The sequence below is a fragment of the Dama dama genome, chromosome 19, assembly GCF_033118175.1.
Source record: "Dama dama isolate Ldn47 chromosome 19, ASM3311817v1, whole genome shotgun sequence".
NCBI classification, from domain to species: domain Eukaryota; kingdom Metazoa; phylum Chordata; class Mammalia; order Artiodactyla; family Cervidae; genus Dama; species Dama dama.
Genome location: NC_083699.1, coordinates 46,950,201 through 47,492,285, shown reverse-complemented (window position 1 = coordinate 47,492,285; position 542,085 = coordinate 46,950,201). Strand labels below are relative to the sequence as shown.

The 542,085-nt window shown below is 39.3% G+C and overlaps 10 protein-coding genes, 4 non-coding genes and 2 pseudogenes across 32 annotated transcripts; 7 read left to right on the top strand and 9 right to left on the bottom strand.

Moving 5' to 3' along the window:
* The first annotated feature begins 4,214 nt into the window (after positions 1-4,214).
* On the top strand, positions 4,215-57,341 carry SENP5 (SUMO specific peptidase 5). Of its 5 annotated transcripts, none has more exons than XM_061166889.1 (10): positions 4,215-4,401; positions 20,672-22,212; positions 29,581-29,686; positions 29,840-29,978; positions 30,227-30,274; positions 34,380-34,457; positions 48,387-48,524; positions 51,470-51,553; positions 52,950-53,000; positions 53,896-57,341. In XM_061166889.1, the coding sequence occupies exons 2-10, from the start codon at positions 20,703-20,705 to the stop codon at positions 54,004-54,006; spliced, it is 2,265 nt and encodes a 754-aa protein (XP_061022872.1). In that variant the 5' UTR covers positions 4,215-4,401; positions 20,672-20,702; the 3' UTR covers positions 54,007-57,341. The 5 variants fall into 5 exon arrangements, with proteins under 5 accessions (XP_061022872.1, XP_061022877.1, XP_061022874.1 ...); XM_061166894.1 differs by having other exon boundaries at positions 20,672-21,234; positions 53,896-57,340; XM_061166891.1 differs by lacking the exon at positions 51,470-51,553.
* Positions 27,309-64,746, bottom strand: NCBP2 (nuclear cap binding protein subunit 2). 2 transcript variants are annotated; one of them, XM_061166895.1, is made up of 6 exons: positions 64,589-64,746; positions 62,148-62,329; positions 59,774-59,912; positions 59,148-59,215; positions 50,066-50,119; positions 27,309-27,763 (listed from the first exon to the last, which is right to left on the bottom strand). In XM_061166895.1, the coding sequence occupies exons 1-5, from the start codon at positions 64,664-64,666 to the stop codon at positions 50,113-50,115; spliced, it is 474 nt and encodes a 157-aa protein (XP_061022878.1). In that variant the 5' UTR covers positions 64,667-64,746; the 3' UTR covers positions 27,309-27,763; positions 50,066-50,112. The 2 variants fall into 2 exon arrangements, with proteins under 2 accessions (XP_061022878.1, XP_061022879.1); XM_061166896.1 differs by lacking the exons at positions 27,309-27,763; positions 50,066-50,119 and having other exon boundaries at positions 58,423-59,215.
* A 53-nt stretch (positions 64,747-64,799) lies between these two features.
* Positions 64,800-65,636, top strand: NCBP2AS2 (NCBP2 antisense 2 (head to head)). Its single transcript, XM_061166897.1, has one exon. The coding sequence runs from the start codon at positions 64,897-64,899 to the stop codon at positions 65,194-65,196; it is 300 nt and encodes a 99-aa protein (XP_061022880.1). The 5' UTR covers positions 64,800-64,896; the 3' UTR covers positions 65,197-65,636.
* Positions 65,637-69,227: 3,591 nt separating this feature from the next.
* On the bottom strand, positions 69,228-101,448 carry PIGZ (phosphatidylinositol glycan anchor biosynthesis class Z). Of its 5 annotated transcripts, XM_061166887.1 has the most exons (6): positions 100,569-101,448; positions 99,099-99,207; positions 94,670-94,775; positions 83,425-83,711; positions 73,664-73,862; positions 69,228-71,116 (listed from the first exon to the last, which is right to left on the bottom strand). In XM_061166887.1, the coding sequence occupies exons 5-6, from the start codon at positions 73,785-73,787 to the stop codon at positions 69,498-69,500; spliced, it is 1,743 nt and encodes a 580-aa protein (XP_061022870.1). In that variant the 5' UTR covers positions 73,788-73,862; positions 83,425-83,711; positions 94,670-94,775; positions 99,099-99,207; positions 100,569-101,448; the 3' UTR covers positions 69,228-69,497. The 5 variants fall into 5 exon arrangements, with proteins under 5 accessions (XP_061022870.1, XP_061022871.1, XP_061022867.1 ...); XM_061166888.1 differs by lacking the exon at positions 83,425-83,711; XM_061166884.1 differs by lacking the exon at positions 99,099-99,207.
* A 36,907-nt stretch (positions 101,449-138,355) lies between these two features.
* Positions 138,356-164,972, bottom strand: MELTF (melanotransferrin). Of its 4 annotated transcripts, none has more exons than XM_061166879.1 (16): positions 164,833-164,972; positions 162,936-163,090; positions 161,538-161,640; positions 159,177-159,359; positions 157,377-157,533; positions 156,123-156,190; positions 151,852-152,039; positions 151,133-151,313; positions 150,202-150,353; positions 147,641-147,737; positions 146,523-146,717; positions 145,442-145,598; positions 145,274-145,341; positions 143,315-143,502; positions 140,959-141,157; positions 138,356-140,506 (listed from the first exon to the last, which is right to left on the bottom strand). In XM_061166879.1, exons 1-16 carry the CDS (start codon positions 164,879-164,881, stop codon positions 140,424-140,426), a joined length of 2,223 nt encoding a protein of 740 aa, XP_061022862.1. In that variant the 5' UTR covers positions 164,882-164,972; the 3' UTR covers positions 138,356-140,423. The 4 variants fall into 4 exon arrangements, with proteins under 4 accessions (XP_061022862.1, XP_061022863.1, XP_061022864.1 ...); XM_061166880.1 differs by having other exon boundaries at positions 161,538-161,637; XM_061166881.1 differs by lacking the exon at positions 164,833-164,972 and adding an exon at positions 163,608-163,638.
* Positions 164,973-175,731: 10,759 nt separating this feature from the next.
* On the bottom strand, positions 175,732-434,392 carry DLG1 (discs large MAGUK scaffold protein 1). Of its 7 annotated transcripts, none has more exons than XM_061166872.1 (26): positions 434,302-434,392; positions 432,966-433,015; positions 432,182-432,313; positions 412,021-412,187; positions 346,307-346,471; positions 315,767-315,865; positions 298,867-298,920; positions 285,949-285,999; positions 280,635-280,759; positions 275,813-275,982; positions 274,531-274,667; positions 268,217-268,361; positions 256,299-256,419; positions 252,823-252,979; positions 237,185-237,287; positions 221,821-221,935; positions 216,846-217,022; positions 213,353-213,422; positions 209,457-209,556; positions 201,923-201,964; positions 199,698-199,748; positions 198,469-198,570; positions 193,191-193,363; positions 184,213-184,322; positions 178,495-178,586; positions 175,732-177,585 (listed from the first exon to the last, which is right to left on the bottom strand). In XM_061166872.1, the coding sequence occupies exons 2-26, from the start codon at positions 432,982-432,984 to the stop codon at positions 177,479-177,481; spliced, it is 2,784 nt and encodes a 927-aa protein (XP_061022855.1). In that variant the 5' UTR covers positions 432,985-433,015; positions 434,302-434,392; the 3' UTR covers positions 175,732-177,478. The 7 variants fall into 7 exon arrangements, with proteins under 7 accessions (XP_061022855.1, XP_061022854.1, XP_061022856.1 ...); XM_061166871.1 differs by lacking the exon at positions 434,302-434,392 and adding an exon at positions 433,481-433,627; XM_061166873.1 differs by lacking the exon at positions 434,302-434,392 and adding an exon at positions 433,481-433,627 and having other exon boundaries at positions 209,457-209,553.
* On the bottom strand, positions 188,055-188,509 carry LOC133073435 (small ribosomal subunit protein uS8-like). Its single transcript, XM_061166870.1, has one exon. The coding sequence runs from the start codon at positions 188,482-188,484 to the stop codon at positions 188,092-188,094; it is 393 nt and encodes a 130-aa protein (XP_061022853.1). The 5' UTR covers positions 188,485-188,509; the 3' UTR covers positions 188,055-188,091.
* Positions 192,832-192,956, bottom strand: LOC133074324 (small nucleolar RNA ACA64). The gene has a single exon (XR_009697168.1). It is a non-coding gene; the product is annotated as a small nucleolar RNA ACA64 (small nucleolar RNA).
* Positions 231,390-231,580, bottom strand: LOC133074333 (U2 spliceosomal RNA). Its single transcript, XR_009697173.1, has one exon. It is a non-coding gene; the product is annotated as a U2 spliceosomal RNA (small nuclear RNA).
* Positions 241,281-244,694, top strand: LOC133073818 (cytoplasmic dynein 1 intermediate chain 2-like; annotated as a pseudogene).
* LOC133073439 (high mobility group protein B2-like) lies at positions 257,197-259,886 on the top strand (annotated as a pseudogene).
* LOC133073817 (SNRPN upstream reading frame protein-like) lies at positions 261,008-261,380 on the top strand. Its single transcript, XM_061167820.1, has 2 exons — positions 261,008-261,034; positions 261,157-261,380. The coding sequence occupies exons 1-2, from the start codon at positions 261,008-261,010 to the stop codon at positions 261,361-261,363; spliced, it is 234 nt and encodes a 77-aa protein (XP_061023803.1). The 3' UTR covers positions 261,364-261,380.
* Positions 261,521-262,356, top strand: LOC133073437 (small nuclear ribonucleoprotein-associated protein N-like). Its single transcript, XM_061166878.1, has one exon. The coding sequence runs from the start codon at positions 261,527-261,529 to the stop codon at positions 262,247-262,249; it is 723 nt and encodes a 240-aa protein (XP_061022861.1). The 5' UTR covers positions 261,521-261,526; the 3' UTR covers positions 262,250-262,356.
* On the top strand, positions 393,562-393,665 carry LOC133074276 (U6 spliceosomal RNA). Its single transcript, XR_009697128.1, has one exon. It is a non-coding gene; the product is annotated as a U6 spliceosomal RNA (small nuclear RNA).
* A 47,095-nt stretch (positions 434,393-481,487) lies between the features above and the next one.
* Positions 481,488-482,004, bottom strand: LOC133073947 (large ribosomal subunit protein uL23-like). Its single transcript, XM_061167926.1, has one exon. The coding sequence runs from the start codon at positions 482,002-482,004 to the stop codon at positions 481,528-481,530; it is 477 nt and encodes a 158-aa protein (XP_061023909.1). The 3' UTR covers positions 481,488-481,527.
* A 48,636-nt stretch (positions 482,005-530,640) lies between these two features.
* LOC133074256 (U6 spliceosomal RNA) lies at positions 530,641-530,747 on the bottom strand. The gene has a single exon (XR_009697109.1). It is a non-coding gene; the product is annotated as a U6 spliceosomal RNA (small nuclear RNA).
* Between the last annotated feature and the right edge of the window lie 11,338 nt (positions 530,748-542,085).

The window sequence follows — 542,085 nt, the reverse complement described above, 5'->3', positions numbered from 1 at the left end:
AAAGAAAAAACATACTTTGGGAATTGGTTTATATAGATCTATTATAGTAAGTTTAACTATAAGTAACAGGTACCCAAGAGTGAGTGAACAAGCAGTAAGTCACACAAAAAAAGTCCACTGATGGTTTGGGTTTCATGGAGTTCAGCAATGCCACCAGGTACTTGGACTTTGTCCTTATTTTGACTCCACCATTCTTTGCATGTAGGCTTGTATCCATATGCCTGGCTGCCCAGATGCAAAATGGCTGCTCCACCTCCAGTTTCACGTCAGGCAGGAAGAAGAAACATGGGCAGAAGGCAAGGGGAAAGCAGGAAGGAGTAGTGTCTATGTCAGTAAAGTACATGTTCCCAGAAACCCTTAGCTTCTGTCTCATTGGCCATAACTCATTTGGCATCTCCTAGCTGCAAGAGATTCTGGGGAAGAGTGTTTTAAAAAGCTATTGCTTCTCCAGACAAAAGCAGACTTGTTAATAAAGGGGAGATGGGTGTACACGGCAGTAGCCACCATAGCTTGCATGTGAAAACTTAACAATTCCAGTTTTTTATAACTCTTCTTAGTCTGTTCATGCTGCTATAATGGAGTATCATACACTGAGTGGCTTATAAACAAGCTTATTTCTCACAATTCTGCAGGCTGGAAGTCCAAGATCAAGGTGCCAGAGATTTGGTATCTGGTGAGGTCCCTCTTCCTAATTTACAGCTTTGCTTCTCACTATGTCCTCATGTGGTGGAAGAGGCAAAGGTACTCCTTGGGGTCTCTTACAAGGGCACCCTCATGACCTAATCATCTCCCAAAGCCCCCACCTCTTCATACAGTCATATTGGGGGTTTTCTCAACCTATGAATTTTAGGGGAGACAAAAACATTCAGTGTATGGCATCCCCTTTCACATCTTTGTCTCTGTTGATACTATATAACTCCTTTTTAGAAGAGAGAGGGTCAGAGAGGCTATTTTGCTCAGTAATTACCCAGCTGGAATTTAAGCCTTTCCCATCCTAGCGAGTTAACTTGAAACAACTTTCAGCTCAGTAGGCCTTACTTCAGTTGTAAGGTAGCTGATTTTGTAAAAAAATTTATTTGGCTGTGTCAAGTCTTTGTTGGGTCATGTGGGATCTTTGATTGCAGTGCCCAGTTTCTCTAGTTGTGGCGCATGAGCTCAGTAGTTGTGGCATGAGGGATCTTAGTTCCCCAACCAGGGGTGTCCCCTGCATTGCAAGGCAGATTCTTAATCACTGAACCACTGGAGAAGTCCTTACATACATGCTAAGTTGCTTTAGCTGTGTTCAACTCTTTGTTACCCCATGGACTATAGCCCACGAGGCTCCTCCATCCATGGGATTCTCCATGCAAGAATGCTGGAGTGGGTTATCAGGCCCTCCTCCAGGAGATCAGTCTTCCAGACCCAGGGATCAAACCTGAATCTCATTATGTTTCCTGCATTGGAAGGCTGGTTCTTTATCAATAGCGCCACCGGGAAGCCCCTGGATAGCTGATTTTGAAGGGATGTAATTGTTTACATTGTTGGTGGATTCTTTACCTGTGTGTCATTGCCTACTCTAGGGGATTTTCCCAACCCAGGGATTGAACCAGTGTCTCTTGCATTGGCAGACAAATTCTTGTATCACTGCACCTTCTAAGCCCATTGTTTACATAGCTTATGAAAACTTAAATGCAATTTAAATATAGATGCATTGTTACATATTTAGTTATACATCAGTCAGAAAAGACCACAAGTAGCTGCTATGAATTCTTCATGGAGTGACTGGTTTAGCTTAGCTGAGGCAAGGCAGCCATCCAGAGCAGGAGCAGAAATGCCCCACTTACCCAAAGGTAAATGGCCTTCCATGGTTTTGCCTTACCCTTGAGTTCCCTCTAAAAGGCATTGCTGCCACTGTTGGTCTCAAAGATAGAGGATTCTGAGCATAAAAAACTGATTCTTGCCACTGCCGTGTGATACTCAGGATTTGGAAGGGCTGCTGGAGGAGGAAATGGCAACCCATTCTAGTATCCTTGCCTGGAGAATCCCATAGACAGAAGAGCCTGGTGGGCTATAGTCCACCAAGGGTCAGAAAGAGTCAGACACGATGGAGTGACTGAGCACTCAGGTTTACACTATTCTGTAAGAAGTATATATAACAATCTGACTGTTCAGAAGCAGCTTTCTTGGTTCTTGAGTCAAACTCAGTATCTGCAAAGTCACATTCTCGTGGGAAGAGAATGCCATGGCATCACTTCACATTTTTTAATGTTTTAAGCCAGCTTTTCCACTCTCCTCCTTCACCCTCATCAAGAGGCTCTTAGTTCCTCTTCACTTTCTGCCATTAGAGGTGTCATCAGCATATCTGAAGTTGTTGATATTTCTCCCTGCAATCTTGATTCCAGCTTGTAGCTCATCCAGCCCAGCATTTTGCATGATGTACTCTGCACATAAGTTAAACAAACAGGGTGAGAGATACACAGCCTTGTATTCCTTTCCCAATTTTGAACCATTTGTTCCATGTAAGGTTCTAATTGATGCTTCTTGACACGCATACAGGTTTCTCAGGAGACAGGTAAGATGGTCTGGTATGCCCATTTCTAAGAATTTTCCAGTTTGTTGTGAACCACACAGTTGAAGACTTTTGCATAATCAACGAAACATGTTTTTCTGGAATTCCTTTGCGTTCTCTGTGATCCAATGAATGTTGGCAATTTGATCTCTGGTTCCTCTGTCTTTTTTAAATCCAGCTCATATATCTGGAAATTCTCGATTCAAGTACTGCTGAAGTGTAGCTTGAAGGATTTTGAGCATAACCTTACTAGCATGGGAAGTGAGCACAACTCTGTGGTAGTTTGAACTTCTTTGGCACTGCCCTTCTGTGGAGTTGGGGAGTCCTGTGGCCACTGCTGGGTTTTCCAAATTTGCTGACATAGCTAATGCAGCACTTTAACAAATTCCATCACCTCCACTAGTTTTATTGGTGGTAATGCTTCCTAAGCCACTTGACTTCACACTGCAGGATGTCTGGCTCTAGTGAGTGCCTACACCATCGTGGTTATCTGGGTCATCAGGACTTCATACAATTCTGTGTATTCTTGCCACCTCTCTATGCAGTACATCTAGATACAGTTATGTAGACCATACAGTTATGTAGTTACGTAGTACATCTAGATACAGTTATGTAGCAGTTCTTGAAGGGTGCAAAGAACATTTATTTTTGTTCCTTCTCCTCCAATCCATTTCATGGGACTTTTAGAAGAAAGACTCAGGCAGTTTTACCAGCAAGTTCTTAGAATATTCAAGGAAAAATAATTCCAGTCCTGCACAAACTATTTCAGGATGTAGAAAACACCCCTCAAATTCTGTTTCGAGGATAGCATAAAACGTGATACGAAAACAATATGTGAAAGTTACAAGGCAGTCTCATTCATGAAAAACCAAATCGAGCAATGTATGAAAAAGGGAGTGCGTCCCGATCGAGTTATGTACGGTTAGGTTTATTGCTGCTGCTGCTGCTGCTGCTAAGTCACTTCAGTCGTGTCCAACTCTGTGCGACCCCATAGACGGCAGCCCACCAGACTCTTCCGTCCCTGGGATTCTCCAGGCAAGAACACTGGAGTGGGCTGCCATCTGCTTCTCCGTAAGTTTATTGCACACACTTGCTAAACACCTGTAAGTCAGTCACTGTTTGGTGCTGGTTGGGGCTATAGTGGTGAATAAGCCCAGGCTTTCCCTCCTGGGGGAGTGTTCTCAGCCGAAGAGAGGCAAAGCAGGGATTACAGAGGCCCATAGCGATGCCAAGCCGAAAGATCACCATCGGAAAACCAGGGAAGAAAAACCTAGGCCAGGCTTCAGAGTGCATCCAGAGCAGCAACGTGTCTTTCTCTTCGGGCCAAAGAGAGACTAGTGAAGAGAGAGGTCGTACAGTAGCTGTGGTCTGCCTTAGCCCATTGGAACTTGGTCTGCCAAGCCCTTACAGACTTGAGAGCAGTATGTAAAGAAGCCTCACACCCGGTTTGACGTTCAGATCCCAGTTTCTACAACCCTCACGCGCTAGAAAGGAGGCGCCGGGGCGGGACCAAATGCAGATGTCCCAGGAGGGCGGGGGAGCGTGCGCTGCCGGAAGCGGAGGCAAGCTGGGCCACGCCCCCAGCGCCGAGCCCTCCCTCGCTCCCCCGCCCTCTACACACGGCGCGGGCGGGGCCGAGGCGGAAGAGCACTGAAGGAGGTGACGGTGTAAGTGAGCGCCGGCGTCGCGGCAGCGGATCCAGAGGAAGCTCGGCGGCGGTGGCTGCTGTAAGCAGGCCGGACGCCTGCTGGCTGACGAGGCTTCCTCTAAAGCTGGCGAAGGCGGGGCCGCAGTCCGAGCTGCCGCAGTATCTGGACCCACGACGGGGCAGGTGCCGGCAGCGAGAGACGTAGGTAAGCGGGAACCTGGGTGTCAAATCCGGCGAATGACTGGCGGACGGAGCTGGCTGGCTGGCCATTCTCGCGTCAGTGCGCGCCAGCTCAGCACCCCGGCCTGGAGGCCTGGTGCGCTGCTCTTCCCCTACCACCGAACCATAGGCAGTGGATTTCTCCCCCGCGTTTCTGTGCCTTTCTGGGGGCGGGGAAGGAGCTCGTCCCGAGGGACCAATGTCCTCCTCTCCTTCTCACCAGTTCGAGCTGTACGGGGCAGAAGCGGAGAGGGCTAGCGCCTCCGGCCACTCCTCCTGAAGCCGGGGGAGGCTTTGAGAGGAATTGCTGCTGGTAGAGATCCTCCAGCTCCTGCCGTCTTGGGTTTTGTTCGGACAACTCTGCTTCCGTCATGCCTTTGGTTCCATCCTTCACACTCCTGGGACCCAGTTCTAGTGAACGGGTATGGCACAACTGAGTATTTGGATGGTCGGAAGCCTGTTTTCCCATTCTGTTTATGCTATGTAATATCAACCTCTGTTCCACTGTATAACGACTCTTGGTCATACAAGAGTGACCACTCTTGCGGAGGAGGGATGCAGCGAGGGTGTCAGAGGTATGGGATTTGGACTTGGTGTCAGGAGAACTGAGTTGAAATGCTCGCCTGCCATTTGGTAGTGGCGTCAATCTGGTGTAGACATTTTTAACCCATGTAAAATGGAACTTTCTTTTATTTATATAAGTTTGGAGAATTAAATGAAGAAAGCAGAATGTTAATCATAAAATACTTGGGGAATCAGGTTAAACTTGGCTTAAGAATACCCAGGACACTTAATGGTAGGTTCTTAGTTATGTCTTTAACCCAGAATAACTATGCTTGGTGTAGGGAAGGGTGCCAGAGGAGATACTAGGATCTTGTGTGTTAAAACCTGACTGTAGTCTCTGCTTTGGGTTGGGCAGCATTAGAAAGAAATCAATTTCTCCTTGTCACCCAGACTTCTCATGCTTATTGATTACACATTATTAGTATATGAGGGATGACCTGAATCAGTTTTGCTCCTTTCTCAGTATAGTTAGTGGGTCCTTTCTAGGAAAAAAGCTGGGAAGGGCTTTATTCACACCTTGGCCCACTCTAGAAGGAATTCTTTGCACGTTTCCGAGGACTTCTTCCTCTGCCTCTGAAACATTTCATGTTAATTAAAAATGTTCAGAGAATAAATACAGGAACTTGAATCCTCTGAGTGGCCGGACATTACAGTTCCAAGTTAACATGAGGAGAGACCTTTCTCTATATTGGTGAGAGAAGTTTCCCCGCTCTGAAGTTTAGTAGTGCCTATGTTAGAGAAGTGTTTGGGGTGGAGAGAAGGGAGATGCAGTTACTGACTTGAATGAGTAGCACCTGTTCTTACAATTGCTTGGTCTCACAAGTTATGTATACTTGCCTTTCCTCATTGGAGCACGATACTCAGTGGAGCATGATGAAGTGTAGTCTTCCCTTCCTTTGAACACAGGATTGTCAGTTTGGGACTTTTAAGTCATGGATACAGAAGGAACCTTGAGGGTCATCAAATCCAGTGGTCCAAAATCTGCAGGACATCAGAATCAGTTGGGGAATTAAAACCCCTGATGCTCAGTCACTACCTTAATAGATCTGAAATGGGACCCCGGTATTTGTGATTTTTCAAAAGCCTTTCAGGTGATATTCATAGTTTGAAAATACAGATGTAGATCGTATTTTAGTTTATAAACAGGCTCAGAGAGGTGAAGTGCCATGCTCAATTAGTTTGTTGCCTATGCCTCTTTAATTTTTTTATGTTTCTCTTCCATTCTTTAACAGGTAACCTTACTTGAATCAATAGTACTGTTTCAGGTTTTCTAGTGCTGAGAGCATAGAAGTGGAAAAAAATGTCATTTGTCAGTAGTTCTGTGTAGTCCTGTTTTCATAGTTCCCTGTGCAGTTAGACTCCTTAATGCTCTTTAATGAAAATAATAGATTTTACACTAAAATTTTTTTACTAAGTATTGCTTAGGGTTTTTGTTGTTGGTAGAATTATATAAAGGTCATGTCACTTTATAAATCAGTTTTTTAGACTTTTATGCCAGGCCTTCATAAACTGCGGGAAAATTCCAATTTAGAAAAATTTTGCTTTTGTTCTGGCTTGTCATGAACCATCCACAGGTGTCTTCCCACCCTCTCCTTCATCCTGGTATGCATGACCTCTTTGTATCACTAGCCAACTTCCTATGGAATTCAATTTGAGAACTGTTAGAGAAGCCCTATAATGTCTCTAATTGCCTTATAAGCACCTGATTTAACTAGAGGTTTTCAGGATTGCCTTAAGCTGGTCCTTGAATTTTAGTTCCTTTTTCTTTTTTGATTAATTGTACTGTACCACTGATTCAAAGAATTTGATAAATGTCTAGAAAGGATCAACTGATGGGGAAGTAACAGTGTCTTATATGTATTTTTCTTACTCATTATAGTGAAAATGTGACTTTTGCTGGCGGAGGGGGAGTGATATTTTCAGGATTCTTAAGATAATAGATTATTAGGCATAATTATTATTATTAGATTTGAACATTCTATTTTGGGGAGATATATTCATTATCAAATTATTCTTTGATAAAATAAGAATCACTGAAGCAATGAAAAGGCTATGTTAATAGTAGATTCAGAAATGGATTTTATGTCACAAATATAAAGGAAGATGCCGAATTATTTTCTTTCTAAAAATGACCCTATTTATAGCATGTTAACTTCCTACAACCAGATGACACAGGGCATTCTGAATTCACTGATTTAAAAAGTCATGTTAACAGATAATTTATACATTCAGAATTTAGAGAGACGTATGGTATGTGTCTAAGATGAAAAACTGAGTCGGTAAGTCTTTAAATTTTAAAATTTTGTGTCTGAAATTCCTTAATTCTGAAGCCTAAAAATTGTTGAATTTCAGACTCTGATGGAGTACACTTTACAAGTAGAGGTATTTAGAAAGGATAAATGTGAACCCAGGGTTCACAGTTTTAATATAAACTGGTGTTACAGATTTAACATAGAAGCAAAGGCAGGGATGGGATAGTGACAACTTGAAGACCCTCTGAGAAGTGGAGTTTGGAAGTCATTTGTTGGTCCTTGAGGCAGTCTTCTCTGTCTGTAAGGACCTGAGACCAAAATTGGATATTTGACTTAATCCACTTTATACCTGGTGGCTGAATTGCCTATCACCAGGAGATGCCATAAATGTATAATTTTCAGTCTTGATGTTTTTATGATTCATTTATGTCCTATGATGCCAGTGGGCAGTATTTTTTATTTTTGTTTTGTTTTTAATCTTATTTCCTACTATAAGCCGTTCATTCTGGGACTTCCCTGGCAGTCCAGTGGATAATACTCCACCTTTCAATACAGGGAACACGATCCCCGGTTGAGGAGCTAAGATCCCACCTGTCTCTTGGCCAAAAAACCAAAGCATAATACAGAAGCAATATTGTAACAAATTCAAGAAACACTTTTAAAAAAAGTGGTCCACGTTAAAAAATCTTAAGAAAAAAAAAACAAAACCACAACACCATTCATTCTCATTTTTGAAGAGTAGGTAACCTCCCCCCTGTTCATTTACTACACAACTATTCTCATTACTGTCTTGTTGTTTAGTTGCTCAGTCATGTCCAACTCTTTGTGACCCCGTGGACTGTGGCCAGGAGCCAGCCACCAGGCTTCTCTGTCCATGGGATTTCCCAGGCAAGAATGCTGGAGTGGGTTGCCATTTCCTTCTCCAGGACATCTTCCCAATCCAGGGATCAAACCCATGCCTCCTGCATTGGCAGGTGGACTCTTTACCGCTGAGCCACTTGGAAAGCACCTAACTACAGGAGAAAGAACTTTTTCATAGTGATGGTTGAGTTAACCTATACAGTGGTTCCACTGCAAACAGAAATATATATTGGGCCTCTTAAGGATTGTTCAGAGTTTAGACTGTCCTAGGGTCAGTGAGTATCTAATAAGAGTTAAAAGCTCACTTCTGTTTCCCTTGTGTGTTTGTGTTTTATCTCTTTTTAATATATACTATCCATATTTGCTGTGCTGTTTATTATTTTTTTGGCCTTGCCTTATGGCTTGTAGGATCTTAGTTCCCCTGACCAGGGATTAAACCCTAGCCATCACCAATGAAAACTCAGAGTACTAACTACTTGATCATCAGGGAATTCTCCTAGTTTTTCTTAGAAGGAATGTTGGTATTTGGTGAACACATAATAGCATGGCCGATAATATAGGAGCAAAAATGTTAAGGGACCCTATGTGGAGGTTGCTTTTAATTTTAATTACATGTACTCTGAGTTCATGCTTGGGATTTATTGATTTTAGGGTACACTGGTTGGACTCTTACTGGATCGCCTTCAACAGTGTTATCCTTGTCTTTTTTCCCGTAGGCTCCTTAGATTTCCCAAAGAAGAATCTTCAAATCTCTGGCTTGGAGATTATAAACTGGGCTGTCAGCAGTCTTGTAGCTAACCTGGGGAAAATCATAGAGGTTTTAGCATTCAGTGTGTAAACATTCACTTATGCTCATTGAACTCAACTATTTTCAGTATGATACCCTCATTCTCAACTGGACCAGATGCTGTCCAATCCAGGAATCCTTTGTTTTCCCTTCAGAGCTGCCTTATCCAGTGTGGTAGCCGCTAGCCACATGTAGCAACTAAAATTTAAATAATGAAAATTAAGTAACATTAAATATTTAGTTCCTCAGTTACAGTAGACACGTTTCAGGTGGTAAATAACCACATGTTTCCAGAGACTTCCATATGGGACAGGGCCAATGTAGCACATTTCTGTCATTGCAGAACTTCTGTTGGTCAGCGCTGTTATAGTCTAGAAGGCAAGGTTGCGGGGAGGGGCAGTTGGCTGGTTTTTGTGGAGGGTAGAAGGGTATCTAAACAATTGATCCATTCCCTTGTTTTTAGCATGGTGTTCACAGCCTTTTTTTTTTTATAGAACCTGCTGCTGCTGATTCCTGACCTGTTTTGAGGCACTCTTATGTAAATTGAACTGCTTTTTTCATTGTAAGCTTGACATTTAACTTTCTTAGGTCTTTAAGTCAATCTGCATTCCAACTTCCTCTCTAGTCTGCCATCTGTATCCGTAAGTAAAGTACTCCATCATTATTTAAACACATACAGCTGTCTCCATTTTTTAAAAATCTGCCCTCATATTTACTCATGATTCTTGAGTAGTTTTATGTATTGTTTTCTTTACTCCATCTTGACTTTTGTCCTCGCCTTTCTACTAAAATTCCTCTTGTGAAAGTCTTGAGAATCAGGTGGACACTTCTTAATCCTTATCTTGCTTGACCTCTCAATAGCCTTTGACTGACCATTTCCCTCTTTCTAGAAACTTTCCTTAGCTTTCTGGGCACCATCCTTACCTGATTTTCCACTTTATTTCCCTAATCATTCCTTCTTACTTTCCTTTGCAAAGCAGTCTTCTTCCTTTTCCTCAACTCTTACATCCTACAGTTCCTGAGGACACTACCCTACTGTGCATTCTCTTCTGTGTTTTACAAATTTTCCTGGGTGAGTTTAGCATTTTCTGTAGCTTTGGTTACTATCAGTTGATGACTTAAAGTGGAATTTCTGTGTTGTTCTCTTTTTAGAGTTCCTGACTTGTGTATCCACCATTATGCGTCCAGTTAGATTTCTTACATTCACCTCAGATCTAACATGTCTAAAACTGAAGAGATGGCCAGTATAATCTTCCTCCAGTCTTTATTTGTTCCATATAAATTATACCACAATCTCCCCAGTAACTCATACCGAAGTTCTTACCCCTGCATACTGGCTTTCCCACAGTCTTGATATTTCTGACCTAAAAAATTTCAAGATCAATTCACTTTGCTACTTCTCCCAGTTTTCCTTTCATCCATTCACCGTGCCTACATTTACCTATAACAGGCTCCTAACAGGTTTCCTTTCCTGTGGTCTTCTCCCAGGCATTCTGCACACTGCAGATAGAATGATCTTTTTAAGCATATAAATTGGGTCTTAGGCCTGTCTTTGTCTTTCAGTGGCTTCACACTACCTTTATGTTAAATAGCAGCATCATTAATTTAGTTTTTCTATTTCTTGCCTACCTCTCCAGCCCCTTTGAAGTGCTACATGCCCTCTCCTGGACTTCTTTTTATCTGTTCACTTTAACTAGTAACTCTTTATCATCCTTTGAGCTTAAAAATAATTCTTTCAGAGTGGTCTTCCTTGACCCTCTTGCCAGATATTCCCATGGCTCTGAATTTTACCTTTCTTATATGCATCACATTTGTTTATACTTGTTCAGATGACTCTCCCACTAGACTCTATATTTTTTGAAAGCACAGTGCTGTTCTATTTGCAGAATCTCAAATATTTATTGAATTGAAATTTAATAGTTGTATATTTTTATAATTTCAGCCATTATAATCAGCCATTATGATGGTGATTGTTAAAATCACCATCAGAAGTGTTAGATTAATTTACCTTTTTTTCTTTTCTTTTTGGCCACACTGCGTGGCTTGTGGGATTTTAGTTCCCCAACCAGGGCATGAACCCAGGCCCTCAGCAGTGAGAGAATGGAGTCCTAACCACTGGACCGCCCAGGAATTGTTTAGTTTAAAGGCACAGTCCAGGTAGCTTTCTCTAATTGAGGGAAGATTTTTTAAGAACTTAATTATATGCTTTTTCCCACTTCAATTGAAATTTCTTATGGACTTAGGGAGCTTTGTGTGTACTCTTATGTGATGTTCTTAATAGAATAAATATCGGGCTTTCCTGGTGGCTTGTGGTAAAGAATTTGCCTGCCATTGCAGGAGACACAGGTTTGATCCCTGATTCAGGAAGATCCCACGTGCCCCGGAGCAGCTAAGCCCTTGGGACACAACTGTTGAACCTGTGAACTAGAGCCCGGGAGCCACAATACTGAAGCCCATGAGCTAGTGCTCTGCAACAAGAGAAGCCACTTCAATGAGAAGCTCTCGTAGCACAGCCAAAATAGATAGATAAAATTCAAAAAAAATTTTTTTTTAATATCTTATTGATGACTACTCAACAAGTATATTACTTTTAAGTATTATGAAGAATAAATCCCAAATCTCCTTTTATATTGGCAGTACACAGTGAAAGCATATTTGAATTTCATATTAAGAAGCTTATTTAAAAGTGATTTTTACATTGGTAAGAAATAAAGTAAAATACAGTACTCTAAAACAGAGGTTCCCAAATTTTCTCTGTTCATACCCCCTTAATGTCTTTTTCATAATGCCTTTAGGTCTAGTAGTTTAATTTATTAAGTGATTAAGTCTAAATAGCTTATTAAAGTGTTTATTTTCTAGCAAGCTAATAATAGAAAGACAAAATAGTATTTTTATTTCATTCTTAAATATCCACAGTTACTTACTGGGCACTATGAACTTCTCAAATCTTGAAGTCATTAGATATTGCCACCCATATTTCCTGTTCTAAATTGATTTTTGAAAGATCAATTAGAAAGATCAGTGTTTACCTAACTACAGTTATGTAAGTGGCAGTCACAACTAAAAGCATGTGGTGTGCTATGATTTGCAGCACTATGCTATGATTTCTTGTACAAGAAAGGAAAGACTCTTCCTTTTGTTTGTCTCTGAAATTAATAGTCTCTTCTGTTTAGTGTTCTGTGTGAAAGTAAAAGTGTTAGTCGCTCAGTTGTGTCCAGCTCATTGTGAGACCCCATAGACTGTAGCCGGCCAGGAAGAATTCCTCTGTCCATGGAATTCTCCAGGTAAGAATACTGGAGTGGGTAGCCATCTGTGTAATTATTAGTAATTTATCTTCAGACTCTTTTCCAATTGTCTATATCTCCTGTCTTTGCATTCAGATAGTTTAGAAATTCTGTCAGTTTCACATTCTGTCAGTTTCAGGAGATATGCTTCCTGCTATCCTCAATTTTGATTGATAATTTGGCTGGTGAAATTCTACTTTGAAAATAATTTTCCTTTGGACTTTGAAAGCATTAGTATATTTTCTTCTAGTTCTCAGTCTTACTGTTAAAGAAATCCATTGCCATTCTTATTTCTGATTTTACTTGTGTATATGTATATAATGTAAATATTATATATTAATCATATAAATATATTTCTGTAATCTATATATTTTACATTTAATGTTTTATATATTTTCTGTATGGATCCTTTTTTGTCATTACCGACTCACCAAAGCTCGTAGAAGGTTATTTTGTCTCCAGTATTCCGAAATTTGATAATTGATACGTCTTGTTGATTGTCAGATTGATGAACCTGTTTTCATTCATTAATATGTTCTTTCCATGTACAAAATCATGTTCTTTAATTCTGAGAATTTTTTGAATCATGTATTTGACATATTTGAATATTTGATCTCCTGGCTTGATCGTTTCATTTTTTTTATCTTCATGATTTTCAGCCTCTCTCATCTTGTGCTACTTTCTGGGTACTGCTGCTGCTGTGCTGAGCTTAGTCATGTCCGACTCTTTGCTACCCCCATGGACTGTAGCCCGCCAGGCTTCTCTGTCCATGGGATTTCCCAGGCAAGAATACTAGAGTGGGTTGCCATTTCCTCCTCCTGGGGATCTTCCCCACCAGGGATTGAACGTCTCCTGCATTGGCAAGCGGGTTTTTTTTACCACTGAGCCACCTAGGAATGTCCTCAAATTTTTAAATGTTTAAGAAAAATTTAAACTTTTCACACTTTTAAGTAACTTCAGATTTCCAAAAATATTTACACTCCACCCAGCTTTCCCTCAGTTTATATTATGTTGTCAAAACCAGGAATTAACTGACCTATATATCTTATTTTGGTTTTCCCACCAATTCCCTTTTTCTAGACTAGGACCCAATCTAGGATTACACATTACATTAGTTGTTTTGTCTCCTTAGTCTTAGCTTTTTAATCTGGGACAGTTGCTCACTCCGTTTTTTTCTTTCTTGATGGATACTTTTGAAGAATATTGGCCAGTTTTTTGTTTGTTTGTTTGTTTGTTTACTTTTTGGCTGCATCACAGGACATGTGGGATCTTAGTTTCCTGACCAGGGGTAGAACCCACACCCCATACAGTGGAAGCAGTCTTAACTGTTAGACTGCCGAGGAAGTCCATGGCCAGTTTTCTTATAGAGTGTTCCTCAATGTATATTTGTCTGTTATTTCCTTATGATTAAATTCAGGTGGTTTTTTTGACAAGAATACCACACATATGATCTTGTGCCACATCAGGAGGCGTATGCTGTCCATATGTCTCTTTACTGGGGATTAAGGAGATGTTTGCTGAATTTTTCTATTGAAAAGCACAATTTTACCTTTTGTAATTTGAAGTATCTTGTAGAAGCTACTTTGAGATTATTAAATAGCTTATATCTCATTGTATTTTCACCCTCTAGCTTTATATTCTTGCCTGAGTCAGTTATTTCTGAAAGGAGTTGCAAATTGTAACTTTTCTGTTCCGTTATTTCTTCTATATTTATTAATTTGAAAAATCTCTGTAAGGATTGTCTCTTATCCTTGTTTATAGACTCAGGATATTTGTTTATTCTTGAGTTATCAGCCATTACTATTATTACATACACAGTTGCTCAGGTGTTTTGGCCTTTATGGGTTCCTTCAAATTGACTCCTGTGTTCTTTTGACATGTCATTATTTTTTTGAGCACTTGTTTACTTTCTGGCACTACAGTGATATTCCAGGTTCATCTTTTACTTCTGCCCGAGCTCTGGAATCAACCATTTCTTTTGTTACTAGGATATAATTGCTTCTAGTCTCTTTAAGCAGATACAGCTAGGAAATAAATAGGAGTATGTGCATCTCTTCACTTTTTTCATGTGTATCTCTAGATCTGTACCTGTGTGTAAGTGTGTATAAAACACCATGAGTTCATGTGGATACCACAAAATGTAGCTTCTTTCACCAACATTCTGAAACCTAGCTCTGATTATCTACAACATATTTACTTATTTGCTCAATTTTTGAATACTGAGAATGTAAGTTAAGAATTATCTCATTCCTCTGTGAAAAGCAAATTTGTTAATTAAAGAACAGTATTTGTATACAATCCTTTTGTTTCTGGGGTGTGAAAGTGAAAAAGTGAAAGTCACTCAGTCGTGTCCGACTCTCTGTGGCCCCATGGACTGTAGAATCCATGGAATTCTCCAGGCCAGAATACTGGAGTGGGTAGCCTTTCCCTTCTCCAGGTTATCTTCCCAACCCAGGGATCAAACCCAGGTCTCCCACATTGCAGGGAGAGTCTTTACCAGCCACAAGGGAAGCCCAAGAATACTGGAGTGGGTAGCCTATCCCTTCTCCAGGTTATCTTCCCAACCCAGGGATCAAACCCAGGTCTCCCACATTGCAGGGAGAGTCTTTACCAGCCACAAGGGAAGCCCAAGAATACTGGAGTGGGTAGCCTATCCCTTCTCCAGCGGATCTTCCCGACCCAGGAATTGAGCTGGGGTCTCCTGCATTGCAGGCAGATTCTTTACCAACTGAGCTATCTGGATGTATACAGTCAGACTAATGTTTTCCTAAGTTACTTTGGCTAATTCTTTTCTGCTATATTCTTTCAGTGTGGTTATTTATTTGCGATACAGTTAGGCTCATTTGTTGTTATTTCTGTTTCATTTTAATTATATGTATATTTTTAAATTACATGAAACATTAGCATAGTCCTGAAAGTCAGAACTTTACAAAAAAGGTGAATCTGAGAAGCACCACTCCCTTCTCATTCCTTCTACATTTTCCTGTTCCTCATTCTTTTCACCCTGTTCCCATCTACCATGCCCTGTAGGTAACTATTCTCATTAGTTTTTGGTTTGTCTTCCTGTTAATTGATTTGGGGGCACAAAAGGGCAGATACATGTATACTATTTTCTCTTTTATGAAAGGTGGCTGTATATAGTATAGTAAAGAATTTAAGCTTGTGCAGGATGAAAGCCTTTATCCTTGGCTTTTAAGAAGTAATCTCTAAATCCTCAGAATGCAATGTCTGATTCGCCTGGGGGCTTGTGTCACTGGTAGTCTAACAATATGATTTAGAATGGGATTGGCCCCACCAGAAAAAGCCAGCAGTGTGATTTAGTGTAATGACTTTGACATCAGTGGATCTCCGGGGGAGTTAAAGATTGAGCTCTGTCATGTGAGCAGTCGGTTATGCCTGTGAACCCCAATAAAAATTCTGGACGTCCAGACTTCGATGAGCCTCACTGGATTGCAGTTCTTGTCACACTTAGTCATACACTGATGCTGGGAGAGTAATGCTGTCTCTACTCCATGGGGAGAGGACAACTGGAAGCTACGCATTTGTTACTTCTGGACTCTTCAGTATGTACTTCTTCACTTGGGTGATTTTAATCCACATTCTTCAACTGTAATAAGCCATAGCTATTAATTTAACAGTTTTCAGTGAGTTCTGTGAGTCCTTTTGATAAATTATCAAATCTGGGGGTGGTTTTGGGAACTCCCCGAACTTTCAGCTGTTGTCAGAAGTGGAAGTGATCTTGGGTGGACTGTTTTCTCTAACTGCACTCTTGGCTAAACTATTGCAGTGGCATATCACTGACACTCATTTGAACTTTGCTTTTATCATTTAGCCTGGAGAGTACTCCGTGTTCGTAGACCTTATCCTTATCCTGTTACAGCTTCATCCATTGTGTGGATGAACCATGGTCTGTGCTCCCACTGTCCTATTCATGGGCACTGATGTTTCCAGTATTTTGCAACTACAAACATTGCGGTGAATAACCTTGTCCTGTGGGTTTTCATTATTATCTTCAAGGTAAATTCCTAAAAACAGAGTTGTTGGATTAAAAGGTAAGTATTTGTATGGTTTTGTTAGATATTACCAAGTTCCTCTCCAAAATGACTTTATCAATTTGTATTCCCACAAGGAAAGTAAAAAAAAAAAATATTTTTTCTCCCACCAATAGTATATGTTGTAATAACTTTTGCCAAAATTTTTGAAGTATGATTGACATACTAGTGTCAGATGTACAACATAATGATTTAATATTTGTATGCTTTGCAAAATGAATACAATAAATCTAGCTAAATCCATTACCATACATGGCTCCCCACCTCCCCAATTCTTTTCTTGTGATGAAGGTTAGATTTACTCTCAGCAACTTTCAAATATGCAGTACAGTATTACTAACTGTAGTCACCATGCTGTACATTACATCATCATGAATGACTTGTTTATATATTTATTTATGGAAGTTCGTACATTTAACTCCCTTTACCCATTTTGCCTATCTCCCAAGCCCCCTTGACAGTTTTTTAATGCGTGAAGTTGAACATGCTATGTTCAAAGGACATTTAAAAATCCTTATTTTTGAATTGTTTCCTTCTGTCTTTTTTCCATTTTTTCATCAGCCTTTATTGTTCAATTTTAAATATTAGTAATATTTATAATATAGGTAATATAACTTATATAAATAATGTAAGTAATATTAGCCCCATTTTAAGCTAAGCCTAAGCCTTTTGTTGTTTTTCATCCTTCCTTTTAAAAATGTAACATATTCTTTTTTCCCCAGTGGCTACAATATTTTCTTCCTTGAGGGTAGTACTGGGTTTTTTTTTTTTTTCCTTTTTTTTTTAAAAAATAATGTGGTAAAGTATACATAGCATAAAATTTACCATTTAAATCATTTTTAGATATATGGTTCAGTGACATTAAATATGCTCACATTGTTGTGCAACCATCACTGCCATCCATCCTCAGACCCATCTTCATTTTCCTAAACTGAAATTCTTTTCATTAAACAATAACTTCCCTTCTCTCCCCTCCTCATTTTTAAAAAAATAATATTTATTTACTTGGTTGCACTGGTTCTTCATTGCTGCGAGTGGGCTTTCTCTAGTTGTGGTAAGCAGGAGCTACTCTTCGTTATGGTGTGCTGGCTTCTCATTATATGGCTTCTTTTGTTGGGGAGAATGGGCTCTAGGCCCTTGGGCCTCAGTAGTTATGGCTCGTGGGCTCTAGGGCGCGGACTCAGCTGTTGTGGCACAGCTGCTTGGTTGGTCCAGGGCATAAGGAATCTTTCCGGACCAGGGATTGAACCCCTATCCGCTGCATTGGCAGGCAGATTCCTATCCACTGTACCACCAGGGAAGTAAGTCCTCCTTGGTTTTTTTAAGTTAGCTTTTCTAAATATGCTTTCAGTTTTATCTGTTTGTTTTGGTCTACTTTTTATCCCTAGAAGTCTGGTGATTCTTAGTTATGCTGTCATTGAACCACTAAGAAGTTACTTGGAAATTCTGAGCTTGTGGTGGGACTTGTCAGCAATAGGGTACACTGTGAGCCATGCTGGGCCATTTTGTGGGGGGATATTTGTATTTATGTATTCTCTTGTGTATTAATCAAATTCTCCAAAGAATAATCTTCCAATCTCTTGCTTGGATGGATAAGATAGCATGTTAGGGTTTGGGGAGATGAGTGGGAAAGTGTTGAGGGGCTTAGGATCAATATATAATTCCTATAATTCCATTTTCCTGCTGTTCCTGGGATCCCCTTGTCTGCACAACTTTCTTTCTGAAGGAGAAACTTCCAGTCTTGGGTAGGGGAAGGATTTAGGGTCTCACTGTTTCTTAAACTTGGAGGTTATTATTTGGGCCTGTGTCCTTGTGGCATCCCCTAATATCAGTATACCGTTGGTCTTTTCTCTTTGAGTGATCTGTCGCTGCCCCACCCCTCGCTCACTCCCAGAACTGATCTCCTCTTTGAGGGTACACACCTTCCTGGGAACTCAGTGGGGAAAGAGATTCAGAAGGAATTCACTATGTAAAACTATCCTCATGGATAATGAAGATGTGGTCCATATATTAAATGGAATATTACTCAGCCATTAAAAAGAATGAAATAAGGCCATTTGCAGCAACATGGATGGCCCTAGAGAGTGTCATACTGAATGAAGTAAGTCAGACAGAAAAGAAGAAATATCGTATGACATCCCTTATATGTGGAATCTAAAAAGAAGTGATACAAATGAACTCACAAAACAGAAAGCTACTCACAGACTTAGAAAAGGAACTTATGGTTGCCCGGTGGGGGTGGAGGGATAGTTAGGAACTTTGGAAAGGTCATGTACACACTTCTATATTTAAAATGGATAACCAATAAAGACCTATTGTATAGCACATGGGACTCTGCTCAATGTTATGTGCCAGCCTTGATGGGAGGGACGTTTGGGAGAGAATGGATACATGTACATGTATGGCTGAGTCCCTTAGCTATTTATCTGAAACTATCACAGCTTGTTAATTGGCTGTGTGTGTGGGCATTAGTCTCTCAGTCGTATCCCCCAGTACAAAGTGTTTTTGGTGTTAAATAAAAAGTTATGAGCAAAAAAACAAAACAAACAACCAAGTTATCCTCTTGTTTGTACCCCTGCTCTCAGTTGTATATGATGCACCTGAGTGTTCTGGTTCATTCCTCTGAGAAAGTGAAACTGATCATCTGCCATGGTAGGGGAAGGGATCTTGGAGTCTAACTGCTGCTTATTCAGACTTTCAGCCAGTCGTTCTTTTTTCTGCTCTCCTCATTCCCTGACCTTCATGGCTATTGTTGTTCTGCTTCCTGAGCCTTTCTGAGGTCCTGTAACTTGCTACTTGGCTTCCTCTACTTCTGGCTTAGATTTCAGCTCTTTTGGCCTGCTCTGTCTATTATTAGTCATTCATCTGCTTTTTTCTTTCAACAGTTTTATTGCTCTTGCCTCCTTTTTTGTTGTCATTGAGGGTTTTGGCCTTTTTTAAAACTCCATTTCTGTCATCTTAATGAGATTTGTAGAGAGAACAGAGGTAAGCATGTGTTCAGTCCTCCTTTTTTCCTTTTCCTCCAGAGAAAACTAATGCACAGAAAGGTAATACAGCTTTTCCTAGTAAGCTCCTATTAATAGTAGGTGAGATTAGGATACTGATTTTTCACTTCTTCTGTTAGACCTGCAATGGCTGGTGCCTTTCTTTCTAGGTTAAAGAACCTTCAGTAGTGTTCAGTTCAGTCCAGTCGCTCAGTCGTGTCTGACTCTTTGCGACCCCATGAATCGCAGCACGCCAGGCCTCCCTGTCCATCACCAACTCCCGGAGTTTACTCAAACTCATGTCCATCGAGTCGGTGATGCCATCCAACCATCTCATCCTCTGTTGTCCCCTTCTTCTCCCGCCCCCAATCCCTCCCAGCATCAGGGTCTTTTGGCCAAAGTATTGGAGTTTCAGCTTCAGCATCAGTCCTTCCAATGAACACCCAGGACTGATCTCCTTTAGGATGGACTGGTTGGATCTCCTTGCAGTCCAAGGGACTCTCAAGAGTCTTCTCCAGCACCACAGTTCAAAAGCATCAATTTTTTGGCACTCAGCTTTCTTCACAGTCCAACTGTGAAGTCCAGCAGTCCAACTCTCACATCCATACATGACCACAGCCTTGACCAGACGGACCTTTGTTGGCAAAGTAATGTCTCTGCTTTTTAATATGCTACCTAGTGGTGTTAGATCTTATTAAATCTGAGGGGAAATTATGTTTGATTTTGACCATCATTTTCATCTACCCTTTCTTGTAAGTGTGTTTCTAAAGTTCATACACAGATACATATACCTGTGTTGGTTCTTTTTGCTTATATTCACTTGACTGCGAGAACCATAACTGGATGAGAGCACATGATAGGGTCCTGTCTTTGCATAGTCATTCAGAAAGTCTTTGACTGACAAAGAGGAGGCTGGTCTCCCTTTTGAGGCACTGACTGCATGCATTTATTGACTATCTGCCTGTGGATGACAGTTTACAGAGTAAAAGTCCCTGCCTTGCCTTCCCTTTGTATTTCCTTCCTTACAAAATTTGTTGTATGGAACAAATTGTTTTGATAGAGACTCAGTTTTAAATGGTGTCTGGTTGCGTCTCCCTTCTCCATCCTTCATTTTACAAATGAGAACACAGAATTCAGGTGACTTGCTTAAAGTCACTTAGCTAATGAGAGACAAAGCTAAATCTTACAAATCCTCTCCTGACTCCCTGCCCTTTCTGCTTCATCTGAAACTGGCTGCATGTTGGGAAACGATTATTGAAACTTGTTTCTATCAGAGGCAGACACAGTAAATGGGGTTATGTTGGAGCAGTTAGTCATGTCATTGTGGGAAAAGCCTTGATCAGGTAGGATTTCATTATATCTTATATTGAGTGTCATATGCTTTTTTTCAATTTTCTAAAGTTTGCTGTGAATATATCATAATGACCTTATTTTTAGGGTAGAAGTAAAAATTTTCTTTCTCTTCTTTACAGCTGCATACAGATCTCATTATGCATCAGAAAAATGAAAAAACAGAGGAAAATTCTATGGAGGAAAGGAATCCACTTGGCCTTTTCTGAGAAATGGAATACTGGGTTTGGAGGCTTTAAGAAGTTCTACTTTCACCAACACTTGTGCATTCTGAAAGCCAAGCTGGGAAGGCCAGTTACTTGGAGCAGGCATTTGAGGCATTTCCAGTGCAGAAAGAAGGCCCTTCAAATCCAGAAAACGTGGATCCAAGATGAACCACTTTTTGCAAAGACAAAAGGCAATGTGGCTGTCCAGAATCTTTGTACTTTGTCCTCTAAAGTGAAAAGAAAGGACACCAAGCACTTCATTTCCTCCTCAAGGACCTTCCTGAAACTCCAGGCAGAGAAGTTGCTGTCATCAGCAAAGAACTCTGATCATGAATATTCTGGAGAGAAAAGTCTCTTGAAGGCAGCTGTTGACTTACCAGTGAATAGTGTTTTAGGTCAGGCCAATGGTCACAGACCTAGGACGGAGCCACAAGCTTCTGATTTTCCTATGAAGTTCAATGGGGAGAGCCAGAATCCAGGTGAGAGTGACAGAATTGTGGTCACCTTAAGCAACCATAAGAGAAAGCGCTTTTGTCATGGCTGCTACCCAGGGCTGGAGCACCACAGGAACGGGGGACCCTTGATTCCAAAAAAATTTCAACTTAACCAACATAGAAGAATAAAAGTATCTCCTCATATGATGTATGAGAAATTATCCATGATTAGATTTCGGTACAGGATTCTCAGATCCCAGCACTTCAGAACAAAGAGCAAAGTTTGCAAGCTAAAAAAAGCCCGGCAAAGCTGGGTGCAGGTCACTGGGGACCATCAAGAGACCCTGAGGGAGAACGGTGAGGGTGGCAGTTGCAGCCCATTCCCTTCCCCGGAGCCTAAAGACCCTTCTTGTCCACATCAACCGTACTTTCCAGATATGGACAGCGATGCTGTGGTGAAGGGAAAGAACTCTCATGTGCCTGAGGGCCACACTAAAGGAAGCCCTCTCTTGGACAAGGAGCTTAGTTTAGATGAAGCATTCCCTGACCAACAGAATGGCAGTGCTACATACACCTGGGACCAGTCACCCTGTTCCTCTCCTAAATGGGAGTATACAGAGCTGATTCATGACATCCCCTTACCAGAACATCATTCTAGTAACATGTTCATCTTGGAAACTGAGAGAGAAGTTATGGCTCTGGGTCAGGAAAATCGGACAAGTACTGTCAGTGATGACAGAGTAAAACTGTCAGTGTCCGGGGCAGATCAGTCTGTGAGGAGTGTAGATGGGCCTGTGTCCGAAGAGACTGTTCAGAATGAGAGCTCGTGCCAGATGGATGAGGATGGCTCTTTCAAACAGAATATTCTTAGTTCTAAGTTGCTGGACCACCCTTACTGTAAAAGTCCACTGGAGGCTCCTCTGACGTGCAGTGGACTCAAACTAGAAAATCAAGTGGGAGGTGGGAAGAACAGTCAAAAAACCTCTCCAGTGGATGATGAACAACTGTCAATCTGCCTTTCTGGTATGCACTCTTCCTTTATTTTCCCCCAGTCTCCAGCCCACACCTGCTATATGTTATCTTTTCTAGGAGTCCTTTCTTTTTTCCTTCCACAAGTTTCCCTTTAAGCAATTAGACATTTTTCTTTTATATTATTATATAGATGTTCCATAGTTTTGATTTGACTTTTGATCGACGACACTTATGTTGCTTCTAGTTGTTCCCTTCTATAAACAGTGGTACAATGAAATTACTTCTTTGTACTTATATGATTGTTTCTGTAAGTTAAATTCCTAGTAGTAGAAATAATGGTGAAAGAATACTTACACTTAAAACTTTAAGAGAATTGTTAAATTATCCATTCACAATTAAACCAGTTTGCACTTGTGAAATTTTGCCAGTCTCATAGATCACATGAGAAATGTTTTAATTTGCCTTTTTAAGTTTAAAATTTGAACATATTTTTCTATAGTTGCTTGCCATTTTTTGCTTGTATATAATTTTATTTTGACTATTTTCCTATTGGATTGTTTATATTTTGTTTAGTATATGACAAGCTCCTGTGTACCAGTGCTGGCTCTAAGAATGTGGAAACAAACAGGATACACTGATTCTTACCCTCATAGTCTTTAGTATCATTATAATTTTAAAGGTTTTAAATTAAATTTTTGTAAAAGCTCTCAGTAACCTGACTTTGTATATAATATTTTTGTCTAACAGAAAATTTCAACTCTTACATGGTAAAATGTGTCTGTCTTTCCTTTATGGCTCAAGTTTTTACATCATGCTCTAATGTCTTCCTGTCAAAATCTACTCCATGAAGTTGTTTGGTATAAACACTTCTGGCAGACAGCATGGCAGTATCAGTCTTTGACCCATTCTCCTTTTTGCCATTTAGCTAAGATATGGAAGAGTACAAATATATTTGTAGAGGGACATTACTTATAGTATTGTCTTAGTAGTACAACACTGGAGATAACTACAACAAATGTTGCTATGGACTTACAATTTATGGCATGTCCAGGCAGTATACCATGAAGCTGTTAAAGAATAAATTTGATCTGTATCTTGATACTGACCATTGTCTATATAAAATGAAAGAAGCAAGTAGCAGAACAGGAGGCCATTTTGTTAAAAAATACATATGCAAATATGAGTGCATGTATATATGTATGCACATGCATTTGTATAGGATGTGACTGATTGGTTGATTTAGTCGCCAAGTCATGTCTGACTCTTACACCTCCATGTATTGTAGCCCGCTAGGCTCCTCTGTCCATGGAATTCTCCAGGCAAGAATACTGGAGTGGGTTGCCTTTTCCTTCTCCAATAGGACATGACACATATATTAAATTGTTAGAAGTGGCTTTTTTGGGGAATTAGGAGAGTTACTTCTTGGTGGTTTAAACAATTCTGAACACTTTGTTTTTTCCACCAGTTATATGTGCATGCTCGCTCATGTTTGACTGTTCGCAACCCCATGGACTGTAGCCTGCCAGGCTCCTCATCCATTGAATTTTTCACTCAGGAATAATGAAGTGGGTTGCCATTTCCTCCCCCAAGGGATATTGCCAACCCAGGGATTGAACCCGCATCTCTTGCATCTCCTGAACCGCAGGCAGATTCTTTACCACTAGTGCCACCTGGGAAGTCCAGTATGTATAAAAAACGTTTTCCCACAAAAATGACAGTCCTAGAAAAATATTTAAAAATTTTTTTCCTGTTGTTTATGCTGTCCTAGAATGAAGACAAATTTTCCTGCTGTGAGGTTAGCAGAACCATGATTTCTAAACCTAAACAGGTTAGCATTTACCTACAAATACCAATTAAATACATCAAGAACTTCCAGATGTTCAAACTGGATTGAGAAAAGGCAGAGGAATCAGAGATCAAATTGCCAACATCTGCTGGATCATAGAAAAAGCAAGAGAATTCCAGAAATACATATACTTCTGCTTCATTGACTACGATAAAACACTGTGGATCACAACAAACTGTGGAAAATTCTTAAAGAGATAGGAATACCAGACCATCCTACCTGCCTCCTGAGAAACCTGTATGCAGGTCAAAAAGCAACAGTAAGAACCGGACATGGAACAATGGACTGGTTCCATATTAGGAAAGGACTGCATCAAGGCTGTACTGTCACCCTGCTTATTTAAATTAGAGAGCAGAGTACATCATGCAAAATGCTGGGCTGGATGAAGCACAAGCCCGAATCAAGATTGCTGGGAGAAATATCAATAACCTCAGATATGCAGATGACACCACCATTATGGCAGAAAACTAAGAGGAACTAAAGAGCCTCTTGATTAAGGTGAAAGAGGAGAGTGAAAAAGCTGGCTTAAAACTCAGTATTCAAAAGACAAAGACCATGGCATCTGGTCCTATCACTTCATGGCAGATAGATGGGGAAATAATGGGAACAGTGACAGACTTTAATTTTTTGGGCTCCAAAATCACTGCAGATGGTGACTGCAGCCATAAAATTAAAAGAAGCTTTATCCTTGGAAGAAAGGCTATGACAAACCTAGGTGGTGTATTAAAAAACAGAGACATTACTTTGCCAAAAATGGTCCATCTGGTCAAAGCTATGGTTTTTCCAGTAGTCATGTATGGATGTGGGAGTTGGACCATAAGGAAGGCTGAGTGCCAAAGAATTGATGCATTTGAACTGTGGTGTTAGAGAAGGCTCTTAAGACTCCCTTGGACTTCAAGGAGATCTAACTAGTCAATCCTAAAGGAAGTCAGTCCTGAATATTCATTGGAAGGACTGATGCCGAAGCTGAAACTCCAATACTTTGGCCACCTGATGCAAAGAGCCGACTCATTAGAAAAGACTTTGATGCTGGGAAGGATTGAAGGCAGGAGGAGAAGGGGATGACAGAAGATGAGATGTTTGGATGCCATCACCAACTTGATGGACATGAGTTTGAGCAAGCTTCAGGAGTTGGTGAAGGGCAGGGAAGCCTGGTGTACTGCAGTCCATGGGGTTGCAAAGAATTGGACATGACTGAGTGACTGAACAACAACCAATTAACTTACAAATATAGATGGAGCACTTCTAAAAAAAAGTTGATAAACTGAATGTATCCTAGACTTAAACTGTAGCATAACGTGAAGATATAGGAGTTTTTACAGTTTTATAGTTTTTACACATTTAGTGACCTATAATTATTTTAATGGGCTAAAGGAGAAAAATCATGGCATCTCAGCAAGTACTGAAAGCTTGTTGTTTAGTCGTTGTGTCCAACTCTTCGCAACCCCATAGACTATAGCCCATTAGGCTTCTCTGTCCATGGGATTGCCTAGGCAAGAATACCGGAGTGGGCTGTCATTTCCTTCTCCAGAGGATCTTCACAACCAGATCAAATCTGCATCTCCTGCATTGGCAGGCATATTCTTTACCATTGAGCCACAAAGGAAGCCCAATCTAACAATAATAAGACATTTTAAAGCATGATAGAAAACTCAGAAGCAGTAAAAAAAAGTATACCAGTTTGATTCCATAAACATTAAAATCTGATAAATATAGATAAGAAAATTCATAAGTGAAAATATGAAAAGTTTAGGTACACATGTCCTTTGACCCAGAAATGTGAATTTTAGCAACTGTGTTCTAAGGAAACACTAGAATGAGGATATATTGAGGGCTTTAATTGTAACATTGTTTAGACAGCTAAAAAGTAACAAATGGTTGTCAGAGAATTGGTTAAAATATGGCAAATCAATTTAATGGACTACTAGATTGTTTTGAATTGACTTAGGAAAAAAATTCATGTGTTGAATGTAAAAAAGCAGCTTCAAGAAGAATGAATATAGTTTGCTACTTATATTTTTAAGACATACATGTTCAGAAGGGCATAAAAATTCTAAAGGAATTATGAGGTGGCTGCCACATTTTAAAATGTTTACAGTCATATACTAGAAAAAATACTCAGCTTTTTCTCAAGTTTATAAAAATATTCAATTCTGTTTTCTAGACTATTGTTATTTTTACATGTAGCTGTTTAGAAAAAATGGATTCCTACTGCATTCTTTACACCAAAATGAATTTCAGCTGTGAATCAAAGATTTAGTTTGTCTTTCTAATGCTGTTTGTTCATTCATCTTTTCCGCATGATTATGGAATGCTGCTTGCCATTTGGATCCCTTTCTGGATGGTTTCTCTGTTTCTGTGATCGCGCTCTTCTGCTTCAGTCACTTGCACTTGGTTTTATAATTCAGTGGGACTAGGCCCTCCTACTGCTCTTTTCTCTTGCCCCTCTTCACTACCCCCCTTTAATCTTTCTCAGAAATTTCTAAGAATTTCTCACATGTTTGTCCCAAGATACATTTGGATTTGTTTTTTCAGTTAACCCAACAAACAGTGGCTTTTGATTGGTATTACATTAGTAGACTAATTTAGGGAAAATTGCATTCATTTTAATATGGAGCTTTCCTGTTTAAAAATCAAAGAATTACTCCATTTACTGACCTATGTCTCTTACTAGAATTTGGTAGTGTTTTTCACTTAGGTTTTGCACACTCCTTAAATTTATTCATATATAGATTGTACCTCTCTTATTTTTGTTGAGACCTTTCTGATGTGTGTATTGTATTTCGTTGGAGAACCAAGTGTTGGCATTTCTTATATACCTAACATAATGAACTCCTTTCCACTTTCAAGTGATCCAGGTGACCCATGTCAGTTATTTAAAAAAACTAACACAGTTTAACATCATCAGTAACTTAACTTCTAAAAAACAACTCCGTTTCTGGTTTTCATATAATTACCTGTTGTACTTACAAGGTGGAATGTAACTTGAACTCTGGTTTTTCATTGTTTTGTTTTTTGCGAATACTGTATTGCTTGTTTCTTGGTCATACTAAAATTTTAGTACTTTTGGAGTGAAAGAAATTGTATGTTCCAAATGCATTTTCCTTTTTTAGCTCATTGGTTAGATGAAAACAAGTGGGTAAATAATGGATGTACCTCTTGTTTTATTATTATTATTATTTTTTGGCTACACCCTGCAACATGTGAGGTTTTAGTTCCCCAACCAGAGATTGAACCCTGCCCCTTGCAGTGGAAGCTGAGTCTCCTAACTGCTGGACTGCCAGGAAATTCCCTCTCATTTTAAGAAGTCTGTTTTCTGGGTTAGTCTTGACCCATGGGTATTAAAAGGGAAAAATAAAATGAACTATCTTGTTTTTGTAGAGAACAACAGGTCGTAGATATTTCCTGCTTTGGAGGTGGCACACCATACAAGTTAAAGGCACAGTTTCTGTCATCATATAACCTACATCAGAATCTTGAGTTCTGCCATATCCTAGTTAAGGGTCTTCGGGGAAGTTATTTAACCTCCCTAAGCCTCTTGTCTCCATTTTAAAAGTAGGGATGCTATCTAATGCATAGGATAGTTATAAGGATGAAATGAGATATTCTAGTGCTTGGCTTTTAAGTGTTTTTTGACTGTTTATATTTCTCGTGCTAGTGAGATAATGGTGTGCATCAGCGAGTCATCGTTATTAGGGCTCTCCTGGAAGAACCAGTTAGGGTCTTCCTAGTGCATTACGAATCCATGTTGAGCATCTGAAAGGAAAAACAAAAAATATGGATAAAAGAAAACATAACTTAAAATCCCCTAAACACTGTCATCCAGAAATGACATTGTTAATGAGGACACCTCTTGTTACAAGTTTGGGATTGGGTCCGTACTCGTTTGGTAGAGGAGATTGCTTTCTTACTTGAAGAGTCTCAATTAAGGTTGTTGGGCCTAAAGTTTAATTTTTTGTTACTAGGGGCAATATTTTTGTATAAAATTTGTTCCTTAAATGCAGTTTCTCAAATATTGGGAATTTTTATCTTCTGTTTGTGTCCATTCTCCCATGTAGAGACAAGATTGTACTTAGACAACTATAAGATACAGTAAACACTGTAGGCAAACTTACCAGGCTTCCCTAGTAGCTCAGTTGGTAAAGAATCTGCCTGCAAAGCGGGAGACCTGGGTTTGATCCCATTTAATCCCTGGGTTGGGAAGATCCCCTGGAGGAGGGGATGGCAACCCATTCCAGTATTTTTCCTAGAGAACCCCCATGGACAGAGAAGCTGGGCAGGCTGCAGTCCATGGGGTTGCAAACAGTCGGATACGACTGAGCACGCACATAGCTTTTATGTATGGTGCCTGCTAGATCTTACTGGCAAACGTAAGGCTGAATGAATTCCTAGTTTAGAAGCCCCGAATTTTCATTTCCTCCTCTGACTAAACTGGAACACGGAACTCCCTTTCTCTTCTGTGTGGCTAAATCCTAGACCAGAACCAGACATAGGCAAGCAACTCTTCTTACTATACTCTTGTCTTAAGTCTTTCAAATTGGGAGCCTCTGATGGGAGAGTAAAAGGAGGAAAGTAAGTTTTCCACACCTTTGTCTTCTCCTCCCCCATACAAAACACTCTCTGCCTAGAACAGACTTTGTTGTGATCATTCCTGTCCATTTTATATTGATGCTTAACAGAGGCCCTTCATGAAGTCAGAAAGAGGACTGGGTAAAATAAGTGACTAACAGTCCTCATTTTTTTCTATCTAAACACAGTGGACTTAACTGTCAGATTGATGGTTAGCAGACTGTTGCTCTTCCCCACTCAGCATCAATGAATAGCCTAAGTCATATCTGCTCTTCCGTGAGCCTCTAAACCTTCCCTCAGCTTCTTTGAAGTTACTTAGAAACAATATCCTCGTTTTATTTCCTAGGATATTTTTAGGTATATTTCTTCAGTGGATCCTCTTGGAAGCAATTAAAATGCATATACATGTTACTTAAATTGATGTAAAGACTAGCCTGTATTCTGGCCAAGAAGTCATCCTTTAATTCTGTTTCCTCTTTTAAAACGTGCGTCACCAGCTATTATCCAGTAAAGCTCACCTCATAGGGTTATGCAGTATCATAAGTATAATAACTATCAAATTGTATGATATTAAAAATGCCTTAGAATTTGTCCTCTGTTGAGATGTGAAAGTTCATACCTTTATCAAATAGTAAATACAAGTGAAGGTGATCTCAACAATTCTAATTGTGATTTTTAAAAAGATAATTTCTTCAGTTACCAAATACGATAGACACATTTAACCAGGTGATTAAACCCTTTAGATTTTACCTTTAGGAGATAGGATTCTTCTCCAAGGTTAAATTACTGAAAAATGTCAATCTTTAATTTCAGCTAGCTATTCTCTTTCTAGCAATCCAGTGTGAAATGATACCTTATCTTTTAAAAGATTTCTTTTTAGCATAATACATTTAGTAATGTAATTTAAACATATGTTATATGTTGGGTATAGGTTAAGTATTGGGACAATGACTTTGCTGAAGGCGGCCTTTTCCACTTTAACTTTTCTCTCTCCTTTATTTAAGGATTCCTAGACGAGGTTATGAAGAAGTATGGCAGTTTGGTCCCACTCAGTGAAAAAGACGTCCTTGGAAGATTAAAAGATGTCTTTAATGAAGACTTTTCTAATAGGTTTGTCAATGATGCTTAAGTTAAGCCCTTGAAAAGAAAATTATTGGCTTATAGGACTTTTCTCTTGATTAAAAAAAAAAAACAAACCCTGATACTTAACAATAAACTGAGTTAAACTGTTGTTGTTTTACTTTCAAAATATTTCTGTTTCAGAAAACCGTTTATCAATAGGGAAATAACAAACTATCGGGCCAGACATCAAAAATGCAACTTCCGCATCTTCTACAATAAGCACATGCTGGATATGGATGATCTAGCAACCCTGGATGGTCAGAATTGGCTGAATGACCAGGTGAGTGTATTGTATAACCATGGAAAGTTGCAGAGGATGTTGGACAATGAAATGTAAAATGCAACCTCTGGGTTGGCCTCACAGTTATCTTTTGGAGTCAAGTATTCTTCATTCCTTACTGAAGTGACTGCTCACTCACCCAGTATTAGAAAGGTTTGATTACTATTAGCAGTAGCTATGTTGTTCTTTCTGAATGAATGTTCTGAATTGTATGTAGGGTTAATGGGTATTATATTGACTTTTTATAGGTCATAAATATGTATGGTGAGCTGATAATGGATGCAGTCCCAGACAAAGTAAGTGAAAACTTTTTCTATAGGAGAGAGGGTCCTGTGTATAAAAGAAAGCAGCTTTTTCTTTTTTAAAAATTTTTATGTAATTATTTCATATTTCTTAGATTTTTAAAAAGATATTTGTCTTGATCATGTGCTAGAATTGGCATAAGTTCTATAAAATCATGTGAACATAAAGTCATGCCAGTGTTTTCCTGCTTATTTATTTCAGAGTGGGTGTGTTTTTGATATCTTGGGGAGGCTTTTTTTTCTTTTTTACATGCGCAAAAAGGACTGTTTGCTTTAAGCTTTTAAATTTAATTTAAAGAATTTTTTTAACTTAATGTCTTACTCTCTTTAAAAATGTAGTAAAGTATATCCGTCTTCACTTTTTCTTGGATTAATCTTTGATACTCAGTTTAAATACAAACTAACCCCCATTAAACTCTAAAATTCCCTCAAGAGCTTAGTTACATATCAAAAAGCTATTTTTTTAATTTCATATATTGTTTCTGAATACTGATTGCCTGATTGGTAGCCATTAATTTCAACAAGCAAAACCTTTCCAATAAAGCAAAACCTTCTTAAGTACTTTATAAAGTACTTTCATAAGTCTAATAATTTAAACAGGTAAATATAAGGAGTCTCAGATTCCAACACTTTATTAATATAGACAAAATGTCATAACTTTCCACTTAAAATAAAAAATTGATTAAACATTCTAAATTGGAATCATGAAATTAATCTGTCAGATTCTCTATTTTGTCAAATTCTATTATTAAAGTGTAAATCTAAACATACAGATGATTTTTAACATAAAAGTATTCATTTCAAAACTATAATTTCCCTTTATTACCACTACATTTAATTCTAAACCTTCACAGTATAAAAAAGACACAACTGAAAGTGGTTCTCAAAGTATGGTCGCCAAACCAGCAGCATCAGCATCAGGTGGGAATTTACTAGAAATGCAAATTTTTTAAGAAAGTAGGGAAAACCACTAGACCATTCAGGTATGACCTAAATCAAATCCCTTAACGATTATACAGTGGAAGTAACAAAATAGATTCAAAGGATTAGATCTGATAGAGTGCCTGAAGAACTATGGAGAGAGGTTCATGACATGTACAGGAGGCAGTGATCAAGACCATCCCCAAGAAAAAGGAAAGCAAAAAGGCAAAATGGCTGTCTGAGGCGGCCTTACAAATAGCTGAAAAAAGAAGAGAAGCTAAAGGCAAAGGAGAAGAAGAAAGATATACCCATTTGAATGCAGAGTTCCAAAGAGTTGAATGCAGAGTTCCAACTCTCTCTCCGAAGAGAGTTCTTATCTCTCTTCCAAGGAGAGATAAGAAAACCTTCCTCAGAGATCAGTGCAAAGAAATAGTGGGAAAAAATAGAATGGGAAAAACTAGAGATCTCCTCAAGAAAATTAGAGATACCAAGGGAACATTTCATGCAAAGATGGGGACAATAAAGGACAAAAATGGTATGGACCTAACAGAAGCAGAAGATATTAAGAAGAGGTGGCAAGAATACACAGAAGAACTATACAAAAAAGATCTTCACGACCTAGATAACCATGATGGTGTGATCACTCACCTTGAGCCAGACATCCTGGAATGTGAAGTCAGGTGGGCCTTAGGAAGCATCACTATAACAAAGCTAGTGGAGGTGATGGAATTCCAGCTGAACTTCAATTTCAAATCCTGACAGATGATGCTGTGAAAGTGCTGCACTCAATATGTCAGCAGATTTGGAAAACTCAGCAGTGGCCACAGGACTGGAAAAGGTCAGATTTCATTCCAATCCCCAAAAAAGGCAATGCCAGAGAATGTTCAAACTACCACACAATTGCACTCATCTCACATGCTAGCAAAATAATGCCCCAAATTCTCCAAGCCAGTATTCAATAGTACGTGAACTTCCAGACATTCAAGCTGGATTTAGAAAAGGCAGAAGAACCAGAGATCAAATTGCCAACATCCTCTGGATGATCAAAAAACAAAAGAATTCTAGAAAAACATCTATTTCTGCTTTATTGACTATGCCAGCGCCTTTGACTGTGTGGATCACCACAAACTATGGAAAATTCTTAAAGGGATGGGAATACCAGACCACCTTACCTGCCTCCTGAGAAATCTATATGCAGGTCAAGAAGCATCAGTTAGAACCAGACATGGAACAACAGACTGGTTCCAAATCGGGAAAGGAGTACGTCAAGGCTGTATATTGTCACCCTGCTTATTTAAATTATAGAGCAGAGTACATAATGCAAAATGCTGGGCTGGATGAAGGACAAGCTAGAATCAAGATTGCTGGAAGAAATATCAATAACCTCAGATATGCAGATGACACCACCTTTATGGCAGAAAGTGAAGAAGAACTAAAGAGCCTCTTGATGAAAGTGAAAGAGGAGTGAAAAAGTTGACTTAAAACTCAACATTCAAAAAAGGGAGATCATGGCATCCAGTCCCATCACTTCATGGCAAATAGGTGGGGAAACAATGGAAACAGTGACAGACTTTATTTTTGGGGGGCTCCAACATCACTGCAGATGATGACTGCAGCCATAAAATTAAAAGATGCTTGCTCCTTGGAAGAAAAGCTATAACCAACCTAGATAGCATATTAAAAAGCAGAGACATTACTTTGCCAACAAAGGTCCGTCTAGTCAAGGCTGTGGTTTTTCCAGTAGTCATATATGGATGTGAGAGTTGGATTGTAAAGAAAGCTGAGTGCCGAAGAATTGATGCTTTTGAACTGTGGTGTTGGAGAAGATTCTTGAGAGTCCCTTGGACTTCAAGGAGATCAAACCAGTCCATCATAAAGGAAATGAGTTCTGAATATTCATTAGAAGGACTGATGCTGAAGCTGAAACTCCAGTACTTTGGTCACCTGATGCGAAGAACTGACTCCTTGGAAAAGACCCTGATGCTGGGAAAGATTGAAGGCAGGGGACGACAGAGGATGAGATGTTGGATGGTATCACCGACTCGATGGACATGAGTTTAAGCAAGCTCTGGGAGCTGGCGATGGACAGGGAAGCCTGGCATGCTGCAGGCCCTGGGGTCACAAAGACTTGGACACAACTGAGTGACTGAACTAACTGAAAGTGGTTCTCAAAGTATGGTCCCCAAACTAGCAGCATCAGCATCATGTGAGAATTTACTAGAAATGCAAATTTTTGGATCCATCCAAAATTTCTGGTAAGTCTGAAACTGGAGTGGGTCCTAGCAATCTGTTTTTAATAAGCACTTCAGATTCTGATGCATTCAAACGTTGGACAGTCTCTGCCTAGAGATGGCTACTATAAGCATTTTAATGGATATCTAAAGCTCCATGGTTCTCAAAACAAATGTGCATCAGAATCCTCAGATACCAGATTGCTGAGCCCACTCTCATAGTTTCTGCTTTATTAAGTCTGGAGTGTGGCCTGAGAATTTATATTTTAACACGTTCCCAGGTGATACTTACACTGCTGGTCTGATGGCCACATCCTGAGAACCTTAGCACTAAAGGGAGCAGTTTTATCATCTCAAGTGAGTCAAAGTTACTGAGTAAACACTTGAAGACCATAGTATGTTTACTCTCTCTGGTGAGCTGATACTCATTTATAAGCCAGAATTTTGAAAAGGCCAAGGATGCAGAACATGATGCGCCATATGACTAGAGTAATTTTTTTAGTGTTAACAGTGACCTTCTTATAGTTACTATGACTATAGGAGTCTCCAAATCCACATTCCTCAGATGGGATTAGTTTTGTACTTGGCCATCCCTTGAGTTCAAGCTGTTACCTTATTCTTTCATAGCCTTTTTCAACTTTATCACTGTGATTTGATGAGATTTATCAGATTGTTTCTTTACTTGATTGGATTCAGGTCATCTGTTTACTGCCCCAGTCCAGTTCTGATAATAGACCACATCTGTAAGGTCATTCTAATGAAAATTTGAAATAGTCTTCTGTGAATTGCTCTAATGTATGTTTTGGTCATTGTTTTTAAGAAAAAATTTTTCCTCACTTTTTGGTCTGTCTTACATTCAGGGATTTTTAAATTTCCCTTTTGTTGTGAATTTAAGTCCTGACACAGCCTAATATAAGCTTGAGTGCTTGTATTTGATGTCTTTCTAGGTTCACTTCTTCAACAGCTTTTTTCATAGACAGCTGGTTACCAAAGGGTATAATGGAGTAAAAAGATGGACTAAAAAGGTATTTGCTTTATTTCTTTTTTATTCTAAATTTGAAATGCAGATGAAGCTATCTTTGCTGCCAATATGATATATAGTAGAAACAGGCCCATTAACTTAAAGTTGCTTTTTGTTACTTCTTTTAAATCTTTTTGTTTGAAAGACAAGACACTAGTAAAATTTCTGAATCTATCCAGTTGATTTGAATCTGCTATAACAGAAAGCACTGGATTGGAAATTAAAGGTTCTGACACTGTTATTAGCTGGCTGTGCAACTTAGATAAGATGGTTAATTTGGGCTTCAGATTGGTTATTTATAAAAACAAAATGATAAAGCAATCCCTAAGGTTCTTTCCAACCTTAATTTCTCTGTATTCATTGACTATGTCAGAAACATTATTTTAAAAGCCTATTTATGTTCTGTTTTTGATATTAAGTCTTATGAAAGTGTGGGTGTAAATTATTTTTTGCAAAGTACAAACAGCTGCTAGGTAGGTTTTTTGTGCAAGGCATCATCAGTAGTGCCAAGATAAACTAAATTGAAGAGTGCACATCTGGGGAAATAATGAACTCAGGATTTAGACCTGGGTTCACATCCTGGTTCAGCCACTTAACTAGTTGTAAGACCTTAGGCAAATTACTTAATTCCCTTAAGCTTCAGTTTTATAATCTAAAAAATGGGAATGCCAGTTATATTTATCTTGTGAGAATTAAATGAGAATGCATGTAAATCACTAAACACATGATAAACATACATTAAGTAGTCATCATTTTTATATTATGCTGGTAGAAGCATGGGAGAAGAAAGAATAGCCGGAATGCAGAGACCAAAGAAGAGAGTGGCATGAAGAGAATTTGATTCAGAGATGCAGGGCCTTGTGGTCTACGTTTTAAATTTTATCCTGAATGTGTAAGAATCTATTGAAGGGTTTTAGGTGACAACATCCAATTTGTATTTTGCTCTAGTGGCACTGAAGATGGATGAATGTGGGAGCAAAGTTGATGTGAGTAGGAGGCCACTGCAGATTAACTGTACTTTAAATTACAATACTAGAAGAGATGGGAGTTGTACACAAATACGAGTGTGACCTAGGAAGTAAATTAACAGGACTTGGTGATGAGTAGGTTATGGGGAATGAAGAAGAAGAACTGTGAAAGATGACTTCCAAGCATGTAACTCGTGCCACTAGATGGGTTGTGGTGGTGTTTATATTAGAAAAATTGAGGACAACTAATTAGTAGGGGATTGGTCAAATGAAAAATATACATCCAAGACTTCCTTGGTGATCCAGTGGCAAAGACTCTGGGCTCCCAATGCAGGGTCCTGGGTTTGATCCTTGTCAGGGAACTAGAGCCATCCCACATGCTGCAACAGAGATTGCGAGTGCCACAGTTAAGACCTGGTGCAGCCAAATAAATAAATAAAAGTAAATATAAAATATATATAAATAAATATATGTATATACATCCATATAATAGGATGCTACTTAACCAGGAGAAGTTACATAGCTGAGGAAAGATGATCATATGTAATATGGAGTAGAGAACGGTTAGACAGGTATATCTTGAAGGTATTGTTGGTTTGGTTCTAGACCACGGCGATAAAGTAAATATTGCAAAAAAGTGAGTCACCAGATTTTTTGTTTTCCCAGGGCATATAAAAATTACATTTACACAATAGTCCCTTATGTTTGTGATAGTATTATGTAAAAAAAATTATGTACTTAATTAAAAGTACCTTTTTGTTAAAAAAAAAAAAATTCTAATCATTCCCTGAGCCTGAGTGAGAGCAATAATATCAAAGATCACTGATCATGAATAACTATAATGAATATAATAATAATGAAAAATTTGAAATACTGTGAGAATTACCAGAATGTGGCAAAGAGACATGAAGTAAACAAATGTTGGAAAAATGGTGTCAATAGGCTTTATCTATGCAGGGTTGCCATAAATCTTTAATTTACAAAATATGCAGTATCTGCACAGTACAGTAAAACAAGGTATGTCTTGTAAATAGCATGGGAAAATTTCTGAATAAAGAATAACATGAAATTGAAGGAATAAAGCCAAGTATAATTCAGTGTCATTTCATTAAATAGAATAAATTAAATTGTTCTATCCTCTGGACGCTCTCAGATTGGATTTCATCGGAAAATCCAACTATATGCGTGTATAAGAAACAAACATAAAGTAATATGAAAAAGCTTGAAAATAAAGTGACAGGTACTAGGCAAATGCAAACCAAAAGAAAGAAGTGGCAGTGGCAAGCAAAAAGGAGGAACAGTAGTATTAATAGCAAATGAGGTAGAATTTAGTGTGAAAAGTACACTGTGATAAAATTTTAGTATATAGGAGACATAACAGTGATTACAAAAGCAAGGAGACTTTGGTAAATAGTGATATTGAGAGACCTCTTTCATAGTTGGACAAATCTAGCAGATAAAAAATAAGACCATATAAAATACAACCAGTGTTTTTGGCTTAATAGATTTATACTAGATCTTTATATCCCTCAAAAAAGAGAATATACATTTATTCTTATATCCAAGAAACATTTGTAAAAATTGATCATGTACTTGGCCATAATTATTACATATACTATTCCTTAACCACAGTTCAATCAAATTAAAAATAAATAATAAAAGGTGTCTAAAAAAATCTTCAAAATTTTCACACATATAACTTGATATAAACCTTGGGTCTAAAAGAAAATAGATTATATACAAATGATCTAGTAAAGGACAGAAAAGGGAACACAATCTTAGCAGCTGCTATGGAATAAAATGAAATCTCTTTTGAGAAAAAAATAAGTCATAAATACCATTATTATTAAAGAAAAAAGGAAAAATAGAAAAATTAAGTACTTACTAAGTTTGATTACATTAAGAAAAATTATGGAACAACCAAGAATTTGAAATGCAACAAATAGTGAAACAATGAAAGTACAAAGAAAATCCACAGCAGAATTTTAAAAAATTAATCTCAAAGCAGCAGAATCCATTCTGTGTACAACTTAAAACTCTGATGATATAAAAGAAAAATGAATTAATTCAACTATATAAAAAGGTAAACAGTAAACTGGGAAAAATTTGATATTTATGTGAAATATTTGATATCAAATGTATATATCAAATATCAAAGAAATATTTTTTAAATATATAAATGCTTCTACACATCAATAAGAAAACAACCTCACCAACTCAATAGAAAAATGAGTGAATGATAAGAATAAAAAGCATTATAAAGAAGTCCTTGAGTTCTAGATATAAGTCTTATGTCAAATCTATATTTTTTATTGTTTTGTCTCAGTCAGTCTCTAACTTTTCTCCTTATTTCTTTAACATGCGTTTTGATGAATAGAGATTTTTATTTTGATGAAATCTAATTTACCATACTCTTTTCTTTTATAGTTTTGCTTTCTATATCCAGTTTAAGAAATATTTGCCTCATTATTTTCTTCTAACAGCTTTATAGTTTTAGGTTTTACATTTACATCTCTGGTGCATCTCAGTTTTTGTGTAATCATAAGGTAGGGATCAAGGTTTTTTTTTTCCCCTCCATAACATCCAGTTGTTTCAATGGCATTTCCTGAAAAGACTTCTCTTTCCCACTTTAATTGCTTTGGCATCTTTGTAGAAAGTTAACTGACCATATATGTGTGGGTCTATTTCTCGACTTAATGTTCTTTTCCACTGATCTCTTTGTTCTTAGGTAATACCACACTGTCTTGATCTCTGTCTTTATAATTTGTCTTTAATCAGTGTTAAGTGGCCAGGTTTAGCCTTCTTTTTCAGATAGCTTTGGCAATTATAGGTCCTTTTGCATTCTCATCAAAATTTCAGAATCAGTTTGTCAATCCCTACTTTTAAAAAAACTTGCTGGGTTATGATTGGGATTGTGTTTAATCTGTATGTTCATTTGGAGGGAATGGAGACCTTAACAGTATTGTCTCTCAGTCTATGAACATGGTATATTTTCCATTTATTTGGATCTTTAATTTCTTTCAGCAATATTTTTACAATCTTAGTGTACAGATCTTGCACCTAAATGTATCCATAGGTATTTCATGTTTCTGAAACTGCTATAAACAATTTTTTTAATTATTATTTTTTAAATTTTATTTATTTATTTTTTTCATTTATTTTTATTAGTTGGAGGCTAATTACTTTACAGTATTGTAGTGGTTTTTGCCATACATTGACATGAATCAGCCATGGATTTACATGTGTTCCCCATCCTGATCTTCCCTCCCACCTCCCTCCCCATCCCATCCCTCTGGGTCATCCCAGTGCACCAGCCCTGAGCACTTGTCTCATGCATCCAACCTGGACTGGCGATCTGTTTCACACTTGATAATATACATATTTCGATGCTATTCTCTCAGATCATCCCACCCTTGCCTTCTCCCATAGAGTCCAAAAGTCTGTTCTATACATCCGTGTCTCTTTTTCTGTCTTGCATATAGGGTTATTGTTACCATCTTCCTAAATTCCATATATATGCGTTAGTATACTGTGTTGGTATTTATCTTTCTGGCTTACTTCACTCTGTATAATGGGCTCCAGTTTTATCCATATCATTAGAACTGATTCAAATGTATTCTTTTTAATGGCTGAGTAATATTCCATTGTGTATATGTTCCATAGCTTCTTATCCATTCGTCTGCTGATGGGTATCTAGGTTGCTTCCATGTCCTGGCTATTATAAACAGTGCTGCGATGAACACTGGGGTACATGTGTCTCTTTCAGTTCTGGTTTCCTCGGTGTGTATGCCCAGGAGTGGGATTGCTGGGTCATGTGGCAGTTCTGTTTCCAGTTCTGTTTTAAGGAATCTCCACACTGTTCTCCATAGTGGCTGTACTAGTTTTCATTCCCACCAACAGTGTAAGAGGGTTCCCTTTTCTCCACACCCTCTCCAGCATTTATTGCTTGTAGACTTTTGGATAGCAGCCATTCTGACTGGCGTGTAATGGTACCTCATTATGGTTTTGATTTGCATTTCTCTGATAATGAGTGATGTTGAGCATCTTTTCATGTGTTTGTTAGCCACCTGTATGTTTTCTTTGGAGAAATGTCTGTTCAGTTCTTTGGGCCATTTTTTGATTGGGTCATTTATTTTTCTGGAATTGAGCTTGCAGGAGTTGCTTGTTTATTTTTGAGATTAATCCTTTGTCTGTTGCTTCATTTGCTATTATTTTCTCCCATTCTGAAGGCTGTCTTTTCACCTTGCTTATAGTTTCCTTTGTTGTGCAAAAGCTTTTAAGTTTCATTAGGTTCCATTTGTTTGTTTTTGCTTTTATTTCCAATATTCTGGGAGGTGGGTTATAGAGGATCTTGCTGTGATTTATGTCAGAGAGTGTTTTCTCTATGTTCTCCTCTAGGAGTTTTATAGTTTCTGGTCTTACATTTAGATCTTTAATCCATTTTGAGTTTATTTTTGTGTCAGAATTTTTAAAATGTTATCTTGCAATTATTTGCCGTTAGTATAGAGAAATACAGTTGATTTCTCTTTCTTTTTTTTTTTAAATGTTAAATATTATTTATTATTTTAAATTCTTCTTGATTTGTTTCATATACAAATGTTTGGTCTCCAAAGACATCTGTTAAATAATTGCCTTCATAAATAAACTCCAATACATGGAAACATAACAATGGAACCTGAGGATCTTACTTTATAAGTGGCCCCATGTCAAATTCTGAGCATTTTTCTTATATTAGGTTGGGTTAGTAAGATTAGGTATGAGGGTTAAATTGATTTTGTTTTTTTTTTAATTTTTTTTATTAGTTGGAGGCTAATTACTTCACAACATTTCAGTGGGTTTTGTCATACATTGATATGAATCAGCCATGGATTTACACGTATTCCCCATCCCTATCCCCGCTCCCACCTCCCTCTCCACCCGATTCCCCTGGGTCTTCCCAGTGCACCAGGCCGGAGCACTTGTCTCATGCATCCCACCTGGGCTGGTGATCTGTTTCACCATAGATAGTATACATGCTGTTCTTTTGAAATATCCCACCCTCACATTCTCCCACAGGGTTCAAAAGTCTGTTCTGTATTTCTGTGTCTCTTTTTCTGTTTTGCATATAGGGTTATCGTTACCATCTTTCTAAATTCCATATACGTGTGTTAGTATGCTGTAATGTTCTTTATCTTTCTGGCTTACTTCACTCTGTATAAGGGGCTCCAGCTTCATCCATCTCATTAGGACTGGTTCAAATGAATTCTTTTTAATGGCTGAGTAATATTCCATGGTGTATATGTACCACAGCTTCTTTATCCATTCATCTGCTGATGGGCATCTAGGTTGCTTCCATGACCTGGCTATTATAAACAGTGCTGCGATGAACATTGGGGTGCACGTGTCTCTTTCAGGTCTGGTTTCCTCAGTGTGTATGCCCAGAAGTGGGATTTCTGGGTCATATGGCAGTTCTATTTCCAGTTTTTTAAGAAATCTCCACACTGTTTTCCATAGCGGCTGTACTAGTTTGCATTCCCACCAACAGTGTAAGAGGGTTCCCTTTTCTCCACACCCTCTCCAGCATTTATTGCTTGTAGACTTTTGGATAGCAGCCATCCTGACTGGCGTGTAATGGTACCTCATTGTGGTTTTGATTTGCATTTCTCTAATAATGAGTGATGTTGAGCATCTTTTCATGTGTTTGTTAGCCATCTGTATGTCTTCTTTAGAGAAATGTCTGTTTAGTTCTTTGGCCCATTTTTTGATTGGGTCATTTATTTTTCTGGAATTGAGCTGCAGGAGTTGCTTGTATATTTTTGAGATTAATCCTTTGTCTGTTGCTTCATTTGCTATTATTTTCTCCCAATCTGAGGGCTGTCTTTTCACCTTACTTATAGTTTCCTTTGTAGTGCAAAAGCTTTTAAGTTTCATTAGGTCCCATTTGTTTAGTTTTGCTTTTATTTCCAATATTCTGGGAGGTGGGTCATAGAGGATCTTGCTGTGATTTATGTTGGAGAGTGTTTTGCCTATGTTCTCCTCTAGGAGTTTTATAGTTTCTGGTCTTACATTTAGATCTTTAATCCATTTTGAGTTTATTTTTGTGTATGGTGTTAGAAAGTGTTCTAGTTTCATTCTTTTACAAGTGGTTGACCAGTTTTCCCAGCACCACTTGTTAAAGAGGTTGTCTTTTTTCCATTGTATATCCTTGCCTCCTTTGTCAAAGAGAAGGTGTCCATAGGTTCGTGGATTTATCTCTGGGCTTTCTATTCTGTTCCATTGATCTATATTTCTGTCTTTGTGCCAGTACCATACTGTCTTGATGACTGTGGCTTTGTAGTAGAGTCTGAAGTCAGGCAGGTTGATTCCTCCAGTTCCATTCTTCTTTCTCAAGATTGCTTTGGCTATTCGAGGTTTTTTGTATTTCCATACAAATTGTGAAATTATTTGGTCTAGTTCTGTGAAAAATACCGTTGGTAGCTTGATAGGGATTGCATTGAATCTATAGATTGCTTTGGGTAGAATAGCCATTTTGACAACATTGATTCTTCCAATCCATGAACACGGTATGTTTCTCCATCTGTTTGTGTCCTCTTTGATTTCTTTCATCAGTGTTTTATAGTTTTCTATGTATAGGTCTTTTGTTTCTTTAGGTAGATATACTCCTATTTTATTCTTTTTGTTGCAATGGTGAATGGTATTGTTTCCTTAATTTCTCTTTCTGTTTTTTCATTGTTAGTATATAGGAATGCAAGGGATTTCTGTGTGTTAATTTTATATCCTGCAACTTTACTATATTCATTGATTAGCTCTAGTAATTTTCTGGTAGAGTCTTTAGGGTTTTCTATGTAGAGGATCATGTCATCTGCAAACAGTGAGAGTTTCACTTCTTCTTTTCCTATCTGGATTCCTTTTACTTCCTTTTCTGCTCTGATTGCTGTGGCCAGAACTTCCAACACTATGTTGAATAGTAGTGGTGAGAGTGGGCACCCTTGTCTTGTTCCTGATTTCAGGGGAAATGCTTTCAATTTTTCACCATTGAGGGTGATGCTTGCTGTGGGTTTGTCATATATAGCTTTTATTATGTTGAGGTATGTTCCTTCTATTCCTGCTTTTTGGAGAGTTTTAATCATAAATGAGTGTTGAATTTTGTCAAAGGCTTTCTCTGCATCTATTGAGATAATCATATGGTTTTTATCTTTCAATTTGGTAATGTGGTGTATTACATTGATTGATTTGCGGATATTAAAGAATCCTTGCATTCCTGGGATAAAGCCCACTTGGTCATGGTGTATGATTTTTTTAGTATGTTGTTGGATTCTGTTTGCTAGAATTTTGTTAAGGATTTTTGCATCTATGTTCATCAGGGATATTTGCCTGTAGTTTTCTTTTTTTGTGGCATCTTTGTCTGGTTTTGGAATTAGGGTGATGGTGGCCTCATAGAATGAGTTTGGAAGCTTACCTTCATCTGCAATTTTCTGGAAGAGTTTGAGTAAGATAGGTGTTAGCTCTTCTCTAAATTTTTGGTAGAATTCAGCTGTGAAGCCATCTGGTCCTGGGCTTTTGTTTGCTGGAAGATTTTTGATTACAGTTTCGATTTCCTTGCTTGTGATGGGTCTGTTAAGATCTTCTATTTCTTCCTGGTTCAGTTTTGGAAAGTTATACTTTTCTAAGAATTTGTCCATTTCATCCAAGTTGTCCATTTTATTGGCATAGAGCTGCTGGTAGTAGTCTCTTATGATCCTTTGTATTTCAGTGTTGTCTGTTGTGATCTCTCCATTTTCATTTCTAATTTTGTTAATTTGGTTCTTTTCTCTTTGTTTCTTAATGAGTCTTGCTAATGGTTTGTCAATTTTGTTTATTTTTTCAAAAAACCAGCTTTTAGCTTTGTTGATTTTTGCTATGGTCTCTTTAGTTTCTTTTGCATTTATTTCTGCCCTGATTTTTAAGATTTCTTTCCTTCTGCTAACCCTGGGGTTCTTCATTTCTTCCTTCTCTAATTGCTTTAGGTGTAGAGTTAGGTTATTTATTTGGCTTTTTTCTTGTTTCTTGATGTAAGCCTGTAATGCTATGAACCTTCCCCTTAGCACTGCTTTTACAGTGTCCCATAGTTTTTGGGTTGTTGTGTTTTCATTTTCATTCATTTCTATACATATTTTGATTTCTTTTTGATTTCTTCTATGATTTGTTGGTTATTCAGAAGCGTGTTATTTAGCCTCCATATGTTTGAAGTTTTAACAATTTTTTTCCTGTAATTGAGATCTAATCTTACTGCGCTGTGGTCAGAAAAGATGACTGGAATGATTTCAATTTTTTTGAATTTTCCAAGACCAGATTTATGGCCCAGGATGTGATCTATTCTGGAGAAGGTTCCGTGTGCACTTGAGAAAAAGGTGAAGTTGATTGTTTTGGGGTGAAATGTCCTATAGATATCAATTAGGTCTAGCTGGTCCATTGTGTCATTTAAGGTTTGTGTTTCCTTGTTAATTTTCTGTTTAGTTGATCTATCCATAGTTGTGAGTGGGGTATTAAAGTCTCCCACTATTATTGTGTTACTATTAATTTCCTCTTTCATACTCGTTAGTGTTTGCCGTACATATTACGGTGCTCCTATGTTGGGTGCATATATATTTATAATTGTTATATCTTCTTCTTCGATTGATCCTTTGATCATTATGTAGTGTCCTTCTTTGTCTCTTTTCACATCCTTTATTTGAAAGTCTATTTTATCTGATATGAGTATTGCGACTCCTGCTTTCTTTTTGGTCTCCGTTTGCATGAAATATTTTTTTCCAGCCCTTCACTTTTAGTCTGTATGTGTCTCTTGCTTTGAGGTGGGTCTCTTGTAGACAGCATATATAGGGGTCTTGTTTTTGTATCCATTCAGCCAATCTTTCTCTTTTGGTTGGGGCATTCAACCCATTTACATTTAGGGTAATTATTGATAGGTGTGGTCCCGTTGCCATTTACTTTGTTGTTTTGGGTTCACGTTTATACAGCCTTTCTGCATTTCCTGTCTAGAGAAGATCCTTTAGCATTTGTTGAAGAGCTGGTTTGGTGGTGCTGAATTCTCTCAGCTTTTGCTTATCTGTAAAGCTTTTGAATTCTCCTTCATATCTGAATGAGATCCTTGCTGGATACAGTAATCTAGGTTGTAGGTTATTCTCTTTCATTACTTTCAGTACGTCCTGCCATTCCCTTCTGGCCTGGAGGGTTTCTATTGATAGATCAGCTGTTATCCTTATGGGAATCCCTTTGTGTGTTATTTGTTGTTTTTCCCTTGCTGCTTTTAATATTTGTTCTTTGTGTTTGATCTTTGTTAATTTGATTAATATGTGTCTTGGGGTGTTTCGCCTTGGGTTTATCCTGTTTGGGACTCTCTGGGTTTCTTGGACTTGGGTGGCTATTTCCTTCCCCATTTTAGGGAAGTTTTCAGCTATTATCTCCTCGAGTATTTTCTCATGGCCTTTCTTTTTGTCGTCTTCTTCTGGAACTCCTATGATTCGAATGTTGGGGCGTTTCACAGTGTCCCAGAGGTCCCTGAGGTTGTCCTCATTTCTTTTGATCCTTTTTTCTTTTTTCCTCTCTGCTTCATTTATTTCCACCATTTTATCTTCTACCTCACTTATCCTATCTTCTGCCTCCGTTATTCTACTCTTGGTTCCCTCCAAAGTGTTTTTGATCTCATTCATTGCATTATTCATTTTTAATTGACTCTTTTTTATTTCTTCTAGGTCTTTATTAAACATTTCTTGTATCTTTTCAATCTTTGTTTCCAGGCTATTTATCTGTAACTCCATTTTGTTTTCAAGATTTTGGATCATTTTTATTATCATTATTCTAAATTCTTTTTCAGGTAGATTCCCTATCTCCTCCTCTTTTGTTTGACTTGGTGGGCATTTTTCATGTTCCTTTACCTGTTGGGTATTTCTTTGCCTTTTCATCTTGTTTAGATTGCTGTATCTGGAGTGGGCTTTCTGTATTCTGGAGGTCTGTGGTTCCTTTTTATTGTGGAGGATTAACCCAGTGGGTGGGGTTAGACGATTGGCTTGTCAAGGTTTCCTGGTTAGGGAAGCTTGCGTTAGTGTTCTGGTGCGTGGAACTTGATTTCTTCTCTTTGGAGAGCAATGGAGTGCCCAGTAATGAGTTTTGAGATGGGTCTATGTGTTAGGTGTGACCTTGGGCAGCCTGTATGTTGATGTTCAGGGCTATGTTCCTGCGTTGCTGGAGAATTTGCGTGGTATGTCTTGCTCTAAAACTTACTGGCTCTTGGGTGGTGGTTGGTTTCAGTGTAGGTATGAAGGCTTTTGGACAGTCACTTATTACTTAAAGTTCCATGTAGTCAGGAGTTTTCTGGTGTTCTCAGGTTTTGGGCTTAAGTCTCCTGCCTCTGGATTTCAGTTTTATTCTTCCTGTAGTCTCAGGACTTCTCCAACTATACAGCCCTGGTGATAACCCATCCCTGGATGCTTCTCTACCCCCAGGAAGGGATCACGAACTTGGTGAGGTGGCTTTCTTCAGCCCAGGGCTGCCAGTGGCCGAATAAGTCCCTCAGTTCTGAAGAGGGTCCTGAGCACACACCACAGCATGCAGTTTACCTGCCTCTCCTGGGGCTTCTACGTCCACCCAAAGAAGTGGGTCTGCAGGGCCTATGCTGCTGCTTCTGCGAATGGGCTGAGGAGAAGCGCCAGGGTGCCAAGCCTCTCTTGAAGATGCAAAACCAGGGTGTCAAACACACCCCTTCCAGGACAGGCAGAAACCGTCCCCCCATGAGTGGGGTGAAACCCTGGACGACATGGAAGTCACAGTGGTCTGGGAGGAGAACCTGAACTAAGCGGTTTGAGCTCTGCCGGCGCAGACTCCGGCCAACTTCCTGGAAGCCGCTTTGTTAACTCCAGTTGATTTCTCTATATAGACCTTGTATCCTGTGACTTGTCAAACTCACTGATTCTAGGAGATTTTTGTAGATTCTAGGAGATTTTCATAAACTATCATGTCGACAGGTAGTGACTGTTTTATTTCTTCCTTTCCAAACTGTATGCCATCTTTTTCTTGCTTGATTGCACTGGCTAGGACTTCTAGTGCATTGTTGAATAAAAGTAATGAGGGAAGACACCTTTGCCTTGTTCTTAATCTTAGGAGGAAAGAATTCTAGTAGGACTTCTAGTACATTGTTGAATAAAAGTAATGAGGGAAGACACCTTTGCCTTGTTCTTAATCTTAGGAGGAAAGAATTCAGTTTTTCACTGCTATTTATGATGTCATTTGTAGTTTTTTTATATATACTCTTTATCAAGTTAAGGAAGATATCTCCTATTTGTAGTTTGCTGAGAGCTTTTAATCATAGATAGATGTTAAGTTTTATCAAATGCTTTCCCTGTATCTAAGGGATGGTGCTATGTTTTTTCATCTTTATCCCATTAATGGGATTCAGACTGAAGGAGCAGCACCTAATCTTGAGACATGTCAGTCTTAGAGCCACATGATGGTTCTTGAAGCTTCAGCTTGGTCATGACATAAATTCACTTCTCTTTACCATGCATAGGTTAAAGCAAATCATGTGACCTGGCTCTCCTGCACTGTAGGCAGATTCTTTACCGTTTGAGCCTCCCTCTTATAGGGAGGACAACAAATAATTGATATCAGTAATATAACTGACCACACATATCATTCTTAATTGTATGTAATAGGTTGTGTGTGTGTGTGTGTGTGTGAAAATTAATACATTAAAGAAGAAAAAGATCTGGAAAGATATAAACAAGTGTATCTTTTTATCTGTACTTTGTACTTTTTATTTTAAAATTGCTTTATAATTAAAAAGTTTAAGAAAAATGTAAATTTGGTCTCATTTAATACTGTATTTTAAATATGATTCCTTATTTTAGATACTCAGAATTTTTGAGCCGGAAAGGACCAGTTGTCTGTCCTGTTCAGTACTTCCTGTCTACCTTACCTCCTAGGTCTATGCATACAGAAACTTTGCAGAAGTGCTTTGTTCCAAGGTTGTGTAAACTAGTGGAAGATTCCTCTAGAGCAGGACATTATCTTAATATCAGAAAGCAAAGAAGGCTTGAGAAATAGTTGCTAAGAATCTAGTTTAAAATAGTCTTGTAATTGTTTTAACTCAAGGAATCACAAAAACACAAAAATCACAAAAACACCTGAAAAAAGTCCATTCATCCTTCTGTAAAATGTCTATTGAATACCTACTTCTTTATCATCCAGTCCACAACTGGGATTTTAAATGGTATAGTGAATGCTTCTAGATTTTAAAGGACACGTATTAGGATATGAAGTGTGAGTTCATAATAAATAATTATCAAGGATATTTTTCTCAATTTCGACAACTGAGAGATCCAAGATAGTGATAATGATAACAGCTAAGATTTATTGGCTACATATAATGGTTAAGCATACTTTGTGCATTTTATATGTATTGTCACTCTCAACAGCTTCATCACGTGGGTACTACTGTTATCTGTAGATTATAATTGAAGAAATCAAGGCACAAAGAAGCTATGCAAATTGCCAAAATCTTCTGACCACAGAGCTACAATTTGAACTTGACCAGACTTACTTCAGAGCCCATGATCTTAACCACTATACTGAGTCTCTAGAAGAAGGCTAAAAGAAGGTTATGCTGTTTTCTAATATCACAATTCCTTCCTAGATAGGAATTGATTCTAGGTCAAATATGTATATAAGAAAATTATTTAAGCTTAAAAGTAAGTTAAATCATGTTAGGTAGCTAATAAGCACAGGTTTAGCAGGTGAAGTGGAAAACAGTGCTTTCTGTACCTTCAGTTTCCTTATTATTGTGTATTTTAGCTTACTAGTTATAAACATGGGCTTTAGATTAAGATCTGGCTTCACTTCCTAGATTAATGACCTTGGGCAGGTGAAAGGTTAGTAAATGGAAACTGCTGTTTCTTATTGGTTTGGAAAGCCCATGGTGATGGCTACATTTCTTTTATTTTTTTCTTGATCAGGTGGATTTATTTAAAAAGAGTCTTCTGTTGATCCCTATTCACCTGGAAGTCCACTGGTCTCTCATTACTGTGACACTCTCTAATAGAAATATTTCATTTTATGATTCGCAAGGCATTCATTTTAAATTTTGTGTAGAGGTAAGTTAATATACTCCCCCACTCCTTTTTTCCTATTCATTTTGTCATTGACCAAATGGTGTCTCAGCTCTAGGATAGAACAGCAGAAGTCAATACCACATGTGATCAGCTTCTGTCATGTCATGTCAAAATGTTGGGAGAGGAAAGGACTATAAGAGGAACCTCCAGATGGGAAGAGGTAGCAGTCCAGGATCTGGATCCCTGTCTGAGATACCTGCCCTATTTGGATTTCATCAGATCTTTTTTCAGTCATTCCCTTTAAACTACATTTTGAATATGGATAGAAATCATTTTCTGGGACTTCCCTGGTGGTCCAGCAGTTAAGACTCCATGCTTCCACTGCAAGGGGCACAGGTTTGATTCCTTAGGGAACTAAGATCCTGCATGCTGCGAGGTGCAGCCAAAAAAAACAAACAAATCATTTTTCTTGGTTTCTCCTAGAGCTAAAATTGGTTTGTATCTTCAAAATAACTTCTGTAGAATGAATCAGAGCCAAGAGAATCAGCTGGCAAAATATTAGAGTTCAACTAATAAGAGTTCAACAAGATGGCAGGATACAAAGCAAGAAAAATCAGTATGTTTCCTGATTTTCCTGCACTAGCAAGAGCTAGTTAGAAAATGTAAACAGATTTCATTTAAAAAAAAAAAAAAACAAAGAGGTGAGTTACCCAGGAATATACCCTAACAAAAAAGGGGACATTCTTTGAGATGAAAACTCTAATGTATATAAAGGAAATCTGAATAGATGGAAAGATAAGCACACTCAATATTAGGAGATTAATTCTCCCTGAACTAATATAAACCGATTTTTGTCCTAATCAGTTTCTCAGAAGGATTTTCAATGAAACCTGATAAACTCATCCTAGAATTTATATTGCAGAATTCATGTCATGAACAGCTAAAATAGTTTTGAAGTAGGAAAAAACTGAAGGAAGGAATACTTGGTCTACTAGATGTCAAACCATACCACAAAGTTTTAATAATTAAAACTTTTAATTATATTGGTTAGGAGTAGACAAGTAGATTGGTGGAACAACAGAATCTAGGAATAACTCATGTATATGTGGAAACTTAGTATATGATAAAGTTGAGGAAGGACAGGCTATTTGATGTATGCCTTGGGAAAGTTAGCTATTTGGAAAAGTAAAATACAAATTCTGTTTCATACTATTCATATATAAGAAAAACAAATTCCAGATGGAATAATGAGCTAAATATAAAACATAAAACTGAAAGTTAAAAAACAAAACAAAACTGAAAGACTAAAATATAGATGTTATGTTCTCAGAATATGAAAAGCCTTCTTATCCAGAACCAAAAAAGCAAGACTATATCATAATTTGAAACTTAAGTATGTCATAAAGTTAAAAGGGATTGACTTGGAGAAAAAGCTACTGACATATATAACAGTCACTTTCTAGAATATAAAAAGAACTACAAATGAGCAAAAAAAAGAAGGATCTAAGAAATGGACAAAGGATAAAATAAGTGATTTTTAGGAAAAATGCCAGTAGCTGTTAAACCCATGGAGAGATGCTCACCAGAAAATGGGAAATGTGCTGCAGTCAGTGGGGTTGCAAAGAATCGGTCACGACCTAGTGAATGAACAACAAGAAATTAAATTACCTCAGAGTTCCATTTTTTGCCTATTATGTTAGGAAAAGTTTGATGGTACTAAAGTGAGTGTAAGGAAATAGGCATTCTCATATTTTCTGGTGGAGTATATAAATTGATACAGCCATTTGGGGAATAACCGAAGTTCTAGTTGCTTCTAAGTGCCTTTTAAGTAAAAAAGATGCATATCCTATTACAAACTAGTTCTGTTTCTTGTTGTATACTCCATGAAAGTACTTGTGTATGCACCCAAGAATGGGGCACACACCAGGGTGCTCATTGCAGCATTATTGATAATAGTGAAAGTCAAAATGAACTAAACTTAGCTCTACCAACAGAATAGCTGAATAAATATACTGTAATGTATTCACAATATTAAACAGACCATAGCAGTTACAGAATATAGTATTGGGTTGGCCAAAAGTTCATTTGGATTTTTCCATACCATCTTACAGAAATACCTGACCAACTTTTTGGCCAACCCAATAGATCTTTGTGTCTTAACATGGAAAGATTTACAAGACCTACTGAGTTTGAAAAGGCAAGTTGCAGAATGATACAATATATGGGGGAAAAAATATGAATATACAGACGTGTATATGTATGTATATACAGACATACACTTGTGTATATATACATGTACATACACATTTCTCCTCCACGTTCAGAGGGTTAATTTAATTCATGTAACCTCTGACTTCACCCTTACAGAAAGATAGGCAGAGAAAGATATGCACAAAGAGGTGGAAGGCATAGGGGAAAAGTATAAGCTCCAATAGGCTTTATCTTGGGAGAGATTTCAGCATTGGACTTGACTGTATTAGTATCCAGAATGAATTTAAATAACATAACTTTCTAGAAACTGAGTGATACTTTTACCTGCAGCCCTCAAAAATATGGAATATATCTAAGGCTAGAATGTTTAAATTTAATTTCAGTTATTAATGATTTCTGCCATGGATTCCTTCCCTCTGTTGAGCATTGGCAGTAATTAAGACATTCTTTTTGTTTTGCCAGTATTTCATTTTAAGTTTCAAATTCACCAAGCTGACTTATTCCTGGAAAAGGCTGACCATCTTATTAAAAAGATCTAATTAAAACATATACCAGTGTCCACAGTTTTAAGTGCATACAGTATAGAAGGTCTGAGTCCTTCACTCTATAAAACGAAAAAGGTCTGAAGTCAAGTTCCAGCTCTAAACTCTTTAATGCATACTCTGCCCAGTGGTGGGGCCACAGCCTCCTCCTTTGCTTCTATCTGCTGTGGGCAGGTTCCATTTTTCACCAACTGATGGAACACAGCATCTGTGTTGTGGTTTCTTTTTAACCAGAATATAAGAAAGTATTTGCTGACTGAAGCCAGAGAAAAAAATAGACCTGAATTTCTTCAGGGTTGGCAGACTGCTGTTACAAAGGTAAGTAAGTGATAAAAATGAAAACCCAGGCATGTCAAGGGGCTGAAATTATCTAAGGGGTGGGTGTTTTTAAATGCATATGAAGACTGATCATGAAGATAACCAAAGGAGAGTCTGGAGGCTGCAGGGAGGCAGCTCAGAATAAACCTCAGCTCAGTATTCATCATTTGGCTGCCCAGTTTCCCGCTGCTTGCTGGAGCAAGTAAATTCAGTCATTTCATCCCTGGGGCAGCTTCTGATGATATAGTTGCTCTGTTAAAAAAAGACATCTGCTTCTTGCCTCATGGCTCTTATTTACAGATGATTCATATAGACCCAGAGAAATACTGACATGACTATTTTGGATTCACCAAGGAAACAAGTGCACTGGGCTGCTTTCCAGGCATTTGGGGAAGACAAGTGGCTTGAGAGCTTCAGCTCTGAACACAGTCTAGAAGCAGCACTATGTTTAGCCATAGACAGTAAAGCTGTATATGGGGCAGAGTAAGCAGGCCTACCCTTTTAACTCTATCACAGATACCAGGGTCTTGCATTTTATGGGGCACTGCTTTGTTTTCCAAGTGTTTTTATATGTATGATCTCATTTGATCCTTATAATCTGAGTTAGGCAAGTCATTTAGGAGTAAGAAGCATCTGTGACCTTCCCCAAAGTTCATCAAAACCATTGACCATCAGGTCCTTGAACTCAGGTCTATTTGGATCAATGACACAATGTTAAAGAGGCAGAGTCTTGAAATAAACCTTTAACCCAAACCCAAAGGGACAAGGTTTATTCATTTATCCTTGAACTAAATGCTAACTTTTAAACTTATATTTCGTGTTTCATAATAAACTAAGGTAGTTTATTATGTTGAAACCAGAACTGCTTTTGTGAATATTGTGAACTTACCCAACAGTATATCCAGGTATTCCCCTAAATTTAATCAGGATCTTTCATGTTTCAACACTTCAGGCAGAATATAGTAACAAGTTCTTTGGAAAACATTCTGTTTACCTTTACAGTGTCTTTAAAAGAATAGGACAGAGTTGTGAAATACGAGATGAAGAGTGAAGACTGCCAAGCAGCATTTAGTACTAAGTATTCAGAGTCCAGGTCTGCGTTCTCTGAGTCACAATTCCATTTTGATTCCATTGTCAGTGAATTGATAGCAAAACTGATTATCCATGGAAGTTTTAAAATAGGATTTTTGACTTCCCATTTCTCATGTTTAGGCAAATGTTCTATAAGTGACTGCTTGATAGCTCTTTTCATGTGGCCAGGTGCCTCATAAACTGAAAACACTTTGTAAACCAGAGGTATATAGCAGCTGTCTTGGATACAAGTTTCCTGCAGCTTTTCTTATCTGACAGGGAACACTTGATTTTATTTTAATAATTGTTTTATTTTTCCCCTTAGTGTATTCCACAACAGAAAAACGATAGTGACTGTGGAGTATTTGTGCTCCAGGTAAAGAATTTTTTTTTTGTATTTACAATTTATAAACTTGTTGGGTTTAGAGAAGGGGGATCCCTCTGATGTGTGCATGGTACTAGGTACAGGTAACAGAACATTTTTCCTCCCAAACCTTCTGTGTCATTGAAAAGCAGTAGTTCTTATGTTTTCATATATTATCATTAGGAAGAACTACCTTCTAAGGCTGAGGATAAATAATTGGTATCACCGTGTATTATCAGGTTTTTGGCAAGTCACATTGGAGACTGACCTGAATTGATCCTGTCATACACTCTTGGCATTTGTAGAATTAACTATATTTTTTTAACCACTGGCAAGTAGTCTTTTACCACAGAGTAAAAACTAACTAGATTTTAAATGAGGGCCACATTCAGACACTGTGCTTTCTCATGCTGCAGGTTCCCTTAGGCTTCAAAGAGCTATTGAAAAAGTTGTTATATTTATGAAGGAAATCATAGTTTATAATCCATGATTTACAGATTTTCAAAGATCTTGGAAGATGGGCTCACTCATATGACTTATGAATGTCTGGGGTTTGTAAACAAACTCAGGTTCTCACTTAAAGGCCATATTAGGTTTGACTGCATTCTCAGCAAGTTTCACCTTGAGAATTGGAACCTCTATGGCAGTTTTGCTTTTCACAGTATTGAGTGGGGAGGGAGGGAGTATCCCAAGCCATATACTTACCTGAAAATTTGACTGTAATTTGGAGGTAACTTTTTTTTGTTTTTTGGAGGTAAATGTTTTAAAACAGTATGTTTTACAAGTCTAAACCAACTTTTAACATTTGCCTTAGACCCTATTCTGTTAAGTCTGCATCTAATAAAATGGTGCGTTGGGCTGGTACATAACTCCACATGCCACTTAAGTGTTTCTGGGACCTTTCCAGTACTGCAAGTGCCTCGCCTTAGAGCAGCCTTTCCAGTTTTCCCAAGAAGACATGCCCCGAGTGCGAAAGAGGATTTACAAGGAGCTGTGTGAGTGCCGGCTCATGGACTGAATCAGCAGGGACTCTGGGAAGTCTGACCAGGTTGGAGCAGGTGGTTTGTTACTTGAATCTCCAAATACTTATTTGAATTTTTACAGGTATTTCAAATCAGTGGTGTTGGGCCACTATTGTTACCTCAAGTTTATTTTCTGCCCTTAACTCATTTCACTAGTGACCATGTACTATTTTTTAATGTTCAGTTTGGTTTCATCTTTAATTTTATGGATTCTGTGTCTGTCCCCCCCATATTTAATATTTATTATCCAAACGCATGCATATAGACAGAGCATGCAGTGCAGAGTATTAAAAAAAAAGCCTAGTAGATTTGGTGCAGCTTTTGAAACTTAGTTAGACGTGAACTGAATACAGGTTTAAATTTTAATTCCAGAACCTAAAAATGCAGGATGTTTTTGATACAACGTAACTCTGAGAGTAGTAGATGTTCCCTGGGGCATAAAGGGTAGCTAGGAGGGGTTTTGACAGTCAGTCCGGTTTTATTTTTACCAGCAGCACCTTTCAGTGACTTCTCTCTTCAGCGAGTCCCATTCCTTTTAGAGGATGAAAAGGAAGTGGCCGTAAACTGACTGGTATGTTGTTTATGGTGGCACACGTGTCAGCACAGTGCCTGCCCTGGGAAGAGTTAAGGTATGAGACAATGAAAGTGACCGTGAGGGTCCAGTTATCTTCACAAATGAGGTTTCAGCCTTGGCTTTAAGATTTATAATAAATGCTTTAATCTTATAAAAAGCTTTTGCTGGAACATTGAACTCCTTGGATTCTTCTGGTTTTGATCCATTAAAAAATTAGTATCTGTCAAACTAGTGGTCAAACAAATGAGGATCCAGCCTAAGAGTAATTTACAAGTTGTCACTTCCCCTGTGTTGTTTCCCACATGGAAGAAATTAAGATTTGCCAAATACCTATTTCAAGGGTATTTAAAATATAAACATTCAAAACCAAAGACTAATTTTAGGTCTTTTGGACGTGGATGGGGAAGAGAGAACGGAAAATGTAATAAGGGAGACTTGATACTGTGGGGGTTACAGCAAATGTTAGGAGTTTTTCCCCTCATTTCTCTAATGATCTCAGTAATATGCAGGGCTTATCTGTCTCTGCTTGACCACCCCTGAGACTCCAGCACAGGAGTCCTTTTTTTTTTTTTTTTTGCTTCCATGAACCTCATCTTCTGGGGGAAAGCAGAAGTGGCCTGGTCCTTACCTTTTGCTGCATTAGGATTAAAGTAATGGATCTAGCATCTTTAATAGAGTTTTGTGATAACTGGAAAGGAAAGGAGGAACAAGCAAATGGCAAAAGATACTTGGGTTAATGCCTTGCTAAGTGTGCGGTGTTGAAAATAAAAAGCTAAAACGTGCAGATTTACTTGGCCATAAGGTAGGGCTGACTGCCAGCAGTTGAGGGTGGAGTCAGGACATGTTTACGTGCAGGGTTCCCTATCCCCAGACATTCCAAGCACCAACACCAGTGTTTACATTATAAACAGGCCAGCACTTTCCTGTTCCCTCAGACTCAAAACTCCTTAGTATAAAACCAGGTCAGTATTTCTTCTTGTGCTTCATATCATTAGACTGAGATTAGAGGCACTTTGTGCTGCTACAGGTAGGGCTGCATCCACATTGGAAAGGTGACAAAATGGGTTGGGTGTTTTCCTGAGGTTTTCAGGCATAATTATGCAAACGAGATTTTTCAAATCTGTATGCCAGACGTTTGCTTACTTTTTTTTTTTTTGGTAATTAGTAAGTAGGCTGTTGAAAATGTCTTATACTTTAGAGTGCCATAGTTCATATCTCACTGACAGAACCAGGCATGCAAGAGAGTTGTGTTCTGGCAAAAAATATTAATGCCCCAAGCTTGAGCTGTCATTTCTTTCAGTCTGAGAAATAGTCATTCTCTTAGCAGTGAGGCAGAGAGAACCTACAGCGAACTGTCCCAAGTCACGGGTCTGTTTCATGTCCAGCTTAATAGGGCACCTTGAGCTACACTGTCCAGCATGCTTTAGCTTAAATGTCAAATATTTTAAGTCTGGTTAAAATGTTTCTGTTATTCATGAAGCTTGTTTCAGTACACACAGTTACTTCTCACCTGCCCTTCCTACCCCCAAGTCTTGTGATTAGGTATAAACCTCTATTTAGCCCAAGTCCTCCTTTAGGATGGCCTCTTTTCCTGATGTTTGCGATATGGTTTTTGTGCAACAGAAATTTCTGAAATATAGTCTGGGCTGTTGGTAGAAGAGACAGGCATTGTTTTGTTTTACTCTCACTAGCTTGGCACTGACTTGTCTGGGTGCCCACAAGGTGGGCAGAACTTATGCTTTGGGGGTTGAGGGCAGGCCTTACACAAACTAAAAGCTGCTTATGATGTGCCTTCAACAAGTTGCTCAGTCCTCTCCATCAGCAAACTTACCAGTCTGCAGTTTCTTTTATCCTTTTGTAAAATCTATAGCAATGAATGTAGATTTAGTTCAACTTTTAGTTCTCTCAAACTAAATGGCTCAGACGGTAAAGCGTCTGTCTGCAATGCAGGAGACCCCGGTTCGATCCCTGGGTTGGGAAGATCCCCTGGAGAAGAAAATGGCAGCCCACTCCAGTACTCTTGCCTGGAAAATCCCATGGACAGAGAAGCCTGGTTAGGCTACTGTCCATGGGGTCGCAAAGAGTCAGACATGACTGAGAGACTTCACTTTCACTTTTAGTTCTCTCAATCATAGAGAACCAGTCTTCTCTTAAGAAAGGGAGAAGCAGCAGCTGCTTGCTGCCAGCAGTCCCCAAATCTTTTTTTTGGCTTTGCTTTTTATTTTCTACGTATCACTGACTATAATTAACACTGGTCACCTTGAATTCATAGTTGTAACAAAGGAACAGACCTGAGACATCGCCAGCACTAGCCTAAGTAGAGCTGCCCCCTTTCTCTGCAGTTGTGGTTTACTACTTCCTGGGTTAGAAGGAATAACTGGGAGCTCTGCATGGATCAGACCCTTCAGGCAAGACCCAGTATGTTAGTAGTGTGAATTAGATATACTGACTACCTGCTCTGCTTAATTGCTATGAAACTGAACTAATCAGCAGTTATAAAGCACATACTTTGTTATGTGCTAGGCTCTGCCTCCTGGCCTGTAGATAATTTAAGAAGACCTAGGGAATACCATCAGACGTGCTAATTGTATTTGGGTGTTAACAAAAGCAGATCTAGACAAGCTGTCCACTTAAATGGTACCTTTTGGTCAGAAAAAATTTATTTAAAGATTGTGATCATGTAAAATTACTCAAACCTTCTAGCAAAAATATTTTTTGAAAAATAAACTAAATGCCTTTATAAATGTGTGTTCTTGTGTTGGATAACATGTACTGTTTGGTGAGTAGTACTTTTTCCCAGTGGCATTCCGGTCATGACAAGGCTTATCTGAGTAGGCTCTAAGCAGCTCACTGTCCAGTGTAGCACTTTCTACAGTAATGGAAATGTTCTGTATTTGCATCCACTACAATAACCATTACCACAGGGAGGTATCGAGCATCTAAAATGTGGCTAATGTGACTGAGGAACAGTTTTAATTAGCTGCATGTAGCAAGAGACTACCATATTAGTAACTCTCAAATCAAAATGGACATGCAAATTCTGCACACCATTCAGATTCTCTCCCAAAATATATTAATATTCCAGAGTAAGAGTGTTTCAATGTCTCTTGGTGAGGAAAAACACAGTAAGTTGGGCCAATTTTATTGAAATCTGTTACAGAAGACAATTCAAATATGAAATACTGTTTGTGGTTTTAAGGCCTATAGAAATCTGAATCACATTTTACTGCAAAATATAAAATACATTAATTCAAACTACTGTAAAAAAAAAGACTGTATGTGCTCATTAAATTACTTGCACATTTTCCTAAATACTTACAACTAATTTAGAGATATCCAAATAGCCAATTTAAATTTGAGAAAACACATGGTAACATGAAAGCTGTTCACATTGAGATACTCCAGCCCCAACTTCACAAACTCCTGGAAATTAGGAGATACTTTGTTGCTAGATGAAAAAATCTCACTTAGGTCAGGGACTAGCAGTTTAGTAAGACTAAATTTAGTAAGACTAGTCTACTAAGAGCAAGAATTCATGTAACATTAGAGAAATCATCTCTTGCCTTACAAATGCAAAATAAATCCTCTAGACTCCCTTCTGGGAGTTGTAGAGACCATCAGCTGACTGTCCAGCCTCTGAAACAGGCACAATTAGGGAAAAAACAAGACAGACTTCAGTATAAGAACTGGCCAAAACATTTCCCAAGGGAAGCATTTCTGATTTTGTTAAGCCATTCTCTCAATCTGTAAGCTCTTTAAAAAAAACACAACCACCACAAAACACTCCATTCCCAAGATCAGTCTGAAAATGAAAAAAATAGATCTGAAGGCGCTCACATATCACATATTTTGGAAAATGTGTTTAGTAAGTAAATACCCTTCAATACCTGTCCCTTATTTCCTGATATACAAAGCATGTAAAGCAGGTGGTGGTCCCTGGGGCTGTCTAAAGCTTACTTTTATACCAACTGTTTAGGAATTTCCATTAAGTTTCACCTTTACAGATTAAAAATCAACACAGAAAAATTCAGTTATCAAACATCTGTTCCCCTAATTTAGAGCAAAGCTACATTACACAGCACAAGTCCACTTATTAAATTTTATCTTACGAAAACTTAAAATTTTAAAAATAGTAATTCCAGGTCCCAAGGTAGACCATGAACCTACTTAGATGCAAACATGGTAAACACTTCAAAATTTTTTCCAGTCTTCTAAAAGAAGTATGTTTTTGGCTGACAGATCAACATTATACATCCAAGTCTGTTGCTAAGGAACACCATTTTTGACCTAGTAACAGAAATCATTTTGGTAATCTGACACAGAACCAAGATTCTAAGATTTAATTCTACAGAATTAAAGGCATTCTTTTGGATTCTGTTCTTTAATAATATTTAAGAGGAAAACCATGACAAGGCTTCCAGCTCAGTAGAGACATTGATTAAAGCTTGGTTTTTAAAAAAAAACACAAAAACAAAAGGCAGGCTTGCAGACCTTGGGTAACACCCGTCAAATTCAATAGGCCAAAGGGAATGGGCTTTCCTGATGGGGCTCTCAACCACTCACTGGTTTTGGGCCAGTTTTCCATAGCCACCTCTTCCAGCATCATAGTCCTGACGATATTCATCTCGTACCTTAATTGAAAAGAACATGTTAACAGTACAGAGAAGATTAGTTTAACAAACATGCCTTCCAAAATACGTCAGACAAATAACTAAGCCTTTTCAGATGTCATAATGTAAACATTATAAGCATAACATTGATTTTGAGCAACTGATGATAAAGTTCAACTGCCCTGCAAAATTATTTTAATACTGCTTTTTTTAAAAAAACCAAACATCAGGCTTATACTCAGCATTCAAAGATAGCACATTCCAAAGAATATTTAAACTATGTTGAAATAAAAATGGAAAAGTTGTTTTAGTGCATTCTGCTTTGCTCAACATTCCTGCAGGAGAATATTCAGCCCCTTGCAGAAGTCCAGTAATGGTTGCTTGTGAAGATGTATAAAATATACTATTGGATGGTATTTAAAAATATTAATAATTTATCACCCCAATGGGTGGATTCACTTCAAGCCAAGGTTATAGGCACAGTTATTTTGAAAAGAGCAAATACAAACTGACAAAACACTTATCGTTTAGGACTGGCGTCCTAGGCAAAGGCTGTGCACAGAAAACCTTCCTGCGTACCTGGCCCCCGGAACGCCCACGGCCATACTGCCTGCCCTCCTTAAAGCCTGCATCCCAGTCTGTACGAATGATCCGGTCATCCAGACGAGTTCCGTTTATATACCGCATGGCATTTTCTGCATCTGCTCTTGAATAGTATCTTAATTATGATTATTAAGGAATTAGCATTTCTCCAGACATATTTGTAAATAGAGGAAGAAACATCTAAATGAAGATGAGTTAAAGAGTACAAAAACTAATCCAACCAGATGGAGATCAAAGACATAATTTGGCTTGCATAGGCCTGTTGAGGTTGGTCCAGAAGCAGTCAAAAATGATATTTCATCCTCAGCTACACTGATGGTTTTTTGGATAATCCTGTTAAATACACAGTCCCACTGTTTCCATATTTTGGTTTGCAAAAATACAGATATGTTCTGTGCAGGTTTAAACCACAAACTGTTATTCAAGGAAACAACAGCATCTTTTGGTTCCCTCAATATGAAGCTGTACATTCAAGAACAATCTTAAAAAGAGGTCACTGCCTAAGACTTGCCATCGCATTTCATTAGAAGGAAACACTCAAAAAGTATCACTCAGGTCAGTGGTTCTAAACCAGATCTACTAAATCTATCTTTGGGATGTTACTAAAAAATATATGAAGTAATTATGATTATAACTGGGTCTAGGAAATACTGATCTGGACCTTTCCCCTTGTCTTTAATTACACGGGTAGGGAAACACTTGCTGAAATTCCAGTGTCTACACAATGCCTAGCACACATGGGCATTCAATAATTCTTTGTTGAATGAAATGAATGCTAAAGGGCAAATGGGGGTGAAAAAATACTGACAATGAAAGGTAGCCTTTCTTTCGGGTGTCATCTTGATTATTGGTCTTTGACCTTCAAGGCAAATGCAAAAACACTCCAATTCTTAAACACTGATTAGTGTCTAATATTTTCTTTGTCTTTTTGTCCCCTGTGAATTATTTTACACTCTTGGCACCAGAGGTGAAAGCAAAACCTGGGCACTCATCCCTTGTGTCTGAAGGAGTAAAAGAAGCTTGCAGAGCCCAGAAATCAGACACCGAAGTCAGTAGTGGGGAACAGGTTCAAAAGTGGGGTTTCTGATTCAACCTGATAGTGAGCACATTTTGTCCTCTTTCTTTCTCAGGGCCTCCATTAGACAACAGGAAAGAAACATACCCAAAGAGTAGAAGAAGCCATCAGCAGATTAGAGATGCAAAAGCTAAAGATTAATAATGGGTGAAACAAAGTCACAGTAGGAAATACTCCTGAAAGGCTTAAAGGAGACAGTAAACCCAGGAAGCTCTTAATTCCAAGTTGATTAAGTAGTAAGGCTGCAAACAGGGTTTAATTAAAGGTCTCTGTGTGGGAAGACGACCTGCTAGCAGGAACACATTTAATTCCAGGCAAATAAAAAAGACAGGGTTGTGAACTAACTAACTGAAGGAACTATGGCATTGTCTTTAACATCAGCAAGCTAAAATCTTTTTTCATTCTAGCATTTAAGAAACCCACATGTCCCAAAGGCAAGGCAGCAACTTAAGAAGCTCTGCCTAGATCCACAAAGTCAGCATTTTTCTCCAGAAACTAATGGATCACCAGAAATTTAAGGAAATTTACAGCATAAATACAACAGAAAGAAACAATTCAAGGCACAGAAAATTCAAATGACATGGTGGACTAGGTCTGGAAAATTTCTCAAGATGACCAAAAAAGAAAATAACAGTTAAAAAACAAAATATGAAAAAAAATCAAAATCAAAATCAAACAAACAAACAAAAAATATGAAAAGGTAAATCCAGAAGGTGAAATGTATGAAGAGCTTCCAGGGAGAGAATGGTCACAAGTAAATATGGTTACGACCTAAGAAAATCAAGCTTTATGCATCTACATAATACCATATAGCTGTTATAAAAAGAGGGAACCTACATGTGCTAACATGGAACAATCTAAAGTAGGTGAAAAAAAGTGCACACAATATGCTACCACACATACGTAGAGTCACTTCTGGAAAGACATCAGTGAGATTCATAACTAATGACTCTGAAATTAGAATGATAATGGGGCTTTTATTTTTTAATACACTCTTTGGACTTTCTGAAATACCATAAGCATATACATTTTCAAAGATTTACTTAACCAACTATGAAAAAAGAATGGATTTCAGAACAGAATGTATATATTACTAGCTTTCCCAGTGTAAACAGTATAGACATATCGGACAGAAGGTAGGAGTAGATGAAGGAAGAGAAGGTAGTGCAGGGATGCTAATCAACAAATGTCCTCACTCATCTTTCAAAATAGGCTATCAGCTGCTCTCGGCCCCACCTTCAGTCAACAGCTACACGAGACACACAGGAAGGATACTCCACAAAGCAGAACCCACATGCTGTCTTCTTCATTTTATCCAGGCCCATGATGATTTTCTTTATGTCACCACTTTTGCTGAAGAGCTCATAGATTTGTTCTTCCGTTGTATAAAAGGAAAGATTTCCAACATACAATGTACAGCTTTTCTTCAGTAATTTTTCCTGTTCTTCATTGTCACCCTAGAATTTCCGAGATAGGGAGCAAAGTGGGGGAAAAAAAGGCACAAAACAATATGAAGGGTATGCTCCAAGTTACATTTTTTATAAGTGTGAATTTAACATGGATACCATACAGAAGCAACAGGTAATATGTCCACCTCTAGGGAGAATCAAGGGACTGCAAGTCAGGTTTCTATGTATGGTCTCATTTAATTTATTATCATCAATCTACCTGAGGGAAGATGGTTAAGTAACTTGTCCAAGACCACATAGCTAATCAGTAGTTGCAGTTGGAACCCAAGCCCAGTCTTATCCCTAATCCCGTATTTCCTTAAAAAGTTCACAGGACAAGAGTCATTCTACAATAAAAATAGGTTTTTCAGGACTTTGGAATGAGACACTAAACAAGTTTACTACTGCAATTACTGACTTGTTAAAACTATGGTCAAGAAGCATTTTCCTCTTTTTTTCTCACATGTTTAAGTCATGTCCCAACAAACAGCTTACAGTTTAAGACAACTAGTGTTAGTACTTAAGGTATGACATAATATAGATACCATTCAGGAAATACTGTAGAAATTCTACAAGGCAGTATCTTACAGTAGTCTAAATGAAGCTATAGGCTTTAGACTGCAGATAGACAACAGTAAAAGTTGTAATCTTGCAGAATGCTTGAAATTCAACATGGCTAATGATGTGGAACTTTCTAAAGTAATGAGCGATAGACGTGTAAAATAATGTCTGTGCATGTGTTTATTCATTCAGTCATGTCCAACTCTTTTCGACCCCATGGACTGCAGCTCACCAGGCTCCTCTGTCCATGGGATTCTCCAGAGGAGAGTACTGGAGTGGGTTGCCATGCCCTCCTCCAGCATATCTTCCCAACCCAGGGATCAAACCCTGGTCACCTGTATTGCAGATGGATTCTTTACCAGTTGAGCTACCAGGGAAGCCCATAATCATGTCCGGTATATAGTAAACATTTAAAAAATTAAATGTTGAATAAATCTAAGATCTTTCTCAATTATGCCTCAAATTTGTTTTCCTACCCTACAAACACATTTTAGACTTTCTCCACATCTACCCTCTTCTATAGGTGATCCCTCCTTTCTCAATCTTCTGAATCTTCAGCAGTCTCTCCCTTTCTTGTGCTGGATTGAGATTACTTACCTCCATTGTAAATCCCTACATTTACAATCCCATAATCTCTATAGGACTTCCCTGGTGGCTCAGATGGTAAAGTGTCTGTCTACAATGCGGGAGACACGGGTTCGATCCCTGGGTCGGGAAGATCCCCTGGAGAAGGAAACGGCAACCCCCTCCAGTAGTATTGCCTGGAAAATCCCATGGAAGGAGGAGCCTGGTAGGCTACAGCCTATGGTGTCCCAGAGTCGGACACGACTGAGCGACTCCACTTCCACTTCCAATCTCTAGAGGATTATGAACTCTCAGGATGTGGAAAACTGTCTTCCCTCTCTACGGTTTAGCAGAGGCTTCCACAACAGCACTCAATACAAATTTACTAAAATAACCAATAGTTAATGGGTGTCACCTTCACTCCATCCCTGTCTTTGCTGATACTGAAGAACCCACCTTGAATATCTGCAGCCTCGCCCATTTCACAATCTGCTATGACGCCCATTTCACAATCTGCTATGACATGGGCCAAAAGAAAATTTCCCTCTTCGGAAACCCAGCAGTTTTCCGATTTTGACATCCAGACCCTTAACATGTTGGTCCCCCTCCTCACATCGAGAGCTCCCTAAAGGTGGAGGCAGGGCTCAACTTTGTCTGCCACCAGGTACATCTTTTGTAGGGCCGTTTTACTAGCCTATGGATAAGACGGGAAACGCCAAACACAGTTTGGTAGATGTAACTTAAAAACAAAAGTCCCGGTATCTGGATCAGGATGGCGCTTCCACATACTGCACGTATCAAAAAGACACCCTTTTTCGATACTTGCAGCAAAGTCACTTTCCCGCGACACCGTTAGTGAAAACGCAAGCCACCACTACTACTGCCGCCCATCTGCAAATGGCTCAGAAACAGAGAGCTGCTGCTAGGGAATGTGAAAGCCTGCCTCAAATTCCCTTCCTACGAGAGAAGGGGATTCGATGATACCCAAACGCCCTTTCAGCATCCATTCCCCAAAAGGCACCGAGGCTTCCCTTCGCATTTCGGGATGCCAGAGAATGGGAGACGACACAATGAGACAAGAGCAAACCGAGTCTCAGCGTTCTGGCCCGAGGCTCCCCCTTCTCGCGACCCGGCTTCCCTCACCCGGAAGTGCTGGTCCCGGTACTGGCTCAGCTCGACGTAGGAGTCGCTGCGCAGCGCCTTCAGGAGGCCACCCGACATAGTGCAGAGAGGTGGCAGAGGACACCGCCACTCTAGAGTATAACGAGGTAGCTCCGGCAGTAGCGGAACCGGAAACGCGCAGAGACGGCTGCGGAAAGTCGAGATCCCGTGCTCCAATCCCAGCGCGGCAGTGTCGTCACCGGGCGGCGCCAGCGCAGACGCGGCCCGTAGTCAGGTGTCGCCGATCAGAAGCGAGAGCGGCGTGCTCCAGGTTCCGGGTCGCTCCGAGGATGGTTCTGCGGCGGCTGCTGGCCGCCCTCCTGCACAGCCCGCAGCTGGTGGAGCGTCTCTCAGAGTCTCGGCCCATCAGGCGTGCAGCACAGCTCACCGCCTTTGCGCTGCTTCAGGCCCAGCTACGCGGCCAGGACGCGGCCCGGCGCCTGCGAGCCATCGCGGCTGGGCCCGCTGGTTCCCTGGGCCGCCGCGCTGCCCGTTTCAGAGACACCTTCACTCAGGAGCTACGCCGGGGCCTCCGGGAACGCCCACGGCCACCATCAGGTAGCCAGAAAGGCCCGGGAGCAAACTCCTAAACCTAGGCTGGGCCGGGTCGAGGTCGCCTGCTTTCCCTCTGGGCTGGGCACCAGCCTCGGCGCTGAGGAGTCATCGCCGACAATACGCACGGCCTGGAATCCTGACTCAAGTTGTTTGCCTACAGAGGTCCAACTCATCAGAGAGCCCGGGCCAAACTTGACACCCCCAGGGAAGCCGTGATCGGACAGGACACAGCGAAGGAAGAAACTCCCCGAAGCCTGAAAGATAGTCTCGGCCCTGATTCACCGCGGGCAGAGACCCATGGACCTAAGTACAACCGGAGAGAGGTTTAACCTCAGCATATGGGACTAAAACTAGTGATCGATGCTGCTGCCGCTGCACTAATGTAGCAGATGGCTACTTCCAGGGGAGATCCTGGATGGAAAGACAATCCTGCAACTGCCAAAAAATCCTCTGATTAAATATGTGAGCTGAGTAATGGGTATTGTTACAGGACAAGGTTCTTTTGCCCCGTGCGCAGCAAGCCAAATGCGGAGATGCAAAGGTTTCCAGCGAAGAGGAGTTACTGGCAAAGCAGCCAGGGGAGGAGAACTAGTCTCAGATCTGGTCTTCCTCAAGGGAAAGGGGTTGGGGTATTTATGGGATAAAGAAGCAGCAAGGCGGCAGGAGGTGTGGGGAAGATGATTGGAGAAAGGTGTGGTAATTGTAGTTCTGCACAGGTGTAACTATGCCACATGCATCTGCAGCTTGAAAAATGGAGGTTCTTAGCACCATCTGAGGGTGGAGTTTTCTGCTCTGTGATGTCAAAAGGTCAGGAGCATGCCCAGTTGGAGGGTTGGTGGTCCTATCCAGTCTTAACCAACTCACCTTGAACTAGACACAGCTGACCCCAAGAACCTGGAAAACAACTCACCATCAAACATAGCTAGGCTTGGTGCTGCTTCCAGGCTGTGGGAGTCATAAGATGACCTTGACTAGTGAAGGCAGATGAGATGGATCCACCCATGCCTTCAGTATGAACCTGGTGCTTATCTGGGAAGGTGGATTAGGATTCCTGGGACTGTAGGAATTATATAGTCCTACAGTATAATAATAATGTATATTATTATACATTATACATTAGAATACTAATTAACACATTTCCTCTGTTCCGGGCACTTCCTTAATGCAGTTATCTCACTCCTTACAACCACTTTCACATGAGGAAGTGTAATGCTATTTCTTAACTTTGATTTTCTGCTGCCGCCACCACCATCACCACTGGGTATCAGGACAACTGTCTACCGTGGAACAAGCCACCTGAATTTCTTGTTCGTATTTGAGAGGGTCTGGGATACACTCTTAAAGACTATGCTGCAGCTAACAGACCCACAATTAGGCAATCCATGTATGCATTGATCGTCTCTAATCAGGCTACAGAGTTAATCATGCAATCTAGAAAGCTCAAAGCAGTAGAAACAATTTATATTCTGACTTTGTGGTAGTCACAGAGGGAGCTGGATAGCATGGAGACCTACCCTGGGGGTGAGGCAGCAAGAGCAGCTTGTCCTCCACTTTCCTGGTGGTCAAAGATCTGACTTGACATTCTACCCTCCAGCCTTCCCATCAGAGGTGCTTCTAGTTAATCCTCTCTGAGGCCAGTGTCCCACTCTCCTAATGCCAAAGTTTTAGTCTGGCACCCTGCCCTCCTGTCCTCCATCTCCCAGACCAGAGGCAACTCACTGCATTCTCCTTGAGCTTGACAATAAGGAGCCCAAGGAGCTTGTTCATTCTGCTTTGATTGCCTCATTGGTTTCAGTCCCACTCGTTTGTCTCTGGATCTGGATATCAGAGCAACACAACGTTAGCAGTCCCCAACCCAACCCCTAACCTTCAACATAAGCAATCTTCAAGGACACTCACAGTTGGGTCTTTTTCTAGACTGGCAGAAACAAAAAGGGAAACTGCAGGAAGCAATGAAACTTTTAGACAAGATGGCCATTTGGTAAGGAAGGAAAGCAAAAAATGAAGGCAGATGTTTTATATTTTGTGGTAGTGTGCGGGAACTAAATTCCCTCCATTTGTAGAAGGAGTCTGAGAACAGAGCAAGAAAATGGTCTTCTTCTCCAGCTAGAGGTGACTTGGATGCCTCCCGGCTTTGGAAGCCTCCAGTGTAGTCTGGCTTGCCATCCCACCACTTACCCTACTGCTAAAGAAACAGACCAAGTTTGTCCCACCACCCCCAGGGGCAACAATCTCCCAACATGCCTTTCAAGCTCTGCTAAACTTTGTCAGAATGTGAAGCCAGGAAGCAATTCACTCCACTATCCTGCAGGGCAATTTCAAATCACCCTTTAGTGCCACACAAATCTAGATACCAGCACTTTACAAATTGTTAGCACTCAGGCCACTATGATCTACATGGACTGCTACACCAGCAGCTCCTCTAGGGAATTCTGAGGTTGTGAACCTACCTGGTGAAGGAGAGAAACAAGTCCCAAGAATCCCAGAGGAATATGGGACCTTAGAATCTGAGTTATCTCCAGGCAGCACTTGGTTTTTATCTGTTAGGCAAAAAAACCTCTCTGGCTGCAAAGTAAGTAAGTGCTTACAGGTGCCCAAGATGATGCTAAGCACTACAGGTAGGAAAAGAAACCCAAAGTTAGTAACAAACTACAAGAACATAAAACTCATGAACAGGTCCTATAATTTTAAAGAGGGAACTATTGGGTAGTGTGCTACAGTTAGCTTAGGTCAGCTCAGGAGAGGGATCCTTGGCATCTCCCAAGTTCAGTAACATCATTTTAGTAGTTTGAAATCAGCCATGGTGAGAGTATCTACAACACACAAATTGGCAAACACTAGAAATAAGAGCTATTTTGCCCCTAGAGAATGGGTTGCTAAACAGTTACCAGCATGCCACTAATTCCTGTCAGGGCTGGAGTCCTGAGGCAAATGTGGCATGGGGACCCCAGCAGCAGCCTGTGGGAAGTGGAGCTTCAAGATGACCCAGGACTCTAGCTGGCAGAAGGAGCTCCTCCAGCTCACTGCTCGCAGAGGCCTGGGTACCTCTGATTCTCCAGAGATGGCAGGGTTGTGAGGAGGGAGAATGAGGACAGGCTGAGTGCCACAACTCCTCACAATCCCAGTGGACTGGGCAGGGGTGCCCTGTGTTGCAGGGAGCAGGATGCCTGGGTGTGATGGCTTCCACCAGCACAGCAGGTATGGGTTTGGCATAGGGTTTGCTCTTGAGCCTGTGAAGGGGCTTCAGACAGAGGCTTTGAACATGGAGAGTGACCAGACCATACTTAAGGTTTTGTGCTCAAGTGCCACCAGAATCCAGCCTTGTGTCTCCATTCCCATGGGGCTGAACATCTGGGCTCTTTGACCTCTGAAGAGTGAGATGCAGGGACTTCTCTCGTGGTGCAGTGCTTAAGAATCTGCTTTGCAGTGTAGGGGACACAGGTTCAATCCTTGGTCAGGGAAGTAAGGTCCCACATACCACAACTACCAAGCCCATGCTCTGGAGCCCGTGAGCCACAACTAGAGTCCATGCGCTGCCACGAAGTTCCCACATGACGTGACAAAGATCCCACATGCCACAGCTAAGACCCAGCACAGTCAAATAAATAGTAGTGAGATGCAGAAATTTTCCACCTCCTCTCTCAGGGACAGGAGTAAGAGAGTAAGTAGGAGAAAAATTCCAGAACTACTTGTTTTCATAATAACCAAGCATTGAGACAGATACCAAAGTGCCATTAAATACACCACACCCACTTCTATGCTTACGGAGCTTTGGGAAGGAACTTGTACTGTAGTCCCAGGAACAACACAGTGTTAGCTGGCAGACACCTCAGAGACCATTGTGCAGGCTGGAAAATAGGCTGGGTGAAGGGAAGGGGCTTTCTTAAGAGCATGTAACCATTGTGTAGAAGACCAGGGACTTGAACGAGGCCTCCTGAATCTGAGCTACCTTCTTTTGAATATCACTGCACTGCCTCCTTCTAGGTATCTAGGAGGCCAAAGGGTTGTCATGACAGCAAGAGGTAAGCATCCTGGAAGCTTTAGGGGAAATCATTCAGGAATGTCATTAGGAGATTGCTGTCTTCTTTCACAATCAGGTGCAATTTATTTGTTTAAAACATTACAGTAACTGGAAGGAATAGGGCAGGAATAGACATTTGGCATCAGTGATTACATTAGGTTCTTTGGGGACCTTGGCATCAGGACCATGACTGATCAGATCTTTGGTTTTGGAGGGGAAGTGGATGTCAGTTTTACCCAGGAAGTGGAAGAGTCAAAGGCTGTCCACAGGAGAGGCAGTGGTGGGAATTTTGGAAAGGAAAGGAAAGGAAGAGAATCAGGGCTCTGTCCCAGTCCAGCCAACACTTAGAGGTGGAATGGGGCCCTCACCTGGGGCTGTCTTGGGCAGTGGCTTCTGTGTCATATTGTCAGGCTTCTCCCCCAGCTCCAGGATATGAAGGCTGAGATGGTCCCTCCAAGCACTGCTCAGCAGGGAGGACAGGGCTGGTGGGTCCTCCAGGGTCAGGTGGGGAAAGATGAGCGTCTCACTCCTGAGTGGGAAGCGGCACTTCCTCACGGCCGGCCTGCTGGTGCCAGGGGTCACCACAAACAGGCGGCAGAACCACGGCCCCCCAGCCACTTGGCAGGATGGGTGTCTGGTGAAGTTTTTCAGGGCTTGGCACAGGACCCCGTCCTCAGCCCCGCCCATGTCCACCACATCCACTGACAAGCCCAAGCCCGGGAGATGCAGGAGGTGCCGGGGGGGCATGTAGGTGTGGGTGAAGACGAGTGTGAAGTGGGTGGGTACACGCAAGGGCTCAGGGGCATGAACCACCCGCTCCAGGTGCCCCAGGCCAGGCACGAGGCCCCCCTGGTGCAGACAGCCGAAGAAGAGGGCACCCAGGATGTTGAAGAGGGCCAGGGTGCCCCTGTAGGGGGCCAGCTGGGTCTGCAGACTACAGAGCAGGACAAGGGGCACCAGGAGGGGAATCAGGAAGCGAGCCTCCTGGTGGCTAAAGGCAGACAGGAGGGCGAGGGGCATGAAGTAGAAGAGTAGGAGGAGAGACCTGGGGCTGGGCCGCGGGCTCCAGGCTCCCAGCGCCCTTGGGAAGCCCATCTGGGCGAAGGCCCGCAGGCCAGCCTGCAGCTGCTGCCACGCGGCCCGCAGGGTGTGGGCGTGCAGCGCCCCAAAGAGCAGGAAGCCGTTGACAGCCAGGTGAGTGAGCCTCACGTGTGTGCCATGCCTTGCCAGGTTCACTGGATCCAGGTTGTAGTGCAAGAAGTTGACAGGCGTAAGGACAAGGGTGCTGGGTCTAGATGGACTGGAGAAGTACCAGCTGTCCGCAGCCACAAATGCCACTGCAGTGAGGATTGCCCCCGGGAGCAGCACCAGGGCTTGCTGGGTCAACGACTTGAAGCTGGGATCTGTGGCTCCGCAAGTGCCCCAGAGGAAGAGGGGGACCAGAGCAAAGGCCAGAAAGGTGGGCCGGTTGAAGAAGCCAGCCACCACGAGGCCCCCAAGAAGCCAGCCATGCCACCGCGGGCCTGGAGCGGGCTTCCTGGGTGTGCAGCTCCTGGGCACCCCAGGGGACACCAGTACCAGCAGCCAGGCGAAGAGCAGTCCCTCAATGGCGTTGGAGAAGGTCCTTGTGTAGAAGACCAGGGTGACGTAGGAACCCGACAGCAGGAGCAGGGCGTTCCAGCGCTCCGCCCCCCAGGCTGGAGCCAGGTGGTACACGGCCAGGTCCAGGGCAAAGGAGAGGGCGGTGAGGAGGAGTCGGGGCCCCACCAGCAGCACGTAGCCACTCACCACGCCCGGCCATGGACCCCACTCTTCCCAGAGCCTGACGAGCCAGAAGGCAGAGCCAGAGGTCAGCAGTGGGAAGACCACCGTGCGGCAGGCACTGCTGGGGTGAAACTCCCAGGGCCGGGCGGCCTCGACGCCCAGGACGTCCTCTGCAGAGAGAGCAGGAGAGGTGAGCCAGATCCCAGCTCGAGAGCATGAGAGACCAAACCCCAGCCTGGCCCCCAGGACTGTCTGTGCCCTACACAACCCTAGGGCTGTGAAGCTGACAGAGCCCACTCCTGAGATTAGGTGATGTGGTGGGGGACAGCTGGCCCCAAGGCAGGGAGAGCACCCAGGTGGGTGTGACAAAATCACAGGAACCCTTCAGACCAGAGTCATCTTCAGCTGGTGCTGAAGAGGACATCAAAGAGGGGGAGGATCTGCTGGCTTAAAGGTGGAGGGGCTGTTGGCAAGGAAGGCGGGTGGCCTCTGGGAGTGGAGAGCAGCCACTGGCCCACAACAAGGCAAGGAAATGGGACTTTGGTTCATAGCCTCAACAAACTAAACCTATCCAACAGCAAGGACGAGCTTGGAAGCAAATATCTCCCCAGAACTTCCAGATAAGAACTAGCCCAGCCCACAGCTTTTGGTACCCTGAGCAGGGAGCCTTGGTGGGACTTCTGATTTACAGAACTGTGAGCTTCCAGGTCAGCAGTGGGAAGAACACAGTGCGGCAGGGGCTGCTGGGGTGAAACTCCAGGGTTAAGCTGCCAGGCCTGCAATGGTCTGCTGTGCAACCTCGCACCTGCGAAGTGAGGTAACACTACGCCCTGGACAGTGTGTGTGGGGAGGAGCAGGGGAGGCTCCATTCCGCTTCTTGGCGCTCTAAGGTCTCCAGAGTCAAAAACGCATCTTTGTGATCATGACTGTCCTCCAGGACAAGCACTGTGAGAGTGAGGAAGGGAGTGAGCAACTGTGCTTATGGTCCAAGATTACTAGTTTTATCTAGTAATCTAGTTTTAAAATGTATCTAGTTTTAAAATGAATATACCCGTGTAATTAAAATTACTTGCTGTGTGGGGCTAGTCTGTGACCCTGTACCCCACTGTCACAGAGCTTTGAGTGGGGATGAGGGAAAAAACTTAATTTCTGCATCTTAGCTCCAGGTCTCACAACATCTCCCACTTGATAACACTGTGGGTTGTTTAAGGATCTTTGCTTCTCCTATTCATCCAGCCTTTTGGCAGTTTTCTGTACGTCAGAAGGTGAAAGGGAAAAAAATGAAGTCTCGGGTCGGATCATCTGGCTGCTTTTTACTGGCTCAGGTTAAATCGGGGTGGAAAAGAAGACCAGACCTGGGCTTCCCTGGTGGCTCAGTGGTAAAGAATCTGCCTGTCAGTGCAGGAGACATGGGTTCAATCCCCAATCCAGGAAGATCCCACATGCTGCAGAGCAACTAAGCCTGTGGGCCACAACTATTGAGCCCACGTGTCACAACTACTGAAGCCCTCACACCATAGAGTCTGTGTTCTGCAACAAGAGAAGCCACCTCAATGAGAAGCCCTCGCACCATAACTAAGAATACCCCCGCTCACCACAACTAGAGAAAAATGCCCATGAAGCGGTGAAGACCCAGCAAGACAAAAATAAATGTGGTTAAAAAACGAATAATACTGGACTTTTCAACTTTAAAAGCAAATCTACCTGTTGAGGTCTATGGCAGAAAGGACTGATACCTCCTTAATATCCATTTCTTCCTTCATCCTTAGTCTCTTTAGCTGGGCATGTGGTCAGATATAAAGACTATATTTTTTAGCATCCCTTTGCAGCTAGGTGTGGTCACGTGACATATTTTGACCAATAAAATGAAAATGAGCAAAAAGTATGTGACTTTCAAAACATGCCCTTAAAGAAAGTAGGAATGCCTATCTGTTTTCTGGTGGTGGGAAAGACCTGGTGTTTAACTTGATGGCTGGAGCTCAAGCAGACATCTTGAGCCATGAGGAGGAAGGCTTGTGACCACAGCACCTGAAAAGCCTCAAGGTTTCTGGCAACTGTCTTAATGACATGTCCTATACCACCTAGAAGCAAAGTTCTAACAAGTGAGCAGTCTAGGTCTGAGTTCCCTCAGACATCACATGAACCTACAGAAGGAAAGTTTCATCATTATGTTACAGCCCTGTGTAGGCTTCCCCAACCACTGGGGAAGCCCAACTTCGAAATCTTTCCACTGAGAAGCCCCAAACAGCTTTTGTTCTGAAAACCTGTACTGTTGGTATAAGCAGGAAAACATCAAAGAGGCTGGCATTTCACTGGTAACATTTAGGTCATTGTCGCCGCTCAGGAAGGAGATGTGACGTTCCTACACTCAAATTCTTATGCCAGAGGGGCTTGTGGATTTACTGCTCATGTGCACAGACATTTTTCTCCCTCTGCACTAAATATCCAGCGGCTTCCCAGGTGGCACAGGTAGTAAAGAATCCACTTGCCATTGCAGGAGACACAGATCCGATCCCTGGGTTGGGAAGATTCCCTCAAGAAGGAAATAGCCACCCACTCCAGTATTCTTGCCTGGGAAATTCTATGGACAGAGGAGACCGGTGGGGGTTGTAAAGTCAGATACAATTGAACATTCATGCACACTCTAAATAATCAACCAGTTCCTCGACCAAACTTTGCTGCACAAACTTATCTTAACCACACATGGGGAGCTTTACCTGCCATGACCTCGGGAGACTGGAAGAACTCATCTGGGTGCACGTAGCCTGTCTGTGGAAGGAGACACCACACCAGGCGGAGCAGGCCAAGGCTGCCCCACAGCACCCTGGCTGCCGTTTCCATGTCAAATTGCTGCAGGGACACAGGGCCAGAGTCTAGAATGACTTCAGATGCTATTCTGGTTCCACAGCTCTACATCTGCCAAGGATAACATTCGTTAGTGCTGTTCAGTTTCGGTTCAGTCGCTAAAGTAAATCATATGTTCAGTTGTCTGAACAAACTCAAAATGGGTCTACAAAAAATAAAAATCTTAATAATAATACTGCTGTTCACTAGTCAGTCAGTTCAGTCGCTCAGTCGTGTCCGACTCTTTGCGACCCCATGAATCGCAGCACGCCAGGCATCCCTGTCCACCACCAACTCCCAGAGTTTACTCAAACTCATGTCCATTGAGTCGGTGATGCCATCCAGACATCTCATCCTCTGTTGTCCCCTTCTCCTCCAACCCACAATTCCTCCCAGCATCAGGGTCTTTTCCAATGAGTCAACTCTTTGCATGAGATGGCCAAAATATTAGAGTTTCAGCTTCAGCATCAGTCCTTCCATGAACACCCAGGACTGATCTCCTTTAAAATGGACTGGTTGGATCTCCTTGCAGTCCAAGGGACTCTCAAGAGTCTTCTCCAACACCACAGTTCAAAAGCATCAATTCTTTGGCGCTCAGCTTTCTTCACAGTTCAACTCTCACATCCATACATGACCACTGGAAAAACCATAGCCTTAACTAGATGGACCTTTGTTGGCAAAGTAATATCTCTGCTTTTTAATATGCTATCTAGGTTGGTCATAACTTTCCTTCCAAGGAGTAAGCGTCTTTTAATTTCATGGCAGCAATCACCATCTGCAGTGATTTTGGAGCCCAAAAAAATAAAGTCTGACACTGTTTCCACTGTTTCCCCATCTATTTGCCATGAAATGATGGGACCGGATGCAATGATCTTAGTTTTCTGAATGTTGAGCTTTAAGCCAACTTTTTCACTCTTCTTTCACTTTCATCAAGAGGTTTTTTAGTTCCTCTTCACTTTCTGCCATAAGGGTGGTGTCATCTGCATATCTGAGGTTATTGCTATTTCTCCTGGCAATCTTGATTCCAACTTGTGCTTCTTCCAGCCCAGCGTTTCTCATGATGTACCCTGCATATAAGTTAAATAAGCAGGGTGACAATATACAGCCTTGGCGTACTCCATTTCCTATTTGGAACCAGTCTGTTGTTCCATATCCAGTTCTAACTGTTGCTTCCTGACCTGCATATAGGTTTCTCAAGAGGCAGGCCAGGTGGTCTGGTATGCCCACCTCTTTCAGAATTTTCCACAGTTTATTGTGATTCAAACAGTCAAAGGCTTTGGTATACTCAATAAAGCAGAAATAGATGTTTTTCTGGAACTCTCTTGTTTTTTCAATGATCCAGTTGATGTTGGCAATTTGATCTCTGGTTCCTCTGCCTTTTCTAAAACCAGCTTGAACATCTGGAAGTTCACGGTTCACGTATTGCTGAAGCCTGGTTTGGAGAATTTTGAGCATTACTTTACTAGTGTGTGAGATGAGTGCAATTGTGCGGTAGTTTGAACATTCTTTGGCATTGCCTTTCTTTGGGATTGGAATGAAAACTGACCTTTTCCAGTCCTGTGGCCACTGGTGAGTTTTCCAAATTTGCTGTCATATTGAGTGCAGCACTTTTACAGCATCATCTGTCAGGAATTGAAATTGAAGTTCAGCTGGAATTCCATCGCCTCCACTAGCTTTGTTCATAGTGATGCTTTCTAAGGCCCACTTGACTTCACATTCCAGGATGTCTGGCTCTAGGTGAGTGATCACACCATCATGATTATCTGGTCATGAAGATCTTTTTTGTATAGTTCTTCTGTGTATTCTTGCCACCTCTTCTTTATATCTTCTGCTTCTGTTAGGTCCATACCATTTCTGCCCTTTATTGTCCCCTTCTTTGCATGAAATGTTCCCTTGGTATCTAATTTTCTTGAAGCGATCTCTAGTCTTTCCCATTCTATTGTCTTCCTCTATTTCTTTGCATTGATCGCTGAGGAAGGCTGTCTTATCTCTCCTTGCTATTCTTTGGAACTCTGCATTCAAATGGGTATATCTTTCCTTTTCTACTTTGCTTTTCGCTTCTCTTGTTTTCACAGCTATTTGTAATGCCTCCTCAGACAGTCATTTTGCTTTTTTGCATTTCTTTTCCATGGGGATGGTCTTGCTCCCTTTCTCCTGTACAATGTCATGAACCTCCGTCCATAGTTCATCAGGCTCTCTGTCTATGAGATCTAGTCCCTTAAATCTATTTCTCATTTCCACTGTATAGTCATAAGGGATTTGATTTAGTCATACCTGAATGGTCTAGTGGTTTCCCCACTTTCTTCAGTTTAAGTCTGAATTTGCCAATAAGGAGTTCATGATCTGAGTCTCAGTCAGCTCCCGGTATTGTTTTTGCTGACTGTATAGAGCTTGTCCATCTTTGGCTGCAAAGGATATAATCAGTCTGATTTCGGTGTTGACCATCTGGTGATGTCCATGTGTAGAGTCTTCTCTTGTGTTGCTGGAAGAGGGTGTTTGCTATGACCAGTGCCTTCTCTTGGCAAAACTCTTATTAGCCTTTGCCCTGCTTCATTCCATACTCCAAGGCCAAATTTGCCTGTTACTCCAGGTGTTTCTTGACTTCCTATTTTTGCATCCCAGTCCCCTATAATGAAAAGGACATCTTTTTTGGGTGTTAGTTCTAAGAGGTCTTGTAGGCCTTCATAGAACCATTCAACTTCAGCTTCTTCAGCATTACTGGTTGGGGCATAGGCTTGGATCACCGTGATATTGAATGGTTTGCCTTGGAAACGAACAGAGATCATTCTGTTGTTTTTGAGACTGCATCCAAGTACTGCATTTTGGACTCTTTTGTTGACCATGATGGCTACTCCATTTCTTCTAAGGAATTCCTGCCCACAGTAGTAGATATAATGGTCATCTGAGTTAAATTCACTCATTCCAGTCCATTTTAGTTCGCTGATTCCTAAAATGTCAATGTTCACTCTTGCCATCTCCTGTTTGACCACTTCCAATTTGCCTTGATTCATGGACCTAACATTCCAGGTTCCTATGCAATATTGCTCTTTACAGCATCAGACCTTGCTTCTATCACCAGTCACATCCACAACTGAGTATTGCTTTTGCTTTGGCTCCATCCCTTCATTCTTTTTGGAGTTATTTCTCCATTGATCTCCAGTAGCATATTGGGCACCTACTGACCTGGGGAGTTCCTCTTTCAGTATCCTATCATTTTGCCTTTTCATACTGTTCATGGAGCTGTTTACTAAGTGCCTGCTAAATCCAGGAAACTTACATGCATATCTCATTTAATCCTTTCCACAGTCTGAGATAGTGAGTCTTATAGCTCCATTTTACAGATGGGGAAACTGAGGCCTCTGTTGAGTAACCTGGTTACTTGCTAACCATATTTGTTAAGTGTCTAAATACAATATTTGCAAGTAGGATTAAAGTACCTTCCAAATCTGGGTCTCCAGCCCCATTCTACTCACCAGCTCCTATTTACAAGCAAGCATGGCAGCCTGGCTCTTACAGTTCTGAAAACTTAAGAACTTCAAAGTATTCCACCCATTTCTCTGCAAAAAATTTACTACATTTGACTTCATTGTCTCCAGTTTACTCCCTCCAAATTTCATACACCTTGGAACCTACCTTTTGGAAGGTGATGGAAACAGTGCTTCCCAAATTTATATGTTGAAATTCTAATGTGATGATGTCAGGAAGTGGAGCGTTCGGGAGCTGCTTAGGTCATGAGGGTGGATCCCTCATGAATAAGATTATGGGAGAAGGCAAGGGTGGGATGTTTCGAGAGGAATCCGGTGGAGAGGGAGGTGGGAGCGGGGATTGGGATGGGGAAGACGTGTAAATCCATGGCTGATTCATATCAATGTATGACAAAACCCACTGAAATGTTGTGAAGTAATTAGCCTCCAACTAATAAAAAAAATTAAAAAAAAAAAAAAGATTAGTGTTCTTATAAGAGACACCAGGCATTTATAAAATAGCTCTCTCACTGCTTCCACCACATAGTGAGGACATAGTGAGAAGTTGCTGATTATGAACTGGGAAGAAGGCCCTCATTATGCCAGAAACATAATCTCAGACTTTCAGCCTCCAGAACTGTGAGAAATAAGGTTATGTTGTTAATAAGGGATAAGTGTAGGTTATGTTGTTTATAAGGCTGTGGTATCTTGTTAAACCAACCCAAATGGACTCTTCCTGATGGGGATTCTCACTCTCTTGACTCAAAGATCAGTGGCAATCTGAGTTGACTGCACAATGGACCTTTTCATCAACAACAGTGTATCATCACAGGTGAACAGAAAAACAGGTCTGACAAAGTGTTCAGTCAGTTCAGTTGCTCTCTGAGACCCCCATGGAATGCAGCACGCCAGGCTTCCCTGTCCATCACCAACTCCTAGAGCTTGCTCAAACTCATGTCCAATGAGTCGGTGATGCCATCCAACCATCTCATCCTCTGTTGTCCCCTTCTTCTGCCTTCAATCTTTCCCAGCATCAGGGTTTCCAAGGAGTCAGTCCTTCAGATCAGGTGGCCAAAGTATTGGAGTTTCAGCTTCAGCATCAGTCCTTCCAATGAATATTCAGGATTGATTTCCTTTAGGATTGACTGGTTTGATCTTCTTGCAGTCCAAGGGACTCTCAAGAGTCTTCTCCAACACCACAGTTCAAAAAGCACCAATTCTTCGGCACTCGGCTTTCTCTATGGTTCAGCTCTCACATCCATACATGACTACTGGAAAAACCATAGCTTTAACTAGATGGACCTTTGTCGGCAAAGTAATGTCTCTGCTTTTTAATATGCTATCTAGGTTGGTCATAGCTTTTCTTCCAAGGAGTAAGTATCTTTTAATTTTATGGCTGCAATCACCATCTGCAGTGAGGTTGGAGCCCCCAAAAATAGTCTCTCACTGTTTCCATTGTTTTCCCATCTATTTGCCATGAAGTGATGGGACTGGATGCCATGATCTTCCTTTTTGGAATGTTGAGTTTTAAGCCAGTTTTTTCACGCTCCTCTTTCACTTTCATCAAGAGGCTCTTTAGTTGTTCTTCACTTTCTGCCATAAGGGTGGTATCATCTGCATATCTGAGGTTATTGATATTTCTCCCGGCAATCTTGATTCCAGCTGTTTCATCCAACCCAGTATTTTGCATGATGTACTCTGCATATAAGTTAAATAAGCAGGGTGACAATATACCATCTTGGCATACTCCTTTCCCAATTTGGAACCAGTCTGTTGTTCCATGTCCAGTTCTAACTGTTGCTTCTTGACCTGCATACAGATTTCTCAGGAGGCAGGTAAGGTGATCTGTTTAAGAATTTACCATCTCTTTAAGGATTTTCCAGTTTGTTGTGATCCACATAGTCAAAGGCTTTGGTGTAGTCAATAAAGCAGAAGTAGATGTTTTTCTGGAATTCTCTTGCTTTTTCAGTGATTCAGCGGACATTGGCAATTTGATCTCTGGTTCCTCTGCTTTTTCTAAATCTAGCTTGAATGTCTGGAAGTTCTTGGTTCACGTACTATTGAAGCCTGGCTTGGAGAATTTTGAGCATTACTTAGCTAGCGTGTGAGATGAGTGTAATTGTGCAGTAGTTTGAATATTCTTTGGCATTGCCTTTCTTTGGGATTGGAATGAAAACTGACCTTGTCCAGTCCTGTGGCCATGGCTGAGTTTTCAAAATTTGCTGGCATATTGAGTGCAGCACTTTCACAGCATCATCTTTTAGGATTTGAAATAGCTCAGCTGGAATTCCATCGCCTCCACTAGCTTTGTTCATAGTGATGCTTCCGAAGGCCCACTTCACTTTGCATTCCAGGATGTCTGACTCTAGTTGAGTGATCACATCATCGTGGTGGTTATCTGGGTCATGAAGATCCTTTTTGTATCATTCTTCTGTGTATTCTTGCCACCTCTTCTTAGTATCTTCTGCTCCTATTAGGTCCATACCATTTCTGTCCTTTATTGTGCCCATCTTTGCATGAAATGTTCCCTTGGTATCTCTAATTTTCTTGACGAGATCTCTAGTCTTTCCCATTCTATTGTTTTCCTCTATTTCTTTGCATTGATCGCTGAGGAAGGCTTTCTTATCTCTCCTTGCTATTCTTTGGAACTCTGCATTCAAATGGGTATATCTTTCCTTTTATCCTTTGCCTTTAGCTTCTCTTATATTCTCAGCTATCTGTAAGACCTCCTCAGACAACCATTTTGCCTTTTTGTATTTCTTTTTCTTGGGGATGGTCTTGATCACTGCCTCCTGTACAATGTCATGAACCCCTGTCCATAGTTCTTCAGGCACTCTGTCTATCAGATCTAATACTTGAATCTATTTGTTACTTCCAGTGTATAAACGTAAAGGATTTGATTTAGGTCATACCTGAATGGTCTAGTGGTTTTCCCTACTTTCTTTAAGTCTGAATTTGGCAATAAGAAGTTCATGATCTGAGCCACGGTCAGCTCCTGGTCTTATTTTTGCTGACTGTATAGAGCTTCTCCATCTTTGGATGCAAAGAATATAATCAATCTGATTTCAGTGTTGGCCACCTGGTGATGTCCATGTGTAGAGTCTTCTTTTGTGTTGTTGAGAGAGGGTGTTTGTTACGATCAGTGCATTCTCTTGGCAAAACTCTTGCCCTGCTTCATTTTGTACTCCAAGGCCAAATTTGCCTGTTACTCCAGGTATCTCTTGACTTCCTACTTTTGCATTCCAGTCCCTTTTAATGAAAAGGACATCTTTTTTGGGTGTTAGTTCCAAAAGGTCTTGTAGGTCTTCATAGAACCATTCAACTTCAGCTTCTTCAGCATTACTGGTTGGGGCATAGACTTGGATTACTGTGATATTGAATGGTTTGCCTTGGAAACAAACAGAGATCGTTCTGTCATTTTTGAGATTGCATCCAAGTACTACATTTTGGACTGTCTTGTTGACTGTAAGGGCTACTCAATTTCATCTAAGGAATTCTTGCCCACAGTAGAAGATATAATGGTCGTCTGCATTAAATTCACCTATTCTAGTCCATTTTAGTTCACTGATTCCTAGAATGTCGACGTTCACTCTTGCCATCTCCTGTTTGACCACTTCTAATCTACCTTGATTCATGGACCTTATCAGAGAAGGCAATGGCACCCCACTCCAGTACTCTTGCCTGGAAAATCCCACGGACAGAGGAGCCTGGTGGGCTGCAGTCCATGGGGTCGCGAAGAGTTGGACACGACTGAGTGACTTCACTTTCACTTTTCACTTTTATGCATTGGAGAAGGAAATGGCAACCCACTCCAGTGTTCTTGCCTGGAGAATCCCAGGGATGGGGTCGCACAGAGTCGGACACGACTGAAGTGACTTAGCAGCAACAGCAGCAGCAGCAGCATGAATCTTATATTCCAGGTTCCTATGCAATATTGTTCTTTACAGCATCGGACTTTACTTCCATCACCAGTCACATCCTTAACTGGGCATTGTTTTCTCTTTGGCTCCATCTCTTCATTCTTTCTGGAATTATGTCTCCAGTTTGGAGAAGTTGTCTTCTCCAGTACCATATTGGGCACCTACCAACCTGGGGAGTTCATCTTTCAGTGTCCTATCTTTTTGCCTTTTCATACTGTTCATGGGGTTCTCAAGGTAAGAATACTGAAGTGGGTTGCCATTCCCTTCTCCAGGGGACCACATTCTGTCAGACCTCTCCACCATGACCTGTCTTGGATGGCCCTACAGGGCATGGCTCATACTTTCATTGAGCTAGACAGGCTGTGGTCCATGTGATCAGTTTGCTTAGTTTTCTGTGTTTGTGATTTTCATTCTGTCTGCCCTCTGAAAGATAAGGATAAGAGGCTTATGGAAGCTTCCTGATGGGTGAAACTGACTGTGGGGGAAACTGGGTTTTGTTCTGATGGGTGGGGCCATGCTCAGTAAACCTTTAATCCAATTTTCTGTTGATGGGCAGGGCTCTGTTCCCTTGCTGTTGTTTGACCTGAAACCAAACATGGTGGGGGAAATGAAGATAATGGTGACCTCCTTCAAAAGGTCCCATGCATGCACTGCAGCACTGAATGCCCCAACCCTGCAGCAGGCCACTGCCCACGCCTCTGCCAGAGGTAGAGTGTATCATTGCGGGTGAATAGAAAAACAGGTCTGACAACGTGTTTGTTACTGCTCCAGAAAAACATGGTAACTGCTGCCTGGCTTTGATATTTCAAAGCTTGAACTTAAACAGCTATTGTTCACAGGTGTGATATCAAGTCACAACAGAGGAGACAAGACAAAGTGAAGCAACAGAACAGGGATCTGGCAGATGCCAACCAGGAGCCTCCTGATACTAAAACCTCACAGAACTTAAAAGATAAGTTTTGGGGCCTTGGCTTGAACTTTACAACTGAATCATACAGACTGTTTTTCCAGAGCCAGTGAATATCCTGACTTTTAGAGTTTTCAGATAGAAAAGAAAGTTTAGTCACTCAGTCGTGTCTGACTCTTTGCGACCCCATGGACTGTAGCCTACCAGGCTCCTCTGTCCATGGGATTTTCCAGGCAAGAGTACTGGAGTGGGTTGCCATTTCCTTCTCCAGAGGATCTTCCCAACCCAGGGATTGAACCCAGGTCTCCCACATCATAGGCAGATGCTTTACCGTCTGAGCCACCAGGGAAGTCAGATATCTTTTAGATAGAAGATGAAGTCAAACTTAGTACTGGGATGCAAAGGTTTAATCAGTATTTTTTTGCAATATGATACTGCAAGACAGTGCAGGGACTTGCGGTGGAGACAGGGGTGGGGAGAAGCACAATATCCATCATAGAGGACAAACTTTGCAGGCCTGCAGGCCTGGCTAAGATCCCAACTCTGCCCTTAGGTAGCTTGTTGCCTTGGACAAGTTGCCTATATCCCTAACCTCAGACTCCTCATTGAGAAAGTCAGATGATAATATTAAGCTCATAGAGTTGAGGGAGATTTGAGAGCTGATGCATGGTGGTCATTGGTCCAGAATCCACCTGCCAATGCAGGATATGCAAGAGATGACGGTTCAATCCCTAGGTTAGGAAGATTCCCTTGGAGTAGGAAATGGCAACCCACTCCAGTATTCTTGTCTGGAAAATTCTATGGACAGAGGAGCCTGGCGGGCTACAGTGCATAGGGCCACAAAGAGTCGGAAACAACTGAGCATACATGCACACACGCACATACGGTGGGCACTTAGTATACAGAGTCCACATGTGTGAGTGACCAATGGGAGACTGCTGTTGCTGTTTTCAGTTGAGGCACAAATAATAAATCCAAGCTGCTCCAGACACCTAGGTGTTAGTTCACAGTCTCCTTAGGAGCTTCTGAAATGCCCCATAGGTGAGGGGCCTGGAAAGCCTGAAGAAAGAGGTGAAGTGAAGTGAAGTGAAAGTTGCTCAGACATTTCCAGCTCTTTGCAATCCCATGGACTATACAGTCCATGGAATTCTCCAGGCCAGAATACTGGAGTGCATTGTCATTCCCTTCTCCACGGGATCCTCCCAACCCAGGAAGCGAACCCTGGTCTCTCACATTGCAGGAGGATTCTTTCCCAGCTGAGCCACCAGGGAAGACCAGAAGAAAGAGGTAGACCACTGCAGATTGGTAGGTGGCAGGTTTAAGAAGCAAGAGAACCTACTTACCAGGCTTGTCTTGGGTGGCTGCAGGATAACAGACCTCCACACACCGCCTGCCAGAATCCTAAAGTTTATACAGAGGACTAAACTGGGCTCCATTATGTACACTGTCCAGACAGTCTCAGCACCACAGGACTATTTCAGAGTTCTGTCCTTGGGCAGCTTCTGGCGTGAGGAAGGCAAGCAGAACACGCATTCCAAAGATGGGGAGGGGGTTAGGGGCCTCTGGTGGCCAGAGTCCAGCTCGTGGGTCACATGCTCTCCATGGTCTCCTCCAACACTTCTACTGACTACTAAAACAAACAGGATTTGGTTTAGTCCAATTGTCAAGATACATTTAGCATGAGTTTGAAGCTTTTCTCTAAGTAAAGAACTTTTACCGCATGATTAGATTAAAATACCAAATCCATTATGCTGACTGGGAGCACAGAAACCAGCCTGCCCTGCTCTGCTGTGAGTAGTTACAGAACAAGCCTGGGTCCTGAGTCTGTACTGTTTTCCTTCTGTAGCAACAGGAAATTCATCCTGTTTAATGCTCACCATCTATTCCCCCTTCCAGATAACAGCACTTAGACTTCACATTCAGAACTTGCACTCCTCACCCTCTATCACCTATTTTTAGCTATGTGGCTTGGGATTTAATTCCATGCCCAAAGCCAGGTATAGATCCTGAAAGGTTTAAGTCAAATAACATTTGCCATCCCCCTGGCCACAATGATTGGTTCAGGGTTGGGCACATGACACTGGTCTGATCAGAGGAACTCGGAAAAGTACTGGTAAGGGTGAGTCATGGCCCTCCTCATCTCTGCCTGGCTTGGTGGGGGGAGGCTGCAGGGGTGGGAGGGACGTCAATTCCTTTGCTGGTGAAAAGTGTGTCCTCTGCCCCTCCTGGGGCTGGGGAGCAGGTCTTGCATAGTGACTGCACTCTGACATTAAATTATATATTCCCTGGCCATCTGTCTGCTAAACTAGGAAAATCGTGCAGCCTTCGGGGTAGAGCATACCTCCCTGTGGGTTACACTTCGTACCTCACCTTTAGGGATGTGCTGGGACTTGCTCGAGTCTAATGATAGATATAGAAGCAAACGGAGTGGTGGGGGAGTGTCCTGAGGAGGAACAGCACCGTCTTGCAAAGCAGCTGCTTCAGGGAGGCCACTACAGTTTTCAATGCAGAGTTAATCCCCTCAGATGCCTTAGAAGTGAAGTGAAGTCAAGTCAAGTTGCTCAGTTGTGTGTCCGACTCTTTGCGACCCCGTGGACTGTAGCCTACCAAGCTCCTCCATCCATGGGATTCTCCAGGCAAGAATACTGGAGTGGGTTGCCATTTCCTTCTCCAGGGGATCTTCCTGACCCAGGGATTGAACCCGGGTTTCCTGCATTGGAGGCAGATCCTTTAACCTCTGAGCCACTAGGGAAGCCTGGTCAAATAGTCTCATCAGAATTCAGGGACTCAACATCCCTATCTCTGTCAGGGTCTTGCAATTTGTTCTCATCTCAACATACAGTATTCCATCTCTTCCCAGTCAATGCCCTCCTTTTAACAGTAGATACCATTGAAACTGGGAATTTAATTTGCCTTGTAACTCAGCCACTCACTGGGTGAGATACTGGGTTTGTTTTTCAGCAAGTTTTGGGGTCATTTTATGAGGATCCTGCGCTGGGAATTTGAAGTCATGAGCTCATCCTTTTCTTTTCCCACTTTGTCCAGCACAGTTAGGAACTACCAGGCACTCTCATTATACTATTCAGTTTAACTAAAAATGTTTGAACATCACTCAAAACCTTGCCTGGAGTATCCAACCCCAATATTTTTCATGTCTCTAATATCATCCCTCCATGGACTACCAGTACCCTCTTTACTATGTGAAATAGAGTCATTAGTGCCTTGAACTCTAATCAGACCACAGATGCAGTTCCAGAAAATCCAGGATGTATTCAGAGAATTCATCCTTAAGATTCTGTTCCTCTAGGGTAATTTCCTGGTGGGAACTAAATCCCACATGCTGCAACTCAAGAGTTCACATCCTGGTATCCGGTCCCATCACTTCATGGTAAATAGATGGGGAAACAATGGAAACAGTGACAGACTTTATTTTCTTGGGCCCTAACATCACTGCAGATGGTGACTACAGCCGCGAAATTAAAAGATGCTTGCTCTTTGAAAGAAAGACTATGACAAACTTAGACAGCGTATTAAAAAGCAGAGACATTACTTTACTGACAAAGCTCTAAGCTATGGTTTTTTCCAGTAGTCATGTATGGATGTGAGAGTTGGATCATAAAGAAGGCTGAGCACCAAAGAATTGATGCTTTGAACTGTGGTGTTGGAGAAGACTCTTGTGAGTCCCTTGGATTGCAAGGAGATCAAACCAGTCAATCGTAAAGGAAATCAGTCCTGAATATTCATTGGAAGGTCTGATGCTGAAGGTGAAGCTCCAATAATTTGGCAACCTGATATAAAGAACTGACTCATTTGAAAAGACCCTGATGCTGGGAAAGATTGAAGGCAGGAGGAGGAGGGGACGACAGAGGATGAGATGGTTGGATGGCATCACTGAATTGTTGGACATGAGTTTGAGCAAGCTCCGGGAGTTGGTGATGGACAAGGAAGCCTGGCATGCTGCAGTCCATGGGGTCACAAAGAGTGGGACTGAACTGAACTGAAAAGATCCCCTCTGCCACAACTAAGACCAAATGTAGCCAAATAAATTAAAAAAAAAAAAAAGTTCTGTTCCTCCAGAACCACCTCCAGTACCAAAATCCAAAAGTCAAGGGTCAACCAGAGAAAAAGAATCAGTAGGAGACCAGTCTTAAGATTTATTGCAGTGAATTGGCTTATGGATTTGTGGGGCTGGCTAGGCAAGTCTGAAATCTGTAGGGCAGGCTATTAGGAAAGGCAGGCTGCAACTTTTGGGCAGAAGTTGAAGCTGCAGTCCACTGTGGAGAGTTTCTTCTTATTTAGGAAAACCTTGGTTCTGCTCTGAAGGCCTTTCAACTGATTGCATCAGGTCTGCACAGATTATTATTGAAATAATCCCCCTTACTTAAAATCAACTGATAATGGGCTTTTATGCATCTATAAGATACCTTCACAGCAACACTTAGTGTTTGATTGAATAACTTGGAACTCTAGCCTAGCCAAGTGGACACAAAAAAACTGACTGTCACACTGTAAATAATTCAGTGTTTATAACTGTGTTTGAATTTTAGTAATTCTTCATGTAACTCATTAATGATTTGCTTTTTTTATTCAACATTTGATAATGGTATTCACCAGGTTGTTCTCTGTAGCTGCAGTTCCTATCATTGCTATATTTATTCCACTGGTGAATATACTAAAGCTTACCCTTCTACTGTTATTTACCAGCTAGGTTATTGCCAGGGGGTTACAAGCTTTTTCTTTTTTGTTCTTAATAACTGCTATAAGATTCTTATTCAAGAGTTCTCTGAAGTACATACCTAGAATTGGAATCTCTGAGTCATAAGGTATGCATACTTTATCTTAAAAAAAATTTCTCAGTTTTAATTTCTAATATGGTAAATGGCAATAGCTATACTTGACATAAATAGCTCTTTGGGGGTCCTCAGTATATTTTTAATACAATCTTGATACTAAAATGTTTAAGATCAACTAGATGAGGGACTAAATCTCCACTGAAAAAGAAAAAGTCAAACTTCATTATCATGAGAAAATAAGAAGGATAAATTTTATATTAAAGTGAAGATGTTGTAGTTAAAGGAAGAAAGAATTCAGAAAAGAAATAATATTTTCAGTAAGATTAAGAAAAAACATAAGGCAAAAGATATATATGGGTATGCACACTTTTAGCTTCATCAAACAAGGCTAACTTCCCCAAAGGTCACTACCGCTTAACAGATAGTGGAGAGCCCCTGTTTCGTAATGCTCATTTATACTTTGTATTGTCTGATGTTTCATTTTGTGAATCTTGTAGGTATTAGCATCTATTTCCCTGATTACTAACCTCTTCTCTTTTGCCGACACAGGATCTTAGTTCCCTGACCAGGGATCAAGCATGTGCCCACTGCAGTGGAAAAGCAGAGTTCTAATCACCGGACCACCAGGGAAGTCCTCAACACCTTTTCCGATGTTTGTGAAAAGGTGTTCCTTCTATGGAATTCCTTTTGAACCATTGGCTGTCTTCTTCTTACCATGTATAGGAATTCTTTATATATATACTTATATTTATTGCATGACAAATATCCTTTTCTGGTTGTGCTATTCCTAATATTGATTATCTGTGCCTTCCTTTTTTTATCTCTTAATCATTTTCACCAGAATTTTGTCAATATTATGAATATTTTTGAAAAATCAAATTCTGGCTTGTTCATCTTTTTTAAATTAATTTTTTCTTATATGTAGTTTTATCTCCCTTTTACTTTTTTGGGTATTATTTTGATATGGACACTTAGCTCATTAATTTTGAGACTTTTGAGCTCATTTGTGTTTGAGCTTATTTTCTTATGAGAAATATTTATGGTTATACATTTTCTCTAAATACTATATTAACTGCATCCCACATGTTTTGTTATATAATATTTTCATCAGCTTTTGATTCTAAATATTTTCTAATTCCATTGTAATTTCTTCTTCAACTAATGGTTTATGGTTGAAGCATTTGAGTTTTTGATTAACACTTTATTTTTATTTATTTTATAATACTTATTTATTTATTTGGCTGCACTGGGTCTTAGTTGCGGCATGTGGGATCTTTAGTTATGGTATGTGGGATCTAGTTCCATGACCAGGGGTTAAACTTGGGCCCTCTGCATTAGGAGCACAGAGTCTTAGCCACTGGATCACCAGAGAAACCCCCAGACTTTATTTAATTTTTCAACAGCAGTTTTAGATTCACTGCAAAATTGAGAAGAAGGTATTCCCATGTATACCCAACCCCTATAAATGCATAGCCTCTCCATTATCCCCCACCAGAGTAGTACATTTGTTATAACTGATGAACCTACATCCACCCATCATATCATCCAAAGTCTAAGTTTCCATTACTGTTTACTCTCTGTGTTGTACATTCTACAGGTTTGGACAAATGTTTAATGACATGTATCTACTATTATAGTATTAAATAGAGTATTTTCAGTACCCTAAAAAAACTGTGCTCTGCCTATTCATCCATGCACTCACCCCACAGCATTTAATTTTTAATGGTCCATTTTTGTAGATATTCCACAGATGCTTCAAAACACCATATATTCTGTAGTTATTTAATATAGAGTTCTACATGCTTGTTAACTGTGTTGCTCAAATCTTTTATATCCTTAATTATTTTCTACTGATTATTCTGAATATCACAGAAATGTGTATTGAAATAGCTCATGAGATGGTGATCTTGCCAAATTTTCCATGTAATTTTGTCATTTCAGCTCATTTTTCAAGCTATAGAATTAGTTTTATAGAAGCTTAAAATTGTTATTCTTATTGGAAAATTGAATATTTTATCATTATACAGTCATCTTTTTATTTCTAGTAACTTTTTCCCCTTTAGATATTTTCCTTTGGGGTTTCCTGATGGCTCAGTGCTAAAGAATCCACCTGCCAATGCAGGAGACATGGGTTCGATTCCTGATTTAGGAAGATCCCACATACCACAGAATAACTAAGCCTGTGAGCCACAACTATTGAGCCTGTGCTCTGGAGCCTGGGAGTCACAACTAGTGAGCCCACATGCTGAAAGTACTGAAGCCTGAGCACCCTCGAGCCTGTGCCCTGGAACAAGAGAAGCCACTGCAGTGAGAAGCCCTTGCACCACAGCTAGAGAGGAGCCTCCACTCACAACTGGAGAAAAGCCCATGCAGAAGTGAAGACCAAGCACAGACAAATAAATTAATTAATTAAATTATTTAAAATACATTTTCCCTTAAAAGATTTTATCTTATATAGCTATATGATCTTCCTTTTATTTAGTATTTACGTAGTACATCATTTCCCACCATTTTTACTTTCAAATTTTCTATACGTTTTAAAAATGTATGTCTGTTGTAAAGAACAAATAGCTGGATTTTGTTTACTCAGTCTGACAATGTTTGTTTTTAAAATGCAGTTTTATGTCAAAATATTTAAATTTAGTGCAATTATTGATATATTTATTTTTTCCATCTTACACTGTGTTTTCTTTTTTCATGCCTTTCTATCTTTTGTTTCTCTCTCTTTTCTTGCCTTCTTTTGGATTGGCTTTTATTTCCCTCATTCCTTTATCTCTAACACTTTGAAAGTTATATTCAACTTCCATTATGTTATAAAATGCAGTACATTATTTAATGTCTTAATATTTAATATAGTGTTCTACAATACTACTATGATGATTCTGAGTGTGCATTTTTTTAAATCATAGTTGGAATTTTTTTGGCTCCTTGACTCTGGATTAGGGTCCTTTGTCATCTATAGAAAGCAGTTCTGTATTGTATTTTCAAATATTGCCTCTTCCCTCATCTTTATTCTCTTTCTAGAATTATGATTGAATATATGATACACCTTCTTGGTCTATCTTCTGTGTCTTTTAGAGCTCTAGTTTATATTTTTCATCTCTCTGCCTCTCTGGGTTATAGTTCAGGTAAGTTCTTCTATCTTCCATATCCCTAATCATCCTGTCAGCTATATCTAATCAGCTGTTAAACCTATTGAATTTTAAATTTAAAATTTTCACTTCTAGTAGTTGTTTGATTTTATTCCACACCTGCTTGGTCTTCTGTCATATTTTCAAGGTTCTCTTTTATTTATTATATTAAGGAAACTTATTTGATATGCTAGATCTGATAACTCCAACATTTAAAGTTTTCGAGTGGGTCCAAATTCTCAGGGAAACTGCCTTTCTTGGATTCTGATGCTAATCAAATTGGGGTGGGGGATCTTCCCTGAGAATCTGCATTCCTGATCCTACCCTCATATAGGTTTTCAGCCTGAATTCACATGATTAGGCACTACCTCCACCCAAAGACAAAAAACCTGGAGCCAATAGTGTGATTAAAAATGACCCCACACTTACAATGCACATAAAATAATAATACAAGATATTAGATATATGTGGGGGCTTCCCAGGTGGTGCTAGTGGTAAAGAACCTGCCTACCAATACAGGAAATGTAAAAAACAAGGGTTTGATCCCTGGGTCAGGAAGATCCCCTAGAAGAGGGCATGGCAACCCACTCCAGTATTCTTGCCTGGAGAATCCCCATGGACAGAGGAGCCTGACAGGCTACAGTCCGTGGGGTCGCAAGAGTCAGACACGACTGAAGTGGCTTCAGTAGCACAACACAGCATATTTATGTGTGTGTATGTATGTGTGTGTGTGTGTGTATAGATATGTATCTATGTATATATATGCATGTATATATATTAGGTTAGCACAAGAAATAACCATGTTCCATACTACAGAAAACAATCCACAGATTTAAGGTGATCCCTATCACAATACCCATGACATTTTTCACAAAATCAGAACAAATAATCCTCAAATGTATATGAAACTACAGTAGACCCAGAATCGCCACAGCAATCCTGAGGAGAAAGAACAAAGCTGAAGGCATAATCCTCCAAGACTTCAGATAATGCTACAAAGCTGCATAATCAAAACAGACTGGTGTTGGCACAAAAAAAAAACAGATATATAGATCAATGGAACAGAATAGAGAGCCTAGAAATAAACCCAACACCTATGGTCAATTAATCATTGACAAAGGACGTAAGAATATACAATGGAGAAAAGATAGTCTCTTAAGCAAGTGGTGTTGGGAAAGTTGGGACAGCTTCATTCAAATCAATGAAGTTAGAACACATCCTCATACTAGACACAAAAATAAACTCAAAATGGCTTAAAGACTTAAATATGAGACATGACATCATAAACTCCTAGAAGAGAACATAGGCAAAACATTCTCTGACGTAAATTGTATCCATGTTTTCTTAACTTAGTCTCTAACCAAACTTTACAAGCTTTCCATACAGCAAAGGAAACTAGGAGAAGCCAACCTAGAGTGGGAGAAAACTTTGTAAATGATGTGACCAACAGGTGTTAGTATCCAACATATACAAACAGCTCATAAACTCAATGTCAAAAGAACAAACAACTCATCTAAAAAATGGGCAGAAGACCTAAATAGACATTTCTCCAAAGAAGACATACAGATTGCCAACAGGCATATGAGAAAACGCCCAACATTGCTAATTATTAAACCACAAAACCACAATGAAGTTCCATGTCACAGCAGTCAGAATGGCCATCACCAAAAGTCTACAAATGATAAATGATGGTGAGGATGTGGAGAAGAGGGAACCCTCTTACACTGTTTGTGGGGATGTAAATTAGTGCAGCCACTATGGAGAACAATATGGAGGTGCCTTAAAAAATGAAAAATAAAGCTACCAATGATCCAGCAATCCCATTCCAGGGCATTTATCCAGAAGAGATGAAAACTCTAACTAAAAAAAGACACATGCACTTCAATGTTTGTAGCAGTACTATTTATAATAGTCAAGACATGTAAGCAACCTAAGTGTCCATCAACAGATGAATGGATAAAGATGTGGTATAAATAAACAATGGAATATTAGCCATAAAAAATGAAATATTGCCATTTGCAGCAACATTAATGGACCTAGAGAACATCATTCTGAGCAGATTCAGATATTATATGATATCACTTATATGTGGAATCCAAAATATAATACAAATGAATCTATATACAAAACAGATTCACAGACATGGAAGACAAACTTACAATTACCAAAGGGGAAAGGGAGGGGGATAAATTAGGAATCTGGGATTAACAGATATAAACTTATAAGCATAAAATAGATGAGCAAAGAGGATTAAGTATATAACACAGGGAACTATATTCAACATCTTGTAATGACCTATAGTGGACAATAATCTGAAATAAAAAGTATATTTATGTGATGCAATTTGCTGTACCTGAAACTAACACACTATTGTATGTCAATATACTTCAATTAAAAAAAAAGAAAAGAAATAGCCATGTTGAGGGATAAGACAGGTTCGAGTAAAGCTAAGTTAAAGCCATCTCAAGTTATTTTCAAGGAAGTCATGTACTTACATGTCAGCCTTGGTCAGTGAATCTTTGTGATCATGATTTGGGGTGGGGGAACAGGAAACACGAGAGGAAAGTGAAAGTGAAGTCACTCAGTTGTGTCCAACTCTTTGCGACCCCATGGACTGTAGCCTACCAGGTTCTTCCCTCCCTGGGATTTTCTAGGCAAGAGTACTGGGGTGGGTTGCCGTTTCCTTCTCCAGGGAATCTTCCCCACCCAGGGATCAAACCTGGGTCTCCCGCATTGCAGGCAGACGCTTTACCGTCTGAGCCGCCAGGGAAGCCAACACAAGAGGACTGGACAGCAGTCACGTCAGTGCTCTTTAGGATGTGGCCCCAGATGACTATGGGGAGCCTGAATGGCTCCACAGCAGTTGAGGCTGGATGCAGTGGGGAGATGCTATGTCTAGGCCTCTGAGGCTGGTTCAAGAACAACTGCTGGCTGACTGCTTCTCAGCACGTGGGAGGGAAGGTGAGCTGGGATCACAACACGAGCATGAGGCCTACGGAGCAAGCCAGCCTGTGGCCACACGGCCTGCAGAAGTCTGCTGTCCTCCACCCCACCCTCGCCCACTCTTATTCTGCCCAAGCTGATGCCACTGGCTGGGGCTGCTCCATCTCCGTGGTTCAGCCTTGTGAAAACTGATTTTGGTCTCTATGAGGGTTATCTAACAATTAAGTGAGTGTTTTCAATGTACCTAATATACTTTTAAAACAGGAAAGAATCCTACAATGTTTGCTTTATAATACACATGCTTTTGTCCCTTAGCAAAATATCCAAGTGTCTTTCCATACAACAAGAGCATCCCCTTCCACCAGCTGCAAGCTCTCCAACCATCATGTATCTATTTGCTCCCTCTGCTCTCTTCAGCTGGCACCTTCCTTTCCATCCATAAATGTGTTTGATTCTCTACCATTCTTACAGAAACAAGCAACTAAAACTCTCCCTGAAACTGGATGTGCCCTCTATCTACTTCCTCCTTCTCCTCTTCCCTTCATAGGAAACCTCAAACCATCCACATTTGCTGAATTCAGTGCTCATGTCGTGTTAACTTTCCTTCACCATAGAGTCTGGCTTTTCTCACCACCGCTGTCCTGACACAGTCCTCTCAAGAGCCACCTGATTTTCTAATTGTCAAATCCAATTAACCCAATTAGATGGCATTGCAGGCCCCTACATCGCCTGCCATTTGACAATAGGGATTCCTATCTCCTTCTAGAGGATCCTCTGACATCGTGAAAGGCTGGGAAACCCAAAACTACATTTTGTAGATTCCCCTGAAGTTGGGTTTTGCAAGTTAGGTTTTAAGAATTTAGAAAGCAGATGTCAGACTTTCCTAGCAGTCTGATGGTTAAGACTTCGCACTTCTACTGCAAGGGGCGCAGTTTCCACCCCAGTCAGGGAAGTTCCGCAAACCACACAGTGGAGCCAAAGGAAAAAAGAGGGAGGGGATATATGTATACCTGTAGCTGATTCACTTTGTTGGACAGCAGAAACCAACACAATGTTGCAAAGCAATTATTCTCCAATTAAAAAAAAAATGAAGAAAGCAGAAGTGAAACAGGCCATGTTTCTGTAGTTTCCAGTGCTTTCTCCTGGCAAACAAGATTATGCAGACATAGGGTTTTCCTGCAGCAGCTTCAGCTCTCCAGTGTCCAGCCCAGCTTTGGGTGTAACAGCAGTTATGGCAGCATTCTAACATCGCTGTTAGTAAGTTCAACAGAGTTCTGAGGTGGCCTTTATACTTGTCTGTCACACAAATGGTGCCTCCTCCAGAGAGTTATTTCTGGGTGTTCAGAGTCTTTCCTGGCAGCCCAAACTACAGCCTATTCTTCGAGTGCACCTACGATTTTTAGTACCTAACTGCCTATTTAGATTCTCTTTCTATTGGCTTCTGTTTCCCATACTGAACTCTGGCCACTTGGTATCAGAAGTGGCTGTAGGCAGTAGGCCTTCGTGAAAGAGAATATTTATATGCTGAAAGAAAATAGCCACAGGTCGGTCAGGCAGGGGCCGTGTGGGCACTGCTTGTGCCTTCCCAGGGCCAGGTACGTATTCTCCTGGGCTGTGGCTCTGAGACGTGCATCTTCCCTTGTGCTTATCCTGAGACCACCCAGAGCTTCTTGGCCAATGACCAGCTCTGCCACACCAGTGAAACTCCATCCCACACTCACCTGCTTTTCCCCCTTGACCACATGTCCCATCATTGTGATTTCATCTGCTGTGTCTGTGTTGGAAGACCTTCTGGTCCGTAGGCTCCACCTCACAATCTGGTCCACCCTGTGGGGAAAGGGAACAGTCAAATTGTCCAGATGTATGTTGCCTTCCTTCCCCCAAGAACTAAAGCAAATAGATAAAAGAAAAAAGAGGAGAAAATAACTATCAGTCTATCTTCTTTGTCTAGGGAAAAAAATTCAAGAATGAGGACAAAACAAAGGTATTTTCAGGTAAACCAGAATTGAAAGACCTTCACAAGCAGATCCTAGAACATTTGAAAGGAGATATACATATATATATATACACATGTAGACGTATACACAAATATATATCAGGCCGAAGGAAAAATGACTTCAGAGGAGAGATCTGAGATGGAAGTAGGAGTTGGTCCTTAGATGGGAGATATCCAGAAGGTGGAAGTCAAGCGAACGCTATCCTCCTGCTGCCTTGCTTGCTTCTGGTGGTAAGATCAAGGAGGTGGGTAAGTTTTCTCAATCAGTATTCCAGTTTCATTTACCAGCTTCGTAGGTGCTGACAGGGAGCAAAGATCTTTGGGTTATGAGGTCACAACCACATTGCTGGTTCTGAGGTCACAAGCAATACATTGTGTTTCTTTAAAAAAAAATTTATTGGGGTATAGTGACTTACAATGTTGTGTTTGCACTGTGTCCTTGAACTTAATCGTTGCCGGGGTGGCTTCCTGTGTCCCACCCTCCTGACAGAGGGGGACAAAATAGTAGCTCCAACAATGGGTCAGTTTTGCAGCTTCTAGGAGACATTCCTGGAGGGTCAGCTTGAGCCTGACCATCCAGCACCTCTGAAGTTTTCATAAGCAACTGTTTTCCTATATGAAACTCCTTGGGGATTAAAGTACACGACTGCTGGAGAATATCAACAAAAACTGTGACTCAAAATGGTGTAAACAATTCATCACATCACATAACAAGATGAGCAGGGTTTGCTGCTGCCAAGGTTCCTTTGGGCTTCTTGGTGATCTTTGTGATTCTGCCTTTCTTATTGTGTAGACATCATCTTCACGCAGGCAGCAAGATGGCTGGTACCCTTCCAGCCATCCCATCTAAACAAGACATAGTGGAGAAGAGTCTGTGTTTTTTATGTATGTCTCTTTTTGTTGTTGCTTCTTTTAAAATAGTTTTATTGACATACAACTAACATGCATACAATTCATTTAATGTATACAGTTCAGTGGTTTTAGTATATTCACAGATATGTGTAATCATTATCATCTTCAGAATATTTACCTCCCAGAAGAAACCCCATCTCCCATTCCCCTGCTTACCACCCCAGCCCTAAGCAACTACTAGTCTATTTTCTGTCTCTATAGATTTCCTGTTCTGGACTTTCATATGAATGGAGTCATAGAGTATGTGGTCTTTGGTGGCTGACTTCTCTCATTTAGAATGTTTCCAAGGTTCATCCATGTTGTAGCAGATATCAGTACTGATTTCCTTTTTTATGGCTAAGTGCTATTCTATTATATGGATATACCACATTTGTGTGTCCACTCATCTGTTGATGAATATTTGAGTTGAACCTTCTAGATATCATGAATAATGCTGCTATAAGCACTTGCTTAGGAGGTTCTGAGTGGAAACACATTTTCATTTCCCTTGGCATATACCTAAGAGTGGAACTGCTGGGTCATGTGGTAATTTTGTATTTAGTCATTTGATGAACAGCCAGGTTGCTTTGCAAGTGGCTTCCCACCAGCAGTATGGACTCTAAACTTCCTATATCATGACCAACATTTGTTGCTATCTGACTTTTTAATTCTAGTCATCCTAGTGGATGTGAACTGGTATTTATTATGGTTTTGATTTGCACGTACATCTCCTTAAATCAAGGGAATCATTTCTAGATGTCCCCCACCTGACTTTTCATTAAGTCCCATTGGCCGGAAGGGTATGAGACACACCTTCCTAAACCAATCAGTGGCAAGGGAAATGGGATTTCCAGTGAGGACCCATTTCTTGGTTTGAAGTTGGGGCACTTGGCTGCCTCCTTTAAGGCACACAGACATCCAGAGAAGAGGGCTTATACCCTGACAACATCAGGTTCTGTTAGAAGGAAGTAAGTGAGACAGAGGATTGGCTGTGTAGCTACGCCATGTATGTGGCTTCTATGACACCAGGCTCTGATTGATGGCTTTCCTTCTTTTCCTCTGACCATTTCTTCTTGGGCGCCTCTTCCTCTGTCCACAACTGTCCACTCAGTACTTCCTCCTCATCATCCGCACTCTTTGGGGCATCTCATTTATTTTCATGATTTCCATTTCCTTTTGATGACTTCAGAAATTATTTTTCCTGAGCTTCAGATTTACTGATAATAATAAATAAAAATAACAATAGAATTGCCATTTTAAGATACTTATGCTCCAGACAGGGGCGTCCCTGGTAGCTCAGCTGGTAAAGAATCTGCCTGCAATGCAGGAGACCCTGGTTTGATTCCTGAGTTGGGAAGATCCACTTGGAGAAAGGATAGGCTACCCACTCCAGTATTCTTGGGCTTCCCTGGTGGTTCAGCTGGTAAAGAATCCACCTGCAATGTGGGAAACCTGGGTTTGATGTCTGAGTTGGGAAGACCCTCTGGAGAAGGGAATGGCTACCCACTCCAGTATTCTGACTTGGAGAATCCCACGGACTGTTCCATGGGGTCACAAAGAGTCAGACTGAGCGACTTTCACGCTCCAGGCACATACGTTATCTCAGTTCACTCTCATCACAACCCTAAAATTCTATTCTCATCCCTGTCTTACAGATGAAAGAATAGGTTCAGAGAGATTAAGTTATTTTACTCAAGGCAACCAATTGAGGAGGCTGATGCAAGTAGGAGTTGGACCCAGTCTGTTTGACTCCAGAAACCCAATCCACTTTCTGTTAGACTTCTGCACTTCCCTCAAACACAGGGCAGCCAAAAAGAACATATCATTTCCCCATGACTTGCCCTACCCCCCTCCACCCGTGTTCCCTGCAGCAGAGAGGGAACTAGTTTAGAGACCCAAGGGTCATCTTCCATCTTAAAAACAAATCATTTTCTATGTGTGCATAATAAAATATTGAGAAGCAAGATGGTCTAAAGTAGACCACACTCATTTCTCTGCTTTTCCTCCCCCACCTGCACCCACCCTCCTAACTGCAGCCAGAGAGCACGGTTATTCTCCTGTATAAAACCTCTGAAGGGGGGGGGTCAGCCCCTCACCACCCTCAGGACCAAGTCCACATTCTCGATTATGACTTCCAAGGCTCTCTAAGGTCCCCAGCAACCTCTCCAGCCTCCCCTCACCTCTTCGTGTACAGAGCTCAGTGCTCCAGAAACACGACGTTTTTCTGTGGTCTCCTCCTCTATTTGCTCACATTGCTTCCTTTTCAAGATTCCCTTAAAATATGGAGGTTAAGACAAGCTTTGGCATTGAGCCGACCTAGTGTCAAATTCTTGCTCTGTCATGGTGAAAGAGCACTTAATCTCTCAACTCCAATGTATTATTATTTATCTGTAAAATGAGTATAACCCTACCTCAGGGCTGTCGTGAAGATGGGTTAAACAAACTGTCTGGACCCTCGAGAAGCTCTCCCTAGCCCATTTCTGCAGCATCCTGAGCCAGGCCTTGCACTGTGCCTTCTCATCGCTCCTCTGTCCTGTCTGAGGTCCCCCAGATCTGGGATCCATTCGGATTCATCTCAGCCCCTTGAGTGCACCTGGATGGGATCACTGCGGGGCTAGGGTCAAGGACAGAGTCGGAGATCCCTGGAGCGGATGGCAACATCGCAGGGCATTGAACTTAACAAGTGTGGGAGTTCTTTAGGAGACAATCACTGCTCATCCAGCGCTGGCTCCCGGGGCTGAGGCCACAACAGGAGGGCAACAGCACCAGGGGGCGGAGCCAACAGCATGGGGCGTGGCAACTAACTACCGAAACCCAATCAGTATGCAAGCTTGTTTATTTATGCTAGTAAGCACCCTGAGCTGCCCAGCGGGGGTCCAAATCCTGCAAATCCCACAGCCCGCCCGCCCGTGTCTCTGCGAGGACAGGGAACAAGAGGCTTTGGAATAAAGGGTTAGCACCCAGGGCCGCGGAGATTCGACTGCAGAGCAGGGGAGCGGGTGCTGATATCCATGGCCAGGGGTAGCCAGCGCGCGTGTGCGCGGAGGGGACGTCCGAGTGCAGGCAGCAGGGAGAGACCATCTTAGTGGCAGGGGTACAAAGAAGCAGAAACCACTGCGCCGGTCGTGGGGTGGGTAGGGGTGAGTGGGAAGGTGGCTGGGGAAGAGAGCAACACAGGGAGGCTAGAGGATGGGACGGTTGGGCAGAAAGACTCGTCCTTCGCGCTGAGTCCAGAGACCTGGGGCTGGATCTCGGTGCCTTACCTTTCTGTATGCGCAGCCTCTTGCTCTGGGGACGCAGCTGTGGAGGAGCATGGCCCAGAATGGCAGCCATCGCATGTTATCTTCCAACTTAAACTTCTTCCTGACAAAACTGCCAGATTGTTGTTTACAGGAAAGGGCAGCAAGCTGAAGGGTCAGCCCTCTCCGGATCCGGATTCGGATCCGGTATTAGGAGCAGATTTTAAAGACTGCGTGGAAGGAAGTGTTGGAGAAGGGGGCCCCTGCTCAACAGGCAAACAATAGTCTTCTCTGGCTCGAAACTGGCCAGGACCATGTCGCTCTAGAGCAAGGCCTTGTTCCAAACTCCAGGGTCCATCCCAGGTGCAGAGAGTGAGGGTGGCTTTCCTGAGTCCATTTTCCTGTTTGGTGCTGCATTTCATCCTCACCTGGACCCAGAGGGCCCCAGTAAACCCTGCAGAGCGCTCCGTCCTGGGAGCATGCCAGTCTGACCCTGGTGCCTTCTTCTCTGGCTGCCCAGACGGCCCCACATTTATCCTTTGCTTAACAGAGAAGGTAGCACGCAGCATTAAACACACATAAGAGAGAGTAGTTCTACCACCTAAGAGGAAGGTAGTTCTACCAACTCATACATCATGTAACCATCCCTGACCTTGCAGTTCCCACCTGCAAAATGAGAACTTGGCTCTGTAGCAGGGAGTTTTCAGGTGTTCATAATTTCAACAGCGGTTCTCAGTTTTTTGAGGAGAAGGGGTCTGAGAAGAAGGCCTGGTGAGGGATGCCCTCCTTAAGGAAAACTGTCCTTGTCTATTGTGCGGCCATGCAAAGGCCTGAACAGCCAGTAACCAGAGTGCCGCAGGGTCTCCTGGAGCAGAGCTCTTGTCTGTGTTCCCATGTGATTCCTGGTCAGGGAGGCCATCCCCTCACCCTGGCCTCATTCTGGAGAGGATAGTCCTGGCCCAAAGTGCACCCCATGAGACCAAAAATAGTTAATCTTCTCTGGCAAATGCAGACCTATCTGTGCAGCGTTTTACAGCACCTTTTGATTTCATCTTCACAGGGAACCTGGGAGGTAGCATTATATTCCCATTTTATAGATGGGGAAAGTGAGGCTCAGTAAAGTTACAGAACTGCCCAGCCCAGAGTAGTAGGAAAGGATATAAGTCTAGGCCTCTACCTGGGTTCAGAGCTAGTGCTCCACAGTGGAGGATATCCCCGGCCTCCCTTCCCCTTCCTGAGAAAACCTCACCGCGAGCTTCCTGTCTATAGGCTGGGGTAGGTCAGTGCTCAGAGCCAGTGGATCCCAGTTTGGGGAAATTTGCCCCTAAAACCGTGGAGGCTGTAGCTCTCTAGCCTGCCTCCAGAGTCCTTAGCTTCTGCTGGTCTCTGGGCAGCCAGCAAAGATAGGAATGGAAAGAATCACCTTCCTCCGTGACCTTCCCTCTTTCCCCCTTGATCCCCATCAACTCTTCCAGAGCTGCTCGGGCGACTCACCGAGCGCGCGCTGCTCCCGGCTGCACCTGCCCAGCTGGCGACCTCCGGCCAGGCCCGCGAGAGCCCCACGGGTAGGGGTGGGTCGGGAGCAGCCCGGACTAATGGGCTGGAGCCGGCGGCGTGTCCTCAGCGCGGCGGCCGCTCGGTCTGGTCCGGGGAATTGGGCAAACCCGGCAGTGCGCCAGGCGGGGCGGAGGTGTGGTGGAGAGGGCTGGAGCCCCAGAGCGGGGTCGCCCCAGGGCGGGGGAGGGTCCCCGGTGGCCCTTGGGTCACAGCACGTGGGCAGTGGCTGGTCTCTCCCCTCTGCGCTTTTCAGCTCATCCCCCTAGCAGCCCCCTCCTTGGCGACGCCTGGCGATCCGCCTATTTAGCATGAGGGACAATTAAGCAGAACAGTTCTAGGCCATGCTTCTTTGTCATTCCAAAGGGCGATCTCCGAGTTCCCTGTGGGTGGGGCTTGCTACTGCTCAGACGACCTGCTCTGCTGGTGGAGCGGGTCAGGGAAGACAGGCGCGGCGGCGAGGCTGCGCCAGCCTGGTTGGGCAGCGGCTCAGGAGACGCAGGGTGGGTTTCACCCAGACGCAGCTTCTTCTCGGCAGCCACTGCCGCGGCGTCCTGCACCCTGAAAACAGGCCAGGGGCGGGTGCCGCTTCCGTCCTCTGCATTCCGCAGGTGGGGGACAGGGCTGCCCGACTGCCAGGGCCGGAGGAGGTCACTGTGTGCCCTGGAGCTCAGGCTCCCTTCCCCCAAGGTGAGACCCGCCGGGCCTGCCGCTCTCGGTCTCTCCGCGGGGTGAGCGACCCCAACTCATGGGCTCCAGGACTGAGCTCAGTGCGCCGCTGGGGACCTTGTGTCCTCCGGGGTCCCTCTGCGTCCCTGCCCGCGCCCGGGCCTGAGGAACGAACGCGGCGGCTGGTGACTACTGCCCCCTAGCGGGAGAGTGTTGCATGACGCCTCCCGAGAGGCTGTCCTGGCCTGGAGAGCCTCACACCCTCTGTACCCAGTCAAAGGTTTTTTGGAAGGTCTTGAGCAGAATCCTTTCACCTGTATTCCCTTTCAGGCTTCGCAGCAGCCGTCACATTAAAAAACAACAACAAAAAACCCTACCTACTTTATTGAGATATTATTTGCTTATAGTAAAATCCAGATTTTTAAGTACTGAATACAGTATAGACAAGGGCTCATTTTCTCCACTCTGGCCTAGATGGAAGGTGCTATTTGCCCTTCCCCTGGGCCCCCTGGCTCCCTGGGTATCTTAATCTCTCTAGTTGCCAGGGCAGTGCTCTGACACTCTTCAGTTTCCTGTCTAATGGAAGTCTTTCCTGCTTTAGTCTACATTGTTAATCAAAGTAATACATGCACACGCCTAAAAATGTTCAGGTGGATATACAATGCTTGCATGAAAAACAGCAGCCTGGTATGTAAGCCTTTTCTAAGCCTGAAGACATAGCCTAGTAATCCTGAGGCCTTCTCATCTCTGGTCAGAGTCCTCTTCTTCTTGTCCTCTAGTCCCCTTGCTCTTCCTCTGTCCCCCCTCCTCATTTTTCTTCCTCCTCCTTGTCAACATCTGAAATCAGGACTAGACTCTATAGGAAACTGGAAGACAGGGCAGAGCCTGTGCTGGAAATGACTTCAGTTCCTCCTGTCTCTGCCCTGGGCCCACTTGGAATGGGGCAAAGTTCTCAGGTGGTGCAAGCTCAGGAACAGCTGAAGTCCTGGCTCACGTCCTCTGTGGTTTTCCCAGATCACAAATCACAGGTCAGTTATGACAACAGTGCTTCCCTTCTGATCCAGGGGCTGGAAGGAGCTGGGCTGTGGAGTCAGCACCTGGGTAATGACCTGGCTCTGCCAACAACTAGATAGATGTGTGATCCTGAGCAGGCCGATTCCTCTGTGCTCCAGCTCCTCCAGCTGTAGAATGACACTGCCACCTCTAGAAAGCCACAAAGCTCTAATGTCTTGGACATAAGTCACCTGAAATAACCCTGGCCCTCTTCCGCCAGGAAGGCTCTGACCAATGTCCCCCGGCCTGGCTATCGCAGTGCCCTCCCAACTCACTAAGCTCAGCCAGCTCAGGAGCCTTGGTGATGGTGGGGTGTCCTGCCTGCTTTACCATTTCCTTGGCCGGCCTAAGAAAGCAGCTTTCCTTCTTGGCCTCCCAGGCCAAGGATGGGAGGAAGCAGCCGTGACATCATCATCATGGTATTTGGACCTTGCCATTTGATTCACAGGACACTTTTACCCCAAAGAAAGATTTGAATTAAGACACTTAATACAAGTTACACAAATCCTTAATAATTTTTGGACAGAATTTTCCAGACTGAACTTCACTAATCCAACAATTACTTGATCAATTTTTTTAAAAGTGTACAGTTTTTAAAAATAATTTTAATAAATTTTTAATATAATTTTTAAAAAACTGTTGATTTAATGGCCTACCTTAATGTTTCTACTAACATCTGCTCCTGTATGACAGCAAATGCTCAGACATCGAGTGTGTTCACCTCGTTCAGCCTCTGCTGGGACCTCCGAGAGTTCTGATCTCCAGCGTGGAAGCCTCATGTTCTCCCTAAAGCAGGAAGGGAAACCAGTGGATGTGAGGAGTATGACCTAGGTCTGCCTCCCTCAGCTGTGTGATCCTACATTACTTGCTTAAATCCCCTAAGCCTCATGTTTTTTACCTTTGGGGGTAGTAATACCTACCTGCCTACCTCAGAAGAGATGTCTGTAGTATATAAAAATCAGTAATTGTTACCATAAACCACAATAGCATTAAATAATTACCTGTTTAGAGCTCTAATCCCCAGGATATAATGAAAGCTCCAGAAATGTTATTTTGTATCACCACCCTCATGTTTAAAGAAACAAGCACCATTTTCTTGCTCTGACCACTGGGTGGCACCACAGATTTGGTTCTGGGACTATTTCGGCCATAACAGTGCTGTTTTTTGAAGGTCAAAACCAGCAGATTGTTGACAGTTTTGTATGGTTCTACCCAAATTTTGAGGTGTTGCCTGCCTTGGACTGTTTCCTTTGGCTTTGTCTCAGCAAACCCTGCCACAGTCCAGGGACTCACTAACTGAAGCCTTTATGAAGCCTGGGGTCTGCATGACCCTGACAGCCTAGGCTGCTACGGGATATCCAGTGGGCCGCCCAGAGTTGACACCAGAGACGTAGGGGGAAAGGGCCCCCCCAACCTGGGAAGGACAACATCAGAGTTAAGGACGGAGCCAGGGAAGCCATAGGCTGCTGATCACAGGAATTTGATTTGTAGAGGCAAAGGTCTCCCATTTTCCAAGAGTTCAAATTTCCTTGCTGAGCCTAGAAAGTCATTTCCTAATAAACTCAAAGGACATACCAAGCCCAGGTGGCCCTGATCTCTGTTCCCTGCCTCCCATTCCCTCAGTCCCTCATGAGGGGTGCTGGCCGTGGGCCCCCAGCATTGTGAAAGAAGTTGAGAAACAGATCTCAGATCATTAACAGAACTGACTGGTGACCCTAAGAGATGAGTGACTCACCTGAAAGTTGGATGGGGCTCCGGGCCCCAAAGCTCCCTGGGCCCAGGGATGGTCCTCAGGCAAAGACTCCCCACCCCCCCTGTCTGACCTACAGTTAAGCAAAGCTTCATATTTGTATTGGCAGGAAGGGATTTATCTGCGCCATTTCCCCTGCCTCTCCAGCCACAGGGGCCTGTTTTTTTCATACATAGATAACTTGGATCTATTAAAGGAACAGGAGCACTTGATGAGTAGCTTCTTCATATTTGCACATTTGACTTTTTTTTTTTCAGAGACAAGTGTTCAGATAATAAAGTTTTTTGGAGTGTGAAGAATTTAAATAATTTTTTTTTTTTAAAAAAGGTTATTTTGGGGACTTCCCTGGTGGTCCGGTGGTTAAGAATCTGCCTTGCAATGACAGGGATGCAGGTTCAATCCCTGATTGTGGAACTAAAATCCCACATGCAGTGGAGCAACTCCTAAGCCCAGGCACCACAACTAGAAAGTTCCTGTGCCACAACGAAATATCCCACATGATGCAGCAAAGACTGCGCATGCCTCAGCCAAGACCTGAAGCAGCCAAATAAATAAATAATTTTAAAAGGCTGCCTTCCAAAAGTAAGAGAACCATTTAACATTAGGAGATCTATCAATATAATTTACCATGTTAATAGATCAAAAGAGAATCATATGATTACCTCTCTAAAGGCTGAAAAATTCAACAAATTAATCTTGCTAAACACTCAATAAAATAGGAGTAGGTGTATTCTTCCTTAACATGATAAAATATATTTATCTCAATATCAAAGGCAACACTGAACTTAGTGGGGAGAAACTCCCCAACTCAAAGTCAGGAAGGAGAGAGATTTGTCCATTTTTATAGCTATTCTAATTGAAGAAAGTAGGAAAAACCACTAGACTATTCAAGTATAACCTATATCAAATCCCTTATGATTATACAGTGGAAGTGACAAATAGATTCAAGGAATTAGATCTGATAGATAGAGTGCCTGAAGAACTATGGATGGAGGTTCATGACACTGTATAGGCGGTGGTGATCAAAACCATCCCTAAGAAAAAGAAATGGAAAAAGACAAAATGGTTGTCTGAGGAGGCCCTTCAAATAGCAGAGAAAAGAAGAGAAGCAGAAGGGAAAGGAGAAAAGGAAAGATATATCCATTTGAATGCAGAGTTCCAAAGAATAGCAAGGAGAGATAAGAAAGCCTTCCTCAGCGATCAATGCAAAGAAATAGAGGAAAACAATAGAATGGGAAAGACTAGAGATCTCTTTAAGAAAATTAGAGCTACCAAGGGAACATTTCATGCAAAGATGGGCACAATAAAGGGCAGAAATGGTATGGACCTAACTGAAGCAGAGGATATTAAGAAGAGGTGGCAAGAATACACAGAAGAACTATACAAAAAAGATCTTCATGACCCAGATAACTATGATGGTGTGATCACTCACCTAGAGCCAGGCATCCTGGAATGCAAAGTGAGGTGGGCCTTAGGAAGTATCACTCTGAACGAAACTAATGGAAGTGATGGAATTCCAGTTGAGCCATCTCAAATCCTGAAAGATGATGCTGTGAAAGTGCTGCACTCAATATGCCAGCAAATTCGGAAAACTCAGCAGTGGCCACAGGACTGGAAAAGGTCAGTTTTCATTCCAATCCTGAAGAACGGCAATCCCAAAGAATGTTTACACATTCCTAAAGAATGTACCGCACAATTGCAGTCTCTCACACGCTAGCAAAGTAATGCTCAAAATTCTCCGAGCCAGGCTTCAGCAGGACGTGAACTGAGAGCTTCCAGATGTTCAAGCTGGATTTAGAAAAGCCAGAGGAACCAGAGATCAAATTGCCAACATCTTTGGATCATAGAAAAAGCAAGAGAATTCCTGAAGAATATCTACCTCTGCTTTATTGACTACATCAAGCCTTTGGCTCTGTGGATCACAGCAAACTGTGGAAAATTCTTAAAGAGATGGGAATACTAAGACCACCTTACCTGCCTCTTAAGAAACCTGTATGCAGGTCAAGAAATAACAGTTAGAACTGGACATGGAACAATGGACTGTTTCCAAATTGGGAAAGGAGTATGCCAAGGTGGTATATTGTCAACCTGCTTATTTAACTTATGCACAGAGTACATCATGTGAAATACTGGGCTGACTGAAGCACAAGCTGGAATCAAGACTGTCAGGAGAAAGATCAATAACCTCAGAATATGCAGATGATATGACCTTATGGCAAAAAGTGAAGAGAAACTGAAGAGCCTCTTGATGAAGGTGAAAGAGGAGAGTAAGTAAGCTGGCTTAAAACTCAACATTCAGAAAAGGAAGATCATGGCATCCAGTCCCATCACTTCATGGGAAATAGATGGGGAAACAATGGAAACAGTGACAGACTTTATTTTTGGGGGCTCCAAAATCACTGCAGATGGTGACTGCAGCCATGAAATTAAAAGACGCTTGCTCCTTGGAAGAAAAGCTATGACAAACCTATACAGCATATTAAAAAGCAGAGACACTACTTTGTTGAAAAAGGTCTATCTAGCCAAAAGTATGGTTTTTCCAGTAGTCATATATGGATGAGAGAGTTGGACCATAAAGAAGGCTGAGCACTGAAGAACTGACACTTTTGAATTGTGGTGTTGGAGAAGATTCTTGAGAGTCCCTTGGACTACAAGGAGATCAAACCAATCAATCCTAAAGGAAGTTGGTCCTGAATATTAACTGGAAGGATTGATGCTGAAGCTGGAACTCCAATACTTTGACCACCTGATGCGATGAACTGAGTCACTGGAAAAGACCCTGATGCTGGGAAAGAGTGAAGGCAAGAGGAGAAGGGGGTGACAGAGGATGAGATGGTTGGATGGCATCACTGACTCGATGGACATGTGTTTGAGCAAGCTCTAGGAGTTGATAATGGACAGGGAAGCCTGGCATTCTGCAGTCCATGAAGTCACAAAGAGTCGGACACGATTGAGTGCCTGAACTAAACTGAAAGCTATTAGAGCTATTATTTTATAGCCACCTCCATTTCTGTGTATAGTAGTCAATGTGAGTTGACAAGAGTAGAACATAGAGGTATAGAACTCAGAAAGAAGGTGAAAAAATTATTATTCCCAGATGGCATAATTTTATAACTGGAAAATCCAAAAAATTTGATGCAAAACATATTAAACACCAAACATTGGAGAGGATGTAGTGCCATAGGAACTCTCACTCATTGCTCATGGAAATGCAAAAGGGTACAGCTATTTTGGAAGACTGTTGGTTCCTTACAAAACTAAACATATTCTTATCATACAATCTAGCAGTTTACTCCTCGGTATTTACATGAATGAGCTGAAAACCTATGGCCACATGAAAAGCTGCACACAGATGTTTATAACAGTTTGATTCATGATTATGAAAAGTCAATAGCAAGCAAGATGTCCTTCAGTAGATGAATGAACAAATAAACTGTGGTACAGGCAGACAATGAACTATTATTCAGTGCTAAAATAAATGAGCCATCAAACCATGAAAAGACATGGAGGAAGCTTAAGTACATATTGCTAAGTGAAAGAAGTCAATCTAAAAAGGCTACATACTGTAGCCAACTGTATACCGATTTCAACTGTATAATATTCTAGAAAAGGCAAAACTATAGAAGTAGTAAAAAGATTAGTGTTTGGCTGGGGCCCATGGGATAGAAGGAATGAATAAATGGAGTATAGAATTTTTAGGGTAGGGAAACTCTTCTGTATGATACTATAATGATAGATACATGTCATTATGCATTTGTTAAAACCCATAGATTTTGCACATTGCATAGAATGTGCAATAGAAAGAATGAACTCTAATATAAACTATGGAGTTTGGCTGGTAATGTCAGTGTTGGTTCATCAGTTGTAATAAATGTACCACTCTGATGTAGGATATTGATGGTGAGGGAAATTGTGTATGGGTTGGGGAAGAGCATCAATTTTTTGGCGCTCAGCTTTCTTTATAGTCCAACACTCATATCCATACACGACCACTGGAAAAACCATAGCCTTGACCAGACAGACCTTTGTTGGTAAAGTAATGTCTCTGCTTTTTAATATGCTATCTAGGTTGGTCATAACTTTCCTTCCAAGGAGTAAGCGTCTTTTAATTTCATGGCTTCGATCACCATCTACAGTGATTTTGGAGCCCCCCAAAATAAAGTCTGACACTGTTTTCACTGTCTCCCCATCTATTTCCCATGAAGTGATGGGACCAGATGCCATGATCTTAGTTTTCTGAATGTTGAGCTTTAAGTCAACTTTTTTACTCTCCTCTTTCACTTTCATCAAGAGGCTTTTTAGTTCACCTTCACTTTCTACCATAAGGGTGGTGTCATCTGCATATCTGAGGTTATTGATAATTTTGAACTAAGGTGTTGGAGAAGATTCTTGAGAGTCCCTTGGACTGCAAGGAGATCCAACCTGTCCATCCTAAAGGAGATCAGTCCTGTTCACTGGAAGGACTGATGCTGAAGCTGAAACTCCATGGGTTTGAGTAAACTCTGGGAGTTGGTGATGGACAGGGAGGCTTGGTGTGCTGCGATTCATGGGGTCACAAAGAGATGGACACGACTGAGCGACTGAACTGAACTGAACTGGGGGAAAAGCAGGGGTACATGGGGACTCTCATATTTTTCCATTCAATTTTGCAGTGAACCTAAAACTGCTTTAAAAATGCTAATTAAAGAGAAAATATTATAAATAGCAAAATAGTTCAGTTAGATGTCTGGTTTAAAATTAATATTTAGAAACTAGCTTTCACATTTACAAACAACAGCTAGTTAGAAAAACTAATGGAAGTAACAGATCTATTTAAGAATCTGTAATTAAAAAGCTCCCTACAACCAAAAGTTCAAGACCAGATGGCTTCATAGGAGAGTTCCACCAAACCTACAAAGAAGAATGTATACCAATCCTTCTCGAACTCTTTCAAAAGATTGAAGAGGATGGAACACTCCCAAAGACATTCTATGAAGCCACCATCACCCTGATACCAAAACCCAACAGAGACATGGCCAAAAAAGAAAATTACAGGGCAATATCTCTGATGAATACAGATGCAGGAATTCTCAACAAAACATTAATAAACCATAAAACAATACATAAAGAAGATCACACTGTGCTGTGTTTTGTCACTTGGTTGTGTCCGAACCCATGCACTGTAGCCTGCCAGGTTCTTCTCTCCATAGGGATTCTCCAGGCAAGAATACTGGAGTGGGTTGCCATGCCCTCTTCCAGGGGACCTTCCCAACCCAGGGGTCAAACCCAGGTCTCTGCATTGCAGGCAGAATCTTTACTGTCTGAGCTACCAGGGAAGCCCAAGAATACTGGAGTGGGTAGCCTATCCCTTCTTCAGGGGATCTTCCAGACCCAGGAATCAAACTGGTGTCTCCTGCATTGCAGGTGGATTCTTTACTAGCTGAGCTAATATACCATGATGAAGTTGGATCTATTCCAGGGTCATAAAGATGGTTCAACCAATGCAAATCAGTCAATGTGATACACCAGATCAACAAAGACAAAAACCACACCAACATTTCAACAGATATGGAAAAGGCATTTGATAAAATGCAACATCCATTCATGATAAACTCTCTTACCAAAGTGGGTGTAGAAGGAACTTATCTCAACCTAATAAAAGTTATTTATTACAAACCCACAGCCCAGTATAATACTCAATGGTGAAAAACTGAAATCCTTACTGCTAAAACCAGGAAAAAAAAAAAAAAAACAAGAATGCCCACTCTTACCACTTCTATTCAACACAGTATTGGAAGTTCTAGCCACAACAATTGGACACAAAAAAGGAATAAAAGATATCCAAATTGAAAGGGAAGAGTTAAAATTGTCATTATATGCAGATGACATGATACTATATATGAAAATGTAAGCACTCCACACAAAAACTGTTAGGTTGATGTAAAAGTAATTGCAGTTTTACATTGTTGAACTCTGCCATTTGATACTGGAACACATTCTTAATAAATGTGGTTATGTTATACACCATTTTAATGCACATTTTTTGCTTTATGCTTTTTCTAAAGGCTTATTACTTGCTGTTTATTTTATATTTATTTTAGACTATAACAGCGCATGAGCCTGGCAGCCTGCAATGCACATGAGCGTGGCGGCCTGCAACAGCGCACCAGCACCGCCGAGAGGAGCTATCCCATGTCCAAGGTCAGGGCAGTGGCTGAGAGGAGTTACCCCATGGCCAAGGTAAGGAGCAGCGGCTATGCTTTGTTGGAGCACTGTGAAGAGATACCCCACGTCCAAGGTAAGAGAAACCCAAGTAAGACGGTAGGCACTGAGAGAGGGCATCAGAGGGCAGACAGACTGAAACCACAACCACAGACAACTAGCCAATCTGATCACAGGACCACAGCCTTGTCTAACTCAGTGAAATGAAGCTATGCCCTGGGGCCACCCAAGATGGACAGGTCATGGTGGAGAGGTCTGACAGAATGTGGTCCACTGGAGAAGGGAATGGCGAACCACTTCAGTATTCTTGCCTGGAGAACCCCATGAACAGTATGAAAAGGCAAAAAGATAGGACACTGAAAGATGAACTCCCCAAGTCAGTAGGTGCCCAATATGCTACTGGAGATCAGTGGAGAAATAACTCCAGAAAGAATGAAGGGATGGAGCCAAAGCAAAAACAACACCCAGTTGTGGGTGGGACTGGTGATAGAAGCAAGATTCAATGCTGTAAAGAGCAGTATTGCATAGGAACCTGGAATGTTAGGTCCATGAATCAAGGCAAATTGGAAGTGATCAAACAGGAGATGGCAAGAGTGAACATCGACGTTCTAGGAATCAGCAAACTAAGATGGACTGGAATGGGTGAATTTAACTCAGATGACCGTTATATCTACTACTGTGGGCAGGAATCCCTTAGAAGAAATGGAGTAGCCATCATAGTCAACAAAAGAGTCCAAAATGCAGTACTTGGATGCAATCTCAAAAACAACAGAATGATCTCTGTTCGTTTCCAAGGCAAACCATTCAATATCATGGTGATCCAAGCCTATGCCCTGACCAGTAATGCTGAAGAAGCCGAAGTTGAATGGTTCTATGAAGACCTACAAGATCTGCTAGAACTAACACCCAAAAAAGATGTCCTTTTCATTATAGGGGACTGGAATGCAAAAGTAGGAAGTCAATAAACACCTGGAGTAACAGGCAAATTTGGCCTTGGCAAAAGCTAATAGAGTTTTGCCAAGAGAAGGCACTGGTCATAGCAAACACCCTCTTCCAGCAACACAAAAGAAGACTCTACACATGGACATCACCAGATGGTCAACACCAAAATCAGATTGATTATATCCTTTGCAGCCAAAGATGGAGAAGCTCTATACAGTCAGCAAAAACAAGACCGGGAGCTGACTGTGGCTCAGATCATGAACTCCTTATTGCCAAATTCAGACTTAAATTGAAGAAAGTGGGGAAACCACTAGACCATTCAGGTATGACCTAAATCAAATCCCTTATGACTATAAAGTGGAAGTGAGAAATAGATTTAAGGGACTAGATCTGATAGACAGAGTGCCTGATGAACTATGGACGGAGGTTCGTAACACTGTACAGGAGACAGGGAGCAAGACCATCCCCAAGAAAAAGAAATGCAAAAAAGCAAAATGGTTGTCTGAGGAGGCCTTACACATATCTGTGAAAAGAAGAGAAGCAGAAAGCAAAGGAGAAAAGGAAAGATATACCCATTTGAATGCAGAGTTCCAAAGAATAGCAAGGAGAGATAAGAAAGCCTTCCTCAGCAATCAATGCAAAGAAATAGAGGAAAACAATAGAATGGGAAAGACTAGAGATCTCTTCAAGAAAATTAGAGATACCAAGGAAACATTTCATGCAAAGATGGGCACAATAAAGGGCAGAAATGGTATGGACCTAACTGAAGCAGAAGATATTAAGAAGAGGTGTCAAGAATACACAGAAGAACTGTACAAAAAAGATCTTCATGACCCAGATAATCATGAAGGTGTAATCACTCACACTCACCTACAGCCAGACATCCTGGAATGTGAAGTCAGGTGGGCTTTAGGAAGCATCACAATGAACAAAGCTAGTGGAGGTGACAGAATTCCAGTTGAGCTATTTCAAATTCTAAAAGATGATGCTATGAAAGTGCTGCACTTTATATGTCAGCAAATTTGGAAAACTCAGCAGTGGCCACAGGACTGGAAAAGGTCAGTTTTCACTCTAATCCCAAAGAAAGGTAATGCCAAAGAATGCTCAAACTACTGCACAATTGCACTCATCTCACATGCTAGTAAAGTAATGTTCAAAATTCTCCAAGCTGGGCTTCAGCAATATGTGAATCATGAACTTCCAGATGTTCAAGCTGGTTTTAGAAAAGGCAGAGGAACCAGAGATCAAATTGCCAACATCAACTGGATCATTGAAAAAACAAGAGAGTTCCAGAAAAACATCTATTTCTGCTTTATTAAGTATGCCAAAGCCTTTGACTGTGTGAATCACAATAAACTGTGGAAAATTCTGAAAGAGATGGGAATTTCAGACCACCTGACCTGCCTCTTGAGAAACCTGTATACAGGTCATGAAGCAACAGTTAGAACTGGACATGGAACAACAGACTGGTTCCAAATAGGAAAAGGAGTATGTCAAGGCTGTATATTGTCACCCTGCTTATTTAACTTATATGCAGAGTACATCATGAGAAACGCTGGGCTGGAAGAAGCACAAGCTGGAATCAAGATTGCCAGGAGAAATATCAATAACCTCAGATATGCAGATGACATGACCCTTATGGCAGAAAGTGAAGAAGAACTAAAGAGCCTCTTGATGAAAGTGAAAGAGGAGAGTGAAAAAGTTGGCTTAAAGCTCAACATTCAGAAAACTAAGATCATGGCATCTGGTCCCATCACTTCATGGCAAATAGATGGGGAAACAGTAGAAACAGTGGCTGACTTTATTTTTCTGGGCTCCAAAATCACTGCAGATGGTGATTGCAGCCATGAAATTAAAAGACGCTTACTCCTTGGAAGGAAAGTTATGACCAACCTAGACAGCATATTAAAAAGCAGAGACATTACTTTGCCAACAAAGGTCTGTCTAGTCAAGGCTATGGTTTTTCCAGTAGTCATGTATGGTTGTAAGAGTTGGACTGTGAAGAAAGCCGAGTGCAGAAGAATTGATGCTTTTGAACTGTGGTGTTGGAGAATACTCTTGAGAGTCTCTTGGACTGCAAGGAGATCCAACCAGTCCATCCTAAAGGAGATTAGTCCTGGGTGTTCATTGGAGGGACTGATGTTGAAGCGGAAACTCCAATACTTTGGCCACCTGATGGGGAGAGCTGACTCATTTGAAAAGACCCTGATGCTGGGAATGTTTGATGGCAGGAGGAGAAGGGGATGACAGAGGATGAGATGGTTGGATGGCATCACCAACACAATGGACATGGGTTTGGGTGGACTCTGGGAGTTGGTGATAGACAGGGAGGCCTGGTGTGCTGTGGCTCATGGGGTTGCAAAGAGTCAGACATGACTGAGCGACTGAACTGATGCTGATTAGACTATAGAAATGATGTTAGACAAAAAGCAAATTTGAGTGATTTGTTAATTCGAGTTCAAAATGAGTTGTAAAGCACTGGAGAAAACTCGCAGCATCAACAATGCATTTGGCCTGGGTACTGCTAACGAGTATACAGTGCAGTGGTGGTTCAAGAACTTTTGCAAAGGAGGGGAGAGCCTTGAAGATGAGGAGCATAGTGGCCAGCCATAGGAAGTTGACAATGACCAACTGAGAACAATCATTGAAGCGAATCCTCTTACAACTAAATGAGAAATTGCAAAGAACTGAATGTCAACCTTTCTATGATCATTCAGAATTTGAAGCAAATTGGAAAGGTCAAAAACTTGATAAGTGGGTGCCTCATGAGCTGGCCGTAAATAAAAAAAAATAGTTGCTTTGAAATGTCTTCTCTTATTCTTCACTACAACAACAAAGCATTTCTCGATTGCATTGTGATGTGTGACAAAAAGTGGATTTCATATGACAACCAGTAATGATTAGCTCAGTGGTTGGACTGAGAAGAAACTTCAAAGCACTTCCCAAAACCAAACTTGCACCAAAAAAAGGGTCATCGTCACTGGTGGTCTGCTGCTGGTCTGATCCAATACAGCTTTCTGAATCCTGGCAAAACCGTTACATCTGAGAAGAATGCTCAGCAAATCGATGAGATGCACCAAAAACTGAAACACCTGCAGCCAGCATCAAAAAGGGTCAACAAAAAGGGTCCAATTCTTCTCCACAACAATGCCAAACTGCATGTCACACAACCAACACTTCAAAAGTTGAACAAATTGGGTTATGAAGTTTTGCTTTATCTGCCATATTCTCCTGACCTCTCGCCAACTGACTACCACGTCTTCAAGCATCTTTACAACTTTTTGCAGGGAAAATGCTTCCAAAACCAACAGGAGGCAGAAAATGCTTTCCAACCGTTTGTTGAATCCTGAAGCACAGATTTTTACATTACAGAAATAAACAAACATTTCTCATTGGCGAAGGTGTGTTGATTGTAATGGTTCCTCTTTTAATTGATAAAGAGATGTTGGAACCTAGTTATAGTGATTTAAAATCTACAGTTAATTTGTACCAATCTGATAGAACTGATAAACAAATTCAACAAACTAGGGGAATTTGAGATTAACATACAGAAATTGGTTGTATTTCTTTACATTAACAATGAAATATCAGAAAGGAACTTGAAACGAACAATCTCTTTTAAAATTGCAGCAAAAACATAAAACATTTAGCAATAAACATCACCAGGAGGTGAAAGACTATTATGCTGAGAACCATAAAACATTTATAGGGGCTTCCCCAGTGGCCCCGCAGGTCAAGAATCCACCTGCAATGTAGGAGTCATAGGATATGTGGGTTTGATCCCTGGTTCAGAAGATCCCCTGGAGGAAGGCATGGCAACCCACTTTAGTATTCTTGCCTGGAGAATCCCATGTACTGAGGAACCTGGTGGGTTATAGTCCACAGGGTCATAGAGAGTCAGACATGACTGAAGTAACTGAGCACACATGCATAAAACATTAATAACGTAAACTGAAGATGATTCAAAGAAATAGAAAGATAACCCATGCTCTTGGATTGGAAGAATCAATATTGTTAAAAGGCCATGTAACCCAAAGCAAGCTACAAATCTAATGTTATCCCTATCAATTTTCCCATGACAGTTTTCATAGAACTAAAAAAATAACCCTAAAATTTATATGAAACCATAAAAGACCTATAATTGCCAAAGCAATCCATAGGAAAAAGAACAAAGCAGGAGACATAACCCTCCTAGACTTCAGACAATACTACAAAAGCAACAATAATCAAAACAGCATGGTAGTGGCACATGGATCAATGGAATCCATGGACATACAGATCAATGGAATAGAATAGAGACCCCAGAAATAACTCCAATACCCAGGGTCAACTAATCTTCAATAAAGAGGCAAGAATATACAATGGGGAAAAGACAGTTTCTTCAGCAGGTGGTGTTGGCAAAGTTGGACAGCAACATGTAAATCAATGAAGTTAGAACACACCCTCACATCGGACACAAATAAACTCAAAATAATCTAAAGACTTAAACATAAGTTTTATGACATCATAAAACTCCTAGAAGGGAACATAGGCAAAACATTCTCTGACATAATTGTACCAATGTTTTCTTAGGGCAGTCCCCTAAGGCAATAGAAATAAAAGCAAGAATAAATGGGACCCAATCAAGCTTTTTCACAACAAAGGAAACCATAAACAAAACAAAATGGGCAGTCTACAGAATGGGAAAAAATATTTGCAAATGATGTGACTGACAAGAGCTTCATTTCCAAAATACACAAACAGCTGTTTTTGATATACATACAATAAAAAACCCAAACAACCTGATTGAAACTAAACAGACATTTCTCCAAAGATGACAAACAGATGGCCTACAGGCACATGAAAAGATGTTCAACATTGCTAATTATTAGGGAAATGAAAATCAAAGCTAAAATGAAGTATCACCTCACACCAGTCAAAATGGCCATCATTAAAAAAATCTCCAAATAATATATTCTGGAGAGGGTGTGGTGAAAAGGGAACCCTCCTACCCCATTGGTGGGAATGTAAGTTGGTGCAGCAACTATGGAAATCATTATAGAGTTTCCTCAAAAAACTAAAAATAGAGTTGCTGTATGATCAAGCAATTCCACTCCTGGGCATATATTTGAACAAAGCTGTAATTCAGAAAGATACATACACCCCGATGTTCACAAAGCGAAGACATGGAGGCACTATTCACAATAGCAAAGACATGGAGGCAACCTGAATGTCCATCGGCGGATGAATGGATAAGGAAGATGTTGTACATATATACAGGAATACTGCTCAGCCATAAGAAAGAATGAAATAATGCCATTTGCGGCAACATGGATGAACCTAGAGATTATCATACTAAGTGAAGTAAATCAAAAAGAGAAAGACAATGTGCTATCACTTATAAGTCGAATCTGAATCATGACACAAATGAACCTATCTACAGAACAAATAGACTTAAGGACAAAAAGAACAGACTAGTAGTTGCCAAGTGGGGGGATGCATTGGGAGTTTGGGGTTAGCAGATGCAAATTATTATATAGAGAATGGATTAACAAAAAGGTCTTACTGTATAGCACAGGGAACTATATTCAATATCTTGTGATAAACCATAACGGAAAAAGATATAAAAAGGAATATACATATGTACAACTGAATCACTTTACTGAACAGCAGAAATTAACACAACATTGTAAATCAACTATACTTCAATAAAATTTTTAAAAAGAAAATCTATTTGTAATAGCAAAACAATGAAACAATTAAGAATAAACTTAATGAGATTTATGCAATATATTTATCAATAAAACATTACAATTCTACTAAGGGATACTAAATATTTGAACAAACAGAAAAAACTCATTTTCAGAAAGTTCATTTACTCTAGGTTTATAAATTCAATAAAACTTCAATAAAAATACCAACAGGTTAAATATTATACATCAATGCTACCTCAAAAAAAAAAAAAAAAGACTCAAGATTTTTTAAACACTAACAAGTAGGAATATCCAGGACAAATGAGAGGGAGCCAGACTTATCAGCAATTAAAGTGTCTTATCTTATCACACCTATTATAATTAAAGTAGTGTAGTGCAGGCACAGATGAGAGATAGATCAATGGAACAAATAGAAAGTAAAGGAATAGATTCAAATACAAAGGAATTTAGTATATGATAAAGTCAAAATTCCAAATCAGTGGAGGAAAACTCTTCAATATAAAACTGCTAGGCAAACAGGGTAGGTTGTCTGGGGAAAAAAAGTTTATCAATACCACATACATCAGAGTAAGATAATTCTAAGATCGACCAAATATGTAAATATTAAAAAAAAAAAAAAAAGAAACTAAATGAAGAATCCACTTTGCAATACAGAGGACATGGGTTCAATCCATGGAGAGGGAAACTAAGATCCCACACGCTGTGGGGAACTGAACCTGCACACCACAATGAAAGATCCTACATGCAATGAAAGATTCTGACTCACTAAATAAATATTAAAAAAAAACAAAGATAAATATTAAAAAAAAGAAAGCATGAATAATGAGGAAGCAATGAAAGAGTTAAATAACTCTGAAGATGAGAAAGCACTTTTAAGAATGACATAACACACAAGGAGCCTTAAAAGACAAGGAGAAAATTGTACTACATAGAATTTTAAAAGTTCTCTGTGGCAAAAGATACCGTAACCACAGACAAAGTCAAAAAATTAGGAAAGAATAACTATGCCATGTCAACAGATTCATACTAAAAGAAATGCAAATTAAAACTCACTGAGATACCATCTTTACCTATTTGTTTAGTAACAGTCATAAAGTCTGGTAATAGGTTATCAGAGAGATGCATGAATGGGTATTTTCTTATGTTGCTGATGGCTATGTAAACTGGCACAACCTCTGAGTTTGATAATATCCACAAAACTACCACTGTTATTTTAAAGACAATGGTTGTTTGGTTTAGATCATGTTATTTCCATTTACCTACTTGGCATTCCCTCTTTCATTTTAAATCTTAGACTGCTCTTGTGAGATCATTTCCCCCCCTATAGTGCAGGTTTGTTGATGGTGAAGTCTCAATTTTTATCACCCCTCAATCTCAGAAGATAGTTATATGGGTGTATAATTCTAGGTTGATAGTTATTTTCTATCAACATTGTCAAGATTGTATTCACTGTCTTCTGACTGCTATGTTGTTGTTGAGGAATCCACTGTCCTTTTAATCATGGAATCTTTGGAGTGACCTCGTCTTTCTCTCTGGCTGTCTTGAAGATCTTACATTTGTCTTTTATCTCTTCAGTTTTACTGAACTGTGTCTAGATATGGATTTATCTTTATATTCAGCTTATTCAACTAAGTACACATTTTTGTGAACTTTAATAAAAGCCATTATCTCTTTAAATACTTTCATTCTCTTTGCTCTCTATTTTTAAGGATCTAATTATATACATATGCTTATATTAGAGCTTTTTAGTCTAACCTTCATATCTCTTAATTAGTGCTTCCTTTATGTTTTCCCTCTACTTATCTCTCAGCGCTGTATTTGTAGTAGTTTATTAACTCCCAATTCTCTCTTTTATCTCTGCCTAGTTTATACTTTAAGAATTACATTTTTTTGTTTCAAAAATATTAAATCTGTTTATTCCTGGTATTCTCTGTTGCTTTATTTTCATCTCTGTGATTGCCTTATTTCTTTAAGCTTTTATATAGAACTGTATCTTTTAAACTTCAATTTAAGAATTTTAGATTGCAGAAGAATTATAAAGAGAATCCATGTAACAGCTTCCCTTCATGTTAGCATCTTGTATAACCATGACATATTTACCAAAATTAAGAAGTTAACATTCCACTAATGCCCTTTCTGTTCTAGGATCCCATCAGGATACTGTGATGCACTTAATTATCATTACTCCTTCAATTCTTACAGTCTACCATTGTATCTGTCTCTTGTTTTTCATGACCTTAACTTTTGACGAATGGTGGTCAGGAAATTTATAGAATATCTCTCAACTTGGATTTGTCTGATGTTCTCTCATGACTAGTGTGGGGTTATGGATTTGGGCGGAGAGTACTAGAGAGGTGAAGTGCTCTCCTCATAAAATCATGTGGGACTGATATCAATGTGATTTGTTACTGATCATATTAGTCTTATTCATGTGGTCAAGGTGGTGTCTGTCAGGCTTCTCCACTGTAAAGCTGCTATTTTTCCCTTTTCAGATTCTATTGGTGAGAAGCCAGTCACTCAGTCCAGCCTATCTCAAGGGAAATGGAATTAAACTCCTTTTCCCTGAGGGAAGAGTATCAAAGAAAATGGTCAAAGCTAATATAGTAATCAACAATATTTCAGAGGAAATACTTTGAGTCCATGTAAATGTGCGGCTGCTTCTTAGGGCTTTTCTCCCTGATCCTAGCATTTACTTGTAGATCCCACTTGCAGGAATCACTATGTAGTATTCTAATGGTGATTTTCTATGTCACTCATTCTTTCTGTTTATCATTTGAAATTCTTCTGTAAGGAAGATTTGTCCTTCTCCTCCCACTTATTTATTCAATAATTCACAGATGTGTATTTTATATGGTTATAAAAAATACTTTCTTTTGAAGACAGGAAAGGAAAAAGCAACAATATAGTATATAGTAAATAGAATATATAAAATAAGGTAGGAATAAGTCCTCATACAATAAATAGTATTAATAATAATTGTAAATAAACTGTCACTAATGATAATTATATAAAGGCAGTATATATCTTGACAGAAACTCCTAGTGTCAATATCTTGACTATAATCAATCAGCAGTAGTTGCTCAGTCACGTCTGACTCTTCGTGACCCCATGGACTGTAGCCCTCCAGGCTCCTCTGTCCATGAGATTTTCCAGGCAAGAGTACTGGAGTGGGTGTCATTTCCTTCTCCAGAGGACCTTCCCAACCCAGGGACTGAACTCAGGTCTCCCTCATTGCAGGCAGATTCTTTACCATCTGAGCCACTAGAGGGTTTATTAAAATGATAGAGAAAAATAAAAAAGAAACAGAAAGAGGTGTATCAGGTAAATATGAACCAAAGAATGCCAGAAGAGCAAGATTAATAACAAAATATAATTCAAGAGAAAAAGCATCATATTGTCAAAGAATGATATAACATATGGTAAAATGGCCACAAACCAATGCATCCAACAGAAGTCTTGAAATATATAAAGCAGCCACAGATAGAACCGCAGGAAAGAAACAGTTTAACAATTTCAGCTGAAGGTTTTAACTGAAATCTTTGCCTCAGAAAGAGATAACTTAGGGAAAAAAAGAAAAACAAACCAAAAAACCAAAGATACAGATGATTTGAATCACTCAGTTAAAAATCTCAAGAGTGAAGGTGTATCCAGAGATAGAGGCACCTGGCTGGCCATTTCCCAACAGTGACAGCCTCTGTGAATTAGAAATACATCATGGAATCTGGACTGGTTTGTAAAACATCGCATTAAGTGAAAGATAAGGTGAGAAGGAGATTGACATTTCTTAGCACAGGACAATGTATTCAAGACACATACCCATGAAAACACATATGTTTTACATAAATGCAAGAAGGCACATCCAAACACAGTAGAATAGATGCTCATGATCAGATCAGGGAGGAACAGGAACAGGAATTGGGTCTAAGGATAAAAGGGGGATAATAAATTAATAAAACAGGAGATGGGTCTTGTGGTTTGGTAATGATGATATTCCCTGAGCTGAAGCAGATGAGAAACTCACCCACCTTCTGGACACAAACCTGATTGCAATCTTTCCTATCGGCAGAATTATGATAGGAAATGAGGACGTGCTAAGTGACCCTAGCTGTCATGGGGCCTGTGGATAGCAAATTCTTCCCAGAAAATCTCAAGTGACCGGGAGCCCAAAGGCAGCTTTGGAGGTGGGCACTGCCCATTCCCAGCACCAGACACTAGATCAGCTGCCCTCCCAGACCAGGCAAAGCTCTCTCAAAACTGGCATTTCTGTCTTGGGGGATGCATGCATTCTGAGCTGAGCCACCCAGAAACTGGCTCTAGCTCAACCCAAGCTTCTGGATTTCTCAAGGTTTGAACTCCTGAGAGCAAAATTCTCCAGGCCAGGGTCCAAGCTGGCTGAGATTTCTCTTTGTGGCTCCCTCTCCCCCCTCACCTCCTGTTCCCACAGAAATATCTGGGTGGGGAGCAGATCTAGCCCCAGCATGGGCTGCAAGCAACCTCAGAAAAAAAATCCCAATGACCTTCAGAACATCCAGAATAGGAGTTTTGAAAAAAAAACTTAAGTTGTCTAAGGACTTGAGTGACATTTCTCCAAAGAAGATATACAATAACGTATTAGGTTGGTGCAAATGTAATTTTGATTTTGCATTGTTGAACTTTGCCATTTGGTACTGGAATATGTTCTTAAATAAATGTGGTTTATATTTCATTTTGATGAACATTTCTTAATTTGTGTGTTCTGCTAATGAATTTTTTCTGTTTATTTTATATGTATTTTAGACTATGAAAATGATATCAGACAAAAAGCAAATTTAAGCGATATTCTTATTTGAGTTCAAAATGGGTCATAAAGCAGCAGAGACAACTCACAACATCAACAATGCATTTGGCCCAGAATCTGCTAACAAGTGTACAGTGCTGTGGTGATTTAAGAAGTTTTTCAAGGGAGACTAGAGCCTCGAAGGCTGGCCATCGGAGGTTGATAATGACCAACTGAGAGGATCTGATCCTCTTACAGCTACACAAGAAGTTGCCTAAGAACTCGACGTCTACTATTCTATAGTCATTTGGCATTTGAAACAAACTGGAAAGGTGAAAAAGCTCAATAAGTGGGTGCCTCATGAACTAACTGCAAACCCCGCCCCCCCCAAAAAATCTACGTTTTAAAGTGTCATCTTCTCTTAACGTATGCAACAACAAGTAATTTCTCAATTGGATTGTGACGTTCAATGACAAGTGGATTTTATACAACAACCAGTGATGGCCAGCTCAGTGACTGGACCAAAAAGAAGTTCCAAAGCACTTCCCAAAGCCAACTTGCACCAAAAACAGGGTCATGGTCACTGTTTGGTGATCTGCTGCTGTTCTGAGCCACTATAGTTTTCTGAATCCCAATAAAACCATTCCATCTGAAGAGTATGCTCAGCAAATCAACGAGATGCACTGAAAACTTTCTGGTGTTGGTCACCAAAAAGGGCCCAATTCTTCTCCACTATAATGCCTGACTGCACATTGCACAACCAATACTTCAAAAGCTGAACTAATTGGGCTATGAAGTTTTGCTTCATCCGCCATGTTCACCTGACCTTTTGCCAACCAACTACCATTTCCTCAAGCATCTCAACAACTTCTTGCAAGGAATAATGCTTTCACAACCAGCAGGAGGCAGAAAATGCTTTCCAAGAGTTTGCCGAATCTCTATGCATGGATTTTTATGCTACAGGAATAAACAAACTTATTTCTCATTGACAAATATGCATCGATTGTAATGGTTCCTATTTTGGTTAATAAATATGTGTTTGAGTCTAGTTAAAATGATTTAAAATTCGGAGTCTAAAACCATAATTACTTTTGTACCAACCTAATATAACGGTCAATAAGCACATAAAAGATTCTCAAGATCACTAGCCATTAGGGAAATGCAAACCAAAGGCACAGTTAAATACCTCTTCACACCCATCAGGATGGCTATTACAAAAAAGAAAAATAAAGCAAGTTGCTGAAAAGGATATGGAGAAATTGGAACCTTTGTGCATTGTTAGAAAGGAATGTAAAATGGTGCCACCTCTGTTGAAAACAACATGGTAGTTCCTTAAAAAATTAAAGATGAAGTTACCATATGATCCAGCATTCCATTTCTGGGTGTATACACAAAAGAATCAAAAGCAGGCACTCAAAATGTTACTTGTACATTCATATACACAGCAGCATTAAAAAGGTGGAAGCAACCCATGCCCATAGACAGATGAATATATAAACAAAATGTGGTAGAGAGGTTAATGGAATATTTATTTAACCTTAAAAAGGAATGAAATTCTGACACACACGACGTGGATGAACCTTGAAGATATCATGCTACGTGAATTATGAAATAAGCCAAGCACAAAAGGACAGATGAGATACTCAGAGAAGTCAAACTCACAGAGACAGAAAGTAGAAGTGTTGTTGCCAGGGGCTAGGGGCAGGGGCTGTGGAGGAATGGGAGGGTAGTTAGTGTTTCACATATAGAGTTTCAGTTGGGGAAAAGAAAAAAGTTCTGGAGGTGGATGGTGGTGATGGTTGCAGAACAGCATGCAGGTACTTATTGCCACAGAACTGTACACTTAACAATGGTTAAAATGGTAAATTTTTATGTTATGTGTATTTTTTCACTCTGCAAAGCAGATGCATTTCAACTAAAGCAACCTCCACCCCACCCACAGTGGGTCCTTCTTAGGACCTGACCTTAGGTTGGGGGAGGGAGGAGGCCTAACTCTTTAAAAGTTCTTTAGCCTTTGATGGAGAAGGAAATGGGAAGAAAAGAGGAAGGGCTTCCAAAGTTAGAGTCCTGAGACACCTCTGGGTGAGGACATTTCCTGTCACCCTTTCCTGGTAGGAATCAGCACTCTGTCCTTTCACAAGAGGAAAGGTCCGGAAGTGGGTGTGCAAGCTTACACATGGATACACGCATGTATCATGTATTGGTGGGTGTGTGCACATGCACTGATGGAGGGGTGCTGTCTCTTACTGAAAGAAATACATTAATCAAACCATCCCCCAAGATTAGTAGCTGGGCCCAGTGGCCCCTGTCAGCCTGCATGTCCCTCCTTCCTAGTCACACCCACTCTCTGCTGTGGGACCAGAGACCCTTCATCCAGGAACACTGATGGCACAGATCTGCAGGCAGAAACTGCTCTCAGCCCTTGGTAGCCCTTCAAAAGGAGGGACTTCCTGCCTTGAGACTCAGATGAGTAGCCAGTGGCTGACAAGCTTTGCTGTGAAATTCTGTCCTTTCAAAGATAAGCTCACGTCTCTAACCTGGGCAGGGCCAGCACTTCTGTTATCAGTGAGGATCCCATGCACCCACAGATGCTGACCCAGGCTTCCTGCCCTGGGCCGAGGGCCCCCCTGACCGGGGCTCTGAGATGATCATGGAGATCTGAGTGCTGGAGATAAGGGCAATTGCACCTGGACTTTGGCTCGGGTGTTCTGGAGGTGTGGCAGGCACGCCAGCTCACCACCACCATGCCCTGGGGCTGGCTGTGCCTGGGTTCAAATCCAAGCGAGTTCCTCCATTCTCATGGCCTCACTTGCCTCTCCTGTAGAATGGGAGTGGTACTAATAGCTCCCCAGAAGGGATATCAGGAGGGAGAGATGAGGTAACCATGAATGTTGGGAACTGAATGAACAAAATGCAGCACCCTTGAAAGGGGCCACACTGCCATTTCTGTTGCAGTCCATGAGGAGTGAAGCCAGTCTTGGAACCCTAGGGCAGATGGAATTGAGATGGGGAAAGAAAGTGGAGAGGAGAAAGGAAGGAGGGTGGAGGAGCTGGGATGGGGTATGAGCACACTCCTGAGCAACAGGCATTGGGAAAGCCACCTTCCTCCCAGCTGTGCCCAAGCTCTGAGCCACACCCTGTCTATCTGTGCGTCACACCGTCTGGACCCGCGCTTCTGCCCCTTCATGAGGGAAGGTAAGCAGAGTCAGAGCACATTTTGGGGCTTGGGGAGTGCTGCCCAGATGGCCTGATCTGGGGGGACATCTCACCCAAACATTGTCCACCTCGATAGTTTGGCACTGGTGGGGGTGGGGCAGAGAGACCATGGGTCATTCCCTGCCCCACCCTGACCAACAAAATAAGAGCAAACTGTCATGGGTAGGATGATGTCCTCCCAAATTCACGTGCTGAAGTCCTAACCTCCAGTACCTTCAGAATGCCTCTGGATGAGGATATTTCCTGTCATCCTCTACTGAGGAAAGGCCTGGAAGTGGGTATATATGCTTACACACAGGTACACATATCCATCATGGATGTGTGGGTGCATGCACACTCACTGACAAAGAAAGGCTATCTCTTCCTGAAAGAAATAATTTATTCAAACCATCCCCCGAGCTTAGCAGCTGGGGCAGGTGGCCCCTCAGCCTGTCTGTCCCCCTGGCATGACTTTATTTGAATACAGGGTTGTTGTAGATGGAATTAGTTAAAATGAGGTCATGAAGATGGGTCTTAATCCAATATGACTGATATCCTTGTAAAAAGGGGAGATTTGGATATAGAGACACAGGCATACATGTGAAAATACAGGCCAAGATTGGGGCAATCTACAAGACAAGAAATCAATCTACTGACATCTTGACCTTTGACTTCTAGCCTCCAAAACTGAGACAATACATTTTTGTTGTTTAAGCCGCTCAGCAAACTATATACACATCCTGGGAAAGGGGCCAGCCTCATGCCTAGGAATAGACACTGGCCAACCCTGATGCCAGCAGTAATCCTTTCTTTGTTAGCTCCATAGTCTGGGACTTGCTAGAGACTCTTCTGGGAAAGGTCCCCTTCCAGAATGCAAAACTAGCATCTTATCTCTCTTGCCCATTCATTCATTCTTTTAGCTAACACCTTATTAGGCTGTAGCTATGCTCCAGATTGAGCTTGGCCCTGGGACTGCAGTGGACAGAGGGCAGGCTTGGTCTCTACCCTTGAATAACTGGGTCTGGGGATAGATCTTTCCCAGACACAAACTGCTAATTGAGGAGGGGAGAGAAGAGCCTGGGGAGAACATGGCAAGTGGACTTCTGGTCTGTTCCTCCCTGTCAGCCTTCCTGGTACAGCTGCCAGGCTTTGGGGCACATGGATCTGGGTTCCCAGGACAGCCTCTCATGGGTAGAGAGGGCCACACCCCACCCCTAAGGAGGAAACACACTATGTCCAAGGAATGTGGGGTTTCTGGCTGTCAAAGATCATCTTTTGCTGAGGCTGATGGTGCAGAACACAGCTAGCACTTGTGGTTTGCAGTATGTGTTGTGATCGTTTCTCTCCAGCAGTCCTCTCAGTACGGAGCAACGCAGGAATAGCAATGGGGACGACCTCATTTACAGACCTGTAAACATCCTCCCAGACTCCTCTGGGAAGGACTCTGGGGATCATGGAGCCAAACTCTAGGTTGCCTGTTTGGTGGCCAGCGGCCCTGCTTGAGCTTGGGCTGTGAGCAGCAGTGAGACGTGGACTCCTCCAGCCAGGCTTAGAGTAGGGAGCCTACAGAGCACTGCAGACCCCAGAGGGGCTCAGCTTCCTCAGCTGTCTGTCAGCCTGCAGCCCGGGAGGCAGCTTGCAGAGGTCAAATTCACCACGTTCTCCTCTTACTCCAGAAAACATTCAGAAGATGCATATTATCCACAAGCTACTGAACAAGGGTTCAGTTTATCAGTATGGCCTTATCATGTAGTGGCTCTGGGTCAAATCCTGACTTATTAACTGAGTGACCTTGGGCCAGTTACTTATCATCACCAAGCTTCAAGTGCTTCATCCGTAAAATGTGGCTGTAATACTATACACCTGCTTTTGAGGGTTGTTTTGAGAGGTAAGCTATATAACTTACAGAAAGTGTCTGGTACAATGCCCAGCACAGTAAGCACACTCTTTAATCATTAGACACTCACATGAGTATTGAGATTAAGATGTGGGCTTTGCGTGCTCTTGGACTGGAAGAATTAATATTGTTGAAATGGCCATACTACCCAAAGCAATCTACAGGTTTAATGTGATCCCTATCAAATTACTTATGACATTTTTCACAAAACTGGAACAAATAATCCTAAAATTTATATGGAACCATAAAAAACCCAGAATTGCCAAAGCAAAGTGGGAGAGTTACAGACTTCAGACAATACTACAAAGCTGCAGGAATTGGAACAGCTTGGTATTGGCACAAAACGAGACATATAGGTCATTGGAACACAATAGAGAGCCCAGGAATAAATCCACACACCTATGGGCAATTAATGTTCAACAAAAGAGGCAAGAATATACAATGGGGACAAGATAGTCTCTTCAGCAAGTGATGTTAGGAAAATTGGGATAGCCACATGTAAGTCAATGAAGTTTGAACACATCCTCACACCAGACACAAAAATAAACTCAAAGTGGCTTAAAGACTTAAACATAACCTGACACTATGAAACTCCTAGAAGGGAACAAAGGTAAAACATTCTCTGACATAAAAAGTACCAATGTTTTCTTAAGTCAGTCTCCCAACTCAATAGAAATAAAAAGAAACAAATGGGACCTAGTCAAACTTACTATCTTCTGTACAGCAAAGGAAGACAGAATGAAAAGACAAACTACAGACTGGGAGAAAATATTTGCAAATGATGTGACTGACAAGGGCTTAATTTCCAAAATACACAAATAGTGCATACAGCTAATTAGCAAAAAAGACAAATAACCCAATAGAAAAATGGGCAAAGGATCTAAATAGACATTTTTCCAAAGAAGAAATACAGATGACCAATTGGCACATGAAAAGATGCTCAACATTGCTTAGAGAAATGCAAATCAAAACTACGAGGTACTACCTCATACCAGTCAGAACTATTGTTGCTGTTCATTGCTAGGTTGTGTCCGACTCCTTGAGACCCCATGAACTAGAGCATGCCAAGCTTATGTGTCCAACACTATCTCCCTGAGTTTACTTAAACATTGAGTCAGTGATGCCATCCAACCATCTCATCATCTGTCACCCCCGTCTCCTTTTGCCCTCAATTTTTCCCAGCATCAGGGTCTTTTCCAATGGGTCAGTTCTTCACATCAGGTGGCCAAAGCACTGGGGATTCAGCTTTAGCATCAGTCCTTCCAATGAATATCCAGGGTTGATTTCCTTTAGGGTTGACTGGTTTGATCTCCTTGATGTCCAAGGGACTTTCAAGAGTCTTCTCCAGCACCACAGATAGAAAGCATCAATTCTTTGGCACTCAACTTTCTTTATGGTCCAACTCTCACATCCATACCTGACTACTGGAAAAACCATAGCTTTGACAGTCAGAATGGCCAACATTAAAAAGTCTACAAATAATAAATGTTGGAGAGGGTGTGGAGAAAAAGGGAACTCTCCTACACTGTTGCTGGAAATGTAAATTGGTGCAGCCATTTTGGAAAACAGTACAGAGGTTCTTTGAAGACCTAGAGTTGTGATATGATCCAGCTATCTCACTCCTGGGCATATACCCAGACAAAACTATAATTCAAAAAGATACATGCACCCTGATGTTAATAACAGCACCATTTATGATAGCCAAGACATGGAAACAACCTAAATATCCACCAACAAATGTATGGATAAAGAACATGTGGTATATAAATACAATGGAATATTACTCAGCCATCAAGAAGAATGAAATAATGCCATCTGCAGCAACATGGATAGATCTAGAGATTATCATACTAAGTGAAGTCAGTCAGAAATAGACAAATGCCATATGCTATCCCTTATATGTGGAATCTAAAATATGACACAAATCAACGTATCTATGAAACAGAAACAGACTCATAGACAGAACACAGACTTGTAGTTGCCAGAAGGGAGGTACCTGGGTTAGGGAAGAATTGGGAACTTGGGATTAGCAGATGCAAATTCTAGTATATATAGGATGGGTAAACAACTAGATCTTACTGTATAGCACAAGGAACTATATTCAATAGCCTGTGATAAAATGTAATGGAAAAGAATATATATAAAAAACTGACTCACACACAACAGAAATGAACACAACATTTAAATCAACTATACTTCAATAAAATTAAAAAAAATATATGTGGGCTTTGACCATCTGGATTTGAATTCAACTCCATCATTTACTGGCTGTGTGATCTCAGGCAAGTTTCTTCCCCTCTCTGTGGTGGAGGTTGTGGTCCGCTGCCCCAAGCCCCTTTAAGACTGAGGCTCTCAGTCCCGAGCTGCTGGCAGTGTTGGTGGTTGATGGGTCCCAGTTGCGCTTCTCTCCAGGACTTGCCCTCAGTGGAAGAAAGTCACCTTGCTCAAGGTCACATGTTCCCTCCCCCCACTTCTCAAACCTGCCTCCGCTGGAGGGTTGAGGAAGGCATATAAAGGGCTAACCCTCTTGCTGTATGGCAGGATAATCCTGAAGGGACACTGGAGCTCCTTGTGAGATCAGCTGGGGTCTCCCTTGCTACAGCATTGCATTTCAACTCCTCTCTGCCCATTTCATGAATCCTCACCCCCTTCTAGGTACTGTTCCTGAGAGCTCTCCTCAATAAATCTGCACATACACCTGTCTCAACCCAACCTGTGACAGTGAACAGTGATGCCAGGAGACAGGCTAGGAATAGACTTCAAAATGGGATTTTGGTGCTCGGTCATGGTCTAGCAGGAAATGAGGACCTCAGGCACATAGTTGTAGCATTGTTAAAACTTTACCAGGTGGTGAACTGGGTTGGGGTACTTATGGAAGGCAATGCATAGGTTTGTGCTGGTTACTCTGCACTGTGTCCTGCCACCCCAGAGCTGAGAACCAGGCTCTGAGTCTGAGCCTGGAGCTACATTCCCATCAGCAGAAAGTGCTGCCGTTGTAGGCCTTCTTTTCCTCAAAGATGAGGGCATGGGAGACACCGATCGGACAAGCTGATTTACTGATGTTTCTTCCAGCTCTTGGATTCTTCACAAGTGAACTAGTGATGGAAGCGGGTAGGGGGCTGAGAGGAGTGATGGGAGTGCCTTGGAGACAAGAGTGTGAATACGCGAGGTGCTGGTGGGTGGAGGGGTCTGGAGGGGATTTTGTATGTCTCCACCTTCCCTGAAGTGGCCGGTCTGATCTTGGGATCAGGCCCCTAGCCCTCCCCAGGCCCATGGTTTCGAATCCTGACCTCAGTGAGCTTGGATTTTTGTCCACTTCTCTCAGGAAGAGCTTGGCTTCATAGATTTCTCTTTCTTCCTCCCACATTTGCCCACAGCCTGGCAGGAAGGTGTGGGTTCAGGATCACACAGTTACAGAAGTAGGAGAGGTTAGACCCATGTCGTGGGGTCTGGTGCATGGGGCCTTGAGTTTGTGTTCCTGTTCTGGCCTGGGCAGGCGGGACCTTACTCCATTCATTCTCTCCAGAAGATACATGAGCACTTGACTCATTATTATTGCCTCCCCACCAGCCCATGAGGCAGACACTCAGGGAAGAAATGGAGGCTCTGAAGGGTTCACTGTCTTCTTGAAGGTTTCATGGCTCGTGGCAGAGCCACTTCCCTCCAGCACAGAGTAGCTCCAAGCCCAGTCCTCCTGCTGGCCTGCTCTGCTCCTCACTGGGGCCGACTCAGAATTGTTTGGCAAGAGATGAGAGGATGTGAAACATCAGGACTGTGATCAGGACAGTGGAAGGTTTTAGGTTTTGCTTGTTTATTTATTCATTCTCAAATGAAAATTAGTTATAGAGAATGCTTTAAAATTCAAAATTAAAATTTAAAGGAAAAAAAGGTAAAGTAAAAATTACCCTTAAATTCCACCAACTGGAGACAGTTACTGTTAACAGTTTGGTGAACAGATTTCCAGACAGCTCTGTGTGTGTGTGCGTGTGTGTGTGATATTTTATGATAATGGGATCATCAACTGTTTCATAACCGACTCTTTTTACTCAACAATATGTCATGGAAATCTTTCCACATGGGTAAATATAGCTCTGTCCTTCATTTGCTGGCTGCAGACCATCCATTGTATTTCACTGCAAGTGAAAATATGCATTATCTTGCATTTATCCAACCTAAAACCCTGGGCATTTAGGTTGTTTGCAAGATTTTGCTGTCACAGAGACTCTCTGATGAACATTACCACACCTCTACCTTGGCCATTTGTCCACCTGCTGTCTCTGGGCACATTCTAGCATGCTGATCTTAGAGAAAATTCCCACAGCAGTGGTGGCTACCCTGCTGCCTCATTCCAGTCACAGAGTTTTGTTTTCCAGGGGCTCCTCCACATTCTCTCATGGCGGCTCAGCAGACACATGCTCAGGGATGCAGCTTTTTTTTTCTTGTGCAGCTCTGGGTGAGAGGCAAGGTGGGTCTTGACCCCAACCTGTGAAATTTCTGAGTCCAAATCCAAAGACACAAGCAGGCCACAAGAATCAGCCCCACAGAGGTTGGTGGGGCTTGAGAGTGGCCTGCAACTCAGCCAGGGGCTTGACTTTGTGCTCTAAGACGCCAATGGGCCAGGTGGGGCCTAAAGACCTTGGGCCAAAGGCTGCCGTGGGCCATGATGGAAGCCTGGGCTTGGTACCCCATTGATTCATTTATCAACCTGTGCTTTTATCTAGTAAGGTAGGTCTGTGGTAGGGCTAGGCAAGCAGAACCAAGGAAGGGAAGATTTCACAGTTGGTAGGGGAGAGCCCACAGGCAGGAGGGGTAACTGACAAATCTCACTCACTGGAGGGGAGCAAGGTGTGGGGGTTGGAGGGTTTAGATAGCAGTTACTCCGTTAGCAGACTTTAGTCTATACTTAGCCAGGTAAGGCTTATTTTTAAAAAAACAAAGTGGCCTTCCCTGGTGGTCCAGTGGTTAAGAACCCACCTGCCAGTGCAGTGGAGATGGGTTAGATCTCTGGCCTGGGAAGATTCCACATGCTGCAGGACAACTGAGCCCTCAGGCCACAACTCCAGAAGCCCACACGCCCTAGAGCCCATGCTCCACAGCTCCACAGAGAGGAGCCCCTGCGATGAGAAGTCTGTGCGCCGCAACAGGACAGTGACCCCTGCTCACCACAACTAGAGGAAAGTCCACAGCCACGAAGACCCGGTGCAGCCAAAAGTAAATGAATGGAAACGTAAAACGAAGTGAGGGCAACTTTCACTGTTATGAATACACTCCCTCAACACTCACACAGAGCTTTTGGCCAAGGGGAGAGACACAGGTGAACCTATTTCACCATTTTCAAAGGTGAGGTTTCCTCTGTGCCCCTTCCGTGTGTCCCAAGGTCATGGGTTGGTTTGCTGGGGTACAATGACTCTATCAGGGGCTGGGTTTGAGGTCTGGAGGAGGCCTGCTAAAGAGGACGAGAAGAGAGTGGGGGCGAGGACAGCAGAGTCCCAGAGTCTTGGCGGTGAGGTCCTATCTGTGAGGCATCCAGGTTGTTTCCATGGAGATGAACATCCCTGCGCAGACACCCCCCAGACTGATCATGACCTTGACTGTCATGGTTGCAGTTAGTGCCTCCTCCCAGGAGATGGTCTTCAAAAGTGCTTTTGGGGAAAAACGTACAACCAAGAATACTCTACCCAGCAAGGCTCTTTTTCAGATACCAGGGAGAAATCAAAAGCTTTACAGACAAGCAAAAGCTAAGAGAATTTGGTACCACTAAACCAGCTTAACAACAAATGCTAAGGGAACTTCCCTAGATGGAAAAGGCAACAACTAGAAGCCAGAAAATTACAAATGGGAAAGCTCACCTGTAAAGGCAAACATAAAGGTAGGAAATCATCCACAGAAAATTATGATATCAAACCCAGCAACTGTGAGAACAGTACAGATATTGGAATATTGCAGAATATTGAAAATGCATTTGAAATGAAGAGAACAGCATCTTGAAACAATTTTGTGTATATACATAGATTGATATATCAAAACTTCATGGTTACTGCAAACTGAAACACCCTGTTACGAAAATCAAAGTTACCACAAAAAGGAAAATTATTGGCCAATATCGCTGATAAACATGGATGCAAAATTCCTCAACAAGATACTAGCAAACCAAAATCCAGCAATACATTAAAAGGATCATACACCATGATCAGATGGGAAGAAAACCATAATTTGGAAACACTGCACCCCAATGTTCTTTGCAGCACTATTTACAATAGCAAGACATGAAAGCAGTGTAAATATCCATCGACAGATGAAATGAATAAGGAAGATGTGGTACATATATATACAATGGAATATTAATCATAAAGAAATAATTGCTGCCTTTTGCAGCAATATGGATGCAACTAGAGATTATCATACTAAGTGAAATAAGTCAGAGAAAGACAAATATCATACATCACTTACGTGTGCCTTGCTTAGTCCCTCAGTCGTGTCCAACTCTTGCGACCCCATAGTCTGGAGCCCGCCAGGTTCCTCTGTCCATGGTTCTCCAGGCAAAAATATTGGAGTGGGTTGCCATTTTCTTCTCCAGGGGATCTTCCTGACCCAGGAATCAAACCTGAGTCTCCTGCATTGCAGGCAGATTCTTTACTGACTGAGCTACGAGGGAAGCCCTTGTAGCTTATATATGGAACCTAAAAACAATGATACATATGACTTATTTGTAAAACAGAATCAGACTCACAGACTTCAAAAAATGAACTCATGGTTACCAAAGGGGAAAAGTGGAGGGAGTGATAAATCAAGAGTTTGGGATTAACATATACACACTACTATACATAAAATGATCAACAAGGACCTACTGTATAGCACAAGGACTTCTACTCAATATTCTGTGATAACCTATATGAGAAAAGAATCTGGAAGAGTAGATAAACGTGTAACTGAATCACTTTGCTGTATACCTGAAACACAACATTGTATATCAATAATACTCCAGTAAAAAGTAAAAGAGCTCTTGCTGTATTCTTCCTCTTGCGAAGACAGTAGGGCCCCACCTCTGCTTACCCAGGAAGCTCACAGAGGCAGCAGGTGCTGTTAGGAATCCATTTCAGGACAGGGCTGAGGCTGGGGCAGGGTGGAAGATGATCTGGCTCCTAGCAGCATCTATTCATTTCCTGATTTTTAATCACAGTACTCTGATTTTCCCCTTCCTCCCCCAATCTTGGGCTTCCCCAGTGGTGCAGTGGTAAAGAAGTCTTCTGCCTATGCAGGAGACACAAGAGACTCGAATTCAATCACTGGGTGGGAAGATCCCCTGGAGCAGGGAATGGTAACCCATTCCAGGATTCTTGCCTGGAAAATTCCATGAACAGAAAGGCTGGCAGGCTACGGTCCATGGGGTCGCAAAGAGTCAGACATGACTGAGCACACATACCCCCTTCTTAGACCTTGTACTTTTGGGGGATGGCTCTACCAATCCATATGTCACAGAGGACAACTTATGACCTGGATGACACCAATCAGAAGGGTCTCAGGCTTCTCTCCTGCCGTGCCACCATGCCCCACCCTACTAGATGCAGCGAGAACTCCAGCTGGCCATCCACCTGATGACAGGGGCCGTGGGACAGGGCACAGGTCTGCACAGCTACTCCGGAGCTCCTTTCAGGGACAAACGTCAACCACTCTATGAGGTTACTCACAGGCTTATGACAACTGGACTGAATTATTGCTGACACCTCTAATTCTGTGCTTCAGCTAAACATTGTGTTCCTCACTGCCACCTATTCCTAAGGTCACCTCCTGCCTTATCACTGAAATCCCCCCTGAAGCCCAGCCCTGGAACTCTCAGGTGACACCAACTCTGATTCTTGATTTGAGCCACAGAAGGTCATACAGAGATCCTAGAGACCCACAGATGAAGACACAAGAACCCAGTGACTTTCCCCGAAGCACACAGCCTATTAAAAAACCAGGACAAGTCCCCAAAACCCAACTCGTGCCCTTCCCACTGTTAGCACTGTATACCTCATGCGAATGTTCAGCTCAAACAATGGATTAGAAAATCAGATTAGAACAGTCTGGCCTGGGTGCTGCTGCTCACTCGGGCCCAGCGTCTCCCTCTTTTTGCTCTGCTCACCATGCGCTCTTCCACGGCTCGGTGCCTCGCACAGCAAGACTCTTGTGTTTGCTTTCCGGCCCCAAGAAGAGAGAGAGTGCAGGGCTATGATAGCCTAAGTGGCTCCTATGAAAGAGCCTTCCTGAAATCCCTACCCTGTAACTTCTACTTGTTTCATCAGCTGGGCCTGGGTTGCCTGGCCATCCAGAGTGAAGAGTTTCAGCTGAGCTCGCTGACATTCTGCAGCAAACCAAGGTGTGCCAGGGAGGAAGAAGTGGGAGGGGGTGGTGGATGCCACAGACAGAGTCTGCCATGAATCTGCCTGGATTGGGATTTTGGCAACTAATTCTCCGCTGGCAAGTTGCCAGGCCCTTCTCTTCATCCCCCAGTGTCCCAAAGGCTGGCTGAAGCACACAGTGTAAAATGGAGGTAGGGGTTTCTGGGCACGTCAGAAACTAGAAAAGTGGAAGAGGGTTATTCTGACCACATGTGCTCCTCATGCTAGTCTTTGAGAGCTTTCCCTCTCCTGAAAGCCCTACTCAGAAATGCTCAGTGGGGAACCCGGGGGCATTGGGAGCCAAGAGCCATGTGCTGGGTGGGAGGCCAAAGTCAGGATGCTGCCCTCACCCTTGGTTACCTTGCTGGGACCCCTAGGCTGGGCACTTCAGCATCATCCTGCACCTCCCTCCCCTCTGCCGTGGAGCACGGAGCGTGGTCACAGGCCGCCCCTCCTTCCAGGCTGGTGCAGCTCCCTCCATGAGGGCCTCCTAACTATGCGCCTTTCTTACCAGGCCCCCACCCCACCGGGGCAGCACTTGTCACGCTCTCAGGGTGTGTGAACTCACCGTCTTTCACAGTCCTCTCCAAATCGAGGTGACCGGAGGAGCAGCATCAGAAATGCTCATTCTTGGGCCCCACCCCTGCCCCATGGAGTCAGAGATGCTCAGGGTGGGGCCAGCACTCTGCCTTAACCAGCGCTCCAGGTGGTTTCTGATAAACGGTCCAGTTTGAGAATCACTAACATGTAATAACTTTCAGGTTGTGAAATAGCTTCTAGGTTGTTTGTGCCAACCCTAAAGCAGCTGGGAAAGGCAGAAATAAAAAGAGCCCACCTGGCCCCTTTGTGCTCAGCACCAACCAGGCAATAATTCTGGGAAGACAGAGACTGCTGAGTCTAAGAATAATTGCTCAGGCTAGGAACTACAGAGGGACCATCCAAATCTCCATTTTGTAGAGTTGGGAACTGAGGTTGAGACAGGAGAAAGCATTTCCCTGAGGTGAATACCAAAAGTGAAACTACAATTCAAATTTCTTCAGTCCTAGGTTTATTTTCTCCCCAAATTGAAACATTTTAAAAAAAATTATAGCATGTATACCTATTGTGTGAACCTTTATAGGTCGTGGTCCTCAGGAATCCATCCTCATTGCAAACCTGTAAAGAAAGCCCTGGGGAGGAGTCTGGAGGTGGAGGTGATGTTTCCTCCTCAGTGTGCTGAGAAGCCAGGAGGACCATCTGTCCTTGTTGGGGGGTCACTCATTTTCTCACTGTCCCTTCTCCACACGCTAGCCCAGTGGCCTCACCAAATGAACCCAAGGGCAGGGGCAGTGGGCTTTAACTGAACTTCTGTCTTCCGGAGCCCTGAAAAGAGGTTGTCAGAGCTGGACCGCTGTGCACACAGCAAGCTGGTGCAACCCAACTGTCTGCAGGGCCCAGACAGTTTCTACCACACAGCTATAAATTTGAAACTTACAAATCAAGCTAACAAATTTAAATGTGTCCTGTCCTCCTACTTTGACAAATAGACTTGGTTGACTGAACTCTGAGGTTCAGAGGGAACAGGCTCCACCCCATAGCTCTTCTTACCCAGGTTCCATCCTGTTCTTTGAGGGCCTGTTCATCAAGGTCCAGCCACACCTCCCTGCAAAAAGCCATCTTTTGACCAGCCCTTGGAGGCAGGACCTGGAGAAGAGGCCGTCCAGACCCTGGAAGCTGGGATAAGAATTTCAGGAGCATGTCTAAAAAGTGGGGTGTGAGCTTCAGGTGAACATGTCCTCTTTCCCCATGACTCCTCCAGGTGTTGGGGGCAGTGGTCAGAGAAGGGCTCACTTCTCAAAATGCAGTCCCAGGACTGGCAATATGGGCACCTCTTGGGTGCTGGTTAGAGCTGCAGACTTGCTGCAGATCTACTGAGTCAGAACTGGCTGTCTAACAAGATCCCCAGGGATTCGTGTGCACATTGAGGTTTGCAGGGCACTGTTCTAAGTCATAAAGCCCAGGCCCAAGGTCCGTCTTGCCCAGGTCTAGGGGTACTAATAGTGTGTATTAATAAATATTTTCTCAACAAATGCCAAATGTCACCTAAACCAGCTAGGGTGAGTGGCTACCTGGCTCACAATTCTTTAATCTCGTCTTTCTCTGGGGCCTCTGTGGCCAGAGGTGATTGGTCCAGCAGGAGTCACCTGACCCACTTTGGGTCCAGATTTCTCCCCCAGGAATCTGAAACTTAAGCCCCCAAATCCAAATCCCAGAGTAACAGCAGTAGCAATAGTTAATGTCTCTTGCACCTGTTATGTGCCAAGCACAGTGCTGAGTGTTTTACATATAGTATAAATATCCTGCCTTCACAACAACCTCATCAGGTGGGTATTATTATTCTGTTTGTTGTTTAGATGAGGAGCTGTGGCTTGGATTTAGTTAACTCCCCCAATGGATTAGGGGAGGCAGGGACAGCATCAAGAGAGTTGATTGGCCAAACCCGACTCATGTGGTGCAGAGACAACATTATCAACTTCTGCTGGCAGGACCCCAGACTTCCTGGCTTCATGGTGATTGGGTGCCGTGGGGAGCAGGGTCCCAGCTCTGTGAGGTGGCTGTGAGGAGGGATGGAGAAAGGGAGGGAGGGAAGAAGGCAGGCTTGGGGAAGAATGAAGGGCTGGAGCCCTGGGAGAGGACAGCACCAAGAACTTCCACTTCCCAAGTGAGTGTAGGGCACCAGCCCAGACCAGCCCACCTGCCACTCTTCAGTATAGGCCAGAGAGTGCCCACTGTGAGGACTGACCCCTCCTTCCCTTCCTCCAGTGAGTTAGCAGCCAGCTTGCCAAAGGAACAGTGTCGGTGACTTATTTTGGAGACAAAGGGCAGGGGGTGGTGGAGAAGACTGCACTGCTCTGCACCTGGTCCCCAGAGGAACAGATGCCTAAGAGGCTGAGAGGACGGAGGCAGCTGGGATGTGCTGGGACGGCTGAGGCCAGAGAACCAGTCCGTACTGGAGAAGGGAGTTGTGGGCCTCGCTGGTTGGAGGCTCAGACTGGTTCCTGACTATGGTTCTGAGTGGAATCTGTCATTCTGGGAGGTAGGGGGGTGACCTGGGGCTTGCAGACCTCTGACCACCTAAGAAGAAAAAAGTGAACCATCAGCAGCAGTTTTCTATCAGAATGCAAGCCTCAGCCAGTGCAGGGTTGTTTGGCTTTATTTAAAAGAACAAACCAATGTCTTTCATGAGTGCTAACAAAGCGGTGGCTCTTGGTGTCACCTGACAGAAGTCACCCAGCACTCAGGCAGGTCATACCCTCGAAGGGCTCACGGTACAGCCTCACACCCTGGGCAGCACACTGGCCCAGGATGGCCACATGGTAGTACACTCCTCACTGCACAAATCTCCATTTGGAAAAAAAAGAAATCAAACAATCATCAAGTCAGAGAAGAATTATTTTGCTCCTTCAGAGAAGAGGGTACAATCTTGGTAGCTGAGGCCGGCTCCTTCTGGCCCCTCACAGTGGGGTGGGGGCCAGGATTCCTCAGGACGGCGTGACAGTGGTCAGGACACTGCCCGCGGCCTCCTCCTCCGCTGAGGATGGAAGGGATCCATCCCAACGCCCACAGGTGGGGGCGAAGCACTGGGCGCCCAGCCTGTCATCAGCATCCCCGAGGCCCCCGCAGACGGAGATGCAAATAGCTCCAGGCCCACGCGGCTCCCAGGCTGCTGACGAAGGTGGCTTGCTCTCGTTTCTTCTTTTCACTTTTTTTAAGGGAGCAGATTTCAGAGTAAGAGCTGGCAGTTCGGGGAACTTTTTCCTGCTCTCCAAACAACCATGACGATAATGGAGAGCCTCTCCCAGCACTTTCCACTGATTTGAAGGGGGTGGGGAGGATGGAGCCTTCCTCTGAAATGAGTGACCCTTGGGCCCAGTCAGAGGACAGCTGGGAGGAAGAGACCCTGTCTTCACACCTGAGGAGCCGGGACTCCCCTCAGCCCCTCAGTGGCCTGAGGCTCCTTTGACAAACAGAATGGCATCTCCCCATCCCCAGCTCTTCAGAGGCACACGCCCCCCACTTGAGCGCCTGGAGATCACCGGGCAGCCCCGAAGGTTGAACCCTTTAATTTGGAGGAAACCACTGTTGCCAGAGGTACAGGAGTAGCTCCAGAGTGGTGGACATCACAGCAGGGCAGGAGTGGCTAAACTGTGGGGGAGCCTAAGAGGAGGAGACTCAGGAGTAGGGATTCCTGCTGACGGGGCTGAGCCCCAGGACAGAGCCTGGTGCGGCTGAACCACCAAAGGGCAGGGCACACAGAACATGCTTTGTTCTGAGGCCTGCCCTTCTTACCACAGACAGGTATTTAGGCAAGATTTTAGACCTCCAACCCTGCATGAAGCCCCTTACCTAGTAAAAATTCTGAGAAGCATTTCTGTTGCCCCAGGACCCTTGAGGACTTCATCCCTAGGGTCCAGCCCTGGCCTCCCCAGCCCAGCACAATCAGGGGTCCGGCGGTCCTGGCCATGCCAAGCCACAGAAGGCAAGGACAAAGGGCTGTGAGTGCCCAGAAGCTTTGCCTCCTTGGAGGGCCTGGCTCCAGCCTCATCAGGTACTGCCTCAGTGGACAGACACAGCATCCTCACGAGGGAGGCTGGAACAGGGAGTCCAGAGGACAGACGGAGCGGGGGCTGACGGGAGGTGCTGGGTGCGGTGTCCACTCCCCAGAGGAGGAGGTGGGAACCGGCAGGGAGGGGCCGGCAGGCCTGTCATCTCACCAGGCCCCCCCTGGGCGGCTCAGCAGGGCGAGTTCCAGCAGAGAGGGCCATGTGGGAAGCTCAGGTTCAGCCCGTTTCCTTGGCAACCGGTCTTTTCCAAACCCGAGGATCCGTGTGGTGGGAGCCTGCAGACCTGCAGGGAAGCGGCTGTGCCAGCCTGTGGGTGGGGCGTGACTGGAGGCGGGCCAGCGCGCCACCTCAGGTAGCGGGGAACAGGTGGTGCCTGGGAGGCAGAGGCTGGGCTCCAGCAGGAGGGACCCGCTCAGCCCAGTTGGGGGCACTTTGCTCTAACATTCATCTTTATTCCACTTTGAAGCAATCACAGAAACTTCAGTGTCGGAATCGCAGCCCTGAGGAGCTCTGGTTTTTCACGCTTCCTTTCCCATCACACATTTTTTTCTCTGAGCAGTGTTAACCGGATTTACTGAGGAGAACAGCCTGATTTAGAGAGATTTCTGAATAGGCTTCCATTCCAAAGGAAGGCAAGGCTGGCCCAGAGATGCTTCAGAGGCAGGGCTGGAGGAGGCTGGCCGTGAGGGCCAGCGGGAGCAGCAGTAGGAGTAGGGAGACCCTGGAGGCTGCGGTCGCTGAGGGATTAAACACAGACAGTTAGGGCCTTGAAGGAGCTGTGTTTGTGGCCCACTGCCACTCATGTGCAGGACTAGATGGAGCGTATTTTTGTGTACTAAACTCACTCGAGGCTCCCTCTTGCTACCCTATTACAATTTTTCTTTCCCCTGGTTTCTTTACATATTCATTTCTTTCAAAATTACACAACATGTATATTTATGCAGTTGCCTGAATCCTCTTTGGATGATTATTTTTAACATTTATATTCATTATCCAGGTCTGTCTGGATTCCACAGCCAGTGTTTCTGCTATAACTGTTCAGGCCCTCTCAGGGCACTTCATCTTGATCGTTTGCAAAGACTCAGAGCACCCTTCGGTTCACTCAAGGTTTGGGGAGAAAGGCTTGGGAGGATTCCCCGGGGATTGTGCCCACTCTTCTGTGGGGTGTGACCCTGCCAGCCTGCCCTACCTGTGCCTGAGCACTGCTGAGACAGCATCCCTTCCAGAGCCACCACGTAGTCGGGGCCCAGCCAGTCACGATATGTCGTCTTCTCTCCCACAGGTACTACCTGGATGGTGGCATCCTTGAAAAGCAGATCTTGGCCATGATAGCTGGAGGAGTCGAACATTTTGAACCCATTCTTATTGTGGTCATCTCCAAAGAGGTCCTGGAAGCACACAGCAGATCTGCTTTGCATCTGGGCTCACAGATGGTCACCTGGGTATCACTTGCCACTAATCGCTTTATGTACCAAGGAGCAAGGAAAGTCAGATGCCAAGACTCTGCTTTAAAATCATCGACTCATTGACCTCTGTCACCAAAGCTGATGTGGAGTACGAGATGACCAGAGCCACCACAGTAAGACAGCCATCCAGAAACATCACACTAAACCAGCTCTTGGATATTGAAGCCTGAGCCTTCACAGGAAGAAAGACTCAGAAATGAGAGAGGATGTGGATGAGATTACTGAGGGGTCTGCTAAGTCTGCTCAGCTTTCTTCATCCTTCTCTACCAGGCTTCCTCATTCTTTTTTATGGGTATCCTTTATCCCCAACCAAAATGATTTCATAAGAGAGCCATTCATTCTGATATCAGTGCTAAGAAAGTACTAGGTAAGTTGAATATCCTTTACTAACCTACCCTCCTCACACCCAAGAAGTTCTTGAGGAGATGTTTTCTTCCCTGTTGAGGGTTCTCAGGGTGAGTGTGCTATGGCTCCTGCCCTGAGACAGTCAGTAAAAAGGCCAGAAGGGATGTGAGAAATGAGGAATACATACAGGATACCAGAAGAACATGGACAAATGCCACTTCAGCCTTCAAATACTGGTCAAGGGGGAAAGAAAGAGTAAGGTGGCTATTGATCTTTTGGGGGGACTCATGGATCCTCGTGAGGATCTGATGAAAGCTCTCAGTCTTCTCCTCAGAAAAGTGCACATCCAAACAGGGCTCTTCCCCCACATCACGAAACCCCCACAAGGGTTTCGGGACCCTTGGGGAAGCCCACAGACCCAGAGTTAAGAACCCCTGAGACAGAGGGATTCCATAGGAAAGATGAGATTAAACATCACTTCCAAGGTTAGGAACCGGCCTGGAGGGTCAGCTGGCTCTGCAAGTCTGTGGTGCTTATTGATGGAGGGAAATGAGGTCAATTTCAGTCTATATCAGGTTGGGGGTGTGTAGAGGGGAAGGTTTGGAACCTGGGGCAGTATTGTCAGATGGCCTGGGTTCAAATTTCAGATGTGTTCTGAAAGTGTGGCCAATAGGATTGATGGACTGGAAGTAGGGCATGAGAGGAAGACAGGAGTCTGACCTGACTCCTGAGGATATGGGAAGTCTGAGGCTGCTATTCACTGAAATGGGGAAGATGGAGGGAAAAAGAGGAGTCCAACTTTGACTTGTTCAAGTCAAGATGCCTGTTAGAAATGGAAGTGTCAAATAGGCAGCTGCCAAAGATGCATGTTTGAGATTAAAGGGTTAGACTGAAGCAGGGTTGAGGATGTATACTTAGCAGCCATCAGTATACGGATGGTAGTTAGTGACCTGGGGCTGGATGAGATCAATAGAGGTATAGGTGCTGACGGAGAAGAGGGCTTAGGATGAACCCTGGGGGCACACCAGTGGTTACCAGCCAGGGAAATGAGAAAGAACCAGCAAAGGAGATGGAGGAGAGGCTGGAGAGGTAGCAGGAGAGCCAGGCAGGCCTGGGGCATGGGGCCTGGGGAGCCAAGGGGGAAACTGCATTCAGGAGGGTGATGAACTTCTGGAAGAGGGAGCTGCAGCCAGTGCTGCTGAGAGGTCAGGGAGACGTGGACTGAGAAACAGCCACAGGATTTAGCAGCATGGGTCAGTGAGACCTTGACCAAGGCAGTCTCAGCACACTGGTGGGGCCTGTCTGGAGTAGTCTCCATCCTTAAGGGAGACCAGGAAAGGAGGAATTGATGACTCCAGACTAGAGATGGCTCTGTGAAAGAATTGTGCTGTAAAAGGGAGTGGGGTTATGGTTATAAGGGGATGTGAGACCAAGAGAAGGTTCACTTGTTTTTACAGGATGGTAGAAATAATAGCAGGTTTATATGTTGGTGGGAATGGTCTGGCTGAGAAGGGAAAATTAATGATGCAGGAGACAGAGGGGATAGAGGGATGGTTAGAGGGATGGCCTTGACTAAATGACATTCACAGAATTTCTGAGAAATTCCCCAGAATTTCCTCAGTTTCTCCTGCCGTCTGCTCCAGGTAGACTGAGGTGACCGAGGGGCTTGGCTCGCCCCTGTCACCATCCCCGCCCCGCAAACCGCCCAGTGGGGCAGGTCCTGCCCTCGCTCACCTGGGCCTTGTCCAGCAGGCCATACACAGCAAAGATGTTGGTGTCCGGCCGGACCATGACAGCATGGGATGGTATCTGGGCCAGGTTGCAGGCTGCAAACTGGGTCACCTCGGCCCGGGCCCCGTTGGGACACAGCAGCTCGTAGTCCTCCGACATGAGCTCAGCAGCCCAGGGCTCAGAACTGTGGCCTGAAGGGATGAAGCAGAGGGAGGCAGAGGATAGAGAGAGACCGCTCCCCTCTGGGACCCCAAGTCCTTGACTGGGGAGGGCTGGTGATATCTGGCCAGCTCCCCAACCCTCTTCGTTCCTCAACTGCTCTGCTCTATTACCTGAGTGAGAGAACCCAGCTGGGTTTATAATGTTATTTGTAGGGAATAAGAAGCATATACTATGTAGCAATGAACTATATAATCACTCCCATTTTACAGATGGAGGAACAGGCTCTTAATCACTCCCAGGCAAAGAACTCCATCTGTGTGTCATAGGTCTCAGGCCTGAGGGTATGATGGACTCTCCCCTAACAGCTGAAGTTCTCAAGCCAGACAGAGTAAAACATCATGTGTTGTTGATCTGTAAGAGGCCATTTCAAATGCCCTTTCTTGCAAAGAATCTCATCAGGTAGGCTAGAATGGGACCCAGGAATCTGCATTTTAAACCAGTAACTCAGTAATTCTGATGCAGGTGGCTAGTCCAAAGGCTTCCTGACAAACACTACTTTCAGGAATCACGTTATTTTGTGCCTTTGTTTATTCACTTAGTATATACTGCCTTTCTATCTCCAGGAGGAACTCCTGGTGGGTCCTTGAGTAGAGATAAAAAAGCTTGAGTGGATCTGGGAACTGGGTGCCTCTCCGCAGGTGAACCTCGCAAGGGCCCCATCTCCTCCGTGAACCCCCAGCCCAGGACACAGAGGGCACAGGCTGGGACCAGGCAGGGCTCACCACTCCCTCCTTCTGGGGGATGACCCCCAGAGCTGTTGGTGGGTGGATGGCAGGCGAGAGGGTTATGACAACAGGGCCTGGAACCCTTCCAGCTCTGTTGAGGCAACTGGTTTTCAGCCTTAGTGACTTTCATAGGCATAGTGGGATCTGAGTTTTGAAATACTGATTGATATTTTTTCCCTGCATGTCTTGCTTTCCCTTCACCAATCCCCACCTCCCTTCAGGCCTTCTGCCTTTCTGCTCTGAGTTCCTGGGAAGAGATGTGTTAGGAGAGAGTGGGGAAGACTTAGCTTCCAGTGTTTGGGGTTGCAAAGTCTGGGGTATAGGCAGGGTATACAGAAAACGCAAACAAAAAATGTTGAAGGGAAAGAGTTTCCAGTTTTCAAAATGCATAGATTCCCCAAGGAGGGAGAACAGAATGGGGCAGGGGAGTGATGTACAGGCCTGCAGCCCAGTAGAACTTCAGGTGGGGGCTTTGGGGTCCCGGAGCAGAGGTCCTGGCCTCTTCTCCCCAGTGGAGCGCAGGAAGGTGACTCCAGAGAAAAATACCACCTTATGATGTGAATGGGGGGCATGCCTTGCCTCACACACCTCAGGGCTGCGGAGTGACTTCCCTGCATGTGGCATTGACGTCCTCAGGAACAAACACAAGATGCTAATGTGAACTGATGACCCTTGGGCGAGCGGTCCCTGCCCCCCTATCCACACACCTTGGTGCCATGTAAACACCCTGGAAGGGGTTTCTCCAAACTGACTGAGTGTCTACCATTTTGGTAGAATGGGTATTTGGCTTCCAGAGAAATAGACTGTCAGGTGACCTGTGCACTTGGATGTGTAGCCTGAGGCCCGTTCTTACTGTTTGGCCCTTGGGCTCCCCAAGGGGCAGAGCCTTCTAGACTCAGTCTTTCCCTGCTGCCACTTGGCCTGCAATCCCAGCAACATCTAGTGCTAGATTCTGCTGGAGATGGGGAAGAGCCCTACCAGTCTGACTCTGTCATGTCCCAGGGCTGACACATACCATTTGTATTGTCAAAGACCGTCGTGTGCTTGACGAAGGCAACGTCCCCTGCATTCTCAACCAGGCACCTGCCAGACAAGAAGTCAAGACAGGTATTGGCAGGAGGTCCCATCCTGGCCCCTGGCCCCAGGACCCCCCCCCGCCACCCGGCCCCAGCCCACCAGGTACCTGAAGGCGCCACTGTAGCCGTAGTACCTCTCCTGGCTGTTGCCCACACACTTGTTGCGGCCTTGCTCATCCCCCACGCAGAGTGCACACAGTGAGGAGGGGTAGTTTTTGGGGTTGTTCACGGGCACACAGCTGGCATTGAAGAACTCACTCACCGCTGGGGCAGAGGGAGAGGGCTGTGTTGAGGGGCCACGGCAGAGAGGGTGATTGCTCCCCCACAGATCTGCCCCCCTTGCCTGGCGCTATGGCTCAAGGCCACCCATCTGCTCCCGCCCATCCAGCTCAGAGCGGCACGTCCCCTCCTGTGAAGATCACAGGGATGGGGGAATGCAGAGATTGTCTAGGTATGAGAACCCTCACTGACAACCTCTGGTAGAAGAACCCACCTTCCCTTGAACTCCCTCAGGGACAGGGATCTCACTACCTCATAAACTCTTCTGTTCCAGTCAGAGCAACTGCCCAGCTGTCTGGGAGTGGGAGCAGCCAGTCCTAACACCTTACATGTGCTTGTGTGGGTGGTTAGAAAAAAGATGTGTTATTTTCCTCCAACGTGCCAGCCGGGACAGAGGTGTGTGTGTGCAGCCAGCTTCCTCCTGCCTTCCTCGCACCATGAATGTGCATGATTTAACACCCAGGGAGGGCCCTGCCTATGGCATATGGTAGGTGCTGGGTAAACGTGTCTTCTTCAGCACTTATATAGATGGCTGGCCACTTCCCAACAAGGTCCCCCAGATGCCTGGTAACTGGACTAGACAGCGTAGGAGCCAGGACAGTGTGAACCAGGCCTAAAGCCAATGCACTTGGCCTGCCCCCCACCCCCCTAGAAATATTCCACTCTGAGTAACTAGGTAGGGGCCCTGGTACCCTCCACAGAACCAGACACCATTGTCCTGGGTGTGGCCAAGAATATTCCCCAACCTTCCCGAGAGCAAGGGGCACGTCAAGGAGGAAGAGGAAACTTCTCTGGGGCTGCCTTCTCTGGGGTCCTGCTGGGAGAGGACCTCAACCCTCAGAACTGACCCTGACCCCAGTGAACCCCCAAGAAGAGCTTGCATGTGTATGTTTCTGTGGGGGGCAGTACCTGTGAGGACGTCGCAGTCCCTGGGCCGGATGAAGCCCCTCTGCACGAGGGCGCCCACAGGGATGTCCCAGCCTGTGGGGCTGCCGAAGCCCGGGTGGCAGGAGCGCTTGCCCCGCAGCTCATCCAGGGTGAAGGCATAGGAGCTGTTCCGCTTCACCACGGCCACCACGAAGTACGAGTTACTCCTGTCCTCCGCTGGGGGAAGGGACACCAGTGAGGCCCTTCATCTGTGCTTAGTGGCCTCGGCTGAGCAAGAGCCAGGGCCAGAGCCTGCAATCTGTTCCCTCCAGTTGCTTTGACCTCAGAGCAGTGGCTCTGGCCCCACACACTGCTCCCCACTGCTGTCAGACCCTGGCTGCCCGGGCTCAAGAGCACCCAGGCCAAGAGCCAGGTGGGTGTTCAGAGAGTGTATCTGGCAGCGAGACCTCTGCGTGTCCCCTCATTGCTGAGGGGCAGCCTGTGGGGCTCCACTTTTCAGCAGCTCCAACTGCTGAAATTCCAGAAGAATTTCTTTCTTTCCTTACACTCAGGTGGTATTTTTCTCACCTCCTGGGAGAAAAGTGGAGGCATAGCTGAGGTTACAGATGCACTTTCCCTAAGATGAGAGAGTTCTTATGTCCAAGTGGAGTGGACCTGAGGCCAGTAGACCTAGGGACAGAGCACGTGGGCCCCGGCCATTGAAAAGGTACTCATGAGCTGACAGGAGTGGGTCCCGGGCCACCTGCCATTAGCCACATGGTCTGGATGGAAGAGGCCAAGGAGGCTTTCTAGTTCAGACCCTGGCAAATTACTCAGCCTGTTTTTGTACAGCCTGGGATGCAAGCTAAAAATAACTTTTATATTTTTAAAGCGTTGTTTAAAAAAAGAACATGCAGCAGAGTCTGTATGTGGCCTGCAGAGCCTGAAGTGTTTACTCTCTGACCCTTCACAGAAAGTTGGCCAAAGCCTGCCAGACTTCCAGTGACTGGGTGGGTACACTGTGCCTGGGGCCAGAGTGGTTTTCCTGTGACAGACAGCAACTGGGAGAAAGACTATTTTAGATAAGTTTTTATAAAAAAAAAAAAAAAAAAAATCAACCACCTCCCTACTGAGGCCAGTGGCTTGGCACCTGCACTCACGGGCATAGTGCTCCCCGGCTGCTGGAACCAGGCCATATGTCTTCCCTGCTGTGTAAATGTCCTCGCCCTTTAGGGTCACAGCATCAATTTGCCCAGCCTGCAGAGGGGACAGAAAGAGTGGTCAAGCTGAGGTGGGTCCCCAGACAGCTCTGGGTACTGGGATCTGACAGGTGCCAAAGCTGGGTCTCTCAGGAACTCTGGCCTCAGGCTTCCTTCCCCTGGGAACCCAATCCTGCCCCATCTGCCCCTTCCTCTCCTTGTAAGGATGCTTGGAGGACCAGAGACCTGAAACCATCCAGTATCAGCATTCCCATTCATGGGCGTCTTTCAACCTTGAAGCAAATGTTTTCTGAGGGTCTCCTGTTGCCAGACCCTGTTCTGAGCAGAACCTAGCACAGTACCTGCTCTCGTGCTCCATGTGGGTCTCCCCATGGCTTGCCAGCCTCAGAAACCTGGGCATTGCACTGCATCCCCAGAACCTGGCCAAGGACTGGCACACAGCATGAGTGCATTACACACTTCTCAAATGTGTGCGTGAATGGGTGAACGAGCCAGGTCTGAAAAGAAGACAGTCTCAGGGTCTATGGGAGGAGGCTCCAGGGTTGAGGGATAGAGCCCTGCCTCAGGAGTAGCCCAGGTCCGCCCCCCCCAGAGACCTCTAGAGCCCTCTGGTCACCTGTGCCCCATCCCCACTTGTCCATTCTGAAGCCTCTGGACAGGTGGCTCCTCAGACCCTGCAAAGAGATTAACTGATAATCAAGCCATACCCCAAGGAAGCAGGTGGGGCCCAGGGAGAGAGGGGATACTGGGACTTCAGGAAGGTGCCCCCCCATGGTCCAGGGCTGAGGCGTGAAGTTATGATGACAGAATAAAGGCAGTGATGTTGATATTCTGAGCCTAGGAGGGTCTCTCTGAGGGACCCCTTCCCTCCCATTTAGACCTTCTACCCATAATGATGCTGAGGAGGAACCCAGACCCTAAGCCACAGCCCAGGGCCCGGGCCAGCTGACCCCTGCTTGCCTAAGTCACTGTGGTCAGGCAAGAAATGGATATTAGAGCTATACTGGACATCATCTCTGACAGCCTTAGAACTGAGGATCTCTAAGCCTTTTGCTGGGGTTCTCAGGACCCCCCTAATGCCAGTCCTTTCCTCCTGTGGCCCTCTGTGAGCTCAGATGGAGAGAGGAATTGTGCCTGGTGAGAGCTGCATCTCCTTGCAGCTCTGCCTGGTCTGGGGCCCCTGGAACCAGCCACTCCTCCTCAGGACAGCCTGCCCACGACTCGGAAAAGAAGAGTCCCCACCCCTGAATCTCCCTTCCTCAATTCCAGCTGGCCTCCCCTCCCTCAGTACCATATCAGGCTCCAGGCAACCTCTGGGGAGAGAGGCTCCCCCACCCTTGACCTGGGTGTCCTGGAGCAAGTTACTTCCTCAGCCTCCCCTAGCCTCATTCTCCACCTCTGATAGTAATTATACCCACCCCACAAGTGTCGTCGTGAGGATTAACTGAGGTCACTCATGTGAAGGCTTAGCACAGTGTGGGGTACGTGGAAAGTGAGTGCTTATGAGAGTGTTAGTGTCACAATCCTGGCCCCGTGTCATTCCTGTCCGCTTGCCTCTTCTCAAGTCGATGTGCTGCCTGGCTGGGGCAGGGTGGACACCCCAGGGCATGTGACTTGGCCTGCACTCGGGGACCACCTTGAAAAGGGCTCCTCACCATCAGGCCCCACCCTAGTCGATCTTAAAAAACAGGAGGGAAGCAGTCCAGGAGCAGAGGAGACCCCTGTGACCACAGTAGGACCTCAGCTCTGACTGCAGGGCCATAGGGCTGCTTCCCACTCCTGGCCTCAGTCTCCAGTCAGAGAAGCAAAGCAGGACAGAACTGAATGGGTCTCAAGACCAGGGTCAGTGCTTTTAACTACAGGTGGCAGGCATATAAATGAAGGCTTAATCAATTTAATTGGCCATGATAAGCTCAAAAAAATAAGGCTAGGATAAAATACACAGAAACTATTAGCACACATTGTACTTAGTAAAGATAAGCACTGTTTGGTTTCATACCTCTCTATAGGGGATATATATTTTTACAGGTTTATCTCTGAAAGAAAACTTTTTTTGTGTGCTAGATTGTGATTGTAAAATGTATTTCTGAGTGCATTGCAGTTTAATAAATGATGATCCAATGCCCGCCCCCAATGTGCACAAGGGGAAACTGAGATTCAGAAAGGGAAAAGGACTTGCCCAAGGTCACAGGGTCATCAGTGCCAAGCTGGGCCAGTCTCATGGTCCTTCTGCTCCTGGCCCACCTGCTCAGCAGGGAGGAGTCCCCAAGGGAAACAGCCCCCTTCTCCCTGCCCCCCCCCACCCCCTGCCAAGGGGCAACTTCCTGTGGCAACTTCCTCCTCCTCTTTCTCTGTGGCATTGTCATAGAAGACTTTCTTCTCCTCAGGCTGCCCTGTATCCTCCAGACCAGGCAGGCAGAGGGAGGGCCAGTAAGGACCATCCCAGGCACTGCCACTGCCTGCCCACCTGGCCCGCTCTGCCCTCTGGATGCAGTTCCCACCTGGATTTGTTCCATGCACTGCTGCGGGGACTCGGCTGACACACACTGGATCTCTGGCTTGAGCCTCTGCCGGCTGAAGGCCACAGCCATGTCTCCACATTTCTGGATCTCGGGCGTGGACAGCACACACCAGCGCAGGTAGTGGGGCAGCCCTGTGTGGGTGTGAGCATGTGATCACACTGGCCTGCATCAGGGGCTGGCCCTCAGCAGGAAGAGCCTGGAATCAGACCCAAGAGAAATTCTGGCCCTTTCTTTCCATGGTTAGCTATAAGGGTAAGTTATTTCTCCATCTGATCCTGTTTCCTTACCCAGAAAGAGGAGGACGGAATCCCCTTCATGGGGCTGTGAGAAGGCTTGAGGCAGATCAGGTCTGCCATGTATCTAACACAGCATCTCTCTGGCTGTAGGTGGTAGATACATGGGGGTGGGGGCTAGAGGCATGAAGTCATTGATAGACTACTGTAAGGGCCCAGGTGAGAAACAGTGCCAGAACCAGGGCCATGGCCACGTGGTGAGGAGGAGGAGGGAGGCACTGTGGGAGGATGGGGGCATTGTGGGAGGAGTGAGGCACTATGGGAGAATGGGAAGGAGTGAGGCATTCTGGGAGAAGAAAGGCACAGTGGAGGGAGAAAGACAGGACTTGATACTGGGTGGAGAGGCAAAGAGACCCTTCCCAAGACAGACCCTGGGGTTTTGGATCCCAACCCCCAGAGCAGGTAGGGTTTCCAGGGTACAGTGCTGCCATTTGACTCCAGAGATGCTTCTGCCCCAACCATGAGAGGCAGGGAGGTGGAAGAAACAGGTTCCCATTGAGGCCAAGAAGCACACACACCTCCTGGGGTGTGTGTCCTCCTCTGGCCACCTCTCAAGCAAGCCTGACCATACCCATCATCAGGCTAGGGCCAGCGAGAGAAGAGAAAGGTAGACTTACGGTTGGGGTCACAGAGGAGACCCTTCATGGCATGCAGGTATTCACGGCCCAGCCATGCCTCATAGGTCTGCGTGGCGATGGGCACCAGCTCGGAGGTGGAGTCCTTGAAAAGTAGGTTCTTCTGGCCATAGGCCTCAGAGCTGAACATGTGGAAGCTGCTACCCTCATGGCTGAACAGACGCTGTGTGTCAAGGGGCAGGGGTGGGGGCTGATGATGTACTGCGGGGAGAATCCTTTCTTCCTAGTTCAGCTCCCGCTTCCTTCTTCCTGTGCCTGCAGGCCAGGCACCCACTCTGAGGACCACACGATCTCTCTCCTTCTCCTTCCCTTGTGCTCCCCAGCGCATTCTGCCTGTTCATACTCAGCTGACTGAACACATGGCTCAAGGCCCAGGTGTGCAGTGGTGCTGAGCACAAGCAGTGGGCCGAGCTCAGTGGCAGGGATGAACCAAACTAACTAAGCTGGTGTGGCCTGTGGGCAGAAGCTTGCTGCTCTTCTGTGCAGCGGTATCAGTAAAACACTATTCACCACATTTAATTAATGGTGTACTTTGACATTTATTGGTTTTGTCATTTTGTTTATTTGCTCACATGTTCTGCCTCTGGGTCCTGCCCCTGGTCTGGCTGGTGCAGCCCCGGGATGGCTCTGAGCCCCCACCCTGGTGAAAGACGAGAAGGTCCCGCCACCTCGAGAAGCTGTGTGGGGTGCCCTGAACTCACCTGGCCTTCGTTGAGCAGCCGGAAGATGAGGCCTCCATCTGTGTCGGCCCGGACCACCACGGCATGAGCTGGTACCCGAGCCAGGTGGCATCGCCTCCATTCGGTGACATCAGCCCGGGTGCCATCCCGGCACAGCAGCTCAAAGTCCTCTGACAGCAGTGCCTGGCCCCAGGAGGGCAGGGTTTTCCCTGGGAAGATGGGAATCCTGTCATAAGCCAACTTCTATCCTGAGTGGGGCTTGGTGAGGACCCTTGGGAGGGGGCCTGGGGAGAGCCTAGGGTGTCATGGACAACAGACACACAGTGAAAGGCAACCCTTACAAGAAGTGAGAACCAGAACCACACCAAGAAGTGAGAACCCAGAATCATACCAGGAGGTGAGAAACCAGAATTCAGAATCAAGAGGAGCTTGGTGGCTGCACTGTATAAAATCAGGTGTCTCTATAGAGGTGTCTATTTACTTACATTTTAAATTTGTCGCCAATTTCTAATAAAATGGATTTGAGATGTCTGACAATAAAATAACACATATAAACAGAACTGCTTGTTAAAGACAAAAAGAATAAGAAAGTAAGAGAAACTGAGGATGAGAGAGAAATATATCAGGAGTTCACCACTGCCATCTGGCACTAAATTTACTTCTGAGCAAAGGGCAATGGTGGAAACAAACCCTGACAGAATTTTCCAGAACTGTGGCCCAAAGAGAAGAGGGCAAATTCTTGAAGCTTCACCCACAACTCCGACTATTAATATTTTGGTATTTTTCCTCCATATTCTTTTTTCTATTCTATCCTCTAACCATTTAAAATATGGTTAAAGCCATACATGGTAGGCAATTTTACATCCTATTTTTTTTCACTTATTTAAAAATATTTTTCCACATTACTGGAAGCTTTCCATAAAACTCATTTATAAGACTGAATATCAACATCAAACAGGCATATTAATAAGACTAATTTTAAGGATTGTAACTCATGCAATAAAATATACCACAGATGGCCCTACATAACAATATTTTAATGACTTATAAATTTTAAAATGAGGAGGATAAACCGTTGCTAGATAATAGGAGGGAAAAAGATAATTTGTGTGATCATGAACACTCTATTCACTCCAAAGCTATTTAAAAACAAACCAAAAAACCAAGAAAGTAATAGTTTGGAAAACTCCATAAAGGTCATTTTTAATGACTGCATGATAATTTATAGCACTCTCAACAATTACTCAGTGTCATTCTCTCCCCATTCCTCAACTTTCCTCTATTTTTAAACTGCTGCAAAACCTTTGTAATAGAATTCTGGGGGATCACTTGGCCTTCCCCCGAGACAAATACATCATTTGGGTATTTCAATCTGCCACTCCTGTTTTCCTTCACTAGGGACAATTAAAGCCATATTACTTCACTACTTTACACATTTATATCAATACCACTCTTTTGCTCTTACCAATCTTGTTGCAATCTTTACAGACAACTCTTTAAATAATTACTTTCTTAGATTTCCTTAGATTATCATCAAAATTTTAAATAATTATAACCCAGTACATCCCTAATGCCAGGCTTCAGCAATACAGGAGCTGTGAACTTCCAGATGTTCAAGCTGGTTTTAGAAAAGGGAGAGGAACCAGAGATCAAATTGCCAACATCCGTTGGATCATCGAGAAAGCAAGAGAGTTCCAGAAAAACATCTATTTCTGCTTTATTGAGTATGCCAAAGCCTTTGACTGTGTGAATCACAATAAACTGTGGAAAATTCTGAAAGAGATAGGAATACCAGACCACATGACCTGCCTCTTGAGAAACCTGTATGCAGGTCAGGAAGGAACAGTTAGAACTGGACATGGAACAACAGACTGGTTCCAAACAGGAAAAGGAGTAGTCAAGGCTGTATATTGTCACCCTGCTTATTTAACTTATATGCAGAGTACATCATGAGAAATGCTGGGCTGGAAGAAGCACAAGCTGGAATCAAGATTGCCAGGAGAAATATCAAGAACCTCAGATATGCAGATGACACGACCCTTAAGGCAGAAAGTGAAGAACTAAAGAGCCTCTTGATGAAGGTGAAAGAGGAGAGTGAAAAAGTTGGCTTAAAGCTCAACATTCAGAAAACTAAGATCATGGCATCTGGTCCCATCACTTCATGGCAAATAGATGGGGAAACAGTGGAAACAGTGGCTGACTTTATTTTTCTGGGCTCCAAAATCACTGCAGATGGTGATTGCAGCCATGAAATTAAAAGACACTTACGCCTTGGAAGGAAAGTTATGACCAACCTAGATAGCATATTAAAAAGCAGAGACGTTACTTTGCCAACAAAGGTCCGTCTAGTCAAGGCTATGGTTTTTTCCAGTGATCATGTATGGATGTGAGAGTTGGACTATAAAGAAAGCTGAGCAGAGAAGAATTGATGCTTTTGAACTGTGGTGTTGGAGAAGACTCTTGAGAGTCCCTTGGACTGCAAGGAGATCCAACCAGTATATCCTAAGGATCAGTCCTGGGTGATCATTGGAAGGACTGATGCTGAAGCTGAAACTCCAATACTTTGGCCACCTGATGCGAAGAGCTGACTCATTTGAAAAGACCCTGATGCTGGGAAAGATTGAGGGCAGGAGGAGAAGGGGACGACAGAGGATGAGATGATTGGATGGCATCACCGACTCGATGGACATGGGTTTGGGTGGACTCTGGGAGTTGGTGATGGACAGGGAGGCCTGGCACACTGCGGTTCATGGGGTCACAAAGAGTTGGACATGACTGAGCGACTGAACTAAACATCCCTAATTCTTTCTCCACCTTCCAAATTCTTGTTTGCTTGATTCATTATAGGACTGGTGTGCTCTGGGGACAACCCTATGTCTTTTTTTCAGATCATTTTTCTCTTGAATCTGGTTCATGCTATTTGCCTCCATGAATGTCAGACTACATTATGGACCTTCTAATTTAAAGGTAAATAATAACAATAAAAAAAGAGAATGATTTTTTAAAAAGAAGACAATGATCAGACATGATGGAACATGAAAAACTGTAGAGACAAAGGTTGATTGATAGCCATCAGGGAAGGTGTTGGGAGAGACTGACCAGAAAGCGGTACGGTGGAACTTTAGGGTGAAAGATCTGCCGCAGTCACTATCTTTTTTTAACATATATTTTATTTATTTACTTATGCTATTTTACTTATTTACACTGAGCCAGCTCTCAGTTGTGGCATGTGGGATCTAGTTCCCTGACTAGGGATCGAACCTGTGCCCCCTGCAATAAGAGCGCAGTCTTAGCCACTGAGTCACCAGGGAAGTCCCCATAGTCACTATCTTGATTGTGGTGGTGGTGATTATAGAACAGTGTATTTTTAGCAAAACTCAGAACAGTACTTCAAAAAGGGTGCATTTTACTATACATAAATTATACTTCAATTAAAAAAAATAAAAGATTCTTAGGCAAATCCAAATTAGAGTACATTCTATAAAATAACTGACCTGACTCTTCAAAAATGTCCCTAAAAACAAAGAAAAATTGAGAAACTATTTGAAGTTAAGGAAAACTAAAGCAACCTAACAACTAAATACCATGCACGATCCTAGAGCAGGTCCTGGCCTGAAAAAATTGTGGCAAAGGACAGAATTGACAATTAGTGAATCTGGAATATGGATTATAACTTAGATGTTATGTCCATGCTACATTTCCTGAATTTGATAACTGCACTGTGGTGAGGTCCACAACACCTTGTTCTTAGGAGATATGTACTAAAGTATTAAAGGGTGTGATGTGAGCAAACATACTCTAAAATGGTTCAGAAACACACACACATATACACATACATGTGGCAAATGCTCAGAGCTGGAATCTGGATAAAGAATAAATGGAAGTTTTTTGAATTATTCTTGCAATTCTTCTAAAGATCAATTATTTAAAAATCTAAAAATTCTTAAATGACAGTGGTATAATGGATCAACACATAACACCAACCCATCTTTAGTAAGTCCTCATCTGAGAGGTAAAGGGATGGCTCTTCAGGAGAAGGAGCAAAGGCTGGAAGGGGTGAGTAGATGACAGCTAGTGCAGAGGTTTATAAACTTGTTTTTCAAAAGCAGAACCCAATCTTAACAAGGAAAATGAGCCCACAGCCAGATATGTATCAGAGCAGGGCAGAGCTGCTCACCAGCCCCCTTGTGCACACAGCAGTTTAAGCTCCACTGGTGAGACCCAGCTCTTTCTTTCGGTCAGGGAGCTTATGGGGCCTGAAACCCGCCGCTGGGGCCAGCCCTTCCACTCACCATCTGTGTTCTCCAGCACTGTGCTGTGCTTCACAAAGGCCACGTCCCCGGCCCCTTCTGCCAGGCACCTGTGCAGGTGGAAGCAATGAGGCAGGCTGGGGTCCAGCTGCCATCCTCCGCCTCGGGAGGTCTGGCCTGGCCATGTTGGGTGGGGTCTTGGCAGACATGGGTTTCACAGTCATGCAACCCGGGTTCCAGTTCCCCAGTCTATGTGGTTGTGTGGCTTTGGCAAATTATGGAACCTTCCTAACCTCTATTGCCTCTAAAGCAGGGATGAGAAAGCAGCTCCCCTAGAGAGAGATCCTTTATAATTCATGTAGATTCTGTGCAGCTGAGCTTGGGGCCTGAAAGGAGCAGGTGCTCATAGGGCAGCTGCTTGTTTGGCAGCCTTAACGCTCAGGATGTATTGAAGATGACTCTGTCCTGAGGCAGGGGATTGGGCTAGACCTTCTCACGCCACACCAACAACCCTATGTGGAAGGGCCCAGGACTTTATGGATCCTCCATCTGTCACTTCCCAGTGAAGGAGGCAGGTCAGGGCCACTGGACAAAGGGGCAGCCCAGGTCCCTACAGTCAGCAAACAAGCCGGGACTGGACTGGGGCATGTCTCCAGGAGAGGCAGGGTGGGTGAGTTTCTGACTTGGAGGACCAAGAATCATTTCTCCCTCTGTGCCCCAAACTTTATTTCCCCTATTCCACCCTGGGGTGTGGGGCACCAGCAAGCTCTCAGGTTCCAGGTGGAAACACTGTAGCCAGGGTGGAGAGAGGGAACCAGGAGGCTTCCAGGCCAGCCCCCACCGGGCATGCTTCCTCCTTTGTGGACAGATGGGAGGGCCCCACAAGCAGTTAAGAGACTCTTGTCTCCATGGAGCACTGATTTAAAGGGCCAGCCTGAATAGGAGCAGAGGCCAGCCCTGAGTTCACGCCTTGGGGGTCCCAGCCACACTGCCCCAGTCCAGCATCCTCTCTGCTGGTCTCAGACACCAGAATGGGGACCTGGGAGCGGCAAACGACCAGTTTTGCCATTTTCTTCTCTCTGAGCCCTTACTTCTCTAAATATACCAAACATGTTGATTTTATGAGTAAATCCTGTCTGGCATATTCTGGTTTGAGGTTTTTAAACTAACCAGGCACATGAACTATATAAAGGGTGCTTTGATGAGATGCAGCTGACATCACCACTCCCCTAGGGGCCCATTCAATGACGAGGTGTTTTTCCCCAGCGCTTGTGGCCCCACCCCAGCCCCTCTCACCGGAAGGCCCCGCTGTAGTCGTAGTATCTCTCCAGGGGGCTCTTGTCACATACTCCTTCCCCAGTGGTGTCGCCCCGGCAGAGGCGACAGAGGGACTCTGAGTAACTGGTCTCTCCTGCCCCCGGGACACAGCTGCCCCCAAAATAGTCGCTGACAGCTGTGGGAGAAGATGGGGGGGGGTCAACTGCACAGCATTAGACCCCCGCCCCATCCTCCAGGGAGGGCTCGGGCCACTCAGGCTGTAGTCAGGAGGGCTGGGCTCCCCAGGGACCCAGCTGGACTCTCCAGACTCAAGTCTGAGCAGACCTGGGGAACTGGATCCGATCAGAAGGAGGCATGGTTGGTGAAGAGGGTTAGGATCTGCAGGATTTGGGGGCCTCTTCAAGCACCCGGGCCCCAAGTCCACCCTCTTGGCAAATATTTATCCTGTGCCCAGTTACACCCTAGTGCCATGTAGGGTGAATAAATGCCGGTACTACACTGGGCCAGTTGCATCGTGCTTGGCTAAACCAAGCTCTTCCAAGGCGGGTTCCTTTCTTGGTCTTTCTGCATCCTCACAGGGCAGTAGATATTTAATAAATGGGCCAAGTGGCTGGTAAACCTCCCACCCCTGGTCACCATTTGAGAGGACATGGCTTCCAGGTTCTTATGCATGGCGCTCTGCGGGGGCAGCGTATCTGTGTATATGTGTATGCAGGCGGAGGTAGCACGCACGTGTGTAGTGTGTGTGTTTGTGTGTGTGTGTGTGTGTGTGTGTGTGCACACCACTGTGAGAAGCCCACCGGGAGGCATGGAAGTTGAGCTCATAGTAACAGAGCTCCCAGCAGCGAGCGCAGACCCTGGGCGTTCTGCAAAGACACTGTGTGCATGATCTCAGTCCTCCAAACCACAGCACTGTAGTAAATCTTAACCTCCCCATTTTGCAGGGGAGGAGAGTGAAGTTCATTGTGTAATCTTTCTGAGGGCAGGCCATGCCGAGCCAAGGTTTTCACTCATGTGTCCCCACAGAAAAGTCTGGGCTTAGAAAGATGACGTGCTCGCCCCAGTGCAGACAAACCAGGAGGCAGCCTGCTCAGGGACACAGGGTTTGGGGACACCCGAAACTCTGTCTGAGGTGTGCTATAGTCCAAAAGAAGGAAGTTTGATAATAATGTAGTTGTGATGCGTCGGAGGCCACCTCAGATTGACACAGCACAATGGCCAGCGGCTGACTGGGAAAAGAAGCCCGAAGCATGAGAACCAGGGCTCTGGGCTCCCGGCCGGGCCCCCCAGGACCCCCTGCCCTCACTCAACTCTCAGGGGCACATTTCATCTGCAGGACAACCCTATTCTCACCACCCATGAATCAATGTGGGGCTCTGATTAGCCACGTGTGAGCTTCTTGGGTACAAGCCTCATTTGAGTCCTGAAAAAATACAGCTTCTGACCCTGTGAAGCTGATGGCACATTTATGGAAATAGCAACCATGTCTACCGCAGGTGCGAGGCACTCCTGGGCGATTCATCATCTCCTGTGGGGTGGGCTTTGTGGGCCCTGTGCTTGGCTGTGCTGTGGAAACCAGGATGAGGGCCCAGTGCCTGGAGGAGCCGACCAGCCAGGAATACAAGTGGTTCAACACCAGGCCGGCCAGCAGGAGAGGGGGGAGTGATGTCACTGACTAGGTTTCCCCAAGGCCCAGGGGAGGGGGGGGACTGTGCTGCTACTTAAAGGGTGCCATGAAGGTGAGCCTGGGGAGAGGGTGTCCTGTGAGCGGAAATGCAGAACCCTTGCAGGAGAAGCCTCTGGAGGCCAAGCCCTCACCTCTGAGCACATCACAGCCCATCACCGAGAGGCGGCCGCTCTCTACCAGGTAGCCCACAGGCACGTTCCAGCCCACCGTCCGGTTGATGCCCGTGTGGCAGGACTTCATGCCTTTCAGGGTGTTGATGGTCACCTGGGAGCCCCTCTTGACCACAGCTACGGCATAATAGGAGGTACCAATCTCTAGAAGGAGGAGAGAGGAGAGTAGTGAGGGTGGCAAGGGAGAAGCTGCAAGAGAGGCTGGGACCCTGCCTGGGAGGGAGGAGGGAGAAGGGTGCGTGTGGATGTGCTCATGCATGCGTGTGTGGTGTTCTAGTACTAGATAGCAAGTGGGTGCAATGCACATGTCATCACAAGACCCCACCTCTGCCAGCCTGGTACAGAGGTAGCTATTATCCTGAGATGTTAATTCATGCATTAATTTCCCCCTTTTCCTTCCCAAGCCAGCTGGCACTACATTTGCACGCATCAAGGTCTTCCAAAAGCAGAAGTAGCCTGTAAGTCTTTTGTTTTCCAAAAGTATAGGCCCTTAGGAGAACCTAAAGGAACTGAGGGAATGGTGTCCTGTTATGGGAATAAGGGTGGTTGGGAGGAGCAGGGCAGGGGCTTCCCCCAGATTAGAAAAAGTGACTTCTCAGTGCTGGGCCGGGGGTGGGAGGATAGGAAGACTGGAAGAGAAACACTAGCAATGTGGTCCCAAATCAGTCAAGTGAGTTATCCCAAATAGCCACAGTGAGTCGCCTAAGATGGGCCTGCTCTGCATCCTTGTATAGCCCCAGTCCCAGCACAGGGTCTCACTTGGTCACTTGATGACTCTCAGATGAATGGGGTGCATGTGGGTAGGCAAGGGTCTAAGCCTTGCAAAAGAGTCCCCTGGACCAAATGTTGCCTGGAAGAGGCTATTCAGACAAGACAGGGATGACTCCTCTATGGGGTCCAATGACCAGGGAGCATCGCAGCACACACACATGGACACGCACACGACTGCCCGGGGCAGCGAGATGCCCATGATCAGACTGAAGTTACGTTCGAGAATACCAAGCCGGTGTGATTTCCTGCACACCCGAGCCTGGCCTGTGCCAATCTAAGGAGCCCCATCTGGTCTCACCCTCTGACTCCCCAGCGTGGCCTTCCTTTCTAGCTCCTTGAATGCACCAAGCTCTTTCTTCCCTGGGCCTTTCTCAGAGCTCCTGTCTCCAGAGAAGCCGTCCTGCTGCTCTATGTCAGCAGGTCTCCCATCGCCCCTATCTTCTGCGTGGCCGTCACTGCGCTCACAGCACCCAGCACACCTGTAACTGAAGCGTTCGGTGCTTATTTACCGTGTGACTCCTGCTCTGTGAGGGCAGGAACGGGCTCTCTTGTTTACTGGCCTATGCTCATGACTGGCATAGAGGTGCTCAGTGAACGTGTTGAATTAATTACAAGAGGAAGAGCTGTGTCTGGGGCCCACGAGGCAGGGCTGTTCCTGGCCATTGAGAGGAAAGGCTGGCTGGTCTGCAGGGCTGGCCAAGTCCTGTGTCCTCTGACAGTTACCGAGTGACCAAGTGAGACCCTGTGCTGGGTACCAGGCACCGGGGCTATCCAAGGATGCGGACCAGGCCCGCTTCAGGGGACTCGCTGTGCTGAGGACAGAGAAGACAGACAGAGGGGACAGGGCCTTGTGGAGTGAGCGAGTGCTCTGAAAAACGGGAAGGAGAGGCCTTTGCAGGGGTGGGAGGGCCCAGGGGGGCTCTTTGGGGGACAGCTGAGCCGGGCTTGGGGAGACCAGAGGCGCTGGGCAGGCTGCGCCAGAGGCAGGTGTGGTGTGCGTGCAGGACCCACACTGCTGACGGCACCCGTGTGTCAGGGCACAGACCCGCTCACTGAACCCGCGTCACAGGGCAGGGACCACTGTACCGATGTCAGGGTCAGGGAGGTGGAGGGCGTCGGGGTCAGAGAAGAAGACAGCAAGGGCGGAACCAGGGTTCCTTCATGGTCTGTTGGGCTCTGCAGCTCCTGGTCACCACTTCCCGTCTGGCCCATCCCCACTCCCGGCTGTATCTCACAGAGGCCACTGGGATGCAGGCAGCTGGGCCTCACTGATGCCCTGTTCATCTGGCTATCACGCCCAGCCTTACACCAGGTATGGGGCAGCCCCTCAGTAAGAGCTGATGGGTGACAGGGGGCTTCTGGGCCCCCCATGAGGAAGAAAAACTCAGGTCAGCCCTTCGTGTTTCCGGGACCCCCAGGTCTCAGGGGCATGACACTCTGGGGACAGGAGCACTGACCAGCTCAGGGAGTGTGGGGCCGGGCCAAGTCCAGCAATGACACACCGCTGAGCGACCTCCTCTCTCCTGCCACCCTTCCCACTTGCCCTCTGACCTTGATCGTACACCTCGCCCACCACAGGCTTCAGACCGTGCTCCTTCCCCGCCTGGTAAATGGCTCCTCCATCCAGAGTGATGGCATCAGCCTCCTGGGCCTGCTGGAAACACGTGGGTCAGTGCAGCCTGGACCCAGGGCCGTTCAGCCAGGAGCTCGGGGATGCCTACCAGTCTGTGCCCGAATAGCCCTGGGGGTGCACACAGTCCTTCCATCTGGCCCAGAAGCCCTATCCTGGCTCAGCCTTGCAGGCCCCTCCCCGCCAGGGCCCAGGGGTCTCCCCTCATCACGACCAAGGGCTCACCTTATTTTTCTAATTATATTATTTTTAATTTTATTGGACTCTGGTGGCTCAGATGGTAAAGAATCCGCCTGCCATGAGGGAGACCTGGGTTCAATCCCTGGGTTGGGAAGACGCCCTAGAGAAGGGCATGGCAACCTGCTCCAGTACTCTTGCCTGGAAAGTCTCATGGACGGAGGAGCCTGGCAGGCTACAGTGCCTGGGGTCTCAAAGAGTCGGACACGACTGAGAGACTAAGCACTATAATAGACACACATAGCTAAACATAAGCACAAAATGAAAATTAGTGAAGAGTGAGTGTCCCTCGCTTTCTTGTTTCTCCACCCCTTGTCTCTACCCCTAACCTGTTTCCTGGGTTTTCTCTCTAAGATGCAGGTTGAATCCTACAGACGCTCTCTTCAGTTCAGTTTATTCCTTTTTGTTTCAAAAAGCACAAATGGGGTCATGGATAGAATGATGGTTCAACATAATTGGTTTCCACCCTTATGGTGGATCCAAGCCCCTGGCCACATGGACTCTGACTGGATTCGCTCTGGGGGCGTATCCCGGGGTGAACTGGAAGGGAGACCCTCGTTCCTCTCCCCAGTGTTTCCCTCCACACCTTGTCCTGCACTAAAGTCCTGCCTCTTAACTGTCAGTGCTAGTTAGCAGGGCTCCCACCTCTCAGGAAATCTCTTCCACTCCCCATTCACCCACCCAGGACCACTGCCCCAGAAAAGACACAAGCCCTGTTCTAGAAAACTCCAGGGAGGAGGGAGAAACTGCTGTGGGCCACCGAATGGTCTGTTGTACGGGCTCCCCTGAGCGGGGCAGGTCGTGTCCCCCACGTAGAAGGGCTCTGTGTGAGGAAACTCTGCCTCTCAGACACCTTTCCCCACCAGTGCCTGAGCAGGGCCCTCCCGGGGCCTCCCAGCGCCTGGCCTGCACCTTCTCGGCAGGAAACAGGCTGGCCCTTGTTGCCAGGGAAACTCAGGCGGTTCTATCGCCTGGCCCTGGCAGGGGGACTTGGGAACCTTTCCCAGTGAATGAGGCTGTTGTGTGCTCCCTCCTGAGTCACAGCCCTCTTGTCTGGGCAGAACGGAAGGGAGAGGACTCACCGTGATGAGCTGGATGCAGTGGTCGGCGGAGGTGTCCTGGACGCACAGGACAGAGGGCTGGATGCCCGCTTGCTGGAAGGCCTTGCTCATGTCACTACATTTCTGCTGCTCCGCGTCTGAGATGGTGCACCACCGCACCTCCATCCCGCCAAGCACTGGGGTTGGGTGGGGGACAGTGAGGCCGGGCCCCTGCAGCCCCAGCCCACTCTGGGACCCTTCAGCACAAATAGCCAGTCCTCACCACAGCCCTGCCTTCCCACTGTGGGGTGCTAGGACACAAAGAGGTGTTGCAGCCCGGGAAGGGGCTGGGCTCACCTGTAAAGCCTGTGTGGGCCATGCATACCCTGCACTTGCCTAGGGGCAGACATCTGGCCCTTTGCATTGGCCAGGGAGGGTCTCCCAGTGTAGCAGCCGGGTTTTCCTCACCCACCCCTCCCCGGCCTGGAGCACAGCCTGGCGGATGGAAGGAGCACTAGCTGGTTCCTGCCCCTCTTGAGTCTTTGTGTCCTCTAGCAAGAGAGTGCTGGACTGGGTTCTCTCCCTCAGCAGTGCTCCTGGCCCCCATCATGAACTAGGGCATGAGACCAGGAAATGGTCATGGCTGCCCCCTGAGGGGACATTGGTGGTTACATCCACGGCAGACCCACCCTCTGTGGGCAAAGCTTCAGGCACCTGACAAGAGGAGGGAGGGGAGTCAGCAGGTTGGCCTCAAGTTCCTCTTCCTCCAGCTGGTGACTTCAGGCAACTTATTTGACCTCTCTGAGCCTGTTTTATTATCTGAGAAAGCAGATGAGGGCAATACCTTCTGCACTAGAAGTAAACCTCTTTAGAGAGTCAGGATACAGGGTCCTCAGTTAACTTCCATTTAGGCCCCTGCTCTGGTGGGGACCCTCTTGGGTCCTGGGATCTGACCAGGTCAGAGTTCTAGAGAGCCCCCAGTCTAGGGGCCCAGTAGGGAGCCTCCTCCACTAATCACCCTCCTAGCCAGACCTGCCCTGAGGCTTTGGGTCCATTTCCACCAGGCAGGGACCCTCCCAAGGCAGTCTGTGCTTCCCATCCCTACTCCAAGGGTGAAGACTGCAGATTCCTCCAGTCTCCCTTCTGCCCCTCTTGGCCTCCCCCAGCTCCACCCCAGGGATGTAGAACTGCTCTCCCCTCTCCAGTGCTCCAAAGCTGCACCCTGGTAGATCTAGCAACTGCTGGCCCGGACTGGAGTGGCAGGTCCATTTTCTGTACTGATGGTCAGAGCAGTGGCTTGAAGCCATCCTTTCACCAGCCTCTGCCCCGCTATCCCTGCAGACAGCCAGGCAGCTCCCTGGGAGGTCCTGCCTCAAGTCTCAGCGTCAAGGATCCTGACTCCCTTGGGAGTGGCCTGCCAAAGGAGAAGACCCTGCCTGCACCCCCTCCTCTGTCCATGCTGGGCACCCTGGAGCAGTCTCCAGGGCAGTATCTCTCGCCTCCTCCCCTCCAGTCCCTCAGAGTCTTCTTCCACCTCCCTCCGGAAAAAGTAGAGCCTCTCTGGCCCCTAGACCCTCCCTGGGCTTCCTAGGCATCAAGAACATTCACTCTCTGGACCTCCTCTCCGCATTCCAGGACTCTCGCCTCCATGCCTCTGCCCGTGCCTCTCCTTGGCTACCTTCGCTTTTTCAATGCCCAGCTCAACACCGCTTCCTCCAAGAAGCCCTCCAGATATCCTGGTCTGCTCGGGTCAGTGCTAGTACCCTCCTCTGTCGTCCTTCGCGCCTTTCTACGTCTCCCCTCTTCCCTGGGAAACAAGGTTCAGGACACACTTTTCAGCCCGCGAGACCCTCCTGTGGCTGGGGGTGGGGGTTGTGGCTGGAGAACCCAGGACCCCCGCCCCAGCTCCGTCTCCCAGGGCCGGGCGGCGGGGTCTCACCAGTGCGCAGAGTCAGGAAGAGCCACAGAGCCACGCTGGGACCCCGCATGACGCAGCTAGCTGGGGCCGGGCTGGGCGCGGGTTTTGTCTACTTCTGGGTCCCAGAGGGTCAGCAGCAGCGGCGCTTTCTCCCTCCTTCCTCTCTGGCACTGGCCTTCAGCTCCTTAAGAGCGGCCGGGGCGTGCTTTGGCGGCGTCCACGCCTCTAGCGTGTACCCGCCCACCCTCGACTGGACACCTGGGCTGACCTGGGTGGCCTTGCCCTTCCCTCTGGTGCCCCCTGCTGGAGCCTCTGCAGGTTTGCAGTGGGTGGTGGAGTAGTCTCTCTCGTCTCTCTTGATCCCGGTGCTCCTAGGCCTGGACAAGCACACACAGCTGAACCTGAGAGTCAGGTAACTGCTGTCTAGGGCCTGATTCCCCCAGCTGACCGGTGTTTCAGGGCTCTCTCCCTTTAACAGTCTGCCCCTCATTCCAGAACATCCCTCTCTTGTCCTAGAAAGATCCCCAATATCTTGTTCCACTGAAGACGGAAAAGTTCAGATTTGGAAAGATGAAGAGGTCAGAATCCTAGGGCATGAGCTGGAAGGAAGCTCAAAAGCAATGGAATTCATTCACCAGCATCTCTTCAAGCACAGGTTTGTACAGAGAATGTGGGGCTTCAGAGATGACCTCAGGTTGATGGGGTCCTGACTGGGGAGAAACTGGCAGTGGGGGATCTCACTGCTTCTTCTTGGACCTGGAGCGGGGGTAAGTGACTTGCCCTTGCACATTCAGACAGTGACAGTGCTAGAACTGGAACCCAGGTCTCTGGCAGAGCCTGGCTCATTCCATCATGCTTTGGTGGATGGGAAGAAGAGTAAAGATGGGAAAGAAGAGGAAGCAGAAAAGACAAAGAAGGGGGATGAGACGAGGAAGAGAGTGAAGAAGGTGAGGGACAAAAGAGTGGGTTGTCTGTTTGTCTAGGCCAGTGGTTCTCAAAGTGTGGTCCCCAAATCAATAGCAGCAGCATCACTTGGGAACCTGTTAGCTATGCAGATTCTCAGGCCCACATCCAACTCACTGAATCAAAAACTCTAGGGGTAGACAACCAACAGTATATGTTTTAGATTCTGGTGCACAGCAGGGTTTAAGAAGCACTGCTCTCAGTAGACTGGAATTGTAGTTCTCCATGTATACTGGGCATGGGGAACGGACTACAGAAAGGGTTACTCAGTAATCTACCTCCATTTATATCCTCATCTTTGGTCATCACCACTCCTCCCCCACCCCCATGAGTACCCAGGAATGAGACCCTCCCTGTCTTGGGTAGAGGATGAGAATACTGTGTGAGAGAGAAGGAAGCGTGTGTTTGAGTTTGTCTGTCCTCCAGTTTGCTCTACTCCCTGGGGAAGGGAGCCTTGGCTTTTCTGATGGATCATGAAGCTGTTGCTTATCACACCCTGAGATGATCAGTGGGAGTCACATGGGCCGGGCTTCAGGAGACCTTCTTATCTCTTGTTATCACTGACTCACTGTGTGACCGCCAGCAAGTTCGTTCTCTCTGGGCTTGTTTCCCCTATAAAAGGCAGGTCATGATGACCCTGACATGCCATTCCTCTTTCCCCCAGTAGCTGTCTGCTCTGGAGAATCTGAGGGGAGAATGTTTGGTGGGAGCTGTTTCTTCATCCCCAGGATGAAGATGGATCCCCTGGATCCATCAGGAGGATGGGTACCTCTAATTGGCACAGAGAGATGGCAGGTGACCCTGGAAGAGGGGCTACGGCTTGTCCTAGGGGATGGAATAGTTCTTAGCAAGCCTCACTCCATGAGGATGAAAAGGCTCACTTTATCACACTCCAGGAGCAACCAGAAAGAAGTTACTGACAGGATTTGTGTTCATTACATTATTCCTTTAGTAAAACTCCAGGTGACATTGGTAAGGTGTCAAACATCTATAAGCTAAGAGGTTGGGTGAGCTCTTTCATAATGGGTTCTTTTCCTGTCTCTTAGGAGTCATTCCTCAACTATGGTGCACCAGGGAACTAGCTGTTGCTGGGCTCCAGGGCCTTCTACCTCAGGCCCATTGGCCTGACCTTAGCATGGACGTTGCTTAGCATTGATGCTGCTGTGTAATGGGGAACTCTGCCATGGCTTGAGCCTGGATGCTATTTCTGGGGTGCAGACATATCTGGGTGAATCAGAGGAATGGGTGGGATGCAATGAGAGTGATGTAACCCAGGAATAGTCTTATAGAGGAGCAGAGGCACTGAGCATAGTTTGGTCCCCATTCTGGACTTGCACTGGGGTTAGAGGGAGAGGATCAAAACTATAAGAACTGGTTTTACTAACACTTGTGTAAGATGCTGGGGCCTAAGTAACAGTGCTTTGGGGCTTCCTGACTTTATTTCATAATATGAAATGCAGAGAGCCCTTTTCTACCAAAGACACAGCTCTGGTTCTCCAAGGATTCAGGAGCTTGCTTGTAAGGAGCCAATGCTGCTGGATGGAACACACCAAAGATAGACTCTGGGGACTTAGAAGAAAGGGCCTTTGACAGGGAGCAGAGAACCTGTATGGGCAGATGGGGGCTAATGAGACAGCAAAACGTGAACAATTAATTCTTTTACCCAGAATCTTAGGAAAATTCAAAAAAATGTTTTCAACAAACCATAATTTATATTTTCCTATTTCTATGAGTTGTCATGTCCATGACTAGGAAAAAGTCCACTTTATTCTGGGGGATAATTGAAAGTGCTAGTATGCACAGAGAAATCAGGCATGGTGAACAATAACAGAGGTAAACGTGTCATCAAAGGACATTACATTCTTACTCCTGATATCACTCCCTAATATTTGCTGTTTAACACATCTGGATTTGTATATTGAGATCAATGGTAGGCATATTAAGCAAATTTAGTGAATAAAAGCTTTTGCTTCTCTAAAAGTATTTGCCCTATGAAATGACTTAGAAGAAAAGCTATGACCAACCTTGACAGCATATTGAAAAGCAGCATTACTTTGCCAACAAAGTTCCAACTAGTCAAAGCTATGGTTTTTCCACTAGTCACGTATGGATGTGAGAGTTGGACTATAAAGAAAGCTGAGCGCTGAAGAACTGATGCTTTTGAACTGTGGTGTTGGAGAAGACTCTTGAGAGCCCCTTGGACTGCAAGGAGATTAAACCAGTCAATCCTAAAGGAAATCAGTCCTGAATATTCATTGGAAGGACTGATGCTGAAGCTGAAACTCCAATACTTTGGCCACCTGATGTGAAGAACTGACTCACTGGAAAAGACTCTGATGCTGGGCAAGATTGAAGGCGGGAGAAGGGGATGACAGAGGATGAGATGGTTGGATGGCATCACTGACTTGATGGACATGAGTTTGAGCAAGCTTCTGGAGTTGGTAATGGACAGGGAATCCTGGCATTCTGCAGTCCATAGGGTCACAAAGAGTTGGACACAACTGAGCAATTGAAATGACTGTATTTGGGCTACATGATACCTTATGTGTAACCTTTTCAAAGGCAGATTCTCTCATCACAGGGCCTTGAATGGGAGGATGATTTCTAAGTGTGAGCTATTAGGCTTGAGGATATTACTACCATTGTTAAGGTCTTTTTTACTGCTGGAGGGAGGAGGCTGAGAAGAGCCACAGAAACTGGGAGTAGACCCCCAGAAGTTGTGTCTGAGCCGTTTCAGTGGCATGGCAAGGGCTGAGGCTTGACCAGGAGGCTGAACTCAAGGGCCTGAGTGTCATCGTGTCTGCCACCATTCCCAATGTCCAGCACCATGCCTGGGATAAGCAGGCATTCAATAAACAGTATTTAAGTGAAAAGTGGACAGTATGTCTCAAGATATTCGGCTAAGAAAGGAAGAGAAGAGAGGTTGTTTTCAGGAGATTCAGGGTCAAGGGTAAGTTTTATAGGATAGGAGAGAGTTGATCATGTAGTCAGAGCACAAGTAGCCCATGCAGGAAGGAGAATAATGATACAGAAAAAGAGGATGACGGAAGCAGATGTAAGGAATAAGATCAGGAAGACAAGCAGAGTGATCTTGAAGGAAAAAATGCTTCTTCCTTGGAGATGGGTAAAATGAGGGGTGGGAAACTCCACCTGAGTCAGACCTGCATTCAAGGGTAAGTCTCTCACCCTGGAGCTCAGCTTAGTTATCAAACCACAAAAGTTTGTTTCCCCCTGAAAATTCTCCTTGCAGCCCAGACTTTAAAATTTAGAAGATTAAAATGCTCCAAGATTAACTCTGGAGATACAGCTTTAAAAGCTAGTAATAAATCTCTATCTATTTCATTGAAAAGATTTACACTGAATGGAAACCAGTATAAAAGGAAGCTAAAGAGCAAATAAGTAAAATCCGAGAATACTGTATTTGGCTCTGTCACTAAGACTTTCAGAAAAATTCATACCCAGCTACTTAATGATGTTTCAGGTGACTTATTATGAAAACATATGCACAGGAAGATAAAATTGATACAAAAAGAGAAAAGTCACAAAGCATGTTCAGGAAGGGAGATTGTTATTCTGGGAACAGAAAAGGAAAGGACTATACTTAAACAAAAAAAAATTTAGCTAATTTAGAGATTTATTGTCAGACCCTTTTATCCACTCTCATCTATTCTCTATGTTCTCAACTCATAACAATTTGCAAATGAAGACACAGCCAACACTTATACAAGGCTACTTTTAGCCCATTAAAAACCACAGCAGTGAAGATGACCATGGACAAGTAGAGGAGCTGTGCGCCCTGATCACCGGCCCCAGACACTTCGCTGGGACAGAGGAATACAAGGTGAACCCACCTGATCTGTAAAGTCAGCACAGAGAGCACATGCTCAGTATTAAGTGGACACCCAGTAAGTACTACAGGAATTCAGGCATTGAGGGCTGTAACTGGGAAGGCTTCTGCAGGACTCAGGGGGTCCTTGAAGAAAGGTGGAGCCTTGGTGAGGGGCCCTGCGTAGGGAGGACACAGCAATTAGCACAGTAGGAATCTGTATGATCACCAGTCTCAAGAAAAGCACTGCAGAGGGTGTGTGACTAAGGGTGACTGGGGAGGTAGATGATTTATTACATATTACATTCCAGGAACTATACAGGTACATGGATTCGTTTGTATTTAGTCCCCATGAAGATCATTGAGGAGATGCACGATCCAAGTTGCATTTTAAGAAAAGGCATCTGGTGGATGACTGACTGGATTAGCAAGGCAGCGATCAAAAGTTGGGCAAGGATTTAAGGGGCCACTGCAATAATCCAGGCCTGGGGGTGAGACTGGGTTAAAGTCCTGGATTAGAGTGTTGACAGTGGAAATGACAGCAAGGAAAATATACTTAGGAAGAATCAATAGTATCTAGTGACTAGATATTTAAGGAAGAGGATGTGATGGAGAGAATATTCCATTAAATACAACTATGATTAGCCAAAGGTAGAAAAATAGTTAAAAGGTTAGTATAGCTTTTTTTCCTAGTAAGGAAGCAGTGAGGAATGTCAGATAAACTAAATCTGAACCAAGCACTAAACTTTCAGAGAAAGAAATGAATCTATCATCAAGAGGTATCTTTAGTCTTAAATACCACTAGGGAAGTAGATATTTTTGATTAAATGACTCTCACAAGATTTAGAAAACCTTTTGGTAGAGATTTATAGTGTGGAACATATGGGACCTTCCTCTTGTTTTTAGCCCTCCCATCTGTGAGGTAAATGAACCTAATTTTAGACATCCTAAAGAAAGATTACATCACTTGTTCTAGTCTTTACTTCCACCAGAAAATTCACTGTACCTTGTTTCACATGCTAATTGCTTTGTGCACTGACTTCTGTATAGTTTAAAAAAAGATTATTCTACTGTAGTTAAAAACTGTCCAAATGAAATTTGTCATTAAAAGCTGATTAGCAGAAGTAGGGGTGGTTACTCAAGTACTTTGAGTGAAGACCAGGTAGTTTCTAAGCTTTAGTCTTGAACCAATTTAAAGGTATGACCTTTTTTTTCCTGAACACACAAGAGAAATCAAGTCATGTTGTGATAATAGAAAAGGCCACAAGATGAGTGTTGCATCTACATGCAAAATGGTTGAGGGTCAAACCAATCAACCAGGGGGCCAGCTCTGGTTCAGATTCCTTGAGTACGTGGCACTAAAATTAGATTTCTATTAATCACACAATATTAGTAGTATTTAAGATTCAGAGAGGTTACGTCTAAAGAAAATTGGTAGTTAATAATTAAAAAGAAAAAACAAAGCAGCCTGTGGGTGTTCAACAAACTAGATTTTCTTAAAAGGTTAGGTAGGGCTGTCTCTTCACAGATTGTTTTCTAAAGTATAAGGCTGTCAATTTCATGTCTGACAAATAGTTGTTCTTATTTGTTGCTCAGATGACTCTCATTTACTACTGTCCTGAACAAATTATAGTTTCCTTAGGAAACTAACAATGAGAATCTGGCACCAGTAACTGGCACATTTAGCTACTGGATCATCTGAGTGTTATTCCTGGGAACCTGAAATTCTACAAATCCTAAATTGCTTATTCTAGCAGTCTGCTACTTTAGGCACAATTTTGTTCTGTAAACAGGCTCTTGGGATCTATTACTCTGCATTTAAAGTTTGTTTTAGGATGATAGGCTACTGTGCAATTGCCAAAATGCATGATGCTCACAGTAGAGATAAAGGTGGGCCTGGGGAGGGCCTGCCATGTCTGTCAGATCAGACCCATTTCTGGCTTTGCTCCTTGTTCCTCCAGCAGGCTTATGCTTGTAATGAAGTACAAAAGCATAGCGGGGAAAACTGGAAACAATCCCAAATCTCTTCAGTGACTGGATAAATGAACTGTAGTATATCCATAAATAGACTACTATTCAGTAATAAAAATTAGCCAACTTGATACCTGTTCCAACAGGGATGAACCTTGGATGCATTTTGACTAAGTGAATGAAGCCACACCCCAAATGCTATATATATGGTATGATTCCATTTATATGACATTCTGAGGAAGGTAAAACTAGACAGGTACTAAGAAAAGATTGGTGATTATCCGAAGCTGGGGTCTGGAGGAAGTATTGACTACATAGGAGCAAGAATGAGGAATTTTGGGGATAATGGAACTGTTCTGTATTTCTGTCACAGTGGTTACATGACTCTATGCACATATCAACACTCATAGAACTGTACACCATTCTACTGTGCATAACTGAAAGATAAATAAGAAAGTTAGGATAGTGGCTTCCTTTGCAGTAAGAAGTAGTGACTGGGAGTGAGCTGAGGGGGTGGCAGTGCCTGGGATGCTGGTCATGTTGTTTTCTGAGCTTCAAGCTGCTTACATGGGAGATGTTGGTTTGTAACAATTCAATGAGGCGTATGGTTTTATATATTATACTTCAATAAAAAGCAAACAAGAGACGGTGAGAGAGAATTCCAACCTTCACTGTCCCCTGGTCTTCTCCCCCTAATTCTTCCCATATCTATTTATTACCCATGGTATGGTGGTAATGGTATCTTCCCATTACCACTTTAGGTGACAGAAGCCACTAGAAAAACCCTAGTATGAAACTCTCCCTGGTAAGGTTTTGGTACTTGTTCCTAAAAGTCTTGAACAATAACACCAGGTTAGTGCTGTTTGGCAGACCAAAATTTGTTTTGCCAGTTCTCAGGTAACTGTATTTGGTGGTGGAATGCAGAGAGAGCTGGTAGTAGTAGAAGTGAATGAGAAACTAGTCAACGAGTAGTAGTGACTGTTTTATTCTTAAATTGAAAGAAAATGTATCTTATCAGGGCAATTTAAGGTTTTCCAGACATGTCTCTCAAAAATTAATATTCCAGAGAACTGCTATTAACTGTAGGGTCTAACGCTGCAGAGACGTCTGACAATGGGTCATGAAATCTTGATGCCTTCCAGTTCCATGTTTGAGTTACGACAGGTCACAGTCACAGCATCTCTGACAAAAAGGTGGGAATCCTTAGAAGATGATGAGTAAGCATGATTATGTTGTTGTTCAGTTACTTGGTCAAGTCTCTTCGTGACCCCATGGACTGCAGTATAACATGCTTCCCTGTCCTTCACCATCTCCCAGAGCTTGCTCAAACTCATGTCCATTGAGTTGGTAATGCCATCCAACCATCTCATCCTCTGTCGTCCCCTTCTCCTCCTGCCTTCAATGTTTCCTAGCATCAGGGTCTTTTCTAATGAGTTGGCTCTTTGCATCAGGTTGCCAAAGTATTGGAGATTCAACTTCAGCATCAGTCCTTCCAATGAATATTCAGGATTGATTTCCTTTAGGATTGACTTGTTTTCTCCAACACCACAGTTCAAAAGTATCAATTTTTTGGCGCTCAGCCTTCTTTATGGTCTGACTCTCACATCCATATGTGACTACGGGAAAAACTATAGCTTTGACTAGACCAGCCTTTTTTGGCAAAATAATGTCTGTTTTTTAACATGCCATCTAGGTTGGTCATAGCTTTTCTTCCAAGGTGCAAGCATCTTTAAATTTCATGGCTGCAGTCACCATCTGCAGTGATTTTGGAGCCCAAGAAAATAAAGTCTGTCACAGTGACTGACTAAAATGAAAATAATTTTGTAACTAAAAGTCTGTCAGAATTTATAGCGATGTAGAATGGTGGACCATGTTCTTCTTTCTCAGTCTTCTGCACCATACACACTCCAGAGCAAGGGAAAGAACAGACATTGACAGTCAAGTATCAGATGCTGTTTTTAGTGTTTTATACACACTGCTTTACTTAACCCTTATTAACAACTCTGCAAAGACGTCAATCAAATCTCACTTAAAATGCAGCAAAATGAAGGCTCAAGTTAATCTTTATACAAAGGGAACTGGAACAAATCCAGGCTTCTAATTTCAAGGAAAAGGGAATTAATTTTAAAGGGCCCCCTGAATTTGTAATCTTAATGATTCTCAAAATATCTCCGTTTTACAGATAAGTAATCAGAAAGAGGGATGAGATGACTTGCTCACCTAATGTTACATAATAAGTGGCAGAGCTGTCGTTCAAGTCAAGCTGATTCCATAGCCCACATTCTTCACATTATAGTCTTCTGCTGCCAAAGACAATGAGAGCTATACTGTGCAACTCTGGAGTGAGATAAACAGTCTTCAATATTGGACTAAACCATCTAAATTTGGGTGAGAAAAGTGACATTTGTGTTCTGATATCTTTTAAATTCATCCACCTCAATAAAATCTCAAGCTCACTGATACTCTCTTTTAAATCAGTAATTCAAATTTTGAGGGACTGAATAGCCCACTGAATTAAGCTCACAGCAAGGGGAAGAAAAGGACCTGGAATGGGAGAAAAACAATGGTTGCAGGAGCTACAGGTTCTAATCCTGGCTGTAGCACAACTTTGATTAAGACACAGGGATCTCTGGCTTCTGTTTCACTACCTGTAAATCAAGAGTATTCAAGGCAGAATCTCAGAATGTAACCGTTTAGTACTTTGGAAAACAAAATTTCCACACCAGTAAAGTCCCCAAATTGCCGTGTTTGGAGTTTAAGACTGTGCAGTGATTCAGCAGGTGTGTGCTGACCAGTGCTTTCTGCTTGAAGCTCGCTCCATCATTTTCTGAAGAGCCCTGCACAGATATGGAATAGCAAAGCAACCAGAGACATGTAGTCTTATTTAAGAGGTACTTTTATTTTTGCCAAGTTAAGGGTATTAAGGTGCATACTGGACTATGCAAGTGGTGCAGTGGTAAAGAATCTGCCTGCCAATGCAAGAGACACATTCCATCCCTGGGTCGGGACGATCCCCTGGAATAGGAAATGGCAACCTGCTCCAGTATTCTTGCCTGGGAAATCCCATGGACAGAGGAGCCTGATGGGTTACAGTTGCTGGGGTCGCAAAGAGTCAGATATGACTGAGCAACTGAGAACAGCATAAGGAACATAATATAAATATGGAATATTTCATGAAACACTCAAAATAGTAGTAATCCCTATGTATTAGAATAGTGGACTTCTCCCCTAATGAATAGTGTCCCATTTTTAATCCTAAAGAGGTTCTTTGCCAATATGACAAGTGCTAGGCTTACTTGTTTGCCAGAAATAGTCCTTTCAGCTGTGATGGGAATGACTTCTTCTATGTGTCTGTCCCTACTTACTGTGTGACTCTGGGCAAGGACCTTCATCTAAGTCTATCTTTATCTTTAAAGAGACAATAACATAACATAATTTAAGTTATAGTGCCTTACACAGTAGGGGCTGAAAAATGAGGCAGCCTAGCATATCAGAAAAAAAACCTGCAGCAGAGAAACTTTGATACGGATACCCAGCACTGCCATTTACTAGCTAAGTAAGCTTGGCAAAGTGATTCTGCTTAAGCCTTAGAGTGGGGCCAGTAACTTGTATCTTCTTTTAAGAAATTAAATGATACTATACTAAAGTGGCTGTTGCATAGTAGTACTAAGCAATAGTACGTCTATTAACAATTCTATACAATCTAGAAAGGTGCACAAAAGTTAGTATCCTCTTACCAAAAAAAAAAAAAAAAAAATCACTTAACAAGGACATTCAGAAAGCAATATATTTTAACACATAAATGGCATCATTTTATAACCTCCTGATATTTTACATTTGACCAGTAAATGCTGCAAAATGGCTTAGGCTGGGTCCTGCTATAACGTGATTTCTTGGGCTTTGGAGATCATATGACAACAATAGTCTTCTGATATATTTTTATGTTTGGTAACAACTTACTATATTCAGCATATAACACCTATGGTATATATTTCAATGTGTTAACATATTCAACTCCAAAATCTATAGAAGGAATTTAATTAGGTTGCCTAACAATTCTCGAATTCTGTTTACAAATTATGTGATGCCTCAAATTGTCCCCAAAAATGCTAGCTTGTAAAATAATTTTTTCTTTCGGAATACAAGACACATTTAACATACAGATTTTACGATAAAGTTTATTAGCTGTTCTCCTCTTTCTCATAAATGGAATGGATAACGTCGATAATTCTTTACAAACCAGTATGTATTTGTTTAAGAAACTGTAATGAGGAGGCTGTCAAAAACACATATTCAATAAACAACTCCAAAAAAAGCCATGGGAAGCCAAACAGTATTATAAAAGACCAGAGAAACTGATTTCTGAAATTGTTATATACTTTTCACTATAATTTCTTAATTGCTCACCATGAAGACCTGTGCAACTCTAGAGCAGAGCAGCTACAAGAGATGAAAGGTGTACAGTCTGAGAGGAAAACACTCATACACATGAGGCTTTTGCCTGTTAATAAAGGAGAACTAGAAAGAGGTGGAGACCAAATCCAAACCCAATGACAAGAACAATAGAAACAACAAAAAACCACCCCCCTGAAAAAACACCCCCCACAAAAAACCAACCAGGAACCATCTGAAAACTTTTATAGAAAAGAGGAGAACATGCCCATGTTTTTACTTATAACCTAATTTCCCTAAAGGTTTCTTTGCACACCACCATACTCTCATTTTCACTTCACAAGATTAAGGAAGATAAAGTCTAATCAATTAATATTTAATTTAAAAATCAAACAAAAAGAGTAGGTGGCAAAAGAAAAAAATATATTTTAAATATACATATATATGTTTGTGTGTGTGTGCAACTATGTAAAGAAAATAATTCCCATAGTTAGAGTTTAAAGAAAGTTTTATATATATTTATATATATATATTTTATTATAACAAAATAGTCAGTTATTGTGGGTAAAATATTCATTAAAATCTGACCCTTAAGAATGTATTTAAAGTTTTAGACTATGTATTGGACTTCTTTCCCACTGCCATAATGAATACTACATTACCACTGTAATGTCTGTTTTGTATTTATGTCCATGAAATCTTCTCAACCTTATGTGTAAAAGGTGAGCTCCCCAAGCACCTAAACATGGCCTCAATTCAGAAAAATGTAATGATCATTATGTATGAACAACTTTTGTAAGACACTATAAATAGTGTTGCACAAGGAGATTAAAAACATTTAAACACTGTTATTCCTAGCAAATCTACTGGGAGGAAAAAAAAACAAACTTCAAATAATAAAAGACTTTTACAAAGAACGCTTATGAAAAATGAATATCCCTTGTGAAATTATTAGTTAACTCAGATACTCATTTTGAAATTAAGAAACATATATTTTTGTTATTTGTCTGTATGAAATATTTGCTTTGATAACAGAGTCAATTGAGAAAAGGACTTGAGAGTTAACACATTGGCCAAACCATGCTATTAAAGTTAAGCGTGCATTGTTGCTCAAAATTCACTAAATCATTAAAACCACTTTTCTTTCATTTATATTGAAATTTGGAAAGACTGTACATAAAGCTTTTCTGAAAATCTCTTAAGGTTACTTTCCCTTAAACATTAAGGAATTTTACCACAATTACCCCGTCTCTTGAAATCCTATTAATAGCTGGTCAGGCCATTCCATCTTCAGCTGTGAAAAATGGCCACAAACCAATAGTGACATGAAATAATACAGATGGTACAACTTGAGGGAGACACTAAGACATCAAAAATAAGTGCAACTGCAGACCATGATGAGTGGGATATGATTCAACAAGAAAGAAGAAATGAAGACAGACTCGAGAAAGAAAGGGCAAAGAAGTGTTGAAGAAAATGAGACTGTGGAAAAGAGAAACAGAGAAACATCAGTCCTCATAACTTTTCTTTTGCTGGAACCCAAATGTAAGGACCAGACTGTTCTTCTATGATCTGCTTCACTTGGTTGTAAATGTCTTCCAGCGTATCTCCCTGTACAATAGCTGTAATGACAGAATCAGAAACCTCCATTAATTGCTTATCTTCACCATTACAATTATTTGTAAAATATCTAGAAACACTTATTCAGGGAGAAATACTGCTTATGTACTGTTTAGTAAAAAGCTCATTTTATTAATTTTCCTATTTGTAAAATAGAAAACATTTTATTTCAAAAGTTTATCAAAAAGCAAGATATGGTGATTTTTACTTTGTGCATTTGGGAAACAGACACTGAAGTAATTAGAGGCAAAAGAACAGCTATCTGCAACTTACTCTTAAATGTTTCATAAAAAAGTATAAATGTGGTATAATGTTAAGTGCTGGTGGAATATGAGTATATGTAAGTGCTGGTACTATTCTTGTGATTTTTCTGTTGAGTCTGAAATTATTAAAAAATCCTTAACAAAACAACACTTGGGTTACAATTCCATGATACTTAATAGTACTTATTAATAATATGAACACCAAATATAAGCTAATCAGTATTTCAAGCAAGTAATTAACAACAAAAACCTATCCAAAGATAGCTAAGGAATAACTGGAATAAAATTTGGGAATTGAATTTGGGAAGTGCTCTCTACTCTTCTCTTTCTAAACAAATATCTTAAAAATGGATCAAAATTTATAAAGGGTCAGAGAAAAATCAGTATCATAAGAAGAAATCAACTCTGAATGTTTCCTTCTGGTATGAATTATTCCTGTACATGCTGTCCTTATCAACAACCTAAGATACACTAAATTTCAAGATTCTTCATCACCACCACCTAGATTAGATGAATTATTCTGAAACTGATAGCACTTATTATTACTACTGGTAATTGTGGACATAGTTCAAAATTCATCTCGATGAGTCAGTTCTTACGGCCCCAAAGCAAAATTCTAACATACAAGCATCTACACATGATGCCAACCTGTGAAATGTTCAGTAAATTCTTGTTCCAGTTTCATGGCTCTCTCAAACGTCTTTCTGGCTTGTTCTTCTGTCAGACGCTTATTCATTTCCCTAGGCAAATAAGTTTAGAAATTAATAATTACTACATTATAATACTTTTGAAAAAGGGTGACAAAGGAGAGAAGACACATATAAAATCATGAAAAGGTGAGGTCTGTTGAGAATTGTAATGTAATTGCAAACTATATTCAGTCACTGACCATGTAGCTTTGTATATGGAATGACAGAAGGGTTTCAAAATTTTCTTGCATTAGCTCAGGACAGCCAAAAAACCCCAAACATTAACTTGTCAGTTTTGACTTTGATGAAAATCTCATATTAAAATATTACTTACAGATCTACTTACCAACTTATAAGGTAGTAAAGGGAATACATGAACACATTAAATAATACCATGAGAAGGCAATCAGTAAAACAGTTTGGGTGAAACTGCAGAGTAAGTGAGTTGGTTTCTTCAACAAAGAAACAGAAAAAAGGCAAAGATGGGAGGGAGAATATGTAGATCAAAAGACTTAACAAACTGTCATGAATAGACTGTCTGGAACTTGATTCAAACAAACTGAAAAAACATAAACTTAAGAAACAAGAAAATATGAACTATCTGATGCTATCAAGGAATTACTGTTTCATTGTGACATCACAGTGATGTTTTTAACAAGGAATTTTATCTTTCAAATACATATAAAGATGTGCGGATGAAATCATGTAATGTCTGGGATTTGTTTCAAGATAATCTGGAGTGGAGGGTTAAGGAGGTGTTGGGATGGATAAATAAGATTAGTTGTAGTTAATAATTATATTACAGCTGGATGATGGATATATGAAAGTTTGTTCCCAACTTAAGAGAGAAAGCTTTCAATGTTTCACCTTCAAATATGACATTTGCTTTGATATTCTGTAGATGACTTTCATCAGATTAAGGAAAATTCCCTTTTATTCACAGTTTACAAAATGTTTTTGTCATGAATAAATGTTAATTTTACCAAATGCTTTTTTTTACATTAAAATGATCTTTTTTACTAAAAAAAAAAAATTTTTTTTTTTTTTTTGGATTGTGCTGTGTAGCTTGTGGGATCTTAATTCCCCAGCCAGGGACTGAAACTGAACCTGGGTCACCACAGGAAATCACCAAGTCCTAATCACTAGACTGCTAGGGGAATTCCTGTAAAATTGTTAATGTGGTACACTACACTGACCTTTTAAAAAACTGAAGTACTGCTGATTTAAAATGCTCTTAGTAAAAAAAAAAAATAAAAAAAATAAAAAGCTCTTAGTTTTAGGTGCAGAGCAAAGTGATTCTGTTTTATCTATCTATTCATATGTGTACATATATTCTTTTCCTATATATATTATATATACTTTTCCAGATTCTTTTCTATTTTATGTTATTCAGTTCAGTTCAGTTCAGTCACTCAGTCGTGTCCGACTCTTTGCGACCCCTTGAATCACAGCACGCCAAGCCTCCCTTTCCATCACCAACTCCCGGAGTTTACTGAAACTCAAGTTCATCGAGTTGGTGATGCCATCCAGCCATCTCATCCTCTGTTGTACCCTTCTCCTCCTGTCCTCAATCTGTCCCAGCATCAGGGTCTTTTCCAATGAATCAACTCTTCGCATGAGGTGGCCAAAGTATTGGAGTTTCAGTTTCAGCGTCAGTCCTTCCAATGAACACCCAGCACTGGTCTCCTTTAGGATGGACTGGTTGGATTTATGTTATTACAAGATACTAAATATAGTTCTCTGTGCTGTACAGTTGGTCCCTGGTGTTTATCTATTTTATATAGAGTAGCATGTGTCTATTAATCCCTCAATTCTTAATTTATTTTCCCATCTCCCCTTTGGTAATAATCATGTTTGTTTTCTATAATACACTGATTTTTAAAAATTACTTTAAAAATTGTGATAAAGGGGCTTCTCTGGTGGTTCAGATGGTAAAGAATCCACCTGCAATGCAGGAGACCCAGGTGGATCTCTGGGTCCAATATCATATGGTAATCTGATTTTTAGTATGTTGAGAAAGTCCCATACTATTTTCTACAGCAGCTGCACCATTTTATATTCCCACCTACACAAGAGTTCCAGTTTCTCCACATCCTTGGCAGCATTTATTTTCTGCTTTTTGACAGTAGCCATCCTAACGGGTGTGAGGTGGTATGTCACTGTAGTTTTGATTTGCATTTCCCTAGTGATTTGTGATGCCAGGCATCTTTTAATGTGCTTACTGGCCACTTGTTTATTTTTCCTCTTTGGAGAAATATCTATTCAAGTCCTATCCCCATTTTTGAATCAAGTTTTACGTTGTTGTTGAGTTTTAGTTTTCTATATATTCTGGATTTTAATCTGTTATCAGATCTATGATTTACAAATATTTTCTCCCAATTCTATGGGTTACCTTTTTAATTCTGTGGGTAGTGTCTTTTGATATAAAAAGCTTTAAGCAGTCACAAAGTCTAACCTCCCTTTTTTCTTTTCTTACCTGTGTCTTTGGTGTCATATCTAAGAAATCACTGCCAAATCCAGTGTTGTGAAGCTTTTGTCCTATGTTTCCTTCTAAGAGTTTTACTGTCTTATCTTTAGGGCCTTGATCCATTTTTAGCTGACTTTTGTATGTAGTGTTAGGTAAGGGTCCACCTTCATTCTTTTGCATGTGGATACACAGCTTTCCTGGCATCATCTGTTAAATAGACTATCCATTCCATTTTTTTTTTTTAAAGATTTTTGTTTGACATGGACCATTTTTAAAGTATTTACTGAATTTGTTACAATACTGCTTCTGTTTTATGTTTTGGTTTTTTAGCTACAAGACATGTGGGATCTTGGTTCTCCAACCGGGGATTGAACCTGCACCTCCTGCACTGGCAGACGCTGACCCCTGAACAAGGCTGGGGTTAGGGATGCCAACCCTCCACACAGTTGAAAATCTGTGTATAATTTAACAGCCCTCCATATACTTGGTTCCTCTGTATCCATAGTTCCACATCCACAGATTCAGTCAACTGTAGACTAAGTAGTACTGCAGTATTTACTACTGAGAAAAGATCCATGTTTAAGTAGACCCGTTGGAAGGACTGATCAATATTTGGCCACCTGATGCAAAGAGCTGACTCATTAGAAAAGACCCTGATGCTGGGAAAGACTGAAGGCAGGAGGAGAAGGGGACAGCAGAGGAAGAGATGATTGGATGGCATCACCGACTGGATGGACATGAGTTTGAGCTGGTGAAGGACAGGAAGCCTGGCATGCTGTAGTCCATGGGGTGGCAATGAGTCGGACAGGACTGAAAACTGAACTGATGCAGTTTAAACCTGCGATGTTCAAGGGTGAACTGTAGTCACATCAGAGAAATTCTGCAAGTCCAACTGTTGTCTAGGTGGGGAGATGGATTCCTGGTGCTTCCTACTCCAGCTTCTCTCTAGCTCTATCATGGATTAATCTCAAATGTGAATCTCACCTTGCATTGCTTAAATAAGCCCAACTTGGCTGTTATATTTTATCTTATAAAAACTGCTGGATTCAATTTGCTCATATCTTGGTAAGGATTTCTGCATCTATACTCATGGTAAGACTGGTCTGTCAGTTTCACTGCTTGTGAAATCTCTGACAGATTTTAGTATTAAATTAGTGCCTATAAAATTAGTTGAAGAATCTTTGTAAGACTAGTATTGCTTCCTAGTTTTTGGTAGAATTCAGTAAGTTCTCTTGGCTCAGTGTTTTATTTGTACGAAGGCTTTCCATAATAGAGTTAAGTTCTTTAGTAATACAGGCCTAGATTTTCTTTTTTCCATTTCTTCAGATCTTTTAAAGTATAATCCTCAAACACAGAAGACAAATACCATAAATGTATATCCTGATGAGTATTCAGCAACTTATGCTTTCCTGTATATCCAGTAGCTAGACTGAGATAGGGAACATTACCTCAGCACCTAGGAATCTGAGTATCTTCACTCTAGTCACTAACCAACCCTCAAAGAATAACCTCTGTTTGATTTTTATAACGATTACATTTGGGACCATGGAATATACATATACCTTTAGGTCTGGATTTTTGTTTCACTCAAACTATCTATGAGATTCTTCTATACTTTTGTGTGTGGTTGGAGAAGTGTGGTTTTACGGTCACATAGGTTCACACACTTTTGTGTGTAGTTGTGTGTGTTCATTCCCATTAATGTAGAATATTTCATTGTGTGAATATGTTATAATTCACATATGTATGATGGGCATTTGGTTAATTTCAAGTTTCTGGTTATTTAGTATAGTATTTCTGTCTAATCTAGTACTTGTCTTTGTAAACACAGGTAAACATTTCTGTTGGGTGTATATCTAGAAATGAGACTTCTGGGTCCTAAGTAATGTATATGTTCAGCTTTAGGAGATACTGTAAACAGTTTACCAATGTGGATATACCAATTTACACTCGTACTGTGCTACTCAAGGTGCAAAGCAAAGGTATAAATGTATCTTACTAATGGAGTAAACCTTTAACTTTTATGAATGTCCCTCTTTATCTCTAGTAATACTTCTTACTTGAAGTATACTTTGAAAGTAGCATAAACAAGCTGAGTTTTCCATGGTATATCCTTTTCTCCCCTTTTCTTTCAGCCTTTTCACAGACTAATAATTAAGTCTGCCATATGACTGATGGGTTTTCCCAAATATTTCCCAAATACACTTTCCCAAAATATGACACTTTGGTATAATGAACATTTTAAGTTGAAGGACTGTGTAAAATGACAGGTGCAGGAGGGACTCTCTGACTTTTCTCTGAAGCAGATCAAGAAGACCCTCATGTGAGAGGTGACCTCCCTATATCTAAAGAAAAGCAGCATCCTTATCCCTGAAGACACAGGGGAGCTGAGAGGAATTTGAATGAACAAGCCTTACTAAGTTTCCACCAGGTTACTACTCTTAAGTCATATCCTCTGGTCCTATCACATTTCCCCATCATTCTCCACTCTTCATCTAACCTAGTATAAAAATGTTCAGGTTTAACCATTTCTTTGGGTTTTCATTTCCTTATGAAGCATCCTATGTGACCATAAAATGTATATTTGCATGCTTTTCTCCTGTTAATTTGTCTTTTGTTACAGAGGCCCAGCTGAGAACCTAGAAGAGTAAAAGGTAAAGATATTTTTCCTTTTCTACAAAAGTAACATATAGTTACTTATTTTTCATTCTTCTATCCTGACAATTTTTGTCTTTTAATTGGACCATTTAGGCTAGCATTTAATTAATTAAATATTTGGGTTAATTTATACCATCTTACTATCTGTATCCTTTTGCCTCACCCAAATCATGTTTCTATTTGCTCATTCCTCTCTTTTAGTATTTATTTAAATTATATTTTTTGTCCTCTATTAGATAAACAGTTATATATTATTTGATTCTCTTAATCGGAGCTGCACCACCTAATCAAGTAGGTACTAGATCCATGTGATTATTTAAACTCAAAAATTCCAATGTTACTTAATGCATAGTATATTAATGTTGACTATGAAAGTATCAAGAGTGCTTATTTAATCCTCACAACAACCCTCTAAGGTGGATATACTATTATTATCTGCATTTTACAGACAAAGGAATTGAGATGCAAGAAGGGTAAGTAAATTATCCAATCTAATAAGTAACAGAGACTGGATTTGTACTTAGAGGCTGTGCCTTAGGAATTTACACTTACATGATATTTTCCATGGATTTGGGTTTAATAAAAATGGAGATCGGATAAAGTTGTGCAATCTGTAATCTCTTTATGGCATTTCCAGACACATCAAGGATACAGTGTTTGCCCTAAAATAGAGGGGATAGAGAAGAAAAATAAGTGAACGAAGTATTTTCAATTATATCACAAGTATATTTCCTAAAAGTACAAAGTCTTAATTATGATATGTTTGGATTCTGTTCACTTTAAGCAAGTCTGTCATTTCTATTATGATTACAATGTATAATGACTATAGATTAATTAATTTTCCATTCTCAAATATTACATTTAAAAAGGAATAAAAATGCAATTTCCATAGACTAGTAATCTCTCAAAATGGCAACCAATATGGGGTTCCTGTCTTTTATTTTGCTGAGAAAGGGTACTAAAATATATCCTAAGGTTACCATCTTGCCACAATCCTCATTTTATAAAAGAATATATGTCCTATAGATATCAATTAGGTCTAGCTGGTCCACTGTGTCATTTAAAGTTTGTGTTTCCTTGTTAATTTTCTGTTTAGTTGATCTAGCCATAGTTGTGAGTGGAAGGTTCATAGCATTACAGGCTTACCTCAAGAAACAAGAAAAAAGTCAAATAAATAACCTAACTCTACACCTAAAGCAACTAGAGAAGGAAGAAATGAAGAACCCCAGGGTTAGTAGAAGGAAAGAAATCTTAAAAATCAGGGCAGAAATAAATGCAAAAGAAACTAAAGAGACCACAGCAAAAATCAACAAAGCTAAAAGCTGGTTTTTTGGGGGAAAAAAAAAAAAAACGAATATATGATCAAACAAGAAGGTAGAAGCCTAAGATAAATGAGACTCTTTAAAACTGCATATATAAACAGAAAAAGAGACACAGATGTACAGAACAGACTTTGGGACTCAGTGGGAGAAGGCGAGGGTGGGATGTTCTGAGAGAATAGCATTGAAACAAGTATACTATCAAGGGTGAAACAGACCACCAGCCCAGGTTGGATGCATGAGACAAGTGCTCAGGGCTGGTGCACTGGGAAGACCCAGAGCGATGGGATGGGGAAGGAGGCGGGAGAGGGGATCGGGATGGGAAACACATGTAAATCCATGGCTGATTCATGTCAATGTATGGCAAAAACCACTACAATATTGTAAAGTAATTAGCCTCCAACTAATAAAAATAAATGAAAAAAAAAATAAAACTGCATATATATTATCACTATCCTACCCTATTTTTCACCTTATTGGGGAGCAGTGAAAACTTTATTACAAACTAGAACATTTGAAAACCCCAGTTCTGAATTTAAGAAACTTTTTTGACTTAAATTCACTGCCAAAGGCCATTAAGGTTTTTAGTAAAGAGGAGCATTTCCATGTTAAATAGGGTAGTACTTCTAATTTATCAAACAGATTTTATTATAACATATCCCTAGTGGCTCAGACAGTAAAGAATCCACTAGCAATCCATTCCAGTATTCTTGCCTGGAGAATCCCTGTGGACAGAGGAGCCTAGTGGGCTATAGTCCATGGGGTCACAAAGAGTCGAACATGACTGAAGTGACTTAGCAGTAAAATCAGGTACTCCCCCATAATGCATCTTGTAATCTAAGGGCTTGAATCCAGTTCAATGAATGGTAATTTCACTTTAGTAGGAATATTTAAAATAAAAAAAATTAATATTGTATGAATACTTCAAACACACAGAAAAGTAAATAACAGACATACATGTACCCACCACCCACTTTTATTAAATATTACTGTTTTACCTGATTGCTTAGAAATTAAAAAAGTTTACACTGAAACTTTAATATTATATCTTATTTGCTTTATTTTATCCATCTCTATATATGTACACAAATTGTAGACATAATAACTTCTTTACTCCTTACTTCCTGAACTGAATGACATCTCTTGCATAACCACAGTACAATTTCAGTTGGTCATCTAGTATCGTTTACTGCAAAAGGAAAAAAAAATTCTTGCTCTAGGGCCAGTCTAGGACCACACATTGCATTTAGTTGTAATGTGTCTTTAGTCTCTGTCAAGCTGGCACAATTCTTTAGTCTCTTTCATGATCTTGATATTTCTGATAGTACTGAATATTTTTTTCAGAGAATATGCCTCAACCTGGGTTTGCCTAATGTTTCTCATCAGACAGCAGGTACACATTTTTGGCAGCAATAGCACAGAAATGATGTTGCATCTTTCTCAGTCCATCATATCAGGAAGCATATGATGTCTACTAGTGATTTTAAAATATCTTTTTTTAGTGATGTTAATTAAAAAATTTTTTTAAATTTATTTCTGGTTGTGCGGGTCTCTGTTGCTGTGTGCAGGGTTTTTTTCTCTAGTTGTGGCGAATGGGGCTACTCTTTGTAATGGTGCTTGGGCTTCTCACTGCAGTGGCTCTTCTTGTTGTAGAGCACAGGCTCTAGAGTGTGGGTTCAGTAGTTGTGGCATGCAGGCTTCATTTGCTCCATGGCATGTGGGATCTTCCCAATCCAAGGATCGAATACATGTCTCTTGCATTGGTAGACAGATTCCTAACCACAAGACCACCAGGGAAATCCTGATGTTAATTCTGATCATTCTTTTAAAGGTTTTGTCTGCCAGATTTCACCACTGTAAGCCTACTATTTCCCTTTTATAATTGAGAAGTATTTTGGGGAAGGATATGTTGAAACTATGTAAATATCCTGTTTCTCATCAGACAGTAATTAACTCACTCAGTAATTTTAGCACACACTGATGACTCCTGCCTTAAACAATCATTATGGCAGTTGTCAAGAGACCTAACTCCATTACTCCTTCTAACTTTATTAGTAGACATTAATAATGTAAGGTGAAGCTTCCCTTCCGTCCACTTATTTATTTATTCATGTATTTACTTATACCATTGTGAACTCTTAGATTCTTATTCTCTGTGTTACAATAAGCTATTATCATTTTAATATTCTAATTTTTCCAAACTTGGCCACTGGGGGACTTTACAGGTTGACTTCAGTGTCTTTATGGAATACTTGTATCATTCTTTAAGCACTTCCTTAGTTTTCTGGCATAGCAAAATGTTCTAGGCACATCTTGTACTTTCCTAATGGAATCGGCCATAATTCTAATGAGTTCTGGATCTTTTTAATGGAGGATAGTATTTAGAAAACAAGATCTAAGCAGTAGGTATTACTCAGAATCATCATTTTTAGGCCTTCTGTGTGGACAGAGTAAGAAAATATATACACATATTTGTATTTTCTATATCTACTATATTAAGATGTACGGATTTACATTCATATCTCTAATTCCAATCCAATTATCACAGTTTATTCTATACTTACCTTATTTCTAAAATCTCTGCATTGACAGTGAGAAATCTAGCTCCCATGAACTGTAAATATATTATTTGCTCAACTCTAAAACATATATTAGTTTCAAACCTACTATCCCATACCACTCTGAAAACAAACCTACTAATTAGAGTTCAGTATCTGTTCACAGGTTTTCCGTCTTTAGCCTACCTTCAAGGATTGGTGGGATTAAGACGTTTCCCCTTCCCTTCCCCTTTTCAATGAAGTTATTTGAAAATTTTAAAATAACTATTTGAAATACAGTTAGATTAGATTTAGTTTGTTCATATACCATTCTGCTTTCTCTTATCTTCTCTTTTTATTTTTTGAATATACAAAATGTTAACATAGTGCTGAAGTCAAAATTATACAAAAAGGTATACTTGGAGAATTGCTACACCTCCACCCATTCTTCCTCAATCCCTATCTCTCATCCTTTCCAATCCTCCCTCTGTAGGTAACTCATCTCAGGCTTGATTTATCATTAAAAAAAATTTTTTTTTTTCCTCTAAGGCGTTTTATTTGTACGTATTACATCCCTAGAAAAAGAATCCAAGGATTTTCCCTCCTGTATGTTTTCGTCTTGCTTCTTCATGGTCCATGATGCCAGCTGAGGTTGTCAGTACAATGAAACCAAACTGACGGGATGGGAGCAGGTTATTCTGCCATTTTTCTAGATCTTTGAGTTGCACATCAAATCTGGGGCTGATCACTCCACACTTATTTAGCCTGCCTGTGAGGTTCACAACCATTTTCCCAGCCCCGTGATCATCAATGATTTCAAATTCGTCAATGTAACCATGCTTCATCATCACTGTTAGAAACCTGAAGATGACCTTGGAGCACAGCCGAATAAGCACCTGGCGTTTGCCTCTCTTTTCGGCGTTGTTGATACTCTTGAGAGCATCAGCCAGGACATTCATGCGCACCATTCTGGCGGCACAGAAAGATGGCGGAAAGAGCAAAAAAATTTTTTTTAAATCTTACTTCTGTGTGAATTATTTATATCTTTTGTCTATTTTCTGTTACATTTTGGTCTCTAGTCCCTCAATTTTTAAGTGTGTTTAATATTTTGGGAATATCACCCCTTGGCTTGTAGACTTTTTATCAGTTATTTTGTGGCATTGGTAATGGTGTTTTATATTAGTTTTTTGGAAAAATTTCTTTGCAAGCCAAAGTCTTTTTATTTTCATATGGTCAGAATTTACCAGTCTTTTATTGCATCTGAATTTTGATTTATGGCTAAAAAATCTTTCCTATGCCCAGGTTATATTTTCTTCTTTCTATTATTGTTGCTTTGTCTCTAAGTTGTGTCTGACTCTCTTGCGATCCCATGGACTGCAGTCTGCCAGGCTCCTCTGTCCATGGGATTTCCCAGGCAAGAACAATGGAGTGGCTTGCTATTTTCTTCTCTAGGGGATTTTCCCGACCCAGGGATTGAACCCATGTCTCCTACATGGCAGGTGGGTTGTTTACCATTGAGCAACCAGGAAAGCCTGTCAACTTTATTAGAGCCAATTTTTGCATATAGTGTGAAGTATGGTTCTAATTTATCTTTTCTTCAGTTGTTCTAACTCTATTTATTAAAAAGTCCATTATTAAAACCACCAGTGACTTGAGATTGCACCCTTATCATATACTGTATTTTCATACATATTTGGGTCTTTCCTAGATTTTCTTTCCTTTGGATTTACTCATCTCTTTGTCCTATTCATGGGTCATGCTGCTGCTCCTAAGTCACTTCAGTCGTGAGCACACTGTTTTAGTTAAGAAGACTTTATAGTAACCTTTAATATCTGGTAGGGCTAGAATCTCCTGTGGCTTTTCTTTTTGTGTTGTCCTGGCTTCTCATATGAACTTCAATTCAATTTCTTTGACTTCATAAAAAAGCTGGTAGTCATTTTTATCAGGATTGTGTTCATATATAAATTAGCTTAGAACTGGCAGCTTTATAATGTTGAATTGTCATAGCTAAGAACAAGGGATGTCTTTCCATTTGTTCAAGTCTAATACTCTTCTAGGAGTGTTTTACAGATTTCCTCATATAAGTCAGAATATTTCTCATTAAGTTCACTAAGTATTTTACATTCTATTTCCTGTATTATAAATATGGTTTTCTCTATCATCTTCTGATGACTATTAATGTAAAACATATTAATCTCTGCAAATTTTATAAGCTACCTTACTCTTGCTTTTTTATGTCTTTGATTTTATAGTCTTTAATTTTATAGTGAATTCATATTTTATCAAATGAATTTTGTAATAGATTTTTTATGGTGTATTGTTGCCTGGAGAATCCCATGGACAGAGGAGCCTGGTGGGCTGCTGTCCATGGGGCTGCACAGAGTTGGACACGACTGAAGCAACTTAGCATGTATTCACGCATTAGAGAAGGGAATGGCAGCCCACTCCAGTGTTCTTGCCTGGAGAATCCCAGGGACGGCGGAGCCTGGTGGGCTGCCGTCTATGGGGTCGCACAGAGTCGGACACGACTGAAGCGACTTAGCAGCAGCAGCAGGAATACTATAATACCTGAAAACAGAGACAGTTTTCTTTCCAATTATTATGCCTCTGATTGATCTGTATTGTGTAATAGAACTGATAATACCTTGAGTAGTAGTAGAGATGGACGTCCTTGCCTTCCTCCTCATCATAATGGCACTGTCTCATTGTTTTTCCCATTAAGGATTTAAATTATCAATCCATCTATCTCAATCTTTTTCCTTTTTCTCTTTAAAAAATAATAATCTCTATGTTTTTGAGATTTCTTCCTTCAGGCAGAGGTACTGAATTTTACCAAATGCTTTTCAGGCATCTATGAATATATTTTTTTCTCTTTAGATCTGTTAATGTGATAGATTACATTAATGGATTTCCTAATATTGAGCTGACTTTAAACAGCTTTAATTCCACTTGGTCATGGTATATTATTTTTGCAATGTGGTACTGGATTCTATTTATTAAAATATTTAATACTTCTGTATTAATATTTATCAGTAACATTGGTCTGTAATTTTCACTGTCCTCATCAAGTTTAAATATCAATATTAGATTTGTTTTATAAAAAGAATGCTCTTGAATAGTATTTACAGAGCTTTAGGATGATATAACCTTTCAAGATTTGTTAAAATTCCCCCATGAAGTTGTCTGGACCTGATGCTTTTTGTGGGATAGTTCCTTGATAACTTGGCTCTATTTCTTCTAAAGACTTTTTCTTCTGTAACTCTTTTCATCCCTAATAGGTCAATTTTGGTAAACTGTATTTTTCCAGGAAATTATCCATCTCAACCAAGTTTTGAATTTTATTTATATAAAGATATTCAGTGTATGATTTCATATTATTTCAGGTGGCTCAGTGGTAAAGAATCCACCTGCCAATGCAGGAGATGCAGGAGACATGGATTTGATCCCTGGGTTGGGGACATCTCCTGGAGTAGGAAATGGCAACCCGCTCCAGTATTCTTGCTTGGAAAATTCCACAGATAGAGGAACCTGGTGGGCTACAGTCCATGGGTTCGCAAACAGTTGGATGTGACTGAGCATGCATACACGCAAGCTATGGAATAGGAAAACAACCAGAGACAATGTAGTCACATTTAAGAGGTACTTTTATTTTAGCCAAATTAAGGGTATTAAGGAGCATACTGGGCTACCCAGCTGGTGCAGTAGTAAATAATCTGCCTGTCAATACAGGAGATGCAAAATATGTGGGTTTGATCCCGGGGTTGGGAAGATCCCCCTGGAGTAGGAAAGGGCAACCCACAATACTGTATAATTACAATATTATAGAAGTTTCTGGTATAAAACATAGTGATTCATACATTTTAAAGGTTATATTCTATTTATAGTTATTATATTCCTTGTGCCGTACTGTATCTCCTCATAGTTTATTTTATACCTATGCCTGTTTTTAAGTTAATGAAAACATAAAATACATTTATAAAAACACAAAATATGTACCAATAAACTATGTAGGCTGTTTCATGTTAATTAAAGTTTACATAAATAGTGTCTTCCTGTATATATCTTTTACAACGTCACTGACTTACAATTTTGAGATTTATTAATGTGGCTACACACAGTTAATGGATATTCTAGTTTATTCACTTTAGCTGCTGCATCCTACTGCATGAATAAAGAATTATTCATTCTCCTTTGCTGAGTCTAATTTTTCACTACTGTAAAGTTCTACTATGCATATCATTACACATACTTAGATATCAAAACCTCTACTTTGATATCAAAAAGTAGAATTTCTGAGTCACAGGTTTTATGCATTTATTTGGTATTGCCAAATTATTCTCAAATGAAGTTCTATTAATTTTACCCCCATTAACAACATCTAATAGGATTTTCCATTTTCCCAAATTCCTGCCATCACTGAACATGTCCATTTTTATGATTTTTAAAACTAATTAGAATTAGCTCTAATTATTAGTTCAAATTAATTAGTTCTAATTAAGAATTAATCAAACCTCTTATTAGAAAAAGGAGCACTAAGAGATGGAAAACTGAGATGCTGAATTACTGTTGTATTTTTTGTAGATATCTCATGACTAAATCTTAAAACTATTATATAGTTGTGAAGGTATAAAATAATTTGTTGATGTTTATTCTCTAGGCCCCAAAACTATTTAAGTCAAGCAGCACACCTGGAACACCCTGTTTTGACTTTACCATAAGACTGCTTTAACCCAAGGTCAATATATCATCAGACTGCTTTCAAAAAATCTGTTGCTGTTACAGTGTTATTGAGAATTTTCCACACTGTCTTTTATTAAATGACCATTCAGGGGAAATTTTTGTCTAGTCTCAGTACCAGGAGCAACTCACACTTATTTTGAACATCTGGTTCATTTTTATTGATGGACATTGCTGATCTTAGCTTCTTAATTATGCTAGATGTTGGAAAGCTAGTGCTAAACAAAAGGTCAATCTCTAGCAAATGCACAGGACCTCAAAATAATCACCCCCCCTCTTTGAGAGGGGGCTGCCTAAGTGGCTCAGTGGTAAAGAATCCACCTGTGAATGCAGGAGTTTCAGGAGACGCAAGTTTGATTCCTGGGTCAGGAAGATCCCTTGGAGGAAGAAATGGGCGCCCACTCCAGTATTCTTGCCTAGAAAAATTCCACGGACAGAGGAACCAGGTGGGCTGCAGTCCATAGGGTCGCAAAGAGTCGGACATGACTGAGCAGACATGACACAGGCCTCTTAGAGAGACTTACGTTATCATTTCTATTCTTATTTTCCTTGTTGATCTTTTTTTTTTTTTTTTTTTTGCATGTCAGGGCCTGGGTTTCACCTCCCCACATGGAGGAGTGGACAGTGAGCTAAGGCCACTGGTGGCTCTGGGTGCCAAATCTCACCTGTGGCCATGGCCAAAGTCAAGTGATTTTCAACCAATGTTGACTGCTGACCTTTTTAATCTACTTTATCTTACATATTTTTCTAAAATTAACCTAGAAGTTAATATTTAGTTGAAAACATTTATGACATTGCTTAAACTAATCAACGCTGCAACATGCACCTACTTTTTTTTTTCAAAAACATGAATTGAAGTTTCTATCTCATCATTCTTTCATACTGCCAAAGGTGTATCTGATTAGAAACTTCATTTTGAGATCACTTTGTTACTTACCTTTTCTGCTACTTCTCGCACAGACTGAACACTTGTTCCATAAAGATGGTTATTATACTGGCCGGCTTCAATGAATTTATGTTCCTGGATATCTTTTTCCATTTGCTCTCTTGAAGTCACAAAATGATAATCTCTTCCATCCACCTCATAATCTCGTTTTGGTCTAGTTGTATCTTTAATAGAAAAGAACTTGAAGTGTTTAATATCAAAAGGCACAAGAAATCCATTTGCTACTTGAAGAACTGTTTTGTAAAGTTCAATATAACAAGAGATTGAAAGTGACAATAATATGAAGGATGGAGGAATAACTAATAAAGTAAATATAAACCACTAAAAAATGGTAATGTGTTAGTTACCACATCACTCTACTTAGCCCCCCAAATTGTATACAATTATTTTATATTGCTAGATTAATTATGCTTCCATTATGGATTGTGATTATAATTACCTTTTATTTTTTGTCTGATTATTTGACTGTTAAGATTGATAAACACCTTTTACTATTGTGATTGTGTAACTATTATTCACTTAATACCACTGTATTATGACTGGTCAACAGAGAACAAGAATTCCATATCACTAAAACTACCATTTAACAGAAAACCATGTAATTACTTTTTAAAATCCAGATGGATATTGGAATTTTCTGAAAAATACAAATGCTCAGGTATTGATTTTTTCCTACAAGGCTCCAGATGTACTTTTAACAAGCATCCATGTTTAAAGACAACTGGACTATACGATGATTTTTTACTTTTATCTAGTTTGTTCACTTTTTCTATTTCATATTCATATCCCATTTCATTTAGTTTGTTTTCCAATTTTTCCATGTCTTTTCTTGTTGTTCTTCTTTCTCAAGACTTTATCTAGTAGAAAAGCTTTTGTACATACACACACATACATATATAATATGGTACATATATTAGAAAACTTATGAATTTTTGCCTAGCTAAAAAATTTATGACATTTTAATTCCACTTGTGTGACTTAGTATGATTAAGAATGCTAGATTTCTAATTTATATGATCTCAAAATCTGATATAATTCCATGTATTTTGGCATCTATATTACTGCTAAAAGACTAAAAGTTTATTATCTTAGTGATTTAAAAAAAAAATTTGAATGAGACTCGAAACTTCTAATCCAATTCCGAGAAGAAAAAGAAATACTACGTTGTAAAAACACACACACACACACACACACACACACACACAAAAACCCCAGGAAATAAACAGTATACAGTGATACAGTATTATTAACTAAAATGCAGATTTTATTCATAATTTCACAAGATTTTATGCTAGTGTCCATTAAATAATGGATCTTATTCAAAGTTTCACATTGTATTTAGTTGCATTGAGCAGCTTCAGCTTCATGCAACAAATTCTGGTAACATTTTTATTCTGTTACAAATATTTTCTAACTTTCCTTGTTATGGCTTCTTAGATACACCCATCATTTAAAAGTGGACAACTTCCAAATACATCAAATTTTTAAAGTATCTTTAAAAAAATTTATTGGAGTATATAGTTCCTATTTAAAATTTTGTGTTAGTTTCTGCTGTATAGAAAGGTGACTCGGTTATATATATATCCACTCTGTAGATTCTTTACCCATATAGGTCATTATACAGTACTGCACAGAATTCCTTGTGCTACACAGTAGGTCCTTATTAGTTATCTATTTTTTTATATAGTAGTATATATCTGCTGTAATTGGTATTTTGTTCTGTAATTGATATTTCTCAGCCATTTGCCTACCATTTACTCCTATGGTCCTATGATGTATCTTCTAAAAATTAATAATGAGCAATATTTTGAGGCAAGGTTTCACACTTAACTGTAACATAACAGTTTATGCCAGCACATGCTCTAGATCTGGAGGATGGTGATACATTTGATAGGAGACAATATTCAGATTGGGCTTCCCTGGTGGCTCAATGGTAAAGAATCTGCCTGAAAGGCAGGAGACCCAGGTGTGGTCCCTGGGTGGAGAAGATCCCCTGGAGAAAGGCATGGCAACCCACGCCAGTATTCTTGCCTAGAGAATCCCATGGACAGAGAGCCTGGCGGGCTGCAGTCCATAGTGTCGCACAAAGCTGCACACGACTGAAGTGACTAAGCAAGTAGCATGTATCTGCTAATCCTAAATGCCTAATTAATCCTTCCCCATCTCTTTTCCCTTTGGTAACTATAGATTCGTTTCTATGTCTGTGAGCCTGCTTCCATTCTGTAAACAGATTCATTTGTATAATTTTTTTTTTATGTTCTACATATAAGCAGTATCATACATTGGTTTTTCTTTGTATGCCTTAAAACTCAGTATGACAATCTCTAGGTCTATTCATGTCACTGCAAATGGCATTATTTCACTCTTTTTATGGCAGGGTAACACTCCATTGTATACATGTACCACATCTTAGAAGAGTGATTTTTTCCTTTTAAATGATAGTCTTAGTGATACAGAATTCTATTATTTTCTGTTGACCAATCATGATACAATGGTATTAATAGTTACATAATGATGATAGTAAAAGATGTTAATCAGTTTTCACAATCGATAACCAGACAAATAAAAAAAGATAATTACAATTGCAAGCCATAATGGAAACCTGTTTAACCTAACAATATAAAATAATTACATACAATTTGGGGGGTTAAGTAGAGTGATGTGGTTAGTCAAAGTGCATGCATGCACATGTTCTCATCTGCCCAGCCAGTCTAGGTCTTTTGGTTGGTTCACTTAATCCATTTAGAGTTAAGGTAATTGTCCATATGTATGATTCTATTACCATTTTCTTAATTGTTCTGGATTCATTTTTTGTAAGTCTTGTCCTTGTCTTGGGTTTCCTGCCTAGAGAAGTTCCTTTAGTATTTGTCGTAAAGCTGGGTTTGGTGCTGAATTTTCTTAACTTTTGCTTGTCTGGAAAGCTTTTGATTTCTCTGTCAAATCTGAATGAGAGTCTTGCTGGGTAGAGTATTCTTGGTTGTAGGTTCTTCCCTTTCATCACTTTAAATATATTGTGCCATTTTCTTCTGGCATGGAGAGTTTCTGTTGAGATACCAGCTGATAACCTTATGGGAATTTCCTTGTATGTTATTTGTCATTTTCCCCTTTTTGCTTTTAATATTTTGTCTTTAATTTCTGTCAGTTTGACTACTATGTGTCTTGGTGTATTCCTCCTTGAGTTTATCCTGCCTGGGACTCTCTACACTTCTTGGACTTGGCTATTTCCTTTCTCACTTTAGGGAAGTTTTTGGCTCTTATCTCTTCAAATATTTTCTCAGGTCCTTTCTCTCTCTCTCTCCTCCTTCTGGGACCCTTACAATGTGAATGTTGGTGCGTTTAATGCTGTCCCAGAGGTCTCTTAGGCTTTTTTTTTTCTTCCCTATATTCTGTTCTGCAGCAGTGATTTTCACCATTCGCTCCTCTAGGTCACTTATCTGTTCTGCATCAGTTATTCTGCTATTGATTTCTTCCAGTGTATTGTTCATCTTTGTTCTTTCTAGGTCTTTGGTAAACATTTCTTGCATCTTCTCAGTCTTTGCCTCCATTCTTTTCCTGAGATCCTAGATCATCTCCACTATCATTATTCTGAATTCTTTTTCTGGAAGGTTGCCTATCCACCACTTCATTCAGTTGTTTTTCCGGGGTTTTACTTTGTCCCTTCATCTGGGACAAAACCCTCTGCCTTTTCATCCTGGTTAACTTTCTGTGATGTGGTTTTGTTTCTAGCTGCTGTGGGATTGTAGCTCTTCTTGCTTCTTCTGTCTGCCCTCTGGTGAATGAGGCTAAGAGGCTTGTACAGGCTTCCTGATGGAAGGGACTGGTGGTGGGAAAAACTGAGTCTTGCTCTGGTGGGCAGGGCTGTGCTCAGTAAAACTTCAATCCAATTATCTACGGATGGGTGGGACTGTGCTCCCTCTCTATTAGTTGTTTGACTTAAGCCCTGGGGTTTATAGGCTCTATGGGTTAATGGCAACTTTCCAAGAGGACTTACACCAAAGGGCCCCTTTAGGACTGCTGCTGCCAGTGCCTCTGTCCCCGTGGCAAGCCATTGCTGACCCACATCTCCACAGGAGACCCTCCAACACTAGCAGGTAGGCTTGGTTCAATCTCCTGCAGAGTCAGGAGACTCCCTTCCCCTGGGACTTGGTGTGTGCAAGATTTTGTTTGTGTCCTCCAAGAGTGCAGTCTCTGTTTCCCCTAGTCCTGTAATCAAATCCCACTGGCCTTCAAAGTCAGACTGCTTGGGGATTCCCAGTCCCTCTGCTGGAACTGCAGGCTGCAAAGCCTGACAAGAGGCTCAGAATCTTCACAGCAGTAGGAGAACTTCTTTGGTACTATTGTTCTCTAGATCGTGGGCCGGCCACCTAGCAGGTATGGGATTTGATTTTATTGTGTTTGCACCTCTCCTACCATCTTGTTGTAGCTTCTTCTTTGTCTTTGGACATGGAATATCTTTTTTTGGTGGGTTCCAGTGTCCTTCAGTCAATGGTTGTTCAACAGCTAGTTGTAATTTTGGTGCTCTTGCAGGAGGAGATGAGCACATGTACTTCTACTTAACTATCTTTGATATTAATTTCTCACTTAAATGTTTTCTTCTCTACAATCACCCTCTGTGTTTTTCAGTCTTCTAACATTATTGAGGCTTTTAATGGCTAGGTCAAAGATATCTATTGGTAAATGTCACATTACACTTGAAAATATGTGGTTTATTTTCAAATATCTTTTGATATTGATTTTTTAACATAATTCCACAGTGGTAAGAGAACATACTCTGTATGATTTCAGTTTCATTAGACCACAAATTTTTTCTGCACCTGTTTTCTGTCCCTGGATATGTTCCAGTGTCTCCTAGTTTATAGTCTATGGGAACTTGAATAGAATTTGTTTCCCACTATAGTGTGAAACTGTATAAATCTTAATAATGTTGAATTGGTTATAGTGCTTTTGAGGTCTACTACATCCTTCTACTTTTCTGTATATTTATTGTATTTATTTTTGAGAGTTTGATATTGAAACTCCAACTAAAAATCTTAATTTATCTAGTAAAAAAAATAATTGTAATATAATAGTGAAACTATATATATATATATATATATATATATATATATATATATATATAAAACTTTGTTCTGTATTTACCAAGTCTCCTATAAATGTGTTTCATACTTTAAAAAATAAAAAAGAGAAAAAAAAAGGTAATGCTTACTTTGACCACAGAGTGACAAAATGTTAAGAACACTAATTAAGAATTTTTATGTGAGTTACTCACGAGGAACACACGATCCAAATTTGTCAGGAAATTCTGAGATCAGGTCATCATTTATCCTGTCTTTCATAGGTCCCAATATGATCACTGGTCGAGTATAATTAACTATAAAAATAAACTGCATGTTAAAAGGAATAAACACTCAACAAACATCTATGTATTTTATTTTACTAGAAAACAAAAGTATCTTTAACTTATAAAGAATTTCCTTTTTTTCTTTCTCTACCAATGATGCTCAACTTGATAGTTTCCAAACATTTATTAAAATCTTAAACTTCAATCTGTTTGAAGTCATAGTTAGTAAGTGTTAGTGTCACTCAGCTCTGTGTGACTCTTTGTGACCACATTGACTGTAGCCTGCAGGCTCCTTTGTCCATGGAATTCTCTAGGTAAGAATACTGGAGTGGGTAGCCGTTCCCTTCTCCAGGGTATCTTCCTGACCCGGGGATCGAACCCGAATCTTCTGCATTGCAGACAGATTCTTCACCATCTGAGCCACTAGGGAAGCCCTGTTTGAAGTCATACACTTAGATAAATTTAACCAAGTTAAACCCAGCAGTTTAGCAGATAATGTTTCTATACATTGCTAACATCATCTCATTACAAATGAGAAAACACAGTACAGTGTTTTACTGATCCTTTCTGAAGCAATAACTGCAAGGAAGCAGACCAAAGGGCAAAAAAGAAACGTGGTATAATCACAGTAGTCATCTGGAATGATGATCTAATAGAAGTGTAAACACTGGATTGTAAGGGATCATGTTGGAAGTAGGGAGACTGGCAGTGAAAATCAGACTTAACATTTGGTAGGAGGGATGAAAGAAGGTTATAAATAAGAAAGACATGATAAGAATAAATAGGGCCTAGAAACTGACTGGACAAGGGAGATGAAGAGCAGAGAAAGATCAATGATGATTCCAAGATTTCGAACAAGGGTTATTAGAAGGATAGTGATACTATTATGAACATTGGAAAGAAGCTGCTTAAGAAATAAAACACCAATATAAAATGACTAGTTTTAATAATCTATGGGTTAAATCATGTTTCATAAAATATACACAGTAAAATTCTATATATAGACACATATAGTAAGAAAAAACAATACAATTCTAACAAAATGTTTTTTTAAGGTATACCTTAAAAATTTTTTTTTAAGATATGAGTTGAGTTAGACTGATTTTCCAAATTATGTTTTTCTATAAGACTGTAAAATATAAACAGACTTCACAAACCTTCTTGTTGATTCACTGGTTCATAAGATAAGACATATTCTTCTTGACCACCTATTAGAAAGTTAAAATACAGGTAAGAAAATCTATAAAGATAACTATACTAATTTAATTCTTTAATAGAACATATAAAATACTAGAATTTTCCTGAGAAAATCAGTGAAGACAAAAAAGCGTACTTTATAAATTAATTATGGCAAGATTTAGGGAAAAAATGAAAAATTAGAGTCACAAAGACTGGTATATATAAAAACAAACTATAAATGTGCTATTAATAACTAACTTTCTGTTATTGTGTGTTATACAGATTAAATCTTCACTTGGGATGTCAAGCATAAGCTATTAATTTTTTACTGAGAATCTAAACTCTTAAATATTTTAAAGTTAATACTTTAATGAGCAGTCCTACATTTATGCATATTAGATAAGTTAGTGTTATTAATATGCTGTATTTTTGGTCTTACCAGGTATAACATTTAATGTTGCATATACAGTTTATAATTACAACTATTTTCTAACCAAAAAATTTTAATGCAAAGGTAAAATTAGTGTTACTATTTCATTGATGAAAAAAATTCATTGATTACTATAATTCATTTGTTCAATTTTTTAAAAAATAACATTTTGAGTTAAAAAAAGTTTTAGATAAAATTAAATTCTTCTTTTTCAACAAAATGCATCACATAGATAGTCAAGGAGAAATAATATATTTTGCTTTGATCTTAAAAGCACTTTTCACAAGTTAAATTCTCTAAGTTAAAGGATTAGAGCATATGAATATCCTACACAGAAAAGTCTACACATTATACCTCTGCTCAACGAAAATAAAAAGTTGAAAACTTCAGTTTTCAATACACAAACACACATACACACACACATGTAGAAAACAAATTAGGAAGAATTGTTAGATTCAAGTGGTTCAATGAAATCAACCAGTATTTGGAGAATGTATTTAAAGATATTTTCCGTGATGATTATGACTCTATAACAATCTTTACACTAAATTTGTTTATATTACATGTATGCAGCTATTAATCTTTTAAATTCTTATACTGGTATAAATATTCTTTCCTGCTTTAAAAGTATATTTTGTTGTTTTAAAATTTATTATATCAGAGATATATATATATGTATATATATATACAAGTTGCTTTTAAAAGTACTGTATGTAAAACATGTTTTACATGTTATCAGAAACATGCAATTTGAATTTTCCACACCTAGTAATACATGCAAATGGTGAGACAGACAGTATATACTTTCATTACCTCTTTTTAGTCTAGAAAGCTTCACAACTACTCTCTGGTGAGTTCATATTGATATGTTAATAAAATGCTAAAATGTGAGAAATCACACTACCACACCAAAAAAAAAAAATCATTAAGCAACTATTATGCATAAAAAATAACAACCAATCAAATGAATGAGGGTTAAAAGTATATATTGTCAACACAAAAAATATTAGACTGATATTAACAGGATGGACCTTTTGAGCAGCCATACTCATCTGTAATCAAGATTACTTTCATATTAGACAGCAGTAAAAAAAAAAAAAAGTCAGAAAAGCAATTTTAATTTTTAAGGTGTTACAACTGACAATATTCATGTACTCTTCCCACCTCCCACGCCCAAATGTGTTTTAAAATTTCACACGCTTATATACATCACTTAATAGTATAATACCAAGACTATAACAAAAGAACCAAGAATTAAATTAGTATTACTGTTTGAATAATAGTTGAAAATTTTCCCTTTGTCATTTCTTATGTTCACCAAAATCTGGCAATACATACTATATTGACACACACCAGTATTGGTGACACAAAATAAAAATGGAAATAAAGCTAATTATAATTTAGCATTATTGAAAAATATTTTAATGCCTATGTTAGAAACAGAATAACTAAACTAAAATGCAAAACACAAGCTTATCCCTATTTAGCTAGATATTTACTTCTTATAAAAGATACAAATACACATACACATATTGTGTATATGAACAGCAGTTTTGTTAAAATGAATTTTTGTATTTTATGAAAACTTTGGAAATTAACTTCTGTACATACAGCATGACTTTACCTATAAAGTAAAGAATTTTACTTGGCTTTCCCTGACTTTAAAATAGTAAGCACCTAATTTTCACTTTTCAGAATACATCACTAAGGGAAAACCCCCCACAGGATATATTACTAGAGATAACAAAAGAACAAATAACTTAAAACACTTACGGTAACTACTTTCGCTATCGCTGGCATTAGAAGTTACATGTTCTGAAATTGCAGGATAATGGAAAAAATAAAGAAAACACAGAGTCATGAGTTTAAAAAAAGCAAATTATTAAAATAAACACAAGGTGACAACAAAATGTTGAGATATAAACCACAGGTATCCAGAGAGTTGTTAAAAACATTTCTGATTTTCTTTGAAAAGATTATTTCAAATAAATGAATATGAACTAGCAAGGAAAAAAAATCTGTAAGCAAGGACAATGCTTCATTTTCTGTTCAACAATTTATGAACAAAATCTTATTATGAATGGCAAGTAGATCCTAAATTAGTCCAACTGTCAACATAAAAATCCCAATGAGAAAATGTCACTGACACCATTTACTTTAGGTCATGATACAGTAATGACTAACCAAGGAGACAAGTTATATCTGAGAAAACAGATGTCCATTATAAGGAAGTGGTATCTTAAAAAATAAATGGAAAAAAATGACCCTCCTTTTAGTTTAGTTTCTTTCTTGTTCCTGAAGAGAAATGAAAATCCACATCTGAGATCATACAGATAAAGTATTCTGGATACCACAGATTTCCTGATGCTCTAAAAAAGGTCAAATGGAACAGAATTCTACAAGGTGCGATTTTATTTTAAAGTAGACTAGTATTTCTGAGAAACTGCTTTGGTAAAACTGACAACAGCTGTTTTGTAAAACAAAAAGATGATAAACACACCCATATGCCTGGCCCCTCCCTTCAAAGTGACCCCATTTCATAACTTGATTGTTCAGTAACACCCAGCACTCTTCTCATGCAAATATAATCTCTAGTGTTGTCTTAGTAAGTGTTCTCCTTTGACTAAAAAGGAATTTTATCTATAAAAACTAAAATAACAAAAATTTCCATGGAAGAGAAGTAAATCTAAATTTCTTATCGTCAGGTAAAGGAAACAAAAATTAAAGGATAAGGAAAAAGTCTGGGGAGAAATATATGCTGTACCATACCAACTACACAGTCTCCTAAAAACAAGTAGCACTACTGAAAAGTTTAGAGAATGGTAAAACTTAGTGTTAGTATAGTTCTTGAATTGCTGTTACCGTGAAAAATAAGTCTGTTATTCTAACTTGCAAAGACAAGATACAACTTTCTTAATCATTGCTATGTATATTTTAAATAAAGGAGGAACAATAAAAATTATAAGACTGAATAATATATAAACATTTTTAAAATGGTGGTTTTTTAAAGTTTATAGTTAAAAATTTCTTCTCATGTTATCACACAAATGTCAAAACAATAATTTTAAACTGTTGTATAATATTCTATTGGACTGTTAAATCATGATTTATCTTACTATTTATTTTGCTTTAAATTGTTTTTCACAGACATCAACAATTCATTATTATGAATGTGTTCATTTATGTGGCTTTCACCTTTTGTCCTATTTCCTTAAAATTCGTTCCCAAGAGTAGGAATGCCACATAGAAGAAATAAAAAGTTTTTAAATTTATACTAGGATTGGAATTACACCCTGAAATTTCTAATATATAAAAGAAAGAAATGTTAGTTATTGCACTTGAGTGAGTGGAAGGGGAGAGTAAATCAAAGTACAGAAGAAATAAATTAACCATGAGTTGACAATTAGAGAAGTTGGATAAATGAATGCTTGTGGGGTTTATTATTCCTCTACTATTGAATATATCTGACATGTTGTATACATATATACAAAGTTGAAGTTACTACATTCTATTTTCTGGGGATTTCTCTTACTTATCTTGCATTCTCTAAAATTACCAATAGTTATAAAGTAATCAAATTCAAGTTCTTTCAAGTATGCTTTAAATAACTCCTCTACAGTAAAATCTTGCTACTTAAAGCATTGCCCTTGGAATAGCATCATCACCATTGGTTGGGAGCTCATTAAACAGGTAAAATGCTCTTTCTCTGATAATTAAAAATAATCTTTTTCAAGGCACTTTATCAAAGAAAATACTCAAATATCTGATAAACATATAAAAGGTGTTCAAGCTTACTACTTATCAGGGAAATGCAAATTAAAACCACAACAGCTGACTATGTGGGAGAGGTGAATGTGGGATGATATGAGAGAATAGCATTGAAACATGTATATTAATTACCATATGTAAAATAGATGACCAGTGCAAGTTTGATGCAAGAAGCAGGCAGGGCACTCAAATCTGGTGCTCTGGGACAACTCAGAGGGATGGGTTGGGAAGGGAGGTGGGAGGTGGGTTCAGGATGGGGGGATACCTGTACACCCATGGCTGATTCATGTTGATGTATGGCTAAAACCACCACAATACTGTAAAGTAATTAGCCTCCAATTAAAATAAATTGATTAAAAAAAAAAACCACAAAAGGTATCTCTATCATCCACCAGAATGACCAAAATGAAAAAACAAAAACAAAAGGTATGTCAAGTGTAGAGAAAGATATGTAGCAACTGGAACTCACATACTACTGGAGGTGGGGTAAACTGATATACCCACTTTGGAAAATTACTTGGCACTATCTACTAAAGCCTATCATATTTATATATCTGTGACTCAACAATTCATTTCCTAGGTATTTTCCCAACAGAAAGACATATATTCATACTAAAAGACATGTAAAGGAATATTCAGATTTGTAAATAAACATATATATTTAGGGCTATTTTGAATGGTGTTCCTTTGACTATTCCTTTTAGTTTAGTTTAGCCACTCAGTCGTGTCCCACTCTTTGCGACCCCATGGATTGTAGACTACCAGGCTCCTCCGTCCACGGGATTTTCCAGGCAAGAGTACTACCAGTCTGGTTGGACTTCCCTGGTGGCTCAGACAGTAAAGTGCCTGCCTACAACGTGAGAGACCCAGGTTTGATCCCTGGGTCAGGAAGATCCTCTGGAGAAGGAAATAGCAACCCACTCCAGTACTCTTGCCTGGAAAATCCCGTGGACGGAGGAGCCTGGTAGTCTACAATCCATGGGGTCGCAGAGTCGGACACGACTGAGCAGCTAAACTAAAAGGACTATCAAAGGAACACCACTCAAAATAACCTTAAATATATATGTTTATTTACAAATCTGAGACAATATATGTAGTTTCATAGTTTACTTTCTTCACTTATATTGTGAGCATTTTCCACATCATTATGCTTTAATATGATTTTCAATGGTTATAAAATATTATACTGTATAATATGTCATTCTTTATCAACTACTTCCCAGCTGTAAGGTATTTTAGGGGCATTTCAATTTTGAGGGGCTGTAATTTCTAAAGATTAATGAAACACCCTGATATATAAACCTATGTCTCCACCTCTGATTACATCCTCAGGGTAAATTCTCTGAAGAGGAATTAGTAGGTCAAAAGATATGCTTTTCCAAAAATGCTGTACTAACTTACACTCCTAAAAGTAGTATGTTAAAAGCAGTCATTTCAGAGAAAAATGTCCATCACTGAATACCCCTTTAAAAGAAAAGTTTGCTAAGCTGATGGGTAAAACATATCATTTTATTAATTATTAGGGCTGTTAAACATTTTTATATGTTTATTTAATTGGCTTATCTTCTGAGCACTCTTCTTGTATCATTTGTCCAGTTTTCCAATGAACAGTTAGTTTCTTACTTGATTTGTCAGAAATCTATGTGTTAAGAATATTATCCTTTTGACATAAGATAGTATAAATAGTAAACAGTATAAACAGTACAGTAAAACTCTTAAAGTTTTAATTTTTGTTTATAATGTTTTATGATCACAGCCATTTCTAATCTCTCTAGTCAAGTCTCACCTTTCTAGTCAAACATTTCTTCTTGAGACTGTATGTGTTTTCCCTTTGTTCTCCCTAAATACTACACATCATCAGTCTCAAAGAATACTACTACTCTTACACTTACTTTTTTGTTTTTTTTTTACTCTCACACATTCTTCACACAAATGAAAATAAGTCTGGCTTTGGCATCTAAGAGCTCTGTACCATTCTACTCACATAAGTCTTTAAGACAGAAAAAGAAGGGATATAACAGGAAACCTACGTGCCTAACTGTAGAAGTTTCTGAGGTGTTCTACAAAATGGAAAGCTATAAAAATAAACTGTATACAAAACACAGGTACAAATCATGTCTGAAATTGTATGCTATAATTTCATTTCTGAGCACCTTATATAACCACTACTGAACTACACACACTTTTTACTCTCTTCTAAAGGAATCTTACCCAGTTTTCTTCCTCTTGAATTTTTTCAAAATTGCCTTCTTAAAGCATAAAAGCTACACAGATTGCTATTTCTGGCTTTTTTACAAGCCTATGATGATTTAGTTGCATCCTCCCAGATTTCCATCATATTCTAATTAGTTCTGTTAGTCAAAATTAGGTTTTGAAAGACAATTTCTCTTATTGTTTCCTCTGTCAGCAGGGTAAATCAATAATTAGATTTTCTTCTTTGTACAATCACTGAATTCTCGTCTATGAAGAGTATTCTAGGGTATTTTGTTTCTCTCTGTGTTCTTTAATTAAACACCCAATTTTTTCAAAGATTGTGTGAAATTACATGCAGATGTCCATCTTTCTTGCTATTCAGTGTTATTCCACAGCTCTTCAACAGGTTTATCTGGAATAATTTTTCCTTATGTTCTCAATCCTTTCAGAGACCTGTTCCAACAAACCTTAATGAATACCAACAAGAAATCACACTTATTTTCTTGTATTAAAATTGCATAGAATTTTGCTTAGTTTATTCCTTGTATCCTGAACTTTGTTGTTTGGTTGCTAAGTTGTGTCTGACTCTTTGCAACTCCATGGACTGTAGTCCATCAGGCTCCTCTGTCCATTGGATTTCCCAGGGAAAAATACTGGAGTGGGTTGCCATTTCCTTCTCCAGGGGATCTTCTCGACCCAGGGGTTGAACCCACATCTCCTATACTGGCAGGTGGATTGTTTATACTACTGAGCCACCAGAGAAGCCTATCCTGAACTTTAAGATGTAGATAACTGAGGTCTTAAATAACACTCTTGACCCACCCTTCTTCCCGGTATTTTCTATTGTATAAAAATTAGCATCCTGTCAGCTCCTAGTAATGTTTTATGTGATAACCTCCATCTTATCCAGTTTTAGAATTTTACTGATTTTTTTTTCTGTCTGCATCACCCTTTTCTAAATAAAATCTTCTTGATGTGATCAAGTCACCAGGTGAAAACATTCTTTCAGTTCCTGTGAGATGAAGCACAGAAACCTATCATTCAAGGAATCTTAAGTCACAACCAGAAAATAAACCAATGACATGGGTAATCAGTTATCATTTCTCATTTGTTTCTCGTTCCAAGTCCCAAACCTCAATTAAAATGAGAGATGAAAATATGATGTGGTCAAGGTATAGTTATCCATTATAAAAAAATCAATATGGGAACCAAATTCTTTGTTTAGTTCCTTTTTCCATGAGCTTTCCATAGGTCTCTGATGACTCAATAGATAACAGAAATCTGTGGGATCATTTGATGACCCATAGCACTGCATGACCATTCTCAAAATAAATTCTATAGCATTAAAGATCTGTGGAAATAGTTTCCAGTTTCTGAAGATTTTCACCAATAGTTTTTCCCAAAGGAAAGAGATTTTAAAAAGGTGCCACTAGTGATAGTTAATTTGTGACTCTTGCCAGATCCTAAAAAGGCAAATGCATAAATAGCAAAGTGTGTATAACAGAAATAATTACATATAAAGCATAATGCTTTCAATCTAATATAAACCTTTAATTATTAAAAGTCGAAATAAAAGTACCTACAGTTAAGCTTAAAAGTCCAATACAAAGTTAGCATTAATCAAGAAAAAAATCTATGAAATTTAAAGTTTATTAACTTAGGAAGTTAAAAGATATTGGCTAAATCCTTAATGATCAACAAATTATGAAGTTTTCACAATGCTTAATAATGTAAATGGAAACAACTATTTAGAAAAAAACTTTAGCCTAAAAGATTACTTATGAGTTACTGTTACCTAAAATAACTTAGCAGTATTTGGTAAAATTTCACATTTAATCAATTTGAACACATTCACATTTAAAATTGTTTGCAAAAATGACTTATTTCATTCACTCATTCCAATATTTATTGAATGACTCCTACATATCAGACTCTATCCCAAGCCTTACATGGAAATTAAACACTAACTAGGAAATTAAACAGGAATGATGCACACACACACACAACTCCCCCCAAACAGAGACGACATCTTGGTTAAAGAAAAAACAAAGGATAATATTTCTTACAATTCTTTTCATAACTTACATCACCATAAAAAACATGTATAAAATTTTCCTACCACACAGACTGCTATTTGAACTTGAGTTCTACAATTCTTTTCTAATATTTAAGGTCTACCGTGTTTTATAGTTTCACATTATAGCAATGCTTTTCTAACAGATTCAAAGTCATTTTAACATGTTTTAACAAAAAAAGGTGGGGTGGAATAAAACTGTAAGGAAGATTATATTCTACCTTCTAATAATGAGGGCAGATAGTACTATGTTAAAAAAACATTAAAAGTCTTTCTTCAAATTTAAAAAATTCCTAAGAAAGTAATTACCATAAAAATTACAAAGAGGAAAATATGAGCAGAGAGTTTTTCAAATGATGTGAAAAATGAAAAAAATTAAAGGGTATTATAGATATAAAAATCCCAAGCATATTATTAACATGAAAAATCTAAAAGCAATCTAAATCATACACCTCCTCATGCCAGATAGGCACTACCACGAGTCTCAAAATGTATCTGAAAAAGGTAGGTCTGCAGATGGAGGTAAAAAAGTAACTTGGGAGTATTTTGATCACTTACTCAGGCCTTTTGATCCCATGTCGTCAGGGATCTCCTGTAGAGAGTAGTTTCCAGAGAGCAAGCAATAAAAAGATAATCAAAGAAAATAGTTGTCAGTAATGCATAAAATTGGTGCTACAATAAGAGACAGTTCCAAGACCATTACAGGTGCACGTATCTTACAGAGCATTTCTGTGTATTTCTGAAAGTTTAATTAAGCAAATGGCTAGATATGCTCTACTAAAAGAATGTGAGTTCTATGTGAGAAGCTGATTAGGAGAGAAACAAAAATTTTGACTGTTTCTTGCTATTTTAAAAGTAAAATTCAGATTGCCTACATATAATGAAGAAATAGGATAAAACAGAATGTTTTGAAAAGATCTATTATCAAAGATTGGCAACGCTATACCTAGAAATCAGTAAGAAGGTTCTGAGGTACTCCTGTTTTTGTCTAAAATATTCTTTTGAGATTATGTTGAATGTTTCTTATAAAAACCTTTACATAAAATAATTCTATTTTAAACACAGCTTAAAAATATCATTTACTTTAAGAATTCCTAAGGGGCCAGAAAAAGATTGGTATGCAAATTAGTTTATGCTTGTTAAGTCATCCCTAGTTAAGATAAATAGTAACCTGTTGCAGCTCTTGAAACTGTCTCCATGGTAACAACCAACTGCAGGGCAGTAGGTCCCTCTACATTTATCTTCAGTCGACCACTGGATCCACATACTTACGGTCAGCATCACTTGTTTCCTGCTCACTCTGGTCCTTGTTCTTGTAGAAGGGGAATTTTCGGGAAAAGAGGTTCTTTTTACGCTTGTCATTGAATGACTGCTGAAGAAGAGAAGGAGGGGCAAAACAAAGGGATGTCTACTGTCTGTGTGTACAAAGGCCCAGCCTAGTAGCTCTGTGAAAGCTGACTCTTGTGACCACAGTGTGCAGTTTGTATATGAATTTTGCTTTAATCACATATACAGTAAACTTCTAATTTAGTATTAACTTCTCTAATTCTAACATTTTAACTGAAAGTACTGAAAAATTTAAGGAGTATAATTCAGTGATACCTAAAAATAATGAGTAAGTGCTATTTGATTAAAAAAAAAAAAGGAAGAGTAAACCAGATTAGCTACTACTGTAGTCCAAACCAAGTTCACATCTATTTATATGAATCCATATTCTTTGAGAAGATTTCTAGGTGCTCTATAGCCAAAATTACTTTAGCTATGCAAATATTTTTAATGGTTTACATAATAATCTTAATTTTCCTCTGGCTTTAGCAAATTTTTTCCTTTTCTCTCTCTGTGGCTCCAACAAACTAACAAAAAGCCACTACTAAAAAAGAGAACCAAAAAAATTGAGAAAGTTGCTAGTGTTGAAAATTTAAAACAATTTTTTTTAAAGAGAATTAAATAAATGCTAAATGTTTTTGTTAGCATTATTAATAAATAGGATTTATTTAGGATAAATAAATAAATTATTTAGGATTTATTTAGCATTTAGGATAACTAAATGCTTATGGCATGAAACACGAAATGGGATGAAAACTAAGATGTGTCCATTAAGTACAGAGTCCAGCAAAAGAATTATCGGTGCTATCTAATCAAGGAAGAAGATTCAACTTTCCTGGCCAATTTAAATGCCATCATAACTAATGTATTAGCCTTTCAGCTCTGCCATATTATCTATTTTTCAAGTATATATAAATAAAATGGAACCAGGGTCAATCCACTGGCACCATGTCCTGAAGACGGAATAAAAGGTTTGATGCCTGTAATGCCAGAAAGGCAGTTAAAATTCTAGTAGTTTATACATAATTGTTATGACAGCCAATTTGATGGTCCCTTATTGCACAGATGTCTGAAACAAGCTTTTTCCCTTCTTGAATGTCCCATTTGTGCATTCAGAGTTTTAAAAGCATGTAGCACAAAGAAAGATGAGGCTAAAGAGGAACAGCTTCTTTTGTAATTTGTCACAGGCACCCATGTCTCGAAGGAAATGGCCTTGTGACACCAGGAATTACTATTATTTTTGGAAGTGGGAACAACATAAAGGATAGACATTTGTTTTAATTTTTTTTTAGTTTATTCATGTCATACGATACCATCAGTATTTTGAAGTATATCAACACCAGACGGTATTTTTTTGGGGTATGTCTATATTTTCAGTCATGGGATATCAGGTGATTAAAGTACTGAAATGGATTAAAGTGACTTTAAGCTCAAATTCTATTACTTGAAAAGATTTATTTTGGTAAGAATATTTATGAAAACTTTTATCTTTATCTTTTCATATCAACAGTTCAAAATTATTAAGTTCATAGTCATTAGTCAAGTGGACTGTCTTGATATTAATCTTAAAATATGAAGGCTCTGATAAAGAAAGCAGAAGTTAAAAACTAAGTTGAGGAAAAAATACTGTGGAGAAATATAAGCTTATAGTTTCATAAACTGTCAATAGCATTATTTGAATAAAAATCCTTGCATGAATCCAAATTTTAAAAAAACAGAAAGAGAAGAAAACAAATTTCTGTAGGAAAAAAATTCCTGGTAATCTAATTTAGGGAAGGACTAAATTTTTTGTTCACGACAATCACTGATTTCAAATTTAGTAATAATTTTAATCCCATCCAATAAAACTGATACATTTTTAATAAAAGGTTATTTACTCCTCCTACTGCATATATAGTGGTCAGAGTCAGTTTCACAGCAAACAACCAAAAGAAACATGAAGTTTAAAAATGTTTTGATTTTTGATATCTTTGCAGTTAGCCAAAATGAGATATCATAAAGATATCATAATATAGGACAGAAAGAAATGCTTGTTAGTCAAGAATGTATTAATTGTATTATATCTAACATCCTGCAGGTGAAGAATTTATTAAAAGTGAAAAATAGCACAAGCAAACAGGATGAAAATGTATAGGGAAAATACAAAACTGAAGAAACGTACTACCTCTAGTTTCTTTATATTTTCAATACAAAACAATCTGTTTAGTTACTTATTGTTATTCATGCTATACTGCAAGAGAGATAGTGCAATAAATATAAGGACTGATAAAACATTATAAATTTACGAAACATATATCAAGTATCTAAATATATAATTTCCATATGTAGTATTTCAAAATAGCTAAATGAATGTTAAAAATGTTAATGAGAATCTGAAGTGTTTTTAAAAACTCTGTACTGGAAATAAAGTCCATAACCTACCACATAAGGACAGGAAAAGAATAGCTTAGAATGGGAAATGGTATTACAGAGAGATGCAGTTCTGTATCAATGGCAAGCGTATTTTTACCCCACTCAGTACCATGCATACTTTGGGTGCTGTGTTAGAACACAGTGACTGTGTATAAAGTTGGTTATAGTCAACAAACAAGACTAAGATTTAAATATGTCGTTAATTCAGTTAACTTCTTCCAGTTTGAAAGAAAAGTTACAACATGCAATTTCTTTTTCAATGCACTGACAATGTATTTACTAAAATATTTTAAAAGACATTATAAAACGAGCATGAAAATCACTGTATATATTTCAAATCCTGAGCATTTACTTGAGGATATTTTTCTTCAAAGATTTTCTATTTCAAATACTACTTCAGATTATACTATATGATTTTGTATTTTCTGAAAGGTACAAATAAATTTAAAAGAAACTTATCATTCCCAAAATAACTGAATACATTATACAATTTACTGAGATTTAATTTCTTTGATCAAGGACCATATTCCTTTAAAATATTAAAACTTTGAATGCTTAATATCAGACATGTACAAAGAGTAGGATTAATTTACTTGCAGAGTAAATTTTCCATATTCTTTTGAAACTTGATCAAAAGATGTATAAAACATTTGCTTTAGATGTAAAAATCCCCAAACATAAAACATTGCTATAAACAGTATTTCAACACAGTATGTGGTCAGCTCTTTCTTCAGGCTTATTGCTAGAATATTCCATTGCAGTATTTACACACATACTACAGGATGAAGCCTGTGGTATTATCCATTGACGTTCACCAGATTCAAGAAGGACTTTACATGAAAACAGAAATACATCTAAAATATATATAAAATAATTTTGATATATTTCTTGCCCATTTACAAAGTCCTCCTCTTGACTGTCCCTTTATTTCCTTAATATAAAAATTCATATTGATTTAAACATTTGAAATATGGATTCTATTAATAAGTAATATTAGGAATAAAGGAGGAAAAGAACAAGGTAATTTCCACACTTGCAAAACCCCATAAACTTACATTATGAACTAGTTAATAATTTGGGGGGACCTATTTTCTCAGAAGATGTATTATTAGTTATGGCAATTAATACTGTTGACACAAGTTTCTAAATAACTGTTCATCTGTGTGAAGGCTGAATTCATTTCACTTACAAAAATAACAACCAAAAGTACGTTAAGAATATATCAAATGACAATTTTGACAATCTGGAAAAGTCTGTGAAATGGGTGCTTTCATTTAATAAATTGCTTACTTGAGCAAATTTCTATTATTGTGAACCACCAATGGCAAGAGCTGTTAATAGTTAATTCTTATGGCGAGGTCCTTCTAACTTTAATAATGTAGCTCAAACAAGAATTATGAAAAAGTCAATAAGAGATTTCATATACGCACCCCTTTATCTCCTCTTGCTTTAGAATTGAATTTCACTGTTTTTAATCGGGCTCGTTCTTTCTTCTCAACCCTGGTAAGGACAGATTATTTTTTAAGTATAATAAACATATTCAAGGCTCTAACTAGAAATCATCAGGATTGCTACTTTAATATGGAGCATTTTTATATTCTAAAGCCTTTAAAAGTCATTTGCATCTCACAATAACAATTTCTGAGGAATGAAATATAGGGCTCATTTTATCATGAAACAAAACCACTTGTGAAGTACAAGTATGTATACTTATATATGCACTCAAATCCATAACTATACTGAAATTATTATGATGCACCACTTCTGAGTTCAGCAATTTTCCAGGTTTTCCATTTGTTCTTGTTTTTGAATACTTAGCTTATGGAACACATATGCTAAGAACTCAGTGTCAGAGAGAAAGCAAATGAAGTAAAATGTTAACAACTGAGGAAAGCAGATGAAGGAAATGTGGGTATTCTTTGTAGTATTCTTGTATTTCTTTTGTACTTATATTTTCTGCAGCTCTGAAATTTTTAAAAATAAAAAGGAGGGAAAGACCCAGAGGAATTGGGTGGAGAGGGAGGTGGGAGGGGGGATCGGGATGGGGAATACGTGTAAATCTATGGCTGATTCATATCAATGTATGACCAAAAAAAAAAAATAATAATAAAAAAAATAATTAAAAAAACAAAAAAAATAAAAACAAAAAAAAAAGGAGGGAAATAAAAACATTTAAGCTTAATTCCAATGATATATTTGTATAAATACATAAATAACCACTTACAGTACACAAAATAGAGTTTTAAAGTATCTTTGGAAGGATACAGAAGAAATGGTAACCTTAGTTAACTTCTCAGGGAAGAAGGTGAAATGGGTGGGTGGGGAACAGGGTTCAGAGGGGCTCTATACAGCTGTTAAATCTTTTGAATTTTAAACCTTGTTCAAAGTGTTACCTTTGAAACAAGCAAGCAACATACTACAACAAGGTATATAGTGTACAATCTCCAGCCATGTATGAATATTGCAACCAGCATGAATCTTGAAAAATTTCATACAAATTAAGCTTTATAAACCCTTGATTTCAGCATTGCAGTTATATTAGTATATAGCAGAAAAACCTACCCAAAAGCCTATGAATAAATGCATATCTTTCATTTTTTATTATCTAACTATAAAGTTTTACCATGGGTACGGAAGAACCCTAGCAGTCACGGATTTAAAATTTGTTTTTACTATTCCAGAGCAACCCTGAGGGTCCATGATAGGAATAATTAATTTATAATTTTGCCAAGACACTTATTCAGGGCACTGAAAAACTAACACTTAGTGAGTGAACATTTACAACTCAAATGGCTTTGTTTTCTAATCATTATTTTGCTTACTAAATAGTTAAGTGACTTCAACTGTGTTTGTCAATACTGTTCCCGAAAGAAAGCTAAGAACTGTAGGAACTCCAAGTCCTTGTGCTATTATTAGACTTAAAGATGTCTAAGAAAGATAGCATTCTATGTAAGAAAATACAAGTTTAGAATCCACTGAAGGATGAAATGGCATAATTGGTTGTGATTTCATACTGTAATTTATGGCAGGAAAATTATGTTCTATATTATTATTCATGAATTTGGGAATTTGTAGAGGTGTCAAGGTATATCTCTTTTATCACTTATGGCTTCAAAATCCAACCTTATAGAATTTTTATAGAAAACGAAAAATATCTCTTTCCACCAAAGTCAGCTATATTTCTCATTTGTTGCAGACACAGGTAAAGCCTTTGCAAGATAAAAGACTTCAAGAGATAAAGACAATTTTTAGAAACTCTGACCTTGATATTTACGATGCGAGGTTTCTTTTGACTCAACAAGGCACAGAGGTGGCATTTCTGTGTTTAAAGGATACTATATTCTATTCTAGGGAAGAAATTATGCTGAGGGTTGCATTGCTAAAAGAGGAGTTGTCACCAAATAGTTGGATCCTGCTAAAAATATGGATCTAGCCAACAACAGTCATAAATTCCAAAACCACAATTACAGAGATCTTGGCAATATTTCAACATTTGTACTCTTCAAAGTCTATCAACAGATGTACAAATATATATATGGTAGAGAGGTTTATAAACAGGAATATGATTTGGCATAAGTATCAATTCAGAGTCTCAACAAAATAAGTATAAGTCCAATTTATGGCTATCTGAAAACTTTTAAGTTTTAGGCAGTTATTTGGCTGAATCAGATCTCATATACAAGTTCTTTTGGGGAAATTATGAACTGATGTTTTAATATCTTTCCCATAAAAGCAGATACATTCAATAACATTCCATTGACCTCAGAGAGGGTTGTTGGGATCACCTTTTTCAAAGAAACTCTGTACTTAACCACTTATGCCACTAGATGGTAAGTATGCATCAGTGAGTGAGTCACTACAATAACCAGTTAAAACAAAGAGGGAAGACTACTGAATGCACGGATGGTTCTAAATTAAACAAGAAAAAGAGATGATATCTAAAAGAAATATCTAAAAATCTAAAATATCTAAAAGAAAATTTTAGATATTTCTAAAAATTTTGCATTTAAAATGCTTTCTTTTTTTTAATCTAGAAGAGGCAATTCACACAATCAAAACCCCTGAAAATTTGAGTTTTAACACCACCTACATGGGAAAACTCATAGCTCAGAATCTGCCTGCAAAGCAGGAGACCTGGGTTTGATTCCTGCGTCAGGAAGATCCCCTGTACAGAGGAGCCTGGCAGGCTACAGTCCATGGGGCTGCAAGAGTCGGAATGACTTAGCAACTGAAATCAAACCACCACATGGGAAAACTATAGAGGTTTTTAATTCTTTCTCCACTGGTATAAATCTGTGGCACAGTGACTTAAAATATACCTACTTTGTTTTTAACAACAAGTAGGACCTTTAGAGAAATTTCTATTTGGGGGCTTCATATTCTCTTGGTTAAAATATAAGTGAAAATTTTGTAAATATAAGTAAAATATTGGTTAAAATATAAAGTGAAAGAAAGTGAAAGTCTCTCAGTTGTGTCTGACTCTTTGTGACCCCATGGACTATACAGTCCATTGGATTCTCCAGGCCAGAATACTGGAATAGGTAGCCTTTCCCTTCTCCAGGGGATCTTCCCAACCCAGGGATCGAACCCAGGTCACCTGCACTGCAGGTGGATTCTTTACCAGCTGAGCCACAAGGGAAGCCCAAGAATACTGGAGTGGGTAGCCTATTCCTTCGCCAGTGGATCTTCCTGACCCAGGAATTGAACCGGGGTCTCCTGCATTGCAGGTGGATTCTTTACCAAATGAGCTATCAGGGAAGCCCAGTTACAATACAAGGTGAATAGAATTAAACGGCTGTGAAACACAATATAAAACACACAAGCATAAAATCATCACTTCAGTAAAAGAAATATAAAAAATCCCAGCAATTATTCACGTTGTCCAATTTTCAAGTGGTAAGAGTCTAACAGACTTATATTTACCTGCGTTTACTGGGAATCACCCCAACTTCATCACTTTCACCATCTGGTGTAACCTGTCTGGCTTGCCACCATTCATCATCAGAAGCATTAATAACATGGAGGATATCTCCAAATTTGAAGTTCAATCCCTGACTAGGAAGGCCACTGTCTTTAGTCTTGTCATAATCAAAGAGGGCCCTAGATTAAGAAGAAAAAAGTCTGCATTTCTTATAATGATATTATCAATATTAAATAAACAGGATCCTAAAAGTATATATATATAATTTAGGTAGATATGCCAAGCTCAATTTTCTGTTATATACAAGACAATGATTAAAAAGAAATAGCAAAATTAACTTGTTGTGGTAACAGACATACTATTCTCTCAATAGTGAATGAGAAATTTAAAATATTGTATGAGAAAATAAAAAAACATACTTTTAGTACAATCCAATAGCAAACTATATTGAATTCTAAAATGAAGACAAATCTGGTGAGTTGCTCTAAATTAATAATGTAAATATTAAAAGAGACTCTCCTCTTTGACTAGACACACTTGGGAGAACAAATTTCCTGACTGATCTGATTCATCATTTGTGGACTGTAAGGCTAGAAGAACAGAGTGATTATTTTCCCAGGTAAGTATTTCTTTCATTTGTTCATAAAACCAGAGTGTTAACCAGGGTTTTCAGAGTCAATAACAATGATGAAAACTAATAACACATGACTACATGATGACTTAATAGTTGCCAACTGTTTTGGAAAAAATATTGTAATAATTTAACATAATAATTTCAAAATGTTAGGAATATTTTTAAATTGTATAACAAGAAAATAATGTCCTACTACTTAATTAGTGTACAATATTTAAAGAAATTAAAATTCTTATATTCAAAAAACTTCTGTCAAGAGTAGAGGAAGGATCCCAACAACTACATTTAAAATATAATTAATTGATTCTTTTGTTTTAATTTGGCAACGGGAAATTAGGATACAAATCATATTCCTTTTCATGCTACTCAACTTTTAAGAAGCTGTCTCTTGAAGTAAAACTGAAGAGGGGTGAAATGAATTGACAGCTAAATGAATGAACTAGTTAATGCTTTTCAAATATGTTCTTTCAAGTCTTTTCAGAGGCTAACAGTGTAAAGGAAATAGGTGAATCAAAAGTGGGAAGGTTTACTTAAACATATATTAAAACATATACTACACACTGGATTTTATTTGAAGAATTCTAAAAGTATAGAATTCTACTGTAAAAATTAAGATTATAAATGATATAAATGCTAAAGTCATTACTTCAATAAATTCTGAATACTGAGGAAGCATCTTTCTATTGGAAAAATAGAGTTAACATAAAAAAACAAAGGTTTGATATAGTCAGGCATTTACTAAATATTTATTTAAAAAGGTAAAGATGACAAAGATGATGAAGATACAAATAAACAGAATACAAGATAACAGAGTAGCTTAAGAGGTAGAACAAATGCCACAAGACATTCAGAAAAGGGAAAACTATACCTTAACATTTTTATTATCATAAATTAAACTTCTGAATTACAAAATCAATACAACTATATTACTGATAAGCAATGGAGAAACTCACAATTTCTACCCCCTATGTTAACATTTAAACTTTGCCTTTTAGTATTTTGATTCATAAGTACTCATGGAATACTTATGTGGGTTATTAATCATAAGAATTAATGAACACTTGTTAATCTACTATCTAACCTAAAGGTTTCTACATAAAACTTTTATCAGTGACTCACATTCACCTATGTATTTTTTCCCTCGATCCTGCTTTCCTCAGATTGAGTTAAGCGCTAATTAGAGTATAACCACTATTCTGAATACAGAGTTTATTATTTCCTTGCTCTTTACCCTTTTTTGCTGTTGGTTTGATTTTACCACACACATATGGATGACTATGTATTTATGTATGATTTTATTTGTTTTAGATCTTTATAAAAAAGCACCATACTGTACATAGTCTATTGTAGCCTTAACTTCATTCTTACTTTTGAAATTAAAAATATACCTACCAACAAGAACCATAAGACTTCTGGTTAATTATGGCAGATTGGCTACATGTGTCTACAGGCATGCCTCATTTTATTGTGTTTCACTTTATTGCACTTGGCAGATATGGTGTATTTTTTTTCCCCTACAAATGGAAGGCCCTGTGTTGGTCTGGCATGACTATTGGTGTCATTTTTCTGACATTTGCTCATTTTGCGTCTCTGTGTCACATTTTGGTAATTCTCCCAATACTTCAAACTTTTTCATTAATATATTTATTATGGTGATCAGTGATTCTTAATTTTACTATTGTAATCATTTTGGGGTATCACAAACCATGCTTTTTAAGATGGTAACTTGATAAATGTCTGTGTTCTGAATGCTCCACCAACTGGCCCTTTTCCCCACCTCTCTCCCTTCTCCTTGGGCCTCCCTACTCCGAGATATGACAATATTGAAATTGGGCCACTGAAAAGCCCAACGATGGCCTCTTAAGTGTTCATGTGAAAGGAAGAGTCACACGTCTCTCACTTTAAATCAGAAAAAACAGTTATGCTTGGTGAAGAAGGCATGTTGAAAGCTAAGACAGGCCAAAAGCTAGGCTTCTTGCATTATTAGTAAGCCAAGCTGAAAAAAAACGAAGGTTCTACTTGAGTACACACAGGAAAAACAAGAACGTGAAAAAGGCTTATTGCTGATACTGAGAAAATTTTAGAGGTCTAGATAGAATATCAAACCAGCCATAACATTCCTTTGAGCCAAAGTGTAACTCAGAGCAAGGCCCAAGCTCTTCAATTCTGTGAAGGCTGAGAGAAGTGAGCAAGCTGCAAAAGTTTGAAGTTTGGTTCCTAAGGTTTCAGGAAAGAAACCATCCCTACAACATAGAAGTGCAAGGTAAAGCAGCAGGTACTGATGTAGAAGCTGCAACAAATTATCCACAAGATCTAGCTAGGATAAGTAATGAAGGTTGTTACACGAAACAACAGACTTTCAATGTGGACAAAACAGACTTCTATTGGAAGAAGATGCCATCTAGAACTTTTATAGCTAAAGAGAAGTCAATGCCTGGCTTCAAAACTTCAAAGGGCAGGCTGACTCTCTTGTCAGGGCTTAATGCAGCTGTGAGTTTAAGTTAAGCCAATGCTTATTTACCATTCTGAAAATCCAAGGGTCTTTAAGAACTATGCTAAATCTACAGTGACTTCCGCCTGTGCTCTAGAATTGAAATAACAAAGCCTAGATGACAGTATGTTTGTTTACAACATGGTTTACTGAGTATTTTCAGCATACTGTTAAAGACCTACTGCTCAAAAAAGATTTCTTTCAAAATGTTACTGCTAACTGACAATGTACTTGGTCACCCAAGAGCTTTGATGGAGATGTACAATGAGATGAATGTTATGCTGAGACAACTTCCATTCTTTAGACCATGGATCAAGGAGTAATTTTGACTTTAGATGTCATTAAAAACATTGTTGATTCATGGGAAGAGGTCAAAATGTCAATATTAATAGAAGTTTGCATGAAGTTGATTCCAATCTTCATGGATGACTTTGAGGGGTTTAAGACTTTAGCAGAGGAAGTAACTATATACATGGTAGAAACAGAAAGAGAACTAGAATGAGAAGTGGAGCCAGAAGATGTGGCTGAACTGCTGCAATCCTATGATAAAACCTGGAAAGATGTTTAAACTCAAAGGATGAGGATGCTTGTGGATGAGCAAAGAAAGTGGTTTCTTGAGGTAGAATCCACTCCTGGTGAAGATGCAGTGAAGCTTATTGAAATGACAACAAGGTATGGGAACATTATTACATCAACTTACTTGATAAAGCAGCAGCAAAATTTGAGAGAATTAACTGTAATTTTGAAAAAAGTTGACTGTGGTTAAAATACCATCAAGCAGCATTACATGCTCCAGACATATTGTTCATGAAAGGAAGAGTTGATCAATTTGGCAAATTCTATCACTGTTTTATTTTAAGAAATTGCCACAGCCACCTCATACCTTTAGCAACCACCTCCCTGATCAGTCAGCAATCATCAACATAGAGGCAGGACCTTCCATCAGAAAAAAAATTTTTTTAAATTGCTTAAGGCTCGTTGAAAATTAGCATTTTTTTTTTAGCAATAAAGTATTTTAAAATTGAGATTATATTTTTGAAGAGCCATAATGCTATTGTACATTTATAGACTACAGAACAGTGTAAATATAAGTTTTATATGCACTGGGGAACCAAAACATTCATGACTTCCTTTACTGTGATATTCACTGTACTGTGGTCTGCAACTGAACCTGCAAAATCTCTCAAGCAATGCTTGCATTTTCTTTCCATCCTGAAACTCACTAAAATGACAAAAACAACAACAACTAAAGATAAGTACAAAAGAGAGATGACAGCAGGAGAAGACAGAGTTTAACATGGTTTTGAATGATGGTAAATGGCGTACCTGAAGAGAGGGACTGAACTAAAATAACCGAAGTTAAGATTTACTTACTCCACAAGACCCTAGAAATGCTCACAAATTAGAAATGCACACTATCCAGGTAGGCAGAGATAAATTACAGCAGTGAAAAGAGAAGGACTGGTAGAAATTATCATAGTAATTAAATGTTACTCAAACAAAGAATATTTTATTATAAAAAAGATCCCGGAAAAGAAAACTGTTGGATGATATGTCATAACAACTTAAAAAAATTTCTAGTCCTTATGTACTTTGTCTTTATCATACTATTATTATTCAAGAGGTTATATAACTTTCATTAATAAAATTATAATAGTATTCCCAAAGACATACTACTCCTAAAAGACATACTATCAGGAAATCAATCATAAAAAAAATTTCCTTGGTTTTCAATACTGCATTTTCCTTGCAATATACTTTTCTACAGTGAAAACTAATCATAGTGAAAATCCTGAAAGAACTTGCATGCATAAATGAAGACTGCTATAACTAGAAATTAAAAAAAGTTTACCTGACATAGAGGGATCGCTTCTGGCTAGTTCGAAGAGAACCTGAACCTGAACTAATGCTACTATTCATCATCTGCTCCCGTAAGTCATGTATTTTGGCTTCAAAACGACTGTATTCTGATAGAAGAAAAAAGAAAAGTAAATTCATATTTTATATCCAAAAAAATTACTTGAAGATAAAGTATTAAATATGTAAGCTGTCTTAAAATTGATTAAATGTGGTCAGACTCTTAAGAGAGTAATCTATACAAGATTTTGCCTAATATGTAAATTTCAAAACATAACAATCTTCTAAATGTACCATAAATTAGAACTGGCTGAGAACAGTATTTTCAGTACACTATTTTAGAGCTCATATCACATTTAATAAATTAAAAGACAATCTCCATGCATCAAATAGCAGTATTAACCTTACTTTACTGTTGAATTTAACTGTAAATTTTAAAAAGTAGGATTTATTCTAATTTCTATACTGAAAAAGAAGTCTAAAATAATTTACACTAGACACTTTGTTTACTGACTTTTTCCCTGTGAAGAAGTCAGCTAATTATATTTTCACATTATACAATGTGAGCAGAGTCAGTAATATGGGAAAAATATGCCTTAGAAGCTAATGAAATTAACTTTACTTCAACTCATTTTATAATTTACAAATTTTCAAAACAGCAAACTAAGACACAAAAAGCAATCTGAAGGAATAAATATATTATTTAAGATAGTTTTTATACAAAAACAAATATGATTTTGAAGATGGATGATTTTAAATTATTCCATACATTAAAAACTACCAAAACAATTAATAATAACAAGTTTATAATCACTTAAAAAATACTATAATTACATGGTTATACCCACTTATACCTTTTTCTCTATTTACAATGACCAATTGTCTAACAGACAAGTCAGATACCATCAGATTTTCTTATAAAACCAGTATCATAACAAAAACAAGTTATGTCTGGAGTGTGTGTAGTTTAAGAAGACAAAAAGTAAACATGATTATTGCTGCATTGCTCTTCGTTTTACCACAGTCACCAAATTTATTTGCTGGATACCAAGACTAATTAACTGTAGCCTGTCAGGCTTGTCTGTCCATAGGATTTTTCAGGCAAGAATACTGGAGTGGTTTGCCATCTCCTTCTCCAGGGGATCTCTCTGACCCAGAGATCAAACCTGTGTCTCCTGCAGGTGGATTATTCCTTACCTGCTGAGTCACTGGGGAAGCCAACTGAAGCAACAATTCATCAAAAAACTCAAAAACATTTAAATGTTCACAATAATATATATTCTTTTATTGTTCTTTAAAAATATAATAGAAAATTTAAAGTATAAAAATTAGTAGACTGATTAGTAAAAATGAATCCCTGACAATTCAACAATTATCACCTCATGGCAAATCTTTAGGCTGTGAAGACACAGCTAAGACACAGATTGATGAATGAAGACATAGATTAAAAATATGAAGTGAATCTTGAGTTTACACTGGCTCTTCTAATTAAAATTAGTACCATTAGGTTTTTACTTAATCTCTTTTATCTCTAAAGGCTTTCTTACCTATGAAGAATCCTGGTTCTCAACACACTGGGGATAACAGAATTACAGTACTCCATCACAACTTACTTGTTTATAATAGCAACATTACAATCATTACATGATCACTGAAAATAGTTAACTATCTTCCCTAGTTCTTTTTATTTTGGAGTATGTTCTGTTAGAATTATACAGTTGAACAGCATTTTAAAATCACTTGGAATATTCCTTCCTAGGTGTGAATGCTACCAGATGGATATACATCAAGGTTCATTTGTTCATTTTTATTTTCAACTTCACTTTTTAGGGGTTGCTTTGTAAACTTTCCACTTTTTTTTTTATACATAGGTAAAATAGTTCCAAAGTCAAATCTATAAAACAAGGATATTAAACAAAGATATCCCTTTCTCCCTACCCTATTCTGGTCATTATAAACATTTAAAGAAAGGTTTATCCTTCCATTTAAAATAATATAAGTAAATATATGTTCACACAAATATGTTTACACTTATTCTATATTATTTTAGTAAACATATATTTTATTTATACATATTTTGTAATTATGTGTATATGTACACACACATATATATGTATTGCTCCTTCTTTAATAAACCGTAACATACACATTTCTCCACCTTGCTTATTTTATTCAATAGTAAGTATAGCAGTGGTCTTACTGCAGTAATAGTAACAATGCTCCACACCATATATAGATGTCCCTCCTTTTTTTTTTTTATAGCTACATGGTTGTTTTATTTCTAACCTCTGTCTCTGTTACAAGAAGATACTGTACAGGGTTAGATTTTGCTTTACTATCAAATCTGAAAATTGTTTTCTTGAAACAATTAAGGTGAGTTAATTTTTGATATGACTGAAGTGTGTGTGAACTCCAGTTCTATTCATACTATTCTATGTTTATATGTTGAATATATATGAATGTATTTACAAATATGCCTTTTATACAAATAGCCTGAGGCAGATTATATATTCCAAGGATGCCTGGCATCCCATATTGGTCTTGTACTATGTGACCTTGCCATTTCCCCATCAAGAGGTGAAGTCTAATCCCCTTCTTCAATTTGGGCTGGTCTTATGACTTAACTCTAAGCAAGTGAATGTGGTAGAAATGATCATATGTGACTTTCCTGGTTAGATCAGTAGAGTCTGTGGAACTTTTTCCTGGTTCTTATGGGGTGCTTGAACTGGAGGAAGCCAGGGATCATGTAAGAAGTCCAAGCACCGCTCTGTAGAGGTCATGCAATAATGCTCTGAGCCTAAACCTTTAGTTGGTACCAACAAAGTCACAAGAAAAGGAGAGAGAAGCCATTCTAGACCTTCCAAAGTAGCTTATCCATCTGCTGAATCCCATTAAGTGACTTCAGTCTATGCCACAAGGACCATCTAAGCCAAAATTCTGGCTGAATTCCTAACCTACTGAATCCATAAAATGATTGCTATCTTAATCCACTGAGCTTTAGGGGTAGTTATGAAGTAACACTAACTAGAACACAATCTCACTGTGTAGTCTATTTTTTTGTTCACAAATATATACACACACACATGGACAAGCCTTTCTAAGTTTATAAATACACACACACACACTAGATTCCTAAACAAGGGGTCATATATATTATTTAAATATAATATATAAAAAATTTATATAAAATTTATATTTTACTAAACATGTTTATAAAACATTTTATACACTTAATAAAATACATCTACATAAAAATTATATATTTATAAAAGTGAATATATAAACATAAAATTAGGAAGCTTTATTCTGTTGTTCTAATGATAACCCTTTGTTTGGATTTTGACCCCTACTATGAGCAATCTCCCCAAATCTGATTTGAAACATTATTCTTTTATGTTAATAACTTCAAAGCTATCAGAAAGTTTATTCTATGTTAATATTATCTTCAATTCTACCCCCACTTTCTGATAACTGCATTTTCTCCAAATTGTCACAGCATACAGTTTTTTCATATTATACACTCTTTTCCTTATAACTATCTTAATTACTAACATCCGTCTTTATATCAGTATCTCTTCCATCATCTTGGGTGTCTGAAGTTTGTTCTTTCTTCTCAGGAAGGGTTTATGAGAACTCCAATTCTTCACTAATATATTTGACTGCAGTCTTTATATTTCAAGCCAGTTTGTTTCAGTTTCTTTCTCTGATTCTTAAGTATACTGACTGCACTGTCTCCTACAAACTACTGCTGATGAAGTTCTGATGACAACTTCATTTTCTTTTCTTTAAAAAACCTTTTTTGAGGGCCTGCAATTTCACCAACATATTTTTCTTTTAATTTCAATAATTTTATTAGAATATTTCTCAGTGATTGTTATCACCTTAGGTACCTGCACAATCCTTTTGACCTTTTGATATGCAGTTTTAATTTTTTTTTAATTTTAGAAAAGTTTCCCTGTTTATACATTTTTATTATTTGTTTAGTTGTACTGGTTTTTTCCTAAGAGATTCCTATTATATGTATGTCGAATATTCTCTGCCAACTTTCTGTATCTGTCACTCTCAAATCCATTATTATTTTTTAAAAGATTAATATACTTTTCAAAATTGAAGTAATCACAAACTGTTTTTCCTGAACCATTTGAGAGTAACTTGCTATCGTGATGTCTCATCACTCTTGAATTCTCAGTGTGTATTTCCTACAAATAAAGGTGTTTTTTAATACAATCACAAAACCATCAAAATTAAGAAAGCAACATTAATACATTACTACATCATGCTCACATTCAAGTTTTCTCAATAATGTCATTAAGAGCAAATCAATCAAGTTTGAAACCATGAGTTGTCTTATGAGAGTACATAGGCATTTAAACTGTCGTATTTTAAAACATCCCCTCCAGTGAGAGCAGTTCCTCAGTCTCCTTGACTTTGCAATCTTACTACTGCTGAAAACTACATGTCAATTATTTTTTGGAACTTCTCTTTAGATTTGTTGATGTTCCCACATGATGAGTCCTGCAACTTTGGCAGCAATGTTACAGAAGAGATGTATGTTTCTTCCAATGCACCCTACCAGGTGGTATACATTTTTGATTTGTCCTATTACTGATGCTATTAACTTTTAGCACTTGATGAAGGTTGTGTCTGCCAGGTTTCTTTACTGCAAAATTACTTTTTTTTTTTTTCAATTGCAAATAAGTTATTAATGCACACTTCTCCATTCTCATCAAACTTTCAATTAACTCATTTATTTGTATTAGTAAAGACTCATTATTTCCTAGTTCATTCAGTGGATTACTATCAGGTATTATTATCATCCATTTGATGCTCCAATTGTTCCCTATTTGGCCTTTTGAACTGGATTATATACCCTTTTGACATGCCTCCCATCATTCCTTGAGTACCATGCTTTCTGGCATAAAATATTACAGGATAATCTAATACTTTCCCTGCCCAACTCTTGGAACAAGATATTTATCCAAACAGCCTTGGCAATTTAGAATGGGAATGGCAAATAGATGGGGAAACAGTGGCTGACTTTATTTTTTTGGGCTCCAAAATCACTGCAGATGGTGATTGCAGCCATGAAATTAAAAGACGCTTACTCCTTGGAAGGAAAGTTATGACCAACCTAGACAGCATATTAAAAAGCAGAGACATTACTTTGTCAACAAAGGTCTGTCTAGTCAAGGCTATGGTTTTTCCAGTAGTCATGTATGGATGTGAGAGTTGGACTATAAAGAAAGCTGAGTGCTGAAGAATTGATGCTTTTGAACTGTGGTGTTAGAGAAGACTCTTGAAAGTCCCTTGGACTGCAAGGAGATCCAACCAGTCCATCATAAAGGAGATCAGGCCTGGGTGTTCATTGGAAGGACTGATGTTGAAGCGGAAACTCCAATACTTTGGCCACCTGATACGAAGAGCTGACTCATTTGAGAAGACCCTGATGCTGGGAAAAATTGAGGGCAGGAGGAGAAGGGGACGACAGAGGATGAGGTGGTTGGATGGCATCACTGACTCAATGGACATGGGTTTGGGTAGACTCTGACAGTTGGTGATGGATAGGGAGGCCTGGTGTGCTGCAGTTCATGGGGCTGCAAAGAGTCAGACATGACTGAGCGACTGAACTGAACTGAGTATTTAGAAACCAAGATCTGAGTCTTAGGTGTGCTGACTGCTACTGGGGTGGCACTGAGCCCACATCTTTTCAGTGGACTGAGCTAGAGAATTACAATATATGTATGTAAAGTAGATACACATTTATGTTTATAATTGTATAAATGGAAAACAATATGTTCATACTAATTTTTCAAATTCTAATATTATATGGTTTATATTTTTCCCATTTTCCATATTTATAACTCTCTTCTTGAACAGTAAAAGTTACAGATAACATTACCCTTAAAATAAATATTCATTTGATCAATCTCTCTATGGAACTAGTCTTCTGTCTTTAGAACCACCTACTTTCCAGACTGGATTTGGACCAGTCCAATGTGTAACCATCTCACTTTGCTCAGGTTCCCACTTCTTACACCAGGACAGCTCCTGCCCTCATCAGGGGTCAGTCCTATTGGGTTACCATAGCTGTCCCCTACCTTCCTGGTCTTGCAATGCACCTAACTACCTTGCTATCCTTCACATACAATGGCTTTAATACAAAATTGATCAGGATGTGGAAGGGAAAGAATTCTTTAATTTTTATTTTTAAAAGTTTCCTGTTTTTTTACCTACTTGCTTTAAATAACTATTGTGCTCCTTCTAAACTTAATTTTTTTTAAAAAAAATGCTCTTTATTTCTAATAATTTGAGTTCTATTAACTCATTTACATTTTTCTTCCACATCATCATCAGTTTTCTTTAACTTGTTTTGCAATATTAGGTTATACTTTTCATTTGTTTTCTGGGCATGTCATTCTGGCATACTTTCATTGTAGAGACATTATTCTGATCCTCATATTCATTTTTCAAATAGGTTTCCATTGGATTAAATCTTGATCCTTTTCTGTTGTTCATTTTTATGTAAATTAGTTTTCTTGAACTTTCAATTCAAGATAAAGAGTACTGGGTCAGGATTTTTCAAGTTTTCTATCTTCACAGCTCTAGAACTCCTTTTTGCCAAGTTTCTGTCAAGTGTTCAAAGATGTATCTCATACACTGTGAGATTTCTGGGTGCTGTTCTTTCCTCCCATTCATCTGGACCTTCCAGAAGTTCTCCCTTAGTGAGGGGCTTTGAACTAAAATTGAGCTATAGCTGTTAACTGTACCAAGGGGCTCAGACAGATCCAGCTCCTTCACACCTTACTGAGATACCTTACACTCACATACAGACTGTGCAAAAACCCTTACAGCTTCAGGTGCTGTTCTCAAATTGATCCACTGTACATCTGTACAGATGCTGATATCACTATCACAGGGTCTTACAGCTGTTGACAGCTTGTTTATTCTTGTGTGTATTTTGGGGCTCACAGGGATATGCTTTCATCTGATTCTGCGATTCTAATTTTTTTCTGGGAGTGAGGAGGAGGAAGTTCTGGGTGATTCAGTTATAAATCTACTATCTTATTTTGTATGTTCTCTTTATCACCCTATGATAGCCACTAAAATGTTCCATCATATTACTGGCTATCCTAGAAAACTATTAGGAAGTGATGAGTTTTATCACTTTTATTTTAAAGTTTCATAACCTTTAACATTATAATCTTTTAAATATAATTTATCTGTACATTTGTATAATTTTCAATAATCACCATGTTTAACAACTAGTTTGCAAAATTCCTGAAAGTTTAACAACCGACTCTTGTAAGACAGTACATCACTGAACTTTTCAAAAGTGACTTCTGTGATTCTTTAGCTCTCTGAGTTCCCAGTTTCCCTTCACTTTTTGTTTGATAATTCCTTACTGTCTTAGCAGTGATCTGATGCTTTTAAAAAAATATTTTTTATTTGGCCACACCAGATCTTAGTTAAAGCACATGAGATCTTCGATATTTGTTGCAGCCTGTGAACTCTTAGTTGCTCTATGTGGACCTAGTTTCCTGAACAGGGATCAAACCCTGGCCCCTGCATTGGCAGTGTGGAGTCTTGGTCACTAGACTGCCAGGGAAGTTGCTCCAGTGCTTTTAATTAGATGTTCATTATACTTCATGCAGCACTTTTAGTTGTTTTCAGCCATTTTGCCAATTGAATCATCCAAAATCCTAGTATTCTACATTTTAGAAATTTAAAAACTTTCTGTAAAAAGATCACATTACCTCTTATAGTGAGGCAGAAAATGTTCTTTGCTGAGATCTAAGTTACTACAAAGCAACTAAAGCTCAGATATTCAACATTTAAGATATTAGAGACCTAAGGTAAATTCCTGACAATATCTTAAAAAACTTGTGCCTTACTGATTTTGTTCACTCTGTTCAGATTTTCATATTTATGGTCATTACTATTAACAATTCCTCATAACCATCTGCCTGTTTCGAACGTACTTTAATACTTTCCTCAAAGTTAGTTTTCCTTTAAACCTCCCATTTTATTTACCTAGCTAAGATTCCTATCTTTTCTTTTTGTTTCAATTAACTCATACTTTCAGCTCTAAGAATTTTCACCTTATACTCATCCTCTGTTATCTTTTCTTTTATTTTGGAAGAAGAGTCTCATTTCTTTTTTCTTGTTAAGTGATTTGTATCCCTCTTCTAAAAATTACACCACAACTCATTTCAGGAAAGCTACCACTGGAGAGAAGTAAAATGTTAAAGAGATAATCTCCACTAAGCATTTCAGAAATTTCTGAATCAAACTATATTCCCTATCATAAAGTATGTTAGGGAATCTCTGAACTATTGGCTATAAGTTAAACAGTATGTGTATGAATGCAACTTCCTGCATTTTATTTCCCTTTTCAACTTCTAATCTTAGTTTGTATCTCCATACTAGAAGTGAAAAGGTAGAAGAAAGCAGGTGGGAAGAGAGCAGGGAGAAATTTTATCTCCTCTAATTTCTTTGAAGCTTGCAATCCCATCTGTGAAGAATAAAACTTATTCATACTCTATAATGAAATATATTAATTAAACATAGAGTTAACATCTGAGAGCAACAACTGTCAGAGAATGGATATTAAGACTGGTCTAGAAACAAAAAGTCAAAGTTTCTGAGTCAGAAGTCAGGCTGGTTGTTTTAAGTAGTTAGGAAAGAGTTAGAAAGGTATAGGAAGGAAAGTAAGTTAGTGAAACAAATTAATTAGGAGCCTGCTACAGAATATCACTTTAAGAAATGACAAGTGCTTGCAAAGAAATGCTACTAATCCAATACAACCTCTCTATTCAGTCTCCAAACTTTCTGGTTGCTACCAAAAGTATTTATGAAAATAAGATAAGAAGATGCACAAAACTCCATCCCTGTAACTCAGATTTAAATCAAACCTTTGAAACTGAGAAAAGTGGCTCTGGCCAAACCTCTAAGCTTTTCTAGGCTTCAGTCACTTGAAGATTAGGGATAGCAACACCAATCTCGAAAATGTTTTTTTCTCCTAAACAAAACAAAATAAAATACCTCACAAATTTAAGATTTATCCACTGGGAAAGAAAATACATTTAATATATGTTTAATTCTTTCCTTTTGCTCTTTTTCCTTTATCATATCATTGCAATATAATTATTTCTGAAACAAAAAATAAAGTCTGAAAGTTACAGTATACAATGAGTTAACAGTGAGATAAAATATTTTGAGTTTAGAACTTTTTGTGAAGGGAAGTAGCTTTACTATGTGGTCGAGAGGTATTCAACGTATGGAGATCATTTGGAACCCCAGAGTTGTCACAGAGATTATTTTAAACTGAGGGCATTTGAGGTCCAACAAACATAGAAAAAAGCCTTCTTAAAGCTTTCCTTATCTGACTAGAAGTAGCAATTTCTGGGAAACGAGGCTATTGTATAATAACTCTCCTTTCTTGGGGAGCTTTACGGCCTTGAAGAAGACGGAAAGACTACTCTTACTGTAGAGACAAATATTGTCACAAACTTTCTCCTAAAAATGTTCTTTTCTTTCCTTAAGAAAACTATTTTTTTTTTTTTCCTTTGGTGCACCGTTCCTGGAAGTACTGCAATACCAGGTCGATGTGTGGAGTGGACGGAGCAAGCTCCTATTCCAACTCCCAGCTCCAAAAATCCACCCAATATATTGTCCTCGGACAGAGGACGTATCAGATATTAAACTGATAAGAACAGATACTACACTTGATCTTAGCCAAAAGGCCGAGAAGCGATTAGGAAAACTATTTTGTTTTTCCATTAGAAGACTTTTCTCTCCACTCCCCTTTCCAAACTCTGTTAGGCAGGTAAGCCTTTAACTTTAACCATTTAATAGTGGTGTTGGAGAAGACTCTTGAGAGTCCCTTTGACTGCAAGGAGATCAAACCAGTCAATCCTAAAGGAAATCATCCCTGAATATTCACTGGAAGGACTGATGCTGAAGCTGAAGTTCCAATACTTTGGCCACCTGATGTGAAGAGTTGACTCATTGGAAAAGACCCTGATCTAGGAAAAACTGAAGGCAAAAGAAGGGGTTGGCAAATAATTAGATGGTTAGATAGCATCACTGGCTGAATGAACATGAACTTGAGCAAACTCTAGGAGATAGTGGAGGACAGAGGAGCCTGGGGTGCTGCAGTCCATGGTGTCGCAAAGAATTGGACACAACTGAACGCCTGAACAACAATGACAATTTAATGACCTGGCTACTTCTCATACTTGTTGGCACCCTGTACGCATACAAAATAAAAACTTTTCTTCTGTTAATGTGTCTTCTGTCAATTTATTTCATAGATCCCAGCCCCTGAAACTAAAAGGGCAGAGGAAAAGTTTCTTCTCCTCTACAAAGGGCTAGCAATAAATTTTAACCATGTAACAGCTGTGTAACTGGCAAGTTGCTTAACCTTCCTGTGTAATGAAAATAGCACTAAAAGTGCCCACTTTAAGGGCTTTATGGGAATTAAAAGAGGTAATAAATATGGTTAGATGTCTGGCATATATTTTTTTCTATTATAGTCTATATACCCAACTTATTTGTCAAAATTTTGTATATTCTGGATATGCATTAAAACATTAGAATAGTAATTCCAGTGCCTGTGTTTGATTTCTGATTGTAATTCCCCAAAATGACTAGTAGTAAAGTTCTAAAAAATATATTGTTGCTTATTTTTGGAGTTAGCAAAACTGAGGGGAGGTAGGAGATGAAGTCCTTCTAAATGTTTTGTAGAGGTTTTCATACTTAGAGCCTATGTCATAAAAGTTTAAAGTATATCGGCTGAAAAACTTGTTAACAGTATTTCATGGATGACTAATAGGCAAGCTATAGATCCTGAAAGATAAAAACTTGCTCTTACCAAAGAAGCTTACCTCTTTGCACATATGTATATATGTCAGATTATCAATGAAGCAGAGAATCCAAAGGGGTCTGTCATTATTAAAGTGAAGATACTAACTGTAAGGACATGACTGATTATCAGAGTATCAGGCAATTCCATTTGTACTTTGGAAAATAGTCCCCTCACTGAGAAAGAAAATCTGACTCTTATCTTCAATTTATATCCTTGGCTCTCATAGCAGTTACACACTGATGATGTGGAATATGTTTTTTTTTTTTTTCTTTTTAAGTGCTGTATGACAAAAATATATTTATTAAAACTACATAATTAATTAATATTAAAACATAAAGCCACTGTGTCACTGCCTAATAAACAAACATAAGGTAAGTAGCAATAAAGAAAAGAGGACAGGTAAGTTTTCAAAGTACCCAAAACACACTTTTAAATTTTAGTTCTATTATCCTTGGTCTTCTGTCATTCTTTATAGAATGTCATTTTTTCTCTCGGCCCATTGAAAGCCTGCCCATTCATTAGGCTTCCAGTTAAGTTCCAATCCTACTCTATGGCATTTTTCCCTTTATAGCATGCAATATGATTTACCTCCTCTTGAGTTTCTAAGGTAATGTTTGTTTTCTGTGCTCTATCGGTACTTACGTTGTGTTTATTAGACAATGACACCACAGCTGTGGTAAAAAAAAAAAAATACAGTATAAGTCAATACTGCCAGGCTAAACACTTATCAAAATATTCCTAGTGAAAAGTACTTACATTTTTTAAGGCAACAGACCTGGGACTGAATCCTAGCTATTGCTAGCTTTTATTGAGTCTATATCATCATCTGTGTGTAGGGATATAGCTATGTGTTTCATAAAGCTCCAGAGCAAGGCTTAAATAAATAAAAACAAACAGGCACCTAAATAAACATATAAACTGTGTTAAGTGTTATAACGAAAAATATCAACAGTGCTAAAAGAAATGGAATCATAAGAGGGAGCCAATCATATAAATAACAGGGGGAAAAATATTCTAAGAACAGAATGAACAGAGAATTAGGAAAATACCTGCTGTAATCAAGGGTCTGAAAGGACTATATGGTTAGAGCTTAAGGAGCAAAAAAATGAGTAGAGGGAGCACAGTAAAGCCAAACATGTTATACTGTGCTCAATCACACATGGCCTTGCAGGCTCTATTAGGATTTTATTCAGAGCATAACTGGAAGTGTTTTAAATGGGAAATGATACAATCCAATCTTTTTATTTTAAAAGATGATTTTGGCTGATGGCCTGGAGAAAGTACAAGAAAGAAGTAAGGAGACTTGCTGGAGGCTATTAGAAAAGTTCAGGTAAGATATGACAGTGGGTTTGGTTAGGTTAGTGGCCGAGAAATAGAGGGTGAGAAAAGGGAAGGGAGGTCAAGGCTGAGTCCTAGTCTTCTGACTTAAGCATCAATGGAAATGCCATTTACTGAAGGAGTAAAAGAATTGTTTCAGACATGCTCAGTTTCAAACATTAGGGAGAAATACATCTGGAGAAATCAAATAAGTAATGTCTGGTGCTTAGGAGATATCTGGGGAAAAAAGATATATACACAAGAACAAGTAACATAAGAGTCTAACCTTAAAACAGAAGATGTCTGCTAAGTAGTAGTTACTTGAATAAGCAATGTTGGATGCAAATTCTCCTTGATACAAAAATGGCTCCATCAAGATTAGAAAAGTTCAAAGTTTTGAATATAACTAAAGAAAAAGTGTCAATCAGAAAGATTCACACAGAGGAAAAGCATAAAAATCACAAAAAAGAACAGCAAAACCAGAGTACAAGCACAGAAAAAGATAATCTGAAAAGGAGATTCCTAGGCCCACAAAATTCCTATCCTAGGACAAGGGAAGCCCACCTCCGCCAGCCATGGGTGGCAGGGATGCCCAGTGTGTACAGAGGCACATTTCAGGCTTAGGCAAGAGTCACTAAACACACCGCTGATAAATGAAAGATCCCTGTCCTGATCTATGCTCACCAAGCATCAAAGCAGTTCTCTTATCAATTTTTATCTCCTTATTAATAAGGTAATATTTTTAACCAGGTTTAAGAAGATTCTTGATAAACATTAACTAGAATATATCTAGATTTTGACCATTCTGAGTTTTCTATCATGCTGTGTATTTTCAATATAAAGAATCACTTCCTTTTAATTGAGGCAAGTTTTCTTGAGTGAATTATAAGTTCAAGCATTTATTCCCTTCTTTTAAAAAAAATTATTTTTTCCAGAAAGTCTAATTATTATATGCTATAATATAATACAGCATCCCTGGGTTGGGAAGATCCCCTAGAGAAGGGAAAGGCTACCTACTCCAGTATTCTGGCCTGGAGAATTCCATGACCATACAGTCCATGGGGTGTCAAAGAGTTGGACACAACTGAGCGACTTCTCACATATATATATATATATATAAAACAACCTGTTTTTCTCTCTAACCTTTAAAAATTCTCTTTGCTTTTGTTTCATTTTGTTTACTTTTCCTACTGTATTCTTTATGTCCTGTATTGAATTTTCTATAATGTCTCTTTGTGTTTCAACTTAAGAAAACGGTTTGCTTTCTTCTTCTTTCCTGGGTTATGCTAGCTCAAAATCAATTTCTTCTCCTCTTGCTAATAAGCTTTGTTGTTTGTTTCCACCTCTTCTTATTAATATCTCTGTATGAATGCCAGGCTAGTTCCTGTTAAACTGCTTATTACTAAATGAGTTGGCTGGACCAGAAAGTTTGGAGTGCAGGGTAGAGTTGAAAGCATATTTTTACATCCTTTAAAACCAAAAAACTGTCAACTTATCTGATACTAGCAAGACAGATGGTTTTGACCAAATATGGGTCCCTCTAGTTCTCTAAACAAAACCACATCAAGGATGGCTTTTGCTAGCTTGCTACTCCAATTTTCACGTGCCCTGCTATAAACAAGGGGTTTATAGCCTCTCACCTTTAGGAAGTTCAATTTAAGTTTGGTTACCACTGAGCATTCTCAACATTCACGTTTTTTTTTTACCCTTCTCTTCTATCCATGTAGCTTTTGCCAGATCTTAACCTGCTTAAACAGCCTTTACTTGTATTTTGTTGCCCAGATATTATACCTGTCTTCTTAGTTTTGCTTAATGCTAGGTGAAGCTGTATGGATAGAAGTATGTTTACGTTTTATTTTCCTTGTTGCTTTTGTATTTGGTTTCCATATAATACACCTATTGGCAAGAACATGTTGGTCAGAAGATAAAAGCATGGGTAAGTCCCAGTGGCAGCTTTTGTTTCTCACAAAAATTAATAAGTTGGCATTTTGAGTTCATCTATTATTCTTTAATTTTTTTGATTAATGTGATTTATTTGGAACTTACCTCTTACATAAATGAATTTATTTTTGTTCAGTTACGAACCTAGAATGTTATGGTTTATAATAAATATTATATTATGAAATAGCAAGCAATGCCCAATATACTACTTTGATCACATAACACACATATTGGGGTTTTGTTATAGAAATAAATTCTGCTCTAAGAAAAGAATAATAAATGTAACTAAACTAATGTTGCCAAATTATATGTTTTGCCTGGCTCCTTTAGTCACATCATTTTTTCCTTCTTCACCTTATTTATGAACATTAACTAGTACGCTATGTTTTCTTTTGGGTGTTTAAGCTTTTTAAATTCCACTGAGGTTTCACTGAAGCGGTTATGTTGATGTACACTAGAGTCTTATGTATGTTTAACATGACCTCAAATTTTCCATTATCATCTCCCAGCAGGAACTTGGCAAGGTTATATCCATAAGACTTCACTATTTAGAAACATATCATATTCCAAATTTGTATTCTTTTTTTTAAAGTAACAATAAAAGCTACTAGAGTATCTTAACCCTGATATTAATAAATATAATCTAATTCAAAAGTCAGAAAAAACTGAGATAACTTAATAGACTATCTTTGCTTTTCAACCACTAAGTTAGCAAAAAGTATCTTTAAAAGTATGTGTTTGGTTAGATGACAGATTTAAAAAAATAAACATTGAAAAATTAATCCAAATAATGACGAGATATTCAAAGAGTTGGCAGATACAAGTTCCTATGGTCTATTCAAAAGCACGTTGATCTGGATGGTGAATTAGATTCTAAGTAAACAAATAACAGGGTTTCCCTGGTGACTCAGTGGAAAAGAATCCTCCTGTCAATGCAGGAGATGTGGGTTCAATCCCTGGGTCGGGACGATCCCCTTGAGAAGGAAATGGCAACCGACTCCAGTTTTCTTGCTTAGGAAATCCCATGGACAGAAGACCTTGCAGGCTACAGTCCATGGGGCTGCAAGAGTTGGACATGACTTAGTGACTAAACAGCCACAGCAACGAAAAAGTAACAGATTAATGAATCAGACAAAAACACAAAAAGAAAGCTAAGCTTTGGAAGTTAAACATTAAGAGGAGGACTTCTAAAAACTGAAATAAAAAATAAAAACAGACAACAAGAATTTATTACCTTCAGGTCGGTACTGTGCAACAATTGTGACAGCCTGGCCAGCATTTTTTAAAGCAGCTGCTGCTTGCTCATGGCTGGCAGTTCTGAGGTCAACACTGTTTACCTGTAAATCAAATCAAATATTAAATTCAAAAGAAAACCATCACACTAATCAGAAATCATAATAGCCTGTTTGTTAAGAAGGCATAGATTAAAAAAATTATTTTATGACTAAATATTTTCTTGTTTTGATTTACTAAAAATAAATTGCACAGTAAAACAAGACTACTATCAATCAAAACAATTTTATTCACTAAAAATACTATGTTCACTGTCAAGTGAACAAAACCAAAACATTTCCCCCTAGGTTTCTAGAAGGCTGTCTATCAATCTCTTGAGAAATGTTCCTTAATTTGGCAACCTGAAAAAGCAAAAGTGTCATCATTTTGTACATTTCTGCCATATTTTCACTATTATTAATCTCAATTTCAGTTCTCTTCCTTCCTTTCCTAAACTAAACCTTCTATTCTTTAAGAGTAACTGGAAAGCAAGAACTTCAAGTATTAAAAGAGCTCAGATCTCACAGACTGACATTAAATACAATAATGTTACTAAATGAGCAAGAAGACATTCTTTTCTTTTTTAATATGGGGACCTTCCTTGGGTGAGGTGATCAATCCCACTCTAGAAGAATAGGCAATTAAATTCTTCTTTCTGAAAGGCTGCCAGTACCTAGTACACTGCACAGTACTCTACCTTTAGTGACTGAAACTTTTACACTACAAGAAAAACTTAACAGGACATTGATGTGAGCATTAGACTTAAATGTAACTAATTTAAATATTTAAGTTGGCCTTCCCCCCTAAGAACTATCAATGAATAAAATACAGCAATGTTTGGGACCTTTAATGAATACTTTTGGGAAGGAAGAGAAACTATCATGCAATTTTTATATGAAAGCTTGTTTCCTGAACATCTCTTCCAAAACTTGTTAAAAGTTACACACTAATTTTGTAAAATTTGACTATAGCCCAGAAATTTCTGGGACATTTAAAGAACATTTAAAACAGTGAAGACCTGATGTTTTATATTATCTATAAAGGATATCACTAGGTAACTAGTTAACAAGTGCATACACCTTTCGAATGAAAATCAAGACGCGAAAATCTTAATCTAAACGAATGTAACGTATCATGGTTTTATTAGAGAATATCTCTAGCTAAAGGCCATAAAAAACTCAGCACAATGTATAAATAGCTTTACATTGAACATAAAATCCTAATTCTAGCAGAAAAAATTAGAGAAGAAATATAAAAGGTAGACAAACTTTCAAAGATTGTTGTAGAAAATATTATAGTTTTTAATTATAATTATTTCCTAGCATCAAAGCCTTTGGCTACAGAAAAAATCTGAAGACAACCAATATAGATTCAAAACAGAATAATTTGTTAACAAGACTACAAATTTCAAATGTTCCTAAATAATGCCAAACATTTTAATGTAAAACATTATCAAGGACATTTTAGAAGAAATCTTGGTACTGAGAGGCACACACAGTGTAAACAGACTTAAGGTCATTAAAAGAAAAAAAACCCACCACTTAAAAATATGGAGATATAATTTATATAAAATCGACATTTTTCAAGTTTAGTGTTTTTGTGGTTTTCAGCACATTCACAAGTATTACAATCATTACCATGCTTTAGATCCAAAACATTTTCATCAGCTCCCTCAAACCCCACTACCTATTAGCATTCTTTCCCCTCTTCCCTCTCCTCTTAGACCCTGGCAACCCCTACTCTACTTTCTAAGAATTTGTCTGTTCTGTACATTTAAAATAAAAGAAATATTATAATATGTGGCTATTTTTGTTTGGCTTCTTTACTTAGCTTGTTTCCACAGCTCATCCTTGATTTAGTACATCATTGCTTATTATAGCTGAATCATATACTCCATGTATGGATATTCCATATTTTATCTATATTGTTAATTTTATTCTTTTTGATACTACTGTAAATAAAACTGTTTTCTTAATTTCACTTTCAGGTTGTTCAGTGCTGGTATACAGAAACACAACTGTTTCTTGTATAGTGACTCTCTGTCCTGCAAATGTGCTGAGTTTGTTTATTATTTTTGATTTTTTGGATCTCATAAGATCTACTGTATATAAGATCATAGAGTCTGCAAATAACATATATTTTCCTTCTTCCTAACTGCCCAATATAGAAGCTCCAGTACAAGGTTGAATAAAAGTGGCAAGAGTGGACACCCTTGTTCCTGATCTTAGAGGGAAAGCTTTCAGTGTTTCAACATTTAGTGTTATTAATACAAAGGCTATCAGTTTTTCATAGACACACTTTATCAGGTTGAGGAAAGTTTTGTACTATTCCTAATTTGTTTGGTGTTTTTATGATGTAAAGGTGGTGGTTTCTGAGAAGAGATTATTCTGTTGAGATAGTCATGAGATAGTTTATATCCTTAGCTCTATTAACATGATGTCTTCCTTTGTTCGGCATTCCTATGTTGAACCAGCTATACAATCCTTGGATAAATTCCACTTGATTATAGTATATAATTCTTTTTTAATGCTTGTGTACAATCCTTTTTTATACTATTGATTCCATGTGGCTATTTTGTTGAGGATTTTTACATATAAATTCATAAGGGATATTGAATTTTTTTTTCTTGTGATATCTTTGGTTTGATACAAGAATGAATTGACCTTGTACAATGAGTTGGGAAGGGTCCTTCACACCCATTACCTTTTTTGGGAAGAGTTTGTGAATGACTAGTGTCAATAATTCTTAAAACATTTCATAGATTGCACTAGTAAGGCCATCTGGCAATGGGCTTTTTCCTTTGTGGGAGGTTATGATTATCAGTTCAACCCTTAACTGTTAAAGATCTATAGTTATAGTTTCTATTTCTTCTTGAATCAAAATTTCAATGGTTTACTTCTTTCTAGAAACGTATCAGCAATCACACAGTCATGTCTGATTCTTTGCAATCCTACAGACTGTAGCCCACCAGGCTCCTCTGTCCATGGGATTGTCTAGGCAAGAATACTGGAGTAGGTTGCTGTGCCCTCCACCAAGCGATCTTCTAGACCCAGGGATTGAACCCAAGTCTCTTGCATTTCCTACTGGCAGGTGGATTCTTTACCACTAGTGCCACCTGGAAGCCCATATACAACTATATATCATGTTTAATCTATATGATAAATATAAAATGTCCTTTGATTTTTAGTAACAATTTTTGTATTAAAGTCTACTTTGTCTGATATTTGTATAGTCACTCAGTGTGTTTCTTGGTTACTGTTTGCATAGCATATCTTTCCCAACATTTTATTTTCAACAAAGACTGAATCTAAAGTGTGTCTTCTGTAGAAAGTATATAGTTGGATCTTTTTTCATCTATCCTGTTAATATGCCTTTTAATTGGAGTATTTAACGCATTTACCTTCAATGCATTATTGAACAGAAAAGATTTATGTCATCCATTTTACTATTTGTTTTCTTCACACCTTCTGTCTTTTTTTGCTTGTCTATTTCTCTATTACTAACATCTTTGTGAAATAGATATTTTCCAGTGTACTATTCTAATATCCTTTAAAAATCATATATATAAAAATATGAGTTATTTTCTTAGTGGTTTTCATAGATTGTAATTGACATTGCATAACCATTTACTTTGGATTAATACCAACTTAGTTTCAATAGTAAATAAAAACTCTGCTCTAACATATCTCTTGTGATACCCTTGTCATATAAGTTACATTTTTAAACAATGTGTGTGTGCCTGTCAACAGAAATCTAAAATTATTGCTTTATTTAATCATTGTTTAAATTATACAGGAGGAAAGCACTACAAACAAAAAATATACTTATGTTGTTTTATATTTACCTATGTATTTTTAACAGTATTCTTTATTCATATGGATTTGGGTTACTCTCTAATGTCTCTTTTTAGTCTGAAGGATTCTCTTTATTATTTCTTGGGTTTACTGCCTATAACAGAACTTAGGGAGATTAACTTCCCTTAGGTTTTGTTTACCTAGCACTGGGATTTATTCTCCATTTCTGAAGGATAGTTTGATTGGGTATAAAATCCTTGGACAATGGCTTTTTTCTTTCAGAAGTGCTTTCTGGCCTCCACGGTTTTTGACAAGAAATTAGCTGTTAATCTTACTGAGGAGTCCCTGCATATAATAAGTCTTTTCTCTTTGCTTACAGGGTTCTTTGTCTTTTGATATTTGATTATGATATTAACATATCTGTGGTATGGATCTCTTCAAGTTTATTCTACTTGTAGCTCACTGAGCTTCCTAGATGTGCACAATGCTTTCATTAAATATGGGAAGATTTTTGCTATTTATTTATTCAAATATCCTTTCTGTCCCTTTCTCTCCTGTCATCCTGACTTTATTTTGCATATACTGGTACATTTGATGGCATCCCCACAAGTCTTTGAGGCTCTGTTAATTTTTCTTAATTCTTTTTTCTTTCTGTTCTTTAGCCCAGGTGTCTTAATAGACGTATCTTCAAAGTCTGTGGATTCTTTCTTTTGCCAGGTCAAATCTGCTGTTGAGCTTGACAAAGAGGACTTTTTTTTCCCCTGATTTCAGTTACTGTACTTTTCTACACCAAAATTTGTTTCTTTTTTATTAAAGTAATCTCTTTATTGACATACTCTACTTGGTGAGATATTGTTCCTATATTTTCCCTTCATTCTGTAGATACAGTTTCCTTTAGTTCTTCAAACATATTTAAAATATCTCTTTTAAAATCTTTATCTAGTAGTCTAATTTTGGGCTTCCTTAGGGATAGTTTCTACTGATTGTTTTTCCCCCACATGTTTTCTTGTTTTGTTGAAAACTGGACATTTAAAAAAATAAACAGCAATTTTGGAAATCAGATTTCCTATCCAGGACTTGTTATTACTGCTGTTTGTTATGGTAGTCATTTGGGGACTTTTCTAAATTCTGTAAGGTTTATATTTTGTTAAAGGTGCCACTGATGTCTCTGTCTGATTAGCAGATTGGACACAGACTTCCTTAGATGCCAGACCCTTTGCTGAAGGCCTCTGTGTACATGTTGGGTAATGCCTTCAACAATCAGTTAGGTGGTTTGCTTAGCCAGCCCCAGGCTATTAGGCTTAGGCTTCCAGTTTCGGCAAAGGGGGAAACACTTCGAGTCCTTGGGTGGAGTCTTTGTCTCATCTCTCGGCTACTGCTCTATCCAGGTTGCAAACACGTCTTACAAAAGTGAATTAAAGGCAGAGTTGGAACATAAGAAGCAGCAGTTGGCTCAAATCAGAGAGGAAAAGAGGAAAGAAGAAGAAAGAAAAAGGAAACTGATCAGAAGAAGGAAGCAGTTGCTTCTGTGCAAGAAGAATCAGATCTTGAAAAAAAAAAAAAAAGAAGCTGAAGCTGAAGCATTGCTTCAAAGCATGGGTCTAACTGCAGAATCCCCCATTGTCCCTCCTCCTATGTCTCCACCCTCCAAATCTGTAAGCACACCAAGCGAAGCTGGGAGCGAGAACTCTGGAGATGGTGCAGTGGGATCTAGATGAGGACCTATTAAACTTGGAATGGCTAAAATTACACAAGTTGACTTTCCTCCTCATGAAACTGTAACATACATAAAGGAAACTCAGACTCCAGTTATGGCTCAACCCAAAGAAGATGAAGAAGAAAAGATGATGCGGTGACTCCTAAACCACCTATTAAACCTGAGGAAGAGAAAACTTTCAAGAAAGATGAAGAAAGGGATAGTATAGCTCCTCCTCATGAGCTGACTGAAGAAGAAGAGCAGCAAATCTTGCACTCTGAGGAATTTTTAAGTTTCTTTGACCATTCCACAAGAATTGTAGAAAGAGCTCTTTCAGAGCAGATTAATATCTTCTTTGACTACAGTGGAAGAGATTTGGAAGACAAAGGAGGAGAGACTCAACCAGGTGCTAAACTGTCATTAAATCAACAATTTTTTGACGAACATTGGTCAAAGCACTGGGTTGTCAGTTGTTTGGATTGGTCATCTCAGTATCCAGAATTACTGGTGGCTTCCTATAACAACAATGAAGATGCTCCTATGAGCCTGACGGTGTGGCTCTTGTATGGAATATGAAATACAAAATAACTACTCCAGAGTATGCGTTTCACTGCCAGTCAGCCGTTATGTCTGCTACGTTTGCAAAATTTCATCCAAATCTGGTTGTGGGTGGTACATATTCAGGCCAAATTGTGCTGTGGGATAACCATAGCAATAAAAGAACTCCCGGGCAGAGAACTCCGCTGCAGCTGCAGCACACACACATCCTGTATATTGTGTAAACATTGGGACACAGAATGCTGACAATCTGATTAGTATCTCTACTGATGAAAAAATTTGTTCGTGGAGTCTGGACATGCTTCCCCATCCACAGGATAGCATGGAATTGGTTCATAAACAGTCAAAGGCAGTCGCTGTGACATCTATGTCCTTCCCTGTTGGAGATGTCAACAACTTTGTTGTTGGAGGTGAGGAAGGTTCTGTGTACACAGCATGTCGCCATGGCAGCAAAGCTGGAATCAGTGAGATGTTTGAGGGACATCAGGACCAATTACTGGCATTCATTGTCATTCAGCTGTTGGAGCAGTGGACTTCTCACATCTTTTTGTCACTTCATCATTTGACTGGACAGTAAAACTTTGGACAACTAAGAATAACAAGTCTTTGTACTCATTTGAAGATAACTCAGACTATGTTTATGATGTTATGTGGTCACCCACTCACCCAGCCCTGTTTGCCTGTGTGGATGGCATGGGTAGGCTGGATTTGTGGAATCTCAATAATGGCATAGAGGTGCCAACTGCAAGCATTTCTGTGGAAGGTAATCCTGCTCTTAATCGTGTAAGATGGACCCATTCTGGAAGAGAGATTGCTGTGGGTGATTCTGAAGGACAGATTGTTATATATGATGTGAGAGAGATTGCTGTCCCCCGAAATGATGAATGGGCACGGTTTGGCCGAACACTTGCAGAAATTAACACAAACCGAGTGGATGCAGAGGAGGAAGCAGCTACCTGAATACCTGCTTAGCTCCTGAAGAGAGAATATGTAGCCTTAGTGGATTTGGGGAAGACTCGAAGTAGATCCTAAACTATTTGCATGCTTCTGTCTAAATGATAATTAAAAGGAAATTTCGTGGATTCAACTATGGATTTAATGCAGCAAGCAAGTCTTACCAAGTCCTTTTTTATATAACATGCATCTTGTTTTGAATTTGTGTCATTTTTAATACAACTGATTAACTTTACAGAATGCAGCCTTTTCTGAATTCTTATACACAGGTGTATATTTGGTATTCTTTTGAAGTCTTTTCAGCTTATAACACTATATACAGTTATTTCTAAAGCACAGATTACGGTCTACATATTTTTAAACACAATTCACTGTTATACTGATAATGTGCTCATTAACCATAATATGTAGGAACACTGTTTATTCTTAGCTATAGCATGAAAACATCTATCCAGTTCCATTCTGATATTCTCTTTTTCTTTACAATTCTTGTGATAACTGAATTGTATAAATTAAAAACAATTAAATTTATCTATTTAATTTATAGATTTATTTAATTTAATTAAATTTATTAAATTTAATTGTATAAATTAAAAACAAAAATGCTTTAACTTTTAACAACAACAACAACAAAAAACAGTCAGTTAGATAATTGATAATTCTGCCTTAATCTTCACTTCCTTTGTGCACAGAGCCCCATAATCAGCCAGAAGTGAGAGTGTAGGGCCTTTTCAGGTCTTTCCTGAGCAGGCACACAGTCCAGGACATGTATGTGTCCTCCTAGATTCCAAGGGATAAGAGCTTTTCAAAGGCCCTATGGAGGTTTCTCCCTAGTTTTTCCTTTTAAGTTTTCGATTAGTCTACTGTCTGCCCCAAATGTTATGTAATGTCTCAGGAAGCCATAATATGCCTGTAATTATTTTGACACTTACCCCAGGGGAAAAGGCTTTTGCATTGGTGGAGCTTTGAATCAGGTCAAATACAGAGAACCTTTAAAATAAGGTGTTCCAAGAACCACCAGACAGGTCAAATTATAACAGTTCTTTGGAAAGGAAACTATGAAGATTTTACCACCATTTTGCTTTCTTTACTGGCTTAGGCCACCAGTTTTCACCATAAATTTTGGCTATTTTTCAAGTCTAATATGGTAATAGGGAGGCAGGGAAATTAAAACTGATAAAACTCAATAAAAACTCCACAAACCTCACTCTTAGGGAAATTCAGCATTTTTTCCCCCCGCTCTTCTTGAGGAAATACTTCCTGAATTGCTGTCAGTCTTTGGTTAATTTCCAGAGTTCTAAAAAGTTTACTCTAACAATTCTGGCCACTTTTCTCATTGTTTTTATGGAGGACAGCACTTCTGTTGGTCTTTTGGGTCACTTTCCATGACTCTAAATTTTCAGTGCATATCAACTATGTTCTCGTCTATTCTTGGCATCATTGGAAATAATAGTAATACCTCCATTTACATCATAGTAGAAAATGTAGTGTTCAACATCTGTAATAAATCCTAATTTCAAAAGCTTCTGTCTTCAACAACATTAAATATATCAAAGGGAATTATTTTATAGAAATCATTACTTATTTTCTCACTTCCCAAATAACTTCTTTATACTTTTCTCAGTAATGTGGGTTATCATTAAGAACGTTAATAACAAGGGCATAATAACACAGGAGCAGCAACATCAGTATCTCATGGAAACTTGTTAGATATACATATTTTCAGATCCTACCTAAGTCATACTGCATCAGAAACTTTGCAAATGGAATCCAGGAATTTGTTTTTTAATAAGGCCTTGGGGTGACCTACAGCAAGTTGAAGATTGAAAATAGCTAAATTTTATGTAAAGAGGTACTTAAACAAGTGTCCCATAGTTTTTTAGTTTTTAGTATATTTTCTCATGTTTTTCTCTTTATCCTAATGTCTTTCCTATTTTTCTTAGGCTATTTCCCTACAGAAGTTAGTAACCATTAAAATTTTAAGATTACTGATGCGTACTGCCAAACAGAAAGCTGTATATAACTTATAGTAATATTAGGGCAAGCAAGTGGTTGGGACTGTTGAGACTTTTCAGTTTTAAAACTGAGCCTAGAGGGGTTTCCAGACCTGGGGCTTTCAGCGCTAAAACTGGAAAAGTCCTGAGTGAAGCAGGCTGTGTTGGTTGGTCAGTCTAACACATTCTAGCTGTGTGTTAGTAACCCACATAAACAGTTCCACATGGAAATTTACAAAACATCTATTTTTGTTTTGAGTTTTTCACACTTAACTCTTAAGCCAACTGAGAATTTATTTTGACACAAGGTGTGAAGTGAGGCTCTAAGCTAATTTTATTCCACCAATAACTAGCTAGTTTGCCCAACATTTATTTCTTAAAAGATTCACTCCTTACCACTAATATGAACAACACTGTAAGTCATTTTTAAAGTTTGAATTACAGTATAACTTATAAGCAATAAAATGTACAAATTTAAACAGTTCAGCTGGAAGGACTTTTGACGACTGTATATGCCCGTGAAATTACAACCCCAAACATAACTTTTCCACCTACCAACCAGAAATCTCCATTATGCCTCTTTATGGGAGTCAATACAATTACCAGCAACCACGTTCTGACTTATCAGTATAAATTACGTTGCCTGCTCATGGTTATCTTATAATCTTATAAAATTATCTTATAATAATTACGGTACTTATAATACAGTATGTATTTTTGTGGTGCATTCTATTTTTACTCAACACAATGTTTTTTCGTGTCATCTGTGTTGCTTGAGTGTCATTATGAATAAGCTGTTATGAACATTCCTATTACAGTGCTTCTGTAAACATAAGATTTCTTAGGTAAAATGTGGGTGATAAGGTTAGATGTATGTTTAATTTCTTTAAGACTTCGTCAGAAGTTCTTGCAGCAGTTGTATAGTTTTACATATCTACCAGTAATGAATAATAACTGCCCCACATTCTTGCCAATGTTTGCTGCCATCATTTTTTTTCCCTTCTAGTCATTCAACTGGATAAGATATAGGACTTCATTATGGCTTTAAAAACATTTTTATTTAGGTACAATTTACATTCAATCATCTTTTTTAGTTTACAGGTAAGAGTTTTGACAACTGTGTATATTGTATAGCCACTGCCACAATCAAGATATAGAAAAGTGACATTGTTCCCAAATTCCTCTAAACCTGCTTATTCACTGTATTTTTGCATTGCCCTGATGCATAATGCTAAGTACCGTTCCATGTGTTTATAGGCTATTCATACAACTTGTTTTGTAAAATATCTGTTTTAAGTCTTTTGCTTGTTTTAAAATTTACTCATCTTTCATTGCTTCTTTGTGGGAGATGTTTATATATTCTGGATATGAGTTTTTTGTGTGATATATGTACTGAGCATATTTTTCTCCTACTGTATGGCTTGCCTACTTGGTTTCTTAAATACACCTTTTTTTTTTTTTTTTAACACTTAGTGTTTAATACATCTTGTCCAAGAAACTGCAGTCTGCCTCAGGGTTGCAAAGATGTCCTCCTACTCTTGGTCCTGAGCAGTGCAAAGTACAGAATTGCTGAGGTTGGTTTTCACAGATCTTCATCTCAAGGTCCCGTCTTTATTGGCAGGTGCCTTGTATGTTGGGATGCTCTGTGTGACTCAGTAATAATTTTCTCTTAATTCTCTGTTGCTTCCAAACCTTTGGTTTAGAAGCGCCAAGTTCTTGGTGAAGACCCGTGAAAAAGAGAAGGGAGGCAGGTACAGACTTGCTCTGTGACTTCCTAGAATTTTTATCAGTTTCACCAGTCCACTGAGGCCATTACATGTTGGGTAAAGTTTTGGCTGATTTCTTCCTGTATCTGTCTAATCCTTCTCTCTCCCCCACCACTCTCTAAGGAGGAGCTGCCACTGTGTTCTCCATGAAGGGCTACTTACTGTCTGGAAGTCAATTTACTTAGGTCACTTTGAATCCTCAGTTCTCTGCTGCGTTTACAGTTTTTATAAACTTATCCAGATTGTTTTGGTTGTTATGATAAGAGTGATAGTCTCTTAAGGTGCTCAGTATTATAACCATGTAACTAAGGTGTGTTTCTGCTTTAAAATCTGTTTCAATAATCATTATTTTGGGTTCAGTTCAGTTCAGTCGCTCAGTCGTGTCTGACTCTTTGAGACCCCATGAATTGCAGCACACCAGGCCTCCCTGTCCATCACCAACTTCTGAGTTTACTCAAACTCATGTCCATCTAGTCGGTGATGCCATCCAGCCATCTCATCCTCTGTCGTCCCCTTCTCCTCCTGCCCCCAATCCCTCCCAGCATCAGGGTCTTTTCCACTGAGTCAATTCTTCGCATAACGTGGCCAAAGTACTAGAGTTTCAGCTTCAGCATCAGTCCTTCCAATGAACACCCAGGACTGATCTCCTTTAGGATGGACTGGGTGGATCTCCTTGCAGTCCAAGGGACTCTCAAGAGTCTTCTCCAACACCACAGTTCAAAAGCATCAATTTTACGGCGCTCAGCCTATTTTGGGTAGTATTATGCTATTTTAGTTGCTGTAGTCTGAAACATTTGAGAGCGATTTCCATTTACTTGCATTGCTTACTAATATATTTTCTACAATTGCAGTACCATTGCCAATTTGAAAACTCAAATTTCCAAGAGGTTCATTCAAGTATCAACTAGTTATACCAAGATCTGAGAACAACTAAAACAAAAAAGAGCTGTACTTCTTTTGTAAATGATCAGTCATCACCTTTCTGTCTTGGATTCAGTCTATCTTTAATTATAAAGGATCCTCAGAAGGATCTGTCTAAGTATGTGCAAGGAAGGATCAGATGGCAAGAGGGACTGATCTGAAAATGGCAATAAAAGATCCAAATTTTGGAATGCTTTTCCTATCATGTTCTAGGCACATTTATTTTCGGCTTGAAGAGTATTTTCTGATGTTTACTTTAAATTGAAGAAATGATTTAAAATAGTTATCAATATTGAATAGCACTGCTGACCTAGGATATAGGTTTTTTCCTATATCTCAGATCCTAAATTTTGGAAGTGTTACCTAAATTTTTAAGTAAAACAAAATGGCACAGCATAATATTATGGATAAGGGGAGGTATTATTAGCTACTGTGAGCAAACTAAACTCTGTTCTTCAGTTTTCTCACTGGAAAAATAGTTATAAGGATGATGCTCCTGAGTCTACTACAAGCAGTATATTTTTTTGAAGAATACCACTCCCCTGAAATTCAGGCAGCACTGAATACAAAGATATAAAGTATTATTGACATTAAGCTCACAATGCAAAATTTAGAACATAAGGAAACAAAGTATGTCATCATAAAGTAACATGCTTTAGATACCTAAACTTCAAAAAACAGAACTATTATATTATTTACAGAATACAGACATATCTCATTTTATTGTGCTTTACATTACTGTATTCACAGGTACTGCATTTATTTTTAAACAAATTGGAAGTCTGTGTCAACCCTGCTTTCACCAAGTCTGTTGGTGCTATTTTTCCAATAGCATTTGCTCACTTTGTGTCACTTTTGTGTCACTGTCACATTCTAGTAGTTCTTGAAATACTTCAAACCCTCCACCAGCAAAAAGATTATGACTTTCTGCAGATCCAGATGATGATTAGCATCTTTTAGCAATAAAATAAAATTAAGGTATGGACACTGTTTTTTAGACATAATGCTAATCTAACAGACCTAACAGAAGCAGAAGATATTAAGAAGAGGTGGCAAGAATACACAGAACTATACAAAAAGATCTTCATGACCCAGATAATCATGATGGTATGATCATTCACTTACAGGCAGACATCCTGGAATGCAAAATCAAGGGTAGGAAGCATCACTACGAAAGCTAGTGGAGGTGATGGAATTCCAGTTGAGCTATTTCAAATCCTAAAAAATGATGCTGTGAAAGTGCTGCACTCAATATACCAGCAAATTTGGAAAACTCAGTAGTGGCCACAGGACTGGAAAGGTCAGTTTTCAAGCCAATCCCAAAGAAAGGCAATGCCAAAGAATGCTCAAACTACCACACAATCGCACTCATCTCACACGCTAGCAAAGTAATGCTCAAAATTCTCCAAGCCAGGCTTCAACAGTACATGAACCGTGAACTTCCAGATGTTCACAGTGGATTTAGAAAAGGCAGAGGAGCCAGAGATCAAATTGCCAACATCCGTTGGATCATCAAAAAAGAGAAACAGAGAACAGAAAAACACCTGCTTCTGTTTATTGACTATGCCAAAGATTTTGACTGTGTGGATCAGAACAAACTATGGAAAATCATTCAAGAGATGGGAATACCAGACCACCTGACCTGCCTCTTAAGAAATCTGTATGCAGGTCAAGAAGCAACAATTAGAACTGGACATGGAAAAACAGACTGGTTCCAAATAGAGAAAGGAGTACGTCAAGGCTGTATATTGTCACCCTGCTTATTTAACTTATATGCAGAGTACATCTTGAGAAATGCTGGACTGGATGAAGCACAAGCTGGAATCAAGATTGCAGGGAGAAATATCAATAACCTCAGATATGCAGATGACACCACTCTTAGGGCAGAAAGCAAAGAAGAACTAAAGAGCCTCTTGATCAAAGTGAAAGAAGAGAGTGAAAAAATTGGCTTACCAGAAAGATAAAGACCAATACCGTATACTAACGCATATATATGGAATTTAAAAAGATGGTAACGATAACCCAATATGCAAAACAGAAAAAGAGACACAGATATACAGAACAGACTTTGAGACTCTGTGGGAGAAGGCGAGGGTGGGATGTTCTGAGAGAATAGCATTGAAACAAGTATACTATCAAGGGTGAAACAGATCACCAGCCCAGGTTGGATGCATGAGACAAGTGCTCAGGGCTGGTGCACTGGGAAGACCCAGAGGGATGGGATGGGGAGGGAGGTGGGAGGGGGGATCGGGATGGGGAACACATGTAAATCCATGGCTGATTCATGTCAATGTATGGCAAAAACCACTATAATAATGTAAAGTAATTAGCCTTCAACTAATAAAGATAAATGAAAAAAATAAATAAAAAAAAACGAAGAAAAAGTTGGCTTAAAGCTCAACGTTTAGAAAACTAAGATCATGGCATCCGGTCCCATCCCTTGATGGCAAATAGATGGGGAAACAGTGGGAACAGCGACAGACTTTATTTTTTTGGGCTCCAAAATCACTGCAGAGGGTGACTGCAGCCATGAAACTAAAAGACACTTGCTCCTTGGAAGAAAAGTTATGACCAACCTAGATAGAATATTAAAATGCAGAGACGTTACTTTGTCAACAAAGGTCCATCTAGTTAAAGCTATGGTTTTTCCAGTAGTCATGTATGGATGTGAGAGTTGGACCATAAAGAGACCTGACTGCCGAAGAATTGATGCTTTTGAACTGTGGTGTTGGAGAAGACTCTTGAGAGTCCCTTGCACTATAAGGAGATCCAACCAGTCTATTCTAAGGGAAATCAGTCCTGAATATTCATTGGAAGGACTGATGCTGACGCTGAAACTCCTGTACTTTGGCCACCTGATGTGAAGAACCAACTCATTGGAAAAGACTCTGATGCTGGAAAAGATAGAAGGTAGGAGGAGAAGGGGATGACAGAGGATGAGATGGTTGGATGGCATCACCGACTCAAAGGACATGAGTTTGAGTAAACTCCAGGATTTGGTGAGGGACAGGGAGGCCTGGCGTGCTGCAGTCCAAGGGGTTGCAAAGAGTTGGACATTACTGAGCCACTGAACTGAACTGAACAGACTACAATATAACATAATCATAAGTTTTATATGTATTGGGAAAACAAATATTTGTTTGACTTTCTTTACTGCAATATGCTTTATGGTGGTGGTCTGGAACTGAACCTGCAGTATCTTTGAGGTATGTTGTTATAAAATAAATTGGTTTAAAAGAAAAACCTAAAAGAACATAACATAACAAACTCCCAAAACCACCAAGGAAGATTTGAAAAAGAATTAGAACTTCCAGAAAGGAAATGATACTTTGAAATGAAAAAGTTAGTGTTAGCCTAAAGAGCTTATTAGACACAGATGAAGAAAATTTATGAACTAGAAAGCATATCTGACTGATAATTAACTAATGATAAAAAATTTCAACTCACCAGGAAGGAAAGCTGATTCTAAAGTTAGATGCATCTAATAGCATAGCTTCAAATATACAAGGAAAAAATTGCTGCCAGGACAAACTGATAGACCTACCTTCCATTCACATAAACTTTTAAAAGTCTCTTTTAATAATAAAGCAACAACAGACTGAAGCATAAAGAAGATATGAACTATGCAAGTAACAAAGATGAGTTAACAGACATATAGAAAACCTTGCAGTCAACAAATAGAGAATGCATACTTTCTTCAAGTATATTCATAAAGACTGACGTATTTTAAGTCAAGTACCAAAAGAAAATCTATCATACAGAACATGTTCCCTGTCAACTCTGTAACTCTACAATTAAGCTGTAAAATGTTAGAAGAGAGCCAAAATACCTCCCATATCTTTAGAATATACAAATTTTAATAATTAACAGGTCATAGTTAAAATGGTAAAAACATTACTTTGATTAACACATCCTACCGATATAATACGATCTCCTTTTCTGAGCTCTCCACTAAGATCGGCAGGTCCTCCAGCCAAAATAAAGGAGATAAATATTCCTTCTCCATCTTCACCTCCCACAATGTTGAAACCAAGGCCTGTTGAACCACGATGAAGAACAACTTTTCTAGGTTCCCTGAAAATGAAAAAAATATTGAATACCTTAAAATATATAAAGAACTTAACATTCTATCAATGAGAATTCCCCACTGATATATCATATTACCATACTATTAAGAAAATTAAATGAAATTTAAACGAGTTTTCTAAACTTGGGGGAAAAGAAATTCTTTCTAAGCCTAGAAATTAAAAGGAAAAATCCTAGTTTTATATAAAAGCTAAAAATCCTTTTGGCAAAATATAAAATTAAAATAAAAAGGTGAAAGCAATGTGAAAATTTTAAAAAATGATATAAAGAGCCCACTCAAAAGATAATACTCATGAAAAGTTGATTGTCTAAAAAGCAGTCACTCCATTTCTCACACGTTTCAATAAGTGGATATCCCTTTGTTTAGAGAAAGTAGGTCCCCTTTCCAGTCTCAAAGGGATAAACCATGAATGACCTATGCCAGTCACTGTATTTCCACTGTCCTTTGCTAACCTGAGGCTATGACCCTATTTTGGCCTCTGAGAAATAAAGGGAAATTTTATTGTCACTTTCCTAAGACAGACAGACCCCAACAGGGACAAAGGTCATTCTGTCACGACACAAATCACATTTGTTCCCCTCTTTATCCCAAATTACTCCCACACAAAATAATGAACTATAAAATCCCATTACTGGTTTGGACATATTACAATCATGAAGATAAAACCAACAGAATCCCAGAGACACCATGGACCTAGGGTTGCTACACATGTTAGAAATGTCCATCTCTACATTTTTTATATAAAATAATTAAATATCTTTATTTCTTAAGTTACATCCCTCCAATTCATCTATCTCTGCTTTTCATCTATTTTTCTACATGCATCTCTTTTGCTCCCTCCAACTCACAATGTAAAATCTCTGAAATCAGGATGTATTTTACAACTAATAATGCTGCACATCTGTTGCCAGTTGTACATAACTGTGTGAGAACCATTTACATTTTCCAGTAAGACCATGAAAATTCCAACAATAGGCTATTTTAGATATGATGAATCACAGAATATCATTTGAGATTAGAATGTTTCATACAGGGTAAATACTGGAATTTCAGCATCAGTCCTTCCAATGAATATTCAGAACTGATTTCCTTTAGGATGGACTGGTTGGATCTCCTTGCAATCCAAGGGACTCTCAAGAGTCTTCTCCAACACCACAGTTCAAAAGCATCAATTCTTCGGCAGTCAGGTCTCTTTATTGTCCAACTCTCACATCTATACATGACTACTGGAAAAACCACAGCTTTGACTAGACAGACCTTTGTCGGCAAAGTAATGTCTCTGGTTTTTAATACGCTGTCTAGGTTTATAGCTTTTCTTCCAAGGAGCAAGTGTCTTTTAATTTCATGACTGCAGTTACCATCTGCAATGATTCTGGAGCCCAAGAAAATAAAGTCTGTCACTGTTTCCATTGTTTACCCATCTATTTGCCATGAAGTGATGGGACTGGATGCCATGATTTTTGTTTTTTGAATGTTGAATGTTAAGCCAACTTTTTTACCCTCCACTTTCACTTTCAAGAGGCTCTTCAGTTCCTCTTTGTTTTCTGCCATAAGGGTGGTGTCATCTGCATATCTTGAGGTTACTGATATTTCTCCTGGCAATCTTGATTCTAGCTGGTGCTTCATTAGCCCAGCATTTCACATGATGTACTTTGCATGTAAAGTTAAATAAGCAGAGTGACAATATAAAGCCTTGACATTCACCTTTCCCAATCTGGAACCAGTCCATTGTTCCGTGTCTGGTTCTAACTGTTACTTCTTGACCTGCATACAGATTTCTCAAAAGGCAGTAGGGTGTTTTATATATATTTTACCATAATTTAAAAAATTTATAATGTAATACATGAAAAATCACAGAGTCATACATTTTAAATAGGTAAACTGTATGGTATGTAAATCATATCTTAATAAAGGTGTTAAAAAATGAAGTTTAGAATCATTAACTGTATGCTGGGAATTCTTTTATTTTCCCTTTATATTGGTAATGTGATATAATCTCTGAAAAAGTATTTAGGGTCAAATTGTGCAAAGCTTCTAATATGAAGTAAAGATTTCTGTACTTCATTATCTGGGCAAAGTAGTAGAAGTATCAAAAGAGGGTGATAAAACATAGCATTTTAGGAAGACATATTCAATAATCAACCACCTGATTTTAAAAAATATAGAAAATAGGGAGGCCTGTTGTGTAATACTACAAAGTTCAACACAATATTCTAGACAAGAGATATATAGTGAAAAAAGATGGGAACAGCAATGAAGATGGTAACATATTTTTAATTTGAAAAATATGCTGATTAAAGACTACATAAACCATTAACTACTTCCACTTTACTTCTATAAATAAACACTATTAGATAATAGCAACAAGAACACAACCATGATAGATCAGTATACTTGCACAGCCTAAATGTTAATAGCCCTGAAAATTCATATCAGAAACATATAATCATAGATGCTATTCTTTCTGATAATTTTCATTCTAAAACAATTACTGAGCACCTACTAAATTAAATCCTCAACATTGGTAACTCTTGAAGAAGAGGACAAAGACAAACACCATCTGACATTTAAGAGATCACTGCCTAAAGTTGGTAGTCTGACTAATAAAGAATAATTATAAAGGTTAAAAAAAAAAAGTCAACAATAATAAAATTTAAAAAACATAAAATGACATTAATTGGCATCATTTACCATTAAATTCTATAAAGCTAATATGAAATATTTCCATGAAAGTTATACAGCAAACTGTTCATATATAATACATTACTAAGTTGAATATAGTGAAAAAGACCTAAAATGTTTTTTCACTTTTTGTTTCCCACTTAGATAATTTTTGGGGAATAAAAAGATAATCTGCAAACTTCAGTGAGTAATGTTAGTAATGTCAGACGAAAGTAAATTTTAGGTGTCAGAATATCAAATATATATACCAACAAACAAAATTCTGAATATGAATCAAATGACTGCCATAATATTTTATGGTATATATTAGAAATGGACTATATGAAAAGTTAGTTTTAAATATTCATAAGTATACTTTTAACTTCATTTTTACCTAAACTAATTTCTAAGGATAATTTACTAATCCTTGAAAAAAGGAACATTAAAAAAAGTGATTTGTAAAGTAAAATATTTTTATACTTATGGCCCTTTAATGAACCTTTCAAATAAAAAAATTAAGGTTTACATTTATTATCTGTTAATAAAATTATTTAGTCCTGAAAATTGTGACTATCCTACCTGGTTGATTATAACTCTGTCTAATGATTGGCTTTATGTAAGAATGATGACTACTCAATTCCTTACCTTGTAATTTCATCATCTCCAAGGACTGCTTTAGAAACAGGTGAATATCTGGCTGGTGATGCCGGTGTCTGGCCCAAGTAGGAAGGTGGGCTAACATGGTTATCCATAGGCTGAGAAGAAGCTTAAAAAAAAAGTAAAAAATACTTGAAAATGGAAACACGCCATTCAGTACCATGTTTATAGATTATCAATGTCACAGTTAATTAATGTATAATTCATAGTTACTCATTTATATAATAGGATTTGGTAGAGAAAATGTATTTACTAGGTAAAAAAAATCCGGGTAAAAACTAGTTTAGACATTCAGATCGGCAAAGCAAACTTATTCCATTTGGTTTCTCTGACAAAACAACGAAAAAGGAGTTTTACAGTAACTGATTTGCCAAATGTAAATCCAGGAAATGTTATTCAAAAGACTGTCACAGGAAAGACTGAACTAAATCAATCTTAAGTATAACAATTTTATTTTTCTAAGAAGTTATCTTGCAGATTAACATTTTTAGAGAAGTATATTCAGCTGATCCCTGAACAACATGGGGGTCAGAAGCACTGACCCTCCAAGAGGTTGAAAATGCACATATGACTTTACAGCTGGGCCTCAATATTCATGGGTCTGCATCTACAGATTGAGCCAACCATTAAGATCTGTAGTATGCACTCAAAAAAAAATCTATATATAAGTGGATCTGCATAGTACAAACCCACATTGTTCAACAATCAACTGGATACTCAAAATTTGATTGTGAGTAACAAAAACCAAAAGCTTAAAAATAAGTGCAAAAAGATTATGCTTGACAAAATTTTATAATAAATTAAGGGAGTTCACGCCGGAGCCGGGGCAGCAGCGTCGTGGTGAAACGAGGCCGCTGCGCGGAACTCTGAGGAAAATCTTTTCCGCCGCAGCAGCAGCAGCATGGGGAAGGGCGACCCCAACAAGCCATGAGGCAAGATGTCTCTGTACGCCTTCTCCGTGCAGACCTGCCGCAAGGAGCACAAGAAGAAGCACCCCGACTCCTCAGTCAATTTCGCAGAGTTTTCCAAGAAATGTTCCGAGAGATGGAAGACCATGTCGACCAAGGAAAAGCTCAAGTTCGAAGACATGGCAAAAAGTGACAAAGCTTGCTATGACAGAGAGATGAAAAATTATGTCCCTCCTAAAGGTGACAAGGGAAAGAAAAAAGACCCCAACGCTCCGAAAGGGCCTCCATCTGCCTTCTTCCTGTTTTGCTCTGAATATTGCCCAAAGATCAAAAGCGAACACCCTGGCTTATCCACTGGGGATACTGCAAAAAAATTGGGTGAAATGTGGTCTGAGCAGTCAGCCAAAGATAAACAGCCGTATGAACAGAAAGCAGCTAAGCTAAAGGAGAAATACGAAAAGGATATTGCTGCATACCGTGCCAAGGGCAAGAGTGAAGCGGGAAAAAAGGGCCCTGGCAGGCCGACAGGCTCCAAGAAGAAGAATGAACTACAAGATGAGGAGGAAGAGGAGGAGGAAGAAGATGAAGATGAGGAAGAGGAAGAGGAAGATGAGGAATAAATGGTTATCTTGTAATGATGTGTGTGGAGTGTGCGTGTGTGCTCAGGCAATTGTTTTGCTAAGAATGTGAATTCAAGTGCAGCTCAATATTAGCTTCAGTATAAAAACTGTACAGATTTTTGTAGAGCTGATAAGATTCTTTGTAGAGAAAATACTTTTTTAAAAATGCAAGTTGTGGCTTTTTGAAGGGCTACTACATACAGTTAGATTTTCAAGCTTCTGATGTTAAATGTTTCTAAATATTTAATGGTTTCTTTAATTTCTTGACTTGTGTATGGTAGCACAGCAAACTCATAGAAATTAGCATCAATAGCAAATTTTGGGTTTTCTAGAATGAGAATGTTGTGTTTTCTTTTTTTAAAAAAAATTTTGTAATAAAATTATATATATTAAAAAAATAAATAAAATAAATTAAAGGACTTCTGGCTTTCCAGCATGACTCTCATGAAAAAAGAACATACTAAAATGCAAAAACACAGTTTGAAGAGACAGGGCAAGCATAAGAACCAGACTCACATACAACAGTGATGCTGGAATGATCAGATCAAGATTTGAAACAAAAATGATTAACATGCTGATATGGATAAAGCAAACAGTATGTATAAAGAAGGCAGTATGCAAGAACAGATGGGCAATATAAGTGGAGAGATGGAAATTCTAAGAAAGAAACAAAAAGAAATACTAGAGCTCAAAAACACTCTACTGGAAATGAATGACGTCTTTGATGAGCTACTAGTAGTTTGGACATGGCTGAAGAAAGAATTTCTGAGCTTGATATCTCAATGGCAACCTCTAAAACTGAAAAGCAAAGAGAAAAAATGACTGGGGTTGGTGGGCAGGGGGCGGGGATCAGAACAAAATATCCAAGAAAAGCGACAAAACTACAAAAACTACATATGTGTAATGGGAATATCAAAAGGAGAAGGAGAGAAAAGAACAGAAGCATTTGAAACAACAATGATGATAATTTCCCCAATAAATGTCAGACACCAAACCATAGACAAACCTAGGAAACTCAAGAGAACACTAAGCAGGATAAATGCAAATGCATATCGTTTTCAAACTACAGAAGAAAAAAGGAGGGGCAAAAAGCCCTAAAAGTAGTCACAGGGAATTAAAAGCCTTACCTTACTGGTAGAGACGCAAGGTAAGAATTACGTTTGACTTCTCCCTAGTAAGTCATTCAAGTAAGACAATGGAGTGAAATATTTAGTGTTAAGAGAAAAAGCCCACCTTGTATCCTGTGCAATTATCCCTCAAAAGTGAAGAAGACATAAACACTTCATTAAACAAAAACTGAGGGAATATTTATTGCTAGTGGATTTGGCTTTTGAAATGTTAAAAGAAGTTCTTTAGAGAAAAGGGAAGTTAGTAGGTCAGAAGTTCAGTTATACAGAAAGAAAGACCACTGAGGGAATAAGGTAAAATAAAACTAGTTTTTCTTATTCTTGATTGGTCTAACAAAAAACACTTTGTTCAAAATAACAGCAATGTTGTATTTGACTATGTTTGTTTATGCATATATATATATATTTGTGTATAAATCAAATGAATGTCAGCATGATACAAGGATACAAGAAACCAAAGTGATACAAGAGATGGAAGTGAGGAATTAGGATTATTTTGTTATTATAAGAAAGTAACAGTAAAGCTGTACAGTGTTACCTCAAAGTGGAATTAGATTAGCATACATGAATATTGCAAACTCTAGGGCAACCACTAAAAAAAGTGAAAGAGAATATAACTAGTACACTAAGGAAGGAGAGAAAACAGAATCATATGAAAAGCTTAATTAAAGCCATTGTTCCCCCCTAAAAAAATTGTTGACAAATATAGGACCAAAAAACAGGGCAACAAATAGTAAAGAATAGCAAATATCAGAGACATTAATCCAACTATATCAATAATCACTTTGAATATCAATGGCCTAAATACACCAATTTGAAGACAGGTATTGTCAGAGTGGATCAAAAAACCAAGACCCAAGTATATACTGTCTACAGTAAAGCCACTTTAAATATAAAGGTCTATATATATTAAAAGTAAAAGGATGGAGAAAGATATACCATGCTAACACTAATCAAAAGAAAGCAGAAGTAGCTATATTAATTTCCAACTAAGACGACTTCAAAGGAAGGAAAATTATCCAGGTTAAAGAAGGGCATTACTTAATGATAAGGTCGTTAGTTCTCCATGAAGACATACAATCTTTAACATCTAACAATAGGGTGTCAAACTATGTGAGGCCAAACTATGTGAGAAATCGATCAATCCATACCTCTTTATCAGAAATGAACAAATACAGCAGGCAGAAAATCAGGAAGGACATAGTTGAACCCAATAATATCACTAATCAACTGGATATCATGGACATCTATAGACTACTTCATCCAACAACAGCAGAATATATATTTTTCTTAAGTTCCCATGTTAACATTCACCAAGACAGACCATGTCCTGTGCTATAAAACGTAGCTCAACAAATTAAAAAAAATAAAAATCATACAATGTTCATTCTTAAACCACAATGAAATTAAACTAGAAATCAATAAAAAAAATATGTGGAGACTAAATAACACATTCCTAGATACACTTAGGTCAAAGAAGCAATCTCCAGAGAAATTTAAAAAATGTTTTGAACTAAAAGAAAATGAAAACATAACTTATCGACATGTGGGATGCAGGAAAAGCAGTGCTTAAAGAGAAATCTACAGTATTAAATGCATATATTAGAAAAAGAGAACGATCTTTCCTTAAATGAATCATCTTTGCTTCTACCTTATAAAACTAGAAAAAAGAGTAAATGAAATTCAGAGTAAGCAGAAGTAAAGAAATAAAAAATCTGAGCCGAAATCAATGAAATTTTAAAAACAAGAAATCAACAGAGAAAAAAATTAATAAAAATCAAAAGCTGGTTCTTTGAAAAGATCAATAAAATCAATAAGCCTCTAGCCAGGCTGAGAAAAAAAGAGAGAAGACAGAAATGAAAAAGCAGCTATCGGCTCTGCTGGAGTGAACTCGGGAGAGGAAGGACACAGGTTTGCGCAGCCTCTGGCTTGAAGATACTGCTTCAAATATGAACATCTGATCATTTGGCCCTTTGCGAGATGAGAGTGCATCATCCTGGTCCGCCATTTTGTAGTCTTGCCCTCTGACTTAGGACCTCAATATGGCGGACCCTGTGGAAAGACCTGAAGTTTGAAGGTCTCTGTCCTGCCTTGTGGAATATTTGGCATAGTACCACAGCTTTTTAAGAATGGGAAAGGAATATGAGCCCTGTCTGAAGTTTAGAGCAAGGACTATGTGTTGTTTTCTAAGGCAAGGGACCGTTTACACTTGAGACGGACTACAGAACAGCACGTGCCAGAGGTGGAAGTCCAAGTCAAACGTAGAAGGACAGCCTCACTGAGCAACCAGGAGTGTCACCTGTACCTGAGGCGATCTCAGCAGCAGCAAGTACCTGTGGTGGATTTCCAGGCAGAACTGAGACAGGCATTCTTAGCTGAGACACCAAGAGGTGGTTAAAGCAGTATTGGAACACCAAGGCTCCATCTACTATTTGAAGCTTCTGCCTCAGCTTGCATTGTTTGTAAGAGAACCTGCGTCATACCTTTATCTGTAGCCTTCCCTTAGGTCTTAAGGATCCTGAAACTTTCCTGTGGATATTGAATTTGGTGGAACAGCAATCATGACTGTGGGAAAGAGTAGCAAGATGCTGCAGCACATTGACTATAGGATGAGATGTATTCTGCAAGATGGTCGTATCTTCATTGGCACCTTTAAGGCTTTTGACAAGCATATGAACTTGATCCTCTGTGATTGTGATGAGTTCAGGAAGATCAAGCCAAAGAATGCTAAGCAGCCAGAGCGTGAAGAAAAGCGAGTTTTGGGTCTGGTGTTGTTGCGTGGGGAGAACTTGGTTTCCATGACTGTGGAGGGACCACCCCCTAAAGATACTGGCATTGCTCGGGTGCCACTTGCTGGAGCTGCAGGGGGCCCTGGGGTTGGCAGGGCCGCTGGCAGAGGCGTTCCAGCCGGTGTTCCGATTCCCCAGGCTCCTGCTGGGTTAGCAGGCCCTGTCCGAGGGGTTGGGGGGCCATCACAACAGGTAATGACCCCCCAGGGAAGAGGCACTGTAGCAGCTGCTGCAGTTGCTGCTACTGCCAGCATCGCCGGAGCCCCAACTCAGTATCCACCGGGACGGGGGACTGCACCTACACCTGTTGGTCGAGCAACCCCACCTCCAGGAATTATGGCTCCTCCACCTGGTATGAGACCACCCATGGGCCCACCAATTGGGCTTCCTCCTACTCGTGGGACGCCAATAGGCATGCCCCCTTCAGGAATGAGACCCCCTCCACCAGGGATAAGAGGTCCACCTCCCCCAGGAATGCGTCCACCAAGACCCTAGGATACTGTTGATCCTTCTTAGTCACTTTTTGTCCTGCAATGCAGCTTGTGAAATGTGTGAAATGTTTGTGAGCTTTTGTCCCCTCTGTTCCATTAATATTAGCTAATAAATGCATAGAGCAATTAAAAAAAAAAAAAAAAAAAAGAAAAAGCAGCTATCACTACAGATTCCATGATATTAAAAGAATAGTAAGTACTATGGAGAACTCTATGCCCAAAGATTTGGTAACCTAGACAAAATGGACCAGCTCCTTAAGGAGACAATCTGCCAAAACTCACAAAAACGAAATATCAATCTGAACAAACCTATATCTATTAGAAAAACTAAATCAATAATTGATAATCTTCTGAAAAGAAAGCACCAGTCCCAAATGGGTTCAGTGATGAGTTCTGTAAAATATTAAAGAAATGAATTATACCAATTGTCTATAACCACTTCCAGGACACAGAAGTCAAGGGAATACTTCCTAACTCATTCTGTGAAGCCAGCATTATTCTAACAAAACCAGACAAAGAAATCTTAAGAGAAAAAACCCCATAGAACAACATCTCTCATGAACGTAAGTGGAAAAATCTGCAACAAAATGTTAGCAAATCAAATCCAACAATATATAAAAAAATTATATACCACAAGCATCTGGGATTTATCCCAGGTATGCAAGGTTGGTTCAATATTCAGAAAAAAATACATGCGATCGATCACATGTGTGTGCATACATACTCGGTTGCTAAGTCATGTCCAACTCTTTGTGACCCCATGGACTACAGGCCTTCAGGATCCTCTGTCCACGGGATTTTCCAGGCAAGAATACAGAAGTGGATGGCCATTTCCTCTTTCAGGGGACCTTCCCAAACCAGTGATTTGTCTCCTGCACTAAGGTAATGCTTATTAAATCAATGTGATACTGCTGTACAACTATTAGAATGGCTAAAAAAACAGAACAATGGTAAAACCAAATGCTTGTGAGGATGTGGAGTAACAGAACTCTTATACATTGCTGGTGGGAAAGCAAAATGACACAGCCACTTTGGAAGACAATTTGACTGTTTATTATAAAACTAAACAGTCTTATAACACGATCCAGCAATTGCACTCCTTGGTTATTTACCCAAGGAGTTAAAAATTCCTGCACATTACTATGCAAAAGGAGGCTTTTTTCTTTTCTTTCAACTATCTATGCCTTCTTTAATTCAACAGGTTTATGGAAAACTTTAGCCTGTGTGATTTTAAAATATTTTTGAATTTTTAACTCAAATTTGGCAAAATCAGCAGAGGGCTGAATTATTTTTATTGTTTTTAAGGACTTTGAAGTTTTTGGCTATAACTTTGGTATTTCAATTGGATATACATGATATATTCAATGCCATTTTGTATGTTTCAGGTAAAGTTGGAAATGTCATTAATCAAATTATATAGAATGTATTTTATGAAAAGTAAAATGTGATATATATATATTTTAAAATTTTCATGAGTACAGTTGATTTACAATGTTGTGTTAGTTTTAGGTATAAGAAGTTAAGATTTTAACTACATATTGTGTGATTCCAACTACATGACATTCTGAAAAAGGCAAAACTATGGAGGTAGTAAAATGATCAGAGGATGCCAGAGGTTAGAGGAGAGGGAGGGATGAATAGGCAGAGTACAGGATTTTTAGGGCAATGAAACCATGCTGTATGATACTGATAGCTGGTACATGTCATTATACATTTATCCAACTCTACAGAATGTACAACATTAAGAGGGAACCCTAGAGTATACTATGGGCTTTGGGTAATGATGTGGCAATGTAGGGTCATCAGATGGAACTAATGTACCACTCTGGTGGGAGGTGTTAATAATATGAAAAGCTATGGAGGTGGGACACTTCTCGATCTTTGCTTAATTTTCCTGTGAACTTAAAACTGCTCTAAAATGTAAAGGGAAAAAAAGGACATGCCCTGACACCAGCTCAGATCTGTCAATTCAATTAATAATTATCCTTTTTAATGCACCCCCCCAAATGGTAACCTAGTAAAAGAAACAAAGAAAATAAGCAAAACTCCAGTAATAATTTCAATAATAATAAACATCAGTACAGTCCATCAGTTGTAATTCTAGTAAGAGCTAAGAACAGAAAATTATAAAGTTATTTCTGACCCAGGTAAGCAACACATTTCAGTTGTAACTTCCAAAAACACAATGCATTTGAATTATGTGATTATTGAAAAATGTAGAAAGCAATATTTAACTTTCTTGAGATACTAACTATGATAAAGGTACAAGGCATTTCAAAAATCTAGCTGAAATATTTATTACTTAACCACCAATCTCTCCTTTCATTACATTACTGTGTTCTATGCACAAAGCATTGTTAATACCTATCGGGAAACCAAAAATGCAAGGATCATTACTTCACATTACTATAGTGGCCAGATAGGTAACATTAAGAGCAAAGCAGCCTGAGTGAAAGACAGTAGGTAATGACTATAAATACGGTGTACTGAAAAGAATGTATGCCTATCAAAAGGAGATAGTGTCTATACATCTGTATCTTTCTGTAATCATACAAAAAAGAAAAAGACTATGATATCTATTGATAGTATATGGTTTCAAAGTCTGCTGCATCTTTGATTTTATAAGCTTGCAGTCTCCATTAGCAGTTGTTTCCTGTCCAATTCATATATAAGATGCTGTTTTGCATTTGAGCCAAAGGACTTTCTATCAATGGCTCTTCTGAAGACCAAAGTCTTTCCTGGGTGATATGTAAGAATATCTGTGATTTTCAATGGAACTGGCTTGATGGCCTAAAGCGACTGACATTCATGTGAACCATTATAATCACTGGCCTTTTAAAGTCCAGGTTTTACTGATTTCTGAATCAAATTTCTTTGCTGCATTAACAAGCTTGGCTGAAACAAACGAACAACAACAACAAAAAACCCACTGGGCAAGAAATTCAGTCAACTGCCCAAGCCAGAAAATGTACATTTTCCCTACCATACCCAGACTTTGCCTTTATTCGATGGATCCTTTCTGAAGGAGTCATTCTCACAAGTAAGGCAAGTATCTCAAATGGCGCGAACTAAAAATTAATGTTTCTATCAGAGAAATGACAGTCTAAAAAATAATCAGATAAAACAACGCCATTTCCTATACCCCAAATCCTAAGTAATAAAGATTCCTCAGAGAACTACAAAATAAGGGAGCCTGAATATTGTTCTTAGATATCTAGGTTAATGACCCAAACCCTCCAAAGTTTAGAAGAGAAGCCAAGTGGAAGAACTTAAGGTAAACGTAGGAAGAGATCAGTGGGCGATCAGAAGTTTAACAACATCTTTCATCTGAAGAGAATATAAATTAAAAGTAAAAAGATACATAATGCAAAAGCATGAGAATTTTAATGTCATCAAAGAAACTATGTTCTTTATCAGAGGTCCCCAACCCCCAGGCCACTTAACAGTGCCTTTTAGGAATTCAGCTGCATAGCAGGAGGTGAGTGGCGGGAGAGCAAGCTTCAGAGGCCACTCTCCATTGCTCACATTACTGCCTGAACCTTCCCTGCATCTGCCCCACCCATCGAAAAATTGTCTTCCATGAAACCGGTTCCTGGTGCCAAAAATGTTGGGAACCACTGCTTTATCAGATCCAACTGATAAAAGTGATAAACTGATGAACTTTTTTTATTCTGTAATAAACTACCTTTTATTCCGGGGGGGGGGGGGGGGGGGGGCGCTTCCCTGATAGCTCAGTTGGCAAAGAATCCACCTGCAAAGTAGGAGACTCCAGTTCAATTCCTGGGTACCATATTTTGGCTATTATCCATAGATGCCTTACAACTGTTAAGAGCATGACTCCATCTGAGATTTATGGTCATAGCTAAATTATAATTCTGCGCTTTTCTCCAGTCATGCTCTGCTTCTTAGGGAGCAAGACTGGATGAAGACAGCAAGCTGAACTAGGGTTGGAATTCTGCCAGTGAAGATGAAGAAGGCAAGAAAGTAGAAGATATATGCAGTGAAATATAATGACAAACCAAGGAGGCTAAGTTAAACAAAGAAGACAAGTAAAGACACAAAGGAACAACCAAGTAATGGCATCAAATGACTGAAGATCAAAATGAAGATGAACTGTTAGGAGTAAATAAACTGATGGATGTAGTCAGAGAATGAGATGATTTAAATCAAGATTTTGGACATGGTGAAGGTACTGACAATGATAAGATCTAAATTATTATCTTGGAAGCAAGTATCTGAGTTGGAGTGGAGGGCAGGAGAGTTAGAAAGAAAAAGATGAGTAAACAAAGAAGCCTGGTTATTGAATGAATCAGTGTGGGTTTTGACTGGTCATCACTAAGGATGACAATGTGAATAACAGTATCAAAGGACAATGAGAGCACCACTAATATCTTCAGTAACTAAAGCCACACTGATGGGGAGGAAACTAGATGGCTAACATAAGGAATAGGCAGTAAGCTGAACTGTCCGATGGCAAGGGCTTCAGGAGAGCCAACAGGTAAAAATCATTTACGTAAAAAATTTTCAAACATAAATGCTTCTTAAAACACACATAAGTAAGTTATTTATGAATTGTGTGCATAGTATGAACATGGTCTGGAAGTCTATAACAAAAATCATATGAAGAGAGGAGAATGGAAACAGAACACTTTTATGATAAAGTTGAACCAGCAACGTAAACTTCACCTTTTTCACAATATTCTATTAGTTTAAAAACAGATGAAAAAGGCAAGAAATATCCTACATATGACTAAGGAAAACAATTAATCATTATTTAATTACTACTCTTTAGGATCAGCTCTATTTTTTAAATGTCATATTATTTTATATAAAAGAGATAATTCAATAAAAAGTAATGTTTTCTTTCTAGTTCAACTGTAAGCAGCAGCCTGTTTTTTGTATATTTGGCCATAATCAGGATGCCAATTCTCAATCTGTTAACTGGCACTTAGCTGTCCTGAACAGATAAGGCAGCGTAATAAATAAGATCAAAATTTAAATTGGTGAATCAAAGAGTTTATCACTGAATTTGCATCTCCTGATAAATAAATATACATAAAGCCCTGTGAAAGCCAAATATATGGAAGAATTTTCAGCAAGTAGTAAAGTTCTGACAAAAATGAAGTATAAGACATCATCTTTGTTCATTAAAGAGATTGAATATGATTACAAAACCACAAATATCTCTAAAATTCTATAATTTAGAAAAGGAAAGCTTGGAAAAGCAGACTATAGACTATATTGATCTTTATTACATATGGGTGCTTCTAGTAGTGACTCAGTATATCAAATAAAACTTTCATTTTTCAATCAACATGAACACATTAAAAATACATTTACATTTCATCTCAGCTTGTATATTAAAAAGAGAAAGTCACATAGGAAGCTTAAAATTACCTAGGTACTTTCATTACAATATGATTCTAGGAAATATAATTGTATTAGGCACAACTGTGTTATGTAATACACTAAGAGCTTGAAGTACAAAGATGGTATCTGTGCTCACACAGTTGACAGTATAGAAAAGCCCAAGTCTTAGAAATATTTTAAGTTATTATTTCTCAAAGCGCAGACCATGAACCAGCAGCACTAGAAGTATCAGAATTACCTTGCTTGTTAAATTAATTGCTTGTTCAAGTATATTTCTATGTTCCATCTCAAAATTATTAGAACAAAACAAGAATCTCCATTATGAGCAAATACCTTTGGTGGCTATCATTTACATAAAAGTTTAAGAATCAATGCCTTAAATAATTATTGTTATGAAATTACAGGTAAAAAGGTGAAAAACTCACCCCTCTTATTATTATGAAGATTCTGACTTAAAATTGATTTTTAAAAATTATTAGGTTAAAATGTTTAACAGTTCTGTTTTAAATATTTGTATAATGTTTAAACTTTATATTGGGAACTTTCATTAAAATTTATCACATCTAAGGAAATAAGATAGATTATAAGCAAACAGACTTACAGTTGGTGATATCAGGTGGTGCATAGCCATCATTCATATACATACTTGTGGGTTTTGCCACTTTCAAATAAACAAAATCAGATGTGTTCTTTAAGGCAGTTACTGCTTCTTCATGAGTAACTTCTTCTAAACACACACTATTCACCTAAAAGAAAATCCCCAAAATTTTACTTCTTCCTTCCCACTCTGAATGTCGTATTTTTTTTTTTTCTCTTTATTCCTCTGGGTAGAATCTTTAGTATACCATTGAACAGGAGTGGTAGTTGTGTCTTTCTAGCAATCTGTCCATTTCATCTAAGTTACCTGATGTGTTGGTATAGAGCTGCTCATAAATAAAAGTATTGCCTTATGCTCTTTCATTCCTACTTTTAGAAATTTGAGTTATTTTTTTCTTTGTCAGTCTAGCTAAAGGTTTGTCAATTTTGTTGATCTTTTTGAAGGCCCAAATTTTGGTTTGGTTGATCTCTATGATTGTCCTCGGAGAAGGCAATGGCACCCCACTCCAGTACTCTTGCCTGGAAAAATCCCATGGACAGAGGAGCCTGGTAGGCTGCAGTCCATGGGTTCGCTAAGAGTTGGACACGACTGAGTGACTTCACTTTCACTTTTCACTTTCATGCAATGGAGAAGGAAATAGCAACCAATTCCAGTGTTCTTGCCCGGAGAATCCCAGGGATGGGGGAGCCTGGTGGGCTGCTGTCTATGGGGTCGCACAGAGTTGGACACGACTGAAGTGATTTAGCAGCAGTAGCAGCAGCACAGTTGTCCTATTCCCTATATTGTTAAGTTTTGCCCTAATCTTTTCTCTTCTGCTGGCATTAAGTTTAGACTGTTCCGCTTTTCAGCAAACTTTTTTTGCGTGTGTATGTTTGCCTTTGAACTGTTTATTTTATACTGGAGTATAGTCAGTTAACAATGTTGTGATAGTTTCAGGTAGCCAGCAAAGGGACTCAGTCATACATGTACATGTATTCATTCTCCTCCGAATTTCCCTCCCATCCAGTCTGCCTCATAACAGTGAGCAGAGTTCCCTGTGCTATACAAAAGTCCTGGATGATTATCCATTCTAAACATAGCAGAATGTTTCTAGTGTTTTAAATTACAATGTACTAAACAAATGTTCATTTTAGTATATTTTCCATTTCTCTAATATGTAACTTTATAATCGGCTGTAGAAGATTTTTTTTTAATGTTTTGACAAAAATTTCTTAAAAAAAAAAAAATTTCTAAAGGTCACAGAACAATCCTAACTTTCCCATTGATTACTAATAAAGCTTTACAGGGTTTAGGCTGCATGGTCATTCTTATGGTCCCACCCTACAGTGTGTAGTGAGGACTGTTTGAATTCTGAAATATTCACCTGTGGTATACTGTTCATCTGATGGCCTGCAATGAGACATTAGTAGCTGTGATGCAAAGCGAGGATTAATAAATGCCACCCATTAGAGCTATCTTCTTGGAAAGCTTACTCGTGGTATGTTTCTCTTGGAACCTGGACATCTTGTTAAGAAGCCCAACTTAGCCATGTGGTCAGGCCACTGGAGAATTAAAATACCTGGCTAACAGGCCCACTTGAGCTCCCAGCTGACAGGCAAAACTCACTCTTCCACTATATATGAGCCAGCTTGAAAGTGGACCCCTGGCCCTAGTTTAGCCACCCCAGTAGACATTACAAGGAGTCAAGACATGCTGTCCTGGCCAAACCCACCCAAATTGCAGAAGTATAAGTAAATAAGTAACTGTTGTCATTTTAGTCACTAATTTTAGTGTTGTCTTATGCAGCATTAGATAACTGAATAAAGAGTTGATATGATTTGCTAAGGGATTCAACGTGGAGAGGGAAAGAAAGAGAATGATCCTAAAGTTTCAGACGTGGGCAAATTAGAAGGATAAAGTTCCCATTTAACTAGACGTGAAAATTATGCAAAGTGCAGAATTGGGGGTGGCAGGGTTGGGGGGGGGGTTGTTGTGACTTGGAAGTTTATTTTTAGATACAGTTGTCCTTTGGTATCTGTGGGGGAATGATTCTATGACCCCAGTGCCCAAATTACCCTTCTTAAGGATCAAAAAAAATTCTGCAGATTCTCAAGCTCCTATGTAAAATGGAATAGTATTTGGATACACATCCCTTGGATGGAGATTCATAACACTGTACAGGAGACAGTGACCAACATCATCCCAAAGAAAAAGAAATGCAAGAAGGCAAAATGGCTGTCTTAAGGAGGCCTTACAAATAGCTGAGAAAAGAAGAGAAATGAAAGGTAACAGAGAAAAGGAAAGATATAACTCCAACTGAATGCAGAGGTCCAGAGAACAGCAAGAAGAGATAAGATAGTTTTCTTCAGTGAACAATGCAAAGAAATAGAGAAAACAATAGAACGGGAAAGACTGTAGAGATCTCTTCAAGAATATTGGAGATACCAAGGGAAAATTTCATACAAGGATGGGCACAAAAAAGGACAGAAACGGTAAGGACCTAACAGAAGCAAAACAGACTAAAAAGAGGTGGCAAGAATACATGGAAGTATACAAAAAAGGTCTTAATGACCCAGATAACCACGTTGGTGTGGCCACTCACCTAGAGCCAGACATCCTGGAGTGTGAAGTCAAATAGGCATTTGGAAGCCTCAGAAAGCCTAGCTTTCTACTATGAAGAAAGCTAGTGGAGGTGATAGAAGTACAGCTGAGTTACTTAAAATCCTAAATGATGATGCTCCTAAAAGATCCTAAAGTGCTGCACTCAATATGTCAGCAAATTTGGAAAACGCAGCAGTGGCCAAAGGACTAGAAAAGGTCAGTTTCATTCTAATCCCAAAGAAGGGCAATTCCAAAAATGTTCAAACTACTGTATAATTGTGCTCACTGCACATGCTAGCAAGGTTATGCTCAAAATCCTTCAAGTTAGGCTTCAGCAGTACATGAACCGAGAACTTCCAGATGTACAAGCTGGATTTAGAAAAGGCAGAGGAACCAGAGATCAAACTGTCAACATTTGCTGGATCATGGAGAAAGCAAGAGAATTCCAGAAAATTCACCATGCTAAAGCTGTGTGTGGATCACAACCAACTGTGGGAAATTCTTAAAGATATGGGGATACTAGACCACTTTACTGTCTCCTCAGAAACCTGTATGCAGATCAAGGAAAGAGTTGGAACTGGACATGGAACAATGGACTGGTTCCAAATAATGGGAAAGGAGTACATCGAGGCTGTATACTGTCACTCTGCTTATTTAACTTCTATACAGAGTACATCTTGTGAAATGCTGGGCTAGATCAACTACAAACTGGAATCAAGATTGCTGGGAGAAATATCAATACCCTCAGATATGCTGATGATACTACTCTAGTGGCAGAAAGCAAAGAGGAACTAAACAGCCTCTTGATGAGGGTGAAAGGAGACAGTGGAAAGCAGGCTTAAAACTCAACATTCAAAACACTAAGATCATAGCATCTGGTCCCATCACTTAATGGCAAATGGATGGGGAAAAAGTGGAAACAGTGACAGATTTTATTTTCTTGGGCTCCAAAATCACTGCAGATGGTGACTGCAGCCACGAAATTAAAAGACACTTGCTCCTTGGAAGAAAGGGTATGGCAATCCTAGACAGCATATTAAAAAGTAGACATCACCTTACTGACAAAGGTCCATATAATCAAAGATAAGGTTTTTCCAGTAGTCATGTATGGATGTGAGAGTTGGACCTTAAAGAAGGCTGAGTGTGAAAGAATTGATGCTTCTGAATTGTGGTGCTAGAGAAGACTCTTGAGAGTCCCTTGGATAGCAAGGAGATTCAATCAGTCAATCCTAAAGGAAATCAGTCCTGAACTTTCATTGGAAGGACTGATGCTGAAGTTGAAACTCCAATCCTCTGGCTACCTGATGCGAAGAACTGACTCATTAGAAAAGACCCTGATGCTGGGAAAGATTGAAGGCAGGTGAAGAAGGGGACATCAGAGGATGAAATGGTTGGACGGCATCACCAACTCAATGGACATGCGTTTGAGCAAACTCCAGGAGACAGCAAAGGACAGGGAAGCCTGGCATGCTGCAGTCCATGGGGTTGCTAAGTGTCAGACATGACTTAGTGAATGAACAACACACCCTCTCTTACTTAAATCATCTCTAGACTACTTATCATACCTAATACAATGTAAACACCATGTGAATAGCTGTTAGCCTGCAGCCAGTAAGTTTAGGCTTTTGAGAACTTTTTGGAATTCTTCCCCTGCAAGTATTTTTGATCCTCAGTTGGTTAAATCCACAGATGTGGAACCCATGGACATAGAAGGCCAACTGTATATTTGAGATGACTCTTGAGATATACATAAGGAGACTGAAGTTCAGAAAACAATACTTATTACTATCACGTACAATGAGACTTAGTAAGCTATTTGACTACCTGTCAAAGAGAAAAGCAAATGTGCAACGTTTAGAGGTTAGGGAAAAGATGCATCAGAAAGGAGAATGAGAAGGATTGGCCAGTGAGTTAAGAGGAATAGCAAGATAGAGGGTAAGTAGTATGGAACCTGGAAAGAGCATTTTAAGAAGGCCAAAGGTGTGTCAAATGCCTGATTTATCAGTTAAAGTGAGAGATAAAACTGAATAATTTCAGTGGAGTTATGTCAACAAAAGCCTCATTAAATGGCAAATTCAGTATAATTTCTTGTTCCCTACTCTTAAAATTGATTCTGGAGAAACCATAAAGGAGGACATAAGAAATTAAAAAAAGAATGAGAAACCTAGTGGAGAAAGGTGTTGGAACTGGTGTATGTGTATGTGGGGTATGTGGGTCTATGTGAAGACGAGGGAGTGCCGGTTGTAGCTTGGGGAAAAATGACAAGTCATAGCCGTGAGAGGATAAGTTAGAGAAAAGCAGTTGGAGGACAGTTTCTTCCTCTTCACTATCATTAACTAGCAGAAATAACTAGCAGCTATTCTTAGCAGAGGTATTCAAAAGGGCAAATAAATAAATAAGAGGAACGAACCCAAATCACCACTATATCAGACTTTGTATGCCTTTTCAGATTCACTTGAGCCTACTTGCCCACTAGGCCTTGGCTGCTTGCTTACAAGAGAGCCCTGGCTATTGCTATTCTTATCTTGTCTTGTACCAACCATTACGAACTATTTCAATCTCTTCTGTAGTAAAGGCTGGGCTTGGGCGTGGCTCACATAATGAGAGCAATAACATATCAGAAGACCACATCTGATGTGTCTAGACCACTGAGGCTCTAGCTCTTTCAACACTTCTGGGTTCAGGGGAAGTGCAGTGCCACAGTGTGGGAGCTGGCCTTCCTAGCATTCATCCAGAGGGGCTGGGTAACACAGCCAAGAAATCTAAGACAGTTAACCCCTGTGGGGTAGACTCTACCTAACAAGAGACAGGAGACTAAGAGGGGCCAGGAGATCAATCCTTTCTTTTGCTTGGATAGCTGGATCTAAGGTTTAGCAGTTTCACATTGCCTGCCTGGAAGACTGTCCTATATGATAAGCAACCAGCTATATTTTCTTATGAAATTATAGCCAGCTCAGAAACATAATACCTTGTATTGACTTTGCCTCATTCTCTGCCTCCCTTTTCATTTCCACTCACTCCGGCCTCTCTGACGTTCTACTTCCAAATAATACCTTAGCACAGTAGCTTCAGGTTTGTTTTTGTACGGAATATGAACTAAGACAGTTATTAATGAAGATTGGATAAATAAATTTTGATATAGTCTATAGTTCCAGAATAGAATATTATGAAGAGGGGAAATGACTAAATCTTATCTCTTATATGGATAAGTCTCAGTAAAACAATATTGAGGAAAAAAGTATTAAAAGACTACATACTGCAAAACAGCCTTTAAAGTCTTTTTCAAAACAATACTAAACAAAACACTTAGGCATATGTATGTGATTAAGCAATCTTTAAAAAGCAAAGGAATGAGAAACACAAACTGTTGATATTCTAATTCTTGGGTTGGATAATAACTAGCAGTTTTCATTATATAGATTAGAACAAGAAAGGGAAAAAGAAGGTCACACATGACAAAGGATGATACCGTTACAAACCTAAGGATTATGATTAAATAATTTTGTGCATCCAAGCTCCTAAATAGGATAAAAGAAAAAGAGAAGGGACCTAGCAGAGGAAATGGAAATAGCAAACACATAATGAAGAGTCATTTTCTAGGTCCTGACTAAAGAAAGGCTAGTCTTCACTCGTGTAAACGTCATTTAAACATTTTTGGCATGTAGAATTTCCAGAGCCTTTCAGAAAAAAAAAAGACATCAAAGTGATTTTTAAAACAATGGATTGTTTATACTTACTGCTAAAAGTTTATCTCCAATCTGAAGTTTACCATCTTTATGAGCTGCTCCTCCTTCAATTATTTTGGTTACATAGATGCTATTATCCCCAGGAATATGCTGATTTCCAACACCTCCAGCAATGCTAAACCCAAGACCTGTTTGGAAAACACTAGTTTTAGAATTTTACCCATAAATGTAAACCTAAGTTCAGAAAGAAATGACTGAAAAGTAGAAAATAGATTCTAAAAGGTGATAATTTCACCAAATTAATGCTTTTTAAAATAAAAAAGAATCTATTTACCTATTTTTAAAATCCTAAGTATTTTGTAATCAGGGACAGTTACAAATTTAAGTGCTCCTACAGTTCCAAGTAAGTACCTTCCCAGTTCCCTCCCAGGAACTTCTTAAGAGTGTCTCATGCATTTGTGTTAGTTCAAAGAATTCATGTAAAATTGTTTCACTTTTGTTTCCATCATAATTGCACTTCTTACTAACACTTTTAATACTTCCACAAGATTAAAACAACTGAGAGAAAAAAAAAAATGGATGGTGGGCAGAACTAACAGCTTCAGAAATGCAGATGTTTTTGTTCTTTTTCAATATTCTATGAATTAATTTTAAGTAAGGAATTTCAGTAATTCATAAATCCCATGGCCTTAATACCAAACTTGTAGCTCTCTATTCATTTTTCATGAAGCCATGACTTAGAATCAGTATTTCCATTTATCCTCAATCCCATCCATGTCTTCAAAATTCAGATCACATCCTAATAGTCTTCACTGCAGATATAACTACTAATGATCTGCTCATTAATATTTTCTTCTTTTATCCTGTGTATGTGCATTTAATATACTTTGTAGATTAATGATTACAAGTTAATATCAATACTATACATGACTTCAAAATGTTTATGCTGAATGCTACTTAAAACTCAGTAGAAATAACAGAGAAATTCTAAAATTCACTAAGGTGAAAGTGAAAGTTGCTCAGTTGTATCTGACTCTTTGCCCACCAGCCTCCTCTGTCCATGCAATTCTCTAGGCAGGAACACCGGAGTGGGTAGCTGTTCCCTTCTCCAGGGGATCTTCCCAACCCAGGGATCAAACCCTGGTCTCCCACATTGCAGGTGGATTCTTTACCAGCTGAGCCACCAGGGAAACCCCATCCCTCCAAATTCAGTAAATTCTACAGATTACCAGTATTGCTAATTTTAGAATGTGTGTCATATATAACTTAAGAGTTACATGTCACTTAGAGATTTCTTACTTAATAATTTGTTTTTGTTTGATTTAGTTCATACCTTTAGGACCTTTAATGAGCTTTATTTCCATTATTTTTTCTGATACTGGTTTCCGTCTTTTTACATACAAGCGTACAATAGATCCTGCTTCTTTCAATGCTTCAACTGCTTTGCTATGTGTTACATCACGAACATCTACTTCATTTACTCGCAAAATACAGTCATTGACTCTGAGGAAAAATTTAAAATAAAAATTAAATATTAAAAATTTAATATCAATTTTTCACTTTGCCAATTTTTATTTTCATATTTTTAAGGATAACTATTTACTACAATTTTTTCTGAGAAGAAACTTCATGTTAAATTCCAATATATCAAATACTTCTATAAATACAAACATTTCTCAAGGGCCATCAAAGGAAATAGTGCAAATAATAGATTATTTTACAAAAATATTAGATGCTAATGACAGCTGTCTATGTACAGAAATTAAAATACTTTAGAAAAACAGAAAATACTTATTTAGTACCAATTATAAGCTACGAACTTCTTTTAGTGTTTTAACCCTTACAACAACCTGTAAGGTAGATCTATCTATATCCCTATTTTACAGATGGAAAAACTGAGGCACAAAGTTTAAATAACTTTCCCAAAGCCACCCAGATAATGACCAATAGAGCAGTGATTTAAAGATAAGAAACCTAAGACTTAGACCGAATAACTAGCTTAATGTCACAGTAGCAAATTAGATTAATTCATTGATTTATTAAAAAATAAACTGATCTCCAAGTGGGGTTTACCCCAGAGATGCAGCGATTCTTCAATATATGCAAATCAATCAATGTGCTATACCATATTAACAAATGAAAGGATAAAAACCATATGATAATCTCAATAGATGCAGAAAAAGCTTTTGACAAAATTCAACATGTATATATGACAAAAATTCTCCAGAAAGTGGGCACACAGGAAACCTACCTCAACATAATAGAGGCTATATATGACAAACCCACAGCAAACATTATTCTCAATGGTGAAACACTGAAAGCATTTCCTCTAAGATCAGGAACAAGGGTGCCTACTCTTGCCACTATTATTCAACAAAGTTTTGGAAGTCCTAGTCATGGCAATCAGAGAAGAAAAAGAAATAAAAGGAATCCAAATTGGAAAAGAAGAAATAAAACTGTCACTGTTTGCAGATGACATGATACTATACATAGAGCCACCAGAAAATGATTAGAGCTAATCAACGAGTTTAGTCAAGTTGCAGATACAAAACTAATACACAGAAATTTCTTGCATTTCTATGCATTAACAATGAAAAATTAGAAAGAGAAATTAAGGAAACAATCCCATTTACAACTGCAACAAAAAGAACAAAATACCTAGATATAAATCTGCCCAAGGAGGCAAAAGACCTGTATGCAGAAAACTATAAGACGCTAATGAAACAATATCAAAGATGACACAAAGATGGAGAGATATACCGAATTCTTGGATTAGAAGAATCAACACTGTGAAAATAACTACACTAACCAAAAAACAATCTACAGATTCAATGAAATTCCTATCAAATTACCAATGGTATTTTTCACAGAAATTTTGAGTTGACCAAATGTTTGTTCTGAGTTTTCCCTAAGACTATGGAAAAACCCAAACAAACTTTTTGGCCAACCCACCAGAAAAACTTTGTTAACAATTTATATGGAGACACAAAAAACTCTGAAAAGGGCTTCCCTGGTGGTCCAGTGGTTAAGAATCTGCCAAGGCAGGAGACACAGGTTCGACCCCTGGTCAGGAAAGATTCCATGTGCCACAGAGCAACTAAGCCTATGTGCCATAGATGCTGAAGTCAACGTACTCTAGAGCTGGTGCTCTTCAACAAGAGAAGCCACTGAAATGAGAAGTGTAGCTCCTACTCACTGCAATGAAAAGTAGACTCCACTCACCAAAACTAGAGAAACCCAGCAATGGAAATCTAGCAAAGCCAAAAGTAAGTTAATTTAAAAAAGACTCCAAATAGCCAAAGCAATCTTGAGAAAGAAAAACGGAGCTGGAGGTATCAGGCTCCCTGACTTTATACTACACTACAAAGCTACAGTAATCAAGATAGTATGGTACTGGCACAAAAACAGAAATACAGATCAATGGAACAAGCTAGAAAGCCCAGAGATAAATCCATGCACCTATGGGTACACCTTATCTTTGACAAAAGAGACAAGAAGATACAGTGGATAAAATATAGTCTCTTTAATAAGTTATGCTGGGAAAACTGGACAACAAATGTAAAAGCATGAAATTAGTACATTTCCTCACACCATGGACAAAAATAAACTCAAAATGGATTAAAGACCTAAATGTAAGGTCAGACATTATAAAACTCTTGGTGGAAAACATAGGCAGAACACTCTTTGACATAAATCGCAGCAAGATGCTCTTTGATCTACTTCCTAGAGTAATAGGAATAAAAATAAACAGATGAGACCTAATTAAACTTAAAAGCTTTTGCACAGCAAAGAAAACCATAAACAAGAAAAAAAGACAACCCACAGAATGGGAGAAAATACTTGCAAATGAAACAACCGAAAATGGATTAATCTCCAAAATACACAAGGAGCTCATGCTCAATACCAAAAAACCCTCAAACTATCCAATAAAAAAATGGGTGGAAGACCTGTTCTACAAAGAAAATATATATAGATGGCTAACAAACACATAAAAAGTTGCTCAACTTCACTAATTATTAGATAAATGCAAATCAAAACCACAACAAGGTATCATCTCATCCCAGTCAAAGTGGTTATCATCAAAAGATCTACAAACAATAAATTTTGGAGAGGGTATAAAGAAAGGGATCTCTCTTGTACTGTTGGTGGGAATGTAAATTGATACAGTCATGATGGAGAACAGTATGGAGGTTCCTTAAAAAACTAAAAAGTAGAACTGCCATAATACCCAGCAATCCCACTACTGGGCATATACCCTGAGAAAACTGTAATAAAAAATATACATGTACTCTAATGTTCACTGCAGCACTATTTGCAACAGCCAGAACTGGAAGCAACTGAAATGTCCAGCAACAGATGAATGGATAAAGAAGATGTGGTACATATATACAATGGAATATTACTCCACCATCAAAAGGAATGAACCTGGGTCATTTGTAGTGATGTGGGTGAACCCAGAGTCTGTCATACTGAAGTAAGTCAGAAAGAGAAGAACAAATATCATATATTAATACACACACACATATATGAAATCTAGAAAAATGGTACTGATGAATCTACTTACAGGGCAGGAATACAGATGCAGACATAGAGAACAGATTTGTGAACCACTCAGCTGATAGGAGAGGGTGAGATGAACTGAGAGTAGCATTGACATAAACACACTACCATATGTAAAACAGATAGCTAGTGGGAAGCAGCTGCTTAGCACAGGGAGCTCAGCTCGGTACTACGTGATGACCTAGAGTGGCGGGATGGAGGCCCAAGGAGGGCGGGGATATATGTACACATATAGCTGATTTACTTTGTTATTCAGCAGAAACTAACACAACATTGTGAAGCAATTATACTCCCCCCCAAAAAAATAAATAAATTGGCCTTAGTTTCAACCGGATGGTTTTCATGTAGAAAACAAAAAGATGGTCATCTCAAATTGGGCAGGGAAGGGGAACAAAATACAATTAAAACATTTCAAGCGATCATGCTAAACTTCTGTAATATATCAAATTAAGTTTAGAGAAAAGAAATTCTATATCCAAAGACAGTGATACCTTACATTTAGTACTACAGGTCAGTTCTCCAGTGAAACAAATGGAACGTATTTATTTTCATACAAGAAGTAAAAATAAAAGGCAAATAACAAAATCAGGAAGTAAATACCTACATTTATATGAATGTTCAAATTATTTACTTTATATCTAATTTCATTAATATACCACTTATCATATCCAGTGAGAAGTTTAGAAACTGAAGAGCTGCATAAGGCACCAATAGCCTTAAAATAAAATACTGTTTCTCACAGACCGTATAAAATCTTTAGTTCTAAAACTTTTAGAAAAGTGTCACCATGTGTAAAAAACAACAAACAAGGCAACAGGAAAAGTGCCACAATCTATGATCTAAGATGGCGTCTAAAGAAACAACAAAGGTGCCAAAGATCTTTGTTTAACAAGATATTAAGGATATCTTCTGCAATGGAACATTAAACCAAAGACCAGTTACTTACATTTATTCAATTTAGAAAATAGGTTAATTTATTTAAAGTCTGCATTAATCTTTTCTCTTTGTGGTGCATGTGTCTGTGTGCGAATCGCTCAGTCTTGTCCAACTCTTTGTGACCCCATGGACTATAGCTCCCCCCCAGGCTCGTCTGTCCAAGGGATTCTCCAGACAAGGATACTGGAGTGCATAGCCATTCCCTTCTTTAGGGAATCCTCCCAACCCAGGGATCACACCTGGGTCTCCTGCAATGCAGGCAAATTCTTTACCACCTGAGCCACCAGGTATGAGATAAAAACTTAGGATATATCAATATATGATTTCCTAAACCTTAAGTAAGTTTATACATATTCCCCACCCAGAAAATACAATGGGAAATCTACAATTTCTACACATTTGCGCAGAAATATTTAAATCATTAATCAAATGTATTATTCAAAATGTTTAATTTCTAAGATAAAATTGAATTCCTAAATGAAAACAGGGAAACAATGCTTAAAGCACAATTATCTCATTCATTCATTTGATATTTGAGCATCTACCTTATGTTAGTTATTATGATAATGTTTCTTATTTGTATTTATTCACTGTTTATTTTCTCTCAAGGAAAAGATACAAAGAGGATTTGGTATCATAACATCAAGTACAAAACATACCGCAATCTTCCATCTTGGGCAGCTGCTCCCCCTGCAATAATTTTAGTAATGAAAATACTTGAGTCATCTCCAATGTGTGGGTTGTCTGTACCTCCTGCAATGCTGAAACCAAGCCCTGAATTTCCCTGGGAATAGAGGGGGAAAAATTGACATTGAAAAAAAATCATTGATAGGTTCCTGTCACTATAGGACCTAGAAACTGTACCAACATAGGCAACACACATATAAAGGCATATATATGTATATATATGTATATAGGGGATATGATGATTTTTAAATTAAAAAATATAAGGAAAGCTATTCTTTTCTCTATGAATTCAGAGGTATTACTGCTGAATAGGTGAGGCTGAAGATGTACTGAGTACTTTCAGAGTTTGGTCTACATTTCTTTCTTTTTTTTTTTTCATTTTTTGAATGTTGAGTTTTTTTTTTTTTTTTAATTAGTTGGAGGCTAATTACTTCACAACATTTCAGTGGGTTTTGTCATACATTGATATGAATCAGCCATAGAGTTAACACGTGTTCCCCATCCCCATCCCCCCTCCCACCTCCCTCTCCACCCGATTCCTCTGGGTCTTCCCAGTGCACCAGGCCCGAGCACTTGTCTCATGCATCCCACCTGGGCTGGTGATCTGTTTCACCATAGATAGTATACATGCTGTTCTTTCGAAACATCCCACCCTCGCCTTCTCCCACAGAGTTCAAAAGTCTGTTCTGTACTTCTGTGTCTCTTTTTCTGTTTTGCATATAGGGTTATTGTTACCATCTTTCTAAATTCCATATATATGTGTTAGTATGCTGTAATGTTCTTTATCTTTCTGGCTTACTTCACTCTGTATAAGGGGCTCCAGCTTCATCCATCTCATTAGGACTGGTTCAAATGAATTCTTTTTAATGGCTGAGTAATATTCCATGGTGTATATGTACCACAGCTTCCTTATCCATTCATCTGCTGATGGGTATCTAGGTTGCTTCCATGTCCTGGCTGTTATAAACAGCGCTGCGATGAACACTGGGGTGCACGTGTCTCTTTCTGGTTTCCTCAGTGTGTATGCCCAGAAGTGGGATTGCTGGGTCATATGGCAGTTCTATTTCCAGTTTTTTAAGAAATCTCCACACTGTTCTCCATAGCGGCTGTACTAGTTTGCATTCCCACCAACAGTGTAAGAGGGTTCCCTTTTCTCCACACCCTCTCCAGCATTTATTGCTTGTAGACTTTTGGATAGCAGCCATCCTGACTGGCGTGTAATGGTACCTCATTGTGGTTTTGATTTGCATTTCTCTAATAATGAGTGATGTTGAGCATCTTTTCATCTGTTTGTTAGCCATCTGTATGTCTTCTTTGGAGAAATGTCTGTTTAGTTCTTTGGCCCATTTTTTGATTGGGTCATTTATTTTTCTGGAATTGAGTTTCAGGAGTTGCTTGTTTATTTTTGAGATTAATCCTTTGTCTGTTGCGTCATTTGCTATTATTTTCTCCCAATCTGAGGGCTGTCTTTTCACCTTACTTATAGTTTCCTTTGTAGTGCAAAAGCTTTTAAGTTTCATTAGGTCCCATTTGTTTAGTTTTGCTTTTATTTCCAATATTCTGGGAGGTGGGTCATAGAGGATCTTGCTGTGATTTATGTTGGAGAGTGTTTTGCCTATGTTCTCCTCTAGTTTTATAGTTTCTGGTCTTACATTTAGATCTTTAATCCATTTTGAGTTTATTTTTGTGTATGGTGTTAGAAAGTGTTCTAGTTTCATTCTTTTACAAGTGGTTGACCAGTTTTCCCAGCACCACTTGTTAAAGACGTTGTCTTTTATCCATTGTATATCCTTGCCTCCTTGGTCAAAGATAAGGTGTCGATAGGTTCGTGGATTTATCTCTGGGCTTTCTATTCTGTTCCATTGATCTATATTTCTGTCTTTGTGCCAGTACCATACTGTCTTGATGACTGTGGCTTTGTAGTAGAGTCTGAAGTCAGGCAGGTTGATTCCTCCAGTTCCATTCTTCTTTCTCAAGATTACTTTGGCTATTGGAGGTTTTTTGTATTTCCATACAAATTGTGAAATTATTTGTTCTAGTTCTGTGAAAAATACCGTTGGTAGCTTGATAGGGATTGCATTGAATCTATAGATTGCTTTGGGTAGAATAGCCATTTTGACAATATTGATTCTTCCAATCCATGAACACGGTATGTTTCTCCATCTGTTTGTGTCCTCTTTGATTTCTTTCATCAGTGTTTTATAGTTTTCTATGTATAGGTCTTTTGTTTCTTTAGGTAGATATACTCCTAAGTATTTTATTCTTTTTGTTGCAATGGTGAATGGTATTGTTTCCTTAATTTCTCTTTCTGTTTTTTCATTGTTAGTATATAGGAATGCAAGGGATTTCTGTGTGTTAATTTTATATCCTGCAACTTTACTATATTCATTGGTTAGCTCTAGTAATTTTCTGGTAGAGTCTTTAGGGTTTTCTATGTAGAGGATCATGTCATCTGCAAACAGCGAGAGTTTCACTTCTTCTTTTCCTATCTGGATTCCTTTTACTTCTTTTTCTGCTCTGATTGCTGTGGCCAAAACTTCCAACACTATGTTGAATAGTAGTGGTGAGAGTGGGCACCCTTGTCTTGTTCCTGATTTCAGGGGAAATGCTTTCAATTTTTCACCATTGAGGGTGATGCTTGCTGTGGGTTTGTCATATACAGCTTTTATTATGTTGAGGTATGTTCCTTCTGGGCACTCCATTGCTCTCCAAAGAGAAGAAATCAAGTTCCACGCACCAGAACACCGACACAAGCTTCCCTAACCAGGAAGCCTTGACATGGCAATTCTTTCTTTAAATGTATAGTTCATCCCTGTAGAGGTGTCACTATTAGGTCTCTTTCTTTTAGACTGCATCTAGCTCATGTTTGGTAAGGCAAATTGATCCCAAGAAGAAAACACTTAAGTGATCCTTGTGCTGCTGTTACTTCCAAGTAGGTACTATAGATATACTATTTCAGCCTTTTAAGAAAGGGGTACTTGGTGGGGTTTTGCTTCTGCTAAGTTTGCCATCATCTTATTTTAAAATTACCAAATTGTATCAGCTAAGTAACACTGCTATCATCCTTGAGGTGTTTAACCAAGAAACCTACCTGACTAGCAAAAGGCATTTTTTAAATACTGAAAGTCTAACTGGAGAATTTAACATTGGTAAGCTTTCTTGACAGCAAAGTTAACTTTACCAAAGCAGCATTGTTTCTTGCTCATTTTATGTATTGATTTTTGAATATTTTCTTTGAAGGACGGGTTCTCTACTGGTACAAAAAGAAAAACTGATCTCAAAGGTATTAGACATTTATTTTTTCAAGAATGATTTAACTTTGGTTTTCAGTGAGCTCAAATAAGTGGGTATATCTGGATATATTACTAAACTGTATAAAAAAAAATACCTTAAAATTTCACTCAACTACGATAGTCCTAAAATTCTATTTTAATAAAAAATTTTTTCCAGTCTTAGCTCTTTAAGAGTTACTAAAGTAGTAGTAAATAGTATCAATAGGTTGTATGGGGACACCAAGATACTCAGCTATTCTTTTTTATTCGCTTTTAAAAAATCAAGCTATAATTACAAATAATTTTGTGTAGGTTTAAGGTGTACAACATGTTGATTTGATACATTTATATAGAACAATATGATTACCACTTTATTTAGCTTACTTTGTTTAGATTACCACTTTATGTACTAGCCTTATTTAGCTAACACCTCTATGAGCTCACATAATTGCCATTATTTTTTATGGTGAGAACATTTAAGAACTAGTCTCTTCAAATTCTGAAGTATACAATACACTATTGTTGACTATATTCACTACGCTGTGCATATAAGAAGTCTGGAACTTATTCATCATCTAGTTGCAAGTCTGTACACTTTAACAGTATCTCCCTAATTCCTGGTACTCAAGTCCTTTAATCAGTGAAAAATACATGTACAGTTCTGACTAAAAGAATTTAAAAGGTACTAGGAAAAAATGAAAACATGAATGAGGTAAAAAGTTAGGATTATGTCAAGAAATCTCAATAAAGCTGGGAAAAACCCAATAAAATGACACATTAAAATGTGCAAATACATTAATACTGTTTACCTGTAAGACCCAGTCAGCTACCCCACTTGAACAGATGGCCCAATTCAGGCAAACAAGCAGTAAAAATCTATTACACATGTAAAAGACCCTCTGAGGTCTATTTTCACTCATCTTATCTGGCTACAAACATAAATCTAATCCTTTAGGAACTTTAAATATACAGACATTCAGTTACTTAGAAAAGTCACTTATGTAGAGCACATCATTTTCCAAAAAATGATGGTCAGACAAGGTGGCACCGCTAAAATATAGCATCAATTGATGCAGATATTCTTAAGGGGAAGATATATCAAGAAAATTCACACATCTGAATTGTGAGTGTGTGTGCATGAGCTTAGTCGTGTCTAACTCTTTTTGACCCCATGGACTGTAGCCCACCAGACTACTCCGTCCATGGGATTCTCCAGGCAATACTGGAGTGGGTTGCCATTCCCTTCTCCAGGGGATCTTCCCAACCCAGGGATTGAACCCACATTTCCTTCATCTCCCTACAACTGAACTGCCTGTAAGTTATTTTTTGACTAGGGGAATGCATAATAAGTAGTTTTCAGTAAGGTCTTTTCCAGTAAATCTATGGTTATTATTTTGCTAGGAAACAAAACTGATACAATGATCAAGTTACTAGCTCAAGAGACAAAATACTCATTTAAAATAAATAATACTTCATTATATGAAAACTAAATAATAAAATTAAAAACTGAGAAAATCTGAGATATTGTCAGTCTAGAGGAGCACAAGGAGACATAATAACTAAATGTAATATGGTATTCCAGATAGGTTTCTGGAGGAGAAAAACAAAAAGTAAGGAAACTCAAATAAAGTATAAACTTTAGTTGATAATAATGTATCAGTATTACTTCACTGGTTGAAACAAATGTATTTTAGTAATATAAGATGTTAATAATTAGGTGAAACTGAGTCTAGGGTAAATGGAAATTCTCTGTACTACTTTTCTACAAATCTAAAAATTTTTAATAAAAGTTTATTTTTTTAAAAAGTTCTTAAAGAAAAGCAACATTTTCTGAAAATACCACAGCTAATTTTATGATATGTGGACTTATTAAAGAAACTAATATTATTACATGGTTCTGCTTTTGAAAGATTATCTTCCTTAGATTCTATATGAAAGAGCAGTATATTTAAAGAGTTCTGTAAAGAAACAGATTTCTTTTCACAAAAACTTAAGATAATGAATAGGCTTTTACCCTTTCAAGTGTGATTTCTTCATATTCATAATCTGCATCAGTGCCATTAACCTAGGGAAAAAAGTAGCACAGAAATTTAGAGTTTAAAATTCAAAATGACAAGACAACTTTTGTATAATTTCTTTTTTTCCCCACTTTAAAAAAAAAAATTGAAGGATAACTGCTTTACAGAATTTTGTGTTTTTTGTCATGCATCAACAAGAATCAGCCATAGGTAAACCCATGTCCCCTCTCTCCTGAACCTCCCTCCCACCTCCATCCCCATCCCACCCTTCCAGATTGTCACAGAGCCCCTGTTAAATGAAACCCTGTTAAATGTGATATTAATCAAATAACACAGCTTGATTCTAATAATTCTGGGAAAGATTTTCAAGGAATGGAACAGTGAAAATGTGATTAATGGCATTTATGATACTGTGTCATTCAAATACAGAAAGGGTACACTCAGCTTTTAATACTTATTGAACTCTTGACCCTCTTCTTTGCTTTAATTCACACATCTAATTAGCTACCAATTCTTACTGACTTAAATACTTCAGTTTTTTGAGAAAACCATCACCTCTTCATTTTCATTTCTATTACTTTGGTTCAAGTTGTTGTTAATCTCTTCTGGTTAATCTCTACAGCAAATGTAATCTACGCCATCTCTTAGATTACTATTCTTCACTGCTCAAATCATTCTAATGTGTTTTACACAGATGGATCTTTATGGAACCCATGTATAACATACTTCGTCCAAAATTCTCTGAAACTCTCATACAAGGCTCTGTATGAACTGACCCAAATCATGGCTCAACTTCATTCCTAACATGTATCTCCTCTCTTCATGAGCCTTATATACCATTAAACTTAAATGATTTGCTCTGTCCTTTACATATCCTTCAAGTTCTCAACTCTGTAATCTTTCTGGTGATATGAAACTGAGCAAAGTAATCTCATAAGTCAAATACAGATTGTGATAAAATGAATCTCTAGATGCCTCTCATCTTCCATCCTAAGGGCTCTTCTGCAATATGATTAAACCACCCTACCATCAAGAGATGTTATCTATTTCCCTTTCCCTTGGATCTAGGCAGGTTCTAGATGGCTTCTGCTAAAAAGAGTGTGGCACAAATAATGCTCTGCGGTTTTGGAAGCTAGGTCATGCGATGCCTCGTAGTGTTCGCCTTGTTTTAAGAATGCACTTTCTTAGAATTCAGAAGCTGTAATGTGAGGGAGCTCAAAGACCCTACGAGGTGACTCAAATGAAGGAGCATCAAAGAACTTTAGCCAAAAGCCCCAGCTGCACTTCTACCCGGCAACTGGCACTGACTGTCAGCCATGGTGAATGAGGCTGTTTTGGGTCTTCCAGTCTTTTCCCTTGTCCCAGCCAAGATCATGTAAAGCAGAACTATCCAATTAATTCAGAAAATCATGAGAAATAATTATTTTTTAGCCACTATGTTTCACGGTGGCTTGTTATACAGCAATAGAATAATGAAACAACAGAAGAATGAAATCTATGTAAGCCACTTTGTTTTCTTTACCATACAATAAGAAAGCAACCCCTAATTCAGGTTCAATTCAGTAGACAATTTAATAACATCATTAAACACATTCAAACTGGGCTTCTGAATGCCAAGAATACATTATCAAAACCACATATTACCATTTTATTAGTGTAAAATAACAAAAAACTGACGGTGTAGTATTTTCAAAAGCAATATGGTTTCCAGGAAAATTACAAAATGGGTGATTAGTTTCCTTTTCATAATATCTTTATAAAATGTGGCTTTCAACAGGAAAAATGTGCTTGGCTAAAGGGTTTATCACTCTCAATAGGACAAGGTGAGAGGGAAACAAGAAATAAAATTAGAGGAGAAATAAAATGAAATTAAATCAATCTTTATACAAAATAATATATTACTGACAAAATACTTGAGTTTTTTTTCCATCCTCAAAAATAGAAAAGCATAGATTTAGAATACTTCATGAGAACTGTCATTGCTAGTACTTTCTAGGTTTAGAATTTAGTCCTAGTAACAAAATGGGATTCTATATTAAGGATGAAGGTGAAAGCTGGAGAAGTGAATTGGGGCCTGATTGTGAAACATCTTGAATGTTTTCCTGATGAATGAAAAATATTCTTGGAAATTTTGGAGCATCAAGTAGGTTTAAATGTTTTCCAAAAAAGAACCATGGCAGCGTGGAACACAAATGGAAAGAAATTAGAGAAAAGTAAATTGGAAAAGAAGTTATGGAAATAATTTGGATAAAAGGCAAAAATTCTAAAGACACTTGAGAATAGGTAGTAAATTCCTAATTATAAAAAATCTTAATATTAGTGGAAAAAATTTCATAAAGTCACAACTAAGAACAACTTATCTATAACCAATTTGACTAGGGAAAAAATCAGATTATATAACATAATCAAAGGTGAGCTGTATTCCACTCATCTAATATAATTTGGGGCTTCCCTGGAGGCTCAGCTGGTAAAGAATCCACCTGCTATGTGGGAGACCTGGGCTTGATCCTTGGATTGGGAAGATCCCCTGGAGAAGGGAATGGTTCGTTACCCACTCCAGTATTCTGGCCTGGAGAATTCCATGGACTGTATAGTCCACGGGGTTGCAAAGAGTCGGACACGACTGAGAGACTTTCACTTTTCAATATGATCTGGGACAAGAACTACACTTTTAATTAAATGCTGTTTTATAACATATTTTTTTATCTGTGGAGAAATCACTCCAAATTGCTCTTAATTTTTACTTGGTTGCTTTTGAGCTTTTAACTTTTCTACATCAAACTGTCCAAAAGAAGTTTCTGTCATGATATAAGTGTAATATAATCTGTTTTGTCCAATATAGGAGTTACTTAACCACAAGTGACTACTGAGTGCTTGTAATGTGACTACTGCCAGCAGAAAAACCATAAATATCATTGAATTTTAATCAATATAAATTTAAATACCAACATGTGGCTAGTGGCTTGCAATTTTGGAAGATGTAGCTCTAAGTGAATCATTAAATCTAACTATATCCCTTCAAAATACATGCACATATTCTCTTTTTATCTCTCCTCCTTCCCCCTTTCCTCTTTCCTCCCCCGACTTCAAATACACATTCTCTTTTTTGGTGCTATGATTGGCACTATACCAAATTTACAGATTTATCTGGAAAAAACAATGATCTCTACTTTATCTTTCTGTTCTGCAACAAAAACTGCTCTGTATTTAAGTATTCCTCTATACCATGAGTAGGTTTCACAGCTTTCTTACAACAAACTATATACATTTCCTGTTAAGCTGATTGCTCTGTGTGTGTGTTACTCAGTTAGTTGTGTCTGACTCTCTGTGGCCGCATGGACTGCAGACCACCAGTCTTCTCTGTCTGTGGAATTCTCCAGGCAAGGATACTGGAGTGGGTTGCCATTTCCTTCTCCAGTGGATATATGTCCTGACCCAGGGATCAAACCGACATTGCAGATAGTTTCTCTACTGTCTGAGCCACCAGGAAGACCATATACGTGGCTTCAAGCTGACTGCTAGGTATTTCATATTTCACTGAAAGAGTTAATAACTCATATTTTCAACTGCTTTCTGCTAGTATATTTGAATACCATTCACTGTTTAATATTTAAGTTGTTTTTAGCTTTTTAGAAAAATATAATTTGCTTCAATTATAGATGAAATGCCATAAAGAATACAGATGTCCTTGGCCCCTTATTCCTAAAGATTAAAATTTTCTAAACAGCTTGCACTAATATATCCAAACAAGACAGACAGAGCCTAATAAATAATAGATATTAAGACTCTCCAAATAAAGATACTAAGAAGTCTAATTTAAGACTTCTCTGTCATTTAAGGTTCATTTCAGTAATACCTTTCAAACTATAGAGTAATACATTAAAATTCAAGATTTTGCCTATCAACATTCATACGACTCACTATGTGATCGTGATTGTGGAAGCTGCTCAGCTGCATCTGACTCTTTGCAACCCCATAGACTATACAGTCCATGGAATTCTCCAGGGCAGAATATTGGAGTGGGTAGCCTTTCCTTTCTCTGGGGGATCTTCTCAACCCAGGGATCGAACCCAGGTCTCCCATATTCTTAGGCAATTAAACTCCTCAAAAGTCTATACCATCATAAGGTAAGAATCTAAAAATAAAAATGTACTAGGAAGAAGAAAATGTTCTTCCTAATGAAAAATCAAATATTAACCCCGAAAGAATTTACTCATGAATTTTTCCTAAATAATGAATAGCCATTTAGGTAAACTTTACAATAATATAGTTATCAGTTAAATGTACAGAAAAACTGAAGCTTTCTTTGCAACCCCATGGACTATAGCCAGCCAGGCTCCTCTGTCCATGGAATTCTCTAGGCAGGAATACTGGAGTAGCCGAAGAACTGAGATTACACTAGCTATTTGTTAAAGGGGATTAAAACAAACATACAAAAACAAAACTCAAAACAAGAAACAAAAGATGAACCCAAGACAAATGGTAAATACAAGATCCGACAAATAACAACAAAAACAAGAAACATAAACACACATGCAAAACTGAAACAGAATTAACAAACGATTAATCTCCAAAATATACAAATAGCTCATGTAAAACTCAACACCAGAAAAACAACCCAATCAAAAAGTGGCCAGAAGACCTAAACAGACTTTTCTCCAAAGAAGACATACAGATAACACACATGAAAAGAGGCTCAACATCACTCATTATTAGAGAAATGCAAATCAAAACTACAATGAAATATATCCTCACACCGGTCAGAATGACCACCATCAAAAATTCTATAAACAATAAATTCTACAAAGGATGTGGAGAAAAGGGAACCCTCTTGCACTGCTAGTGGGAATGTAAATTGATACAGTCTATAGAGGACAGTATGGAGATTCCTTAAATATCTAGGAATAAAACTACTGTATGACCCAACAATCCCACCACTGGGCAAATATCCTGAAAAAACATAATTGAAAAAGACACATGTACCCCAGTGTTCACTGCAGCATTATTTACAACAGCTAGGACATGGAAGCAACCCAGATATACAGACAGATGAATGAATAAAGCAGTTGTGATACATACATACAATGGAATATTTATTGGTGTGGTTCACTGACTAGGTCGTGTCCCACTCTTTGGACCCCATGGACTGCAGCCCACCAGGCTTCCCTGTCCTTCACCATCTCCCGGAGCTTGCTCAAAATCATGTCCATTGAGTTGGTGATGCCATCCAACCATCTCATTCTCTGTCGTCCCCTTCTCCTCCTGCTTGCAATCTTTCCCAGCAACAGGGTCTTTTCCAATGAGTTGGCTCTTCGCATTAGGTGGCCAAAGTATTGGAGTTTCAGCATGAGTTCTTCCAATGAATATTCATTACTGATTTCCTTTTGGATGGACTAGTTTGATCACCTTGCAATCCAAGGGGTTCAGAAGAGTCTTCTCCAACACCACAGTTCAGAAGCATTAATTCTTTGGCATTCAAACTTCTTTATGGCCCAACTCTCACATCCATACATGACTACTGGAAAAACCATTCAGTTCAGTTCAGTTCAGTCGCTCAGTCATGTCCGACTCTTTGTGACCCCATGAACCACAGCATGCCAGGCCTCCCTGTCCATCACCAACTCCCAGAGTCCACCCAAACCCATGTCCACTGTGTCAGTGATGCCATCCAACCATCTCATCCTATATCGTCCCTACTCCTCCTGCCCTCAATCTTTCCCAGCATCAGGGTCTTTACAAATGAGTCAGCTCTTCACATCAGGTGGCCAAAGTATTAGAGTTTCAGCTTCAACATCAGTCCTTCCAGTGAACACCCAGGACTGATCTACTTAGGATGGACTGGTTGGATCTCCCTGAGTCCAAGGGACTCTCTCAAGAGTCTTCTCCAACACCACAGTTCAAAAGCATCAATTCTTCTGCACTCAGCTTTCTTTATAGCGCAACTCTCACATCCGTACATGACCACTGGAAAAACCAGAGCCTTGACTAGACGAACCTAGTTCTGACTATAGGGATCTTTGTTGGCAAAGTGATGTCTCTGCTTTTTAATATGCTGTCTAGAACTGGCCTAACTTTTCTTCCAAGGAGCAAGCGTCTTTTAATTTCATGGCTGCTGTCACCATCTGCAGTGATTTTGGAGCCCAGGAAAATAACTGTCAGTGTTTCCATTGTTTCCCCATCTATTTCCCAATAAGTGATGAAACCAGATGCCATGAACTTAGTTTTTTAAATGTTGAGTTGTAGCCAAGTTTTTCACACTCCTCTTTCACCTTCATCAAGGCTCTTCAGTTCCTCTTAACTTTCTGCCATAAAGGTGGTGTCTTCTGCATATCTGAGGTTATTGATATTTCTCCTGGCAATCTTGATTCCAGCTTGTGCTTCATCCAGCCCAGCATTTCGCCTGATGTACTCTGCACATAAGTTAAATAAGCAAGGTGACAATATACAGCCTTGATGTACTCCTTTCCCAATTTGAAACCAGTCTGATGTTTCATATCCAGTTCTAACTGTTGCTTCTTACCTGCATACAGCTTCCTCAGGAAGCAGGTCAGGTGGTCTGGTATTCCCACCTCTTGTAAGAATTTTCCACATTTGCTATGATCCACACAGTCAAAGGCTTTAGCGTAGTCAATGAAGCAAAAGTAGATGTTTTTCTGGAATTCTCTTGCTTTTTCGATGATCCAACAGATGCTGGCAATTTGATCTCTGGTTCCTCTGCCTTTTCTAAAACCAGCTTGAACATCTGGAAGTTCATGATTCACATATTGCTGAAGCCCAGCTTGGAGAATTTTGAGCATTACTTTACTAGCATGTGAGATGAGTGCAATTGTGCAGTAGTTTGAGCATTCTTTGGCATTACCTTTCTTTGGGATTAGAGTGAAAACTGACCTTTTCCAGTCCTGTGGCCACTGCTGAGTTTTCCAAATTTGCTGACATGTTGAGTGCAGCACTTTCACAGCATCATCTTTTAGGATTTGAAATAGCTCAACTGGAATTTCATCACCTCCACTAGCTTTGTTCATATTGATGCTTCCTAAGTCCCACTTGATCTCACACTCCAGGATGTTTGGCTCTAGGTGAGTGATTACACCATCGTGATTATCTGGGTCATTAAGATCTTTTTTGCGTAGTACTTCTAGATATTCTTGCCACCTGTTCTTAATATCTTCTGCTTCCATTAGATCCATTCTATATCTGTCCTTTATTGTGCCCATCTTTGCATGAAATGTCCCCTTGGTATCTCTGATTTTCTTGATGAGATCTCTAGTCTTTCCCATTCTATTGTTTTCCTCTATTTCTTTGCATTGTTCAGTTCAGTTCAGTCACTCAGTCGTGTCCAACTCTTGCAACCCCATGGACTGCAGCATGCCAGGCCTCCCTGTCTATCACCAACTCCCGAAATTTACTCAAACTCATATATATTGAGTCAGTGATGCCATCCAACCATCTCATCCTCTGTCATCCCTTTCTCCTCCCGCCTTCCATCTTTCCCAGCATCAAGGTCTTTTCAATTGAGTCAGTTCTTCGCATCAGGTGGCCAAAGTATTGGAGTTTCAGCTTCAGCATCAGTCCTTCCAATGAATATTCAAGACTCATTTCCTTTAGGATGGAATGGTTCGATCTCCTTGCTGTCCAAGGGACCCTCAAGAGTCTTCAACACCACCACAGTTCAAAAGCATCAATTCTTTGGCAGTCAGCTTTCTTGACAGTCCAACTCTCACATCCATACACGACTACTGGAAAAACCACAGCTTTGACTAGATGGATCTTTGTAGGCACTGTTCACTTAGGAAGGCTTTTTAAAATCTTTGCTTGGTATTCTTTGGAACTCTGCATTCAGATAGGTTTATCTTTCCTTTTCTCCTTTGCTTTTCTCTTCTCTTCTTTTCTCATCTATTTGTAAGGCCTCCTCAACCAACCATTTTGCCTTTTTGCTTTTCTTTTTCTTGGCGGGGGGGGGGAGCGGGTAATGCAAAAAGGAATATTACTCAGCCACAAAAACACCACATTTGAGTCAGTTCTAATGAGGTGGATAAACCTAGAGCCTATTATACAGAGTGAAGTAAGAAAGAAAGAGAAAGACAAGTATCACATATTAACACATGTATATATGAAATCTAGGAAGATGGTACTGATGAACCTATTTTCAGGGCAGCAATGGAGACACAGACATAGAGAACAGACAGGTGGACCCAGGGCAGGCGAAAAGAGAGGGTGGGTGGGATGAATGGAGAGAGTAGCATGGAAACACATATATTATCATATGCAAAAGAGACAGCCAGTGGGAATTTGCTGTATAATGCAGGGAGCTCAAACAGGTACTCTGTGACAACTTAGAGGTGTGGCAGGTGGGAGGGAGGTTCAAGAGGAAGGGGACATGTGTATACCAAGGGAGGATTTATGTTGATGTATGGCAGAAACCAACACAATACTGTAAAGCAATTATCTATCAATTAGGAAAAAAAAGAATACTGGAATGGTTAGCCATTCCCTTCTTCAGGGGATCTTCCTGACCCAGGGATAAAACCCACATCTGCAGATTCTTTACCATCTGAGCCACCAGGGAAGCCCTGTGTAAGAAAGCCACCAAGGTAAAATTAAATGAATTTTCCTAATCTTTACTCTTTATGGTTTTACGGAAAATACAAAGGAATAGTTAGGAATTATTTCAACAAATTTCTTCATTTCTGCTCATTACCAGAACCAGGAAGACCTCTAGAATTTTTGCTTAATATTTTAGTATTTAGGAAAAGAATAGGATTTCAGAGAGAGAATCAAACCCAATGCCAATGAACTTATAGTATCAATTAATACTTAACATTGGGTTTAACACATCATCCTTAATTGTACAAGAGTGAAAGCTTTCACCCAAGGATCAGGAACAAAATAAGAATGCTTGCTCTTGCAATTTCTATGAAACATTTTAATGGAGGTTTCAGCCATGGCAATTAGGTAAGAAAAATAAATAAAAGGCATCTTTATTGAAAAGCAAGAAATGAAAATATTTGTTTGTATATTACATGACCTTATGTAGAAAATCCAAAGGAATCTACAATAAGAACAAAAAACAACTAATTTATGAGTTCAGGTTTAACACTGCAGGATAGGTCAATACCCCCAAATCCATTATATTCCTAAACACCAGCAATGAAAAATCCATACATAAAATTAAGAAAACAATTTCATTTACAATATCATTAAAAGAATAAAATACTTAGGAATTAATTTAAAAAGTGTAAGACAAATACACTGAAAATTTAAAACGCTGTTAACAAAACTGAAGATGTAAATGAATGGATAGACAATATGTTCATGGACTAAGAGACATAATACTAATAAAATGACAATAATTCCCAGATACTGTATGCAATGTCTGTTGCTGTTGTTTAGTCATTAAGTCCAACTATCTGTGACCCCATGGACTGAGCCCACCAGGCTCCTCTGTTAATGGGATTTCGCAGTAAAGAATACTAGAGTGGGTTGCCATTTCTCTCTCCAAGGGATCTTCCCAAGCCACGGACTGAACCCACATCTCTTGCATTGGCAGGCGGATTCTGGGTGGATTCTTTACCTCTCATCCACCGGGGATGCCCATGCCAATGTTTACCATAGCACTATTCACAATAGCCAAAAGGTGGAAATGACCCAAGAGCCCATCAAGAGAAGGATGAATAAACAAAATGTAGTACATACATACGGAGAAGGCAATGGCATCCCACTCCAGTACTCTTGCCTGGAAAATCCCATGGACGGAGGAGCCTGGTAGGCTACAGTCCATGGGGTCGCGAAGAGTCAGACACGACTAAGCGACTTCACTTTCACTTTTCACTTTTATGCATTGGAGAAGGAAATGGCAACCCACTCCAGTGTTCTTGCCTGGAGAATCCCAGGGATGGGGTCGCACAGAGTTGGACACGACTGAAGTGACTTAGCAGTAGCAGTACATACATATAATGAAAAATAATTCGACCATAAAAACAAATGATGTTCTAACACATGCTACAACACAGATGAAACTTCACAATACTACGCCTAGTGAAAGCCAGACACAAAAAAACATTTACTGTATGATTTCTTTTTAAAAAAATTTTATTGCAGTACAGTTGATTTACAATGTTGTGTTGGTTTCAGGTGTCCATGTATGATTCTATTTATATGAATAGTCCAGAAAAGACAAAGCCATAGTGACAGAAAGTAGATTAGTGATTGTAAGGGGCTGAGGTAAGGGCAAAATGGGGAGTGACTGTTAACGGGTACAGGGTTTCCTTACAAGGAAATAAAAATGTTATGAAATTTGAAAATGGCAGTGATGGCACAATGCTGTGAATAAACTAAAACCACTGAATTGTACACTTTAAAAGGGTAGATTTTGTGGTATGTAAATGTCGCAACATAAAAAAAAATTTTAAGGTGAAAAAGCTGAAAAAGAATTGAGATATAAATTCAAGTTGAAACAATGAGTTAATATACTTTACGGTAACAAACATGCTAACAAAGGATCAAAAAATTTATCAACACACCATGCTAGTGACAGTATGGGGTAAAAACAATAATTTTTGTTGAATCATAATGCCAGAAAGTATAATTTGGCAATAATGATAAAATCTAAAAGTTGACACACCTTTTGAGCAATCTATGTAAACAAATATATTCAGATTATATAATTGCATATATATACAATACATCTATACAAAAATATCAGTGGGGCATTGATTTTTGTATGGGAAAAGTTTGAAAATACATATATCCTTAGTGATGTACAAAATATTTATAAAAGGATATATATACACATGTTCTTTTAATATATATCCTATACACACACACACACATTAACATTTTAACTAAGAGGAACAAGAAGACTAGGAGTAGGGGTGAAGAAAGATTTTTTTCTTCACCTTTCTTCTCTTTTCATTGGATATACCTTGGTACATATTGAATTTTATACAATGTATATGCATTACCTGTTCAATTAACTACTTAATTTTAGGAAGCGATGTGACAACAGCCGGGGGGGGGGGGGGGGGGGGGGGGGGGGGAATGTGATATATAATGCAACAGCTGCAAGTTTTATTTTCATTCATCAACTCATAGCTAGTATTTAATAACCAGAACTCAACAAAGGAATAACAAGTAAGTTTAAAAGCCATTCTAAAACATATTTTAAATTTCAGAATTAAACTAATTAGCCACAAAGAATATTACTAAACGTTTTACAGTGTTCTTCAAATATGATAAAGTAGAACAACTCTGAAACAAAATCTTAAGAAAATGGAATTTATCTTATTGCCTTATGTAGAGAAAAGGGTTGCTATATCAGGCCCAAGGCTGCTTTGGCTAGAAGAGTCTTAGGCATTTGAGAAATTGATTTTGGGAGCGTTCTCACCATTCCCTAACTGAAAGGGTTGTTTACTCTTGGCAAGACTTTGCAGAGACAATGAACTTTATGCTGAACACCTGTTTTCCTTCTGCGAGTTTGGAAATTTGGTATGTACAGGATAGAGGGTGTCTATGTGAACAACCACCAGTAAATAACTGTGGTGAAGCCCAAATAGTGGGCTTCCCTAGGCAGAAAAACTGAATACTTGTTGCTACATTTTCACTGCCAAGTGAAAACAGTGCTCTGCGGACACCTCTTGGGAGGAAGATAGTACAAGGAAATCTAAAGATGTATTCTTCTAGACAAACAGCCGTATAATCTGACTATGGATCCTGACTTATTACATATAATAATATGTACGTATGTACATATAAATATGTATGTACATATAAATAAATCTTAGGTACAAGGTGCTGAGCCTTGTGAGTCTTTCTAGAGAATTTCTCAACATGGGTAGTGAATGGGTTTAGAGACTTCCAACATATTCTGCTTAGCAGGAAAATTATTTTTTGAATAATGTGTCATAAAAACTAAGTTTGCTGTCTGTATGTTAATCCTGCTTTTAATTTGTTGACATCTCTAAAATGCATGTGTATTTATTTTGTTGACCTAGTTTTCTGTTAGTTCTTACATAGTAACCTTCCAGTTCAAAGGGTTTTAAAATAAAAAAATTTAATATCTCTCCCTTAAGCAAAACATAATTTAACAAATGAACAAGTAAGGGATAAAATGTGAAGAAGAAAATATTGACAAAAGTACAAACAAAATTCTTCTTAAGTATTCAATATCAGTGTGAAAGGTGACACTGACTGAAGAGTATTTTTGGTTTGTATTAAGTATTATTACTTAAAGTTTTCAAAAATCTCCCCAAATTTGCTATACCCATATAAATATACACAGAATATAAAGCCAAATAAAATGTTTCAAAGTACAGATGAAAATCAACTACAGTTCAAAAATGAGAGAAAAAAGATTTTTATAATGTATTAAATTATGCACCATTTGATTTTTTAAAAATGCACAGGTATAACTTCTACTTAAACATCTCCAAAGATACTTTAGGTGGGGTGAAAAATGTTAAGATTCTGCTGTTCTGGCTATTTATCTTTAGGAGAAAGAAGATTTTTTAACAAAAGAAGTTTACAGCGAAGGAACAATTAATTTAAAGTTACAGAATTATAACTGTGAAGACATATAAATCTGGTCACTAAAAACACAGTCACTCAATTAGACTTCAAAAATTACTCTCTGATTATATGGCATTGTGTAAATGACCACTGGTGAGACAGAGCCTGTAGTGAAAGCTATTCATTTTAACTTAAAAATGAAATTTATTTCAACATTTCTGCTTTGTAAAAGCATGGAAAAAACAAAAAACAAAAAAGGATAGTATGTTTCATTTACTTTAGCAATTACAGCTCAATGACAGAGCATCATAAGTACAATGTATTAGAGAAAATAATGCTGTGATTTTTATACCTGTATCAAAACCTGAACAGGAAAAACAGAATTATATATGGTGATGAATGGAACTTACGTAAGTTGATGTTTCCAAGCTGTCTGTGTTAACCAGCACTGGAGGAGGATTTGCCTTAAAGAAAGAATTGTAAAAGTATTAGGCTTAACAGGAAAATTGGCACATTACATATTAATGGTCACAAATATTAGAAGCATATGAAAGATTTGCTATTTCTTAAATTATAATTTTATATGAAGTTTTCATATGTTAAACAATGTATCCAGTTTCTAGCACCAGTGGAAAGAATTAGATATATAGGCAGCTATTACATTTGAGAAATGGATGATTATTTCCGCTACAACAGACACAATTTTGTTAAGATTTGTGAAGTTCACCATTCTCATCAAAAAAAATTCACAAGTATTTTCTAATATAACAAAAAACTCATCCCAAATTTCTTGGCAATCACCTCTTTTCTAGTCTCAAGGATCTTCTGAAGATTCCAACATTTCATCACCCAGAAAAAAAATTCTGTCTCATACTGAACTGTGTTTAAACACTGGGGGAAAGGAGCCATACAAAGAAATCCATCATAAACTTTAATTAGAATACTGAAAACACATTCAATGTAAAAGCCCTCAATTGTTATCAACTGCAATTACTGCTTTTCATCTGTTATTCTAGACCACGGACAGAACAATTAATGGTCAACCACTCCCCACCCCTCCAAAAACACAAGCAGAGTAACATAGGTATAATTAAGTTTGGGATGAAAAAAGCTTGGTTTTCTGCTTAAGCTGGAAAGGGTTTGTTATGAAGGCGGAACAAAATTTTAAAAATAAAATGCAATTATTACCAAATGAAAACCAGACTGGAACACACTAGAAAACTGATGTGACTCCTCTTAAAATTCTTTCTTTTGCATATTTAAAAATATATAATTACCAAGTCAAATGACATTTTCAGAGAATCAAAAAGATGACTATCCTTTAAATAAATTTTAAGAGATATGCTTGCATAAATAATTGTACTGTATGCATCTAAGCTACATGAAGCAGCAAGTTAAAAATGAGTGGGGACAAGGATTACAGTAAAGCACAGGGAACTATATTCAGTGTATTAAAATAATCTATAATGGAAAATAATCTGAAGAAGATATATATACACATAACTAGATCACTTTGCTGTACATCTGAAACAATAAAAAATCCTGAAAAAAACAAACAAAATGAGTAGGCAATACTGTATTAAATACAAACATAATACTAGCTACTTTATGTGCAGCCCTACCTTTAACGATAATAGTCTATTTTCCAATGATACAATGAGAATCAAACCTAATACTACATGTGAGATTGCTAAAAATACTATTTGTGAGAGACATTTAAGATTTTATGAACATTAGGAATTATTCATTTCCCAATGACTACTGGGATCTCAAATTGATATTTTTAAATTAAAAAATTAATGGTACAACTTCACCTTACTTTGCTTAAGCAATTACAGAGGAAGGCAAGAAAGAACAAGGCTATTTAAACTTACAAAAGAAGCTATAATCTTTAAAAATTATGGCAAGAAAACCATCTGGCTTCCTCTGCTCGTTTATTACCAAAAATATAGTGGAAAAAGTTGGCTTTCACAAAAGTCTAACTTATACCAAAATTATCACAACCCTAGCTGCTCATGATCACCAACTCATCATCACTGTATATGTTACCTTTTGATTCTAGTTATATACAAATCTGGTATTGAAATACATATAAATTATACAAAGTGTTAAATTTCCTTCAAGATAGAATGACGACAATGAGAGATTAGGAGAAGGAGGGGTAATGGATCATATAAGTGCATGAATTGAGGACTGCTGTAGTTGGGTGATAAGTATACATGGGAGTTCACTGTACTACTTCCTATTTGAACAGTTTTGAATTTTTTCATAAACTACAGCAAAACAATTATATTGAGTCAAGTACTCAATTGTAAGAGGTTAATAATGAAGGCAGTTGTAAAATACTATGGGCTAAAGCTGTTATTAAGATATTAGCATTCACATAATAAAACTAATTTCAATTTTAAAGTTCAGTTCTGAAAAAAGAATACAGACTTGTAAAAATAATTTATAATTTTGGTTTAATGAATATGATTAGATAATTAATATATGTACAATCAGTTTATTTGTAGATGTATCTTAGAAATAATCTGAGTGAATGACCATACCTGAAGGGAAAGCATAGACTTGAAACTGAACAGAAACTCAAATTGAGGATTAAAAGAATTTCATTCAAAACTAATGTCAGATTAAGCAATTTGAAAAGACCTATCACAAAATGTAGTCTAAAACAAGAGCCTATGTACATGCAGCTCAAGAGGCATGATCTGATGGCCTCAAGTTCAGCCACCAAAATAATGTTAAAAATATTTAAGACTGTGTTATCAGGAAGAGAATTAAAACATTTACCTTAAAATACATTATACTTTTACTTACTAACTTGAGGATTTTTAAATTCTTATAGAATACAGAAATGGTATCTGACAAAGTAGTAATTCATCCCTCTCAAACTTGGAGGTGGTGGGAATGAGGTAGCTCAATGGGCTTGGAGGGTACAATATACAACTCAGAAAAACACAATACCTTAACACCAAAGCCAGAACAAGTACTTTAGATAGAAGAGATACAGAAAAATTTGGCCGCGGAATTTGCTACTTTCAGATAGCTGAAATAAAGAGCACTAAAACAAAAAATACAGTAGCAAATTTGACTAGTTTAAGACCTTGGTATCTATAACTAGGATGGGAGATAGCAGAACAGATAATACGGAATTACCAGCTTTCCTTAGGGAGGAAACCAAGTAACAGCAACAAGACTTGAGGAAAATCTATGTGAAAGTTACTTGTTGACTAGTTATTTAAATAACCTTAAATGACACATCAAAAAGCATGATTCTAGATCTCTCTCTACCTCCCTCTACCATTCAATGACTTTGAATATACAGGTAAATCACAAGTACTAATTATTGAAACTTATTTCTTCCATCTATAAAGAGACATACCTTTAACCAAAAGGACTGTGTGACAACTCAGTAAAGTAATATTAAAAACAAAAGAAAAAACTGTGTTGTAAACCACAGAAACCTGTTGCTAATCCATTATACTTACTAATAGTATATACCATTGTGTATGTCTCAACTTAGACAATAATGAAATCCTATGATTCACTTAGAAATGTGGGGGTGGGTGATAGGAAAGGGGCAGGATATACCAGAAACAGAAACTAACCAAACCCTAAAGAATATGACCCAAGAATTAATAATAAGACTTAAGAAACATAGTTTTGATCATCCAACTTTTAGAATGTTATTTCATTAATAAAGGGCCTTATAAGTCTGCTGCTGTTAACATACTGCAGCATCCTAATTCAATTTCAGATAACAATATTACACCTTAAAAATCTTGTGTTAAAAATAATTCTAAGATTCAGTTATTTAAAAACAGGCCAAAATTAGTTTAGAAAATGCTTTTATGCTGTATACTGTATTTCTCCTCCTTAGCATTTATCGAAGTTTCATTATATTATTGGTTTAATGTCGGTCTCTTTCTCCCCTACTAAATTATAAACAAGTATTTCTCCAATAAAGAATTCATAAACCCCAGAGAGTAGTACATCTTGGATTCTAATTTGGCACACACAGCATTGAAAGTTAAATGCTAACATGTTAGTGACTACTATAAGTTAAACTGACTATAAAAACAAATATGATGAATTCTGGAATGATGACAGAATAAAAAGTCCCACAAATTTGCTTCTCCACCTAGATGACGACTGTACTGGCAAAATGCAATTGCCAGTGTGACATGAGTATTTTGGACTTCTGTAGTCTATTGAGGGCTTGCAACTTCCAGAAGTTACCAGATGTCAAACTGTGGTTAATCCAGTCAATTTCAATTCTCAGCAGTGTTGAAGCTACCCAACTCCCATCCTTCATAATTTGTTCCTAGAGCAGCTGGCACAAAGCCTGCACAAGCCAGGGCAAAGTAGGGAGGGGGTGGGGAGCCAAAAGGGACCCTGTTCTTCAAATATAGGGAATCTGTGTTCTGATTGCTACCTCTGATCACGGAAGTTTCAAAGAGGTAGTGGCCATTATTGCTGAGCCTCTCCCAAGTAATGTAAATCCCTCCCCCTCTGGCTGAAGTGACTCCTAGGAGATTTATAGGGCAAGTGTCTCCTCCCATAATTTCATTTGTCTCTTTTTCCCCTTTCAAGAATCAGACACTGAAGATTAAAATATTCAAAAACAACCACATATATGAGGGAAAGCACAAAGTCACTGTGCATGCCTGGGGAAGATGCAGGCATAGAAAGAATCAGAGAAGATTTTAAGGTTATCTCATAGGCTGATTTTTAGCACAAAGATAGCCTACAGCAATCAAAAAACCAAAAACAAACCAGCAAACTTTAGAAAAGGGGAGAATCTGATTTCCAGAAAAATCATAAGATTCAAATGTCCAATTTCGAACAAAAAAAATCAAAAGGCATACGAAGAAATAGGAACATATGTTCCATTCAAAGGAGGGAGAGTGAAGAAAAAAGAAACCATCTCTCAAAAAGAGCTGGTGGCATATCTATTAGACAAATGATTTAAAGCAACCACTGTAAAGATATCCAAAGAACTAAAAGACAAGGTGCACAAAGTTAAGAAAATAATGTATGAACAAAATGGAGAAAGCAATAAAAGACAGAAAACCTAAGGAGAAACCAAAAGGAAATTCTGAAGCTGAAAAGTACAGTAACTGAAATGAAAAATTCACTAAAGCAAATGTGAGCAGGCAGAAGAATTAGGAAACCTGAAGATAGGATGACATAAATTATTAAGTCTGAGAACAGAAAGACTGAAGAAAAGTAACCAGAGTCTAAAGAGACTTGTGGGCCATCATTAAGCAGACCAACAAACATATTATGGGAGTCCAAGAAGAGAGAGATCAAGGGGAAAGAGAGAATATCTGAAGAAATAATGGGTAAAACATTCCCAAATTTGATGAAAGACATGAATATAAACAATCTAAGAAGCTCAAAAAACTCAAGGTAGGATGAACTCGGAGAGATTCACACTCAGACACATTAAAATCAAACTGCTGAAAGACAAAGAGAAAATTGTGAAAGCAGTACAACAAAGTGACTCAATATACAAGAGCTCCTTTGAGGTCAGGAAACAGTGGGTGGGTATATTCAAAGTGCTAAAAGAAAAACACTGTCAACCAAGAATCCAGTAACTGGCAAAACAATCTTTCACATATGAGGGAGAAATTATGACATTCTCAAATAAACAAAGTTGAAGATCATTACTTATAGACTGGCCCTGAAAAAAATGCTAAAGTGAATCCTACACGTAGAAATGAAAGGACACAAAGACAGTAACTCTAGATGTCTGAGGAAATAAAGACCTTGGTAATAAGGACAAATACAAAAAAACCTCTTCATTATCTTAATAGTGTTTTGTAACATCACTTTTTGTTATCTACATGATTTAAGAGACTAATATTTTTTAAACTATATTTTAAAGAAGTGGGCATGTTAGTCACTCAGTCATGTCTGACTCTTTGTGACCCCTTGGACTATAGCCCACGAGGTTCCTTTACCCATGGGGTTTTCCAGACAAGAATACTGGAGTGGGTTGCTATGCCTGATCCTGGGTCAGGAAGATTCCTCTGGAGAAGGGCATGGCAACCCACTCCAGTATTCTTGCCTGGAATTTTATATTTTAAAAGTTAGTTTAAAAGTGAATTATTCATACAGAAGTGATGTCAACATCAGTAAATAACTAAAATCAATTACTAGCCCAGAAATTAATATTATGGTAACTTTGCTTTGTAATTTCACATTTATTTTCTACATAATTTAAAACATGAATGCATTTAAAAATTGTTATTTACATTTTTGTACATATAATGTATAAAGTTGTAATTCTGTGACATAAACAACTGAAAGGGGTGGGGATGTAACTGTTAAGAGGAGCAGAGTTTTCATATATCACTAAAGTTAAACTGATATAAATTCTAATTTGAGTGTTGTAATTTCAGGATGTTAAATGTAATCCCCATGGTAACCACAGAGAAATTAGCTACAGAATATACATAAAAAGAAAAATGAAAGGAATTTAAACATTTCATTACATATATAAAAAATCAACCAAACAAAAATAAGACAGTAATGCAGGAAATGCAGGAAATAAATCTGTAATAAATGTAGAAAATAAACAACAAAATGACAGAAGCCTCTCCTTATCAATAATTACTTTAAATGCAAATTGTTTAAACCCTCCAATCAAAAAAAAGCAGAATGGATAAAAACACACGACCCAACTATGTTTTCTGCAAGAGACTTCATTGAGATCCAAAGATGCAAGCAGGCTGAAAGTGAAAGGACAGAAAAAGATATTCTATGCAACTAGCTACTAAAAGATAAGAGTGACTATATTAATATTAGATAAAATAGAAGTTAAATTTTAAAAAGTTACAAGGGACAAAGGACAACATTATATATTAGTAGAAGGTTTAATACAGAAAGAAAATAAAACAATTAACATTCATGTACCTAATGCTATACCATCAAAATCTATGAAATACAAAGTGACAGAATTAAAGAGAGTAAACAAATAATAGTTGAAGATTTCAACGCCCTGCTTAAAATAATGTGTAAAACAGCCAGACAAAAGATAAGTACAGAAAAAAATGACTTAAATGCCACAATAAACCAATCTGATCTAACAGACATATTTGGAACACTCTGACCAACAACAGGATATATTCTTTTCAAGTGCACTTGGATCATTTCCAGAATATACCATATGTTAGGCCACAATTACGTCTCAATAGATTTAGTAAGAAAGTTGTCATATAAAGTTCAGTCGCTCAGTCGTGTCTGACTCTTTGCAACCCATGAATCTCAACATGCCAGGCCTCCCTGTCCATCACCAACTCCTGGAGTTTACTCAAACTCATGTCCATCGAGTCGGTGATGCCATCCAGCCATCTCATCCTCTGTTGTCCCCTTCTCCTCCTGCCCCCAATCCCTCCCAGTATCAGGGTCTTTTCCAATGAGTCAACTCTTCACATGAGGTGGCCAAAGTACTAGAGTTTCAGCTTCAGCATCAGTCCTTTCAATGAACACCCAGGACTGATCTCCCTTAGGGTGGACTGGTTGGATCTCCTTTTAGTCCAGGGACTCTCAAGAGTTTTCTCCAACATAACATGTTTTATGTCAAAAACGGATGAAGACAGTAAGCAATAATAGAAGCAAACTGGAAAATTCACCAAGTTGTGGAAATTAAATGACATACTATTAACCAATGAATCAAATAAATAATAGAGAAAATGAGGCCAATAGTTGTTTTTTTAAAAGATCAACAAATTGACAAACTTTTAGTAAGATGGACTAAGGGAAAAGGAGAGAAGAATAAATTACTAAAATCAGAAATGAAAGTGGGAACATTATTGTTAATTCAACAGAAACAAAAAGGATTATAGGAGTTATTATGACCAAGTGTAAGCCAACAAACTGGATAACTTACACAAAATGGAAAAACTCCTACCAATGCCGAATCATGAAGAAAAAATTTTAATACTTTATAATTAATAAGGAAATTGAATCAGTAATAAAAAATCTCCTGACAAAAGCCCTTGAAATCTGATTGTTTTCCTGGTGAAATCTACCCAACATTTGAAGAACTACCATCAATTTTTCTCAAATTCTGCCCCAAAATTGGAGAGGAAGGTATACTCCCCAACTTATGCTTTGAGGCCAGCATTATCACTATAAGAAAACTGCACACCAATATCCCTTATGTATACTGATCCAAAAATCTCAAGAAAAATTGAATTCAGCATTATACTAAGAGTTTTATATACCATGACCAAGTAGGATTTATTCCTGGATTGCACGGATGATTCAACACAGGAAAACTGATCAATGTAACATACCACATCAATAGAATGAAGAAGAAGGAAAAAAAGAACCAACATGATCATCTCAATCTATACAGGAAGAATGTGACAGTATTAAATATTTTAACTAAGAATATAAGGAAACCACCACAACGTAATAAGGGTCATATATGAAAAACCTACAGCAAACATCATACTTCCACGGTGAAAGACTGAAAACTTTCCCTCTAATATCAAAAACAAGTCAAGCTGGACCACTTTCACCACTTCTATCTAACAAAGTATTGAAAATCAGTCAATTAAACAAATAAGAAGAAGAAAAATTATCCAGCAGCTTCAGCTGCAAGCAACAAATTCTGGTAAATTCTCTTTTCAATTTTTATTCTATTATAAATATTTTCTATTTCCGTGCTATGGCTTCTTAGACATACTCATCATTTAAAAGTAGACATTAAATTTCTAAATACATGAGATTTTAAAGTGTCTTTGATATTAATTTCCCATTCTGATATTGTTTTCTCATTTAAATGTTTTCTTCTCTGTAATCACCCTCTGTTTTTTTCAGTCTTCTAACTTTATTGAAGTTTTCAATGCTAAGTCAAACATCTCTCTTGGTAAATGTTACATTGTATTTGAAAATACATGGGTTATTTTCAAGTTTCTTTTGATACTGATCTCTAACATAATTCTACAAGGATAAGAGAACAAACTCTGTATGATTTCAGTATCTTTAGACCACCCATTTTTTGCACCTGTTCTTATGTCCCTGGATATGTTCCAGTGTCTCCTCCTTTACAATCTATGGGAATTTGAACAGAATTTGTATCCTACTGTTGTGTGAAAACTGTATAAATCTTGATTATGATGAACTGGTGCATAGTGCTTTTCAGGACTACTATATCCTTCTACTTCTCTGTATATTCATTCTATTAATTTTTGAGAGTTTAATACTGAAACTCCCAACTAAAAATTTTAATTTATCTACTTAAAAAATAACTGTAATATGTAGTGGAACTACATATAACCATGTTCTGTATTTTCCAAGTCTCTTGTAAATGTTATCATACTTTCATAATTTTTAAAAAAGGCCAAAACAAGCGGGTACTCTGACCCTCCTTTCTGTTTCCCTGTAAAGCATGAAATAAATTTTCCAAATGAAAAAAAGAAAATTATCTGTCTGCAAATAATATGATCATATACGTAGAAAACTCTGAAGGAACCACACAAAAGTCTGTTAGAACTAATAAACTTAGCAAAGTGGCAGTATATGGTCTAAACACAAAAATCAGTTGCATTCCTATATACAAACAAGCTGGAAAGAAAACAAAAACAATTCAATTTACAACAGCATAAAAAAGAATAGAACAGTTAGGAATGAACTTGCCAACAAGTGAAATATCTGGGCAATGAAAACTATAACATTGCTGAAAGAAATTAAAGACAATAGGAATAAATGGAAATACATTCCTTGTTCATGACATCTTAATACTGTTAAGATGTCAATACTACCCAAAGCAATTTATAGATTTAATACAATTCCTATCAAAATAACAATGATGTCTTTTTGCAGAAATAGGAAAACCCATCCTAAAATTCATATGGAATCTCAAGGGACCTGAATAAACAAAATAATCCTAAAACCGACAAAGCTAGAGAACTTAAACTTCATTTCAAAACTTACTATAAAATTACAGTATTCAGAAGTTTGGTATTGGCATAAAGGCAGTCATATGTCACTGGAATTGAATATACAGTGCAGAAATAATCCCACATATATATAGTTAAATTATTTTCAATTATAAGGGTGCAAAGACCATTTGAAGGGAACAAGACAGCCTTTTCAATACACAGTGCTGAAAAACTGGATATCCAAATGCAAAATAATGAAGCCTAACACCTAACACCATATACAAAAATTAATTTTAAATGAATCCATGACTTAAATAAAAGACCTAAAACTATAAAACCCTAAGAAGAAAACACAAGATAAAAACTTCATGACACTGCATTTGGCAGTGATTCACTGAATATAACACCAAAGGTGCAGGCAACAAAAGAAAATATAGACAATTTGGACTTGTTAAAAATTAAAAATTTTGTGCATCAAATGACACTATCCACAGAGTAAAAAGACAACCCACAGAATGGAAGTCAATATTTGCAAATCATGTATCTAATAAAGAACTAATATCCAGAATATACAGAGAATTCCTAAACTCAAAAGAAACCAACAACACAATTCAAAATGGGTAAAGGCTATTTCTCCAAAGAAGATATACAAAGGGCCAATAAACACATGAAAAGATGTTCAACATCACTAATCACTGGGGAGCTGAAAATCAGAACTACAATGAGATGCCACGTTATATCCATCAGTTTGGCTAACAATATGAAAACAGAATAAATATAAGGAGTGCTGCTATAGATGTGGGAAAATTGGAACCACTGTACTTCATTGGTGGGAATATAAAGTGCGACATCACTGTGGAAAATAGTATGATAGTTCCCCTAAAAATTTAGTTACAAAATAATCCAGTTATTACACTTTTAGGTATACACTCTAAAGAACTGAAGGCAGGGTCTTGAAGAGCTATCTGTACACCCATGTTCATAGCAGCATTATTCACAATAGCTAAAATGTGGAAGCAACTTGAGTTGTTCACTGACGAATGGATAAGAAAATCTGATATACACATAAAATGGGATATTATTTAGCTTTCAAAAGAAGGTATATTCTGATGCTACATATGTATACAGCATGGATTAACCTTAAGGACAGTATGCTAAGTGAAATCAGCTAGTCACAAACAGACATATACTGTTATGACTTCACTTATCTGAGGTACTTGAGTCAAAATCACAGAGAAATAATGTAGAATAGTAGTTGCCAAGGCCTCGGCCAGGAAGTGAGAGGGGAGAGGAAGGAATGGGGAATTCAGTGTTTAATGGGTACAGAGTTTCAATTCTGCAAAATGAATAAAAACTTCTGTAGATGGATGATGGTGATATAAAGACACCAATATGAATGTACTTAATACCACTGAACTGTAAACTTAAAAATAGTTAAGGTGGTGTAATATACATTATGTGTCTATTACAATTAAAAAAGGAAAAAATATGACCTCAACCTAATTATTAAAATGCATCAAACAAACACAAATTGCAGGTATTCTACAAAACATCTAGCCTGTTCTCTCGTAAAAGGCCACACACATGAAAGACTGTGGCGCTACTTTAGATTAAAGTAGATTCATGAACACTAACTGTGGTCTTGGATGGACAAAGGACCTGTTTTTGTTTTTCATATAAAGAACATTACTAGGCTACTGGCAAATAGAATTATGGTCTGTAGTATTACGTTGCTTCCCTTGTGGCTCAGACAGTAAAGAATACACCTGTAACACAGGAGATCTGGGTTCAATCCCTGGGTTGGGAAGATCCCCTGGTGAAGGGAACTGCTACTCACTTCAGTATTCTGGTCTGGAGAATTCCATGGACAGAGGAGCCTGGCAGGATAGCCAACTTTCTGCTTTAGATCACTATATTATAGCAATATTTTTCTTTCTCAGGAAGATATTTAGTATCGTAAAGAATTAATATTTAGGGTAAGGGAACATGAGTAAAACTTTCTTTTAACTGGTATACAAAAAAATCATACTCAATTATATAAGAAGAGAAATGATGAAGCAGATGTGGTAGGCAAAAATTTTAACAACTGGGGGAGACATGGGTATATGAAATTTTTTACAATTCTTGCAACTCTTTGTAAATGTGAAATAATTTGAAAATAACACAAAAACAAACAAACAAACAAAATCCAAGACAAAGAGAATAGGGGCACTGCAGTCAAGTGACAGTGTGTGGTTAAAAAAGGTCCATCAAGGCAATCCAAATATATTATTGTATTTAAGATTACTAGTAAAGTGAAAACCTAACAAGCCATGCTTTAGATTATACAAATGATCAAATCATTTAAGGGTCAACACTCATATGTTCTGTGAAACTTGCACTGTCCAAAAGCAATAGGATACTCTATACTGGATACACTTCTAACCTTAGTTCCTCTCATGTCATGTGGGACTTATCTGCTGTCTCTTGCATGAACAGATAGTAGGCTCTCAAAGGAAAAGAACAATGTTATATTTATTTTTGTATTTACATGACTGAAACAGTAACAGATAATTAAACTAAAAACAATGCCTCCAAAGCGTCTATTTGAGCATGAACATAGACTTTTCATACAAACACATAAAATTAGCTTTAAAGAATTTCAATAATACTTTCATTACATATCTCCTCAGAACTGGTTAAAAAAAAAAAGGTCTAAAGAATCTAGTTTTAAAGAAGAGTATTTACTCTGGGTGTATATTTAATAGGCTAGTATCTTAGAGATTATATCGTCAGTAGGAAGAACTAGCATCTGTTATACAATTGCTATGTGCTCAGTTTCTATGTGGATGGAGAAACCGAGGCTATGAGAAACCGAATAATGTTCCCACCATCACACAACCAGGAAAGGGCAAGGCCAGGAATTGGCAGAGTTAGGTTCACTATAAAGTTCAGGTTCTTTCTGTAACTTCAAAAGCCATACAAAATCAATACACAGAAACCACTTGCTTTCCTATATATTAACAATGAAAAATAAGAAAAAGAAATTAAGGAATCAATCCCATTCACCAGTGCAGCAAAAATAATTAAATATCTAGGAATAAATCTACCTAAGGAGACAAAGGAACTGTATACAGAAAATTATACGACACCAATGAAAGAAATCAAATATGACATAAACAGATGGAGAGATATTCCACATTCCTGGGTAGGAAGAATCAATATTGTGAAAATGACTACACTACCAAATGCAATCTACAGATTTAACGTGATCCTTACCAAATTACCAATAGCATTTTTCACAGAACTAGAACAAAAAATTTCACAATTCATACGGAAACAAAAGACCCCGAATAGCCAAAGCAGTCTTGAGAAAGAAGAATGGAGCTGGAGGAATCAACTTTCCTGACTTCAGATTATACTACAAAGCTACAGTCATCAAGACAGTATGGTATGGGCACAGAAACAGAAATATAGACCAATGGGACAAGATAGAAAGCCCAGAAATAAACCCATGCACCTATGGATACCTTATTTCTGACAAAAGAGGCAAGAATATACAATGGGGCAAAGAAAGCCTCTTCAATAAGTGGTGTTGGGAAAACTGGACAGCTACATGTAAAAGGATGAAATTAGAACACTCCCTAACACCACACACAAAGATAAACTCAAAATGGATTAAAGACCTAAATGTAAGACCAGGAACTATAAAACTCTTACAGGAAAACATAAGCAGAACACTCAATAACATAAATTAAAGCAAGATCCTCTATGATCCACCTTCTAGAGTAATGAAATAAAAATGAAAGTAAATAAGTGGGACTTGATTAAACTCAAAAGCTTTTGCAGAGCAAAGGAAACTATAAGCTAGGAGAAAAGACAACCCTTGGAATGGGAGAAAATAATAGCAAATGAAACAACTGACAAAGGATTAATTTCCAAAATACACAACAGCTCATACAACTCAATACCAGAAAAACAAACAACCCAATCAAAAAGTGGGAAAAAGACCTAAATAGGCATTTTTCCAAAGAAGACATACAGATAGCTAACAAACACATGAAAAGATGTTCATTATTGCTCATTATTAGAGAAATGCAAATCAAAACTACAATGAGATACCACCTTACACTGGTCAGAATAGCCATCATCAAGAAGTCTACAAACAATACGTGCTGGAGAGGGTGTGGAGAAAAGGGAACCCTCTTGCACTGGTGGTGGGAATGTAAATTTATACAGCCATTGTGGAAGATGGTATGGAGATTCCTTAAAAACCTAGGAATAATATGACCTAGCAATGCCACTCCTAGGCATATACCCTGAGGAAACCAAAATTGAAAAAGACACATGTACCTCAATGTTCACTGCAGCACTATTTACAATAGCTAGAACACGGAAGCAACCTAGATGTCCATTGACAGATGAACGGATAAAGAAATTGTGGTACATATACACAATGGAATGTTACTCAGCCCTAAAAATCATTTGAGTCAGTTCTAATGAGGTGGAGGAACCTAGAGCCTATTATACAGAATGAAGTAAGTCAGAAAGAGAAAAATAAATATTGTATACTAACACATATATACAAGATCTAGAAAGATGGTATTGAAGAATTTATTTGCAGGGCAACAATGGAGAAACACATAGAAAACAGACTTACGGACACAGGCAGAGGGGAAAAGGGCGTAAGACGTACGGAGAGAGTAACATGGAAACTTACATTACCGTATGTAAAATAGACAGCCGATGGGAATTTGCTGTATGTCTCAGGGATCTCAAACAGGGGCTCTCTATCAATCTAGAGGGGTGGGATGGGGAGATGGAAGGGAAGTTCAAGAGGGAGGGGATATATGTATATCAACGGCTGATTCATGTTGAAGCTTGACAGAAAACAACAAAATCCTGTAAAGCAATTATCCTTCAATAAATAAATAAAAGCCATTCAATCTATCTCTGTACCACTCTAACTAATAAGCATGATAATTTTCATATTTTCATAAAATTTAAATGACATGATCAATATAAAAGTACTTTGAAAGTTTAAAGTTTTGGAAATAATATAAGAATATTTTAAAATTTTATCTTTATCTTTCTAGCTATCTATCTGTCCTCAAACTCACTTTAAAATAGAGAGTTAGCCCCCATTTTTAATAGATGAAGGGAGTATAAAACTCAGAGAAGTTAAATAATTTGAGTCACAAAGCAGGACTAGACTCTAAATCGTAAATCTTCTGTTTCTATTTCTGTCATCTCCCGATGCATCCAAAGTATAAAGCAGTAGATCTTTAGAAGAAAAACTGTATTTATTTAAAATGTTAAAATCAGGTTATATGTAAGATACGGATTTAAAAATTCATTTGGGGACAAATATTTTAATCACTCTCATTAATTTTATAATGTATATGTTATACTCAATTACTCAGGTATACACTCACTTATTCTGCAGAACGAGGCACACCCACAGCCTTCTCATGTAAAACAAAACAAATTATTCTACTATTCTACTTAGACTTTTGTAAGTATATTTAAAACCTAAAATGAGGTTAGGTAATATAAATAAGCCTCTCCTGTTAAGTTTTTAAACTTGCTCCCTGGTTTACTGTCTCAAGCAAATATGAAGTAACACTAGTGATACAAATAGCCAAGATCAAGTGCCAGCTACACATGCATACTATTCTTTCAATAACTGTAAAACATCTCAAGTGAGTACTACTATCATCATCAGTGCTACAGGTGAGGAACGAGATCAAGGTTAAGTAAACTGCTCAATCACACAGCTAGTAAGTGTTAGGAAAATGAAAAAGTATTAGTTGCTCAGTCATGTCTGACTCTTTGTGACCCCACGGACTATAGCCCGTCAGGCTCCTCTGTCCATGAAATTGTCCAGGCAAGAATAATGGAGAGCGCAGGAAGTGGCAGAACTAGAATTTTAAACCAGATCAATCTAAGTTCTTTATTTATAATTACAAGGTTATGCAATCTCTAAACAATTTTCAAGTGTAGTATGATACTAAGCTAGGGATGCTTGGAATAAATAAATCAGAGAACTTCTGAACAGGAGAAGACTGGTTCCTAATTGAATATAAGAGCAGAAATAACTACAAAATTTCAAAGGGTTCCAGAAAACTATTTTGACATCAAAAGACAAACTGAGGTGACATGACTAGAATAAACTTTCAAGTCTCCTACTTTAAAAAATATTGTGCTACTAAATCCTAGTTACTTGGAAGAATGTTACATTATTACAATAACCCTTTGACTGTTTATGTAGAATTATATTTTATAATTTATAAATTCAATTTCTCTTTGCATTGTATAGAAAATATTCATCTGGACTTACCTATTCAATTCTGAGTAGTTTTATAATTTGACTTTTTCGTGATTTTCTTAAGTTTTAGTGTAATACCTATATTTCCCCTAGAATCTTATTTTGTATAATGTTCTTAATGATTTTCACTTTTTAGGAGAGAAGGGCACTGAGATGAGAACAATGGAAGGTGATAACTCATTTTTCCTCCTTACAGGACTTATTTTGACACTGTTTACACAGCAAAAACACCATTTTTACTAGATTTTATGCTACAGGTCAGTAATAGTAAAATTACCTAAAAATCCATTTATTTATACATTAAAATGAGATAATGACCTTTGGTGTGAAAGATGTCAATTATCCTACTTACTAATAACACCGTGATTTTACCTTTGGATAACTCTGTTGGTAGAGTAGTTATTGTCCTAACAAGCCGTCCCTTGGAAATACTAAAGCTCTGAAAGCTACAAATATTCAGATTCTCTGACATCTGGCTATTATCTCATTGTATTTTTTGACTGTTACATGTTAACTTAAAAACATAAACTCATAATTTTAGAGTATTTTTACATTTACAGAAAAGTTGCAAAGATATCATAAAGAGTTCCCAAATACTTTATATACATCAGCTATTATTTTTCAATAATAAATGTGAAGTATGTTGTCCTACCAAATGACAGAAAGATTGAGTATTTCCAAAGAAGATCAATATAAACTGGAAAACAAAATGCTATATATAAAAGGACACATATAGTACAAGATCAGGAGGGATAATTATTTTTACTATCTTTAGAAAATAAACAAAATTTCCCAAAGCAAATAAATTTTAAAACTGTTTTGAACAGACTTACATGTATAAAAGGCATGATAACAAATCTAAGGAGGTTCAATATGATGAAGTTTAGAATGTATCTTTTTTGTAGATAACCTAATAAAACAGCAAATATAGAACCCATCTTATATTAAATCCCAGATATTTAACTCCCTAAAGATATCATTTAAAGTCCAAAGTGTATTACCAAATCTAACAAAGAAACAGTTGAAATGATCTGAAAAGAATACAAATGAAACCATTAAAAACAAATAAAATTATATATAAAGAAAAAAGAAACTAATAAAAACCTGTGGTATGATGGGTAGGATGACAGTATTCTCAGCAGGGACTGGCAGGACAGGGATCACAGGGACAGTGGGAGAAGAGGGAGATACAGCTTCTGTTGGCTAAAAATCATCAATGACAAAAAATCAGGAAAAATACAAAATAAAAGGGAAACATATAACAGAAAGTTTTGTCACAAAGATAAATTATAGTTTTCAGAAATAACTAAAATAGGTAAAATAATATATTACTTCAATTTAAATAAGAAAATGCTCTTAGAAGTATTTATACCACTAATAATTTTAATGACTCTACTTAAAATAAGTGTTTAGATGTTTAAATGAAAATAATAAAAAATAATGATTTAACAATACTCCTCCACTGGGAGATAAGACATTCTCTTCACAGACTACAAAATATTTTTTATAGCATTCAAGATATATTTGACCACTTGCTTCCTTGCATTCAAAGAATCAATTACTCTCATGCCTAATTCAATTATTTTTAAAAAAGATGTAAATGGAACACAGAAAGGGTGTCTTGTAAAAGTACCAATTTCTGTTACCTGGATTAATTCATAAATATTTGCTATACCAATGACATATTCTACATAAGAATTATTAACCTCATATCCTATATAAAAACTGGAAATTAATTGATGACCTAAATGTAAGCATTAAAACCATAAAATTCTTAGAAGAAAACACAGGGATAAACCTGGATTTAACAATGGATTCTTAAATATGATATCAAAAGCAGAAGTAAAAAAATTAGACTGTATCAGAATTCAAACCTTTTGTGAAGCAAATGGCATTCTCAAGAAAGGGAAAAACAACATACAGAATAGGAGAAAATCCTGCAAACTGTACATCTGATGATGGTTTAACATGAAGAACAGATAAAGAACTCCTATAACTCACCATAAAAAGACAATTTAAAAAATGGGCAAAGGACCTGGAACAGATATTTTTCGAAGAGGATACACATATGCACCCCAAAGTTCATAGCAACACTACAATAGCCAGGACATGGAAGCAACCTAAATGTCCATCATCAGAAGACTGGATAAAGAAGATGTGGCACATATATACAATAGGATATTACTCAGCCATAGAAAAGAACAAAACTGGGTTATTTGTAGAGATGTGGATGGACCTAGAGTCTGTCATACAGAGTGAAGTAAGTCAGAAAGAGAAAAGTGAGTATCATATTTAATGCATGTATGTAGAATCTAGAAAAATGGTACAGATGAACCTATCTGCAGGGCACAAACAGAGACACAGATGTAGGGAACAGACAGATATATGGACATGGAATGAGGGGGGAGGTAGTGGGATGAACTTGGAGACTGGGACTGACATCCACTGACGCTAGAACAGATAGTGGGGACCTATAGTACAGCTCAGGGAGCTCAGCTCGGTGCATGTAGTGACCCATATGGATGGAATGGGGAGTGGGTGACCGGGAGGTTCAAGAGGGAGGGGGGTATGTATAGATATAGCTGATTCACTTCATTGTACAGAAGAAACTATTACAACATTTAAAAGCAACAAAACCCCAATTAAAATAAAAAACAATAAGCACATGGAAATCTATTCAATATTATTATTCATTAGGGAAATGTAAATCAAAGTAACAATGACATATTACTTCATACTACTAGGAGGCAATAATAAAAAATAAAAACAAAAACAGAAAGTAACAAATGTTGGCAAGGACGTGCAGAAATTGGAATCATCAAAAACTGCTGGTGGGAATGGAAAATGGTGCTGCCACTATGGAAAACAGTTTGGTTTGGCAGTCCTTCAAAAAACTACCCCTAGGATTACCATATGACCCACCAATTCTACTCCTAGGTAAATACTTAAAAGAGCTGAGAACCGGGACTTGAATACTTTACCCTAGTGTTTGGTGATGCATTATTCACAATAGCCAAAAGGTGGAAACAACTCAAGAGTATCCATCAACAGATACAGAAATACAAAACATGGTGTGTGTATACACACTCAAACACACACACACAATGGACAGTCATTCAGCCATAAAAAGGGATGAAATTCTGATATCTGCCACAACATGGACAAACCTTGAAAACATTATGCTAAGTGAAATTAACCAGATACAAAAGGTCAGTATTTTGTGATTTCACTTATATTTAGAATAGGTAAGTTCATATAAAGTAGATTAGAAGCTACCAGGGGCAAGGGAGAGAGGAGGGTAAGGAGTTTACTGCTTATTGGTTACAAAGTAAGTTTGAGATAGTGAAAAAGTTTTGGAAATAGATAGTGGTAACAGCTGCTCAATACTGGAAATTTAACTGATGCCACAGAATTGTGCAGTTAAAATTGGTTAAAATGGCAAATCTTATGTTAGATATATTTTATCACAATTAAACACCTCAAAAAATTTTTAATGCAGCAAAAGCAGGTCCCTTCACAGTGCTGTTGGATATATAACTTCATACAAACTTTATGAAAAGCAATCTAATAGCTTTAAAAATGTTGAACTCTTTGACTTAGTAATTCTGTTAATCTATCCTGAGGGAAGCCTGGCATGCTGCAGTCCATGGGGTCGCAAAGAGTTGGATATGACTGAGCAACTGAACTGAGTTCTAAGGAAATATTAAAAAAGCAAATGTCTTAATATTCAATATATTCTTTTGAACATTGTACTTGGGAAAATGCAAAATATCCTAAATATAAGGTGTTGGAATGGTTGCACAAATAATAATTTCATAAGATTAAATACTATGCCCCTGGAGAAGGGCATAGCAACCCCCTCCAGTATTCTTGCCCGGAGAACTGTGGGCTACAGTCCATAGAGTCACAAAGAGTCGGACATGACCGAAGCGATTTAGCACACAAATACTATGCATTGTTTAATAATCATCTGTAAGAACAGTCTATAAGTCATATATGATACTGCCTATGGCATGACATTAAGTAAAAAAGAGAAGATAAAAATTTTATTTAAAAAATGGAAAGCAATGTTTGATAAGTTAACCTCTGAGGACAGGATTATGAATGGTTTTTCCCCCTGCCTCTATTTTGAATTCTATTTTTCCAATTGTCAACAATGAATATATAGTGATGCTGTAATGCACGGTGAGGGATGGAAGATCTATTACTATTAAGAGAAAAACAATTATAATATTTTACCATCTCATTTTCTAGAAAATAAACTGAAAATGTGTTTCACATTAATTGTTCAAAAAGATGCTAAAATTTTCAAAGATTTTTATAAGACCATTAGAGTTGAAGAAGCTAGGGATCAAGTTTAACCCTTCTTTTTACAACTGAGCTTAAGCTCACAAAAGTTAACTTGTGACAAATGAGGAAAAGATTTGCTAGACTACTGTTACCTGGATTTCTTATATTCTGTAGAAAGAGATTGTAAGCCATTAGATTTTGTTTCCTTTTTTCTTTCTTTTTAATATTACCAATTTAAATGAGTTCTCTAAATGAGTTCTCTGTTTTGAAAGATGGAAAAGTTACAGAGATGGACAATGGTGATGGCTGCACAACACCATGAATGTATTTATTGACACTGAATTAATTAAGTGTACTAAGAAAGGTTAAAATGGTAAAATTTTGTTACATATATTTTATCACAATTAAAAATAAATTAGGAATTTTAAAAAAAATAAATAAATTAGGAATAAAGTCTCTGTCTTGGGATTCTAGCCACCATTTATATACTGTTCCTATAGGAAAAAAAAAAGTTGAATTCCATATTATGAGCTTAAAACAAATAATTTAAGTGCTACCAATTTTCAGTGGAATACTTATAACTTTTTAAAAATGTTTGAAAAACCCAAGAGATTCTGACTCCTAATTTATGACAAAGAGAAAAAGATAGTTTTAAAAGAATTTAAGTGAAGTTAAGTCAGATAGAGGAAGACAAATACCACATGATTTCACCAAAAAAACAAAACAAACAAAATGAAAATAGATAGAAAACACACTCACAGATACAGAGAACAAATGCACAGATGCCAAAAAGGGAGGGAGTTGGGGGGTGGGCAAAATAGGTGAAGGAAATTAGAGGTATAAACCTTTAGTTATGTAAGTCACAGGGATGTAATATATAGCACAAGAAGTAAGGTCAGTAATATCACAAAACTTTTTATGGGGAGAGATGGTTACTAAACTTACTGTAGTGATCATTTTATGATGTATGCAAATATTAAATCATTTAGTACACCCAAAACCAACATAATATTGTTCATCAACTATATTTCAATTATTCTAGAAAACTACTGCTGAATCAACTGAATATACATATGGAAAATGAATGACCCCTTACCCTACTACCTTATACCATATATAAAATTCCAGATGGTTACTGTCATATTAACAGAAGTACAAAAATTAGATTTCTAGAAGATAGCAATGATAGAATATAACCAGGATCTTGATGTAGGCAAGTACAGGTTGTTGAAGTCAAGCAGAGTGAGGCAAGCATCTGTGCACAGGAGTGGAAGGGTGGCAGAAGTGATGTTGGAGTCTGGGCAGGATGAAGAGGATATCACACATGGGCAAGCAGTGGCAGCAGCCTGGTATTTTTGTTGGATCCCAAGTGTGAGAGAGTAATCTGTGTGGCAGTAGCAGTAGTCTGGCATGAAGTATACAGGCCTCAGTGGAACAAGATGGGGATATCCCTTTGATCTTTAGCAGGGTGGGAAGGAGGTTACTAAGAGCATCAACAGTGGTAGGAGGTTGCTGACATACCTGAGACTTGATCCAATAAGTAAATATATAAAGGATAGTGGGAGCAAGGGTCCTCATGTCAGAGAATGGAGTTGCAAACATGCAAAGGGAGAAAATCAGCATGAAATCTATGGTTCTACACTAGATTTGAAGGCACTAGTATGACAGTATGGTTTTCAATATATATAGACAAATACAGAAATAAATGTGTGTGTTTACATATACATCTGTACCCTGGAGCAGTAACACCTCAATAGCATGAAAATACCTAACACTCAGATCTTGGCTTATAAATATCCATTCTCTAATTTTTAAAAAAAGGAATCTTTGGAGAAATGACTCCAGAGCTAGAGCCTAGAACTTTTTGCCATGCCAGAAAATAAGAAGGTGCTCAAAGAATTAATGAGGCATGACAAAGGACACAGAAGTCAGCTTGCTGGGGCTCTTATCAGTTACACTGGGAACAATGTGAGACTCAGATAACAATTATGATAGCATAAACCCCACTGAGTTAAAGAGGACTCCAAGAGTTTACACTTATATAAATAGTTACATAACAATGAAATGAATAGAAAAGCGCATTTCCTTACAGTATATGTCAATCAAAAATGTAGAAGGAATGATGGAGTCACAAAATTATAATCTGGCAACCACCACAGTAATAACTCATTTAAGAAACAACAACAAATGTTAAAATTTCCACTGCTGCTGAATGACCCTTCCATTTCATTCTAGTGGAAGCAAGTTTGAGTGGGATACACACACACAGACACACATGTATCTCCCTACAAATTTTTATTAATTACAGTGAAGAAATTCAGCAGATACTATCTTAACCAAAGTTAACACCATCAGGGATGGGACAAATCAAAATCATATGTTACCTGATAGGATGTAATCAGAGTATAGCACTTCTGGGACATTTTATGAAAGATGCATAACCTGAACACTAAACCTCAGACAAACTGAAGTTGAGTGATAAACTACAAAATAACTGACTGGAGTCACCCAAAGTATCAGAGAGAAGAAAGTCTAACATTTATAATCTTTATTTAATTTTTTAAAACAGCTTTGTTAAGGTATAACTGATATACAAGAAATTGCACTTTTTAATGTATACAATTTAAATGAGCTTGGACATATGCAAACAACTGTGAAACAATTACCACAATCAAAGTAAGAGACATATCTAAAACCTATAAGAAGTTTCTTTTTGCCTCTATAATAGAGTCAGATATTAGCTAATTAATAATCCACTTTAACATAAAAAAGACAAAGCTATATGCTTATAACAAATTTCAAGGCCAAACACAAACACTTCCTCCATTAGGCAGTTGCTCTCAAAAACTCTTTATGATAAACTATAAATTCTTCAATATTACATTGTAATACTGGCTCTGAACCTATTCTAAATATATTTCCTTTTGACAGAATCCTTTAGAGGATCTGAATACCATTTTTTAAAATCCTAAACAAAATGTACACCATCTGATTCCACCCCACTCTCTATAGGGCACTGAACAAGTGCTTTGAAGAACAACATATACCTCTGCCTCTTTCTTAAGAAAGGCAAATACTGCTGAGAAAGTCTTCAAAAACAAATGCATATCAACACACATAATTTCCTAGTCACAATCAATAACCAGTTTGAGTCACAAAGGATTATTCAACAACAAAATAAGTCACTTAGTTTGCATGAAACAAAATACTGCCCTAAACAAATAATATCTAGTCAAATGAAGGTTGAGTGATGAGGAACAGTATAGATGTTAAATATGATAACAGAGTAAAAAGAAGAGATGAGGATATTTTGAGCACAGGATTGAGAGCATGATAAAATTCTGGTGAGCTGTATGATTCTAAATTGGAAAATGTCAAACTTAAGACTCTAATATGAATAATGAGGCAGCAATATAGAGTAACCATTACATTTGGGTTATTATAGAAAAGGAATTCAGCCTAAGCATTTGAAACTTGAAAAATCTTACATACATTATTTTATTAGACAATATGACTTTCAGGTCATCGTCCTTTTTCTGTTCCATTTGTATCACTCAATAAGATCAGCTCCAAAGAGTTTTAGTTGTTGTTTTTTTTTTTTTTAAATCTTGACCATGTGACTAACAACAGTCTCAGTTGTTTCTATCCATAGCAACACCATGGAATCATTAGCCTCTGAGGCCTCCTTCAGAGACTTGTTTCCATGACAACAGAGGCTATAATATTAACACTGTCTCAAAGAATACTGCAGAAAATGGTAAATTCCCATAAAGTAACTGGATTGTACAAATTTTAAAAGTATTTTTTAAATGCCAGTATCAAATTGATGGCTTTCTGAAAAATGTTTTAACTAATTTTTAGAGATCCTTGTTATTTATTCACAGTTTTACATTTTAAATTTGATGTGAAGAGCTTAAAATTATGAAAGCAGCTTTTACAAAGATTTTGATAAAAAGTGGTCTGAAGCCTCATGAGGTACAGCCACATGCTTAACGTGTACTGCACATCTACATTTACGACTATTTACCTCCCTCTTTCACTTGCACTCACTCCACTCAATAAATGAAAAAAAAAAAAAAAATATATATATATATATATATATATAGAGAGAGAGAGAGTATCTTTACCTTTAATCTGCTTGAAATAGCTAAAGTGGGTTTTTACATGTATATATGAATCCTGTCTGATACAGGAAGAAACAGGAGGAATAATTAGGAGGCTGCTATGATAATCCAGCTGAGAGGTGATCAGTGGCTTCAACCAAATGATGGTAACGGTGAAAATGGACATGAGTAGTCAAATAAAGATATATTTTGAATGTAGAAGTGATATCTGTATGACTGATGGGAAGCTGGGAAGGACTATTAAGAATAACAACAACAATGGCCTCTAAAAATTGTCTTTTACATCATAGTTAGATACAACCATAAAAGATTTACAATGCTGTCTGAACATATTTTTCTTAACTTTTTCTCATTTATAGTCTTACTTATTAATATGCTCATAAGATTAAATTCTAAAGAAAGATAACTAATACCATACTACCAGGTAATGAGCTTAGAATATCCACAAAGATTCAATAAGCGCTAAATAAATTTATAACATATTTAAGGAAAATGAAATAAATGAATTAGCAGATCTTTTGTTATCAATATCTTAAAGAAAAATAATTACCCCCATGCCACTATTGGTCCATAAGAATTTTCCTTCTTTTTTTGTTTTTAGTATGGTACAGTTTAATATTTTTAATCTCAGCTCCTTTGTTTAAATTTCTACAATGTGATAATGAGACATATTTCTTTGAATAAATGTCAAAGAAAATATCTAAGAGGGAAAGAGAAATCAGGGGAAAGAACTGCAAGCTTTTTGTATGTTTATAGAAGGATAAAATGCAGCACAATAAATTTACCAAAACTGTTTGGGAATCATTGTACTCAACAGGGGTCCAGCACCTTCAAATTAAGTTTTTGTCGTTGCTTAGATCTGTTCCTATTTGATTCAAATACTCATTTTGCCACATTTACTCCAAATAGTACATTCAATATAAACTCCATAACATGTTATTTGAACCAGCTGCATATAATATTCATATCATAATTATCTCTGAAGCAAACAGCAACAAAACTAGATATATTTTGAAATAAATACTAAGGGATTAAATACAAATTCTTGATTTTAAAATAACAAAGGGGAGAAAGGAAAACAGTCTAGTGATGAACAATCCTAGTATAGAAGCATGGGTGCAAATCTGTTAAGTTTACACAGACAGAACATAGTAGTTCATGAATCTATCAATATTTCAGTTTGCAAGATTGATATTTATGAATAGATAAGGTATATCATTCCTTCATTATAAAAAGATAGCATTCCATCAGCATTCAGCCATTTACTTTGTACTGATACAAGGATGAGCCAACAATCATTCAGAATTTCAAGTAAACAGAAATCCAAAATTTGAATTTAAAGCTGTGGTCACATAAACAAACAGATATGAAACTACCAAATGCAATATGCTGCCTGCCTCCCCACATTTATCAGACTATGGCTACAGAAACACACACAACCATGGACTTCACAATGACTAACCTGAAATGGGACCTAACACTTCCTAGTACTCATGCATTTACCCCATTTTGTGCATTCTTGTACAATCCCTAATGATTCAGGTCACTGTTAACCTTTCTGAAGTTATCTTCTATTTTCCTCCCACTTACTGTTTTGGCCATACTGACCTCTCTGCTGTGTTTCAAACACTCTATAAACAAGCTCCGGCCTCAGAGTCTTTCATACAGTCTTCCTTTGCCTAGAATGCTCTTGTCCCAGATACCCACATGACCCAGCTCCATAACTTCTTTTACGCCTTGCTCAAATAACACCCTTCAGTTGAAGCCTCTCCTATTCTACTAAACCCACCCCCACCACATACACACAAATATACCCATTTCCTATTGTCTTCTCTTTCTACCTTTTCCCCAGTATACTATATATTTTAATTATGTTTGTCATCTGTCTTCTCCCCCTTTAATATAAGCTCTATAGGAGTAAGGATTCTTGTTCTATTCAATATTACTCCTGTATACCTAGTTCCTAGAATAATATCTAGCACATAGGAAGTAGTTAATACATGTTTCTTGGATGAATGAAACAATATGATTGACAAAAGAGACTGAGTTAATCAGCACTCTAGAATGATAAAGTGACTCAAGTGACTCAGAGAACAGATTGTATACATCCATCCCTCCCCCTGCCCAATTTCATTATATACACATAGAAGACACTGCTAAGAGATTGCGTGTGCTTGGGCAGCCACTACCAATCAGAAAGTGCTCAAGATGTTCTAGTATTTGATGACCTCAGAAGTTTAAAATATAAAAATGCCAGAAAATCACCAGTTTCATGTTGTCCTCTGTCTGCATGCACGTTAAGTCACTAGTCTATAGGGTCGCACAGAGTCATCCCTCTGCCAGGCTCCTCTGTCCACGGAATTCTCAAGGCAAGAATTCTGAAGTGGGTTGCCATGGCCCCTGCCAGGGAATCTTCCCAATCCAGGGGTCAAACCCATGTTTCTTATGTCTCCTGCATTGGCAGGTGGATTCTTTACCACTAGTGCCATTTGGGAAGCCTTGTTCTCTGTCTAGCAATAGTTAATTGCTTAATAATATCCTATGTGAAAGTAAACATTGTCTTGTTCAAGAACATCTGCTGAAAAGATTTTCTCTTTCCTTTTTAAACTGTATTAAGTAGTAAATATCATTGACAGATCACATTTAAAGCCTGCAGTGCCCTTCTTCCAAACTTCTGGGTTCTACTAACTTCAACTCGATCCCTAGGTCCCTTCTCACAAGGTAGCTGCTTCCTGTTAATACTATCTCTGTTTAATTTTGGTGTTCACATGTTTCCTTTTCAGTTCTCCAATTCCTTTTAAATCACCATTTATATTACATTTTCCCTGTTAAAATAATTACTGTGGTGTCTGTTTTTCTGGCTGGACCTACTCAAGGTTACCAATCCTCTTGTCAAAACATAATTCTTCATCCTTCTGTAATAAGATTGCTTCTCTGTATCTCCAGATTCCCCACTTAAAAGACCAGAATATTTTGTAGGATCAATTTCATGGGTGGTTGTGAAAGTGGTGATAAAGATGATGATGATAGGTACTTTACTGATGTCACGTATTACAGTAAGGGTTTTGCAGGTTTGTCCCATTTAATTTTTTACTAAATCTTGATCCTTGTTTTCTGCAGGTGGAAGAAAGAGACTCAGAATTCAGGTAATTTATCCAATGTGCTACAGCTAAGATAGAACAGGACTTTAAACTCAGTTCATCATCCTCTAAAAACGACACTCTCAACCACTGCTCTCCAAAATCCTGCTATGTATTCAGTATAGCTGAAGCATTTAATTCCTAAGGTTGGTATTTATCTTATTCTATTATATGTCAAAATACAAAGTGATTATTTTTCAAATTTATAATACTTTGACACATTAAGATGGTTTCAGCAAGATTAGTCAGAGTTAAATACAGTAAAATGAGGCTGGGATATGTTTCGTTTCAAATTGCAGATTATAATCTTCAGTTATTTGCCTCAGAGTCAACAAAAATTTTGTAAGGCAATCAACTGATCCCATTCTGTCATAATAATAACTTCCTTATGCTCACAGCTGGCTGAGTCAATAGTCACAGCTTAGATTTCAAAAATACTGGTAATATTGCTCAGAAAGGGACTAAACTGGGGTCTACTAATGGATAAAGAATGAACAGGCAGCGCTCCTGTTAAGAGGTGAGGGGGAAAACACCTTTTAAATAAATTTGTCTAGGGGCAGAAGTTGTGTTTAGGATTCTAAAATTCTACTGCTTCCAGATGTGATACCAGTTGGTTTACACTTGCACAAAATAGGTTCAGTCTTTGTTAACTGATTTGTACATGCCTGTACAATTGCCACATCAGTTGGTTTATTTAAAGGTTGGTAAATAAGCTGGTAATTGTAGGATACTGTTCTCTGCATGATCTGAATAGCTACTCTTACCTTTATCAAAATTCTAAATTTTCACATAAGAATGAAGGACTGAATAATGTTATCTAAATAACAGTGCCAGGAAGTACACAGTGAGAAAAATCTTTAAAGAAAATGACACTAAGTCAAATTTTAACAGTAAGAATATAAATTCTTCATATATTAACATATATGCTTCAATGTTTTCACAGAAGCCTTTGAATTAGTTTTGAAATAGACATGATTTTATACAATCCTGTAATGTAGACTAATAATTTTAAAGCCATAGTTGTACATAAAAATGGCTTGGGAAATTTACAGTGGCCAAACCATATTTAGAAGCTCCAAACTTCTTTGTAGCCATCATCAGATTAAATAAAAATGAATGCATATAATTAACTTTATTCACTCAACAAATAGCCATCATCTGCATTCACCACTTTAGGCTCTAAGGATATAAGAAAACATACATCTATCCTACCAGCTCTTGTGAAGCTTATGGTTTTGCAGCTGATATTAAATCATTACCCAATTGATTGCTGAAATATAGTTGTGGTAAGAGGTATGGAATACAATTCTCATGAAAACAAATACTGCTTAAAATAAGAAAAGAGCAAAAATGTTGTGCAAGTTGAATGTCCTATTCTGACCTCAGAGGTTATGGGCCAGTCACTTTTCAGTACTGTTATTAACACATTATTTTAAAAGTTAACCCTAAAACTACATATCACACACACACATACATACATGTTATATATTAAAATATGCAAATTGCAGTTTGTGCAATAAAACATATATATTGCTATGTGTCCTTGACCAAAAAAAGTGAAAGTGAAAGTTGCTCAGTTGTGTCCGACTCATTGAGACTGCATAGACTGTAGCCTGACAGGTTCCTCTGTCCATGGAATTCTCCAGGCCGGAATACTGGAGTGGGTAGCCTTTCCCTTCTCCAGTGGATATTCCCAATCCAAGTCTTCCGCATTGCAGGTAGATTCTTTACTGTCTGAGCCCTCCTTGACAAAAGGACAATCTAACAGTTGTGACACTACACAGAAACTACAAAGATGTACACAACACACTTCCTATTTATGAAGAGCTTATATAACAGACTTTACCGAGTTCTTCAAACTATAGCCAATCTAATCCACCTCAAGCTATCAATGTTGTTCTTTTAACAGACTTTATTTTTTAGAGTAGAAAGTACAGCGTTCCCATGTAACCTTTGCCTACACACATGCATTGCATTCCCATTATTAACATTTCCCACTTGAGCTGTATATTGTACAGTTGATGAATCTACAATGATACATCACTGCTATCCAAAGTTCGTAGTTTACACTAGGGTTCATTCTTGATGTACATTTACAAGTTTAAACAATGTCAGGTATCCACCATTATAATACCATACAGAATAGTTTCACTGGCCTAAAAATCTGTGCTCTATTCATCCCTCCCTCTTTCCTAACTTTGACAACTAATCTTTTTACTATCTCCATTGTTTTGCCTTTTCCAGAATGTCATATAGTTGGAAGCATAGAATGTGCAGCGTTTTCAGATTGGTGTCTTTCCCTTAGAAATAAGCACTTATAGAGTTCTTCCATATCTTTTTAACACTTAATAACATTTCACTATCTGCCTATTTACCCACTGAAGGTTATCTTGGTTGCTTCCAAGTTTCGGCAATCATGAATAAAGCTGCAATAAACATCTGTGTGCAAATTTTCACGTGGACATAAGTGCTCAACTCATGTGAATGAAAACCAAGGAGTGCAACTACTGGATTAAATGGTCAATCTGGTATTTTTTTAAAGTGAATATAACCACTGTAAACTTTTTGCTTAATTTTCATGTTTATGCTTTTCTAGTGTCCAAATTACTGGGTCTCAAACATCACTTAAACATTTTTGAGTAGTTATGTTTTGGGTATAAAGGGAAACAATTTCCAAATTCCAAATTTCCAAATCTGAGTAATGGCATTTTAAACAAAAGTACTGGCCTTTTGAGTAGGAAACTCAACTCTGTCAAGAGACAGCATCTCACAACAAGTATAACGGAATTTTTATCCTAACTTTGATTGCTTGGTAATCATTACTCAAAGAGACTGTTTCTACCCATTCTCCGGGTAGAATTCTACTATCTACTATATATAGATATAGATATATCTAGATATCTACTATCTCTATACTCCAGGTAGAATTCTACTATCAGAGTTGGTATTTCCAAAGTAGTTTAAGAGGATTATCTACTTTATATTCTTTATATTCTAGTTTAATACAAAGGCATTTCACTGCTGAATATAAGCAATTTCATTCTTTAGAGATGAAGAAAAAAATATATATTTAAATACATATAAGTAAATACATGAATGTATTTTATATATATATATCTATTTGACCACTTCAAAATACAACTATCATTAGGCATGAGGCCAAATATTTAAAACGTGCATAGATAAGGTTAGGCCAATTCACGTTGGTCCAAGGTGGAAATGTCTTGGTGTGAATATTTAGACCTGCTTCTTGGGAGGAACTGTCATAAGATAAAAGCTTATAGATAATGATACCATATGCCTCTGTCTGCCTGGGAAGTTCCCCTTTTCTATCAAAAGTACTCCAAGTTTGATCAGTGAGTGATACATTCATCCTAGTTGTAAGGAAATTTAATAGTTTTTCTCCTCTTCTCTCCCTGCCTCACCTCCTCAAGGCGAAGGGTAAATAAGAGAATCATCAGTTGGAGGATCAGTATAACACTGAAGTGTGACATATGTTTCACAAAACATTTAAGAGAATTCAGATGGATTAAAAATATATAACAATAAAGAGTCAGGCAGTATTAAGTGCTATGAAGAAAAATGTTTAAAAAGATAAAAGGACAGTGATGTTTGGAGTGAAGGAGTGCCTGCTACCTTAGATAAGAGTCTAGAAAGATCCTCTGAAGGAAGTGAGGAAATAAACTATGAGAATATCTGAGGAAAGAATGTTCCAGGCAGAGGAAAGAGTAACATTAAGGTTCTGAGAGAGCCACACGCTTGATATATTTGAGGAATAGGAACAAGGCCAATACAGCAAAGAAAGTGAAGGAGCAATAGGAAATGGGATTACAGACACTGCCAGGGACTAGATAATAAACGGCCTTTTGAACTACGGTAATGAAGGACTTAGGATTTTATTATATGTCGGACTGAAAGCCATGGAAGCGATAAAAACAAGATAATGACATGAACTGACATTCTGTAAGGATTCCTCTGGCTTCTGGGTAAAGAACAGACTGGTGAGAGTGAAGAATGGAGATAGGGAGTCCAAATAGATTATCTACTGCTATAGTTCAGGCAACAAATTAAATAATTTTAATCAGTCATTATAGAGTAGTGAGAAGTGGTTAGATCATATATTCTAAACATAGAGCCAACAGAATTTGCTATTAAATTGTGTGAGCAAAAGAAAAAGGCATAGAAGATGATTTCAAGGGTTTTTTATCTTCAGCATCTCAGTGACTAAATGAGGATGGGGGAAAATAATAATATTAGAAACTCTATTTTTGACATGTTAACTTTCAGATACTTAATCCAAGTGGAGATATGGATTAGGAAAGCTAGATATACAAGCCTAGTGAACAGGGATTAGCTCTGAACTGAAGACATGAATAATGATGTTAATTAAAGGCACCTGGATAAGATCAACTGAAATATGAGTATAAAAAGAAAGAAGTTCAATGACTGATGCCCTGGGTTACTCTGTTAGTAGTTAGGAGGAGGAGGATACTGCAAAGGAAATTGAGGTTGGGAGACTAAGGAGAATGGTGCTCAAGAGTTAAATGGGAGAAGAATTTAAAGGAGGGAGTGAGTAGTCAATGTGTAAAAAGTTGTGGAAGGGTCAAGTAAAATGAAGACTGAGAACTGATCCCTAGATTTGACAGTCTATACTCCAAGAGGGTTTTTTGGCTGGTTGTTTTAATGAGAGGTATTATGCTGAGTATGTATGATGATAGGAATACTCCAGTACAGAGGGAAAGACAGATAATGCAATGAAGAGGCAATTTCAGAATCTCTGAAAAGTCAAAATGAAGATTTAGTACAAAAGTGATGGGTGAGATTTAAGAACACAATCGGATTATTTAACAGGATGGGAGACAGAATAAGACCATCAGTTGAGAATGAGCGCCAGGAAACAGGTATTGGAAATTTAACATGCAGCTTTGGAGCCAATGTGGAGGAGGCAGAGTTGCAATTAACCAAGGTTGGATCTTACCATTGAAGTGACAGAGGAGCAAGCAAGTTAAGATTATGAAAGGTACTGTTTAAAGTTATGGACCGAGGAATTTGAGCAAGGCAAGGAGGGAAGTGGGAACACGAAAGACATGATAGATAGTAAAAAGCTGGGCTGGAGGCCTTTAGAGTGTAAAAGAAAAATTGTTATAGAGGAAAGGAGCCGAAAAGAAAGGAAGTGCTAGTCACTTTGAAATGCATTGCAACTCAATGATAATGAGGTCTTTTTAAAAAAAAATATTTATTTATTTGGTTGCACTAAGTCTTAGTTGTAGTACGTGGGATCTATTCTCTGACCAAGGATCGAACCCAGGCCCCCAGCATTGGGAGCATGCAGTCTTAGCCACCAGACCACCAGGGAAGTCCCTAATGAGGTCTTAATATAACCATTTAAGCAGGTCACTCAAGTGAAAGAAAAAAATAAGACTCCTAGAGATAAGGATAATCAAAGAACTGAGAGGTCAAGATTTTTGGAAGGATCACATCAAGATACTGAAATCTCAAAGAATGATTACATGAATAGTGGACAAAGAAAAGATAGTAAACCTTGGTTTAAATCATCAGTGCAAATTGTGGTTCAAATCATCAGCGAGGGGATGTATATGACTAGATGCATAAGACGTATATGACTAGACATGAGGGAAAGAGAAAACACTATCAGTCTGATGACAGGTACATTTTTCAAAGACAGAAGTTACAATCATCCATAAATATCAATAATAAGCAAGGAAGACATCAACTCCATTTGTTGGTCCCAAGGTAAACAGGATGTGATAGATAAAAATTCCACTTTTTGTGAGGGCTACGGAAAAAACAGTATTCTTGGGGGAATGCCAGATTTCTATGAGGGAAAAAAGAAGAGATAAACCAGCACAGAAGAGCTTGAGGATAAAGGAAGTTTTGGTGATCATGAACTGGGAGTTCCAAAGAGCAGAGTGAAAGAAATTGGGAGGTCATAGATAAATGGGAGTTTAGAACAGATCAGAGATAAACCAGAGTCAAACAGAGATAAGGAAATAAGTGACAGTGATCTGGAAGGCTTGGATTTTTTGCAGCAATTAAGATGAAAGGAATGCGAAGTATCAAATTAGTCCCGATGGCAAGCTTGGTAAAAGGTGGTGTGTGCATGCTAGTTGGTTCAATTTGTCTGACTCCTTGTGACCCCATGGACCACAACCTACCAAGCTCCTCACTCAGTCCATGGGATTTTCCAGGCAAGAATACTGGAGTGGGTTGCCATTTCCTTCTCCAAAGGATTGATCTTCCCAACACAGGATCAAACCTGCATTTCCTGTGGCTCCTGCATTGGCAGGGGCATTCTTTATCACTGAGCCACCTGGGAATCCCAGTAAAAGGTGGATAATCAGTTAAATTTTAATTGTCTAGTTGTGACTGATTTAGCATTTACAGAAGTGAGGGTTGGGAAGGAAGGCTAAATCGGAACTGGTGGGATTACCAAGAATTTGAAGTGCTCATTGGGGCTCTTCCCTTACATTCTGCAACTGAGGATTTTAGAGTATATAGCTTGCACTTACAGAACTTAATACATTATTTACTGAATGTCTGAATGAACTGCACTATCCTAGGTACTGTAATTCCTAATTATCTAATTTGAATTTGAAGACTATTAAAACTAAGCAATAAAAAATAAAACAAAATAATAAAAATAATAGCTGCCAGGCACTGTACTAAATATGTTACATGCATTTAACTGTTTAATCAATTAACTCAATGAAGTTGATGTTATTGTCTTCATTTTGGGTGTCCCCAAATAGGGGAGCATATCCAATGCTCCTAAAACTTAAATCTTCTCTACTCCAGAATATACCTGTTTAGGACAAACAGTATGCTTTTATACAAGTTATCCTATTTTTCTGGTATCTGAACACTGGGCATCTAACTGAACAGTGGTTTCTTGTATTTTAATTTAGGACGGGGTTTTTTCCCTGTAAAAAGCAGATTATTCAATTCATGTGGCTAATATTCACTCCTGTTAAAATTTTATTGTTTTGCTTCAATTACGGTAAATCATTATGTCTGTTTCATTCACTCCTAGGAAGAGAATTTTGCTGTCTTCAGCTTAATTTGGCATGTCAATTGTCTGGGGGAGGTAGGAAATTCTTTTTGAACATTTCTAATGATCCACATTAGGGATTCTGAAGTAATTCAAAATATGGGAACAGTTGCTAAATATACACTTGAAGTGATCTACCACATTACAGCTGTTCAAAGCTCACACGGCTACAATTTTCATTAATAAACACTGACATCACCAAGTAGATAAAAGCTTTTACTTAGGAAATAATCAAGTAGCAAAGTCTAGAAGTACTATGCCAGAATTCTTTAAAGCCTTGCTGAATATAAAAACTGGTCCCGGATTGGAACAGAGTTGCATACACTAAATAGGACAGGGCAAACAGACATCAAAGGATTGTAAATACAAAAACAGAAAGAAGGCTGCGATGAGGAACTGAGGAGGGTTCGGCGATGAGGAACTGAGGAGGGTTCGACAATGAGTATCCCACATTTTCTATAGTGACTAAACAAAATTAAGAACATAAGTAGTAATGGAGCTCAAAATAGAAAAACTTACACCAAAGTAAAATAATGCACAAGAAACTCAGCTTAACATTAAAAAAAAATTCACAATGTAAATTTTTGGGATACAGCCAAATGACAGACATTAGTGACAATTTACAAACTGTATGGTTATCATCACTGGGTAAAGATTCAAAGGGCTGAGGAAATGATGGGGGGTTTGTGTAGCTTGAAGAAAATCTGAAGTGAAGAGGAGAAGAAAAGGGACGTGAGAAAGAGATGGGCTACAGTGAAGAATCAAAGGCATTTATGACGGCAATAGAGTGAATCCAATAAATATAGATACCCAAGAGGTTTCAGATTAGGTGTCATATTTTGGAAGGCCATGAGATAACAAGGTGTTAAGTGAGAGAAATGAAAACTAATTAATCAGTCAATTCCATAAACATTTACTGAGCACCAACTTCATGGCAAGCCCCATCTGAGAAGCTGAGGCAGAGTCTTGCAGAAGTCTACAATCACTTGGCTTTCCTAACACTTAAAAATTATTAATGATTTTTCTACTAAGTTCCACATGTTATAGTAGAATCTGACACAAAATCATAGTTGTAAACACAAATATCTTAAACAGATGAGCAATTTAAGTGAATTTGTAAGTTTTCTATTTATAGAGGACATTTGGTGGGATATTAGATCAGAGTAATTACTTTCAAATTAGTAAAACTGCATTTAATAACAACTCTCCAGAATGCTAAAAGTCCCATACATCATAGTTATAAGGAATTAGAATCAAAGTTGATCTTCCTATCAAATCTTAGAAAAGAATATTTCTGACAATAGTGAAACAGGAGACCTGGTAATCACTGTTGCTATTTATAATGATAAAACAAAACACTATCGTACATGTATATTCATAGGTATATAGCATATGCTCAGTAAATTACAAAATTTCATTAATCTACTTTGTTTTTAACAATATAAAAATCCCCTGGTGCTAAAAAATAAAACTTCTAGACATGAGTCAGTAAATGAAACATAAAAGTGTACCATAGGATTAACTAACATCTAAATAGGCCTCACATTCATTCTCAGTACTATTACATTTCATCTTGTAAAATGAATTTCAGTGAGTTATGACAAAAGACTTTGACATACAAAATATCCAACTCATCAGTGAGGAAAACAACACAGAACGAAAAATGATATGTTGGTACTCCAGAGCTGGAGAAATAAAAGCTAAAACTCTGACCTAAAGTCTACATTTACAGATACGAAATACAAAGGTAATGAAAAAGACAAAATAAGTAACAGAAAGAGGGCTGACAGAAATAAAAATAAATCATTTGTCAGTATACATTAAGTGATATGAACCAAATGGGAGGAAGATAAAATTTTAAATGGCTTTGTAGGATCAACTGCAAATAGAGTTTTCATTAAAATCCTATTTTAGTGCAATGCCATAGTAACTTTATGGCCCAACTCCTAGGTAACTATAATGTAATTGTGTGGTTTCAATAGCTTTATATGTAAACTATTTGGTTGTTTTTGTATGTCCTTTATAAGATGAATTATATATCAATGGTTGTGTCTGTGCATATACACATATAGCAGTGTGTATTTGAAGTTTTTAGCATAACTTTCTCATTGACAATGGAAACATCACGTAATATTAATCCACAATGAATAACAATGCCAAGCTTTAGCCCCTGTGTCCCTTTTTGGTATACGTAATTGCAGTTAAAATTAAGTTAGTTAAATTCTTGGGGCAGAAGTCAATCTAAGGGTTAAATGAATCACTGCCTCTTAAGTTTTTATTATAAGTAACTTCACTGCCTACTTATAAACTATTAAGGACTCTCCCTACCCAAGGAATTTCATCTCTCCCAAAAATGTAAGGAAAACAAGTACAATATTTTTACTTAAGAAATTTAAGATTATTTTAAAATAAAAATTATTGAAAGACAATTCTAAAACCAAAACCAAGAAGCTTTGACAGTTACTTAAACTTACTGTGCTGCTTCTAATTCTTTTTTTAAAAGATGGTTTTCAATTAAAGGAAATTTTTTTTTAAAGGCCCTAAGGTATGTGTCTACATTTTAATTTAAGTATGATTGATGTCAAAGGACGACAGCATTCTCATCTTGTTTTTAAATTAGACTAATTGTTATGCTTTCATTTTTACTAGAGGTGAATGAATGTCTACTAAAAACATGTTTTAAAATAAAAATATTCCCCAAATCCTCCTTTAATACCAAATAATAGGTATTTCACTCAAATTATTAACTTTATATTTTCCTTACATTTTTAATACTCCTCAAAAAGTTGTTTTATATCATCTTTTTAAAATTTGGGCTTTTTAGTGTTTGCTCAGCTCCTTGACCTGTCAACTGAATATATGATAAAATATTATCATCATGTAATTATGCAAGTTTACTGCTCTCAAATTAACCCTAGGTAATATATTTATAGAAATGGAAGGATTCATTAAATCCCTTGAATAAGCCATACTATAAGATATTAGCATGTATAATAATGGCCAACTGTATTCAATTTAATCTATTTTCAAAACACTAGAAAATAAAAATACTTCAAATTATCTTGCTTATTCACTGTAACAATCTCCCTGAGGTTATTTAATGACATATAAAAACTAAACAAACGGATATCTTCTTTTGTCAGACATCATACTTTACAGCATTTAACACAGTCTGAAAATAAGGAGACAAGCATTATTTTTTTGGAGACAAGCATTATTAACGCTTATTTTAATTTATGTATGAATGGCTTTATATTTTTAGAGAAGTCATTCAACAGAATCTGAGACTGTTTTGTTTGGCATTACATAAGAGCAAAAGGGAAAATATTTTTCTTTCCCCTTTTGTGCTAAAGACCTGCATAGATGGACTGAAAACACACATTTCTGCGCACCCAGGGTTTCAGTGCATAAGATTATGTTTTAATAACAAGAAATCTATACTAATACATTTCTGCAAAGCAACACGAACCAAAATATACTGAAAATAATTTCAACAAGTGGTATGTTACCTGGGTGGAGCTGGTGGCTACCGAGATGCAGTCAATAAAGCTGTGTCTTCGAGTGAAAAATGCAACTATCTGCTGCCAGCGTGAAGGTTCTGGCTCAGCTTGCAGTTCATCTGATGAGCCCTTTTTTGCCCAGTGTTTCTGCTTTGGGCCTACTGAGCCATGGCTAGAGCTAGTATTGCCTCCTCGACTGGCGCGAGAGTATAGAAGTGTGTTGTTCCCGAAAATGTAATTCATCTCTGCAGCCCTGCAGGTGGTTGCCAAGCAGTCTTACTTCTCTACCAGCTGCTGAGTGGTGAATGATCGGTAAAAACTGCAGCTAGAATTACAGCAGCATCACTTGTAGATCAGGGAAAATAAAAACCTTGAGAAAGGATGCTCATTTTCTCTGTAATTTCTTCCCATGAAAGAGCTTGCATCTTTCCTCTGTACCTGTTGTTAGCTGTATGATGGCTGAGTTTATATTTGTAAGCAAAAAAGACGGCATAAGGTGGATTTCTTTCTCATGATTATTTTTTCACCAGCGTCTGCAGGAACCAAAAGCTGTTCTTTTGTTAGCTGATAACTAGACGGACTGAAATCCAGGAAGTGAGCTCGATTAGCAGGTAAAGAAGGATGTTATAAACACTGGACTACCAAGACCCTTTGGGGCTGCCTGATTTAATGCACTGGGTGGAGAAACCCTGGATTACCAAGTTCAATCACAGTCTGAAGTAAAATCCAATGGCATCTTCACTGCTTAAATAAATTATAAATATGAACTGAATTTAAAAATACAAGAAGATTCTCTCTGCCAACACTTCTAATTGTTTAAAACAATTTTACTAAAGGAGTCTTTTTCATTCAGATTAAATTTCTACATCGGGAAGGCACTTACATTAAATAGCACTAAGGTTTTAAAAGGTACCATCTACATTAAACTCTGAGGATCTAACGATACAGAGAAATCCATTTGGAATGTAACCTGATCATTTTATGTAATATATTGGTCTTAAGTGCTTTGATTAATTGAGTTTAATGACAGAAACAGAAAAATTAGCAAAATAAGTATTTGGCTTCTGGTACTTCTGTGATAAAAAAGCGTTGTTATCAGCATCATCCCTCTCGTATATGTTATAAACATTAAGGTTATCAAGTTATGAATTTGTAAAAATACAAAAAGAAAGGTTAAATTTTTTATTTTATAGCCAATAAAACATATTTTTTGTAATACTACATAAATAATACTCTGGTTCACAAAATAACTGTTTGTTAAACAGATACTTTCTAACATCTAATATCTAGGTCTGTATTTCTCCACACAGCAGTCCATCTCAGGATCACCTAGGGTACTTGTTTAAAAAAAAATGCAGACTGGTATCCTCTCCCTATCAGAATTTTTAGAAGTAAGGGAGATCTGAGAATTTTCATTTTTAAATAGCCCCCTAAATAAGCACCCTCAAGTTTGAGAACTACAAATTCTTAAATCTGTCCTCTTAATACTTTGCTACATTAGTATATAACACAATATACTGCCATCATAAACAATATGTGAATAAAAATGCTACTTCAAAATTTACTAGCTGAGTAATTTTAAAGTTGATATAACCGTATCATAATTCCCAACCTCATGGGATGAATATTTTTTTCAGATGCAGCTCTACAAAATCTTGCTTACTTTTGCTTACCAGCACCAACTAAATGCAGCCTACTGGAATGTAGAACTGGCAAACAACAACTTCTAGGTCTACTACAAATCCTGATTTGGCAAGAAAAGATGCAAACACTGTCTCTATGATTCCACCTCTAAGATACAAACACATGACCCAAAAGGGTTGACAGTCATGTGGGACTACTGGAAGATGATTTGTGACAGATTATAGCAAAATTTGCTTCTTCCCAAGGACTCCACAAACAATTGCTGGCAGTTTTATGGCCATACACAGACTGGTCTTACCTATTTGGGGGTAGGAGAATAGAGCAAACACTAAGGGTAGACAAAGAACTAAGAATACTCTCTAAAAAAAAAAAAACAACAACAAAAAACCTAAAAAGTCTTACCATGGACCAGGTACTGATCAATGTGGTTTATACAAATGCTCTAGTAACTGGCTGTGTGCTCAGACAAGTGAGACTCTTTCTGACCACATGAACTATAGCCTGCCAGGCTCCTCTTCTCCATGGAATTTTTCAGGCAAGAATACTGGAGTGGATTGCCATTTTCTTTCTCCAGGGGATCTTCCCAATCTCCAGGGATCAAACTTGTGTTTCTTGTGTCTCCTGCACTGGCAGTCAGACTCTCTACCACTAGCGCCCCCTGGAAGCCCAATTAGTGTGGTTTATACAAATGCTCTAGTAATTGGTTTGGCTCCTAAATGTGTGTCTTGACCCATACATGATGGAAAACTAGGGTGGAAACCTAGATTTTATATAGATTCTGTTACCCTGGGTTGGTAAAGATGAGGACATTGAAAACAAATGTTGAATGCAAATATCCTGCCCAAGTTGAAAACAGTATCAACACAGTCATTCATATACAATAATTTCTTATGCCAGAGAGCCAAAGGGCTAGGGAACAATTAAAAGCTGACAGAATACTCCATCCCATACACAGGATGAGAAATACTTCTCAATATATAAATTTCCTATGCAAATCCAATGACATAAAAATCTTTGAGTTTTGAGACAGGTTTCTTTATGAAAATGTCCCATTACCGAGCTACAGAAATTTAGTACCAGCTCATCGATTGCCCATAGTCAACATCCTCACACAAAACCGTGTATGTACCTAACTCACAATTGGTTTCATACAATCTGATTGGGAAGCAGAGGGCACCTAATTCCTCAATGATCTCTGCTTTAAAATAACCCTACCCATGTGGCAAAGCCAAATGATACTCTATTCCATTAAAACAAAATTTTAATTATAGAACTTGAAAAGTCTATTTAAAATAGCATATTTTAAAAAATACCACACAATGTTTAAATCACCAAAGAGAACACTATTAAGATTTTACTATGATATATGAAGAATTAACATTTTATTTTTGCAGTCAAATTCTCTAACACTGAGCTATACTCCACACCTAATATTCTTTTTTTCTGTACAGCTTAATCTTTCTTTTTCAAAGAATGATAATAGTATCTACAGCAGAACTCTAAACGAGAGGAGGAGGCTTCCCAGGTGGTGCAATGGTAAAGAATCCACCTGCCAACGCAGGAAAGTTCGACCTCTGGGTTCGGAAAATCCCCTGGAGGAGGAAATGGCAACCCACTCCAGTATTCCTGCATGGAAAATTCCATGGACAGAGGAGCCTAGAGGGCTAGTCCATAGAGTTGCAAACAGTTGGAGATCACTGAGTGTGCACATGTGCGCGCGGGCACACACACACACATACACAATAGCAGAAAGCATAATTAACAAAGTATATCCATTTAGTAGATTTTTACATGCTTTAAATATGATCATGAAAAATTTATGACTGTGAGAAATGTTTATTTTATAACATTAAATGGAAGTAAAGACAGTTCAAAAATTTATACAGGGTAGGCCCTCAATTACTTGTATACATTTCAAAACGCGCAAATAAACACAGAAGACTTTAAGATATAGTAACAAAGGCAATGATTAAATAATCTTGGTGAAAATTTTTAAAAGGTTGAAGGATAAGAGGAAAAACAATACTGAACCTCTAAAATACTAGAAAAAAAAATTACTAAGTAACCACAAAGTCAACAATACTATAAATGCAACACAACATTTTCCTTACCTTTTTATCCTTATAATATGGCTTACTAAATTTTAAAACATGCAGGTGTGCTAAGTTAAGAAAAGATTAAACTAAGAAGTTTGATAACAGATTTGTTCATTTATACACAAATTCCTTCTGTATGAGCGCCATCTAGTGGTCATATTGTATGCAAACTATGTGTTCAACTTTGTACACCAGAGTCATCCAAGAAAGATAAAATTCAACAATATTTTAAGATGCTCTGGAGTTGTGAAAACAAAGTTGATTTCAAAAAGTACTCAGTATGTACTCAAAGTGGGAAAGATTCTATTCCTGTAGCCTTTAGTTCAACAGGCACATGTTTGCTTATATCCATTCTTCTGCTACCCTGTTTCTCATTATATTAAAAAAACTACCAACTGCTGCTGGTGATTTCATTTGATAGTATTAGTACTACTGGATTAAATGCTTCCAGGCTAGAAGATATACTTATTTAAAATAATTATCTGTTCACATACCCTGTTCTGTCTTCAATTTCAAGTCCCTCAACTACATTTACTTTGCATATAAAAAAAATTTTCCTTGTCACTGTAGACAAAATCAAAACATGAACTCTTTTATTTATCCAATGACCATTGTAACATCTTATACTAAGCCATCTCACCCTTGTCACTCCATCTAGATTTAAGTCTATTTTGAAAAAGGCTGAGATTTTACTTGTTCGATTTAAAGTTCTGGCCATTTTCCCTAATTCTTAGATCATTTTCAGTTTAAAGAATCTTAAACACTGTTCTTATCATATATATGACTATATTTAGAACTGTTTAAAATCTAACCTTACTTTAAAGATTCTCATATACCACAAAAATCTACCCACTATGTCCATACCCTTCAGGTTAGGATTTTTCTACATTATGTTGCCGACTTCTTTCTTGAAACTATTTAGCACTGGCAAGAAACTTCCCTTTTAGAGTCCTAAATCACAATTTCTTTTTAAAAATAATCACCTTTTTTTTTGGCCACACCAAATGGCATCTTAGTTCCCCAAGCAGGGATTAAACCCATGCCACCTGCAGTGGAAGCACAGTCTAAACCACTGGACTGCCAGGGAAGTCCAAATCATACTTTTATGTTTTATGCTAATAACTGAATTAAGTAACTTTCAATCACTATCTTACTTCATTCATTACTTCAGTAAAGAGAATCAGCATTAGCACTACAACACCGTGATAGATTATTTCACAGCATGTTTCATGGTGGCAAAACCTTCATAGGGCCACTCATCAGCTCAGGATCCAGGTCCTTCTTACCTTGTCCTCATTTCTTAAGAACCATCCTAAACATGAGCTATAGTTCATGAACTTCCCTGCATTTTTACAGTTTCCTCAGACAATCATCCTCCCACTGTACTTATTTTCTCCAGTAACTGTCTTCTCTGAATTGGCATCTTGTACACATCCTTCAGCACTTGTCCAAATGTCAACTTTCTTTTTTGGAATACTTCAAGAATTTAATTTCTCTCTTTTTCATGTTACATCATACCATGTTATAATATCTCTCCATAAGAAATACCAATCATTGAAGTTTAACAAACTTACCAGCACAGATGTTTAATAAATGCTAAATGCATGTTATTTAATAAACAAAACTAATATTCTAAGTTGATTTTTAAAGCAATCATCTATTAATCTTATTTTTCTATTAACATTCATAAGAATTGTGAACAACAAAAGTAGTGCCTAATTTACATTCTACTCAGCAAATCGCTACTATTCAAAGGTAACTTTTCAAATTAAAAAAATAATAATTCATATACTGAGCTCTATGTATAGTACAGTGTTACTTGCTTCATTCCAACCACAATACTATAAAAGTTGAGAAGCTCTTTATATTAGCTTTATTTAAAAAAAAAAAAAAAAGACTGCTAATCTGGTAATCTTATATTTATTTTAAATAAAATATACTTCATTATTAAGCTTCCTAAAACATTTGCAGCTATTTGTAAAATTTTTAAAAAATTAAAACTTGCCTTATGTCAAAACAAGGCTGTTTTTTAAAAATTTGGTTTTCTAACACAAAGTAACCTTAACCATTTTGCTATTATACTACCCCAGTTCTATGCTTTCTCCTCAAATTTTAATCTATGCATAAGACAGGAGAAGCAGGAAGAAATACCCCAAATGATGCAGTTTTAATAATTCTCAAATTACAAATGTATCAGAAAATAGTCTCTCAAAAATGCAGTCTATCAAAATTTCTGACCCAGAAATTTGACTTCTAGAAAACCATTCTAAGAAAACAACCTAAACATACTTTAGATGCCCCAAGATGATTCACTGCAGCCTTCTTTATGAAACCTAGTAAAAATGGAAATAACAGTGAACACCAAAAGTGTTCATCAAATCAAAGTACAAATATACTATGTAATATTATGTATCAGGTTTTTAAAAAAAAATTTAACATGAGAAAACGTGTAAAACAAGTTTATAATAGGAAAAAAAAAACTGTCATTAAAAACAGTAAGATGTAAAGTATGACTCAGAAACAGGTGAAAGAGAAGTTAGATAATTTCTTCTGCTGGTAAAGAAAATCCTTATCAGTTCCCAGATATAAATCAAGAGAGCCAGCAAGAAAAACGGAGAATACAATGACGATATCCAATTTCTCTACCTAACTGCACCAGAAGTTTATCTATAACTATTTCAGAGACTGATGCTGTTAATATCTTATACAAGAAAACAAAATGAGAAACAGCAAGATAATGGCATATAAGGACTGATAGATTCAGACTGATAGATGAGACCAGCTGAAATTATTACCATAGTACACTAAGATGCTTTGAGACTAGTACTTTCTTGATTTTAACCAAAATTTGTCAAAGATTTGCATACAAATACTCAAACTGCCACTTCACTATGGCAATAGTATAACCAGCAAACTATAAGATGTAAGCCAATTTCAGAAAAGATAAAATATAAAAAAGGTGTGGTTTATAACTAAAAGTAAAGGAAATTTTAAGCTCCATAGCATACTTTTTTAAATAAACCTCTGTCAAACTTTTCACACTGTTCATGGTGTTCTCAAGGCAAGAATACTGAAGTGGTTTGCCATTCCCTTCTCCAGTGGACCACATTTTGTCAGAACTCTCCACCATGACCTGTCCATCTTGGGTGGCCCTATACACAGCATGGCCCTATACACATCTACTCATGGAGTAGAAACTGGCAACCTACTCCAGTATTCTTGCCTGGAAAATTACATGGACAGAGGAGACTGGCTGACTACAGTCCATAAGGTGGCAAAGAGTCAGACACAACTAAGCATGCATGCAATGCAATTAAAATATTTTTAAACAACTCATGGGGCAAAGAAAAAATCATAATGGAAATAAAAAGCTTGAATGATGATAAACATTGCATATTAAACCTGTAGGTTACAGATAAAGTGCTATTTAAAGGGAAATTTACAAATTCAAATAGCATTAGAAAAAGCTGATAATGTAATAAGCAACCAAATTGAGAAGCTAGGGGGAAAAAAAATCAAACAGAATAAACTCATGGAAAGTAGGAAAAATAAAATAATACTGGTAAGAGGAGAAAGGGGAAAAAACAGAAGGAAAACTGTCTCTGTCACTAATAACCAACTGATTTTTTTCCCCCTGTGTACTTTACTTTCATTTATCCTCCCAGGGGAAGATCAGACTGCCTCTGCCAAACACAGTCTTTGATTGATATGGAGGTGATCCACACATTTATATTTGTACATAAGCATGTATGTGTGTGTATATATATGTATATGTGTATACGAATGGGGGTGGGTGTGGCAGCACATGGGGAGGAGCACAGGAGAAGATTTCTTTTAAAAGACATGTTCTAAAAAAAAAAAAAAAAAAAGACATGTTCTTATTTACTTATTTAGGTATATCGTTGATCTACAATGTTGTATTAATTACTGCTGTACAACCAAGTGATTCAGTTATACATATATATACATTTTTATATATACATTTTTAATACTCGTTCCATTATGGTTTATCATAGGATACTGAATATAGTTCTCTGTGCTATACAGTAGGACCTTTCTGTTTATCCATTCTATATAGAAAAGCTTTCGTCTCCTAGTCCCAACCTTCCAATCCATCCCTCCTCCAACCCCCTTCCCTTGGCAACCACCAGTCTGTTTTCTAGTAAAAGACATGGTTCTCTGAAAGTGACCCTTCTTTGGCAAGAATAATCAAGGCGGTGGGGGGGGGAGAGGCATAAATAAATGATACTAGGAATGAAAAGGGGGCTACACCTAAATATGCTGCAGACATTAAAAATAATAGGATGTTGAGAATATTTCAAAGTAAATATGAAATGGACAAATACCCAGAAAAATTATTAACTAAAAATCTTAGTGATACTATATAATCATTAAATTTTTTAACCAGTAATATGAAATCATCCCTCAAAGAGAATTACAAAACCTACTTTAAGGTTTATTAGTAGGAAATGACTCTTATATAAAATATATACAACTAACAAAGGATTGCAAGGAGATCCAACCAGTCCATCCTAAAGGAGATCAGTCCTGGGTGTTCACTGGAAGGACTGATGCTGAAGCTGAAACTCCAGTACTTTGGCCAACTCATGCGAAGAGTTGACTCATTGGAAAAGACCCTGATGCTGGGAGGGATTGGGGGCAGGAGGAGAATGGGATGACAGAGGATGAGATGGGTGGATGGCATCACTGACTCGATGGACATGGGTTTGAGTAGACTCCGGGAGTTAGTGATGGACCAGGGAGGCCTGGCGTGCTGATTCATGGGGTCGCAAAGAGTCGGACACGACTGAGCGACTGAACTGAACAAAGGATTAGAATCCAGAATATATAGTAAACTTGTACAAATCAGTAAAAAGAAAAATTCAATACAAAAATGAAAAAAATTCTTGAGAAGGTATGTCACAGAATAGGAAATCTAAATGATCAGTATTATCAAACAGTGCAATGTACACTAAAATCCCAGTAAGATGCTACTTCAAACCCAAAACAATGGCAAAAAAAGAGAAAATACTGAGACTATAGATCAATTTAAACTGTTACATACTGCTGTTGAAAATATAAATTATACAACCAGTTGGAAAAATAATCTGGTGTTATCTGTAAAGATGTTATATATAACCTACAATTTTAACCACATTTTTAACACTACTAATAATCTGAAAATAGCAGCCATCAAAAATAAGGTAAATTATAGTATATTTATAAAATAGAAAACTCTAGGGCAGTGAAAATAATCAATTTTGAGAATATAATGTTGAGCAAAAAATGCAAGTTGAGATTACACATAGTATAATTCCAATTATATAAAACAAACACAGGCAAAGAAAGAATATATTGATTAGAAATCTAAACATGTGAAACCAGGACTGTAGTTATTCCTGAGGGAAGAAACAAGGTGATGGTGTCAGGTAAAGCCACATATTGGACTTCAAAGATACTGTTAAGCTCTTTTTCTGAACCTACTAATTAATTTTTTTACAAGTTTAAAAATATTTCATTGTGGGTATTTGAAATATAATACCTATTTCCTTCATGAGGACTCTAGGGCTTCAAGATCATATCAATGCATAAAATTTATTTATAAAATACAGTTTTAAAATATCTTTAGAATGCTAGTAACATGAAATTTCTTACAACTATAGAAACCAGAAACAACTAAGGTCAGAAAATCATACATGAAAGAACAGTTCCCTCTAAGCATGTGTGACATTAATAACAAAAGTAACAACTCATAGCAACAAAATTAAGTTATTATCTTACCTTTACTGGTGAAATATGAGAGTGAGAAACAAATCCATGGACATTTTCAATTTCTGACAGGTTCTTCTCTGAGACATGAACCAATTCCGGACCTATCACCTCATTAGTGATTTGTGGAGAGATGTGCTCTTGAGGAGGTGTATCTTCATCCTGATACCGGTATTTCTATAAAACACAAAGTATTATTAAATATGAGAAAGCTCTGAAAAGCAACATGAATTCGATTCAAATCATGATTTTCATAACTACCCAAATAATAATATTTAGCTACATGAAAAGTGTATTTTATGGTTTAATACAGAAAGTCTGAGACAATGGTTCTCCATTTTAAAGTCATGCCAATATTTTAATAAAGTTATCTGATTATTAAAAATAATTCAGAATCTGGGAAGATGGCAGAGTTAAGAAACAACAGAAATCTGTTGCCCCCACCTAAGTAACAGCTGCACAGGCATAATCTGTCTGATATAATTCTGCAATCTTGAGTATGCTGAAGGCTTGCAACATCAGGGGAAAACTTGGATGTATATTGTGTTTAATTTGGATCAATTTTACCACCTCTGTTCAACGTGGTACTGGAAGATGTAGCCAGAACAATAAGGCAAGAAGAAGAAATAAAAGGTATCAAATTGGAAAGAAGAAGCTGATTTATCTCTATCTTCTATCAATAAAGACTCAGCAAAAAAGCTGTCAGAACTACTGAATACAGCAAAGCAATGGGATACTGCTCTGTATCCTACAAAGTCGACACATAAAAATCAGCTGCATTTCTACACATAATCAGTTGTATTTCTATACACATACAATCTGAAAACTATGAAAACAATTCTATTTACAATAGCATAAAAAAAACCAGGAATGAACTCAACCAACAAGGTGAAAGACTTGGGCCATGAAAACTACAAAATATTGATGAACAAAATTAAAGACAACATAAATAAGTGGAAACACATCCTGTATTCATAGGTTGAAGATTTAATATTGGTAATATGTCAATACTACTTAAAGCAATACTGCAAATTTAATCCAATTCCTATCAAAACTCCAATGACATTTTTTTATAGAAATTAAAAAACCCATCCTAAAATTCATTTGGATCTAAAGGGATTCAAATAGCCAAAATAACCATGAAAAAAAAAGACCAAAGATGAAAGGTTCACTCTTTCTCATTTCAAAACTTACTACAAAGTTACAGTAATCAAAACAGTTTGTTATTGGCATGAAGACAGACATATGGACCAATGGAATGAAGCAGAATTCAGAAAAAGACCCTCACACACACAAACTATTTTTCACAGGGATGCCAAGACCATTCAGTAGGGAAAGACAATCTTTTCAACAAATGGTGCTGCAAAAATCACATAATGACACATAAAAGGATGAAGTTGGACCCTTACGAAATACTATATTATAATTACTCAATTAAGTAATATATACTATACTATAATTAACTCAAGGTGGATCAAGGGCATAGATGTAAGACTTAAAAGAATAAAATAGAGGAAAAGCTTTAAGACATTGCATTTGGCTATTAGTTTTTGGCTATGACACCAAAGGCAGAAGCAACAAAAGAGAAAAACAGATGAATTTGATTTTATAAAACTGACAAATTTTTGTGCATCAAATGACTCTATCCAGAGAATGAAAGGAAATGGGAGAAAATATTTAAAAATCATATATCTGATAAGGGATTAATGTCCAGAATACACAGAAAACTTCTAAAATTCAACAAAAACAAACAATTCAATTAAAAAATGGGTAAAGAACTCCAAAAAAGATACACAAAGAGGCAGTAAGCACATGAAAAGATGCTTAACATGACTATCATTAGAGAAATGCAAATCAAAACTACGAAGTAGCACCTGACAATCACTGGAATGGCTACTACTAAAAAAATAGCCAAGGTTCTACTATATAGCACAGAGAAATAGATGAAATATATTTAATATTCTATGACAAACCATAATGGAAAAGAATGAAAAGAATATATATATGTACATATATAAGAAAGGATGCATATTTGTAACTGAATCTCTTTGCTGTACAGCAGTAATTAACACAACATTGTAAGCCAACTGTAGTTCAGTAAAAGAATTATTAAAAAAAAAACAGGTTAAAAAAAAAACAGAAAACAAACATTGGTAAGGCTGTAGAGAAATCAGAACGCTTTGCACTATTGGTAGAAATGTAAAACGGTACAGCCACCATAGAAAATAGTATGGTGGTTCCTAAAATATGATTACCATATGACCCAAGAATTCCAATTCTGAGCATATAACCAAAAGAACTGAAAGCATGGTCTTGAAGAGAAAGTTCTACACCAGTGTTCATACTAGCATTATTCACAGTAACTAAAACATGGAAGAAACCCAAGTATCTACCAATGGATGGATGGATAAGCTAAATGAGGTATGTATACACAATGGAATATTATTCAGCCCTAACAAAAGAATTCTGTAATATGTTACAACATGGATGAACCTTGTAGACATTATGCTAGTGAAATAAACCAGTCACAAAAAGACAAATACTGTATGACTCAGTAAGTACTCAGTATGACTGAGTATGACTCTAAGTACTCAGGTACTTAGAGTGGTCAAAATCATAAAGACAGAAAGTAGAACAGTGGTTGTCATGGACTGGTGTGAGGAGAGAATTCTGAGTTACTATTCAACAGGCATAGAATTTCAGTTTTACTAGATTAAAAGTTATGGGAATGGATGGTGGTGATGGTTGTTCAACAATGTAGATGCATATAATACCATTGAACTGCAAACTCAAAAATGGTTAAGGTGATAAATTTCATCTTATATGTATTTTTACCACAATAAAAAGTAAGTACAAATAAGACTTCAAAGCTAGGTGAAAAAGAAACCTGAACACTTATTTGTCCATTTTTTACCCAATGTTAGCTGAACACTGTATCTCTAAAGATATATAGATTTAAGTGAAGTCAACATACAAAGCCAAAGTCAGCTAATTTAGTCTGGTCTTCTTATCCTAATAACTTGTACAAAAAAAATTTAAAAAAAATTAAAAAACTCAGCCTTTTCAAATTCTAACTGAAAATTAGTTATTAGATAACTATACTTTTACTTATAAAAAAATCTTTGCCTCTCTCTCTCTCTCACGTGCACACACCACATTCTATTTTTAAAAGATTAACATAATTTTAAGAAAACCAAATCTACTTCATACCATACACAGCAGTAAAAGAAATCATAATTATAGGAATGGGAAGAAAATAAAAGCGCATGTTTCTCATCCCAGGCTGGGAATCTGTAAGCACATACACAAAACCAGAAGAAACTTAGCTACCCATCCCCAAATTAAACACACATATAAAGAAATGACAAACAAGGTACGAAAGAAAACAAATGTTTAAAACAACAAACAGGATTATTAGCCCTATAGGCTGGCTCTCATAAATCACTGGGGGAAGAATATGGGTCAACAAACATAATAAAGGGACACTCACAAAAGACATACAATTGGGTCTGTAAACTTATAGGAAAACATGCTCATCTTTTTAGGAAGTAAAAATTACAATGCCAACATTCAGAGAAATGGGCTTCCTGGTAGAGATCTTTTCCTGGTGGACAATCTGGTAAAATATTTTAAAAGTCCTGAAAATATTTCTACTTCTCTAGTAATTATACTTCCAGGAATTAATCTTAGAAGAAACAGCACTAGTGAGGAATATAAATATTTGGGGTATTGTGACAAACATATATACTGTAAAATATATTTTAAAAAACTTAACTATGAATTTGACCACTGAAAGTTACTACACAACCTCCAGCATCACTTTTTAAACTATATCCTTTTGTGAAATGGTACAATTACACAGAAAACAAAAACCATCAATATCAACAAAAGAAATCAACATCAGCCGGTTTATTTAACAGGATTTAAGAAATTTATTTTTACATGTAGACTTCAATTATTTTCAAAACCACTGAAAAGAATTTACTAACTTTATCCTGAGTAACATTAAAGTTAACACAGACATACTTACAAAACTTAACAGTTTATATGCTCAAATGAGTGAAAGCAAAATTTATACATTTCTATACCTTAACAACAGATACACTATAAGGAAGGAAACTTGTTACTATATTTTCAGCTTTAAAGATACTCCACAACTTAGTTTAGGGAGTAGTTTAGGGAGAAATACATGCAGAAGGATATTCACTATAGATTAGTTTGAAACAAAGAAAATTTGGAAATAAGCTGCTTATCATTAATATATGTTTTTAAATTATGTTAGCAATAATATGAAAGGAAATGTTATGTAGAAGTTAAATTAGGTAAAAAGTTACCTCTTCTAAGGGGAAAAAACAAAGACACAACTACTGAATGAGGAAAGCATGTTTCAAAGCTAACAGACACATTTTGAACATTTTAAAGCAAAACGATAGTATATCTATGTGTACGTATGTATAAACATTGTATGTACACACAATTATGTTTGCAAAGCATATCCATAAATGTCCATATGTATTAATAATTTGGAGGGGTCTGAAAAGATTTAAAACAAAAGAAGAAATCACTGAAATTCTGAAAAGGAAAGAAATCACTAAAAATTTTGTCTTCACTTTTCAAAAGACATAAAATTTTTAGTGATTTCTATCTTTCCTTTTCAGAATGAACCATTTCTTGTTTTATATCTTTCATACTCCCCCTGCTAAATTTTATGCATCTCCTAATACATAAGTTGCCCCTTGATCTCTTTATATTCCATATAATTACTCAGAAACTCAAGGTATTTAACCTGTAGGCTTCCCAGTATAATCACTTCATATTCATCGAACAATTCAGTATGGTCCCCTGGCTTCTGTTGTTGTTTAGTAGCTAAGTTGTGTCAGACATTTTTGCGACTCCATGGACTGCAGGGCAGCAGGCTCCTCCATGCATGGAATTTCCCAGGCAAGAATACTGGAGTGGGTTGTCATTCCTTCCCCAGGGGATCTTCCTAACCCAGGGATCAAACCCATGTCTCTTGCATTGGTAGGCGGATTCTTTACCACTAAGCCACCAGGGGAAGTATCCCTGGCTTCTGTACTTCCTGCAAACTGGCAGCAGAATGCAATAGCTTGATCAGTCTCATGTTTAATCCTTTTGGCTAGACTATAGATGGTACTGTGTTCTTCTATCAAGTAACACATAATGTCTGGTTATATGTTTTTGCAATGTTAGGAGCTCCTGACACTCAAAGCCTAAATCAATTCATTCCATGAGGGTTGAAAAATGATGACAATCTATTATTCTTTTTTCATTTATTAAAATATACACACACACACAAATATCTAAGAGTTCTCTTCACTTACTATTTGGTTATCTGTTGGTATAGTTCACACATGAAGAACATGTTCTTTTATCTACCAGTTTTCAAGACAGATAAAAAATTGGTTCCCTATCATCCTCCAAAAGCAATTAGGAGTTTTTCATGTATCACTCAATGCAATCCCAATCAAAATCCCATCTGGCTTTCTTCAAAATTAACAAGCTGAGCCTAATACTCAGGAAAGGCTGCAAAAGACCCAGAAGAATCAAAACAGTCTTGAAACAGAAGAACAAAGTGGAGGACTAACACTGCAATTTTAAAACTTCCTTCATAACTGTATGAATCAAGATTGTGATACTGGCACAAGGACAGACACAGAGCAGTGTAACAGAATTAATAGTCCAGAAATGTACCCTATGATTTATAGTCAACTGATTTTCAGCATGAGCACTAAGAAAATTTAATGAGAAAGGGATATCTTCTCAACATCTGGATGCAAAAATAAGTTAAACTAGACCTCTTTCTCACACCTATATAAAAGGTTAGTTCAAAATGGATTAAGACCTAAATGTAACAACTAAAACCATAAAAGTCTTAAGAAAACCTAAGTACAAATCTTTGCAACTTTGTATTGTTGTTCAGTACCTAAGTCTGACTCTCTGTGACCCCATGGACTGCAGCTGTCCTTCATCCACTCCTGAAGTGTGCTCAAACTCCTGTCCATTGAGCCGGTGATGCCACCCAACCATCTCATCCTCTGTCACGCTCTTCTCCTGCTGCCCTCAATCTTTCCCAGAATCACAGTCTTTTCCAATGAGTCAGCTCTTTGCATCAGGTGGCCAAAGTATTGGAGCTTCAGCATCAGTCCTTCCAATGAATATTCAGGGCTGATCTCCTTTAGGATGGACTGGTTTGATTGTGCAGTCCAAGGAACTCTCAAGAGTCTTCTCCAGCACCACAATTCAAAAACATTAATTCTTTGGCATTCTGCCCTCTTCATGGTCCAGATCTCACATCTATACATAACTACTGAAAAACCCATAGCTTTAATTATACGGACCTTTGTCAGCAAAATCATGTCTCTCCTTTTTAATACACTGTCTAGGCTTGTCATAGCTTTCCTTCCAAGGAGCAAGCGTCTTTTATTTCATGGCTGCAGTCATCATCCACAGTGATTCTGGAGCCCAAGAAAATACAGTCTGTCACTGCTTCTACTTTCTTCCCTTCTATTTGCCATGAGGCGATGGGACCCGATGCCATGATCTTAGTTTTTTGAATGCTGAGTTTTAAGCCAGCTTTTTTACTCTCCTTTCTCACCTTCATCAAGAAACGATCAAGGCAGTCTGTATAGCAGATACCTACCTTTATGAGAATAATGTAAAGAACATAATGGAATTTACAAGAATCATTACTCACTTTAAATGTGAGGTACAAATTACTAAGTGTAAAATAAGTAAGTTATAAAGACATATGGTAAAAAAAAAAAATAAAGACATATGGTACAGTACAGGGAATACAGCCAATATTTTATAATAACTTTAAATTGAGTCTAATCTATGAAAAGACTGACAGATGTTGTATATCCAAAACCAATATTATAAATCAAATATATTTCAATTAAAAAGAAAGAAAAAAATTTGTGAAATATGTCAAACTTGCATGGCTTTTTTCCTTCTAAAACCAACTGAGGATACCTTTAAAAATTCTGCCAGGAGCTCCCAGTGGTTTTAATGACTATGAAATTCAGGGGAAGATTTCCTTTATATGTATTTTTAATTCTAGCAAATGGCAAAGATAGTTTAAATAAATTTGTTTTTCCTTTAAACAAAAATCCCCATAGTTATACTAACAGAACAAACACACTCTTGGACTTTTAAGTCCAGAAAAAGAGCCAATTTGCTTCACTCCTCAAAACATACTGTTGAATAAAAGTTATTATTTTCTTTTTTTTTTTATTTTCTTTTTTTTTTAAGTTATTATTTTCTATCTCTGCAGGATGAATCAGAAACTACAACTTCTATTGCTGCACAATTTTATAGATAATTTCCAATTGATGAACAGGTTGTATTCCAAATATCAGTACTTTTTCCTTGTTTAAAAACTTGAAATCCTTACAATATAGATTATGTTAGGTTCCCCCAAACATAGACAGCCAAACACACATATACATGCATATATGTATACAGATAATACTATTTTGAAATTAAAACTCAGAATACCAAAATATTATCTTCTTTCCTACCTTCCATTCCCAAATATAAGATCAAGAAATTTCTTCTTTGGTAGTAGCAAATAGGAATAGGGTGGCCAAATTGAGAAGCAGAGGCTACACTGACTTTCTTAATCTGAAAAATTCAAGTAATTTTTAAAATAAATATTTAAAAATCAGAGCACCCTTACTTATTCTTTGGGCAATCACTACTGATAGAATATGTTCAAACAAGGTTTAAGAATGCTCAGTAAACTTCATAATAAAATGCTTCCCAGGATGTGATATATCATAAATGTTCTACATTCAAAATTTCCGTCACATGTTTGTGGAACTTTGAATTCTAATTTTTCCTTAATAAGGCCCTTGTTTGGGGTTGAACTGTATGATCTAAAATTCATCTGCTGAAGCCCTAGGGTCCCAGTACCTTAAAATAGGACTGTATTTCAAGACAGGGCTTTTTAAGAAATGACTGTTAAAATGAAGCCAGTAGGGTATAATAATCCAATACGACTGGTGCTCTTCTAAGAAGAAATGTGAACACACTGAGAGACACACCAGGGGGTGCCTGTGCACAAAGGAAACCAGACGACAAAGGCAGCGAGAGGACCCCATCTGCAAACCACGCAGAAAGAGATGCAAGAGAAAAAAAGTCAATTCTGCCAGCATCTTGGATTTCAGCTTCCAGAAGAGTGAGAAAATAAAGCTTTGTTGTTTAAGCCATTCAGTGTATATTTTGTAACAACAGCCTTAGCAAACTAACAGAGAGCTTAAAAGGCAATCATTAATTATGCACACTACAGTTATTCTTACTGAGTTTTTATCCCAACATTCTTGCTGACAGAATTTCTAATTAAAGCAGCATTTCCTTTGTTCACTGCTCTATTTCCACAGCACAGATACTCAATAAATAATTACTGAATGAATAATGGGAGAATGCATGAATCAATGAGTCAATCAATTAATGACTGATTTTCTTTTTAAAATTATAAAAGACATATATACTGTTGTAACTTCCTGAAACAATTCCACTATTTCAATGTTATATAATCAAACAAGTGCTTCTCTTAAATTTAGAATATCCTTTCAAAACTTGTCAAGTTTCCCATTTGTAACAACTGTGAAAAAGAAAATTACATATACATATATATATATTTAAAAACAATACATTCTTAAAGGAACATAAGAGAAACTTCATTCAAAGGTAATAAATTTTCAAATAAAGAAACTGAAAGCCTAGTCATTAACACATCATCATGTGCACGCATGCTCAGTTGCTTCAGTCATGTCCGACTCTTAGCGACCCTATGGACTGTAGCCCACCAGGCTGCTCTATCCATGAAATTCTCCAGGCAAGAATACTGGAAGATCCTCCAGGAGATCTTCTGGATCCAGGTATCTAACCCATGTCTCTCATGTTTCCTGCAATTGGCAGGCATGTTCTTCACACTAGCGCCACCTGGCAAGCCCAATACATCACCATATACAGTTCTAAATGGATATGAAGGAAAACAAGCAACTATTTCTACATGTAGACTTCTTATGGGCCTAGTGCTACCAGCAAACTGCTACTAGAAACTATTTACCAATACATGAAATAATTATTTAATTTAAATATTCACTTTAAGGAAGGAATTTAACACAGTATCCTGAAACACTGAAGAATTAACTGAAGTCCTAGAGTTACTGAAGAATACCTTTCCTCCTTCAGAGAAACCATGCAGCCAATCAACAAAAAAAAGTGGGGGGGGGGGGGGGGCTGGTTTCCAGGGAATTACCTATCAGTCCAATGGTTAGGGCTTCATGCTCTCACTGCTGAGGGCCTAGGTTCGGGGAACTAAGGTCCCACAAGCTGCATGGTGCAGTCAAACAAAACAAAACAGAATAGTACGCTAAAGATGTCCGTTCAGTGTTAAAGTCTTGCAACAAAGCCAAGAGAAGAGTATATTCAATGTTAGGAAAAAAAATTAGAGGAAACTTGTGCTTTAACATAAGGCATTTAACATTACTGTTAAACATTATTCTTAACCAATTAAAAGGAAGAGTTTACTATTGGTCATTCATTAGAGTATTCCTCAATTTGTGTCTATTTTGAAAATGTCTTCTTAAGTATGAATATTTTAAGTCACCTATTAATGCTTAGTAAACTGGATTGAAGGCTAAAGGGACATGCTCCTTATACTTCAGCATGTACAGAACTAATCCAAAAATAGATTTTCACAAGTTTACTTTTGCTTCTGAAGGTTGGAGCAAAGAAGTAAAAGAAGTGAAAAGAGCTCCAACTGGACCTTACTACTTTATTTCAACTAAACAGACATACCACTTGATTAGCAACATCTATTAGCAGATGTTGCAATTAATCAGATTTCAGTTTAAAAAACTGTACTTATCATTAACTCAGACTCTGTAAGTTGCTTCACCTATTATTACAATGTTTCCTTTGCTTTTCTCTAATATAGAGGCTATAAAAGCTAAATACTAAGTTTCTTACTTTCCCTTACTACTAAATAAATAGAAGCAGATGCAGTGTTGCTTTATATACCACACTCTTTCCTCCTTCCCACTTCTTTCTGTTTTTAGGGCTACAGCTCCAACAGTTACCTTTCAATGAGGCAAAGGCCAAGAGAAAGGCAGAGATGTCAGCAGCTGTAGCAGCTATATACTTGCAAATTGATTATAACTAGGGGGGAAAAAAGGCCCACTTGTTTCAAAGCCGTTGTCAGCCTAGTATTTAATTATTTGCAAATACCATCTTTAAGCATGACTCAAACTAAGCAAAGTAAATGGGCCATTACTGGTCAAATCTATGCTGTAAGACTTTTTCCCTCCAGGGAAGGGGGGTGGGTAGGAGGGGGTGAGAAGGGGAAGGTAATTACAGAACAGTAAGACAGTGCTTCTCAACCTTTCCTACTAAATATCTTCCAATAGCAATAAATAAATAAATCATCACTTCAAGAATATGAAGACATATACAGCAAGGAGTCATAGCCATACATGTAATACTCCCTAAAAGCCTTACCTTTTATCTTATATGAATTCCACAAATATAATTAGCTTATACCAATTATCTAAAGAAATTATACATTAACCTATTCAAATGATATATCACAAGTTTCAACATGAAAATATTTTAGTCTCTTATTTAAAAATACATTCAAGAAAACTGATTACATATATATATATATACACACACACACACACACAAATATATACTGTTCTATATCCATTAACATCATGTTTATCTTGGAGCTACCTGTATCCTAGGCCAAGAACCAAAGTTTTAAGAGAACTGCACTTCTTCTAATAAAATAGAACCACCAAAGTTTAGCGTCTTGGAGGATCTTTCTGTGAGGAAAAGACAGTCACAAAAACATTCCTGACTCTTTACTGGTTGTGCTGAGTTCTCTCTGGGATTCTCTCACTTTATTAACTACTGCCACCAAATAAAATTTAAAGTTTTATTACAAAAAGCTTTATGATGGCTTCCCTTAGGGACAGCTGGTAAAAGCAAGAACTCAGAAGAGCTTCTACTCTTTTAAATATATTAGATAAGAATAAAAAAAAAATTTCCTTTACAAAATACAAGTTTCTGATCTTACTAACACAGCTAATTTTCTCTCAGGGAATCTTAGGCTCTAGACTTATTGCACCTATTATTTTGAAATAGCAAAGTTGATCTAGAGTGGGCACACTCTGGCACAATAAATTTTCTCAGTCTGTTAACATCGAGCCCTAAGGGAACACACCCTAGACAACTCTGTAACCTGGATAAGAATCTGGATACTCTGCATTTGCTCTACATTCCCCAGGGGCTTTACTCGTGAGTTCTAATACTAGAGATGAAAGATAATCAAGGCTTTTTCTGGAGACTGACACTAGAAAGCAACTTGCCTTTGATGATACTACTCTCCCTACCTACACACATGGATGCTTTAATAGTCGACTCCTTCCTCACAATGACCTATTAATGTAACTGTCTTGGATGGTTGTCTCAAAAAGAATTGTACAATAAGAGTACGCTCTAGTCACACAGAAATCTGACTGTTAAAAAAAAAGATACTTCATTTCCAACAAACAAGGTGGTGCTTTTATTACTTTTCAAAAGTTCACAGCCACAAATGAAAATATTGTTTACTTTTAAAATGTAATTTTGAATTTACATGCGTGTATTACTTTCTATTTACCTATCAAGTAAGTAAGCAAACAAGAATTGATGTTTTTAAAAGCACTAGCAATACAGAAAATAAAGCACATGCACAGTACTGATATTATGCTTATGCACTGGAAAGTAAGATTTGTTTACCCTTATCGTTGCAAGCTACTTTTAATATGTATTAACCAAAAGTTGTGGGTTAATTTCACCTTTTGTTAGTATTTTCTCCTGTTCTCCCCAAAAGTGTTCTGCTTTACTGCATATTAAACATTTAAATCTAAATTTAGTTGAATTTAAATATAAAACTTTAAATGATGAATTCTGAATATTTAAAAACATACTAATGACAAATGTAACTTGGACACCTGCAGTCTTAGGAGATTTATTTCTGTATACGGGTACTCTTCTGCTTTATGAAAGTTCACTTTAGGCCACTTCGCTTTTATAAAGACCTACACTATTACTTGTACTCCTTACTTGAAGAAATTTCAAGAGGATTGTGGATTATATGAAAAAAGGCAAAAAGCGAAAACAGCATTCTTCATTTGCTTTGCAGCGAGCTGTTCCAGAGGAGGGCTTCTCCAGTGTTACCGCAAGTAGTGAGAGGAGCACCACCAAGCCCCTTTCCTAGGAGCTACACTCAGCATCTCAGTCGAGCTGCCAGAGCTTTGAGCTGTGTCTGTGAGTATCTGTGCTTCACCTCAATTTTATTTCCTATCTCCATTTAGTAAGATATGTCCTAAGATAATTGCCTCTTTTGGCTTTTGGAAGGGTTTCATAGGAATGCTCTACTTTTGGATAGTAGGGAAAACCTGTATAGTCTTTTATCAACACTATTTGCTGCATAATTCAAATAAATTGGGGAAAAGTCTTTAAAAATTCTATCCACAAAAGTTTAAGCAAAGAAAAACCATTCTTTTTACTACACAAAATAAATTATCTAATGATTTCCTAAGTAGACAAGTTTAATGACATAAATGACCTTTCAACTATTTTAACTATCTTGAATTACAGAGCATGACCACTTCAAGACATTTTCAATAAAACATTTTCTCAGTTTTCCCACTAGAGGGCAAACAAGAACCTCAAGTGGCATTTTGTGAACCACAGGATCTAAAGTGGTTTAAGGGAGTGATGGGGGTGGTGGTGATAAGAGCTGAAGTCCAGACATGGGGCTTCCCTGGTGGTTCAGACTTTAGGAAATCTGCCTGCAAGGCAGAAGACCAGATTCAATCCCTGGGTGTGGAAGATCCCCTGGAGAAGGAAGAGACAACCCACTCCAGTATTCTTGCATGGAGAATTTCAAGGACAGAGGAGCCTGGAAGGCTACAGTTCATGAGGTTTGCAAAGAGTCAGACACAATTGAAAAACTAACACTTTCACTTTTTCATGCCACTTTTCTAAAACTGATACTATGATAAAGACAGCATTATTAAAAGATACTAATTCATAAGGTATTTAATTTGCCTAAATACAAAATAAGGAAAAATTTTAATGTGGTTAACTAAAAAATTCAAAACCCTTCTCCTAAGATATTCTGTTGCACATGTTACATGAAAAAAAAGTAGGCTTAAGACTGAGGGAAAAACAAAAATGTAACTTGAGCTATTTAAATCATGAATATGAATTTTACAAAAGTACAAATTTAATGACCAATAAAAATCTTTTAAGCTTTTAAAAAATCTGTTTCCATAAGCAGCATATTTTTCCTACACAACCTTTCCATGTTTGAGAAAATGTTTCAGAAAAGTTCTGAAATATCATTAGAAAAATAAGATTTTTGTGACACTGCAAAGAGTTTAAAATGGGAAGAAATAAAAGCCTTATATGGCCAGAAAAGCAATATATTCTCAAATAAATGGATAAAAAATGGTTTCAGTATAATTTTTTTAGTCAATTAGCAATTTGGAGACCTCTTCACATCATCAGTTGGGAAGTTTCAATCTTATAAAAACTAAGGTTTCATTCAAAAACACACTTCAAAAATAATACTATATTAATTAGAAAATTCTTCCTGCTTTTAACTTTGTTTTAAATCATACACTATTATAGAAATCAGGCAAAAAGACATCACTTCCTTAATACTTTATCAAAAGAAACCACTTATTTTTAAGACAAACTACATATATTTCTTTTCTATAGATCATATCACTAACATAATCACTGTCTGACTTGTAAGGTATGGGTAGGGTCATGTTTCTTTTGTTGCTTGTTTTGTTTAAAAGCTTTTTTCCCCCCTCTACAAAATTTAATATTAACATTTGATTTAGGACTCAAATTACAAAGCCTAAGACATTAAACACAAAATCTGCCACCAATAATTTCTTTCAACAAAAAGATTTTAGAAGGCATTTCAAGTCCTGCATATCAATGTTGTTTTACAGCATATTTAATTTGCCATAGTAGCAAAACATACAAATCAAGTCAATAATTAATTTTCATTAATGGATAATGATAGTTTACATACAGCTTTAAAAACATAATTCTTCTATAACACTTTCACAGTATACAAACCAATTCTTTACTTGTGTTAGCGACACAAAGTTCAGTTCAGTTGCTCAGTCGTGTCCGGCTCCTTGCGACCCCATGAACCGCAGCACGCCAGGCCTCCCTGTCCATTAGCAACTCCCAGAGTTTACCCAAACTCATGTCCATTGAGTCAGTGATGCCATCCAACCATCTCATCCTCTGTAGTCCCCTTCTCCTCCTCCCCTCAATCTTTCCCAGCATCAGGGTCTTTTCAAATGAGTCAGCTCTTTGCATCAGGTGGCCAAAGTATTGAGAGTTTCAGCTTCAGCATTAGTCCTTCCAATGAACACCCAGGACAGATCTACTTAGGATGGACTGGTTGGATCTCCTTGTAGTCCAAGGGACTCCAAGAGTCTTCTCCAACACCACAGTTCAAAAGCATCAATTCTTCAGTGCTCAGTTTTCTTTACAGCCCAACTCTCACATCCACACATAACTACTGGAAAAACTATAGCCTTGACTAGATGGATCTTTGTTGACAAAGTAATGTCTCTGCTTTTTAATATGCTGCGTAGGTTGGTCATAACTTTCCTTCCAAGGAATAAGTGTCTTAATTTCAAGGCTGCAATCACCATCTGCAGTGATTTTGGAGCCCAAAAGAATAAAGTCAGCCACTGTTTCCACTGTTTCCCCATCTATTTGCCATGAAGTGATGGGACCGGATGGCATGATCTTAGTTTTCTGAATGTTGAGCTTTAAACCAACTTTTTCACTCTCCTCTTTCACTTTCATCAAGAGGCTCTTTAATTCTTCTTCACTTTCTGCCATAAGGTCATATCATCTGCATATCTGAGGTTATTGGTATTTCTCCCGCCAATCTTGATTCCAGCTTGTGTTTCATCCAGCCCAGCATTTCTCATGATGTACTCTGCATATAAATTAAATAAGCAGGGTGACAATATATAGCCTTGACGTACTCCTTTTCCTATTTGGAACCAGCCTGTTGTTCCATATCCAGTTCTAATTGCTGCTTCCTGACCTGCATACAGATGTCTCAAGAAGCAGGTCAGGTGGTCTGGTATTCCCATCTCTTGAAGAATTTTCCTCAGTTTATTGGGAACCACACAGTCAAAGGCTTTGACATAGTCAATAAAGCAGAAATAGATGTTTCTCTGGAACTCTCTTTTTTAATGATCCAGCGGATGTTGGCAATTTGATCTCTGGTTCCTCTGCCTTTTCTAAGTCCAGCTTGAACATCTGGAAGTTCACATTTCACGTATTGCTGAAGCCTGGCTCGGAGAATTTTGAGCATTACTTTACTAGCGTGTGAGATGAGTGCAATTGTGCAGTAGTTTGAACATTCTTTGGCATTGCCTTTCTTAGGGATTGGAATGAAAACTGACCTTTTCCAGTCCTGTGGCCACTGCTGAGTTTTCCAAATTTGCTGGCATATTGAGTGTAGCACTTTCACAGCATCATCTTTTAGGATTTGAAATAGCTCAACTGGAATTCCATCACCTCCACTAGCTTTGTTTGTAGTGATGCTTCCTAAGGCCCACTGGACTTCACAAAGTAGAGGAAATTATATTCCATGAATTAGAGTCAACCAAACCATCTAACCTGAATTCTTTGCTGAAATACTACTGGATTTCAAAACTAAGTGTTTTAAAAATATTATTCAAACCCACCTTACATGCAAACATTAAAGATACTGTGCTGCTGGTGCATGCTACTTTACAATGGCATAACATCGGAGAAAAGCAATTGAAGTTTTTGATGCTAGAAGACATTTTTTTCAGACCCTGAGCACTTCACTCAGTCTTGGATCAACTGAAATCCCAGAAGAATATCTTGATAAATGTTGCTTGCTGATTGTCTTGAACATTTAATATAGAAGCAAAGCATTCTTTCTTTAAAAAAAAATTATATTAGAATGTTGCATTCTCCAGCAGAGATCAGGTCAGCATATTAAAAATGCAGGAATTAAGATGCTGTTTCTTTTCCCTATGTAATAAACCTGTTTCAAATTCCCAGAATGAAATGACTCATTCAGCACCACTTTGTAAGGGTCTTCTAATATCTTTAAAACCAGGATCAGATTCATCACAGAAACTCCACCTGCTGCAATGTAAAGACTGCTACCTCCTCCTTAAGAAAATAATACAACAGGTGCAGAGCCACTATGCTTAAATATACACTGATTGCCTTGGGGGCAGGGGCAAAATGTTGCAGCAAGGGACTCATTACACAGTCCATAGGTAATGATGATTTCTTACATGGACATGATGATTTCTTACAACAACACTAAACATCCTATGCTAAATTAAAATAGAGTAAAATGGTAAAAAGAGTGCCTTTTTCACTTCTATTTTGTGATTTGATTATTCTCTACATCATTCAAGAAATAAAAAAACTCAATTATCTGGCAAAATTAAAGAGAATAAAAAAAGAATTAAGCTTTGGCAGTGTAAAAGCTCAGAGAGATGTAAATATTTTTAATACATTAAAATAACTTAAAAATTTTGAGAAATGTTACTGAATTTATTTTGATGTATATACATACTATGCAGAAAGTCTTAAAAAGGCAAAATGTCAAGCAATTTATTTCACTGATGTACCACTGATTTACCTGCTCTTTCAAAGATTATTTTCTGTGCTTTGGCTATTAAATCAACCCATTAGCAGAAAAGTATAATTACTTAATTACATCCAAACCAACAAATAAAACACTGAAAATGTCATTCTCAGAGTATTTCATATTTAAAATCTTGTATGTTACTTTTTATGCCATAGCTTTGCTATAATTAAAAAGGTCAATATTTAAACTTAGAAGCTATATTAACCAGTGATAGCAAAATGCTAGATAGCAATGAAAGAATACTTATTTCTTCACCTACACAATTATTTTTTCTTTCTTCCACAATATTTGGGGCTTTGTAATCACTATATGTGTACTGCAATTAGGAAATGACCAGGATAATTGCTAATAAGGATTGCTGAATTTTACAAAACTAAAGTTAACAATTCATATACTTGTACTCAAACACCTATATCTCTAACTTAACAAAAGCTTTTTGTGGACATGTATACTTTGCTATATCACAAGGACAGTGTGCTAAAAAACAGGAACAACTCCTTTATCAATAATCACTACTATATGGGGGGGACACATGTATACCTGATTCATGTTGATGTACGGTAAAAAACCATCACAATATTGTAAATTAATTATCCTACAATTAAAATAAGTTAAAAAACAACAACAACAAGAACAACAACAAACACTACTATAATCCCACATCTGTCCAAGGATACTTTTAATTCTAATTTCCTGAACTATTCCCTATTCTGCCTCATTTCTAAAATTTTTATCAGGGTAAGAGAAAGAAGGAGCTAAAACTAGGTTACACCTCTAAAACAGGATAGAAAATGACTGGCTCTCTAGTAATTACCTGGTGGATAATTATACAACTCACATGAACTTTGTGAAACTTAAATGAAAAGTCAAGTGTCAAATGTAATGAAGAAAAGAAAAAGTGTGCTCCTTAGACGACTATATATTTAAAAACAAATTTACTAAATCAGAACTACAGTTCAGTTCAGTTCAGTCGCTTAGTCGTGTCCGACTCTTTGCGAACCCATGGACTGCAGCACACCAGGCTTCCCGGTCCATCACCAACTCCCAGAGTTTACCCAAACTCATGTCCATTGAGTCAGTGATACCATCCAACCATCTCATCCTCTGTTGTCCCCTTCTCCTCCTGCCTTCAATCTTTCCCAGGACCAGGGTCTTTTCAAATGAGTCAGCTCTTCGCATCAGGTGGCCAAAGTACTGGAGTTTCAGCTTCAGCATCAGTCCTTCCAATGATCATTCAGGCCTGATTTCCTTTAGGATGGACCTGTTGGATCTCTTTGCTGTCCAAGAGACTCTCAAGAGTCTTCTCCAACACCACAGATCAAAAGCATCAATTCTTCAGTGCTCAATTTTCTTTACAGTCCAACTCTCACATCCACACATGACTACTGGAAAAACCATAGCCTTGACTAGATGGATCCTTGTTGACAAAGTAATGTCTCTGCTTCTTAATATGCTGTCTAGGTTGGTCTTAGCTTTTCTTCCAAGGAGCAAACATCTTCTAATTTCGTATCGGCAGTCACCATCTGCAGTGACTTGGGAGCCCAAAAAAACAGTCTCTCACTGTTTCCATTGTTCTCCACCTACCCGCCATGAAGTGATGGAACCGAATGCCATGATCTTAGTTTTCTGAATGTTGAGCTTTAAGCCAACTTTTTCACCCGCTCCTTTCACTTTCATCAAGAGGCTCTTTCGTTCTTCTTCGCTTTCTGTCATAAGGGTGGTGTCATCTGTGTATCTGAGGTTACTGATATTTCTCCCAGCAATCTTGCTTCTAGCTTGTGCTTCATCCAGGTGGGCATTTCGCATGATGTACTATGTATAGACATCAAATAAGCAGGGTGACAATATACAGCCTTGACATACTCCTTTCCCTTTTTGGAACCAGTCTGTTCCATGTCCAGTTCTAACTGTTGCTTCTTGACCTGTATACAGATTTCTCAGGTGGCAAGTAAAGTGGTCTGGTATTCCCATCTCTTGAAGAATTTTCCTCAGTTTATTGGGAACCACACAGTAAAAGGCTTTGGCATAGTCAATAAAGCAGAAATAGATGTTTCTCTGGAACTCCTGCTTTTTCGATGATCCAACGGATGTTGGCAATTTGATCTCTGGTTCCTCTGCCTTTTCTAAATCCAGCTTGAACATCTGGAAGTTCACAGTTCATGTACTGTTGAAGCCTGGCTTGGAGAATTTTGAGCATTACTTTACTAGCGTGTGAGATGAGTTCAATTGTGCAGTAGTTTGAGCATTCTTTGGCATTGCCCTTCTTTGGGATTGGAATGAAAACTGACCTTTTCCAGTCCTGTGGCCACTGCTGAGTTTTCCAAATTTGCTGACATGTTGAGTGCAGCACTTTCACAGCATTATCTTTTAGGATTTGAAATAGCTCAACTGGAATTCCATCACCTCCACTAGCTTTGTTTGTAGTGATGCTTCCTAAGGCCCACTGGACTTCACATTCCAGCATGTCTGGCTCTAGGTCAATGATCACACTATTGTGGTTATCTGGGTCACAAAGATCTTTTGGTATAGTTTTTTCTGTGTATTCTTGCCTATCAAACTGTAATTCTCAAGATATTTCACTGCAGTGCCTCAAGGGTCCCACTGATGTTCTTTTATTTTAAAACTTTGATAGTCATACTTTTGAATTTAAAAATCCAGAAGCACAAATGTATAGCAAGTTTTAATACTGGCATTCATCTATAAGAACTTATTTACTTACACTATCAGCTAAAATTGGCAGGTCTCCAAAAACAACATCTCCAGTTTTTGAGCACATGTGGGATTTGTCTCACTGATCATGTACCTGCAGTTCTGCACTGCAATTTCATGATAATTCAGCACAGGAAATTAAGTGCACATCTGTTCACCTAAATTATATAAGTAAGTACATTATTTTGGCATGTGCCTCACTAAATAAAATGCTATGCAAAATTCAAATATATCTAATCAGCCTATGCCCTTAATAAGGCTTAGCTCAGAGCTAACTGTACAATAAATGTAAACATGTAATATAGTCAACTATAATAAAATTGTTATGATTGTTTTAATTAATATTAGGAATTATTAGTGGGTTTTGTCTTATTTTTAAAGAAAATAAATGGGTTCAAGCAATATATTTTTGATTAAAATTTGTGAGAAACATGAATTTGGGTCTTTACACCCAAAACCTAATTTTGACTGTTTTGAAACTGAGTAAATCTGACAGGTAAACATTGAAGTATCTTGGGATTTTTTTGTTTGCTTTTAACGACACTTCATAAATCAGTCTGGAGAAGGAAATGGCAACCCACTCCAGTATTCTCACCTGGAGAACTCCATGAACGGAGGAGCCTGGTAGGCTACAGTCCATGGGGTCGCAAAGAGTCAGGCATGACTGAGCGACTTCACTTTCTTTCTTTCATAAATCAGTATCAGAAGTACATTCTATAAATAATGACTTTCAAACTGCTTAAGGTGCATGATGTTAGTAATAATAATAGTGTCATCATTGTTAATAACAGTATTTAACAATTATCAACTACATGTCAGGCATTGTGTGCAAAGTGCTTTATACGTGTAGTAAAAATTACCAAAAATGGGAAAAAGGGGAAAATTAGACAGCAGATCCCTACAATGTTATATGGGTACAAAGGTCACTTAAGAATATCTAGGGCAATGGTTCTCAACCAGGGACAATTTGACCCCCAGGGAACATCTGACAATGTCTGGAACATTCTTGTTCTTACACTGGAAAAGGGAGGGTCTGAGACATCTGGTGAGTAGGAGTCAAGTATGTTACTAAAAGTCATACAATGCACAACCCCACCACAAAGAATTATCAAACCCTTAATGTCAACAGTGCCGAGATTTAAAAAAAATCCTGATTTCAGGGAATGTGCTTCATTTCACTATTTGCCATTGATTTAAAAAATATGCAGATTTAGCTAAGTTATACATTTAACTTACAAATTTTTATCCAGTACAGAAGTAAAAAATTTCTGCCCAGTTGAAAAGGTAACTACAAAGATTAAGTTCATGGTCTTATTGGATATTAACCTGTTCCTATCTAACTCAGCAATCCTATGTTAACACTGCCTATAAATACTTAGGTTCACAAATGCACTCTAGCCTGTTTTAGCATCTTACTGGTTCTTTCACTTAATAAGTGGATGGAATACAACCTGTGATACATGTTCATCTTTTATTTGCTTAGTAATAACTTTCCTTTACTGAAAATCATACAACACAAGTATTTAGCTTATTTACTCCAAAAACTTCATGAGGTAAAAATTATGTCTGAGTCACCTTAGTTCTTCCCCTATCTTTGGGTTTCCCAGGTGGCACCAGTGGTAAAGAATGCACCTGCCAATGCAGGAGATGCAAGAGACATGGGTTCGATTTTTGGACTGGGAAGATTCCCTAGAGAAAGAAATGGCAACCCACTCCAGTATTCTTTCCTAGGGAATCCCATGGACAGAGGAGCCTGGCAAGCTACAGTCAACAGGGTTGCAAAAAGTCAGACACAACTGAAGCAACTTAGCACACACACAGGCATGTGTGAGATTCTGTGTGTGCCCTTGAAGAGCAGGGGCTTCCCCGATGGCTCAGCGGCAAGGGATCTGTTAGTTTACAGTCTGTTTTCTATAGCCCTCCTGCTCTTCCATACACAAGTCCCAAAGCCAGACATTCTGGGTACTTATCTTCCCAGTGCAGGTTCCCCAGATTTCAGATAAATGGTATTTGAAATGGAAATAATATCACAATGAAAAGTTTTGTTATGCCTTTTTAAAATTTAATATAAAAATAATTTCAGCTTGGTACTTGCCTGGTGGTCCAGTGATTGAAACTCTGCCTTCCAATGCAGGAGACACAAGTTTGATCACTGATCAGGGAACTAAGATCCAACAAGTTGCAGAGCAACTAAGCCCATGGGCCACAACTACCGAGCTTGTGCAGTCTAGAGCCTGCACGCCACATCTAGGGACCCTGCATGCCACATCTAGAGAGCCCTCATGCTGCAAATGAAGCCTGTACACTGTAACTACAGAGCCCATGTGCCACAACTGGAGTCTGTGCACTGCCAACAAAAGATCCCACATGTCACAACCAGGACCCAACACAACAAACATTTAATTTACAAAAACCCAACAATTAACAAAATGGCAATAAATACATACCTATCAATAATTACCTTATATGTAAACAGGCTAAATGACCCAATCATTAGAATGGCTGAAAGGATATAAAATCAAGACACTTATATATGCTTCCTACAAGAGATTCACTTCAGATCTAAAGACACATACAGATGGAAAGTGAAGAGATGGAAAAAGGAATTCCATGCAATGGAAATGAAAAGAAAGCTGGGACAGCAACACTTATACTAGACAAAATGGACTTTAGAACTAAGATTGAAACAAGCAACAAAGAAGAGCAATAGGTAATGATAATCTTCCAACAAGATGACAATTGTAATATACATGCACATAACAAAGGAACACCAAAATACATAAATGACATATTAACAAACATAAAGAAAGAAACTAACAGTAACAGAATAGTAGTAGTAATCATTACCACCACAGTTACATCAATGGACCAGTCAGCCAGACAGAAAATCAATAAGGAAACCCTAGCATTAAACACATTAAATCAGGTGGACTTAACAGATATATAAAGAACATTCCACCCCAAAGCAACAGAACACACATCCTTTTGAAGTGCACATGGAACATTCTTCAAGATAGATGACACACGAGGGCACCAAATGAGTCTCAGCAAACCTAAGAAGACTGAAATAATACCAAGCATCTTTTCCAGTCACAATGCTATGAGACTAGAAATCAACTATAAAGAAAAGAAATGGAAAAACCACACATACATGGAGGCTAAACAATATGCTACTAAACAACCAATTGGTCACTGAAGAAATCAAAGAGGAAATAAAAATGCCTGGACACAAATGAAAACAGGAAACACAACAATCCAACACAAATCAAAAGAGAAACACAATGATCCAAAATCTATGGGACACAACAAAAGCATCTCTAACAGGAAAGTTTATAGTGATACAAGCCTATCTCAGGAAATAAAACCTCAAACAACCTAATCTTACAGATAAAGGTACCAAAAAGTTAGAAGAAGGAAACAAATAGTAAAGATCACAGTAGAAATAAATGAAGTATAGACAAAAAGAAAACAGAGAACATAATGTAACCAAAAGCTGGCTCTTTGAAAAGATAAAATAGATAAACTTTGGCCAGATTCATCAAGGAAAAGAGAATCCAAATAAATGAGAAAAGTTATAATCAACATCACAAAAATATAAGCAATAAGAGACTACTATATTAGCATATTTTATATGCCAACAAAATAAAAAACCTAGAAGAAATGATAAATTCATAGAAATGAACAATCTCCAAGACTAAATGAAGAAGAAAGAGAATATGAACAAAATAACAGAATAATTATCAGTAATTAAACTAAATCAGTAATTTAAAAAAAACACCCAACAAACACAAGTACAGGATCAGACAGCTTCGCATATGAATTCCACCAAATTTAAAAGGAGAATTAATGCCTATTCCTCTCAAAATATTCTAAAAAAATGAAGAGCAAGAAATGCTACACAGTAAGCACTACCCTAATGACTACACCAGTCAAGACACAACAAAAAAAAGAGAAAACTACATGCCAATATCACTTATGAACATACGTGTAAAACCCTCAACAAAATATCAACAAATTGAATTCAATGTTACATTAGAAGGAACTTACATTATCAAGAGGGATTTATCCCAGAAACACAAGTATAGTTCAATATCCACCAATCAGTCAACATGATACACAATATTAACAAACTGAAGAATAAAATTCATATGATCATCTCAACAGATAAAGGGAAAGCTTTTGACAAAATTCAACACCCATTTCTAACAAAAACTCTCAACAAAGTGAATATGGAGGTAACATATCTCAACATGATTAAGGCCATATATATATGACAAGCCCACATTTAATATCATAATCAATGAAAAGCTTCTCCTCTAAGATCAGAAATAAGACAAAATGTCCACTTTTGCCACTTTCATCCTAGCCATAGCAATCAGACAAGGAAATCATATAAAAGGAATCCTAAATGTAAAGGAAGAAGTAAACTCTCACTTCACTGTTTGCAGGTGACATGATATATATCACCAAAAAACTATGAGAGCTCATCAAAGAATTTGGTAAAGCTTAAGGATACAAAATTAACATACAGACATCTGTTGTATTTTTATATACTAACAATAAACTATCAGAAACAGAAGTTAAGAAAACAATCCCACTTACAATCACATCAAAAAGAATAAAATACCTAGTAATAAATCTAACTAAGGAGGCAAAAGATCTGTACTTGGAAAACTAACACTGATTAAGGAAATTGAAGATGACAAAAAGAGATGGAAAGATGTATCATGCTCATGGCCTGGAAGAATTAATATTGATAAAATGACCATACTACCCAAGGCAATCTACAGATTCAATACAATCCCTATCAAAATACCAATGGCATTTTTCAAGGAGCTAGAACAAATAATTCAAAAATTTTAACAAAAATATATATTAAAAAAAAAAAAAACCCAAACAGTCAAAGCAATCTTAAGAACAAAGGACAAACCTGGAGATAAATTACATTCCCTGATTTGAAACTACATAACAAAGCTACATTAATCAAAACAGTATGGTACAGGCACCAAAACAGACACAATGATTAATGAAACAGAATAAAGAGCCCAGAAATGATCCCACACTTACATGGTCAATCTATCTATGACAAGGAAGACAAGAATATACAGTAGGAAAAGAAACCCTTTTCAATAAATGAAAACTCAATAGCTACATACAAAAGAATCAAACTGGTCTACATTCTCACACCATATACAAAAATAAACTCAAAATGGATAGAAGACTTACATATAAGACCCGAAAGCATGAAACCCCTAGAAGAAACCATAGGCAACACACACTCTGATCTCAGTCTTAGCAATATTTTTTTTAATATGTCTCCTCAAGCAAGGGAAACAAAAGCAAAAATAAACAAATTGGACTACGTCAAACTAAAAGGCTTTTGCACTACAAAGGAAACTATCAAGAAAACAAAAAGGCCATCTACTGAATGGGAGAAGATATTTGCAAATGATATATTCAATAAGGGGTTACAATCCAAAATATAACAAAAAAACTCATACAACTCAACTTCAAGAAAACAAACAACCAGATTAAAAATGAGTAGGGAAGACACACAGATGGCCAACAGATACATGAAAAGATGTTCTACATCAGAGAAATATAATTCATAACCACAGTAAGTTATCACCTCACACATATCAAAAGAGCAATTATTAAAAAGACAACAAAAAAGTGTTGATGAGAATGTGAAGAAAAGAGAACCCTAGTACACTGTTGGTGGGAATGTAAATTGGTACAGCCACCATAGATTCCACTTCTGGTTATTTTCCCAAAGATAACAAAAACACTAATTTGAAAAGATACACACACTGCAATGTTTTTCAGAGAATTATTTACAATAGCCAAGATATGTAAGCTACTTAAGTGCCCACTGATAGATGAATGGATAAAGAAGTGTGTGTGTTTGTTGGAATATTACTCAGCCATAAGAAAAGAATGAAATCTTGCCATTTGCATTAAGACGGATAGAGCTAGAAGGGCACATGTTAGGTAATATAAGTGAGAGAGAGAAAGATAAATACCATACAATATCCCCTGTATGTGGAAACCAAAAATCAAATGAACAAACATAACAGAAAGAGACACACAGATACAGAAAATGAACAAGTGCTTGCCAGATGGGAGGATAGTGGTAGGGGTGAATGAAATAGGTAAGATTAAAACACACCAACTTGCAGTTATAAAATGAATGAGACATGGGGATGAAATATATTCAGAGAGGAACATAGTCAATGATAATGTACCATCTCTGGTGATCGATAGCTAGACTTATGTGGTGATCATTCTGTAACATACAGAGTATCAAATCACTATGTTATAATATGCACCAAGAACTAACATAGTGTTGTAGATCAATTACACTTCAAAAGAAACTCATTCATACAAAAAGATCAGATTTGTGGTTATCAGAGCTGGGTGGGGCAGGGTGGGGAGGGGGGTGTGGAGGAAAGGGGGAATTAGTTGAAGGTAGTCAAAAGGAACATACTTCCAATTAAAGGATAAATAAGTACTAGGGATGTAATGTACAAAATGACTAATATAATTAACAGTGCTGTGATACATGAAAATTGTTCAGAGTGTAGGAGTAAATCCTAAGAGTTCTCATCTCACAGAAAACATTTTTTTCTTTTATTTTCTATCTATACAAGATGATGGATATTCACTAACCTTACTGTGATAATTTCTTGATATATGGAAGTCAAATCTTCATGGTGGAACCTTTTTTAAAAAATTTATTTATTTATGTTTGCACCAGGTCTTCACTGCTCCATGTAGGTTTTCTCTAGTTGGAGCAAGCGGGGATTACTCTCCAGTTGCAGTGCATGGGCTTCTCATTGCAGTGGCTTCTCTTGTTGTGGAGCACAGGCTCTAGAGTGCATGAGCTCAGTAGTTCTGGTGCAAAGGCTTAACTGTCCTGCAACATGTGGAATCTTCCCAAACCAAGGATCAAACCAGTGTGCCCCACACTGGCAGGTGGATTCTTAATCAATGCTCCCCCAGGGAAGTCCCTATGCTATGCTGTGCTCAGCCACTCAGTTGTGTCCAACTCCTTTTGACCCAATGGACTGTAGCCTACCAGGCTCCTTTATCCATAGAGATTCTCCAGGTAAGAATACTGGAGTGGGTTGTGCTGCCCTCCTCCAGGGGATCTTCCCAGCCCAGGTCTCCCACACTGCAGGCGGATTCTTTACCATCTAAGCTACCAGGAGAGCCAAGAATACTGGAGTGTGTAGCCTATTCCTTCTCCAAGGGATCAAACTGGCGTCTCCTGTGTTGCAGGCAGATTCTTTACCAGCTGAGCTACCAGGGAAGCCCTGCTATGCAATACACCTTAACTTATATAGTGCTGCATGTCTATTATATCTCAATAAAACTGGAAAGAAACTGATTATATTTTTCTGTAATTAAGAATACTCAAATAAGATGTTGAATAATTAAAACTAATGTTAAATCTATATTCATTCTTGATCAAACTGCAGTATCCTGACTGACTTCAATTAACTACATAATTTCAACTGCTTTCACTGTTGAACAGAGACAATCAAAAAAGAAGAACCAATTCCACTGTGACTATATACAATTTCAAAAAATGGGGCAAATCTGTATGCTGCAAACCATACCATGAAACCTCAATGTATATGGCCAAAACAGAGACTGTGATAGTGTAACTAAATGAGCATCAAACAACTATCACACTTTGCTTTGTGCATATGGGTATTACTTATAAATAAGTTCTAAAGGGAAACCTAGCACCATCTCAATAACCCCAGTTTGAGTACAAGAAAGAAATGTAGCCCTGCTAAAATGATACTGCTTATGGTAATAAAAAGAAAAGGCAAAATTTCAGAGGCAGAAAAAGATCAATAGCTGTCAGGGGTGCACAGGTGGAAGGAGAGATGAACAGGAGGGGCACTGGGGATTTTTAAGGAAATAAAACTATTCTGTATGATAATATAATGGTAGATACATGTCATTATATATTTTCAAAACCCACAGAATATATAGCATGCACAGTGAACCCTAAAAATGCAAACAATGGACATTAGTTAATACTGTATCAATACTGGCTCATTAACTGGAACTCTATGCATTTTCTCAATTTTTCTGTAAACCTAAAACTGCTCTAAAATATTGTCTATTAATTTAAAAAGAAAAAGATATGGTTCTGTTTAAAGAAAAATAATAAATAGCTTACAGGGTTTATGATACATGTTGAAGATGTATGATAACAACAGCACAAAGGAAGGGAAGAGGAAATGGAGGTGCAGTGTTGCAAGGTTTTAATGTTATATGCCAAGTGCTATAATATTTGAAGGTAAATTATGATAACTTAAGATGTATGTATAATGAGTCTTAGACTCTGGCACCTAGAACAGCTCAAACAAAGAGGTGTAGCTAATAACTGGGCTTCTCTGGTGGCTCAGAGAGTAAAGAATCTAACTGCAATGTGGGAGACCCGGGTTTGATCCCTAGGTCAGGAAGATCCCTTGGAGAAAGGAATGGCTGCCCACTCCAGTATTCTTGCCTGGAGAATCCCATGGACAGAGGAGCCTTGCAGGCTATAGTCCATGTAGTTGCAACTACACTGATAATTATATCAAATGTAAACTGTCTAAATGTGCCCATCAAACAGGACATTCAGAGTCATGTGTTGGATCCTCAAATTATATTTTTAAAATATCAGACTGACAAAATTATAAATATTAGATTTTTATTTATATATTATAAGATTTCTAATCTATTAATTTTATTTTTCATATAGATTTGTAATCTAAACAAAGTAAACAGTTACAGAGTGATAAGCACTAAAAAGCAAACAGTGTGGTCAAGGGGCAACAGGGAAGATTTAACTTAGATAAAGCCTCTTTGAGAAGGTTCATTCAGGCTGAAATCTAAAAGATTTTAAGAAAGTTGACAGGAAAAATCAAGGAGAGGGACTTTCAGGCAGTAGGAGTATCTGATCCAAAAGTACTGGAATTTTAGGATCTGAAAGAAGGCTTGTATAACTAGAGAAGAGGAGAGTAGCTTAAATCAGAAAGGCGGCCAGGCTCTAGTTGATGTAGGGTCTAATATTTCAAAATAAGCATATTCTAACTGGATTTTATTCTAACTGGAATTGTGAGCCACTCAGAGGACTTTTAACAAGCAAGAGATGATACTCTGATTTAGCTATTTTTTTCCATTCTGGTTTATGTGAAGAATAGATTATATACATAAGCAACAGACAAAAGAGAGATCAACTACTAGGAACTTGTGTCCAAGTTAGAAATGATGATGCATTACACAAGGATGCTCACAGTGTTGATAAGAAGAAGCATTATGGTTGTACTTTGAAGATGCTGGAAGTTCTAGCCAGTGCAATCAGGAAAATGAAAGAAAATAAAGGCATAGAAATTAGAAAGGAAGAAATAAAACTCCCAATCCGCAGACTGTCTACATCAAAAAAATCTCAAAGAACCTACAACGAATAGTGAGTTCAGCAAGGGCACAGGGTACAAGATAAAAATACAAAAAATCAGGACTTCTCTGGTGGTACAGTGGCTAAGACTGTGCTCCCAGTGTAGGGGGCCTGAGTCCAATCCCTGGTCAGGGAACTAAATCTCACACGCCGCAACTAAAACCTGGTGCAGCCATAAAAATAGATATTTTTTAAAAATACAAAAGTCAAACATATTTTTATTTTTTCCCATCGTATTTTTATACACTAGCAACAAACACATGAATATCAAAAGATTAGCCATAAAAAGCATGACTCAGGAAAAATTGATAAGACGTCATCAAAATTAAAAGTTTTTACTCCATGAAAGGCCCTAATAAGAGGATGAAATGACAAGCTACATATTAGAAGAAAATATTTGTACATGACATTTGACAAAGGATCAGTATACTAGATGATGTAAAGAACTCTCAAAACTCAATAAGAAATCCTATTAGAATATGGGCAAACGAAATGAAGAGGTATACAAAAATGATATGCAGATGTCAAATAAGGACATGAAAAGATATTCAACATCATTTACCATTAGGGAAATGTAAATTAAAACCAAAATGAGATGTCACTACATACCTATGAAAAGGGCTAAAATAAAAAACACTGCTGATGAGAATGCCAAAATGGTACAACCATAATATAATGGAAAGCAGTTCAGCGGTTTCTTATAAAAATAAACATGCAACAACCATAAGACCCAGTAATTTGCATTCCTGGGTATTTATCCCAAAGAAATAAATACTTAACGTTCATATAAAAACTGTACACAAATGTTTAATAGCAGCTTTATTTCTAATAGCCAAAGCCTGGAAAACTCAGATGTCCTTCGACAGGTGAATAGTTATCATTGGTACAGCCATATCATGGAATAGTACCCAGCAACAACAAAAAGCAAAATACTAATATAAACAACAACCATTTTCCAGATGAGTCTCCAGGAAATTACACTGAATTAAGGTTCAGTTCAGTCACTCAGTCGTGTCCAATTCTTTGCGATACATACTTATAATTCTCAATTTATATAAAACTCTTAAAATGACAAAATTATAGAAATGGAACATTGATACATTCAGTTCAGTTCAGTCGCTCAGTCGTGTCCGACTCTTTGTGACCCCATGAATCACAGCACACCAGGCCTCCCTGTCCATCACAAACTCCCGGAGTTTACTCAAACTCACGCCCATCGAGTCAGTGATGCCATCCAGCCATCTCATCCTCTGTCGTCCCTTTTCCTCCTGCCCCCAATCCCTCCCAGCATCAGGGTCTTTTCCAACGAGTCAACTCTTCGCATGATGGGTAGTTCCTGTGAAATAACAGGGAGTGGGGTGGAAGGAAAAGTGGGTGCTGCTAGAAAAAGCAGTCTGAGGGATCTCTGCATTGATGGAAATATTCTGCATCTTGACTGTATTAATGTTAATATCCTAGCTAGTGACACTGTACCTTTGGAGAAACTGAGTAAACGGCACGTGACATCTGTTTTTTTCTGTTTGTTTGTTTGGTTTTTTATTAAATGTACATGAATCTACATTACAAAAAGTTTTTCTTAAATAAATGGAAATTTTTGAACACAAATTAATCTATAAAGAACCCAAATTCCAAAGAGATGAACCTTTTCTTAAAAAGGCAGATGGAATTCCACCTAAATGGAATACTTAGCAAATTTTTACCCAGGTGGGCAAAGGATTAGGCCTGATTTAGGTTAAGGAACTCGGCTGGGATAAGCAGTGGGGTTTTTAACCATATACAGTTTGGCATGTTAAATTGGAATCTAGAGGATCCTAAAATGGAGAGCCTGCTGTCCCCACACATTGGATCACCCTCATGGGACATTTACTGAGAGTACTACTGCCATGCAGGAAGCTTGAAATTGATTTGGAGAAGCAGTGAAACGTTTCTACAGTGTCACATTTCTACAGTGTCACATTTTTTATATCTTAAAGTTCTGGTGGTGGAATGGACCTATGAAAGTTACAGAACTGGTATCAGCCAGATGATACTTGAAAACTGAAGTAAGCTGAAAGTAACTAATGTAGCAACCTAGCTCTAAACAAACAACTCCTAATTGATTAGTTTCCTTCTAGCTTCTTACAAGGAAAATAACATAGGTTCAGTCTCAATGGTTCTTTCATCATCGCTTAAAGCACTAAACAAAAAAATTCAAGATATGGGAAGAATAAAAAAAACATGAACAATAAGTGAAGATTAATCAAAAGTAGATCCACAGCAGAACCAGTGAAGACACAGATGTCAGAACTAGAAGAAAAGGAGTTTAAAATGGCAACTTTAAATATATACAATATATTAAATACAAATGATCCTACTGTTCTGCCAGGTTCTCCAACTTTCTCCAATTCCTCAGCCATGACATCAACTAATTAATGACAGCACTTTTTCTTTCAACCTGTTATTAGATTTCTTAGCAAAGACCTCTAAATACAAAACATCAACAAAAGTAGGTATCAGAAAAAAAAAATCTATTTAGTCAAAAGGTAGGCTGTTTCAGTCACAGGGTTCATGAAGAAATGTAAAGATACCACTTTGAAATGGAGCAGTGGACAAATCAAACTTAATAAGTATGTGAAAGTGTGTCTTTGATGCCTCCCTCCCATCTAATTAAACACACTTTCTGGTAAGGATCTCCAAGATGAATTTAAACTCTACCTCCCAGGAAAATGTGCCCAAGAGAAATAAGTGCTTATGTCCACAAAAGACTTCTACAAAAAAGTTCAAAGCAGCTTTACTCTTTATAGTCCCAAACTGGAAACAACCCAAATTCTATCAATAGCAGAATCAAGTTGTGGTATGTTCATGAATAAGAATACTACACAGCAATAAAAAGGGGGAAATTACTGACACATCCAGTGACACACATGCTCAGCAAAAGAAACCAAAAGTGATCATATACACGGTATGACTACATTTATAAGAAGTTCAAAACTAATCTACAGTGAAAAAGGTCAGAAAAATGATTACCTCTGGGGAGGGCATAATGTTCTTCTTTTAGGAAGAACATTTAGGAAGGGAGTCCTCTGGAGTACTGAAAATGTTTTATATTTTTATATAGGTAGGTGGTTAAAAAAACACCAAAAAGCCTACACAGATTTGTGAGTTTTACAAAAAGAAAATCATAACAATGATGATAATAAGGCTGTGAAGCCAGACACATGCTAATGTCTGATAAACAGGAATCTCTAGGAATTACTGGAAGATGTCTGCATACTACTAAACTGAGAAGAACTGTGATGATGAAAGCATCTTTTTTTTTTTTTACTGCATGTTAACTTTATTTAAATAACTCCCAGCATTTTGTTTATATACCCTTTGCAAACAACCATTCTGAATTATCTTTTTAGATATTTATCTTCAACACTAGATCCAAAGTTCATCTGGGGCAAGGGTCACAAAACATTCTCTATAAACGGCCAGATAGTAAATATTTTCAGCTTTGCAGGTCAGATGGTCTCTGCTGCCAGCTACTCAAATTCTAACACTGTAGCATGAAAGGAGCCTTGACAGTAAGTAAGTGAATGTGGTCTGATTTGGCCTACTGGCTGTCTCGATTTAGAGCAAGAACTATACTAACCATCTTTGTTTTTCCGTTTCTATCTTATATACAGATTACTTCATATACAATAGGGTACTCAGCAAACCAAAGCTGAAGGTAATCTTAAAAATGATCTCTTCTAATCCCTTCATTTTACAGTGAAAAACCTGTAGTCTAGAGATTAAAATTTTCCTATCATCACTGTTTGGGCAGTGCTTCCTTTTGGTAAACACATGAAGACTCACATCCCTATTTAATACTGATTTGAATTTCAAATCAATTAAGTAACATATCAAACCAAATAACATATCAAATTAAATAAATATCAAAACACTTTTTACTTTAGAAAAATATCTTTACTGGTAGAACTTTTTAGTTTGTTTATAAGCCAACATATATATACAAGCTCTGAATCATACCACCATACAGAATCAATCAAGTGACTACTTAAATCCAAAATAAGAAGCTAAAATTTTTGTTCCAAGATCCAAGTTTTTCTAAAAGCCAAAAATCATGACAATGAACATATTTAATGGGAGTTAACATTAGGCAATAAATATAATTTAACAATTAAGTTATCAGAATAGTATTTTATATAGTTATACTCCAAACTAATAGAACACTCCAATCTAATACTTCTAAAAACGTGATCCTAGTATAGGTTATTGAACATTTTTCACAACAGTAAAACAATTAGGCAACAGTAGAGGGCAGCATTTCTATACATTATTAAAATACTACTTTCTGAAATCTAAGAAACTTAAAATGTCTATACTAAGACTTTCTTTAAAAAGGTCTCACACTCCTTTCAAAGCTGCTGGCTAACACACAATTTTAATACAACCCAGCACAAGTAAAAGTGCTCTGATGTATAATTATGAACATTTAAATCAAAGACATTTCAAACTGATAAGCCAAAACAATTCAACATTTCTCTGATGATTTATTAATTACCATTATCAGTTACCCACTTTAATAGTTGTTGAGTATCCACTGGAATCACAAATATTTTTTCCCACATAGGGAAAATCCTTTATTCATATAAGATGGTTACATACTAATCACCAAAAGGATACATAGTAAAAAAAACTTTTGGCAATCAAGAGACTCAAGGAGCGGTCTCCAAAGACAGGTATTATCATAACTCTAAGATCCAAAGTAAAAGCAGCATAAGAAGAGGTAAATAAAGCAGAAACAGGTGTAAAAGTATCTTTAAAACTCACCCTTTTTCATTTTCCTTTATTCCTAATTCCAACTTGCCTTCATATAGAACTGTACCTGAACCATAACCACCCTTAACAAAGAAAGAGAGCCAACACACTAGTCATAAAAGGCAGGGAACAAGAATTATAAGAGGGAACACCAACAGTGTAAGGGCAAAGAGAAAGATTCAGAAAAGACCATTGTGTCTAACTAGAAGGCTAAATTTTCCTACTATTTAATAAAAATTATTAAAAATATCTGCTAACGTTATAAAAGTCTTACTATTTCACACACTTGACAGTTTATAATTATTACTCAATTAATCTTTAACAACCCTATAAAGTAGGTGCCATTATATGCCTATTTTAGAGAAGTGGAAACGAAATACAGAAGGAATAAATGACTTGTCCAGGAATCAAGTGTTGGGACTAGAACCTCAAAGGTCTCCAGAGCTTAAGCTCTTAACTATTGTCCTTTATTCTCTGTCCAGACTAAGCTGTACAATTTCAGCTGAGTGATTTCTGCAGAATGCAGACCAAAAGGAATTGAAAAGTGAGAGAGTGATAAAAGAAGAAGCTTTAGTTATTCATTTTAAAGTTCAATTGTAAAATCATAAGCAGAAATAGGTACTACTTGAAAGCAATCTCTATTATTCCAATGAAGTGGGTCCCAAATAAGGCACACCCCCCAGTGAACACTGACTGGATATTAAAAATTAATAAAAAGATGAAACAGTCAAGAAATTCAATCATTATGGATGGATAAGATCAAAAGATCATGAACCTTTCCAGATGAAGACCCAATTCAGTGAAAATAGTTAATCTAAAACAGTATATTTTAACTGGGAAAACAGTCTGAAAATAGTCTGAAGTTTAGAAATTGTGGCAGTATTTTATTAAAACATTAAAAATGTTCATACCTTATACACTAGAAATTCCTCACCAAAAGAATCATGGTTATGCTCAGAGATTAAGTATCAGTACATCCAAACAATGGAGTCATTTAAAATGACTATAGATAATAATGTGTAAGGCTGTTCAGGACATATTAAATACAAAAGATCCCATGGCTCCACCAAGGCCCGTACCCTCCTCCAATCTCTCCGCTATGGCAAAGCCTATGAACTGAAGACAGCACTTTTCCTCCAACCTGTTAGAATACTCAACACAGCCCTCTGGGCACCCAACACAATCCAGAAATAACCCCATTTCACTCAGTCAAAAGGCAACTTTAGTTAACTGATAAACTTTGGCAAAACTTACTAAACAGGTTAAACGTATCTTTGATTAAACAAAAATCTACTGGTAAGGTTGATTAAAATCCTGTTTCCCAGGCTAGGGAATCAAAAAGACTACCGCCTACCCCTTTGTTGACAGTAACACTATTAGTTGGGAAGGTATGTAAGAGAAAAATTTACCAAGTTCTCCTGCCTCCTCTTACTGGACAAAAAAAACTTTCCCTAAGTTGTACTTGGTCATCCTTTAGTATCAGAGGGCAGACTGGCTCCAGGATCCCCAGATATCAAAATCCACAGATGCTCAAGTCCCTTATATAAAATGATACAGTATAGTCATTCCTCTGGATCTAAAGATGCAGAACGTGAGATTATGGCGAGCCAACCGCACTTATTTAGAGGTTGTTCCCAATACCAAAACACTTTCTCAGACTCTAAACTGATTCTAAAGTCTGTGTGTGTAGATAAACAAGAATCATCTTTTTTTTTCTTTTTAAAGAATAAAACTCAAAAACAGAAAAGCAGAGACTAACTATATTAGATGTTGCTGCTGCTGCTGCTGCTAAGTTGCTTCAGTCGTGTCCAACTGACTCTGTGCGACCCCATAGACGGCAGCCCACCAGGCTCCCCCGTCCCTGGGATTCTCCAGGCAAGAACACTGGAGTGGGTTGCCATTTCCTTCTCCAATGCAGGAAAGTGAAAAGTGAAAGTGAAGCTGCTCCGTCGCGTGCGACTCTTAGCGACCCCATGGACTACAGCCTACCAGGCTCCTCCACCCATGGGATTTTCCAGGCAAGAGTACTGGAGTGGGGTGCCACTGATGTTAGGGCATACTAAAAAACTTCAGCAGGTATTAATAAAAGCCATCAAGTTGGTTCTTAAATGGACAAATCAATGAAACAGAATTCAATATCCAGAACAGACCCAAATATATGGGAATTCATTTGTCAAAAAGTGTCATTTCAATCCAGTGGGGGTAAATATAAACTTTTTAATAAATGAAACTGGAACAAATGGGTAGCCATGGGGGAAAATATTACACTGGTTCTACAACTAACACTATAGATCAAGACAATCTTCAAATGGCCCTAAGACTTAAAAATGAAATCTTATATAAAACACTGGAAGGACACCCGGGTGAATTATTTACAACTCTGGAATATGAATATGGAAGGTTTTACTATGACTCAAAATTCAGAAGAAAGAGAAGGGGAAAGGAGGGGAGGCCTAATAAACAAAGCATGGGGAAAAAATCCACAACTCATATCATGGACAAAGGCTAAACTCCCTGTTATATAAAAAGCTCCTGGAAACTGAGAAGAAAAAGACCAACAATGCAAAAGAAAAAAATATGAAATTTAATAAACCTTGCTTAAACACATGAGAAATGCAAATTAAAACTACATTTATATACAATTTCTCACTCAAGAAGCTGGCAAAAATACAAAAACTTGCAAATACATTCTGTCGACAAAGTTGCAGGGAAATAATCACTCTCATACATTGCTGGTGGGATGGAAAATGACACAATTTAAATGGAAGAGAATCTGACAACAGCTACCTAAATTACCTAAACCAGCAATCCTATATGATACAGATACATATGCACAAATATAAAATGATACAAAAAGTTTTTTTCACTGAAAAAAATGTTTATTAACAGTAAAAGGTTAGAAATAACTTTAGCGCCTAGTAAAAACATATTTACAGCTTGTGAAAATTTGGCATTTTTCATGATATACAATACTTGTCATGTATCCAACTTTCATCTTTCTCCAATGAGAAGCAGCTGGTACAGGTTATTTATTTAAAAGCCCAAGTTTGATTAAGGAAACTATGATATATCAAAACAACTAAACTACATATTTCTATAAAAACGAATGAGAAAAAATTATGTGTACTAAAATGGAGAACCCTTGAGGATACTATAAGTAAAACCAGCAAGGGGCAAAAGATTATATAAATATAAAACAAACTACTGTCATATAGGGAAAGGGAGATATAAAACATTCTTAATTTTTGTATACACACAAACAATGGAAAGAAATAAATACAAATAAAAAGTTTTCTATGGGGATCAGAACTGAAAGGGACAGAAGTGAGACAGCTATACCGTTTTTTCTTTTTGATGATATTTGACTCCTGAGTTTGAGTAATATATGAGTTTACTATCTACTCAAGAAAATGTTTAAAAAATTCAGGGGTAAATAAGTGAAGGGTTGGCGGTTGTATGGAATGGTTGTTACAATCAATAACCTAAGTCTACTAATTAAAATTGAGTTCCTCTGTCAAGCTGGAATAGGACAGCACAGAAACACAACATTCTCATCACCGCATCAAGTTCCACTAGACAGTACTTAACTTGTTAGTCAACATTTTGCAGTCTAGAGATGGAAGTAAGCCCTATAAAATGAAAAAGAATCCGATTCTCCCAGACTAAGTATAAGCAATAAAAAAAATAATTATATACACAACCATTCAAAAAAATCAGTCAAATACTTAAGTGACTAGTAGGCAAGTATGAAGACAAGATGATGTAGTCCATTGCCACCATAAACTAAGAAAGAGGTGGAAAACACTGGGAAGACAAGGCCCTTGTCTGGGTCATTCTGAATTTATAATATAGAAAGATGAATAAATTTCAGTGACTATTTTCCAGGATATCAACATAAAACCATAATCAAAATAGGACTTATTACAAACTAAAATAGTCACTTATTTTTTTAATCCACAAGTTTGGAATACCAAAGACAAAGCCTCATTCATTCAGCAATTATTTACTGAGTATCCACTATATGTAGATAACTCAAGACACTTGGTCAGGCCTCGGGAATACCATAAGAATAAAAGTCTTATTTTGTAAAGTTTATAGTTCAGTGAAAAAATACACATTAATAAAGAATCACACAAATACATGATATACTGCATGGTATAGAGGAAAAGTAAAGAATACTTAAAGAAGTAAAAGAACCTTACTTACTAATTGTGGGCACAAGGAAGGCTTCTCTCAAGAAATAATCTATAAACGGAATCTGAAGGGTTGGGTGGTTTAGTCGCCAAGGTGCATCCGACTCTTGTGGCCCCAAGGACTTAGCCTGCCAGGCTCCTCTGTCCATGGCATTTTCCAGGCAATAATACTGGAGTGGGTTGCCATTTCCCTCTCCAGGGTGTCTTCTTGACCCAGGGACCAAACCCAGGACTCCTGCACTGCAGGCAAATTCTTTACCAACATTAAGATTTAGAAGCAAGGACTTGCAAACAGGAAATTATTATGCATGAAGATTTCAAAGAAGAAGAAAATCACCTCACAAGAGTTGAGGGGAAGAAAAAAAGACCTGTAAATAGAAATATTGAAAACTTGGTTCACAAATCCTAAAACATATGTATTGGCAATCCCTTAATTGGAAGAGACTCTCCAAGACGGCAAAGACCTCAAATACTGCCCTAACAGAATTTAATATGGACTCCAAGTTTTGGCAAACAAGTTGAATAGTAACAATAATAACAGCTTGTATTGAGTAAGAGAATAAAATAGGAACACTCCTTTCCTCCTAAAAAGCTTAATCAAGAACTCAAGAAACATTTTTTTCTTTACAGGTCTTTCTCCTGCCACCTACACTTCCACTAAATGACTCTATGATGACTAGACTCTTCTACTTGATCAACAAACAGGTATAACAAAAGATGGAGAAAGACAGGATTCTACTGCAAGAAATTATTAAAGTTAAGCAATTCTCTTTCTCAGAAGTTAATCGATAGCTGGGAAAACTCTGTACTGAAGAATAAGAATGCCCTTAGCTGCAGCTGCATTTATACACAGTGCTTATCACTAACAAAAGAAAACATATCGTATACAATACTCTCAAATCACTATTGTTGGATCTTGTATGCTTTGAGTTAATCTTCTCATTGTGATAATGAGCCTGACAAAACTACATGTCTCTTCCTGGCCTTCTAACGTTATTAACTCTCCATCAACTGACATATATTTACAAAAGAGCTAATTAAGAACACAAGGATTTACAAACACAAAAATCTCTTACACATTATGTGGAAAAGCACAAAATAAAATATTGCATCCAAACTGATTAAATTACATAAAGATCTATGTATGTATACTAACAATAAAGAAATACTGCCACAAGAGAAATGCTCACTAGGATCTTTTCCCATGCGAAAAATGTAAATGCAGAATAATATTCTTAAAAATGTAAATTGAAGAGGAAACACATTTTCATTTCCCATTAAGAGGTAAAACAAACATTACATTTGTGTTTAAAATGTATTAAACAGAGAAACAACTACATCTATTTATGATTATCTTAAATTAGTAAATGGCATTAATACTACTGTAAATAGAGGCCAAAATTTGGCTGTTCAGTAACAGTGATGATTTACTCATCACAGCTCACAACCTAGCTATTTGCAAAGGTTTTAAAATAAGAGTCTTCACTGTGAAGAACATATAGTTATTGTGGGGGGGGGGGGGGGGGGAGGGGGTGGCCAGGGGGAGGATGGAAGCCCAGAAAACTAATCATCATTGCTTTAGCTCAACCCACATGCCTGTTCTTAAGGGTATCCATGGTAGCAGTGATGCAACATGCCTACCTAGCTCACCATGCCTACACAAGTGGGAGAGAGGGGAGGCGGGTGATGAAAAAAAATTCACTTGAAAAGGTGTTTTAGTATTAACATGATAGAATTATATCAACTATATTGATAGACTTAAAAATACATATAAAAACATAAAGATCTTTAAAGATCAGAAAAGCAAGGAAAGACTCAAAGGGGAAAGAAAACACTGCAGCACTTCAGCTGAAAAGAAAATTAAGATTTTTGCTCTTCCTGCTGCTGCTATTGGTTAAATAAGTTCAAAGAGTTTTATTTCTAATAATAGAAGAAATCATTTTAATTTAGCTCTTTCAAAAGTAACTACAAATATGTTTTAGGCTTCCTAATTTCCATCCTACATCTTTTCTATTTTTTTTTTAACAGTTGCATAATAAAAACTTATTAAAACTTTTATGTATTGATTCCATACAATTTTTTTTAAATGGTAGCTCTCTTTTGCTTAAACAGGATCAAATATAAATTTTAAAACTCTATCAAGAAAGATAGGGCAGGGAGAAGATAGACCATTTTAAATAACCTATAATATTAGAAATAAACTATTAGAAATATTAGATATTCTATAATATTATTCTGTATTAATAAAAATATTCTATAATATTAGAAATAAAAGCTAAAGTGAATGAAATGATAAAAGGTAAATCACAGAGAGAATCAACCACAGACCATCATGAAAAGAACTTACATATTAAAAAAAAAAACAAACTAGACTAAACCTGTGTCCCAGGCTTACTGCCCTTTAAACATTCTTTAAGAATAGTTTGATAAGACAGTTTTACATGGAAGACATAAACAGAATGGGAGCAGACAATAGGCATGTTAGTATCTGACCAAAACTCTTATTGTTTGACTATAACTTTGAACAAGCAAACAAAACTAATTTCTATCAGTTTTCTTGCTTTTCCTCTTGTTGCGAAAAATAATTCACTATATAAGAACAGACTGCAGATTTCACAAATTTACTGATTCTTTTATTATTGAATGTAATTTAAAAATCTCAATAATTTTTGTCTAACAGTCACTGTGGCATCATAAGTTTATAGAAACCCCCCCAAAATAAATTATTCCATATTTTAAAAGCCAATGTATAAATTTTAAATGTAAGCATCTTGAATCTTACATAGTCACACAATGTCCACAAACTGGTGCTCAGAAATAAAAGAAACCAAACTTAGAACTTAAGTGAAGTATGTTGCAATTTGAGGATAAATGAGAAAAACAGACTTTGAAACAAATAACTTTAAGGAGTTCTTGAACAAGTGTAATCATTTTAAATCCAATCAACATCTTTCCAAAGGCAACACAATCAGAACTTTACTATTCTCCTTTAAAAAAAATTTACTATATTTGCAATAAATAAAGGAGAGAGTCCAGAAAATGTTCTCAAATGAGTTATATTTTCAACCAGTACAACATATGGGGACAGAAAAAAAAGTAGAGGGGAAAACTTTGAGAATATATTTAGAAGATATAATTAGGGCCCTATAAACCTTTGCTGTTGGGAGAAAGCCTTCCTATAAACCACAGGGAAAAAATATCCATTTAATAAACTACTTTTAGCTATCTGAAACACACTTCAGAATATTACCTTTCCTAAAGGAAATAAACTAAGCATCAAATGGATTCAAATTTCAAATATATAACAATGGCTACACTTTATTTTTTAAATATATTATAAACAAAAAAGTCTCTCACGGTCTTGTCACTAACAAACATAGAAAGCATACTGTATCTTACCTTTGTGGTTACAATGCACAGGCAATCCATTACTCTACCATTACAATACTTAATACATAAAGCAGTTTATTGCAAGCTATAAGTTGCCTATATGAATAAAAAATAAAAATAAAGTTGTGAAATAAAACCACTGATGAAAAGTTATAACTGTGACAAGATCTCTCCAGGATCCATTCTTAGAGGTAGCAATTTTTCTACTACCTGAAATACAGGAAACCAGAATGTGTCACGTGCCCTACAATCTTCTTTATATAATCTATATATTTGAAGAACTTGAAATTATCCCACAAAACACTGTGGAAGTCGTCAGGGTTTATTCCACAAGAGATCACTGCTGCTTCAGATGCTATTTCATTAATCCCTCTTTTAAAGATATGAGGTTGACAGGGAGTCATCTGATGAAATGTTCCACAAAGAGGTTTCCCCGATATAAATTTAAAATTCCTTCCCTTGTTTGCTACTGTTTGGATATTTGAAAAGAAAAAAAAAAATTGTAAGCAAACATTTCTTCCACTAAACCATTTCAGCAACTGCAGCTTGCAAAGTAATGACTTTCTCAGGCAGTAATGAATGGAATATTCCATGTGGTATTTTTGAGAAGGGGGGAAAGAAGAACAACATACAATAATTTAAAATATTATCTCTAAAACTTACTTCTTTTCCCTTTAAGAAAAAATGGTAATACTAACATTTACCTAGGTAGTCAGATATTAAGTTTAGTGCCCCACTAAATCTATTTCACTTAATCCCTTAAAAAAAAAGCCACCACCACAAAAAGATAATTGTAACTAAGTACCATTTCAAACTCCTCAAGAAGACTTCGTTTTTAACCCAGAAGTAGCCTAACTTTGTGAATTCATGTCCTGTCCTCAAATTCATTGAAAACAGAGCTAGACAGGCTGACAGGGAACACGGCATAGTGCTGCAACTGGCTTTGTGTTTCCTAAGCTTGCAGTCACACTCCCCTGTCAAAATGTGTAATAATGAAGAGTATTACCTGCAATTTCTGTCCACAAGGTTTCCTCATCATCTACAGATATTATAAATTGCCTCAAATTCAAACAAGTCAACTGTTTCCATTTGCTTTTTATGTCATGGGCTGCATCAGCAACTTTCACACTAAACCGAGTTTCATTATAAAGGATTATGCAGAAGAGTTAACACATGTATGTCACTTAGTACCTATCACATCATTATTGTTATTACTATTATTGGTTGGCTATTAGTTGACAGCCTTTTGTTTCAAGTCTAATACACCTAAGACAGATCCAATGGGATTTTATCTTGAACATAGTCTAATGGGACTGTTGTAAGGATTAACACACAGCACTTAAAATAATGCCAATCTTTGTAAGTGCTCAGTACAAGCCAGTTACAGCTATATATCTATATATATATGCACATGCAACTATAAGGCTTGAAGGGTAGGCAGAAGTAAATTTCATCATTGGCCAACATATCCTTTCCTCCAGTAGAAGAGATATCTTGGGAATTACCTGCTCAGTTAGAGACTGAGAGTACCCACTTTTTCCCACACACCCCAACAATCGTTTGCTCTCAAGACAAAAAAGTAAAGCCCACTCATGGGTCATGATTCCTTAAACAAAGTTTACCATCTTAGAAAGAACACTGAAAACATCATAGGTAATATCTAACTACTAAGCACTACAGACGGTAAAGCAGCTGCCTACGATGTGGAGACCCGAGTCTGATCCCTGGGTCAGGAAGATCCCCTGGAGAAGAAAATGGCAACCCACTCCAGTACTCTTGCCTGGAAAATCCCATGGACAGAGGAGCCTGGTAGGCTACAGTCCATGGGGTCGCAAAGAGTCAGACACGACTGAGCAACTAAACTTTCTTTCTTTCTGTGAGGGAAAATAAAGAGCTTTGTGAATGCTTGAGCTAGTTTCTCCCTTAGTGTTCTGTGTAATTTTTATTATCTATTAGTATACTCTAGAGAGAGAAGGTATTTCTAAGTTTGGCAGACCTCCTAACAGTGCAGATTGAAAATCACTCTATCAAGAGTCAGAAAAAGTGCTTCAGTCCATTAACAGAACTGAAACTATGTAACTTTAAGTAGTCATATTCTTAGGCAAATACAGATGAAACTTCAAACTGACTCAATTAACATATAAATATTTAACAACATATTATTAAAAATATATCTAAAATACTGTTTTATTCTACTCACATTCAGAAAACAATTTTGGGCAAACTTCACATTCACCTTAAATGTTAGGGTCATGATTATAACTACAACCACTTTTTAAATTAATTCTTCATTTTGCTCAATTTCATTTCCATCTAAGTTGTTTAGATATAGCACTTTTAATCCATGTATTAATATATCACCTTACATATCTCAAATCACTGTTAGTACCTATGTGAATAGATTTTCCCTATCTCAGCATATATTATACTAACAAATTTTTCCTATTTGTTTTCTCAGTATATATTATAACTTCTGTAATATAACCACTTACTATATTACTCTTTAGTATACTTTTTAATTTTCAAAAAAAGCTTACATATACTATCCAATACCTGCAGTTTTTAAGGTCATACTCAGGAATGATTATTTAATCTGTGTTAAGTTCTACACTCACTGCATCTTTTATAAACATCCAAACTGACACTGATTAAGGACATTTCAAGTCAATATATTCTTCTTAAATAGTCATATTTAAATATTTTGCTGTGAAAAATATTGATAATTTATAAATTACTTTGTAATATGAGCAACTTTAGAGGTTTCAAATACAAGCCTTTGGGATGGCAACACCTCACCTAATATTCAGGCACATAAGATATTTAACAGTATTTTAGAATATCAATGGCTGTCTATAAAGGCAATTGTTTCCAACCATAATAGAATAATAGGGAACAGTTTAACTCTCCTACCTTCAAACAACTAAAAAATAGGACAAATAAGGAATAATGATTTTCAGATACTGAACAAAGTCCCATAAATGCCCAGAAACTGCCTGGAAAAAGTTTTCACACTGCAGCAGAAGGATGAGGAAACTAAACAAAGTCCCACAATCTTAGATGAGGAGCCAGAGTCGAGAATTAAGGTAGGTCAAGGTGTCTAAAATTCACAAATAAGAGTACCAGAGAGGAGAGGTGCATAGCATGAGATCCACAGATCTGCAGAGTTCTTCTTGAGTCTTTATTACATCCATTAGTCATATATATAAGGAAACTTGAGGCTGAGGAAAGAACCCTAGGTGGAACAATCCCAGAACTCATACAGGGCTAAGAAGAATTGAAAAACTCATAATATACAGGCTCTGGGTGGAGTACCCAGAAGAGTACTGGGACAAAATTAACCCTATACTGAAGGCTGCTTGGTCCCACTAAAAAAGAACTGAAAGCAAGTTTCAAAAGGAGCAAACTCTTTCCAAGTAATTTAACTGTACTCCAAAACAAATCTCAAGAATACTTTAGGGAACACAAAAATACTGAGGACCTGAAAAGGTAAAATTTATAACATCCGCCAAATATAATTTAAAAAATTTTCAGGTATACAAAGAAGAGGTAAATACAACCCGGAGAGGAGAAGAGGCAATCAACAAAAAGAACCCAGACCTGCAGAAACAAGACTAACAGACACCGAAAACAAATTTATGGTTTCCAAAAGGGAGTGAGGAAGGAGAGAGGGACAAACAAATTAGGGATATGGGATTAACAGATACAAGCTCCTAAACATAAAACAGATAAGCAACAAGGATTTATCTGTACAGCACAGGAAAGCATACCCAATATCTTATAATAACCTACAATAAAGTACAATCTGCAAAAAGAAAAAAGAATCACTATGTTGTACACCTGAAACACAATATCATAAATCAACTATACTTCAATAAAAACAAATAAAAATCCAAAATGACAAATGACAAAATTAGCACTCAAGGATATTTTAAAATTATTATAAACCTATCCCATATATTCATGAATACAGAGGAAAGCATGAACATCTTAGTATGTGTGCTGCCAAAGCAAGCACATGCATGAACATCTTAATGAGACATGGAAAATAAAAAAGGAACCAAATTAAACTTCTAGAGATAAAAATTCAAATGCCTTAAAAAAATTGATTAAATGAGATTAACACTTCAGAAAATTAATGAAGTGAAAATGTACCAGAAACTGTCCAAAATACAACACATAGAGGAAAGAAGACTAAAAAAAATTAATCACATCAATGAGCTATGGGACAATTTCAATCAACCCAATAAACACCTGTTTATATAGTCCCTAAAAAAAAAGAGAGGGTAACAGAAAAAAATATTATTGAAATAATGGATAAAAACTTTCCATATTTGGCAAAAACTGCAAACACAGATCCAAGAAACTCCACAAATCCCAAAGACGTGAAGAAAACTGTACAACAGAAAGTGTAAAGGAATGACAAGCACCAAACTCAGGACAGTGATTCATTCCGGAGGATGAGGCAGAGAAGGTAATCAGGATGGAAAATAGAAGCTCGTCAACTATATAACACTTCCTTTTCTTAAGCCAGGTAACAGGTCCATGCATGCGTGCGTCAGCTGCCCAGTCGTGTGCTACTCTTTGGGACCCCACTGACTGTAGCCTGCCAGGCTCCTCTGTCCATGGGAATTTTCAGGCAAGAACACTGGAGTGGGTTGCCATTTTCCTCCACCAGGGCATCTTTCCAAACTAAGGATTGAACCTGTGTCTCCTGCATTGCAGGCGGATTCTTTACCTGCTGAGCCATCATGGAAATCCCTAGATAACAGGTACATGGAGATTCAAAATAGTCTCTTCAGATTTCTGTGTAATTATAATCTTTTTTTTCTAGTAACACACAAAAAGAAGATAATCAACAAGACAGTTGCCAAGAAGACAAAAAATTATCAAAAACAGATTGTAGCAAACACCACCAAAAGAAATCAGGGAAGGTAAAAAATCCACCTGCCAATGCAGGAGATGTGGTTTCAATTTCAGGATCAGGAAGATCCCCTGCAGAAGGAAATGGCAACCACTCCAATTCTTACTGGGCAAATCTCATAGACAGAGGAGACTGGCGGGTTACAGTCCATGGGATCACAGAGAGTTAGACACAACTCAGTGACTGAGCATGAGCAAAGGGCTGGTGACACTGAAGAGGGGTTTTGTTCTTTGTCCTTTGCTACACTGATAAAGTACTAAGTATGCAACATTTTAATAAAAACAGTAAGATTATTTTATAAATCTACCATTTACTGAGCACTTCATTTTATGTCAGACTCTGATTTAAGTTTTACATAAATTACTCCACCTCACACACTCTCTTACAGATGGTGGTAATGGTAAAGAATCCACCTTCCAATGCAGGAAATGCCAGAGCAGCGGGTTAGACCCATGGATCGTGAAGATCCCCTGTAGTAGGAAATGGCAACCCACTCCAGTGTCCTCGCCTGGAAAATTCCGTGGACAGAGGAGCCTGGCGGGCTATAGTACACAGGGTCGCAAAGAGTCAGACATGACTGAGCTTGCCTGCACCACCACCATCCCACCTCATACATAAAAGCATCACAAGAAGGGAGTTCTGTTTTCATCTCCACTTTATAGATGATGAAACTAAAAACAGTTAAGCAATCTGCCCTATATTTATAATGTAATGCAACAGATCTAAACACAGACATAGAAGAAAATTTTTACAGAATGATATACAGTTCTCATTTTAAATATATATAAGAGCTAAATATACTCATTAACATACAGAATTAGTTGAATAAATATATATCAAATGGTTAAAAGTGGTTGTCTCAATGAAAGAATATTTTAAAAAGCACTGACTTTCAACAATGTACACCTCTATGTACATGTACGTTTTAAGATATACCTGAATTATCTTTGTAATCAGAGATTTTTTTTTTTTTTTTTTAGTTAACTGAAAATGAGATAGCAATTCCTGTGGAAAAGAGGAATCACAAGCCAGGTTACAGTGCTGGCTTCAGCAGCACATATACTAAAATTGGAACCATACACAGAAGATTAGTATGGCCCCCGCACAAGTATGACATGCTTTGTGAAGCCGTCCATATTTTTATACCTATGGCTGATTCATGTTGATGTATGGCAGAAATCAACACAATATTGTAAAGCAATTATCCTTCAATTAAAAATAATTTTTTTTTAAAAAAGAAGCCACAGTACAGAATATTGGGAATGAGAAGGAAAGAAAGGAAAAATATAAACTACTTTTTTCAAGAAACTTAACTAGGAAGAGAAGGAATACTATATGGTCCTACTGAGAAGAACTTTTCCTATTTATCTGTTTTCTTTTAACGGAATCTTTGAACGTATTTATAGGGTAAAGGGAAGAATGAAACAAAGGTCCAAGAGAGGAAAAGGTTATAGATATTACATGAGGAGAATGAGATTCCAAAAGATAAAAGGATCAAGAGTACAACAGACGCTTTCAATATTTATCTGAGACAATGACTTTCACATAACTGAAAACATATTTCTATAAAGTTGGAAATTTCTGCAGTGAGCATGCATTACTTTGGTAATCCAAACAAATGGGGAGGGTTATTTTAAATATCCATACACTTTACTGGGAAAAATTATATATGCATTTTATTCCAACTCAAAATCCCCCCATTTTTCACATTTGGAGAAACACAAGGGGGAGCTTGTTTAAGAGCATATGAGGTGATAGTAATGCTCTAATACTGAAGATGGTAACAGATGCAGATATGGATAACAAATAAAATTATTTTTAAATGAGTTACTGAAAATGTCTTATAATCAAAACTCATAATTTAAAACTAACTGGGGATGCCTTCTTGCAGAGCATGAATCTGTAACTATTGTGGTACACTTAAGCTTTAACAGATTTTTATTTTCTTAGTAACTATAATATTTTGCCAAGTTTTCTCCTAGATTAACAGCTTGGCATAATATGGCAGTTGTTCCACTTCTCTCATAGCATTTCATTATATTTCACTTCCATTTCAAAGTTATTATTTTAGTGGTATATCCTTCAGTTCTAGAACTAGCATCTACCACTTAAACACTGAAATAAGGTTGTCATAGATATAAACATAAAAATATAAAAATTACATAACAGTGAATATAAAATAACAGCATAGTGGTCATCAAAATCACTTGCAGAAACATATAATGCACAAGTCACTTAGTACACACACCTGTCAGCTTTGGTCTTGATGAAACTTTTAAATTACAGGGTCTCTAAGGATTGTGCATTATTTCAAGTTTTATACACTCACACCACTTAAAAACTGGAATTAAATGAGACAGCACTGTAAATCTGGTGGCAGAGAGAGGGAGTTCAAACTAGGGTCTCTGGGATGTACTGAGAGAGAGAGAGACATTGTGCTAGAAAAATAGAATATTAGGAAGAAGGATAAAAACCTTGAGGACACTGATGAAGGACAGAGGAAGACAAGCTGAGCACCAATACCAACGATTATCAATTACTCTGAAGGCAGTAATTCAAAAATGTGAAAAAATTATGAAGCTATAAAGTTTGGTCAGCTGTCTTCCAAAGTTGTTCTTACCGAAGTTCTCAACAAAGTAAGAACTTACCAAAGTAAGAAGTGAAATGAAGGTCTGCGTTAGGATTGAGAGTTACAGGATAGATGGTACCAAAGATACGTACTGAATTTGAATATGGACTGACAATAGCACTATTGGACATATTACCATTGTATCAACTTTAAATTTTTTCAGTCTGCTAATTGTATACTAGATGTTTATAGGGAAAGTCATACAAAATAAATTCCTTTTTCACTAGAGAACTGTGCTGAAGTATTTAAGGCTAAAGATCATGCCTGCAATTTGCTCTCAAATGGGTGAGCAAGAATAAATTTTAAAAGTGTGTGTACATAGGTACAGGAAACAAGCAAATGTGACAAAATGACAACTTCACTATTCTTATAATTTTCCTGTAGATGTACATTTTTTCAAAAGAATAAAAATTTTTAAAAGAGAAATTGGAAAAGAGTCCAAAATAACAGTAAAATATAAGTCCTATAAGAAAACTACAAAGTGCTACCGGCATTCAGAAGGGATTTGTCTCAGAGAAAAGATGAGTGAAGATCTCACATGGACAGTTTCTGAGTTGGGTCATGTAAGATGGATAAAGTACAGACATTCCAATTGGAATATACATACCAAACCACTTTCAGAAGCCATTGCTACAGAGAGTAATTTCACTTCCCTATGTTAAAAGTGACAAGTGAAAGTGTCAGTCATCAGTCATGTCCGACTCTGCGATCCCATGGACTACAGCCCGCCAGGCTCCTCTGTCCATGGAATTCTCCAGGAAAGAATACTGGAGTGTATTGCCATTCCTATGTTAACTACATCCTATGTGTTTTCTACAAACTAGCCTGTTATGTTTCTGTCTCTATTAAAATTACTTTTGTTGTTCAGTCACTCAGTTGTGTCTGACTCTTTGTGACCCCAAAGACTGCAGCACGCCTTGTCCTTCACCATCTCCCAGAGTTTGCTCAAACTATGTCCATTGAGTCGGTGATGTCATCCAACCATCTCATCCTCTGTCATCCCCTTCTCCTCCTGCCCTCAGTCTTTCCCAGTATCAGGGTTTTTTCCAACGAGTCAGCTCTTCACATCAGGTTGCCGAAGTACTGGAGTTTCAGCTTCAGCATCAGTTCAGTTCAGTCGATCAGTCATGTCGGACTCTTTGAGACCCCTTAGACTACAGCATGCCAGGGTTCCCTGTCCATCACCAACTCCTGGAACCTACTCAAACTCATCTCCATCGAATCAATGATGCCATCCAACCATCTCATCCTCTGTTGTCCCCTTCTCCTCCTGTCTTCAATGATGCCCAGCATCAGGGTCTTTTCTAATGAATCTGTTCTTTGCATTAGGTGCCGAAAGTATTAAAGTTTCAGCTTCAGCATCAGTCCTTCCAATGAATATTCAGGACTGATTTCCTTTAGGATGGACTGGTTGGATCTCCTTGCAGTTCAAGGGACTTCTCAAGAGTCTTCTCAACACCACAGTTCAAAAGCATCAATTCTTCAACGCTCAGCCTTCTTTCTGGTCCAACTCTCACATCCATACATGACTACTGAAAAAACCATAGCTTTGATTAGACAAACCTTTGCTGGCAAAGTAATGTCTCTGCTTTTAAAAATGCTGTCTAGGTTTGTCATAGCTTTTTTTCAAAGGAGCAAGTGTCTTTTAATTTCATGGCTGCAGTCACCAACTGCAGTGATTTTGGAGCCCAAGAAAGTAAGGTCTGTCACTCTTTCCACTGTTTCCCCTTCTATTTGCTATGAAGTGATGGGACCTGATGCCATGATCTTCGTTTTTTGAATGTTGAGTTTTAAGCCAGCTTTTTCACTCTCCTCTCTCACTTTCATCAAGAGGCTCTTTAGTTTCTCTTCGCTTTCTACCATAAGGGTGGTATCATCTGCATTATTGATATTTCTCCTGGCAATCTTGATTCCAGCTTGTGCTTCATCGAGCCTAGCATTTTGCATGCTGTACTCTGCATAGAAGTTAAATAAGCAGGGTGACAATATACAGCCTTGACATACTACTTTCCCAACTTTGAATCAGTCTGTTGTACCATGTCCAGTTCTAACTGGAGCTTCGTGACCTGCATACAGGTTTCGCAGGAGACAGGGAAGGTGGTCTGGTATTCCCATCTCTATGAATTTTCCATAGTTTGTTGTGATCCACACAGTCAAAGGCTTTAACGTAGTCAATGAAACAGAAGTAGATGTTTTTCTGTAATTCTCTTGCTTTTTCTATGATTCAACGGATGATGGCAATTTCGTTCTTCTGCCTTTTCTAAACCCAGCTTGTAAATTCAAATTACTCATTTTTCTCTTATTTTATTAACTATAGTGTCATATTTTCATTGTCTAGGTAACAAATCCAATTACTAAGCAAGTTTATTAAATTACGTCAAAGAAAAATATCTGCCTTAAAGTCTGAAATTCTAAGTTCTAATCTCAGTTTTCCCAAATGATAATAATGTAAGTTTAGGCAGTCACAACATCCCTGAATTACAGTTTGCTGAATTTTAAAGCAAGTATCAGCTCTAAGTACTAAAGAGCAAAATCTGACTTAACTCATATATATTAGGAGATTACTAGTAAGCAAGAATCCATAATCCTGTAATATCTCAAAATATAATAATGCATGTGAAGGTGCCCTTTAAAACTATGTAACTTGAAAACAAGGTTTTTATAATCCTTTCCTATGGAACATGTGAACATTTTTTTTAAGAAAGGAAGAAAGAACACAATGTACCAGTTTAAAAATTAATACTATAATATGTTTAAACCAGTAATGTTTCTCAAATTTTATTTTACTAATTTCGATGCAAAAGACTAAAGAAAAGGCTCTGTCACCTGACTCTTTACTCTTACATACCAAAAATAATACCGCAAAGAAAAGGCATTCAGATGGAACAGAGAAACAGAAGTCACTATTCCGCTGATTCTAGTTCTGAGGCAGTGAAAATTCAAAATGAATTTGGGAAAACTGTGAGCATGCAAGAACATGCTCAAAGACAAATGTATATGCATGTCCAAAGGGCATGGAGCGGTCCCTTCAAGAGATCATCCACATTTGGAGTAATCTGAGTATCCAAAGAGTAGTAACTGAAATCTATATGCAGGTCAAGAAGCAACAGTTAGAACTGGACAAGGTACAACAGACTGGTTCCAAATCGGGAAAGGAGTCTATCAAGGCTGTATATTGTCACTCTGCTTATTTAACTTATATGCAGAGTACATCATGCAAAATGCCAGGCTGGGTGAAGCAAAAGCTGGAATCAAGATTGCCAGGAGAACTATCAATAACCTCAGATATGCAGATGACACCACCCTTATGGCAGAAAGCCAAGAACTAAAGAGCCTCTTGACGAAAGTGAAAGAGAGTAAAAAAGTTGACTTAAAACTCAACATTCAAAAAACTAAGATCATGGCATCCAGTCCCATCACTTCATGGCAAATAGATAGGGAGACAATGGAAACACTGAGAGACTTTATTTTAGGGGGCTCCAAAATCACTGCAGATGGTGATTGCAGCCATGAAATTAAAAGACGCTTGCTCCTTGGAAGAAAAGCTATGACTAACCTAGATAGCATATTAAAAAGTAAAGACACTGCTTTACCAACAAAGGTCCGTCTAGTCAAAGCTATGGTTTTTCCAGTAGTCATGTATGAATGTGAGAGTTAGACTATAAAGAAAGCTGAGTGCCAAACAATTGATGCTTTTGAACTGTGGTGTTGGAGAAAACTCTTGAGAGTCCCTTGGACTGCAAGGAGATTCAATCAGTCCATGCTAAAGGAAATCAGTCCTGAATATTACTTGGAAGGACTGATGCTGAAGCTGAAACTCCAGTACTTTGGCCACCTGATGTGAAGAACCAACTCATTGAAAAAGACCCTGATGCTGGGAAAGACTGAAAGTGGGAGGAGAAGAGGATGACAGAGGATGAGATGGTTGGATGGCATCATCAACACGATGGAGATGAGTTTGAGTAGGTTCCAGGAGTTGGTGATGAACAGGGAAGCCTGGCATGCTGCAATCCATGGGGTCGCAAAGAGTCAGACATGACTGAGCAACTCAACTGAACTGACTGAACTGAATAACTGAAATAGACTGCAAACGCTAAATAAGTAACATCCTTCAGTCCATGGTGATAATTGGTTTTTTATTTTTTAACAGTGATAGTTTTATTCAGAAGACCAAGAATAAAGTGTGGGTGTAGGGCTATTTAGTCACCTTTGCAGGGGACCATCATACAAACTACTCTAAAAACTAGGCATTAAAAGAAAATATAAGCTTTAGCCTATCTTTTTTAGGAGAAACAAAGTTTCAGCCCTAACTGATGGGGATAAATACTTTTTACAGAAGAACACCAACTAATAAATACAAATGGAATGATAAAATTAGAAAGAATAATCAACACATTTTGAAACTTCTAATGGAATAAGTGATGTAGGCAAAGATCATTAATGGGCAAATCAGGTAAATATTAACTCAATACAAGGTGCTAAAGTGCTACCCCCAAAAATACTTAACAACTACAAAAAGAAAATCATAACTGTACAAGGAGGATCTGGAGGTCACCACCCCTAAGTAATCATACTTAATTATCACAAGCGCAACAACCTGATATTGTATGCTTCCTGCTGTGACACAATCTGAAGTACCATGTATCATTATGAAGTCTGCTTACCAAAAATGAGTCTAATCAACCTTGACATCTAACTCCTGTTATCAGAAATCTAAGACTTATTGAAATGACTTAACATGAAAAAAGACGGCTAAACAAATATACAATATGTGTTATACTATAAGACAACTGGCATGGTCTCTTCAAAAAGTCATTTAAAGTGGTAAAAAAAGATGGGGAGGCCATTCCTCTAGATTTTAAGTGAGTAAAGACAATATACCAGTTTTGGTATGTGCCCTCCTGACTCACTGCATTGCCTGCCCCCAGACTTTCACATCTGCTTTTCACCCTGAGCCACCCTGGCAGCACCTCAGGCCTCTGGCCTGTCGTCCACAGTTCACCCTCTCACCTCCTTACTTGCAGCTTTCCTGTAAAACCAAATACCATATCCCCTGCACCCACAAATCCACAACCCTGAAGTGCAGGGGAACTGACGGTCACCAGAAGCCAGAAGTTAAATTCTCTATGGCTTCTCAGAGATGCTATACCCAAGATTCAGCAATCAGTCACACTTAGTGGCAGGAAGCATCCTTGTATTAGTTTTTCCTTATTTCCAGCTTATTCACCTTTTCCCTTACTTGTGCTCCCTAGAAGTGAATGAACTCTCTAAATAAAGTACCTAATAAAGCATTAGCTCTCTGCCTCAAGTTCTGTTATCAGGGAAATTCAGATAAAAATTGACTTGATCAGATTCAGTACATGAATCTTAACTGGCTTTTTAAAAGTCCTAAAAGATAGATCAGAATCAACTGTGGATTGGAGAGATAATTTAATAATATTTATTAACTTTCTTAGGTGTGATAATAGTTGCAAGGTTACACAGGAGAATGTTTGACTATTCTTACTCATAGGAGATATATGAAGTTTTTACAAGTTAAGTGCATGATGTCTATGCCTTATTTTCAAATAGATTCCCCAAATACCATACAGAGAAAAGGCAAATGTTATAAAATATTAGTAAATGTTGACTCTACGTGAATGTTTGTTGGTCTATTCTTTTCATTTTACAAAATATCTCATAATGCAGTCACTTAGCAACTTCATTATCACATATATCCATCCTTAACTGGATTACTGTAACAGATTCCTAATAGGTCTCCTGCTCTACCCTTACTATTTTGTTGAATTTTTTGCTGAATTTTGTTGAATTTTCAACAAAACATCTTGAATGATCCTTTTAAAGTTTAGGTTAAATGATGCCACTCCTCTGTCCAAAACTTTGCAAATGCTTCACATGATCTGCCCTTGTCTTACACTCTGACCTCATCTCCCATTGCTCCTTATTCACTCCGCTCTAGCCCCGCTGGCCATACTGCTATTTCTCATATATTCCAGCCTTCTTCTTGCCTTGGTTTTTACACTGGTTGTCCCTCAAACGTTGCATTAACTTCCAATTTTTACACAAGTATCACCTCAACCAGGCCTACCATAAATACCCTATTTAAAATTGCAAAGCATCCCCCCCACACACAATCTGGCATCCCTGTTCCTCTTAATCCCCTATTCTTTCTTTCCTCTCGTATCACTTATCACCTTCTAACCTACTAGATAAATGCAATAGGTACTCAGTATCTGTTGACTAAATGAACTGACATTCAAAATAAAATGACCAGTGACCAAAGAAGAAAAGAATTCTAAAAGATGAGGGGAGAAACAGGCAGTGGCCAACCAATTTGGGATTTCTGAGTCTCATGAGGGATTTCCTACTTCATTCTGAGAGGAATGGAAATCCAATGAAAGGTAATGACATAATTTGCATTTTATAAAGTTAATCTTGTAAATAAACTGGTCATAAATTCAAAAAGGGAAAGTGCGAATACAAACAGGTCAAGAATTTAGGCCAAAAATGAGGATGGTTTAGACTAGAGTGGCAAGAATGAGACATATTGGAATGCTGATTCATGTGAAACTTTGCAAACTGCAGCACAAATTAGATATAAATGTGAAAGCCAAAATAAAAGCCTCTAACAAATAATACAGTAGAATATCTTTATGACCTAAGAGTTGGAAAACACTTCAAAAGGCACAAAAAGCATTAAGCATAAATTGAACTATATAAAAGAAATCTTTATTATTAGAAGATTGTACTTGATAATTAAAAGATTAAAAAGAATGCTTCAGAGTGGGGAAAAAAATACATATTACACATATATCTGACAAAGGAATCATTCCAGATAGAGACCTCCTACAAATCAATAAGACAGAAAACATAACTCAGCAAAAAGTGTGTTAAAACTTGAACACTTCAAAAAAGATAGCAAAATGAACAGTAAACATATGAAAAGGTGTTTGTTAATCTTGTTAATGAGGAAGTGCAAATACAACTATGAAGTACCAGTACACACCTACCAGAATGGCTGAAATTATTAATAAAAAGACAAATGATAACAAGTGTTGACCATTACATGAAAAATGAAACTTACTTTGAATAGTAAGTTTAGTAACTTACTTTGCACATAATGTAATTATGTTAATAAAATATTATATTTTATAATATATATTAGTTATATTAATAAAACCAATTATATTGTTTTACATAATTATATAAATTATATTAATAAAAACATGTATAATCATTTTGCAAAACTGTTTCCATTATGTTCTAAAACTAAATATATCATTTTCACAATTGGGTGTATATGCAACAGAAACACATACACAGGTGCCCAAAAAATGTACACAGTTCTGCTGTGTTATTCTAAAAATGTAAATTTGTTCCAATGCAACTGATGTATTAGGGAACAATATGAACAAAGCACAAATTTCACATTTGCTTATGCACAATCCTATCTATGAGGAACACTAGGTAAGGACAGAAAATTGAACCCAGATGGAAAAAGACACATAGGAATACATAAAATGTACGTATTTCAGGCTTTAGTTTGAGTGTTATGAGTCACATTGGTGGCGTAACTTCTCGTCTACTTTCAAATAACTCTCCCCACCAGCACTTCACAATAACTCACAAGCCTCAACCAGGCCACACACTCCCGTATCAAGCAAGATTTTTTTTTCATGGTAAAATGTCATATATATTGTAATTTATGCATTTCTTAATCATTTAACATTTGCGAAACTGTGCTGCCATTTTCATTAGATCCTTAGCTTTGGTATATGTGGCACTTATAAGTTTTAACTTTTGAGTCCCCCATTTTCTAAATATGTAAGCCCTGTGATTTTTATTGAACACCTCTGCAAAGTATGGTGATTTTTAAGAAGTTAAACACTGTGCTATGGCAGATATAACCATAAAAGAATATCCAAAGCAGCACTAACCCAAAACAAGTCAAATATTCATCATCAACAGAATGGATAAATACAGTGTGGTTATATCATACAATGGAATATTAAAGAGCAGTAATAATGGAAAAACTTCAAATTATGAATGAAATTCACACATGAAAAAAAGCTAGATACAAGAAGCTAGAGCACGTACTATATGAATCTATTAATATGTAGTTTTAAAAGAGGCAAAACATATATGGTGTTAGAAATTAAGATAGCCCTTTGAGGAAAGGGGAGTAGGTAGTGAATACAAAAGGTAAGAGGGAGATTTGGGGGGTATACTGGTATATTTCTTTTTTAAAATTGAAATATAAAGGACATACTATAAAATTCACCAAATTTTAAAGTGCACAATTCAGTGGTTTTTAGTATATTCACAGAGTTTTGCAACTATTATCACTGTCCAATTCCAGAACCCATTAGCAGTCATTCCATTTTTTCCCCCTGACTTGATGTATTCACAATGCAGTAATTCATCAAGCTGCTGCTGCCACTTCAGTCACTTCAGTCGTGTCCAACTCTGTGCGACCCCAGAGACGGCAGCCTATCAGGCTCCTCTGTCCCTGGGATTCTCCAGGCAAGAGCACTGGAGTGGGTTGCCATTTCCTTCTCCAATGAATGAGAGTGAAAAGTGAAAGTGAAGTCGCTCAGCTCAGTCGGTCCAGTTCAGTCACTCAGTCATGTCTGACTCTTTGTGACCCCATGAATTGCAGCACATCAGGCCTTCCAGCTCCATCACCAACTCCCGGAGTCCACCCAAACCCATGTCCATTGAGTCGGTGATGCCATCCACCCATCTCATCCTCTATCGTCCCCTTCTCCTCCTGCCCTCAATCTTTCCCAGCATCAGGGTCTTTTCCAATGAGTCAACTCTTTGCATGAGGTGGCCAAAGTATTGGAGTTTCAGATTCAACATCAGTCCCTCCAATGAACACCCAGGACTGATCTCCTCAGGATGGACTGGTTGGATCTCCTTGCAGTCCAAGGGACTCTCAAGAGTCTTCTCCAACACCACAGCTCAAAAGCATCAATTCTTCGGCACTCAGCTTTCTTTATAGTCCAACTCTCACATCCATACATGACTAATGGAAAAACCATAGCCTTGACTAGACGGACCTTTGTTGACAAAGTAATGTCTCTGCTTTTAAATACGCTATCCAGGTTGGTCATAACTTTCCTTCCAAGAATTAAGCATCTTTTAATTCCATGGCTGCAATCACCATCTGCAGTGATTTTGGAGCCCCCAAAAATAAAGTCTGACACCATTTCTGCTGTTTCCCCATCTATTTGCCATGAAGTGATGGGACTGGATGCCATGATCTTAGTTTTCTGAATGTTGAGCTTTAAGCCAACTTTTTCACTCGCCTCCTTCACTTTCATCAAGAGCTTTTTTAGTTTCTCTTCACTTTCTGTCATAAGGGTGGTGTCGTCTGCATATCTGAGGTTATTGACATTTCTCCCGGCAATGGCCAACTCTTCGCGACCCCATGGACTACAGCCCACCAGGCTCCTCCGTCCATGGGATTTTCCAGGAAAGAGTACTGGAGTGGGGTGCCATTGCCTTCTCTACTCATCAAGCTATACATTTATAATTTGTGGACCTTTACATATGAATATTATACAGTACTTCAATAAATGTATAAAGTTACTGTTTAGAGGACTTCAGATTAAACCCAGTAGACTGAATATATGCTTTAATTCTACTATCTCCTAACTCAAATTAAAGCAGGTGAATTATTTTACAGCATTAAATACAAGCTTCAGCATCAGTCCGTCCAATGAACACCCAGGACTGATCTCCTTTAGGATGGACTGGTTGGATCTCGTTTTGTCCAAGGGACTCTCAAGAATCTCCTCCAACACCACAGTTCAAAAGCATCAATTCTTCTGTGCTAGCTTTCTTTATAGTCCAACTCTCAAAGCCATATACGACTACTGGAAAAACCACAGCCTTGACTAGACAGACCTTTGTTGACAAAGTAATATCTCTGCTTCTTAATATGCTGTCTAGGTTGGTCATAACTTTCCTTCCAAAGAGCAAGTGTCTTTTAATTTCATGGCTACAATCACCATGTGCAGTGATGATTTTGGAGCCCAGAAAAATAAAGTCAGTCACTGTTTCCACTGTTTCCCCATGTATTTGCCATTAAGTGATGGGACTGGATGCCATGATCTTAGTTTTCTGAATGCTGAGCTTTAAGCCAACTTTTTTGCTCTCCTCTTTCACTTTCATCAAGAGGCTCTTTAGTCCTTCTTCACTTTCTGCCGTAAGGGTGGTGTCATCTGCATATCTGAGGATATTGATATTTCTCCCGGCAATCTTGATTCCAGCTTGTGCTTCTTCCAGCCCAGCGTTTCTCATGATGTACTCTGCATGTAAGTTAAATAAGCAGGGTGACAATATACAGCCTTGACGTACTCCTTTTTGTATTTGGAACCAGTCTGTTGTTCCATGTTCAGTTAGAACTGCATAGAGGTTTCTCAAGAGGCAGGTCAGGTGGTCTGGTATTCCCATCTCTTTCAGAATTCTCCACAGTTTGCTCAAATTCATGTCCATTGAGCCGGTGATGCTATCTAACCATCTCATCCTCTGCTGCCCTCTTCTCCTCCAGCCTTTAATCTTTTCCAGCATCAGGGTCTTTTCCAATAAGTCAGCTCTTCGCATCAGGTGGTCAAAGTTTTAGAGCTTTAGCATCAGTCCTTCCAACAAATATTCAGGGTTGGTTTTCTTTAGAATTGACTGATTTGATCTCCTTGCAGTCCAAGGGACTCTCAAGAGTCTTCACCACCACCACAGTTCGAAAACATCAATTTTTCAGTGGTTGAACTTCTTTGTGGTCCAACTCTCACATCCGTACATGACAAAAACCCTAGCTTTGACTAAATGAACCTCTGTCGGCAAAGTGATGTCTCTGCTTTTTAATATGCCATCTAGGTTTGTCATAGCTTTTCTTCCAAGAAGCAAGCATCTGTTAATTTCAAGGCTGCAGTCACTGTCAAGAGGGATTTTGGAGCTCAAGAAAATAAAATCTCTCACTGCTTCTAATGTTTTTCTCTTCTATTTGCCACCAAGTGATGGGACTAGAGGCCAAGATTTTAGTTTTTTGAATGCTGAGTTTTAAGCCAGCTTTTTCACTCTCCTATTTCACCCTCATCAAGCAGCTCTAGTTCCTCTTCACCTTCTGCCATTAGAGTGGTATCATCTGCATACAGGAGACTGTTATTTCACCTGGCAATCTTGATTCCAGCTTGTGATTCATCCAGCCCTGCATTTCAAATGATGTACTCTGCATATAAGTTAAATAAGCAGGGTGACAACATTCCTTGATGTACTCTTTTCCCAATTTTGTATCAGGCTCTTGTTCCATGTCCAGTCCTAACTGTTGCTTCTTGACCTGCACACAGGTTTTGCAGGAGGCAGGTAAGGTGGTCTGGTATTCCCGTCTCTTGAAGAATTATCCAGTTTGTTGTGATCCACACAAAGGCTCTAGTGTAGTCAATGAAGCAGAGATGTTTTTTCTGAAATTCTCTTGCTTTTTCTATGATCCAATGTATGCTGGCAATTTGATCTCTGGTTCCTCTGCCTTTTCTAAACTCAGGTGTATATCTGGAAGTTCTTGGTTTACACACTGTTGAAGTCTAGCTTGAAGGATTTTGAGCATTATCTTGCTAGCATGTGAAATGAATGCAATTGTGCGGTAGTCTGGACATTCTTTGGCTCTGTCCTTCTTTGGGACTGGAATGAAAACTGACCTTTTCTAGTCCTGTGGCCATTGCTGACTTTTCCAAATTTGCTGGCATATTGAGAGTAGCACTTTCACAGCATCATCTTTTAGGATTTGAAATAGCTCAGCTGGAATTCCATCAGTTCCACTAGCTTTGTTTATAGTGACGCTTCCTAAGACCCACTGGACTTCACACTCCAGGATGTCTGGCTCTAGGTGAATAACCACACCATCATGGTTATCCTGGTCATTAAGACCTTTTTTGTATACTTCTGTGTATTCTTGCCACCTGTTCTAATCTCTTCTGCTTCTGTTAGGTCCTTATCATTTCTGTCCTTTACCGTGCCCATCTTTGCATGAAATGTTTCCTTGATATCTCCAATTTTCTTGAAGTGATCTCTAGTCTTTCCTATTCTATTATTTCCCTCTACTTTGCACTGTTGAAAGCAAAAGGCCTTATCTCTCCTTGCTAGTCTCTAGAGTCCTGCATTCAGTTGAATGTATCTTTCCTTTTCTGCCTTGCTTTTCACTTCCCTTCTTTCCTCAGCTATTTGTAAAGCCTCCTCAGACAACCACTTTGCTTATGGTTACTGTTTCTTGTACAGTGTTACAAACCTCTGTCCATAATTCTTCAGGCACTCTACGAGATTTAATCCCTTGAATCTATTCATACCTCTACTGTATAATAGTATTATTATAGTATATAATAGTATACTATGTAGTATGTAATGGTAATTAGTCACCTGTACTGTATAAAGAATTTCTTTTTAATCTACCTAAATTAACTCTCTTTTATCACAGAGTCACACTATACTTTTTGATCTGCAACCTACTTTCAATCATTTAATAACATATAAGAGATACAGAGACTTGTACTTTTATGCCTGCTACTTTATATTGCATTAAGTGGCTGTACAATAATATGTTTATCCAGTTTCTTACTGATACTCATTTGGATTGCTTTGTTTTTTACTAATATTACAAGTAGTATTGTAATGAACATACATACATATATTTTTAATATATATTAATAGTTTGTGAGAGTCCATCCATGACATACACTGGATCAAAGGATATGAATATTTACTGTCAAGCTATCTTTAAAAATTGTTACACCACAGTATTTTCCTACCAACAGTGTAAGAGTTTCTGTTTCCTCATATTTAAACTTTGACAGTCAAGTTAGTGAAGAATATTCTGTTAATTTTTTTTAAGTTACATTGAACATCTCTTCATAGGTTTATTGGCCTGTTTATATTTCTTTTCCTTCAAACTGCCCATTCCTATCCTTTGGTCACTTTCCTATTGAATTTGGCCTTTTTCTTCTTACTGACCTATAAGAGGTTTCCTGAGTTAAAAGGGTTAGAAATTCATTCCTTTTTTTATACGTGATGGAATTTCTTCCCAGTCTATCATTTCTTATTTCTTCATTGTATCTTTCAAGATACAGAAATTCTACAATTAAAGTTCAAACAATCAAACACTATAAAGTCCACAAAGAAATTCTACAGAGTCAGTAACCTTCTCTTTGAATTTTTCAAGATTTTCTTTGTTGTCATGTTTAGAAAAGCTTTCACTCTATCCAAAAATGATTTAAAAGTTTATTTTCATTTTTTTTTTAAACGTTTGAATCTTTGATCCATTCGAAATGCACTGTATCATCAGGAACAGGATTACCATAGACTAAATGTATAGTTCTCCAAATTCACAGGTTGAAATTCTAACCCCAAATGTGACAGTATTAACAAATGGGGCCTTTGGGAAGTGATTATGTCTCCAGAGTAGAGCTTTTGTGAATGGCTTTAGTGCTCATACAAAAGAAACCTCAGAGAGCTTCTTCACACCTTCTTCGGTGATGAGGACACAGCAAGAAAATGGTCACTGATGAACCAGAAAGTGAGATCTCACTACACAGTGAACCTATTAGTGCCCTGATCTTGGACTTCCCATTCTCCAGAACTGTAAGAAATAAATCTGTGTTATTGATAAGCCACTCAGTCTGTGGCATCTTGTTTGAGCAGACAAAAAGAAGGTGCATGCCCCCTCTGTTGGAATTTCTCTTTAAATCAGGCAGTTTCTCCTACTCTTGCATTTTGCTTCCTTTCAAATATTCCTCTCCTTAAAATCTCTAAAAGTAATTGCTCTTATTTTAGAATGGATATGTTTTTATAAAAATGACACATGCTCATTAGTTTTAAAAAGTAACAGAAAAGTACTAAGAAGAAAAAATATCCCCATCACCGACAATCATTAATATTACACAAACATTTCCAAACATCTCACTAGGCATATGTTCAAAGTAAAAGAAAGATATACCAAAACCAAAAAAAGTTATAATTAAATGGAATACTAACTAAATGAATTAGTATTACTAGGCATATGTTCAAAGTAAAAGAAAGACATACCAAAGCCAAAAAAAGTTATAACTAAATGGAGTACTAATTAAATTAATACTATGATACTAATACTTTAAAAATAGCATTAATTCTTATTTTATTACATCAGAAGAAATAGAAGAAACACAATCACATGGCTACATATTAACTGACAAATGGGAATCTTGCAAGAGTTAGATTAGATATCAACAGTTAAAAAAATAAAAGGGCAAGAAAGAAAAGTGGATAGATGCTTTCCAAGACAAAAATTTTTACTTTAAGAGACTAAGAGAGGCAAGCCCAGGTGGAAATTGATCAATCTCATATACTTTGCAAAAGTAACTCTTTAAGATAATCCTACAAAAGTGAACACAAAGTGAAAGAGACAAGATCATGATGCACGCCATTTTATCTGAAAAAGACTACCTTATTTTTTAATCCAAAAATTAGGGCACTGTGTAAAAATACTCTAAGTTTTTATATAAGACAAAATATTTTCATGATTTTCATTTTTCCAAGTTATAGTCCAATAAAAACTTTTGTTTGCATTTGTTTAAATTTGAGTCAGCGGATTCTCTTCAGCTGGGTAAAACATGTGAGGTGAATTAAATGATCCAACTCTCTTTTCAGTCCCATACACTGTGCCCCTAAGAGTCTAAAGTAGGAACTGAAATAAGAGATCAAGTTAAAGGTCACTTAGACATGTTTTCTGTCCAAATGAAGCATAAATGGATGGCTAACATGAGAACATCCCTTCCTTCTTTCCCTCAAAAGAAATGAAATCAAATCTCCAAATATGCCAAGCTTATTATTTTTTAAGTCTTAGAACTGTCATCCACCAGTGTATTTCAAAACCATTTGCATTTTCAGATTAATATCTTCAGGTATTCTGTCCTCTTTGCAAAACAGTACTTGCTTTCAACTGACCTTAGCTCACAGATTTTTCTCTGTCAATCAAATCTAGGACTTGATGGACACACCCCAACCTCCCCTTACTAAGTCCACCCATGAATGGGTACAGATTTCAAACACCACTACAGCATTTTCCATGCACCAAGCCCTATACAATATTTTGTAACCATATTTTCTTCTCCTCTACATTCTTAATTAATAAGATCTGATATTTGGTGTCTGAAGAGTCTTATTTTCCTATTAATTTTAGATACCTTTACTATGTCCATAATATACCTTTCAGGAGATGCAGAAATCAGCAATGCAAAAAGCATTCTAGGTATCAGTGCCTCACAATTTTATAAAAGTTAAAATGTTTCCAATACTATTCTTAACGGAATTCAATGCATAGTTGATCTTTCAGACTAAAATCTATATGGAAATTAACTTCCAGCATGCAGAACTGTCCATTTATTTAACCTTAATGAACATTTACTTTTACTGGTTACACTGAGCCAGCCATAATCTACAGTCTCCTATAATATTAGACAAATCAACTTCAAGAACTCTATGCTTTATAATTATAGCTGAGCGTCATAAATGAGACAGTAGAAAAATAAAGTTATTAAATAAGAAGCCAATTCTCTTAAAATTTCACATGGTTCTTAAAATTCCTTATATAATAAATGTGAAACAGAAACTATACTACTGATTAACATTTTAAACATCTATCTGAAATGGACTAACGTAAGTACAAATGATACACCAAATAAAGGGAACAGAAACTGAAATTATCTAAGAGAAAATGACAAAAACAATAAAAAAGGAAAATAAGGATACATAGGCAATATAACACTAGAATTTCTAACCAAAGAGAAAACTATAAGGACATGCTATAGTTCGTAAAGAGAACTGTGAAATGGGTATTATGATGTCTAAAATCAGAATGTAGACTTGCCCAAATTAGCCAAATAAACTGGGTCAAGTTATTCATTTTCGTCTGGATCGCAATTTCTTCATCTTTAAGATGAAGGGGGATGGGGCTGGGGATGAGATGTTCTCTGATTCTTCTGGCTCTAAAATTCTACAGTTCTATGTTATCTCATATAAGAGGAAACTGAGAATTTCTCTATTTCATTAACAAAGGGCTGTGTGGTTGCTGCAATACTTTTTTCCCTGATTCAATTTTCCAGGCACTTCTCCAGCAGTAATTAGAAGACACTAGAATCAAAGTCAGTCAGTCAACCACCTTCAAATGACTAATATGCCTCAGACAGAATCCTCATTACAAAACGCTTCACATCTCTGTTATGCCATATATAACTCCACCAGCAATAAAAGATCACAACAAAAAAGAACATTACTAAAATAGTTATGAAAACTCAAAGAAATATAATTTTTAACTTCAAAAACAATAGAGAAACCAATGCTGTCCTTAAGCTTTATTGATCAGTCTCTAGTGAGATTTAACAAAGCAATCCTTCAAGCCAATAAAGACAGAATCCTAGGGATAAATGCAACAACTGCTGTCTGAAAAAAATACCAGAGCAGAACCATCTTTTCAAAGTAGTTTCTATCTAATTATCCCAGAAAGGAGCCTTGCTGATGTAGAGTTTTCTTTAACAGTCTAAAGACTTTAAGTAATACTAAGTCTAATAAGGCTGAAGTAATACTAATAAGACTAAAGTAATACTTTAATAGTCAAGTATTTCATACTTTGAACCATTTACATTTTAAGACAGGAGTATCAGAAATTCTGAGCTTTTTCTTCAAAAATATTTTTAATCCCATCTTTTTCATACCATTATAAATGATACTCCCACAAAATAAATGAATTCATTTTATAAATTTCATTTAATAAATGAAAAAACTTAGGAGCCCTAATTAATTGATCACTGAAAACAGCTTAAGGAAAGTTTTTTTTTTCTTACCTCTACACTAGGGCTAAGGCTGCTTGGCAGTGTTTCTGAAGTCACAGTAGTGCTTGGAAGGCTGGAAATTTCCCAAGTATTTACAGGCTGTATTGGTTCAGACTGCTTTGAATGATCTATACATTTTGGATTATCCAGTAAGGTCACTTCATAAAATTCTTGAATATCTAGAGGTGAGGGAAAGAAAAGAAAAATTCAAAAGTAATTTGCATTTTCTAATTAAACTATGCATTGCTAAAACAATATAACTCAAAAGCAAAACTTTTACTCAGATTAGTAAAATAAATCCAATCTTATAATGTACTTAAACAGTGAGTATTTTATTATATCACAGTCGTATCAGAACCTGCAGGGCACAGTGCAAAAGTCACAGGCTTTTTATACTTCATAGTCAGTGCTGAGTTCAAATCCCTACTTCATCACCCTACCATCACCTGTATAGGCAAGTTACTTAACCTCTGATAACCTGCCTCTTATCACTGTGAATTGTTACAAGGATTCATGTAATGCATGTAAAGTGCACAATGACACATACACAGCTCCTAAAGATAGTAGTTAGTATCATTATTTTGAATTCTGCAGAAATAAATCATTACTAATATTTTATAAATTTGTATCACCAATATCCAGGTTTGGAATATAAACCACTCAAGTGGTTTTAACTGCCCTAGTAACCAAAGTAAGACAAAAAATGAATAATACTTTAAAATAAAATCAAAGGATTAGGAAGTATTTTTAGACACCTTCACATTCAAATAGTTAAAAATAGTAAGTTAAAATATTTTGTTATTTTAGAAACAATCAGTTAAAAGTATGGCAAAACACTAAAACAAACGATAAATGTACTTATAGAAGCACAGAATAATTTGGAAGGTTAAGTTACTCTGTTATCAACTGGAATTACATGAATTTTAGTATATTAACATTGGTTATGCTGCTCGGAAACTCTGAATGGTAGTTATATAATGTTTAAGTACACCACTACTAGTTTTTTATTTATCTTCTGGTATAATTTTGAGTTGATATTTTTTAAAGGAGGGAAATTATTAAACAGCAAAAATGGGGTATTATCTTATACAGAACCAAATACAATAACTGTAAATTCGCTAAGTCATGTCCGACTCTTTTGCAACCCCATGATCTGTAGCTTTCCAGGCTCCTCTTGCCAGGGATTTCCCATGCAGGAATACTGGAGTGAGCTGCCATTTCCTTCTCCAGTAGATCTTCCAGACCCATGGATCAAACCTGCATCTCTTGCATTGGCAGGTGGATTCTTTACCACTGGGCCACCAGAGAAGTCCATAAATAACATTTAGAAAGGATAACTTTTATCTGTTTCTCAACATGATGAAAACGTTAGTATCTCCTTTAAAAAACATCAAAAGACAGCAGAGACAAAGTAACTCCCTTTATAGTTTTGATAACCAGTGGAACTGTAGAACTTTCCAGGTAAAAGGTTAATAAAAACCAAAGTCTGACAGTGAGAATAATATCAACCTATTTCACAAGATGTTAATATTACTGTGGAAAACTGTATGTAAAAGCATTTTATAAATCATGAATCACTAGGTCAACTGTTCACATAAGCATCATGGAAGACTCAAACCCCAAATTCAGAGAGTTAGCTAAAAAAGATTCTTATTAAACAAGAATTGCTTAACCTGAATCCATATCAAGTCTCTAGAACCAACTTCTAGTTCAGAGAAAATAAAAGGGACAGAGGAACATGTTAAGTGATACCAGAAAAGCAAAGAACAAAACTGATTCAGAGGAACACATTCTACAAGACACTGGCTTGGTATCTTTCAATGTCATGAAAGGGAAAATAAATTGTTTAAAAGTAAGGATTTTTCTGTATAAAGAAAATAAAAAAGACACAGCAACTAACTGCAATGTCAAAGCCTTAACTGGTGCGTATGTGTGTTCGAGGAAGGTTGGGAAGGGTGAACTATAAAAGACATTGCGATAATAAATAGAAAAACTTAAATACAGACTATTTTCCAGAATATATTAGAGAAAAACATTTTTTTTGTATAAGATATACATGTGTGCAAGAGTATGTACATACTTATGTAGCAGAACATGCATTTCTATATATGTAAGAGATATTTTATATATGTAGAAGATAAATACTTGTAGATCTACCTATCTAGACAAAGATCGCCAATCCCCTCCATAAAAACAAAACAAACAAAAAGCTCTTAGCTTTTTGTATTATGCCCCCTAAAAGCACTAAATAAGTGTTGAGCAATTGGTCAGTTACCAATCTCAAGATAAATAACCCAGGTAGATACATAAAAATTTTGTATTTTCCAATACTGTAAATGAAGTTCCAAATTTTAAATTTCTACGTGACCTTTCTATAATTAACAGAAATACTGATATACTGCCCTTTCATAAAATCTTTTAAAATTTTAGACCAGTTCTGCCCAAAATAACTTTCTGCAATGATAAATGTTCTATAGCTATACTACCCAATATGGTAGCCACTCACTACATACGGCTCTTGGGCATTTAAAATGTGACTAGTGTGACTGAGGAACTAAATTTATAATTTTATTTATTTGGGTTTAATTAAATACCTACACGTAGCTAGTGGCTACAGTATAGGACAACAGAAATCTAGACTAATTATATAACTCAGCGCTCTGTGTATGCTCACTCAGCTGTGTCCAACTCTTTGCAGCCCCATAGCCCGCCAGGCTCCTCTGCCCATGGAACTCTCCCAGCAAAAATACTGGAGTGGGCTGCCATTTCCTACTCCAGGGGATCTTCCCGATTCAGGGATCAAACCTGTGTCTCTTATGTCTCCTGCACTGGCAGGCAGATTCTTTACCACTGGCGCCACCTGGGAAGCCCATAATATAACTCAGAGTAAACGTTTAATGGTCAAGGAATAAAGAGTTTCCTAGATGAATTTTTCAAACGTTCACTTGCAACTTGCTTTTACGAACTGAAATGCCTCATTTCTAGGTCTTACATTAAGTTATCAAACAGTCCTAATTTGCTGAATCTGAGCTCCAATGAACTAGAGAACCAAATATCCACATTATTGGCTATAACACACTTAAGAAAATACAAGCTGAGTAAACATCCATCAGGATGGCTATTATCAACAAAACAGTCACTGTTGGTGGGAATATAAATAATGCAGTCACTATGGAAAACAGTGTATGTTTTCCACATACACTGTGGAATGTATATGGTGTTTTCTCAAAATATTAAAACACACAATCACCATTTGATCCAGCAATTCCATTTATAGGTATACCCAAAAGAACTGAAAGGACTCAAACAGATATTTACATACCCATGTTCACAGCAGCATTATTCACAATAACCAAAAGGTGAACATAACCTAAATGTTCATCAACAGATGAATGGTTAATAAATGAAATGCTGTATATAAAAACAATGTATTATTATTCACCCTTTAAAACAAATAAAATTCTGATTAAATCTACCACATAGATAAATGAATCTTTTTTTTTTTTTTCCCCAAGCTGGACAAAATATTTTTATTTAAAAACAAGGAATATTCCATCTTATTCCACATCTTAAACATATACTGATGTTTCCCAAATGTAAATGAGTCTTGAAGAGATATGATGCTAAGTAGACTAAGTCAAACACAAAAGGACAAATATTGTATAATTCCACTTCAATGAGGTACCCAGAATAGTCAAATACATAGAGATAGAAAGAAAAGTTATTCCCACAGACTGGGATAAGAAGAGAATGTGGAGTTACTGTTTAATAGGTAAAGAAATTCAATTTGGGGACTTCTCTGGTGGTCGAGTGGTTCAGAATTTACTTGCCAATGCAGGGACACCGATGCAGGATTCCACATGCCTCAAGACAACTCTGCCTATGCACCACAACTACTGAGTCAGCACTCCAAGGCCTGAGATCCACAACTAATGAGCTCGTGTGCTGCAACTATTGAGGCCTGTGTACCTTAAAGCCCGTGCTCTGCAACAAGAGAAGCCACTGCAATAAGAAGCCTGTGCACCACAACAAAAAGTAGCCCCTGCTCACTGCAACTACAGGAAGCCCAAGCAAAGCGATGAAGATCCAGGACAGCCATAAATAAATAAATAATTTTAAAAAATAAATCAATTCAATTTGAGACAGTGAAAACATTCCAAACAATGGATAGTGGCGATAGCAACAGAACAATGTGAAATTACTCAGTGTCACTGAACTGCACACTTAAAAATGGTAAATTTTATGTGGTATATATATAATACTTCATCACAATAAAAAATAAGTTGAATGAGATTCTAGGGGAATTTAAATGAATAAAGTACATGGGATATAATATGTGAGCCTTAGAAGGAAATGGCAACCCACTACAGTATTCTTGCCTGGAGAATCCCAGGGACGGTGGAGCCTGGTAGGCTGCCATCTGTGGGGTCGCAGAGTTGGACACAACTGAAGCGACTTAGCAGCAGCAGCAGCAGCAGAAGTATCACTACAAACAAACTGGAGGTGATGCAATTCCAGTTGAGCTATTTCAAATCCTAAAAGATGCTGCTGTGAAAGTGCTGCACTCAATATGCCAGCAAATTTGGAAAACTCAGTAGTGGCCACAGGACTGGAAAAGGTCAGTTTTCATTCCAATCCCTAAGAAAGGCAATGCCAAAGAATGCTCAAACTACCACACAATTGCACTCATCTCATACGCTAGCAAAGTAATGCTTCAAAATTCTCCAAGCCAGGCTTAAGCAATACATGAACTGTGAAACTGCAGATGTTCAAGCTGGTTTTAGAAAAGGCAGAGGAACCAGAGATCAAACTGCTAACATCTGCTGGATCATCAAAAAAGCAAGAGACTTCCAAAAAAAACATCTATTTCTGCTTTATTGACTATGTCAAAGCCTTTGACTGTGTGGATCACAATAAACTGTGGAAAATTCTCAAAGAGATGGGAATACCAGACCACCTAACCTGCCTCTTGAGAAACCTGTATGCAGGTGAGGAAGCAGCAGTTAGAATTGGACATGGAACAACAGACTGGTTCCAAACAGGAAAAGGAGTATAGACTGTATATTGTCACCCTGCTTATTTAACTTATATGCAGAGTACATCCTGAGAAAGGCTGGGCTGGATGAAGCATAAGCTGGAATCAAGATTGCCAGGAGAAATATCAATAACCTCAGATATCCAGATGACACCATCCTTATGGCAGAAAGCGAAGAACTGAAGAGCCTCTTGATGAAAGTGAAAGAGGAGAGCAAAAAAGTTGGCTTAAAGCTCAACATTCAGAAAACAAAGATCATGGCATCCAGTCCCATCACTTCATGGCAAATACATGGGGAAACAGTAGCTGACTTTATTTTGGGGGGCTCCAAAATCACTGCAGATGGTGACTGCAGCCTTGAAATTAAAAGACACTTACTTCTTGGAAGGAAAGTTATGACCAACCTAGACAGCATATTAAAAAGCAGAGACATTACTTTGTCAACAAAGGTCTGTCTAGTCAAGGCTACGGTTTTTCCAGTAGTCCTGCATGGATTTGAGAGTTGGACTATAAAGAAAGCTGAGTGCCGAAGAACTGATGTTTTTGAACTGTGGTGTTGGAGAAAACTCTTGAGAGTCCCTTGGGACTGCAGGGAGATCCAACCAGTCCATCCTAAAGGAAATCAGTCCTGGGTGTTCACTGGAAGGACTGATGTTGAAGCTGAAACTCCAGTATTATGGCCACCTGATGCGAAGAGCTGACCCCTTTGAAAAGACCCTAATATTGGGAAGGATTGAGGGAAGGAGGAGAAGGGGACAACAGAGGATGAGATGGTTGGAGGGCATCACCAACTCGATGGACATGAGTTTGGGTAAACTCCGGGAGTTGGTGATGGACAGGGAGGCCTGGTGTGCTGTGGTTCATGTGTTGTAAAGAGTTGGACACGACTGAGTGACTGAACTGAACTGATAACATCTATTCTAACTATTTAGTTCTTTGCTTCTTTCTAGGGTGAGGAGAACTAATATTGTCAGATAAGACCCAATTTAAAAAGAGATTAGTTACCATACTTGGCTAACTAAAACCATAAGCAAAAGTACTGAAATATTTGTTAATATATGAAAGTGAAAGTAAAGTTGCTCAGCCATGTCCGACTCTTTGTGACCCCGTGGACTGTAGCCCACCAGGCTCCTCTGTCCATGGGATTCTCCAGGCACAAATACTGGAGTGGGTTGCCATTTCCTTCTCTAGGGGATCTTCCCAACCAAGGGATCAAACCCGGGTCTCCCGCATTAAGACGCTTTATCCTCTGAGCCACCAGGGAAGCCCTAATATATGTATAGTATGGTGATATTTTTGAAATGATAGGTTGTCACAGTTATTATCACTTTCCTAAAAAAAATATAAATATATATATACACACACACACACACACACAAACATTACATCTTAATTCTTGACTCATTCCATCTTGACTAACATTCCACAGTTTATTCACTTTATTTCATTTGTCTACAACACTTCTTCATCATCAGGGTATTCCCAAGACAACAGAAGTGAGCAAGTAATAATACTTCTTCAGAAACTAGTTCTCAATTACAATTCCTTCAGTAGTATCTGAGAAGCTTTTTCAAAGGTGACCTAAACAAAAAAGGCACCCTCTGCAAAAACTGCACACACAAATTGAGCTTTTCTTAGGAGTCCCAAGTATTAGTATTTTATATTTCCCATGCAGTCTCTGTTTTTCATAGTGAATCTACATTGTATACATCAGAAGAGAATTATCATCACTGTTTGTAACCATAAAGATTCAGAAAAAAAAGAATTAGATCATCATCATGACAAGTAAATACTTCTACAAAGTAACATTCTAGGATTCAAAATATGTCCTACTTTTTCCTTTAGAGTTTTCTAAACTAGAGAGTATAACATGGAATAAACCATAAGGTATGTAGTCTAAAGTAAAACAAGTTACTATACAAATATAAAACAAAAACAAACAAGGTAAATTCTAGTATAATCCCAATCTCTATTTCCTAAAAGTCTATTCAACACGCCAATGTCTGAAAATCCAAGTTATTCTTAAAACATCAACTTCATGAAAATAAAAAATTAATGAGTTTATTCTGAACACTTAACACATTCAGCCAATCAATAGTAATAGTGTATATACTCTTGAAGTAAAACAAGAGAATTAAAAGATGAACAATAATGTCTCTGGGAGATTGAGTAATTGAGGAAAAAATTATACACCTAAATCTTTCCTATTTAAAGCACCTAAAAAGGTAGATTTCTATAAAAATTTGATAACTGTATTTTAAATCATAGTAAATCATTTACTACTAAAGTGTAAAGAAAATGGGAGAATGTGGTGGTAGTTAAAATGACTGCCATTAAATAGACAAGAGTGATCCCATACTCATCTGAAAATACACATAGCTCACTCAGATATATACCAGACATATAATTAAAATGCTTGATGCATTTTATCACCCTTGAAAAAAATTATTTCCTTTGAAAATAACGATGCACTAAAGTAGGAAGAAGAGAAAACACAAAAATACAAAAATATTAAAACTTGAATTAGAGGAAAACTACCCTTTAGTTGACCCACAGTTGAAAACACTGACTCTGTTGATCCTACAGATCAGCCTTACCACAATCTATTACTCCTTTTCCATTTGCAGTTTGCATGTGCTTTCATTGTTTTGGACCAAACCAGTTCCCCAGCTCCTGAACAAAGCTCTAAATTATAAGATCACAAAACTATACCACATACAACAGAAAAATTCTCAAATATTAAACTTAAATACAAGCAATTAGTCAAACAGAACTGAGATGAATCACTTCTATCTGTTACAAAACTTTATTTGGAAATCTCTAAGATACATATATTTCAGAGGTCTTCAAATCTAAGTAAAAGTTTATTATTTTCTTGTTAAAAGTTAAAGTTTGCAAACACTAGAGAAGGGAAGTACAGAAGTTCAGAAATATCCTCAAAGGAACTTGAGGAAAAGTTTTCTTTTAGTTACAATTTGTTGTTGTTTAGTTGCCAAGTCGTGTGGACTCTTTTTGACCCCACAGACTGCACCATGTTAGGCTCCTCTGTCGTCCACTATCTCCCAGAGATTGCTCAAATTCATGTCCTTTGAGTCAATGATGCCATATTACCATCTCGTACTCTGCTGCCCTTCCCCTTTTGCCGTCAATCTTTCAATATAATATAGGTAACATCTCTAATCTATGAGTGATATTCTAGTTAATGGAAAAAAATATTAAGAAAAATACCTTAACAGATGTGACTTCTCTGGTGGTCCATTGGCTAAGACTCCCAGCTCCCAATGCAGGGGTGCATGCATGCATGCTCAGTTGTATCCAACTCTTTGCAACCCTATGGATTGTAGCCCACCAGGCTCCTCTATCCATGGAATTTTTCAGGTAAGAATACTGGAGTGGGTTGTCAATGCAGGGGGCTAGGTTCAATCCCTGGTCAAGGAACTAAACATCACAAGCTGCAACATGGCATGGAATTTGCATGCCACAACTGAAAGATCCCACATGCCATAACTAAAGATAGCTCCTGCCACAATGAATATTGGAGATCCCACACGCAACACCTAACACCTGGAGCAGCCAAATAAATAAGTATTTTTTAAAAATAAACCTTAACAAATACTTTGGCAAAGAAGACAGACACACAGATGGCAAACAGGCATATGAAAAGATATCCCACCATATATCATCAGGGATATGCACATTAAAACAAGGTATCACTGTACATCTATTAGAAAGGCCAAAATACAGAACACTGACAACAACTACTGCTGGCAAAAATGAAACAACAGGAATTCTCATTCACTACGAGTAGGGATACAAAATGATAAAGCCACTTTGGAAAGCTGTTTGGTGGTCTCTTAAAAACTAAACACTCTTACCACATAATCCAGCAATCATGTTCCTCAATATTTACCCAAATGAGATGAAAACTTATGTCCACAGGAAAACCTGCACATAGATGTTTATAGCAACTTTATTCATGACTGCCAAAAACTGGAAGCAACCCAAACATCCTTTGATAGGTGAATGAATAAACTGCAGTACATCCAGACGACAGAATATCATTCAACACTTAAAAAATTAAAAACAACAACAAAAAACACCCATGTATGTGGAGGAACCTTAAATGCATACTACTAAGTGAAAGAAGCCAATATGAAAAGGCTGTGTGATTCCAACTATATACCATTCTGGAAAACACAGAACAATACAGAGAGTAAAAAGACCAGTGATTGCCAGGGGTTGGAGATGAGAGAGGTGAATAGGCAGAGTACAGAGGATTTTTAGGACAGTAAAACTATTCTGTATAGTGTCGTGAATATATGTAAGTATCTATCTATAATGGTAGACACAGGTCATCACACATTTGTCCAAACCTACAGAATGTACAAACCCAAGAGTGAATACTAAGATCAAACTATGGACTCTGGGTGATAATAATGCGCTCATGCAGGTTCATCAACTGTGACAAATACACCATTCTCATGGGAAATGCCAAATATGAGAGAGTCTATGCATGTAAGAGGGCAGGTACCTTCTTCTCAATTTTGCTATGAATCTAAAATTGCTCTAAAAAAATAAAGTCTTTAAAAACTTAAAATAGATATGAGCTATCAAGTCATGAAAAGACATGGAGAAACCTTATCTCTGATAAGCAAAATGCATATTGCTACGTGAAAGAAATCAATACGAAAAGGCCACACACTTGAGATTTTAACTATATAACATTCTGGAAAAGGCATAACTACACAGACAATAAAAAGATAACTGGTTCCCAGGGATTCAGAAGGAGGGAGAAAGAGAAGAACAGGTGGAGCAAGAGACAGCAGAAAGATCAGCGGTTGCCAGGGGTTTGGTGAGAGGGATAGAGGGACCAATATGTGGAACACAGATTTAAAGGGGAGTGAAACTATCCTGTATGATACTGTAACAGTGAACACATTTGTCAAAGCAACAAATGTGTATGTCAAGTTTATCAATGTATTGACACAAAGAGCGAATCTTAACGTAAACTATGGACTTTAGTTAATTTAATACTGGCTTATCAACTGCAACAAATATACCACACTAATAAAAATGTCAATAATATGAGAAATGGGAGTGTGCAGTGGTAAGGATATGGAAACTGTGCTTTCCACTGAATTTTTCTATAAACCTAAAAATGCTGGGGAAAAAAATCCTAAAAAAAAAAAAAAAAAGCTGAAAAAGTCTAATAATTTTTTAAATGTTTAAGGGAGCATAATAAATAACAAATTTATATTAAAAACAAGCAATCTCATACTTCATTTCAAAATAATTTACAAATGTATTAAAATTTTAAATGTTGAAAAAAGGAGCCATGACAGAATTTGAATATAGTAAATATTTTTATAATCTTAGGGACAAGAAAGTCTAAGCATAATACCAAGGGTAATTTTTTAAAAATTAGCTTAAAAACAAATGACAATGCATTAAAAACAAATGCAACTTGCAAAGGCAGGTAGCACTGATATCGCGAATGGACATTTTATACCTCTAAGAAAAAAAATGGAAAAAAAGACTGGTGAGGGGCACATGACATGAACAAATAAATCACAGAAATTAACAACGATATAAGAAAATTCTTACATCGTTGGTTATTTATTCAAAATAATACAAAATAAAACATCAAAATGACTACAGATGTCTTCTACATATCAGAATAGAAAATACTAAAAAGATAATACTTTGATGTGCTTAAGGGATAGTAAATTTGTCATTCTTCCACATATCTAAAAAATTAAATTAATGTAACATTTTTGACAGTAATTAAACAAAAAAAATCACATCAAAAGCCTTTTTAAATTGCATATCCCCTTTACCAAGCAGTTCAATTCTAGGAACTCATCCAAAGAATATAATCAAGGATACAGGACAAAGAACATATACAAAAGCAATGTTGTCTATAATTCAGAAAAATTATATATCTAAATGCTCCTGGGAAATTATTAGTAAAACTACAAAAAAATCTATACAGTGCAACAGTCTTTAAACAGCACAACCCATTGATATGAAAGGCACATAAAGATAAATTTTGTGGGGTAAAAACAGTTAAAAGGTACAGCACAGAGAAGTCACACTGTATACACTTAAGCAAATTCAACCACAGCACCTCTTTCCACCAAAAATAGGGAAATTCTTCCTATTAATCTGGTAAGCAAATTGTCAGCAAATAAAAACTGAGAGAGAAGACTGTTCCCTCAGGTAGTATGCATTATCATAGCATCTCTCTATATTTCACTGTGCTGAATGTGATTCTAGAATTATGCGCTTTGCAAGGAGAGCCAACCAGTCCATCCTAAAGATCAGTCCTGGGTATTCACTGGAAAGACTGATGTTGAAGCTGAAACTCCAATACTTTGGCCACCTTATGCGAAGAGCTGACTCATTGGAAAAGACCCTAATGTTGGGAAGGACTGAGGGCAGGAGGAGAAGGGGACGACAGAGGATGAGATGGTTGGATGGCATCATCGATTCGATGAACACGGGTTTGGGTAACCTCCGGGAGGTGGTGATGGACAGGGAGGCCTGGCGTGCTGCGGTTCATGGGGTCGCAAAGAGTCAGACACGACTGAGTGACTGAACTGAACTGACCTGAATACTAAAGGTCATTTAAACACAAGTCAACTACTTCATCTGCTGCCCAACTGAAGAAATGATTTCTCTCCACTAGAAAGAAAAGCAGCAGAACTGTAGCTAATGAGACACAATTTCTGAAGAATTTTTAAGGATAATTTTAATCTGATGATATTTTTCATTTTATATAACAATTTTAAGTATCAATTCCCACTGAATTGGAGAATCAATTATACCATGTTTTATTTGGAGCTTCCCAGGTGGCTCAAGTGGTAAAGAATCTGCCTGCCAATGCAGGAGACCAGGGTTCAATTCCTGGGTTGAGAAGATCCCTGGAAGAGGAAATGGCAACCCACTCCAGTATTCTTGCCTGGAGAATTTCACCAAAACCACAGGTGACAAAAGAAAGAATACTGGAATTTCCATGGACAGAGGAGCCTGGTGGGCCACAGTCCATGGCGGTCACAAAAAGTTACACGCAACTGAGCACCATGTTCTACACACAAAATTTGTATACAGGACTTTGTTTTGCAAAATGAAAATGTGTATATATACACAAGAATAACATTCTAGAAGGATCTTTACCCTATGGAAGAAGTAGGTTATCTCTGTTGTAAGAATTTTCTTGCTTATTTTATATAAAGTACATGTATCCGACAGTAAATGTTTATAAATTCCACTCTGGAGGGTTAGAGAAAAGACAACTAGACAGCTAATGTACAATGAAATACAATCTAATCATTTCAGAGAGAAAAATTTTACCAGTTAATTGATTAAAAGCAAGTACATGTTTTTGTAAACTAAAATACACAATATTCAAACCTACTCAGGCACAGATTACTCTGCTTTTGACTAAACCAACATACATTTAAAAAAATCATTTTGATTCCCAAAGAAGTACATAAAATTTTAAACTATGTATTATAATTTGTGTTTCACACACTAGAAAGAGAAAAAAGGTCAAGCCAGTATCCAAAATAAATTATTCCAACACTTTAAATATGATATGACTAACAGTCATAGTATATTCCTTAAAACAAGGTATGTATCAAAAGGAACCAGAACTTCTCAAAGAAACGGCTAAGGCTGGGGCAGGTTATGCACAAGATGAACCTAGAACATCTTGTTATGCCAAAAACTACGAAATTGTGCTTTAAAAAAATGAGGGAATGCCATAAAGACATTCTAACCAAGCTAGAGAAGCCTTATACTAGGTAAATCTGAGACAATCTGAACACCAAAATCATTATGGATGATAATAAATGATCAACCAATGAAAGAAATATGATAGCTAGATAGGTAGGTAGATAAATGGGAGAGGAGTGTTTTTAATTACAGTAAAATGCCAAGTGTTAACTAGATACTGTAGAAAAGTGCTGCTGTATTTAAAAAAAAAACCACACTACTACAATCTTTCAGCTGTCATTTTCAACACAGTAAAAACTGATTCAGGCAAGCATCATCAGTGGATGCTAAGTCTAGATGGAAATGTCTCTAAAGAGCAGGGGGACTACAACGTGTTAAACCGTCTCCCCCATATACTGCTTATAAACTGCAAAGGGGAAAAAAGTAACTACAGACTAGAGCAATCAGACAATACCTAGGTGATTAAAATTAACATTAAATGAAGGGCAGAAGACATCATGTACCTCTGGATGTACAGAAACATAAATACATAACCTGAGTTTATTCACAAGTAAATATTAGCAAACTTACAACAGGTAACTTTATATAAAAAAATAAGAGCAGGGGGAACTCTCTTCAAATACATTAATGTCATAAAAGACACAAGCTGTGGAAATGTGCACAGATTAAAGAAGACTAAAGGGGAACCAGAGATCAAATTGCCAACATCTGCTGATCTTAGAAAATGCAAGAGAATTCCAGAAAATCATCTACTTCTGTTACACTAAAGCCTTTGACTGTGTGGATCACACAGACTGGGGAAAATTCTTCAAGAAATGGGAATACCAGACCACCTTACCTGTCTCCTGAGAAACCTGTATGCAGGTCAAGAAGCAACAGTTAGAACCGAACATGGAACAACTGACTGATTCAAAATTGGGAAAGTGAAAGTGAAGTCACTCAGTCATGTCCTACTCTTTGTGACCACATGGACTATAGCCTACCAGGCTCCTCCATCCATGGGATTTTCCAGGCAAGAGTACTGGAGTGGGTTGCCATTTCCTTCTTCAGGGGATCTTCCCGACTCAGGGATCAAACCCAGGTCTCCTGCATTGCAGGCAGATGCTTTACCATCTGAGCCACCAGGGAAGCCCCCAAATTAGGAAAGGAGTATGTCAAGGCTGTATATTGTGACCCTGCTTATTTAACTTTTATGCAGAGTACATCATGAGAAATGCCTGGCTGGATGAAGCACAAGCTGGAATCAAGACTGCTGGGAGAAATATCAATAAACTCAAGATATGCAGATGACACCACCCTTATGGCAGAAAGCAAAGAACTAAAGGACCTCTGGATAAAGGTGAAAGAGGAGACTGAAAAAGCTGGTTTAAAACTCAAACATTCAAAAAACTAAGATCATGGCATCTGGTCCCATCACTTCATGGCAAACAGATGGGGAAACAGTGGAAACAGTGAGAGACTTTATTTTGGGGGGGCTCCAAAATCACTGCAGATGGTGACTGCAGCCATGAAATTAAAAAACACTTGCTCCTTGGAAGAAAAGCTATGACCAACCTAGGCAGCATATTAAAAAGCAGAGACATTACTTTGCCAACAAAGGTCCATCCAGTCAAAGCTATAGTTTTTTCCAGTATTCACATATGGATGCGAGAGTTGGACCAGAAAGAAGGCTGAGCATCGAAGAATTGATACTTTTGAACTGTGGTGTTGGAGAAGACTCTTGAGAGGCCCTTGGACTTCAGAGAGACCAAACCAGTCAATCTTAAAAGAAATCAACCCTGAATATTCATTAGAAGGACAGACGCTGAAGCTGAAGCTCCAGTACTCTAGCCAACTGATGTGAAGAACTGGATCATCAAAAAAGACCCTGATGCTGGGAAGGGCTGAAGGCAGGAGAAGGGGACAACAGAGGACAAGATGGTTGGTGGCATCACTGACTGAATGGACAGTGAGTTTCAGCAAGCTCTGGGAGATGGTGAAGAACAGGGGACAGGAAGGACAGGGAAGCCTGGCGTGCTGCAGTCCATGGGGTCACAACGAGTCGGACACGACTCAGCAACTGAACAGCAACAACAGAGAAACTTGACAACTAAATGCAATACCTGGATAGTATATCAGAAAAATTATTGAAAAGGAAATTTTGAATAGGAAAAAAACTGTCCCTACATAGATAAAATAACCAGGGCTAGAAGAAATATTTAAAGATGCTTTTACAGCTCTGTGATTGCAAGGTTCTAAAGAGAATTCAACCAGCTTCTGCTTTTTCAAAGTATTGCCTCAAAGCAAGCGTAACAAATAAGTAACAACCCAATTCAATCAAAACCATCAACCAGAAAGTTAATAAAATTTTCCTCCAATTCCATAAGTTGTAGCCAATAGTCTGATCCATATTCTGTTATAATTGTTTTCCTTCCTCAAAGTTAACAATACACTAACATATTATATCACTGAGACCAATAATAAGCAAAAAATCTAAGGAACTCTGACATTTTACAATTATAGCTGGAAATCTGTAAACTTTGATTACTGAATACACTTTTCAAAATATGTAAATTCCATCATTATAAACATTCTCCCTTAAAGTAAAAACTTAAAGACAATGTTTTAAAAACATTGCCCCTACAAAGCAACATCTATGTTAAACATACCTGTTGTCAATGTTCTTTGTCACATAATTGTATTAAACTTATGAAAAAGACCACCCTAATGGTTGAAGGTGAAGAGAGACTCTGGATCAGATTAGCTGAGTCCAGTTTCTGGCTCCACAGTTGACTATCTGAGAATTCTTGGGCAAGCTACATAACCACCCATCTCCTCTTTTTCCTAATCTATAAAATGGTATAATCACCTCATAGGTGAATATACACCTCACAGAATGATGACGACTAAACGAGATATTTTTATCAGCACATAGAAAGTGTTTAATAAATATTAGCCATTATTACTTTTTACATTCTTAAAAAGTAATCACATTATCACATCCATTAGGATGGCTACTATCCAAAAACCTGAAAAATATCAAGTGTTGACAAAGTAGGGAGAAACTGGAACCCTTGTGAGCTGTTACTTGGATTATAAAAAGGTGCAATTTCTATGAAAAACATTATGGTGGTTCCTTGGAAAAATTAAAAATTTTCTATCATATGATCCTACAATGCCACTTTCACATGTACACTCAAAAGAACTGAAAGTAGATTCTCAAAGAGATGCTTGCATACTCACACAGTCACACTGTCCACAACGGTCAAGAGGTAAAACAATGCAAACACCTATCCAGGGATCAATGGATAAGCAAAAATCTGACACACACACATTTATACACACACACACATTTACACACACACAATGCCACCCCCCACCACTCACTGTTATTCAGCCTTAATAAGGAAGGAAATCCTATCACATGCTACAACATGAATGAACTTTGAAAACATTATGCTAAGTAAAATAAACCTGTCACAAAAAGACAAATACTTTATGATTTCCCTATATGAGGTATTTACAGTAGCCAAAATCAGAGACAGAAAGTAGAATGGTGGTTACCAAGGGCGGGAGAGGAAGAAAAGGGGAGCTGCTGCTTAATACATATTGAGTTTTAGTTTTGCAAGATGAAGTTCTGAATTGTTTCACAGCAATATGAATATACTTAACATGCTAACCAACACATTTAAAAATGGTTAAGGTGATAGATTTTAGGTTTTTTTTTTTTACAATTAAAATAAAAAAGGAGTCACACTTGAAACTCAGTATCTCCAAATTTAAATGTCCTTCACTATGTTTACAAGGGCAAGTGAAAGTTAATAAAGTAGCAGTAAAGAAATTTGAAGCTAAAAATCTCAGAAATGGACAGTTTCATTGCATAATCCATCTTCATTTTGAAATATGTGCAGAATTTAAATAAAATAGTGCTTTAAAATAAGATTGCTATTTATCACAGACAAAATATACAAATCATGTGACACAACTTACTAAAGTCTCCAAAGCCAGTCTGATCTTGAGCCCAGGTTTTTCTCCTGTGCACAAGGAAGGTAGATGAGTTCTCTGGTCCCATAAGTAAACCCAGAGGTCTAGGCTGGTACAAAATCTTTGAGGACTACCGATATCCTCTCTGATCCCAGACAAACCTGAGAATAAGAGATGACCGCAAACCACTATGGACCTGAACAGCTGACTGTCATCAAACCGTATCCAATACATTTTACTCACAAAATTTTCAACTAGAAGTACAAAAAATGAGACTACAAAATCAAATATATTAAGTTTTCAACTTGCTCTCACCTAAACTAGGGATTAACATCAGGTGGACTTTTTATTTCCCATTTATACAAAAATAATCACCAGATGTTTGGGGAATAAATGTTTTTTAAATACATAGTTCACAGACTTTTTAAAAACTATAATTTAAATACTCACCTCTAAAGAAACAACTTAGCTAAAACTCAGAAGTTAATAAAATCTTCTACTTTCAATAATTTTTAAATCTACAAACCATCCTTCAAGGATACTACTACCAAGCCTCAAAGCAAGAACAATGATTACCATATTTCACTGAATTGAGGTTACTGATACTGACACTATCAACTATAAAATGCACCATTATTTCACATGCCACTAAGAATGTAAAACCAATGCCAATATATATCCATTATAAAATTCATCCCAGGTTCAGAGATGTTAGTTTTTTAAAATTGGTATCTTAGAACAGATATAGTGCAGTATGTGCATGCTTATTCCTCTGAATAACAACAAAGTGGTGGTGGTTTAGTTGCTAAGTTGTGTCCAACTCTTGCGACCCCATGGCCTAGTCTACCAGGGTCCTCTCTTCATGGGATTTCTCAGGCAAGAATACTGGAGTAGGTTGCCATCTCTTTCTCCAGGGAATCTTCCCAACCCAGGGACTGAACCCATGTCTCCTGCATTGCAGGTGAATTCTTTACTGTTGAGCCACCAAGGAAGCCCTTCAAGGTGCCAGAAACCTAACCTTAATAATATATCAACTACGGGGTGGGGGGTGGCAGGGGGATAACATAACAACTTAGGTCCTTGCACAGAGTTGTTTTAAATGCATGAAAACAGTGGATACAAACTACCAATTCAAGAATCACTCAATAAATGTTGTAGACTCCAAATCCAAGTAGTAACTAAGTAATTCACTATAGCCTAAGGAAGTGACTCCCAAACTCTTAAAGCCAAAAACCTAAGCCCCATATGATTTTCAACAATTAATGGTCAAAAAAAAAAAAGAAACAATTAATGGTCAAGACCCTAGGTCTCCTTTAATTCAATAATTCACAAGTATCACCTCAGAAGATGAAGTACTACCTACTAAAGGAAAAAACAGTTAACACAGAATTTTTCAGTACATACTATAAACACAATGGACTCTAGTTTAACTTAGGGTAATTTACAAGTTTAAAAAACTATCACAGTGTTTCAAAAACAGTGGTACAGATGCAAAGGGAAGAAAATCTTATTGGCCTAAAAATTTTCAAAAATTAATTAATCCAACTTAAGCATGTACCAACAACTGCATTTATTAATTTAGTAATGTCAACAATTCAATTACAGTATAAAAACACAAAAAACCCTCTACTAAATTTACTTGTTTCAAAATTCCTAAAATGTATTACTTTCCTTACACCAAAATCTGATACTATATTCTATACGACCTTAAATATAAGTAAACCTAAACAGCAAAGCTTAAATTCACTACCAATAAAATCACACAGGACAAAGATTTACAACTATAAGTTACAATTAGAAAACTAACTCTATCAGAATTCAATTATGCATAAGAATAAACACATTCAAAATAGGTGAAGCAGAATAGATTTTTTTTAAAAATCCCCATCAACATTGCAAATCTACTTCCCATCTCAATCTAAGTGTTGGTTCTGGTTGACTACTTCACTAATCATTTAATTTTCTTAAGTCATGGACTCCACACAGAGGACTCCATCTATCTATGAATTACATGTAAAATAAGACATACAAGTCATACTACTTTTTCCTAAACAGTGAGCCTATTAAATAAAATATTCCTAGGTTTGATGGTGATTTAGAAAATAACTAGAAATGATTTTCCCTTCCTCTGTTGTTTTTTCAGAGGAATCCAATTTGATCCATTTGGACCTTAAACCTCAGAACTTAGAAATTCAAATGGAATAAATGTCCATCTGTTTAAACAAAATAAGCAAAATATGGGTCATTTTTAAACATGAGTGACAGACATATAAAACTGTTCTCTCTGTTGTGGTATGTTTTCGAAAGTTTATAATAATGCTAAATTATATTTAAGTGTACTGAGTGATCTTTTTTAACGTTTTCTTTAATTCTAAAACTAATTTAGTAGAGTATCAATTTACCAATAAGCTATTTGATAGAATACATTAACTTGAAAGTAGGATAGGATAGGCTACATTAACCTCAAATCACATCAGAAGTTACTCCATCAATACATAGATATAAGGCTGTAACTACTGAGGGAAAAAATATAATGCAATGAAATGTCTTATTTTAATATGTTATATAGTCAATGATTAATAAAAATGCATTTTATTCTTAGAATTGAAAGGGACAATTTTTCCAGTTCAGTGGTTTGTACACTTTTCAAGGTACCTAGAGAAAAGGGCCAGAACAGATCATCTTGTTTTATATACCATGAATTGTGTACAAAATATAAGATTTTGCTTTAAAAAAGAATCTAGCTACTTTTTAGGAAAAAGGTTAAAAGCCACTGTTTCACTGCATCCACATGCCACAGCTAATGCAGTGACCTAGAAAAGATTATATGATTTATACCATCTCATTCAATCAATAGCACTGTCAGGAGTAGAACTCAGCACCCTTGTTCAGTTCTCCTTTAAAACAATGAACCACATCAAATTTAAGTTACAGTTAAGAATAAAACTGTTTCAATATTCTTGTCTGTAAAATAAGATTAGACCAAGATTATCTGTAAGATCATTTTTCAAGTCTAAAACTCTAACTCTACAAATGCCAAGTTTAAACAGAGGTCTAAATTAAGAGAATGAATGTTCTTAAACACAGAACTCTTCAAACACTTTCAGATATTCCAGAGAAAGAACAAAACCAACACAGAAACAAGCTAACAGTTAGTCATTACTTTTTGCAACCTCTTCATTTTTTAATGCTAGGATACTACACTTTGTTATCAAAGACCATTGAAATAATCATACTGAAAGTTTTTTTGATTATTACATACTTTTGGAAAAGATATTGACCTAAGTATCAAAATACACAATTCACTGGATGTTCAAGGAACTGCATGCCTCACAGAGAACCAAGTATATCACTCTCTTAAGTTTAAAATAAGTGAATTCAGAGAAGCATTAAGCCCAGCTGACACATAATGGTCACAAATAAAGTTTTAATTCCCACCTATTAAAGCCTGAAAGAGGTTGCTCTGGAATATGTTAATAACCCGTTCTATGGAACTTCTGAGCTGTCTGTCTTCTGTTTGGCTTAGTCTCGAACGATAATCTTCCAAAAGGTGCAGTGCTCTCTGGGTATCTGAAAAGAAAAAAAAAGTTTGATTAAAATTATATATTTATAAGGAAGTACTACAAACTAGCTATGCAGCAAATGATTGCAAGATACCTAAACAATTCTCCAAACCTCCAAGTCAATTCACACTACTGTATTCCTGTACACATAAATAATCCTTAGAAATGATTCCAAAAATGTTCATTATGTCACAATAAAACAAGGTGAGTAGTTTGTAATCAATGTGTTCTAGTGATCATTTAATCAGTGTTAGTAACAGTTTCAGTTGATCTGATATACAAATGCCGATTACTACAATCCGTCATTATAATTCAAGTATTCTTTCAAAACTAGTAGTTCTTAGCCAGTATTCCACATTCGTTCACGAAAGGGTTTACTAAGAATGATAAAATATTAAAACGCTAGCACAAACTTTTTAAACAGACATTTCAGAGGGGAAAAAAGTTAACTGCCTCTTTAGTCCAGAGATGTCAAGGGAAAAAAGTTTGACAAACATTTAGGTGTTTCCATCTTCTGAATGATTGAGGCTTAGATTCCCTAAGTAGTAAGGCTAACGCTGTGCTGTCTCATCAGTTACACAAACATCTGTAAAACCACAGCAAGCACAAAACAGAAAAAAGCAAGGGATACCCACAAGAGTTTCGAAGTAAACTCTCACCTTGCTTCCGGACCGGCATTTTTCTCCAGAATCAGGAAGAGAGCACACACCTTAGAACACAAAACAGAAAGGAAACAGAACTTTAATTTAGAAAAGAACAAAATAGAGGTTAAACTAGCATTTACTCCTAATTCTCAAATAGAAATACTCCTAGCCCTATTTGAAAAGTCCACCTGGCAAAGTTTTCCCAAGTGAAAGAAGAGAGCCTCAAAACCCAGCAGTGCCAATCTAGAAAGCTTTTACCTAAGGTTGGGTTCCCCTGCAAATTAAGAGCAGACAGAAGCAAGCTGCCAAACTCTCCTCGAAAGCTGCCCCTTCTCCAAAGTGTGCTTAATGCTAGACGTGGGGCCACCCCTCCCCCGGCATAAGAAGGCATACCCCCCCACCTGCTACTGGGGGGTGAAGAGAGCGCTCCGACCCTTGGCCCCTAAACCAGCAGAGACCGTAAAGCACTCGGAGAAGGAACCAACTGGATTGATCACCCCGCCCTGCTCGGGCCCCCTCCTCTCGCTTGCCTGATTCCTTGTTGGCTTCCTCCGAGCTACTCCAGCGAGGGCCGGACAGGACAGCGGCCGCTCTCCGACGCCCTCGTGCCCCACATGCACACCTCCGCGGGCCCCCACACCTGCGGCGCCGCCACAAAGTTCCTGCGAGTGGCGTGCGCTCGGAGCTGGGGTGCGCCCCGGCCCGTCTCCCCCGCCCTGCCCCGCTCCACGTCCCCCCGCCCCACCCGGGGCTCGCGGAGCTGTGCAGAGGGGGGTGAGGGAACGGGGGAGGAGCTCCCCTCGGCGGCTGCACCCCCGTTGCCTCTTCCTCCGCCTCAGCCGCCGGCGCCTCCTCACTCGCCGGTGCCCGCTAGCCCGCTCGCCCTCTCAGCTCTTAGCCGCCACACCCCCGGAACCTCGCCTCCTTCCGCGCCCCCAACCGCTCTCCCCCCAAACTTTCCGCCAAGATGGCGGCCCTTGATCTGGATTGCCGCGCCCCCACGTGACCGCTTTCCCAGCGCTCTCAGCCAATGGGAAGTGAGGAGGCGGCTCGCGCCGAGCCCCGGGCTCTCAGCGCTGCTACCTTTGGGTTCGAAGAGGGAGGAGGACCAGGAGGGACGGCAGAAGGGGACCTGAGGAACGTCGAAGTGAACCTCCTAGCGTAAAGGCGCGGCCACCGCAGTGGTTCTGAGAACAAAGGAGTTGACGCACAGACTCTACAGGTGGGCCGGGGCGCCCTGGAAGAGCCCGCCTTTACCTCGTCCTAGCCCACCGGTGTGTCCCGCGGTTCTGAGCTAGTAGCGCACCAGGCGAGGAAGAGTGACAGTGTCGGAAGAGAAATGTGACCTCACCTACACCAGATCCGGGACACACATTCCGAGGCACCCTTTACCCTCACTAAACGCGTGTCGTTTCCAACTCAGCCGGACAGAGATCCACCCCGGGGGTGGATCCCCAACCTGGAAAAGCATTCTCTGGGAGGTGTCGCCTGAGCCACCCACGATAGGGGGCGGGAAAGGGCGGAGCCTGCGAGGGGGGAAAGGGAGGCGTTTGCGAGGGGGATGGGTGCCGTCTCTGCATTCTTATACTTGGTGCTAATTTTTAAAAAGTTACTGTTGGCCCCTCAGTAAAAGTTTTGGAGGAATTGAATTAAAGAAAAGTAGGTAAAATGTGGAGATTAGTTAATCTGATAAGAGATTGACGGTTTTCCCAGAGAATTTTTTAAATCTAGGTGATTAATTCCAAGTATGAATGCATTTAAGGAAGGGAATAGAAAATTGGTTCGTTCTTTTTCTCATTCATTCTCCCTTGCCTGCAACTCCGGCCAAGTCAACAGCTTCAAGTATTAACCAAGCTCTGGCGGCCCCTTTAAGAACTCACCTGTAGCTACCGCCCACCGAGCCGAAGCTCAGTTAGCAAAGTTCGTTTAAGTTTCGCTTGCACCTAGGAACGGGACTACTGGCCGGCCAGGACCCCGCTTCGGGGCTGAGCCTCCGAGGTTCTGGAAAAGGAATTGGGAAAAGCTGTCCAAATCACTTCCAGGTCTTCGACCCTCTTCTGTGTAGCAGCAACCTCCATGCTCTTATCCAGGGAGAAGAATTGGCCTAAGATCACCCAGTTCAGTTTAGTCGCTCAGTCGTGTCCGACTCTTTGCGACCCCATGAACTGCAGCACGCCAGGCCTCCCTGTCCATCACCAACTCCCGGAGTCCACCCAAATCCATGTCCATTGAGTCGGTGATGCCATCCAACCATCTCATCCTCTGTCGTCCCCTTCTCATCCCGCCTTCAATCTTGCCCAGCATGAGAGTCTTTTCTAATGAGTCAGTTCTTCCTAGAAGGTGGCCAAAGTATTGGAGTTTCAGCTTCAGCATCAGTCCTTCCAATATATATTCATAACTGATTTCCTTTAGGATTGACTGGTTGGATCTACTTGTAGTCCAAGGGCCTCGCAAGAGTCTTCTCCACCATCAGAGTTCAAAAACATCAATCCTTCCGCGCTCAGCTTTCTTTGTAGCCCAATTTTCACATCCATACATGACTACTGGAAAAACTATAGCTTTGACTAGACAGAGCTTTGTTGGCAAAGTAATGTCTCTACTTCTTAATATGCTGTCTAGGTTGGTCATAACTTTTCTTCCAAGGAGCAAGTGTCATTTCATGGTGGCAGTCACGATGAGCAGTGATTCCTTACAAATAGCTGTGAAAAGAAGAGAAGCAAAAGAAAGGGGAAGCGGAAAGATAAACCCATCTGAATGAAGAGTTCCAAAGAATAGCAAGGAGAGATGAGAAAGCCTTCCTCAGTGATCAATGCAAAGAAATAGAGGAAAACAATAGAATGGGAAAGACTAGAGATCTCTTCAAGAAAATTAGAGCTACCAAGGGAACATGTCATAAAAAGATTGGCACAATAAAGGACAGAAATGGTATGGACCTAACAGAAGCAGAAGATATTAAGAAGAGGTGGCGCGAATACACAGAAGAACTGTACAAAAAAGATCTTCATGACCCAGATAATCATGATGGTGTGATCACTCATCTAGAACCAGACATCCTGGAATGTGAAGTCAAGTAGACCTTAGGAGGCATCACTGTGAACAAAGCTAGTGGAGGTGATAGAATTCTGTTGAGCTGTTTCAAGGTCACCCAGAGTTAGTGACAAAACTGGAACCACAGAGATCATGTCTGTGAAAACTAGAAGGCTTTTCCCAGTAAACCAGATAGTCTTTCACCGAAGCAATATCCTTGGGCTAATAAAGGGAAGTCCCAGGAACCTTGTACTGTAATCATAACAGTTGCCCAGAGGTATACGGGTTTCACTTCTGGATTGCATCTTGGAATCCTAACTTGTTTTGAGAACCCAGTGACTTAAGAGCTCATCTAGACGTACTATCTCAGTTTAATATAAACTGAGGTCCATAGAGGGGAAGCAACTTGCCCAAGGACATGTAGACTAATCAGTAACAGCAGCCCAGAATTAATGCTCCTAGCTTCAGTTCAAGATTCCTTCCACTGTGACCTTGGACACTTGAGAGTAGCATATTGATGGTGTATTGATAGAAAATCTCTTTACGTGCTCCTGCATCAGGGGAGCTTGAGCAACAGTTAAAGCAGCATTTCAGAGAAGAAATGGGGTGGAAAAGTAAAAGGAAGATCTTAAAAGCAAGGGCTTAAATAGGAGGGTTTTTTAAATAGTGAAATAGGCGGTGGGGAGGGTTAATAGTGGGCTCCCCTGGATGGCTCAGATGGTAAATAATCTGCCTGCAATGCGGGAGACCTGGGTTGGATCCCTGGATTAGGAAGATCCCCTGGAGGTGTACATGGCAACCCACTCCAGTATTCTTGCCTTGAGAATCCCTGTGGACAGAGGAGCCTAGCAGGCTATAGTTCTTCGAGTCGCAAAGAGTTGGACAAGACTGAGCAACTAAGCACAGCACAGCAAAGGGTTAACAGTGAAGATGACTGATGGCATGCCTGCTGTTATCAAGACTTCATTGATGAACTGTGAGTGAAGTGGTTCCACTTCAGGAACCATTCTAAGAATGGAATCTGCAGAATTTAGAAGAAGAAGAGATTTCATCTACCCCCTTAATTTCATCTGTTGTTCATATATGTTCACTTGGTAGATGATGGGGATAGAAATAAAGATCTAAGCCCTGCTCTCAAGGACCCACAGCCTAGTAACAAATGGACAAAGACAAATGCAGGTTTTCTCAGGGGCCACTGACAAGTCAAAAACAAAATCTGTGTGAGTTCTCAATGTCTTCCTAGTCCTCTCCCTAAAAACAAAAAGAAGGCAGAGAAAGAAGAGGAAGCAAGAGGATGTGAAGCCCTTTCTTGTCATCTTTTAACCATACGTGATCAGCAGTGTCCAGAATGGACATAAATGAATGACACTAACACCTGTTTCACCCTTGGGGCTAGGACAAGTCCAGGCCTAGAATGCAGAGCCTTTACTCTTCATTCCTCCCTTCTATCCATCAGTATTAGTTACCTAAAGCTGTAAAACAAATTCCTTAGAGCTTAGTAACTTAAAACACAGTAGCTTAGTAACTAAAACAGTAATAAACATTATCTCACATTTTCTGTGCATCAGAAATTCAGGAGAACTTTAGCAGGATGGTTCTGGCTTGTGGTCTCAAGAGATTGCAGTCAAGATGTTTACCAGGGCTGCAATCATCTGCAGATTTAACGGATTAAAGAGGCTCTTCCAATATGACTCCCACATGGCCTCTGATTGTTGGCAAGAGGCCTCAGTTTACCAAGCAGTTCTGTCTATAAGGCTGTGTGATTATCTTCATGATATGGTGGCTGACTTTCTCCAGAGCAAGTGTTCATAGAGAGCAAGGCAGCAACCACAACATCTTTCATAACCTAATCTCAGAAGCAACATACCATCATTTCCACAGCCTCATATTTGTTACTCAGGTCAGCCTCAAAGAGTGAATATCAGGAGGTTAGACTCAATGGGGGCCTCTTAGAGTCTGGCTACCACATCATCACAACATACGAAGCAATGGCATCTGGATTTTTCCAAACATTTATTTCCTTGAAGTTCTCCTCACTTCATGCAGATAGCAGCTGCCATCAACTAAGATCTAATACAGGATCTGATTAATGTTCCAACCTCCTCATTAAAAATAATTATAATAATGAATATATATAGATATATGTATATAAACTTTCCAGCTACAAGTTAACTTTCCTTTGAAATACCTTCAAAGCCTTAGGAGTCAAAGGATTACAGATAAAGGTTCTAATTCACTATTCTTCTATTGAGATGTCAGAGATTTGATTGTCAAACAAGATTGTTGTTCAGTTTTAAACCTTCCCTTCCCAATAATCCTTCTACCCAAGCCACCCTTATAGCGCCACATCTCTGTGTCCTTTCTCCCAGCCAGGTCCTCAGCCTATCTTGTGTAAAATTACCCAGGTCCTGCCAGACTCTATTGCATCTTTTGCTCTCACTCTGGCAGTGGCAGTGTGCTGCCCATGCCAAGGTCATCAATAAAAGGAAAGGATGCTATCAAAAACAGCCAAGCCAGCTTAGGCTGCAGGAAAAGGAACAGTGTTGAGAATGATACAAGTGACCATGCTGGTTTAGACCTCCAGGAAGAGCTCAGGACGTGTTTCCAGGCAACACACTTAAGAGGGATCTAGCAAACCAGCAACTAGAAAGAAAAGAGTAACCAGAGCAGTCAGGGATGTGAAACCTTACCCCAAAGGGGAACCTAGGGGCAGTTCTTTCAGAAAAGAGAACTTTAGGGAGCTTGACTTTAATCTTCAAACAAGCTTATTCCGTGTATCTAGTAGACAGGAGTAAAACTAATGGATTAGAGTTTACTGGGTCACAAGAAGTTCTTCCTTGATGTAATCAGTCAGAACTCTAAAATTCCAAAGAACTGCCCCAGGATGGTGGGCGTTCCCCTTCAAGCAGAGGCTGAAAGAATCCAGCAAGGCTTTCTTGTCAGAAACAGGTAGATACCCAGGACAGAAGATTGGACTAAGTGACCTTTGAGACAACAGTTCCAAGCACTTGAAATTTTGGTCCCTGCTGTGGTATTTGTACCATTTTATCTAACCCTGATGCTGGGAGGGATTGGGGACAGGAGGAGAAGGGGACAACAGAGGATGAGATGGCTGGATGGCATCACCGACTTGAAGGACATGAGTTTGAGTAAACTCCGGGAGTTGGTGATGGACAGGGAGGCCTGGCGTGCTGCGATTCATGGGGTCGCAAAGAGTCGGACACGACTGAGCGACTGAACTGAACTGATCTACATCAAAAATCCATTCCATCCATTTTTAGTGGTACTAAGACTGACCTGCTTCTGCACAGATAATTCTTACCGAAACACAAGGTACAAGTTTAAATCAATTCCCTTTAAAACGTGGACAGTTGCCCACCTCCATGACAATTATGGACTGAACTCATGCATTTTAATGTATGAGCCATCCTCATATTCCTATATTATGCTGTAATGGGTTCCTAAGTTGGTATCAGACTAATAACTGCTTCCCATTTAAACTGGTGTACTTTTGTACTGCTATAGCCCTTCATAGAGTGTTCAAAGACAGATTTAATCCATTGTAGTCTCACAGCAACCTTTGAGGTAAATGTATTGATTATGACCTCCCACTTTGCAGAGGAGGACATTGAGGAAAAAGGAAATAAATAATCCAGTCTAGGACACCACAGCTAGTGAGTAATAGAGCTGGGACTGATGGTTAGTTCATTGTTTATTGAATTATGTTGCATTTTCTCTACTTGATTCTTTTCTAAAACAACAAACAAGCAAACAACTGTATGTGTGTGTATGGGTGTGTGTGTCTGTGGGTTTGGGGGTGGGGTGTGTGTGTGTGTATGTGTTGGGGCAGGTAGGCGGTGTATGAGAGACAGATTGGAGATACAGATGTTAGAAAGACAGAGAGATACTAAGGGAAAGAGAGAGAAGAGAGACACAGAGAGTCTGATACAATATAGCACTGGCTAGTCTGTTACCTATTTATCATATATTTGAATGCTTTTAACAGTGAAGATACTTTTTATGGAAATAGGAATGTCACCTCTGACCACAAAGAAGTAAGTATCCACACCCTAATTATACATGATAACTAAATAAGATTTTTTTAATGCAAAGGTTTTGTTTAAAATACTCTGTAACTTTTTCTTTCCTTCCTTTACCCTGAAAAGTACCCTTGAGTATTAATGAGAGGTTTCACAGATGTATGGAACAACCAGTCTGGAAGGGTCTTTGGACACCATCTAGTGCCATCCTCTCCTTTGCAAGACAGAAGAGCTCCCAGATAGTATCAGCACGCAATTATTAAAGGCTTCTCCCTGATAGCAGAACGCTGCTGCCATTTCAGGGAAAATCAGTCTTCCTCTGGGCAGGGAGGGGGAGTGGGAAATTAGTAATATTTTCTAAAAATACATTTCTAAGTTTAACCAAATTTGCCTTTCTACTTGTGAGGAGCTCAGAGTATTGACAGAAACTCTAGAATCCCATATTGAAATCCTTAGGATTATAGTCAAATCTCTAAGTGAGACAGCCTCCTCACCCCACTCCCTACCAAGAGGATTACCAGTGTCTATTCAAAGAAGGCTCTGGGTAGGGCCCTCTGGTCGGATTATCCTTTTATAGGAAACTTAATTGGAATTTGAAGAAACACTGCTGGAATTTTAGGAAATCATTTGTATTTCATTTCTGAACCGTGGCTTGGCTAATAGAATTCTGATAAGCAAAAGAATCTAAAAGATTCTTCATAGTGAGACATTGATTGAGTCCCAGTGACCAATCTCCTCTAGCACAAAAAAACTGCCATAGTCTTCTAGAAGCTCTCTGTGCCAGTCTTTCATTTTTGGGAAATGACACCATCTAGAGCTGTCCTTTTCCTGTTTCTCATGTTGTATAACCCCAGATTCCTTTATTATTTCCTTTTATTTTAAGCTCACCAGAACAGTAACAACAAAATATCATTTAAATATTATTTTCTATTTAAATTCCCTTTACATTAGATTAATTTCTTTCAATAGATTGTTTTTTTTTAAAAATGAGATTAATTATCTTTTGTTAATAAATTGGGCTACAGTTGAGGAAACTTCCACATATGCTTTTCTAAAACCCTGCAAAAATTCTGAAAGTTGGAAAACATTTCAAATTGCAAGTTACTTTATGAATAAATAAAGCTAAGTCCAAAGTAGGTGGGAGACAATAAAATAATAACTATAAAAACAAAAATTAAAAGGAGGCCGATGTTATCAATTGCTAATGAAAGTGGTGAAAGTATTTAAGAAAAAGGAAGGAGCAGGTATTGGATAAGAAATGCTACCATGGTAGTTTAGAGAAGCTTGGATTCAGGGGAGTAGAATAAAGCTATATTCTTTTCTCTCTTAGAAAATCACTCTGAAAAAAAAAAAGAATAAAAAAAAAGAAAATCACTCTGAAAATATTAGAACAAAAAGAAACTTGTTTCTCCATAGTCAATGAAAATAAGAGTGCTTAGTAACCCCCAAAAAGATAGAAAGTAGTTGGAGAATTGGTCAAATTCAAGGGCCTGAGCTAGGAGTTGGGGGAGTAAAAAATAACTAACTAAATAAAAATAAAACAAGTAGGAAAAAATGTGTGTGTGTTTGTGTGATGTGTTAACTATTGATTAACATAACAAGACTATCTGCTTTGTTCGTTGTCTGTATTTTTGTAAACATTTGAAATAAGTTTACATTTGAGTTAAACATTAAACATTCAATTTAAACAATTGAATTCAATTTAATTCAATTAAAATTTTATATCTAGAATATAATTCAATTCAATTGAATTCAATTGAATTGAATTCAAAGTTTATATCTAGAAAAAAGCAGATATATTGTTTTGAAGTATCCTAAAAGAGCTAAGGAAATAGAGGCTCCAGATACTACTGAAGATGAGGTGCAGCTAGGCATTGTGGGGCAGTGGAGGGGGTGATGAAAAGGAGAATGATTAAATACCTACATAAGGAGATATTAGATGTTACGTTTCCATACACTCAGATGGGTGACCCCTTCTTCTACTCCAAAAGACAGGAGTTTTATTTACTGAAGAAAAAGAGAGGTTTCAGATTTGGGGTTGCTAAATGCAGAAGGTGATGGTGAGTTACAGTAATAAAAACAGGAGACTGAGAGAAAATATGCACACTAAACACAGAGATATTCCCTTACCAACTTAACTTCCTCCCCTTAGATCCAGGAGCCATAGCTGGACACATATCCTCCAGACAAAACAAAACAAAAATGGAATTGCCTGAGGGGGAAAAAACAATAGATACAGTTGGGAGATTCACAATAAATGTTAGTCTGAGCTACCAGGAAAATGCAAATCAAAATCACAATCAGATACAACTTCACACCCACTAGGATGGCTATAACCAAAAAGACACATCTGTTAAGACATACCTATCATTATAACAAATGCTACCTAGGATATGCTTCCTGGATAGCTCAGTAGGTAAAGAATCTGTCTACAAGGTAGGAAATGCAAGAGACATTGGTTCAATCCCTGGGTCATGAAGATCCCCTGGAAAAGAAAATCCACTCTTCCGTTGGGTTACAACCCACTCCAGTATTCTATTTTTTATTTTTTAGAATTTATTTATTTTAATTGGAGGCTAATTAGTTTACAATATTGTAGTGGTTTTTGCCATACATTGACATGAATCAGCCATGGGTGTACATGTGTTCTTCATCCTGAACCCCCCTCCCACCTCCCTCCCCATCCCATCCCTCAGGGTCATCCCAGTGCACCAGCCCTGAGCACCCTGTCTCACGCATCGAACCTGGACTGGCGATCTATTTCACATATGATAATATACATGTGTCAATGCTAGTCTCTCAAATCATCCCACCCTCACCTTCTCCCACAGAATCCAAAAGTCTGTTCTTTACCTCAGTGTCTCTTTTGCTGTCTCACATATAGGGTCATTGTTACCATCTTTCTAAACTCCATATATATGCGTTAATATACTGTATTGGTGTTTTTCTTTCTGACTTACTTCACTCTATATAATAGGTTCCAGTTTCATCAACCTCATTAGAACTCGAGTATTCTTGACTGGGAAATCCCATGGACAGAGGAGCCTGGTGGGCTATAGTCCATGGGCTCAAAAAGAGTCAGACACGACTGAGTGACTAAGCACACGCCTAGAATACAGAGCAATCAGAACCCACATGTTACTGGTGGGGATGTAAAATGGCGCAGCCACGTTAGGAAACAATCTGGCAGTTTGTCAAATGGTTAAACAGACAGTTACTATATGACACAACAATTCCACTCCTGAATATATACCAAAGAGAATTGAAAACATATGTCCACACAAAAATTGTACACAAATATTCTTAGCAGCAGTATCCATAATAGCCAAAAAGCAGAAACAACCTAAAAGTTCATGAATAGATGGCAGATTAAAAAAATATATATTCATACAATTAATTATTATTCAGCAATAAAAAGGATTAAAGTACTGGTATATATTACATGATGTAAGCATAATCTTTGAAATATTATGTTAAGTTAAAGAAGTTAGTTACAAAGGACCACATAATATATGTTTTTATTTATATGAAATGTCCTAAATAGGCAAATCTATAGAGATAGCAAGAAGACTAGTGGTTGCCTGGGGTTGAGGGCTATGACTTGGGTAGAACATTAAAGGTTAGGAGTTTTTCTGAGGTTAATGAGTTTGTTCTGAAATCAATTTGGTGTTGGATGTGCAACTCTGTGAATGTATCAAAAGCCATGGAATTGTACATTTTAAATGGATGAATTGTATGGTATGTGAATTATATCTCCATAGAACTATTTTTAAAGTCAAGTTGGCCACTTTATTGCCCTTCAAGAATGCCAATCAAAGAGCCCTTCCCATGTACAAAAAACTTCCCATCATCTGTTTTCACCAGCAGTAAGGAATCAAGGGTCGCCAAACATTTGGGTAATGCCCAAATAGTCACCATCATGAAGGATGGTGACCAAAAATGGACTAACCAGGCAAAAAAAAATCTCTGAGAAAATAAAAGTTCTGAGTCAATGCAAGGAATATGGGGAAAATAAAAAAGTTTTAATTATTGTCCTCAGAGCAGATACGGAATCCATAACGTGGACACTATAATCAAAAAAGGAAGAAAAGAGTTCTTTAAAATTAAAAATTTGAAAACAAAACACAAAACTAAACAAAAATTTGGAAGATAGGGTCAAGGAAATATCCAGAAAGAAAGGATGAGAAAGGAAATCTAGGAAAGTAAGAGGTTTGATAAATAAAGAATATCAATTAATAGATATTCCAGAAGAGAGATCAAGGGAGAAAATTAAGTACGTAGTACAAGAAACTAACAAAATAAGGAAAGGAAGTAAATAATGCAACAAATTCATCAGAACTGAAAAATAAAAGTCTACAAATCAAAAAAGGCCCACTGACCAGCAAGGTTAATGGATATAGAAAGACTCACACCAAAATATATCACTGTGATATTTCAGAACACTAAAAATGCAATGTATATCCTCAGTGCTTCCAAGAAGAAAAACAGTCCACATATTAAGAATTTAGAAATCAGAATGGCATCAGACTTCTCAGTAACTTTGGAAGTTAGAAGATATTTAAACAATGCACTTAAATTTTTAAGGAAAAAAATTGCTTTTCCTTGGGATCATATGTCTAAACAGACTAGCGATCTGCATTCAATTAAAAAAAAACTTTTTTTTTTAGTGTCTCAAAAAAATTGATCTCTGATACATGCTTTTTCTGGAGGCTTCTAGATGGATGTACTTCATCAACAGCATAAACTAAAATAGGATATATGGGATCCAAGAAACAGGATCCAAAGTGAAATGGGTGAAGAGAATTTCCAGGGTGCTGGTTTCTGATAATTTCAGTACTAAAACTGTGAAATAGAACTTTGAGAGGAAGTCGTACAGACTGGAAGGTGGGAGGACTTCAGGATCAATGGTTCCAAGACAGCCATGGAACTAGTAAACTAGTTGATAATTTTGATCGCATGGAAAATTTGATCAAGTAGCATTTTTCAGAGCTGTTGGAGGGGGTGGAAAAACTTAAGAAGAAGATGTTGACAGAAAGATAAACAAACAGAAAACATCTAATTGTTAATTTCAGGAAAATAAATTGTGTAAGAAAGAAAATATCACTATATACAGTTTGGATCAAAAGTATAATATTTTTGTAGTCCTAGTAATGAAAACATAATATAGTAGTGAAAAATAATTTAACAACAACCAAAAAGAGAGATACAGTTACAAGAGCAGAATTTATTTAGTCGCTAAGCTGTATCCAACTCTGCAACTCCTATAGCCGGCCAAGCTTCTCTGTCCATGAGATTTCCCAGGCAAGAATACTGGAGTGTGTTGCCATTTCCTTCTCTAGCAGATCTTCCTGACCCAGGGATCAAACCCACGCTCCTGCATTGGCAGGCAGATTCTTTACTGTTGAGCCTCCAGGGAAGCCCTAAAAGCAGGATGAGAACTAGTATATTAATAATTTCAGATAAGTCATACATATATAATAGAAGTAAATTGATGATTTCAACTTTTGAATAAAAGTATCAACTGTCTATATTATTTAATGATATAGGAGTAAGTTCCAGAAGAAACAGCTGAAAGAATTGAAGATTTTTCTCTAGAGTGGGATGGAAGCAGTGGAGAGGTGGGGAGAGGGCAAGGACCTTGTATTTACTATTACTATAGGACTTTTGGCATTCTTTGACCTTTAAAAATTACATGCATGAAATAAATGATTAGGGATAAAGATGATTTTAAAATTCATATAGGAAATTCCCCAGAAATCCAGTGGTTAGGACTCCCTGCTCTCACTTCCAAGGGCCAAGATTCAGTCCCTGGTCAGGACACTAAGATATCACAAGCTATGCAGTGTGGTAAAAAAAAAATCTTATAAAATTTATATAAAGAGAAGTTAAGTGATGCACAGTGACGTCCATGCACATTGAATCCTTAAAGCGGAATTTCATTGCTAAATGTAAATGTAAAGAAACTGATAACTCCAATTGCTGCTGCAGCAACCACCCCTCCTGGAAACTGAGATGGCTGGAGGAAGTGGTCACTACAGGGCCAGAATGACAAGAGTTCAGAATTTCCTTTTCTAGGGAGTCTCTCATATTTTCTCCAGCAAGGTTATAAATGTGGTTCTATTTGTAGACAGTTTTGTTTACTGCTCAGAATCTTTCTAACTTGATATATGCGTGAGTCCCTAAGATTTCTAGAAAACCCTTTGAAAGTGAAATGTTGTGTCTTCCCTACCTAAATCATAAAAACTCTAAGAAAAATCATTCTATTAGAATCCAGTATTAAAATGTTAGTATTCTTTAACTTATATATCAATGCTTTCTTTAAGTGTCTATTTTTAAACAAATATACAATTTTAAAAGCTATATAACCAAGATTTATTTATGGTTAAAAAATAAAACTGCAAACAATAGGAGCATATATACTTAAAAGTAGGATTTCCCTGGTATTTCAGTGGTAAAGAATCCACCTGCCAATGCAGGAGACATAAGAGATGTAGGCTTGATCCCAGGGTTGAGAAGGTCCCCTGGAGGAGGACATGGCAACCCACTCCAGTATTCTTGCCTGGAGAAACCCATGGACTGAGAAGCCTAGTGGGCTACAGTCCATGGAGTCACAAGTGACCTAGTACGCACTCATACTTAAAAATAAAGTATCCATTCCCATCTCCAAGCCAGGCTTCAACAGTACATAAACCGTGAACTTCCAGATGTTCAAGCTGGTTTTAGAAAAGGCAGAGGAACCAGAGATCAAATTGCCAACATCCGCTGGATCATCGAAAAAGCAAGAGAGTTCCAGAAAAACATCTATTTCTGCTTTATTGACTATGCCAAAGTCTTTGACTGTGTGGATCACCACAAACTGTGGAAAATCCTTCAAGAGATGGGAATACCAGACCACCTGACCTGCCTCCTGAGACATCTGTATGCAGGTCAGGAAGCAAAAGTCAGAACTGGACATGGAACAACAGACTGGTTCCAAATAGGGAAAGGAGTACGTCAAGGCTGTATATTGTCCCTGCTTACTTAACTTCTATGCAGAGTACATCACGAGAAATGCTGGGCTGGAGGAAGCACAAGCTGGAATCAAGACTGCCAGGAGAAATGTCAATAACCTCAGATATGCAGATGACACCACCCTTATGGCAGAAAGCGAACAAGAACTAAAGAGCCTCTTGGTGAAAGGGAAACAAGAGAGCAAAAAAGTTGGCTTAAAACTCAGCATTCAGAAAACTAAGATCATGGCATCCGGTCCCATCACTTCATGGCAAATAGATGGGGAAACAATGGAAACAGTGGCAGACATTATTTTGGAGGGCTCCAAAATCACTGCAGATGGTGACTGCAGCCATGAAATAAAAAGATGCTTACTCCTTGGAAGAAAAGTTATGACCAAACTAGACAGCATATTAAAAGCAGAGACATTACTTTGCCAACAAATGTCCTTCTAGTCAAGGCTATGGTTTTTCCAGTAGTCATGTATGGATGTGAGAGTTGGACTATAAAGAAAGCTGCGCACAGAAGAACTGATGGTTTTGAACTGTGGTGTTAGAGAAGACTCTTGAGAGTCCCTTGGACTGCAAGGAGATCCAACCAGTCCATCCTAAAGGAGATCAGTCCTGAATGTTCACTGCAAGGACTGATGTTGAAGCTGACACTCCAATACGCTGGCCACCTGACACGAAGAGCTGACTCATTTGAAAAGACCCTGATGCTGGGAAAGATTGAGGGCAGGAGGAGAAGGGGATGACAGAGGATGAGGTGCTTGGATGGCATCACCGACTCAACGGACATGAATTTGAGTAAACTCCGGGAGTTGATGATGGACAGAGAGGCCTAACATGCTGCAGTCCACGGGGTTGCAAAGAGTTGGGAATGACTGAGTGACTGAAATGAACTGAACTGACATTCCCATCTTTGTCACCCTGCTTTGACTCATTCTTTAAGCATGGAGTTTAATAGTTTGTTAGATCGCTTTGTAGGTCACTACATTTTGACTTTTCAAAGCAGATGGAGGTGAGAAAGTAATTCAAGAAACTAACTGCCATGTATGATGAAAGACTGAACATACACACAGATGTTGGCTAGACTCTACATGACAATAGATCTCTGATCCACAATCTCTTCAGTGACCAGCCCAAGAAGCCAACTACAACCTCTGTAGCAATTGATGCAGAATGATCAGGACTTGGTTAATGACTGTCAGCTTTCCTGTGTTTTGCCCTTGCTTCTAACTCAGGGATAACCAGGAAAATAAAATATGCTCTCCAAGTCAATTACATAAAATGTCTTGCTGACTCTCCCACCTCCAGCTTCCCTGTGTCAACAACCTTCAATCAAAGAATACTGATGCCCTTAAAAAAAAAAAAGCAACTATAAAGCTTTCTAATTCCCCTGCCTGCTCTTGAGTCTCCGCCAAACACAAGATATGGTAGCTGATCCACATTATAGTAACTACTGAATAAATAGCCATTGATCTTATTCAAGTGGTCATCATTTATTTCCACAATAACAAGAAAACCTTCCTATAAGAAGCAAAAATGATATCAGAATAACAGTTTAGTCTGCTGCTTTAGTGAAACCTTCATTTATTAGTCTCAACTAATATGCAGTACGCTACTATGAGCCAGCCTGTAAAATAAGTTGTATTTCCCTAGGACAAATGTAGACAAACTTGTTTAAGAAGGAAAGTACGGAGCTGAATCCTTAAGAGTCGGACATTTGACTCTGAGTCATTGTTTATGGCCTGTAGCAGGCATAATATTTATTTTGAACTTCTCAAAATTTCTTGATTGAATGTGAAAGGAGTGAAGGCCTCAGCAATTAACATAAATGGCATAAAAGGAATTATTAATAATAATGTTTTTCATGCCAGTCTTTTTATTTTTTTAAAATCTCTTATTTCCCCTGAAGATTTGTAACACTGTTAGAGTTGTTTTTTTTTTTTATTTATATAAATACTTGTCTAAGGATGATTGCTCCTCTCCTCTCTCAATTATGTTCAATTTACTAAACCAGACCACAAAGTTTTTCTTTAATAAAGTTGGCAAACAGAGCAACTGAAAACATTTTGCTCCAGGGAATGATATTCTGGTAAGTTTTACTGAAGATGACATTTTCATTAGCACTGCTAATGAACTATGCTTATTCCTTTGGGAAGCCATAATTTATTAAAGAATTAAAAGTCTGAAAAAAACACCAAAAGAATTACACTCATTCATTTTGAATGTGACTACAGTATTTGCAATAGAAAAAATAGTGAGTATTCCCTAAAGTCGTGGTGGCTTTTAAACACTGCATAATTCTGGGTATTGCTGTCAGGGAAGCATTGCACCATTGCTCATTAGAAGGATAATGCCATTATAATAGCTTTACTCTGAGGCATAAACTAGTTAAATGAAGCGTTAGAAAAAGAAAGCCAAAGTTTGTTTGGTGAATCACTCGTTCTATAGTTTGGTGAGTCTACAATGAGCCAGAAAGAAATCCAGCTAGCAACTTAATTTGAAGAAAGCGTCCAAGGAAGAATATACAATTCTTATCATTGGTCTCTAGGCTTCATTACTAACTCTGTTCATGAAACTGTCTGTTCACATTTAGCTTTGAAAGTTAATTGTGAACAAATCAGGAGAGACTAAAATTTCAAACAATCAAGCATTGAGGAAGATCTCTTTGGGCTAGTACTTTTGATTTCCTTCTTTGCACTGTGACTTTTACTGGAAACTTGGGTGTGACTGGTGCTTTTCTGGTCCAAAGTACCAAGAAGTTCAGATCAGGTTAAGGTCAAGCTCAGTGCAGACTGACTCTGAGGCCAGTTTATTGACATGTCCTTTTGTAGGGTGGAATTGCTTGAGGAGCACAGGTTCCTGGGAATCACTAGAGCTATTCTCCAAAGCTGAACCAATTAGTCAGCAAAATTGAGTGCTATGTGTTGAATCTGGTCTCTCAGCACAGAATCTCACTGAATGCCTTTTAAATTTGGTCATGGAGAGAAAAGGGTGCAGGAGTAGCAAAGGAAACTCCCCTGCAGAGAAAGCTCTTAACCCAAATCTCCATAGAGGAGATTGCTCTAAAATTCATTACTATGATCTTCTTAAATGTGAAAGATACGTTTCTGAAGAAATGATGAAGTCAAGGTGTTTTATTATAAGATGAAAAAGACTGCAGCCAGTCCTGTCAGTGCAGGCAGAGAGAGAACTGCATCGGTCCTTCTGTTCCTCCTGTCCAAGGGGCCTGGTACAGGATGCTGTTGGGAACGGTACCAGTGGATAGCGGTTTTGGTGGCTTTAGCTGGATCTCAAAGGTCCTAGAGGTTGGTCAATGTGTCATACTCAGTTGTCAGTGAAGAGGTGACTCACCTTCAAGTAGGAAATGTGAAAGCCTTCAGTTCAGTTCAGTTCAGTCGCTCAGTCGTTCCCAACTCTTTGCAACCCCGTGGACTGCAGCATGGTAGGCCTCTCTGTCCATCATCAACTCCCGGAGTTTACTCAAATTCATGTCCGTTGAGTCGGTGATGCCATCCAAGCATCTCATCCTCTGTCATCCCCTTCTCCTCCTGCCCTCAATCTTTCCCAGCATCAGGGTCTTTTCAAATGAGTCAGCTCTTCGTGTCAGGTGGCCAGCGTATTGGAGTGTCAGCTTCAACATCAGTCCTTGCAGTGAACATTCAGGACTGATCTCCTTTAGGATGGACTGGTTGGATCTCCTTGCAGTCCAAGGGACTCTCAAGAGTCTTCTCTAACACCACAGTTCAAAACCATCAGTTCTTCTGTGCGCAGCTTTCTTTATAGTCCAACTCTCACATCCATACATGACTACTGGAAAAACCATAGCCTTGACTAGAAGGACATTTGTTGGCAAAGTAATGTCTCTGCTTTTAATATGCTGTCTAGTTTGGTCATAACTTTTCTTCCAAGGAGTAAGCATCTTTTTATTTCATGGCTGCAGTCACCATCTGCAGTGATTTTGGAGCCCTCCAAAATAATGTCTGCCACTGTTTCCATTGTTTCCCCATCTATTTGCCATGAAGTGATGGGACCGGATGCCATGATCTTAGTTTTCTGAATGCTGAGTTTTAAGCCAACTTTTTTGCTCTCTTGTTTCCCTTTCACCAAGAGGCTCTTTAGTTCTTGTTCGCTTTCTGCCATAAGGGTGGTGTCATCTGCATATCTGAGGTTATTGACATTTCTCCTGGCAGTCTTGATTCCAGCTTGTGCTTCCTCCAGCCCAGCATTTCTCGTGATGTACTCTGCATAGAAGTTAAGTAAGCAGGGACAATATACAGCCTTGACGTACTCCTTTCCCTATTTGGAACCAGTCTGTTGTTCCATGTCCAGTTCTGACTTTTGCTTCCTGACCTGCATACAGATGTCTCAGGAGGCAGGTCAGGTGGTCTGGTATTCCCATCTCTTGAAGGATTTTCCACAGTTTGTGGTGATCCACACAGTCAAAGACTTTGGCATAGTCAATAAAGCAGAAATAGATGTTTTTCTGGAACTCTCTTGCTTTTTCGATGATCCAGCGGATGTTGGCAATTTGATCTCTGGTTCCTCTGCCTTTTCTAAAACCAGCTTGAACATCTGGAAGTTCACGGTTTATGTACTGTTGAAGCCTGGCTTGGAGAATTTTGAGCATTACTTTGCTAACATGTGAGATGAGTGCAATTGTGTGGTAGTTTGAGCATTCTTTGGCATTGCCTTTCTTAGGGATTGGAATGAAAACTGATCTTTTCCAGTGCTATGGCCACTACTTGAGTTTTCCAAATTTCTGGCATATTGAGCGCAGCACTTTCACAGCATCATCTTTTAGGATTTGAAATAGCTCAACTGGAATTCCATCACCTCCACTAGCTTTGTTCATGAAAGCGTTAGTAGCAAGAAAACCTTAATTCAAGGTTAAGGTCAAATCACTGCAAGCAATATTTAGTAGTACCTATTGTGTTCCAGGCATTGTGACTATATGAACGAAAATGGTTGAGTTCTTACCCTCAATGAAATTTTGGTGAAATGAAAGGAAGTCAATATAGATAACTTAAGTATACTGTGATATGTAATAAGAAAGCAAATCCTGTGCTGAACCCTGAAGGATAAACTAGCTGAAGAAACAAAGGTGGAAGTATTTTATAGACTGGAAATAGGAGAATGAAAGGCAGCAACAAGCCCTGGGGAATTCAAAGGCAAGCTAGGCACAGCAAGCATCCTTCCTATTGTCACAGATTCAGATTCCTCTGTTTTCTGAGAAGAGGAGTCCGAGTCTCTTCAGGCACAAGTGACAGGATGACGACCTGCACAGTCAGAGGCTGTGTTCAGCACCTCACTGAAGTTACTGTTGAAGTATATACCTAAGTCCTTCCACACAGGGGGCTGGAATTCAGCCCTCACTCTCGCCTCCTTCCATCCTTCCTCCCCCATGAGCTTCTCATGTCTTCTGACGTTTCTCTCTCAATCTTATATCCCTCCCTTTTCTTTGCTTTCCCCTTGAGCTTCTCAAAAATGACCTCATTTTGTAAGGCAGGGAATTCTGAAATGAATCAGGTCTGCAACATGGTCCCATTGGCGAAATACCTTGGTGTTCCCAGCATCCCTTGCTCCCAGGGTCCTTAAGCCCCTATCAGGCTAGTATTTGGGAAGTGACCCCATCAGGCGGGTGTTCTACACAGACAGCCTAATTGAGCAAGAGACTGAAAAGGGAGGAAGGCACAGGGAGAATGGCAGGGAGGGAGAAAATGGGGCTCTGAGGGCTCAGATCTTCCTGGCTGGGCAACTACTCCCTCCCAGTCCCGATGCTGACCTGCCAGGGTATCATTAACTCCTGGACTCAGAAGAATACATTGATGCGGTCACAAAGTACTCTTGACAAATTTGCCACTTGATGGAGTGAAACTTATAAGTAACTTTTCTTCATTAACAATTTTTTTTAGTTCATGTACTCACTAAGAAACATTAGAAAACAGGAAAGCACCAGGAAAAAGAAAAAAAATTAACCCAAATTACACACCCCAAAGATAACTACTAACATTTGCTGTAGATATTTCCAGTATTTTTAATGCATATATATTTTTCTCATAAAAATAGTACCTACTATTTTGTAGCCTCTTTTTTAAAGGGAATTTACATTTATTTTTCAGCTTCAAAAGGGTTTAACAATAATGATGAAAACTAAGGGTCTTTATGAGTGATACTGACTCCTTGGAAAATGGGTGATGCAATTCAATTAATGGGTTAAAATTAGATATTGCAGGATTAGCCTTTCATAAAGATGTTTATCCACTTGAGATACATCATATGTCTATACAGACATACTTCCTCTCACTGGGGAATCAGGAGATCTGAGTGATACTATCAATACTCTAACCCTCAACTCGATAAGCAGCCTTAAGCAAATCAACTCAATATTGCTTTTCTAGATAAAGTCCAAATTCTTAAACATCGTGTATCAGGTCCTATATTGTCTGGTCCATCCAGTTATATGGAATCACATATAGTTCCCAGAATATACCATGCTTTCCTATGCTTGTTTTTTTGTTTTGTTTTTCTGCCTGAAAAACTCTCTTACCATGTGCTCCATCACCTCCTCCCTGCTTTTTAAAAATTTCAAATGTGGTAAAGTACACATAACATTAAAATTACCATCTTAACCATTTTAAAGTGTGGAGTTCAGTAGTATTAAGTACATTTATACCACTGTGCAACCAATCTCCAGAATTATTTTCCTCTTGCAACATTGAAACTCTGTAACCATTGAACAATAACTCTCCCTTCCCTCCTCCTTCCAGCCCTTAGCAATCATCATTCTAGTTTCTCTCTGAGTCTGACCACCTTAGGTGCCTCTTGTAAATGGAATCATGCAATATTCATCATTTTGTGGCTGGCTTATTTCATTCAACATAATGTTCTCAGGTTCATTCATATTGTAGCATGTGTCAGGATTGCCGTCCTTAAAATTGAATAACATTTCATTGTATGTATATATCACATTTTATTATCTATTCATCTACCAGAGGAACTTGGGCGGCTTCTACTTTTTGGTTGTAGTGAATAAAGCTGCCAAAAGCTTGGGAGTACAAATATCTCCTCAGAATCCTGCTTTCAATTTTGGGGGAGTATATATCTAGATGTGGAATTGCTGGATTGTATGATAATTCTATTTTTGCAACCTCCTTTTTGAACTTTTTTTTTATACCTCTATCCTCCGTATTAATAACAATCTACTTTTTTCCAGAATGGTTTTTATTATCTACAGAGGATTTTTTTTTAATGATGTGCTTAATTAATGGGTTGCTTCTAATTTTCCATGATTAAAAACAATGTTAGAATAAATATTTATTCATATGGTGAATTCCTAGAAGTGGAATGTGAGGTAAAAGAGTATACATTTTTAATTTAAGGTTTTGATGCATAGTGTTTCAGCATATGCACAAGCTTCTAATGGCTTCTTTTTATATTATCAGCCTCTATCATCAGTACCCTGTGTCATCAGGGCAAGGGTTCCAGCTTGAGGATCCTATGGTATCTTTAAACTCTATGCCCAAAGAAAAGAACTCTTTATATCAAAATTCTTATTCAGAAGTGAAGGTGTTGCATAAGTCATCAGTCACAAGAAACAAAATGAAAGATCAGATCTTGTTGCTTAAATTTTCAATTAATATAAGTGATATCAATTCCATTTTAAAATGGCCCTCCTAGAAACAGAACTTCCAGATATTCAAGCTGGATTTAGAAAAGGCAGAGGAACCAGAGATCAAATTGCCAACATCCGTTGAATCAGAAATAGCAAGAGAGTTAGAGAAAATCATCTGCTTCTGCTTCATTGGCTATGCTAAAGCCTTTTACTGTGTGGATCACAACAAACTGTGGAAAATTCTTAAAGAGATGGGAATACCAGACCACCTGACCTGCCTCCTGAGAAACCTGTATGCAGGTCAAGAAGCAACAGTTAGAACTGGTCATGGAACAACAGACTGGTTCCAAATAGGGAAAGGAGTACGTCAAGGCTATATATTGTCACCTTGCTTATTTAACTTTTATGCAGAGTACATCATGAGAAATGCCTGGCTGGATGAAACACAAGCTGGAATCAAGATTGCTGGGAGAAATATCAGTAACCTCAGATATGCATATGACACTACCCTTATGGCAGAAAATAGATGACAGGAAATAAAGAGCCTCTGGATGAAGGTGAAAGAGGAGAGTGAAAAAAACTGGCTTAACACTCAACATTTAAAAAACTAAGATCATGGCATCCGGTCCCATCACTTCATGGCAAATAGATGGGGAAACAATGGAAACAGTGACAGACTTTATTTTCTTGGACTCCAAAATCACTGCAGATGGTGACTGCAGCCATGAGACTAAAAGACACTTGCTCCTTGAGAGAAAAGCTATGAAAAACCTAGAGAGCATATTAAAAAGCAGAGACATTACTTAACCAACAAAGGTCCTTATAGTGAAAGTTATCTTTTTTTCCAGTAGTCATGTATGAATATGAGAGTTGGACCTTAAAGAAAGCTGAGCACCGAAGAATTGATGCTTTTGAACTGTGGTGTTGAAGAAGATTCTTGCAAGTTTCCTGGACAGCAAGGAGATCAAACTAGTCAATCCTAAAGTAAATCAACCCTGAATATTCACTGGGAGGACTAATGCTGAAGCTGAAGCTCCAATACTTTGGCGATCTGATGCAAAGAACTGACTCATTGGAAAAGACCCTGATGTTGGAAAAGATTGAAGGTGGGAGGAGAAGGGGACAACAGAGGATGAGATGGTTGGATGGCATCATCAACTTGATGGACATGAGTTTGAGCAAGTTCCTGGAATTAGTGATGGACAGGGAAGCCTGGCATGCTACAGTCTATGGGGTCGCAAAGAGTCGGACATGACTAGCAACTGAACTGAACTGAAATAAACATGGAAAGTCCTTTCAAGTTTGTATATGTTACTTTTTATATACCACTTATGGTTACATTTCTTATAATTAGTTGTCATTTTTTCTGGATTAGACAAGATAATGTGAATCCCTGGCAAAGGCTAATTGCCTGATACATAACAATGCTTACTGCTAGTGATGAGGACTGAGGTCATACTGTTTCTTGTTTTATCTTGGGGAAGATGGTACGTGGAAAGGGTTGGTGCAGAACAAGGTAAGGGTGAAAATAGCCTTATCTGATGCTGGCTGTTTAAAAATATATAATTAAAAGACTTCTTTGGTAGACTATCACTGGTTTTCAGAAATGTGATTATAATATGGTCTATCTGTGCTGTGCTTAGTCACTCAGTCATGTCTGACTGTGTGTGACCCCATACACTATAGCCAGCCAGGCTCCTTGATTTATGGGGATTCTCCAGGCAAGAATACTGGAGTGGGTTGCCATGCACTTCTGCGGGGGATCTTGCCAACCCAGGGATCAAACCCAGGTCTCCGACATTGCAGGCATATTCTTTACTGTCTGAGCCACCAGAGAAGCCCATGGTTTATCTACTGTAGTTTAATTTGTGTTTATTCTGTCTTATGGTTTGTCAAGCTTATATCTGTGGGCTTATGGTTTTCATCAAAATATATATATTTGGCTATTATTTCTTCAATGATTTCTCTGCCTTACCTTCTGGGACTCTAATTACAAGAATGTTTAACAGCTTGATATTGTCTGACAGGTCACTAAAACCTGGTTCAATTTTTTCCCCTTTTTTTCTTGTTGTGCTTCAGTTTATAAATTTTGCATTGTTATGTTTCTAAGTTTATGGATCCTTTATTCTACAGTGTCTAATTTGCTATTAATCAAATGAAATCATTTCACATATTGTATTTTTGAACTTCACAGAGTTCCATTTTGGGTCTTTATTATATCTGTCCATGGGATTCTCCAGGCAAGAACACTGGAGTGCGTTGCTATTTTATCCTCCTGAGGATCTTCTATACCTAGCGATTGAACCTGTGTCTCTTTTGTCTCCTGCATTGACAGGTGAGTTCTTTATCACTAGTGCCACCTTGTCTGGTAATTCTACTCTCTTTCATTTATGGGCCTGTCTCAACTTACTTGTTTTTCTCCTTGTTATAGGTTGTATCTCTAGCTTCTTTCATATTTCGGGTGAATCTGCTCGGGAGTGGAATGACTCCCTGGAATCTGAGGCAAGAAGAGAGAGAGGGAGAAGGACAAGTAAGGAGAAGCCACATTGCCTTCTGTCAGAGAAAAATCCAGAACAAGAAGATTGTGCCTTTGCAGAATCAATGGCAATAGCGCCTTTCATTTAACATATCACACTGAGGTTCACAAAACACTTTCATCTCCACTATCCTCCACAACTTATACAACGTCCTTTCCTACCATCACCAGGTTACAGATTAGAAGACTGATGCTCAGACATATTTATGTAACTTGTTATTTGCTCGGAAGTCTAAGAGCCATTGTTAACATTCTTACTGATCTAGGACCTTTTCCATTCAGGTGTTTAAAAAAAAAAGATTAGATTCTCTGCCTCAAGAAGTTCGGTTGCACACATGAACCTGAAAGATTCTCAGAGTTCTTTAACCTGCCTCTGTTCCTTTGTTAATTTTTTTATAGAGGACTAAAAGATATTTGCAACCACTACAAATTTGTTATTAACAGTTCCTCCCAGGGTGTAAAAGACCTTGTGTGGTGGATTAGGAGCATTCACTGGTGCTTTCCTCATAAATATATTGGCATGTTATTAGCAGGGAGTCCACTGATGTCAAATGATGATCCTGGGACTTCTACCTCACCTCAGTCACTAATTAGCTCTTGCATCACTGCTATATTGTGGCCCTCACTTTCAATTTGGAGAGTCTAGTCTGAATATCATTTAATGATTGATACCTAGTATAGTATAAATTGGACTAGGATTCATTTCTACTGTTCAAGGAATTATGTCAGCAAATTGGTATCTACATCAGTAGGTTTAAAACTTTTTCTTTTAACCAGAAGTACACCTTTAAAATATATATATAAAATATTTTCTTTGGCTGCATGTGTGACTAGTGGGAACCCAGACCAGGAATGGAACCTGGGCGCCTTGCAGTGGAAGTATGGAGTCCTAATCACTGTACCCCCAGGGAAATCCCATAAAAATAAAATCTTAAGTGGAGCCCAACTACGTAACACGGATAAAAGTGGAACTGATGAGTGGAACTGATTTGGGTGTGGCTGGCAGAGGCAGCACTGAAAGAGACCTGCTCTCTTGGAAAGCCCCTTAGATCCCACATGGTAAACTTGAGAGGCCTTCTGCTGAACTCTGGGGCTACAAAGACTCTGTGTAAACACTGATTTTTTTAAATAAAACTAAAACGTCCATTCACCAATCCTTCTATCCAGACAACACTTCCTGAATCCCTGCAGTGAGAGATGCTATATCAGATCTTGGGGCAGCAGCAGTAAGGGGTAGTGCCTTAGCACAGGGTCAGACACCTGGTAGAGGTTTAATAAAGATTATAGAGAATGAGGAAAAAGAAGCCCGAGGAGCCAAGGTGGATTACAACAAGAATAATTCCAAGACTAAACCTAAAATGGGGATCAAGAAAGCAAGTGAAGTATGTGGGGATAAACCTTTCCTTCAGGTAGCGTCTTGTTACAGAAGACATTTTGTTGACCTCACTTTTTGCCAAAATCTGTTGCCACCTCACCTCCTGGGTTCCCAGAACTCTGTTTCCCTTCATTTCACAAAGTGGGGTTGAATTAGTTAGGGCTGTTTTGCTTTAAAGGAACAAAAACTTAACTTGCCAATTAAAATGTTAACTAAAAACAGAGCGGGTAAGAACTTTTATTGGAGGGATGCTTGGGCAATTCTTAAAACTTAATAATGAGAAAACAAACACCCCAATTTAAAAAGGGTAAATATTGGAATAGACACTTCACCAGAGAAGATAAAGAGATGGCAAAGAAGCACATGAAAAGATGCTCAAAAACAGTAGTCATTAGGGGAATGGAAATTAAAACCACAATGAAATATCCTACTGGAATAGCTACAAGTCAAAAGACTGAGAAGACTAAGTATTGGCAAAGTTGGAGAACAAGTGCAGCTCTCGTATACTTCTAGGCGAAAGAGAAAATGATACCATGACTTTGTAAAATAGCTTGGCAGTTTCCTAATACACATCTACCACCTAACCCCACCACTAGGCATTTACACTAGAGAAATAAAAACATAAATAAATAAAAACATGTCTGTATATAAATTTTCACATCCATGTCCATAACAGCTTTGCTTATAATGTCCAAAACTGTAAACCACCCAAATTTTCATTGACAGAGGAATGGATAAGCAAATGGAGATATATCCAAGGAATGGAATACTACTTGACAATAAAAAGGAATTAATTATTGGTATACATTGATGAATATAAAAATAATTATGCTGAGTGGAGGAATCCAGACATCTCCTGAAAAGTGCCTGATCTCATTAACATAAAATTCTAGAAAATGAAAACGAATCTATCATGGTGGAAAGCAGATCAGTGACTGCCTTGGGATGATGGGTTGTGGAGCATGTAGGACAGGAGGAAGGGATTATCAAATGCCATGAGAAAACGTATGCAGAGTAAAGGCTGCATTTATTGTGGTGATAGTTTCAGTATATATACTTTTGTCAAAAAAAATCACACACTTTGAACACATGCAGCTTATTGTATGTCAATTATACTCAGTAAAGCTTTTTCTTTTTTAAGCTAACAAACAAGGAATTTCTCTTCAAACTAAACATGCAATTATCATACCCAGCAATTGCACTCGGGTATTTAAGCCAGAAAAATGAAAACTTATATTTATACAGAAAAACTACAGAAGTGTTCACAGCAGCTTTATTCATATTAGTTAAAAAAAAAAAAAAAAAAACCAACTGGAAACAATACAAATGTTCTTCAGTGGGTGAATGGCTAAACAAATTCTGCCATTTAAACAATGGCATACTACTCAGCAATGAAAAGGAACAACCTGTTGATACATGCAACAACTTGGAGGATCTGAAATGATGATAGGCAATCTCCAAAGGTTACATTCTATATGATTCTATTTGTAATCATCCTTGAGTTACAAAACTATAGAGATGCAGGGCAGAGTTGCGGTTGCCAAGTGCCCAGTGAGTCAAGTATGTGTGACCCTAAGAGGCAGCATAAGGGAGTACCTTTGTGGGAATGAAACTGTTCTGTATCCTGATTGCTCTGGTGGTTACACAATTTATGTGGGGGTAAAACTGCATAGAAACACACACATTCATACACACAGATGAGCACATATGAAAACTGCCGAAAACTGAATCAAGTCTGTCAATTTCCTTGTTCTTCTAATGTACCCAAATCGTACCATTGGGAGAAGTTGTATTCGAGGGACTCTATGAGCTGTTTTTGCAACTTCCTGAGATCTATGATGCTTTCAGAATAAAAAGTTTACAAGCGTGCATAATAGAGATTAAAAAAAAAAAACTTTTCTGGAGATGGCAGTTTGGGCTAGTAAGGTTAACGCTTTCTGAGACACACTTTTCCCTGAAAGCTCTACCTAAATGTATTTGATTAAGTACCCAGTGTGAGACAAAGGACACATGAATTCCTATTCCTCCTCATTTTAAATAGAGGCAAAAACTCTAAAATGTTGAACAAGTCTATGAATATGTAGTCTTGATTGGTCATAGCTTTAAAGCAGAAAGCATGAGACTGTGAGTTTATGGAGGGTAGCATGTAGCCCAGGGCTTGGCTCATAGGAGAAGCCGAGCAAAAGCTTTTGGAAGGAAGGACGATAGGGAGGGAGGAAAAAAGAAAGGCGAGGAAAGGGCGGAGGCCTCCAATAGAATCTGGACCATCTTCTCTTCTGTGTCAGTGCAGAAATGTCGGGTTAGTTAATGAGAGAACAGTGTACAGGACCCATTCCATATACAGGAGAGTGTGGGCACACTGTTTGGGGCCTTTGTGAACTTCCACAGCCTTAAAACATGAAAATTGTAGCTCCCGTTGGACTTCCCTTTCACCAGGGGTCAGGGTGACCTGTGTAGATGAGGCTGCAAATAAGTAGGCTAAGGTTAGAACTGGGAGGTCTGGAAAGAGTCACTGAGTCATCATGTAGTAGAAGATTTTAAGGATGAATATGGACTGAGGTCTTGACAGAGAGCCCAGATTCAGCCAAAGATGAACAAATTCCAAACCCAGTTCAGAAATCCAGAGTGAATCCCAAGGGGAACCTACAATCAGGAGTCAGACAGGGCAGGACTGGCATGATCAGAAACAAGCATGGCCATTTGAGCGAGAAGTGGGGTGGGGCCATTCCTTGCCCTCATCTGTCCTGGCGCCCCTGATGGCAGACTTACAGACACAGCCAGAACTGACGACTTCATTGTGACTTATTTCATAAGGGAGTTAGCAGAATATGAAGCTTTCTAGAATATCTTGAATTCCTCAAAATGTTAGGAACACAGCTAATGTTTATTCAGATTCTGAGAGCCTCTTGCCTCAACATTATCTTGAAAAGTCTGCAACTCAGCTTTGGTAGATTGTCTGAGTTCAATGTCATATAACCAAACTGCCACCTTGGTCTAGTTCAAACCTCCGTCTCCCCCTGGATTCCAAGATTTTGTGTTTTTAAAAGTGTCAGACTGTTTGGGGCCTGTTTGCACTTCATTATTTGGTTACCCTGCCTCCCCCTATGCTTATATGACTTCAAATTCCACATTTTCTCTTACAAGCCTTTACACCAAAGCATAGCTACTCATGTTTACATGGTTCAGTGATACAGATTCAGTAGAAACATGGATATCTTGTTTTTCTGAGAAATACATTGAACATGATACCGGGAGGCTACATTTTCCCTCATAACAGCTCTGGACTTACATTTCTCATCCATCTTCTTAACCTTTCACATCATTTCCTGAAGCCATTTCGTCTTCTAAAATGCCAACCTAAAAATAAGTAATCACACTGAAAAGGATCCAGATGGAAACAGGAAAACATGGACACGTTCATTCGGTACGCAAAACATTTTCTATATTTGTCAGTAGACTTAAGTTTGCTTCTCATCTTCATGTTTGCCTCGTAACAAGGCAAACGTGTTGCTTCATATTAGAGATTAAAAGAAATGTTTGGACCCGTTGGAACAAAATTCATTCTACATGGCTTTTGAATTTTAGGTGATAGTAGTTTACTTAGGCATTTGTAGAAGTGTAAGAAAACTATCTGGAGATAAATATGACTAATTTATATTTTTTATTTAATCAAACTAAGATTTTTAGATTATTGCCTACATTAAAAAGTATCTTTTCTTTTTTTTTTTTTTTTTAAGAAGTATCTTTTCATTTCCATGAGGAAAGAAGGTAGTGTCAAGTTCAGAACTTGACAAATCCCATAATTTTTCTTGGTTTGTGTGCATGCGAAGTCACTTCAGTCATGTCCAGCTCTTTGTGACTCCATGGACTATAGCCCACCAGGCTCTTCTGTCATGGGATTCTCCAGGCAAGAATACTCAAGTGGGTTGCCATGCCCTTCTCCAGGGGATCTTCCCGACCCAGGGATCGAACCCATGTCTCTTATGTCTCTTATATTAGCAGGTGGATTCTTTATCACTAGAGCCACCTTTTTTGTGTAGGAATATGTAAGACTTTCTAAGGCATGTTTTTAGCTTCCAAGACACAGACAATTAGGACATGAGAGTCATGAAAACCAGAGGAATGCTGGAGATTGCAAGTCATAAATGTAAAATAGACTAATCAGAATCCATAATGAGTTATTATTTTTAGAATGCTCTTATTCTGTTTTTAGAAGAAAGAAGAGCAGCGTACACAAACACTTTTATCAGACGGGATTTCATAACTTTCTCTTCCAAGGAATCTTCTGGTGTCAGTGCACAGTCATGTAAAACTCTACATTTTCTGTATCTACAGTCTTGTTCAATGGCACTGACATTCAGAATGAGAACGTTGAGATGCCATAAGATATTGAATCACCAAAGAAAAAAACTAACATTCATTACCAAAATAGGTAATCTTTCAACACCATGTTAAAACAATTATCAGAATAAAGAGTTGAAGCAAAATGCTTACTTAATAGTTATCTATCATATAATGAGACCTCTCCCATTTAGGAGAGGTCTCATTCTCTAGGCATGATGATGAAATTGTATTAAAGAGTTATAAATTTTAGGACGAAGTTAATGATCTAAGCCACTGAAGTATGCAGATTATTCCCCCACAATTTGAAAAACCATTAGCCCCTAAATTGTGTGACTTTAGAAAATGGCCCACATGTGAGACTTAGACCTGTTTTATTCTTAAGGCTTCCTGGGTGGCTCAGACTGTAAAGAATCTGCCTGCAATGCAGGAGACAAGGGTTTGATTCCTGGGTTGGGAAGATCTGCTGGAGAAGGGAGTGGAAACCCACTCCAGTATTCTTGCCTGGAGAATACCCATGGACAGAGGAGACAGGCAGGCTACATAGTACATGAGGTTGCAAAGAATCAGACACGACTGAGCGACTAAGCACACATTGTTAAGTTTAATTCAACATGAACTATAAGTCATGATTTGATTACCTTTTAGACTCCAAAAATGTTGCTAGATTTAAAGTATAGATGCTGTAAAGGCCACCAAATGGTTGGTGTGCACACTTCCCTCAATAAGATGTTGAACCTCAAAACCAAAGGAGCACACCTTTAAGCATTTTCAAGGCAACAAAAGTGCAGCCACTCCATCCTGCACCTTCAAACATTCAAACCCCACCATTTTGGTCTTGTCTAGACACAACCCTGACCCAAAGCTGAACGTGGTGTCTCCGTCTTTCGAATTCTCTGAAACATGGAAGTACTAGCTTGTGACTCCAGGATAGCTGTTCATTTCCTGGTCAGGAACTTGCTTTTTCTCTTGTGACAGAGTGCTGAATTGTGCTCTGTAAAGTAGTAGTGTGTCTGCATGCTTCATCTCCCCTACTAGATTGTAAACTTTTTGAGTGTGAGGACTATATCTTTTCTATCTTTGACATAACGTAGATGAACATGGTCAATTATGAAATATTCTTGCAGGCCTAAGTTTCTATTCTCATGGAATTCTTTGTATCTATTAGTGCCTAATGACTTTCTTAGGTGTCTAAGAAAGATCTGTTGACTGCCTGACCCACTGAAAGCCTTTATTTATTTCCAGAATAATTACCAGAATTCCAATAGTATCTAGTAGAGGGAGGCCCAGCAGACAGAAGGTCAGCTCTCTAAAGGGCATTTGTTGGAATGGAGCCTGGCAGGCTGACCTGCCGTCCTCAGTTCACTGTCCATCAGACGCCAGTGTGGCCACTGATCTTTCCATTTCACATTATAGGATTTGGTTGCACCCAGTGGCATCCTGGCAAGCGACCCTCAGGGAAATGTGGCTGTCTGACCCCATGCTAAAAAGGTATTTCAGGACTGGTAAGTGCAGAAGCTGCCAAAAACTACCCCCATCCTTTGCATGTGCAAATAGCAAACATTAGCACAACTCTCCTCCCTCAAGAAGCAAGGGAAACTAAAAACATCTAAACCCAAGTGAGGATCTAATTAAAATAAATCAAACCAGGCACTTTGTTTTGTTTTTCTTTCTATGCCAAACACACAGGACTGAATATGTGGAGGAAACGGTGTGTTTCTGCCACTTTCCAAATGTTTCCAAATCTTGTAAGACTTTCTAAACTGTTTTTATCAATTGTAATCTGTTCTGGAGTAGAGAGGTCACCTTTAGGGGAAAAAAACACATCTCACTTGAGTAGCATATGCAGGAAAATGCTCAATAAATCACTTTCTCATTATTAAATACTTTCCTTGTTTTAAAATCCAGAAAGGAAAAAATCAAGAATGAAAAGAATGAGATTTCAGAATGGTCATTTTCTGTGTTGAATTGGTAATCTAGAGGCCCACTGGCCACCTGCCCCTCCATCTTCCTTAGCCAACCACAGGTGAAGTTAGAAGCACCCAGCTTCTCTGACATGTTTGCAATGCCTCACTTAGAACACTTACGAACTGCTGTATTTTTTTCCACAGAGTCTCACTATTCACTATAAATACTAAAAGAACAGGCCCCTTGTTCTCAGGCAAGAAAACACAGAAGCTTCATTTGTTTATTATTTTTAGCCACTATGCATTTTGTGTGCTTTATAGCTTCTTGAATGATTGTTTAATTGTGAATATATTGGCATGTGATTTGAGGTCAGCTGTTTGTTCCCTGGGTGGTACAATCAATCCATAATTCTGACAGGGAGAAATCTCATTAAAGTTCAAGCTTCAGATTCTAGGCTATCAGCATATAATCTCTAGCTCTTCAAATCCTATATGTCTCATGAAAAATTTATCTATTTAATTTCCCTTGGATGCAGTTTTTAAAGCAGTCTCCCTTTTCTTCACTGCTCTAAAAAAATGCATTTTGGCAAACAAAAGATTGCCTCCAATTTCCCACCCAAAGATACTCACAATTAATATTTTGATGCATAGTCTTTTCAGATGGTTGCAAGAGTGAACAAGCTCGGAAACAAAATAAGCTTCACCAGGGCTTTAAGTGTTGCCATGTTATTCAAAGTCTTTTTGTTTTAAAGCCAAAACCATATAAAGTAAGATTTTTTTTTTCACTTAATGTTTTCAGTTTGCCACCAGTATACAGCTCAAGCTTCCCTCAGAGCTCAGTTGGTAAAGAATCTGCCTGCAATGCAGGAGACCCCAGTTCGATTCTTGGGTTGGGAAGATCTGCTGGAGAAGGGATAGGCTACCCACTCTGGTGTTCCAGGGCTTCCCTTGTGGCTCGGCTGATAAAGAATCAGCCAGTAATGCAGGAAACCTGGGTTCAATCCCTGGGTTGGGAAGATCCCCTGGAGAAGGGAAAGGCTACCCACTCTAGTATCCTGGCCTGGAGAATTCCATGGAGTGCATAGCCCATGGGGTTGCAAAGAGTCGGACTCTACTGAGCGACCTTCACTCACTTCACTTTATACAGCTCAAGTGGATCATCAGTCTCTGGGAAAACAGCATTTTTAAGAAAAAGATGGATTTCTGCTGTTTTGAAGCCCATTACAAGAATGCTTTGACTGAGCACTGATTTTCTACTTCTCCCAGATTATGCCCCCCACCCCACCCCAGTACTTCTTAAACCCTTTTTGGATTCCTTGGTCTGGTTCTGTTGCTTCCAGTTTTGCATTTGAGGGGGTGAGAAGAGGATCAGAGGGATAATAATGGATAAATAATATTATTTATTATTTTAATATTAAGTGGTCAATCCTGCAAAACTGGAACACAGGTATTGTTTGTATTAGTGTCTATATTTGTAAGTAAATCTCCTTTTATTTTCTAAATATGGCAATGCTAGTCAGATAAAGATTAAAACGTGCATGCCAGTATGGCAGTTAAAGCCAGGTCAGAGGGGGGTGGGGAACAGGAGCAGGAGAGGACTTGGAGGCAGTGCATGTGAACCAATCTTTCCAGAATTCAGGCTGTGAAGCAATAGGGTGAGGGCAGGGTTAAGACACAGAGAATCTTCCTAAGGGGAGTAGATGCTATATGTTGCGTCATTTCCGGTCACCCCCACCAGCCAGAAACCACAAAGTTCAATACCATGACTTATCTGTTTTTGTATCAGAGTGCTGACCTACCCAGCCCAGACCCTTTCTCTTGTGCATCAGAAACTCAAGAAGTGGTTGTTAAGGAAAATCCTTAGATTGGTTTCTCCACTCCTGTAGTAAAGAACTAAGATAATCCCAGAAATGCCTTACTTTTGCCTCTAGCTGAAAATTATGAACCAACATATTTTGGGCAAATACCATTCATGTTGATCAGAATGATCTGAGCTATCACCTCAGCTCTCCATTTCTATTCACACTTAACAGCAAAAGCACGTCTGAGAGGCCAGTCATCCTCCCTCTCTCCCTGCAAATAAACAGTAGCAGCAGGAGCAGCTGGGAATCTCTTAATTGCCTTGTGCTTGTCAAGATGATGCAACTTGCCAGGTGAGCGAGACAGATTCTGAATACCTGGCTGAGGGGAAAACAAAACAAAACAAAACTTGAACCAAACTAGCAGACTAAGTTTCTCAAGAGGATTTTTGAGGCCCGCGGGAAATTCCAGCCTCCTTCAGCTGGAGCTTCCCTCATAGTTCAGTTGGTAAATCGTCTGCCAGCAATGCAGGAGACCAGGGTTCGATTTCTGGGTCAGGAAGATCCCCTGGAGAAGGAAATGGCAAACCACTCCAGTATTCTTGCCTGGAGAATCCCATGGACAGAGAGGCCTAGTGGGCTACAGTCCATGGGATTGCAAGAGTCGGATACGACTTAGCGACAAAACCACCACCACCATCAGCTCCAGCTGATGGTCGATGCGCTGTGTGGTCACACACCGTCTTTCCACCTTTACGCAGCTGAATGAAATCCATCACCATGTCAGAGGAATAAACCAACCACAAAACAAACCTATCAAAGGGCCACTCAGGCCTGTCTTAAGTGATCCAAAATATGCAAACAAATGCAAAATTGCTTCTGAAGACAGGTCTTTTGCATTTCTGCTCCTAACACACTCTTGAGTCAACCCTGGAGATGCCCTGGACTCTGCTTGGAAGAAAGGGAGGAGACCCTGGTGCTGAAGAAAGGAGCTAGGGGCTCTGCACGGGCTATGATACAGAAGGGAGGCCCCAGAATATGTCTGGAGGGGCAGGGTCTGGGGGTGCTTTATGTCAGTTAAACAAAAAAGAAAAATGGTTTCATGGAAAAATTTGGATTTTTGAGGTTGGATTAGATCTGAGTTCAATCCAGATCTACCCTCCTTCAGTTCAGTTCAGTCTCTCAGTCATGTCCAAGTCTTTGCGACCCAATGGACTGCACCATGCCAGGCCTCCCTCCTTAGTGTTGTAATATTGGGATGATGTTGAGAGCTAAGCTTTAGTGTTGATACGTTTGGATTTAATTTCTAGTGGGATGAGGATAAAACTTTTCAAAATACCTTCCTCATATGTTCTTGCAGTCATTCTGCCTCTATGGCTCTAAGAAACAGGATAAGATGAACAGCACCGCAAGGAGGAGGAGGATGCAATACAGGGCCCCTCCCTGTTAAACAGTTGGAGGAGAGGGCAACCCTTTCCACAAAGGGATGAGTAGGAGGCAAAAGGGGGAGGGAGGAAGGGCCCAGAAGGGGATGATTGGAAACCATTCATTCAGTTGAGGAAGATTCCAGAACCAAAGTCTGTGCTCCTCTCCCTGCCTAAGAGACTCTGGGAGGAGACAGCCTTAGGGGGCCCCGTGCTGACCTGAGGGGGCTCATGGAGCAGAGAGGAGGCCTGAGGCAGGACTGCCTCCCAGCTTGGTGCTCCTTGAGCCAAAAGCTCCTGGCAGCCCTCAGTGGGGAAATGCAGAAGGTCCCTCACAGGGGGAGGTGACCCAAAACAGAGACTGTGAGGAGAACCACCCACACCCCAAGGGATGGGCTGAGACCTACATCTACTGTACTGGTGAGAGCAGCAAGGATGCTACAGAGCCAGCAGCAGGGAAGGGGAGGGAGCTGAGAGAACAGGCCACAGCTTGTGTAGCATCGACTTTGGCTACAGGTGTGAATAGGGCTCTGTATGAGAACTCAGTAAGGACTTAGGATGCTGAGAACATACAGAAGAGAACAATGACGCACTTTCTTGGGAGGTGGAGGAGAGGAGCAAGACCTAGAGAGGGAGAAATAGCCTCAGAAGGAGTTCGAACCTTTGGTTATTTAAATACTTGTTCAAAAGAAACTGAGAAAACTGGAAAAAGAGAAACACAAAAAACTCTTTTTTACTACCATTCTTCCTCAAAAAAAAAAAAAACCACCTGGAGATCTTTGACCTGACCCATTTTGATATTTCTTTCCTGCTCCTCAGTGGGATTTGAGAATCTAGAGGTCAAAATGATCAGTTATGAAAAATAAAGGACTCTACCAATTATGCACATTTGAGGTAGAGCATATAAATTTACAGTGAACCCGTTCTCTAGAGGAACTTTGTCAACTTGGGTTATCTTAACTTCTTTGGGCCTCAGCTATGAAATGGGAATAATACTACCTCATAAGGATTGTTGGGGTTATTGAATGAAATGATGCATGTGAAATGCTGGGTACAGTCCTCAGCACATGGTTGTGCCTGTTAATGGTTATAAACATTATCACTTAGCTTTCAGGAGCTTCTTCTTCTACCGCTGTAAACTGGGATTGCAATATCCATCCTGCACAATAGGTTTGCAAAAAGCATGACTTTCTCTTTCTCTTGAGTTTCCTTTTCTCAAGAGCTATCGTTTATTTCATCTCATCTTCTACCTCCAATAAATACATCTGTATTCATTTATTCAATCAAAACTGTTTTCTGAGTTTCAGCTTCATGCAGATCACTCTCCTGAGGGTTTCTGAGATGATGCATGTACAGTATTTATCATTCATGTTCTGCTGGTTGACAGGGGGAGGGGCAGTATTTTTACATCTTTATCATAGAAGGGAAAAATAATGAGTGGATAGCAAATCCACTGCAGGGATTCAGAGGAGGCAGCGTTGATTTCTGGTTAGAAGTCAGGGAATGCTTTCTGCATAACATGGAGTTTGAACCAGACCTTGAAGAATGAGAAATACTTAGACAAGTAAACATTGGGGAGGGCAGTCTAGGGAGGGCACAAGGATGTGTGTCGAGATGCGTGGGTTATTCTGTGTGACCAATTCAGGGAAGATGAAAGGTTGGAGGAAAGATAGGCTGGAGAGCTGGGTATAGGCCTGATATAACTGATCCACTATACTAATAAGCTAATAGTCATCAACTTTTCACTTTCTCATAATGTTTCACACAAAGAAGCAGAAGTGACTATAAAATGTATTGAGCTCCAGATACACATGAGTCACTGCACTGAGACCATTGTTCTATGAATAGTATCTCTAAACATCATGACAGTGCTAGAAGGTAAGTATTCACACAGGAGAACACCAAGGTTCAGAGAGGTTAGGTAACTTACCTGAGATCACACAGCTAGAAATAATCCACTCAGAATAAAATCTGGCCTTGCCTGATCCAAAATTAGTGCTATAAGACAAGGCCTTCAGGCCTTACCTGTTATACCTGTTTCCTTGGGAAAGCAGCATTGCTTTCCAGCTCCTGTGTTAAAGGAAGTTTTCTCACCAATAAATTAGCAAGCAGGTAAGCTGGAAGCTGTGTAAGGAAATGGGGCCCAATGGGGAGATTTATTTGATTCCAGGACTCAGGGTCATGGAAAACTGCCAGAAGGAGATAAGTCTCCTTCTCCAAATAGCCCCATGAATGCCCTGGCAATCTTGAGCCACCCAAGAACACTGTCAGGGATGAGATTTGCCTTAAGAAAGTGATGGGAGCCTAAAGGAGGGAGACCCAAGATACTTATATCTTCTGTGTATTTATGCTCCAATCAAGTCCCAGGGTATTACAGTTTGAGGTGACTCTTAGGTCAGACTTGAGATATGATAGACTTATGTTTATTTGAGAAGGCTTGGAAATGTGTGTCTCCTCAGCTGGAGCCAGCACAGCGAGACCCAGGACAGTTTTGGTTTTGTACCATGAGTCTTCTCTCTGGGGAACAAGAGACCAGATCTGACCTTGTGAACCCTGAGGAAGTGACTGGGGTTCAGGGAGATAGACTGACTAAGCTCACACAGATGGGAGTAGGGATAGTCAAGATGAGAGCCTAAAGGCTGTGATCCTGTGCTGCCCACAGGAGAATAAACTCACCTCATCAGAGGACTAGAAAAGTGTACACTCCCAATGGCCTGTGGCTGGTTTTATGAGAATCATTGGATTTTTACAGCTAGAGAAGACTGTAAAGATCATTTCACCCAATTAATTCATTTTATAGATGAGAACATTGAGGTTCAGAGCAGGAAATCGACTTGCCCAAGGTCACAACACTTAGTGGTGAAACTTGGTCTAGGCCATAGATCCACTGCCTGTGGTTTGTACTTTTTCCACTAATGCTGAATAATATGTTCCACAGATTATTAACCGCCCCACACATTTCCATGGCGAGTCAGGAGGTCATCAATCACACCTTCCATTTAGACAAGCGTACATTTCCAATTCTATGAAGGAGATAAAAATGTGTCCTAATTTCAAATCAACCATTGAAAGCAATTCCCCAGACATCTGGTACTTTTCTGGTTTGAAAGCCCCTACGTTTTCCTCCATGAGTCTTAGAAAGCCAAAGCAGAGAGTTGGCTCCCATGCTCCAGCTCATTTTTCACAAAGTTCCCCAAATGCTAAACAGATTTCCTACACTCTCAGTGACAAGAACCTCCTCTCTGGCCAAAATCCTGCTCTATTTTCTCATGCCAGGAATGTGTATGGCCCCACAGCCATCTTCTGCAGGGGCAACCAGCAAGCATTCCAGGCTGTTTCACCCTGTGGAACAAAAAGCCTGGGGCCCATCTCTTTTCTGGTCTTGTTTTTCTAGGAAGGGGCCATGACTTGCTCATGAACCCAGGCAGGGGCTGTTTCCCTGCCTTCTTGCAATGGGGGATTTCAGGGAGCCTGAGAGAAGAAAGTCAGGTCTCTACTCCCTCTGGCAGTAGTGCCATTCTCTCATCTCTTCTCCCAGAAGGCCATTTCTTTGGGTCAGACGTGACTTTTTCCTCCAAGACAGACCCAGCAAGGATCCATTTGCATTCCTGCCCTGGATTCCAGCACAGTCCCTTAGGCACTGTGGCTGGAAATGATTTAGCAGGGAATTCAGCCAGCTTCCCTTTTAATCAGTCACATCCTCACAGGCTCGGGGAATCCCAGCTTGCTCACCTGGGGGACGGAAGGAACCTTCCTCGCTTTGACAAGTTTTCTGTAAGTGATGCAATAAACAGGGAGTCTAGTCTCCAGGAAAGAGGTTGTAAAGAGGCTCCTTCTCTGAGGGTGAATTGTGAAATCAGTATCTTCAGGAGCCCCTCCCCTTCCCTGGGAGTTTCTGCAAAGCAGATGCTTATCTAATAACATCTAAACATCCATTCACCCTGCAGTGCTTCCTCAGCACCACTCGGACTGGGGAGGAGGGAGGAGTGGAGCTGGGCCTGGAAGAGCTGGCAGGATTTGCTGAGGACATTCAGGCAAGGAGATGGGGTAAGCCAAGGTCTGGGAGAATGAATGACCCAGGGTGGGTGAGGAAGGGAGAGTCAGGGAGCAACTGGAGGGAAACTGAGGTCTTGTTTGGGGAGGAGGGAGTGATGACTAGTCAGGGTCCCAACAGGAAGCAGAGGGCATACCCAAGATAGGATAATTAGAAGAGGGTTTATTTGCAAAGGTGGGGGTGTAGGAGAACCATAAAGAATAACAGACTAAACCAGGGCTCAGTAAGAGCCAAGGCATTGCACCTCTAGGTACAGAGAGATAATCACTAGAACAGAGAGAGAGTGTCACATTGAATAGCTGCCTTAGAAGAACAGAGGCTTCGGTCAATGACACAGTCAGCTTGAGGCAGCCCTGCCGGGAGAAGTCCAGCTAGAGGGGAATTTACAATGAAACTGGTCAAGTTTATGCTGTAGCGTTCACAGTGGTACAGGTCCCATCCCACGTCTGGGGAGTAACCCTAGCAAGGTGTTCATATGTCCCATGCTTTTATCATTTTTTTAGTAAATTTTATAAAAGTAAGATATTTTTGATCCTAGTTTCTTTCTACCACACACATCCTATGTTGGGTGGCTTTGGAGGCGTCGTGGGCATTTTTAGGATCTGGTTGAGGAGAAGATGAGTTTGGGTTGGGTGAGATATATTTAAGTTGCTCACAGTCACTCTGTATATATTTAGTTCACCGCTAGCTGTCCTCATGTAGGAATGGCTTCCAGGAATACACTTACCACCAACTCATCTTATGTCATGACTTAAAGGTCCAGAGAGGTCACATTGTAATAAGAGTGTGTCCTTTGGTGCCCAGCATGGAAGTATGCAGGGAGTGAAGAGAACAGAGATTGGTGTGAGGAACCAGAAACTGATCTGTGGCCCATACTCAGACCTAAAATTTTAGGTCTAGAATTCAGTTCTCATTGTCAGAAATATAAGGCAGCACATGCAACTATAAACGCACCATCCTATTTCTTTTTAAATGGAATTCCATTTGTTAGATCTCAGATTCCTGCATTTATAGCCTGTAGGTATAAAAACTTTCAGATCATATCAAAATTAGCAATTTATTAAGAAGAAGAAAGAAAATGCAAATAGAAGTAAAGGATCTTGGATTATTCGGTAATCTTATTGATGAAGAAGCTCCAATACTTAGGCCACCTGATGCGAAGAACTGACTCTGGAAAAGACCCTGATGCTGGGAAAGATTGAAGGCAGGAGGAGAAGGGGATGACAGAGGATGAGATGGTTGGATGGCATCACTGATTCGATAGAGATGAGTTTCAGTAGGTTCTGGGAGTTGGTGATGGACAGGGAAGCCTGGTGTGCTGTAGTCCATGGGGTCACAAAGAGTCAAACATCATCTGAGCGACTGAACTGAACTATTGATGAAGAAGAGTAAAGCATATGAACTCATTGGGAAAATATTTACTTGTTTTGCTGCTTTGATACAAAATCCTGACCCCTACAAAGATGCTCTACAGGGGTTCCCTGGAAATGGTCCATGAACTGGATAGTTACATTCAATTCTTTTAGTGTGGAGAGCTCTCAGGAGATACACTTGTAAGGAAACGTGGATGGCAGAACTGGGAAAAACAACAAACATGTGGCCTCAGCAGATCCTATATTCTAGCAGCTGAGGGATGACTGCTCCGGCCCCATCAGGGAATCCAGGCAAAACCACAGAGCACCCTCTAAAAGAGATAACATAAAACTTCTGGTTTGCTGCCACTATAATGGAGCCCCAAAACAAGTTGTTTTGTGTATGTGTGTGTTAAAGTCACTCAGTCGTGTCCAACTCTTTGCAACCCCATGGACTGTAGCCCACCGGGCTCCTCTATCCATGGGATTCTCTGGGCAGGAATACTGGAGTGGGTATCCATTCTCTTCTCCAGGAGATTTTCCTGACCCAGGGATAGAACCTGGGTCTCCTGCACTGCAGGCAGATTCTTTACCATCTTAGCCACAAGGGAAGCCCAAGCTGGTTTATAAGTCTTAGAAATTCAGAGTATTAAGATTAGTTCCTGCATAAGAAAATTTGAAATGCTCTAAATCTTAGTTACATGTGAAGGAAAATATAGAAGAGAAAATAGAAGTCTTCCCAAATGGAACAGCAATCTCAAATTTAGACATATTACAAATGATGAGTTGTAAAACTGAATTTGTTCTACATTGCTAATATAAAAAATCCAAATTCCAATCAAACCCACTAGAGGAAAGAATGGATTATATTTCCCTTCTTTTTCTAAAAAAATTTATTTACAAAGTTGTGAGATAAAGAGTCAAAGAATATACTGCTGAAAACAGTGATATCTCTGATATTTGTGGACCAATAGAATTGCAAGCTTCAGTCTCATAGAATCAGGATCATGCTTAGACCCAAAGGAATAAACACCCTGTCATCATACTCCCCTCACTCAGATATCCCTCTGGAGCTGCCCAGTAGCTGAACCCAATAGAAGTCAGAGGCCTTGTGGCAGGGAGCAGGGTAGAGAAGGGTGGCATATATTGAAGACACCAGCCACAGCTAATGTAATACGTACATTAATATGTAATGTGATTGTAATATGGTTATGGTGGCCTTGGTTGCCAAACTCAACTTGCATTTTACTCACAGAAAAATGAAATCTGAGTGACATAAAACATAAACATATAAGGAAGGAGCCTTTAATCTGGGGTTGTAAAACATGTCTGTCACTTACCACTCACTAGCAACCCACTAAGGCAAAGTCCTTAACCCGCAGACAGGCAGAGACGTGTGTGCTCCTTTTCTCGTCTTTGTGGCCTGGGGAGTGTGGGCTCCCAAGCAAGTCACGAGGGAGGAGCCAGTGGGGAACACTATGAAGTCGAAGGTGGAGCAACATCACCTTGGATATGACCCCCTAAACAGAGGCTGTGGTTACTCCTTTCACTATTAACAGCCTTTAAAGCCTGAATGTCCAATTTATACCCCTCCTTCCCATATGCTGTGAGACCCTCTCGTCTTGTCACTGTCTCAATCCAGTCAGCTCCCAGCTGCAGCTCTGCAGAGCCAATGCCAGCTGCACACCCAGAATCAGATGGGTTGTCACCACTGGACGGTAGGAGCGCAAGTTTGAGGCGCAAATGCCGGAACCCAGTTCCTCTGCTGGCTCTTTCTTGACCTTCCTGGGTAACTGAAGTCCTGGCCTCTTTCCCTGTTTTGCTGCGATCCCAGGAGACTCCATAATGCCCCTCTCCTTTCCTCGTCCCGCACCAAGTGCTCTCCTCGACGGATCCTTCCCTAGCTTCGTCATCCATCCAGAAACACGCACTCAGTCTGCTCTCTCCAGGCAGCAGGCTTCCCAAAGTCTTTTTTTTTAATTGGAGCATAGTTGATTAACAACGTTGTTAGTTTCAGGTGTACAGTAAAGTGATTCAGTTGTACATATACATGTATCTATTAATTTTCAGATTCTTTTATCCACTTTTTTCTTTTATCTAACATACCTCAGCTTGAGTGTCCCCAGATACTTCAGAGGCAATATATCTAAAACCAAACTCACTAAATTCTGACAATTCTTCCTCCGTAATATTGCTCAGAACAGTCCTTTCCTCCTCTTTCTCCCTGTCACTCCCTTACGTAGGCTCCAATTACCTCTGGTCTGAACCATTGGAACCACCTGTCATAATCTGCCCACACAAAGTGCCATGGTGAAATTCTAAAACTTGATGGTGTCACTTCTCTCCTCAAAAACCTTCTGTGGCTCCCCCGGAGTTTATAAACTGAGTCCATATCTTTCTACTTGGTCACCTTTATTCTGTAAACAAGCATGCGTGTGACATTGTAGTTATTTTTAAACATGTAATCATGCATTTATTGCTTGCTCCAGGCAACCTCTCCCCACTCCTCCCATTAGGCAAGAAAATTCGCTGGCTAAATAAATGAACATTTTTGCAATGTTTTCTCTTTCTAGCTGTGTAACTCTCTACTTGCCCCTGCTTTTCCTCCTTTCCCCAGGCTAGTCAAACTCATATGCTTACTGTTCTACCTTGTCTCCTACCCAAATCGGCTCTCCACTGGAGGTCTTCTTTCCTAGCCATTCCTTCCCAACCTCTGTCAATGTATGAGTGTTTGGCACTTGTTTACACACACACACTTCCACATACACTCTCACACACATACACACAAATATGACTACTTTCTCCATGAAAGCTTTCTTGCTTCTTTCTACTCCCCTCTTTTCTCTCCTATAGGAAATGGCAACCAACTCCAGTATTCTTGCCTAGAAAATCCCATGGACAGAGGAGCCTGGGGTCTATAGCCCATGGGGTCACAAGGAGTCTGACACAACTGAGCAACTAATGCTTCTCTTTCCAGGAATTTATCTCCTCTTAGAACTCTGTTAGTATTTATTCATGTGCCTCCGATGGCTTGCATCATATTTTGCTGACCTATTTCTCTTATTGGTTTACACATTTTATCTCCTCTACCAGACAGAGAATGCCTGCAGGACTCAGCTGTGTATGAGTCATTTTTTCTCTCCGGCAGCCCTAGCCTACAGTGGGCATTTATGAATGGATTAATGGACACGTCTGCCCTTCAAAGCATGAAGGTCTTTCTTCTTCTTATGGTTAAATATATACTTAAATTACACACATGTAATTCATGATTACATTCCTATTGCAAAACACTCAAAAATATTAATAAAACTCAACTTCCTTTTGCTCATCTCTAGTCTTAGTCCCCTCCTCACTTATACAGCTATGCAATGAAGATATAATTTGGTTTTGAGGGATTTTTTTTTTGGGGGGGGATTTTTTTTTAAATAGAGGTATACTATACATTATTTTGCAGCCTGCTTCTTTTACTTTACAGTATGTCAAAAGTATCTTCTCATCTTTCTATAACACTAGATATATGGTAACTCATTCTAACAGCTGCAAGATTCCATAGCTTGGATGTGCCATAGCTTATTTAAACATTCCCTTTATTGATGGTCATCTGCATTATTCCCAATATTTTGCTATATACATGTCTCCTTACACACATAAGACTTCTTCTAGAATACAGATGAAGAATTTGTGAGTCAAAAGAAACATCTTTTATTTTATTTTTTTTTATTTTTATTTTTTAGAAACACACTTTTAATATTGTATTTGATTCAAGCAAAAGAAAAAATTGTGTTAGATGGCAAATAGATTTCCCAGGAGACTACATTTATATTCTCCAAACCCTTGCCATCGTTTGATGTTATAAATCTTTAACACTTTGGCCAATCTGATGACAGAAAAACAACCTTGTATTATATTAATGTGTATCTCCACATTTGTCCAAAGAAGACTGAACACTATTTTACAGGTTTATTGACCATTTGGCTCTCTTCTTCTGTAAAATGTACATATCCTTTGCCTGTTGTTGCACTGGGTAGTTTATCTTTTTCTTTCAAAATTAGGATATCTTGACAAATTCTGAATAGTAATTCTTTGTCTATTATGAATAATATATATGTTGTAAATATTTCCTCTGAATCTGTTGTTTATCTTTTGTCTTGAGAGTGTCTAGTTTGCTATTTTTTCTTTTTGAGGCAATTTTGAATTTTCCAAATACGTATCTAATTGTCACAACATTCTTTATGAAATCTATCTATTCTTTGATGATGTGAAACACCACTTTTATCAAATAGAAAAATTTCCTATCTACGTAGACCTATTCCTGGACTTTTAACTTTTTTTATCATTTTGTTTAAGGTATGTTTCTTACAAGCAGCTTTAAGATAGAGTTTGGGTTTTTGCTCTGTTTTCCTTTTTAGCCCAGTGTATAGATTATATTTTGTAAAGAGAGAATTCAGTTCATTCACGCTTTGTGTAACAGCTATGAAACCTGATTTAATTTCTTCTGGCTTACCTTAAGTTTGTTATGATTTTTTCTTTCTCCTTAATTTTACTAGCTTGCTCAAATTGCTTTTCCTCTCTACTCTTGTTAAAACGGGAGTTTCCTGCAATCTTTCCATCTCATTAATGGTTATCTCCCCTTTCTTTTTCTGGTGTTAATATCAAACTCTTTAATTATTATTAGAAAATGAGATATTATTTCTCCCACTTAGATACTCTATCCCCCTACTATTTCTCCCACTTAGGTGCTTCTTCATTCTGCCACTTAGATAGTTAGAATACTTCTGCTTTCCCCATTTTCTTCTCCTTATCCCAAGAGCCTCTGGAAGGCTTTCATTCTGCATGCCCTGCCCCCAGCACCTAGATTTTGCTGAATAGCACAGCACTTTTCTTTCTAGATCTTATTAGAATTATCCTTGCAGCATTTCACCTCTATTTTAAGAATTCTTTCAGCATTACACAGTTCCAGGCTCTTGTTATCCATTTATACTGAACTATATGTATATATAAATCAACACACATACACATATACATACACATATGTGTGTGTACATATAGGTAAGCAGGTGTATATATATATGAGCAAACAAGTGGCACTAGCTGCTGCCAGCGCAGGAGACGTAAGAGACGTGGGTTTGATTCCTAGGTCAGGAAGATCCCTTGGAGGAGGGCATGGCAACCCACTCCAGTATTCTAGCCTTGAGAAGCTCATGGACAGAAGAGCCTGGCGGGCTACAGTCCATGGGGTCACAAAGAGTCGGACATGACTGAAGCCACTCAGCATGCATACGTATACATACATGTGTATATGTATTAAAAAATATAAGGAAACATGATTTGTTGCTCACCCCTGTTCTTTCTCTTCTGTAACTCACTTGATTGACCTTTTAAACTATTTTCTTCAGCGAGTGCTATAATTCTTGGATATTTGCATATTTGTAAATATACATATGTATATAGATATATGTACATATATATATATATATATATATATATATTAATTTCTGTGGGTGATTGATGCCTTGGTTAGGTATAGGACTGTTGGACTGCTGTCCTTGACCCCAGAAGTCTGTAGATGTTATTCCACCATCTCATTCTATCCTTTTTGTCATCTATGACCTGGACTTAATTAGTCCCATGTAAGCTCAAAGCCTTTGACTGTGTGGATCACAATAAACTGTGGAAAAATTTGAAAGAGATGGGAATACTAGACCACCTGACCTACCTCTTGAGAAACCTGTATGCAGGTCAGGAAGCAACAGTTAGAACTGGCATGGAACAACAGACTGGTGCCAAATAGGAAAAGGAGTACGTCAGGCTATATGTTGTCACCCTGCTTATTTAACTTCTATGCAGAGCACATCATGAGAAACACTGGGCTGGAAGAAGCACAAGCTGGAATCAAGATTGCCAGGAGAAATATCAATAACCTCAGATATGCAGATGACACCACCCTTATGGCAGAAAGTGAAGAACAAGTGAAAGAGGAGAGTGAAAAAGTTGGCTTAAAGCTCAACATTCAGAAAACTAAGATCACAGCATCCGGTTCGATCACTTCACAGCAAATAGATGGAAACAGTGGCAGACTTTATTTTTGGGGGCTCCAAAATCACTACAGATGGTGACTGCAGTCATGAAATTAAAAGACACTTACTCCTTGGAAGAAAAGTTATGGTTAACCTAGACAGCATACTAAAAAGCAGAGACATTACTTGGCCAACAAATGTCCGTCTAGTCAAAGGCTATGGTTTTTCCAGTAGTCATCTATGGATGTGAGAGTTAGACTATAAAGAAAGCTGAGTGCCGAAGAATTGATGCTTTTGAACTGTGGTGTTGGAGAAGACTCTTGAGAGTCCCTTGAACTGCAAGGAGATCCAACCAGTCCATCCTAAACGAAGTCAGTCCTGAATGTTCATTGGAAGGACTGATGTTGAAGCTGAAACTCCAATACTTTGGCCACCTGATGCAAAGAGCTGACTCATTAGAAAAGACCCTGATGCTGGGAAAGATTGAAGGCGGGAGGAGAAGGGGGCGACAGGATGAGATGGTTGGAGGGCATCACCTACTCAATGGACATGAGTTTGAGTAAACTGCAGGAGTTGGTGATGGACAGGGAGGCCTGGCATGCTGTGGTTCATGGGGTCGCAAAGAGTCAGACATGACTGAGCGACTGAACTGAACTGAACTGAAGCTCTCCTAGACCTGCCCTCAAAATCTCATATTTTCCTTCATGATTTCAATTTCTTTGTGTTATCCCCTGTGGTTTGTAATATTTCTCACACATTTTTCTTTCAGGCCACTAATTGAGTCTCAAATCTGTCTTTTCCCTTAAATCATTCATTTAAATGATTCTGTAAATAATTTTTGGTTAAAAAAGCATGATTTCTGTTACTGGGCAACTTCACTGGGCTCTTTTTGTTGCTGTTTTTGTTGTTGAAGTTGTCCTCTGTCTCCTCTGGTGGCTCTTTGGAAACCTGTTCTGGGTTTTCCTCTCCTTGTGGCCTCCATGTTCTTCTTTTTTTTTTTTTTTTTTAATTGGAGGTTAATTACTTTACAATATTGTAGTTTTTTTTTTGCCATACATTGACATGAATCAGCTATGGGTGTACATGTGTTCCCCATCCTGAAACCCCCTCCCACCTTCCTCCCCTTCCTAATTCTCAGGATCATCCCAGTGCACCAGCCCTGAGCACCCTGTCTCATGCATCAAACCTGGACAGAAGATCTATTTCACATATTGTAATATACATGTTTCAATGCTATTCTCTCAAATCATCCCACCTCCACGTTCTTGAGTGTGTTTTTTCCTGTCTTTCCCTGACCCATGTGGCTCAATGGCTGAACAACGGACCAGGTTGTGTAAGAGCAGGCAGACAGGTCAGTCCCCTGCTGAGGCAGCAGGAGAAGCCTCTGCCCCGGTCTCACAGGAACACCCTCGGCTCCCCTGCCCTATTCCTCCTTAGCTTTAGGGAGGGAGGTCAGAGAGTCTGGAACATGTGCAACAGGCTGGGGTCATGCTTCCTTCAGAATCTCATCCTGGGCTCTTCAGAGGGAGTAAGTCCCACATCAGCTATCCAGCCTTTTCCCTCCAGACCCTTGCCTGCCTGCTGCTTCACTCAGAAGTGATGGGTGGGGTAGGAACTAACATCGTATGTAGGGAAAGGAGACACATTAAGCTTCTGTCATCCCAGAATCCCCTGTCTCTACTCCTTAGTCTGTTTTTCTGATCTTTGTCTATTCCTTTGCCATAGCTGCAGAGTTTTAATTATCATGACATAAAGTAACATTTGCTCCTTGGTAAGGCATGTCTTCTTTTTTTCTCTTTTTCAAATTTTCCTTGGCTCTTCTTATGCATTTCATCTTCCTGACGAATATTAGAATCAGCTTATTGTTCCTTAGAACAGCTCCTTGTTTTTTTGGAAAGGATTGAGGTCAATTTACAGATAAATATGGACAGGTTGCACAGCCCTCCAAATAACATTTTCCCACGCAGGAGCAAGATAACTGTTTATTCAAGACCTCTTCTATGTCCTTTAGTAAAGTTTTATGGTATTTTATTTTATTTATTTATATTTACATAGTGAAAACTTTTAGATTTGGAATTAGCCAGCTGGACTCAGTTTAGATGATCCCAATTTTGTTGGCAACATCCAAAGCATCATAGTCAGGAGCCAGTCGAACATATGCCTTCTTCTCTCCATCAAGCCTGATCAGAGTATTGACCTTAGCCACGTCAATGTCATAGAGTTTCTTCACAGCCTGTTTAATTTGGTGCTTGTTGGCCTTGACATCCACAATGAATACCAGTGTGTTGTTGTCTTCTATTTTCTTCATGGCTGACTCAGTGGTGAGGGGGAATTTGATGATGGCATAGTGGTCAAGTTTGTTTCTCCTAGGGGCGCTCTTCCGAAGATATTTGGGCTGCCTTCTGAGCCGCAGTGTTTGGGGCCACCGGAAGGTGAGTGACGTCCGAATCTTCTTTTTCTTGTGGCTGTGTACACCTTTCAACACTGCTTTCTTGGCCTTCAAAGCCTTTGCTTTGGCTTCAGCTTTAGGAGGGGCAGGGGCTTCCTTCTTCACCTTCGGTGCCATCTTCATGAAAAGCTATTGTATTTTAAATGTATTTTTAAAAGTAGATTTTGTGCAATTCTTTTAAAGGGTATTACTAAATGTATTTGATAGCTTTCACTGCAACTGTACATTGAACATGTTTAGTTTTTTATTATCAGTTCAGTTCAGTCGCTCAGTCGTGTCCGACTCTTTGCAACCCCATGAACCGCAGCACGCCAAGCCTCCCTGTCCATCACCAACTCCTGCAGTTTACTCAAACTCATGTCCATTGAGTCGGTGATGCCACCCAACCGTCTCATCCTCTGTCGTCCCCTTCTCCTCCCGCCCCCTATCTTTCTCAGCATCAGGGTCTTTTCCAATGAATCAGCTCTTCACATCAGGTGGCCAAAGTATTGGAGTTTCAGCTTCAACATCAGTCCTTCCAATGAACACCCAGGACTGATCTCCTTTAGGATGGACTGGTTGGATCTCCTTTTGTCCAAAAGACCCTTAAGAATCTTCTCCAACACCACAGTTCAAAAGCATCAAATCTTCAGTGCTCAGCTTTCTTTATAGTCCAACTCTCACATCCATACATGACCACTGGAAAAACCATAGCTTTGACTAGATGGACCTTTGTTGGCAAAGTACTGTCTCTTCTTTTTTATATAGAAAATACCAAATGTTGAAATAGATGGAATAGTATATGAATACTCTGATAACCATCACTCTCCTTAAACTTTTTTTAAATTTTAAATTGTGGTAAAATACACATAACATAAAATTTACCATCTTAACCACTTGTACATTTAGTAGCAAGACCATTCACACTGTTCTACAACCAATCTCAAAAACTCTTTTCATCTTGCAAAACTGAAACTCTGTTCCCATTGAACAACAATTCTGCATTCCCCTTTCTGCCTTCAGCCCTTGGCAACCACTATTCTACTTTTCTTCTCTGTGAAATTGACTATCACAAGTGCCTCTTATAAGTGGAATTATACAGTACTTGTCCTTTGAAGTGAAGTGAAAGTTGCTCAGTCATGTCCAACTCTTTGTGATCCCATGGACTGTACAGTCCATGAAATTCTTCAGGCCAGAATACTGAAGTGGGTAGCTGTTCCCTTTTCCAGGGGATCTGCCCAACCCAGGAATAGAACCCAGGTCTCCTGCATTGCAGGTGTATTCTTTACCATCTGAGTCATCACTCCTTATTTCACCTAGCATAGTGTCCTCAAAGTTCATCCATGTTGCTGCCTGTGTCAGGATTGCCTTCCTTTCCAAAGCTGAATGATAGTCCATTGTAAGTATACAGCACATGTTGTTTATCCTCTGTTCATGGGCACTAGAGTTATTCCCACCTGTTGGCTCTTGTGAATAATGCCATTACCCAGCTTCAACAATAATCAACTTGGAGGCAATCCTATTTCATCTGTAACCCTACCACTCTCTCCATCCATATTACTTCCAAGCAAATCTGAACACGGTACTTTACAAATTGTATTTTCTATTTGGTTAAAGATCACTAACCAGGGAGAATCAGAGTCTGGAAATCAACACTATTTCATCCCAGTTAGCTTGAATCTGTTTGACATAAAGATGAAATGCAGATGAGGTGGGAAAGTTGTCACAGAAACGGTAGGTGAGGAAGGAGAAGTAGGTCAGAGAGTGGTGGAGGCTGTCTGTATGGACATGAGCTTCTGCTGTCCCCTCCCTACTGTCACCTCCTTCCCCTCAAACCTCTGGTCCCCTTGTCCCAGAAGCAGGAAAGACTCCAAAGCTCAGAGGCCACTGCAACCAGCCTAACTCTAGGGACCCCAGTAAAGGCTCTACAGATCTCTGCCCACTTGCCTACAGTCAGGGCATTTTGCTTTGGCAGTGCTAGGGCTGAATTCAAGCTATGCCTTGAACTCACTGACACTGCCTTGGGAGCCAAGGTCTATTCCTGGAGAAGAGATTAGTGGAAATTCCTCAGGAAGAAATTGGCTGCCTGTGAATGCCAAGAGGCGTCACTAGATAAACTACTCAGAAACAAGAGTTCTGATGTTCATATCACTTTAAAATTACACTGAGCACCTGAGTATGGCACAATTTAAGTAAATTAATTCAGCCTCTATTGAGCCATCCTCAAGAGCACACAGAGGCTCTCTGCTGGGACTCACCTGGGAGATGTGGTGGCCCCTTGCCGTTGTTCCCTTGGGAAATAAAAACTTGTGCCAAGGGAGCGTGGCGGTAGTCATTCTGGAAGGGCCTGAATTTATCTTCCAAATGGTCTTGGAGAAAACAAACACAGTCATTCTCACCCTCCCTTAAAAGTCCCTTTCCTGATGGTCCCTAGTATTCTCTTTCTAATCCCATCAACATCATAAATATTCCCTTAACAATCCCTTGGACAGCTCAAACCTGGGCTAGATTTCATCCAAAGGAAATCACTGCAAGTAGAAAAACCTTTTGGCTTCTTCTCTCAGGCCAGTAGCCCTGTCTGTCCTCTTTTCTACTCTGCTGATCTGAGATTTCTCTCCATTCTCAAGAAGAGGATTAGAAAGTGTGAGTCAACCCAGAGTTTGCTGTGAACATTGTCCAACAGGAGCTGAAGCACCTGGGGCCTGTTTGTAGCTCAGTCAGTAGGCATGTGCCCTGAGCTGGTGACATGAAGCTTCTCTTGAGTGTCACAGAGGCAGTATCCTGCAATGCAGACTCAGAACATGCTCCCACCACTTCTCCAATGGGTTTTGTCCCATCCTTCCAGTGTCCGTCTGATAAATATGGACTGACCACTTCTACTCCCTCAGCCTCTGTTGATAAAATCAGGGGATTGAACTGAGTGCTCCCAAAGGCCTCTTCTAGCTCTGAGTCCATGAAAAAAGTCACCTGCTCTGGAAATCAGATGGACCTCTATGGCTCTGGGCCCTAATTCCAGAGACCCTTAGAGGCCACCTGAGTCAAAGATGGAGCTGGGAGGGCAGTGGGAGCTCCAGATAGGGCTTCCCAAGGTAGAATTTGGGAGGTGCTTTGGCATGTATTGAAAAGACTCTGCAGAGCCTGGAACAGCAATTAAGCCACTACAGCCTGGGTTAGAAAGACTTGTTCCTGACATTGCACAGTGCGTCTTGGAGCACTGCTCAGTTTAGGTAGCTGTGAACCTAAAGCCCAAAGTGGACTTGGGGCCATAACATCAAAGAATCCCTCTTCTTCCTGCATTAAGGCAACTGCAAAGATCATCCAGGACCCAGAATCAAAAAAGAATTCCAAGATTTAGAACCCAAAGAGGAGTCCCCCACAGGAATGTCCAGAAGAGGACAACAGAGGCTCCTCACGTATTCTAAAGAGGGGTCCTCAATCTTTAACACACATTGGAATCCCCATTAGGGCTTGTTGAAACATAGCGTGCTGGCCCCACCCCCTAGACGCTGATTCTGTAGGTCTGGGGTGAGCGTTGAGAATTTGCAAGTCTAACAAGCTCCCAGAGGATGTTGCTTCTGCAGGTCTGGGGCCATCCTTTAAGAATGACTTCATTTAGAAGACTGGGAGATGTCCTAAGTGACTGGTGACAAGCTCAGCTAGCAGCTCTGCCCTTTACCAGACATGGGCAAGCTCTAAGGCCCCACCAAACCTGCTTCTTCATCTGTAGAATGGGAGTGATAGTAAGTGAGGAGTGGAGAGGAGATATACGTAAATACTTCAGAATAGTTCCTAGCACAAAGTGACTGCTCCATAAAACTTAGCTGTCTGTGCCTTGCAACATGGTGGCTGATGAATACAAAGCCTCCAGCTGGTGGAAAGTGGTCACTAGTGCTTATCTTATATTTATATTATTTATTAGGCTTGTGCTCAGACACAAGCAAAATAAATCAACTGGAGTGGCTAGAACAGTTATTTCAGCTTTCCAGACTCTGTGGTAGAGACAGAAAGAAAAAGGAGGGACTTTCTCCCTCCTGTAAAAATTAACATGAAAAAGTATTAACATTTTTTTAAGTCCTTAAATAATAGGGACTTGCCCATGAAATTAAACTGACTGTGGTTTGTTTGATCAAAAAAGAGTGTCAAATTTGCCTTCAGACTTCCTCCAAAAAGCTTTTTTTCCTAGAATCTCTCATTCTGAACACCTGGCCATTAGGCCCTCAAAAGCCATTTGTTGACTGTTCAATGATCCTCCACTTTTGAGTACCTATTTGCTCTCCCTTCCTAGAGTGAATAAGCTCTTTTGGGTCAAAGCACTGGCACACAGTAGGAACTCAGGAAATATTTGTGGAATGGAATGGAATCAAGTTTATGTCAAATGAAGGCTGCCAAGTTGGCAATTGGGCCCAAATTCACTTTGCGTATGTATACTCTGGGTCACTAATGTATTATTAGAGTAATGAATTCTTTTAAACCTCATAAACTTTTTTGTGTGTGAAGCCACAGTCTCCTCCTGGCACCAGAAACACGTATCTTGTCTCCATGAGGTCACTACAGGGAGAGATTAACTCCAAGAGGCTCAGCAGGTTTAAATATCCCTGAGTGGGTGTGGCGTTACGCTGCCTGGCTGACTTTCAAGCCACCCTTTTCCCCCCTCTTGTTTCAGCAACAATGGCCGTGAATAGAACTCTTTTCTCCACTGCAAGGAATAAGGAAGAGTTTACAGATAGATGGACCAGATGTCTTTTTTGCAAACCTTTTTGTTTCCGAAGTTGTCTCTGACCTGAGAACGGTAAGGCACATGCAGGCCTCCTAATCACTACTGATCAGAGGAGGAACTACATTTGGGAGGAGGTCCCCAGGGAGCCCTTCCTTTCCCTTCTTAGATCTTTGAGTCAAACCTAGTGGAAAATGTATTCTACTTTAATAATGAGAATGATGTCAGTTTTAGCTCAATTCAAAGGGAAAAAAATGCTAGAATTTTATAAACTGCAATTTTTCTTCCATACATTTTTAAGCCTTTAATATCTGGTTTTGTGTTTTGAGCACTGGTAAAATTCAGCAAATGGAATATTACCTGAAGCTTCACGGACATCACTGCAGCCTTTTGCTACCTGGACTGATTGGAGTGGCACTATTCCTGGATGTGCTCAGACGCCACCACCTGCTGCCTGGAAGGCAGGGAGGAGAGGTTGGCTTGACATGATGCTTAATTGCTTCCAAGTATTTCTATGTTCTGATCCATTCATAGAAAGGACACTCAGATGTGAAAAGAAACATCTCCATTTGACCAAAAGTTTTTCTTCCATGTGACAATGGACCAAGTGTGCAGCTTGGATTCTGACAGGCCTGGGTTCTATTAATAACTTTAGATCTTCCACTCCTAGTTGTATAATTCAGGCAAATTACTTAACCTTTCTGAGCTTTAGTTTCTCCACCTGTAAAATGGAAAGATGACTACTTACCTAGGTTTTTTTTGTAGGAATGACCAAGATAATAATCAGCAAGTGGCTGATAGTACTCCTGACCCAAGAGAAATGGTGGTTATTATACTCTGATTCATATATTGGTTGCTGGGTGGCTATTTTTTTGAGGCGGGGCAGGACTGGGGGGAGAGGAGTGGTGGGTGGTGACTTGGCCACAGGTGTGGCCCTGAACCTAGCCCTGAACCTTTCAAGTCTTTCAAGTTGTGGGGCTCTGCGTGGCTATACCTATTATATCCTTAGTAATTCTTTATCCATGCCTTAGCCCCAGCTCCACTCCCTCCCACTCACTTAGAGGAAGCAGAAACCTGTGGTTTTCCAGCTGGTGTTTTGTATAGACACTGGCTTCTAAAGGTCTTTCCTGCTACTAGGAAGTACCAAAGAATACCAAGAATGAGAATGCTGACTCTTGGGAGGGAGACACGGAGCTTCACAGATTTGCTGACACAGCATGTAATCGTCTCTCTGAGTCCCCCAGGGGGCGATGAGGTGAGCACCCATGGAGCCTGCTATGTATGCCCAAATGCCCTGGCGCCATGGACTGGCTTCACATGGCCAGAGGGCAGGCTTCACAAAACCGTTGTATTGACCTGACGTGTGGGCCTGGCCCAGTGTCCACCTTGCTCTGTTCTGTGGGGCCTTGGAAGGACCTCGGTCCTGCTGGAGGTGCTGTGTGGGCAGCTTTATTCAAAGATGAGAGAGCGACACATACTAGAGCTGATCAGAGAGAGGCTGAGAGACACCGAGGATCAAAGAGACAAAGACTGAATGGAAGGCACAGAGAGACAGACGAAGGATAGGAGAGGCATAGAGAGAGCAGAGAAACACAGTGAAACAGGGAGAAACTCACAGACACACACAGAGGGGTGGAGACAGATAGAACACTAGACAGAGAGCTACAGACAGAGAAAGAGACCCTCAGAGGGAGAGAAAGAAAAACACAGCTTCCAGGGAGATGAGGGAAGCTGGCATTGGGGGTTAGCAGGACCAGCTGGAGCTCCTGGGGAGTCTGTGTACTTTGCACCCAGGAGTCTTCATCTTGAAGACTTGAAGTAGGTTCTTAGTTCTCAGCAGCCAGCTGAGTTCAGAGGGTATGTCATGTTCAGACGGTACGCCGAAGTGGGCTGGGTGGACATACAGGGACAGCTGACCTTCAGCTGCAGTTTATAGTCACCAGCGCTTTACTCCATGGGCTGGGGCCACAGGCAATCTAATTGCTCAGGGAAGATTCTCCCCATGACTCCCCATGGGACCATGACATAGTCATGCTCAGGGCTGACTGAGATGAGGGGTGCTGAGTGGCCTCCTGCACCCCTGGGTGTCCAGCAGTCAGGAGCCTGCACCCTGCAGCGGCTGGCCCGACCCTGGGGCCCTGGCTGCTGGTACGGGCCTCTACGGTTATCTCAGAAATGAGAAGGACAATCAGTCTACTTCCTAAGCAAGTCCCATCCCCTCTGGCATGAGCATGCCCAGGTAGACATAAACACTTTCCAGTCTACTGGAGAAATGGCTCCTCTAAAGCAAAGAGAATTAAGTAACTGACGTCAGTCACTGCAAAATTTCCCCCACTTCACAACAAAATGGGGCAACGTGCTTCACCTTAGAAATCTTGGCTGATTTTAGCATGGGACCACCTGGGGGCCCCCCAGGGGTGGGGGCTCTAGGCAGGGGAGTCACCCTCAGACACCTAAGATGCTAAGAGATCATTTTGGGGCCATTCCCAGAGCCCCTCTCTTGCTCCTTCCCAGTTCTCACTCCCTGACCTGTCCCGTGTTCCCCTAACCCCTGCCTGTTCCTCTTTGTGCTCGAGAGGACCACGGAGGCTACTCTTCCACCACTCTTGCTCCCCCAGCCTCATAGTGTTTGCCCACTCCTATTGTACAGACTCTTTGGGGGCTTGTCTTTGTCCTTGGGACCCTATTGTGTGTGATCAACTGTCTTGCTGACCAGACCCAAACCTCGATGGGATTATGAGGCCTTGTCCTGAGGCTCCAGGAGACATGCTACCATCTTCTTGTCAGAAAGGAAGGTGACACCCTTTGACCCTGGCTCCTCAAAGTAGAAGTTGCAATACAAACAAGTTCATCAGAGAAATCATACCTGTTTATGGACTAAGAAACTGGGTCCAGGCAAATGTGCAAGATAACTGCATTCCCGTGCCTGTTCTTAGGGCATATGAAGTAGCCAGTGTGGTCAGGTCACCAAGCTGGAGGCCTGTGTGGGACCTTGGTGTAGTGTCATAGCTGGGTCAAATGCACCCTGGGGACACAGGGACCAGCCAGAGAGCTGGCACAGCATGTGGTTTTGTCACCAGGCTGGCTCAGAGCCCTCATCAATACAAGCAGTCTTACTTTCTGTTTCCATTGTACTTTAGTTGGCAAAGTACTTTCCTGCTCACTACCTGAGTGCATTCTCCCCACAATTCCTAGGAGGTAGGCAATCCCCTTTTTGCCCCACAGATAAAAAAGTGGGGAGTGCAGAGGTGCAAATCTTCTTTCAATGAATAATGTCCGTGCCATTAACCAAACTGGATCTTCAGGATTCAAAAACCAGGGCACTTTCCACTCTGGCCGCTGTTACAGTGAGACACTATCCAGGCCCTGCCAGCATCCTGTCTTCTGTCCTTTATTTTTCACTGCAAAGGAAAAGCCAAAGTGGCAGGAGAAGGCTTGTCTGTCATTCCTCAGGGTGTTAGACAGTCCCAGACCCAGGCAGAAAACTTCCAGCTTGAGGGCTCCTTTTGCAGCTGTCTGATTTGCAGTCCTCCCCCTGCCCCCATATTTTCAGGCGCCCTGCCCTGCATGTGGACCAGAAAAAGGCACAAATGTTTGGCTGCAAAATAAGCACAGGCCTCTGGCTCCAGGATGACACAAGGGGGCTGGGGGATGAGGAGATTTGTTGCATCTTGTTGCTAGTTACTGCTGAACTATAGGAAAGCTATTGCTCTGAGGTGTACATCTCAGATCCAGTCCTTTGCGGAAATCTCATTAATACTGGTGAGGGTTTCAGACGATTCTCTGGGAGTTTCTAATGACAATTTTCTTGTTTCCAAGAATTCTACTTACTTCTATTTTATTGCACTAATCAGAATTTCCCAGTATTAAAGAACAGTAACAACTGCAGAGATCTTTGTTCTTGATTTTATTAAGATTATGTCTAATCCTTTACAGTGAAGTATTATGTTGCTACTGTCATGAGTTGCAATTGATTGTGTTGAGGAAGTAATTTTCTATTCCTAGTTTCAAAAAATAAAAGTTTTTAACAAGTCAGGAGTGAGTGTTAAATTTTCCCATAAAGATCTGTGTGTGTGCTTAGCTGCTCAGTGGTGTCTGACTCTCTGCAGCCCCTTGGACTGTAGCCTGCTAGGCACCTCTGTCCATGGGATTTCCCAGGCAAGAATACTGAGTGGGTTGCCATGCCCTTCTCCAGAGGATCTTCCCAACCCAGGGATCAAACCCTGATCTCTTGAGTCTCCTGCATTGGCAGGCAGGTTCTTTACCACTAGTGCCACCTGGGAAGCCCAATAAAGACTTAGCAGATGCTAAAGGACTGGATCAAGAAGAATGCCTGTTGGAGCGTGTCATGGTTGGCAGAGCAACCAAAGAGATCCGACAGTCTTTGCCAAGAAGACCTGGAGAGACAGGGCTCTGCTGCTTGTCACCTGAGACACTTGGGATGTCACTTCACCTCTCTGAGTCAATCACCTCATCTGTAAAAGGGGATAATAATAGTCTCCACCTGCTTGTTTTATAAAGCTGAAGCGAGGTGATATGTGTGAAGTACTGAGATGGCCTGTCTCCCAGATGCCCCAGATAATCTCTGCCTCCTGATACTGACACCATATGTCATCTCCTCCTGTGTAGCATTAGAAGTGGTCTGAGTGACCAGCAGAATACAGCAGAGGTGCTTGTGTGTCACTTCTAAGCCAGGGTCATAAAAGAGCATTGAGGTTTTCTGCTGGGTCACTCTCCTTCGGGGTCACTTGTTCTTGAGGGAGGATCACGTGTTGTGAGAGGCCCACAGGATATGGAGGTGAAGCCTGCTGCCAACAACATGTGTGTAAGCCTTGTTAGGAGTAGATCCCGCAGCCCAGTCAAGCCTTCAGAGACAGCAGCTCCAGCTGTCATGTTGATGGCAACCCAGAGACCCTGGGCCAGGACCACACAGCCAAATCACTCCCTGATTGCTAATCCTCAGAAACCATGTAACCCAGTAAATGCTCATTGTCTTAGGCTGCTGAGTTTGGCAATGTTTTGTTACACAGCAATAAAAAATTAATGCAAGTTCTTAGCCTATAGTCAGTGTGCAATTAAGGTTATCAGTTTCATTAGTATTAGTAGGAATGAGCATTCAAGTTACTAAAAAAAAATCTGGTTGACCCTAACATTAAAAACCAATGTGAAAGTTTAGCAAAATCCTCCATTCTTCAAAAGATCTTTCTCATTAGTCAGGACTTATTCTAACCATGTCAGGATTTCTAATATGCACACCTGGATTCAATTATACAAAAAGTTACATGAAAATGAAAATTATATGAAAATTAGTTCACACTTTAGAGAAAGTAATTTTGCTGAGAAAGTTACTTTGTTGGTTTCCTCAGATGTGAATTAAGGAGGCTGGAATAGATCTATGCTATCCAAAACAGTACCACTGTCCATGTGTGGCTATTTACATTTAATTAAATTTAAATAAAATTACTAGCCTAGTTGTTCTAGCCACATTTCGAGGGCTCAATAGTCATATGAGGCTAGTAGCCTCATCACCAGAGGGTGATGTGCAGCAGAGCAGCGTACAATCTGTGCAACTGTTCATGGAGGACTTGATGCTGATCTAGGTAAGCTATATACCATAAGCTACCAGGAAAAGCAGAATCAAAGTGGTGGGGGAGAAGTCAGGAACTGATGCTTAAGCTGGGTGAGGTCCAAGTGACTCTTGCCAGCCGATAACCAGGAAACCAGCCCAGGAGTCAGGAACCAAGAATAGGAACAGGACAAAGAATGGCACGTTACATGGACAATGGACAAAGGTTTGGCTGGAAGTATTGAGGGCTGCTTCTTAGGAGGTTTGACTTCCTGGTGCAGGAACATGTGAGTAAAGGGATAAAAGGGAATTTTTTGTTTGTTTTGTGGAGGAATGTCATTTTTTTCTTTTCTTCCTACCTACAAATCTATATGGCAATGAGAGAGAGAACCAGAACTAACAGTGGACGTTACAGGGGTCAAATTGCAGCAGAACAAAAAGAGGAGACAGTTAACACAGCCAGGGCTCACTCACAGTGAGAGGGGCCATCTGGGGCTGGAGAGCTCTAAGTCATTTTAAATGCTCAGACAGAGAAAGGCTGGGTGGCCTCTGTTAGGGAGGGTGTGTGTATGAGGAGGAGGGAGTGGGAAGTGATTTCTGCTGACTAGGGACTCTGAGGAGCTTCCAACTCTTACAGTGTATGAAGTGTCAAGTGCTGTACTCGCCAAGTACACCAGGATAGTCAGGGGTCTGTTTAACAGTTTGAGGACAGGGTTTGATCCAGAAGGTGTTTAGAGCATGTGTGTGGATACTTTTTGGTCTTTGGTAAGTTTAAGCAAAGATTTCCTTCTGCCCTTTCTCAGATCTCCAACCTCATCAGGCAGCAAACGAGCCAGGAGTTCAGTGCAGTGAACTGGGAGGCTGAAAGTCACCTCCATGCTGGCACCTGGCCCATAGCATCAGGCTGGAAGTGTTCTCAGGTCCCACGATGGGAGGTAAGGCTGGAGAGGATTAGCTAGAGAAGCTGTTTGGCCACATCTCCGTCAGAGCCACAAGCCCATAAAACACATTTGTGTGGGTTCGCAAAAGGCACTCTCTGTTCCAGGAGGACACATCACCCACAGTCTTTTGATTTGACAAGAGGAAGATTTCTCTCTTGTGCTGTGGTTAACATGCACCACCGTACCCTGATCCCTATCTTCTCCCTCCTTGAAGCTGTGTCTCCTGTGTGTTATGAGCTCAGAACTGGATGTAGAAGAGTGCTAGATCAATCAGTGAGGATGAGTGGGAAACTCAAGGAATAGTTCCATATCAGAAATTAGCCATCTGGAAGACAAAGCCACATGAAGCTGAAGTCTAACATTAAGACTGATGCTGACTCTTCTGGTCCTTTTTCAGAGCCATAGGGCACAGGGGAGGCCGCAGATAGAGGGAGACTTTTCAGGAACACGTCTCCAGATGCCGTCTTCCTTCATGTTTTCATTAAATGTACTTACTCTTTTACTTGCACTTAAAGACTTATGTGTTAAATAGTTTTTGATTTATGTATATGTATCATCTATGCCTTCAATATCTGTCCATAATTTCATTCTCTGTCTTGAATTCTAAGCTCCTAGAAAGTGCAGACTCTGCAACTACATGAGTAATATTGCTTTGTAAAATGCTTGGCATGTTGCCACCTGGTACTTTGAGATGTTAACAATGGTAATAAAGTTCAAATCCTGTACTCTGGCATTCCAGAGTTTCTATCATCTGACCTTCCCCTGATCTACTCCCCTTCCCACCCTCATTGTTTGGTTTCAGTATCTGATACAACAGCCAAACTGGCCTATATTCCTTGGGCATCCCATCTCTAGGTCTCAACCCAAGCTATTTCCTTCATCGGCATACCCCTGTCCCCCTACTTCTATTCCCAAGTGTCCAAATCCAGCCCATCTCTGGAAGGTCAACTCTAATACTGATTTTTATGATCCTGATTCCTTATGCAGGAGTGATTTTGCATCATTGCTCACCCATCATACTTCATGTCAACTTTTCCTGGATCTAATTACATACTATCATGTATTATTGCTCTCTGCACTAATGACTGCTTTCTCTTGAGAATCTCGGATCCTTGAGGGCAGAGGCTGTGTCTTATCCATCGTCCCCTCCACAGGGCTAACTCTAGGGCTGGCCACTGGTTTTCATCTCTATGACCTGGACAAATCCGGTCCCTACTCTGAGACTTGATTTACTCTTCAGTAAGCAAATTGGAGGAGATGATCTCTAGGGAGCATATTATTCTGAGACTCTTAGTCCATAGGGCTCACTAAATGATGAGAAAGTTGTGAAGAGGTTTCTCCCACCCCCACCGCCAACAGAAGAGGGAGAGCTTTGGAGACTTGTTTACAGAGGCCTAAAAGTTCCTAGATTGCCAAGAAGTTGGAAATTCAAACTGGCTAGTTGCTTGTACCAGATTTCTCTCTTCCCATGAATGGGAATGACATTAAGTGACTCAGAGAGGAGTCGGCACAAAGATGAAATCTCTGTTCTTTGAAGTTGGTGCTGGGGCCTCTCCTGCAGCTCCTATTCGTTCCTTCAAGAAGCAGAGGGTATCAAAAGTCCATGATATTCCCCATGTGGCGACTGGAGGTGCTGTGCTCACGGAAATCCAGCCTCTCCCATGGTGACAACCAGGCTACACACGTGGTGTCAGAGCCTCTCGTCAAAAGACCTGCCTGCATCAGCCGTGGAGACCCTGAACCAACACCTATTTTTGGCAATAATTATCTAGCCTTTCGTAACAGCCTGAGTACATGAGCAGATCTTTTTAAAATAGGCCAATATTGTCTCCCAGATTCCTGGTGGTGACTCAGCACAGTAGTGTACAGTAGCTGATTCACAGAGTGTGTAGGCACCAACGGCCTGTGGGTGAATCTTAGCAGCTGTTCAACTTCCCTACTAGAATCCATAGGGTCACAGCCACGGAGAGGACGTACGCACACCTCACGCCCCCAGTCTCCTGGAATGCCACTGTCACCACTAAGACATGGGCTTCTCTGCTGTATAGACGTGGCCAACCATCCAGGCCAAGGGCATTTGGCAGCACAGCTCCAGGGCCGGGACAGGGTAGGGAAGGAGACATGCTGGGACTCAGCCAAATGGGGGCAGACATCTACCTAGGGCTTGAGGGGAATGAGAAGGGTGTCCTTGGGGAGGAAGTAGGAGGGTACAGGGAACGTCCGCTGACAGAGGCTCAGCCAGGAGTCTGGGGCTTTGGGCCCAGCTGTGCTGCTGACTCACTGTGGGCTCCTAATCTCCTGCGGAGGGCAGGCCCAGCTCCTAGAAGCCTAGAAGGCTTAATGGTGTTTGTTCAGCTACAGAAATGGGGCCTGTGGGCTGGCATGTAGCCCTGCCTGGCCATGCACATGAGGGCAGGGGAGCAGGCTGGGGTGGGAGAGAGCAGTGAGGGGGAGGATGAGGTGTTTGGAAAGAGAGGCGTGAGCCTGTACTAGCCTGTGACAGGAGTGTTTACAGAGGGACTGACAGGGAGACAGAATGTGGGGGTGGGGTGGAAGTGGGGGAAAGTTGGGTAAACACACACCCAGGTTTAGGTAGAGGTGGGCTAAGCATTTTTCAGTTTTCATAGCTGAGTCAAAGACTTTAAGCTTCTCAATAAAATATATTAGTCCTGCTCAGAGGTTTAAGGATCCTGATAAGTTAAGGACATTAACTGAAATTCAAGACCCACTTCAGAGCTTTTGTTTCTTTTCTTTTGGCCCCTCTACCCCACCCCATCGAGGGCCCTAGTATTCACTTAATTTTCTTCTCTCATTGTGAAAATATAAGATGGAAAGGAAAATGCCCCCCACCTCTTCAGATGTTCCAACAATGCTGACAGGAGACCCAGACAGAGGCCCACGCCTCCCAATGTGCATGCTTAGTCACTCAGTCATGTCCACTCTTTGTGACCCCATGGACTGTAGCCCACCAAGCTCCTCTGTCCATGGGATTCTCCAGGCAAGAATACTGGAGTGGATACCCATCCCCTTCTCCAAGGGATCTTTCCAACCTAGGGATCAAACACAAGAAATCCAATCTCTTGCATCTTCTGCTTTGGCAGGCAGATTCTTTGCACCACCTGGGAAACCCATGACTCCCAAAACTCTAAGTGAAATGCTGAATCTTGGCACAAAAATGTAGAGATAATGTTGTTTTGAAATATTTTTAGAAGTATTTCTATAACCTGTACATCTTGTTGCTCTAGAGCCTCCCAGTCCCTAAAGCAGGGAGTGTCGATGCCTCAGGGAAAGGCAGTCTCTGCCTTAGTTGAGGATTCACTGTCAAATCAGATTTTCCTGAGTCCCAAGAATGATAATAGGCTTGGAAGTCCAGTGCTAGGGAGAGGATTTTCTAAAGGCCTGGACAACTGATCTGGTCGTGGAATTTGATCTGTCCCTCCAAGGAGGAAAGAGGAAAGGGTGGGAGGCAGCCCATACTTCTATTTCTAACAGATCTTAGGAAAAGGGTGACAGAGGGGTTCAGATAGCTTTGTTTCTCCATCTCCTTACCCCAGGTTCCAGTCCATGTTTGCTAAGTTGAGGAGAACACTTTGTCCTCTTTTCAGCCTGCAGGGACAACCACACGCATTCCCTGCACCAACATCGGGTATCTGTGGCCACTTCAAAGGAGATGAGCACAGCATGGGAATCTCTGTGGCTCCTAGGGACTGATAGAAACTTTGCTGAAAGTCTGACTGGGGAGCAGGAGTGGGGGTGCTTGGCACTGTAGCCAAGATCAGACTGCCTTTGTAGGTCTGCCTGAAAGTCCAGCAAGGCCTAGTAGGATCCAAGTCCTGAAGGAGCCAAGTATCACAGAGACAACTGAGCCCTGGCCAAACGAAGCAGACATCAGCAGAGTATCCATCCCTTACCTGCAGCTCACGTGAGCCCTCGGATCAGCAATCTGAACCATGGCTGCTCAACAGACTCAGCTCCAATGAGTGAGTCCAGGGTCCACACCCAAAAGTTCTGATTTAATTTAGTTTGTGGTAAAGCATTGGTGTTTTTTGTTTTTTTGTTTTAAAAGCAGCCTGGAAAGCTTTTGCACAGCAAAGGAAACCATAAACAAAATGAAAAGACAACCTACAGAATGGGAGAAAATATTTGCAAATAATGAGACTGACAAGGCATTAATTTCCAAAATATACAAACAATACATACAGCTCAACATTGAAAAACAAAAACAACCCAATCAAACAATAGGTAGAAGACCTAAATAGACATTTCTCCAAAGAAGACATACAAATGGCCAACAGGCACATGAAAAATGTTCAACATTGCTAATTATTAGAGAAATGCAAATCAAAACTACAATGAGATATCACCTCAATGTGGTCAGAATGGCCATCATCAAAAAGTCTACAAATAATGAATTCTGAAGAGGGTATGTAAAAAGGGGAACCCTCCTATACTGTTGGTGTAAATTGGTGTGGCCACTGTGAACAGTATAGAGGTATCTTGAAAAACTAAAAATATAGTTACTCTATGATCAAGCAGTATCACTATTAGGCATATTTCCAGAGGAAACTAATTTGAAAAGATGCACCCAGCTCAGTGTTCAAAAGCATCACTATTTACAACAGCCAAGACATGGAAGCAAACTAAATGTCCATCAATAGATGAATGGGTAAATAAGTTGTGGTATATATATATATACATATACACACACACACATATATATACACACACACACACATGTATATATATCATAAAAAGAATGAAACTGTGCCATTTGGAGCAACATGGATGGATCTAGAGATTATTATATTAAGTGAAGTAAGCCAGACAAAGACAAATATATGATATTGTTTACATGTAGAATCTGGTGGGTGGGGAAAGATAGAAATAAAATTGTTTACAAAACAGAAATAGATTCATAGCATAGAAAACAAACTATGGTTACTAAAGGGGGGAGTGGCAGGGAAAGATAAATTAGGAGTTTGGAATTAACATATACATACTACTAGATATAAAACAGATAAACAACAAGGATCTACTATACAGCATGGGAAACTATACTCAACACTCAGTGTTTTGTAATAATCTATAAGGGAAAAGAATCTTTAAAAGAAAAAAATATATATATGTGTGTGTGTTCAGTCACTAAGTCATTTCTGACTCTTTACAGCCCCAAGGACTGTAGCCTGCCAAGTTCCTCTGTCCATGGGGTTTCCCAAGCAAATATACTGGAGTGGGTTGCTATTTCCTTCTCCAGGGGATCTTCCCAACCCAGGGATTGAACCTGCCTCTTTATCACTGAGCCACCAGGTAAGACCATATATGTGTGTGTATGTGTATGTGCATATATGTGTGCAAGTGTATATGTGTATATATACATGCATGTATGTGTGTGTGTGTATATATATGAAATTGAATCACTGTGCTATACACCTGAAACTAACACATTGTAAATCAACTGTACTCTAATAAAAATAAAAGCATCCTGGGCTTGTGACCAGGGAAGTAAACTGTTTCCTTCAGGATTAGAACTATCCTCCACACCTAGGTTAGGAGTAGGGTGAGGCAAGTGAAGCACCAAGGATGTACAATTTAAAGAGATGCTCATTGCCAAGGCCGTGTAAGTGCAGGGTAGGCGCCTGAGAGTACCTTCTTCCATGTGTTTCCCAGGCGCTACCCTACCTCACCTAGACCTGCTCCACCTCCTATTCAGGTAAGCTCTTTCCCTGGTCTGATTTGAAGAGGTTATTCAGGCCATAAGTCTCTCCCCTTCAGAAGGCACAGGAAAATTGCAGATGAAAATGTCACGGGGCCAAGAGACCTCTGGGGAATGGGCTGGGGAAGATAGTGGGCAGAAAACCAAAGAATGGACAGATTAAATCATTACCTAAAAGCTTTGCCAGTTTCTGGGATGAGAATGACCCGACATGACCACTGGCTGCAAGATACAGCTTAGTCATTTCCACCAGGCCTCTGAAGCCAGGACATTTTGGTTTAACTCACTATGGGGGAGGGTGGACAAGACCCAGGATTCTTCAGAAAGGGATTCAAGTTGCACAGACCAAAGTATGTTCATGTTCTGTTACAGTCACAGAGACAAAGTGGGTGTGCCTGCCTCCAGCAGCATGTGGGAGAGCTCCAGGGAACCTGCCTGGCTCTTGGTTGCTCATCATTTGTCTCACCCAGAAATCTGTCCCCGTGGCAATGACTCAGAAATCGGCACAGTGGAAGGCAGACTTCTGAGGAGCATTTGGAACTGATTAGTTGGTTAGTGTGAGCTCAGGGCTCTAGTGAATGGCCCAGCACTGTGTGAAACCTCGGGCTTTACATGCTGGGACAAATGCCTTCTTTGTCAGTAATAAGTGACCTTTGTTTCCCTCTGCCCTGCCTCCCCACTTCCCTGCCTCATCCTGGCCTCAGCCCAGATCCCGGGTGATCCAGAAGCAAACCTGACCTGGCCTTGACGATGGAGTTGGGCACCCTGAGCCTCTGTACAGGGGGGATGGGTGTCATTCTGTGTTTTAACCTGAAGCTGTTCTTACAATGGGTAGGGACAAGCGCCCTGGGCTTTAGGAGCAGAGCTGTGTTCTGACCCATGTTTGAGCACCATTTAAAACCCGGTTTAGTTATCTCCTTTTTCTCAGTTTTGACAGTAGGGGAGAGATATCAAAGTCACCAGAGGCAGAGTAAGGAAGCCAGAGACTGACTCCCCCATCACACCGCTGACTCCTAATTGCCACCCAGGGCCCTTACAGCAGTCTCTGGTCCCAGGTCACAAACCTTCAATCCTGAACCAGTTTCCTTTAGAATGAGAGCTTGAAGTCTGACTTCCTTCAGATCTGCGGGCTCCACCAGATCTGCAAGTAGAGGGGATCTGCCTGCTCTCAGGACTCTGGAGATGGTTCACATGGTAAGGAGCCACTGAGGCTTCCTAATGAACTAGGCCACTTCTTTCTTTCTCAATCTTGATTTCTGCTGAGAGAAGCAGCATCAATGACCCATGAAACTTGAGAGCTTTTCCCTTACCTATTTGCTAGGATCTATTAATCTCTTCTGATCGCCAGCAGCTAACCCATCTGCAAGACACCTGGGCTTGATTTAATTAATGTGCAAAGCAAAAGAACATGAGGCAGGTAAAAATGTGTAGTTGGCAATAGTGTCTTAAGATTTTCTTTGTTGGTTCCCCACTCCTCCTCCTTCCAGGCAATGGGAGGGGATAAGAAGGAGCTAAAGGCAAATATAGTTTAATTCCATCTTGAGTAATTACTCTGGAAAGTCCTCTAAAAAATTGCTGGCTGTTTAATACAGCAATTTGAACTCATATTTGGGAACATCATCAAACTGTAAATGCTTTGATCTTTTTTATGCTTCTGTACATAAGGAAAACCAAGTACACCTAATTCCTATGCTGTGTTGTCATAAGCATTAGAAACTCTTGGCACACGGCCACGGGTAGGAGGCTCGAGAGGGGCTGGCTTTGTCGGAAAAGGAAATAGCTGGTTGCCTTGAAGTGAACATCACAAGAGAAGCCAAGAGGCTGGCGCTCTGTGAGGCCAGTGGCTCACGAGATGACACTGGACAGGATGTGCCCCTTCCTGACCACCACTTTCTAATCTTAAAATAAACGATAATGTCAGATGATTTCTAAATTTCAAAGTCCTCCCTCCCCCAACCACCTAAGCTCTTCCATTCTTTGCTTCCAGGAAACACATTCCTTTCTCACACCACAAACCCAGAGGTAAGGAAGGCTAAGCAAGGGCAAAGGTAACTAGGTCCAGAAACTTGCTCTGTAGGCTTGATTATCAAAATGTTTAAGGAAAAGATAACCAGTTGTGGATTATGAGACTTCTTTGAACAGTGAAATACCTCGGATGTGGTGCAGAGCCTGTAGCCAAAGAAGAGAAAAAAAATTAACTGGCCTCCGGGAGGGTTTGTGGGGTGCCTGTGACCTCAGCCTTAATCAGCATCTCATGCTTTCCTGCCTACAACACTAGAAAACCACATGGGTTTTAGGTGATTACTCAAACCAATGCCATTGCCTTCCATCCTATTGCATGCTCCTCTTCTATGAAGGAAGAAAAGCAGAACTGGGGCAACAGGGGCAGAGATGTAGTCATTCATACCTTCACTCAGGCATTTATTCAACAGATCCTCAGTTCAGTTCAGTTCAGTTCAGTTCAGTCGCTCAGTCGTGTCCGACTCCTTGCGACCCCATGAATCGCAGCATGCCAGACTTCCCTGTCCATCACAAACTCCCGGAGTTCACGCAAACTCATGTCCATCGAGTCGGTGATGCCATCCAGCCATCTCATTCTCTGTCGTTCCCTTCTCCTCCTGCCCCCAATCCCTCCCAGCATCAGGGACTTTTCCAGTGAGTCAACTCTTTGCATGAGGTGGCCAAAGTATTGGAGTTTCAGCTTCAGCATCAGTCCTTCCAATGAACACCAAGGACTGATCTCCTTTAGGATGGACTGGTTGGATCTCCTTGCAGTCCAAGGGACTCTCAAGAGTCTTCTCCAACACCACAGTTCAAAAGCATCAATTCTTTGGTGCTCAGCTTTCTTCACAGTCCAACTCTCACATCCATACATGACCATTGGAAAAACCACAGCCTTGACTAGATGGACCTTTGTTGGCAAAGTAATGTCTCTGCTTTTTAATATGCTATCTAGGTTGGTCATAACTTTCCTTCCAAGGAGTAAGCTAATTCCCTGTAATACATGAGGCCCTAGGGACGAGGTAGGAAATGAATGAAGCCAACCCAGAGGCTGTCAGTTGTTCTTTGAGCACCTACGTTCATATCCTTGGCAATTTCAGATTATGTAGTAGATCTGTAACAAGAGGAAGTCATTCACAAGGAGACTTATCTTCTACTTCTTAATGAGCCTGGATGGTCACAAGTCCTTAACTAAGAATGCCTACCTCTGTCTGGAAGGCAGCTGTGCTAACCACTATATCACCAATGCTTCTCCCAACTCTGTCAAATTCCTATTCCTCCTTCAAGGCCTGATTCCATGCCACCTCCCCTAGAAAGGCTCTCCTGGTGTCCCTAGGCAGATGTGATCTCTTTGTCTTCGATGATCCATGGCATTTGGTTGGTCCCACTCAGTCAGTTATCTTCTATCCAAACTTGCGCTATTTTTGATTCTGTATGTGTCTTATTTTCCTTTAAACTGGTAGCTTCTCAAGGGCAGGGACTTCTGAGACACAGGAAGGACAGACTTTGTTGGAGTGGTAAATATTCTGATTGTGAGATTTTATTAGAGTCTTGAAAATCTTACCATCAAGGGAAACTGAGTAATGGGCACACCAGATCTGTCTTGTATCTTATAACAGAATGTGTGCATGCATGCTCAGTCGCTCCAGTCATGTCTGACTCTGAGACCCTATGGGCTATAGCCCGAGGGTAGGCTCCTCTGTCCATGGGATTCTCCAGGCAAGAATACTGGAGTGGGTTACCATGCCCTCCTCCAGGGGATCTTCCCAACCCAGGATTGAACTGGCGTCTCCTGTGTCTCCTACATTGGTAGGCAAATTCTTTACAACTAGTGCCTCCTAGGAAGCCCTATAACAGCATATGCATCTACACTTATGTCCAAATAAAAATTGTAATTAAAAATAAAGCACTGGAAAAATTCTGAAAGATATGGGAATACCAGACCACCTGACCTGCCTCTTGAGAAACTTGTATGCAGGTCAGGAAGCAACAGTTAGAACTGGACATGGAACAACAGATTGGTTCCAAATAGGAAAAGGAGTATGTCAAGGCTGTATATTGTCACCCTGCTTATTTAACTTATATGCAGAGTACATCATGAGAAACGCTGGGCTGGAAGAAGCACAAGCTGGAATAAAGATTGCCGGGAGAAATACCAATAACCTCAGATATGCAGATGACACCACCCTTATGGCAGAAAGTGAAGAAGATCTAAAGAGCCTCTTGATGCAAGTGAAAGAAGAGAGTGAAAAAGTTGGCTTAAAGCTCAACATTCAGAAAACTAAGATCATGCCATCCGGTCCCATCACTTCATGGCAAATAGATGGGGTAACAGTGGAAACGGTGGCTGACTTTATTTTTCTGGGCTCCAAAATCACTGCAGATGGTGATTGCAGCCATGAAATTAAAAGACGCTTACTCCTTGGAAGGAAAGTTATGACCAACCTAGATAGCATATTAAAAAGCAGAGACATTACTTTGCCAACAAAGGTCCATCTAGTCAAGGCTGTGGTTTTTCCAATGGTCATGTATGGATGTGAGAGTTGGACTGTGAAGAAAGCTGAGCACCGAAGAATTGATGCTTTTGAACTGTGGTGTTGGAGAAGACTCTTGAGAGTCCCTTGGACTGCAAGATGATCCAACCAGTCCATCCTAAAGGAGATCAGTCCTTGGTGTTCATTGGAAGGACTGATGCTGAAGCTGAAACTCCAATACTTTGGCCACCTGACACGAAGAGTTGACTCATTGGAAAAGACCCTGATGCTGGGAAAGATTGAGGGCAGGAGGAGAAGGGGTTGACAGAAGATGAGATGATTGGATGGCATCACCGACTCGATGGACATGGGTTCGGGTGGAATCCGGGAGTTGGTAATGGACAGGGAGGCCTGGCGTGCTGCCATTCATGGGGTCGCAAGGAGTCGGACACGACTGAGTGACTGAACTGAACTGAACACAGAATCATAAGACCTCAAAGATGGAAGAAACTCAAGAGGTCCCCTAGTCCTGCCTTTACCCAAGAAAAGAATTCCTGCCACAGCAACCCACATACAGGTCTATCAGCCTTTCAAACTACAGCAATGGAAAATTCACTATTTCATGGAGAAGAGCATTTCATTTTCAGAAAATTCCAGAGCTATTCTGAAACTAACAGGCCAGGCTATATCTTCCCCTTGGAGCTCACACAGAGGAAGTTGCTTTCGTATCCCCATGACAACCCTTCAGGGATGTGAAGCTGGTTGTTATGTTCACCTGAGCCTCCTCTAGGCTGCAGGGTTTCTGTTCTCTTAACTTACCTCCATGTTTTGAGTTCTCATACCATTCTCGAAACTTTTCTCTGATTGTACCTCATATGTTACTCTGATCTGAAACAGGATTAACAGCCTCCTTTGTTCTGGATACCCCATTGGCTCCAAAGCAGTTAAAGACTACATGAGCATCCCTATGCTAACTGCATGCCATTGGCTCATATTAAATGTAGAGTCCACAATAACCCCTTAATTTTTCTGTTACACCAGCTACAGTCATACTCCCTATCACCAACATTGGCAATTTTGTTTTGTTTTGACTCAAAAGTAGAACTTTACATTTCTCTATACCTGGCTACTGTTCAGTTGACAACTTGAAGGGGGTCTGAGTCTTGGGTGGGATGTGGATATCTGGGAGTGAGGGGATATGTGCACTTGACATGCTGCCACAGGTAGGTCTGCTTGCTGCAGCAGTGTGCCCAGAGATGTCTGAGTACTTCCAGCGTTGGCAATCTGGGGTATTGCTCATTATTGTTGGATGGCAAGATAGGTTTATTTTTATAACACGTATTTACTGCAGAACAGCCTAGCAGAACCTCCTGGGTTTCACAACTCTTCCGGCTCTGTTACGTATGAGGAATGAAGCCAGCCATCCTCATTCCCCATCCCCATAGAGATACCAACTGGGAACCAGAACATCAAGTTAAGGCTCAGTGTCAAGCATCTGTGCCTGCAGCTCAGGGAGACAGGGAGGACGCCTCTGTGGGGCATTAGAGGGCAGAGCTGTCTCATCCCTAACAAAATGAGAAGAGAAGGCAAGGCTTCCAGGCTCTTTAGTGCAAGGTGGAACAGAGCACCTGCTTATGTAAATTCAGCGAGGTCCAATTCTTCTGGGGAGATACAGAGGCAGTCTAGAGCCCAGTGCCCCAAAGTGTCAGTGTATCCTGCGTTCTCTTCCTTCACCTGTCTTGGCATTGAACATTGCTGCAGTGGCCACTGAGAAGCCAGGGGAAGCAAGTCCCCATCTCTCCCCTGTTCAGACATCTTTGGTGGCTCCTGCTATCTTGGATTCCATCTCTGCCACTTTCCTCACACAATTGACATGTCTTCTTCATGTGTCCTTCCTCTCCATCTATTGTCAGATAGATGGGTCGCCACTGAAATGCACACTTACATGAAGACTTCCTTAGTTCCTCCAAGTATTGTAATCTCACTCTGCTCTGTGCTTTTCTCTTCTCAGTATCCAAGAGGACACAGTCCTGGCAGGGTTCACAGAAGAGCTGCTGTGCTTGATAGACTGTGCCAGACTGACCTTAGATGGGCCCTATCTTGTCTTATTTCCATCTAGACTGTGCCTGTGGCAAAGACTGCTTGTTGTCCTCCAATAACCACTCTTCCCTTCTTCCATGGCACTCTTCCCTTCTTCCATTTTAGCAGAGCACATGGTCACCCAGAATAAAGACAACAATCCTCATTCTTCTTTGTAGCTAGTCATTGCCATGTGACCAAGTTCTGGTCAATGGGATGGGAGTCCAAAGGTTGAGCAATCTTTCAACCTTTAAAGAGAAGGATTCTCTCCACTCCCGCCCAACACACACACCATGGCTCCATCACCCTTTCCCTTAGTTGGAATGTGAATGTGGTGGTGAGTCATATTGGACCATGCAAATGAGAACAACAAACGAGAGGTGATTGTTGGAGCAAGAAAAGAAGCCTGTACCTCTGATGATTCCCTGAGAAGAACCATTTTACTATTTCAGACTTTACTTGAGAAATACACTTCTGTCTTGTTTAAACCATTGTTGCTCTGGGTCTCTGTCCCATGTTGCTAAACCTGACTCCTAACTAATGCTTCCCAGATGGCTCAGTGGTAGAGAATTCACCTGCCAATGCAGGAAATGCAAGAGACACAGGTTCAATCCCTGGGTCTGGAGGATTCCCCGGAGAAGATGGCTACTCACTCCAGTATTCTTGCCTGGAAATCCTGTGGACAGAGGAGCCTGGCAGGTTACAGTCCAGGGGGTTGCAAAGAGTCAGACACGACTGAGTGACTGAGCGCACAGTGTCCCACTCCACTTAATTCTTGGCTTCCTGTTCTGCTTCTGCCCTCTCACTGCCTCTTTGACTCCCTGCCAGCTTTTGGCTTGTCCCTCCCCACTTGGCCTAACCTGACCTCTCAAGGTAGCTTTGGATCCTTTCTCTGGCATCTGTCCTGACAGGCAACACAGGGGAAAGTGTGGTTAGGGCCAAGCTGGAGTTTTTTAGATTCTGTTTGCTCTCTGGTTCTAGCCTCAGCTATGTGGGTGTCAGACACCAGGCACTTAGCGCCTCCTAAGCCCCTACCTTTTCCACCCACCTTTGATTTGAGTCCTTGCCTTATTCCCCTGGTCAGTGGGATGGGAGTACAAAGTTTAAGCAATCTCTCAACCTTTAAAGAGAAGGATGCTCCCCCCACCCCCATGGCTCCATTTCCCTTTCCATTGGTTGGAATGTGAATGTGGTAGTGAATCATGTTGGACCAGACTGTGAGTTCCCCAAGGCCAGGCATTGGACCTGCCTCCTCTTGAAAGATCCCCTAATCACTTGTCCTTAACAGGCCCACACCAATGCGTGGATTCTCATCATAGGATTCCTAGAGCAGAACGCTGAGCCCTGGGCGGTGCAGACAACTGTGTGCTTGTTACTAGCCTTGCCCAGTTACTGAAGCCTTCCCAGCTGGAAGAGACAAGGATCAATAAATCCATTCACCAACTGCTTCTCAGTTGGGGTTCTTCCCAGAAGTTCTCCTCTCCACACAATGAAAGAGAGGGTTCAGCCTGACTCTACACCCCAGTACTTCGTCCTCCTGAGACAAGTAATGCTCACTGACTGTTGACCTTTAAGTGTTAAGCCACAAACCCAGAGCAGGCTAAATTTTAGTCACTGAATTGAGAAGAAAGGATTGGTCTGTACTGTACTTCCCATAAAACCTAAAAATAACTTCTTCCCACAGGCCTGAAAGGGGAAAATGACTGGGAAATACAGTAGAACCCCTTAATTAAGTAGCTGATGACACTACACCTTCTGTACCAGAATTTCCAGGGTTGAGGGAGCTAGAAGACACATTCCTGTGTGCCAAGAGCATTGAGTCCCCGAGGATTAGAGCAAACTAATCATGAAAGGAGGCACACTAAACCATGTTCACTCTCAGTGACTAGTACGGAGAAGGTTCTGTGGTGAAGTTGGACACCGTTGGTTGTAGAAGACAGAGCTCCAGCCTAGGAATGAGAAAACTCCTAGGTACCAGCTCTGCCACTTCCTGCTTCCCCCAGTGACTGATTTGAACAAGTCCCTGAAGCTTTCTGGACTCACATTCTCTGATGGGAAGAGTGGACAAGATGCTTTCCAAATCCCTCCCTGCCACAGCGTCCTAGGAATCTGGTTGTTCTGCTGGTCATCTGCTTCATATTAACAGCCTCCTTCAGCTCCTGTCTGCCTCCCCTCCACCTGGCCACCCACACACACTCATGGCTTTCCTCACCCCTCCCTGCTGTCTGCTCCTTGCGACACTGGACTAGAAACAGGCACAATCCAAGTTTTCCATAAACACAGACTCCTGTGAACACCAAACAGAGAGGGACTAGGAGGGGGGGGCGGTGCACCCAACTCCTTGGATGACTCAGGTGTTTAGTTACTGACTGCCTGCTCTGGTACAGCCAGGGGCAGAAGGGAAGCAGGAAGGGGCACCTTGGAGCCATTCTTACATGTCAGTGATTTCTTTAGGGATCTGACTTCGTTTTACTTTTTCTTTTCCAGCCAGTTCCAAAGTCTTGCCACACTGCTCATCATCTCATTCACTCATCAATATGTACATTCTTTCAAGTCTTTTTCCCTAACCATAAGCTACAACTGGCTCCCAAAGGTTTTGTTGTTCAGTCGCCAAGCATGTTTGACTCTTTGTGACCCCAGGGACTGCAGCACACCAGGCTCTCCTGAACTCCACTATCTCTCAGAGTTTGCTCAAATTCATGTCCATTGAATCAGTGATGCTATCTAACCATATTATCCTCTGCTCACACCCCTGTTCTCCTCCTGCCTTCAATCTTTCCCAGCATCAGGGTCTTTTCCAATGAGTCAGCTCTTCACATCAGGTGGTCAAAGTGTTGGAACTTCAGCTTCAGCATCAGGCCTTCCGATGAACATTCAGGGTTGATTTCCTTTAGGATTGACTGGTTTGATCCATGCTGTCCAAAGGACTCTCAAGAGTCTTCTCCAGCATCACAATTCAAAAGAATCAATTCTTTGGTGCTTGGCCTTCTTTATGGTCCAACTCTAACATCCATACATGACTACTGGAAAAACCATAGCCTTGACTATATGGACCTTTGTCAGCAAAGTGATGTCTGCTTTTTAATACATTGTCTAGGTCTGTCATAGCTTTCCTTCCAAGGAGCAAGCGTCTTTTTAATTTCATGGCTGCAGTCCCCATCCACAGTGATGGGGATCCACAGCCCCCCAAAATAAAATCTGTCACTGCTTCCACTTTTTCCCCTTCTATTTACCATGAAGTGATGGGACAAGATGCCATGATTTTAGCTCTTTGAATGTTGAGTTTTGAGCCAAGTTTTTCACTCTCCTCTTTCACCTTTGTCAAGCGGCTCTTTAGTTCCTCTTCACTCTCTAGTGTACCAAAATAGTCATATTTGGATCTTGCTCATTGTCTCCCAGCACACTTTCTCAAAAACTATGTTCTAATGCAACAGCTTGGCCTTATTCAATTAAATTCCTGTTCTCCCATGCAGCAGATGGCAAAAATAATGTATAGCTATTTGTGGTCATAATCTAATGGCCACAATAGTTTATTGCTCCTTTCCTTAATAGGGGAGGCAATTTCCCTATTCCTTTATTTTTTTTTTATTGTGGTAATATACATATAAACATAAAACTGTTTCAACCATTTTAAAATGTACAATTCTGTGGCATTAAGTACATTTGCATTGTTGTGCAATCTTTACCACCATCCATCTCCAGAACTTTCTCATCTTCAATTGAAACACTTCACCTTTTAAACACTAACTCCCAATTCCCTCCTCTCTCTAGCTCCTGGCAACCACTATTCTACTTTCTGTTTTTATTAATTTGACTACTGTAGGAAGTTCATATATGTGAACTCACACGGTATTTTTCTTTTTGACTAGCTTATTTCAATTAGCATAATGTCTTCAAGGTTCATCCATGTTGTAGCAAGTGACAGGATTTACTTGCTTTTTAAAGGCTGAAAAATAATTCCATTGTATTCATATGTCACATTTTTTTGTCCATTCACACTTGCGTTATCCATTAGACAGACATCTTTTGGCTATTGTGAATAAAGCTGCTATGCACATAGGTGTACAAATCTCTGTAGAAGTCTCTGCTTTCAATTCTTTTGGGTATATACCCAAAACTGGAATTGCTGGATCATATGGTAATTTTGTGTTTAATTTTTTTTGAGCATTCACCATTCTGTTTCTCATAGTGGCTGTGCCATTTTACATTCCCATCAGCAATACACAGATGTTCCAATTTTTCCACATCCTGTCCAACACTTATTATTTTCTATTTTTTTGGAGGATAGCCATCCTTATGGGTGTGAAATGAAATCTCATTGTGGTTTTGATTTGCATTTTCCTAATGATTAGTGATGTTACACACCTTTTCATGTGTTTATTGGCCATCTTATATCTCCTTTGGAGAAAGGTCCAGTTCCCCATTTTTGGCACTAGAAAGAAAGCCAAGAATAGGGAACTGGGCTGGCCATTAGAAGGACTAACCATCCCAGCTTGTTCAGAACGCTCCCAAACTTTTGTTCTGAAAGTCCTGTGTCCTGGGAAATCTTTCAGTGCTGGGCACACCAGGACAGATGGTCACTCTGGCTGGCCTTTGATCTATAGAGTGCATTGGAAGCAACAATGTACCGCTTTCAGTCCAGGCCTCAAGGGGCTTTGCTGCTTCCTCCTGTGCCGCTCCTGGACATACACTGCCTCATAAACAAACCCAAGCTAGACAGTCAGATGATGTGAGGCATGCGGCCTGGTCACTTCATAACTCTTGCTAACAGTGTGCTGGCCACCAGACCTCTGAGTGAGGCCATCCTCAGTTATTCAACTGCCAACCGATTCGCTGGCTGATGGCAGACACGCGGCCCAGCGGAGCTCAGCCAAGCTGGCCCAGAGCAGAACAGCCTGGCCAGCCCACAGAGCCGTCATCTCAGTAAGTCACTGTTGCTTTAAGCCACAAGGCTTGGGGATGACTTAAGGTGAGGCTGGGGATGATTTGTTACTCAGTGCAAACTAATTCATACAGTTCCCCATAAAGGTTGCTATGTTCATTGTTTCTCTAAGATCTTCACTGCAGGCAGGACCTTCCATGCCCTCCCGGTGCCCTTAATCTTAGTGAGAAGAGCTTCACCTGCTCTTTTATTGCAGTGTGGCCACTGAACAGCCAAGAGGCTTTCTATTCTCTCTGCCAAAAGCAGACAAAAGCTTTCCCCACTTCCCATCCCTTTGTTCTTCTGCCACCATGCACTTCTCACGGTGCAAAGAGAAATGCGCTCATTAGAGGCTGAAGTGGCCCTAAGGGCCCCTTCTGCATACCACAGCCAGCTACTTCTACTTCTCCTTAAACAGTTTCCATTTTTCTCTCTCTGATCTTTTTCTTCTTGATCACAGTGCCTCTGAAAGAATTCTGACTTGCTTCAAATACTCTTCCTCCAGTTGGGTGAAGTTTCTCTGACTCTACTTCTGTTGTGCTTGCTTGGTTCTCTGGGAAGTCTCAATGTGGGGAGTTGTTTTGACACTGGAGCCTGGTCATTGCCATCCTAGAAGCTGCTGCAGAGCTGTTCAGAGGGCCTCATTCTGGGAACTCGAGGTCAAGTGGGACTAGCCCACTCCTCTAAAGGAGATCTGCTTCTTGCTGGAACTTTCTGGCTCTTAACCCTCTCAGGAAACATCAAACTGTAATTACTAGTTAATTGTCCAATGATAAGGGCCCAAAACACGCAAGCTGCTTTCTTTTCTCCTCATCAACCCTTGGTGAGCCCCGGCAACTTATAGTAACAGGGATCAGGTCATGGTGCTACCCCAGCCTTCAAGGCATGTAGGCAGCTGCTGTAGGTGACAGAATTGTCAGCCTCAGAGTGATGAGAATTCCATTTCAAGACTCCTCCATAGTCCTGGGTCAATAAAGATCAAACCATAGAAATGTAAAGACTTGAAGGACTTTAGAAATCACCTGGTCCAACACTGCCGTTTTACAGACAAGGAAACTGAGGCCCAGACTTGCCCAAGTCTGGAAGTGACTTGTCCAAGGCTATATCCAGCAAGATGGTGGCAAAGCCAGGGCTAGAACCATGGCCTTGGACTTTAAGGCTGGTGCTGTCTCAGCTACTGTTGCTGCTGGCAGATGTAGGCTTTGGTTGGTTTTTGAAAAATGAGTTAGGAGAAGTGAAAGGAAGCCAAGGATTTTCTACAGACCAAACTGTTGGGTAGCAGAAGCAGAGGGTGGAGGGTGCTGCCAAGATGAGAGATCTTACCCCATCCTCTCTTTAAGCTGAGAACATCTACAGGACAGAAACAAAACTGAAATAAAAAGGAGCCAAGCATCTTACCCAAGCCAGCATAGGAACACCTACCAGAGGAGAATGCCTTGTCCTCCCACCTTTCTATTTTATTTAGGAAACACTTTTCTTATGAACTTACACAGTTTTTCCACAGGATAACTCCATTGTGTATTAAATATCTGTGTTTCTATTAATTCTCTTCTGACGCTTGTCAGGTTTTCACATTATGCCGTCACTGTAAGGATGCGCCTCTCAAGGTGTTTTTTTCTCTAATGTTATTTCACATTCAGATTTTTTTGTCAATTATAATACTGTGTCCATTATGTGGGTGCATCATAATTTGCTTTCCAGTTTGCCTCAGGTTGAATATTTGTGTCATTTCTCATTCATTAGTATTAATAACACCAATATGGTTATTTCTGTATGAACAAATAAAAAATGGTTTATTTATTTGGAATATGCTTTCCTGGCCAGAATGACTGGATCATGGCTAGGGCTCAGCTCTTGCTATTGCCAGATTACTGTCTAGAAAGATGCAATCAGTTTGTAGGGCCTTCAGCTTCATTTAAATGTGCCATTTCTCTTAGCACAAAACGGGGCTATCGTTGAGATTTGTCATTTCTATTCATTTTTATCCATGTCAAATTGGGAAAGCTAAATAGTCAGGAATACAGGATATGAATTAAGGGAGAGGATCTGTGAGATGAAGCCAAGAAATGGAATTGGGCAGGAGCTATAACAAATGCTCCAAGTAGGATGAAGTGAATGAGGGTTATTTGTTACAGCCACTTGTCCCTGGGTTTGTGGTAGGCTGATCTAGGTTGAAAATTCATAGTTAGGGTGTACCCCAGTTAAAAAAATGTGTGGTGGAGCATGAAAGCTGTTTCCATCTTTGCATTTCCTCCTCTTTTTTCAGCCAGGCTGTGCATCTTTTTGTGGATAGTTTACTATCTACACTCCTTCTGTGCATTATCTTTGATTCCTTGTCATGAGGACTTTTTTCCTACTTTCACCAGCAAAACTCAGAGCCCTTGGATCATAAAGGAGCATAAGAACCTTTTTGCACTGGCTTTTCCTTGCCCTGGGCCCCCTGGCTCACAAGAAGGCACAGTGGTGTGGCCATTCCTGAGAAATGGCTCTTCCTGGCTGTGTTGGATTTAGTCAAGATGATGATAACTGAATGGAGCTCCTCAGAAGCTCCAGGGAGAAAGCGGTTGCTCAGGGAGCACAAGTGGTGGTCCAGCTCCTTGGGCCTGTCTGCTTTTGCTCACCCACGTGCAACATTTTTTAGAGTGGTTTCATACAACCTAATATTCAGAGGTCCCCTCAGGGACTGGTAGGCTAACTTTTGAGACCAAACCAAGAAGTCTGTTGACCACATGACCTGCTCTGAAGCTTACTACATGTGAAAAGTTATACCTAATATTCTTCGGAGAAACCAAACATAGGAAAGTCAGTTTGTGGGATGCAACTGCTCATTTTTTGTAAGAAGCATCTTTGCCTAAGGATGTGGTGAACTCTCAGCCCTTTAGAGTTGGGTTATGGATTCTCTAGTCCTAATTAGACATGTAGACAAGCAGAGGCTTTAAGAGGTACAGAGGGGCTTCCTTGATAGCTCAATTGGTAAAGAATTCGCCTGCAATGCAGGAAACCTGGTTCAGTTCCTGGGTTGGGAAGATCGCCTGGAGAAGGGAAAGGCTATCCACTCTAGTAAGATCCTCAATAGCCCTGAACGAAGTCATTGCCATCCTGCTAGACCTGGTCAGCATCTGACTGGCACCAGGGCAGATTGTGTGAGCACAGTCAGCACAGTATCCTCTCCAGTGGGCTACATATAGGCTGGGCTGTACTCCTTTCTTCCTAAAAGTCTAGAATTGATGGGGTAAGAGGATGGTGGTACAGAATGGATCATCTCATTTTCCACTGGGATAGTTAACAACTTGATCTCTACCACTGAGGAATCTCCTTCTGTGAATATTTACCTATAAGCTGGGTCAATAGATGCTTCCTAGACAACTGATGCTGGGAAGGATTGGGGGCAGGAGGAGAAGGGGATGGCAGAGGATTAGATGGCTGGATGGCATCACCAACTCGATGGATATGAGTTTGAGTAAACTCTGAGAGTTGGTAATGGACAGGGAGGCCTGGTGTGCTGTGATTCATGGGGTCGAAAAGAGTCGGACATGACTGAGGACTGAACTGAACTGAACTCAGACAACTACACTGAGAATCTTAAAAGGTGGCACAGTCTCCTTCCTTTCCTCACTGATTCTGAAAAAAAAAAAAAAAAAGCCATCCCCAGTCCTTTTCCTAGCTCCTAGCACTTGAGGCAGGCTAACACTGGATAAAGCCCTCTGATGTCCCTCATTACAAGGACTCCAAAAGTATATTAAAAGGCCTTCAGCCAAACTGCCTTTGTTTAAGACACAGAAGTTAGTCTCTGAAGCAGCTAACAGAGGCTCCAAGTACTAGCCATTACATTTAAAGAAGACCTAAAGGAAATAGGAGGCTAGTTAATGAGCTTCCTTGAACTCCCATCATACACCCAGAGCAAAAGAAAGAGAAGAGAATGAATAGGAGAGATTAAGGCCTTCTCCCCAGAGTAGCCCTACACATTCCTGTTCTCTAGGCACAGAAGAGCAAAACAGTAAGGCCAGCCTTACTCCAGCCTTCTGGGGTTCAGCAAAGCTACACGGGTCAAATGAGGGCACTTTCTAGGCCTTCTTGGGTCCTAATCAGGATTTGACCCTTATCCAAAAGGAGCAGATGATGTAGGCCACCCCCTGTCACAGTACAGGATCTAGCATGTGTCCAGGAGAGGTAGACACACTCAGGTTAGGTAGAGAGAGCCACAGGGCCAAGCAATCAGATGGTGGGCCACTCTTGAGCTAAACATGTAGAGCCCCCAAACCAGGATTTTGTAGAGCCCCTTGGGGGAAAAAAACACAATCCATACAGATCAGTTGAAAATGCCTATTCTCAAAGACTCTGAATTTAGAAGTAAGAGCTTGACAAACAGGAAGGGGCATGAGCCTCATACAGCAGCAGATGATGAAAACAGCATGAGGGAGAAAGGAAAGATGCAGACTCCCAGCAGAATTCGGTCCACATGAAGCAGGTGTACACACTGGACCCAACAGAGGTGATACTCTCGGCCTTAAAGTTTTCGGCAAGGAGAAAACAGAAGTTCACGGCATACCCTCAGCTCCATCCAAGAGCATGTCTACATTTGGAAAGCCTTGGCCCTCTCCTTGAACTTGGTTTTCAAGGTTTCAGTGGTGAGTCATCTCATCCCCCATCAGCCCTGACGTGTCTGAACCTGTAAGCACTTCCAGCACTGGAGCACATGTCATCTTCACACCATGGATGACTAACTACAGCCTGCTCACAGTCTCCTCATTATCACAAAACAAAAACGTTACGTGCCTCAAAGCTGAGGTTTGGGTAACAGTGGGTTTGGAGAGCTGAGGAGCAGCAGAGAGACAAGGCAGCAATGAACTAACCTTTTGACAGACTCTTACAATGCTCAGGAGCACAGGTCAAGCAACCCAGCATCCAGATAGGGCTTTCTCTGGCAGGATAGTATTGTTAATATCATTCATTACTGCCTCTGATTAAGTTCCCAGGCTCATTAAGATTGCTGAGCCTTTGAATGTTTCTCTTGGATCAGATTGGATTCCACTTTGCAGAGAATTGTCAGGGCTTTCTAGCACCCAATGCAGGCCAGATAGCATCTCTTGGCTTGATTTCTTCCTAACATTTCTCCCCTGTGCTTCTGTATGTGCACCACTGATGACGCAAATCCTCATTCCAACCTGCTGACTAGCAGACCCATTGCTGCCAGATGAACTAAGGGCTTCTAATCTAAATAATCTAATCTAATCTAAACAACATATGAAGTCCAAAACACTTAAGCTAAACTTATTTAAAATTATGCAGATATATGTTAACACTCCAATTAGTCACAGAATCACAGCTAAGCCAACTTTTAAAAAGGAGAGTGAAGAGTGCTCTTACCTTCTCTGACGTCAAGACATATTGTAAAGCCATCATGATAAAAACAGTAATTAAAAATGTACAAATAGGCCAACAAAACAGAATAGAGAGCTCAGATACAGACTCATTATATATGTCAGAGTTTAATATAGGACGAAGGTGCTACCACAAATTGGGGGAAGGATAGATTGTTTAGTAAATGCCATTTGGGGAAGTGGCTTACTATATGGAGAAAAATAAATCTGAGTCTCTACTTAATGCCACATACAAAAGAGGGCCCTGGGTGATAGAAAGACATATGTGTAAAAAGTTAAAGAAAAGTAGTAGGAAAAAATTAGTAGAATTAAGTGCAGGAAAATATCTTTGTGATTCTGGAGAGCTCTTTTAAGATGAAATTTCAAAAGCATAGCCATAGGCAAAATTTTATGAATTTGATTACATCACAATTAAGGATTTCTAATCAGCAAAAGATTCCATGAACAAAGTTAAAACACTGATTTAAAAAAATGAAGATATGTGTAACATCTAAAACCAATGGGGAATTGATACAAAGAACATGCAAAGATCTTGAACATTTATGACTGCAGTAGAAAATGGGGAAATGATATAAATAGACATTGTACAGAAGATGAAACTCAAAAGAATTAGCAAGTTGGTGTAGATCAGTCTTCCTGGAAGCAGATTCTGAGATGGAGAGTTTTGAGCAGGTTTGTTTGGAAGTGGTGAGGGAATGAAGAAAACAGCAGTGGGTGGAACCAAGAATCTGAACTGCAGTTCAGATTAGACTGACCTCATAGAGGAATATGGAAACTAGGGTCTCTGTTCAGAGAGGTCTTAGACTTAGCAAAGGGACCAGGCTTTATCTGTCTTCAATGACTAGTCATTGAATGGATGCCATCCTCAGGGAGAGTTCACAACCCAAGGTGAAGCAGCTTTCTCTGGCTGAGGATAATTGCTGGGGAGAGTTCATCTGTGAGCCATCAGCAGCCAGCACTTCTGGCAGCTGGCTTAACAAGGGCCTTGGTCTTAGGACAGGAATCTTAACAATACACTATATATCCATGACGGCAGATATCAAGGAAGACTCAAAAACATTAGTAATATGAAAAATGCAAATTAAAACATCAAAGAGTTATCACTGCATTCCTTAGCAAAATTTAGAAGGAAGTGTAGTGCCAAGTATTGGCAGGGATATGGGGCGTGACAGCTCTTATGGACTGCTGGTGAGAAGATGAACATCAGAAAAATGCATCAGCAAACATTCTTGGGAATATTCTGGCATTATGAGTCAAATTCAGTGTTGCATACTAGCATTTCCTCCCCTAGTTATATATCCCAAGAAATTCTTACATAATTCCATAAGGAGACTTGTGTGCAAATACTTTCTGCATGGTTATTTGTGATGGGAGTTGGGGGCTACCTGAGTTTTCACCACTGAGTTGAGAAATCAAATACAGTGAGCACATACCTGGGAATTCTATACAGTAAGATTGTAGCAAATGATCAGATATACACACAGAAACATGGATGGATCTTGAGAACAATGAAAAGAATGGGGCAGGGGAGGAAAAAAGAAAAGAGATATAATGAAGGAATATTAACGTAAATTAAAAATATTGCAAACCCAGGGAACTATATTCAATATCTTGTAATAATCTATATTGGAAGAGAACCTGAAAAAGAATAATATGTATGTGCGTATGTGTGTGTAACTGAATCACTTTGCTGTACACCAGAAACTGACACAATATTGTAAATCAACTCTACTTCAAAAAAAAAAATAATAAGTAAATACTGCAAGCAAATACTGTTTGTATGAAAGCAAGCAAAAGGATACATACTAAATACATAAGAATCACCACAAGTGACAGAGGGGAATGGGATTGTGGGATGGGGAGTTAAAGGAACAAGGAAGTGAATTCTAGAGAGGGGTCTTTCCAGGACCAATGATCTAGGCTGGCTCCATGGCTCCATGAAACAAGAGTCAGATTGATTCAACTCTCTACATCTGCTTTTTAAAACAAGTGGCGGCAGCAACCACCACTTGAGCCCTGGAAAAGCAAGCTCCTGTTCTCCACCTCCGCTTTCTCTGAGATCTCTCCTAAAAGGTCACAGGCTGAGTCACTGGAAAACCGAAGGACCTGCTACACACTGCTGTCTGCTCTTACCTGCAAATGAAATGACAGCCACCTCCTATCTTCAGCAGGATGAAAAGGTTGGCACCTGGATAAAGGTTCACGCATCTCCCAGGCAGAAAAGGACTCTTTGTTCAGAGGATGCTTTTCATTGTCTAAACCTTGAACTTTCCCACCTGTGATTCCAATCAAAGTCATCACCTTAACCGAAATGCAATAGGCAAAACAGCCACTTCCCCACTTTGATCAGGACTGGTATGAAAGATAGAGGAAACACAACCAATTTGGAGTGTTATCTTAGATCTTGCCCACCTCCGAGAGGGCCCCGAACAGAGAGATGATGTCCCACTGGGAAAAGGACTCGCTTTGGCTCACTCGTCTGGCAAGCCCTCTCTGCTCATGGGTGAGGTGTGAGCTCCCTTTGTGAAATCTACCCTGCATGACCAATCAGTCCCAGAAAAACTGGAGATCCTAAGAGAAACAGAAAAATAACGAGTCTTATCAGTTGGTCTTGGGTCCCCTTCCCCATGGTGGCTATTCCAAACCCCAGTTGCTGTCCCTGAAGTCCCTAACTCTATATCCCACAAGCGATTGGAGAACAAGTTCAGGTTACCAGTTCAAAGGGAGGAACACAGAGATTAAGATCCAGGGATGCAAAGGAGATCTGAGCTGGGAAGTGTGAGAGAAGCCCTGCCTCTCAGGCTCAAAAGGTAGAACCAGAATGTAAAGGTGACCCTAAACCCTTTCCACCTCTAGACCCTGACTCTCAGGTTAATCCTTCCTTGCCCAGGGCATGCCTTTCTCAGTTAGCACTATAGAAAAGGTCTCTTCCATCTACCAGCCTCGTGTTCACAGACAAGGCTCTGTAATGAATAGGATCCCTAGGCAAAATGAAAATCCCAGGATACATGGCAAGATAGTTGGTGTGGGTACCATTTTTATCATGTTTTTTTTCTAGGCCCAGAAAGTAAACTTCCATGTCTGCTTTAAGTTTTAATTCAGGAAAGTTCAGAGTAAGATGGACCTTGGTATTTAAAGACTTCTGGGACTTTCCTGGTGGTCCATAGGTTAAGAATCTGTCTTGCAATGCCAAGGATGCACGTTCAATCCCTGGTGGGGAGACTAAGATCCACATGACTCAGAGCTATTGTCATGATATGTCTGCACATCTGTCTTCACCACTGGACTGTTAACTCCTTGAGGACAGAGGCTATACTCCACTTCGCTTAGCTTTGTATCCCTAATGTTTAACACAGGGGCTGGCATAGAGGAGGTTTTGCATATTTGCTCAATGAAGTGACTGATAAATGGATGGCTAAATGAACTAATACTAATAATGGCTAATATTAATTAATTAGTAATTAATACTAATAATGGCTAAATGAAATATACTAATATTCCCAGAGGAAAAAAATTTTTTCCCATTTATTTTTATTAGTTGGAGGCTAATTACTTCACAATATTGTAGAGGTTTTTGCCATACATTGACATGAATCAGCCATGGATTTACATGTGTACCCCTTCCCGATCCCCCCTCCCGCCTCCCTCTCCATCCCATCCCCCAGAGGAAAAAAAATTAAGGAAACTACTTTTATTGACCTAAACTGGTGTTAAAGTTTCACCAACGCAAAAAATTGGTGTCGAACTGACAGAAATCTTGGGAGGAAGTGACCATGTCATCCTTGGGTTCTCCAACGTCTTATTTGGCAGCAAATATTTAATGAGCACCTCCTCTGAGATAGATAAACTGCCAGGCTCTAGGACAAGATAGACAACACACAATTCCTATCTTTCAGGAGCTCCCAGAGTAGCTGGTGATGAGTGCTCTGACAATGTACAGAGGCTGCTGTGAGGGGCTGAGGGTGGGGGCAAGAAGGATTCCTGAGAGGGAGGATGCCTGGACTGAAGGCATCAGGAGAGAGAGGTCAGGTCAGGAGCGAGAAGAATGCCATCCTAGACAGGAGGATGCCCAGGCACAAGCCCAGAGGTGTGAGGGCACAGGAGTTCCAGAGTATTCTGTTTGGGGAGTGGAAGGGAGTAATAGAGATAGAGACAAAGCCTTGCTAAGGAATTGAGATTTTACCTTGAGGGCATGAGGGAGCCCCTGAAAGGATCCTAAAATACCCCGATGATCAGAGTGGCACAGTGGAACATTACTGTTTTGGTGGTATAGAAAATGGATTGGAGGAACAGGACTGCTATAAGAGAGATGAGTTAGGAGACTATTTAGAATATACTCGGAAAGCAGATGGACAGAAGAATAGACATCAAAGACATGAAAGATTAGCTGCCAGAACTCAGTCACCTCATGTGCACACTGGCTCTCAGGCTTCCGGTTTGGATGACCACTTGGTAGAGACACCATCACCCAAGGGGGCAAACAGGCTGAGGAGCAGGCTTGGGAGTAAAGACAATGAGTTCAGTGGGGAGTCTGAGGGCCTGGGGGCCATCTAGGCCGATCCTCAAGGAAGGTGAACATGTAAGTCAGGAGCTCAAGGAAGGGAACTGGCCATGATATTGACCAAGGGGGAGGCTCCAGGGGGCACAGGCAGAGGGTGAAAGAGCAGAAGTGTGCCAATCACCCAGGGAGAGGGGTGGGGTGTGGGGAGAAAACAGTTATATGAGTCTCAATAATCTTTTGTGTAGATTTCCAAACATTTTAAAGAATCCTCTAGGTGCCTCAGAGTTATTACAATGTCTCAAAGCAAGTACAGCAATGCATAAGGAAAGCAATTACAGAAAAACAGCAGTAACGAGAGAGGAGCCTGATTTTCAGATGTCCTTTGTGGATAGCAACAAAACGACATGGAAGGACCTTCACGAAAAGAAAGAGGAAGGCATCCAGATGAATGATGTTTTGCTTATCTGAAATGATGCCTGGGGCCTAACCTGCACCCCCGTCCCCACTCCCAGATCCAACATTAAGGAGTGGGCTTCTGAGGAAACTGCCACCTTGCCTCCCTGGCTGCTTCAGCCTTGAAATCTTTGCAAGTTACAGGCATCTCAGACACATGATGCCCCAATCAAGCCACATGCCTGTGTAAAGCTGCTTCCTAGCTGTGAGGAATAAAAATCAATATTTTAAAATCTGAATTATTCAGATGCCGTACCCCAGAGGTGATTCATAACCTCTGGAGCGCCTCAGTAGGAGAACAGTGATGGAGGGTTTGCGTGAACGTGGCTGAGCCCGCAGTTTCCCATGCTATCAGTCAGAGGGCTGACAAAAGATTAAATAACAGAATTGTTCTTATAGTGTCCTGAGGAGTGCCCTGAGGAGCTGGGCTGCTCCTGCTAAGAAGCCTAGACTATAATAGTAAGGAGAGAAGTGATTTGCCCTTGTGAAGGAGCAGAGGGTCCCCTGGGCTCTCCAAGGGCTGGTGTCTTCAAGGACTCCTGGGTCCTTTGCACAAGGGAATACAGGTTAAGCTAGGAGACAGAGGATTCTTCCAAGTATTCTCTTTTTAAACTAAAATGTAAGAGCTCCCCAAATCACCATGTCATGTAGGCACTAAACCTACTGCTGGGGCTGGGCAAGGCCTGGACTTGGACTATGTCTGCATTGACCTAGGGGAGGGGGATGAAGATGGAGTGTGAATGGTTTGGTGACAGTTGATCTCACAGAGGGAGAAAGCACCAGAACCCATTCTAGAGAGAGGGAGGCAGAGCATGCTCACTGGTCTAGGAAGGGTAAAGACCTGAGTTTTGAGTCCTTGTCTCTACCACAGTGTGACCTTGGATAAGACAGTTACCTTTCTCAGTCTCAGATTCTGTAACACCACAATATATAATCCCCTGCTTACTGGGTTCTTAGGAAGATCAAATAAATATAAGCAGAAACCCCTGCTGTCCCCTCACATTGTGTATTAGTTGGGATATTACTTTGGTTGTTCTAACAGAGGGACCAAAATAACAATGGCCTAAAATGAGATAGGAGTTTATTTCTCTCGTATAAAACTCCGAACTAAAAAAAAAAAAAATACAAAAACTCCAAACTACTGTGGCCGCTCTGGTCTGAGAGGTCATCAGAGGCCCAGGCACCTTCTATCTGACCACCAAGGGACTCATCGTTCTTTCCTTACTCCGAGAAAGCTCCCTGCCACTGCCACATCACCAGTAGTAGAAGGGCAGAGGGGCAAAGGAGGGCCAGCCCCTTCCCCAAGGCCAGGACTTTATACACCACCTCTTCTCATTTCCCACTGCCCAGACCATGGTCATGTAGTCACAGTTCAGTTCAGTCACTCAGTCGTGTCTGACTCTTTGCAACCCCATAGACTGCAGCACACTAGGCTTCCCTATCTATCACCAACTCCTGGAGCTTGCTCAAACTCATGTCCATCGAGTTGGTGACGCCATCCAACCATCTCATCCTCTTTGCCCCCTTCTCCTCCTGCCTTCAATCTTTCCCAGCATTGGGGTCTTTTCCAGTGAATCAGTTCTTCACATCAGGTGGCCAGAGTATCATCTGGCTCTAAGAGGGGCTAGGAAGTGTAATTGTTTCCTGGGACGTCACAGGCTCAACAGAAAATTCTGTGATTACAGAAGCAGAGGAGATAGATATTAAGGGGCAATTTGCAGTCCCTGCCACCCTCACTTTGTCTAACTCCCAGATCTTGCATTTATGTCACTTCCCTCAGGAGGTCTTGCTCGACTCCCCAGGATACTTAGATGTCCCTCCCTTTGCTCCCTTACATCATTTTGGCTTACTGTCAGTTTTTCTGTCTGGAATATAACCTCCAGGAGTGTGGGCTGTATCGTTCTTCCTCCCTGCCGTCCACAGAGCTAGGCACAGACTGGACTTGAGACACATCTGCACTAAGGAGGTCTGTCACCACAGGACCTTGGGATGTCCTTGGGGTGGAACTCTGTAGCTTTGAGCCACCAGTGCTCTCCAACCCAGGATATGTTTGGAGTAAAACTGGTACCTCCTGCTGCTTCCCAGGCAATTGGGGGCGGGGGGTGGGTGCAAGTCTTTGCCCTAAGGACAGACAGACTTTCCTTTTCACCCCTTAGTCCTCACCTTGTGTTGGTCTTCAGTATTGTGCCCATTCTTCATCAGAGCCCTTGGGTGGGCAACTGAGTCATGATGAACGCTGGCTCTGCAGCGCTGTCTTTCAGATCTGAGAATGAACAGGTGGGGGAAGAGCTTTCCCTAGCACAATGGCCAGAATGGAGAATGCAGGTGGAGACTTGGTTTTTCATTCCTAGTCTCCACAATGCAGCTCCCAGCCTGAAACCTATACTGTGAGGAGGGGAGGGGACCTTAGAGAGGACATCCTGGGGTAGTCGGCCTGTACCCCTATGGGGAAAAATGGCCCCCCAAAGTCTGGGCCACACGAACCCACAGTTTAGTCCTTGAGCAGCTTCTTGGGTCTCCACTTTAGTGCCCTCCAACTCACACCTGATTTGACATAAACCTCATCATTTTTTTAGAAATCTCTTTCTTCTTAGCTCATTTTCTCTGTTACCAAGATTTCTTTAGGGATCCCAGGAAACATGACTCTGGTTCCCGTGTGGAGGGGAGGCCCCATCCCAGGACTGATCTCCAAACCCCCTGACACATTCTCTTCGTCCTCTATGTCTTTCTTTGATTGGAACTAGAGGACGATCAGGCCTGAGCTCCGAGTGACCAGCCCTTTTTGGCAGTCTGTGGAGCCACTGAAGGACAAGTCACCAGACACCAAGCCCTAGGAGTTGCTGGGTGCTCACATTACACTGATACATATAATGAGCCTATTCAAGAGCCAAGTTCAAATTTCCCTGTTTGTATTTTTCCAGAGAGCTGGGAGAGAGCAGCCATATCCTGCCAGCCACCCCTGGGAACTCGGCCGCCCCTCTCCCCATGGCTGGCATCAAGGGAATCTTTTCCCTCCAGGCTGTGGCCCTGGGCTGAGCTGGGAACAGACAGGACTGCAGTTTCATTCCAGTAGCTGGGTTTTTTCCCCCATAAAATGGCTGTGTCCCTTTAAGTCCCTGCCAGTCTCCTCTCTTGGATAGGCTGTAGGTTAAATAAATCAACTGACCAGACTTTTCTCTCTGGGGGTTCTGGGCTGGAAATTCCTCCTACTTGCTTCAGCTTGTGTGCGGAAACAAAGAGTAGTTAAGAAGGGATTAACTTTTCCCTCTGTTGGTTTCTCTCTTAGAATAATTCCATTTTTAATTCAGGGATTAAGGTTTCTCTTGGAACCCTGCTTCTTTCCTGGTTCTTTACTGACTGTCCACAGAGATACAGAAAGTTTCCCTGCACCCAATGTGGGAGCAAGTGTCTGTCACTTACCTTTACAGTGTGGCTTCTTGCATCCCTGACTCTTGGATTCACTCATTTCTCTCCAGCACAAACCCTGGACTGGCCCTCTGAAACTCCAAGTAACAGTCTATTAATAAAGTTATTTATCTAAGCAGTCTTCTCTTCTGGGAAGAGAATATATTCATCAATTTATATACATAGTATGGTTCACATTAAAATTTGATAGTGAAGGGTGGTGGAGTTTTGTTTGGGAGTTGGGATTTCTGGGTTCTCCTCCTGTTGCAGGAAGGGGGACCCCTTCCAGGGCCCGAAACTGGGCTCTGGTCTAACACTCGGAAATGAATTGTCCGAGGAGACACATGTGCTGACAAAGCAAGAGATTTTATTGGGAAAGGGCACCCGGGTGGAGAGCAGGAGGGTGAGGGAACCCAGGAGAACTGCTCTGCCGCATGGCTCGCAGTCTTGGGTTTTATGGTGATGGGATTAGTTTCCGGGTGGTCTTTGGCCAATCATTCTAATTCAGAGTCTTTCCTGGTGGCGCACGCATCGCTCAGCCAAGATGGATGCTGGCGAGAGGGATTCTGGGAAGTGGACAGACACACGGTGTTTCCTTTTGACCTTTCCCGAACTCTTCCGGTTGGTGGTGGCTTATTAGTTCCATATTCCTTATCAGGATCTCCTGTCATAAAACAACTCATGCAAATGGTTACTATGGTGCCTGGCCAGGGTGGGCGGTTTCAATCAGTGTGCTTCCCCTAACACTCCTACTTCTGGCATTAGCTAGGGTGACCTTGAGAAAGTCATTTCACTTGGCTGAGCCTTATAGACACCTCTGTAACCTAAGAGGTTCTTTCTAGTGCTAATATTCTAGCATCTATAATAAATAATCTTGCAATTCACATGACACTTGATCATCATGAATATGCACAGAGGAAAACTTGACCTGGGGGTCCAAGGTAATTATAATCAGGAGAAGATCCTGAAGCACCTAGCTTTAGCAGCCAGTTACTCCAGACTAGATCTTGCTATATCTATGTTCTTCATAAAGAAGGATCTAACGGATTAATGGAGACCAGTGGTAACTGGGACCAGGCTCAGAATGGACAGACCAGATGCCTGATATCCCAGGATCCATGCTGCTCCATTCTTATTCCCCAGAAGGGCACCAGGTTTTTCTATAGTATCATGTTAAGTAGAGGTCTAAACTAGAATCAACTGGTGCCTGGGACAGGGTCAGGATGGGGTGGGGGCAGGGTTCAAGACAGACCATCATAGGCCCTGTCTCTCTGAGGTCTCTGCCAACAGAAGCACCACTCCCAGCAGCCCCCGGACTGTCCCACACCAGGCTCACCCCTCCCTGCCTGAAGTGTGGCCTGAAAGGTAGGTTTGGCTGTGCGGAGGACAAGTGATGTTTGTACTAGGCAACAATATCACTCAGCAGCACTGCGTCAGTGACTTCAGCTTTCCAAAAACCTGGAAAGAAAACTGCTCTCCAAACAAACATGAAATATTTGAAAGTTTTCAAAAAGGAGCTGGGTCTGTTTTCCAGAGGAGGGAAGAGGGAGCTGTAAATGTGGTTATTAGAAACAGACCTTTCTTCCATTCTTTAAAGCAATGGAGATGCTATAAGGCTTGCAGATCAGACCTCTTTGTGAGAAGGACCATTTGGGGACACGTGAATTTGGCAGGCAAATTCAGGGAAGTAGGCTTTGCCTCAGCAGGGAAGTTGCAGACCTGCAGCAGCCAGGATGTCTTTTCTGGAGTGTGGTTGTGCCCAGTAAACAGAGTGGCCTTCAGGATTGGCCCAGGGTGTGTGTTTGGGGGGCAGGAAGTTGGGGAAGAGTGGGTGTGGTGGAGTAGGAAAACATTCTTAAGACGGGTGCTTCAGGTTGTCATGGAATTCTTGAGAAGATGCCACAGTGTGGTCCCAATGTCAGCATGAGGAGGTTGTGTCCTGGGTCTGATCTCAGTTGTTACCCCCACCCCCCACCCCTGGCAGAGTACTACAGTTAGACCCTTGGCTTTCATCCAGGCTCCCTCAATGGAGAGAATGCAGAGTGAATCATGACTACCTCATACAAACAGCCCTGGCTCTGCTAGAAACATGATGGATGTGAAGCTGATTGCTGAAGTGTATTTGGCCAGATTTGTTTATGTTAATTGTTTTATGACCTCCCAAAATCTGGCTAATCTATGTAGCATTGAAATAGTCTACTTTTCACTATATAGATATAGTTTCTTGTTGACTTTATTTGACTTAAACTATGACTATGTTAAATTTTATACAGATATTAAATTGTCAGTCATTACACAAGAGAAACTTTTACTCATTAATTTTGTTTACATTTAAAACAGTGATTCACATCCATGGCTGCACATTGATATAACCAGGGAAACTTTATAAAAATTCCCATGCCTCAGGCCCACCTCCAGAAAAAAAAAAATCTATTTTAATTGATTTGAAGTGGGGCATGGGCATTGATTTTTTTTTTTAAAGGTCCCCAGATGATTCTAATTGCAGCCAGGATTGCGAAACATTGTTCTGAATGATGCCTGAGAAATGTGCTAATTTAGTCGGGAGAGGGGAAACAGTCAAATGAGATCTAAGCTTGAATTAACTGGCTTGTTTTGTTAGTATTCAGCCCAGTATCTGGATAGGAACAAAGCCAAGATTACAGTGCAGTTATGTAAGGTTTGGAGGGTAAGCCAGTTCTCCTAAAACTGACTTATTACTGTATGTATATTTCATCTAGAACAACACTTTGGAAATATTGGGCAGGAAACTCATGTTCTGTGAATAGAGTCCCTTAAAATTCAGTAATACTCCTTCCATGTTCTGAATGGATAGGAGATAATAAATAATTATATTTAAAATAATCTGCACTGAAAATGTTTCTGGTAATACCAGTTCATAATGAGCCAAAGGGCAGATTTATATTGCTTTGAATTTTAAGACATCACTGGTGATTTACAATGACCAGAGGCCCAAATCACCATCTCTTGCCCCTCAGATGAACTTTTGGGCAGTGTGTCTGAAGGTGGAGTGGGGAAAACAATTCAGGTAGAAGAGAATTGAACAAAGGCAAATCACTGAATAAGTGAATTTGAGCTCGTTAGTAGACTGGGACTGATCACCTCTCAGCGGGATAATTCAGGGGTCCCAAATGGTTGGAATCTTTGTTTTCCCTTCTCTGAGAAAGACAGGTCCATTAGCTCTCCTGCTGCCTTAGAACTTAATTTGTTGGTTTTTTTCCCCCTGACACTATGGAGGGGACGGTACATTCCAAAAGTTAGAGGATGGCTAAGGGAAATTTACCCTCTTTGTAGGGTATCATTAAGCATATGGTGTCTGGGGTATGGGGGGATGGGGAAAACCATTAACAAACAGGAGACAAGAGAGGGATTAGCTCATAAAAGAGAAGGCTGTTGAGAGCAGTTTGGGCTAGATACAGGAGGAGCTGCCAGGTAGAGACCCAAGCTTGGGAATTAAAATTCAGCTCTTACTGTGTTTTTAAAGATTATCAATGTGAGGGTAGAGTTAGGAACTGCCCTCAGGAAGGAGACGCATTAAATTTACCGAGGACCAAACCCCCTAAAGCTACAGTACCTGGCACCATTCTCTGGGCAGGGGTCGGGGGTGGGGGGATTGCTGATCCCTGGACAGGGTATCTGGCTGCCCCCCACTGGTGCCTGTGTGTAAGAGTACAGGCTGAAGTACTCAGGGGGTTACCTGATTCCATGTTTGCAGAGGCAAGAAGGTGACATTTAAGGCTTAAATAGTGCTCCTTTTATAAGTAAATGACTACCCAGAGAGAGGACTAACGAAACCAGGTACTTGACATTTTCTAGCTGACTTTGTATTGAAAGAGCCCCAGATTACCTTTCACTCCCATCAAGCTCTCTGCCAACCTCCTGGTAGAAAGGGAATCCCCAGGACCATTGTGGTGCCTGAATGATGCTCAGTCAGCCCATGACTTAGCCTGCTGTCCCTTCCCTAACTCTATGTCTTCCCCTTCTCCAGGTCTGTGTGGGTTAAGAAAGACTTTGATGGAGGTTTTTAGGCTGCGTATAAGCATATTAGAAAGCAGATACGTTACTTTGCCAACAAAGGTCTGTCTAGTCAAGGCTATGGTTTTTCCAGTAGTCATGTATGGATGTGAGAGTTGGACTAAAAAGAAAGCTGAGTGCTGAAGAACTGATGCTTTTGAACTGTGGTGTTGGAGAAGACTCTTGAGAGTCCCTTGGACTGCAAGACGATCCAACCAGCCCATCCTAAAGGAGATCAGTCCTGAATATTCATTGGAAGGACTGATGTTGAAGCTGAAACTCCAATACTTTGGCCACCTGATGCGAAGAACTGATTCATTTGAAAACACCCAGACGATGGGAAAGATCAAAGGCGGGAGAAGGGGGCGACAGAGGATGAGATGGTTGGATGGCATCACCAACTCAATGGACATGAGTTTGAGTAAACTCTGGGAGTTGCTGATGGACAGGGAGGCCTGGTGTGCTGCAGTCCATGGGGTCGCAAAGAGTCAGACATGACTGAGTGACTGAACTGAAGTTAAGTGCGTCTGATTGGCAATGTAAACAACAACAAAAAGATAAAGGAGAAGGAGGCTGCCTAATTGTGGATTGAAGAAGAAATTTAGGAGACTGAATCCTAGGGAGGTCCTGTTTCTCATGGCCTTTGCCTGGTGGTTGTGGATGAAATATAAACACCTAACCTACACTGGAGGTGGAATTCAACCTCTTTACCAAATAATCAAAATATCAGTATTTGTTATATGCAGGTAGATCTTTGTCTGCCAGCTTGTCTCCTTCTACAATCCCTGCCTGGCCCAGACAGGGCAAACCACCTCTCCTCTGTGCTCAAAGGAGGAGGTTCAGTGGACAGGTTTAATGGCTGAGTGTCTAGGGACCTTGATCAAGACTCAGGGAAGCTGTCTTTTGTCTGACTCTCTGACCTGGGGCAAGTCCCCTCTCATGGAATGAGAAGATTATCCCAGATGACCTCCCAAGGTCTGTCTGTCATTTTGTAATCTTATACATCTAGCACCATAATCCCAAGGTAGTTCTTATGACTGATAAGATTCCATTGTGTGTGTGTGTGTGTGTGTGTGTGTGTGTGTTGCAACTTCTTTATTTTATTATTTTATTCCTCCAAGGCATTGGAGGAAGCCCTTTACCATGGTCTGAGGGCCTGAGGACACAGCACAGAGTGCACCAGGCCTGCATTTACCCGCCAGCCCTCAGCCCTCTAGGACCTAAGTGAGCTTCAGCTTCAAAAGACTCAGTGTCACACATGCCAGACCACAGCTGCTCAAAATAGGAAAATTCTTGTTAGGAAATGACCACAGCCCCCTGGAACTGTGGAAAACATTGCCTCAGACAAAAAGTACGTTTCCAATGGAAAAAAAATCAGCAGGAGTATTATGTCTGCTAATGCGGTCTGCCCAGGCAGTTCTCAGCAAATCCTGCCTACTCAGGCCCTTGGTTTTAGGGCAGTTCTTTTCCACCCGACACTGGTCCTAATGATAAATGCAGGCTCTCACCTCTTCTGGCCCCAACTGTCTCAAAAATCAGACTTGGAAGTCATTTTCAAATTTATCTTTGGGCTGCCTTTTAAATGCTTCCTCCGGAGGCAAAAATCACAAAATGCTTTCACTAGAATGGGTTTTACAGATCATCTCATGACCCTAACTTAATCCCCTGTCTGTGGAGAAATACAGTGTCCCAGGTAGGGAAGTGTCTTGCTCAAGGTTACATAGATAGGTCAAGGAGAAGAGTCCTGATGCCCACTTCAAGTTCTTTCTATTTCCACATCGCCTCCAGCCACAGGGCCAATTTCTCTGCTTCCTTCTCATGCAGCTGTTTCCAAACCAACCAACCTGCCATTCAGGTAACCAACCTTTAAGTGCTTCCTATGAGCCTAGGACTATGAACTCTGTGACAGATTATGTGTTTTTTTTTTTTTTCTTCATTTATTTTAATTAGTTGGAGGCTAATTACTTTACAATATTGTAGTGGTTTTTGTCATACATTGACATGAATCAGCCATGGATTTACATGTATTCCCCATCCCGATCCCGCCTCCCACCTCCCTCTCTACCCGATTCCTCTGGGTCTTCCCAGTGCACCAGGCCCGAGCACTTGTCTCATGCATCCAGCCTGGGCTGGTTATCTGTTTCACCCTAGATAATATACATGTTTTGATGCAGTTCTCTCGAAACATCCCACCCTCGCCTTCTCTCACAGAGTCCAAAAGTCTGTTCTGTACATCTGTGTCTCTTTTTCTGTTTTGCAGATAGGGTTATCGTTACCATCTTTCTAAATTCCATATATATGCGTTAGTATACTGTATTGGTCTTTATCTTTCTGGCTTACTTCACTCTGTATAATGGGCTCCAGTTTCATCCATCTCATTAGAACTGATTCAAATGAATTCTTTTTAATGGCTGAGTAATATTCCATGGTGTATATGTACCACAGCTTCCTTACCCATTCGTTTGCTGACGGGCATCTAGGTTGCTTCCATGTCCTGGCTATTATAAACAGTGCTGCGATGAACACTGGGGTGCACGTGTCTCTTTCAGATCTGGTTTCCTCAGTGTGTATGCCCAGAAGTGGGATTGCTGGGTCATATAAAAATATGGAACGCTTCATGAATTTGCATGTCATCCATGCACAGGGGCCATGCTAATCTTCTCTGTATCATTCCAATTTTAGTATATGTGCTGCCGAAGCGAGCACCAGATTATGTTTTTACTGTCCCAAAGTGCAACAGTAACACTTACCTTTTGGCACGGAGCAGAGGTGGCCTGCATGGGTGAGTCTTCCTTTGGTCTCTGGAACTTAGAGTTCCACTTTTTCCTTGAAAAACATCTAGAGTTGGAAAGAATTGTGTATTTTTGAGTGGGTCAGATCCCAATTCTGAGGCAGGATGGCTTAGGTCTAGGTGGTGCTCCAACCATGCAGGGAGCAGCACCAGCAGAGAGGAGGTCCAAGCCAGCACAGGTGCAAACCCAGCTGCCCGCCCCGCTCAGCCCGCTCTGTCTGCTGAAGACATACCCCCTCTCTCTGAGGTTTCAAGGCTGGACCAAGTGCAGCCCTTGCCTACCTGATACTCTTCAGGTTCACTCCCTCCAGACAGCAATAACTCTTTTCCTTCTTAGGCCACCACAGACAAGGACTGAATTTTTTCCTATGTAAATACATTAAATATTTAATATAACAGATGACATAGACATTTATACATATGTGTATGTAGGGTCAGGCCGTTCAAGATGGCTTTTGGTCTCTGTTCACCTGCTGCTTGACCAAGCCCTGCTTTGCTCACATGACCATCCAATCTTCTTAATTATGTAGGACTTACTTTGTCCCTGGAAACTAATGAGCCCACCTGACAGCAATTCCACCCTATAAATGGTAGCTCCTTCTCCCCTGATTAGGGAAGACTGCTGCCATGTCCACCCACTCCAGTGTTCTTGCCTGGACAATCCCAGGGACGAGGGAGCCTTGGTGGGCTGCCGTCTATGGGGTCGCACAGAGTCGGACACAACTGAAGCGACGCTGCAGCAGCAGTAGTTGCCATGTCCTGCCTATCATATGCTGCATATAGTGGGGTGTAGCTCCAGGACACTTTGGTAACATCCCCTGTCCAATAAACCATTGATGTCTCTGGGCTCTTTCTTTGGTCTCTGGGCAAGGCTGGGCAACTATAAGGTTTGCATTTCTTTGGGGTGCAGCCCAACACTTTATATGTTTACAAATGCTTGCACCATAAAGTGATTTAAGAAAACATTTTTTTAATTACTTATTCAGATATATCTTGGAAGTTCTTTGCTGTTCATCTTACTGCTGTCTAGAAATAGTATGATCTGTTCTTCTTAAATTTGCTGCTACGTAGTAGGAAATGATCCCCTTGTTAGAAATAATCCACTTTAAGAGGAAACATTTACTAAAATAGAATTGAAAGTAATACCAGAAATGATAACACTTATAGATTAGAGATTTATAAAATACAATTTAAACACCTTTATGGTAGAAAACTTGAAAAATACTTTTTAAGAATCTGCAAGCCTGCCATCTAGCACGGTGTCATCTAATTTGGCTGTGCTAACCATCACATTGCCATGAGCACTTGAAATGTGAAAATCTGAATGAGATGTGCTGTTGGTGTAATATAAACCCTGGATTTTGAAGATTTGGTACCAAAAAAGTATAAAATCTCTCATAAATAACTTTGTAAATACTTATGTGCTTGAAATTATAATATTTTGGACATATTAAACAAAATATCATTAAAATTATTTTCACCTGTTTTTTAATGCAGCTACTAAAAACCTTTATAGTCCAACTCTCACATCCATACATGACCACTGGAAAAACCATAGCCTTGACTAGACAGACCTTTGTTGTCAACGTAATGTCTCTGCTTTTTAATATTCTGTCTAGGTTGGTCATAACTTTCCTTCCAAGGAGTAAGCGTCTTTTAATTTCATGGCTGCAATCACCATCTGCAGTGATTTTGGAGCCCAGAAAAATAAAGTCAGCCACTGTTTCCACATCTATCTGCCATGAAGTGATGGGACCAGATGCCATGATCTTAGTTTTCTGAGTGTTGAGCTTTAAGCCAACTTTTTCACTCTCCTCTTTCACTTTCATCGAGAGGCTCTTTAGTTCTTTTTCACTTTCTGCCATAAGGGTGGTGTCATCTGCATATCTTAGGTTATTGATATTTCTCCCAGCAATCTTGATTCCAGCTTGTGCTTCTTCCAGCCCCGCGTTTCTCATGATGTATTCTGCATATAATTTAAATAAGCAGGGTGACAATATACAGCCTTGACATGCTCCTTTTCCTATTTGGAACCAGTCTGTTGTTCCATGTCCAGTTCTAACTCTTCCTTCCTGACCTGCATACAAGTTTCTCAAGAGGCAGGTCAGGTGGTCTGGTATTCCCATCTCTTTCAGAATTTCCCACAATTTATGGTGATCCACACAGTCAAAGGCTTTGGCATGTATGGATGTGAGAGTTGGACTAAAAAGAAAGCTGAGCGCTGAAGAATTGATGCTTTTGAACTGTGGTGGTGGAGAAGACTCTTGAGAGTCCCTTGGACTGCAAGGAGATCCAACCAGTCCATCCTAAAGGAGATCAGTCCTGGGTGTTCATTGGAAGGACTGATGTTGAAGCTGAAACTCCAATACTTTGGCCACCTGATGCAAAGAGCTGACTCACTGGAAAAGACCCTGATGCTGGGAAAGATTGAGGGCAGGAGGAGAAGGGGACGACATAGGATGAAATGGTTGGATGGCATCATTGACTCGATGGACATGGGTTTGGGTGGACTCTGGGAGTTGGTGATGGACAGGGAGGCCTGGCACGCTTCGGTTCATGGGGTCGCAAAGAGTTGGACACGACTGAGCGACTGAACTGAACTGAAAAACCTTAAAATGACATGTGTGACTCACATTACATTTCTATTTGACTGCTAGGTCTAGAGAAAACACTGCTAACATTTTGATGTATTTCCCCCATTGTGTGTGTCTGCAGTTGAGAAGTCCAGCTCCTGGTTACAAACCCACGTGTGATTTTTTCAGACCCGATCCCCAGGCAAGGCTTTTCCTGGCAGCCACACAGGAAAGCTGCGTTCCTGACACCAGCTTCTGCGCACAGCTCGGGCATCCCAGTCTCTGTAGAGAGTCACAGCCTAGTCTCAGGTCTGTTGGCCAGTCAAACCCTTCATATATTTACATCCCTAACCCTGGTGTCTTCATGCCCAGGTCTCCTTATCTGACGTCTTGGGCAAAGGTCTTCAAGGCACCCCTGCTGAGACCTCTGTGTGGAGGGAGGACCTTGCCACTTCTCCTCACTGGGGACTCAGGACCCAGCACATATCCACTCTCAGTCCTCCTCTCCCCCACCCTAGGGTCTGTAAAGCTGCCAGAGCCTCTTATTCAGGACCCCTTCAACACTGAGATCAGCCCACATCAGCGCTGATCCACCTGGGCCTCTACCAAGGTGTCATTTCATGGAGAAAATGAAACAGGAGGAAGTTAGCGCCTTCTCGGGTTCAGCCTCCTGCTTACACTATCACAGCAAGTGATTAAAGACTTCACTGTTACCTTCATTTTGGCTCATTGTTGCTTCAGTCAGCTGTTCTGACACCTGGCAGCTCGGCTTGCTCTTCCAGCTCAGCTGAGCTCCTGACAGTATTTCTCTTTTAAACAAAATGGGGATCTTACTGAAATACAATTTTCTATCTGTATCGGTCAGGATTCCTACAGGAGACAGTCAAGTTAAGATAATTCAAGGAGGTTTCATTTATAAAGGGGCTAATTAGTAAAGATAGGTTGGAGTATGGGACAATCACAAATGACAGTTTAGAAGCCCAGGGCTGCTACCATTCCTGAGTCTGACGGGATAAGGAGAGGGAGAGGGCCTTGGAACCAGAAAAGAGAGCTGTAGAGAGCTGGGATGCTCCGAAAGGAAGGAAACAGCCAGACTGAGGCCATATTATAGGATGAAGCTGGGGAAATAAAAACCTCATATCTCCCTCCTCCTTCCCTCTAACTCTGAGGTTGTCCATTGGCTAAAACCAATCAGAAGCCAGAGGACATGGAACCCCTGTGGCTGTGGTCCTCTCTCAGTGCAGAAAGCAGAGTGGAGACAGGGGAAAGTGAATGTAGTGAGGCAATTTGTTATCTGGCACTTTCCTCACATGGCATTGCCCTAAGTCATAGCCTGTTAACCCGATTTCCTTCCCAATGTCACCAGCATCTCATCCTAATGCCTACACTACTGAGCAGGCACAGTCTACAGGACACCCAGGCCAAACACCTTAATCCCATTTGGGTTCCTAGCCTGGGGTACTGTTTGATGCTCTGTGTGTGTGTGTACACAGGCATGTATGCACTGCAAATGTGCAGGTGTTATAATCTCCATCCCTCCTAGAACATGCTTCCTTCAATATTAGCCCTGAATAGGAACACCCAGAGCCTACATGCGTGTGGCTTTGCACAGGTGAGACCCTCTGGTGGGCTGGTTCCTTTGAATCCTGCCCTGGTTCCCACCCACCCCAGAGTCTTGTTTCTTTCCTCGTCCAACATGAGTCAACCGCCCAACCCCTCTTCAGTACTGTTTCTCTTCAGTGAACGATCACAAGTGACTGGTGCCCTCCCAGACATCAGTACTCCACTAAGAGTGGGGTCTGGGAAAGGGTGATCTTCCTAGGCTAAGATGTTCAGAATGAAGTGACTCCTCCTGGGACAGTGTGCAGCCCTCCCAATTCTCTAATTGAATCTTTAATTGTCTAGTTCAAGTTGCTAGGAAATTAGATGAAGAGACTACCCAGGCTAAACAGTCCTGGAGTGGAGGTCCCTGGAAGGCAGCAGGGAGTGAGTGGACTGCACGTGACAAGATAGGGTTGACCTTCCTCTTTTATCATCTGTCTACAAAGCCAATGGATGCTGAGTTGACAGGCAAGGGGCTTCAGGGTCAGCTAGTGGCTATGCTCAGGTACAAGAAAGTTTATTTGAAAAGGAAGCAGGAGGAAAGGTATAATGCCATGGTGGGGATGTGGCGAGCAGAAGGGAGTCATTTTATAGAACAGGAAACAATCTGTTGCAGGGATTATTATACCTCAAGAAGGAGAAAAGACAATTTAAGTTTTGGGGGGAGAAGGCAATTTGAACGTAAACTGATGAGGGTGCGATCTGAAGGAGCATTCATTTTGTGCTTGTCAAGGCCCTGAACATGCAGGAGGACCCACAACCACCAAGGGCAAGCCCAAGGGAAAAGAAGCCTTTCTGGCTGGGAGGGAGGTGAAAGACCAGCGGTGATGTCCTCCCAGCACAAAGGGGGCACCTTGCACACTGATGCCAGACTGGTCATCAGTGTCTGCCCAGTCACCTGACATCCCTAGCATATGCAGCTTTATATGCCTTCATTCATCCCCTCATTCATTCGCTGGCCTGACAAACATTTAATATAGCCCCTTGCTCTGTGTTGAAGCACTAGGCAGAGACAGAAAAGGACAAGTCATCAGAAAGCTAACAGTGCAGTGGAGGAGAAAAACAAGGTTTCCAAGTTTCCAGGGCAGTGAGGGGCTGTGATGGGGAGATAGTAAGTATTAAGGATTAGGAAGGAGTAAGGAAGGCTTCACTCAGAAGTGGAGGGCTGAGGGAAGGAGGAGGAGAATGAGTTTATTAAGCAGGTGCTCGGCAAGTGTTTCTTGACCCCCTCCCAATAAAAATGGAATGCATACATCATAAGAATTTACCAATGTATTGTGAATACTGTCAGTTTTTCTCTTGATTTACCTATCAAGTTGGAATCTACACATTAAAGTTTTCCATGGATAACAATTAGGCCTCCTGGAATCTCTTTGGGTTCCCAGCTCCTCCAGGGGCTGGCCTTCTGTCAGTTGCTGAAGAGTACACAGATCTGAGGGATAGCTAATAGAAGAAAGCTGGGAACAGATCCCCGGGTAAGGATTCCAAGTCAGTGAGACTGAGAAACTGCCAATGGTGGCTCAGGGCCTTTAAGATGTTCTTGGGTGAGAACCTGAGAGGCTGATGCCACTGGGCCCCGAGGCTTGAGAAAGACCTTGGATAGAAGGCCTTTGCTTCTGTCCCTTGGAGCAGCCTTTCCCTCCAGTTTATGCTCAGCTTTGTCCCCTGAACTTGGGAAGTCTGGTCCCCTTGGAATGGGGCTCAGTGCTTGTCCCTTTCCCCACCCCTCCATCACGTCATAGATGTCTGGCAGGATACTTTCTCCTATGGCAGACCTAGCAGGGCTCCAGTTTCCACTTCTGTTAAGCACAGGGGAGTCTGGACACAACAGAAACAATAGCCTCTAAAAAGCACTCACTTTTTCTAGCTAACACTACTATTCTCTTCCCCACAGGACTGGATTCTCTGTCCTTCTCACTGTCAATCATTACTGACCCTTTGAGAGCCTGCCATCTTGGAACCCACTCTCCCAGCCACAGGCTTAAGATAACCAATAGCCTCCAGCAGAAAGAATGTAAAATTACAACATGCACACAGATCCTCTTGTAATGAGGGTGAGCAGAAATGAAGCCCAGTCTCCAACCTCCAAGCCCAAACCAAGTGTCTACCAGATATGGGCTGACAGCCTGAGAGCTGAGGCCAAACTGAGAACCCATGGCAGCTCTTTAAAGAGCTGAAGCAATGGCAAGAATGGGAGAATCTGAGGAATCCACCAAGGGCTCATCTTCATATCACCAAACAGCTGTCCATGTCTTGTTCTCTTCTCCCTGGATACTTCCTGTTTTCCACATGCAAGACAGTACTTACTTGTTGGATTAACAAATATATACATTAGATGGATTTGTCTCAAACTGTCTGAGGTGTTAACTACTCTGAGGAGATATTTTGGGGTCATAAGGACCCAGGCGCTGAATATTTCAATACATATGAAAACATCTGGAACTTACATAATTCCTTATTTGCACCTTGAAAACTATGCACTATTGAGTGGAAAAAGTAAGAAAAAAATCACTGCTTTATCACTGTTTTATTTGATAACAAGCATTATGCTTGTTGATAATCACGAGGGGAAGAAGAAATAGTGGTGTATGTGTCTGTGTGTATGGGTAGCTGAGGACAGGGAAGAAGAGAAAAATCATTCAAAAATGCCATTCACATCATCCACCAATCATTTCAGGGCTCTCCCTGAGCTGGTGTCCACTTCTCCAGCTCTGGGGCCTCCTATGCAGACATCAGAGCCTTGTGTGGCAATGATGACAGCACCTAACACAGACAGCTCTCTCACAGTCAGGAAGACTGTCCTGTCTACCGGATGCCTGCTGTCCCCTCTCAGGGATGACAATGTGCTGGTGATTCTATAGTCAGGGCTAGACCTCCTGCAGAAGAGCTAGGAGCCCTTTCTCAGTGTTGTGGCTCGGTGCCAGCCAATGGACTAGTGGATTCTGCTTCCATCCTAAGGAGTCAAGGGTCCTGGAAAGGGAGGTGGGCAGCTAGAGCTGTATAACAAAGGCTAGAGGGGAAGAGATTGTTCCCGGTGACTGTACTGGGCTTGCACTAGGTCTGGGTAACAGCTTAGGTGCAGCGAATGCCAGACAAACCTGCCAGCTCCAGAAAGAAGGGCTTTTGTCTCCTGGCTGATGCACAAGCAGAGGAAGCCAGGGCTCCATAGGAAATGGGACATTTCTGAGGTGCAGCCACCCGTGCAGTTGGGGGGCTCACAGCCACATTGCCCAGGAAGCAAGCAGGAGGGTGGTGGCTCACGGGCTGAGAACATCTGAAAAGTCTCTTCCTTCCCCCAAATCGCAAACTTCCCCTAAGCACTGACATGAAGCTGTTTGTATTTCCTAGCCAAGATGAAATCTCTCGCTGACCGGATTTGAAGACAAACAGATTGTAAACTTTCTTCCTCTTCATGTGGTATTGCAGTGGGAGGAGAGAGAGACACTCAAAGAAACATACAGACTGACATAGCCATAATGAATTAGTCTTTCTATGAAGTATTTGACCACACACATGAATTAATTGGAAATCAGCAGTCAGCCCTATTATCTGTTTGTACTCAAGTTTAAAAAAGTCACACTGTTAAGTTTCTGCTTTTCTGACATTTTATATAGCTTGAAATAAAAATCTAACTATGAGAGACAGCAAATGCTTTGCTTCTTTTATCTGGGGGGTGAGGAGCAGGGAATAAAAATATATCTCCTACTCTTGTCAGTTAATAGATTTTAGTGGAATTGCTAGGCCAGATTATCCTATTACAGGGAAAAACAAAACAGTCTGGGTTTCTAGTTTATTACTAGCTCTGGGATCAACTTCATGGTTTGGCTGATGCTTTCTGTTTTTCTTTAATGAAAATGAAAGTCCTTTGTGCACAATCTCTCTAAACTTTTAGAATAATCTAATTGTTCTTAGGTCACATGGTTCCTATGGGGACACATGAAGGGCTCTTCTAAACCCATAATCCTAGGCTATAAAAAAATCTAGGCGACTGATCAAAGGTGAACTACCCATTTACAACTCCTCTTTCAAGGCCCCTTCCCATCTTCCTGACAGTTTTATAGAAGTGTTTCTCTTTTTCTGCAAACCAGATCAAAGATTTGGATGTGAGGGTCTCCCTACCCCCCACCTGGCACGGAAGGAAAGGATTATCTCGGGAATTAAAAACCTCAGAGAAGTGGGCTTACCCACCTCCCTGGGGGGTGGGGGCAAGACCTGGAGTCTTTTCTTGATGATAGAAACCGAGCCAAACAAAAGTAGGGGTGCCCTGTCTCTGTTCTTGCAGAGGAGGAGATAAACTTACTCCTCCAATTGAAATTTTCTGACCTTTTGTGCATAGTTTTAGTTAATATCTACAAGTTGCTAGGATCAGGCTTATTTATTGGTCATTGACCTTCCTTTCCCTCCCACCCACAGTAAACTCAAGCAACAGTGCCCTCCCAGGCCACTGGAAGGTCCCCCAAAAACCTGAGTCTGGGTAGCAGTGAGCAGAGCAGGTGGGAAGAAGCTGCACAGCGTGTTTCATCACTTGAGCTCACAGCTTCATCCATTCAGTGGTTTGTTTTCAATACTACCCCCTACCTTTTCCTGGTCACACCTGGATCTTCTTTGGGTCTTAACAGTCAAGGTAAATTTCTTAAGAATGCTTCTTTGAGGGGTGGACATGCCTCCATCCTTGGGGACTCAGTGCCTAATCCTGTAAAGAGACATTAAAATTGGAAACAGGAGCACTATGAAGCTCCTCTTCCTCTGGGAACCATCAACCTACTTTCCCCACTTCTATTTAGTCCTGACCCTGCACACTGTGGTTTCATTAGGGAGGACCCTCATGGTAGGGGTGTTGAAAGGGGTGGAACACAGTTTCCCAAAATTACATAATCTTTTTCTTTAAAGGGACTTGAGAGATCATCTAAGACTTCCCCTACAGAGAAACTACAGAGAATCCGGATACACCCGATTCACCTAGAGTTCACCCAGTCACCCAACCCAAGATAGATCCTGAAACCAGATCTTCTTACTCAGGCTTCTGTTACCTTAGAGCTCAACATAGGATGCCCCTAAAGAAATTAAACTTTTGAAGTGTTTGGTCCCTTGGGGACTGCTAGTTTGACTGGCTGTTTAGGGTTTAATGACAATGGGTATGGAGAATTGTTTGGGGATATTGGTGGAGGCATATTCTCCAGAACTGCCACTTCTAGGCGGACATTAAACCCCTGAGGACCCTCTGCATTCTGGCCTTTCCTCTGCAGTCTTCCAACCTCAGTTCCCTATTCCCAGTAATTGCCTCTGCTCCAGTCAAATCCCTCTACTCATCGTTCTTGCTTCCTCTCTTTGCATAGTCCCCTTTGTCCTGCCCTTGTCTTCATTTAAGCAATTCCTGCTGGAGACGGAAATGGCAACCCACTCCAATATTCTTGCCTGGGAAATCATACGGACAGAGGAGCCTGGCAGGCTATAATCCATGAGGTGGCAAAGAGTCAGACACTGCTTAGCAACTGAGCACACATACATCCATGCTTTAAAGCCCATCTCAAGTCCCAGCCCATCTTCCTCCTGGAGTAGTACTCGGCACCTACTCTAGACACTTGCCACTCAAAGTGTGACCACAGACCCGCAGTACCAGCCCCACCCCAAATCTGCTTAATAAGAGCCTGCATTTTAACAAGATAGCCTGGTGACTGATATACATAATCAAATGTGAGACACACTGGTCTCAACTAGGGTGCTTCTAGTGTGATTCTAGGACCAACAGCATCAGCATCACCTGGGAATATGTTAAACATGCAAATTCTTGAGCCCCACCTCAGGCCTACTGAATCAGACACTCTGGGGTGGTACCCAACAATCTGTGCTTTAACAAGCCCTCCACAGGATTCTGATGCATACTTAAGTTCAAGAAACTATAGACAATCCTTATCTTATCCAGGGGCTTCAGGGGCATATGACCATGGTTTAAGGTAACTTATTGCTGTCTTGCAACTCTTGACTTTATCTTTGAGCTTGTGTTTTGCAAGTGCAGGCTCGTGAAGCCTGTGAGTACAGAATGCTAGTGGATCCATGATGTATGGAATTCATCCAGGCTCAGGGTGAGATGTAAGTGTGTTACATCTATGACTGAGTGAGTAGGGTGATAATAGATCTGAGAAGCCACATTCTCCTTTAGAACCAGAACTTTCTTTGCATGCCCAAGAAGGTAATTTATTTTAAGAAATACAAATGACAAAGGAATTCTAGCATATTCTTTCTTACTCAAGGTACTTCCCTGTAGCCAATCACTTACGCTGAATATCCTGACACAAAAGAAAAGGTACAGTGAGGACAATCCATTGTTCCTTTTCCTTTCCATCCATTCTTTCTCATCAATAAGCTGAAGGTAAGGAGTGGTGGTAGAATGTGTGAGAGTCAAAAGGTTAAATAAAAACAGTTAAGCCTGTTTTTTTTTTTTTTTGCAGTATTTCCTCTGTTCTGATAAGAATAAGATAAACATTTACACACAAACTAAAAAATACGAATAGTATAATTTTGGTGGTTCCAAACACTAGTTAAATGCTCTTATATTGCATTTAAATGGGCATTATACAATATAAACATAAAAGGTAAAATTCATATTAATAAATAAAAATTTTAATTAGAACAATGTAAAATAAAAAACACAAGAGAAATTGTAGAAGAAAGGAAAAAGTTTTATATTATAGTACCTTTAACAGTACATTTTTTCTGCTCTTTGAACAAGGGCTCCACATTATAATTTTGCTCTGGGGCTAGTAAAATATATTGCCATCTCTGTCCTATCTTGTCCAGTATTCAAACAGGAACATTTCTGAGAATGACATAGAACACTATTAGTAATCCCTTCTGGAGACAGGTACAACTGGGCCTGTCCTAAGCAGCGCTGCTGCTGCTGCTAAGTCGCTCCAGTCGTGTCTGACTCTGTGTGACCCCATAGACGGCAGCCCACCAGGCTCCCCCGTCCCTGGGATTCTCCAGGCAAGAACACTGGAGTGGGTTGCCATTTCCTTCTCCAATGCAGGAAAGTGAAAAGTGAAAGTGAAGTTGCTTAGTTGTGTCCAACTCTTAGCAA

What these genes read in the sequence shown, in the direction of transcription:
- SENP5 (XM_061166889.1), top strand. Translation starts at nt 20,703, where the DNA reads ATGAAAAAACAGAGGAAAATTCTATGGAGGAAAGGAATCCACTTGGCC. An exon ending in AATGAAGACTTTTCTAATAG is followed by an intron (nt 29,687 to 29,839) that starts GTTTGTCAATGA and finishes TTTCTGTTTCAG; the next exon opens with AAAACCGTTTATCAATAGGG. An exon ending in GGCAGACTGCTGTTACAAAG is followed by an intron (nt 51,554 to 52,949) that starts GTAAGTAAGTGA and finishes TTTTCCCCTTAG; the next exon opens with TGTATTCCACAACAGAAAAA.
- NCBP2 (XM_061166895.1), bottom strand. Translation starts at nt 64,666, where the DNA reads ATGTCGGGTGGCCTCCTGAAGGCGCTGCGCAGCGACTCCTACGTCGAG. An exon ending in ACCGGGACCAGCACTTCCGG is followed by an intron (nt 62,330 to 64,588) that starts GTGAGGGAAGCC and finishes CGGAAATTCTAG; the next exon opens with GGTGACAATGAAGAACAGGA. An exon ending in GTGGGCGTTCCGGGGGCCAG is followed by an intron (nt 59,216 to 59,773) that starts GTACGCAGGAAG and finishes TTTTCAATTAAG; the next exon opens with GTACGAGATGAATATCGTCA.
- NCBP2AS2 (XM_061166897.1), top strand. Translation starts at nt 64,897, where the DNA reads ATGGTTCTGCGGCGGCTGCTGGCCGCCCTCCTGCACAGCCCGCAGCTG.
- PIGZ (XM_061166887.1), bottom strand. Translation starts at nt 73,787, where the DNA reads ATGGAAACGGCAGCCAGGGTGCTGTGGGGCAGCCTTGGCCTGCTCCGC. An exon ending in GTCTCCCGAGGTCATGGCAG is followed by an intron (nt 71,117 to 73,663) that starts GTAAAGCTCCCC and finishes CTCTCTCTGCAG; the next exon opens with AGGACGTCCTGGGCGTCGAG.
- MELTF (XM_061166879.1), bottom strand. Translation starts at nt 164,881, where the DNA reads ATGCGGGGTCCCAGCGTGGCTCTGTGGCTCTTCCTGACTCTGCGCACT. An exon ending in GGGCTGTGATGTGCTCAGAG is followed by an intron (nt 157,534 to 159,176) that starts GTGAGGGCTTGG and finishes CTTCTCCCACAG; the next exon opens with CTGTCAGCGACTATTTTGGG. An exon ending in AGTGCTGGAGAACACAGATG is followed by an intron (nt 152,040 to 156,122) that starts GTGAGTGGAAGG and finishes CCATCTTCCCAG; the next exon opens with GGAAAACCCTGCCCTCCTGG.
- LOC133073435 (XM_061166870.1), bottom strand. Translation starts at nt 188,484, where the DNA reads ATGGTGCGCATGAATGTCCTGGCTGATGCTCTCAAGAGTATCAACAAC.
- LOC133073817 (XM_061167820.1), top strand. Translation starts at nt 261,008, where the DNA reads ATGGCGGACCCTGTGGAAAGACCTGAA. An exon ending in ACCCTGTGGAAAGACCTGAA is followed by an intron (nt 261,035 to 261,156) that starts GTTTGAAGGTCT and finishes TTGTTTTCTAAG; the next exon opens with GCAAGGGACCGTTTACACTT.
- LOC133073437 (XM_061166878.1), top strand. Translation starts at nt 261,527, where the DNA reads ATGACTGTGGGAAAGAGTAGCAAGATGCTGCAGCACATTGACTATAGG.
- DLG1 (XM_061166872.1), bottom strand. An exon ending in AAGAAATCACACTTGAAAGG is followed by an intron (nt 280,760 to 285,948) that starts GTAAAAGCCTAT and finishes CTCTATTCCCAG; the next exon opens with GGAAATTCAGGGCTTGGTTT. An exon ending in AAGCGATCCCTCTATGTCAG is followed by an intron (nt 217,023 to 221,820) that starts GTAAACTTTTTT and finishes TTCTTAATCTAG; the next exon opens with GGCCCTCTTTGATTATGACA.
- LOC133073947 (XM_061167926.1), bottom strand. Translation starts at nt 482,004, where the DNA reads ATGAAGATGGCACCGAAGGTGAAGAAGGAAGCCCCTGCCCCTCCTAAA.